The sequence below is a fragment of the Giraffa tippelskirchi genome, chromosome 1 (assembly GCF_054371585.1).
Source record: "Giraffa tippelskirchi isolate mGirTip1 chromosome 1, T2T-mGirTip1v1.2.pri, whole genome shotgun sequence".
In the NCBI taxonomy this organism is placed as follows: domain Eukaryota; kingdom Metazoa; phylum Chordata; class Mammalia; order Artiodactyla; family Giraffidae; genus Giraffa; species Giraffa tippelskirchi.
This window is the reverse complement of record NC_137275.1, coordinates 118,687,983-119,199,850: the sequence shown is the minus strand read 5'-3', so window position 1 is coordinate 119,199,850 and position 511,868 is coordinate 118,687,983. Positions and strand designations below refer to the sequence as shown.

The 511,868-nt window shown below is 38.6% G+C and overlaps 5 protein-coding genes, 4 long non-coding RNA genes and 1 pseudogene across 20 annotated transcripts; 6 read left to right on the top strand and 4 right to left on the bottom strand.

Annotated features, from left to right (window-relative positions):
* The first annotated feature begins 37,023 nt into the window (after positions 1–37,023).
* Positions 37,024–47,958, top strand: LOC145507248 (uncharacterized). Of its 2 annotated transcripts, XR_014054722.1 has the most exons (3): positions 37,024–38,798; positions 39,056–39,188; positions 46,570–47,958. It is a non-coding gene; the product is annotated as an uncharacterized LOC145507248 (long non-coding RNA). The 2 variants fall into 2 exon arrangements; XR_014054721.1 differs by lacking the exon at positions 46,570–47,958 and having other exon boundaries at positions 37,308–38,798; positions 39,056–39,887.
* A 32,388-nt stretch (positions 47,959–80,346) lies between these two features.
* MYOZ2 (myozenin 2) lies at positions 80,347–122,190 on the top strand. Of its 2 annotated transcripts, XM_081493271.1 has the most exons (7): positions 80,347–80,471; positions 80,969–81,058; positions 93,020–93,099; positions 95,875–96,044; positions 101,834–101,963; positions 108,439–108,622; positions 116,524–122,190. In XM_081493271.1, exons 4-7 carry the CDS (start codon positions 95,886–95,888, stop codon positions 116,756–116,758), a joined length of 708 nt encoding a protein of 235 aa, XP_081349397.1. In that variant the 5' UTR covers positions 80,347–80,471; positions 80,969–81,058; positions 93,020–93,099; positions 95,875–95,885; the 3' UTR covers positions 116,759–122,190. The 2 variants fall into 2 exon arrangements, with proteins under 2 accessions (XP_081349397.1, XP_081349388.1); XM_081493262.1 differs by lacking the exon at positions 93,020–93,099.
* Positions 122,191–130,489: 8,299 nt separating this feature from the next.
* Positions 130,490–137,236, bottom strand: LOC145507227 (uncharacterized). The gene is made up of 2 exons (XR_014054709.1): positions 137,168–137,236; positions 130,490–132,310 (listed from the first exon to the last, which is right to left on the bottom strand). It is a non-coding gene; the product is annotated as an uncharacterized LOC145507227 (long non-coding RNA).
* A 223-nt stretch (positions 137,237–137,459) lies between these two features.
* USP53 (ubiquitin specific peptidase 53) lies at positions 137,460–195,045 on the top strand. Of its 8 annotated transcripts, none has more exons than XM_081493162.1 (16): positions 137,460–137,703; positions 154,729–155,419; positions 158,982–159,074; positions 162,606–162,740; positions 164,838–164,951; positions 165,032–165,111; positions 167,594–167,699; positions 168,284–168,430; positions 169,991–170,140; positions 177,614–177,776; positions 178,273–178,425; positions 179,425–179,571; positions 180,589–181,327; positions 182,373–182,449; positions 190,837–190,933; positions 191,996–195,045. In XM_081493162.1, exons 2-16 carry the CDS (start codon positions 155,276–155,278, stop codon positions 192,984–192,986), a joined length of 3,336 nt encoding a protein of 1,111 aa, XP_081349288.1. In that variant the 5' UTR covers positions 137,460–137,703; positions 154,729–155,275; the 3' UTR covers positions 192,987–195,045. The 8 variants fall into 8 exon arrangements, with proteins under 8 accessions (XP_081349288.1, XP_081349283.1, XP_081349328.1 ...); XM_081493157.1 differs by having other exon boundaries at positions 165,032–165,114; XM_081493202.1 differs by having other exon boundaries at positions 165,032–166,848.
* An 835-nt stretch (positions 195,046–195,880) lies between these two features.
* ARLN (allregulin) lies at positions 195,881–201,348 on the bottom strand. Its single transcript, XM_081493294.1, has 2 exons — positions 201,045–201,348; positions 195,881–197,502 (listed from the first exon to the last, which is right to left on the bottom strand). Coding segments are annotated over exons 1-2 (207 nt in total). The 5' UTR covers positions 201,251–201,348; the 3' UTR covers positions 195,881–197,501.
* Positions 201,349–201,354: 6 nt separating this feature from the next.
* LOC145515838 (uncharacterized) lies at positions 201,355–291,627 on the top strand. The gene is made up of 9 exons (XR_014061044.1): positions 201,355–201,368; positions 201,403–201,584; positions 223,038–223,098; positions 260,664–260,740; positions 269,482–269,606; positions 271,100–271,161; positions 285,643–285,730; positions 287,776–287,972; positions 289,870–291,627. It is a non-coding gene; the product is annotated as an uncharacterized LOC145515838 (long non-coding RNA).
* On the bottom strand, positions 218,011–220,931 carry FABP2 (fatty acid binding protein 2). The gene is made up of 4 exons (XM_081493282.1): positions 220,865–220,931; positions 219,544–219,716; positions 218,428–218,535; positions 218,011–218,061 (listed from the first exon to the last, which is right to left on the bottom strand). Exons 1-4 carry the CDS (start codon positions 220,929–220,931, stop codon positions 218,011–218,013), a joined length of 399 nt encoding a protein of 132 aa, XP_081349408.1.
* Positions 263,874–414,004, bottom strand: PDE5A (phosphodiesterase 5A). Of its 3 annotated transcripts, XM_081493237.1 has the most exons (23): positions 413,468–414,004; positions 390,435–391,023; positions 374,543–374,632; positions 347,948–348,019; positions 346,182–346,271; positions 343,335–343,472; positions 341,159–341,226; positions 338,989–339,120; positions 330,460–330,568; positions 329,339–329,426; positions 318,416–318,591; positions 315,228–315,287; positions 300,522–300,668; positions 295,270–295,395; positions 293,439–293,533; positions 284,202–284,289; positions 280,478–280,578; positions 278,704–278,781; positions 274,087–274,290; positions 273,521–273,584; positions 268,820–268,894; positions 266,970–267,053; positions 263,874–264,933 (listed from the first exon to the last, which is right to left on the bottom strand). In XM_081493237.1, the coding sequence occupies exons 1-23, from the start codon at positions 413,587–413,589 to the stop codon at positions 264,796–264,798; spliced, it is 2,934 nt and encodes a 977-aa protein (XP_081349363.1). In that variant the 5' UTR covers positions 413,590–414,004; the 3' UTR covers positions 263,874–264,795. The 3 variants fall into 3 exon arrangements, with proteins under 3 accessions (XP_081349363.1, XP_081349372.1, XP_081349382.1); XM_081493246.1 differs by lacking the exons at positions 274,087–274,290; positions 338,989–339,120; XM_081493256.1 differs by lacking the exons at positions 274,087–274,290; positions 338,989–339,120; positions 413,468–414,004 and adding an exon at positions 412,909–412,960.
* Positions 291,889–298,772, top strand: LOC145507242 (uncharacterized). The gene is made up of 3 exons (XR_014054718.1): positions 291,889–293,580; positions 296,534–296,755; positions 297,238–298,772. It is a non-coding gene; the product is annotated as an uncharacterized LOC145507242 (long non-coding RNA).
* LOC145521496 (U2 spliceosomal RNA) lies at positions 385,519–385,618 on the top strand (annotated as a pseudogene).
* Positions 414,005–511,868: the final 97,864 nt, after the last annotated feature.

Genomic DNA, 511,868 nt, shown 5'->3' with positions numbered 1-511,868 from the left:
ATGTCCAGCATGAATTTGATAAAGAAAATAAAAAGAAGGCATAGGTTTTATGTCCTGCAGCATTCTCCAGTGATACTGAAATAGGAAGGAAGGGGGAAGGGCACAACTTGGAAAGAATGACACAGTCTGAGGACACAAAATAAACTGACCAGAACTTAGCTATTCAGTCCCTCAGTCCCGTTGTTCACATCTCCTGTTCACAAAGCCAAAGGGGAGACACGCGCAGTTGTGGATGCATCTCATGGGGAAAGCAAGGCCAATGCTGACTAGAACCAAATGGGTCCAAGATGACCGTGGCTCAGACCATGAACTCCTTATTGCCAAATTCAGACTTAAACTGAAGAAATTAGGGATAAACACTAGACGGTTCAGGTATGACCGAAATCAAATCCCTAAAGATTATACAGTGGAAGTGAGAAATAGATTCAAGTGATTAGATCTGATAGAGTGCTTGAAGAAGTATGGACGGAGGTTCGTGACACTGTAAAGGGGACAGGGATCAAGACCATTCCCAAGGAAAAGAAATGCAAAAAGGCAAAATGGTTGTCTGAGGAGGCCTTACAAATAGCTGACAAAAGAAGAAAAGCTAAAGGCAAAGGAGAAAAGGAAAGATACATCCATCTGAATGCAGAATTCAAAGAATAGCACAGAGAGATAAGAAAGCCTTCCTCAACAATCAATGCAAAGAAATAGAGGAAAACAATAGAATGGGAAAGACTACAGATCACTGAAAATTAGAGATACCAAGGGAACATTTCATGCAAAGATGGGCAAAATAAAGGACAGAAATGCTATGGACCTAACAGAAAGAGAAGATATTAAGAGGTGGCAAGAATATACAGAAGAACTATACAAAAAAGATCTTCATAACCCAGATAACCACAATGGTGTAATCACTCACCTAGAGCCAGACATCCTAGAGCCCTAAGTCAAGTGGGCCTTAGGAAGCATTACTACAAACAAAGCTAGTGGAGGTGATGGAATTCCGGTTGAGCTATTTCAAATCCTGAAAGATGATGCTGTGAAAGTGCTGCACTCAATATGCCAGCAAATTTGGAAAACTCAGCAGTGGCCACAGGACCGGAAAAGGTCACTTTTCATTCCAATCCCAAAGAAAGGCAATGCCAAGGAATGCTCAAAGTACTGCACAATTGCACTCATGTCACATGCTAGCAAAGTAATGCTCAAAAGTCTTCAACGGTACGTAAACCGAGAAATCCAGATGCTCAAGCTGGATTTAGAAAAGACAGAGGAACCAGAGATCAAATTGCCAACATCTGTTGGATCATAGAAAAAGCAAGAGAGTTACAGAAAAATATCTACATCTGTTTCATTGACTACGCTAATGCCTTTGACTGCGTGGATCACAACAAACTGTGGAAAATTCTTAGAGATGGGAATACCAAACCACCTTACCTGCCTCCTGAAAATCTGTATGCAGGTGAAGAAGTTACAGTTAGAACCAGATATGGAACAATGGACCGGTTCCAAATCGGGAAAGGAGTATGTCAAGGCTGTATACTGTTACCCTGCTTATTTCACTTCAGTTCAGTTCAGTTCAGCTCAGTTCAGTCGCTCAGTCGTGTCCAACTCTTTGCGACCCCATGAATCGCAGCACGCCAGGCCTCCCTGTCCATCACCAACTCCCGGAGTCTACCCAAACTCATGTCCATCGAGTCAGTGATGCCATCCAGCCATCTCATCCTCTGATGTCCCCTTCTCCTCCTGCCCCCAATCCTTCCCAGCATCAGGGTCTCTTCCAATGAGTCAACTCTTCGCATGAGGTGGCCAAAGTATTGGAGTTTCAGCTTCAACATCAGTCCTTCCAGTGAACACCCAGGGCTGATCTCCTTCAGGATGGACTGGTTGGATTTCCTTGCTATGCACAGCAAATCATGCGAAACACCAGGCTGAGTGAAACACAAGCTGGAATCAAGATTGCAGGGAGAAACATCAATAACCTCAGATATGCAGATGACACCACCCTTATGGAAGAAAGTGAAGAAGAACTAAAGAGCCTCTTGATGAAAGTGAAAGAGAGTGAAAAAGCTGTCTTAAAACTCAACATTCAGAAAACTAAGATCATGGCATCTGTGCCATCACTTCATGGCATATAGATGGGGAAACAGTGGAAACAATGAGAAACTTTATTTTTGGGGGCTCCAAAATCACTGCAGTTGGTGACTGCAGCCATGAAATTAAAAGACGCTTGTTCCTTGGAAGAAAAGCTATGGCCAATCTAGACAGCATATTAAAAAGCAGAGACGTTACTTTGCCAATAAATATCTGTCTAGTCAAAGCTATGGTTTTTCCAGCAGTCATGTATGGATGTCAGAGTTGGACTATAAAGAAAGCTGTGTGCCGAAGAATTGATGCTTTTGAACGGTGGTGTTGGAGAAGACTCTTGAGAGTCCCTTGGACTGCAAGGAGATCAAACCAGTCCATCCTAAAGGAAATCAGTCCTGAATATTCATTGCAAGGACTGATGTTGAAGCTGAAACTCCAATACTTTGGCTATCTGATGTGAAGAACTGATTCATTGGAAAAGACCCTGATGCTGGGAAAGATTGAGGGCAGGAGGAGAAGGGGGTGACAGAGGGTGAGATAGTTGGATGGCATCACTGACTCAATGGACATAGAGTTTGAGCAGGGAAGCCTGGCATGCTACAGTCCATGGGGTTGCAAAGAGTCAGACAGGACTGGGCTACTGAACTGAACTGAACTGAGACCTTAAGTCTCAATATATGCTCATTCTAACACAACAGCAAGCTAAATGACACACCTATAGGCACCATTTTCCAAGGCCGACATCAAAGACCAAGAAGTGGGTAGTGGTCCAATTCCTGGAAATCTCCACCATTTTCCCAAAATAGTTGGAATAACCCTCCCACTCTTTTGTTGTTCAGTGGCTCAGTTGTGTCCATCTTTTTTCAACACCATGGACTGCAACATGCCAGGCTTTCCTGTTCTTCACCATCTCCCAGAGTTAGCTCAAACTCATGTCCATTGAGTCGGTGATGCCATCCAACCATCTCATTCTCTGTCATCCCCTTCTCCTCTGGCCTTCAATCCTTCCCAGCCACCAGTCTTTTCCAATGAGTCTGCTTTTCACATTAGGTGGCCAAAGTATTGGAGCTTCAGCTTCAGCATCAGTCCCTCCAATGAATATTTAGGATTGATTTCCTTTAGGATTGATTGGTTTGATCTCCTTGGAGTCCAAGGTACTCTCAAGAGTCTTCTCCAGCACCACATTTCAAAAGCATCAATTCTTCGGCACTCAGCCTTCTTTATAGTCCAACTCTCACATCCATACACGACTCCTGGAAAAACCAGAGCTTTGACTAGATGGACCTTTGTCGGCAAAGTAATGTCTCTGCTTTTTAATACGCTGTCCAGGTTTTTTCATAGATTTTTTTCCAAGGAGCAAGCATCTTTTAATTTCAAGATTGCAGTCACCATCTGCAGTGATTTTGCAGCCCAAGAAAATATAATCTGTCACAGTTTTCATTGTTTCCCCATCTATTTGCCCTGAAGTGATGGGATCAGATGCCATGATCTTCATTTTTTGAATGTTGAGCTTTAAGCCAGCTTTTCACTGCCCTCTTTCATCTTCATCAAGAGGCTCTTTAGTTCTTCGCTTTCTGCCATAAGGGTGGTGTCATCTACATATCTTAGGTTACTGCTGTTTTTCTGGCAATCTTGACTCCAGCATGTGCTTCATCCAGCTGGGCATTTTGCATGATGTACTCTGCATATAAGTGAAATAAGCAGAGTGACAATATACAGCCTTGACATACCCCCTTCCTAATTTTGAACCAGTCCATTGTTTCATGTCCGGTTCTAACTGTTGCTTCTTTACCTGCCTATAGGTTTCGCAGGAGGCAGGTAAGGTAGTCTGGTATTCCCAGGTCTTTAAGAATTTTTCACAATTTGTTGTGATCCATGCAGTCAAAGGCTTTGGCTTAGTCAATGAAGCAGAAGTAGATGTTTTTCTGGAATTCTCTTGCTTTTCCTATGATCCAATAGATGCTGGCAATTAGATCTCTGTTTCCTCTGCCTTTTTAAATCCAGCTTGAACATCTGGATTTCTCAGTTCACATACTGTTGAAGCTTGGCTTGGAGAATTTTGAGCATTACTTTGATAACATGTGAAAAGAGTGCAATTGTGCAGTAGTTTGAACATTCTTTGGCATTGCTCTTCTTTGGGATTGGAATGAAAACTGACATTTTCCAGTCCTGTGGCCACTGCTGTGTTTTCCAAATTTTCTGGCATGCTCAGTGCAGCACTTTAATAGCATCATCTTTTAGGATGGATGCTCAGCTGGAATTCCATCACCTCCACTAGCTTTGTTCGTAGTGACACTTCCTAAGGCCCACTTGACTTTGTACTCTATGATATCTGGCTCTAGGTGAGTGATCACACCATCCTGCTCATCTGGGTCATTAGGACATTTTTTGTGTAGTTCTTCTGTTGTATTCTTGCCATCTCTTCTTAATATCTTCTGCTGTTTTAGGTTCATATCATTTCTGTCCTTTATTGTGCCCATCTTTGCATGAAATGTTCCCTTGGTATCTCTAATTTTCCCACTCATTAGCCTATTAAATTACCCAGCCCATAAAAGCTAACCACACCATAGTTTGATGCTGCTCTTGTCTTCAGAAATGGCCCATACTCTGTCTGCAGAGTATATTATCTCTAAATAAATCCATTTCTCACCTATCACTTTGTCTCTCACTGAATTATTTCTGCAATGAGACATCAAGAACCTGAGTTTCATTAAGTCCTGAAACCAGATATATGATGTCAGTTCAAAGTGTGGGTTTTGGCCAGATTTGAGTCCCAGCCAGATGGATTCAAGTAGCAATCTGAGTTACATGGTTTCCGTAGTGTTCGAAAATCTTACAGTGTTTCCAACTGAAATTCAACTTCCACAACATGTTAAATAAGCAAAGTAACCTGATTTCTCACTTTGCGATAAAAAGGAAGACACTAAGAAAGAAACAACAATTAATTGTTCAAGGCCTAAAGTGCTAACATAGGAAAAACATCAGAGGTATGAACAAAATCTGCGGATATTTTACCTAAGGAAGTTTCAAAATAATTTGTAACAGATTTTTATTTCACCATTATCCTACTATAAAATTATTCTTAAAATTAAAGCACATTAAATGAAGGCCATTCCAAGATGGAAAAAACAAAAAACAAAAAAAAAGGAGGGGTTGAATTTTAGTCATAAGTATAGAGAAAATGATTTTACTACTATGAAGACACTGATATTTATGGCTAAATATTTCCATAAAACATGCATTGCATTCACTGGAGGAAATCTCTGTTCAGGAATTAAATTACTCAACTTTGAATTTTCCCCAAGTTATTATTATTTGAAGTTATCAATGGCAAAATTTGATTTTAATCTAAGAAAACTGTGACTTTGGTGAAGGCAGCAGAATTATCAGGTCAGCAAGTAATGCTCATCCTGATTTTTAATTTCTGTGACAAAAGGAAACATGAAATTTTATGAGTCTGAACAGGTTTAAAAACACCGAATGATATTTCTGTTCTGTCCTAGATTTTTTTTTTTCCTGGTACAATGAACGTACTCAGAATTGGGTTTAAAGGGACAGCAAATTCAAATCCTTTCCCTAAGCAGAAACTAATATAAATAGGCTCATCATGGTTTATCGGCTTCCCTTGTAGCTCAGTCAGTAAAGAATCTGCCTGCAGTACAGGAGACTTGGGTTTGATCCCTGGGTTGGGAAGATCCCCTGGAGAAGGAAATGGCAACCCACTCCAGTATCCTTGCCTGGAAAATCTCACGGACACAGGAGCCTGGTGGGCTGCAGTCCATGGGGTAGCAAAGAGTTGGGCATGACTGAGTGACTAACACTTACTTACTTACATGGTTTATGGACTCTGCAAATTTTAAGAGGCTATCCCAAGGAAGGAAAATGAAGGTGGGCATTTAGTAATTCCCCTAGAAGGTATCACTTTTGACCAGGACACAAAAAGCCCTCTTGTTGGTAGCTTCAGGAACTACTGTCATGGGGAGTTGCAGGCATTCATGCATCAGTCAGCAGCCTTTATCATTTATCTACTCAGCGCTACACACAATGTTTCATGCCAGGGATGTATTAATGAATAAAATGTGGCCTCACATTGCTAGTTGATAGTGCTAAGGGTACAATGTAAGGAGACAAGAACACTGATAGGATTGTACACAGAGATTATGAGAAGAGTGGGGGAAAAGAAATCCAGCCTTAAGGGTGGGAGACTGCTGTGAGTAGGGTGAAAGGGAAGCCTTTTTGGAAGAATTCATGGCAGAGTTGAGTCTTAAAGATTGAGTGACTGTGCTCGCTTCTACCATTAATCACTGGCTGAGGTGAGTACAGCCAAGAGAGAACCCATTCAAGACAGAGGGCACAGCTAATAAGCTCTAGGAAGATCTGTGTTATTGTTGGATAACAAGGTGAGAGTCAGGAAGCAGTAGATTTTATCCTACAGCAAGGACAAATTTTTCCCTTTTGTAAAAGGTCAGAGAGTAAATACTTTAGGCTTAGAGAAGCATAGGGCTTTGACTCAACTCTACAAACATGGCCACAACTAATATGAAAATGAACGAGCATGGCTTAATATAACATTATTTATGGAGACTGTAATTGGGCTTTCCCAGTGGCTCAGTGGTAAAGAATCCGTCTGCCAGTGCTGGAGACATGGGTTCGATACCTGGGTTGGGAAGATCCCTTGGAGTAGGAAACAGCAACCTGCTCCAGTATTCTTGCCTGGAAAATTCCATGGACATAAGAGTCTGGCAGGCTATAGTTCAAAGGGCTGCAAAAGAGTCAGACACGACTTACTGACTAAACAACAAAACAACACAATTGGAATTTCACATAATTTTCACAAGTCATCAAATATTATTAACAAATTTTTCCTATCACTTAAAAATGTAAAAATTATTTGTAACTGCCTGTGTATACAATAGGCGTCAGGCTAAACTCGGGTCGTTGGCCATGGTTTTCCTATTCCGGCTGTCAGGCAACAATGGGAAACCACTAAAGGATTTTAAACATGAACTGGCCTGACTTAGGAGGAGCCTGGTGGGCACAGTCCATAGGGTCACAAAAGAGGTGGGCATGACTTAGCCGCTAAATAACATTTCCTCTTGGTAGAGGTTCATTTTGGCAGCAGTGGGGAAGATACATCTGAGAGAGAAGAGCCCAAGGAAAGAAGGACATGGAGAGCTGTTGAGTCTTTCCTGTGAAAAGGAGGCACAGTTTACCTCCTTGAACACTTTTTAATAAATCAGTCAACACTAGAACATCCCCTACATGTCCCTTCACTCCCCTATTACTGCCCACTCCTTTCTCTGCCACAATGCTTCCTCCTCCTATATCACCCTCCTCCTCACTTCACCATCTGATCCCAAACATACACCATGGCTGCCAGCTGGCTTTCTCTGTAAACTCTTTCAACAGGACAGAACACAGGAAATTGTGCCGAAAGAGTGACCCCCAGGAGCTCCACTTCTCCGGTTTCTGGGAAGATGGTAATGGCTGAGTGAGCACTAGGGTGACCCAACCTTCCTCCAAGTCATCAATATATGTTACAGATGTGGTTACAATCTTTGAAACATTTATTTTCCAGTTGCTAGGAATAAGTCATTTTTAAAATTTAATTTGCATTTGTCAGATGAAGTAATGTCATCTTCTTTTCCTGTAATGTAATCTATTTTTCCTTTGCTCAAGAGTCTTGATTTCAAAGCATTTAAAATGAAATATGCCACAAAAATGTTTTGATATCAAAATGATTTTAATAGATTAAGAACTAAAATAGGGATAGCTTTGGTAAGTTTTCAAAACCCATGGACTATTAAAATGAGAAGGGAACCTACATCATATAGTGAAACACAGGAGAGATTTAAAAAGCCAAAATGAGCATCAGGTTCTCTTTCCTTTCAATATTATGTTCTTTCTTCAAAGAATTGATTGCAGAGCTTTTCTAAGGCAAGATCTACTAGTCTTAAGATGGCAGGATTATCTCACCTTTGGTAAAATGCCCCTTTCAAACATGAATGTGTGTGTGTGCGTGTGTGTGCTCAGTCGTGTCTGACTGGTTTCCGACCCAGTAGACTATAGCTTGCCAGGCTACTCTGTCCATGGAGTTTTTCAGGTAAGAACAATGGAGCCGGTTGCCATTTCCTTCTCCAGGGGATCGTCCCAACCCAGGGATCGAACCCGTGCCTCCTGCATTGGCAGGCAGATTCTTTAAGACTGAGCCAACAGAGAAGCCCTTCAAACATGAACGTTACTCCATTTTAAACTCTTAAGGTGTCTGATGTGTATAAACCTGACCCAATGTTATGCCTCTTCCAGACATGGCCAGTGTTAACATCACTCTTCCCTTCCTGTTCTACAGACAGAGGTGATGTCACTGGCGATCTAGTGGATAGATTTTATGTTGCACTCTATCATTATCTCCATTCTAAAATCCTCCCAAAGTGGAGAAACATAAAATGAAGGGGAAGGTAGTAATGGAAGAGGTATAATAATGTGTGCTTATAAAAGATTAAATCAGAAAGGGCCATACTACAATAATAGCTCATTCTAACTAAAGCGGCCTTGGGGTCTGGAAATTGTCAGTCTACTATACTCACATAAATAGTTCAAGCTCAAGAATGATGTGAAAATCTCTCAACAGGATATGTGAAAAATTATGACAAAGTCACAAAAGTTCAATTATTATGGATTTTCAAAAACGGAAAAAAAAATTGAAAAAGTGTCACAAAACCTGAGCAATTCTGCCACATATGCTTCTGATCCGCTATGATTTCATCACACTTGTTACTCCAAATGAAAGCTTCTTAAATATGTCAAGGTGCAGATGTGCACTGAGACTTAGCTGTTGCTCATCTATTTTCACAGAATTGTTGTCGCTCAGTCATGTCCAACTATTTGCAACCCAATGGACTGCAGCATGAAAGGCTTCCTTGTTTTTAACCATCTCCCAGAGCTTGCTCAAACTCATGTCCATTGAGTTGGTGATGCCATCCAACCATCTCATCCTCTGTCATCCCCTTCTCCTCCCGCCTTCAATCTTTCCCAGTATCAGGGTCTTTTCTAATGAGTCAGCTTTTAACATTGGGTGGCCAAAGTATTGGACCTTCATCTTCAGTATCAGTCCTTTCAATAAATATCCAATAAATAATCCTGAATTGATTTCCTTTAGGATTGACTGCTTTGATCTCCTTGTGGTCCAAGGGACTCTCAAGAGTCTTCTCCAACACCACAATTTAAAAGCATCAATTCGTCGTCACTCAGCCTTCTTTATGGTCCAACTCTCACATCCATACATGACTACTGGAAAAAGCATAGCTTTGACTATATGGTCCTTTATCTGCAAAGTAATGTCTCTGCTTTTTAATATGCTGTGTAGGTTGGTCATAGCTTTTCTTCCAAGAAGCAAGCGTCTTTTAATTTCAAGGCTACAGTCACCATCTGCAGTGATTTTTGGAGCCAAAGAAAATAATGTCTGTCACTGTTTCCACTGTTTGTCTATCTATTTGCCATGAAGTGATGGGATCGGATGCCATGATCTTCGTTTTTTGAATGTTGAGTTTTAAGCCAGCTTTTTCACTCTCTTCTTTCACCTTCATGAAGCTCTTTAGTTCCTCTTTGCTTTCTGCCATAAGGGTGGTGTCATTTGCATATCTGAGGTCATTGGTATTTTTCCCAGCAATCTTGATTCCAGCCTGTGCTTCATCCAGCCTGGCATTTCGCATGATGTACTCTTCATGTAAGTTAAATAAGCCAGTGACAATATACAGCCTTGACATACTCCTTTCCCAAGCTGAACCAGTAATGCTCAAAATTCTCCAGGCTAGGCTTTAACAGTATGTGAACCAAGAACTTCCAGATGTTCAAGCTGGATTTATAAAAGGCAGAGGAGCCAAAGATTAAGTTGCCAACATCTGCTGGATCATAGAAAAAGCAAGAGAGTTCCAGAAAAACATCTACTTCTGCTTTATTGACTATGCTAAAGCCTTTGACTGCGTGTATCACAACAAACTGGAAAATTCTTAAACAGATGGGAATAACAGACCACATTACCTGCCTCTTGGGAGACCTGTATGCCAATCAAGAAGCAATGGTTAGAACCAGACATGGAACAATGGACTGGTTCAAAATTGGGAAAGGAGTATGTCAAGACTCTATATTGTCACCCTGCTTATTTACTCACAGTATCAGTTATCAGTTCAGTCGCTTAGTTGTGTCCGACTCTTTGTGACTCCATGGACCGCAGCATGCCAGGCCTCCCTGTCCATCACCAACTCCCAGAGTTTACCCAAACTCATGTCCATTGAGTCGGTGATGCCATCCAACCATCTCATCCTCTGTCGTCCCCTTCTCCTCCTGTCTTCAATCTTTCCCAGCATCAGGGTCTTTTCAAATGAGTCAGCTCTTCGCATCAGGTGGCCAAAATATTGGAGTTTCAGCTTCAACATCAGTCCTTCCAATGAACACCCAGGACTGATCTTCTTTAGGATGTATTGATTGGATCTCTTTGCAGTCCAAGGGACTCTCAAGAGTCTTCTCCAACACCACAGTTCAAAAGGATCTTCTGTGCTCAGCTTTCTTTATAGTCCAACTCTCACATCCATACATGACTACTGGAAAAAACATAGCCTTGACTAGATGAACCATTTATTCACAGAATTAATCTTATTCAATAATCAAGAAAAAAACAGAGATTTGACATATTTACCTGAATGATTATTCTCTTTCACTGCATTTAGTCAATCACTCATCAGGAATACAGTATTTTTAGGTGATAATTACACTGCTAAGTAAAAAGAGTGATGATGATGATCACCCTTTATACATACTGGCAATGTACCAAATCCTATGCACTTTTAACTCGATTATCTGTTAAGGTTCCTAACTTTTAATACTTGATACTGTTAATATCCTTATTTACAGATGAACAAACTGAGGTACAGAATGCATCAACGCATCAATAACTGACAGGATCATACTAACTGAAGATGGTAGATCAAGGATTTGAATTTGGGCCTTCCTGTTTCACAGTCCATTCTCTTTGCCCTTATCTATATATACATGATAAAAAGATGTAGATGGCGTGGCCTCTCCATGTTTGGGAAACTAGATAGTAAATTTACAACAAAAGAAAAATTCTAAGGCATATATGGGTTCATGATGCGGAAAAGGATCGTAGCAATTATCTAGTCAAAACTCTCATTCTGCAGGAAGAAAATTGAGACCCAGCTAGGACAAAATGCCCAAAGGAGTGCAAAAACACTTTCCTTACTCCTAGTGCTCCTACACAAGGCTGGGTCCTCATCATCTGTTACCTGAACTATTAAAATAGCATCATACATCATACTATGTCTCTCTGTCTCCGGTTCCATTATTTTCTATTATAATTGTATTTCTAAACTCATATCATCTGTTAATGTTGAACTACTTAAACCCTTCAAGCTGGTTATCTCTTCATTTTCCTGAAGGCCTGACTCTACCTTGTCAAGCACCAGTCTAGCCTCCTTCTTGCTCCAGCTCCTCCCACTGCTCCAGCTGGTTAATAATCCATTTCTACAGCCCTGTGCTTCAGGTGCCTTTCCTTCTGTGTTCAGTATACTCTTCCCTCTGTCTGAAATGCTTTCTCTTTTCCTGGCCTGTGAACCTGTTCATCTTTCAAGAAGCAGCTCAAATGTTCTCCAAACTTCCTCCTCTGCATTTCTATAGTATTTCATTTATACTCAGTATTGGAGACAACGAGTTGCTCATCTTTAATTCTAACATCTAACAAATCATATGGATGACTCAAAGTAGGTCTTCAATACATGCTTGGTGAATGAATAAACACAGTACTATGGCTTCTTGATTTCCGATTTTTGCCCCAATAGCTTCCATTCAAGTTTTTGGTCCTTCAACAAATATTTATTATATTTCTTTGTGCTAGGTACTCTGCTAGGCTCAGGGGTTATAGTGATTTAAAAAAAAAAAAAAAGGTAGATAAGGTTCCTGCCCTCATGGAACTGTTTCTACCAAGAAATGCAGATAACAAAAAATAACATGCAAACAATAAATGTCAGGGAAGTAACTGATAGCAGAGAAGTGAGAGTAACTGTGGAAGTCCATCTTAGAAAGTGGGGTTAGAAGAACCTTTTCCAAGCATGTACTATTCCAATGAAGATCTCAAAGGATAAGATGTCTAGCCTGGTAAAGAGTTGTACTCAATCCCTGAGTTGTGGCCGATTCTTTGTGACCCCATGGACTGTAGCCCATCAGGCTCCTCTGTCCCTGGGATTCTCCAGGCAAGAACACTGGAGTGGATTGCCATTTCCTTCTCCAGGTAGAGAGTTAGAGCATTCAGGCAGTAGAGAAGAAAGGGATCAATCGCTATGGTCAAGGAAAGAAAGAGGTTTATGTGGCCTTTGCCACACTGGTGAAATGGTTGTAGAGGCAGGGCAATCACAGCTCATGAATGCTTCACATGCTTTGTAGGCTATAATAAGCAATTAAAATTTCCCTCTAAAAACCACTGGAGGCTATGGAAGAATTCCTAGTCAGTGGAACTGATCTGACTTGTGCATTTAAAAATGAAGGAACCGAACTGAAGCAGGACCAGGGTAAAAGTAGGAGGCCCAACTAGGAAGCTCTTGCTGAAATCCAGGCAAATAATAGTTAAAGTGGAGTCACCGGAGATGGAAGAAACACAGACAGATTTTAGTTATATTTAGGAGACAGACTCACCAGGTCTTGGAAATGCTTTATTAGATGTGGGCAGAAAAAGAAAGGGAGGCATTACAGTTTATTTTTAGATTTTATGGTTTGAATCATTGTTTGGATGGCATAATTTTTACTGAGATGAGGAAGACTAAAGTGAGAAATAAATTTAGGAGAGAAAAATAGGTTTCATGTTTGGATATATTGAACTGATGTTAAGAATGGAGATTTTAAACTTTGGAGAAAATTGCTCTTAAAGTAAACGAACCACCAGGTAACAATTTGTTTACATATTAAGCTATATAATTCCCCAAACATTCACTCTATAAAGAAGTTACTATTGTGACCTCCATGATACAGATGAGGAAAGTAAGGCACAGAATGGTCAAATGCCTCCCCAAGGCCTCAAGTTTGTAAATGGCAGATTCAGGATGCCAATCCAGGCAGTCTGATTCCAGAGATTGGCCTTTAATCTCTGCATAGAGAAAAAGTAATGACCTGGTGCCAGGAAAGTAATTAAATCCTATTTACTTCTAAACAAAATCAACAGGACACGGACACAGCTCTCCAAACACTACATGATAGGATTTATTAAACACTGACTTTTAATGAATGGCAGTTCTGTTGCTGAAGTAAAGTAACTTTTCCTATTATGAATGCCATTATAGAAATCACATTATGTACTGGGCACCAAGTAGAGACTGTTGCTCAGCAAGGACTTCTCCCAGGGGAATTAACCGGATCCCCATTTAGCTCTCTTCTCCAGGGACAATCACCTGCAGACAGCCACTTCCATCCACAGTTAACCACTTTGGAGACTATTTACTGACCATCTATAATGAGCCAGGCACTAGAGTAAACATGGGAACTACAATTCCCTGCTTTCATGGAGCTCCCAATTAGAGTGGGAGACAAAAAACATAAAACCACCTATTAAAATAGGGCTTCCCTGGTGGCTCAGTTGGTAAAGAATCTGCCTGTAATTCAGGAGACCCAGGTTTGATCCCTGGGTGGGGACTATCCCCCAGAGAAGAAAATGGTAACCCGCTCCAGTGTTCTTGCCCAGAAAATCCCATGGACAGAGGAGTCTGGTGGAGTCCATGGGGTTGCAAAGAATCAGACATGACTTAACGACTAAACCACCACCATCGCCACCTATTAAAATAAATTGTGATATGTGCTGGATATAGTAGACACAGCAGGGAAAGGAGGAAATTTCCTCTATGTGAGAATTAGGTAGGATTCAACTAGGATGCAGCTCAGTATTTCTCAGCCAGAGAAGAGAAGAGTCTGATAGAGCACCTTGGAACTACCACAGGACCAGCTGTGCCATCTGACACAGGTAGCAGGTACCCAAAACTTCCAACAGAGCAGATATGGAAATACCTTTGCCTGTTCTTAACATGAGTGCTGCAACCCCACCCCAGCTCTCCTCTTTCTGAAGGCTCTCCCTGAGTAACGCAATTACAACTGCCTCACTGTGGTGACAGATGATCCATATCCAAGCCTGACTCAATGTTGAATCACACTAGACTTTACTATTTGGGTGATTCTCAAACAACATGGATTTAAAAAAAGATTTCACTTTCTTTTCCCCCATAGCCTGCTCATTCTCCTACATGTCTCCCTAGGTGCCTGGTTCCACCACCATCCATCCAACTACCTAAGCCAGGACTAGAATCATTGCTCTAGTTTTCTCTCTTAACTCAACCCTTACTCAAAACTTTAATCACTAAACACTGTGAGTTCCCTCCTTAGCATCTCTAGTTATCTGCCTGCCCTACCACAACCATTGTCACAGCATTTGATCGGCCCCTCATCTTCCTTCCCTGGTGGCTCAGACAGGAAAGAATCTGCCTGCAATATGGGAGACCTGGGTTTGATCCCTAGGTTGGGAAGATCCCCTGGAGGAGGGCATAGCAACCCACTCCAGTATTCTTGTCTGTAGAATCCCCACGGACATAGGAGCCTGGTGGGCTACAGTCCATGGGGTCACAAAGAGTTGGACATGACTGAGAAACTAAGCACACACACATCATTGCCCTTCGCTGAAACGGGGTCTGAATTGTCTCACTCACAGCCTCAATCTGTTTATCATACAAGTGCCAGAATAATATTGCAAAAAATGCACATCATGTTCTTCTCCTGCTTTAAAGCCATCAACAGCTCCCCATGGTTCACAGGCTAAAGTCCTAACTCCTGTGAAGCCCACAGGTGTTTCATCTTTTCCTTCCTTTCAGCCTTACCTTTTGCTGATAACCCTGCGTCTTCTAGTGCTTCATACTCCACCCATACCAAACTACTTACAATTCCATGAACTCCTTATGTGGTTTCAGAGAGCAACCTCCAACTCATACTTCTCTCCCTGCTTTAAATGCCTTTCAACACTATCCCCACACCTTCACCCATCTTTCATGTTTCAACTCACAGATCAACTTGTCTCTGAAGCTTTTTGTGATTACTCTGCCTCTGCCTCAAATAGAACAGACCTTTCCTCCCTATGTCCCCACCACGTCCAGGGACAAAAATTTTCCAGAGCACTTTGTTATAGTGATCCTATCAGCCTAGCATGATGCCTGCCTATCAGATTGTTTCATTGACAACAACACAATTTATGGACCAATACTTATGATCTACCAGTAGTAGGTGCTATGGCTAAATACTGGAGAAGTGGAAAAGGTAGATAAAACAATCTTTGACCTCATAACTTATTTACAGTCACAAAATAAAACCTTTCAGTTTAAAAGTCAAAAGCCTCCAAGATTTAGCCTGAAGATTATATACTTTAAGCTAGTTTCATGTAGTTTAAGGGACTTGATTTATAGAGGCCCCTTCTAAAGTTCTGTGCTAATTTTATATTTTTTAACTTTAGGTCTTTATTTTCTTAAAGGGGGTGCCCAAATTTGGACATATTTCAGGCTCCACAGGAATCTGAATGGCAGAAAGCATTTCACTCCCCTTTTGATGGGAGTGAAAAAGGAGAGTGAAAAAGCTAGTTTAAAACTCAACATTCAAAAAACTAAGATCATGGCATCTAGTCCCATCACTTCATGGCAAATAGATGGGGAAACAATGGAAACAGTGACGGAAATCACTATGGACAGTGACTGCAGCCATGAAATTAAAAGATGCTTTCTCCTTGGAAGGAAAGCTATGACAAACCTAGACTGCATATTAAAAAGCAGAGACATCACTTTGCCAACAAAGGTCCTTATACTCAAAGCTATGGTTTATCCAGTAGTCATGTATGGATGCGGAGAAGGAAATGGCAACCCACTCCAGTACTCTTGCCTGGAAAATCCTACGGACAGAGGAGCCTGGTAGGCTGCAGTCCATGGGTTCGCTAAGGGTCGAACACGACTGAGCGACTTCACTTTCACTTTTCCCTTTCATGCATTGGAGAAGGAAATGGCAACCCACTCCAGTGTTCTTGCCTGCAGAATCCCAGGGATGGGGGGGCCTGGTGGGCTGCCGTCTGTGGGGTCGCACAGAGTCGGACACGACTAAACTGACTTAGCAGCATGTATGGATGTGAGAGTTGGACCATAAAGAAAGCTGAGGGCTGAAGAAGTGATGTTTTTGAACTGGAGAAGTGGTTGCTGGAGAAGACTCTTGAGAGTGCCTTTGACTGCAAGGAGATCAAACCAGTCAATCCAAAAGGAAATCAACTCTGAATATTCACTGGAAGGACTGATGCTGAAGCTGAAGCTTCAATACTTTGGCCACCTGATGTGAAGAACTGACTAAATGGAAAAGACCCTGATGCTGGGGAAGATTGAGAGTAGGAGGAGAAGGGGGCAGTAGAGGATGAGATGGCTGGATGGCATCATCAACACAATGGACATGAGCTTAAGCAAACTCTAGAAGACAGTGAAGGACAGGAAAGCCTGGCATGCTGCAGTTCATAGGGTCGCAAAGAGTCAGACACAACTTAGTGACTGAACAACAACAGGCTCCACAAAACTTGGAACCACCTCTGGTTCCAAGACTTAGATGATTATCTGTGGTCACGAATTTTTGTAAAAAATGCTTAAAGAAAAGTCAATAGTGATTTGGGAGGGTTTGCTGTGTGGTACATGCTTCCTCTTGAACACTGAATGGGAGAGGCTCAGCGCCACCCCCTGAGTCCTCCCCTGAGGTAGAGAAAGAGGGTGGGGCCTCTGATGGAGAGTTTCCTATTGTCTCCCTCCTTTCCTACCACTCACGCCCCCTAAAAGAGAAGTGAACTAGAAAACAAGGAAGGAAAAGAAAGATAACAAATACTTCAGGAACAGCAGAATACCATGGTCCTGAGCTACTACCAGAAAGTGCATCACACTGGCTTACTCAATGTCATCAAGTTCACACCAATCCTATGACCTGTCTGAAATTTCAGAGTAAAACATGTTTGTTCTGGTTGGGAAGTGAGGGGAAGAGGGAGGTTAGAAGCAAGAGAAAAAGGGAAGAAGGACATATGACAAAGAACATGATTAATGAGTCCAGTTCTTCCTTGTGTCATGTGTGGCCTCCCTGTGCAAAAGGAAAGGAATGATGGGCTGGGAATCTGTCATCCACATTCCTTCTCTGTACCCCACCCCTCCTTCATCATTTCCTTCAGAATCAAGCCAGGCCCTGACACAATAGCTCCATGTGACAAAAGGGAGAAAGAGTGATGTTGAACCTAAGTTCGTGTGCCTGCCGCACAGAGAGGCCAAACAAACAGAAACATTTGAGTTTAGAGCAAAGAAAGGTTTATTGCCAGGGCCAAGCAAGGAGAAAAAGCAGGTCATACTCAGAAGACTGATGGCTTTCAGGGAAGAATTTTAAAGGCAACACCTGGGGTGAGGGGGTACAGGGTGCATGACTTTCTTCTGATTTGGTTGGTGGTGAGGTAACAGGGTGATGTTTCAGGAATCTCAATCATCAGCCTGGTTCTGACCAGTCTGGAGTCTACTAGCTTGTGTGCAGCGTGAAGTCATCACCCTACATCTGGGTGGGGGTCTTAGTTTCTGCAGAATAACTCAAAGCTGTGTGCTGGATTGTTATGGGTATCCCTTGAGGAGAAACTAGAGATTAGAGGACTATGACACACCAACTTTATATATGAGCAACTAGATCCAGAGTGGTAAAAGACTCTTTCAAGTTTCCACCATCATAAGGTTTAAGATTGTGTTGTATCACTGAACTATTTTTTCTTGTCTGCATTTCCTTTGTTTCTGCATGCTCTCACTTACCTAATTAGTAGCTGCTTGAATCTGCACCTTGGAACTCAGGGAAGGCCTGTGAGATTGAAGCCTTTTTCTGCAAACAAGAAATGGAAAGCATGGATGGGCTCTTGGACCCGGAGGGCCTTGCAGGGTCCTGCTCAGTTCCAAGAGGAATGCATAGACTGACAGTTGTGGGGTGGGAGGAGGAGAAGCTGTCTGAGTCCAGTTCCTGGCTCTGGTTTGGGTAGGATTTAGATCTTTCTAGGTCCCAAGCACGCAAAAACTATGGGTCCACCACTGCTCCCATTATGTAATTCAAATAACACATTAATGATTTTAATGACACATAACTTACCCGTGTGCTGAAATTAGGATAACTGTTTTTCTAGATTTCGTGATTTTTACATTTTGAATAAACTAGTTATAGAGATGATCTCTCTCTTTCTCTCTCTCTCTCAGTCACCACTCCCTGACACATGTTTGGTTTGCCTTTTCTAACACCATCCTAGTCCTTATGGATGGTGCGACCTTGGCAGACTCCCTTACTACTCTGGGGCTGGTTGCTCACTTATAAAGTTGGTGTGTTCCAGTCAGAATGGCTGCTATCCAAAAGTCTACAAGCAATAAATGCTGGAGAGGGTGTGGAGAAAAGGGAACCCTCTTACACTGTTGGTGGGAATGCAAACTAGTACAGCCACTATGGAGAACAGTGTGGAGATTCCTTAAAAAACTGGGAATAGAACTGCCATATGACCCAGCAATCCCACTGCTGGGCATATACACCGAGGAAACCAGAATTGAAAGAGACACGTGTACCCCAATGTTCATCGCAGCACTGTTTACAATAGCCAGGACATGGAAGCAACCTAGATGTCCATCAGCAGACAAATGGATAAGGAAGCTGTGGTACATATACACAATGGAATATTACTCAGCCATTAAAAAAATACATTTGAATCGGTTCTACCGAGATGGATGAAACTGGAGCCCATTACACAGAGTGAAGTAAGCCAGAAAGAAAACCAACAATACAGTATACTAATGCATATATATGGAATTTGAAAGATGGTAACGATAACCTTATATGCGAGACAGAATAAGAGACACATATGCATGGAACAATTTTATGGACTCTGAGGGAGAAGGTGAGGGTGGGACGTTCTGGGAGAATAGCATTGAAACATGTATATTATCATATGTGAAACAGAACACCATTCCATGTTCGATGCATGAGACAAGGGCTCAGGGCTGGGGCAATGGGATGACCCAGAGGGATGGGATGGGGAGGGAGGTGGGTGGGGGGTCCAGGAAGGGGAACACATGTAAACCCATGGCTGATTCATGTCAATGTATGGCAAAAACTATTACAATATTGTAAAGTAATTAGCCCCCAACTAAAATAAATAAATTTATAAAATAAAAAAAAAAAACAAAAAAAAATAAATAAATAAAGTTGGTGTGTTGTGTCATATTCCTTTAATCCCTATGAGTTTATTAGAGATCATTCTCTTTTATCCCTCAAAGGAAAACAACAATTTAAAAATATTTCTGCTCTGACTTGTACATCCTATGGACCTGTACAGTGTAGAGAATTCCAGTCTGGATGAGAGAAGACATCCTGTGTATGCAGTGATATATATCATTGTACTCATTCTACAAATATTTACTGAATACCTACCATTTAACAGCTGCTGAGTGTACAGTGAAGAGCAGAGCAGACACATACTCCTTGCCTTGTCCATTACTTCCATGGAGCTTACAGTCTGTGGAATACAGTTGTGGAGCCTGGGAATATTCCAGGTGTCTGATTTCCAGAACCTGTCCTCGAGGATCTAGCACGGTGGTGAGGAACCTGATTCTGCAGTCAGGTGGTCTGGGTTCAAATCCTAGTTCCGTCACTTCCTCGCTTTGCGACCTTGAGCAAGTTTCTTAAACTCTCTGTCTTGCTATTTCCTCCAGGCTAACAATAGCAAGCCCACATGCCCACAATATATTTCCTGACACACATGACTCTTTTACTGTCAAACCTTGTACTGTGGCTCAGGGCTGCTTAGGACTGTGGGCTCAAAAGGACTACTGTGCACTTCCTCCACAGAGAATGCCCAGCTAGAGGCCAAAGACAGAAGGATGATTCTCTTCCCAGTTTGTGGCGTCTGGATTAAGTGGCCCTACCCTTAAGTCATACTGAGTTTTTAGAGAAAACAGCTTTTCTGTTTTTACTCAGTCCATTCAATCTTCGCCTCCTTTTCCCTTATAGTTGAAAAAGCATCCTTGGCAGCTTAAATTAGGAGGTCACGTGTAAATGCAACTCAGATTTCATCTGTCTCCCGGTCCTTCTCTTTGAGCTCCCCAATAGCCTCCCCAATCACACACAAAAGAATGAATCCACTTCACAGAAAAATATTGCTGAGAAAATTGAACTTGACAAAGGATTGTATGGAAACAAAAGAAGAAATATTCAAAGCACACAGCTCTAGAGCTGACCACTCCATTTGAAAATTCCTGGTAGACACTTTTCCACTTCTCTAGATTTCCCTTTCCTGCCAGGTTACCAGCAAAGGTGTCATTCTTCCCCTCTGGGTGTTACCCAGCTCCATAAAATTGCAAAGATACAAAAATCAACCCTTAAGTTCATCCAGTTCAGGAAATAAACTCAAAAGATATACTACTCTACTGCTTTCTCTGGTTTACCACCTTCTTTGATTTCATGGCTGAGCATTCCAGCTCATGACTACAATCAAGATTTTTTTCAACCAACATTTTAAGTTGTTTTTAGCAACAGGCTTGGTCTGGGCACTCAAAACATCAGGTTGCCCTTCACAGATTGTGCAGTCTGACATTGAGTCAAGTTGCCCGATCACCCTGCTTGGTATCAGCCCAATACAAAGTCACAGTGTTTAAATCATTATGCTGAGATTTATGTTTCAGTGAGTCAGTTGCATTATCTTTCCACACCATTTTTGCCTTAAGCAATAAAACACTGCTGTAAAAGGAAGGGAGATAAAAAGGATACAGTTAACAAAGAATCCTAATTCTGAACCCCTTAAAGGAGTCCAAGCCAGAACTTAAGACTGTTTTCATTGCCTTGCCCTGTTTAGGATTCTGTTTGGTTGGCCTTCACATTAGGACAGTTGATTGTTTACAAATGTTTGAACATTTTTCTTACTGACCCATGTTTGGGTGTGCCTTTGGAATAACAAAAGATGAATAAACTAAAAGAATTTACTTTGATCCTCACTTTGAGCTAAATACTGAAAGTAACAATAAAAAAATAAAAAATGTAAGTAGGAATATATATACCTGGATTTCAGTTTGTGCATTTATTTCCACAACACACATCCCAGAGGCCTTAAAATAGAGTGTGAGACTATTCCACTGTAAGACTGGAAGGGAAGAGAGATCACATAATTCAATCCTCTCCCATCACTGATGAGGAAACCAAATCCTAGAGAAGTTATGTGACCTGTTTAGAATCATACAACAAAAGCATTTCCAGGACAAGGTCTCCTGATTCCCAGGGACTTATTTCTTCTTTTTTTAAAAATATAGTTGTTACCTTTGATTGAATGATCACTATATACCACAGGAATTTTGATACCAACCAGGGTTCTTGGCCTTCCACAATCAATAGAAACTGCCTAGAAGCCAGATAAGAATTGCTATCATGCAATATGTAGGCTTTATTTTACCAAAAAAATCATAAATATGTTTAGTAAACTTGATAGATTTTTGTAAATTTAGTTTGAGTACCTAATGTCAGAGATTTTGAAAAATGAGCAAAAACAATCCACTGGAATTCAAAAATAAAACAAAAGCCAGGGGCTCCTTTAGTGGTCCAGTGGTTAAGAGTTCATCTTGCAATGCAGGGGACGTCGGTTCCATTCTTGGTCTGGGAAGACCCCACATGCCGCAGAGCAACCAAACCCATGCGCCGCAACTACTGAGCCAGCATTCTAGAGCCTGCAAGCTGCAATTACTGATTCCATGCACTGCAACTCCTGAAGCCCATGTGCCCAGAACCTGTGTCTCACAACAAGAGAAGCCACTGCAATGACAAATCTGTGAAGAGTAGCCCCTGCTCACAGAGACCAGAGAAAAGCCTGCGAGCAGCAATGAAGACCCACCACAGCCAAGAAATATACCAATTTTAAAAAATAAAGCTGAAATGAATGGATAAACTATACATATAAAAAACAAACAACTTTCTATTACATGGTATAGGTTAATCTTTTTGTTTCCCAGTATCTTAGTTGTCTTTACCAGCACAGTAGTTAGAAAACTAGGAAATGTCAACATTATTTAGGGATGTCATTATTATTAAATAATAATAGGCTTCCCTGGTGGCTCAGACAGTAAAGTGTCTGTCTGCCAGTGCTGGAGACCTGGGTTCAATCCCTGGGTCGGGAAGATTCCCTTGAGAAGGAAATGGCAACCCACTCCAGTACTCTTGCCTGGAAAATTCCATGGATGGAGGAGCCTGGTAGGCTACAGTCCATGGGGTTGCAAAGAGTCGGATACGACTGAGAGACTTTTCTTTTTTTTTTATTATTAAAGAAAAAACTTTTATTTACAAACTTTATATTTTGAAATAAACTTAGGAATTTATTTAGATATTTAGAAATAAAAATCTTTCATCAGGTTTCTCTGCCATTATCATTACTTATGAGCCTCAAATAAATTATAACTAAGGAGCTATAGAGGGCTTCCTGGGTGGAGCTAGTGGTAAAGAACCTGCCTGCCAATGTGGGAGATATAAGACATGCGGGTTCGATCCCTGGGTCGGAAAGATCCCCTGGAGGAGAGCATGGCAACCCACACCAGTTTTCTTGCCTGGAGAATCTTGTGGACAGAAGAGCCTGGTGGGCTACAGTCCTAGGGTCGCAAAGATTCAGACATGACTGAAGCGACTTAGCACAAGTGTGGGCAAGGAGATATAGGTAAGGTGGAATGTAAACTGAAGATCTGTCAGGAGTTAACCTCAGAATTTAAATAAATGACATCAGAGCTAGAGACAGAGAGAAGGGGCAAGTGTCTTCATCATTACTTGTTATAAGGCAGCAGCAAATCACCTTTGAGGAACCATGAAGGTCTACTCAGTGTTAGAAGCAGATGACAAAAGTGATCATGTCAGGACAGTTCTGCTAGATCTGATTTGATGCATTCACTCTTAACATATAACTGCATATTCAGAATCACATACTTTTACCATAGATATCATACAATTATGAATTTTCCTCTAAGGGAGCAACTCCACACTTTAGGTTGTTTTGGGATACATTAGAGCTTTAACCTCCTATTTCAAAATCATAATCCAAGACTCCATTAAGTAATCCCAGCTCTGTTACCAGCACATTCCAAATTCCACGGGTTCACAGAATTTTTAGTCACCTAGGAGTAATTAGATCCAGCTGAAGCTTTTGTTTGTTTTCTTTTGTCTTAGGTATAGGCATAGAAAGTTCACTTATTTAGTACTGGTTTTGTTCTCCATCTGCAAGAGATCAAAGTTAGTATCGAAAGTATCTCTGGCATGGTTAAGTTGTGAAACCAAAACAACTGCATGTGTCAAGAGAGTTTACTTTTTGGAGAGAGACTCATGAGTGAAAATTGGAGAAGGGGTAAGTACATTACATATTAATAATAAAAAGTGTTCAGGCAACCAAATATGAAAGATTGCTCTATAAAAAACGAACTCCATAAAATGAATTTAAAAAAAAGCTAAAAAAGGTGCCAACATTATTAGCAAAAAGACTGCCAAGAGTATCAACCAATATGCTAGATAAGTAGTTGTGAAAAATGACTATTAAAAGAAATATCATTTATATTTCTATTATTTACAAATATCCTGACAAAATTTTTGCTCTAAAATGAACACAATGATACAGATGGTCAAAAATTTAAAAAAAAAAAAAGACATTTTTAACACTAGTGCCAGAGGAAAAATAATTCCTCTAACTTAACTTTCATGTTTCCAAAATTTACTTAGCCTATTTTTAGAGTTTTTTCTCCAACTGGAAATTTGATGTATGTGGAAAAAAAAAAAGGTTAATGGAGGAAACAAATCAGAGGACAGACATTTACAGAAAATGGAAGAAGGATACTGAAAACAGAGAAGACTGAATCAAGATGGTTCCAGATATGATTCATTTATTCTTTATTTTCTTTTTTCAACAAATAATTATTGAGCCTCATGTATTCTTCTAGGTACCAGGGACACAGGAGGGCACAAAACAAAGTTCCTTCCTTTGTGTGGCTTGTAGTCTAGTGCAGGGGTGGAACAACATTTTCTATAAAAGGTCAATAAATATTTTAGGCTTTGTGATCCATACAGTCTCTTTCATGACTGTTGCTGCTGCTGCTGCTAAGTCGCTTCAGTCATGTCCGATTCTGTGGGACCCCATAGATGGCAGCCCACCAGGCTCCCCCGTCCCTGGCATTCTCCAGGCAAGAACACTGGAGTGGGTTGCCATTTCCTTCTCCAATGCATGAAACTGAAAAGTGAAAGTGAAGTCACTCAGTCATGTCCGACTCTGCGCGACCCCATGGACTGTAGCCCACCAGGCTCCTCCGTCCATGGGATTGTCCAGGCAAGAGTACTGGAGTGGGTTGTCATTTCCTTCTCCACTTTCATGACTACTTAACTCTATTGTTGTAAGTGCCAAAGACAGACAAATGGAAAGACAGACAAATGACCCTGACTGAGCTTCAATAAAAATTTTTAAAATTGAAACAGATGGTAGGCCAATTTGTCCTTCAAGTCATAGTTTGCCAACCTCTGTTTTAAGTGGAAGGAGACAAGAAAATGTTCAATATCATTGCAGGTAACAATAATTGCCTTGAAGAAAAGTAAGACAGGCTGAGGGGTTAGAACTCAATGGTGTGGGAAAGTTGTTATTTTAGATTGTTAGAGAAGGTCTTTTTAATGACAGTGAAGCTGCTGCTGCTAAGCCACTTCAGTCGTGTCCGACTCTGTGCAACCCCATAGATGGCAGCCCACCAGGCTCCGCCATCCCTGGGATTCTCCAGGCAAGAATACTGGAGTGGGTTGCCATTTCCTTCTCCAGTGGATGAAAGGGAAAAGTGAAAGTGAAGTCGCTCAGTCGTGTCTGACTCTTAGCGACCCCATGGACTACAGCCTACCAGGCTCCTCTGTCCATGGGATTTTCCAGGCAAGAGTACTGGAGTGGGGTGCCATTGCCTTCTCTGGACAATGAAGCAGTGAACCTAAATGAAGTGAGGCTGTTAGAGAGGACCTGGTGCACGAGTGGAGAGTTTGACTCTAAATAACAGCATGTATAATTAATCTGTTATAATAGGAAAGAAGACAAAATATAACATTACAGAACCAGGAAAGTTGGCATATATGGTTGGAAAAATGTGGATGTTCTCCTGGATCACTGATGGAAAGTGATGATTAGGGCTACAATGAATACACTTATCTGCTTCTCTCAGTCTTCTTCCTATTCTCTGAAGACAATAAATTCAGTAAGTATGTGGGTAGGGAAAAAATCTACAGGAAGAAATTTAATAGGATTTTTTAACAGAGGCAAGAGAAGCAGTTGGAAAAGGAAGAAGTACATTGTAGGAATGACTGGTGGATGGTGCAGCAGCTCTGAAGAATATCATATGACCTGGAAATAGGAATTAAAGTCACACTGCTTGACTGAGGGCATGTATCCTGGTGTGTGTGCATGTATGCTCAGGCATGTCTGATTCTTTGCGACCCAATGGACTGTAGCCCGCCAAGCTCCTCTGTACATGGAATTTTCCAGGCAAGAATACTGGAGTGGGTTGCTGTTTCTTACTCCAGGGGATCTTCCAGATCCAGGGATCAAAACTGTGTCTCTTGCTTCTCCTATATTGGCAGGCAGATTCTTTACCATTGCACCACCTGAGAAGGCCACTGTGACGTGCAGTGATCACTATTACTTAAGGAACGTGGAAAGTGATGGGAAGAATTTAGAAAATGTCATTAAAAGTTTAAATATTTAAGATGAGATGTATGGAAAGAGTGACATGGAAACTTACATTACCATATGTAAAATAGATAGCCAACGGGAATTTGCTGTATGGCTCAGGAAACTCAAACAGGGGCTCTGTATCAATCTAGAGGGGTGGGATGGGAGAGAGATGGGAGGGAGGTTCAAAAGGGAGGGGATATATGTATACCTATGACTGATTCATGTTGAAGTTTGACCGAAAATGGCAAAATTCTATAAAGCAATTATCCTTCAATAAAAAAATAAATTAAAAAAAAGTTTAAATATTTAATCATCAGTAGTATTATATCTATCCCTGGGGCCTTTGCAGGGAGAAGTAAGAGACAATAATTAAAGGAAAGCGAAATTTTCTATTAATATCTGCTGTACTATGAGACGCCAGCAAAGAGGCCTGTTGTTTCAGTCCAATTGAGGTCATTCCTGACTTGCCTCATGAAATATATTAAATTATAGGCCAACAAGGCAAATTTTATATAATCAAAGCTGATGAGAAAAATTGACAGAGACAACTGCAATATAGGAAAGAATATGGTATATAGCTTAGCACTGGGAACAGGCATAAAGAAAATTTAACTTGATAATTAAGAATTATCAATACATATGTAAAATTAATTTCTAAGTGCTACAGCACTACATGTAAAATCTTATTTCATGAGAAATAAATTCTAGAAATCACTCATGTCCAGACAACAGTGATACCTGTGAGTCAGAGGTAACAGTACCTCCCCTGAAATATTACATCACACCAGGTGGATACCTAGTGGGTGTAAACTATATCGCAAATGATCACACTGTCTCATTCCTTATGCCTACTTATAGCTTGACTCTAGACTGCCTGAACTTCAAAACCTTTACTGTGCAGGAACAATCAACTCTTAAGGCAATGTTTGCAAAGAAATTACCAACTAACAAGGAAACTTCACTTTAAGATTTAACTTCTAAAAGTAGCATCGACATATATACACTACCATGTGTAAAACAGATAGGTGGTAAGAAGTTGCCTGGCACTCTGTGACAACCTAGAAGAGTGGGATGGGGGAGGGAAGGAGATTCAAGAGGGAGGTGATAAATGTATAATTATGGCTGATTTGCATTGTTGTATGGCAGAAACCAACACAACACTGTAAAGCAATTTTCCTCCAATTAAGAAATAAATTAAAAAAGATTTAACTTCTCAAAATAAAACCATGAGGTTTACATACTGACCATCAAAACAAATCCTAATTCAAGTTATGTCTCCTCAGAGAGCAGCGGTGATGGTCACATAGAAGAACAAGCCCTCCTGTTTTGCACTGAAAGCTCATGGATTTGAAGGGGAGGAGAAAAGGCAGATTGAGTCAACAGCATGTAACACTGATAACCAGGAAGTTCCTTGCTCCCTTTTCAGCTAAGTAAATGAGTCACTGTCGTAATCTTGACTAAGCCACTTAAGTTCCAAGGACTCAACTTCCTTCTGTCTAATAACAATGACTTAATACTAAGAAATCCTGAAAACATGAGAAAAGACAATGTCTTTTTTATGATTACTAGCAGCTAACAATAACAGATGACTAAGGAAAAAGAAGGGAAAAAGATCTACAAAACAAACGTAATTCATTCTTCATTATAGTATCTCTACCACTAAGCTACTAACATTATCTCTAGAAATGATTTTTTTGAGGTATTTCAGCATGAGTGCTGGAACAGTTCATTCAAGAGCTAGGATTCAATTTTTTCTACACAAACAGGTTTCCAGACTATGGCTCTTGGTCTAGGTAAGAGTAAGTGTGTCAGTGTCTTTTTTGAATTTCTATATGTATATTCATGAATTTGTGTTCTAATCTGCTAGTATAACTAAAGAACTCTCACCAAATTTAACAAAAGTTTCACCTTCAGTTCAGGAAGAATTACCTCACTTATTAGGATTCAGATTAGTGACTAGAAAGAATGAGGGCTTCTGGCGGGTCTTTTCCATACTAAAAAAGTAGATTTTAAAATTTATTTTATTATTATTCTTAATAAGCAAATAAAAAAGGAAAGTGTAACACAAGGGTTAAGTATGTAGATTTTAGAACCTGTAACCTGGCTTAAATCCTGGTTTTGTTTACTAGCTGTAGGTGGAGGGAGAGCTATTTAATCACTCTGTCTCAGACTTCTCATTTGCAAAATGGGAGCAGTGAAGCCTCATCCATGCATACTGCTGTGATAGTTAAAGAAGAAAAATACCTGTACAAAACATTACACATAAAGTGGATATACATATAGCATGAGTTTAATTTTTTTCACCTACTGTTCAGCTACTCAACGCTTCTAACAAACTCTTTAGAAAGAAGAGGTTTCTCAAATTCTTCACAATTAGCCACCAAGTTTAGAGTAGGTATCACTTCAGAGTTTTGCTTTTCCTTGGGAACATATCAATTTCATATCAAATCCTATAGCTTACCTCAATGTACTATTTCATATCCTCAAAATATTAAAATGTTCAGTTATTCTGAAGAGATTAGTATTTGTACACCAGACAGCAAAATGGAGATCATTGTTGTGGCAAATAATATCTTGTAATCTAAAAGTTTAGCAAAGCAGAAATGTCTAGGAAAAATAAGAATAAGAAAAGTAGAGCAACTAATCCTTACCTTTTTAGCCTCAGAGTATAAATAATCGAGTCGTGTAATTACATGGCACTTTATGCTTTGCATAGTAAAAAATAAAACAAAAGGCACTTGTAACAAACACAGTTCTCTGAGAGCCAATGGCATGCCTCCATGTCTGTCTCATTTCCTAAGCCAGAACTTGAGAAATCAGGTGACTTGGCCAAGAAAAACAAATAACATGTATATTCATGGAAAGCCCATAAACCAGCACTGACAAGTAACTTGAAAACTCAAGCAAGAGTCTACTGCCCTTTTATTGTGTCTGCGTCTTGCTTCTATTGCCTTTTATTGCCTCTATTGATGGCAATAGAAACAGTGATCGTGGTAAGGTAAAAGAGAGATAGCTAAAGCTGACTGGGTACTGAGTCCTGTCACACGGCATTGCAGGTCAATGAGAAAAGCAGAATTTGACTTGACCTTTTAGGAACCTTCACTGTAACTTAACTTTGGTCTCTCTCTTAATTGAATTATGGATCTAAGGTCAGTTTTATCTTTACAATATTCTTCATGAACATTTTTATTAAACAAGTATTCATTGTTGTTGCTGCTGTTATTGTCACTCTGCTAATTAGTTCAATAAAAATGGCCACATCCAAATGGTCAAGGACAGAGCACTGGGGGGCATGGCCAAGGTGGTGGAACAGGAAGACCCTGAGTTTACCTCCTCCCATGGGGATGCCAAAATCACAAATATTTATAGAACAACTCGGTGAGAAGTTTCAGAAGACTAGGAGAAAAGATCTTCTACAACTAAAGGTACAAACAAGATGGGCAGGAGGGGTCAAGATGTGGAATAGCACAGAGCAACTAAGCCCAGGTGCCACAACTGGAGAATCCAAGCACTGTAGCGAGAAGATCCTGCATGCTGCAACTAAGACCCAAGACAGCAAAAGTTTAAAAAAAAATGTGGTACAGTTAAAACCAATACCCATAGGTGGGTGACGCACAAGTGGGAGGATAATTAAAACTGCTGAGATTCTCCCCAAGAAGTGAGGGGTCTGGGCCCCACATCAGGATCCCCCGGACACAAGCACTAATTTGAAAGGAGACTGGGTAAGACCCACTAGCTGATATTGCAGAGACTCTCGGAGAGGCAAGAGGTGACGGGAGCACAGCTTGGGTCATTCTTGGAGGCTTGTTCTACCATGTGGACATTGGTGCTGGCAGGCTCCATTTTGAAATTCTCCCTCTAGCATAAGCACCAGGACTCAGCGTGCCCACGAGCCCATCCATACCAGTTACTGGGACACCTAAGGCCAAGCAACCTGCTAGGCAGAGCCACAGCCCCACCCAGCAGCAGGCCTCGCCCGCATGACCCCCTGAGCCAGCAGCACCCCGGAGCCAAGCCTTGTCTATCAGAGAGCCCGTGACCTAGCCCGCACAGCAGTTCATGGCAGCAGCCTCAGGACCGCCTCACCTACCAGTGGGTGAGCACCAGCCCCAGGAGTCCATGGATTCCAGGCTCTCCCACCAGTGAGTCAAACACCAACTAAGGGATACCCCAAGGTCCTGCAGCCAGAGACTCCAGTACCTGGCTTCATGCATGAGTGAGCTGGCACTAGCCCTGTGTCTCGCAGGGTCTCAGCTGCCCACCAATTATAGGCTGGCACCAGATCCAGGATCCATAAGCCACACAGCCAGAGATCTTAGGACCTGAGTCTGCCCAACAGTGGGCCGGTGCTAGTCCAAGCACTCAGGCCACCTGCCTGCAGGCAGGCCCCAGTCCTAGGGACACACTGGACTCTAGCACTGACCACCAGCACACCAATATCAGCTTTGAGACAAGTTAGTCCCCTCACCCAGTTGTCCCAGGATCTGGCCCCACCCACCAGTGGGCCAACAAAGGGTCGGTTATCCCCAGGACTTTCGAGACCCAGGAACCTAGCTCCACCTACCAAGGAGGGCACTAGCCCAGATCTCCTGGAATCTAGCCCCACGCGTCAGCAGGATCTCCTGGAATCTAGTGCCATGCATCAGCAGGCTAAGACAAGCTTTGGGACACTCTGGATACTGCAGCTGTTGTGTCAGGAAATAGCCCAACACACCAGCAGGTCGACGCTAGATCTGGGACCACTGGCCTCGCAGCGAGTCACTCCAGAACCAAGCTCTGCTCACCCCTGGCCCAGCACCAGCCCTGCGATCCTTCAGGGCCCAACCACCAGCAGCTGTGTGACCACACCCTGCCCACCAGTGGACAGCAACCTCCACACTAGGCAGGATTTTGTAACCAACTGGACCAGAGACCAGCCACGCCTACCAGATCACCCATGGTAGCCAGGTCACCACAACAGAAGGACCCATGCAGTTCAAACAGGAGGCATCCCTTGAATATACAGCTCTGGTGAACAGAGGGGAGCAGGCTGCTGGGATGCACAGAACATCTACAAAAGACCACTTCCCTAAGGATGGAAAATGTAACCAACCTACCAAATAGACAGAAATTTAAACAAGCAAAATTGGAAAAATATGTTCCTTTTTTTGAAACATATTTCTTTGTTCCCTCTTAATGAAGAATTAGAAATATAAAGAAGAACCAAACAGAGCTTAAGAATACAACTGAAATGAAAAATATACTAGAAGGAATCAATAGTAGATTAGATAATACAGAGGAACGGATAAGCAAGCTGAAAGACAAAGTAGTAGAAATTACTGAATCAATAAAGAGAAATGAGGAAAATTTAAGAGGCCTCTGTGACAACATTAAACATACTAACATTTGCATTACTGGGGTCCCGAAGGAAAAGAGAGAAAGAAAGGGACAGACAACAAATTTGAAGATACAATAGCTGAAAACTTCACTAACCCGGGAGAGGAAACAGATATTCAGGTCCAGGAAGCACAGAGAGTCCAAACTAAAAGAGGACTATCCCAGTACATACTGTAATTAGAATGGCAATAATTAAAAATAGAGAAAATTAAAAGCAACAAGGAAAAGCAACAAGTTACATACAAGGTGATTCCCATAAGTCTATCAGCTGACTTCAGCAGAAATCATGCAGACCAGAAAAGACTGACAGAACATATTTAAAGCAGTGAAAGGGAAAGCCTATAACCAAGAATGCTCTACCTGGCAAAGTTTTCACTCAGGTTTGATGGAGAGATCAAAAGGTTTATAGACAAGCAAAGCTAAAAGACCAGCACTACAAGACCAGCTTTCCAAGAAATGTTAAAGGGACTTATCTAAGTGAAAGAGAAAAAGCCACATCTAGAAACATGAAAATTATGAAAGGAAATATCAGATTGGCAAAGGCAAATACATAGTAGAGGTAGTAAATCAACCACTTAATAAAGTTAGAAGACAAAAGTAACGAAACCATTTATATCTACATTAAGTAGTTAAGGGATACATGTTACAAAAGATGTAAAATATGATGTCAAAAACAGTAATTGTAGGAAGGGCAGAGAAAATTTAGGATTGTTAAAATGTGTTTAAAACCAAGAGATCAGCAACTTGAAATAATTAAGCAAACATATATGTTTGTGAAAAGCAAAGGAGAAAAGGAAAGATGTACCCATTTGAATGCAGAGTTCCAAAGAATAGCAAGGAGAGATAAGAAAGCCTTCCTCAGCGATCAATGCAAAGAAATAGAAGAAAACAACAGAATGGGAAAGACTAGAGATCTCGTTAAAAAAATTAGAGATACCAAGGGAACATTTCATGCAAAGGTGGGCTCAATAAAGGACAGAAATGGTATGGACCTAACAGAAGCAGAAGATATTAAAAAGAAGTGGCAAGAATACATAGAAGAACCGTACAAAAAAGGTCTTCATGACCCAGATAATCACGATGGTGTGATCACTCACACTCACCTAGAGCGCCAGAAATCCTGGAATGTGAAGTCAAGTGGGCCTTAGGAAGCATCACTATGAACAAAGCTAGTGGAGGTGATGAAATTCCAGTTGAGCTATTTCAAATCCTAAAAGATGATGCTGTGAAAGTGCTGGACTCAATATGTCAGCAAATTTGGAAAACTCAGCAGTGGAAAAGGTCAGTTTTAATTCTAATCCCAAAGAAAGGCAATGCCAAAGAATGCTCAAACTACCACACAATTGCACTCAACTCACACGCTAGTAAAGTAATGGTCAAAATTCTCCAAGCCAGGCTTCAGCAATAAGTGAACCGTGAACTTCTAGATGTTCAAGCTGGTTTTAGAAAAGGTAGAGGAACCAGAGATCAAATTGCCAACATTTGCTGGATCATTGAAAAAGCGAGAGAGTTCCAGAAAAACATCTATTTCTGCTTTATTGACTATGCCAAAGCCTTTGACTGTGTGGATCACAGTAAACTGTGGAAAATTCTGAAAGAGATGGGAATACCAGACCACCTGACCTGCCTCTTGAGAAATCTGTATGCAGATCAGGAAGTAACCATTAGAACTGGACATGGAACAACAGACTGGTTCCAAATAGGAAAAGGAATACATCAAGGCTGTATATAGTCACCCTGTTTATTTAACTTATATGCAGAGTACATCATGAGAAACGCTGGGCTGGAGGAAGCACAAGCTGGAATCAAGATTGCTGGGAGAAACATCAATAACCTCAGATATGCAGATGACACTACCCTTATAGCAGAAAGTGAAAGGGAACTAAAGAGCCTCTTGAAAAAGTGAACGTGGAGAGTGAAAAAGTTGGCTTAAAGCTCAACATTCAGAAAACTAAGATCATGGCATCCGGTCCCATCACTTCATGGCGAATAGATGGGGAAACAGTGGAAACAGTGGCTGACTTTATTTTGGGGGGCTCCAAAATCAATGCAGATGGTGATTGCAGCCATGAAATTAAAAGACACTTACTCCTTGGAAGGAAAGTTATGACCAACCTAGACAGCATATTAAAAAGCAGAGACATTATTTTGTCAACAAAGGTCCGTCTAGTCCAGGCTATGGTTTTTCCAGTGGTCCTGTATGGATGTGAGAGTTGGACTACAAGGAAAGCTGAGTGCCGAAGAATTGATGCTTTTGAACTGTGGTGTTGGAGAGGACTCTTGAGAGTCCCTTGGACTTCAAGGAGATCCAACCAGTCCATTCTAAAGGAGATCAGTCCTGGGTGTTCATTGGAAGGACTGATGTTGAAGCTGAAACTCCAATACTTTGGCCACCTGAAGTGAAGAGCTGACTCATTTGAAAAGACCCTGATGCTGGGAAAGATTGAGGGTAGGAGGAGAAGGGGACAACAGAGGATGAGATGGTTGGATGGCATCACTGACTCAATGGACATGGGTTTGGATAGACTCCGGCAGTTGGTGATGGACACAGAGGCCTGGCGTGCTGCAGTTCATGGGGTCGCAAAGAGTCAGACATGACTGAGCGACTGAACTGGAACTGGATATATATAGCTAGATATAAATCTCGCAGTAATCACAAACCAAAAATCTAAAACAGATACACAGAAAAAAGCAAGCAATCCAAACATAACTCTCAAGAAAATCATTAAATCACTAGGGAAGAGAAAAAAAGAAAGAAAGGCAAAGCTATTAACAAAATGTCAGTAAGTACATAAGTAGCAATAATGACTTTAAAAGCAAATGAATGAAAGTGCCAATCAAAAGGCAGAGTGAAAAAAGAAAAAAGACAGTGGCTGAATGGATATAAAAACAAGACTCATACGTATGCTATCTACAAGAGACTAACTTCATATATGAAGATACATACACATTGAAAGTGAGCAGATGGAAAAAGACATCCGACGCAAATGGAAATGTAAAGAAAGCTAGAGTAGCAATACTTATATGAGACAAAAGAGACTTTAAGACCAAAATTGTAACAAAAGACAAAGAAGGGCATTTGCTGTTGCTATTTAGCTGCTAAATCTGCTAAATCATGTCCAACTCTTTAACGGTGCTGTGGATTGTAGTCTGCCAGGCTCCTCTGTTCATAGGATCTTCCAGGCAAGATTACTGGAGTGAGTTGCCATTTCCCTCTCCAGGGGATTTTCCTAACCCAGGGATAGCACCCTGGTCTCCTGCACTGCAGGTGAATTCTTTACTGCCGAGCCACTGGGGACGCCTCTGCATTATATGTATATGAATACACAAATACTTTTCAGTGGAAATCTACTAGAGAAAAGATTTTTAAAGCTGTTGGAACATGCAATGGTAGCTATAATATGAATTCAGAAGAGCAAACAACCACTTCCTATCATTCAGGAAGAATGGGCCATCTTATTCTACTGAATAAGATGACAAAGTATAGCTATAGTTAAACCAAATGAGCTGGCTTTAGTTCCAAAATTAATTCTTCTGGGAGACCATTAAAATCCACATTTGAAAAATATCCTTAATGTTTCTACTTCTTTGGCTTTGATTCCTCAGAGGAAAAAATTGGATCTAAGACCTAACAGCAAATATGTCCAGCTAGTTCTAAATGTGTAGGATCTGAACAACTTAATTTTAGTCCAGAACTTAGCTTATCCAGTTCACCTGGATGTTTACTGTCCTTACTAGAGACATATTTCAGAGACAGTCTGAAATGATCAGTCAACCAACTTCTTTAACCTCCTAACCTTCCTAAACTATCAAATGGGTAAAATTATAATACTTAATTCACAGAATTATTGTGGCAATATTACATTAATATATATCTTCCAATTTAAATATAAATTTAAAAATATATGGTAAAGTGTCTTGAAAAACATGAAATTCTTTACAAATAAACACATTTTCAGGTTTTTTTCATCAGACTAGTATAAGCCAGCAAAGCACTCTTCCTCAGCCCCATTTTGTGCATTAGATTCCTTGGGAAGTGTTTTGATAACTAGCAGGTTAGTTGTTGCAAGTTGTTGCAAGTACACTGGATCAAATGTAAAAAGACACATTAGCAAGAATTAGGTCCAACAACTTAAAACATCACTCATAAAGGAGCAAAAAATAATTTCAGCACAAAAAAAGAAAAAAAGCTATTTCTGCTGTATAACCTAAAATCTAAATTACAGATTAACATAAACATGTTTTCTGGTGAATATGGCAGAATATTTATCTTGAATAGAAAAATAAATTTTACTTTCTCCTCCAAGCATTCTGAATCCTTGTTTTCTTAATATACTAATTAATGTCAACAGATAACACAGATTGAAAAGGAAACTGAGGCAGGAGTATTTAGCAGCTCACCTCCAGTGGTCAGTGACATTACTCAACTGATGATACCAATGCAAAATCCTTGCTGTCCATCCGCACATTAAGTAAGGACTTTCACCATTTCTTCAATTGACTGTCCTTAATTTGGTGTAATTTGACCTTGGAATTCATGCATATGATCCTTGGTAAAGAATGTAAAACAGGCAGCTTACAATGAACGTGTATAAGGTCTCATTAGACTTACAGCTTTTATTGGAGATTTCTGTCCTACAGAATTTTTCTCTGGCAAGAGGGAAAAGGAGTTAGGGCAAGAGGCGAATTTCTCAGTGTCAACTTTGCCTCCCATAGCCCACCTGGACCCATCCTTACAAAAATAAAGTGATCCTGCTTCATCCTCGGATTGCTCTATACAAACTCAAAGCTCGCCTCCTCTGGGAAGCCCCTTTCTAAAACCTCAGGACTGTCAGATGACTCCCCTTTGGGTCTCAGAGTACCGTGTGCTTATCGTTTGTATCATTTATGTCTCTTTTGGTATCAAAATGCCAGAAAACACAAATCACCCAGTTTATGTAAGGAAAAAAAACATTTTCTTCAGCAAAGTATGCATTTCTAGAACTGTAATAGTATGTAGCATTTACACATTCAACAAATATTTATTGAGCCTCCACAATATGCCAGCCTTTATTTCACTAGCTGTTAGAGCTAATGCTTAAAACAGAAGTGAGTAAGACTTTCATTCCCATCTGCAGGTGGGATTGAGAATCAGTCTCATAGTATAAGCTTGGGCTCTTCCATGCCCATCAAGTTACAATCGTTTCCCTTAACCACCATGGTTTTTATCCACTCAGTGATTAACCACCCTAATAATCATTAGGTTTCTCTCTTCTACTAGTTCCCCAAGTCCCTTGCTATGGCTAGGACTCTGTCCTGCACCCTAGTCTATTTGGTAAGAAATGAGCCCTTCCTTATTTCTCCATAGTCTCCATCTCCTGGAGTCTATATTTAGCACTAACTTGATGATTACCTGAATCATGATGCCTCTACCCATTTAACTTCAAGCACAGCCACTGTCCATTCTCTACAGCGACTATTTCAACTTCAATTATTATTTTTTTATGGACTTACCTAAATCCATAAATCAGTAGAGCTTATTCATTGGTTTTAGATAAGGGAAAGAATTCCTTTTTCTGTCACCAAGATTGGGTTTTGTCTTATGTTTTAAGGTACCAGTGATCAACTTCCTTTATTTTTAAACCTCCTAGGACACCATTGCCACCTCCCTCTCAATAGGTCCCCTCCCCTTTATATCTGCACGTATTCAAAATTATCTGCAGCTACATCCATTGTTTCCTTCCTTCCTCCTTCCATTATGGAAAAGCCTCCATTTTCTGGGGAAAAAAAAAAAAATCCCTTCAACCTAGGTTCTGGATTCCATTCTTATCCACTGTCTCTTCGAATCCTCTGAAGCACAATTTTCATCTGAATGTATAAGTTCTTATAAATCTGACATTTTTTTTCATATAGTACCTAAAAAATCCTCTACAGTAGCTGAAAAGATGACAAAGCAATGTTCCCAAAAATGTTTCTTATAAAGCAGTGTTTCTTAGCTCAGCACTGTTGACATTCAGGGTGGGATAACACTGGGAGGTGGGAGGCTCCTGTGGATTAGAGGGTGGTTATCAGCATCTCTGGCCACTACTCATCAGATGCCAGTAGCACCCCTAGTCATGATAATCAAACATTTCTCCAGACATTGCCAAAAGCCCCCTCGGGGGCTAAATTACCCGTTTTTGAGAACTACTATTACAAATAATCAGAAAAGAAAATGCAGGACTTGAGAGCAAGATCAGGAGTTTATATTTCTGGATTCAGAATCAATCTGAGTTGTGTTTTAGAGTGTGAACACCATTAATGATAAAACTTTGTTAAAATATATTGTATAGTGAAATTGTGCTAAAGTATCAAATGATAAAAAATTCAGCTAAGAGTCCAAGATAAAGTTATGAGTGCTAATAAATTGCAGGTCAAGAATAAAAATATCTTCATTTTGAAAGATAATGATTAAGAATTTGATTTTCTCTATAGGTCATTGCAATAGGAAGCTTTTTTTTTTTTTTAAAGGAAGACTGCAAAAATCCATTGAAGTGATAAATTCATTGTTCTGATAAAAATAATTATTTCTTTTTCTGGTTTGTAGAAAATGAAGTCACAGATTAAGAAGTTAGGACATTACATGGAACAACAGAATGGTTCAAAATTGGGAAAGGAGTATGTCAAGACCGTATATTGTCACCCTGCTTATTTAACCTATATGCGGAGTACATCATGCAAAACGCTGGGCTGGATTGACTCACAAGCTGGAATCAAGATTACCTGGAGAAATATCAACAACCTCAGATATGCAGATGATACCACTCTAATGGTAGAAAGCAAAGAGGAACTAAAGAGCCTCTTGATGAGGGTGAAAGAGGAGAGTGAAAAAGCTGGCTTGAAACCCAACATTCAAAAAACTAAGATCATGGCATCCAGTCCCATCACTTCATGGCAAATAGATGGGGAAACAATGGAAACAGTGACAGAGTTTATTTTCTTGGGCTCCAGAATCACTGTGGATGGTGACTGCAGCCATGAAATTAAAAGATGCTTGCTCCTTGAGAGGAAAACTATGACAAACTTAGACAGTGTATTAAAAAGCAGAGATATCATTTTGCTGACAACGGTCCGTATAGTCAAAGCTGTGGTTTTTCCAGAGTCATGTATAGATGTGAGAGTTGGACCATTCAGAAGGCTTAGGGCCAAAGAACTAATGCTTTTGAACTGTGGTGCTGGAGAAGACTATTGACAGTCCCCTGGACATGCGCAAGGAGATCAAACCAGTCAATCCTAAAGGAAATCAACCTTGAATATTCATTGGAAGGACTGATGCTGAAGCTGAAGCTCCAATATTTTGGCCACCTGATGCAAAGAACTGACTCACTGGAAAAGACCCGGAGTGAAGGCAAAAGGAGAAGGGAAAGGAGAATGAGACAGTTATGTAGCATCACTGACTCAGTGGTCATGAATTTGAGCAAACTCTGGAAGACAGTGAAGGACAGGAAGTCTGGCGTGCTGCAGTCCATGGGGTTGCAGAGCTGGACATGACTTAGTGACTGAACGACTAAAGAAGGTAAAGACTCTTTTAAATAGTAAAGATGAAACAGCATATATTTTAATTTTAAATGTTTCATTACTGAGTTGCCTTGTTTAATTTACTTAAACATTCTAGTACTTAGTACTTGCTGTGCATGATAATCAATATGTTAAATACCTTAGTTGTCACTTGTATTAGAACTTAGGCAAAAGATCACTAAACATACATATAAATCATCTATTTTTTGAGAAAATTCAATTTACTGTTCTTTTAATTCATTCTCTTTTCAACAGAAACATGTTGTGGTTAAGAATAAAACTATAGGCAAGACTTCCCTGGTGACACAGTGGATGAGAATCCACCTGCCAAGGCAGGGGATAGGGGTTCAACCCCTGGTGCAGGAGAATTCCACGTGCCATGGAGCAAGTAAGTCCGTGCGCCACAACTACTGAGTCCACGAGCCACAACTACCGAAGCCTGCACATCTTAGAGCCTATACCCCACAACAATAGAAACCACTGAAATGAGAAAGCTGGTGCACTGCAAGGAAGAGCAGCCCCCAATTTCCACAACTAGAGAAAGCCCACACAAAGCAATAAAGACCTAGCATAGCCAAAAATAAAAAGTAAATTAAAAATGTTAAAAATGTGCATGCTTTTTAAGAAAAAAAAAAGATTAGAGGTAAACTGTGGGGGTTTGAATGTCAGGCTCCCTTACATGCCACTGTGTAACCTTGGCAAAGTAAGTCACCTTTTCTTTGCCTACACCACAGGATTAGATTAAATAAAACGTGGATAAATAAAACTACCTAGTGTGTCTGTAGTTATCAGAATCATCATCAACAAGCAGCCCTGCTTCCTAGCTACTGCACAGAGGCTAACTAACAAGAGTCCGTCAAGAGCAAGGCTTCTGATCCTGGCCAGGCCTTGAACCATGAGTGATAATCAACCAGTCATGTCTTTTCTTCTTAGTGTGCATCTAGGGCTCACTAGTATCTGCTTCTGGTGTGATTCTGAAAATCTCAGAGGACCTTGCTGATAGTTACCAACTACACAGATCATCAATAAGAAAGGAATTATCTAGGAATTAGCACAGTCTTCAAATAACATAAGCTAATATTTTTTCCTTAAGAAAGTAACATAAGAAAATGTGCATTGTAAAAACATATATATAGGTAGAAAAAACAAATATAATATTGGTCTCACCGATTCATTTCATATTATTTAATATCTACTATGCATAATGAGTGATTTGGATGGGTGTTAGAGAACAATACAAAGATGAATCTAATAGAATGTCTATCTTTAAGCAGTAGAGACAAATAAAAAACACATTAAAAATCCCACATATGGGACTTCCCTGGTAGTCCAGTGGTTAAGAGTCTGCCTTGCAATGCAGGGGACATGGGCCCGATCCCTGGTAGGGGAACTAAGATACCGCATGCCACAGGGCAACGAGGCCCACATGCCACAAATACCGAAACATGCTCACTTCAGAGCCTGTGTGCCACAACTCAAGAATCTGTGCACAAAGAAAGATCCCACACGATACAAGGAAGAAGATCTCATGCGCCACAACTAAGGCCCAACACAGCCAAAATTAATAACAATAATAATAACCCCACATACATTAGATTGCAAATTCCATATCAGAATTATGAACTAAGTGCTCTGACAACACAGAAGAGAAAGAGAAAATTAAACAAAATATAGGAAAATGAAAGATTTTCTTGGCTTGGGGGAATCACACTATCTATAGACGGAGCAAGGAGGGGTGGACTTCCTGCTATCCTTGGCTATGCTCCCTCACTCTCCCAAGCTGTAACAACCATAGTTTTGGTACAAAAGATATGTTAAGTATAACAAATAGCTGATCCTTTCATCAAAAAATCCACAGACAACAAATCCTGGAGAGGGTGTGGAGAGAAGGGAACCCTCCTGCACTGTTGGTGGGAATGTAAATTGGTACAGCCACTACGGAGAAGAGCATGGAAGTTCTTTAAAAAACTAAAAATAGCTACCATAGGACTCTGCAATCCCACTCCTGGCTATATACCCGAAGAAAAAAGTGGCCCCAAAAGATACATGTACCCCAGTGTTCATTGCAGCAGTGTTTACAATAGTCAAGACATGGAAACAACCTAAATGTCCATCAACAGAGGAATAGATAAAGAAAATGTAGCATGTGTGTGTATATATATATATATATATATATATATATATATATATACACACACACACACAGACACACACACACACACACACACACAACGGAATATTGAATTTTCAAACTACCACACAATTGTACACATTTCACAAGATAGCAAAGTAATGCTCACAATCCTTCAAGCTAGGCTTCAACAGTATGTGAACCAACAACTTCAGATGTACAAAATGGATTTAGAAAAGGCTGAGGAACCAGAGATTAAACTGCCAACATTCGTTGGATCATAGAAAAAGCAAGAGAATTCCAGAAAAACATCTACTTCTGCTTCATTGGCTATGCTAAAGCTTTTGACTATGTGGATCACAACAAACTGTGGAAAATTCTTAGACATGGGAATACCAGACCACCTTACCTGTCTCCTGAGAAACCTGTATGTAGGTCAAGAAGCAACGATTTGAACCAGACGTGGAACAATGACTGGTTCAAAATTGGGAAAGGAGTATGACAAGGCTGTATTTTGTCACGGTGCTTATTTAACTTATATGCAGAGTACATGGTGCCAAATGCTGGGCTAGATGAAGTCCAAACTGGAATCAAGATTGCCGGGAAAAATATCAACAACCTCAGATATATAGATGATACCACTTTATGGAAGAAAGTGAAGAGGAACTAATGAGCCTCTTGGTGAAGGTGAAAGAGGAGAGTGAACAAGCTGGCTTAAAACTCAACATTCAAAAAGGTAAGATCATGGCATCTGGTCCCATCACTTTATGGCAAATAGACAGGGAAACAATGGAAACAGTGACAGATTTTATTTTCTTGGGCTCCAAAATCACTGTGGACAGTGACTGCAGCCATGAAATTTAAAGACGCTTGCTCTTTGAAGAAAAGCTATGATTAACCTAGACAGCGTATTAAAAAGCAAAGATATTACTTTCCTGACAAAGGTCTATATAGTCAAAGCTATCGTTTTTCCAGTGGTCATGTATGGATGTGAGAGGTGGACTATAAAGAAGGCTGTTCAGTTCAGTTTAGTCTCTCAGTTGTGTCTGACTCTTTGTGCCCCCATGGACTGCAGCACACCAGGCTTCCCTGTCCATCACTAACTCCTGGAGTTTGCTCAAACTCATGTCCATTGAGTCAGTGATGCCATTCAACCGTCTCATCCTCTGTTGTCCCCTTCTCTACCTGTCTTCAATCTTTCCCAGCAGCAGGGTCTTTTCCAATGAGTCAGTTCTTCGCATCAGGTGACCAAACCAATGGAGCTTCAGCTTCAGCATCAGTCCTTCCAATGAATATTCAGGACTGATTTCCTTTAAAGAAGGGTGAGTGCTGAAGAATTGATGCTTTTGAATTGTGGTATTGGAGAAGACTCTTGATAGTCCCTTGGACTGCAAGGAGATCAAATCAGTCAATCCTAAAGAAATCAACTCTGGATATTCATTAGAAGAACTGATGCTGAAGCTGAAGCTCCATTGGTTTGGCCACCTGATGTGGAGAGCCAACTCATTAGAAAAGACCTTGATGCTGGGAAAGATTGAAGGCAGGAGGACAAGGGGATGGCAGAGGATGAGATGGTTGGATGGCATCACCGACTTAATGGACATGAGTTTGAGCAAGCTCCAGGAGATGGTGAAGGACAAGGAAGCCTGGTGTGCTTCAGTCCATGGGGCTGCAAAGAGTTGGGTATGACTGACCAACTGAACAACAACAAAATTATTCAGCTATTAAAAAGAATGAAATAAGGCCATTTGCAGCAACATGGATGGACCTAGAGAGTGTCATACTGAGTGAAGTAAGAAGACAGAGAAGGAGAAATATCATATGACATCCCTTATATGTGGAGTATAAAAAAGAAATGATGTAAATTAACTTACTTACAAAACATAAAGAGACTCAGAAAACAAACTCATAGTTGCAGGCGAGGAAGGGATAGTTAAGGACTTCAGGAAGGTCATGTATATACAGTGCTATATTTAAAACGGATAACTAATAAAAACCTATTTTATAGCACATGGAACTCTACTCAATGTTATGTGCCTGCTTGGATGTGGGGGATTTGGGGAAGAATGGTTATATGTATATGTATGGGTGAGTCATTTCATTGTTCATCTGAAACATCACAATATTATTAATCAGCTATACCCCAATACAAAATGTTTTTGGTATTAAAAAATTAAAATATAATAAATAATAAATAAGTAGTAGCCCATAGGAATAAGAAATCACAAAAGAGAGCATGGCTGAAAAGCATACATGAAAAAGAGGATCACCCAATTCATGATACAAAGTAAAGGAATGTGTGGAGTGATTGTAGATATGGAAACCATAGCACCAAATTAAAAAGCCACTGTCGACTCACATTTCCATATGCTGCAATTGCCCACCACTGTCTATATGAACGAATGTGGCCCGAAACTCAGGGCCCAAGGTTTTATATCTTGTAAGACCATTCTGATTATGACTGGATTGTCATATGACTAGAAATAACCTTGTTGTAATTGGAGTAAAAAATAAATAGGCAGACTTTATATGACTTCATTAAATAGCCTTTCCTTCATTTTTGGTCTGCTTCTCCATAGACAGAATTCAACTCAAGGATGAAAACCAGCATATGTTTCCATAGCATGACCACTAACCAGAAGATATATTTTTAAGGCCTTTGGGAGCACAGTGATTACACTTTTTTTTTTTTTTCAGAAAGAGTAAATCAGCAAGAAAGAAGCTGTCCTGAGTTTTTAGCTACCACCTCCCCTTCCATTCCCTTATTTGCTTTTCTATATATCTTATTTATAAATCTTCTCCTGCAGTTATTTCTAATATTTATAATAAACTCAGAACATAACCATTATTCTTACATTTGGAGTAAGCTCCAGAAGAGTACTATGCCTACATGGGATCATCCTCTAAGCAGAAACTTTGAGAAGATGGCTCTAGAATGTTCTAAAACACTGTTGTTTTATTATTGTGTGTAACAGAGCAAATTGATTAACCTCCAAAGTGTTTTGTGAATTTAAACAAACAAACAAACAAAAAACAGAAAGGATAAACTGTACTAGGCTATGATATTGTCACAATTATTTCAAGACTGATCTCAGTGAATAATAACAGTGGGAGATCAGTTTCTAAAATAGTTTTAAATCAAATCAAACAACATTTTTCAATTCTTTTCAGAAACACTTTAAATTCATTTAAGAAAAAAATTTTAAAGATCAACAGGCAGGTAAAGAGGATGGCCTAATTTCTAATATATTCATTTTGAAGAAATGCAGTTTCTAAAACCAGATTGGTAAGATTGGATCTTATAGTAAGAAAGAGAGGAAAGAAGAAGAGGGAAGGAAATAATCTAATAACTCTTCACTTGAAATTCAGTTTGGGTATTAAATACAGTACTAATAGTAAATGTTTACCTTAGTTTGCACTTTTATATGATTCAGTAAAAAAAAAAAATCTATTTCAAAAAAAATGTCTCATTTTGCCCCATGTCTCTTCTACCTTGCACAGGCACTATTGGAATTACTGTTCATGAAATTAAGAAGATGGACTGGTGGAAAAAACATTGGACAGTCCTAAATTCTTGTCCCAACTTCTTTATTTCATGCAACCTTGAGTAAATAAACTCATTGAACCTCATTTTCTCACTTGAAAATGGAGACAAAAATTACTTGTAAGGTTGTTGTTTGTGACTATCAAATGAGATAACCTATGTAAAGTACTTTAAACAAATTTAAGTGTAGTTTATTTACAATATTGTGTCAGTTTCAAGTGTACAGCATAGTGATTCAGTATTTTTGCAGATTAAACTCCATTCCAGGTTATTATAAGATAATGAGCATAATTTCCTGTGCTATACAGTATATCTTTCTTGCTTATCTATTTTATATGTAATTGTATCTATTAATCCCATACCCCTAATTTGTCCCTCCTCTGCTTCCCTTTCCCCTTTGGTAACCATGGGTGTGTTATCTATGCCTGTGAGAGTGAGCATTCTTGTCTTGTTCCTGAATTTAGTGAAAAGGCTTTCAGCTTTTCACCACTGAGTACTATGTTGGCTGTAGGTTTTTAGTAAATGGCCTTTATGATGTTGCAGTTTAAGAGTGTAATGAATTTGTGTATCCTTTACTAAAGATATAGAATGAGGCACCAGTTATATATAAATATATATACTACTGAATATATTCAAACTATTTAAAAATACTTCAGTATACCGTATCATGATTTTTTAACCAGTTATTTTAAAGTAACTAAATATACACTAGAGCTTTAGTGTTGAATGCATAGTCAAATTCTGAGTCAAACTGGTGCTTACTAAGGCAAACTACTTAATCTGTTTCTCAATTCGCTAACCTATAAAATGCTATATAATAATAGTATCTACTTCATGAGGCTGTTTTGCAAATTAAATTCATTAAAATATGCAAATAGTACCTAGAACAATTACTGTCACACAACAGATATTCAAAAGTATTCTTCTAAGAAAAATAAGAATCTGAAAAGATATGTGAATCAGCTGGCACCTTTATCATTAGAAGAAGTGGGTCTTTTCATAATCAGACCGCATGATTTATTTACCATTTCAGAAAAATAAAATAAAACCTTGGAAATGTACTCATTTGTCTTAAAATCCACTCATCTATTGCATCTAAGAAGAAAAAAAATCATTAAAACCTGAAAGACGGTCTATTTTTCTGTAGCTTTCTTAAGATACAAAAAAATATAATCAATATGACTCAGCAATGAGAGAACATAGCCAACCGTCATATTCCAGGCTTCCATTTCCCTTTGGTGGCTAACATCTGGGTCTGTAATGCTTTATTATAAGAACAAGGAAGCAACGGTTAGGACATTAAACGAGAAATGTGTCTTCAAACTACCTAGCTGAGAGATTCGAAATAATCTACTATGCCCGGAAAAGAGTAAGAGAGTCTCATGGTCATAAGGACACAACAGAGCCATCTTGAGAAACAATCACAGGTCTGCTGTTTGTCTTATCTTCTTACATTTCTAAACAACCGTGAACTAAATTTCAAAACTGACTGCGATATCAGCTATTTTTTCTATTGAAAACTCTAGTCCTTTTGCATCATTTTGATCCATGGACCAAAACACAGAGCAGCTACCTTCTCAATGGTAGTAAAGTAACAAAGACTTTTTTTCTTCACAGAAGAGTGTCACACAACTACATTTTTCATCATTTTAAGACCAAAATTGTTTTATTTTCCTAAATAATTTGAATACTAACATACTAATTATGCTTCAGGTATTACTTTTAGTGCCCTTCATAAACTATTTCATTCTCACAGCAACTTTATGGGTTAAGACTGATATTAATTCTATTTTACAGATGAGGAACCTGAGCCTCATAGAGGTTAAGTAACTTGCTCATGGGGATATACTCAGCCAGTGTTAAAGCTAGGATTTTAAATCAAGTAGTCTAGAGCTTCATGAGAGTTCACATTTTTAATCACTTTGCTACAGAGTCCTTAAATAATTATAACGCTCAAGGTCAAACAGTATTTCATTCCTCTTCAACATTTTCCTCTTTCTTTTTCCTATATTTGAATACCTTACCACCATCCCCTCCAACTATATCTAATCAGTCACCAAATCTTATTAACTTTTCCATCTTTATCTTTTTCAGGAGGTCTATACTCATATAGGGGCTTCCCAGGTGGCACCAGTGGTAAAGAATCCGCTTGCCAATGCAGGAGACATAAGAGATGTGGGTTCAGTCCCCAGGTCAGGAAGATTCCCTGGAGAAAGGTATGGCAACTCACTCCATTATTCTTGTCTAGAGAATCTCATGGACAGAGGAGCCTGGCAGGTTACAGTCCATAGGGTCACAGAGTCGGACACAACTAAGGTGACTTAGCATGCACACACATACTTATATACATCTGCCCAACAAAATTTTCCACTTAAATATCCCACATGTACCTTCAATTCATCATAACTCAGGAGTCTCTTAGTCATGTATTTCCTTTTACAGTGAATAACACTATTATCCTCTCATTTGAGAGAAAAAGGAGTAACTTGACAGACATCAGAAGTTAGATAATTTCTGCTCCTTTGACTATCTACCTGCCAACCACATTTGTGCTTCATACACACAGATACACACACATACACGTGCATACAAACACACACAAATACCACTCCACTCATCTGACCAAATCACTAATGCCTGAAATTAGTGACCAGATCACTAATTCTCACCTAAACTATCACAAGTGTCTCTTTATTGATTTTCGTGACTGCTTCTAATTTCACTCCACATCACCTCAATCTAACTTCTGTACTGCTGCAGGATGGCCTTCATGGTGTGAACATTTGCTGTCTTTCTTCTGCTTGCATTTTCATAATAGATTATAAGATAAATTCTTAACACTCTCACAAACAGTATACGACTTCAGAATCTGCCTACCCACTCAGATTAATTTTCCAATTAATTTGAGTTTCCTATATTTGGAGTATCAATTCTCTGGGACTCCCATAAGCCCTACAAACTTCACTTTAAATGCTGCTTCCTTCATGAAGATGCCTTGTCTCTTGAAGGCATGTTTAGATACTACTGCTCGCCTTTTTGTTTTTTGTTTTTTTAACATATCTCTTATCATAACTACTGTATTGCTACTTGGGCTGTTCATATGACTATCTTCTCCGCTAGGGTTTGGGGAGGCAAATATAAAATTAGAAAAGTTTTTAATTTTTAAAATTAGAAGTTTTTAAATGTGATACACTGATACTGCAGACACTTCAGAAAATTCAAGAATGTCTAAGAAAGTAAAATTATTTTTATTTCTTCCACAAAGAAGATACCATTATTTTTTTCATATACATATACATGCATACACACACAAACACAAATATTACATATTTTTTATTTGCCTTACAACATTCATGGTTTAGTTTGTTTTTTTCCTACCAGCCTAGCAGAGGGCTCACAGCTAGCATATACAAAATAGTCAGTAGATATTTACTGAGTAAATGAATGATTCTAAATCTATGCCCCTTTCCTTCATTTCCCCAACTACTGTCTTATAATCATTCTGAGATATGCTAATTAAATCTTCAATTGCATTCATTGCCTCCAGTTTCTTTTCGCTTGAATTCATCCTCCACATTGCTGCCATGGTTAAAATGTAAAAGAAAAATCTTGCCACATTACTGCCATATTTATGAATCCTTTGATGTCTTTTATTTCCCATGAAATAAAAAGTAATTCTTTATCAATCAAAACTTTCCACAATTTAGTCCTAATCTACTTTTCTGATCCTTCTTCTGTTATTTTTACTTCCCATATTGGCCTCAATCTAAGTCACACTAGACCATTCACAGCTCTCAAAGACATAACATGGAGTCTCACTCTTGTGCCTTGACTCAGGCACTTTTGTCTAGAATATCTTTCCCTAGTCTTCCTCATCAGGCAAATATTTGATTCATCCTTCAAAGACAATCTTTTTTTTTTTTTTTTTTAAAAAAAGCTCTTCTGTGAAGTCTTCTTCAATGCTACCTCCATTTTTATAGCCAAATAACGTGCTCTCTCAGCTGTTTCCAGAGAAGTAGTTCCCAGAACTAAAAGTACAAAACTGCATTCTCTGACCTCCACTCATGCACTCATGGAGGTTCAGATTTGCTAAGTCTGGAGTGGAGACAGGAACCTATTGTTTCAAAAACACACACTACATCCCAAACCAAACAATGTGATTTCAGAGACAAACTAAACTCTGGGTTGCTAAGTGATAAATATTATTCTTAAATCATGACTCAGAATCATGCTAGAAATAGAAGCAGAGCATGTTGGGACCCATGCTTTCATGTATAAGCAAAGTCAATCATCGATTTTCATAGGTTTCGAAATCCAGGCTCTTATTTCAAACTGTTCAAACTACCAGAGAAAAGAGGGATTGAAAACAAAGTGAAGCAAAGGCATACAACTATTAAATATTAAAAAAGAAAAAGAAAAAGGAAAGGACATGAAGCCAAACAAAAGTGAGGAGATGAAGAAGCACAATGAAACTAGTTATGAGAAAATATGGTCCAAGGAGCCATCAAAGGCCCTGGCTCATTCAAATCCTAGAATGGTGTTACTGGCTCTAACAGGTCACTTAACACAAAATTCTTGAGATTTTCCTCATTCACAAAGACATGTAACTCCTTTTGAAGATTTCAGTTCAAAACAACTCTACGTAAAACCTACCCGCCTTCTCTCTTGGATACAAGATACTTATTCACTAAGCAAGTACCCAGAGAGGAAAAGTAGTTTTAGAGATAGAAGGGCTGTTAGAAGATCATCTAGATCACACTTCTTAACCTTTTTCACAACATACTGAACATGGAAAATTATGATTGTCTGGCACACTGAGATAAAAAGAAGAGATTATCTACTAGGAACTCAGTGTTTGGCAAGGAGTTCACGCTGCTGCAGGCAACACGTGGAGGTCACAGAGATGAAGATCTCCCACATAACCTATCTCTCGGTAACTCACTTGAGAATACATACTAGATAAACCAATGGATCATAGAAATGAGGAAAAAAATCAAGCCTCAAAGGGTTGCTTAACACCAGAGAAGTTCACAAAGTCACTTAGTGGGAGAGTGAGGACTGGGTTTTCACAGGCCTCATATGAACAGTAATTCTAATCTGCATGCCATTCAGAATTCACTAATTCTGAGCACTGATGGTGTCATTTTAAATGATATACCAATTCACTGAGGCCTCTGGCATTGGCAAGAGAAAAGAAAATGACAAGACAACCATGTCTCTCACAAACATCTGTGCCATTTTTATACTGTATTTAAATGCTACTTGAAAAAATAAAAGAGAAATTCATTCAAAATTCTCTAAATTAATTGAAAAGTTGCTAGATAAAATACTAACGACCCTTTCTAAATGAACGGAAGAGGCTGTCAGGGGAGCAGAAGTGTGAGCGTAGGGAAGGAGGTGAGAATGGAAGGAGCTGGGTGCCCTGGGAGAACCTACATACACAGGCCGTCTAGAGCTGTGCATCTGCCCAAAGCAGAGAGCTCCATTGATAACCGTCCAGTCTAAGAGTCATGCTCAGGAAAAGCCATTTGCAAGGAAGAGGTCACAAGAAACAAGTGAATAAATAACCATTCACAGACTTAAGCAGGAAAGAAAACTGTCTGGAAGAGCCCAGGGGTGCGGGGTGGGAGGGGGAGGACTCTTGAGAATCTGTAGCTACTGGAAGGTTCAGAGATGGGTTTAGGATCAAAATTTACTGTTTACCTGGTAAAGAATATCATAAACTAAAAAATTTCATTGCTGGACCAGTTTAAACTGGACCCAGGTCTGAAATGTCTTCATATCTATGGCGGAAAGAAACACAAATCCTCCTTGGAGGAATGAATTTTAAAAGTTCAGAAGGTTGTGGTTTACTGTAAATAGAAGTTCATGTTAAAAGAAACATAACAAGACACATGAGAAACTAAGCCACCATAAGCGAGTGTCACATAAATTATAAAGAACAGGAACTTGGGTATTAAAAATGCACAAATGCAAGGAATACATTAGAAAATAAATTAAGCATATTTATACATTTAAAGATGGGCTTCCCTAGTGGCTCAAGAAGTTTTAAGATGGGGGAGGGAGGTTAAAAATATGACTAATCAGCAAGAGATTTAGGCAGAATTAGAGGAAGTGATCTCCCAGAAATAAAAATATTATAATTAAAAGTAAATATTCAATGTTAAACAGAAGATAGTTACAATGGAGGAGACAACTAATAAAATGGAAGATTTTTATGTAAAATGAGAAATTACACAGAATAAAGCAATCAAGATGAAAAGGTAAAAAAAAATTTTAAATTAATTAAAGAGAGAAGGAGAATAAAGTTCAAAATACATATAGTCAGAATTTCAGAACCAGGAAAATTTAACCAAGAGAAAGTATTATAGCTATAATAAATATCAGACAAAGTATTTTTTAAAGAAAAAATATCACCAATAAAGAAGGGAACTCTATAAAAATAACAGGACATAATCAAAAGGATATCACATTTCTAAACTTACACTGTTTACTATCATAGCCTCAAAATAACTATAAAGAGAAAGTAACATGCCCATCAACGTTGTGGGAAATTTCTAACTCATATCTCTTGGTCATTAATACTTCAAGCAGATAAGAAAGCCAATCAGATTGCAACCAGTAGATAAATAAGCCCTATAGATCTAATGCACAGTATACTGAGTTTAGACAACAGTATTGTATTATAAACACTAAACTTGCTAAGAGACTAGATTTTAATTATTCCTATCACAAAAAAAGAAGTGATAATATGTGATATGATAAAGGTGCTAATATCACTACAATGACAATCAAATTATATAAATGAATCAAATTAACATATTGTACACCTTTAACCTATACAATGTTATATGTCAAATATATTTCACTAAAAAATAAAGTGAAAAAAGAGTTTATTAAAAAAAAACCCAATAAGAATGTAGATAATTTGAACAGTAAAATTAACAAATTTGATTTCATTTATGTATACAGCCTGTGTTCACTAATTGGAAAATATACATTATTTTTAAACACACACAGAACATTTACAAAAATTGACTGTATCTCAGATTTTCTAAAGATATCATACAGAACACATTTGTTTATCATAATATAAATATATCAAAAATTATGGCAGGGATTCTGATTTTTCTATCTATCCTGGACATAAGAGTTAGATGTCATTTCCAGCCTCTGGTAAATTTAGAAGGCTTGGCTCCGTCTTATGGAATGTGAGCAAAAGTGCTGCATGAGGACTTCCCTGGTGGTCCAGAGGATAAGACCCCTTGCTCCCAATGCAGGGGGCCTGGATTCGATCCCTAGTCAAGGAACTAGATACCACCTGTTGCAACTAAGAGTTTTTCCACATGCTAAAACTAAGACTCAGCACAGCCAAATAAATAAGTGTGTGTGTGTGTGTGTGTGTGTGTGTGTGTGTATTTTTTAAAGCATTGCCTGTACTGTCAGGCCTGAACACACAAATATCCTATGCAGTTCCACAGCACTGCTTCCTCTTCTTCAAAAACGTACGGAGCTGCACGTTGAGAAAGCTGGCAACATAGAAGGGAAGAAGTTTATTCTCTGTCTTATAAGGAAACATTTTGGTTGGACTTCAAATGAACAAGCAACAAACTTGTATTGTGTTAAGCCCTGTGAGATCTGGAATTATCTGTTACTGCTGATGGCTTATTATGAGGACACAGAAGTTAAAAATAAAATAAGAGCTAAAAATAATTATCTCTGTTTGCAACCTTTTAAACGCAATTCTGGTAATTCAAGAGTTGAAGAGGAGAATACAGTAAAAAAAAATTAGATACTGGAATTAAAAAATAAATAAATCCCCAAAAGTTGGAACAGCAAAATAATACAGAAAATAAGAAAATAGAAACAAACATATAACAGAGGAAAAACAAAATGAATGCTGACCTTTGAAAAGACAAATCAAACTAACCAACCTCTAGAAAGGTTAATCCACGGCAAAAGAGGTAAGGTAAAAACTAACAACACTACGAATAAAAAGGGGGAACGCTGTAGATATAGATATGAGACACTGACTGTTTTATTTCTGGACTAAATTTTCAGGGGTGTTTGTATAATAAAAAGCATTGGAAAGTATAATGTCTCCTTCTGGAGCAAAGAGCATTCATATTTACTGAGCAGTATAAAAGATTCAGGCTCTCTAAACTTAGGGATCCTCTTCCATAATGCATCCCGTGCATACTCAGGCATTCATCTGAGTATCTGAGACCATCCATGTTGCCCCCATGGACTTGTAGACAGGAGAACAGATGTGAATATGAAGCTCAGGCTGCTTTCTGTGCCTTAAGTAAAGTCTTTTAACTCTGATTCAGGAGTTCATGTCTTCTAGCATTCATGAAACAGTGGTAAGCTAACTTACTAGCTTAAAACATGTTGATATCCCAGAACTCACAGTTCTTGACATTGACAAAAAGCTTTTAATATGTATGTGGAAGATCCAAGATGAGTTAAGATTTTCTTTTTTTTTTTTTTTAATAAATTTATTTATTTTAGTTGGGGGCTAATTACAATATTGTAGTGGTTTTTGCCATACATTGACATGAATCAGCCATGGGTTTACATGTGTTCCCCATCCTGAACCCTCCTCCCACCTCCCTCCCCATCCCACCCCTCTGGGTCATCCCATTGCCCCAGCACTGAGCATTTGTCTCATAGAAGAAAAACAGAGGATACTTCTTTCCCTGCCAGACATAGATTCATTATGTTAGGTAGTTAGAATAGGAAAAAGGAGTCCAAAGTGGAGGTGGCTAAAAGAAAGGGAGAAGGCTTCAAAAATGGAACAAAAGAAAATCCGAAAACCTCTGGTGAAACAAACAACCCTCCTGGGTAGCCCAATTTACACAGGGCAGGCTCAGGAGGAGGAGACAAAACATATAAAAAGAAGGGCAAGATTGAGCTCTCTTCTTTTTTTTGGGTCAGCCCACCCTCATGCCTTGAGGATGTACTATACTTTGCTTGCCAAATAAAACTGAGTTGTAACACTGGTCCGCCATTTCAAATCTTTGCTGTGGTGAGACAGAACCGAGGAAATTACACACCACCTTGACATATCTGGTGCCATTAGGCGGATTTAACCTGGTTGAAGCAACCTCAGCTCAGCCCCAGTGAGGCGGAGACCAAGCACAGCACAAGTGCAGCACGGTGAATGCTCACGCTGTGGAAGCTGAAGGCAAAGGAAACCCAGCACAATGAAAGTGATGAGAAGCCCAGCAAGCTGGAAATTAGGACAGCAAAAACAAACTCAGCAGAAAGCTCACACAGCTCAGTCTCAGATTCCAGAAGACCTCCAGTTTAGGTAGGAAGTCCTCACCTCTATGGCTGGAAGGACATATGGCTACAAAATCTTAATTCCTTTACAATCTCTCATTTCTTGTTTCCTGGAACCCCCTGCGAAGTGAGCAGTAGGTGCAATTGAGGAACTCTGGCAGGGGCTACTCCCCAGTGTGTGCTGAAGGCTCCACTATCTGCTGTGCCTTAGTAGCTGTGGCCCAAGTGGGTGAGGGTTTTTCCATCCTTAATCTTCTTTCTGCCAAGGATCAGGCCAATGAAAACTGTGAGCACAGGTCAGGTATTTAACAGTTTTTCTGATAGGTTATGAAGGGGGTTCCTTGGCATATTCTTCCCACTGCTTTTTCCTCTCATCCTTCAGCTCCTCTCTCCATCTATGCCACTGTTTACAAAGTATTGGGCAGGTAATCATCTTTCCATTAGTGAAAGGTGTGCCTGAAACTGTTTACCTAAGATTGGGACTCAAACCCACATGGCAGGGACTCTGTGCTGTGCTTAGTCATTCAGTCGTGTCCGACCGAGACTTGAGCCTGGCCAAAACACACAGTGCCTGGTTTTAGGACCTAATGAAGCTCAGGTTCTTAATTTCTCATTGCAAAAAAAAAAATTCAGTGAGAGACACAGCGATAAGTAAGAGGGAGATTTGTTTGGATTCAGAGAGAAGCACACTCCACAGGGTGTGGTGTGAAATGTGGCCGAAATTAGCTTTTTATGGGCTGGGTAAAAACAAAGATATACCCATTTGAATGCAGAGTTCCAAAAGAATAGCAAGGAGAGATAAGAAAGCCTTCCTCAGCTATCAATGCAAAGAAATAGAGGAAAACAATAGACTTGGGAAAGATGAGAGAGCTCTTCAAGAAAATTAGAGATACCAAGGGAAATTTTCATGCAAAGTTGGGCACAATAAGGGACAGAAATGCTGTGGACCTAACAGAAGCAGAAGATATTAAGAACAGGCAACAAGAATACATAGAAGAACTTTACAAAAAAGATCTTCATGACCCAGATAATCACGATGGTGTGATCACTCACCTACTGCCAGACATCCTGAATACAAAGTCAAGTGGGCCTTAGGAAGCATCATTACAAACAAAGCTAGTGGACGTGATGGAATTCCAGTTGAGCTATTTCAAATCCTAAAAGATGATGCTCTGAAAGTGCTGCACTCAATGTGTCAGCAAATTTGGAAAACTCAGCAGTGGCCATAGGACTAGAAAAGGTCAGTCTTCGCTCCAATCCCAAACAAAGGCAATGCCAAAGAATGCTCAAACTACTGCACAATTGCACTCATCTCACACACTAGCAAAGTAATGCTCAAAATTCTCCAAGCCAGGCTTCAACTATACGTGAACCATGAACTTCCAGATGTTCAAGTTGCATTTAGAAAGAGCAGAGGAACCAGAGACCAAATTGCCAACATCTGCTGGCTCATTGAAAAAGCAAGAGAATTCCAGAAAAACATCTACTTCTACTTCATTGACTATGCCAAAGACTTTGACTGTGTGGATCACAATAAACTGGAAAATTCTTAAAGAGATGGGAATACTAGACCACCTGACCTGCCTCCTGAGAAATCTGTATGCAGGTCAAAAAGCAACAGTTAGAACTGGACATGGAACAACAGACTGGTTCCAAATCGGGAAAGGAGTACATCAAGGCTGTAATATTGTCAACTTCTTATTTAACTTATATGCAGAGCTCATCATGCAAAATGCTGGGCTGGATGAAGCCCAAGCTGGAATCAAGATTTCTGAGAGAAATATTAATAACCTCCGATATGCAGATGACACCACCCTTAATGGCAGAAAGTGAAGAAGAACTAAAGAGCTTCTTGATGAAAGTGAAAGAAGAGAGTGAAAAGTTTGGCTTGAAACTCAACATTCAGAAAAGTAATATCATGGCATCCAGTCCCATCACCTCATGGCAAATAGATGGGGAAACAGTGGAAACAGTGGCTGACTTTATTTTCTTGGGCTCCAAAATCACTGCAGATGGTGACTGCAGCCATGAAATTAAAAGATGCTTGCCCCTTGGAAGAAAAGTTATGACCAACCTAGACAGTTTATTAAAAAGCAAAGACATTATTTTGCCAACAAAGGTCTGTCTAGTCAAAGCTATGGTTTTTCCAGTAGTTGTGTATGGACGTGAGACTTGGGCTATAAAAAAAGCTGAGCACTGAAGAATTGATGCTCTTGAACTGTGGTGTTGGGGAATACTCTTGAGAGTCCCTTGAACTGCAAGGAGATCCAACCAGTCCATCCTAAAGGAGATCAGTCCTGAATATTCATTGGAAGGACTGATGCTGAAGCTGAAACTCCAATACTTTGGCCATCTGATGCGAAGAGCTGACTCATTTGAAAAGATCCTGATGCTAGGAAAGATTGAAGGCAGATTGAGGAGAAGGGGATGACAGAGGATGAGATGGTTAGATGGCATCACTGACTCGATGGACGTGAGTTTGAGTAAGCTCCGGGAATTGGTGATGGACACGGAGGCCTGGCGCGCTGCGGTTCATGGAGTTGCACAGAGTCAGACAGGGCTTAGCAACTGAACTGAACTGAACTGAATTTCATATGCTAATAAGTGGGAGGATCATTCCAACAATTGGGGAACCACCCACTCTTTTGTCTTTTGATAGTGCCTTAGAACTGTCATTGTGCTTTTGGGTGTGTCATTTAGCTTGCAGATTGAGGATCAAGGTTTAGTTGAATTTGACTTGTTAGCCATCTTGGACCCATTTGCTTTTAATCCGTTTATGTTATGCCCTTGGGCTATGGCATTCTTTCAAGTTTGTGCCCTGTCCCCTTCCCTCCTGTTTCATGCTCTTTTCCTGAGTCCCTTCCTGTACCACAATGTTGCCTCTACAATCTTCTGGAGGGACAACCAGAAAATATTTGGCTCTTGGGAGGAAGATGCTTTATAATATTCAATCCCTCTAGAGATTCAGACCTTCATCTTCCATGTTTCCTACAACATGTGCAAGAACAGCATCTCTCAGTGAACCCGCTAAGGCAGATGACAGGCACATAATGCCTGCTAGGAGTCCATCTGTTGGTGGCAGCCCTTCAAGGGCAGTTGGGCTTCCAGGGACAATGTTTGCCACTTTGAGAGTTAGCCCTGCAGCCTCTTTGGGCCCAAACCCTTACCACCTTTCTCCTAAAGTTATAAACATACCCTAGGATTAAATCTCCATTCCACTTTTATGGAACATCTGGTCTGTTGCCTCTTATCAATTTTTTCTTAAGTCACTTACTAACTCCTATAACCAGGACCCTGCCATCTTGCAGGCAACATTGCTCCACCCTGCCTATTATTAAAATATACTGAATGCCCCTAACAGGACCATATAACCCACTCCTTTGTCATTACTTCTGTTATTACCTTTTGTGGGTCTATGACAATGAAATGTTTACCACTGGAAACACCCTAAATTGCCCTTATGGAGGACTAGGGGAAGAAATCAGTGACTTACATTCCCTCAGAGCAATAAGAGGATAAGGCCTATGGCTATTTCATCAGGTTCCCAGTCTCAGGGCACAGGCTTAGATTGCTTTACATCATGGTATCTATTCCCATCCGTGGTGGACAAACCAGCAATGAGATCACACTACAACTCCTTAATCCTACTCAGCATAGTCACACTGGAGACATTGGGGACACCCAACTCCAGCCTGGGATCCCAGGAGGTCAACCTGCTTTGACTTGTCTAGGGATCTGGTCCTCGGGAGGTTGTCATGCCTTAGCCTGCTCAGGGATCCACCAGCTCAGGGCCCCAGGAGATTGACATGCTTCAATTTGCCCAAGGACCCAATTTTTGGGAGGTCAACATGCCTCGACCTGCCTGGGGATTCGATCTCCTGGAGGTTGTCAGCCTCAATCTGTCGGGATCTGCACCCTGACCTGGGGATGCCCGGCTCCCAGGTTGCAACAGTACTGGGTAGGATAAGCTTCAGAAAGACTCGCGCATGGAAATAGAAGGAAGCCTATTAGTAGTGGGACTATGGCTGGTCTCAGCAATAACTCAGGAGTCCAACAAGAATCCCACTGTCTTTCTGGAAAGTCTAAAAGAGGCCCTCCAAAAGTTTACCAGTCTGGACTTAAGACTCTTACGAGGGACAGGTGATTTTAAAGGACAAGTTCCTATCCCAATGTGCATCAGACATCAGAATAAAGTTACAACAGCTACAGCAGCAGGATCCTGCTGCCTCTTTAGATGAGATGGTCCAGATAGTCACCAATACCTTTTATAACAGAGAACAGGAGAGGGAAGCCAAGGCTCAGGAAAGGGAGAGAAGGAAAGAGACAGGACATGCCCAGATGCTGGCCACCCTCCAGGGAAGCCCTATGGCAAACCCCGAGTCCTTGAAGGACAAGGCACGAGATGAATGCCTAACCTGTAGACAGGTGGGACATTGGGCCAGTTCAGTTCAGTGCTCAGCCATGCCCGACTCTTTGTGACCCCATGGACTGCAGCAGGCCAGGCTTCCCTGTCCATCACCAACTCTCAGAGCTTGCTCAAACCCATGTCCATCGAGTTGGTGATGCCATCCAGCCATCTCATCCTCTGTCGCCCCCTTCTCCTCTTCCCATCTTCAATCTTACCCAGCATCAGAATCTTTTCCAGTGAGTCAGTTCTTTGCATCAGGTGGCCAAGTATTGCATCCTCAGCTTCAGCAGCAGTCCTTCCAATGAGTATTCAGGACTGCTTTCCTTTAGGATGGACTGGTTGGATCTCTTTGCAGTTCAAGGCACTCTCAAAAGTCTTCTCCAACACCACAGTTCAAAAGCATCAATTCTTCAGTGCTCAGCTTTCTTTATAGTCCAACTCTCACATCCATACATGACTACTGGAAAAGCCATAGCTTTGACTAGTTGGACCTTTGTTGGCAAAGTAATGTCTCTGCTTCTTAATATGCTGCCCAGGCTGGTCATAGCTTTTCTTCCAAGGAGCGTCTTTTAATTTCATGGCTGCAGTCACCATCTGCAGTGATTTTGGAGCCCGAAAAAATAAAGTCAGCCACTGTTTCCATTGTTTCTCCATCTATTTGCCGTGAAGTGATGGGACCAGATGCCATGATCTTCATCTTTTGAATGTTGAGTTTTAACACAGCCTTTTCACTCTCCTCTTTCACTTTCATCAAGAGCCTCTTTAGTTCCTCTTCATTTTCTGCCATAAGGGTGGTGTCATCTGTGTATCTGAGTCATTGATATTTCTCCTGGCAATCTTGATTCCAGCTTGGGCTTCATCCAGCCCAGGGTTTCTCATGATGTACTCTGCATATAAGTTAAATAAGCAGGGTGATAATATACAGCCTTGACGTACAAATTCCATCAATTGGGACATTGGGCAGCACACTGACCCAGGGACTCAAGAACCTCAAGGTCAAGCGCCAAGCTTTCCCTCACGATGTTTCAACATGACTGAAGCAGCCCGTTCCAGCCAGCCTGCCTATCACAGATAACCATCACGGGGCTGGAGCCAAGGGTGCAACTGGATGTGGCAGGTAGGTCTGAGAATTTCTTGGTTGACACAGGGGCTCCCTCCTCTGTCCTGATCTCCTACTCTGGAGCCTTCTCTTCCAAAACCTGTACCATCTTGGGTGCTACAGGAAAAACAATTACAGAAAGATTCACCTGAGCACTTCTTTTTGCTGGGACTGACAAATATTTTCCCACCAGTTTCTGGTGGTCCCTGAGTGTCCTACTCCCTTATTGGAAAGAGATCTTGCCCTGCCTTCAAAATCTTGCAGCTATTGCAGTCCTGATAAAAGATGCTTTAAAACTCCTTCTTGGTGACAAACTAATTATTTTTACCAGCCACCAAGTGAAACAACTCCTGAATGGGAGAGGCCATTTATGGATGTCTGATCAAAGGATCCTCAGATATCAAGTAGTGCTGATGGAAAACCCAGGCCCTATATCCCCTTGTGAGGTTCTTAACCCAGCTACCCTTCTGCCTACCCCCGAGGGCTCTCTCCGCTTTCATTCTTGCCTAGAAACCTTGGACCACTGGACAAAACCCCGAGAGGGATGGTCAGAAAATCCTCTGACCAATCCTGAAGAAATCTGTTACACTGATGGAAGCAGCCTTGTCTTGGATGGAAAAAGAAGAGCCAGATATGCAGTAGTCTCCAATTTTGAAACCATAGAAGCTAAACCTTTGCCACCAGGTACTTCAACCCAATTGGCTGAGCTCATAGCCCTGACTCCAGCTTTAGAGCTGGGAAAAGGAAAAAGAGTAGCCGTTTACACTGACTCCAAGTATGCCTTTCTGATGCTACATGCACATGCTGATACTTGGAAAGAAAGAAGCCACTTGACCACCCGAGGATGCCCAATAAAATATGGTGATCAAATTCTTAGACTCTTGGAGTCAGTCCATCTGCCCACTGAGGTTTCAGTCTCCCTTTGTAAAGGACACCATAAAGGGAGTACGGAAGTGGCACAAGGGAACCAAGCAGCTGATCAGGCAGCTAAGTAAGCTAAGTAAGGTGCATTACAGAACAATGACATAATAGGGGTTGCCACCTTAGTTCCACAGACTGATTTGCCAGAAACTCCTTCATATACTGAAGATGAGACTCTTAAAGCTAAGAGTGAGGGCCTTCAAGAGGATCATATGGGGGTAGTTCCAAAAGGGGGGACTCCTTTTTCTGCCTGGGAACCTCCAATGGAAGTTGGTTAACTCCTTATATGCCATCACTCATTTAGGGGAAAAGGTCCTCCAAAGGTGACTAGAAAGTCCTTCAGAGGAACAGGCCTCCAAACGACTATAAGGCAAGTGGTCTCCTCTTGTCCCACTCGCCAATTAAACAACCCCCAAGGAGCTCAAAGACCCCAGCTGGCCCAGCCCATCCAACAACATGGGACCTATACAGGAGAGGACTGGCAGATGGACTTCACCCAGATGCCAGTTTCTCAAGGGTGTAAACACCTATTAGTCATGATAGATATATTCACAGGATGGATTGAAGGCTTTCCCACCCAGACTGAGAAGGCTGAGAAGGTGGTTAAAAAAAAAACTGCTTCATGAAATTATTCCGAGATTTGCTCTGCTCAGGTCATTACAAAGTGACGATGGGACATCGTTTACTTCTAAGGTCACCCAAAGGGTCTCTAAAGAATTGGGCATTACTTATTACCTCCATTGGGCCTGGAGGCCTCAGTCTTCAGAAAAAGTTGAAAGAACCAACTAATTCTTAAAATCAGCAATAAAAAGGAGACCTCCCTTGGTGAGGTGCTCTATGGCAGACCTTTTGTTTATGTCAATGACTTCTTCCTGGATCCAGAGGCTCAGAACTTCCAGTCTTATACCATGGCCATTGGGCAATTCCAACAGGATATATGTTTGTGGGGTATGAACCAGGACCCAAAAGATTCTAAGGAGTCATTACTATATGCTCCAGGGACTCAAGTCCTAATTAAAGTCTGGAAACATGGGTCCCCAAACGCTTAACTCCAGCCCACATGGAAGGGCCCCTACCCTGTAATACTTTCTATCCCCGCAGCAGTCAATGTACCAGGGCATGACTCCTGGATTCACTACTCACGAGTCAAGCTGTGGAAGACAACAGAGGAGGACACTCAATACACCTGTGAGCTCCTGGGAGATCTCACACACCTATTCAGGACTACAAATGAGTGCCATTCTAATGAACACCCCCAAAATTAAGTTTCTGGGGACAGGATTTCTCAGGACAGCTCTAAAGAGCCAACACAGCTTGGCAGGGGTTGTACTAGACAGGTGATAGATCTCCTGATCCCTGAACAAGGAGAGACTTGAGCCATCTTGAATAAGATGTGTTGTTTCTGGATAAATACCTCCAGCTAAGTTAAAGTCTCACGGTCCTCAAGAAAAGCATTCAGATCCTACAGGATCTCAAAGAATGAGCTAGAGAGTCCTCAGGGTGGCTATAATCTCTCTTTGGGGGATCCTTCTCCTGCCAAGGGGGGCAGGAGAGCCAACTCCCAAATAGGGGTTGGCTAATGCCCCTATTAATTCCTGTTATCACCATATTGATGCTGCTTATGATTGCTCCATGTATTATCAATTATCTAACCAGTTTTGTCTCTGCCCAGGGTAACAAGCTATAACATGCAGTGCCAGTTCAACAAGGATATATAAAACTACACCTGACCATGGAAAATACCACTCACCCTTAGATGGACACTAGTATAAGGACTTTGAAGCTTGAGACTAGCAAGAGGGGGAGGCCCAATGCCCCTCGCCATCCCAACTCAGTAGGAAGTAGCCAGAGAGACCTTGATGCCCCTATTCCAAAAGAATTGGGCCTCCCATCTCTTGAGAGGGGAATGTTAGGTGGTTAGAATAACCACCAAAATGGCAGTGGCTAAAAGACAAAGAAAGGAAAATGCCCACAAAAATGGAACAAAAGAAAATCCAAGGACCCGAGTGAGAACTCAGGTGAAACAAACAGCCCTCCTGGCTAACCCAGTTTACACAGGGCAGGCTCAAGGGGAGGAGACAAAACATAAAATGAGGAGCCAAGATTGAGCCCCATTCTTTTTTGGGTCAGTCCACCCTCACGCCTCGAGGATTTGCTATACTTTGCTTGCCAAATAAAACTGAGCTGTAACTGAGGTGTAACACTGGTCCACCATTTCAAACCTTTGTTGCGGTGAGGCAGAACTGAGGAAATTACACACTCCCCCAACAATTAAAACATTATAAAACTGAAGAGAGCATGATATTGGATAGAAATAGACTAATAGGCCAGTGAAACGTGACAGATGTCACAGAAACAGGAAAGCATATATAGAAACTTAATACTGATTCAATGATAATCTACTTGTGAGATACAGAAATCCACACTCAGAGATCTCTCAGTAGAGAAGGTAGAAAGGGTCTTTCTAGTCTTTGCTTGGGTCAGTCCATTGGTCAGCTAATCAGTCCCTGTATAAAAGGATGAAAAATTTAAAAAGAAAAACACCTAACATTAATAAAATTTTATAATTTTTATGGTAAAAAAATGGCTTAACATTTCAGACAAAAAAAATAAAAAGAGCAAAAGAGGGCAGAAAGTATGCTAGAGAGCAAATGATTTAAGTACAAATGTAGTACCTTCTAGATAAAAAGGAGTTTTGTATATACGTATACATTCATAGATTTCTTTTGTAAAAGTACCAGATGCAATTGTTGCCTTCACAAGCATTCTCCTCTGTGTTGATGGCATGGTTTAATTAAAAACAAACAAACAAACAAAAAAACAGGGACAGCCTCTGATCTTTCCTACTTACAGTCAGAAGCTCTATATTAGGCAAAGCTGAAAGTATCATCTCGAAAGAAGACATTTTCCAAGTCAAATAGAAAATGGTATATGAATTTAGTCAGTCATCCTTCTACAGGCACATTTGCAACCAAGTCATTTGGGTGCTCTCAAAAAGAAAATGTGGTCATAAAATTGAGGTATTCTAGAGGAAAGAAAGGATAGTTCCTTTACTTGATCCATAAATATTAAAAATTCTCTTTATCCACTTGGTTTCCTCCAATTCTTATGGAAGCTGTTCCAAAATCCTTCTCTTTCTTCCCTTTCATGCACCCTAAGCCCACAATTATCTTATCATATTCCTTCCCTCTTCTTATCACTACCCAAAATTCCTTCCTTTTTAATCTGGCCTTTCAGGAGACTTTCTTGAGCCACTCCTCCCCTTTCAAATGTTTAACTCAAGGAACATTTGCTTCTGCCTTATTGATTATGCCAAAGCCTTTGACTGTGTGGATCACAACAAACTGTGTAAAATTCTTGAAGAGATGGGAATACCAGATCACCTTACCTGCCTCCTGAGAAATCTGTATGCAGGTCAAGAAGCAACAGTTAGAACTGGACATGGAACACAGACTGGTTCCAAATTGGGAAAGAAGTATGTCAAGGCTGAAATATTGTTACCCCGCTTATTTAACTTATATGCAGAGTACCTCATGCGAAATGCCAGGCTGGATGAAGCCCAAGTTGTAATCAAGATTGCCAGAAGAAATAACAATAACCTCAGATATGTAAATGAAACCACTCTTATGGCAGAAAGTGAAGAGGAACTAAAGAGCCTCTTGATAAAAGTGAAAGAGAAGAGTGAAAAAGCTGTCTTAAAACTCAACATTCAGAAAACCAAGATCATAGCATCCAGTCCCATCACTTCATGGCAAATAGATGGGGAAACAGTGGAAACAGTGACAGACTTTATTTTCTTGGGCTCCAAAATCACTGCAGATGGTGACTGCAGCCATGAAATTAAAAGACGCTTGTTCCTTGGAAGAAAAGCTATGACCAACCTAGACAGCATATTAAAAAGCAAAAACATTACTTTGCCGACAAAGGTCCGTCCAGTCAAAAGCTATAGTTTTTCCAGTAGTCATGTATGGATGTGAGAGTTGGACTATAAAGAAAGCGAGCGCTGAAGAATTGATGCTTTTAACTGTGGTGTTAGAGAAGACTCTTGAGAGTCCCTTGGACTGCAAGGAGATCAAATTAATCAGTCCTACAGGAAATCAGTCCTGAATATTCGTTGGAAGGAATGTTGAAGCTGATGTTGAAGCTGAAGCCACCTGATGGGAAGAACTGACTCATTGGAAAAGACCTTGATGCTGGGAAAGACTGAAGGTGGGAGGAGAAGGGGATGACAGAGGATGAGATGGTTGGATGACATCACCGACTCAATGAACATGAGTTTGAGAAAGCTCTGGGAGTTGGTGATGGACACAGAAATCTGGCATGCTGCAGTCCATGGGGTCACAAAAAGTCAGACACCACTGAGCAACTGAACTGAACTGACTGAAGGAATACTCATCCACCTTCTCTTAAATCTGCAGCTCTTTGCTGCAAGAGGCCTAAAAAATCCTTTAGGAATTGGCATCCAAAGGGAAAGCTGTGTTGTTGTTGTCTAGTCACTGAGTCATGTCCAACTCTTTTGAGATGCCAAGGACTGCAGCCCACCAGGCTCCTCTGTTCAAGGGATTTCCCAGGCAAGAATACTGGAGTGGGTTGTTATTTCCTTTTCCAGGAGATCTTCCCCACCCAGGGACTGAACCCCATGTCTCCTGCATTACAAATGGATTCATTACCACTGGGCCACCTAGGAAGCCCAAAGTTGTGAATACTTATGTTAAAACTTGTTCTTTTTACTCAAGTCACATTGTATACAACTTTCACCTCAATTGGACTACAAATGCCTCAAAACCTGGGACCATATTTTAATCATTTTTATAAATGCTTGCCACAGGTATGACTAACGAAACACTAGGTATGACTTGAGCTGCACAGCATATACTTTCTACTATACCTTCAGTGGGTGTTTAAGCATTTCATTTAGGAGCCTAGAGAGGATTTTGACAGAAGAGGGTCTGGGAGACTACTTTGAAACAAATGTTCACAGAGCAAGAAGACTGCTTTTGCTTATGTATGTTTCTTTCATCCATTTATTAAAGTATATTTTTTAAGTGTCAACAATGTGTCATATACTATACTTGGTGCTATGGATACAGCAGAGAACACAACAGACAATATTTCATGCCTCATGGTGTTTACGTAAATACGGAAGACAGGGATTAGTATTATGGAGAAAAATAAATCTAGGAAGATAGCGAATTCTAGGGGAAGGAGGTGGTGCATTTTTCAATAGGGTAGACATGGGATGCTCCCCTGGGAAAGTGGCACTGAATGAAGGCCCAATGTTGCTTGGCAGAAAGCCACTCAGATATCTGGAGCAAAGTGTTCCTCTCAGAGGGAACTGCCTGGGATGTCTGAGAAAAGTAAAGAAGACTGGGAGTTTAGGGCAGCAAAAGTAAGAGAGTATAGATGTGATCAGTGAGTTAACAGATGACATGGTTGTGAAAGATATTTTTATGTCACTTTCAGGACTGATTTTTACTCTAATATAGGAACCATTGGAGCACTTTGAGCAGAGAAGTAAAATTTCATTTTAATTTTGGCTTAGATGGTAAACAATCTGCCTGCAATATGGGAGACCCAAGTTCAATCCCTGGGTTGGAAAGATCCCCTGGAGAAGGGAATGGCTACCCACTCCAGTACTCTTGCCTAGAAAATTCCATGGACAGAGGAGCCTGGTGGGCTACAGTCTGTGGGGTGGTAGAGTTGGACATGACTGAGCATTAAGTTCTAGCTTTCAAAAAGTTCTAGCTCCTTTTCGAGGACAGACGTAAGTGAGACACATGTAGAAATGTTACTAAATAAAGTCCATCTCCCTGATGGGCAGCAAGCTAAACACTGAGATGCAGAGGTTTGCAACAGAGAAAGCATATATTCACAAGGCAGCCAAGTGAGGAGACAGAGATTAGGAGGATGAGTTTCAGATCTGCCTATTTGAAAGCAAGTGTAGTAGGGTATTTATGAGAGAAGCAGGGTGGTCTCAGGTGTGGGGAAAGAAGATTAAAGGTTGGGAAAAAGGTGAGGTAGTCAGTTTTGTGCAGATGTATATCAGTTACAATGCTTCTGCATATTCAAAAATGGAGGTGCTTAGTATGATCTGAGGGGGAGTTTCCTGGCCCTCTGACATCAAAAGTCCATTCATTGGACACCTGAGTGGTCTCAGTTTTAAGGCTGGTGATCTAATTAGTCTTAGTCAGCTCTCATCAGATATGAGCCAACTCCAAGTTCCTGTAATAAAACTGGGCTACATAAAGCTGGGAAGATATGCAGTTAAGAGGAGAAAAAAAGAAAGAAAACAATAATTAAAGTGAGCTTAATCAGTGAAGGCAGTTTATAAGTGTGTGTGTGGGGGGGGTAACGAGCTGTTCCCCTGTCTGCTGCTTTGCAAGACAAGCTCAAGAATTCATGTCAGTCATCAGCTTTTGTTGGGGCACAGTTTCAGAAACTGAATCCTGGCTTTGAGGTTACTGGAAAATCTAAGCAAGAGAAACAGATCAAAGTGCTAACAGTGGAGGTGGTAAGAAGGGGTCAGTTTCTGATATTTTGAAGCCTTCAATATTCAGGATTTGCTGACCAGATTTGATAAGGAGTATGAGAGAAAGAGGTTGTGGTTGTTGTTCAGTAGCTCAGTAGTGTCTGACTCTGCCATTCCATGGACTGCAGCATGCAAGGATTCCCTGTCTATCTCCATCTCCCAGGACTTGCTCACACTCATGTCCATTGACTCAGTGATGCCATCCAAACATCACATCCTCTGTCATCCCCTTCTCCTCCTGCCTTCGGCCTTTCCCAGCATCAAGGTCTTTTCCAATGAGTCGGCTCTTTGCATTAGGTGTCCAAAATACTGGAGCTTCAGCTTTAGCATCAGTCCTTCTAATGAATATTCAGAATTGATTTCCTTTAGGATTGACTGGTTTGATCTCCTTACAGTCCAAGGGACTCTCAAGAGTCTTCTCCAACACCACAGTGCAAAAGCATCAATTCTTCAGCACTCAGCTTTCTTTATAGTCCGACTCTCACATCCGTACATGACTACTGGAAAAAACAAAGCTTTAACTAGATGGACCTTTGTTGTCAAAGTAATGTCTGTGCTTTTTAATATGCTGTCTAGGTTAGTATAGTTTTTCTTCCAAGGAGCAAGCGTCTTTTAATTTCGTGGCTGCAGTCACCATCTGCAATGATTTTGAAACCCAAGAAAATAAAGTCTGTCACTGTTTCCATTGTTTCCCCATCTATTTGCCATGAAGTAATGAGACCAGATGCCATGATCTTCGTTTTTTGAATGTTGAGTTTTAAGCCAGTGTTTTTACGCTCCTCTTTCACTTTCATCAAGAGGCTCTTTAGTTCCTCTTCACTTTCTGCCATAAGGGTGGTGTCATCTGCATATCTGAGGTTATTGATATTTCTCCTGGCAATCCTGCTTTCAGCTTATGCTTTCAGCCCAGCATTTCGTATGATGTATTCTCAGTTCAGTTCAGTTGCTCAGTCATGCCCGACTCTTTGCGACCCCACGGACTGCAACACGCCAGGTCTCCCTGTCCATCAACTCCTGGAGCTTGCTCAAACTCATGTCCATCGAGTCAGTGATGCCATCCAATCATCTCATCCTCTGCCATCCCCCTATCCTCCCACCTTCAATCTTTCCCAGCAACAGGGTCTTTTCCAAAGAGTCAGTTTTTTGCATCAGGTGGCCAAAGTATTGGTGCTTCAGCTTCAGCATCAGTCCTTCCAATGAATATTCAGGACTGATTTCCTTTAGGATGGACTGGTTGGATCTCCTTGCAGTCCAAAGGACTCGCAAGCATCTTCTCCAACACCACTGTTCAAAAGCATCCATTCTTTGGTGCTCAGCATTCTTTATAGTCCAACTCTCACATCCATACATGACTACTGGAAATTTGACTAGATGGACCCTTGTGGGCAAAGTGATGTCTCTGCTTTTTAATATGCTGTCTAGGTTTGTCATAACTTTTTTTCCAAGGAGCAAGCATTTTTTAATTTCATGGCTGCATGATGTATTCTGCATGGAAGTTAAATAAGCATGGTGATAATATACAGCCTTGACATACTCCTTTCCCAATTTGGAATCAGTCTGTTGTTCTATATCTGGTTCTCACTGCTGCTTCTTGACCTGCATACAGGTCTCGCAGGAGGCAGAAACGGTGGTCTGGTATTCCCATCTCTTGAATTATTTTCCACAGTTTGTTGTGATCCACACTGTCAAAGGCTTTAGCCTAGTCGATGAAGCAGAAGCAGATGTTTTTCTGAAATTCTCTTGGTTTTTCTATGATCCACTGAATGTTGGCAATTTGATCTCTGGTTCCTTTGTCTTTTCTAAATCCAGCTTGAACATGTGGAAGTTCTCGGTTCATGTACTGTTGAAGCCTGGCTTGGAGAATTTTGAGCATTACTTTTCTAGCATGTGAAATGATTGCAATTGTGTGGTAGTTTGAACATTCTTTTGCATTGCCCTTCTTTGGGATTGGAGTGAAGACTGACCTTTTCCAGTCCTGTGGCCACTGCTGTGTTTTTCAAATTTGCTGGCATATCGAATGTGGCACTTTAACAGCATCATCTTTTCAGATTTGAAACAGCTCAGTTGGAATTCTATCACCTCCACTAGCTTTGTTGTTAGTGATGCTTCCTAAGATCCACTTGAGTTGGCACTCCAGGATGTCTGGCTCTAGGTGAGTGAATACACCATCATGGTTACCTGGGTCATTAACATCCCTTTTGTGTAGTTCTGTGTATTCTTCCCACCTCTTCTTAATAATTCTGCTCCTGTTAGGTCCATAGCATTTCTGTCCTTTATTGTACCCATCTTTGCATGAAATGTTCCCTTGGTATCTCTGATTTTCTTGAAGAGATCTCTAGTCTTTCCTATTCTATTGTTTTCCTCTGTTTCTTTGCACTGATCACTGAGGCAGTCTTTCTTATCTCTCCTTGCCAGTCTTTGGAGCTCTGCATTCAGATGGATATACCTTTTTTTTCTCCTTTGCATTTTACTTCTTTTCTTTTCTCAGCTATTTGTAAGGCCTCCTCAGACAACCATTTAACATTTGTGCATTTCTTTTTCTTGGGAATGGTTTGGATCACTGCCTCCTATACTACGTTATGAACCTCTGTCCATAGTTCTTCAGGCACTCTATCAGAGCTAATCCCTTGAATCTATTTCTCACTTCTACCGTATAATCGTAAGGGATTTGATTTAAGTCATACCTTAATGGCCTAGTGTTTTTCCATACTTTCTTCAATTTACGTCTGAATTTGGCAATAAGGAGTTCATGATCTGAGCCACAGTCAGCTCCTCGTCCTGTTTTTGCTGACCATACAAAACTTCTCCATCTTTGACTGCAAAGAATATCATCAGTCTGACTTCTGTACTGACCATCTGGTAATGTCAATATGTAGATTTGTCTCTCGTATTGTTGTAAGAGGGTTCTCTTGGCAAAATTCTGTTAACCTTTGTCTTGCTTCATTTTGAACAAGAAGTTAGTATAAGCAAAAAAGAGAAGAGGTTCAAAGATGGGGCCCTGTAGCATTTTAACATTAAAAACTTGGGTTATTGAATAGGAACCAGCAAAGAGGATCTCATCTAGTCTCAAGGCCTTAAATATATAAGCACTGACAATATCATATGTCATATTTATATGACAATAACTATCATATAAGCACTGACAGTTCTCAAGTTCATATTTCTACCCCATATTTTCCCCTGGGATGTCTAACAGACATCTCAAAGCTAACACTTTCAAATTTAAGCTTTTGATATTCTCCTCTAAATCCAATCCTCTCAGTCTTTCAAATCTCAGGGGATAGAAACTCGATTCTTCCCATTGCTTAGGTCCCCAAAGTTGGGAGTCATTTCTACCTTTCATATCTTATATCCAATTCATCTGCAAATTCTGTTGGTTCTACTTTCAAAATACATCCAGGAACAGACCACTTCTCACAATCTCTACTGCAAGATACCCTAGAAAAAGCCACCACTATCTCTTGCCTAGGTTAATGCAACAGCTTTCCTGAGAGGTCTGTCCTTGCTCCTCTATACACTATTCTCCACAGAGCAATCAGAGTGGTCATATTAGAACTGCAGTCATAAGTCTGGATGCTGCTAAGTTGCTTCAGTCATGTCTGACTCTGTGCGACCCCATAGACGGCAGCCCACCAGGCTCCCCCATCCCTGGGATTCTCCAGGCAAGAACACTGGAGTGGGTTGCCATTTCCTTCTCCAATGCATGAAAGTGAAAAGTGAAAGTGAAGTTGCTCAGTTGTGTCCAACTCTTAGTGACCCCCTGGACTGTAGCCCACCGGGTCCCTCTGTCCATGGGATCTTCCAGGCAAGAGTACTGGAGTAGGGTGCCATTGCCTTCTCCGAATAGCTTCCCATCCTAGAGGAAAACTAAAGTCCTTATGATGGCTGTTGAGGTCTACATTAGCTCTGACCAATCTCCTAACTTCTCCCTCCCTTACTTTGTCCTAGTCACACTAGTCTCTGTACTTTTCTCAAATATACTAGACACGTTACCACCTCAGGGCCTATGTACTTGTTCCTTCTTGCTGGGGTGTTCTTCTCCTAATATATTCTTCTGGCTTCCTCCTCCATCTCCTTCAGATCTTTAGCCAAATGTCATCTTTTCAATGAGGTCTTCCTCAGTCTTTCTACCTAGAATCACAATCCCTACTCCCAACAATGCTGTCTGCTTTCCCGACTTTATCGTTTCCCTTATCTAATACATTTCACTTGTTTATCTTGCTCCATGACTATTTCTCCCACTAGAAAGTAAGCTCCATGATGGTGAGGATTTAAAAATGTTTATTTCCTACTCAGTACCTAGAATAGTAACTAATATATGATAGCTGGTCAATAAATACTTGCTGAGTGAATAAACTAGGAAGGAAGAGAGGAGGAAAGTCAGGATTATAAGGTTTGCTGGAATGAGAAAAGAAAACTTTTCAAGAAGAAAAGGTAACACTGGGGAATTTTTTACTTGAGATGCATGTGTTTATCTGAGATGTACTGAAGTCAGGTTAGTATGACATGCACACTACTTTGGCATTGACAGTTCTGAATCAAAGTAAGGGAGCAAAGGTCCCCTGAGCAATGCCACTTCTTGACCCACCGCTGCATATCACAGAATCAGGCAGTAAGAATGGAAAATGGATGGTTTAGCTGATGGTGGTGAAAGGAACTAATACACATTGCATTCCTGCTGTGTGCCAATCATTATGCTATATTATCCAACAAATATTTACCACATGCTTACCATATGTCAGCACTATTTTAAGCACTAGAGTTCCAAAGTGACTCAATTCCCTGGTATGCCAGGAAATAAAACATTAGAACTTTGTTAGATGGAAGAGAATGAATATAATAATAGATGTATTGTACGTATCAACGTAACACAACATAAGCCCAGTAGAGCAAGTAACCCAAGAGCAAACATAAACTCTGCTTAGGAAGGTCAGAGGAGGTTTCAAGGAGGTAGAGATGTTTGTAGAAGGAAAAAATAGAAAAATCAGTGGAGACTCACCAAGTAAGGGAACTCAACAGGTAGAGGGGAAAACTATTGTTTGTAATACTTTAAAGTTTCAAACAATGAATATCGGTAGAGGCCTAAGAGCCTACCAACCCTGAGCCCAGACAAGAGCCTACAAACCCCAAGCTATAATACAATTTTGTCAGTCATACAAAATTGGAAACAGGAGAGAAGAACAAGAAGCCTGGGACTGTAGCTGATTATAACTTCTGTTGCTTGCTTAGAACAGACAGCAAAGAATGAAACAATACTTAGTTGTATATCCTATCAAAACATTTTGACTATAGCACCACTCAACCTAACCAGATTTGTGCCTTGGGAATCAAAAATCAGGTTATTATCCCCTCTATTTCTTTGGGTAAGAGTGATGGGGTTGAGGTAGACTTCCATTCCCCTAACCTAAACATGACTTAAGAGCTTGATTAGATTACAAGAGGGAAAAGGAAGAAAAGAGGATTCTGGGTGATTTCTGGTTTGGTCTACTGTGTAGAGAGTGATGAGTATATTGTCTGAGTTTGAAGATTTAGGACAAGGAGCTTATATAAGAGGAAGATAAGTCCACTTTGGGGCATGTTAATATTGAGATGTTTGTGTAGCACTAAAATGAGGTTTCTAGCTGCAACTTGGAATACAGTTAAGAAGGCCAGGAGATAGGTTAGGATCTGCCATCTAGGAGATCACTCATCTCAAAAGTAATTTCAGTGAAGTGATGGGGCACAGCCTAAGACTAATGAAATTGGGAAGTTGGCAAGTCTGGACCTGTTCAGCACCTGGTCCCTGGAAAACTTACCCCCATGATGGCACGTTAGAAGGCCTTCTGATGGTACCACTTGGCCCAGATGCCAAACCTCCATGCACATCCTTCTTCCCTCCTACCAGGATTTCTCCCCAATGGTCAACCATCCTAGACTTAACATCTGTCATTAAGTGAACCACCCCAAGTATCAAATTATCAGAGTTTTTATTGTTTGCATGTCATTATTTGTTTCACTTATCTCCAAACATGTTCAAGTTTTCTTTCAAAACACACAAGCACACACAAAAATTGCTTGTCTATTAGCTATTGAACTCTCTCTCCTCTTTAGTTCACAGCTAGATCTTTTAAATAGTTTTCATTTGCAGTTTATACTTCCCATCCACTCATTTTTGCCTTAAATCCTTTCTATTTGGGTTCTGTTATGGCCACATTAAAAAGTGTCTCTAAATTCTGCCAATGACCTACTTCTTGCTAAATCCAATGACCTTTTCTCATATGTCATCCTTTAAAATCTCTGTGTAGAATTTGACAGTGCTTTAAATTTCTCTTCTCTCTTGAACTTTGCTCTCCTGGTTTTTGTTTCTCCCCAGTTTCTTTAACTTTTTCTGATTCATCCTTTCATTTACTCCCTCATTCAATAAATACTAGACACTGAGTTTTTTAACTCTTAAAATGTGTCATAATATGTGAGATAAAGTAGCTGGGTTTGGATTCAAGCAAACTCATGGGAAAATAATAAATTAATGGAGGTTTGCATGGGAGCATAGAATAAGAATAAGGAGAGTTATTCATACAGTTCAGATTTTGTTCAATGACATTAGGTTCTGATGTGCTGGTAAATCATTCCCCTATAGGATATATACACTCCTACTTATCAAGCTCACCAGACCCTTCACTTTCCTTTTCTATTTTATTTCTTAGCATTCCCTCTTCTGATCTACACATGCTTTATTTACGCATATTAATCCAACAGCCCATTCATCTTCATATCTTTCTCAGTTAAGGAACTTTTCTACTTTTTATATCTATGTGACCTTCAACATGTGATTTAACCTCTCTGTGTCTTGTCTGCCAATAAGTATTAAGCTGTTATTTTTTAAGGTGACTTAACACATTTTGATTGTCATCCTTTTACATGTTTATGATAAAGTCAAACTTTTTGATGACAATAATAATAATGGCTAAAATTTATCACACACTTAATATGAGCCAGGCATTGTGACAAGTACTATGTCATGCAACAGCATTATGATGTTGATATTGTGATTGTCCTTATTTTATAATCATGTTACTGACACTCCAGCATGTGATACATGGCTGTGAAGTCTAGATTCTATCACTAAATTCCTTAACTATACACTCTTTTAAAAAACGTCATGTTTTCTTTAATTAACTCTTATTTAATTAGGTCATGCTAAATTTGTATATAAAAGCAGAGATAAATTCTTGCAGGTGAGAAAACTGTCCAAGAAAATGCTTCTGTAGATGATAGGAAAAATACAGGTTGGCTACAACTGTGAAAGGAAATACGACAAAGTAGTTCTAGATAAATGCTGGGATTATGCAAGCAAAGGAAAAAAATGATTTGCAGGTTTTGTTTGGCAACTTCTTTCTTAATATTTCTGTATATGAAACTTTCTTTCTTTCCAAGTTCCCAACCGTATTACGTTAGCTTCTGTCCTTGACAAGTTTGGTCACTGAGCTCTGTTTACCTCTCCTGCTCTCCCCAGTTTACCTTCAGGCTTAATTTAAGAGCCTAGAAGGAAATGCTTAAGTAAAACAACAACAAAATTGCAGAGGAAGACAGGTAAAACACTTGAGGTTGCCTGTAAATGGATTATTTTGATAGAATTGGATTTGATCCTTATTTTAGCAGTGACATGTGTGGTACACTGGCCAGGAAAGGAAGGAGAGGTCTGCATAGCAAATGGCACGTTTCCATTGTTTATGTTCAGCATTTTAATAACATTAGTATTTGCACAGCTGAAGGAAAGGAAAGCACCCTGAGGATAGACACCATGAGGAACTCTAGAAGTTTGCTAACCAGAAAAACATGAGTTGGGAAAGAGCCATAAATGTTAATAAGCAAAAAGTACCTCAGCCAAGATAAACCTAGTATTGGGATACTAAATTCCAAAAGGAATCAATAAGGAGCACATTGAAATGATTATTTTGACAATTCTTAACTCTATTTTTTAATTTTTATCATGAAGGTATCAATACAGAGATATTCAGAGACAGGAAGTTGGAGATTTCTGCACAATACAGTGAAAACACAAAAGGCTTTAAAGGAGAGAGAAACACCTTTTAATTTCATCTTTGAAATTTATAAAGTGTGATACATGGGGGACTTTACTTAATCTCTCATAACCTCAATTTCCTCATCTGCAAAACAAAGGAAATACCTAGCAAATATTAACTAAAAAAGAAGTTGTAACAGTTCTTTTTACTATTAGTTGGTGCCCTTAGGCCTCTATTTGTCTTGCAATATCTCATTTTAGCTAGTAGGATAATCACCACAGCTTTGCTAATAACTATTCTGCCCTTGCTTTGGGCCAGTAGGGAGATAAGCTGGATCTTATTCATTATAGGAAAATAGAAATCATGGAAGGCATGGCAAGCCAATTAGCTATTAAGGAGAATGCACAGGGCTTTTGGGCTTCCCTAGTGGCTCAGCTGGTAAAGAATCCGCCCGCAATATGGGAAACCTGGGTTCAACCCCTGGGTTGGGAAGATCCCCTGGAGAAGGGAAAGCCTACCCACTCCAGAATTCTGGCCTGGAGAATTCCCTGGACTGTATAGTCCATGGGGTCGCAAAGAGTCGGACATGACTGAGCAACTTGAGCTTCCCTGGTAGCTCAGCTGGTAAAACAATCCACCTGCAATGCAGGAGACTCTGGTTCGATTCCTGGATGTGGAAGATCCACTGGAGAAGGGATAGGCTACCCACTCCAGTATTCTTGGGCTTCCCTGGTGGCTCAGGTGGTAAAGAATCCGTCTGCAATGTGGGAGACCTGGGTTCAATCCCTGGGTTGTGAAGATCCCCTGGAGAAGGGAAAGGGAGAATTCCATGGGCTGGACAGACCACTCCTACGCTGGATTCCACAATCAGTCTAACTTCTGGGCCTGTGGAGTGCTCCCCTCTTCATCGGTAGAAGGCTTCCCATGGTGGGCATCTCCACTTCAAGGAAAGTACTTTTTCCAAGTCTGCAAATACCTTCAACAACAACAATCATATGTGATGTCTCTTCTTAATCTGATGATATCTAACAATCCTAAAATGGACTTGTACAACACTTTGTACCTTAACTGTGGACATAATGTGACTTTTAACTTTGCTGATTGTTCTGTTTTTGCTGTTTGCTCCCTGCATCTGTAACTGTGTGACTGGATTTGTTTCCAGTTGCATGAAGGCTTTTAAATTACAAATGGTTGCTCAAACTCCTGCCACTGTGGCAGCTTTCTCCAACTACTACTTGGGGCCCCTGGATCAGAGACCCTCAACATGAGGGTTAGGAGAATATGTTGCCTCATCAATTTAGGGATGACACCCCTTTCCCTAGGCAACATAATTCTCCTAAAAGAAAAGAAGAGAATGAGAGGGTAACAGATAGGAAGGCTAGGAGTCTCCAAATGGAGGAAATACGCTGCAAGTGTCAGACATTTTTTATTTCTCTCTCAAGCAGCAGGAGGAAACAAACTACAAGTGTCAGATTTTTGGCTTCCCTGATAGCTCAGTTGGTAAAGAATCTGCCTGCAATGCAGGAGACCCCGGTTAAGTTCCTGGGTTAGGAAGATCCCCTGGAGAAGGGAAAGGCTACCCATTCCAGTATTCTGGCCTGAGAACTCCATGGACTGTATAGACCATGGGCTTGCGATGAGTTGGACACGACTGAGAGACTTTCACTTCACTTCACAGGGATATTTGCAGAAACCAAAGCCCATGCTTCCATAGACAGCCTCATTAGCTGTGAGTTTTTACACATTTTTTTATCCTTTCAAATAGATTCTTTCCTTCCAGGGTTACCCCCATGTCTGAGACCCTGAAGGCTGGTAAAGAACTGATCCTCTTAGACATGTCGTTCAGCACGAGGCTGGGAGCTACCCTGTTTGGGTTCTGTGTGAATTAATCCAGAATTGGGCCTCAGTAATGGTAATGTTCTGTCTGCCCACCGCACAGTCAGCCCCCACATCCTGGGCCCCCTCCCCCTCCCCTGGATCCTGCCCTCATCTCCAACTGCCCACAGCCACCTAATACAGACTGAAAATGGGACAAGGAGAAACACAGAATTTTAAAAAAAGTGCTCAGTTAGAGGAAGATCAATGTAGGCCTTGTTTACCACTCTAAAAGGGCTCATGTTTAACACTAGATGAATAAGGTTGTCTTTCATGGGTCCTCATGGTGTAGATTTTTGCTGGGTGGTATATAGGCAGTAAAATTCACCTTCTTTTTTAAGATGAACTTAATCTTTTTTTGTCTTTTAGCAAGTGCCAGAAGAGTTGGAAATGCAACTGTGGCAGGCCCAGAAATGGAAAGAATTTTGTTACAGGAGTGTTGAAAAGCTCTGTCAAAAACTTCTTCCTTAACTAGCCTCCTATGGCACCAAATTTTACCATTAGAATCCCATTATTTTGCCTACAATAAAAGATTTTATCATTATCTTTAGTACCAATTAGATAAAAATACTTAGGCCTTGCTGCTGCTGCTGCTAAGTCGCTTCAGTCGTGTCCGACTCTGTGCGACCCCATAGACGGCAGCCCACCAGGCTCCGCCGTCCCTGGGATTCTCCAGGCAAGAACACTGGAGTGGGTTGCCATTTCCTTCTCCAGTGCATGAAAGTGAAAAGTGAAAGTGAGGTCGCTCAGTGGTGTCCAACTCTTAGCGACCCCATGGACCGCAGCCTACCAGGCTCCTCCGTCAATGGATTTTCCAGACAAGAATACTGGAGTGTGTTGCCAGTGGGGACAATAAAGTACTAATCTGTTTAAGTTGGGATTAGGGAGACACTTTCAGGACAGGGATGATGAGTAGGGCCAGTGTAGTGCTGAGATCTCAGGGGTAGAGGAGACTCTTTCCCAGTGTACATTAAGTGCAGGTGTAGTGGGGGGACCCAGGGAGGGAGGCAGTCCTGGCCCAGAGGTGAGGTGGTAGGCTCCGCAGACAAGGAAAGATGGCAATGTGACAAATTTGAGGAAAGTTTAATCTAGAGCCAGACCTCTGTGTAGATGAAACAGAATTATATTAACTGTGACTTGATTTAAAATTCAAATGCACTGGCTTTCAGAATGGACCATCTAAAAATGCAGTATAATAACCATTAAAGGTCTTTTTAAAATTTAGCTGTTGTGTCATAAAGCAATCAGATAGTATAATTGTCTTAAAGCTACAATACCAGTGACTAATTCTTTCTTCTTTTCAGAACAAATAATACCTCAAAAACCAGAAAGCTATCAGAGATATGTATAAATGAGTTTAAAATATAAGGCAAAACAATTTTAGGTGTCACTGAAAAATAAACAAAAACAAGTAAGTTATATTCTTCAAAGTTTTTAAAGTCTTTTAAAATAAACTCTTTCCACTTTGGAAACCAAAATCAACATAGTAGTTATTGTCTTTTGAGGATACCATTTCAACCTGTAAACTGTATATAACACAAAATTGGGGACATATGAAGGTGACCAAGTAGGAAAACCATCTTTCTGAATACATTTTAATTTTTTACTGAATAATGCAGTTGATTGTTCTAAGGTTTTAAATCCTTTCATATTGCAGGAATAAAATAGTAAAAGGAAAAATTAACACTCAACTTTTATTAAGTATCAAGAATTTCTAAAATTGTTGCATGTAAAATGCCCATGGTTCTATGTGTTGTAACCTCCATTTTACAGACGAAAAAACTAACAGCTTGAGAGACTTGACTAATGTCATACCACTGTAAATGCTAAAGCCAGGAATATACAAGCAGTTGAGAGATTGTGAGAGGAAATTTAAATTCAATGACTTGATTAACTGTTTCTCACTGGTATCTAATTAATGACTTCAATGCAAACATTTACTTAGAAGCAACTGCAATAGGTTAACTTAAACCTGCCATTTACTACCTTGAACTGTCAAGTCTATGATCAGCTACTTATTTCAGCCTCATACAAAACAAACCTCTCCCTTGAGTAGCCACCATCATCTTATAATCAAGTGACTGTTTGTTTATTACAATTCTATTTCCCCAAGTGTTTGACATAACAGAAAAAGAATTCCAAACTCATGCCAAACCTTAAATGCATTCTACAATTAATCTCCAAACCACTCATTTATTTATTCATTTAATGAATATTGAATGTCCACCAATATATTAGACACAATTCTTGCTGCTGAAGGTTTAAAACCTAAGTCCTTATGAAGTTCATATTTTAATAGGAAAAAGAGATACCAGGTAGAGACAGATTGATAGATGGATGATAGGTAGATGGATTGATAGAGATAAAATAATATGGATATGTCCTTGTGGCAAAAACTGAGAGTTGTCACCCAATAACCATTATCGTCTTTGTCAGCAAGTTAAACTCTGAATTTAACTTGGTCCATGGCCACTCAGAATAAAATAAACCTCTCTTCAGCTGTGTATGATTATGTGACTAAGTCCTGCCAAAGGGATGTAAACAAAAGAGATCTGAGTCATATCAGGCTATGTTTGAAGGATATCATTCCTTTTTATTTTTCCCATTGACTGAAATAAGAGCATGCTGACAAGAGCTGAAGCAGTAATTTAGGCCCAAGGGTCTTCAAGGGAGCAAGAAGTTAGAGGTGACTGAGTCCCTGATAATTATGTCAATCACATTAACCTTAGATTATTTACCTCTGGGAAAAGTTCATGTGTGAAAAAAACAAATTTCTGTGTTTTTGAAATTTCTGTTTTTAGGATTTTCTGTCACACACATTAGAATTTAATCTAAACTAATACAAAAATATTTTAAAGATAAAGCAGAGTAAGGGACTAGAGTGTGGCACTGTGTAGTATTTTAGACTGAGGGTGATTAAAGGGTGACTGAGGAAGGACTTTGAGGAATCAATAGTTGGGAAGAGTTCTGAATGCATGAGTAAGTGCAGGAGAGAGTATTCCAGGAAGTAGGACATAGTAAAAGAAAAAGGATACAGGAGGAACATGCTTCTGTTCAAAGATCAGCAAGGTGGCCAAGATGGCCTACCTTCTCAACTTCTTATCCTGATTCCCAAACAGGAATACTTGACACCAGACCTTGAAGAGATCAGGCAACTTTGCAGGCATTGTTCTCTATAGGGTCTCTTCAGGAAGACTCATGACTCTGCTATGAGTCTAAACTTTTACTCAGATAGATTCCAGACTTAACCTTTAATGCCCATTACAAAAAGCTTCTCCACTTCACCCAAATATCACCCATTTTTCTGAAGTTAGCATAGGTTCTCACTCTTGCTTAAGGGATGGCATTATTTAAGGGATAGCTCTGCCCCACATTGCTTTCTTTCTTCTTGAAACTCCTCAGACACTATTGTCAGTGCTTTCACTTTAATTGTTAAGAATCTATCTTTCTGTTCTAATTCAAGTATGGATCTTTTGCCACCTCAATTAAGATGAAATTTAAGAGTTATACCTTCAGAAGTTTAAAAAATCTCTTTTGGCTACTAGCTCTTCAAACTGAAGGGGCTCCACAGAAACTTTCTGTATGTTCATTCAACCATCTCACCAGATAGAAGCACAATGGAGAGAACCTAATCTTCTTGGTTCCTCCCTTTCGCCAGGAAGATATGAGTAGCTGAAGTATTTGGTGCTATATATAGTCAGTTGATGTCAGCTGGATGCCAGTCTCTTCAGAAAGGCTCAGTCTCCAGTTTGAGTCAGAACTAGGGACCATGCCGTCCCAGGCTCAAGGATAAAAACCATCGGGCCCAAGTGCCATCCATAGCCCATCTCCAGTCTTTCCTCCACAAATTGGGATTCATCCTTCCTGAAAAGCAAGGTGAGTATATTGTTTCCTAAAATGTTGTATTAGTCAATTGTCCAAGGAAGTTCAGAGCTGTGACTCATTAATGGGCTTTCTTTGCTTTAAAGGACAGTTGTTGATGCCAATATTAAAATGCTACCACCAAAGAGTTCTGATTTAATCTAGTGTCCTGTCTTCATTCTTACAGGAAGCAATGACAGATTAAAATAAACTGTGAAAGTGAGAGAGGAAGGGGAAAGGAAGCCAGCTCTTTCATTATTTCTCATTGCTCAATAATGATTGTACTAGTATATAGATAAGATGGCCTGAAACTCTGAGAATCAGCCTCTGTTCACTGTGACATTGTCTGTCAATGAATAGCATACTCTGTCATCAAACAAGGAATGGTATTAAAGCCTTTCAGTAGAAAGCAATAATAAAGAACAAAGATGCTCTCCTTCAAAAGGATGATTATAAAATATTTCAAATGAGTTCTTCACATTGCCTCAATAATGTTCCTTTATTTTTAACAGGGAACAAAAAAATCATGCTATCACATAACACCATGGTGAAGCAGAGGAAACAGCAAGCATCAGCCATCATGAAAGAAATCCATGGAAATGGTATCAATGACAACCCTTCACAGCATTAACACAGCTCAGCATTAATGTAGACCCTTCCTGATGTTATTTAATATTCTATAGTTTACTTTCTTTAAATTCCTGCTATTCTGTCATAACAAACCTGGAGCTCTAGGGGGTGTGGAAAAGCCTATGGTAACTAATCCTTTTGTAGTCATCCTTTCTCATTTGAAAGCTATTTTCAGATGAACAACTGTTCTAAAAGAATGAAGCAATCTGACAGCTGATGTACATTCTGCTTGGCTTGCCTTTCACACTTCACATTATAAGTTAATATCACCACTCTCAGATCATTTATTTTTTTCTTTTTCTTTTTTTTTCAGACAGGTCTCATGAAATCTTGTGTTCATTGTCCATCCCACAAGATCTATATTGATTTCTTGTACCATAAATTACATAAATTATTCAAAATCTGTTCTACTATCCCTTTAGGAAAAAAAAATGTTGTTAAATTAGAATTCATATTAATTGTAAACTTCTTTAACACTGAAATAAGTCTTCATATTTAATAACTGATTTACCAAGATATTTTGTGTGGAAATCTACTTTTTATAATTTCTAGGCAAATATAGATTTCCTATAGCCTCAAAACATACAACTCAAAAAATTTTTAATGTAAGATGCAAGATGATACATCACTCTCTTCTTTAAGTTCTAGCAAAAATTCTAGAAACTAGTACTTTATATATTGCATTTTGATTGTTGTAAAGGAAATTCAACTTTGACTGTTATAAAGGAAATTGAGCAAAGGATAGTGTCAATTTTAAAAGCAAATAAGTAGACTATCTAGATTCCTGTAAGGGTTGATTTGAGCCATTCCAGAATGTATTTGTGGAGTTTTCAGGGCATCTCCTTACTTCCCTTCTATTGATAAGGAATGTGACCTTTTACTTGAACAATACTGAAACCTAGAGAAAGGAGATCTGGTGAAGGCAGCTGGGAACAGGCATAAGGGTAGCATTTTCCTCTCTCTCTCTCTCTTTTTAAACTTGTATTGAAGTATAGTTGATTTACAATGCTGTGTTAGTTTCAGGTGTACAAAGCATAGCATTTTCATACTTCACCTTCCATAATGCGAGCTGAATAGAACCGATCAGAGATTGTGTTAGATGCTTCCCCCATAATGTAGTCATAAGGATTCTCTTATTAAGTTTTGTTTTCATTTTCTGTAATACAAAATCACCATACTAGATTCAACTTAGTCCTGTGTTTTACTATCATTTTGAGTTAGCTTGGAATAAAGTGAAGATAACTCTGAATCTGACCCCAGAACTAAATTTGTACCAATGTAAAGTTCTAAAATTCATGCTTCTTTTCATTTTTTATACTTCTTTTTATCTCCTGCTTCATGTAGTTTACCTGAAATTGTTTTAACAGCTTCCCTGATCAGTAAAGCAAAAATGAGATAATCATTTGAGTTTGTGACTAAACTTACTTACCTTCAAACTAGGCTTGGGATAAATTATCATTTTCTAATTATGTCATAATCATAAATCAATCCATCATTTTAATTTACTCCCAGTTTAAATCATGTGTTGAATTCTACCCTCTTATTACTGATATAGACCTATAAAGAGTATCTTTTTCTTTTTTTGTAACATAACTTTTAAAATGAAATATAAAGAAAAAATGCAATTATATCTCAAGGGATAAAACAATTTTCAAAACTATTATCTCACCACCAACAGGTCCTGGCCATGTAAAGTCTGCTAAAGCCTCCCTCCCAAATCACGGGTAGATTTCCAGTCCCTTAAGTAGAGTCACATGCTCTGCCTTAGTTTGGACGTCAAGTACTACAGATAACACATGGATAATCGCAGACTCTTTCTTAACTCATCTCAACTAAAATAGCTGTAGTACTTTAGGAAGTAATTTAAATAATCTCCCTCTTTTATCTCCTCTGACATATTATATGAAACTTTACTATTTGTATATGTCATATTGTTTAGAGATGTGGAATTAGAGGTGCATCATTTTTCTTAAGGAGGCAGAAATGAGACATGGACTGCACAGAAAACATTTTTGGGAACAATTCTCCATATTTTCAAACACTTCACACCAGTAAAAACCTGGACAACATATTAAGAAGCATACAACAGTCTTGATCTTAATTGTAAGACTAAATGAGTAAAATTTAGACTGAATTGTCCTTCATAAAAATGATCAGAGAAGTTTTTCTCCCAGTCTACGTTCTTCTTCCATTCCCTTCTCCCCCTGTGCATCAAGATTCTTTTTTTTTTTTTTTTGCAGTATTGTAATTCACGGTTTTTTTTATATTAATTTTCAAAAACATACAGCCAGGAGAAGAATGAAATGTGACAATGGGATGGCTAAATGAGTTGCTTTCTAAACCTGAACTAGAAGTTCAGTCCGGTTCTTGATGTGGGGAGAGAGACTATAGTTAGTGAGCCTTGAGAACCATCAATAGAAAAATACAAGAATCAAAAAAAGAGTTTTTCATCACAGCACTCACTTAATCTGAAGGAGAAATAACCTCAAAGAATTACTGAAAAATCCTATCCATAGAGACTAGAATACATTGAATTGGATTGCCTGAGTAAAAACGGAGATGACTCCCCGCCTCTAACAAACCCCAAACTGTTCACTCAGTATGGAGCCATAATGATTTGGTGTCAAGTTATGTACCAGAAGCAGATATACTATACTCTCAAAAGTAATTAATCGAAAGTATCCCCTAATACTAAGGCAGACCGTCCTCATCATCATATCATGATGGTCATCATCATGGTCATCGTCACCAGTATCAGAAGTGTTAGAGCTGATGGTAACAACTGTTTTGTGCTATGGCTGTCATACAAAACCTATAAGTATTAAACAGAAATATCAGAGCCATGTTGTTTCCACCTAACAAGTGCTATTTCAAAAGACAAAAACACAAAAATATTTTGCCATTATGAATTAGTTATGGAGGCAAGAAAAGATGGCTTATAAGGGTGGGTAATACCCACCAGTCCTGTGCTATTTACTCCTGAAGCTGTACCCATTCTCCAGGGGTGATCATGTTCCTCTCTCAGGAACTCCTTTGAGGCCAAGGAAGGGTAGGGGGTGGGATAAATGAATAGGAGGTGATATATCGGTAGAGAAAGAGAAGGGGGAATGAGAAGGGAAGAAGGAGAGGTGCACTAGAACAACTGGCATTTGTCAGAAATGGTGGGAAAAGGAATAGGAATTAAAACTACGTAAGAACTGGGAGTATGCTGGCCTCTGATTTTAAGCACAAATACACTCAAGAAGAAGAGCTTTCAGAAACAGAAAGACCACTGTTTCAGTCACCCTACAGTTTTCTCACCTGGGTTTTGTGAGGGCTTTTTTGGCATGTTTTTTGTTTGTTTTTGTTTTTTTTTTTCCCTCATGACTGGTGAACAGCTGGTGAACAGTAACAGTACACAGAAGAAGACTGAGCAGACTTTTTTTGTGATTTCAGGAAAAGAGGTTAGTCTGTGGTCTGAAAACAGGAAGCCAGGTTCTAAATGGAGTGCTGTTGTTGATATGGTACCAGGAGCCGTGGGTTCCAGACCAGACATCTAATTCCTCACCTGAAACTGAAGAGGTTGAGTTTGTTGAGGCATCTACTTCTAAAATTTCATGACTCTAATGTATTGAACTATGTGTATTTGAGTTTCCCCACCAATAGCAGAGGCAATGATAATACTGACACAAATTGCAGGGGCACTTTGAAAAGCGTAATCATGTTGTCTTAACTTTCAGATGAAAGATTATGTGAGGACCCTTTTTACTTTTCCTATACAAGCATATCTTAAACTGTAATTGATCAAGTTATCACTATAAAAATGAGGACACACAGAAGGCCTTAAGCACCATAGATCAAATGTAAAAAGTCGGGGGGAGAAAAAGAACTTACCCTAATGCTTCAGTGTACAAGTTTGAGAGTTTTCTTTGGTTTAAAATTTCACATTAGCATTCTCATTACCCCGAGAAAAATCATGCTTTATTTTGAAAATCAGTGTGCAGTAATATGTTGTAAAATCGTGGATATTTCTAAACTGGCCATAGATTTCTAAACCTCTAATAAGGTCCTCCATAAAGGTAGCAGCAGAGAACCAGGCCAAATTCCAGTTTATACCGAAGTTGAAATGATAATGTTTAATTCTTGTCATAATTTCATCATCCTAATTTCTTTATTGTCTTTTTCACTCTAACATACTCTAGATGTACATCCTATAAACAGCTCTGGATGAATTACTGGTTTGTGTAATTCAATTTGCATAGTTCAATACATTGGTAATCTCATTTTTTAAATGTTTATAGATTTACACAGTTTATAAGTGGTAATACTTTAACAGTAAAGTTCTGAAAAATTTATAGAGCTCAAATCAAGGCAAAGAGATATGAAGTAGGAAAATACAGAATCCCAGATGAGTTTCAAAATCAACTTTTTTCATGTAGAGAAAACTATTAGAAATTACTAGTAAACTTTTAATCAAGTGTAGACTTTCAAAGCACTATTCAAAATCAAAATCAGTCTGGGCTATTAACTTTTTTATATAACATGTATATATGCATTTTCAGTATGCAATGATGTATATTTATGGATTATTATTCAATGCACATAGGTTAACTGTAAGCAGGCAGAAGAGTCCCGTGTAAATACAGGACTGAAGAGTCCTGTGTAAATACAGGACTGAAGAGCCAAGAGATCTTCTTGGCTTCAATCACGCTTTAACTGATAGGACCACTCTCAAGCAAATCCATTTCAATTATCTCCCCTTCGGTGGTTTTGCCCATTCTACCGGAATTGCAGCTGTTAGTGAATCATAGGTAAACAGTTTAAAAAGATTTTTGTCTAACTACAATTATTTATGAGTATCTTTATAAACTGTGAATTGGATTCACTGATCTAACTAAATATGTAACATTGGCAGGATCAAATTTTCAAAATAAAAATACAGAACTACCTGTGCATCCATAAATCCTTACTGACTAAGTTTCAGAATGTTAACCTACAAAATAAATGTAAAAAAAAGAATGTTTCCTTTTGGAAGAATTTAGATCCAGGGTCTGCTCGTAAGACTACATGTTGAAGAAAGGTTTGAAAAAGAAATTGATCACATTTTCACAGACCACTGATACTCTCCCACTAAAATGCATTTTTTCACTTGGTTTCCAGTATTCATAGTAATGTGGCTAAAGTGGAAGGAAAGCACACTCAAAAATCAAAATTTTGAACTTTTTAATGTAAGATTTTAAATCTTGATCTAACTAGAAAAAAAATGCATCTGATAAAGAATATTCATTATAATTATTTAATATCTCTAGTAGATTGAAAAATGAGGAGTTTTTTGCGGAAATTAATTTTCTTATGGTCAAGACCCTAAAGGTATATTTTAATATTTTTTATAATTGGATATTTATTCCAAAATAATGACTGATTTCCTTAAAATAGTAGCAAGCTATAATGGAATAAGTCCTATACGATCTTTAAAGAATAAATGGAAAATTCTGGATCACTAGGAATGACATCAACAGGAAAGTATGTCTAGCAATATTATTTTCAATAGATGATCTAATGCCACAAAGACAACCTTCTAATCCATCAGGGCAAGGATATGAACCCTGAATAAGTTATATCATTTATCAGGCATCCAGATAAAACACACTGTTAAGACCCTGCACAGAGGTTTGCAATACAGAGCAGGGAACAGCTGAACTTGGATTCTATCTGCTCAGTTGAGAGAATTCTTCACTCTGAAAGTTTAAATAAATGAGTGTTCATACATTAGATTTCCCAACTCATAGATGGTCTGGAACTCGAGCTCTAGTTACATCATAAACTCAACTACTGGAAAGGAAGGGAAAAAAACCCTTGGAAAATTTGGTTTATGTCATTTATTGTTTGTTTATGCAAAACATGTTGACTTAAAATGTTCCTATGTCTATTAGTATGCTAGTGAATATTTAACTGGTTTTTTAGGTGAGGAATGCCTCGGTTTGTAGAGTTTGCAAAATTCTCTTGCTATGAACAAGTTTGAGCTACCATCAAGGAGAAACTGAATGCAGAGTTGGTAAGAGATGTGTAGTAATACAATACTAAAGTATTTCCAACATACAAATATAATAGATATAAGAAAACATCAAGAGCATTGATAATAGCAAAAAGAAGTATTTAGAAAGTGATATTTTTGAGCATTTAATGCTTTCTTTTTAATACAACTTATCTAATTATTAAGTTTATATAATTTAATTTTATAGTGGCTATGTTCACTGACTTTAACTACTAGCTTACCGAATTTCTGAAAATTTATTGACTGACTCGTGTGAGCCAGGACAAACCTGCTTCAGACACCAGTAGACCTCTCATGAAGTTATCTCATCCCAGAGATCCACAGTACCTTTAGATGGTCACTCAAAACCAATGAACTCCTTGTCTGTTACTTATAGAGTAAGAGAGAATATTTAGGCTTAAAGAAAGTAGAAGTAAGTTTGAAGAATAAGAAAAGAGAGTTGAGAGTTGGTGAATTTCGTGTGCCTTCTTCTCCCCTTTCCTTTTTGTCCTTATTTCTCTCCTGTGTATACATTTACTGTGATAATGGATGGCACCAGCTGATTATTGAAGGTAGGCAAGTTCCGCATGTCTCTTTCTATACATCTGTTCCTTGCAGCAGCTTGAGTGATGATTATTGTGTTTTGCTAAAAAGGAGTGAATGTTTCTTATGAGTCCAAACGTGTCTGGCCAGAGGTATAGTTTATACCTCTGCTCTTTTTTCCCTTTCTTCTTCAAGACTCCCACTGATGGGCTTCTTGGCTAACCTTCTTTACTCTTTACTGTGATTCCAATCTTAATAAACTTTTTGGACCTATATCAGTGAGATGAAGATCTGAAGAGAATGACCATATCAGTTAGCATGCTTTTTTAGTTGAAAATAGCAGAAAATCAGAAACCAATTAGATTGAAAAATAAAGGGAATTTACTACCTAATATAACTGAAAAGTTCAGAGGTGATTCAATAAATCTTCATCTGGCAGCTCAAGTATGCTATTAAGGACCAGTTTCTTTCTCTGCCTCTGCTCTGATTTCCTTGGGGTAAGCTTTACCTCATGTCTGACTCTATCATTTTATCAAGTACATATCAACAGTTTGCGGGACAATATGCATACATGCTTATATGTAGCAGGAAAAGAAAGTATCTCTGGCACAGTGTATACAAAGAAAAGTCCTGGTATTTTCTCTCATTGGCCTAGGTCGTCACACACTGGCTCCTGTATCAATCACAAAGGTAATAATTCCTGTCAAATATACTCAGAGGACTATTGTAAATCTAACGGACCAGAGGGATAGGATTCACTTAGGTCATGTGGTTATTTCAGAAACATTGGTGGAATCAGCTAATATTGGGGGTCATTAGGAAGCGGAGAAGGCAATGGCACCCCACTCCAGTACTCTTGCCTGGAAAATCCCGTGGACAGAGGAGTCTGGTAGGCTGCAGTCCATGGGGTAGCTAAGAGTCAGACATGACTGAGAGACTTCACTTTCACTTTTCACTTTCCTGCATTGGAGAAGGAAATGGCAACCCACTCCAGTGTTCTTGCCTGGAGAATCCCAGGGACGGGGGAACCTGGTGGGCTGCCGTCTATGGGGTCGCACAGAGTCGGAAACGACTGAAGCAACTTAGCAGCAGCAGCAGCAGGAAGAGGAAAATGAGAGAAAAGTTTTCTCAAATCCTTGTCTTGGAATCTCCAAATTAAACTTATGCCATAGCTTGAAATTTAGAACTTTTAGAAAATAATAATACGCTATTTCCTTTTTCTAGACTCTTTATTTTCATTTAACTGTTTATAATGACTCAGACTGGTAACAGAAAAGAGGAGAAAGAGAAAAGTTGCATCCTTGTTTTGGTTTCCTTATGGAAAAACTTTATAGCATTAATTGCAAGGAGAAAGATTCCATTACAGTTAAGTCCCCTACATATGAACTGTCAGGTTGCAAGCTTTCAAAGACACCTGTATGCCAGCTCTTGTACTGTACTACTATACTTTTCAAGGTACTGTATTGTAAGATTATAAATGTTTTTTGGTGAGTGTGTTTTTTATGTATTATTTGTGTGAAATTATTATAAATCTATTTACAGTATGGTACTATATGGCTGATTATGTTAGTTGGGTACCTAGGCTAACTTTGTTGGACTTTATGAATGCACCCTTTGAATGGAACTCTTTCACATATAGGGGACATACTGTACTATAAAGACTGTCATCTTTGCATTTTCTAGTGGCTGCCTGGTTTGGGGCATTTTTTAGTTCCTGAAAATGTCCCAGTTGAAAGGTTTTTCAGGAAAAATCTAAATTTGTTTTAAAACATTACTTGTAATATATAATTGTTAAACAGAATGTGTATTCCTATAAGGTTAATTGACAAAAATCTATGTATTTCAACTTTCTGTAATTCTTTTTATCTTCTCTGTCTTGCATTGCTAATTGAATTCTTTCAAGAAGCATTTAAAGGAGACTTCCCCTCCACCCCCTAGTATTGTGAAGTGAAGTGAAAGTAGCTCAGACAGTAGTGAAAGTGAAAAGTAGTCCAAACTCTTTGCCCCTATGGACTATACAGCCCATGGAATTCACTAGGCCAGAATACTGGAGTGGGTAGCCTTTTCCTTCTCCAGGAGTTCTTCCCAATCCGGGATCGAACCCAGGTTTCCTGCATTGCAGGCAGATTCTTTACCAGCTGAGCCACAAGAGAAGTCCAAGAATACTGGAGTGGGAAGCCTATTCCTTCTCCAGGGGATCTTCTGGACCCAGGAATTGAACCGGGGTCTCCTGCATTGCAGGCAGAGAATCAACTGAGCTATCAGGGAAGCCCTAATATTGTACCAAATTACTACAAGCAATACTGTGGCTTTTCTATCATTTGTGATCTAAAGAGAACTTATTTTGATTCCGGAATCAAAAACCTGAAATAGTTCACTCCTGTCACACTTTCTAGAATACTGAGGGATATAGACACACCGAAAAATAACCCAGTTCATCCTTCCATGTTGCAAGCACACAGTAACAGAAACTCCAAACACTTGCAAATAAAAAGAAGTGAATATTCCTTGTAGAACTCAGCAGAGCTGGCAAACCCCAGGAAACTATGAAATATGGCTTCTTTCACTTAGCAGTATACATTTAAGGATCCTCCATGTCTTTTCATGGCTTGATAGCTCTTAATTAAACTTTTGATTTTGAGATAAAAGTTTACATGCAGCTGTAAGGATGAATAGGCTTCCCGGGTGGCTCAGTGGTAAAGAATCTGCCTGCCAATGCAGGGGACAAGAGTTTGATCCCTGAGTCAGGAAGATTCGCTGGAGAAGGGAATGGCTACCCAATCCAGTATTCTTGCCTGGAGAATTCCATGGACACAGGAGCTTGACAGGCTATAGTCCATGGGGTGGCAAAGAGTTGAACACAACTGAGCTGAGTGACTGAGCACAGATGCGTATAAGAATACAGAGCAAACCCAGTATGCTTTCCCAGTTTCCCCCAATATCAACATCTTCAAAACTATGGTACAATATCACGGGAATATTGACATTCATGCTGTTAAGAGACTCCTATCAATCAGTAATCTACCTCCTATATATATATATATTTTTTTTTTTTTCATTTTAAGATGCTGTAAAATGGAATCATACAGTATGTAACCTTTGAGGATTAGCTTTTGTCACTAGGTGTAGTTCCCTGGAGGTACATCCAGTTGTATGTTTCAATAGTCTGTTTGCTTTTATTGCTGAGTACCATGCTATGGATAGATCATAGTGTTTTTAACCATTTGCTGTTTAGTAGCTAAGTTGTGTCCAACTCTCTTGAGACCCCATGGACTGTAGCCCACCAGGTTCCTCTGTCCATTGGATTTTCCAGGCAAGAATACTGGAGTGGGTTGCTATTTGCTTTTCCAGCGACTCTTTCCAACTCAGAGATTGAATCCACATCTCTTGCATTGTAGGAGGATTCTTTACTTGGGAAGCCCCTTTTAACCAGTACTCATTAAAGTACATTTGACTCTTTTCTTATATTAAGAATAAAGCTGCTGTGAACATTTGTGTATAGGTTTTTGTGTGAATATAAAACTTTCATTTCACTAGGATAAAAGCCCAGTATTGCTGATATGCTCTATTTTCAATTTCACTTAGTTCAATGAATTTTTTATTTCCTTTGAGACTTCTTTGACCCATGGATTGCTTAGAAGCATTTTTTTCTTGTTGTTGTTTCCAAATATTTGGAGATTTTCTTGTAATCTTTTTGTTACTGATTTCTAGTGTGATTACATTGTGATCAAAGATCATACTGTGTATAATTCTCACTCTTTTAAATTTGTTGAAGCTTATTTTATGGTGCAGGAAATGGTCTATCTTGGTGTATACTGTGTGCATCTGGAAAGAATGTGTAGCTTTTGCTGTTCAGTAGAGTATTTTACAAACATTTATATCCTACTGGTTGATGGTGTCATTGACTTCTTTTATGTCCTTGCTCATTTTCTCTCTGTTGCCCTATCATTTGTTGAGAAAGGGATGCTGAAGTCTCCAACTATAACTGTGGATTTATCTATTTCTCCTTTTAGTTCTATTAATTTTTGCTCCATTTGCAGCTCTGTTTTCTGATGAATACACATTTAGGAGTTTTAGGTCTTCTTGGTGCCTGACATTTTAATCATTACATAACATTCTCTGTCTCTGGTTATTTCCTTTGTTCTGAAGTCTACTTTATCGGATATTAATATAACCACTTCTACTTCCCATTGATTAATGTTTGTTTGATATCTTTTTCTATCCTGTTACTTTCAACTTGCCTATATTGCTCAAGGTACTTATTTTTGAAGTGGGTTTCTTCTAGACAATTTATATTTGGGTCATGTTTTAAAATCCAATCACTAGTCTCTATCCTCTAATTAGTATATTTTTAGCATTTATATTTAATGGAATTATTGATGTAGTAGATCTTAAGTCTATCATTTTATTTTTTGCTTTCTGTTTGTTGTCTGTTTTTCATTTCTGGTTTTTTTTTTCTTAGTTTCCTATGGGGTTTCTTGCCTATTTTTCAGAATTCAATTTTTATTTATCTCTAGTTTTTCAAGTATATATGTATAGTTTTTAGTAGTTGTTCTATTACATTATATATGTTTAATTTATCAGTCTACTGATGTTGTCATTTTATCAGTTTAAGTGAAGTACAGAAAACCTCCCTACCTCTATCTCTATTTACCTCTCCCTGTTTATAACTGCTGTTTATAACTGTTACCTATTTTCTACATACATTTATAATTATATCTGAGAGGTTTATAAATTTTGCTTCTATAATCAAACATAATTTAGAAAACTCAAGAGGGAAAGGAAAACTTATTTATCCACACTTTTGCTTACTGTAATCTTTTCTTGTTCTTGATGTTCTAAGGTACCTTATTTTGTTTCCATTTTGTTTAAAGAACTTCATTTAGTTATTTGCTATGGTCTGAATATTTGTGTCCCATTAGGATTCACATATTGAAATCCTAATGACCCTGATGGTATTGGGAGATGAGGCCTTTGGGAGGTGATTAGGCCATGAGGGTGGGGTCTTCATGAATGATATGAACATCTTTATAAAAGAAGCCCAAGAGAGCTACCATGTCTCTTCCACTACATGAAAACAAAGTGAAAAGTAGGCAGTCTGTAACTCAGAAGAATGACTTCAACTGAACCAGCTATGCTGGTTCCCATATCTCACACTTCCAGCCTCCAGATCTATTAGAAATATATTTCTGCTGTTTATAAATCACCAGTCTTGGATGTTTTGTTATAATAGCATAAATCATTCTTTTAGGGTAGGTCTCCAGGAAAAATAATCTCCTACTTTTCCTTCATCTGAAGATGTCTGAAATTCCCCTTTATTTCTAAAGAATATTTTCACTGGGTATCAGATTCTGGGTTGACATTTCTTTTCTTTCAGCATTTTTGTGCCACTTCCTTCTGGTCTTCATGGTTTCTGATGAGAAATCTACTGTCATTCTCATTTTTTTCTCCCTATAGGTAAGTTGTCATTTTTCTCTGGCTGCTTTCAAGATTTTCCCTTTGTCTTTAGTTTTTAGAAGTTTATGATATGTCTTGTTGTAGAGTTCTATAGATTTATCTTTTATAGAGTACTTTTTGCTTCCTGAATCTGTAGGTTTATGTCTCTTGACAAATTTGGGAAGTTTTCAGCCATTATTTCTTTGTGTACCTTTCCAGTCCCACACATCTCCTCTCCTTCTGGGACTTCAGTGATACAAATGCTGTATCTTTTGTTCTAGTCACACTGATTCCTAAGGCTTTCTTTACTTTTTTTCCTATTTTATTTTTCTCTGTTGTTCTTATTGGGTAATTTCCATTACTCTTATCTCCTAGTTCACCGATTCTTTCCTTTATCCTCTCCATTCTGCTATTGAATCCATCCACTGAACTTTTTATTTGGGGTATTTTTTCAGTTCTGAAGTTTCCATTTGGGTCTTTATAACTTTTATTTCAGTCATGATTTTTTTTTTTGCTAAAGTTTTCTAAAATTTTCCATTTGTTTCCAGAAAGTTTGTAATTGCTCTTTGAAGCACTTTTATCATGGCCACTTTAAAATCTTTGATATATAATTTTAATATCTCAATCTTCTCATGCTGGCATCTTGTTTCCCATTTAATTTGAGATCTTCTTGTTTCTTGGTATGACAAATGAGCCTGCACATTTTCATATTATATTCTAAGAATCTTACTCTTATTTAAGCCTTCAATTTTGTCTATACTTGTCTGACATTGCTTCAGCAGGGGAAGGAGAGTGCCACCTCATTCATCACTGCCAGGTAGAAATAAGAAGTCAAAGTTTCAGTTGGCCCACATTGAAACTTGAGGAGGGTCACTTAGTTACTACTAGGAGGTGGTGGGAGTTCAGAATCCCCACTTAGTCTCTACTGACTCTGCAGGGATTGAGGGTTGTTACTGGCTAACAGGGATGAAAGTCCCAGCTTCCTCCTTGCCCTCTCAGATACCACCCTTATAGAAGGGTGCACTGGGGCACCTCATTATAGCTTTGCAAGGGCTCTACACTTGAAATTTGTTGGTATGGGTGAGGCTAAAGTTTTTTTCTGTGGCATTTGGCTAAAGTCTGGTCTTGGCTAGTGAGAACAGTCTTTTACTGTAGGTTTTTCGCTGCACCTGTTGCATGTTTCTCAGTTAAAAGCATTTTCAGCTCCAAGTCTGGGATATGTAGGGCCAAAAGAAACCCAAAGTATTACTACCGTGTTGTTCCTTGGTCCTGAGGTCCCTAGCTGATCGGCCTTCTTCCCTCCAACTTTTAGTCTTTTTATTTTTATTTTATACTAATGTCCAGGATTTTTAGTTTTACTTAGTAAATGTACAGGGAAAAGTAGATTCTATTCTATCTTCACAGAAACAGAAGTCTTGATATTACAATTTTTATAATTAGCAGAGCTCCTCTTCAGGTAACATCAAAATATACAAGCAGAGTGATTTCTTCAAAGCAAAATGGGGAGAAAATTTGTAAGCAATTTTATTATTTTATCCCTAGAGACCTCAAAAAGCCTAATTATTAGGGTTAATTTGTAACGTCAGAAAATGTTGTCCCAATCTTTCAGAATATTTATTTTACAAATGGTCCAATTTTTCTTCTCTGCATTTAACAGCAGTCCACAGTGGTAAAAGAACTCTGTGTGTTACCAAAAAAAAAAGCATTTCTAATTAAAGGAGCAAGTGGAGGAGTTTTATTTCTTTGGGATTTCAGAAAAGTCCTTCAGTACTAGAAATAGAAAATAATAGTTGTTTACTGAACATCTCCTCTATTTAAGGCATGGAGGACACAAAGACAAAAACATAAAGAAAATGCAAATCACAGAATAAGTAAAATGGAATCAAGTAATATTGATTCAGTGCTATGGCAATACAGAAAAAGCATAAATAATTACAAATAGAAATTTTATAGAAGGAATTGACAGAAATGGCACATAAACTGGATTGAGAAGGAGTATTCAATACTTATCACCTAGCTACTTTATGTTAGGCTCCTTGATGCAAGATACAGAATTAATAGTATTCTGACAGAGAAATGGGTGGCATGAGTCAAAGCATAAGCATTCTTGTAATGGAGACAGTTCAACTGATACATAAAAATGCTGGGAGTCAACAGAGCTTATGAACAGATCTATGAGTGGTACTGTTTGATAAGTCACTAAATAAGGAAAGAATAAATTAATAGTGTCATTAAACTTCACTCACTCTGTTATGTGCCAGGTACGATACTAAATGTTCGATAAGAAACATTTTATTTAATCTATAAACATAAAACCTATGCAGTAGGTACTATTATTATTAGTCCCACTTTAGAGATAAGAAAATTGAGGTTTACAAAAAAATAAGCAACATACCTATGATCATACAGTTAGAAAGTAGTAGACCCAGGATTTAACCCAAGGCAGTCTGAGTAAAGAGCCTATATTTTAGTTACTATATTAGCATATTGTTGTTGTTTAGTTACCAAGTTGTGTCGGCTCTTTTGTGACCCCATGGACTATAGCCTGTCAGCCTCCTCTGTCCATGGGATTTCCCAGGCAGAAATACTGGAGTGGGTTGCCATTTCCTTCTCCAGGGGATCTTTCCTACACAGGGATGGAACCAGCATCTCCTGCATTGGCAGGCAGATTCTTTACTATTGATCCACCAGGGAAGCCCATTCTAGCATATAGCAGATAGTAAATTATGAAATTTAGCAGAGCATTTAAAAATGCTTATCTTAGGGTTTTTCACGCACATGAATATTGTTTTACAGATGTAGATGTCATGCACCTGGGCAAAAAAGTCAGCATCCCCAGAGACATCATGTTGGAAGAATTATCCCATCTCAGTAACCGTGGTGCCAGACTATTTAAGATGCGACAAAGAAGATCTGACAAATATACATTTGAAAATTTCCAGTATGAATCTAAAGCACAAATAAATGTAGGTATAACTTGATAATATGGTTATCTAACTAAATGGGCAGCATTTCTAAATTTATATGTATTATTAAATTCCCAAACAAGTATTTTACAAATTTTCTTTTCATTGATTCTGTTACTCTTTTTTCTGTGATAATGAATAATTTAGGGGGATAAACGAATATTATGCCTGATATGAGTATCTTTTTAGTTCAGTAGAGACATTGCATGTCTGTAGATTTGGCACTGAAGAACTGGTCTGTTCTGCTAAGAGGAGGGAGAGGGAGTGGAAACTGGTGGAACTAAAAGTTTCCATATCTTATCACCACCTTTAAATGTTTAGGATGGAAACAAGTCCAAAGCACACAGTGCTCCATAAAGTAAGTATAAGCATTTTATTGGCTGAAAACAGCCTGGCATTGAAACATGCCTGGGAACTAGTCACAGTTGATCTCCTTTCAAAGTATTCATTCCACCTGTATAGAGAAGTCTGGTACTAACTGACAACAAAATCAATGTGGATAAAACTCTATGCACAAAAGTTTCCATCGACCAAAAGTTAAAACAAACAAACTAATTAAATTATATTTTACATATTGCATGAATACCATATTCTCTTAAATTGTCATTCAGAGAGATTTTAGAGGAAGAAGTTCATAATTGAAAAACGATTAGCTTTGGGAAAATATTTTAAAAATAAAATACCAGTACGAAGAATCAAAAAGGAATAGTGCACTATAGGAGATGGTGGAGACTACAACAATGTAAGTTTTTTTTTTTTAAACTAAGGGTTTCTTTCTATAGCTATGAAAAGTTTACAAGTTTACTCATGAATTTAAACTGAAACCTTTCCAAATGCCATCACTAGTAAGCTGTTTTGAATGGACAACTAAATTCTTTATAGCAAACAGATGAGTTTCACTGATCTTTTATCCTAGTTACTAAAACACGCTACAGAACTAACATTTGCACTCACAAACACTAAAATTTTACTCATTCGTGAAATTTCTATTTCCCTTGTTATGATTCTGCTTAACAATAAATGGTTAGAGACCATCTTAAACAGTTTTTTTTTTCACGTTAATGAGCATCCTTCAACATCCATGAATTGAATCTAGTTATAATTATAAATTCAGTTAGACATCAAATTTTACTCAACCATAGTATTTACACTTAATGAAGGAAGATTTTCACTTGAAGTCATGGATAAATGTAATGCTATGGTATCCTATAATTATGCTCAGTATCCTCTTATCAGAAAATGTCTGCAGCTAATACAGTATGAACCTAAAATAACCTCTAGCTCATCTGATGGATAACAACAATAGAGAGGTAGTTTTGAAGAATAATATGAAATATAATGTCTTAATGGAAATTCTTTGAAAAGTCATCTACAAGTCTAGCACCTGAATAAATCCAGTTTTCATAACTAACATTTATATCTCTAAGTATAATGCTTTAATTACAATTCTGAAGGAAGTTATAAGATTTAAAATGTCCATTAGAATACAGCATATTCTCTCATCACTAGTATTTCAAATTATTGACAATAACCTTATATACCTGTGGTCAAACATTCTGGTCATAGGTAAAATATATAAGAATATGTCTTAATACTTTTCCAGCATTCCTAGAAGATTGAGAACTAAATAGTCCCAAACAGCTGTACTGAAATATTTGAACATATACTGAATATACTGAAACAATTAAATGCTAATAAGCAGCATAAAGTAATAAACAGTAATAATATATGGAATGAAGTCACATGTCACTGAGTTACATAATATACTCTGAAGTCTGATGAAATTTACTCTCTTCTTTAGAAATGAGGAAAGTAGTATTTAAGGAAGTACATATATTGATTTGGCTTAAGCAACACCATAATAAAGCAGACTGAAATCCAGCTCTCAGAATTCTAGAGTTCTTGACATTGACACTTGTCATGGTATAACTAAAAGAAACTCTGGCCTGGGAACTGGAAGACCAGTTTTCAGTCCTGGCAATCCCACAAACTGTGTAATTTGGAATCAATTTAAAACTTTCTTTGCCTTTCTGGTCCTGTTTTCTCATTTATAAAATAAGGGGTTGACACAAATGGTTTTGTAAGGTACCTTCTGGCTTTAAAGATCTGTGTTCACTGATCTTAAGTTAATAAATGACCTGCATAATAAATCATTGAGCTACATTATATGATGACACATTTGCTTTTATTAAGGCTTTAAACTACAACTTTGAGCAAGCATTGATAATATGACAGAAATTTAGAAGATAATATTAGGTTTGGGTCTATTTCCATTCATTTATTTATACTTTTGGCAAAAATTTATTGATTGCCTACTATGTTCTAGAAACTATGCTTGGATTTCAAAGGTAAATTAATACAGCCCTTGTCTAGTGATGGAGGGACAAAATAACATTGAAAAGTAGAAAGCAATGATTTACTTAGCATCTAGTTCTTGAAGCATCTGTATATGATTAATATCAAATTAATGTTATTGACTACATTTTATGAAATAATCTTTTACTGCTTCGCTTGAGCTTTAGATATTGTCAAAATAATTATTTAACTTACATTTATGCATTTCTTATAATTTCAGGACATCATTAGCTGAAAATATAAACCAACTCTTTGGTAATCAATGCCATCTATTTAAATATTAAGTATAATTAAAAAAAATAAGCACAGCTTTCAGCTTATTCTCTTGCTGAGAAACTAGTAAATTCAAGTTGCACAAACTTTCTTATGATACAAATAACAACAGAAAATATGCATTTTTAAAATAAAATGAAGATACATTGCTTGCCTCACATGCCAATTTCAAAGTCCTAGTTCATGAACTGATCAACTTCTTACACATACAAAAAGGGATGAAGAAAATAAGCATACAAGATAAAAGGAAGATTTATCATAATTAAAATTCCTTTCTGTAAGTTACTACAAAAGGATATTATTCAAAACAATCCATGGATTTCCCTGGTGGCACAGGGGATAAGAATCTGCCTGCCAAGGCAGGAGACGTGGGTTCAATCCTTGGTCTGGGAAGATTCCACATCCTGTGGAGCAACTAAGCTTGCAAGCAGGAACTACTAAGCCTGTGTGCTGAACTACTGAAGCCCACGTGCCTAGAGCCTGTGCTCGGCAGCAAGAGAAGCCACCGCAATGAGAAGCCCACACAGGGCAACAAACAGTAGCCGGCCCCCTCCCCAGCCCTGCCCCACCACTTGCCACCACTAGAGAAAGCCCATGCAAAAGCAATGAAGAGCAGTCAAAAAAAACAAAGAAAAAGAGTCTGCCTTCCAATGCAGGAGACTCGGGTTCAATCCCTGGTCAAGGAACTAAGAAAAAACAAAAAAAACCCCACAGTTTATAGTTAAAACTACATGTGTTTGCAGTAACTAAGCACTTCTAAAATTCCTTAGAGGCACTCCCTGGTGGCCCAGGGGTTAAGACTTCACCTTCCAATGCAAGGGGCATGGGTTCCATCTCTGGTCGGGGAGCTAAGACCCCACATGCTTCATGGCCAAAAAACCAGAACATAAACAACAAAAGCAATATTGTAACAAATTCAATAAAGACTTAAAAAAAATCCTTAGAAATCTTATATAATATTGGAAAAAGCGAAATTATACTGTAAAAAGTAATTCTGAAATAAGACATAACTAAATACACTGAGGTTCAAAAAATATATATATTTTGTTCAAAAAATAACATTATAAAAATCATTAAAGGTTATCATAACTAAAATAAGTCACTACCCAACTATTACAAGACTTTGCTTGTATACTTAACAATGACAAACAGAGGTACTGGGAGTCTCCCGATAATTAATGACTAGCTAGAAAGAGTTGATTTTCCTGTCTATAAAGGAGGTTAGTATTACAATTTTTAAATTAATGTAGGTAGAATGATTTATAAGTTTAGAGGAAACTCATTTCATGGACAGTAACTTAGAAAAAGTAATTTTAAAGCATGATACAATTAAACTTTCTATATTTATCTCAACTGGCTTTTATTTATAATTAAAGTTAGAAAGAAGTTTTTTTTCTAAGAAGTGGTGAAGGTTCAGAAGTGAAAAAAGTTATTTATCAAGTCAATTTAATTGAACACTTAAGATAATAGCTAAATTCAAAACACTAAAAACTGATGTATTTGAGTATAGCACCGTTTATCTTTAGAAACTGTTTCTTTTTGCCTATTGAATAAAACGCAAACTCTTATGGTCAGTAATCAAGACCCATACTCACCTAGTTAATGTGACCTCTCATGCCTTCTTTCACGTCTCCACAAGTCAGCTTACAACTACCAACATTGCCCTGCTCATTTCCACAGCAGCTTTATCAGGGTGCTGCCTAGAATAAGGTGAATGTAAAAGGCACCTGCAGAGTGGCTGTGGGTGGGTGAAGGCTGAAAATGGGATAAACTTTATTTTCTTCATAATTTTGTCAGGTGAGGCCTTAATTTATGATCTTTAGTTATTGTAAGCATTTGGATTTTAGTATGAAATAATCACATTTCTATAAAGCTAGAGAATTATTAAATTGAAAAAGTGTACTTTACCTTACCATCTTATAAATAAATACAGAAATAAAAAATATTTTAAAATATGTTTGGCTTATGTCACACAGAAAAAACTCAAAATTAGTGTTTATTTGCTATGGCCTTCAGTAAATTTTTCTTTACAAAGTTAAAAGATGATTTGACCTTATGCACTTAAATAGATTGGCTTCTTTTAAAAAATATGTATCTCTCATGTATAATTAAAACAATATTTTATTATAGAGGTAAATCCTAGCTATACATCTGAGGATATAACCTATTACAATGTCTGTTCTTCTCTGTTAAAAACCAATTGACTGTTTTTAAAGTGCTATATTGCCATAAAATAAATCCTAAATTATAACAGTAAAGCAAATTCACCTAAAACTTTAGACAAACGCTCTTTTAAATATTCTATTTTCTGCTGCTGCTGCTGCTGCGAAGTCGCCTCAGTCGTGTCCGACTTTGTGCGACCCCATAGACGGCAGCCCACCAGGCTCCTCCGTCCCTGGGATTCTCCAGGCAAGAATACTGGAGTGGGTTGCCATCTCCTTCTCCAGTGCATGAAAGTGAAAAGTGAAAGTGAAGTCGCTCAGTCGTGTCCAACTCTTTGCGACCCCAAGGGCTGCAGCCTACCAGGCTCCTCCGTCCATGGGGTTTCCCAGGCAAGAGTACTGGAGTGGGGTGCCATGGCCTTCTCTGATTCTATTTTCTAGAAACCCCATATTCTTCCTTCTATAAGTTTATGAAGCTTAAAGTGAAAATATTTTTTGCTATACATGACTGATGTCCAAATTTCAGATTAAACTTTAAAACAAGTCATATTAAAGAATATAATTAAATCTCAAGTATAAGCAAACTAATAATGTAACAATGACTATGTGTAACAATGACAATGCATGTTTGGCGAGTATGCTATATGATATTAAATCAGTAAAGACTTAAAAATTAAATAGATTTATCTTATGGATATGTTGTGAATAGTAAATTAGATAATTGATCTGAAGCCATGGACACAGTGCCTGGTACACAGTAAGGCTTAATTAATTATTATTAAGTAGGTTGTCATCATAAAACAGGGTTTAGATTGATAGCAGTAAAATTTCTCATTCAGTTGCTCAACTAGGTACCATATAAATTATTGAGCAGTATGTAACAATGAATTGGCATTATATTTAAATTCCAAGTATACAAATGAAGTCTTGCACATATGATATGTCCTATTAGTGTATATTTTTGAGTTTTCAGTTGAGTTTACTTTTGATCACATACAGCACAACACTGCCATGCAGAATGAGCAACTGGGTGGAAGCAACTTGGAAAGCGGTTCACAGCAAGCGCCGTTTACTCCTCCTAACACCCCAGACCCACGGAGTCCCCCAAATCCAGAGAGCATTGCACCAGGTAACTAACCCCCTTACAAACAGAATAATAAGACTGCTATGCACAGAAATATATGACTCAAGTCACTTGGATTCTTTAGTAAATGGTGTCTGAATGATACAGCTTTTCACATTATGTACCTATTTTGTAGATAAGTTCAGGACAAATGTAAAGATTAGACCTAGAGGAGTTTAGTAACACATTTACAGGAGCCTTATGTTCTTTCAGATGGCCCATAGCTTTTGTTGGCAATCGCTTATTATACTAAAAATTTTGTTCGCAATTATATTGAAATCCTATTTGTATAGAACTGTGTAATTTATGAAATACTATTATATGTATTTATCTTCTTTAATAATAATTATGACAGTTATTATAACCCTCATTTTACAAATTAAGAACTTGAGGTTGTGAATAGCTAGAAGCCAACACTGACTGATCAAGAATTAAATCCAGCTCTGATACCAAATTCACAGATGTCTCATGTGAGTGACCTTGTGAAGATTGCTTTTGTTATTTTCTGCTCTCTTCCAGGGCTTTAAATGCAATCCTCTAATACTGTATATTTGTTTATTATATTAAAAAATAAGTAAAGTGAAAGTGAAAGTTGCTCAGTCGTGTCCGCCTCTTTGCGACCCCATGGAGTATACATACAGTCCGTGGAATTCTCCAGACCAGAATACTGGAGTGGGTAGCCTTTTCCTTTTCCAGGGGATCTTCCCAATCCAGGGATCGAACTGGGGTCTCCTGCATTGCAGGTGGATTCTTTACCAACTGAGCTATGCTGCTGCTGCTGCTGCTAAGTCGCTTCAGTCGTGTCCGACTCTGTGCGACCCCATAGCCGGCAGCCCACCAGGCTCCGCCGTCCCTGGGATTCTCCAGGAAGAATACTGGAGTGGGTTGCCATTTCCTTCTCCAGTGCATGGAAGGGAAAAGTGAAAGTGAAGTCACTCAGTTGTGTCCGACTCTTAGCGACCCCGTGGACTGAAGCCTGCCAGGCTCTTCGGTCCATGGGATTCTCCAGGCAAAAGAGTACTGGAGTGGGGTGCTATCGCACTGAGCTATGAGGGAAGTCCAAAAAATAAGTAAATGTTTATTCAAACCAGTACATGCTATTTGAAGTATTGTTAGATTTTGAAATATTAAATCAGAAAAACTATCTCCCCTACTTAGACAATATCTTTCCAAAATAATTTAAAGCAAATACCTTTAAGTTTTTCCGCAAGAAAACTGTAATAAAATTGTAATAAAATTCTCAAATAGTTTTCAAATAGCTTTTTTTTTATGACAGAAGAGCAAGCAACAGGTTCTACACATACAACATTAAGCTCATGTGGCAAAAACAAACTTTAGAATCTGATGGGTCTGGGTTCAACCTGCGATCTCCTTTTTTTTTTTTTTTTAGTTGAACAGATTTTCTTTTAATATGAGTGTATACATGGACAACTGAGAATAGGAAAAAAACTCCAAATTAGTGGTTCAACATATTACAGCTGTTACTAAAGATGGTATGCTGGGATTTTAAGAAAATAGTCCAGTAAATGATCCATCCCTAAATGAATCTAAATTCATCAAGCCCTCTTTTAATAAAAACACACTGTAGTGGCAGAAGTTTACCCTTTTTTTCAATACTCCATAATAAAAACATGTGTTCCCTCAATGTTCTCTCTCCTTTAGTATTTAATTACTGGTAGTCTCTCAAATGGTAAAATTAACTGTATTTATATTATCAAATGAAAGTGAAAGTTTGTACAGCCAAGCTCAGAAGCAAAAGTGAATAAGGGTGAAGGGTAAAAGCTGATGGATGCCCTGCAGAACAAGGACCTTCATGGAGGTGTCCTGGGTGCCAAACACAGTCAACATCCCATCATTTTTCCATTGCTCTTAAATGAGCAAAATCAAATTATTCTTACTTTATATTTAAAGAAATAATAAATCTTTATCCTTCCCCCATAATTTGTGATCAGGTAAGGCAAAAGTAAGTCCAGTCTCCACTGTGGAGATAAAGTGCTGGATCCAATAAAGCTGCTGGATCCTTTCATCCATGCCCACTTTACTACTGTGCTGAGAATGAAAATAAATCTCTTTTGAGTCTGTTTCTTCAATCTGTAAAATAAAGAAAATAAATCTCACTGCACATGGTTGTTGTGAAAATTAAATGTGATAATGTGAGTATAGTCCCTAATATACAATAAAATACTGAGTTAAAATTCATCCTTTCCTTACCCATCTTTATATACTTAATACATAATAGACTATGTATATATATTTTTAGCTCCAACCACTATACTGCAACCTCCTGCTATCTAATGTGTGGAATGGTAAGGTTTTTTAATAGGAAAGAGAAGACATATAGAAAAGTTTACATTGATTCAATCTGGTACTTCCATTACTAAGTTAAACTTTTTATTATGAATCAATAACCATCGATTATTATGAATCAATGCTGTGATCACTTACCTAGAACCAGGAAACCTGAAGTGTGAAGTCAAGTGGGCATTAGGAAGCATCACTATGAACAAAGCTACTAGAGGTGATGGAATTCCAGCTGACCTATTTCAAATCCTAAAAGATGAAGCTGTTAGGTGCTGCACTCAATATGCCAGCAAATTTGGAAAACTCAGCAGTGGCTACAGGGTTGGAAAAGGTCAGTTTTCGTTCCATTCCCTAAAAAAGGTAATGCCAAAGAATGTTCAAACTCTCGCACAATCACACTCATTTCACATGCTAGCAAAGTAATGCTCAAAATTCTCCAAGCTCACCTTCAACAGTACACGAACCAAGAACTTCCAGATGGTCAAGCTGGATTTAGAAAAGGCAGAGGAACCAAAGATCAAATTGCCAACATTTGCTGGATCATAGAAAAAACAAGAGAATTCCAGAAAAACATCTAATTCTGCTCCATTGACTACTCTAAAGTCTTTGACTGTGTGGATCACAACAAACTGTGGAAGATTCTTAAAGAGATGGGAATACTAGACCCCTTTACCTGCCTCCTGAGAAATCTGTATGCTGATCAAGAAGCAACAGTTAGAACTGGATATGGAACAACAGACTGGTTCAAAATTGAGAAAGGAGTACATCAAGGCTGTATACTGTCACTCTGCTTATTTAACTTCTATGCAGAGTACATCATGTGAAATGCCAGGCTGGATGAAGCACAAGCCGGAATTAAGATTGCCGGGAGAAATATCAATAACCTCTGATATGCAGATGACATCACCTTATGGCAGAAAGTGAAGAGGAACTAAAGAGCCTCCTGGTGAAGGTGAAAGAGAAGAGTGAAAAAGCTGGCTTAAAACTCAACATTAAAAAACTAAGATCATGGCATCCGGTCCCATCACTTCATGGCAAATAGATGGGGAAACAGTGGAAACAGTGGCTGACTTTATTTTCTTGGGCTCCAAAATCACTACATATGATTATGTATGGTGACTGCAGCCATGAAATTAAAAGATGCTTGCTCCTTGAAAGAAAAGTTATGACCAACCTAGACAGCATATTAAAAAGCAGAGACATTACTTTGTCAACAAAGGTCCATCTAGTCAAAGCTATGGCTTTTTCGGTAGTTATGTATGGATGTGAGAGTTGGACCATAAAGAAGGCTGAGCACTGAAGAATTGATGCTTTTGAACTGTTTTGTTGAAGAAGACTCTTGAGAGTCCCCTGGACAGCAAGGAGATCCAGCCAGTCCATCCTAAAGGAAATCAGTCCTGAATATTCATTGGAAGGACTGATGCTGAAGCTGAAGCTCCAATACTTTGGCCACCTGATGCAAAGAACTGACTGCAAAAGACCCTGATGCTGGGAAAGATTGAAGGCAGGAGGAGAAGGGGATGACAGAGGATGAGATGGCTGGATGGCATCACCAACCTGATGGACATGATGAGCAAGCTCCAGGAGCTGGTGATGGACAGGGAAGCCTGGCATGCTGCAGTCCATGGGGTCGCAAAGAGTCAGACATGACTGAGCAGCTAAACTGATTATAAACTATGAAATTTCAAAAAGAATAAAAAAGTTCTACCCCCAAGCACTTCATAGACAGGGACACAGGACAAATGTCCATGCTATATTTGTAGTCTCATTTTCTCTCTGCCATACAAACTTTAATATCATATGTATATTTTATTTACTATCGAGAACAATCTATATATATTTATACAAAAACACATACATATATACAAATATATATATATATATAGAGAGAGAAACGTTGGAAGTATAAATTTATATAGCTACTTAAAGTTTAAATATTCAATTATTAAATATTAGGGCATGTCTGTAATATAGACTAAGAAAAGGGAGAGTTTCAAGGTTATCAGATGGCTTGCAATGAAGTAAGAGTAATGGGTCCTTCCTTCTTGGTTGATGAGTTGAAAAGTACAACAAATTCAGAGTACAAACTATAGATTATCCGAATTTAGCAAAGGCTACTGTGAAAGCCCAGGCAAGAAACACACAGGGCCTGAACCAGGTACGGAAATGAAAAGGAAAGAATTTGCTAGAACAGTTACTTCCCAGTGTTCTGTCTGCAAATCACTTGCATTAAATGGGTAAGCCATATCTGAGACCTCCTGTCTCTGGAGGGAAGAATCCATTATCAACATTTTAAGTAGGTGCCCATGGTGATTCAAAAACTGCAAAGTTGAGAAGCCTGTTTAAGAAATCCTTAAGTACAGCTGGTAATACTTAGTGATTTGTTGTGGGAATGAAAGATTGTTTAGGACAGTGCTTCTGTCTTAGACATCTAAGAATAGTGATAACATTTGCTAAGATGATCAGTATATGGAAAGAAGCAGAATGTATCGGAAAACGGCTGCATGTAGGTCTAGACAGATTATAAAGGGTGTCAGGGGAATAGTAATTTGGACGAATGTAATAGGTGGCCGAATAGAAGGGCATCAAGATAAAAAACAAACCTTGGAATCATCAATATGTAGGTCACAATTAAAACCAAATATATAAATTAAACTTCCTAAGCAGAGTAAAGCAGCCTACTGAAGACACTGCCATTTGATACTGGAGACAATCAGAAGAAAATTAAATTACTAAAAACAAAGAGCTGCCTACTGGTGGAATTATCAAGAGTTTTTGGAAAAGAGAAGCTAATTTTTACTGTATAGAAAGGACAGGCATGGTTCAACATAATAAAATAGAAAACATTTTAAGAGAAGGAAAAGAGCACCACAGAAACCTAAGGAGTGATTGTATAGTAGAGGTTTTGATATGGTAGAAGAGAGAATTATTTAAAAGAGATAACTAGGTAGTAAGGTAGTATAGCCGGAAACAGTTCTGCCTTTGAAGACTGAAGAATGTCACTTAATGTATGTGAAAATGGTTTCACATTTATGCCAGGAATTGTGTGATTTTTAAATGATACTTACAGAAAATTTCCAGCTCATGTGAGAAGAATAAATTGAGGAGGTAAGACTGGAAGCTGGAAAAGTTAAGTTAGAAATCCTCAGGAATGAAGTAAACAAAGGATAGACACATCAGGGAATAATAAGGGCCTGATGGAGACAGTGGAAACAAGCTACTTCACCATTTTGAAGCTTGAACGTTTTACAGGCCACTCAGCACTGTTCAGGCTTCCCTGATGGCTCAGAAGGTAAAGAATGCATCTGCAGTGTGGGAGATCTGGGTTCGATCCCTGGATTGGGAAGATTCCCCTGGAGAAGGGAATGGCTACCCACTCCAGTATTCTTAAGACTTCCCTGACAGTCTAGTGGTTAAGACTCTGCACTTCCAAAGCAGTAGGCACTGGTTCGATTCCTGGTCAGGGACTAAGATCCCACATGCAAGGACGAAAAAAAAAAAATTGGGCTTCCCAGGTGGCACTAGTAGTAAAAAAAAAGCTGCTTGCCAATGCAGAGACATAAGAGACATGGGTTTGATCCCTGGGTCATGAGATGCCCTGGAGGAAGGCATGGCAACCCACTCTAGTATTCCTGCCTAAAGAATTCCATGGACAGAGGAGTCTGGCGGGCTGAGGTACAAAGAGTCGGACACAACTTGAAGCAACTTAGCCGCATGTAAGCACGCAGCAATTTTAGGTAGTCAACACCTGAACATTACCTATAAAGAATCAGCTCCCAGGGGAGGGAGATTCTGTCTTTATTGATATTTCCCCAGAACCTAGTTTCTAAATTAATGCAGTAACTGTGGTATATAAGGCCTAGTATAAATTAATATAAGGTGTACAATTAAGTTAATAGTTTCACTGAACAAATATATACTATGATAGTCAAGGAAGAAACTAACTGTATAATTTGGTAACATGAAACACTAAATGGTGTCTTTTGAAAATTCCATAAATTTAAAGGGATTTAAAAATGTCTAACACTGTCAGATTACTCTTTTCTGAGAGATCATAAAAAGAATGCATTCAGCATAAATTTACCCCTGCATGAAAAATTAAAGATGGTAAAATGCTAGGTGGAATTTAGTAACTCTCAGGTACTCTGTGTTTACTTATTCTTGCAATATTTTTCCAAAGGATATTCTGGACCACTGAAGGAAATTCCTCCTGAAAGATTCAACACCACAGCTGTCCCTAAGTACTACCAGTCGCCCTGGGAACAGGCCATTAGCAATGATCCGGAGCTTTTAGAGGCTTTATACCCTAAATTTTTCAAGCCTGAAGGAAAGGCAGAATTGCCTGATTACAGGAGCTTTAACAGGTAATTCAATTACCCTGGATGACATTCAGCATGCAATGCAAAGGCTGTTATATCACAGTATAGAGAACTGAATCCTCTGGTAGGAAAAAAAAAAAAACCTAAAAGCAATATATAATATCGCTGCCTAGGCAAAGACTCATTTTTGCAGTATTACTAATATGGTACATTTTTAGGATAAAAATGAAGGCTATGGTTCACAAACTATCACTGTTATAAGATCATCTCCAACATTTTAAAAAGCAATTTTAATATTGATTTCTAATGTGAAGGTTGATATTAGTTTATGTGTTGCTCCAAACAATCTCGTTAGTCACTACATAGATGACAAAGTGTAAAAAATCATTATAAGTCAGATCTGTGTTCAAAGAAATTATATTATGGGAATTACAGAGATGCACAGTTATTTTTTAGTAGAATATTCCAAATCTTTCAGTGGAATTTTTTGCTTTTCTAACTGAATAAAACTTGAAACTATTTTCAGAGATCTTAAAAATCTTACAAATAGTCTCTCATTTTGAATGCTTAACATTTCTGTTAAAAAGTTTACTTTGTATCCGAAGGCAATAAAAATTTAAACAAACAGGATACAGTCTCAAATGGTGCCAAAGAAAAGAAAATTCTGCTTTTCAAACAACAATCTTTCACTGGATAAGTGGTAGGAGGTAGGAGATGGGTGATGAAATGGACGGGAATGTTTTCATTTACAGAAGAAAATGGCCCACAAATTGGGAGGGAAAAACAAAACATACTGAATGAAAAGAGAAAAGCTAGTGCACTAAATACCAAACTCAAATACTGGATTTCAGTGGCAGAGGAACATTTCTTTCTTCATTTAATTCAGAAAAAATAAATAAAAGAATAAAAGTGATTTTTGGAATTAATAAATATAAGGTTAATTGACCAAATTCAGCCTAAATCTGATAATGTTCAACTCCAGCCTCTTGTATCCAATGGATAACAATATACTCTTATAGTCCCTTGAATGTGTGGCTTGTGCAATTGCAGGGGGCCCCACGATTAAAAAGGCCATAGCTGATTTAAAGTTTTGTTTTAATGTTTGAAATTCCTAACAAGCTTTAAACAAACAGTCCTGAGTTTTCATTTTGCACTGTGCCCTACAAAAGTATTTAGACCAGATTCCAGGCTCTAAATTTTACCTTAAGTTCCTCTGTATTCAGGAAAATGTTCCCTTAAAGTAACTATCTTAGTCCATGATGTGTTCCCCCACGCCCCTTTTATATTTCACTCTTTTCTTGTTTGTGAATTTATTGAAATTAAGACCTACTACAATCTCTCCATCTTCAAATTCATAGCATACTAGATATAATTGGGTTTCCCAGGTAGCGCTAGTGGTAAAGACCCTGCCTGTCAATGCAGGAGACACAGGATATGCGGGTTTGATCCCTGGGTCAGGAAGGTCCCCTGGAGGAGGAAATGGCAACCCACTCCAGTATTCGTCTGGAGAATTCCATGGACAGCGGAGCCTAGCAGGCTATAGTCCATGGTGTTGCAAAGAGTCAGATCCAACTGAAGCAACTTAGCACACACACACACAATTTTTTATATGAGTAAATGAATGAACCAACAAATGAACTAACTATAGGTTTATAATGGTAAACTTCCAAAATGACAAAACATTGTCGTGGACATCTTGAACATCCAAGAATATGAAGTTTTACTTATGCAGTGAGTCAAATTTGACTCTTAATGACTCTTCAATCCACTAAATCAAATGACAAAATATGGGACATTAAATCACTCACTTATATAACACATGTGATTCCTCAATATACTGCTCTACTTAGAAATGATCTCAGAAGGCCCAATACTCCTTAAGAATTGTGTCTAAGAAGTACAACATATGGTAGTATAGAAGAGCAGGCTTCAGTGAGTCTGAATACCTGGGTTTACATTCTGACTCTATACCTTATTAGGTGGGTGACATTGGGTAAGTCATTTAACTATTTGTGTTTCAGTTTCATCTATTAAAAGAGCATAGAAAAATAATCAACTCAAATAGTTGTCTTGAGAATTTAATGAGACAATCATGTAAAGCCTTGGTACTCAAAGTGTGGTGAGACCAGTTGTGCTGGCATCACCTGGGAACTGGTTAGAAATGAAAAATCTCAGGACACATACTGCTGCTGCTAAGTCGCTTCAGTCGTGTCCAACTCTGTGTGACCCCATAGACAGTAGCCCACCAGGCTCCGCTGTCCCTGGGATTCTCCAGGCAAGAACACTGGAGTGGGTTGCCGATACCTTCTCCAATGTATGAAAGTGAAAAGTGAAAGTGAAGTCGCTCAGTCGTGTCCGACTCTTAGCGACCCCATGGACTGCAGCCTACCAGGCTCCTCTGTCCATGGGATTTTCCAGGCAAGAGTACTGGAGTGGGTTGCCATTGCCTTCTCCAAAGGACACACACTAGATTGACTGAATTAGCATCTGTAGCTTAACAAGATCACAAGGTGATTTCCATACTAACAGAGCAGGTGCACAGCACTCTCTTGATAAATATTAGGTTTCATTATTACTATGCCTTCTGAAGTTTAATGATCATAAAGCACCTGACTGATAATTTAAATTCTTAAAGTTCTTTTCCTAACCAATCTCTCTCACCTCCAGAGTAATGGTTTTAGGTCCTGGACATGAAAGTCTATACTGATATGATCGCTGAAATCCTGCATTAGATGGAGGTTACTGCATTACTCAGTGATCCGTTGTTATCCGTATTTTCCACAGCGATTTGGGGAAATATTGTAAGAGGCCAGCCATCTTGAGAAAAGATGCAACAGAAAGTAAAACATACTGTTCTTATTCAGAAAAAAACAAAAACACTAGAAGACAAGAAAATTATGGGGCAATAAGACATGAGCTTCCCTGGTGGCTCAAAGAATCTGCCTGCAATGCAGGAGATCCTGGTTCAATCCCCAGTTCAGGAAGATCCCCTGGAGAAGTGAATAGCTACCCACTCTAGTATTCTTGCCTGGAGAATTCCATGGGCAGAGGAGCCTGGCAGGCTACAGTCCATGGGATAGAAAAGAGCAGACACAACTGAGTGACTGACACTTTCACTTATGGTCAAGAATTTGCCTGGAATGTGGAAGACCTGGGTTCGATCCCTAGGTTGGGAAGATCCCCTGGGGAAGGGCATGGCAACCCACTCCAGTATTCTTGCCTGGAGAATCCCCATGGACAGAGGAGCCTGGCATGCCGCAGTCCAAGGGGTTGCAAAGAGTCGAACACGACTGAGCTAATAAGCACAAACAGCAAGACATGAGATTCTATACTACTATTGCATTGGCCCAAACCTGCATTCTTTCAGGTTTTTCTGTAACATCTTATGGAAACCCTAAAGGAGCGAAATTTTTGCCCAATCCAATATATGACACAGTTACATGTGCTATAGCCATCACTGAGGTCACCTATCTACCCTGTGGACACTGAAGATTTTATCTGGCTCTCAATCTTTTTCCCCAGGACTATTCCTGTCATCACTTTTTGGTGGCTTAAATGATTCACTGAACTCTCAGCCCTTTTAAGTCCTTGACTGTGTTGTTTTAAAGGATCTCTCTCTCAATCCCATCTTAGTCACTATTGACTTTTCCTTAAAGTTTGCCATTACCAATATCTATGCTGCTGCTGCTGCTGCTTAGTCACTTCAAGTCATGTCTGACTCTATGTGACTTCATGGACTGTAGCCCACCAGGCTCCTCTGTCCATGGAATTCTCCAGGCAAGAATACTGGAGTGGGTTGCCAGACCCTCCTCCAAGGGATCTTCCCAACCCAGGGATCGAACCCGGGTCTCCTGCATTGCAGGCAGATTCTTTACCACTGAGCTACCAGGGAAGCCCACCAATATCTGCATCATCTTCAAAATCTAAACTTCAAGCATCTCACTACCATACCTTATCTTTAATTTGTTCATTTATTGTTTATTTCAATAATGCTTCAACTCCACACATCAAAGCCATCTCATTTTTCAAAGTCCATCATTCATTTCCTCCTTACTTTACTAGACTCCATAGTCCCTTACTATTATCATCCAGAAATTAAGATATTCAAGAAAAGATCACAGATGATTGAGCTTCAAAGAAAATCAGATCTCTTTTAGGCTTTAAAATGATCTCCACAATACTGGAGAATTTATAGTCCTGCCAATTCCATTGTCCAAATGTTTATGAGGATCGTCTAGGCAAAATACATTAAACAATTACGTATACTGAGCAAGATACAAAGATATATCAGAGAGAATTCCAGTCCTCTTGGAGTGTAGTCTGATAAGAAATTAGGCAGACGGACTATTGAATATAATGAAAGATGGAAAATGAGGTTACAGGGAGGGAAAAATAGGGTTCATGGAAACTTAGGAGAGAAAGAGTTTATTTTTGGCTGTGGGAGATCAGGGAAAGCTTCAAGAATAAAATTAAATATCAAATACTTAAGTATAAGTTACTTAAAGAACATACTTAAAACTTAAAGGGGATTTAGAAATGTTAGTAATGACAGTCAGAGCACTCCAGGCAGAGGAAAATGAGTGAGTAAATGCAATGACGTTGGACAGCACAAGGAGAAGCTGCCGCTGCCGCTGCTGCTAAGTCACTTCAGTCGTGTCCGACTCTGTGCGACCCCAGACAGGGCAGCCCACCAGACTCTCCCGTCCCTGGGATTCTCCAGGCAAGAACACTGGAGTGGGTTGCCATTTCCTTCTCCAATGCATGAAAGTGAAAAGTGAAAGTGAGGTCGCTCAGTCGTGTCCAACTCTTCGTGACCCCATGGACTGCAGTCCACCAGGCTCCTCCGTCCATGGGATTCTCCAGGCAAGAATATTGGAGTGGGTTGCCATTTCCTTCTCCAACAAGGAGAAGAGCAAGCAGTATATCAGTTTGACTGGAAGAAAGACTACATGAAAGTGTATAGGGTAAAACTAGCAGGATCGACCTTTCCACTCCGATGTCAAAGTCATTTTTTTCCACACACACACACACACCAAACCTGTTCCTCCTTGCCTTCTACCAGCAAGCTACTGAAACTCGAAACCGAGGAATAATCCTTGATTTTTACATTTCCCTCACAATTTTCATCCAATTTGTCAGCATATCCTGTAGACCCTACCTGTAGAACACATCCTGAAACCACCCAATTCTTCAAGGAAAACACCTGAAATCCAAGCTGCCATCATTTCTCACCTGAATTGGTGCCATATCTCCTCTTCTTTCATTCTTGTCCCCCTATACTTGTTCACACAGTAACAGGTACCAGAGTAATCTTTATTAAAATTTTCTCAGGTTATACCACTCCTGTTTTTGATGTTCAGTTGCTCAGTCCTGTCCAACTCTTTGCGATGCCATAGACTGCAGCACACCAGGATTCCCTGTCTTTCACCATCTCTTGGAGCTTGCTCAAACTCATGTCTATTAAGTCGGTGATGCCATCCAAGCATCTCGTCTCTTGTCATTCCCTTCTCCTCCCACCTTCAATCTTTCCCAGCATCAGGGTCTTTTTTCTAATGGGTCAGCTCTTCTCATCATGTGGCCAAAGTATTGGCGATTCAGCTTCAGGGTCAGACCTTCCAATGAGTATTCAGGACTGATTTCCTTGAGGATTGACTGATTTGATATTCTTGCAGTCCAAGGGACTCTCAAGAGTCTTCTCCAACACCACAGTTCAAAAGCATCAATTCTTTGGTGCTCAGCCTTCTTTATGGTCCAACTCTAACATCCATACATGACTACTGGGAAAAACAAAGCTTTAACTAGATGGACCTTTGTTGGCAAAGTAATGTCTCTGCTTTTAAATATGCTGTCTGGGTTGGTCATAGCTTTTCTTCCATGGAGCAAGCATCTTTTAATTTCTTGGCTGCAGTCACCATATGCAGTGATTTTGGAGCCCAAGAAAATAAAGTCTGTCACTGTTTCCACTGTTTCCCCATCTATTTGCCATGAAGTGATGGGACCAGATGAGATGATCTTAGTTTTTTGAATGTTGAGTTTTAAGCCAGCATTTTTACTCTCCTCTTTCACCTTCAGCAAGAGGCTCTTTAGTTCCTCTTCACTTTGTGCCATAAGGCTGGTGTCATCTGTATACCTGAGATTATTGATATTTCTCCCAGCAATCTTGATTTGGGCTGTGCTTCATCCAGCCCGGCATTTCACATGATGTACTCTGCATAGAAGTTACATAAGCAAGGTGACAACATACAGCCTTGACATACTCCTTTCCCAATTTGGAACCACTTTGTTGTTGCATGTCCGGTTCTAACTGTTGTTTCTTGACCTGCATACAGGTCTCGCAGGAGGCAGAAAAGGTGGTCTGGTATTCCCATCTCTTGCAGTATCTTCCACAGTTTGTTGTGATCCACACAGTCAAAGGCTTTAGCGTAGTCAATGAAGCAGAATTAGATGTTTTTCTGGAATTCTCTTAATTTTTCTATGATTCAGCAAGTGCTGGCAATTTGATCTCTGGTTCCTCTGTTTTTTCTAAATCCAGCTTGAATATCTGGAAGTTCACAGTTCATGTACTGCTGAAGCCTGTCTTGGAGAATTTTGAGCATTACTTTACTAGCATGTGAGATGAGTGCAATTGTGTGGTAGTTTGAACATTCTTTGGCATTGCCTTTGGGAATGGAATGAAAACTGACCTTTTTCAGTTTTCAATGGCTTCCCTTCACACTTAGAATGAAATCCATGTCCTTATTGGGCAAAATTCCACACAATCTACCCCTCTGTCCTCTCTCCCTTCTACCACCCCCCTCACTTACCTGTCTAGAAACACAGGCTTTCTTTCATTTCTGAAAAGGTCAACATTATTTCTGCCTTAGATTCTTTGCATTAGCTACTCTATCTGAAATGCTGAAGTGCTTCTGTTATATTGTTCATGGCTAACTTCTGATCTTCAGATGGCAGTTTAAATGTCACCTCTTCAGAGAAATCTTTTCTCCCTATTTAGTCATTCAGTTATGCTCTATTATATCACCCTATTTTAAATTTGTCATAGCTTTTATTACTGGATGTTTGTCTGTATGTTTAGTGTTTTATTAAAAATTTTATTAAAAACTAGTTAACTTACATGTTTATTTTTTTGTCTATCTACTTCACTAGAAATATAAAACCTTACACTCTGACTACATTGCCCACTGCCATATGTCCAGCATTTAGAAATGTGACTGGCACTGGATGAATAATTAATGGCTAAATCAAAGAAAGCTAGACTGTTATATGACATCTTGAATGCCAAGATAAGGAAGGTGGACTTTCTTCAGATGAGTAGAAGGATTTTGATGTTTTGAGGCAGAGCTAGAAAGATGCAAAGATATATTCCTTACCCTCAAAGAATTTATAATTCACAGATGAACCAAACCAAATCATATTCTGAAAAATAGAAGCTGACAATACCACATGCCATATTATTAATAGATGCACTATAAGACTAACATAAAACAGTCAATTCCTTAGGAATTTGGTTAAGAAAGGGAGTGAAAGCTTGGGGTAATTAGGGGGAAGTTAAAATTTAAAGGCCACAGTATATATACAGGTGGAGAGGAGCACAAAGGAAATACCTTTTTTTTTTCTCCCCCAGAGGAAATAAGCAAGTGTAACACTATTAGCAAAGGCAGGAAGGCAAGAAATGTTTGTGATGACTCAGTGTCCAGGGAACAGAAGAGTTCAGTCCAAAACTAAGAGTACAAACAAAAGGTCTTTACACAAATTCATTATCAAATATCTGTTTTATCATAAAGGCATGGTCCTTGAATGGAAACTCTTATTTCAGAGGTCAAAAACTGAAACCCTACTAAGAATATAACACAACAACATGCCCAAAAGATCATGCATTAAATTGTTTTCTATTTTCTAGCAAATAAACTTGAATATTAATTTATTCTTTTTCTTTTCACTCCTCACAGAGTTGCCACCCCATTTGGAGGTTTTGAAAAAGCATCAAAAATGGTTAAATTCAAGGTTCCAGATTTTGACCTACTACTTCTAACAGATCCCAGGTTCATGGCCTTTGCCAATCCTCTTTCTGGCAGACGGTCCTTTAATAGGACTCCGAAGGGATGGATATCTGAGAATATTCCTATAGTTATAACAACTGAACCTACAGAGGATACCACCATACCAGAATCAGAAGACCTATAAAAGAAAGTTGTATGTGTGACAAAAACCTCTGAATATAAATGTTGCTGTATTATTATTCTACTTATTGGCAAAGCCACTAACACTCTTCATTCGTAGCAATAATTTAATAGCAATTTAGCAATTTTCCTTTTATGGCATTTAATTTCAATCTCAGATCAAAGTCTAATAAACAATTCAACATCTTATTTAAAAAAAAAAAACAAAACTTTTAACTCACTTGTCTTTACTTATAATCTTGTTACCACTTGGTTAAACAATCCAGTCTCCACACTGGGAAAGTCCAGAAAAGTTACTGACAACAAAGGGTTTCATCTTTGTTGCCTTTAATATAAGCTATTCCTGAATAAAGTTTTTAGATGGATCTAGAATCAAAATACAGTGCAAAATATTTAGATTAATTCAGAGTTTTATTTAAGGGATGAAAGCTATAGAAGTTGATATACAAGCATTATTGATGGAGAAAAGGGTTGGGTTCTACTTTTCTGACAAGCTTCCATGATAAAATAACTTGTCTAGATGAAGTCTTTTCAATAGTCTTTCTTAAAATTTCAAATTTCTTAGAACTTTGAAACTGCTTTGTATTTTTCAATGTGCTTTGAATCATCAGATAATTATTCCAGATGACAGTCTCCAGAGTTCAATTGGGTTATTATTGTTGTTTAGTAATAAGTCAAGGATATGGAGAGAAAATGACTCAAAGAACATCATGCTATTGTAGTTTTCATGACCAAGGTATACTTGGAATTCAAGTTCTACAAATCCTAATGTTGTGTGTTGTTTAGGTTCAACTTTATGAATACGTTTTTAGAAGCGTAATAACAAGATACATGCTAATAGACATATAAATAAGTGTATGTATATGAGGGAGAGAGAAAGTGTGTAATCTGAATTGGCAGCTTTCTCCGCTGAATCTTTAAATTCTGCTCAAATCCTTAAGCTCAAGTGAGTATATGCTATAAAACAAAAACAAGAAATGGAAGAAGACAAGAGCATTTGAAAGTAATACAGCACATTTCTGTCATAAATATATGAAAATATTGGTATAAAAGACTCAAATTAATATAAAATTATAGGTATATTTTAAAATATGATTGGACATACAACATGGAGTTGGAAAGAAATAAATACCAATTCTTCCCATTTCAATTCAGTTAGAAGTTCTGTGGTAGATGTTTATATCAGAGAAGAAATGTCTCATACACAGAAAACTACCTACCAGACTAAGTTTAGGAGACTGGATGCACAACAGAGTAATTAAAGTGCCATGTAGCAACATTGCATATTTATAAAACAATCTGTATGTAATGCTGAAATTGGTGGTTGTTTTGATGATCTTCAATCTTGAAAGCAGAGAAATTAAAAAAAAATGCTTATGAAAAATGCAATCTCTAGAAAGGAACAATATCAGTATATCTTATTTATACATATTATCATTGTAGGGAATTTGTTTTATTTAAAATATATCTTTAAGATATTTTAATTTTATTTATGTTTTGGTGTTTACTCATTTCATTTATTTTTATTTAATTTTTTTAATTTTTTTTTTGGCCACACCAAGCAGGCTTGTGAGATCTTAGTTCTCTGACCAGAGATTGAAACTGGGCCCTTGGCAGAGAAAGCACAGATTCCTAACCATTGGACTGCCAGGGAATTCCCCGTTTACCTGTTTTAAAATAACAATGTTGGCATCTGTAATAAACTCTAGATATCAGAGAACCTTTAAGCTTTTGTTTAATCTTTTAAAAAAGAAAAAGAATTAGTCATATTCTATTATGTATTTTGATGAAATGGTTTAGTTCTTTATTAGCAATTCAAAATGCTACTATTTTTCATTACACTGAAATTTTGTTATTTTAATTATCTCAAAATAGTTAAACTCTATGCTCAGTGTCACCACTCTGTCAACCACCAAAAGGGGATCAGCAATTAAATATGTTAGCTATAGAACAGTATTCTCCATTTCATAAACGAAAATTTAAAAATTTTTAAGTTTTTTTTTTAATTGGTTAGAAAATAATGGAATAACCCTCTGCTCACTACTGTATTTCTTCCTTTCCTGGAAGTGTCTATTAATTCTAATTCAGCTGTCTGAAACCTTTAGAAATGCCAAATTTCACACTCTGGTTGCTACACAATTAGAATTTGAAAGGAATTTTGAATGGGTTTTTCAATGACCTGAAAAGCAGCTAAATCTTTCTAAGTCTAAAGAAATATGATAGCTTTTTCAGAACAGCGAAAGACTGTGCCATTTTTTTCCACCCACATTTGTACATATGGAAAATGAAACAGAAGAGGAAAAAAGGTTAAAAGAAAAAGTAAATGAATAAAAATAACATTTGCTGATGGACTACTAAATGCCAGGCACTATACTCACTACTTAACTGTGTAGTGAGTATTTTGAAAAAAAACCTAATAAAGGCTACTTAACTTGTATTTTAAAATATTATATTTATTTATCTTGGCTGTACCATACCACACATATTTGTAGGATCTTAGTTCCCCAACTAGGGACTGAAGCCAGCCCACCACAGTGAAAGCACCATGTACTAACCACTGGACTGCTAGGGAATTCCCTGTATTTTTAACATCATTTTATTTTCGTGATTATCCTGTGAGAACTGTATTATAAATAATCTCCATTTTGTGTTAGAAAAGTGAGCCTCAGGGAACTAGAGTGACTAAGCTTAATACTAGCTCCGAAGTGCAAGAACTTGGTGAGTCTGAATCTAAAACATATGCTCTAAGAACTCATAGTTCATAACTTCTCCTTCAGAAATAACTTCAACCTTAAAATTATTTTATTACTAGACAAAATAATAAAAAATCTCCATCATATTAATATTAACTTTGGGTAAATATACCTATAAATTGAGTAATTTTAGAGTCATCCATTGAAGTCATTCAGGCACTCATAATCATAAAAAGCTAAACTTTCAGACTTTCAAACAAGCAATATGCATGTTTAATTATGAAATTTTTTTTTAGTTATGTCCAACTCTTTTTGTAATTCCATGGACTGTACCATGTAATCTTTTTTCCCCCTCTCCCCTGTAAGGGCAAAGAAGGGAGAAAGAAGAGGAAATAAAGAGGACCGAAATACAAAACACTAATACCCATAAGGCTGAATGAAGTCATCTAGTGTAATAACACACCAACACATTCATTTAAATTAAAATATTTTCTACCTTTCAAAACTTTAGAAGAATTTGTATTATACTGTTCAATAGACTTCTGGGTCATAAAATTATATCTATTTTATTTAGCCAATTTTTTGTTGATCAGTTGGTCAACTGCTTTCTGGATAATACTAGAGCTACATTAACAACTAGACCAGTGCTCATTCTTGGCTTTTAACTCTTCACTCCCTTCAATCATTTCTCAAGGCTAATACTTTCCACTTCTTAACTCAATATTTGAAAGGACTTGATAATTTAAAGTAACTAATTATTGGTTATTACAAAAGGCAAATATGGAAAATAATTTTTAGTCAAAATGATCACTTACTGCATCCACTTAAAATTTCACATTTTCTAAATAGACTCATTTATAAATCTTTTAGCAGCTTGGAAATGGAGAGAGCCAATTGCTTTCACAAAGGCTGATGTGGAGCAAAACGTCCAGTGAGAGAGACTGAAAGGTACATCCTGAACTTTCCAACTCAGGGCACAGCTGTACCAGCAGACTTATTAATTCTGGAATTTCCTCACTCTGCTGCTTATGCAAGATAAAACTTACATGACATCATTGCAGTTTCTCAGCCACAACTGCTTTTTATTAAGCTTAGCTAAGTATTGCTTTGAATGCCCCTTTTCTTATGAAAAATACTTTCAACCTCCACATGCTCTGTTCTGTAGGAAGAAGGGCAGTTTACTTTCTATGAAAAGTGGAAGAGTGCCAAGCTTTTGCCAAAAGAACAAGCAAGGGGAATTTATTTCAAACTAACTGATCAAAGCACTTTACAAATACACAAAAGGATTTTTAGAAAATTATAATGCTTTAAAAAGTTTAAATTTTCAGAGCTAAGAAAAAAAGCAAAACTGTAAAATTGTAATAGAATTTCAATAGCTGAAGATGATGTATTATTAGATAAATAAAAAGGTGTGTCCTTATTTAAATTCCTTAAATGAAAGAACTAGATTTCAACTCAGGATACAAACCTCCCCTGACTTCTCAATATAATGTGATTTCAACAGGAAGATCTGGTGTATATGGGCAAAGAACAGGTAGCGGGGGAGCTATTTCTAAGAGGTTATAGTTCAGATTCAAAATGAATGTGCTTATTATTCTGGATTGTGTAATATTTTGAAATACACAGTGTAGGAGAGGGAGACAGTTCAGGAAACAGAACCAGAAAAAGTCAGAAGGAAAAAAGGTAAATTCTGCTGATTTGGTATAGAAGACTTGGTATAGAAGCTGCAGCACTAGTAAAATAAATCTAAAAGAACAAGGGGAATGAAGTAGGCTGAAAAGAAATAATTGCATTATTTTATGGTTTCTAGAGCTTTCTCCTCATTCTTTCCGAAGTATTTCGTTCTATGTATGTCAATTGTCTAATATGAACTGTCACCTAAATAGATACTCTCATACATTTTATCACTTACTTATAAACTGCATATAAAAAAGCAGTTGAATTTAAATGTGCCAGCTATTTGCTGATTTATCACTAATTAATAATATAATCTCAAGCAATTTACTTTACTCTGGAATTTTTTCCAACTATTTCTGTTTCACAGGCCACTTCTGCCTAAGACCTTCCCTGACCACCCTTACTTAAGAGAGCACACATATAACCCCTTATTGTGCTTTTGTTTTTCTTTATAACCCTTATTACTTCCTAACATAATGTATTGTGCTTTTGTTTTTATGTATAACCCTTATTACTTCCTAACATAATGTATTATTCCGGGTCCTCTGAGAAGCAGAAGCCAAGATGCAGTTAAATCTGTAACAATTTTATTAGGAAAATGGGGAGATAGGTCAAAGAAAGGCTGGGAGAGACCCAACGGACCTCAGGTGGAAGTGTATGGATATGTTCTAGACTGCCTGACAGTCCAGGGAAAATTCAGCAAGGTTGTTGGAAGATCTGCGAGCCAACGTCATCTGCAGAAGAGGTCCAGTGTTTCTCAGCAACATGTCTGCCTTAGGGTCACTGTCATGGTTCCTCACTGGCTGAGAGCAGACTGTGAAAGGCAGACTCAGCAAGAACGCAGTGACAGAAGTCAGAGTAAGGAGAACTGGGGCCCTCAGTCAACTACGTTATTTAAGACCCACAAGTTGTAGCCGCCACGCACAATATATTTACTCCTTTATTATTTATCTCACCCACTGGAATGAATGCTCTCTGAGGACAGAGACTGCCTTTTTTATTAGCTGCTGTATCCTCTATGCCTGATATATAGTGATGAACAATAAAACTTTTTTAAATAAATAAATGCATCTTAATTATGGGGACAATTAGCTATTATTAGTAACAAAAAATTATCAAGACCACACAGTAAGAAAGCAAAGACATTTAGAATGAAGTTAGATTAGGTTACACTGGAACTACTTTGGGATAAATATATTTGACCCTGATTTGGAAGCAAAATATGTTGGAGCAGTGAGTATATTAAACACATGTATAATCAGAAACACTAACATGGTCTGACTATTTTTTAGGATAAGCATTAATGGCAACTCTGCTCTCAGACTCAAAATTGTAGTTAGGGTAGACTTTTTAGGATCTTGCTAAAACAGTGCGATTTCTTGTGAGCATTCACATACTTTGTAGGTCATTTGAGAATTAAAAAAAATCAATATGATGGATATTTCTCTCGATCAGTATACCCTACCTCTTTTAGAAAATACATTATACAACCAGAAAGGAGTTCCCAAGGACAGATAGCTATATAATCCTTCATTTTTTTTTTTTAAACTAAAATGACTTTTCATTTATGCACCTGCTTGGAATATTTCAAATCATGAAGTATGTAGCCCCTGAATTCTAATGTTTTGACACAGTCATCTCTGTAGTACAATGAATAAAACATTCACCCCAACGTCTTTTCTCTGGAGAGTTTCCACGTTGCTTAAATAATTGAGGCATCTGAGAGTCATAAACAGGGAAAGGAGCTGGTTCCTCTACGAGCTGATGCTAACATAATGGAAAACTCACCAAAATATAATCAACCTGAAATAACTTTTTCTTCTTTTCCAACTTATCTTGAAAAAGCAGGACTACTTTCCAAGCTTAACTTTAAACTCAGTACCTAGTATCTATTTTACCTTACTTCTACCTGTATGAAAAACTAGAGCTAATGAAGATTCTAACCGACTTGCCTCAGGTTGCAGGTCTCCTGGGCAAGGCTGTCTTCTGGGTCAGCTGAGCACTCGAGGCTCAGCTACTATTTCAGAACATAAAGTCAAATGCAAACACAGACCACATTTATTCAAGAAACATTCTTTACTTCTGATACATAGAAAGGGATTGGATATAATTTAAGATTATTACAATAAGTTTCCTCAAAAATTCACCAAAATCTATTAAAGAGACACTAAACTTAAAATACTATAGACAAGGTGCATGGCACCCCTAAAATCAATATGTTGAAATCCTAACTCCCAAATTATTAGTATTAGGAGGTGGGGCCTGTAGGAGGTAATTAAATGATAAGTGTATAGTGCTTATGAATAGGATTAGTATCTTATAAAAGAGACTCCACAAAGCTCTCTTGCCCCTTTCCCCATGTGAGTACAGAGAGAAAAGATGGCCAAATATGAATCAGGAAGTAGATTCATACCAGACACAAACCTGTCAGCACCTTGCCCTTGGACTTCCCAGCTTCTAGAACTATGGGAAATAAATTTCTATTGTCTATAAGGCACTCAATCTATGTTACGATAGCCTGAACAGACTAAGATGCATAGCAACACAGAAAAATTATCATGTTTTCAGATGCATTTACATATAATATTAATTATGGCTAATGACCATAATTATCAGAATGTATTAGTCTACACCACTTATACAAATCCATACACTGATGTTTAAGTGTCCTCTTATTAATCCAAAAGGATATTAATATTTTAGATGTTAATATATAATTAGAATAATCAAAAGTTACTCTTTTACCAAATACAAGCCACTAGTTCTGTTACTAGCATAATACTAACTCTCTTTGGTTTAAATAAATAATCATTTACTTAGAACCACAGCACTTTAGAATTAGCCTCTATCTTGAAATATTTTATATCAGTTCCCTCATTTAAGGAATAGAGACTTAGATCAGAGAAGAAGAAACTGTCACTGTCTCACATTGCATGTCTAAAATTAGAACCCAAGAGTCCTGCTTCTGATCTTTCAATAACACCCCTCCCACTATCTTATTCCCTCTCCTGTCTCAGTGGGGAACACAATCATCCAGACCATGGGCACAATCAACACAGCTTCTGGTGACATAACACACTGTACATGACTTCATATTTGTCTATATCAGTCTATATAAGGATGGCCTTATATAATTTATTAGCCACAAAGAAATAAAACTGTGAGTCAGGATAATACCAGTAAAATGTAGAAACAGAGAGTAAAGGTTTTTTTTAAAAAAACAATGTTAAAAGATTTTACTTTAAACAGTAAAAAAAAATGTTAATATGACACTATTGAAACAAAATGAATATTCTTCCCAACTGGAAGGGAGTAAAATGCCATACTCTTTAGTATTAAAGGAAAGAGTAAATGTTGCTCCTTCCACTAAAAACCTCTTGGTCCCTGTCTTTCAAATTATAGTTGTGTCCTGTTAGGTGGTGTAAAAATTAAATTAGATTAGAAGCTGTTCAAATGAAACAGAATAGAATAAAAGAAAATATCAGAGCATACCACTCTTAGAAACAGTATTATTTCAGGAAACTACTTTTTTTTTTATATGTGTTCTTGTAAACTGGATCACAATGTAAAATATACTGCTTATTCTATGTTGCAGTCTAAGATGTTTGAAAATTACTGCTCTACCTACTACTAAATACTATTTAAAACTGAAATGTCAGCATTGTTATTGGTAACAGGAATAGCTTTTCTCCACCACCTCAAAACTATTAGAACTAATTTGATTGAGTTCTTCAGAATTAAAAGAATCTGAAACAGTAGCAGAGCAAAACTTGTAGAAAACAATTTAATCAGAAACTTTGATTTAAAAACTTACAAAAAGGCATTCCAGGGATATTACTTGCCAAAAGTTTGTTTTTTTCCTCCAACACAATTTCAGTTTGAGGTCTTGTTTTACAGACAAGAGACTGAAAACTCAAGACCACTAACAGTTAAGAAATAAAGAAATTAAATACTCTAAAATTTCTGCCTTTACCTATAATTCTTTGAATTATTTCTATCACTGAATATTTTCCAATAATTTTATTACTGTATTAAACAACAAACTTATTTTCTTTTGTGAAGTAAATTTCAACATGGAAGTTCAACTTGAAACCCTCACTGGTGCCCTGAATATCTTTGTCATCTTTACAAAGCAAAGTACTCTCCAGGGCAACTTCCTTTGGGTTCTTGGCTTCAGCCAATATGCAATGAGTGAAAGACATCGTGTTATTTCACTATTGTATTTCTTAAAGAACTACATCAAAAACAAGTCAGTCTAAGATATATAATAGTATGCGTGTGTGTGCATATGTGTGTGCATGTGTACACATATACATTGCAGAGACTTAGATTTGTTAGATTCCAAAGAAGTAGGAAATTAAGTTTGGTAAATTTCTGAACACCATACTGTTTTTCATAAAATCAGAATACTACTACAGATATCACAGTTCAGAAAAAGATAATCTTTACCTGTGAAATGCTCTTGATTTCTTCCTTTTGTTTCCCTTCCCTTGTCTTTCAGAAAGGGACAAAGGTGTCAATTTTGTTTATCACCAGTGTTTGAATATGGAAGAAATTTGGTTGTACTTTAAGAAACAAAAGAGTGCTATCTCCTGTGAAATTTCAGAATCACAGAAAATATTTTATACCAGGAAAATTCCAAGTGACTAGAAATTGAATTTTAGTCCTGCTTGTATCAGTGTCTAGCACATCCCTGAGTTTAAGTGCTCTCATCTGTAAAACAAGGGATTTTAGCAAACTAATCTCTCAGATCTTCTGCATCTCTAAGATTCAAAGAACTGTACAAATATAACATGCTATAAAACTCGGTTTCAAAAAAATTAAAGAGAAATTACATTCATGCACAAAAAATCCTAGCAATAGCTTTCAATCAAAACCTAGATGGTTTCGGCCTTTACTTCTGGATTTATTTGTATGGCATTCATTGCCTTCCTCATTTTGACTTACTATATTTCCTGGCTGTAACCAGATGTCATACTTAACTGATAGTTCTTTTATTAAATCATTCAGTTTGTTTACTGAGTGCCTCCTATATGGCAGACACTGTGCTAAGTACCTCACTTTTATTGTTTCTAAAATCAGGATATTAATCATATCTAAATATTAATACTTTACAGCTGTTAGGAAAGTTAAATAAAATACTTTGCATAAAACACTTAAAATATTCCTGACATATTTTGTAATTAGGTAACAACTGGGAAAAGTCTCCTTCATTTCACATCTTTAGAATTTAGAATCATGTGGTCCAATTTCTTCTTTTAAGGATCAAGAAAAGTTAAAAGAGGTAAACTAACCTCCACACAGCACACATCTACTTGAGAGCAAGAGAGTTCCATAATTCTCTATCCATTCTTTCTATCATATATGTTGCTTTTGAACACAAGCAATTTCACTGTCTGTTTTTTTTTTTTTTTTCATTCTTTCCCTCATATTACAAAAGACTGCTAGGAAAAAAAAAAAAATCAAGCAAATATATGCCCATAGCAGTGGCCTGCCTGTCAACAGCAATCCAGTTAGGGATTAGCTAGGACACACTGCTATGTACAGAAGAGGAAACTAGGTTTTAGAGTAGTTACTAACTGCTCAAGGTCACACATAACAAATGATAAAGTCAGGATTTGAACCTAAGTCTGTTCAAATATAAAGATCATGCTTTTTATAATACCATGTTGCCCTCAAACATGGTCTCTACTTAGCTTTCTAAATAATTTTAATGCTGCCAGTAGGGGTTACTGTGGGCTATGGCTGGAACTGAATGTCAGGGATCCAACCTTCACCAACCTTTTCCTTAATGATTTAGCTGAAGACAAAGAAGATGTCATTAATTTTGGCAATATAAAGATGAAGAATACTAAATCTTATGAAATGTGGACTAAAACTTCAAAAACCAATAGGATGTTTTAAAGAAATGAAGGAAACAGATGATGAAGATGCCTATGTGCTGAAGTAAAATAAGCATTTGTGTCCAAAAAAACTAAGAGAATTAAAATTCATGAAACGTGCCTTAATACCAATTCACAACCACAAAATAATGGAACAAAGATGTTAGTATTTTGAACACAAACTTACATTGGCTAATGATATGACATCATTACAAAATACCTTAAAACAAATCTTACTTAAACTGCTGAACCAAGAGAGGAAATAATTTGCTCAAACCATTATCATGCTGAATTAAATTCACCCATTCCAGTCCATTTTAGTTCACTGATGCCTCAATGTTCACTCTTCCCATCTCCTGTTTGACCACTTCTAATTTACCTTGAATGGGTGAATTTAATTCAGATGACCATTATATCTACTACTGTGGGCAAGAATCCCTTAGAAGAAACGGAGTAGCCATCATAGCCAACATAAGAGTCTGAAATGCAGTACTTGGGTACAATCTCAAAACTGACAGAATGATCTCTGTTCAAGTCCAAGGCAAACCATTCAGTATCACTATAATCCAAGTCTATACCCCATCCAGTAATGCTGAAGAAGCTAAAGTTGAATGGTTTTATGAAGACCTACAAGACCTTACAGAAATATCACCAAAAAAAAGATGTCCTTTTCATCACAGGGGACTGGAAGGCAAAAGTAGGAAGTCCAGAGGGATACCTGGAGTAACATGCAAATTTGGCCTCAGAGAACAAAATGAAGCAGGGCAAAGGCTAACAGAGTTTTGCCAAGAGAACACGTTGGTCATAGCAAACACCCTCTTCCAACAACACAAGAGATGAATCTATACACGGACATCACCAGATGTTCAATACCGAAATCAGATTGATTATACTCTTTGTAGCCAAAGATGGAGAAGCTCTATACAATCAGCAAAAACAAGACTGGGAGCTGACTGTGACTCAGATCATGAACTCCTTATTGCCAAATTCATAATTAAAGTGAAGAAAGTAGGGAAAACCACTAGACCATTCAGGTATGACCTAAATCAAATCCCTAACGATTATACAGTGGAAGTGACAAATAGATTCAAGGGATTAGATCTGACAGACAGAGTGCCTGAAGAACTATGGACGGAGGTTCGTGACATTGTACAGGAGGCAAGGAAGCAAGACCATTCCCAAGAAAATGAAATGCAAAATGACAAAATGGTTGTCTGAGGAGGCCTTACAAATAGCTGTGAAAAGAAGAGATGCTAAAGACAAAGGAGAAAAGGAAATATAGAACCATTTGAACGCAGAGTTCCAAAGAATAGCAAGGAGAGATGAGAAAGCCTTCCTCAGTGATCATTGCAAAGAAAAAAATGAAAACAACAAAATGGGAAAGAATAGACATCTCTTCAAGAAAATCAGAGATACCAAGGGAACATTTCATGCAAAGATGGGCACAATAAAGGACAGAAATGCTATGGACCTAACAGAAGCAGAAGATATTAACAAGAGGTGGCAAGAATACACAGAAGAACTATACAGAAAAGATCTTCATGATCCAGCTAACTACAGTGATGTTATCACTCACCTAGAGCCAGACATCCTGGAATGCAAAGTCAAGTGGGCCTTAGGAAGCACCACTACGAACAAAGCTGGTGGAGGTGATGGAATTCCAGTTGAGCTCTTTCAAATCCGAAGAGATGATGCTGTGAAAGTGCTGCACTCAATATGCCAGCTAATCTGGAAAACTCAGCAGTGGCCACAGGACTGGAAAAGGTCAGTTTTCATTCCAATCCCAAAGAAAGGCAATGCCAAAGAATGTTCAAACTACTGCACAATTGCACTCATCTCACATGCTAGTAAAGTAATGCTCAAAATTCTCCAAGCCAGGCTTCAGCAATACGTGAACCGTGAACTTCCAGATGTTCAAGCTGGATTTAGAAAAGGCAGAGGAACCAGAGATCAAATTGCCAACATCTGTTGGATCATAGAAAAAGCAAGAGAATTCCAGAAAAATATCTACTTCTGCTTTATTGAAAACACCAAAGCCTTTGAATGTGTAGATTACAACAAACTGTGGAAAATGCTTCAAGAGATGGGAATACTAGACCACCTGACCTGCCTCCTGCAAAATCTGTATGCAGGTCAAGAAGCAACAGTTAGAACCAGACATGGAACAACAGACTGTTTCCAAATTAGGAAAGGAGTACATCAAGGCTGTATATTGTCACCTTGCTTATTTAGCTTCTATGGAGAGTACATCATGCAAAATGCCCAGGCTGGATGAAGCACAAGCCAGAATCAACATTGCTGGGAGAAATATCAATAACCTCAGATATGCAGATGATACCTCCCTTATGGCAGAAAGTGAAGAGGAACTAAGGAGCCTCTTGATGAAAGTGAAAGGGGAGAGTGAAAAAGCTAGGTTAAATCTCAACATTCAAGAAACTAAGATCATGGCATCTGGTCCCATCACTTCATGGCAAATAGATGGGGAAGCAATGGAAACAGTGACAGACTTTATTTTCTTGGGCTCCAAAATCACTGCAGATGGTGACTGCAGCCATGAAATTAAAAGACGCTTGATTCTTGGAAGAAAAGCTATGACCAATCTAGACGGCATATTAAAAAGCAGAGACATTACTTTGCCAGCAAAGGTCCATCTAGTCAAAGCTATGGCTTTTCCAGTAGTCATGTATGGATGTGAGAGTTGGACTATAAAGAAAGCTGAGCGCCAGAAAACTGATGCTTTTGAACTGTGGTGTTGCGGAAGACTCTTAAGAGTCCTTCGGCCTGCGAGGAGATCAGACCATCAATTCTCAAGGAAATCAGTCCTAAATATTTCCTGGAAGGACTGATGCTGAAGCTGAAACTCCAATACTCTGGCCACCTGATGCAAAGAACTGACTCACTGGAAAAGACCCTGATGCCAGGAAAGACTGAAGGCAGGAGGAGAAGAGGATGACAGAGGATGAGATGGTTGGATGGCATCACCGACTTGAAGGACATGAGATTGAGCAAGCTCCAGGAAATGGTGATGGGCAGGGAAGCCTGGCGTGCTGCAGTCCATGGGGTCGCAAAAGTCAGACACGACTGAGCAACTGAACTGAACTGATAATCATGTTAATTGCAGAAATTTGATGTTATTTTGGGGGTTCCCATATTTTTTTCAGAAGTTGACAACAAACCTCCATCCTGAAGTCAGTTTCATGGATTATGAAGCCTGTTACTGCATTTTCCAGGGACATGTGGATGAGTCTGTTGTCAGTGAACACAGATAAGAGCCTTCTTAGATGAGGGCCAACGTAGAGGAAAAAGCATTTTAGATGATGAAAGAAAAATGTTTTCCTGTTACTGATAACTTAAATATCATATTCAGTTATAATTTCAGATCAAAGTCATACAAACTTAAGCCACAGGCTCATGCATATTTCTATTCTTTTGTTCTTACTCTTTACATTATACTCATATTCTACTTTCCTATAGTTCTGATTCTTTTTCTTATTTATGTTTGACCATTGTTTTACATTATGTTAGAATTTATTTTATTTTTTAGAATTTACTTTAAATTTTTGTGGGATGAGGTGAAGCAGAATGAATGAATGAATGAATGAATGAGCAGATTAGTTTAATATTTTACTAGGCCTTCAAAAATTTTCTGAGAGAACTTTTAGCTTGAAAACATGTTTTCAAAGTTCAGTTCAGTTCAGTTCAGTTCAGTCGCTCAGTTGTGTCCGACTCTTTGCGACCCCATGAATTGCAGCAAAGTTCAAAGTTCAGTAGTGTCTTATGGAAAAGAGAACATAGATCTCTGTTGCTATAAAGGACAGAAATAAGATCTGTGTATAGAAATTACTAGAAGGTGAATTTCAACTCACTGTGATGAGAATTTCCTAGTGGTTAAAGAAGTCTTATAAAGAAGAGGATGTCTCACAAAACATCAAGTTTTCTACCACTGTTACCATATTTGAACAGAGGTTGGACAACTCCAGGCAGAGAGAATCCTTTAGTAAGTAGGAGGCTGGACCAGGAGGAATCTAAAGCCTTGTGTATCTTTGAGACTGTAATAAAATACATATTATAGCAAGAAAAACAATATACAGGTTCTTATAGCAACACATTATCATTGATGACAGCAGGATTGGTAACTGTAATAACAACACTAACGGCCATAATAACACAGTGTAAGTCTTTACAGTTGCTTTTATCTGGGGCATCATCAAAAGACATCATATATAAGTATTATTTCTCATCCCAATTTTACAGATAAGAAAATTAGGATGTTTCAAAGTGAAATAACAAAGGTAATGAAATTGCTTAAGCTGACAATAAGTCAGCAAAATTAAGGAGGTTACTGGTTAAACCACTAAATGTGGTTAACTAGCTAATGTTGACTCTATTATAGCAGAGGCTTAGAAAGATTGGAATGTAAGGCCAGTAAAGTTTTGCTTAAGGAAGAGCTGGCTAAGATGCTATGGATACTGAATTTGATCTTCTGATGTTTAACAAAAGTTCATGCTGCAGAGCTTTAAGGAGTTTAGTGAACACTCAGTTCCTGAGTTACCTATTTTATAAGAGGCTAGAAAACCCTTAGGAACTTTTCTCTTTCCCCTCTCCTCCAAAGCTCCCTTATTCTTTCAGACCAGATACTGTAAATGACAAGGCACATTGCCACAAGCACCTCTGAGCTTACAGTTTTATAGCTTTGTACACAGAGGGAAAAAAAAGGATCTTTCCTGTAAGCTCTATTAATAATTTGAAAATCCTGAGAAAGAATACTGATTAGCGCAAATCATCCATACACTAATCACCACAGCCAGAAAATGATGAAATGCTCAACATGGAGTTATGCCCATCCTGGGGTTAAGTGGTATGGATCTATTATTACTGATAAAAGCAGGAAAGGACAAAGCAATATATGTCCACAATACGTATTTTCTTAATTGAAAAAAATTAAAATGTATATTAACCAGGTACTTCTAAATACATTTTTGAAACAGCTTTTTAAAAACATGCACATATTAAAAAATTAGGTCTTCTACACTTCTTAGTTTGATCAAGCAATTTTATATCATTTTTGGTATTATTCATCCTTGTTTCTTTTTTTCCTTCCTGATTGATTCTCTTTACTTCACAGACATTAGTTAAATTGGCCATAGTATGATTCTACTTTTGGTTATGATTGTGAGAAGCTACTTAGGAAGGAAGCGTATTTGTGGAGCACATCTGAATACTGACCTCAGACCAGCAGACTTCCAGAAGACACTCAGTGATGACAACTTCCTTCCAGGTGTCTTCACTCTGTTCTCTCAGTAACTGCATATTTTAATTTTACAGAAAAAAAAGAAGAAGTAAAAGCCTTATTGTTAAGTTTTCATTCCGTGACATATTGTAGATCCAGATTCAGGTGTCAAATAACTCTTTATTGATGCCTACTCTGTGCCACTGTATTAGCCTTTACAGAAAGAATAATGATGGAGAGAGGCTTTTCATGGGATCTGCTTTCTAGATAGTGAAAAAGACAATAAACAAATAAACTAAATCATCACAGGTTGTGAAAAGTGGTAGGAGATGAATAAACAGAACACTGTGATAGAGGTAGGCAGGAAGTTCTAAGTCAAAGATGACTTCTAGGAAGACAAAGTTAAAACTAGAGTACAGAGGATGAAAAGGAGTCAGCTACTTGGGAGACTCAGGGAAAGGCATTGTAGGTCAGGGTTTCTCAACTTTGGCACTAATGACATTTTGAACCATATAATTCTTTGTTGTGGGGGACTGTCTTGTCTGTTGTGGGGTGTTTAGCAGCAGAATTGGCCTCACCCCAACTGGACACCAGTAGCAGCACTCCCTTCCTACCCTGTGACAATCAGCAATGTATTGGCCTTTGCCAAATGTCCCTTGAGAGACAATACCACCCCCCACTAAGAACTAGGGTTCTAGGTATAGGGAATAACGAATGCAAAATCCTTGATAGCATGAGATACTGTTAGGGAGGGAAGAATAGCTCCTTCAGGTGTCTATTTGGATTTTATTTTATGTAGGTAGTAAGTCTTTGAATAATTTTAAGTGGGGGGGGTAACATGTCAACATTTAAAATAGGCTACTTTGGCTACTGTGTGGGAAATAATTTAAAACCATGAGGATAAAACCTGGTCTTAGGGCCAGGCACTACAGAACACCATCATCTAGAAAGTGTAAGAGAAAAGCAGGTTGAAAAGGAACTACCAAATAGGTTGGAGGAAAGCCATGTAAGAGGATGGTCTTACAAAAACTGGGATGTGAGTCAAAGAGGAAGTGGTTGATTATGACTAGATTTTTCTGGTTGGCCTCATCACTGAAGGTTTCTCTGGAACTGCACTGGTTTAGCTCATCTTATTGCCTCACTACAATTTCCCCTACAAATCCGTATATAATTCCAAACTAAACATCCTGTTCAAGAACTTACAAAGGCTTCCTATTATAGCCCTGCATTGGCTTTGTTAATTCCTGTTTCTAAAACTTTGCTCTTAAATAGTCATATCTCCTCTGCAGTGCCTTCAAATATGCCTACCCATGAACCTTCCAAGTTGAAGCTCATATCTGATCTCCCATAGAAGCTTTCCCCAACAATTCTGGTCCAAACAGATGTCTCTATTCTCTAAAAAATTAACAGAACTTCTAGTTTTTCAGCCCATCCACTGAACACATTTGTTACATATCTATGTCAGGCACTGTGCTATGCCCTGGAAATACACAGTGAAAAAATATAGTCCCTGTTCTCTAGAAGTTTACTAAGAAGATAACACTTGTCAACATTTCCTTCATTCAATTAGGAAAAAAGGAGTTAGTCTCACATTCAATCACAAGATAGCCATTTAGCTACAACTTCTTTATACTGTATTTCACTTTATCCTACCCAGCTCATTCATGGTTTGCTATGTCTTTAACTGTTGTTTACCTCCTGGAACTACCGGATGAGAGCTTCTCAGGATAGAATACTGCTACTTCTACCAGTTATTAGTGAATAGGGTGAATAGAACCACAAGATGGTACATTTCCCGAAGTCTGGATTATAATCACTCCAGAATAATAAAGAGGAATGTAAGTGTGGTGGTGCTGATGATATAAACTTTGGCTCGGCCTCATTCAAAAAACATAAGTTGGTCTTTGGCATTCCAAAACTTTCCTTTCATGATCTCAAGTCAGTGAGAAGTGCAGAGATTTTTCCTCATTAATTTGGGTCTGCTCAATAAAATAACTATTGAATTAAACATATACACATATACTTCAAGAACAGTAATTCTCAGAGGCAGTACATTTAAAACTTACGTTGTGACATTTCTAACCACAAAGTTTTTTGGGAGCAACTCCTTGGAAGGAAAGTTATGACCAACCTAGACAGCATATTAAAAAGCAGAGACATTACTTTGCCAACAAGGGTCAGTCTAGTCAAGGCTATGGTTTTTCCAGTAGTCATGTATGGATGTGAGAGTTGGACTGTGAAGAAAGCTGAGCACCGAAGAATTGATGCTTTTGAACTGAGGTGTTGGAGAAGACTCTTGAGAGTCCCTTGCACTGCAAGGAGATCCAACCAGTCCATGCTAAAGGAGATCAGTCCTGAGTGTTCACTGGAAGGACTGAGTTGAAGCTGAAACTCCAATACTTTGGCCACCTCATGTGAAGAGTTGACTCATTGGAAAAGACCCTGATGCTGGGAAGGATTGGGGGCAGGAGGGGAGGGGATGACAGAGGATGAGATGGTTGGATGGCATCACTGACTCGATGGACATGACTTTGGGTAAGCTCCGGGGGTTGGTGATGGACAGGGAGGCCTAGCGTGCTGCAATTCATCGGGTTGCAAAGTCAGACACGACTGAGCAACTGAACTGAACTGAACCTATCCTAAAATACAGAATACACTGTCGATTTTCCTTTTTTTCATCTGTTTGCTTCAGACTGCCCATTTGGCTCTAACTTGTGACCTAGTATAAGTATACTATGTAAAACTCAGTGCTTAAATACGCCAAGAAGTACCATAAAGTTTGAAGTTACATGATTAAAAAAACTGTACAGTCACGGTTTTCTCAAATTCTTGAGTATGGTAAACTGAAGGGCATTCTTCTATAATCTTGAAAGGAGGCAGGGAGATAGTATGAGTCTTTATAATCCAGAGTTCAAATTATTTTTCAAGAGTGCTCTGTCAGTTACATTTGCAAAGAAATAACTATAGTACAGCTAATTGTTATAAATAAATCCAAAAAGGGTGAAGGAAGGGCAAATCTGTCTCAGAAAGCTATGAAAGTTTCCATGGATGAAATAAGTATTCAACTGAGACCTAAAAGATCTTGAGAGAACCTTGCAGAAACACAAATGAGTAAGGAATTCTATATAGGTAGTGTGGAGTAAATGGGCAAGGGTAGTAGATGAGACTAAGTCTGGGGCCAGGTCATGAAGGATATGGGGAGCTCCTGAAAAAACCTTGGTAATATTGTAATCATATTTTCATGTTAGAAAAATTATTAACAGACATGGATGTTAGACTGGAGTGGGAAATAACTAGAGCCTATTGCAGTGGTCCAAGGGAGATGAGTTAGGAGAGATGATGATTAGTTGATAGATTAAGACAGTGAGAATGGAGATTAAAAGGGGTGTGGGGGTTGAGAGATTCCTAAGGAGATGAATTAATCAAATTTGATATTAGGACAGAGGAAATGAAGGAAATGTAATATAGTGGTACACATGGATTCTTGATTTGGGCACCTGGATGCGATTATCTAAAATATGGAATGAAAGCAGTCTAGGTTCCAGATGGGTGGGAAGAGATATGGCACTAGGAGTAGGGAACAGAAAAGATGTCCAAGTCAATTTGGGACATAAGTACCTATATGACTGCCTGCAATGCAGGAGGCGTAAGAAATAAGAGACGAGGGTTCGATTCCTGGGTTGGGAAGATCCCCTGGAGAAGGGAATGACAATCCACTCCAGTATTCTTGCCTGGAGAATCCCATGGACAGAGGGGCCTGGTGTGCTATAGTTCAAAGTGTTGCAAAGAGTTGGACACTACTGAAGTGACTCAGCACATGATACCCAAAGATGCTGTTGCTTAAAAGGGTCTAAGCTGAAGATATCCATTTGGGAGTCCTTGGTGCCCAGGATACCTAGTAGCTAAGTCCATCGTGGGGAAAAGACTGTTAAAGGGGGGAAAAGACTGTTAAAGGAGACAAAAGAAGTAACAACACAAGAAAATGGCGAGTTTGGGAACACAGAGGGCACAGTTAAGAGTAAAAATACTTAAAGTGCCTCAGAGAGGTAGTCGCAAAACCAGGAGAAAGTAGCACTAGGGAAAGCAAGGGGAGAATTAATGGTGCTATTTTTTAAATATAGTTCTTTTTCTCCTCCAGGTTTTAAATTTCCTGAAGGCAAAGAACCGTATCTTAAATTTCACTGTATTTTCTTCAGTGCCCAATTCAGTGAAGGGAACAATAAATGCTCAACAAATTCTCCTTGATTCAGTCACAGGTACGACTCGCCTATACCAATCTAAAATGTTTCCTCCTTCTGTTTCTTCAAATAAACATTTAGAGTCATCTACCTGTTTAAGAGTTTAGTTAAATCAATTTTTAGAATCTGTATGTTGAACCTGCAACAGCTTTGAAATGAGTTCCAAAACCTTACTATTTATTGAGAGGGATCTTTTATACTAAAGATGACAGTGGGTTTTCGTTTTACTACTATTCCTAAGAAACAAGTTATTACAAAACGAAGTTTCGCCCATTTCCCAAACATTAGCTTGCAACTTAAAACCTGTTGAAAGCACAGTAAGGAGGCAGCCACATTTTTCCCACAATTAACCATTAACCGGGTCAACATGTTTATTAAGCCTTTCATTTTATTAAATAGTCACGAAACAACCAATTGGGGAACATACATTCAAGCCAATGGTAATCAGTTAACCGCAAACAGATTGCAAGGATTCACAGAAAGCTAAAGAGAACTGTGAATTCGCCTAGGGTTTCCAGGCCAAGCGATACAGGTCGTTTTCTGTGAGGTAACAACAACTAACTTAAAGCCCAGTCTCTGGTGGATTTGTGTTACTGAGCTTAGAAAATAATAAATAAATGACCAAGAGTATCGGAATAACCACCTCCACCTGAAGAACTATTCCTTTCTTCCCTCGACACCACAAAAACCAACCTGCAGCCTCCTTTCTCGAACAGTTAACCCCAGCGCTCCGCTCCCGCCTTAAGAAAAATGTTCAAGTCCCTGCTCTCGCGGGATCTCGCGGCTCAGAGAAAGTCAGCTGGATCGCCAGCCCTATTGAACCCGCGCGGGAACACAGAGCCGCAGGTCCGGAAAGCTGGGAAATCGAGTGTGGGGGCGGAGCCAGCTCCTGGAGCCTGAAGGCGGGGTCAGCATCGAGGAGGCGGGGCGGGGACTTGGGCGGGGCTCCCAGGACCTGTTGATCGCAGGTGTCACTGGCCTGACTGGCTTTTGGGTGTCGAGGCGTGTGCGCATGCTCCGTGCGCTGGGTCGAGCTCTGGGCGGCGGAGACCAGTCGCCTCTGCTCCATTTCCCGGGGAGCCTCGGTTTCGGTGGCAGCTGTTGGTGTGTCAGCCTGGTGTCAGCTTGACGCGGAGCTGGGCCAGCGGAAGATTGCCCTGAGGAGGTAGAAGGCCCGTATTGCTCTACCTGGACCGCACACCCCTCTCGCTAAAAGGGCAGAGCTCAAGGTAAGTCTCCGAAAATTAGTCACTGGCTGGAGATCCAAAGACCTGCGACCTCCGCGGGCCTGACTGGAAGACCCTCACTGCAGTCCCAGACTCGGTGTCTCTCCTCGCTGCCCCACGACCTCCTCCCCCACCCGCTTCGGGCAGACTCCGGAGGTCACGCCGCCCTCCAGCCGCCCTCCCGCCGCGTCCGGGATCTGGCGGAGATGCCTTTGGCCAGGCTGGAGGCGAGCGCGGAGGGAGGAGGTCCTGTACTTACTGGGTTGTGGTTGTTAGTTGCTGCTGTGTTTGAGGGCTGGCCAGAGGCAGAACCTGCGATCCTGCTGGGTCGCTTAGTGCTTTGGAATTATGGATATTACGCCTACCTGGCGCCTGCCCCTCGCTTTCCAAGCCACTGCGTCTCGAGCAGCAGCTTTTTAAAGGGATCTTGTTGCTCTGTTTGGAGAAGAGATGATTCGTGAGACTCTTCGGACTGGTGATTTCTGAGTGGTAGTAGTAATAATTTAGTGACTTAGTAGTAGTAATTTATGAAGTTAGTGTTTAGCTTCTAAATGGCGATTTAGGGGACTTTTCTGGTCTAGTGTGTGCCCAGTCGTGTCCGACTCTTTGCGACCCCATGGATTGTAGCCCGCCAGGCTCCTCTGTCCATAAGATTTTCCAGGCGAGAATACTGGAGTGGGTTGCCATTTCTTTCTCCAACGGGACGTTTACCAAACAACTTTTAAATATCTTTGGAGAACAGGAAGTCCTTGCACAGGTGTAGTAGAGAGGGTTTCTAAAGCCTGCAATTTGAGCGTGCTCTGAGGTTTTGTTACTCCACTACAAGGTTTTCTCCATCAGTGCGAAGCCTCATTAATGCTTGCAAATGTACTGCAAGGCTTTATTTGTTAGATAAGAGTTTGCCAAATGTTTCCTTATCTGGAAGAAAATATTTTGTTGCAGTGAGTTTTCAAGGCTATTTCTGAGGGATGTTTAAATTTAGGAGGTTCTTTGTGATTAGGGTCTGATTCACTTTAGTAATGTTCTTTAAAGAAAAGCGTTCGTAATTCTCAGTATTTAAAAGAAGGAGAAATTCCTAACAAAATTTGGATTGAAATGAACTTTTGGCTAAGTTAATATTAAATACTTGTTAGTTTAATGTTATATTCTTTTCAGTTCCATGATGATGGTCTAGGCAAAGAGAAATGAAAACAAATGAAACATATTGCAAAAGTAATATATGATTTATCTGCCGTTGTCATAATTTCAAATAGACAGACACACTGTAGGAAGGAGTTACTTATGCTTTGAAAAAACAAGGTTTTTGTTTTTATTTTAAATTTTATTAGTTTTTAAAATGTACTCACTATACAGTTTGTTTAGGTTCACAATTACTAGTGATAAAACATGAAAGTGATTTATTCTACTCAACTCACTAGTTACGTGTTTTTTCCTACAGTGTGAAAAATAAGCAACCAAGAACAGATCTTTCATTTTCCCTATTAACTAAAAAAATGTTTTTATAAATGTAGGTAGATTTGTATAGTTCTTGTAACTTGACACTAATAGTCATTTATTAATATTTTCTCTAGAAAATACAAAAAAGTGGTTTTTTTCAAAGAGGGCTATTTTAATGGTGGAAGGGCATAATTTTTCACCTAGTTTATTCTTTTTCTTAAAAAATCAAAAAGCTAACGATTTTAGTAAATACTGTGATTCAAGATCTTTTCCATTATTTAGTGTCAAATGTTTATTTTAAACTGTGCAGTACCACGATAATTTGGGAATAATGATTTAGAAGTTTTTTTTAGCCAGACAAAGAGTTCAAAAATGAAAATTCTGTTTTAAAGGTAATGTACACATTCAGTAGTCAGATCACAAGTTATTTTACGGCTGTAACTGTTATTTTGCATTATAGTATATGCACACAGTAGGAACAAGAAATGTTCTACTAGAGATAAAAACTTTCAAAGGTTATTTAAACTTTAAATAACTATATAATATCCTAATCTTGGCAAGTTATTTTTTTAAATACTAGGAATACTACATGTATAGAATATTTAGGCAAAAGTATTTCTTCTTTGCTTTTCCAAGTTAATCCATATCCTCTATCAGCAGTTCTTTTATTAACTGAGGACTCATGATTAAAACTGTGGTCTATGATTAGAACTGAATTTTAAGGTAACTGGCTTTCTTGGGAATCTTATACATTTTTTTCATCCTTTTTTAATTGTAATCCCATGAATTATATTTTATGTTTTTACAAACATTATCCTAAGGGGTCCATAGGCTGCCATCAAAGGTGTTCCATGACAAACCCCAACGTGCTACAAGCCATTGCATATGGTTGAAGAACTTTTATTTTACATGAGTCACTTCAGAAAAGTTGCTAGTTATTGTTTATGGCTGCATGGTTGTTGTGTTATTTATGAATTAAAATTGTCATTAAGGAAGTTTTGAATTTTTCTGAAAAGTTGTACATAGGTTGAATTCTTCTAAATTAAATCTCTGTTGCTTACATTATTTCAGAATTGCTGTCACTTTATTTCTGATGCATTGCCTTCTAACATTGTAACTCATTTCTCTTTCTCTAGCTCAGTTCCTAAATGAATGTTTAAAATAATACTGTGGTGAATCCACTTGTAAAGTGAAGCATTCCCAAACCTTTTTTTGTAATTAGAAGTTTTCATATTTTAAGTTTTCTTAAAGTAGGATAGCTCTATAAATGAAACTGCTTATTTTCTACTAAGAATGACTTATTAATAGATTTTTAAATTTGGAAGTTAATAATTCATTGTACAGTTTATCCGATGCCACTAATCTGGATTAAGTCTTTAGTCAAGATTGATATGTCAGTTTAAAGAAGTGGAGGAATAACAAAATGGGATGTAAAATATCAATACAGCTTTTACTTTTTCTTCAAATGTGTTTTTTATATTGTTAAAAATCATTTTATATCAAAGATTGTGTTTTTGCTGTCATTATAATTAGCTTGCATTTATACTGAGTGCCTGCCATGTTTTGGGCATTTATTAGTTATTTTAGACATGGTTTGTGATTCTTACAATAATTCTATGAACTTTTTAATATAGATTATAATTATAGATAGTGGAATTCATTTGCTTTTAATGATTGAGTAGTTGATTAATATGCTGTGTTAGTGGAAGTTTTTCAGAGGTAGAATAATTGGAAATCATGAGGTCAGTATCAGAACATGAATTCCATCGTTGTCAAGAACCCATCAGGGCATTCTTTGTGAACCAGGTACTTTGTGCTGTATCTTCTTCTAAACTTCTCACTCTGCATAATAAAATCTTGGCCCTCTAATGATGGCCCTCCTGTTTTTAGGTGAGCTGTCTGTTTGAACCCTAGAAGATATTTCCTCTTATTAGGTACTGCTGTATAGACCTGAAATAATCTTACCTCCTTGTCAGTATACGACTGACACTAATCTAGCTGCCAAGTGGTGGGAAATTATCCTATACCTTTAATGCCTAGGTCCTCTTTGTTGATTTCATAGGGTTTGTTGATTGAGGTTTCACTTTATTTCCTGAGCTTCATTCAGTAAGTATTTAATGACTGCCTACCATGTACTTTGTATTGTTCTAGTTGCTTGGAATTCAGTTTATATTCTAAGAGGATTGGGAGAAGAAACAATGATAAACAGTGATAAAAACAATAAGTCAATTGTATGCTATATTAGTTGGTGAAGAACGCCAAGGAGAAGAGAAAAAGCAGAGCAGGGCAAGGGGATTTGGGAATATGGAGTGGGTTGCAATTTTAAGTATAAGCCTCATATAGAAGGTGGTTTTTGAGCAAAGCAGTCATGAAGTGAGCCAGGGAGAAGTCACTTGGGTATCAAGAGGAAGTGTATTCCAGGCAGAGGAATAGAGAGTGTCAAGGCTTTAGAGCAGGAGTTTGCGTGGTTTGTTCAAGAATAACGAGGAGGCCCATAAAGTTGAAAATGGAGAATGTAAAGGGAAAGTAGTTAGGGATGAAGTTAGAGCTGAGAAGATGGGCAGGTGTTACATAATAAGAAATGTATATTTGCTCTCTGCCTGTTTCCTGGCACACAGCTCCTAAAATTCTTGGAATCTGCAAGGTGATAAATGTGTGTTGAGATGGCTGTGGTTGAGATAAATGTGTGTTGGTGACTGGGGGCTAGCCGCAGGGTGAGAACTGATTGCCATGAAACCAACCATGTGATTAGAGGATTGAACTTTTCAGCCTTCCACCCCCTCTCCTCACCATACACATATACACACACCTCCAGAGAGGGAAGAGGTGGAGGTTGAGCTACTCACCAATGGCCAGATATTTAATCAAGCATGCCTACACAATGAAGCCTCCATTAAAAAATCCTAACTGAAGCGGTTTGGAGAGCTTTTGGGTTGGTGAGCTTGTAGAGGTGTTGGGAGGATGGTGTTCTTGAGAGGGTGTGGAAGCTCCATGCCCCTTCCCACATTCTTTGCCCTGTGCAGCTTGTCCATCAGACTGTTCGTGAGTTGTATCCTTTTATAATGAACTTGAAATCCACTCAAGTAAGCTGTTTTCCAGAGCCATGCCAGCAAGTTAATTGAATCCTTGGGAGAGGGTGGAGGGAACCCCTAACTTATTGGTGGTTGATCAGAAATACAGGTGACTACTTGGGACTTGTGGCTGGTGTCTGACATGGGGAGTCAGTCTAGTGGGACTGAGCCGTTGGTTTGTGGAATCTGACACTAACTCCAGTACAGTCAAATCGAGTTAAATTTAGTGTCTTTTGAGAATTAGAGAATTGCTTGTTGTGTACAAACCTACACATCTGGGCTCAGAAGTGATGTGAGTTTAGAAAAAAGCGTTTTTACTTTTAGCAGGTAGTATAAGCTTTGCAGGCCATTGTAAAGACGTTTGGTTTTTCATCTGAATGTAATAAGGACCCATTAAAAAGTTTTGAGCAGAGAGATGGCTTTATGATTTAATTTTAGAAGTTTTTTGTCTAATCTTGGGAATAGACTGTAACAGTTAATGGTAGAAGCAAGGAGACAATTAGGACGTTGTCTGGCAATCCAGGAAAGATCTGATGATGGCGAAGTCCAGAAGAGTAGAAGTGGCTGCTGCTGCTGCTGCTGCTAAGTAGCTTCAGTCGTGTCCGACTCTGTGCGACCCCATAGACGGCAGCCTACCAGGTTCCACTGTCCCTGGGATTCTCCAGGCAAGAACACTGGAGTGAGTTGCCATTTCCTTCTCCAATACATGAAAGTGAAAAGTAAAAGTGAAGTCGCTCAGTCGTGTCCGACTCTTAGCGACCCCATGGACTGCAGCCCACCAGGCTCCTCCATCCATGGGATTCTCCAGGCAAAAGTACTGGAGTGGGTTGCCATTGCCTGTGGTAAGAATTTGGCCCCTCTGTCTGAGATATTCAAGAAAGAGGCGTCAAAGATGATACTAAGATTATTTCTTCTGAGTGACTAGAATGATGAAGTTACCATCAGCTAAGATGGGGAAGAAGATAGAGGTAAAGCAGGACTTCAGTTTGGGGCTTTGTCAAGGCAAAGGAATGTTAGGTGATACCTGCCTTGGCATACTTTTCTTCTGAAGATCATGTCTTAAAGCAGATTGCCATAAGCCATTGTCTTTCATGTTCATACTCTGTATTCTAGATACATATGCACTCTTGTTTTTCTCTAATTAGTTACAATTGGAAACTAGTGATTAGTAACAGCCAGAATAAATAAAGCACAGTTCTTTATTGGACATAAAGGAGTTGAGCAAAAAGATACAAAACATTGAAAGTCACTTAAAATTTGCTTTTTAGGAGTGGTGGTAGTATAGTTTGTCCTTATTACTTTAATTTTATTTTGTGTTTAATAAATTTTCTAGTATCGTCTTCTCCAGTTCCTCCATTTGTAGAGTGACAGCGGTTTTTATATCAAAAGGCGTCTATTCTTCTATTATCTTTCTTACTATAATCCTTCAACTTTATAAAAAGGAGCCCTATAATGAATGAGATTTTTGTTTTTTTGCTTTAACTTGCTATCTGCCTATATATGGGAAGATCCCTTGGAGGACGAGATGGCAACCCATCCCAGTCTGTATTCTTGCCTGGAGAATCCACATGGACGGAGGAGTCTGGTGGGCTGCAGTCCATAGGGTTGCAGAGTTGGACATGACTGAAGTGACTTAGCATGCACACTTACCTATGTATAGGTATATGTATCTATATGTATCTATATACTTACAGATAGCTTGCTATCTAATTATCTAAAAGAAAGTTTTAAATAGTTTTACTAGTAAGGTGAATGGTTGTAATATATCACTGAAAAGTCTTCAGTGTGTCCCTTAGTAGCTATATTGCTTATTAGTGAAAAGATGTTAAAATGAAATTTCACTTTAGAGTTTGATGGCTAGGCCAGAGTACTATTAAAATGTATTTCAGTAGCTTTATTAACAGTGGTTCTCTCCTTCTATGGGATTGTATGTACTTCTAATTTTCTGTTTGCTATATTTATGTGTATTTTAGATATCTATATAAATGACAAGTACTATTTTATAATCAAGAAAAAAAATATACTTAAAAGAACAAAGGAGTCTCTAAAGCTTTATCACTATTGTGTTAGTTTCCTGGGGCTGCTGTCACAAAGGACCACAAAACAGACAGCTTAAAGCAATAGAATTGTTCTCTCACGGTTCTGGAGGCTACAAGTCCAAAATCTAGGTGTTAGCAGGAATGGTTCCCTTCTAGCCACTTTCTAGCTTCTGGTGGTAGCTGTCAATTCTTGGTGTCCTTTTCCTTGTAGCTGTATCACTCTAACCTCTGCCTGTCATCTTCATATGATATTCTCTCTGTTGGTCTCTGTCTCTTCTTCTAATGACTTCTGCTAGTCTTTTTGATTAGGCCCCATGGCCACCCACTCCAGTACTCTTGCCTGGAAAATTTCCATGGACTGAGGAGCCTGGTAGGCTACAGTCGATGGGGTCCCAAAGAGTCGGACATGACAGCAACTTCACTTTCACTTTAATGATCTCATCATAATTTAATCTCATCTGTAAAAACCCTATTTCCAAATGAGATCATGTTCATAGGTACTAGAGGCTAGGACTTCAAAATACTTGGGGGGCAGAGCACAGTTCAACCATAACAGCTGTAATGAGTCCAGTTTCAGCTATTACTACCATTTACCGAGACTGATCTAGTAGCCTAATCAAATCATTGGTGGTTAGAATTTACAATTGCATCAAAAAGAATACAAACTTAGAAAAAGATCTAACTATGGAGGTAAAAGACCTGTTGTTGTTCTTTAGTCACTAAGTTGTGTCTGACTCTCTATGACCCCATGGACTGTAGTCTGGTACTTCAGTTCAGTTGCTCAGTAGAGTCTGACTCTTTGTGACCCCGTGGGCCACAGCACACCAGGCCTCCCTGTCCATCACCAACTCCTGAGGTTTACTCAGACTCATGTCCATTGAGTCGGTGATGCCCTCCAACCTTCTAATCCGCTGTTGTCCCCTTCTCTCGCCTTCAATCTTTCCCAGCATCAGGGTCTTTTCCAGTGAGTCAGCTCTTCGCATCACATGGCCAAAGTATTGCAGTTTCAGCTTCAACATCAGTCCTTTCAATGAACATTCAGGACTGATTTCCTTTAGGATGGACTGATTGGATCTCCTTGCTGTCCAAGAGACTCTCAAGAGTTTTCTCCAACACCACAGTTCAAAAGCATCAGTTCTTCGGCACTCAACTTTCTTTATAGTCCAACTCTCACATCCATACATGATTACTGGAAAAACCATAGCCTTGACTGGACAGACCTATGTTGGCAAATTAATGTCTCTGCTTTTTAATATAAGCAAACGTGTTTTAATTTCATGGCTGCAGTCACCATCTACAGTGATTTTGGAGCTCAAAAAAATAAAGTCTGTCACTGTTTCCTTATCTATTTGCCATGAAGTGATGGGACCGGATGCCATGATCTTCGTTTTCTGAATGTTTAGCTTTAAGCGAACATTTTCACTCTCCTCTTTCACTTTCATCAAGAGGCTCTTTAGTTCTTCACTTTCTGCCATAAGGGTGGTGTCATCTGCATATCTGAGGTTATTGATATTTCTCCCGGCAGTCTTGATTCCAGCTTGGGCTTCATCCAGCCCAGTGTTTCTCATGATGTACTCTGCATATAAGTTAAGTAAGTAGGGTGACAATATACAGCCTTGACGTACTCCTTTTCTGATTTGGAACCAGTCTGTTGTTCCATGTCCAGTTCTAACTGTTGCTTCCTGACCTGCAAACAGATTTCTCAGGAGGCAGGTCAGGTGGTCTGGTATTCCCATCTCTTTCAGAATTTTCCACAGTTTATTGTGATCCACACAGTCAAAGGTTTTGGCATAGTCAATAAAGCAGAAGTAGATTTTTTTCTGGAACTCTCTTGCTTTTTCAGTGATCCAGCGGATGTTGGCAATTTGATCTCTGGTTCCTCTGCCTTTTCTAAAACCAGCTTGAACATCTGGAAGTTCATGGTTCATGTGCTGTTGAAGCCTGGCTTGGAGAATTTTGAGCATTACTTTGCTAGCGTGTGAGATGAGTGCAATTGTGCAGTAGTTTGAGCATTCTTTGGCATTGCCTTTCTTTGGGATTGGAATGAAAGCTGACGCTTTCCAGTCCAGTGGCCACTGCTGAGTTTTCCAAATTTGCTGGTGTATTGAGTGCAGCACTTTCACAGCATCATCTTAGGATTTAAAAGAGCTCAACTGGAATTCCATCACCTCCACTAGCTTTGTTCGTAGTGATGCTTCCTAAGGCCCATTTGAGTTCACATTCTAGGATGTCTGGCTCTAGGTGAATGATCACAACATTGTGATTATCTGGGTCATGAAGATCTTTTTTGTGTAGTTCTAATGTGTATTCTTGCCACTTCTTCTTAATATCTTCAGCTTCTGTTAGGTCCATACCATTTCTGTCCTTTATTGAGCCCATCTTTGCATGAAATGTTCCCTTGGTATCTCTAATTTTCTTGAAGAGATCTCTAGTCTTTCCCAATCTGTTGTTTTCCTCTATTTCTTTGCATTGATCACTGCAGAAGACGTTCTTATCTCTCCTTGCTGTTCTTTGAAACTCTGCATTCAAATGGGTATATCTTTTCTTTTCTCCTTTGCCTCTCGCTTCTCTTCTTTTCACAGCTATTTGTAAGACCTCCTCGGACAATCATTTTGCCTTTTTGCATTCCTTTTCCTTGGTGATGGTCTTGATCCCTGCCTCCTGTACTATGTCATGAACCTCTGTCCATAGTTCTTCAGGCGCTCTGTCTATCAGATCTAATCCCTTGAATCTATATCTCACTTCCACTGTATAATCATAAGGGATTTGATTTAGGTCATACCTGAATGATCTAGTGGTTTTCCCTACTTTCTTCAATTGACGTCTGAATTTGGCAATAAGGAGTTCATGATCTGAGCCACAGTCACCTCCCAGTCTTGTTTTTGCTGACTCTATAGAGCTTCTCTATCTTTGGCTGCAAAGAATATCATCAATCTGATTTTGGTATTGACCATCTGGTGATGTTCATGTGTAGAGTCTTCTCTTGTGTTGTGGGAAAAGGGTGTTTGCTGTGACCAGCGCATTCTCTTGGCAGAACTCTATTAGCCTTTGCCCTGCTTCATTCTGTACTCCAAGGCTGAATTTGCCTGTTACTCCAGGTGTTTCTTGACTTCCTACTTTTGCATTCCAGTCCCCTATAATGAAAAGGACATCTTGTTTGGGTGTTAGTTCTAGAAGGTCTTGTAGGTCTTCATAGAACCATTCAACTTCAGCTTCTTCAGCATTACTGGTCAGTAGACTTGGATTACCGTGATAGACTTGGATTACCGTGATATTGAATGGTCTGCCTTGGAAACGAACAGAGATCATTCTGTCGTTTTTGAGGCTGCATCCAAGTACTGCATTTTGGACGCTTTTGTTGACTATGATGGCTACTCCATTTCTTCTAAGGAATTCTTGCCCACAGTAGTAGATATAATGGTCATCTGAGTTAAATTCACCCTTTCCAGTCCATTTTAGTTCGTTGATTCCTGAAATGTCGATGTTCACTCTTGCTATCTCCTGTTTGTTCACTAGACAATTATAAGACACTGATTAAAGAAACTGAAGATGACACAAACAGATGGAAAGATATACTGTGTTCATGGATTAGAATAATTAATATGATTCTACTACCCAAGACAATCTACAGATTCAGTGCAATCCATATCAAAATACCAGTGGCATTTTTCACAGGACTAGGCCAAATAATTCTACAATTTGTGTGGAGAAAAAGACCCTGAGTAGCTAAAACATTTTTGAGAAAAAAGATCAAAGCTCGGCATATCATGTCCCCTTACTTCAAGCTATATTACACAGCTACAGTCACCAAAACAATATAATACAGCAGGAAAACAGATACACAGATCAGTGGAACAGAAGAGAGAGCTCATAAATGAACCCACAGTTGATCTATAACAAAGGAAGCAAGAATATACAGTGGGAAAGACAAAGTCTTCAATAAATGGTCTTGGGAAACCTGGATAGCTATGTGCAGAGGAATCACTGGACTAATCTGTCACACCATGCACAAGTATAAATTCAAAGTGGATTAAAGATTTAAATATAAGACCTAAAACCATAAATTCTGGAGGACTACATAGGTAATACTCTCTTTGATATTAGTCGTAGTAATATTTTTGGGGCTATATCTCTACAGGTAAAGCAAATAAAAGTAAAAATATGCAAATGGGACTACATCAAACCAAAAAGCTTTTGCACAGCAAAGGAAACTGTCAACAAAAGGAAAAGGCTACCTGTTGAATGGGAGAAGATATTTGTTAATAATATATCTGATAAAGGGTTAATATCCAAAATATACGAGGAACTCATACAACACAATATCAGGAGAAAAACAAGCTGATTAAAAAATGGGCAGAGGATATGAATAGACATTTTTTCAAAGAAGATAGATTCCCAACAGGCATATGAAAAGATGCTCAGCATCACTAATCATCGAGGAAATGCAAGTCAGAAACACAGTGAAATATCACCTCATACCTGTCAGAATGGCTGTCATTTAAAAAAATGACATGGCCTTGCTTGGTAGTCTAGCGACTGAGATTCCGCACTCCCAATGCAGGGGGCCTAGTTTTGATCCTTGTCAGGGAATGAGATCCCATGTGCTTCCAATAAAGATCCTGCATGTCTCAATGAAGAGCCACAACTAAGACCCAGCGCAGCCAAAACACAGACAACAGGTAACAAGTGTTGGCCAAGATGCGGAGACAAGGGAACCATTGTGCACTGTTGGTGGAGATATAATTGGACAGCCACTGTGGAAAGTAATATGGAACTTCTCAAGAAATTAAAAATAGGACTGCCAAAAAAAAAAAAAAAGAGAGAGAGCTGTCATATGATCCAGTAATTGCACTCCTGAGTATTTATCAGAAGAAAGCGAAAACGCTACTTTGAAAAGATGTATGCACCCCTATGTTTAATGCAGCATTATTTACAACAGCCAAGATATGGAAGCAACGCAAGTGCCCATCAGTAGATGAATGGATAAAGAAGAGGCGCTGCATGTATTTATATACACACAGTGGAATACTATTCATCCAGAAAAAGAATGAACTTTGCCAATTGTGACAACTTAGATGGACCTTAGAGAGTATTACATTAGCTGAAATAAATGCCATATAAAAACCAAATACTGTATGATTCCATTCATATGTGGAATCTAAAAAACAAAACAAACAATTGTACATAGCAAAAGAGAGACAGAGTTATGAATATAGAGAGCAAACAGGTGGTTGCCAGAGGACCAAGATTGTAGGGAAGAAGGAAGTATGTGAGGGAGCTTAAGAGGTATAAGCTTCCATTTACAAAATAAGCCAGTCATGGGTAAGAAATGTACAGTTTGGGAAATACAGTTAATAACTGTGTAATGTTTTTGTAAGGTGACATATTGTAACTTTTTTTTTTTTTAATGTGTAGAAGTGCCAAATTACTATGTTGTATAACAGGAACTAACATAATGTTATAGGTCAGTTATACTTCAAAAGCAAGAAAACATTCAAATAAACTCAGAAAAAGGGCAGATTGTGGTTACCAGAAGTGGGGGGTTGGGGAAGTGGGTAAACTAGATGAAGGTTGTACAGGTTATGCCTCCTAGTTATAAGATACATAAGAACTAGGAATGTAATATGCAACGTTGTGATTATAATTAATACTGCTGTTTGTTATATGAAAGTTCTTAGAGTCAATCCTAAGAATTCTCATCACAAGGAAAATATTTTTTCCTACTTCTTTAATTCTGTATCTATATTTGATGATGGATGTTTCACTGAACTTATTGTGATAATCACTTCATCGTGTATGTAAGTCAAATCTTTATGCTATACACCTTAAACTTATACAGTGCGTGTGTCAGTTATGTCTCAATTAAACTGGAAGGAGAAAAATCTGAATACCCTTTAGCTATCACTTTCCAACCCTGTCTCCACTTGTTCTCCATAGCCCTCACGTCTCCAGTGTAAGCAGCCACTTATCTACTGTCTGTCTCTAGAGGTCTCTCTTTCTGGACATTTTGGATGAATGGAATCTTACAGTGTGTGGTCTTCTGTGACTTTCACTTATCAACATGTTTTTGGTGTTTATGTTGTAGCATGTTTAAATACTTCATTTCTTTTTATGGCTAAATAATATATTCCATTGTGTGTGTACACACATATTCATATACACACATACACCATATTTTATTTATTCTTTAGTTGAATATATAGGTTGTTTTTCCACCTTTCAGCTGCTGTAAATATTGCTGTTAGCTCTTTTCTGTACAACTTCCCCAATATTTATTGAAAGAGTAAATACAGAATTACATTTGAATTCCTAGAATAAATCTTATTAATTTTCCAATGGCACATTATTCTTTTGACACACTGGTAGATTGTTAGGGTAGAGTGAGGACAGAACACGCAGAGGCCTTGAAGGTGTCTGCACTTGTTGAGTTGCTAGGTGATATCTGGTTCTTTGCAACCTCATGAACTGCAGCATGCCAGGCTTCCCTGTCCTTCACTCTCTCTTGGAGTTTGCTCAAACTCATGTCTGTTGAGTCAGTGATGCCATCCAACTATTTCATCCTCTGTCACCCCCTTCTCCTCTTGTTCTCAATCTTTGCCAGCATTAGGGTCTTTTCGAGTGAGTTGGCTCTTTGCATCAGGTGACGCAAGTATTGGAGTTTCAGCTTCAGCATCAGTCATTCTAATGAATATTCAGGATTGATTTCGTTTCAAATGACTGTTTTGATCTCTTTGCAGTCCAGGGGACTCGCAAGAGTCTTCTCCAGCACCACAGTTCAATAGCATCAGTTCTTTGGCACTCAGCCCTCTTTATGGTCCAACTCTCACATCCGTGCATGACTACTAGAAAAACCATAGGTTTGACTATATGGACCTTTGTCGGCAAGGTGATGTCTCTGCTTTTTAATATGCTGTCTAGTTTGTCACAGCTTTTCTTCCAGGGAGTAAGTGTCTTTTAATTTCGTGACTGTAGTCACCATCTGCAGTGATTTTGGAGCCCAAGAAAATAAAGTCTGTCACTGTTTCCATTGTTTCCCCATCTATTTGCTATGAAGTGATGGAACCCGATGCTGTGATCTTAACATTTTTGAATGTTGAATTTCAAGCCAGCTTTTTCACTATTCTCTTTCACCCTCATCAAGAGACTCTTTAGTTCCTCTTCACTTTCTGTCATTACAGTGGTATCATCTGCATATCTGAGGTTGTTAATTTCTCCCTGCAGTCTTGATTCCAGCTTGTGAGTTATCCAGCCCAGCATTTTGCATGATGAACTCTACATATAGATTAAATAAGCAGGGTGACAATATACAGCCTTCACATACTCCTTTTCCAATTTTGAACCAGTCCGTTGTTACATGTCCAATTCTAACTGTTGCTTCTTGTGACTGTGGCTCAGATCATGAACTCCTTATTGCAAAATTCAGGGTTAAATGAAGAAAGCAGGGAAAACCACTAGACCTTTCAGGTATGACCTAAATCAAATCCCTTATGATTATACAGTGAAGGTGACAAAGAGATTCCAGGGATTAGATCTGGTAGGCAGAGTGCCTGAAGAGCTATGGAGGATGTTCATAACATTGTACAGGAGGTAGTGACCAAAACCATCCCCAAGAAAAAGAAATGCAAGAAGGCAAAGTGGTTGTCTGAGGTGGTTTTACAAATAGCTAAGAAAAGGCAAAGGAGAACGATATACCCAGCTGAATGCAGAGTTCCAGGAGTGGCAAGGAGAGATAAGAAAGCCTTCCTAAGTGAACAATGCAGAAAAATAGCAAAAAAACAATGGAATGGGAAAGACTAGTGATCTTTTCAAGAAAAGAGATATCAAGGGAACATTTTATGAAAAGATGGGCACAATAAAGAACAGAAACAGCAAGGATCTAACAGAAGCAAAAGAGATTAAAATGAGGTGGCAAGAATACCCAGAAGAACTGTACAAAAAAGGTCTTAATTACCCAGATAGTCATGTAGAGCCAGACGTCATGGAATGTGAAGTCAAGTGGGCCTTAGGAAACATTACTATGAACAAAGCTGGTGGAAGTGATGGAATTCCAGCTGAGCTATTCCAAATCCCAAAAGTCGATGCTGTGAAAGTGCTGTAATCAATATGCCAACAAATTTGGAAAACTCAGCAGTGGCCACAGGACTAGAAAAGGTCAGTTTTCATTCCAATCCCAAAGAAAGGCAATGCCAAAGAATGTTCAGATTACTGGACAGTTGCACTCATTTCACATGCTAGCAAGGTAGTGCTCAAAATCCTTCAAGCTAGGTTTCAACAGTACATGAATCAAGAACTTCCAGATGTACAAGCTGGATTTAGAAAAGGCAGAGGAACCAGAGATCAAATTGCCAACATTTGTTGGATCATAGAAAAAGCAAGGGACTTCCTGAAAAAACATCTACTTCTGCTTCATTGACTGCACTTGTTACCACTGGCTGTACTCTGATGCTTACCTGATGTTTTAATCTCATTTACCCTCCAAATGGCACTGGGATGGTAACAGAACTTTCCTGTCTCATTGCATTGTGTGGAGTGGGAATTCTTCTCCTAGAGCAATGTGAAGAACGGAAAAGGTCACAACTAGAAACATCTTCCCAGTCTGTAACATTAGGCCCTCTGTGTCTCTGGATGCTATTTCCCTCCCATTCTATAAGCCAGTTATTGTACTTAATGTTTTTCCCTGTTTCCACTTGGACTATTTGTTGCTTTTTTATAATCTCCACAGAGTCACATTGGAGGAAGAAAACCAGGAGGATGTGTTAGTTTGACATTTTGCCTAAGAACAGCAGCTAAATATTTTTTAAATTATCTGTTTGTGTCTGTGTCCATCACAGAACCAAACTCATTATGGTAGGGATTGTTTCATAAATCTTCTAACCGTTCGGGTAAGACCTGGTGCCTAGTTATATGATTGTTGAGAGAATATCATTTCAAAGGTTTCTTCCATTAAAAATACAAATTTACTACTGACACAGTGCTCCCTTACTATTGTAAAATCATGACTGTTTATTAAACATTTCTATGACAGTTTTCAGGATCATTTAGATCACTTTAGAAGAAGTTACAATCCACAGAGTTAAAAAGAAGAAAACAGTTAACATAATGTAGTGTTTTATAATTCTTGAAACTTTTAACCTATCTTAAGCAGGGCTATTATTATTGTTGTTCCCATTTTATAGATGAAGCTATGAATCAGATGACAAGAATTTATCTAAGCCCAAACACCTAAGACGTGATCAATAATATGTGGGGCTAGAAACAAAAGTCTCTTGACCTGAATTCTGTGAATACTACTGCTTTTCTTCTTTATTCTTCAGTGCTTTGCCATCATATCGGGGATTTGATCAGTGGTACTGAACTGACCGGTAACATTCTGTCCTCGTGTTTTTGTGCTGTGAAGTGAAACTCAGTGACGTTCACCCAGAGTTTAAATTGAAAGAAGTCCTTACACAGGACTTTTGAGGCTCACCATGATCCCTCTTTCCCAGGAATCCTCTCTTTTTATCTTCTCTCCTCTTTGTTCGTATTTCTTCTGCCACGCTGGGCTTCTTACTGTCTTCGGGTGTGCCAGGCATGCTGTTCAGTCTGCTAGGAAAGTCTTGTCCAAGATAGCATCTTCACCTCCTTCAAATCTTTGTGTAAAGGTAACCTTCTCAATTATACTTTATGTGACTATCCTATTTAAAAGTTCAAAGCATCTCCCATTGTATATACTTCTCATCCCCTTTGCTTACATTGTTTTCATGTTAGCACTCCAGTGCACAGTTCTTCTAGTACACTCTACAATTTATTATTCACTGAATTATGGTCTATCTTTCCTCATCAGAATGTCAGTTCTAGTGCCTGGTGCAGAACCTCTGTCTCAGTCTAACTTTTGTTGAATGAATGAATGCAGAAGAAAATTCAGTTCATTAAACTTTGTTAGTAATACTTGATTGTTTTTAATTAAAAAGTTGAACATTTTGAAATCCTTTTAGCCAGGAGCGTGTGTTCATGAACAGTGTGGAAATTTAATTCCCTAAGATTTATCAATTTAATGTTTCTCCTGAGTTTTAATGCATATCAATTTACATAAAATCTGTTGACATTCTTAGAGAAATATGATTCTGTGTAGGGTAGGTGACAATATAGAGTCTCTGTAAATGAATTTATTTTAATAAACAGAAATATATAGTAGTATTGACAGTAAAGTTAGTATTATTCAAAAGACTACCTGAAATCTAAGTTAATCCTAGTAGTCTTTATGAAACCATCATGCAACCATTGAAATCTTGAAGTAGATAGTCATTAATATCACCTTGATATTTTTTGAAAATTTAAATGATGAACTATGTTTTCATTTTCTTAATTTGAAAAGAACTTTATTCTGATCCTTTTATGATTGTACATATACTATTTTACTTATGTATTCAATATTTGTGTTCATAAAGTAAAAAAGGAATTTTCTTGATTAGTCTTTTATTTAAACATTTCTTTTCTTGTAGATATGCTTTGAGGTCACATTGGTATGAAATATGGAGTCACCTTTAATAACTTCACCTGGAAAAGAGTCTTCTTTCTTATTAAAAGAACATAAGGAAAACAAATGACCAAAGGAATCTACCAAATGCTAACTCTACATCTTTTTGTATCATCTGTTTTTTAAACCATCAAGACAAATGACTTGTGCTTTAAAGAATATGATTTCCTCATCAATGTTATTTTTAACAGTTTTTTAAAAATCTTTTAATCTTTTTCATCTTAAATTTTACTCTTAGAAAATTTAGCACAAAGATTTTTAAATCTTTAAGGCCTTGTTTAAAATAGCTTTCTTGTTTAGTTTTCAGAACCTTAATGCTTTTGTAGCCTATTTTTACTTGACAAAGTCCTCAAAACTGCAGCATCAGGAAAGATATGGACTTGGAAACTTACATTATTGTAATAGACTGGAGCAGATTTAAGTGGACCATTCAAGCACCCATCCATTTTATCATCAGAAATATCACATAAGTACACACATCTTAGCTTTAATGCAAGCAAGGTTGCTTGAAAATGGCATGGGTAAAATTCTTACGGAAACCTGGTGGCAATCTCGGAAAAGCTTATCAGCCTGGGAGTATGCTGTCCCTGGCCCCTACCAAAGGCTTGTTGAATGAACCAGGACAAAACAGCTGCTTTCTTAACAGTGCTGTACAGGTGAGATGGTCATTTCTTGTTAAATTTTAAAAAGTGCCTTTCAGGAAATTCTTTACTTAATGCTTCTTCAACTTGTAAATGAAGAATAAAGTTATTATTATTGACTGGAATGACTTTTTAATATCACTTTTAATAGTATCAAATATTTTGACTGCGTATTTTGGTTTTCATAATAAATGGAAATTATTTTCAACAGAATGATACATTATTAGGATATAAAAACATCTGTGGCTTAAATGTTCACTTAGTGAAGTAAGAATGCTTCTAAAATACATAAAATTTCTTTTTTTTTTAATTAGCTGCTGTATCCTGCCCCACCCTTTTTTTGGTTAAGAAATTCAGTAGAATCCTCATGGTGGTGGTTTAGTCTGCTAATAGCATTAAAAAAAAAAACAATAACAAGCTGCTTGGATTGAAATAAGAATGAATGTGTTTTTAATCCTCATTTCTCAAACTCCCTTCACCTCCCACTGTGGCCTTAAATCACCTTTTTAGAGTTGTAATTTGGACACCACTGTTTTAGTTAAATTTACAGTTAATTCCTTTTGCTTCAGTCTTCGTTGAAATTCTTTTAATTAGCAAATATGTATTAATCCAGTTTTCTGCCTTAGATAAATATCCTTTCTTATATATGATAGTTTTTATTCAACGTTTTCAGATTTCATAGGTGCCTTTATTCTTCTGACCATTGACTCTACAGTATGAAAGGTAAAGAAGATTCAGAATATTGGAATGTTATTCTACTGCCCCTAGAATGTACCTTAAAAGATTTTATTGAAAATAGATAGCTTTTCACATATTTTTCTTTCTGTTGCTTTATTTCTCCCTTCAGGGGCTTCCCTGGTGGCTCAGTCAGTAAAGAATCCACCTGTGATGCAGGAGACTGCCTACAATGCAGGACACATGGGTTCAGTCCGTAGGTGGGGAAGATCCCCTGGAGAAGGAAATGGCAACCCACTCCAGTATTCTTGCCTGGCAAATCCCATCGACAGAGGAGCCTGGTGGGCTACAGTCCCATGGGGTTGCAGGAGTTGGACACGACTTAGCAACCAAACCACCATCCACACCTGAAACTTGAAAGTAGAAAGTGAAATACTGCTTAAATAACTCATTTGATAAATGAGTGCATCTCAAATGTGTCAGGTGCTCAGACATCTGACTCAGACTTGTGTTCTCAATTGCTCGATACTTCTTAAAACTTGAAATAAATTGTGAAATATGTTTTGTAAGAAATTACTAAAAGTGGACATTATTAAAATGTTTTAGACATAAGTCAGAAAAATGAATTTATATGCCATTTCCTCTTAGTTTTTATTCTTATATTATTTTGAAGTGAGAAATGTTATAAAATGGTATATTTATGTTATTAAACACATATGCATATATGTATTAACATTTTCAAAATAACTACATTGATTTTGTTAGATACTGTGTTAAAGTGCAACATGCAAATAATGCAAAAGAAAAATGCTTGTATTGTAAAATTATATTGCTAAAAACTAGTTCAACAACTAGCTTAGACTCTAACTTTTTAAAACAGGTGGTACAATATAGTCAACATTTGCAAATGAACTAGAATAAAGGTTAACTATAGTGAAGATAATTTTTCGTATGGATTTGTGAAATCATTTTTTATGTTAAGTTAAACTTTTATGTTAAGTGATATACAGAGAAGTCATATAAAATATTTTTTCTGTAGTTTGGATCCAGTATGACTTAAACATTTTGCTAATCCTATAAAACATTCCAGTTACATTTGAAAGACTTAGTTTGTTAGCCTTCTAAGCAGATTATAGAGATGCTCTCTTTTGGCTGAATATTTTAAGCTTTTATTTGATGAGGAAGTGGTACAATTAAGTAGATCTGACATATTGGTATGGTTTTAAGATCTCTAAGTTAAAAGCAAAGTTGAAATATTTAAAAGCTAATATTTATTGTGTTCTTACTGTGTGTTTGTACAATATAATCTAACTCTTACAATGACCCTAAAAGGTAGGGTCACTACTGTTATCCTCCTTATGGTGATAAGAATACTGAGCTTCAGAAAATATTTTGCTCAGGTCAGTCCAAGAGCTGTTAAAAGTAAAACCAGAACTGGAATCCAGGAGATCTCCCTTCAGAGGTTGTATCATTAACCACAGTGCTGTGTACTTGCCAATGCTGCGCTGTCATGGCCTGTCATCTTGACGAATGAATTTCAGTGTAGTGCATTTGATGGTATGAGAGAATATGGTGTGCAAGAAAGTTATTAAAACATTTTCAAGTGCTTTGCAAAAACTGAGTTATTTGTGATACATAAATGCATTCTGTTAATTATGCTTTAAGAAAAAGCAACTATCAAAGAGAAATTCTGAAATGGCTTTTAGTTATTGAGTAATTAAAAATATTGGAAACTTCTAAAATTACTTGCTTTTAGTTGGAGAGAAAATTTTCCTTTTAGTTGGAAGAAATGCAAGATGGTAAATAGAGATTTTCTTATTTTTATTATTTGAAGAAATAACTGAAAGGTATAGAGAAACTTGAAGATCTTAAGTGTTGTAATATTTACAGGAACAAATAGTAACTTGAATTCAGTGCATGCCAGTTGTGTACTAGACACTACTTTAGACACTTCACATATTACACACACATTTCATTCTTACAAGAAGTCTATGAGTTACCCTCATTGTATAGATTTCAGATTTTTATAGAATGATTTTAAGTATTGGACTGATTTATTTAAACAACTACAGTCCTTTTAATTCTGTTTTTGTTTTTCAGTAGTAAATGATTGGATAATTGCAGCAAATATATTTAGGTTACTTTTTAACTACTGCTTCATATTATGCTGTACCCCCATTACTATACATATGTTCCCTTTCTCATTCTTTAAACAGTGACCACACAGGCCTCTGCCCCTTTTCCTCATCACTACATACTGACCCTTATTTGGTACACCCTGACTTTTAACTGCAATTATGCTTCCTTCCATCTGCCCTGGTGGCTCAGAGGTTAAAGCGTCTGCCTCCAATGCAGGAGACCCGGGTTCGATCCCTGGGTCGGGAAGATCCCCTGGAGAAGGAAATGGCAACCCACTCCAGTATTCTTGCCTGGAGAATCCCATGGACGGAGGAGCCTGGTAGGCTACAGTCCATGGGGTCGCAAAGTCGGACACGACTGAGCGACTTCACTCACTCACATGCTTCCTTCCTAAATTTCAGTTCATTCCAAGTATTACAATCGCTTCCTCTCTCAAGTCTCCAGCAAGTCCTCCATTCAGTATCTGCGTGTTTCCTATTCATATAAATTCCTTAACAGAGGAGTTATTTTTTTCTTGTTCTATGCCTCTCATAGTTTTTACTTGTGAATCAACAGAAATAGTTTCTAAATCTATCTTTTATATATGAACTACATATACATAGCAGTTTTATACTTATTATTTTAGTGGTTGTATATATCTGATTATGTACAAGAGATTAAAAGATGTTATTAGCCTCCTGCAGTTTAAAAAGTATATTTAAATCTGTCTTTAATTCACAGTGAGAAAAATATACTTCATTCTTCACATCTCACTGTTTTTTAGGTTTTATGGCAATTAGATATATTCCGAAGAAGCTTGCGGGTTCTGACTGGACATGTTTGTCAGGGAGATGCCTGCATATTTTGTGCATTGAAGGTAACTTTTAATAGTTCTGAAAAATTACCTTTGTTCCTCAAAAATTTTATTTGATAGTTTGGTTTGTTTGACATATTTGGTTAGTTTATTTGTAATTAAAGTTATTGTCAAGTGACTTAGAGTTTTGAAGATGAATTCTTTAAGTATGACTTATTCAGATTTATGTTTCCATTTTCCTGTAAGAACAGTTTAATATTCTAAACAGTGTAGCATTGTTAGAAACATTATATTTTTCATTATTTTGAAATAATCCTTTATTTATTTTAACAAATGTTTTTTGAGTTACTACTGAATTCTGGGCCCTGCTATAGTTACTAAGAATACAGCAGTGAATGGAACTAATAAAAAACACTGTTCTCATGTAGCTTATATTCTAGTGGGAGAGAAGAAAATAAGTAAACAAAATATAAAGTATGTTAGGTAATAATAATTGCAAAGAAGGAAATATAAATCAGGGAAGGGAATAGTGAATGATGAGTAGCAAGGAAAGCCTCACTGAGAAAGTGACATTTAAATCACAACTTGGGAAAGGGATGGAGTGATCTAGAGCATTCCAGGCAGGCAGGGACACAGCCAGTGCAAAGACCCTGAGGTGGGCACTCAAGGAAACCTGAGCCCTGGCAGAGGCTTCATGAGCAAGGAGGACAGTGATAGGAGATGAGCTCAGAGGTAAGGTGAGTGAGTTCTCATGGCTTCAAACATGTCTGCAGATTCTTTTGCACTCTTATCAACGGGTGGAGTCTGATTTCTTGAAATGCATTGCCCTTAATGATTCATTTCCATCAAATAGATAGAATGTGGCAGAAAAGGGGTTAGGTTAGATTAGAAACCATAATGAAGCTTTCACCTGACTCTTTCTGTCGGGGTACTCGTTCTTGGACATGAGTCACTATGCTGGTTACAGCTACAACAAAGATCTTGGCCAACAGGCATCTCCAACCACCAGCATCAACTTCTAGATGACTATCAGATGACCCCAGATCCCAGCATTCAGACTATTACAGATGACTGCAAGTGCAGCAGAGTTGAGCTGTCCTCACCCAAATTGCAGATTTGTGACCAAAATAAATGTTATTTTTAGTAACTAAGATTTGGGGTGGTTTTGTTAAGGGAGCAATAAATAACTGGAACAAGAATCTGGATTGTGAAGGGTCCTTCTAGGCCTTTGTGAGGACCTTGATTTTTTTCTCTTGTGATTTAGGAAGTTGTGGGTATTGTTTTGAGTAGAGGTATGATATAACCTGTGTTAACTAAGTATAATATTTGGACTAGATCTCTCTGGCTTCTTGGATGAGAGTAAATAGAATAGGGATGAAAGTGGAAATGGGGAGTCCAGTATATATTAGCAACTCATTAATGTCATTGAAATCTTTGCCTAAGAATTTAAGATTTGATTGTTTTCAGAAGTAAATATTTCAGCCCTTACATTCTTGAATATTCTTACTACACACAAATATACATAATAGAGGAAAACGAAAGGTCATTTTCACACTTTGATTTACATTCCTAAAAAGACTGTTTGAATAAGTCACCAAAGGAGGCAGTTGTATATTCCCATTTTTATATGGCAAAATAAGGTTGATGAAGAATGAATTTAAATCAAATTACAGTTTTGCATTTTATTTCCTCAGCAGTAAATTTTTTTAACAATTTATTTATTTTTAATTGAAGGATAATTGCTTTGCAATATTGTTGGTTTCTGCCATACATCAACACAAATCAGCCATAGGTCTACATATGTCCCCTCCCTCCTAAACCTCCCTCCGACTTCCCACCCCATCCCACCCCTCTGGGTTGTCAGAGAGACCTGATTTGAGTTCCCAGTCATACAGCAAATTCCCACTAGCTGTCTGTTTTACCTATGGTTGTGCATATGTTTCCATGCTACTCTCTCCATTCGTCACACTCTCTCCTCTACCCCCCCCACCTCACCCACCCCCCACGCCCATTGACAACAGCGGAGACACAGACATAAAGAACAGTCTTCTACAATAAATTTTGAATGTTTTATCCACCTGTAGCCTTACATATCACCTACCTCTTCCTCCTGCTTGCCTCCCCCACCTCAAAAGATGTGCTTGTGTGCATGCCCGCATGCACGTGTGCACACACACACATACAGTGCTGTCCTCCTTGAAGTTTCTCATAGCTACCTTTGATCTCTGGGTGTTTTCGTTATTATTCCTTTTGTCTAGAATGATTTTCTTCCAGATGTCCCCGAGACTGACACCCTTATGCCTCTCCGTCACGTGTTTTTCCGTCAGTGAGACGTTCCCTGACGACTCTAGGTAGTAGGTCGTCTCCCTCCCTCCCTTCTCCCACCAGCATCCCTGTCCCTGTTGCACTACCCTGTCTTTCTCTCTTGTTTTATATTTCCTTGTTTTTCCTCTGTTGTACTTACTACCTCTTGACATATATCATTACTTACCCGCTCTCTCCTCATTACTACAACTAGAATATGCATTCCGCGAGGCAGGGTCTTTGTTTTCTGGTGTACAACAATGCCACATATACCAGGAAATCAAAAAACAGATATTGAATGAGCATCAGTCTTGTGCAGGATTAATACCTTAACCATTACCTGGAAAAGTTGACTATCCCAAATAAGAAATGATTTGTGAAAATATGTTCACTTTTCAGCATCTAGTTGTAGCTAAAATTTTTTTTAATATCTTAAACATTACCTGGAAAAGTTAACTACCTGTAAGAAATGACTTGTGAGATTATGTTTCGTTTTTTAGCATCTGTAATTGTAGCTAAAAAGTTTAGTTATCAATATCTGATACCGTTTAGCATCTTTCTTATTTTAGTAGTTTCTTATTTGTAAATTAAATTTTCTTATGTCGGTAGAACAGATTCTTATTTTCTAGCTTACTGTATGTTGATCTTAAAAGCAATTTTTTTTTGAGGTGATATACCCCTTGAACTAATTAACGCAGAACATAATATGACCCATCCTTATTTGCTGGTTTACCACTGCAAACCTTATTTTTCTCCTCACTTCCCCTCACCTAAGATGATTGTTGTAAAACTAGAACTTATTAAAAGTTTTTCATGCTTGAATGCAGTAAAGAAAACAGAAGACCAGATTAACACCTATGTCACATATTCTTGAATAATATTCCCACTGCTAGTGAAGTTCCTGCTGTTTTATTTGATTATATGCTTATTTTTGTATAACATAATTTTAATTCCTACAATATACTTTAACATTTAAAGCAGATTATCTCAAAACTCTTTCTAAACAACATAGACTACATTCAGCTAGGGAACAGTTTAAAATGGGCCACATCTCAATCAGAATCTTTGAGAATGGGACTTGAGAACTTTTTATGTTTAATTTTTATGCACTAATCCTTGATTAAGAGGCTGGGGCAACCATTTCTACATAATTTTTTGCATGGAATTTTAGAACAAAAGACTGTATTAGCTTCTGAGTGTAGAATTTCAAATTTATTGTAATGAAATTACTCAAGTGTTTTTTAGTTGTTGGCATTAAACTTACTGGTTCATTTATTTGTTGATTCCCAGACAATATTTGCACAATTTCAACACAGTCGAGAAAAAGCACTTCCCTCGGATAACATAAGGCATGCTCTTGCAGAAAGCTTCAAAGATGAGCAGCGATTTCAACTTGGCCTTATGGATGATGCTGCAGAATGCTTCGTAAGTATATCTGAAAATCCTTAGGTCAGGATAGTAGTTTGCATCCCTTAAATGATGTACCTTTTGGAGACAAATGAAGCATAAATTTATAGCAGTGGAAAAGTATCAGAACTGCCTAGTAGATCCTTGTCTTACCTACCTTTCAAAGTTTTCAAAGCTCCACATGTGTTTTGTGTACTTTTGCTTTTGCTTATTTGTGCTGCTCTAATTTTTGAGAGCTAGGATACTAAAATACTTTAACATTTATTTATTGGAGATTATGTATAAATCATATCACTTAAGTCATTGTTCTGTTCCCGCAGGGATTACACACACAACACGCTCTCCCAGTAGCATTTTCATTTCATACAGTGATTCTCTTTGGAAAAGAAGAGGATCTTGATGTGCAGCTGTCAGGGGCAGCAATTCTCTTATCCAGCTTACTCCAGGTTGAGAACTGACTGAGGTTGATGTTTTGAGACTCTGTTACCACCATACTTATAAATAGAGCATTCCTTTGCTGAAGGACATACATTGTATACTTTCTGAAATATGCATGTTGATGATTAATTGTTGCAGCAACATAGATATCACCTATATTTAAGATGTGCAGTGTGCTTGTCTGACTGCGATACTGTGGACTGTAGCCCTCCGGGCTCCTTTCACCATGAGACTCTTAGGCAAGAATACTGGAGTGGGTTGCCATTTCCTCCAGGGAATCTTCCCAATCCAGGGATCGAATCCACGTCTCCTATATCTCCCTGATTGGCAGACGGATTCTTTACCATTGAGCCACTAGGGGATCCCTGACTTCTAGTGTCCTTTTTACCTCTATCCTTCAAGTTTGTTTTTAACAGCCATCATATTAATATAATTCTTTTCAGATAAATGCTTACGCATCCAATATTTCTGTGATTCAAATCTGACTCTCTTCTGACATTTAAGGCTTGTTACATTTATACTCCAGCTTATTATCTCTTTGCTTTCTTTCTGAATTTTCCCTTAGTGAGATAGTTTCATTCTGTTCCTCAAACATGTCTTTTAAATTCCTGTTTTATAGACTTTGCTCAAGTTCTTGAAATATTCAAAACTTTCCTAATCTGTTATTTGTTACAGTTCAGCCTGCTAGATAATGTATCATCAAAGCACTCCAGTACATTCTCCAAATTTCCAAAGAATTTATTACTCTCTAGAATTCATTTGGCATTTGTTTTTAAATGAACATCTTGAATGTTTTCTCAGGTGGAAAGCTCCTTCATTAATGCCCTTGCCATATTGACTAAAGTGGGACAAAAACAGCACACACAGTCATGAAATATGCTTTTCTTACTTCTCATGTTTATAATTGTCCATTGTTTAAAATATGGATAGATATATTTTGCACAATACTGAACTTTATAGTTTTACTTTCACTTAAATGAAATATACTAATCCATGATACGATAATTCACAGGGTATCTAGAAACACAGACTTAATTAAATGAATTGTTATAAATGTCCTGAGGCAAAGGAAGGGACATTAACTAATTAAAAGAATCCATTGGTTAAGCTTTGGTGAAAAGAATAATTTGTTAAAGAAATTAATAATTCTTATTGATCTGTTTTACAAATCCAACCTTTTATTTGAAGTTTGTTAAAGAGCAGATTCCTTGCATTAGAGTGTTAGTTCAGGTATTGTAAGCCTTTATCATTGATGTTTTAATTTAAGTTGTATAGACTATCCAAATGATCCAAGTAGAGTATTTTTTTTTTTAAATAAATTGCTTTTTCTCAATGGGAAAACATTGAAAACATAGAAAGTCTAGTTTTTTGATATTAAATTCTAGATGTCAGCCACCATGAATTGATTTTTTAAAAATCTTTATTAAAATTATGTTACATTATAATGTTTCTTTTATGAATTTTCTTTTTTTAAAGCTGACACTTACAAAAGGAGAATAATTGAGCAGCATTTGAAGGCTTGGGTAAAGAGGAAGGCTGAAAAACTGACAATATGTGACACTCAGTTTAACATTTTGGAAAATCTTTAGATTTTTAAATTTGTAAAGCTAAAAAGAGTTGTATTTTGAAGTGTCCTATGCAAGATTTGCAATTCATTTATCTTAATTTTTCAATTAGGAAAATATATTGGAGAGGATTCATTTTCACATAGTGCCAAGCAGAGATGCAGACATGTGTACCTCCAAATCTTGTATCACTCACCAAAAGTTTGCTATGACTCTGTATGAACAGGTGAGATGGCTTAACTATTTTAGTAGAGGATATATTTATGTTTTATGATTGATAAATTAGACATGTGTTTTTACCTGCAGTGTGTGTGTCGTAGCTGTGGAGCATCATCAGATCCTCTACCCTTTACAGAGTTTGTACGGTACATTTCTACAACAGCCCTGTGGTAAGAGCTTATTAAAGCATATTTACCAAAGATGTTAGTAGTAATGTGTGTGATCACATCGAGCCTCTACTTTATGAAACTATAGCGCATATATATATGAATATCTACTCTATGAGATGCACAAATGTGCTACCATCACAGGCACTAAGTGATGTCTGTCTCAATTTTGGTTGTTTCTGATTTACCAAATATAGATGTCACTCAGTAATGACAAATGTACAGAATATTAGTCAAAATATTTATTTATCTATTTATATTTATAGCAAGGTTTTGGAACTATGGAAGAGAGCTAAGTTGAATGGTAAATGGAACTGTAGGTGATTTCTTCATTTTTGCTAAGGTGTTACCTTTGCAGTGACCATGTCCCTGTGTGGTGATGGAAGCTAGGGTAAGCAGACGAGAAAGAAAAAAATAAAAATAATCCTCTGTTAGATTTATTGGATTTAAAGCTTCACCATTCACCTGAAATAAAAATTTTCAGGCTTGTCTGTCTCGCTCCCTTCCTGGTCTTGAAATAGCTTAGGGATCCAAAGGTGATACCTAGGCTTTACATAATAGGAACTGTTTGAACACTTCAACAGGTATTTGAGAGTATAAATATTTGATGTTTGAAAGCATTGAATAAGATCATAAGTGTTTGCAGATACTTTAATACTTTAATACGAAAGATAAAACATGGAACGATCATTATCAATCAGAATACATCAGTATAGCAGTTAGCTGCTAAATGCTACCAATGTTTTTATCATTACACAAAGTGAGTGTTAGGTGCTCATCAATTTCATCATGTTATTAAACTTCCTTGATTTTTGGGGTATAGCACATTATTTCTTAAAGATCATCCTATGTAGTAAGTTGGTAATTTGTATATATACAGAGTTTGGAAACATTGGTTTAAAGGAACAGTCTTTAAAGTTTAGTCAGTTGTAGTCAATTTCATTTATCTAATATGAAAAGTAGAATGGTGTTAGAATAAGTTCAGTTCAGTTTAGTCGCTCAGTCGTGTCCGACTCTTTGCAACCCCATGAATCGCAGCACGCCAGGCCTCCCTGTCCATCACCAACTCCCGGAATTTACCCAAACTCATGTCCATCAAGTCGGTGATGCCATCCAGCCGTCTCATCCTCTGTCGTCCCCTTCTCCTCCTGCCCCCAATCCTTCCCAGCATCAGGGTCTTTTCCAATGAGTCAACTCTTCGCATGAGGTGGCCAAAGTATTGGAGTTTCAGCTTCAGCATCAGTCCTTCCTGTGAACACTCAGGACTGATCTTTAGGATGGACTGGTTGGATCTCCTTGCATTCCAAGGCACTCTCAAGAGTCTTCTCCAACAGCACAGTTCAAAAGCATCAATTCTTCAGTGCTCAGCTTTCTTCACAGTCCAACTCTCACATCCATACATGACTACTGGAAAAAACATAGCCTTGACTAGACGAACCTTTGTTGGCAAAGGAATGTCTCTGCTTTTTAATATGCTGCCCAGGTTGGTCATAACTTTCCTCCCAAGGAGTAAGCGTCTTTTAATTTCATGGCTGCAATCACCATCAGCAGTGATTTTGGAGCCAAAAAAATCAAGGCTCTCACTGTTTCCACTGTTTCCCCATCTATTTCCCATGAAGTGATGGGACCAGATGCAATGATCTTAGTTTTCTGAACGTTGAATTTTAAGCCAACTGTTTCACTCTCCTCTTTCACTTTCATCAAGAGGCTCTTTAGTTCTTCGGTTTCTGCCATAAGGTTGGTGTTATTTGCATGTCTGAGGTTATTGTTATTTCTCCCTGCAATCTTGATCCCAGCTTGTGCTTCATCCAACCCAGCGTTTCTCATGATGTACTCTGCATGTAAGTTAAATAAGTAGTTGTCTAATGATATTTAATACCTTGATATGTGAAAATTAGACTCTAGGAGAGGTTGGTTAGAAACTGGCACAGATAACCCTCCCTAGATTCTTTAGGAAATGGTTAGCATTCATAATAGGAACAAAAAGCACAAACCTGGCTTAAGTAGCTTTGGTTGTGATTTCTGCATTAATCATCAAAGGGCTTTCCCTTAGCTGAAAATAATTTTGTGTCTGGAAACTTTAAGCTAGAGACGGAGACTCTCCTAAAGTTTGTTGTTCTTGTTAGGCAAAAGTTTAAACTCCAGTCTCTATTTGTTAAGTAATAATGTAAAAGAACCAGTTAACTTATAGTTACCTTGAGATGGAACCTCTTATATCATTCATATAGTTCCAAACAATGGTGTGTGATTTCATGTGATTTTATCCCGTTTTTGACCTAATTTCTTTCATCATATACCACCAAATTTCATTATGTTGCATGTCATGGAAATTTACTTTATGGTTAACTTTTCAAACAAAATTGTGTTTTAAAGTAGAAAAAGTAATCATACCTATATTAATAAGTTAATATTTTTAATGCAAATTTATTAGATCTTTTTTAAGTTCATAAGCCAGATTTGGGACCCTTTGCTTCTTTTGTAGCAATGAAGTTGAAAGAATGATGGAAAGGCATGAGCGCTTTAAGCCTGATATGTTCGCAGAATTGCTGCAAGCAGCGAATACAACTGATGACTACAGGAAATGTCCTGTAAGTATAATTCAGAGAATGTTAGTGTGCTTCTATGTTTGTAAATTTGAAAATAGAAATTACCATGCAAATATTAACTAAATCTGGAATTAATTCTAAGAATTAATTTTTTTACTATTCTTTAGGTAATTCTTTATACCATTGAGCTCTTTATTTCAACATTATTTCTTTAAAAACATGTTACTTTGTGAAGGATTTAAGGTAGCATACGTTGATTAATTTTAAGCTCTGAAGCCTGTCATTTGACTAAATTGAAAATTTTGTTTTTGTTTTTCTTTAAATAAATATTAAAAATGGTATTCTTTTCTCATGTGATATTGTTAGTGACTTTAAGGTCTTTATTTCTGCTTTTCTTAAGGTTGAATTCTTATTTTAACAGATTTACAAAAATATCAAAGAAAAGTTCTTTGATTTTAAATAAATTTGTTTAATCAATAATTAAGACAGATAGTTTGTTAAAAGTCTTTTAATATGCTGAATAAATTTCTGATACATGCTTTTGCATAATACAAGCTCTGTAAGGCATTACCTTTGATATATTTGTTTCGATAATTTCAAAAGTTGTCTTTTTTGTTTTTCTTTAGAGTAACTGTGGCCAAAAAATAAAAATTCGGCGTGTTTTAATGAATTGCCCAGAGATTGTTACAATTGGTTTAGTCTGGGACTCGGAGCATTCTGACTTGACTGAAGATGTTGTTCGGAATCTGGCAACCCAGCTTTATCTTCCTGGGGTATAATAATTCTTTTCATTCTCTTCCTTTTTGTTTTTAAATTCCTTTGTTCCTTTTGTTTTTAAATTCCTCTGAAACATCTTCATATTTTACACCGTATGTTGTTTTTCAGAGCTGAATTTTCTTCCTAAAGGAAATAATTTGCAGATGTAACTCTGATTAAGTTCATCAAATCAGGCTAACTGGAATGCCTTTCTTGCTTTTTGTTATAAACTAATCCATCACGTACTCTATCCTTTTTATCACTCTAGAATAATGATGATATGATACTGTATGCATCTGTGAATATGCTTGTTTGGGTGTATGTGATAATGATTATAAATTATAAATAGCAAGCTAGAAAATTTTAAGGTTTAAAATTGGTCTCATTTTTTAATGTGCATCAGTTCAGTTCAGTCGCTCAGTCGTGTCCGACTCTTTGCCACCCCATGAACCGCAGCACACCAGGCCTCCCTGTCCATCACCAACTCCCAGAATTCACCCAAACCCATTTACCTTGAGTTGGTGATGCCATCCAACCATCTCATTCTCTGTTGTCCCCTTCTTGTCCTGCCCTCAGTCTTCTCAGCATCAGGGTCTTTTCAAATGAGTCAGCTCTTCACATCAGGTGGCCAAAGTATTGGCGTTTCAGCTTCAACATCAGTCCTTCCAATGAACACCCAGGACTGATTTCCTTTAGGATGGACTGGTTGCATCTCCTTGCAGTCCAAGGGACTCTCAAGAGTCTTCTCCAACACCACAGTTCAAGAGCATCAATTCTTTGGCGCTCAGCTTTCTTTATAGTCCAACTCTCACATCCATACATGACCATTGGAAAAACCATAACCTTGACTAGACGGACCTTTGTTGACAAACTAATGTCTCTGCTTTTGAACATGCTGTCTAGGTTGATCATAACTTTCCTCCCAAGGAGTAAGCGTCTTTTAATTTCATGGCTGCAGTCACCATCTGCAGTGATTTTGGAACCTAGAAAAATAAAGTCAGCCACTGTTTCCACTGTTTCTCCATCTACGTGCCATGAAGTGATGGAACCAGATGCCGTGATCTTAGTTTTCTAAATGTTGAGCTTTAAGCCAACTTTTTCACTCTCCTCTTTCACTTTCATCAAGAGGCTCTTTAGTTCTTCTTCACTTTTTGCCATAAGTGTGCATATTACTATCTTATTTTAAATTCATTTTATATATTACATTAAACTTTTAGATAGTTATCTTTTAGGTAGTATGGTTAATGTATATTAAAATATACAATTCAACCATGAATTATCAGGAAATGTGTGATTTATCTCATTTAGTTTTATGTATGTAAAGTGTCTGTTCTGTATTCAAGATGCTGTGCTACTGAACTAAGTTTTAGTAATTACATTTTGTTAGACATCATGTTTCTTATAGACTAATCAAAAATAATAATTCTGTTAATGCAGTGTGGTGTCTTTAGTACTAATAAAATATCAGTTTGGGACAGTATGCATGAGAAATATTTGTCATAGAGAATCAAATGCATGACTCATCAAATCATTGTTCCTCATCTTTGAAAAGATAACTATACATTATTTTTAAACAGCTTTTTTATAGAGTTACTGATGAAAATGCCAAAAATAGTGAACTTCACCTTGTTGGCATGATTTGCTACACCAGCCGACATTATTGTGCCTTTGCTTTTCATACCAAGAGTTCCAAATGGGTTTTTTTTGATGATGCAAATGTGAAAGAGGTAAGTGACACTTGACTAACTGGAATAATTACTGTGGTTTTTACTTTTGAGGGGTAAATGATGTAATAATGATAAAATTATATAAAAATAATAATTATATACAAATACTTACATAAATTAGTAATAAGTGGGCTTAATTATATCAGCATCATTAAATACCTTCAGTATTAAAAATTAGAAAACCAAACAGACAAAGCAAATACTTTAGATGTTGGACATCAAGGAGGTTGAACAGAAAAAAGGAACCAACATGATGAACCCTGCTTGCTGGCTAGAGATAGTTTTTGGATTGTAGTGCTGCTGCTGCTGCTGTGTCGCTTCAGTCGTGTCCGACTCTGTGCGACCCCATAGACGGAAGCCCACCAGGCTCCCCCGTCCCTGGGATTCTCCAGGCAAGAACACTGGAGTGGGTTGCCATTTCCTTCTCCAATGCATGAAAGTGAAAAGTGAAAGTGAAGTCGCTCAGTCGTGTCTGACTCTTCGCGACCCCATGGACTGCAGCCTACCAGGCTCTTCTGTCCATGGAATTTTCCAGGCAAGAGTACTGGAGTGGGGTGCCATTGCCTTCTCCCGGATTGCAGTGCAGAGATGGCAAACCCAAACAAAGCCTCGTAGTGTCAGTGAGCTGAGGAAATTGGAGTTCACAGGGGCCAAGATGGCTAAAATGTCCGGGACAGAAGAAAGCTGTACAGAGGGAAAGTTCTAGGGATTGACAGAGGCATCCCCTTTAAATCTTTGGCTGACTAGTGATCACCTTTGTGTAGGGTAAATGTGCACAAGGTGGAGAGATGACCACTGGAAAACAAGGTCAGACAATTCCCAGAACTTGTACAGGGCTAGGAAAGTTTGCATCTGTAGTAGCAAGGGTGGATACACAGGACATCAGGTAGACTTCTCAGAAAAGTATCACCTTAATAGTGGGGCTGGATTATTCCTAGACTGAAGATTGCTCTGGACCTGACAAAAAAAGCTTAAAATAAAGCTGTGCAGAGGATGAAGCTGATCCCATGCAATTTAACATAACACATAACTACATGCTAACAATTTAAAAGGAAAGGAAAAAAAAAACCTCAATACTGAAAAATGTAAAATTCAGTAAAATTTCAGTATGCCTTTCCAAAATAGTATTCAATAAAAAAATTACAAAATATATAAAGAAGTAGGAAGCTATGACCCATCCCTTGAAGGAGTAACACCATATCTGCTCTGCCATTTCATTCCTTCAAGTCACATGATATGGGGTGAGCAGGCAGGGTAGGAAAATGGAGCATACCTTCTTTTCTCTCTGAACCTTGAGCATCAGCATCTCAAAAGTAAAGATTCAGATTAATATCCAGCTGATCTTGGAGGCAGTTCCAGGCCAGATCTGATATTAAATTACTTTAGGAAAAAAAAAGACTAAAAATGACAGAAATAGAAATACCAGATAAGACTTTTAAAACTGTTGTTTAGCTATAGAGAGATTTATTAGATAACAGTCAGTAAACATGGACCATAAAAATAACTGGTAAATTGGACTTCATCAAAAATTCTGCTTTTCAATAAGATACTGTTAGAATGAAAAGACAAGCATAGACTGGGAAAAAACATTTGTTAAGTATATATCTGGTAAAGCCTATATCCAGAATATATAAAGAACTCTTACAACTCAGTAATAAAAGGATGAATCAATTAAAGAGTGAGCAAAAGATTTGGACAGTTCAAAAAGAAGATATTAATATATGAATGGCCCTTGAAATGATATTCAGTACATCACTAGGCATAAAGGAAGTAAAAATTCAATTCACAATGAGATTGCATTACTCACCTATTAGAATGCCTAAAATTAAAAAGACCGTTCACGCCAAGAGCTGACCAGGATGTGGAACAGCTGGATTTCTCACTGAGGCTGATGGAAATGCAAAATTGGATAATCACTTTAGAAAACAGTTATAAATTCAAATGTATACCTAGCATAAAACCTAGCAATTCCACTCCTGTAAAAGCGTGTATCCATACATTATTTATAATTCAATGTTCTTAGTAGTTTTACTTATAGTAACCAAAACTAGAAACAACTCAAATAGATAAAGATAACTCATCAGGTAAATAGATAAAGAAGTTGTGGTATAACCATACAATGGAACATAATAATCAGCAATAAAAGGAATGAGCTCTTGATACAGACAACTATTGAGTGTGGAAAAATCTCAAAAGCATTGTGCTAAGTGAGAGATGTACAAGTTGGATTTAGAAAAGACAGAGGAACCAGAGATGAAATTGCCAACATCTGTTGGATCATAGAAAAAGCAAGGGAATCCCCCCCCCAAAAAAAATCTACTTCTGCTTCATTGACTATGCTAAAGCCTTTGACTGTATGGATCACAACCAACTGTGGAAAATTCTTAAAGAGATGGAAATACCAGACCACCTTACCTGCCTCCTGAGAAACCTGTGTGCAGGACAAGAAGCAGCAGTTAGAACCAGATATGGAGCAATGGACTGGTTCAAAATTGGGAAAGGATTACATAAGGCTGTCAGTTGTCACCTTGCTTATTTAAGGTATATGCAGAGTACATCATATGAAATGCCAGGCTGGATGACTCACAAGCTAGAATCAAGATTGCCAGGAGAAATACCAATAACCTCAGATAGGCAGATGATAACCACTCTAATGGTAGAAAGCAAAGAGGAACTCAAGAGCCTCTTACTGACGGTGATAGAGGAGAGTGAAAAAGCTGGCTCAAAACTCAACATTCATACAGGCCAATATCACTGAAGAACATAGATGCAAAAATCCTTAACAAAATTTTAGCAAACAGAATCCAACAACATATTAAAAAGATCATAAATCATGACCAAGTGGGCTTTATCCCAGGAATGCAGGGATTCTTCAATATCTGCAAATCAATCAATGTAATACACCACATTAACAAGTTGAAAAATAAAAGCCATATGATTATCTCAATAGATGCAGAGAAAGCCTGTGACAAAATTCAACATCCATTTATGATAAAAACCCTCCAGAGAGCAGGAATAGAAGGAACATACCTCAACATAATAAAAGCTATATATGACAAACCCACAGCAAACATTATCCTCAGTGGTGAAAAATTGAAAGCATTTCCCCTAAAGTCAGGAACAAGACAAGGGTGCCCACTCTCACCACTACTATTCAACTTAGTTTTGGAAGTTTTAGCCATAGCAATCAGAGCAGAAAAAGAAATAAAAGGAATCCAGACTGGAAAAGAAGAAGTAAAACTCGCACTGTTTGCAGATGACATAATCCTCTACATAGAAAACCCTAAAGACTCCACCAGAAAATTACTAGAGCTAATCAATGAATATAGTAAAGTTGCAGGATATAAAATCAACACACAGAAATCCCTTGCATTCATATACACTAACAATGAGAAAACAGAGAAATTAAGGAAACAATTCCATTCACCATTGCAACAAAAAGAATAAAATACTTAGGAATATATCTACCTAAAGAAACAGAAGACCTATATATAGAAAACTATAAAACACTGGTGAAAGAAATCAAAGAGGACACAAATAGATGGAGAAATATACCGTGCTCATGGACTGGAAGAATCAATATAGTGAAAATGAGTATACTACCCAAGGCAATCTATAGATTCAGTGCAATCCCTATCAAGCTACCAACAGTACTTTTCAGAGAACTAGAACAAATAATTTCACAATTTGTATGGAAATACAAAAAACCTCAAATAGCCAAAGCAATCTCGAGAAAGAAGAATGAAACTGGAGGAATCACCCTGCCTGACTTCAGGCTATACTACAAAGCCACAGTCATCAAGACAGTATGGTACTGGCACAAGGATAGAAATATATATCAGTGGAACAAAATAGAAAGCCCATAGATAAATCCACACACCTATGGACACCTTATCTTCAACAAAGGAGGCAAGAATATACAATGGAGAAAAGACAATCTCTTTAACAAGTTGTGCTGGGAAAACTGGTCAACCACTTGTAAAAGAATGAACTAGAACACTTTCTAACACCACACACAAAAATAAACTCAAAATAGATTAAGGATATAAACATAAGACCAGAAACTATAAAACTCCTAGAGGAAAACATAGGCAAAACACTCTCCGACATAAACCACAGCAGGATCCTCTATGACCCACCTCCCAGAATATTGGAAATAAAAGCAAAAGTAAACAAATGGGACCTAATTAAAATTAAAAGCTTTTGCACAACGAAGGAAACTATAAGCAAGGTGAAAAGACAGCCTTCAGAATGGGAGAAAATAATAGCAAACGAAGCAACTGACAAAAAATTAATTTCAAAAATATACAAGCAACTCCTGCAGCTCAATTCCAGAAAAATAAATGACCCAATCAAAAAATGGGCCAAAGAACTAAACAGACGTTTCTCCAAAGAAAACATACAGATGGCTAACAAACACATGAAAAGATGCTCAACATCACTCATCATCAGAGAAATGCAAATCAAAACTGCAGTGAGGTACCATTTCACGCCTGTCAGGATGGCTGCTATCCAAAAGTCTACAAGCAATAAATGCTGAGAGGGTGTGGAGAAAAGGGAACCCTCGTACACTGTTGGTGAGAATGCAAACTAGTACAGCCACTATGGAGAACAATGTGGAGATTCCTTAAAAAACTGGAAATAGAACTGCCATATGGCCCAGCAATCCCACTGCTGGGCATACACACTGAGGAAACCAGAATTGAAAGAGACACGTGTACCCCAATGTTCATTGCAGCACTGTTTATAATAGCCAGGACATGGAAGCAGCCTAGATGCCCATCAGCAGACAAATGGATAAGAAAGCTGTTGTACATATACACAATGGAATATTACTCAGCCATTAAAAATACATTCGAATCAGTTCTAATGAGGTGGATGAAACTGGAGCCTGTTATACAGAGTGAAGTAAGCCAGAAAGAAAAACACCAATACAGTATACTAACGCATATATATGGAATTTAGAAAGATGGTAACGATAACCCTGTATGCGAGACCGCAAAAGAGACACAGATGTATAGAACAGTTTTTTGGACTCTGTGGGAGAGGGCGAGGGTGGGATGATATGGGAGAATAGCACTGAAACATGTAAATTATCATATTGAAATGAATCACCAGTCCAGGTTCGATGTATGATACATGGTGCTCGGGGCTGGTGCACTGGGATGACCCAGAGGGATGGTATGCGGAAGGAGGTGGGAGGGGGGTTCAGGATGGGGAACACATGTACACCCATGGCGGATTCATGTCAATGTATGGCAAAACCAATACAATGTTGCAAAGTAGAAATAATAAATAAATAAAACTGATAAAAAAACAACTCAGCATTCAAAAAACTAAGATCTTGGTGTCCAATCTCATCACTTCATGGGAAATAGAAGGGGAAAAAGTGGAAACAGTGACAGACTTTATTTATTTATTATATAATACTTTGATATGGCAGTTTATTAAGAAGTTCTGTTTGAGTCAGTTTGCAGCAGCATTTTGGCACTCCTGTTTTGCATCCTTATAGCTTAAATTGTCAAAATTTGAAGAAAGAACTGGGTATATGGTCACTCTGAGTTTTAGGTTTGTTTTGTTTTCAAATTAGTCTAGTATTTATTTTTTTGGTGAATTGAAATTAGTCTAGTTTTCCAAGTATCTCAGAATCCCAAGTAAAGAGAGTAAACTGCTAAATGTGTGTAATATGAACAAGCTCCTCAGGAATTTTTTAAAGGTCCTTTTCTTCTCTAAGCTAATATTCTAGAATGCTTTGTTTTTTGTTTCATTGGCTTTGTTTTTAAATGAATGTTAGAGAGGTGTAATTTACAAACATTAAAATGCACCCATTGTAAATATATAGTTTGAACAGTAATAACTGTATACATGCCTGTGTAATCTCCACATTCATTGTATAGAACATTTTCATGACTCCAGAAAATCCTGTTGTGTCCCTTTGCTGTCACTTTTTCACCCTAGGCCCCAGGAAATCACTGATCTTACCATAGGTTAGTTTTGCTCATTTCACAAATTTTATATGTGTGGTATCTTATAATACGTATTCTCTATGTTTGGCTTCCTTTGCTAAGCATATATATATCCTTAACATATAGTCATATATTATAATGTGTATTGTGTTAATGTGTATCAGTGCCTTATTTTTATTGTTGTGTTCCATTTTATGACGGTGTAACAGTTTTTCCATTCACTTGTTGAGTTACGAACAGTCTTCGTGTGAACATAGTGTTTTCCGTTAATCTTAGATAATACCCAGAAGGAGGATTTCTGGGTTGAATGGTATGTGTTAATCTTTACAAGAGACTGGTAAATTGATCTCCAAAGTGATTGTACAGTTTACATTCTTGCCAGCCATGTCCTGGAGTTCCAGTTGCTCCACATTCTCAGGAGCACTCCATGTTGGTGGTCATCTTAACATTAGCTCTTATAGCGAATGTATGTTGTTATCTCAGTGTAGTTTTAATTTGCATTTCCCTTATGATTAATAATGTCTGGAGTATTCTTTCATGTGCTTATTGGCCATTTTTTATGTCTTTTTGGTTAAGTGTTCAGATGTATTGTACATTTTTCAAATTGGATTATCTTATTAATGAGTTGTAGTCATTCTTTATTCTGGTCACCAGTTCTTTATTAGATATATGTGGCTTGTTTTCCTTTTTTTCATTTTCTTAATGGGGTCTTTCAAAGAGCAGAAGTTATTAATTCATTTTGATGAAGCCAGTTTTATAATTTTTTTCTTGTCTGACTTGTTTGATGTCCTATCTAAGAAATCTTTACCTCCCCCAAGATTGTTAAGATTTTATCTTTTGTTTTCTTCTATAGGGCTTCCCTGGAGGCTCAGACAGTAAAGAATCTGCCTGCAATGCAGGTTCAATCCCTGGGTCGGGAAGATCCCCTGGAGAAGGAAATGGCAGCCCACTCCAGTATTCTTGCTTAGGAAATCCCATGGATAGAGGAGCCTGGTGGGCTATCGTCCATGGGGCTGCAAAGAGTCGGACACCACTAAGCGACTAACACTTTCACAACACTTTCTTCTTTATAGTTTTTTCATGACTCATTCTGAGTTCATTTTTATGCTTTTAGTGAAATGATGTCAAAGTTCATTTTTTCGTATGGCCATCCACTTGTTCCAGCACCATTTGTTTAATAGACCATTATATTTCCCCATTAAATTGCTTGAAGTCTGTCAAAAGTCATTCAACCATGTATATGCAAAGCCTTTCAAAATTTGATATTCTTGATCTTGATATAGAAAGTGTATAATCTTGCTCATCAATTTTTTTAATGACAGTGTTTAAAAGATTTTTATGTTGACCAGTTTCTAAATAAAATTAGCTGTATAATATGATGAATAGTTGAACTGCTAGTATCTGGGTGTCTTTAAAATTTTTTTAATATAAAAATAATTCAGTCTCTGCCTTTTCATGTAATGCATTGATTGCAAAGTTCTGTTTCTATTCATTGTGGTTTTTTAAGGTTGGAAGTAGATGGAAAGATGTGGTCTCCAAGTGTATCCGATGCCATTTCCAGCCGTTGCTTTTGTTTTATGCGAACCCAGATGGCACAGCAGTTTCCACTGAAGATGCACTCGGGCAGGTCATCACCTGGTCTCATCATAAATCTATTGCAGAAAACATAGGTAATTCTTCTTTAAAAGTTCTTTTTAGTGTTTTTCATTGTCAGAATCACACTAGGAATACTAATATACTAATACTGAATATGAAATGAATGTTGAGGATAATCTCAAAATGTAGTTTCAGTGGAGTCCAGGAAAATTCTAATACTTTGAGTTAGTCTTTATAGAGACCCTTTCCTCATCTGTAGGCTCAGGAGCACCTTCAGCAGCCACCCACCACCCTTGTCCCACAAGCCCAGGAGGGGTTACCTGGCTGGTAGCTCTTACTAGTGACGAGTACTGAGATTTCAAGTAAAAAAAGGACACTAGAAAAGTCCAAAGGAGCTAGGCCACTTTTGCATGTATTAACAACGCATGTAGAAATCCTTAAAAGATGTCAGTCCTTTAAGTTTTTAAATAATTTTCTCGTTAGTGTTAAAAATGTCTGAAAAGATGATTCAAATATCTCTTCTGGTAGAGAAGACAAAGGGAATGAAACATTTTTGTTGGTCTTTTTAAGGATGCGAAAAGCCTTCGATTTCTAAGTCAGAAAATTCAAAAGAAAATGGATTTGGTGATCAGACAAAACAGAGAGAAAATCAGAAATTTCAAGCAGATAGCATTTCATCATTTAATCGGAGCCACATTCAAACAAATGGCGGTAGAGGACCAGGTATGTGTGTGTGGTTTTTTTTTTTTTTTGGCTGTTCTGTGTGACACGTGGGATCTTCCTTCCCCGACCAGGGACTGAACCATTGGACCACCAGAGAATTCCCGACCAGATACATATTTAAATTTTCATTTTTACATTGTCCTCGAGTAGTTAAGCTTCCCCCCTTTTCACTTACTGTATGTAATTCTTTTTAAAGACCAGAAGGAGAATCCTTAACTAGCTTTCCTTGGCCATGAAGAGAAAATAGCAAGTGGAAACAAAATTTTGTCTTCTGACTTAAGCATTTGTCTGAGACCTATAGTTTTATTTGGATACTTTGATTCAACTAGTGGTTGAGTTTTTCCATGTACTCAAGGCTGTACCTAATAGGCTAGAGGTTATCTGGAGTGTCACCAAAGAAAGCTATGATATGGATATGGCCTTTCCTTCAAGGAGTTAATTATTAACTTGGAGAGGAAAAACATTTAGTTAATAATTTGGCTCATATGCCAAAATTAAATTTAGCATTAGTGAATGCAACAGGAGTTTGAAGTTACTATTGTTGTAGTTTATTTTTAACCTCTTGTTTATTCAACTCTCTCTTTTCATTATCAACCTACAACTTTAATTTTCATAAATGAAGATCTGTGGTTAGGATCCAACATGAGATATCAAAGTATGGTGTATAATTATGGTTTAGAAATATATATAACTAATTGAGTGACTTTTGAGGATGATTTTATAAAGGGCTTTAAAGTATGTTAATGAAATAATGTCTAACCATAAAGTAACCCATTTAAGCAAGAGTGATAAGATTCAGAATTAACAATTATCATTAAGAAAAAACTATAATAATTCTTTTAAAGTTCTTAATGGAGCTATACCTTTTTCCATTTTATATATTCATCTGTATTTTGTTAATATATCACATCTTAAATTTTTAATGTAGTGCAGTTTGTACTTTTGTTGAATAGCATGAAAAATGATCTGTTGTTATTATAAGAATTTTTTTTTTTCTAGTTAAGTCAAGTCACAGTGATCAAAGGGAAAAAATAAAAGACATTTCCAGAGAATGTGCTCTAAAAGCCATTGAACAGAAAAACTTACTTTCCTCACAAAGGAAAGATTTGGAAAGGGGACAGAGAAAAGACTTGGGTAGACATAGAGGTAAGTTAAGAACTTACAGCATTCATTGGAAAAAGGCTGCTATAATCTTACTTTAAAGCTAACTGTTATAATTTAATACAATTTAATATAATTTCTTTATATATTATATATATTTATTTATATGCTATGTGTCTTAGTATGATTTCTATAATATGCCTATTACATCTATAAATGTAAAGTTTTCCTAGTTCTTATTCAATTATAGCCTGGAAAATTTGTGTTTTTTTGTAGTTTCACCTTTTAACTATAAATTCAATTCACCTGTATGGTACATTCAAATAATAAGGAAGATTATACAATTAAATAAAAAGAACTTTTTTTCCTGCAACCCTTGACCTTTGCTCTGTTCTGCCGTTAACAGTTTCCATGATTATGTCTTACTTTTATGGTTTTATACTCTTTTCTTTATGGACATATCATGATTTAGCTGATACTTCTAGGCTTTAAAACTTGATTTAATATTCTTGCTGCAGTGAAATCCTTTCACAGTTACCTTTGTGTACTTTTTGCATGTAGCCATAGCATACAGTTTTTTCAGAATGATTACTGGGTTAGAGTATGTTTATTTTCAGTTTTGATCGGTGTGGCTCAGTTGCCCTCCTAAAATACTTGACAGTCGGCACTCCCACCAATGATGATTAGATATCTGTTTCCAGCAGTAATTGGTTTAGTAAACTTTTAATCTTACCAATATAATAGATGGGAAAATATGTTTATTTTTATGCTTTTTATTATGAATGAGATAGAATACTTTTTTTTTAAACTTCTCTGATTACCTTGTGATCTGCTTTGCAGATGATTTTTTAAAATCATTATATAAACATTTATGTTATAAATGTATCACATCAAGCATAAATAGAGATTTCAAAAGCAATTTTTAATCTCAAATCACTATGTGATTCAAATAACTATGATTATTACTGTTTAACTTTTCTTCCCAAAGAAGGTATTTGGCTTGTGACTAAAAAGTGGCTCTGAAGAGTTTTTGTATCACTATTAACTTATTTATTTTTAAAGATTTGGTTGATGAAGACCCTCCACATTTCAAGACTGGATCACCTCCTGCCCTAAATGGCTTTAGACAATATGGGAATCCACATCTATATCATAGTCAAGGAAAAGGACCGTGTAAGCATGACCGAATTGCCCATCAGAGTCGAACTTCCGCACAAACCTTAAGTTCAAGTAAATCCCAGATTCTTGCTTCAGGAGAGAAAATAACTGGCAAAATGAAGAGTGACAGTGGTACTGGATATGATACAGACAGTAGCCAAGATTCTCGTGATAAAGGAAGCAGCTATAATGGCAGCAATAAAAGCCGAAACCGAGGTTGGAAACCTATGAGAGAAACATTAAATGTTGATAGTATTTTTAATGAAAGTGAAAAAAGGCAGCAGAGTCCAAGGCATAAATCAAATATCAGTAACAAGTCTAAATGTAGCAAAGATCAGAGTTTTAACAATTGGCCGAAAGAGAATCCAAAGCAAAAGTGTTTAATGACTATATATGAAGATGAAATGAAGCAGGAAATGGGAAGCAGGAGTTCCCTTGAATTTAATGGAAAAGTAGCAGAGAAAAATAAAGCCCTCAAAGAAACTAAAGTTCATGGTGACAACTGGCAGATGCAAAGGACAGAGTCTGGATATGAAAGCAGTGATCATATCAGTAATGGCTCTGCTAATTTGGACTCGCCTATTATTGATGGAAATGGTACAGTGATGGATATCAGTGGTGATAAAGAAACTGCATCTTTCAGGTAATACACAAATTATATAAATGATTTTCCCGCATCCATTCTCTCTTTTTAATTACTTGAAGGCACTTTCAAAGATTGGGGTCAGTTAAATGAAAAGCAAAGAGCTTGAGCTCAGAGTAACCTGGGATATCGCAGGTTATTTGATATTTCAAGTTTCTCTTTTTAATAGTTATTTCCTGATTCCCAAAATAACAACTGTTTATTTTGAAGAAATTTAGAAAGTAAAATGCATTATCATTTTGCCACTAAAAACTATTGATATAAACTACAAGTTTAAACCATAGATTTAAATTGGTATATCTGTCATTAAGCTAATTGCTTAATTCTTCAATCTATTTAATGCTCATTATCCCATCTCCAACATCTGTAACTCAGAGCTGAGGTTATTTTCTTCTGTCATAACCCAATTCCGTGAAGGAGATATTTTTCCTTTAGCAAATATTAAAGAATACAGCCAAGTAACTAAGTTTGTGTTCAATTAATTCTTAATTCTGAAAACATTTATTACATTACTGTTAGGCTACTTCCACATCTCTGTGTAACTTCTAAAATATGTCCACAGCTTAGGTCAGTTAACCCACTATGTCTTCCCTTATCAGTCTAAAACATCTTAATTTGATATTAGCTGATATTTTATCATGTTCATTATTGAAAAGCCAGATTTGCAAAAAATGACCACCCATGTTTTACTAAAATAATCATTATAATGAAGACTTAGGGAAGTTTTTTTATTTGGCAAGGTAATTTCATAATACTTCTTAAGGTATTAGAAAGATCAGGACTTTGTAACCAGATAGGCTGATTTAAGTTATTGAGCAAATTAATTTGACTTTCACAGCCTTAATCTGTGACATGAAGATAATAACTGTTGTAAAATGAGGATATTAACTACTTTTAAGTATTAATGTGAGATGTAATTAATCCCCTAGAGCAGCACATGGTGTATAATAATTGTTTAACAAATGTGGTTTCCTTTCTTAGGGAAAAGTAAATAATAATCCATGATAGCTGATGTGTTTGGTGTGTGTTTTATTTTATTTTCTAGTGATCAGATTAAGACAAGCAACCTAAATACAGAATATGTGAACTATACCTCCCAGCAGAGCAAAAATCACTTAGAAGGTAAAATTTTTATTTAAATATATTGTAGTAGTAGCAGTAAAAAGTAAATCATGATACTAAGAGTAAAGTAGCTGAAAACAGTCCTTCTACTGATGAGTTGATGAGTAATGAGGATGGAAGTTGTGAGTTTATGCTTGAAGTCTTAAAGGATGCAAATAGCTACTTTAAGAAGTAGGAAAAAGGGAAACTGTGTCAGCCAGGCTAGGCTAGATTCTGGGCTGTGCAGTGGTAACAACCTGAAAATCTCAATCTCTTAACACAAGATTGTTTCTTGCTCACAAAACATGTACAGTCGAGGTCAGCATGAAGTCTCTTCCTGGTGATCACTCAGGGCCTGAGACGCATGGTACCTGCATCTTCACCAGTATTTGTCTAATTGTTGCAATATTGCGGGAGAGGGCAGTGAAGGGGACACAACATGGAGAATCAATCACATGTAAGCTCTTAAAACTTTCAGCCCAGAAGCGATCCAGGTGCTTCCGCTCACATCTCACTGGCCAAGGCAAGTCTTCACAGTCAGGCTAATATCACAGAGGGTGGATGGAAAAGGGCAATTTACCAGTGCATTGCAGTATGTATGAACGGTCCTAATGTCTGCCGCATGCATTAAGGATAGACAGAAAACCTGATAAACAGCCTGTTGGAAAAGTTCAATTTGGAAGCAGTGAATGTGTAATGGTGTGACATTATTATAGGTGATTTGTTAGCAACATGCAGCAGCTCAGAAGCAAAGAAAATTAGATGTTTGAATATGTATAGAATTTGGGATTGTTCCTGAGAGGTTATACCTGAAGAAATCGGGAAATGGGGTTCAGGGAAAATGATGAGCAAGGGGATCATAGAGGTTGCAGTCAAAGACATTGTCTTCAGATTTTAGAATTCAGAGGATTAGAAGGGATATAATTTTTAACAATGAAAAACAGCCATGAGGAACACATTTTAAAGTTTGTTTTTAGTCTTTATCTTCCTTCAGGCTTTTATGGAGATTATTTTTCAGGTTGCAGATGTTAAATATGATTAAATATTTTAAGTATTTTGTTTTCTTCAGATAGTATAATATCAGAAGGAAGCACTTATATTAAGGAAATATCCTTCCTTTCCCATATAAAATGTCTCGCCTGTTTTAAAAATCTGATAAAAATCTGGTAACCAAGTATTACAGGAAACAGTAAGGGGTTGGCCAAAAAATCAACAGCCAAAGTCAGTAAAAACTGAACAATAATTGCAAGTTCAGTGCTCTGTACAAAATGATGCTTGCTTCCTGACATTAATAAAAACACAAGGTCATAGAAATTTCAATGGTTTGGAGTTCATTGCTATAAGAACTTTGTAGTAGATTTCCCCATTTATTATGAAAGAGTATATGTGTAGCCCACTTAAAAATATTCTTTTTAATTGTAAAATACATAACAAAATTTGTCATTCTAATCATTTTTAAGTAAAGATTGCGTGATAATAACTACATTCACATTGTTTTGCCACCATCACTAGCATCTATCTCCATAATTCTTTTACCTTCTCAAATTGAACTCTATCCCATTAAACAACTCCCCATTTCCTCTTCCCTCCAGCCCCTGGCAACTGCTGTTCTACTTTCTGGCTCTTCGAATTTGACCACTGTAGATGCCTCTTGTAACTGGAATTACACATATTTGTCTTTTTACAACTGGCTTATTTAGTTCGTTAATGGGCTTCCCTCATAGCTCAGTTGGTAAAGAATCTGCCTACAATGCAGGAGACCCCGATTCAATTCCTGGGTCGGGAATATCCGCTGGAGAAGAGATAGGCTACCCACTCCTGTATTCTCAGGCTTCCCTTGTAGCTCAGCTGGTAAAGAATCTGTCTGCAATGCAGGATACCTGGGTTCGATCCCTGGGTTGGAAAAATCCCCTGGAGAAGGGAAAGGCTATCCACTCCAGTATTCTGGCCTGGAGAAGTCCAGGGACTATACAGTTCATGGGGTCGCAAAGAGTCAGACATGACTGAGCAACTTTCACTTTCACTATTTCGTTTAGCACAGTGTCTTCAGAGTTCCTCCGTGTATCAGAATTCCACTCCTTTTTTAGGCTGAATAACATTACATTATATGATGTAACACATTTTGTTTGTCCACATTTGGGTTAGTTCTGCCTTTTGGCTATTGTATGAAATGCTACTATTTATATAGATACCTGAAATCCCTGCTTTCAGTTCTTTTCAGTATATACCCAGAAGTGCAATTGCTGGGTCCTTTGGCAATTTTATGTTTAATTTTTTGAGGAACCACTACACTATTTTCCATAGCAGCTGCAGCATTTTATGTTTCCACCAGCAGTGCACAAAGGTTCCAGCTTCTCCACATCCTCACCAGTACTTGTTATTTTCTGTTTTTTTTTTTTTTAATAATTGCCATCTTAGTGGGTATAAGGTGGTATCTTTTTGTGGTTTTATGTAACCCATCTTTTATTTAACTACATTAATTGCATTATATTACAAATATTATTTCTTATTTAATAAACTGCAAAACCTGCAAGAGTTCTTTAAGCTAGTTTTTGCTTGTGTACATGCATGCTAAGTCACTTCAGTCGTGTCTGACTCTTTGTGACCCGATGCACTGTAGCCCATCAGGCTCCACTGTCCATGGTATTCTCCAGGCGAGAATACTTGAGTGGGTTGCCATGCCCTCCTCCAGGGGATCTTCCAGACCCAGGGATCAAACTGCATTTCTTAAGTCTCCTGCATTGGCAGGCTTTTTTTTTTTTTAATCACTAGCACCACCTGGGAAGCCCAGTCTTTGCTTTGGGAACCTTTATTAAAGTGCATACCTTATGGTATCTATATGTGTATTCCCCTCCCCTAGTCTTTGATTGAGAATATGTTGAAGTGGGTGTAGCAGTTTATTTCCTAAGCTAAAAGGTTGCCCTGTGTGGATTTTTTTTTCCCCCAATAAAGCACAATTTAATTTTTTGCGGCATGGTATCATTTTCTTGGATTTCTCCTATTTCTTATTTATAAAATGGGGCACATGTACATTATTAACCTGAAGAATCACTTTCTATCCATAGATAAAAGACTTTCACAAAGTAACAGAACCTTAGAAAAAAATTTTTTATTCCTATATTCTGTTTGACATTTAAGTCAGCTTTTGATATTAGTCTGTATAAGTTTATGTGCTGGTAGAGAATTTAAAATCTAAAGTAATGCCATTGTCTCACTGATAATTTTTCACTGATAGAGATACTGTATAGCCTGTAATATTTATGGGCTCTGTTGGAAATAGAAAAACTACTTACATTGCCTAAAGCTATTATTTGGAAACATTGTTGAAATTCCACAATGTTTTAGCTCCTGTATTAAAAATGGATCACTAATGGGGATAATTTCAAATAACTTAAATTACATTTAAAACAGAAGAAATGACAGGTTCAAAAGTACATGGTCAGGAGAAGATACCACATATTGGAAAAATACAGGTAATTTCTTATATACAAGGCTGGAATGGAAATTCCATGGAAATTCTGAGATGATGGATAGAGGCTAGAGAGAAGCCAAATCATGATGAAACTTTTATGCTATTTTTAAATCCTAAGAAGTGGAAAGGCACCAAAGGACGAGGAGAGTAGTATACTCCAGTTTGCATTTTAGAAAAGACTTTTTAGTGGCTGTGTAGAGGGTGAATTTAGAGCAGTGGGAGAAAAATTAGATACAGAGTTTAATAGCTTAGGGGAGAAAAGATGAGGGCATAAACTAAAAGCCTGTATCTATGTCAAGAAAGAAGATTTCAGAGATTATAAGAACATGTGGACAGTGGAGTTAGGTTCTATGACAGATGTACACAGTGCAGGAAAAGTAGGAAGTTAGGAGTAGCCGTATTTGGGTCTTACGTAAGTGGATTCACCATTTACCAATTGGAGGCATATAGGAAGAAGAGACAAATTTGGGGGGTGAGTGTGCTCAGTCACTCAGTCGTGTGTGACTCTGTGACTGCATGGACTGTAGCCCACCAGGCTTCTCTAGCCATGGGATTTTTCAGGCAAGAATACTGGAGTGGGTTGCCATTTCCTCCTCCGGGGATCTTCCCGACCCAGGGATCGAACTTGTGTCTCTTTCATCTCCTCCATTGGCAGGCAGATTCTTTACCACTGGGCCACCTGGGAAGCCCTCATATTTTGGCGTCAAGTGGGGATGTCAGATTTAGTTTTGGATTTGTTTGTCATTTTAGGTAAATAGATTTATTAGACAGTAACAAATGTCTGGAATGCAGGAAACATTATGTATCGGTAGCCATCAACATATATGAGAATTGAATGCCAGAGATGTGAACAACATCACTCAAGAAAATGTGAGATTTCAGGGCAGAAGGTAGATGAAGGAGCATGGGGTTTGTTGACTAGAAGAGATGAGCTAAGGTAGAGAGAAGGAGCAACTTTGGAAAAGAATGAGTGGTAACTGGAAAATATAGCAGAGGGAATTATCACACGGAAACTAGGAAAATGGGGAGCTTCAAGAAGAAAAATGGTCACAGGTAAAGCAGAATAAGGATTAAAAACTGCTAGTTGCAGCTAATAAGGCATTAGTGACCTAGTGAAAGCAGTGTTAGAGGCACATTAGAATATAACCAAGAATGTGGTAGAACTGAAGTGTTTAGAAGTAAGGGGCCGTGATGTTTGTAACTTATTCTCAAATGGTTCAGAAAAAAAAATAGGTAAAATGTTAATAATAGGTGAATCTGGGTAAAGGATATACAGGCAGGTATTCTTTGTAGTGTTTTAGTCTTTCAGCTTTTCTGAACTTTTTGAAGTTATCTTCCAACTAAAAGTTTTTCAGAAAAGATTACAGTAAAATAAAAAGCAAATAAAAAAGCAGTAAATAAATGCATGTGTCTGTCAAAATCCTTGCTGTGAATAGTAAAGAAGTGAAGTGCAAGTCTCTCAGTTGTGTCCGACTCTTTGCAATCCCATGGACTGTACAGTCCATGGAATTCTCCAGGGCAGAATACTGGAGTGGATTTGTTCCCTGCTCCAGATCTTCCCAACCCAGGAATTGAACTCAGGTCTCCCGCGTTGCAGGCAGATTCTTTACCAGCTGAGCCACCAGGGAAACTAAAGGAGAAAAGTGAAACCGAGAGCTTAGTTTTACATTTATGCTACAGAAAGTAAGGGACTAATGTTGTACAGAGGAGGAGAAAGGTGTGAAAATTAAGAGTAGGACAGAACAGTAATTAATGGAATAAGATCTCTGGAAGTAGAGTAAAAGTGAAGCAAAGAAGGCTTTGAATTAAAGGAGTGGTAGTTATTCTGTAATGGGAGAGATAAAGGTGAGTGTGGGTACCATTCAGTATGTATTATGTTAGATGAATCCGTTGAAGGAGTTCATACCTAATGGACTCTTTTCTCTGTGGAGTAAGGTTATCTACTGTAATTAATGTATGTTAAGATTTTTACAGATTGTAAGTAACTAATCACAAAGGAATTATTAGGCCTTTCAAAAACATTTACCATTTACTTTGGAGTCTGTAATACTTAACCTCAGTTAATCATAGAAGTCAGGGTTGGTGCAAGCTGAGAGTCTTGATCTTGCAAAGGACAAGTAAGAGTGAAAGGAGTTAATCAGTGGTCAAAAAAAATCTGTTAATCTCCTTAATTCTTATTATAAAAAAATCTGTACCTCCATTATGCTGTGTGAAATACACTATCCTTAATATTATTAAATCCTAAAATTAATAAATGAAAAATATTTTAATCAAAAAGTATATTTGTATACATAAGTTTGATTTTTTTCTCTAAGATTTTTTTGCAAACTTCAGAGTATATTCATTTAAAAATAAATACATTACAAAGTATATCTAAAGAATATACTATACTTTAGAGGTACTTTTAACAGTTGATTTTGTCTCTATGCATACTAAGTTTATTTTCTCTAGGAGCTTCGCCGACCATTGAGAGGTAGTTGCTGTGGCTGGCCCAGCATCATCAAATATTTACATATTTTTAAAAACCATAAACTTTCAGTTTTGAAATTTAATTTGTAGCAAAATAGCATTATTTGCTCCTTCTTTAAAGTAAAATACCAGTGAGAAAAGAAGACTCATTGCTTTTTATTTCATATCGTCCCCAAATTTGGTATCTGCTAGAGTAGATTATTACATACTAAAGTATCTGTTTCTTTTGGCATGTAGTAAATTTAGCCAGAAATATTTATACAGTTAAAGTTTTGTGATTTTTTTTTTCCTAAAGTATCCAAATTTTAACTTTTTTTTTATTGTAAATCAGGTCATTGATTAGGTTATTGCTCTTGGATTTCTAGGCTTTTAGTTGCAGTATTATTTTTTTAGTCTGAAATCTTCATATACAACAAGAGTGAGGATTATAGTGTCTAAAATAGCAGTTTGGTTTTCTTGTTATGTAAGTCTGTTTTAAATCTAGGTTACCTTTTCAAATTAAGTAGATATATTTTGATTTCTTGACTGTTGGGCTTTAGGTTTGTTTGTATACAGTATCAAAATTAGCATTATTAATTAAAGCTCCTTGTGTTGATGTTGAAGTAGCTTCTTTGCCAAGTGTTAAAATCCAGCTCTTAAAGATTTGCAAAGAACCTGGAGCCAAAATTCTCAGTAAAGACACATGGATGTCTGTGTCAGCAGAAGAGAAAAATAACACATCTATTTTTAAGTTAGTTGGAATTCTGAAGTCAGACCACTTGGTTGAATGCCTGCCATAGTGATATTAAAATTTCAAGTGTATTTATAAAACCTCTGCTGCCTCCTGCTGCCCATTGTGTGGATACTTTGAGAATTAAGTATTTAATTCTTTTTGTATTTGTGAATATTAAACTTTAAGTTACAGATAAGTTAAGAAGTAAATTAACATTCTATAGTTAAAATCACAGTGGATGGGAAATTATAACTTAGAAATTTCTCAGACTTTAAAGAATGAAAAATAGTCAAGATTCTTTCTGATACTACTTTTTTTTTTAGTCATAAAGTAGCTGTCAAAGAGAGAGGCTTAGATTGCTAAATTATGCAAGTCTTCCAAATGTTGTTACATTTCTGTATATATCTTTTTAAAGAACACATTTTTAAATATTACCACAGATATTAGCAGAAAGTCTTAATTATTAGAAAACTACAAAACCCATGGTGGTAAATACAGGTTTTCCAAAACTCTTGCTTTCATCCAAAAGGTTGAATTTTATCATTGGCAATAAATACTGCCAGTTGTTTTCCTGAAATGACAGGTTCACTTTCATTTTGAAGAAAATGTATGTCAGATACCCAATTCTGAATAACTGAAGTTGGTCCATTGTCTTTTCAAGTAAAAATGGTTTTCAACTGTAAAGATTAAGTGAAATAATTACTATCAACTTCTTAAAACTTGAGTCAGCAGTCAATAAATGGTAGATAGTTCATGGTGGAATGACATTTTACATGTTATCATAATACCCTCTCACTCATTTTAATTCAGTTGATGTTCCTAATATTCCTGTGAAGCAGGTAAAATAGATAGCAGTATCTCATTATGTAAAGGAAGAAACCTAGACTGTAAGGTGGTATAAGTTTTTAAAGTTGGTTTTAATATAAAGTAACCATCCAATGAACAGTGAGTCCAAACTTAAGTTGTGTGCGCATGCTAAGTCGCTACAGTTGTATCCAACTCTTTTCGACCCCATGGACTGTAGCCTGCCAGGCTCCTCTGTCCATGGGATTCTCCAGGCAAGAATACTGGAGTGGGTTGCCATGCCCTCCTCCAGGGGATCTTCCCCACTCAGGGATCGAATCCTAGTCCTCTTACGTCTCCGGCATTGGCAGGCGACTCAAGGTATCTATTTTCAAATGTAGGATCTTCCCACCCTTTCATCAGTAAAGAGTAAATGGGAAATACAGTTCCACATGACCCATCAAGAATAACACTTTTGGGGCATTGCTGACATTTTCATGTGTAATAAATTGAGGAAAGAACCATTAATTTCATATAAAGTGTTCAGAAAAGGTATTATTTGAGCAAAGGCTTGAATAACTAGTTTTTGTCTGTTAATTTGGAAGAGAATTACCTGTTTATAGAAAACCTTATGTAAATTATGGAGAAGTATTGATTCCTGGGTCAGGAAGATCTGCTGGAGAAGGGATAGGCTACCCATTCCAGTGTTCTTGGGCTTCCCTTGTGGCTCAGCTGGTAAAGAATCCACCTGTAATGCAGGAGACCTGGGTTCGATTCCTGGGTTGGGAAGATCCCCTGGAGAAGGGAAAGGCTACCCACTCCAGTATTCTGCCCTGGAGAATCCTATGGACTCTATAGTCCATGGGGTTGCCAAGAGTCAGACATGACTGAGTGGCTTTCACTTCACTTACAGATGGAGTAAATTCTGAAAGATCATTTAAATAATTTTGTTTTTCTCATTTTCCTCCTCAGGCTTTAAAAGAGAACTCAAGAACTTAGACATAGGTTATAAAGCTCATGAGTTCCACCCAGAATCACATCTACAAATAAAAAATCCTTTGATAAAAAGGTAATCATAGCTGTTTGGAAATACTAGAATCTTCTAAATGCATGTATAATAGGAATTCTTTATCAGAAAGACATTCTTAGCTACCTGATAGGCATATATACTTACCTGAAAGCTGTGGGTCTAGAGTGTTATGATGCATATTTTATTGGGGATCATTAAAAGGATGTAGACCTTAATGATGGGAGAGCATACAAAGTTCCTTGTATGATATATGATTGTTTGTTTTAATCCTAACAGCATTCTTTTGAGGTAGATGGTATTTTACAAAAGAGAAAATTTGGGGTTTAGATTAAGTAATTTGCTCCAAGCCAATGGAGCCAAGATTTCAGTAGAGTTCTAATCTACTTGGCAGAGCCTCAACTCTTTTCATCTTCATACTGTAACTGAATTTCATGCAATTTACAAGAGAAAATAATCACATGAAGATAAATAATTTGTAACGTGATACTATTTCTGTTCATCTTGGATATTATTAAGTAAAACTAGTCTGATTATTTTTAATTAGTATCCTAGCCTTACAGCATTATAAATAAAAGTACTTTCATTGCTATAAACATTGTAATGTTGGTTCGGAAGTGTTTTAGAGTATTGAATTATTTGCTAATAACAGTTTCCTTAAGTCTCTGCTATTATTTATAACAATAAATGTAACTTCAGTGTTTGTAAGTTGAAAGTTTTTTTGGGGGGTCATACTACAGTTTGTGGGATCTTAGTTCCCCGACCAGGGATTGAACCCTGGGCCCAGGCATGAAAGCACTGAGTCCTAATCACTGGACCACCGACGATTTCCTGGAAATTTGCTTTTTTTAAAAAAATTACACTTCTAATTATTACAAATCTGATACTGGTAATGATGTTTCTGGTAAACATTTATGTATTCTAGCATAAAGGTTTTGGATTCAGAGTGTAAATTGTTAATGGTTGCAGGTATCTTTCCACTTCTCTTATGTTATACCAATAACATAAACACTATATTGGGAAGTTAACAAGACAAGTGTTTTTCTTTTCCCTCCATTTTTGCTTATTTGTGCATGGTGTTTTAGCTTTGTTTTTATTTTTCAGGTCACATATACATGAAACTAATGGAAAGACATTCCCTTTATCCAATCCAGAAATACTCAAGGACCATACAGTCAGAGAACATACCCACCAGTCAGATGAACAGAAGCTTGAAAAATCAAGTGAACCCAAGTTTTCTGAGTGGCTTAATATAGAAAAGTCTGAGAGAACAGGTTTGCTTTTTCACAATGATGATAACTCTGGTTCTGGAAAGAGAGTGAACAGTAATGAAACAGTCTCACCATCTTCATCGTGGTCTTCACATAGGAGAACTGTGGGGTCAAAGCCAGAAACTGCTCCACTCATCCAGCAGCAAACTATGATGGACCGCTATTCCTCTGAGAGCTCTCCATCCAGGGACCATCTGGTTCAGTCAGTCCGTAGACCTGATGCTTGTCAGATGCCGAAACTTGTTTGCCAGAATGCACCACCCCCTCTGCCACCAAAGAAATATGCTATGACCAGTGTGCCACAGTCAGAGAAAAATGACTCTACTCCTGATGTCAAACTAACAGAGATGTTTAAAACTAACTCTTCTAGTCTTCTGAAGCACAGTCTAAGTACAGCTTCAGAGCCAGGTGTAGACATGAGTCTGTGTGTGAACGATGAAAGATTTAAGGAAACATTTCAAGCAAAAGAGTATGTCGGCAACACATCCAACACCCCATCCAACTCTTCAACTAAAGATTTTCAGGCAGACTCAGGTGCAGCTGTTGGTGCTTTCTGCCAGCCAGAAACAGACTCTAGCTCTACATATCCAAATGAGACAGTTTCATTAACTACCTATTTTTCCGTTGATAACTGCATGACTGATACATATAGATTGAAATACCATCAGAGGCCCAAGCTTTGCTTTCCAGAGAGCAGTGGCTTTTGTAATGATAATTCACTGTCTCAGAATGAAAGAGAGCTAGGACCTGTGTTACATAGTAGTTTTGGTTCAAACTGCCCTTCTGAGCAAAAATATAAACCTGGTATTCACTGTAATAGATAAATGATGACTCCAGTGGGCTTTTACTTCTTAGAGACCATTTAAGAATCAACTGGCCAAACCTAGTGCTATGTGAAATTAAAACCATGGTGTCATTAGTCATTAATCACTTTAACTTTCTACACAGATCTTTTATCTTGTGAAAATCAACTTACTGGGTATTTTGGAAATTCCCTCTGAAGAGCCTTGGCATGCCTCAAAAAATAGAAAATCAGGGTGTACCCAGAGTCATTTTTCACATGCTGCGGTTGACTAAAAATGTAATTTGACCCTTTATTTTTTGACTGGTAGACCCATAAGTATTAAACTAAGCAGTACTCATATGTAGATTAGTAAACTGTGCTAACTGAAAGATAGCAGACGGTAGGTGGTTTGCATAGTCCAAGTAGTATTTGCTTTGTGAGGAAGCACTTTGTAATGGGTAGCCAAAAGGCTTCACTCATTTGCTTTTGACTTCTGTGATAGTCTACTATATATGATTCCTTAAGTGTCTTAAAAAAAAAAAATCAACCCATGAAATTGATAGCATTTTAGGGAAAAAAGCCTTAATGATAAAGCAATTTTTAATTAAATTCTCAAGGTTGGAAGAGACTTAATTTTGCTCCTAGAATTTTTATCTTCAGAATATCCTTTGTTGTATGTATTTATAAACATTACTTCAGTTATGTAAGCTAAAAATAATTAAAATACTTCACTTTAGTATATTTATTTGTTAATTTTTTTTCTAGTTTTATATGAAATATGAAAGGTTTTTATTTTGGTTTGATTTACTTTGGGCTGCTAATAACCAGTGTTAGGAATTAACCTAAAGCCTTTTTTTTAAGAATATCACTGTGACTGCCTAAATTTTCCCTGCTATAATAGTACCTATTTGTAGGTTGTCAGCCCATTTTAATGATATTCACAGTCTTGAATTTGAAAATCATTCTGGGTTTCCAGATTAAATATTTGCCTTTCATATAGGTTTAATTTTAATGAAATGCATTAAATTGAGCATCCTTCCCTTTTTTCTGTTCTAAACAAATAATAATTTTACCCCACCTACTTTCACGGAGGCTTTCCTTTAAAAAAAAAGTAGTTTTCCATTTTTATCATTACAAGTGGAAATAACTAATTGCCTTATTTCATAGTTATTTAATTTTGTACTAAGCTGGTAAACTAACTGTGGTTTAGAATAGTTTTATATTGTCCGTGCTAGAGAACTGAGAATTTGGGTAAATTTTATATATAAAACATAATAATTCTGTAAACTAGTAAATTCAATATTTTGACCAGTTCCATAAATTGTTAAAGTATTCCAAAATGTTAATGATTAAAACTGAATAATTGTAGATAAGTAGAAAATAATTGTTTGTACAAGTCTAAGCTCACCCAGTTATCAGATCGTGACCTAATTTTGTCTTCCACCTAGAGAAGTTTCTAACTGTAACAGCAGGTGATTATTATTTTATATTCTCTTAACGTAGAAATACTTGAATATCAACTAAGTAAAATTTTATCTTTTAAGAAAGCTTTTTTTAACATAGCTTTTAGTATGGAAGGTTTGTAAATATTGTAAAGTTTGTAAAATTGTACTTGAAATGTCAGTGTATTTAATTACTGCTTTTATAATATTGTAAAATACTAGAAAAATGAGCTTCAAGTATTTTTAATAATTTTCAAAACCTTTGTGTAGTTTGTTTTTATGTCCAGTTGAAAATGTATTATATGAAACATTTAAACTGATCTCTGATACTTAACAACAATCTCATAGGTTTGTATGAAGTTTAGCTCACAATCAAGTTGCAGACATCACACAGAAATGTCTGATTTGGGGGCTTTTTAAAGTACTGCTGTCCAGTTAAAACCTCCTGAATTATGTTGTAGTACTAACAGACTAGAAACCGACTATTTGTTTTTGTTGACACGACACTCCAAATATAGACAGAATATGTATTTACTAATAATCATTCATATGTGAAATTTTTATTTCTAGGGTGACTATTTTTATAGATGTTTTCTTCTGGTTATAAGATTATGGTAACTTTCAAAATAACACAACCAACAGCTGTAATGTTCAAAATACTTCAGAGTATTTTCATGTGAAGTCAGTTTCTTCTGGTTCAAAATTTTGGAGGGGGGTAAACTGATTAATATGGCTGGACTTTTCTTTGCATTCATGAACTGTTGATTCCTCTCATCCCTGTGAATTATGTATTTTATGGGAAATGTAGGTCAATTTAAAGTTCAGGGGTGAACTTGGAATATCACCGATCAAAAAATTTATCACAGGAGTTAAGAGTTTAACTCCAGCGAGGTCTAAAGGAGAGTTCCCATAGGAGCTGATAAATTTCTTTAACGAGTCAGAGAGTAAATATAATAATCTAGGCCTTGTGTACCCTAAGATCTCTGTAACAGCCACTCAATTCTGCCAGTGTAGTGTGAAAACAGCCAGAACATAACATTTACCTAACAATATGCTAATCAATAGGCTTGTCTCTGCTCTGGTAAAACTTTAGCAGCATTGAAACATGGATTTCACATCATTTTCACTTCATGAAATAGTCTTTTTGTTTTTTTCTCAATCATTTTAAGATGTAAAAATCATTCTTAGCTCACAGGTAGAGGCAAATGGGCCAGATTTGAGTAGTTTGGTGACCCTTTCCCCAGAGAATAACGTCTACATTAAATGCCCTCACTAAATAATTTTGTAGCCTCTGAGTGTATTCCCATGCCATTTAGGGACTAGGTATATGGAGCACTTTACATCCTAAAAATTTCAGGTTAATAGACTTGCAAAGACTTCACCACAGTTACTCATTAGCCAATTGATTTCAAATGGTTAAAACAATCATTTCACTTAATGAAACTGTGAAATTTACAAAGGAATTGATCAGACTAAAATCACTTTGATGTTATTTTTTTGATGTCTTTATTTTTATTGTAGCAAGTTTGCCAAATTGTTCCTGGTGTCCCATTTACACAGTTTAAAGCCTACAAGTACACTATATTATCTGAGATGGCACAGTGGTAGGCATGATTTCATCTGTAGGACATTGAAATATTCAAGAGTTGTGGTAGTAGGCTGATTTTAGGCTCAGAAAGGTGCTATGGATTATAAATCTTTGTGACCTAACACACAAGTAATTAGTTAAAATGAAAACATCACACCTAATTTCATTTACTGGACAAAATTATTAGCAAGCAGCACAAAAACTATTCATACAGTCTGTTTGGTAACCTCAATGAAATCCCAATTCTGTGTTTGTCTAGATGCTTCAAGCCTAAAATGTTCTCATCAGGCAGATTTATTAGGTTCTCTGAAGGCATAACTGTTAACCTAACAGTCGGCATTAGGCTAGAGTCCTCCAAAATCAATCCCGGATTTCACACTAATCTAAACGCCATTCTAAAAAGTAGACGATGGAGAGTTTACCAGACCTACATCCTGTTTCTAAGGGAACTGAAAAATATTTAGGCAATTCCAATATATAAAATACCACCAACTTCAAGGACGAGAGCCCATTTCTAATATCTGTTATACATACAATAGGAATAGCTTCTGAAGGGCTTATAGTAGCTGCTTTGGGAATGTGACCTTTTTGATTAAATACTAGCTGATCACTGTTAGAAATAAAATTATTAACATATTTATATTTAGATAAAGAATGTAAGCTCCATGAAGGCAAGGATTTTTGTTTTGTTCAGTGCTGTACCTGGCCCACAGTAAGTGCTCAGATATTTGCTCAATGAGTAAATATGGTGACTGCTGAAGTATTAAAAGTTGCAGACATTAATAATAAACATGTTTTGGCCACAAGCATTCTTAATGCAAACCTATTAAAAATTAGTTTTGAAACACAGTTGTGTTTCACTGAGTTCAAGAGCTTAAAAGTGAGGGGAAGCATCCAAGTAAAGATGACATGCCCTCTAGCCTTCCACCACTGGATACTATATACTTTCTCTAAAATTGTACCAACCTAGCAACCATAACAGAGGGCCACCTAAAAATTAAACTGGCATTTGCAGCAAATACATTGTGGGCCTGGACTTTCTCGTATAGCTTTTACTCCTTTTTTTCCAAGTTCTTTCCATGCTTTTGAATAATTTGTTTTTAAATATTTCACATTATTTTACTGTATTATTTGCATCATACTAAACTCTGGCCAACTCTTAAAATGTTAAAGAGAAAAACATTAATGTATTTATTAATGAGTATAATAAATCCCACGTAAAATACTTTTTATACTCAGCCCCTGTAAAGCCATCAGACAATTTGAAAAAAAATTTTAAAACATGAATCAAAGTCAAGTTTTACAAACTTAGCTATGAATGGGTGAGATCATTACCTGTTTAATACAGTTTCTCCCACCCCACCCCACCCCACAAATAACAATAGAATGTGTACAATGAAAGGAGGCTCCCTTGAGTTTGAAATCCTTCTGATGAGCAGCCCTGTCTTCTTTGTTCAAGAAGTCTGTAGTCATCTTCAGGGATCCACTCCAGTAGCCAGAATTCTTTGGGTATCAGGCAAACCATTCTGGAAAAACAAACATATGTCAACAAAGTTTCCTTTTTCTTCCCCCTTTAAATACCTTATGTAAACTTCTGAAAATCTTTTTTTTTGCATATAAAATAATGCTTGATTTTTATTGGAGTAGAGTTAACGTAAATTATATTAGTTCCATGTTACAACATAGTAATTTCACATTAATATACACTACAAATTGATCACCACAGTAAGTCGAGCAACCATCTGTCATCATACAAAGTATCTGAAATATTATTGACAGTATTCCTAATATTGTACATTATAACCTATGACTTATTTAAACTGGAATTTTGTACCTGAATCTTTTGTCTTTGTCTTTTTCCCTGAACCCTGTCACACAATTGTCACCATTGTCTCTTGTGGCCACCACCAGTTTGTTCTCGGCATCTATGAGTCTGTTTCTGTTCAATTTGTTCATTTGTTTTTTAAGATGTCACATATAAGTGCTGTTGTTGTTGTTGTTTAGTCGCTAATTTGTGTCCAACTCTTGTGACTCCATGGACTATGTAGCCTGCCAGGCTCCTGTGCAGGGGATTTCCCAGGCAAGAATACTGGAGTGGGTTGCCATTTCCTTCTCCAGGTAACTTGTGAAAATCTTGATCATCTTAGTCGTTTGCCTGTTCCTAAATGATTTGCATATTGGTAAGAGTAAAAACTACACTCAAACTACCGCACAATTGCACTCATCTCACACACTAGCAAAGTAATGCTCAAAATTCTCCAACCCAGGCTTCAACAGTATGTGAACCACGAACTTCCAGATATTCAAGCGGTTTCAGAAAAGGCAGAGGAACCAGAGATCAAATTGCCAACATCCGCTGGATCTTCGAAAAAGCAAGCCAGTTCCAGAAACACATCTATTTCTGCTTTATTGACTATGCCAAAGCCTTTGACTGTGTGGATCACAACAAACTGCGGAAAATTCTTAAAGAGATGGGAATACCACATCACCTGACCTGCTTCCTCAGAAATTTGTAGGCAGGTCAAGAAGCAACAGTTAGAACTGGACATGGAACAGACTGGTTCCAAATAGGAAAAGGAGTACATCAAGGCTGTATATTGTCACCCTGCTTATTTAACTTACATGCAGAGTACATCATGAGAAATGCTGGGCTGGATGAAGCACAAGCTGGAATCAAGACTGCTGGTAAAAATATCAATAACCTCAGATATGCAGATGACACCACACTTAACGGCAGAAAGTGAAGAAGAACTAAAGAGCCTCTTGATGAAAGTGAACGAGCAGAGTGAAAAAGTTGGCTTAAAATTCAACATTCAGAAAACTAAGATCATGCCATCTGGTCCCATCACTTCATGGCAAACAGATGGAGAAACAATGGAAACAGTGACAGACTTTTATTTTGGGGGGCTCCAAAATCAATGAAGATAGTGACTGCAGCCATGAAATTAAAAGACGCTTGCTCCTTGGAAGAAAAGTTATGACCAACCTAGACAGCATATTAAAAAGCAGAGACATTACTTTGCCACAAAGGTCTGTCTAGTCAAAGCTATGGTTTTTCCTGCAGTCATGTATGGATGTGAGAGTTGGACTATAAAGAAAGCTGAGTGCTGAAAAATTGATGCTTTTGAACTGTGGTGTTGGAGAAGACTCTTGAGAGTCCCTTGGACTGCAAGGAGATCCAAACAGTCCATCCCAAAGGAAATCAGTCCTGAATATTCATTGGAAGGACTGATGCTGAAGCTGAAACTCCAATACTTTGGCCACCTGATGCAAAGAACTGACTCACTGGAAAAGACTCTGATGCTGGGAAAGACTAAGGCAGGAGGAGAAGGAGATAACAGAGGATGAGATGGTTGGATGGCATCACTGACTCAATGGACATGCGTTTGAGTAAACTACGGTAGTTGGTGATGGACAGGGAGGCCTGGCATGCTGCAGTCCATGGGTCTCAAAGAATCGGACTCAACTGAGCGACTGAACTGAACTGATTCCTTGTTAAGTCTTCCATTTTCTACCCAGAGCTGAAAATTTAGATTAAAAAAAAAAAAAATCACTGTATTTGAAGTAACACCAAAAATCAGGAGGAAAGATTTTCCTTTGCAAGTGACTTAACAGGGGGTTTTATAGAAATACTCATCTCCTATTCGGAGAAGGCAATGGCAACCCACTCCAGTACTCTCGCCTGGACAATCCCAGGGACCGCGGAGCCTGGTGGGCTGCCGTCTATGGGGTCGCAGAGTCGGACACGACTGAAGCGACTTAGCAGCAGCAGCAGCATCTCCCATTTGTCCCACTGAACCCTCTGCCACACCATTCAAGAAATACAAGAATCACAGACAATGGGGCTTCAGGTACATTGAATTTATGCCCAGATCTTGGCCAACATTGGGGACTAGGGGTGAGAAAAGAAGACAGTTATCTTTCAGGGAGTGCAAATTCAATAACAAGATTGAGAAGGAAAACTTGGAGTGAGTCAACAATTAGCTCCAAAGTCCAAGAGAGCTGTTTAATAACTAAATGAGTTGCACTGCTTTCCTCCTTCAGCCCAGTGCTTCTCTTCTGAATTTGTCCCTTATCATCTCAGATCTGTGTCCCTCTTGTTCTGCTCCACCATCTCCCTTCTCTAAGTTCCCTTCCTTTACCCTCTGCCAAACTGTCTTTTCAGAGTGAGTGGCAATGAAAATGGAGAGCATGGATTTTCCAAGAGGTATCTAAGCAATTTTGTGACTTACCAATTGTTCTGGAGTGCATGGATGTGTATTAAAAAAAAGCAGTAAGTCAAAAACAGTCCCAAGCTTCTGGGAGGAGAATTGGATAAAGTTAACATTTTCTGAAATGGGAACACTTAACGGATAAGAAGTTATGAAGTGAGTTTTGGACCTATTTTAGATACCCTGCTCATGGTCAAACTGTTGTATAGTAACAATAGCTTTGGGCTTCCCAGGTGGCTCAGGGTGAAGAATTCGCCTACCAAGCAGGAGATGTGGGTTCCATCCCTAGGTGGGGAAGATCCCCTGGAGAAGGAAATGGCAACCCACTCCAGTATTCCTGTCTGGAGAATCCCATGGACAGGGGAGCCTGACGGGCTACAGTCCATGGGGTTGCAAGAGTCGGACACGACTTAGCCACTAAATAACAACAATAAGCCTTAGCTGAGTGTTTACTGCTGCAAAGCAATATGCAAATACATCGCTTTGAGATAAGTCAAACCCCTATGACCAGGTTACTATTGGTCCCTTGAGATGAAACTAGCTACAAAGCTCCAAAAAGTCAAATAACTTCTCCCGTTTCTTCATGGTAGTGCAGGAACTCAAACCTAGCCGGTTTCATTTCAAAACATAACAACAAAAATTATGAAGCCAAGTTGCCTTGAGGTGCCAAGGAAGCCATTTTCACTCTACTGTTCATTCCAACTCCACCATTTACCGGACCCTGCCACTAAAAAGACCGTGGATAGATCATATTCTTCGGCACACAATTTCCTTTCCTCTTCCCCACCCATCTTCCCAAACTGCGGAGAAGGTTCCTAAGCCCCTCACCCCTTCAGTGTTACATTCAGAGTACTCACCATGGCAAAAAATACACGAAGAAAAACAGTATCACGTCGAAGAGGATGAAGAGCCAGAGATCCAACCAATAGGAGTGTTTGGGAGACAGGGCGGCCCCGGACTGAGACCGCACTTCGTGGTTTTGCTGCTGCCTCTCAGCTTCACCGAAGCCTCGCCGCTCCCGAGGGCCGTCCCGACCACCTCCTGAGGCCGCGTCCACCTCCATTTCACACCAGTAGCCGCGCCAGAATCCGAGCAGCTGAAATCCCTCAGCTCCCGCACTTCCGCGTTCAGCTTGCGAAAAAGCAGACAAAGTCCAACCCCAGGCACATGCGCATTTCTCCGCATAGGAAACGGTCCTCGGCCCGTCCCTCCCAGTGCGCAGGCGCCGTCCGCTGCATTCGTGACTGCCGGCAGGGAGCACAGCTTCCGTCCGGAAGCGGAAGCAGAGAAAGCTACCCGCCCTGCAGCGCCCAGGAGGGAAGCCGGTTTTTCAGGTTTCGCTAGGAGAAATAACTCGGTGGCTGGACCAGAAGTTACTCACGTCCTGTTCCCGACAGGTGATGGATTCCACCTTGAAACAGCCCACGGCCACCTCTCCTTATCCCTGTATTGCTTTTGCGTCCTTATGCCAAGGTTTTAAAAGGGCCTCCTTTAATGGGTTTTGTACTGTTCCTAGCATGTTACAGGGCTTCCCTTGTGGCTCAGATCGTAAAGCGTCTGCCTACAATTCGGGAGACCCGGGTTCGATTCCTGGGTCGGGAAGATCCTCTGGAGAAGGAAATGGCAACCCACTCCAGTACTCTTGCCTGGAAAATCCAATGGACGGAGGAGCCCGGTAGGCTGCAGTCCATGGGGTCACAAAGAGTCGGACAAGACTGAGCGACGACTTCAATTTATTCACTTCCTAGCATGTTACACTTATTTAATTCTTGAAACAGCTATAATGAGGTTGACATCATCATAAGTATGAGCGTGAGTTTCTAAGGGGGCCAGTGAGCAAACGTGAGAATTTTGTATGTATTTCAAAGGAGTGAATTTAAAAATAATCCAAGGGTTTGGGAGTGTAATTCTCCCATGACATTAGAATGTTACCAGAAAGAAAACGGTTTAGACAAGGTAAAATTCTCTTCTACGCGCTTTGGGTCTCCAGATGGAATTAAGAATTAAACTGACATAAGACAGGTTAACAAGAGAAAAGCATAGAAGTTTTTGTTTTCTCTTTCTTTTTTTAACGCGAACATGGAAACTCAGAAGAGAATGACAACCTGGGAAAGTGATCAGGGCAGAAAGCTTAGAAAAGAAAAAGACAATGAGATTTCTGCTAGGAGAAATGTGGAGAAATGACTAGGAAGATAAGGGTTAGTTTAAGAAGGTTTGTTTGTATGGGGATTTCTTGGTCCAGTTTTCCATCTCTGGTGATAAAAAATATTCTTCCTCCTGGTATAGGGAGGACATCTTTTACATGGGAATTTTATCTCTCTCTGGAAGAAAAAGGAAGGTCACAGTGCCCTTCTTGCATCAGCTTTTTCTCTGTTGCTTTTAACTCAAAATATTCAGTATTGCAGAGTGACATATTTTGGGATGACATACTCTGAACTCCTTCATTCCCCTGTCTGCAATGTCCCTGGAAGTAAAATCTGAGTTGGTAACTGTGGAGAGAAGAATTGGGTTAGCAACTGAGTGGCAAGAGATCTGCAAAGGGTGAGAAGAACATAGATTAGAATGAGAATGAATAAACAGAAAATAACAAATCTAAGCCCATTTCCCCATATCCCATGAAATCAGTCTCCCTTCCCTAAGAGTAGTTCAGTCCAATAGAATGGCTGAGCCTCATTTTTATCTGATGGAGCGTGTTTATCTTGTCTTCAAAAAGTGTAGGAAGTAAGTGTTAGTTGCTCAGTTGTGTCCAACTCTTTGTGGTTCCCTGCCAGGCTCCTCTGTCCATAGGGTTTCCCAGGCAAGAATACTGGAGTGAGTTGCCATTCCCTTCTCCACGGGCAAAAGGTATAGATTAGACACTATTTGCCCCAAGTGATTTATATAGAAGCAGCATTCTTCACTAGTGATGGCACAAGCTCCTCCTCCTTGGGCTGTCAGTATGTCCAGGGCAAGGCAATTTTCAAGTCCAACAGAGGCTATTAACTTTTGATTGAAAGGCTTCCAACATTTGCATAGTAATATTGAACTCCTGTTACTATGGAAAGATTGAGAACTGCCTTTTCCAACTCATAAATTCCCAAGTCTAGGAAAAGCGATCTTAGTCCTGAAAAGAACTTAGAATTGTGATAAACAAGCCAGTTTTCTATGAAATCTGGTCTGATGTGTTTATGTGACACTACTTTTTATGAAAGTAGTGCTTTCATAAAAAGTGGTAGTGCTTTTATGAAAGTAAGGCTTCCCTTTTGGCTCAGCTGGTAAAGAGTGTGCCTGCAATATGGGAGACCTGGATTTGATCCCTGGGTTGGGAAGATCCCCTGGAGAAGGGAAAGGCTATCCACTCCAGTATTCTAGCCTAGAGAATTCTATGGACTGCATGGAGTCGCAAAGGGTTGGACACGACTAAGCGACTTTCACTTTCACGAACAAAGAAACCAGAGTTTATAATCGGGCTGGAATTTTAAGGTGACAGAGGGTATCAGGAATTCAAGTCCACATTGTTCTGCCCATCCAGATTGGAACTCTTTATACACCTTATCTCAAAAGACCAGCATTGTTCCTGGATAAGGTCAGAATGGAACTTCTGACATATTAGGTTGGGGTTTAGTGTATCTTGTCACCTGTCGTGTTGACGTATGTACATCTCCTTCTTGTTTATCCCTGTCAGTCTGTAGTAGCTGGACAGGTTTTGAAATATCTGATATAGGAGGCCTACAGTTAGGCCATGGTAGCTGTAAAGTTTGGTTTTGTTACCTGGCCAACTTAGTCTGGATTTTTGGTCTGCCTGTATGTAATCTTTGATGGCTAATGATGTACGCCACTGAGCTACCCTAGGTTGCATAAGGGTGACTTAGGAGTTAGCCTTAACATCTGGTGATTTGGCAGTGCCCCTGAATGAGTCACTGCTGAGGCCATTTATGACCTGCATGAGAGGCTGGAGGATGCATCTTGGAATCAAACCACAAGGTTTGGTTGCAGTATTGCCTTAGACCTGGGAAGGTGAAGCTCTGCCTGTTTTCAATGCAAAAGGAAAAATTCCCTTCTAACATCTTAACCTGAGCAAAGGACAGTCCTTGATCTTCTATAGATGTTTATCTGTGTCCAGTTATCTCACTGAAAGGAAAAGAGTGACATTGTTTTCTTGGTCATGGATGCTTACCTGTTATGCATACATTTTCCTGAGTTGTCCCCAGCTGCTTGGATTGGCAAGAACAAAAATTAGTTCAGGTTCTTTTGCATAATCTAGATGGAGACATAACCAGCAAACAGATTGATGACTTAATGTCACCAGGCTTTGGAAAACTGATATAAAGAGTTACCTGGTTTGTGCTTGACCTGTTGAGAAAGTTATTGAGAGTGAAGACAAAGTTTGAAGGAAAGCCCATAGTGGAAGGGAAAAATAGATTGAAATCAGCGATCTCCAGTCAGCTTTATAATCAGTGGCTAAAGAAAGGGAAGTCTTTGTTAAAAGGAAGATTTCCCCACCCCCCACCCCAGGAGTAGGGAGACCCAATAAGGGGAGAAAGTAGGTAGAAGGAAGTTTCTTCATCTGTGATCTTGAGAAAATTTGTCTACTTCATGATTTTGTCTGCTACTGGGACCTGGGAATTGGCCCTGAAAATGCTTAGTTTAAGGTCACCTTAGGGATGGTCTTCCAGTTGTCCTGGGAGTGCTGCCAATTTGGGTCAGAGCTGGTGGGGCTTGTGTGAATCCAGGAGGATGGCAGTGCAAATGGTTAGCAGTTTATAAGGACTGACCCAGCACCATAACAATGCTTTCTTTCTTTTAGCTTAATGTACATCCAGTCTTCTGGTCAAAGGGGATAACAAGGCTTGCCAGTCAGTGGATGCCACACCCTTTTTTACCTGTTGATAGTCTCCAAATATGCTGGTTAGTTCCTGTAGAGTAATTCATGGTATCAGATTTCTTACTTAAGTTCCTAGAGTGTTCACTCAATCAGAAATGGAAGATTTAGAGATGCCATTAGGCAGAGGGCAACCAAATGCTGTTTCAAAAGGGTTAATTCACAACCTCTATTTGGAGTATGCTGGATTTTTATAAGAGCCCGAAGTAGTGCCTCTGGCCATTAGGTCCAGTTTCTTGATAAACTTTTCCTAAAGTCCTTCTGATGTCTACATTTTTGTGTTGTTTGCCCCAAGGATTGGGGATGGTGCAGGGGTTAGAATTTTAATGAGTACCCCAAGGTTTTTACAAGCTTTGATTTGTAATTTGTTTGTAATGTGTTTCTACTGTAAAATGAATTCCTTGTTCTGAGTCAGTCCATAAAGGAATACTGAAACAAGAAATAATCTAGGTACTAATTTCTTCACCACTGTGTCGGTGTTGGCATGTCCAGTTGGGTAGCATTTAGTTCATCTGTTACCATGTACACGCTAAACCCCTGGGAATAGCCTAAAGCTGGAAGAAAAACTATGGAATCCATTTGGTGTCCTGCAAGGGGCCGTGTGGTACAGGAGAGTATTTCTTTACCTGCAATTTGGTATCAAGGTTGCATGTCACTGACTGGACGCTGCTCACTCCAGGGCTGCTGCTGTTGTTGAGAAGTCCTGGCACTTCTAACATAAGCCAGCAGAAGGTAAGAATTCTGCCAGTCTCCCAGATTTCTGCCTGTAGTATCCAGTCAAATGAGAACGGTAAGGGTATCTCCTTGTCTTTTTCCCTTTCTAAATTTCGATTAGCAAGAGAAAACATTTCTGTGAACCATTTTGGGGATTCTAGTGACTCTGGAGTCTTCTCTTAAGAGTACTCTTGTTTTCTATTTCTAATGTCGATAGAAAAAGAAAAGCTTAAAACACAATCTGTCTACACCCCAGCACCCTCAGAGGGTACATTTTTCCCTTTCTGAGGAACGGTACACCATAAAATGACAAGATCAACTGATTCTCAGTGGGACCCCAGATCTAACAATTAAGCTTACAGTAGAGAATCAGAAACTGGATTTCTTAATTGACACTGGCACAACTTTGCTATCCATTTAGAGGGTTTTTCTCTGCCTGTCACCCTTGATTCTATCCAAGCGGCCAAATTCTCTGGGTAATTGGTTTCATTGCCCACATCTCAGGCAGTGAGATGATTTCATGCCCACCTCAGTATCCTTAGGACTTCCATTTCTTTTATTTCTTTTCCATCATTACTACTTTACATACCTATCATAGTTTTCTTTGAGAGTTGTACAGTCATCAAAATTAATTGCTGTTTGTTGCAACTTCTCTTTATCTTCACCTTGGCCTTTAATCTGGCTCTACCTCACTCAGCAAGCCTGGTACCCAGCAAACACCCTTTGCTTCAGCCAGATTGCTTTCATCTTATTCCTCATGGAGACCTTTTCTCTCTTGGCCTTTGGGCTGTGATGCATGTTGCTTTCATTAAACTGAAATGTTTCCCCACCTACCCTAATCCTCCCCCTCCTTTTTCAGTTCAAATGTCAACTTTAAAAAGCTTTTCTCACTACAATTCGTGTCATCTCTCCATTCTCAGTATTTTTAACACCAGTGACAAAAAGTTAACATTTAACTCATCTCCAACTGCTTTATGTGCCATGCTTTCTTCAGTGAAGTATTTGTCCCATGTTTTTTTGACTTTCTTCTGTGTTAGTTACCCTCTACATTCTGTAACAGCCACCCGTTGATGAGGCTGTCTGTTGATCATTTTTCAAAATTTATCTACCTCAGCTCAAAAAACATGGAAATTTTCCTTACATATTGTTTGGTGCATTGACTAGCTTTGTAGCACAATTTTATGTAAATTATCCCTCCTATCAGAGTGTTAAGTATTCTTTAGGAGGGAGACTGTACCTTTACCATCTTTGCAGCCTCAATAGTCCTTCAGACAATACCTTGAATGTGGAAGAAATTAAGTGTTTATTCAGTTATATTTTGTCTTCTGCAACCACTGATAGAATCTTGGTCAAAAAATGTAATTGAATTCTCTCTTTTATAGCCTAATAGTACAATGATACCACAGAGATCTACCACTACTGCTTTACTGCTCTTGGTGGGGGGTACTTTCCTAGGTTTTTCTCAAGTACCAGTGATGGATACGTACTAACCCACTCCCTCATTTTGAATTTCATGTCTTTTATGTCGATGAATATTTCTTAAATGCCTACTTTGTGTCAGGTACTGTCTGAGAAACCAGAGGAGATACAGATGCAATAGTCATCCAGTTCATTAAAAGTACTGATTGAGGACATCTCACAGATAAGGGATATTCAAACATTCTTGGCCCAGAGCCTTGGGGTTCTGCATCATGGTGGGGTGTTAGGAAGGCTAAGCAGGACTGACTGTGAATAAAGTGCTTACCCTCTTCCCCCAATCTACTCACATATACACAGACTTCAACCTTCAGCACTCAGTTATTTTATTTTTTGTGTTTATTTTATATTTTGGGATTTCATATAAGATTAGATTTCAAAATAAAGATGGCATTTTGCTGCATTTTGAAGTTTAAAAGCAACTTCAATATAGCCAAGCTTCATTGGTAGGCATAGATGACAAAGATGTTGAAACCCACTGACTTGAAGTCTCATTATGCTAACCTATAGAGAAATCAACCTATTTTTGTTTTATTGAAAGATACTGAAGGGATGGTTATAAAGGTGTAGATTGAAAGGTTAGTCAATACATGACGTGTCTTCTCTCATAAAAATTATATAATCTTCCAAGAGTAGATGTGACAGTATTGACATAGGTGTGAACTAGAATAACAGTGTTAAGCACGTAGAGGTCAAGATGATAACTGCTATATATAAAAGATTAACCTGAATTACACTTATTTTATAAGTGTGAGAAATGTCAACATGTTAACAGCAGTTAACTCTCGGAGATGGAATGACAGGTCATTTTACTCATTGTGGCTTTTCCACAAAGTTGGGAAGAACATTTTTTGAAATAAGTTATGAAACAAACACGAAATAGTCTAGGTCAGAATGATTACTTAACTATTTCTACCACCTGATCACAAGCACTTGGCACCTAAGTGTCAAAAGAGTGTAATGATTTCTAACTGTTTTGCACACTGTGTCTCACGGAGCTCCATATTTCCTCAGGCAAGACCGAGGAGCCGCCATGAAGCGGAGGAGAGAGGCGTGAGGAGTGAGGCTGCAGGCCTCTGCCAGGGAAGCTCGGCTTTCATGCTCATATCTGTAAACATGTTCTCTGAGAAAACAGAGTTAGTTTTTTCCGCCTGGTGAGAGGTCTGTCAAAAAATCACCTTGGGAGAGCCATGTTCAAAATGGTGGAGTAGGCAGCTCCATGCCCCTGTCCCTTCACAGAAACAATGAAAAAGAAGCAGAAACTATTTGAAGCAAGTTTGTCAGAACTGTGAGAAATAGTCAAAGATTTCCAGAAACTAAGCAAATTGAGTCAAAATGTGTGAGAAGACTCGAACATAATTGAACGAATAGATCTAACATAACTGTTGAAAATTTCAATACTCTTCTTTCAGTAATGAGCAAAAAATCTGATCTAGATAGAAGATCAATAAGAAAACAGAAGACTTGGAGATAAAATCAAATACTGTATGATATCACTTATATGTGGAATCTGAAAAAAAAAAACAAACCACAAACTAATTAGTGAATATAACAAAGAAACAGATTCTCAGGTCTCTAGACAAACTAGTGGTTACCAACAGGGAGAGGAAAGTGGGGAGGGGCAAGTTAGGGGTAGGAGAATAAGAGGGACAAACTACTATGTATAAAGTAAATAAGCTACAAGGATATATTGCACAACACAGGGAATATAGACAATATTTTATAAATCGACTATAACCTTTAAAAAGTGTGAGTCACTGTGTTGTACATTTGAATCTTATATAGTACATCACCTGTGCCTCAGTTAGAAAAAAGAAAACAGAGGAAGGACACTATAAACTGATGAGACGTAATAGATATGTATACAATACACAAAAGATGCAGAATATACTACATCAGTTGTTAACCCAGGGAGATTAAAATAAAGAGTATTGACTTTAGAAACTGGGAAGAATGAAGTTCATAAAGTGTTCAGCGTTGCTACCTCATAAAATAATCCTCCATGGATTCTTGCTCAGAATGAATGAAGAAGCTGTTGCTTGTTTCGTGACACTCATTCAATTGCATTACTCTGCATTTTCCTAACCTGGTAGCATCAAGCCCTCATAGAATGTGCTGGTTCTGTGCACACCCCAGAAACTCTCTAAATGTAGCTCCAGGGCCATTTGAGACTATAGTGAGTCTAAAGGGTCCAAGGATCCAAACCCAGTGCTCTTACTCTGCCTGTTATCTTATAAAACTTAACTGAAACAACTCATGTCCTCACTTCATTTGGGTCGTTGTTCAAACATCACCTACTCAGGTTACTTTCCTGGTAACCCTATTTAAAATTGTACTCATATCCCCGCACCTTTTTAAAATTATACTTACTCCTCATCCCTCTTTCTGGCCTTGTTTTCTCCTTAGCATTTACACCATCTAATGTACGTTACATTTTACCTTTTTCTCTTATGTTATCTGTATCCTCCTTCATGGAAACAGGGACTTTTTTTTGTCTGTTTTGTTCACTGTTCTAACACCTAGATCAACACCTGCATCTAATAAGCATTCAATAAATATTTGTTGAATAGTATTTTGAAAGAGAATTTACTGATAAAACCATATTAAATAAAATTGAGTTTAGACTTTAGAACAGGAGTGCTTGGGTTCAAATTCTGGTTCAGCGACTTACTAGTTGTTGACCTTTGGCTAACTTATATAATTTTTCTTTGCCTCATCTACCTAATGTGTAAAATGAAAATAGTATTACTAGTTCTTATAGTATAGAGAAGTTGTGAGGATTAGTATGAGTCGATTTTTTTTAAAAACTTTCTATTTTTTATTGGGGTATACAGCCGATTAACAAACAACCCTGCGATAGTTTCAGGTGAACGTGAAGGGACCCAGCGACACATACACATATAGCCATTCTCCGCCAGACTCCTCTCCTGTCCTGGCTGCCACATAACATTGAGCAGAGTTCCCTGTGCTATACAGTAGGACCTTGTTGATTATCCATTTTAAATATAGTGGTGTGTGCATGTCAGTCCCAGCCAAACTCCGTAACTATCCCTTCCCTGCATCCTGACCCCCCTCCCAGTCCCCCAGCAACCATGAGTTCATTCTCTAAGTCTGTGAGTCTCTTTCTCTTTTGTAAGTAAGTTCATTTGTGTCATTTCTCTTTAGATTCCATATATAGAGGATATCATAGGATATTTCTCCTTCTCTGTCTGACTTTACTCAGTATGACACAGTATGAGTTGATTTTTGTGAAGCATTTTGAACAGCGTCTGGCACGTTGTAAACACTGTGTTACCTTGTAGTGGTAGTAAGAGTTGCATTGAAGTACATTTGAATGAGTGCTATGTTTTATTGATAAAACGTTCACTTACTTAAATTTACAATTTTCTCTTTGAATTTAGAGCCAGTTTGTATTTTGAAAATTTTGTAGACCTTGGGGAAGTGGCCTTTACATGTACAGTTAGAGGTGACAATGAGGATGAGAAAATGTCAAATGTTAATCAGGCCTCGTTAGAGTGCAGGAAAGGGCGTATAATCAGAGAACCTAGCAAAAGTAGACCAAGGGAAAATATAATTCAGGGTATCATACGTTTCTGTGAGAACCTACACTACTTCTTTGTAATGCTTATCACTATTGGGGTTACTTGTTCAATGTCAGTCTTCAACCTGTAGATGGTACATTTCTGAGCTGGATTCAAATCTCCTTGGGAACCAAATAGATCTGTCTTGTTTATATCTAAAACTCATATGTGTCACATGGTAGGTGCTTAATTCATATTTAAGAAATATGTACTCTTTGCCAACCATGACCCAAGGAGGCTATAGTAAACAAGTTATAGTTTTATTCACCATAAGCAAGAATTCATTATTTCCATCTCTAAGAACCTATTACTTCACCTTCTTTTCTTCCATCTAGGTTCTGTTTACTAGAACTCACTATGATTCCTTTTACCTCATCTCCTCTGTTTTTTTGTCTTTCCTCTATGCCTTTCTACTTTGGCCCATTGTCTAGGAGGAGGAAATTTTCTTCTACTCATTTTGGTTATGGCTGGACTGAGAATTAAATTGACATGGGATAGGTTAGTAAGAGAAAGTCAAACAGAAATTAAATAACTTGCATACATAGAAGAGGGCTTCCCTGGTGGCTCAGATGGTAAAGAACCTGCCTGCGATGCAGGAGGTCCAGGTTCGATCCCTGGGTCAGAAAGATCCCCTGGAGAAGGGAATGGCTACCCAGTCCAGTATTCTTGCCTGGAGAATTCCATGGACTGAGGAGCTTAGTGGGCTACAGTTCATGGGGTCGCAAAGAGTCGGACGCAACTGAGTGACTGACACTTTCACTTTTTAATACCTAGGAAAATGGAGTAACTTGCCAAAATGGCCAAAACCTTCACCTTAAATACCATCTTCAGTGAGAGAGAAAAGAGGATGCTGGAACTTAAAAGGGGAGTAAGACAATTCTCATGAAGATGAAAAAGCAAATGTTTGATAAACATATGTTTGCTGGCCTACACAGAGAAAATGAGACATTGAGTGGCCTCTGATCTCTAGGTCCCACTGAATTTCCCCCATCACACCTAGCCCATATTCTTCGCAGATATTCCTGGTGATACCTCTATTTTGGGAATAAGCCCTTTATTTAAATATTTTGGACAGCCAGGAGGAAAGTAGAAAGACTTTCTAAGTCTTCTGTTTGTTAAAAATTATCAACCTAAATTAATCATTATGCCAAAGAGATATATTTTGGGGATGGCAAACTTGGTTCCCCTCCACCATCCATTGTTACTAGCTGGTGACTTTCTTGTGTGTTTAAGGCAGATTCCTAAGAATGAGACCCTAACTGGTTTAACTAGTTAGAATTACTGGTCTTAGACAAAGTTCTCATAGACTGTTCTCAAGTATATAGATTGACTGCTCTTGGAGCAAGTGGCCTAACCTGTTATGACCCAGGTAGGGTTGATCTAGTTCAGAATAAGGTTATCTGTGTACAGGAACAGCTAAGGCTGTTTCCTTCAGTAGAGATTCTGTGTGTAAGGACTCAGAATACTGAATGGGAAAGGCTGGCTTGCTTAGGCTGAGACTGTTCAGCATGTTCCATTTATTCACTCATTTGCGGTTATTAATGTTTACTATGTGTTAAAGCGATATAGTGGGGGTAGGGGTGTAGATATAAGACTCTATATCTTAATGACCCTAATGGAGCTCACAGACTAAAGGAGACAGACAAGCAAACTGAATACAGAAAAATGGTATGATATTAGTGAGCATGTCATGCTGTGGGAGCACAGGGTAAATGCTTAGTGGCGACTGGAAGTGTGAGATAAGCCCCATCCGCACTCAGGTATTTCTGCCCTAAGGATGTATTAAAGAGAAGTTCAGTGCCACATTTATATCCTTTGATATCCCTGTTATCTTGAGGTCTTGTTTAAAAAAATTATCCAAAACAAAACCAGAAATGGCATTAAGTAAAGACTCCTCTCCCTAAAGGACTCTATTGTTTTTGAGTTGAGAGAGGGTATTGTTGTTCGGCTCTCAGATATTTTCTCCAGTCAGTGCAGTGAGTACATCTGAATTGTTTGAAAAGAACCAGTTACACTACCTGTAATCTGAGGGATGTGGCCTTAAAACTGGTTGGAGATCCTGGGAGGACTTCCTTGCCCTTCTTTAGATGTCTTCCAGTCTTCTCCCTTCACAGGGGTCCTAACCACTAATCACTGGACGAATATTTCAGTTCCCTCTTTTCTTCCTGGTAATCTAGAAGGGAGGACTTCGGTAACCCTTTAATCTAGTGGAGTTCTCAGTGGGGATGCTTATGGATGAGAGAAGCCCCCTGAAACACTGTGACTGTTGATTTGCTCCAGGCTGCTAACTTTCTTCATCTTCTGTCGCTGCGTTGCCTACTCTTCTTTTCCAGTCAATTGTTCAGTAATGCCTGTTCCAGCCGGTAGCCTGAACGTGGGTCATTGGGCCTGAATGTCACCCTGCATATTAGCACAGACTGAATGAAAGCGTAACCCTAACCCCTAAATGACCATCCAGTTTTGAAGATGATGATATTCTGGGTATTCTGATTCAGACCCAGGATTAACCTGAGAATTTGAATCAGTTTGATGACATTCTTAATGACCAGTGGTGTTCATCATTGAATACTTGCTACTGGTACTTTTTAAAAATTTTAAAAATCATTTCTTGTTGAACAGATGAAAGCAGCCTTAGGGAATTGTTCAGGAAAACAGAAGAGGGGTCTTCATATTACTTCTGATTATTTTGGAAGTTGAAATTGAGGAAAGCATTTAATAATTATTACAAACTACACAGTACAGTATGTCATTTTTTTCTGGAACACTCTGTAGGTACTGAAATGCGAAGACCTTACATTGGAAATCTTTGAAAGAATTCATGTCATTGGCCACTGGATGGCACTCTTGTGCTATAGTTTAGAGGAACCAAGAAGCAGAAGGTAAAGAAACATTTCAGAGTACAGTTTACCCTTAAACAACACAGGTTTGAACTACATGGATTTACTTATACATGGAATTTTTTTCAATAAATACATACTATGTATGATTGGTTGGTTGAGCTTGTGGAGCAATATGTATGCAGGGCCGACTGTAAAGTAATACTTGAATTTTCAACTAGGAGGTGGGTGGCACCTCTAACCCCTACTGTTGTTCACGGGTCAGCTGTACTTGGAAAAGTTCATCCATCATCACCCTTCTCTCTTGATCCCCTCAAAACCCCCTCCCACTTCTCTTCTGCCCCAAACAACTATCTCACCCACCAGGGGTGTCTTGCTGCCAGTCTCTAATTAATGACAGAAAAATATCTTACTTATTCATACTCATCTCCTAGGAACAGGACTGACAACATAATTTGCAAGGCTCACTATAAAATGAAAATGCAGGTCTCGTTCAAACTGTATTGAGCATTTTGAGACTGTTGCAGCAGAGTGTTCAATGACGCACCCAGCCTTCCTGGGCCTGCACACGTCACACAGCCATGAAGCCAGCCAGGCTTCAGAATTTAGAAGACGTCTTCCTCTCACCACCCCACTCTCTGTGCTTGCAACACGTCCCTGTGATGCATACCAGGGGGGCTATTTAAGGTAGAGTCCCTGACTGCTTTTCAGAAACAGGATCTCAAGACTGTCTCTCGTTCAAACTGTATTGAGCATTTTGAGACTGTTGCAGCAGAGTGTTCGATGACGCACCCAGCCTTCCTGGGCCTGCACACGTCACACAGCCATGAAGCCAGCCAGGCTTCAGAATTTAGAAGACGTCTTCCTCTCACCACCCCACTCTCTGTGCTTGCAACACGTCCCTGTGATGCATACCAGGGGGGCTATTTAAGGTAGAGTCCCTGACTGCTTTTCAGAAACAGGATCTCAAGACTGTATCTTAGCACTAGTGGTGTAGTTAGCTTATTTTAAAGATGATTGAACTAAATTCCAAAGAGATGGAATGACTGGCCCAAAGTTCTCATCTAGTTGTCACAGCTTGAACCAGAACTAAGAGTTCTCATCTACCAGCCAGGGGCCATCTACCACACAGGCCTCGTGATGGCTATGTTAAGAAAAGAATTCTCTTGTCTCCTCCAGCCAGACTTTGCTCTGTTTTCTCTACAAGAGAAGGGCACAGGACATGTTACTTGGTAACATTTATTGTGTACCAACTATGTGCTGAGCACTCTGCTAGATATTTTGTATATAATACCTCAGTTGATACCACATCAGAAAATCATTGCTACTTTTCCCTGTTTTTCAAGTGAGAAAAATGAAGGCTCAGAACTTGAATTTTAGTCAGTAATGGGAAAGATAAGAGTTTGGGTAAGTCTATGTGATTCTAAAACCCATTCCCTTTTTGCCACATCATTCCTGAGTTCTAGGAGGGCTGAGTCAGCCTCTATTTCCTGAACATTGGTCTCATTTTTTATAACCTCTGGATGACCTTGGGGACTCTTACAAGGTAATCTGTGTTCTTCAAATTTACAGGCCTGCTCCTGCCTTAAGGTCTTTGTTCTGGGATATTTCCTCCACTTGAAACATTCTTCCCCTAGATAGTCCATGAAAAGGAAAACATGTCAGATAGGTAATAAGGGGATCTGATCACCTAGGGTCTTATAGGCCATTTTAGGACATTGGCTTTTTCTGTAAAAGAAATGGGAGACATTGCAGTATTGTGTGCAGAGGAGTGACCTCATCTGATTTTGATTTTTAAAGGATAATTCTGACTGCTGTGTTGAAAAAGGCTTTTTAGGGATTATTATAGTAATCAAGGAAAAGATTAGTGGTGACCAAGGTGATAGCAATGGAAGCGACGGGAAGTGGTTAGCTTCTGGATTTATGTATGTATGTGTTAAAATTAACCTTTTGTTATGGAAAATGTCAAATACATACAGAAGTAGGGAGATAAGTTTAATGAATTGCCGTGTTCCTACTAGGTACCCAATGGACCTGTCAAGTGTCAGCATGTCAGATAAGTAATAAGGGGATTGTTTTAAACAGCTGCAACAATTGTCAACTTGTGACCAACCTCATTTCTTCTATACTACTCCCCACTACCTCCCCAATCCTAGATTGGGGAGGAAGCAGTTTGAAGGGAACCCCAAATGGCATATTCCATGTGTAAATTTTCAGCTTTTACCACCCAGCTGCTCCTGTAATAACTGCTCCCATATTCTGCAGTTTACCCTGCGGCTCTTGCTTGCACATAGCTTCTCGTACTCATGGTTTTTACTTCCTGTCTGCCCTCTTTGTCCTCTTGAAACCTTTTTCCTTCTACCAGTCATTGTGTATTTCTGAAATTCATTCTAGGTTCAGTTTGTTGTTGTTCATTCTGCAGAGTTCATAAACTGGCCAGACCGTGCTAGAGAGGCTGCTGTTGGGTCAGACACCATCTCTTGGTCCTTTCCTTTGGCATGATATCAAGGTCAGTTTCCCAGAGAGAGGTTATAGCAATGGCAATCACTTAGCAAACAATACGCTGCTCTCCAGTACTAATAAATAGTAGAGATTTAGTGCTAAGAAAGGATATAAATTATTAAAAAAGTAAAAAGTGAGCCTGCAGTGAGGCTATAAATAGATAGGTGCCTAACCACTTAATTGCCGTTATTTTACAGTCTGACCTGACTCCTTGGGAGTGCTATTCTTGGGTGCCACGAAGGAATTAAGGGTTTTTTTTTTCCTTTAAGATATATTTCTTTGTAATAGGCTGAGTAATAGCATAGATGATAATGTACTAAGAGTCAAGACCTACATTTAATTCCTGTGTTCCTTATGGACTCTCTGCAACATTAGACAAGCTAATAAACTTCTCTGTACCATAGATTTTCCACTGTCAGATGAGATTAATACCTGCCCTTTTCCTACTTCACATATGTAGACAAGATCCAAGAGGTAGAAGCACTTTGAACCTTTATTTCTAGAAAGTGTGTGAAAAATCTAAGTAATTACTGTTTTCAATATGAAGATTTTAATAAAATTATAAAATGAACAGTGGATTTAAGTTCTTATTTTTGTAAAAGATTACATTATTTAATCTGTTCATCTTCACAACATGTACACAAACATTTTTCTTTCTACTTGTAATGTATCTGCCACGTTTATGTACAACTTAGAACAGTACCTGGAACTTGGTAAGAACTATATAAATGTTAGCTGTTACCTTCATCAATGTGAAAAATAGTCAAAATAAAAGTCCATAGTGCCAAATGCTTAAAAAATGTACCACCTCTGTGCCCTGTATACACACCTACCTAAAATGCAATTGGTTGAACTACATAAAGTAGTATATAATGTGAGTATATGAGTGAAATAAAACTTTGGGGGCCCTGCAAAACTGTCAGTGTATGTGTTTATGAATAAAAGGGTCGGGGTGACACTTGAAGATGACACTTTTGGTGCCTGATAGCCCACTTGTTGTCAAAGACTGGTTAGTGTACCTGCTGCATCAGAATCACTTGGGAGTTCTCTAAAATCCCTGGTTCGGTTTTCAGAGATTCTGATCTAATAGCATAATGGTAGAGATTGAGCATGCAAACAGTTCTTAAGTTTCTCAGATGATCCTGATGCTTACCCAGGTCTGGGACTCACTGGCAATGTGGAAAAGTAAAATGCACTTCTTTACCTTTGCACATCATTTGTTTCCTATTATTTTATTCAGAGTGGTATATATGTATGGAGAAATACACAAATCTACAGCCAGAGAAGAAGATGGAGGATCTCTATGAAAATCAGAATAGTGATTATCTCTGGCTTATGGGTTTATGGAAATATTTATTTTGCATTTGCTTTTCTTAGTTCTAAACTTTCTGGTTAAATATATATTATTTTTATAATAAATGTTACTAAGGAAAATATTTATAACCAGTAAAAGATTATAAAGACCCTCATGCAATATATGTCTTTAATTTACCAAATGTGGGGGAAAACCCAAAACAGTCTATTAATGCATATGTCAGATAGCTTTTTTTTTTAAAGAGAGACTACTTTTAAAACAATGTGGGAACAATATTTATTCATATGTTTTTAAAAATGTCACATTCTTTTACAACACCAGTAAATGTACATCTTAGAAAATGTAAAACAAGTTAAATCCTAATTAGCTTTTACGTGTTTTTCTTTGGCGAGACTGGAAATACAAGGAGTTGTCCAATCCTTGTAAAAGATCTAATCAATCAGCAACTTCATACCAGATGAGGAGAGGAAAGCATTTCTGGTTCAGTATAGATTTTCTGTCTAATCTGTGTTCTGGGCAGTGCTCCAGGAACAGTGCTCATTCCTTCTTGAAAATCCTCTTGGCTTCCACACCTTCATATGTATAAGTCTGAAAGGTGTTCACAAACATAGAAGAATTTGCCGTTAAGATTAAAGGCTCAATTAAGAAAAATAGTAGTAGTATTTAGCTTCAAAATGTATTTTTTTGTTGTACTTGATAGCCACATTTTATACAGATAGAGGATACATTCATTTAAAAATATGTTTTGGTGTGTAGTCACATTTTCAGTTAAAATAGGCTCAATGTGTTGACATATGTAGGTTCTCTTCAAATAGGCATCAGAAAATACCTATATTTTAAAACTCAGTAAGATTTATGAGAAAAGTAATAGACTTTATTGATGATTTAACTTAGCAACCCCCCAGATAAAAATCATTGCTATCTAATTATTTTTGTCTTTGGAAAATAACTCACCTGGACCATTTCGCCACCTATAATTTCTCGGACAGTATTTAGTTCATTTCCGTTGTCCAACCGTTTAAATTTTCCGACAAGTTTATCTCCCTCCAGGGCCCAAGCCCCCTGTGTAAGATTTCAAAATAATAATAATAATAAAACATTTTTAAGGGTCTTACATGAGTCAGGCACTGTTCTGAGGCCTACAGATCTACTTCTTCAAACTTCACTGTAACCCTATGAAGTAAATATGTTTATCTCCATTGCATGGATGAAAAAACTGAAATACAGTAATTAAAGTCACAAAGCCAAGCTTGCACCTGGGTTACCGGGGCTCTAGAGTACGTGCTGGGAACCATCTCGCCCCATAGTTTCCAAATGCTGAATTGTAAGGCAGATAATTGGGACTTCTCTTTACTAAGTCTTTCACATTAAAAAGAGTGTTCTAAGTTTAGTCATGGTTCATATTAGTTTCACAGAGAAGTTAACAAGCTTGTGCTTGTTTTAATTTATGTAATTGTAGTAACAGTTAAAACACAACCATAATTGGTAAAATATTTGACAGCTTGTCATTGCAAACATGTTTAATTTAACCAGAAAAGTTCTAAGTGGAAACAAGTTTTTTTAAAACTCAGTTGAAAAATGTGACCTTGTTTTGTATCTTAAAATTTTATATCTTAAATAGTAAAAAGTGAATTCCCAGTGACCTACATTGTAACATTGGACCTTTCTATTTGGTCACACATTCATTCACTAATTTATTCATTTATTTTATCATTTCAATTACATGTATATTATATTTAAGTTAGATAACTCTAGAAGCTTTTATTGCTGTCAGGTATGTTGAAAACACCGACATTTTCTTAATGAATAGGTGTATACTCAGTCATTCAAAGGATATTTTCTAATTCTTGTTACTTAATCCAGGTTCTTTACAGATACGTATGAAAATCAGAACATTATTTTTAAATACTCTGCTAACTTGTATGATGTTTAATATGGATAAACTCCATTGACTGCTTCAGTAAATGAAGGAGACCTACATTCATTAAGCCATCCAGTGGAAGAAAACAGAGATTATTTTTGTAGTATGCAGAAAAATCAGGAATGCTTTGCTTATAAAAAATTTCTTACACTGAGTTCAGTTCCATCTGCGAGGCTGTAATTAAAAGTGACACCAAGCTCAAAAATAATTTCAATGCTTCGAAAAGTGCTTGATTCTTTGACTGTGAATTTATTTCCTTCTTGTGTAATTATCAGTTTTAAATTATCATGAGCTGCAAGCTTCCTTTTCACCACATTAATACCTGCAAAGGGAAAGAGATTGGAGGAAATAAAGTCAAAATGCCATGGGAAGTGCTACTTTTCGAAGTTCTGTTTTAACTAGTTAATTAACCAGTTAATATTTTGTGGGTGAAGAGGAATACCTGATCATATTGCCTTTGCACTAGAGTATTCAGATTGCTTCTGTAGAAAAAGTTCAAGCTCAATCATATCAAACTATTTTTCTAAAACTTAAAAAATTTAAGTGAAGCATAGAATTGTAGAATCTTAGAACTGAGTAATTTTTAAAACAATTATAAATATTTTTTTTCAATGTTAAGTAAGTCAAATTCCAGGGATATCAAATGAAGGGTTAAGAAAGTACATATATTTATAAGGATATACCACTTTAATTCCACATGTATGGTACACTTTCTTTTTTAATGTCCTTTTGCTTTCCATGGCTTTAAAATTTTGAATTTCATTATTCTCTTTGCTTTTTGTGGTATTTCTGTCATAGAAATGAGAAAATTACCAAATATTACAGTCAAATTTATTATAAGAATCTACAAATTCCATAAATTTGAACTTGGAATCCCTAAACTACAAGATATAATTGATGCAGATTTTTATTTTTAGGGAATGACAAATATTTTTGCCCATAGTGTTCAGTGTATGGGCTGCCAGAGTATTGGTGTAGATATTAAAATCTGTTAAATTAAAACTTCTGTAGAAACCACATGCTGTCATAAGATTATTCCAAAAGTGCTGTAAGTCAGAGGAAGAGAATTAAGTCTCATTTATTTTCATTGCTTTATTATATGGCCTTTGCTTTTCCATCCCCTAGAATTTAATATTTTAAAGTATGAAAGTTATCATTATGCTCTGCCATATTTTACTTTCTAAACAAACAAAAAACTATCAATTTTCTGTCACCAGTTAACATAAATGAAACATATCTGGATGTTTTTTGTGATTTAAAGAATAGTACCCAAGAATCTTTTCTTCCACTGGTAAGAGTGTATTCTTTCTAATGTAAGAAGTGAGAATGTGGTTTTCTCTACTCTGAACCATCACCCATTCTTGATCCTCACCAGCACAACAGATGCCATTGCCTAAGCCTTGAAGTTTAGAAGGAGTTAAAGATATCTGTGAAAAACAAGAACAAGCCGTCAAAGTATTAAGCACTTACCCATTTTTTCCATGAACTTTTCATAGTTCTCATTTCGGTCTACCTTCCAAGTACCATCAAACGCCATGGTCTCCAGTTAATTCAGCCTCTGAGCAATCAGAGATGCAGGTCTGTCCTTAGGAGAGAATTTATTCTATTTCTTATCTTAGAACCAGCTTCATATTGTGATGTGGAAGTTTAAAGTTCAAGAGGTCACTTGACTTCATTAATGCCAAACCTTCTAGTTTCTATAAATTTCTTAGCTCCCCTTCTGAAATTCAACCGTAATAAACATGATAAGCATACATAGTCTATCTTAAACTATGACTTATGGGTACAATTATTTCAAGAGTTAGAATGCATACTGTATGAAGATAGTTTTTCTGCTTGCAAGATCAAAGTGCACACTTTGTTGAATGTAGCATAATTTAGAGCATATATCAAATAGGTTCTGGAAAATGAGACTATTAATGACCTATCCCTTTTTTATAATAGCAATTACCTTGTAACTAATGTAAGACTTCATGACCAAATACAGCTGAAAAGTTGATGTTAATAGGATATTGAGACTGGAATTTTATTTATTTTTCTAATATGTCCTTTTGCATTGTGCTTTTGGGTTTCCAGGACTTTTGGTAAATATCTTGGCACCTGGTGCAGTACATGACACACAATAGGGACCCATTATATTTTTGTTTTGGTCTTAAATGCTGGTAGGCCACTGAGGAAAATTTCAACAGGTAGAAACGTGGATGGATGTCATGAAAACTCCCATAAGTGAAAGAATCTTTAGACATCTGCCACGTGCAGAAAAAACAAAAGCCAGATGTCAGCTGTGCCATTAACTAAAACTATTCCTATATTTACTTTCCCATTACTCAAACTACTTTGATATTTGGTTAAGAAAATCCTTGTTTTTCTACTGTCTATTAGAAAGTCACCTAAAGTGTGTTTATTTAGTTAGGTTTTTTTTAATTAGTTTATTTATTTTTTAACTTTACAATATTGTATTTGTTTTGCCATACATTGACATGAATCCACCATGGGTGTATATCTGTTCCGCTTCCAGAACCCCTCTCCCACCTCCCTCCCCATCCCATCCCTCCGGGTCATCCCGGTGCACCAGCCCCAAGCACCCTGTATCATGCGTCGAACCTGGACTGGCGATTCGTTTCACATATGGTAATTTACATGACACATACTAGTGATTAACTTGGGACCAGGTAGGACTTGGATTTGCCTGTTAAGATCAGCATAATGCTTTAGCTCCCTTTGGAAATACAACTTGCCTCTCTGTGATCTCGCAGTGACTGAAATAAAAGTGCCAGACTCCGGAAGGTGGGGAGGAAGAAGCTAGAATGGCTTCTTACCATTGTTCACCTAGCAGTGCCCTTTATCTCATGGCTGCCTGAGCTTCCCAGGAAGAGCAGAATAAGACTCATGCAGACCTGCTAACAAGTGGCCATGTTAAACTTTCATCTTCGATTTATCAGTAGCAGTAACCTAATTTAAAATCAGTTAGGAATCCCTGTTATCTCTATAGCGTGGAATCATTTGGCAGAAACTAATCCAATATTGTAGAGCAATTGTCCTTCAAAAATAAATAAATAAAAATAAAAAAATGATTAGACTGAATTTTTAACATTCCATATTTACCTGAAGCTTCCAAACTCTGTATCTCCCATTTCTTACCGCTTACCTGGATCCCATCTAGAAAAGGTTGTACTGAACCAATGACCAGTTTCCCTTACAGACCTCTCATACTGATGATACACTTGGGCCAGTCAGCTGAGGGCCGATTCAGTCCTTTATTTTCTTCTTTGATAATACTAGAAGATTTAGGGTCCTGCTCTTGCAGCTTGGGAAAGTGGGTGGGCTAGAGTTGCTTGGTGAGGAGGGGTGGGGGCGGGTGGTACTGATGCTATAGAGGTAGAGTTGTACTCTCTATATGGACTCCACAGTCCACATCAGCCACTGAGTTGTGTGGAAGTAGTGGAAATCAGCAGAAGCTCCTGTTCATCCCTGTCCCATTCCTCCAAGAGAAAGTACAAACCACACTCCTTCACGTGGTTTCTGAAGCCCCTTCTTATATCTTGGGTCTCCTGTTGTTCCTTACTGTGTACTCTAAGATTTAATATATCGAACTTCTTGCAGTCCTCAGTCTTGCGAATGTGCCTGCTTTCTGTCGCTGCAGGTCACAACTTGGTCACTGAGTGCTCCAGGAAACATGTCCTGAGCCACAAAGATTGGGTCAGGTGAGTCTACTTCTTTCAAGTGCAGTGACTTTCTAAGAGTCTCAACATAGCTCATAAGAGACAAAAGCAGTTGATGCCTGACCATCATTTGTATCATCATGGAGTACAGAGAGCGATATCATGATGAGGGACAATATGATGCTTCAAGCTCGTTTACAAGGAATGGCTTTCTAGAGATCACAGAAACCCTTTTACCCTATTGTAAAGCCAAAGGGAAAGTTTTTCTATTTTTTGAAATATATATCACTTATGGGAAATAGCATTTTCAGAATTTCTGCACCCTGCTTTTCAGTGCTAAGTTATTTAACTTTTACATGTCAGAGAAAGGGAGTGGTCTCTATGAGGGCCCTGTAAGAGAAGGATTTGAGGGACAGATGTAAGGAGCAACAGAAAAGTCTTAAGGCTACTGTCCAGTTCCTAGCAGTGAATGGGGAATGCGGGAGAATTCTGAAGTTTGCCTACAGAGTTTACTTCATTCTGTTTTAACCATAAGCTTCTAAATTTTAGAAATACTAAGATCTTTTAAATTGTGTTTTAGGATTTTGTGCATGAGATTTCTGGCTGATTTTCTTCCAAAAAAGGCTATAGAGTTATAGCAGTGTACAGGGAGGTATCTACCAAATAATGGTGAGAGCTACCTGCTAATTGTCATTAATAACAGGGCAGCCATTTTATAGGATCCACATGTGTTGGTTGAAGTTGCATGAAGGATTTATGACTTCATCTTCTGCCTTATTATTATTATTTTTAATATTTATGTATCTGGCTGTGCCAGGTCTTAGTTGCGGCATGCTGCATCATTAGCTGCAGCATGCAGGGTCTTTAGTTGTGGCGTGTGGGGTCAAGTTCCCTGTCCAGGGATCAAACCCAGGCCCCCTGTATTGGGAGCATGAAATCTTAACCCCTGGACCACCAGGGAAGTCTCTGCCTTATCTTTTTTAATCTGAGTCTGTTCACCCAAATAACGAGTCTCCCTCCATCAGTTTGAATGAGAGATTGCTCATTTCCCATGCCCCTCATACCACAGTCAGAGGAAGATGGGTTTGCATTATCTCAGCTCCCCATTCCCACATCCATTATGTTTCTGCCGTTTTTTTTTCTTTTTTAGTTCTACCAGTTTATTGCTACTAACCCATCTCCCTCTACCCTCATGCATGGGTGCTCAGTCATGTAACCTCATGGACTACAGCCTGTCAGGCTCCTGTGTCCATGGACTTTTCCAGGCAAGAATACTGGAGTGGGTTGCCATTTCCTTCCCCTTTAAGGAAATCTTTTCCTTTGAGACTATTTCCATTTGGCTGTCACCTTCTAGCCTACTTCATCATCATTATCTACCATCTAACCCATCAATCATTATCTACTGCCTGTCCCCATTTATCGTTATTATCTACCATCTATCACGGAAAATCATGGCACCAGGCTCACCATCATCTCATTGTCCCAGTGTGTCTTGCCATCATGCTGGGTGAGCTCAAAGTCCATGTGGATAAGATACTTGTCACTCTGGCCTCATGGTGTGTTAATCTCCTAACCTCTAATAGTCTTTAGCTTTACTACACTTTATCCTACATCCAGGGCTACAACCTGATTTGTCACTACTAGAGACTTTCCTTCTGTGAAATTTAACATGCCGCTCTGTGTCCACAGATTTTCATCTGCTTTACTCCTTCATTTTCTTCATACCATCAGTTCTTAGCTTGACGGGAACTTCAGTCAGTTATTTCCTCCATTTTCCCCAAAGTTTGGAGTCCCCTCCTGGTTTGTTTACATTCTCTGTCCAATCGATACATGTTGCCAATAAAATACTTCCTTTGCTGTCCCAAGTGCTATTACACATGCATGGTTTCTAGTTGCGGCTGAATCATACCCTGCCTGGCAAGACTTTTGTATACCCCAAAACAAAAAATAAAACGACACGCAATACTCTCAATTTATGTGTTCTCATTTTCAGTATTACCTGTTACTACTTTATTTACTTCTTTCTATAAATTCTTCACCCACCTATTCATTCAACATATATTGGAATTCTCATTATGACCTAGGCACTGGGCTAAATTACAGAGATAGAATGATGAACACATGCAGTTTCAGTCAAGAGAAAGCAAGGCTTGAAATTAGAATAATTTGGTACCTGCAAAGGTTTTTTTTCCTATCTGTATGTCTTCGTTTTATATTTATTTGGCTGAGGTGGTATCTTTTCTTCTTCACATTATGATAATCCAGTTTCTCTCATCTTAAGAAATGGAAAGAACTCTCCTTGGATTCTATTGGCATTTCTATAACCTGCTCAATCTTTTTCCTTCCTCCTTATAGCCAGTCTTCTTGAAAAGTGATCTGTACTGTCTCCATATTATTACCTTATATTAGAGCCTCAGTCTACTGCAGTGGAGCTTTCATATCCACCTCTCCACTGAAACTACACACTAAGCTCGTTGATGAATTATTTTGCTGCCAAATCCAATACACTTGCCTTGGCCCTTATTTTATGTCATTACAGCATTCTAGACCATGGACTCTTCCCTTTTTGAAGTTTCTCCTTTTCTTCTCTTGACTTTATTCTTTCTTCATATTCCTCTTCTCTAAATGTCCTTTTCGGGCTCTTTCATGGGCAGCTCTTCCTCAACCAACATTTTATATTTTGAAGTTGTGTCTTAGGATCTCTTTGTTTTTGCCATTCCTATGTCTTCAATTTCCATCTGTGTGACTAAAATTTTAAGATACAGCCCAGATCTCTCTCCTACCAAGTACCTATTCCTTACCAAGTTGCCCTATTTGCAAGTTCAATTGGTGCCTCAAACCCCACAAGCTGGAAAGGACCTTAACATTACACTCAGCCTTGTTCTCTCTCGCAGGTCCTGTATCAGTGAATGGTGCCATCATCCTTAGAATCATTCTAAAGCCTTTCCTCTCCTTTATCCCTTCTTTTTTATTCCCAGATAATTACCATTTTCCACCCAGATAACTGCAATACTCTCCTAAATGATTTTCCCCTCTCTGGTCTTCCAGAATCTAATTTGTGCAGAGAATATCTTTATAAAATGCAAATTTGACTGCATCTTGTCCTTCCCTGTTAACATTCAGTGATACCCTATTGCTGTCAGCATAAAGTTCCAAATTCCTTACCTCTCCTGCATCCCCTGTTACTCTTCCTTCACAAGGTGCTGTCATCTCTCTTTGCATATCTTCTTTCCTCTGCTTGGAAATCCCACTCCTCACACCATGCGCTTCCTGCCTAACATCCACTCAGCCTTTGGGAATTGGCCCAGTGTCACCTCTCCAATAGGCCTGGCTTACCTACATCCTTCCTCTTTGCCTGGGCTAACTTTTCTTCATATCAGTATCATCATATATCACCATAACTCTTTTACTTTACATTTATTGTATTGATTGTAATAGTCTGTTAACCTGTTTGTTTCTTCTACACTTCTACTTTTCCATCTGAGATCACCATTATCTTCATTACCTCCACCATAGTTTGGCTCCAGGTAAATAACTGGGAGGGAACACAGCCCTGCCTATCAACAGAAAATTGGTTTGAAGGTTTACTGAGCATGGCCCCGCCCATCAGAACAAGACCCAGTTTCCCCATCAGTCAGTCTCTCCCATCAGGAAGCTTGCATAAGCCTCTTATCCTTCTCCATCAGAGGGCAGACAGACTGAAAACCACAATCACAAAAAACTAAACAATCTAGTCACATGGACCACAGACTTGTCTAATTCAATGAAACTATGAGCTATGCCGTGTAGGGCCATGCAAGACAGATGGGTCATGGTGGAGAGTTCTGATCAAACATGGTCCACTGGAGAAGGGAATGGCAAACCACTTCAGTATTCTTGCCATGAGAACCCCATGAAGAGTATGAAAAAGCAAAAAGATAGGACACTGAAAGATGAACTCCCCAGGTCCGTAGGTGCCCAATATGCTCCTGGAGATCAGTGGAGAAATAACTCCAGAAAGAGTGAAGAAATGGAGCCAAAGAAAAACAACACCCAGTTGTTTATGTGCCTGTTGATGGAAGTAAAGTCTGATGCTGTAAAGAGCAATACTGCATACGAACCTGGAAGGTTAAGTCCATGAATCAAGGCAAATTGGAAATGGACAAACAGGAGATGGCAAGAGTGGACGTCGACATTTTAGGAATTAGTGAACTAAAATGGACTGGAATGGATGAATTTAACTCAGATGACCATTACATCTACTACTGTGGGCAAGAATCCCTTAGAAGAAATGGAGTAGCCATCATAATCAACAAGAGTCCCAAATGAAGTACTCGGATGCAATCTCAAACATGACAGAATGATCTCTGTTCGTTTCCAAGGCAGACCATTCAATATCACAGTAATCCAAGTTTATACCTCGACCAGTAACGATGAAGAAGCTAAAGTTGATTGGTTCTATGAAGACCTACAAGACCTTTTAGAACTAACACCCAAAAAAGCTGTCCTTTTCATTATAGGGGACTGGAATGCAAAAGTAGGAAATCAAGAAATACCTGGAGTAGCAGGCAAATTTGGCCTTGGAGTACAGAATGAAGCAGGGCAAAGGCTAATAGAGTTTTGCCAGGAGAATGCACTGGTTATAGCAAACACCCTCTTCCAACAACACAAGAGAAGACTCTACCCATGAATATCACCAGATGGTCAATACTGAAATCAGATTGATTATATTCTTTGCAGCCAAAGATGCAGAAGCTCTATACAGTCGGCAAAAACAATACTGGGAACTGACTGTGGCTCAGATCAGTTCAGTTCAGTTCAGTTGTTCCGTCGTTTCTGACTCTTTGTGACCCCATGGACTGCAGTATTCCAGGCCTCCCTGTCCATCACCAACTCTTGGAGTTTACCCAAACTCATGTCCGTTGAGTCGATGATGCCATCCAACCATCTCATCTTCTGTCATCCCCTTCTCCTCCTCCCTTCAATGTTTCCCAGCATCTGGGTCTTTTCAGATATGTCAGCTCTTTGCATCAGGTGGCCAAAGTATTGGAGTTTCAGCTTCAGCATCAGTCCTTCCAATGAATATTCAGGACTGATTTCCTTTGGGATGGACTGTTTGGATCTCCTTGCAGTCCAAGGGACTCTCAAGAGTCTTCTCCAACACCACAGTTCAAAAGCATCAATTCTTTGGCGCTCAGCTTTCTTTATAGTCCAACTCTCACATCCATACATGACTGCAGGAAAAACCATAGCTTTGACTAGACAGACCTTTGTGGCAAAGTAATGTCTCTGCTTTTTAATATGCTGTCTAGGTTGGTCATAACTTTTCTTCCAAGGAGCAAGCGTCTTTTAATTTCATGGCTGCAGTCACTATCTTCATTGATTTTGGAGCCCCCCAAAATAAAAGTCTGTCACTGTTTCCATTGTTTCTCCATCAGTTTGCCATGAAGTGATGGGACCAGATGGCATGATCTTAGTTTTCTGAATGTTGAATTTTAAGCCAACTTTTTCACTCTGCTCGTTCACTTTCATCAAGAGGCTCTTTAGTTCTTCTTCACTTTCTGCCATAAGTGTGGTGTCATCTGCATATCTGAGGTTATTGATATTTCTCCTGGCAATCCTGATTACAGCTTGTACTTCATCCAGCCCAGCATTTCTCATGATATACTCTGCATATAAGTTAAATAAGCAGGGTGACAATATACAGCCTTGACATACTCCTTTTCCTATTTGGAACCAGTCTGTTGTTCCATGTCTACTTCTAACTGTTGCTTCCTGAGCTACATACAGATTTCTTTCTTTTTTTTTTAAAATAAATTTATTTATTTTAGTTGGAGGCTAATTACTTTACAATATTGTAGTAGTTTTTGCCATACATTGACATGAATCAGCCATGGGTTTACATGTGTTCCCCTTCCTGGACCCCCCTCCCACCTCCCCCCCCATCCCATCCCTCTGGGTCATCCCATTGCCCCAGTCCTGAGCATTTGTCTCATGCATCGAACATGGAATGGTGTTCTGTTTCACATATGATAATATACGTGTTTCAATGCTACTCTCCCAGAACGTCCCACCCTCACCTTCTCCCTCAGAGTCCATTAGACTGTTCTATGCATCTCTGTCTCTTATTCTGTCTCGCATATAGGGTTATCATTACCATCTTTCAAATTCCATATATATACATTGGTATACTGTATTGGTGTTTTTCTTTCTGGCTTACTTCACTCTGTATAATGGGTTCCAGTTTCATCCATCTCAATAGAACCAATTCAAATGTATTTTTTTAATGGCTGAGTAATATTCCATTGTGTATTCCATACAGATTTCTTAAGAGTCAGGTCAGGTGGTCTGGTATTCCCATCTCTTTCAGAATTTTCCACAGTTTATTGTGATCCACACTGTCAAAGGCTTTGGTATAGTCAATAAAGCAGAAATAGATAATTTTCTTGCTTTTTTGATGATCCAGTGGATGTTGGCAATTTGATCTCTGGTTCCTCTGCCTTTTCTAAAACTAGCTTGAACATCTGGAAGTTCACAGCTCACATACTGCTGAAGCCTGGCTTGGAAAATTTTGAGCATTACTTTACTAGCGTGTGAGATGAGTGCAATTGTGCGATAGTTTGAGCATTCTCATTGCATTGCCTTTCTTTGGGATTGGAATGAAAACTGACCTTTTCCCGTCCTGCGATCACTGCTGAGTTTTCGAAATTTGCTGACATGAGTGCAGCACTTTCACAGCATCATCTTTTAGGATTTGAAATAGCTCACCTGGAATTCCATCACCTCCACTAGCTTTGTTCATAGTGATGCTTCCTAAGGCCCACTTGACTTCACATTCCAGGATGTCTGGCTCTAGGTGAGTGATCACACCATCATGATTATCTGGGTCATGAAGATCTTTTTTGTACAGTTCATCTGTGTATTCTTGCCACCTCTTTTTAATATCTTCTGCTTCCATTAGGTCCCTACCATTTCTGTCCTTTATTGTGCCCATCTTTGCATGAAATGTTCCCTTGGTATCTCTAATTTTCTTGAAGAGATCTCTAATCTTTCCCATTCTGTTGTTTGCCTCTATTTCTTTGCATTGATCACTGAGGAAGACTTTCTTATCTCTCCTTGCTATTCTTTGGAACTCAGCATTCAAATGGGTATATCTTTCCTTTTCTCCTTTGCTTCTTGCTTCTCTTGTTTTCACAGCTATTTGTAAAGCCTCCTCAGACAGCCAGTTTGTATTTGTTTTTCTTGGGGATGGTCTTGATTCCTTTCTCCTGTACAATGTCACGAACCTCCATCCATAGTTCATCAGGCTCTCTGTCTATCAGATCTAGTCCCTTAAATTTATTTCTCATTTCCACTGTATAATCGTGGCTCAGATCATCAACTCCTTATTGCCAAATTCAGACTTAAATTGAAGAAAGTAGGGAAAACCACTAGACCATTCAGGTATGACCTAAGTCAAATTCCTTATGATTATACAGTGGAAGTGAGAATAGATTTAAGGGATTAGATCTGATAGAGTGCCTGAAGAACTATAGACGGAGGTTTGTGACGTTGTACAGAAGGCAGGGATCAAGGCCATCCCAACAAAAAGAAAGCAAAAAGACAAAAGGGTTGTCTGAGGAGGCCTTACAGATAGCTGTGAAAAGAAGAGAAGGGAAAGGCAAGGGAGAAAAGGAAAGACGTACTCATTTGAGTGCAGAGTTCCAAAGGGTAGCAAGGAGAGATAAGAAAGCCTTCCTCTGTGATCAATGCAAAGAAATAGAGGAAAACAATAGAAAGGGAAAGAGTAGAGATCTCTTCAAGAAAATTAGAGAAACCGAGGGAACATTCCATGCAAAGATAGGCCCAATAAAGGACAGAAATGGTATGGACCTAACGGAAGCAGAATGTATTAAGAAGAGATGGCAAGAATACACAGAAGAACCATAACAAAAAAGATCTTCATGACCCAGATAATCGTGATGGTGTGATCACTCACCGAGAGCCAGACATTCTGGAATGTGAAGTCAAGTGGACCTTAGGAAGCATCACTACAGACAAAGCTAGTGGAAGTGATGGGATTCCAGTTGAGCTATTTCAAATCCTAAAAGATGATGCTGTGAAAGTGCTGCACTCAATATGCCAGCAAATTTTGAAAACTCAGCAGTGATCACAGAAAGGCAATGCCAAAGAATGCTCAAACCTACCACACAATTGCCCTTATCTCACACACTAGTAAAGTAATGGTCAAAATTCTCCAAGCCAGGCTTCAACAATACATGAACCATGAACTTCCAGATGTTCAAGCTAGTTTTAGAAAAGGCAGAGGAACCAGAGATCAAATTGCCAACATCTGTTGGATCATCAAAAAAATAAGACGGTTCCAGAAAAACATCTATTTCTGCTTTATTGACTATACCAAAGCCTTTTACTGTGTGGATCACAATAAACTGTGGAAAATTATGAAAGAGAAGGGAATACCAGACCACCCGTCCTGCCTCTTGAGAAATCTGTATGCAGGTCAGGAAGCAACAGTTAGAACTAGACATGGAAGAACAGACTGATTCCAAATAGGAAGAGGAGTATGTCAAGGCTGTATATTGTCACCCTGCTTATTTAACTTATATGCGTAGTATATCATGAAAAACAATGGGCTGGATGAAGTACAAGCTGGAATCATGATTGCTGGGAGAAATATCAATTTTCATCAAGAGCCTCTTGATTAAAATGAAAGAGGAGAGTGAATAAGTTAGCTTAAAACTCAGCATTCAGAAAACTAAGTTCTTGGCATCTGGTCCCATCAGTTCATGGCAAATAGATGGAGAAACAGTGGAAAGAGTAGCAGACTTTATTTTTGGGGGGGCTCCAAAATCACTGCAGATGGTGATTGCAGCCATGAAATTAAAAGACGCTTGCTCCTTGGAAGAAAAGTTATGACCAACCTAGACAGCATATTAAAAAGCAGAGATATTACTTTGCTGAGAAAGGTCCATCTAGTCAAAGCTATGATTTTTCCAGTAGTCAATATGGATGTGAGTGTTGGCCTATAAAGAAAGCTGAGAGCTGAAGAATTCATAGTTTTGAACTATGGTGTTGGAGAAGACTCTTGAGAGTCCCTTGGACTGCAAGGAGATCCAATCAGTCCATCCTCAAGGAGATCAGTCCTGAATATTCATTGGAAGGACTGATGCTGAATCTGAAACTCCAATACTTTGGCCACCTGATGCGAAGAACTGACTCATTTGAAAAGACTCTGATGCTGGGAAAGATTGAAGGCAGGAAGAGAAGGGGATGACAGAGGATGAGATGGTTGGATGGCATCACTGACTCAATGGACAGGAGTTTGAGTCAACTCCAGGAGTTGCTGATGGACAGAGGCCTGGTGTACTGTAGTCCATTGAGTCACAAAGAGTTGGACTCAACTGAGCGACTGAACTGAACTGAAGTGAACTTTCTGATTTGAAGGGTAAAGATAACTGAAATTGTATACATAGTATGTATGAAATAAGTTCATGTATTCTTGTTAAAGCCTTTGTTACCCCTTTAGAATAATCAGTTTTTCCTACTCTGGGTACAGGATGTGAATATTGACTAGCTAACAGGTTGTTTGATCATGAACAGTATGCCAGTGCTTTTTTTTTCTTAGACCTTTTATTGATGTATAGTTGATTTACAATATTGTGTTAGTTTTAGGTGTTCAGGTGTACAGCACAGTGATGTAGGGTTTTTTTCTATTATAGCCATTATAGGTTATTATAAGATTTTGAATAGAATTCCCTATGATAGACAGTAAATCCTTGCTTTTTATTTATGTATAGTGTTAATTGCTCAGTTGTGTTTAACTCTTTGTGACCCCATGGACTATAGCTCGCACACCAGGCTCCTCTGTTCATGGAATTCTCCAGGGAAGAACCTGGAGTGGATAACCATTCCCTTCTCCAGAGGATCTTCTCGAGGCAGGAATGGAACCCAGATCTCCTGCATTCAGGCAGACTCTTTACCATCTGAGCCAACACGGATCTGTGTATACACTGTACATGTATATGTTATGTGTAATGGTTTGTTAATCCCATCCTCCTGATTCATCCCTCCCACTCTCCTCTCTCCCCTCTCGTGACCATATGTTTGTGTTCTGAGTCTGAGTCTGTTTCTGTTTTGTATATACACTCCTCTGTATTGTTTTTTAGATTCCACCTGTACCTGATACCATATAATATTTATCTTTCTCTATCTGACTTACCTCCTTAAGTGTAATTTTTCTGCCCGTTTTTTGTTTGGATTGTTTGTTTTCTCCATATTGAGTTGCGTGGGCTGTTTGTATATGTGAGATATTAACCCCTTGTCAGTCACATAATTTACATATATTCTTCCATTGGCCAGATTATGTTTTGTTTTGTTTATAGTTTCCTTTGCTATGCAAAGGCTTTTAAATTTGAGGAAGGCCTCTATCTGTGAACTTCCCATTTAGAACTGCTTTATTTAGATCTGCCTTTGTTTGCATCATACAAATTTTGTAAGGTTGTGTTTTCATTTGTCTCAAGATATTTTCTGGTATCTTTGATTTTATCTCTGACCCAGAGCTTTTTTAGTAGCATGTTATTTAGTCTGCATGTATTCATTCTTTTCCTCCCCACCCCCCACCATGGTTGATTTCTAATTTCATGCTGTTGTTATCAAAAAAGATGCTTGAAATAATTTCTATTCCTTTACATTTGTTGAGGCTTGTTTTGTGACCTAATATGTGCTCTATCCTAGACAATGATCCATATGCACTTGAAAAGAATCTAAAATTTTTGTGTCATTTAAGACCTCTGTTATATTGATTTTCAGTCAGGAGGATCTGTCCATTGATGTCAGTGAGGTGTTAAAGTCTCCTATTATTGTCCATTTCTCACTTTATGTCTGTTAGTATTTGTTTTACATATTTAGGTTCTCTTATATTGGGAGCACATATGTTAATACATACAATATTCTTTTCTTGTATAGATTTCTTTGTCATTATGTAATAGCCTTCTTTGTTTTTCTTTATGGTCTTTGTCTTAAAGTCTATTTTCTCTTTATGAATATTGCTATACTTACTTTCTTGTTTACATTTGCATGAAATATCTTTTTCTGTCCTCTCACTTTCAGTTTATGTGTGTGTCTTTCACCCTGAAGTGGGTCTCTTGTAGGCAGTATATTGTAGGTTCTTGCTTTTTTTATCCAGTCTGCCTCTCTATGTCTTTTGATCAGAGCATTTTGTTCATTGATAGTTGAAGTAATTATTGACAGGTATGTACTTATTGCCATTTTAATCATAGATTTTCTTTCTCCTTTTTACTTTTCCTTTGTGCTTTGATGATTTTCTTTTGTAAAATGCTTAAATTTCTTTTTGTTTTTTGTGAATCTGTTGTATGTTTTTGATTTATGGTTACCATGAAGTTACAGTATGTTGACCTGTAATTATATCTACTTTCTTTAAGACATGTAAGTTCAAACATGTTCTAATAGATCAACATTTTTATACTCCCTCCACCACATTTTGTGACTTTAAAGTCCTGGTTTACATCTTCATGCTTATCCTGTTACTGTTAATTGCAGTTATCATCATTTTTATATTTTTTTGATTTTTTTCTATATACTGGCTTGTTTAAGTGATCTTCATTTCTTTTATGTATTTGTCTTTCATATTGTGATTTTCCCTCTCCTATAGATTCTTGCTTTTCTTATATTTAGAGAAAACCCTTCAGTGTTTCTTTTAAGATAGATTTAGTGTTGGTGAATTCTTTTAGCTTCTGCTTGTCTGAGAAATTCTTTATCTCTTCTTCTATTCTAAATGATAATCTTGCCCAGTGGAGTGTTCTAGATTGCAGATTTTGTCCTTTCAGGACTTTGTATATCTTGCCACTCCTTTATGTCTGAACAGTTTCTGCAGATAAATCAGCTGATAGTTTTATGAGGAGTCCCTTGTAACTGACTCTTTGTTTGGCTCTGCTGCCATTAGCATTTTAATTATGATATATCTTAGCTTGAGTCTGTTTGGGTTCATCTCTTTTGGGACCCTCTGCTTCCTGGACCTGGATATCTGTTTCCTTCTTTAGGGTTGGGAATTTTTCAGCCTTAATTTCTTCAAATACATTTCCAATCCTCTTCTCTCTCCTTCTGTAACGTCTACTATGTGTAGATGGACACAGTTTTTATTATCCGGAGAAGGCGATGGCAACCCACTCCAGTACTCTTGCCTGTAAAATCCCATGGACGGAGGAGCCTGGTAGGCTGCAGTCCATGGGGTCGCTAGGAGTCGGACACGACTGAGCGACTTCACTTTCACTTTTCACTTTCATGCATTGGAGAAGGAAATGGCAACCCACTCCAGTATTCTTGCCTGGAGAATCCCAGGGACAGGGGAGCCTGGTGGGCTGCCGTCTATGGGGTTGCACAGAGTCGGACACGACTGGAGCGAGTTAGCAGCAGCAGCATAGCTCTTATATGTTGCTTTCATTTCTTTTCGTTTGTCTCCCTGTCTGCTGTTCTGATGGAGTGATTTCCATTATTTTGCCTTCCAGCTTACTTATTCATTCTTCTGTGTCATTTAGTCTGATGTTCATTGTCTCTGGATCAGTTTTTATCTTATCAATTAAACTGTCTATTATAATTGGTTTATTTTTATAGTTTTTAGTTCCTTTTTACAGTAATCTGTGTTCCTATCAACAATCTTTTAAAATTCAGTTAGCATTTTTATTACCTCCTTTTTTGTCTTATTGTCTAGTACACTGATAAACTCTTCCATTTGTTCTCTCGGGATTTCTCTGGGTTTTTCAGTTGGAGTAGTTCCTCTGTGTTTTCATTTTACTTGAGTTTCTCTCTCTCTTTGAACTTAGGAAAAACAGTTGTCTGCTGTGGTTTTGAAACCTTGTTTTTATGGGGGAGTGTCTCTGTGCAGATGTCTAATGTTTCTGATATGAGGGCTGGTTTTGGTATGGATGCCAGCCACGCCTTTCCTCAGGATATGCTGGCTGTTAACCTGTTGATAGGGAGTGTGGTTATTGCTGTAGTGTCTAGAGCCTGTGTTAGATGTGAAGCGAGGCTTCCTTTCTGCCCTGTAACTGTTGCTGCCCTCTCCAGGCCAGGGTCTGCTCCCCAGGTGTTGGAGTAAAAGCAGCAAAGTTTGGGACTCATCAGTTCTGTTGTCCTTGAGTGGTCAGGCTCAGTGTCCTGCCTCAGAGGAGGTGATTGCTGAAGCATTGAGGCCTGTGCAATCACAGAGGACCTGTGTACCACCTCTGTGGGTGTCTGCAGTTCTGCTCAGAAGTGGCGCAAGGTCACATCTCTCTCTCTTGTGTTTGTCCCAGATCTAGTTAATGCATGGTATTGAGTAGAGTAGGGCTGGGGCTGGGGTTGTTCGTAGCTGCAGAAACTGATGTGGCTGTTCTATCTAAGATCTGGGCTGCTTCTGTGGCAGTTTTCTCCCAGGACCTCTCTACCCCAGTTCTAGTGCTTAACTGTGGTGTGGAGTGGAGGAGCCAGGGAGCTCCCGTGAGAGGGGAACTGCTGCCTACTTCTGAGCATGCTCACAGGGGCCATCATCACCCCATTCAGGCAATGCCTCAGGCCCTCCACTGTCTCTCTGCAGCTAGATGAGTTCTCTCCCAGGGCTCTCTGCCTGAGCTTCAGCACTTAGCTGCCAAGTGCTTTTGTGGCGGTGTTCCTGCGTATACTGACTATGACCACTGAGGCCCCACCTGCTGCCGGATGTGTGCACTAACAGCGGCTTCCTTGGCTCCACCTGGATCATTCCCCAGGTGCCCCCGTTGGTCTCTGCGTGGCTAGACCCAGTCTTTGGCCAGATCTCATGGGATCTCATGCCAGGCTGTAGTGTGGAGGGAGCAGGGCTAGGATGTTTACCCTCTTTGGATTGGGAAGCGTATCAGGGTGGCAGCTGCCAGAGCAAGGCTCTCTGCCCTGATGGTTAGCGAGCCAGCACATGCGCACCTCCTACAAGTAGAATACAGGCTTCTCCATCCTTGTCTGTCTCGGGGCATTTCTTAGCAGGCAAGGGAGCTTGTCTCCTCTGTGCAGGACCTTAGGACTGGGGTATCCAGATTGTGACTCCACCTGCCCTCTCCCCAGTGGAGGGGGTCCACCCATGTGGACCTTCTCTACCTTACAGAGCCCGCCAAGACACACAGGTCTCAACCCAATGCCTTTTATCCCCTGTCCTATCTGATTATGTGATCTTTATTGAAACTCTGGTGGTACAAGAGTACCTCTGTCAGCTTCCAGTTAGTTTTCCATGAAAATTTTTTCACATGTAAAAGTATTTTTGATGTTTTTGTTGGGGGAAGTGAGCTCCATGTCTTCCTTCTCTCCCTTCTTGATTTCCACCATACCCTACTCCTTTCTGTTCTGACATTATAAGGTCATGGGCTTACCCTGTGTAGTATTTTGACTTCTGCCTACTTTGCAGTCTGAGTAAAGAGTGCCCATTTGCAAATTTCCAAAAGAAAGTTAGTTGCAGATGATTGGCTTCAAAGCTATCTAGTTGGTAAAATGCTGCAAGGAACTTTGACTCCTTAATGAAATGAAGCAAATTTTCATCTCAGAAGGAAAGAATAATGTTGTCAAATAACTACTTTTTGGACTTGGCAGAAGTAGTATTGCAGAAATAAAGGACATCTTACCAGTTTTAGGAAAAATATCAGTTGGTTTGCTTTATCTTTTATATATAGTTTTATCTCTTTGCCACAGAGAATCACACATAGAGACTACCATGACTGTATGTACTCATTATAGATAGTTTTGAATATGTAGCTAAGCAACAAGAAAGTAAAAATTGCTCAAAAGATCATCTCCCAAGGTAATCAGTGCTAGCATTTCTGTGTGTGTGTTTCTATACAAATATAAATGCACACATACCTTTCATTTATATAAAGTATACATTTTACACAGAGAGATGAGATCATACTATATATACTATTTTGTAAGCACTTCAAAAATTGACAACTATTTAAAATTTTCTCATTTCATGAGATGTTCTATATCATTAATAAATTTTTAAAAATTATATTAATCAGCAGTCATTACAGATAACTTAGAAAATATAAAAAAGCATGAAGAAAAATTTAAATAAAGACTCATAATCCCACCAACTGAACACAATTGCTGTGATGTTTACATTTGGTTCTTCCAGTTTAAGTATATGTGTATGTGTATATTTTCATATACAGGAAGGAAGGGAAGTCGCTCAGTCGTGTCCGACTCTTTGCGACCCCATGGACTGTAGCCTACCAGGCTCCTCCGTCCATGGGATTCTCCAGGCAAGAATACTGGAGTGGTTTGCCATTTCCTTCTCCAGGGGATCTTCCCGACCCAGGGATCGAACCCAGGTCTCCCACATTGGAGGCAGACGCTTTAACCTCTGAGCCACCAGGGAAGTCAATATATTGTCAATATATTTTCATATATTCCTGTGTATATTTATGTGTGTATATGTATATATATCTTGTATATATACAAATACATATGCGTGTATATGTGTATATTCATATAGGTTTGTGTGTGTACTGTAGATACCCACATGCATATCTTCATTTGATCATATTTATGTTTTAGAAAGCTTCATTTGGCACCAAATATAGGAAAGATTTGAAGGACACATCTGGAAGGGACACATTGTGATCATGGTGAGAAATGAGGACTGGAAGTAAGATGATGAAGATGAGGCTGGAGAAAAGATAACCACAGATATGTGGGAACGCCCTGGTGGTGTCAGAGAGCAGAAGAGCAAACAAGACAGCAGATGACAGCTGTACCAGATGGGTATGGATCTCCCAAGGGCATCAGGGCACATCTGTATGGAAGACCAACCTTTGAAATATAGGTAAAGTCCCTAAACAGCATCAGTCAATCAGACATTGAAATTTGCCCCCAGTGAATGTTTCTACCCTTTTCAACAGGAATTTTCTTCTTGAATCATCTCCCTGTTAAGAAAACAGGTTAACTGAAATAGAATCACTCTCCTTAATAACTTAAATTGCTCTTTATTTTCTGTTTTTGAATTCATTGATTCTTCCCTCCATTCATCTTTCTATAACCATAAGTTGTATAAGTCAATTTATGAAGTTTAACTAAAATGCGAATTCATTTTTGTCTTGATCTTTCACTGGGAGAAGTTTTTTATTTTCCTGTGCCTGCATAGAAATCTAGGCAGCCTCATGATTTTTCTGACCATTCAAGTAATAAAATTATCTATCAGGGCCTCCAAGTTGCACAACTGTAGGGGACACCATTTGCATTGTAATCTTTATAAATGTGTCTCCCCAGCTTGAACAGATAATAATGGGAATGGTGCCACTGGAGTTTTGCAACATGGCCTTGAGTCCTAAGGTCACTTTAATATCAAAATCATAGTTTTAATTTAGTATTTAGATATCTTTCATCTAATATGTTGAAGAACACTCTTCATTCAGTTAGGACTTTTCCTCCCCACCCCGCCTTCATTCCAGGGCCTGGCAGGAGACACACCAGTGCTCTTCAGGAAAGAGTATACTGTAAACCGTACTGCTCAGCCCTTAGGGCTGTACAGTTGGGAAGAGGGCTAGAGGCGGCCCCTCTGATTGACCTGGCCCTCAGCCTAACTCTCCAGCTGTGGCAGTGCCTCGTCTTCAGTCGGTTCCTCCCATTGCCCCTTGGCTTCTGCCTTGTGGCAGTTAACACGAAACCCCTTACTCCTGTTTCAACCCTCTCAGACTATCCTGTTGGAGAGGATACCTTTTTAAATGGCCCCAGGTGGATATTTATACCACTAGTTTTCATCTAGTCCCTAGAATTCCCATACTTCTGACCCATTGCTAGAGGAGAGTGCAGTACCTTCTGAGTCACCCATGTATGTCTGCTATCCTGGCTTAAGCAGGTACAGGTGAGGGTCAGACGTTATTACCTTGTACTCGTCAGTCAGGACTGGGACTGCAGCAAAGCTGTTGAGGCAGTCACCTTGAGTGCAAGATTAGAGCGGGTGCCAAAAAACTCAGCAATTAAGATAAACAATATTTTAATGAAATATTCTAAAAATAAACATTAATGCAAAAAAACATGATGAGCAAGGTATCAAAACTATGGATAAAGATAGCATTAGCGCACAAAATGCTCATTGAGGTGACTGTTTGAGGTGCATCGCAAACAGCCCTCATCCTACTTCTCCCAAAATGCATCTTCTTTCCAGTGAAGTAATCCTCAAAAAATTCTCTCAATTGGCACTCTCTATTATATCTATGCTGAAATGTAGGCTCTGTGTTCTAACAGCTCACTTTGGAATGTTTGTTTTTTTGTATTGTTGCATCAGTCAAAATTTCCAGTTTAAATTATATCCATCGAGCTATTCATTTAATGGAGTTGTGTATGAAAGACGATAAAGACACTCTTCAAATGCTAATGCTTAATTCATTTTAAGAGATGATCAAAGGGCTTCCCTGGTGGCTCAGATGGTAAAGCGTCTGCCTACAATTTGGGAGACCGGGGTTCGATCCTTGGGTCAGGAAGATCCTCTGGAGAAGGAAATGGCAACCCACTCCAGTGCTCTTGCCTGGAAAATCCCATGCATGGAGGAGCCTGGTAGGCTACAGTCCATGGGGTCACAAAGAGTCGAACAGGACTGAGCAATTTCACTTTCACTTTCACTTTTCAAACTAATGACCGTTAGATGGAAATGTTTACAGTTACAAAGGGGACACTAGTCAGTCTGCCTCACGAGTAGGCCTTGAGATTGACATGTAAAATTAAAAGGAGCCACAATGCATTCTACTTTCCTGTCCCTTAAAACATTGTCATGTTACCAGCTCCACTATTCTGCTCACCTGGTAGTCAACCCACTAAGCTGTTCTGAAACAGCTCATTCCACAGTGTCTGATCAGTTTGTCAGTGTGAAAAGAGATCTTCAGAAGTGGAATGATGAGTCTGATCTTGTTCAGAGTAAAATTCATTTCGATTCAGTCGCTCAGTCGTGTCCGACTCTTTACGACCCCATGGACTGCAGCACCCCAGGCTTCTCTGTCCATCACCAGCTCCCAGAGCTTGCTCAAACTCCTGTCCATTGAGTCAGTGATGTCATCCAACCATTACATTCTCTGTTGTCCCCTTCTCCTCCTGCCTTCAATCTTTCCCAGCATCAGGGTCTTTTCCAATGAGTCAGTTCTTTGGATCAGGTGGCCAAAATACTGGAGTTTCAGCTTCAGGATCAGTCCTTCCAATGAACTCCCAGGACTGATTTCCTTTAGGATTGACTGGTTGGATCTCCTTGCAGTCCAAGGGACTCTCAAGAGTCTTCTCCAACACCACAGTTCAAAAGCATCAATTCTTTGGTGCGCAACTTTCTTTATAGTCCAACTCTCACATCCATACATGACTACTGGAAAAACCATAGCTTTGACTAGATGGACCTTTGTCAGCAAAGTAATGTCTCTGCTTTTTAATATGCTGTGTAGGTTGGTCATAACTTTTCTTCCAAGAGGCAAGCATCTTTTAATTTCATGGCTGCAGTCACCATCTGCAGTGATTTTGGAGCCCAGGAAAATAAAAGTCTCTCACTGTTTCTATTGTTTCCCCATCTATTTGCCATGAAGTAATGGGATCGGATGCCATGATCTTAGTTTTTTGAATGATGAGTTTTAAGCCAGCTTTTTCTTTCTCCTCTTAAACTTTCATCAAGAGGCTCTTTAGTTCCTCTTCGCTTTCTGCCATGAAGGTGGTTGTCGTCTGCATATCTGAGGTTATTGATATTTCTCCCAGCAATCTTGTTTCCACCTTGTGTTTCATCCAGCCCGGCATTTCGCATGATGACTCTGCATATAATTAAATAAGCAGGGTGACAATATACAGCCTTGATGTACTCCTTTCCCAATTTGGAACCAGTCCATTGTTCCATGTCCGGTTCAAACTGTTGCTTCTTGAACTGCATACAGATTTCTCAGGAGGCAGGTCAGGTGGTCTGGTATTCCCATCTCTTTGTCAGAGAAAAATTAAGGGCCCTCAAGGTAGCTGATTGTCAGCTTCTTTGTAAAGAGTGTTTTTATTACCCTTCAGCTGCCTTAGAGGTAGTTGTTAGCTAAGGATGAAGTCAAACTTTGTATCAAGGAGCACAGATAATGTATATCAGTATAAGCATTGAGTTTTTTTAAGTTTATTTTCAAGCTGATGTATTAAAGGGGTAATTTAATCCGTAAACATTTGTTATGTAAAGCTAAGTTCCTCCAGAGCAGTTGGCTCCAGTGATTTTGAGTGGGCAAAGATAATTCTCTGAAATCAATTCAGGCACCTTCTGATTGTTTGTGTAACCAGGTACAAATTAGTGAGATTCTTTCTTAAGTCCAGCTGCAGTGTATTGTTCTGTTAAGTATTGGGTTGTCAGCTCTGGTTGAATGACCCAGCTCCATAAGCACAGCCTGTAGTGCTTTTGGCTTAATAAACTAAATAAACTAAACTGGAACATGCTAGCCACAGCAAGGAGGATTTTATAAAACCATTCCTGCTTGGGAAAGCATAATTGGGATTTGAATTAATTATAATCCAGAAAGTTGTTTTAGCCCAAGGCATATGACCTCTGAGACCCCAAATGCCAAATCTTAACTATGTAAAAATGATCCATATAATAACAGAACAAACACATAAGTTGAATTGAATTTCATGCCATGATGTTTTCCTAAAATACACTGTCAAAAGAGTTCTTGCATACCAGTTCCTGCTGATATATAAATGACCATATTTAAATCTAATTACAGTAACCCTCCTGCAGTGAAAGGCTAACTTGTTCAGAAACTGATTTAGGGTTCAGTGACACCAGGAAGTCTGTAACCCTGTTGCTGCAAGTGAGCAGAAGGTCTGTGAACATGAACACACATTACAAAGTCCACATTTCCAACAAAACATTTTGCAGAGAATAAAATGGAAATTCAAGAAACATGTACACATTTACTGAATATTTTTATTAATATTAGCATTGATATGAAAGAATACATTTCACACATATAGTACAAAGCATAACCAGATAAATTCCACTTTAGCCCTTCTAGTTAAAAAAAAAAAATCATGCTTAGTCCCTGCAGGCGGGGTATGCTGCAAGTGCCAGGGGATCAAGGTGACCAGGAACTCTTCTCCCTTGAAATCAGTGACTTTAAGAAACTTTATATGTATTATATGTATGCATATATGTAGATATTTGTATGAAGCTCTTACTACAGAAGTGATACATATTTACTGTTGAAAATCAAAAATAAAGATTAAAAGGAGACAATATCCTTCGATACCACGCCCCCCCCTCCATTTAGGGATTATCACCAACTACTTTTGGTTGGTACCCTGCAAACCAGACCTGAAGACAGAATGAAGTGCCTGGAGGTTCTGCGGGAGTGCTCGTGGGAGAACAGCGGTGTGTGACGGAGGCTGCAGGACCAGGCTGGGATGGGGGGCTGTCTGCTGCGTGGGGCGTGCAGTCTTCAGCCGGTCCTTTGAGACGGTCTGGAAGCACAGTAGCCCTTCGGGGTTGCTCCTTTGTTCCCCTCATGGACCAGTAATAGGACACAGCCTGCCCCTGGAGAGCAGATGCAACCTCAGGCCCAGGCCAGGCTCAGGGAGGGACCTAGCTGTGCCCTGACGCTGTCAGCACTGGAGAATCCTGACAGCCTGCAGACAGGTGCTTCTGTGCTGTGGTTCTGTGTGCGGCTAGGGTTGGGGTCGTGGTAGCTTGATGGGAGATGACTCTTGTCAGGACACCACAGTATTCACTGAAATTTAGCTCTTGAATTGCTTGGATCAGTTTGCTTAGTAGCTCAAGTTACTTCATGTGGAAACAACTTCCCCAGTGTCCTGATTGGTCTCTTTTTCTAAGGAAAAAGCAGAGTAACTAGCCCTATGGTGGCAGCTGTCCTTGGGGTCACAGCTGGTGCTTATAAGCTCTCTCTTCCATTATCCATTCTAGATTTGCCTTGTTCTTGGGGGCTGTTTGTAGGAGCCTCGGGATCCTGGCCATTATGCCCTTCCCTCGCTGTGGCTGCTGCCCTTATCTATTTTCTTTTAAAATTTGACAGAGAAATACTGCCAGAGAAAAACAATTTTCCAGTGGGTCATCTGGGTACCAAACATATTCCTTCCTGCTCCTGTTGTATAAGAGCAAGCCTTCCTTCTGATAATCTGGGTCGGTTACTTCTGCAGGATGGTAACTTCTTACCTTGTCTATTGGTCTCTTGGGAAATAGAATTTCTAATGTGAAATATTAGAGTATTAGTTAATACTTCATTATTCTGTAATAGTTAAATAAATCCCAGGAAAGAAATCTGTTTTTACAAGCAGTTGGCCAGTGTGAAAATGGGAAAATAAACTTCACAGAAAATGGTTCTTACGATTTAGGCAATCATAAATCACAAATGAATGATTAACTGGCTTAAATATCATTGATGATTATGACTCTGTTGTATATCAAGCTTGTTCAGGGCAGGTAAGAGCTCACTTAAAAGATCATGCTGAAATAAGCAGATTGCAGCAAATGCTCTTTGGTTACCTTTGCAATCAAAAGCTCATTCACCACGGCCTTTTTTTTTCCCCCTCACAGAAGAGATTAAAACAAAAAATTTGTTATGGATTTCTATTTAACTGGGGTGTACAGCTTCCCAGATGGTGCAGTGGTAAAGAATCTGCCTGCCAGTGCAGGAGACACGGCTTCTATCCCACGGTTGAGAAAATTCCCCGGAGGAGGAAATGGCAACCCACTCTAGTATTCTTGCCTGGAAAGTTCCATGGACAGAGGAGCCTGGCAGGCTACAGTCCTTAGGGTCACAAAGAGTCGGACACGACTGAGTACACATGCAGGGAGGTAATATGGAGAAGGAGGAAAGAGGTTTGGATGGAGAAAGAGGAATAGACAGCCTACATTCGGATCATCCATGAGAAAAGCTCCCAGCTCAGCTGCTTTTGATCTCTAGCCACTTGTGGAAGTTCATGACTCTTCTCTCTGGACAGAGTAACTAGATTGCGTGTTTGTAGGCCAAAAATGATGGCACCGGTGAGATGTATGCCTCAGTTGCCATTGATCTGTGGAACACAGCTCATGCAGAAAGGCTGAAAGTGGCCTCTCAAATACTGGAGATTAGCCAATGGGTTCCCTTCTCCAGTGACAGCACAGCAGGGACTTTGCAGTCAGACCTGAGTTCATTTTCTAGCCGTGCCACTTACAAGGTATGTGATTTTGAGTGGGTAACCCTTCTCTGCCTTGTTTTCATGTCTGAAAACTGGGGATACATATCTACTTAATGAGATTGTTGTAAGGATAAAATGAGTTAATGTATGGAAAGGGCCTGCCACACAGTTTCTGCTCAATAGACATTCACCTCCTTCCCTCCATTCTGCTAGAAGACCTTTCTGTGACTCCTCAAATTGTCCTCTGGTAGTTCTTTTCTATAGAAAAGGCCTCTGTGGTGTGAAATCCCCTGCCATTTCTGCCCAGGGCACACGCTTCACAGCTCTTCTAAAGGGCAGGGCTCTGGCCAGAAAGATACTTCACTCACTCAGTGCAGCAGGGTGGTCCGCAGGGCCTTGAGCCTTGCCAGGGTAGAGCCCTCTATCCCTGTGGAGCTGGGATCGCCCCGTCCTCACCTAGAGTTTGCCCTGGGATTTTAAGAGGCTCCAAACTAGTGCAGCAGGAGAGGCCTAAGGCTGAGCGGGGGACCAGCCATCCCCTGGATGTCGGCTTCGGAAGAAAGCACCACTAGTTTCACCTCCTCTTCTGAATCTCCTTTGAAATGCCTTCTCTCTGATGGACTTGGAATAGACTGCATGCTCAGGGATGCTTTTTGCCTGAGTCTTCTGCCAGGGCCTTTTTCAAAGCTGGACTGATCCTTGGTTCTGATAATGCAGAATGATTTTCAGACCTCTGGGGCTGCAGCTGGCAGGAAACTTTGCCCTTCCAAATTACCTCTGGATGTTGATCCAAGCCATCAGGACATATGTAGATGATGAATCAGGAGGAGCACCTTTGCCCTCTTCTCCCAGATCTAGAAACAGTGTGGAGAATTACCAGGAAGCAGTGTCTGTGCCATATGAAATGTCAGCGCTCCCTTTTCCCCTCTCAGCCACATCCAATTTTTCTTTGTTCCCACTGTGAGAGGACTTAATCTCATCATCCTGACCTTTTGCAGTCAAGTGTTCTCCAAGGGGATGATCCATGGGGAGGAGGGGGAGGACTGATAATGGAGCTAATCTTTCAAAGCCCCATTTAAGCAATTGTAGATCATCAGGAGGAGAGGAAATTCTGGAGACCATCATGACCATCCTGCTTCTGCCCTGCTGAAACTCGTTCCAAACTGTCAGTGTTTTGACCTCTCTTCCCTACATAGATGGAATATGTTGTGCTTTTGTTGAGATGAAAGATCTGCATAATTAGAGGGCAAAAAGAGTTTTCAGTGAGTTTGCTGTTTCAAATTTCTCTTGAATGAAAATGTAACTTTAATCATTGCTTAAATGTGTGGAAGTATTTTATTTCTCTTTAATCTTGGGATTGTTAGCAGAAGAAAAGAGCAGTGTCTTAGATTGGTGGTTCTCAGACTTCATCAGAATAAAATGGAAGGCTCATGAAAACTCAGATTGCTCAGCCTGACCCTTAGTACATCAGGCATTGGGCTCAAGAATTTGCAGTTTCAACAGGTGACACTGGTCTGCTGGCCCAGGAGCACACTTTGTAGATCACTGATTGATATAACAGCCTGACCTTAGAGAGTGGGATTATTTTGTAATGCAGACTATGCCAGATTTGATATAGATTCAGATGGCAACTTTATAAGATTTGAAACAACTGAGTCTCAGAAACTCAGTTTCATCTTCTGAAAATCAGGAATGAAAACAATGCTTGCATCTCAGAACTGCTAGAAAAATGAGATGAGGTCACCCACTCCAGTATTCTTGCCTGGAGAATCCCAGGGATGGGGGAGCCTGGTGGGCTGCCGTCTATGGGGTCGCACAGAGTCAGGCATGACAGAAGCAACTTAGCAGCAGCAGCAGTGTGCATGTGAAAGAGCTTGGTATATGGCAAAACACAGTCTAAGTTTCATTCATCCTAGGTGTACTTTCTTTTCTCTTTAATTTAATTTATTTGTTTTTGGCTGTTCTGGGTCTTCATGGCTGTGTTTCGCCCAGGCTTTCTCTCTGCGGGGCACGGGCTTCTTGTGCTGGCTTCTCTTGTTGCAGAGCGCTGGCTCTAGAGCACGGGCTCAGTGGTTGTGGTGCATGGGCTTAGTTGCCCCGGGGCATGTGAAATCTTCCCTGATCAGGGATCCAACGTGTGTCCCCTGCATCGGCAGTCGGGTTCTTAACCACTGGATCACCAGGGAAGTCCCCTAGATGTATAGTCAACTTTTATCTTAAGAATAAAATCTTTTAACATCTCGGATAGAAGTCTTTCCTCATTATCATCATCATCATAATGAAAGTAACAATAATAGAAGTTTACTAATCTACTATTTATTGTACTTGCTGTACGGGGGACTTAACACATTTTTCAGAAACTTTGTAAAATCTAATTTATCATATAAACTCCTTACCTAGTTAAAATGTTTTTGAGGCCTCAGGGCAGGGCAGCCCCCTTGGGTTTGTGAGGCCCCTGTCTGTATGCACAATTTGAATTAAAAATGTGGTACACTCATACCATGGAAAGTTATTTAGAGCTAAAAATAAATGGACTAGGAAGTTAAGAAGAGACATAGAAAAAACTTAGATGCATATTACTAAGTGCAAGAAGCCAGTTTGAAAAGGCTGCATAATGTATGGTTACAAACATGTGATACTCTGGAAAAGGCAAAACTGTGGAGATCATATAAAAGTCAGTGATTGCCAGGGCTGAGAGAGAGGAGAGGAATGAATAGGTAGAGCACACAGGGTTTTTAGGGCAGTGAAATATGTATGATATTATAGTGATACAAGCAGGGAGTATATGTGAAGTCTCCATACTTTCCCGTCAATTTTCCTGTGACTCTAAAATGCTCTAAAAGAATAGTCTATAAATTGGAAAAAAAAAAAAAAGTGATTGTCAGGTGTTGGGGGTGATGACAAGGTAAAAGAGGATTTTTAGGGCGATGAAATTACTGTTTGATACTATAATTATAGATACCTCTTATTATACATTTGTCCAAACCCATAGAACATACCACGGCAAGAGTGAACCCTGGGGCTTCCCCGGTGGCTCAGACAGTAACAAACTGCCTGCAATGTAGGAGACCCAGGTTCAACCCCTGGGTGAGGAAGATCCCCTGGAGAAGGGAATGGCAACCCACTCCAATATTCTTGCCTGGAAAATTCCATGGACAGAGGAGCCTGAAAGGCTACAGTCCATGGGGTTACAAAGAGTCGGACGCGACTGAGCAACTAACACTTTCACTTTAAGAGTGAACTCTAATGAAAACTTCGGACTTTAGGTGGCAGTGATGTGTCAGTGTTGATTCATCAACTGTTAAAAAATATATCACTAAGGAATGTTGATAGTGGGGGACTATGCCTGTGGAGGTATGGGGTATCTGGGAACTCTGTTTTCAGTTTTGTTGTGAACCCAAAACTCTATTTCCCTTGTGTGTGTGTGTGTGTGTGTGTGTGCGCGCACACATGCGCACGTGCACACACTCAGTTGTGTGCAACTCTTTGTGACCCCATGGCCTGTAGCCTGCCACACTCCTCTGTCCATGGAATTTTCCAGGCAAGAATACTGGAGTGGGCTGCCATTTCCTTCTTCAGGGGATCTTCCTGATCCTGGGATTGAACCCACATCTCTTGTGTCTCCTACATTGGCAGGCAGGTTCTTTACCAACTGAACCACCAGGGCCCCATATTCCATTATATCTATCTATCTATCTATGTGTGTGTGTGTGTATAAATATATAACATATATACCACCTTTATCGATTGATCTGTTTATGGACACTTAGGTTGCTTCCATATCTTGGTAATTATAAATAATGCTACTGTGAACTATGAATGCTACCATTGCAGTTGTGTATCTTTTTAAATTATAATTATTATTTTTTGGATAAATACCCAGGAGTGGAATTGCTGGGTCATATGGTTGTTCTATTTTTAGCTTTTTGAGAAACCTCCATACTGTTTTCCATACTGACTGCACCAGTTGACAGTCTTACCAACAGTACTCAAGGGTTCTCTTTTCTCCATATCCTTGCCAGTGTGTTATTTCTGTTCTTTTTGAAGTTAGCCATTCTGACAGGTGTGAAGTGATATCTCATTGTGGGTTTGATTTACATTTCCCTCATGATTAGTGATGTTGAACATCTTTTCATGTGCCTTTTGACCATCTGCATTTCATCTTTCAAAAAATGTCTGTTTAGGTCTTCTGCCCATTTTTTAATTGGATTGTTTGCCTTTTTTTTTTTTTGATGTTGAGTTGTATGAGCTGTTTATATATGTTGGATATTGATCCTTTATAGATCATATCATTTGCAAATGCTTTTTCTCATTCAGTAGGTTGTCTTTTCATTTTCTCAGTGCTTTCCTTTGTTGTACCAAAGCTTTTAAGTTTAATTAAGTCCCATTTGTTTATTTTTGCTTTGATTTCCTTTACTCTGGGAGATAGATCTGAAAAAAATATTGCTGTGATTTATGTTAAAGAGTATTCTGCTTATGTTTTCTCTAGTAGTTTTATAGTATCCAGTCTTACATTTAGCTCTTTAATTTATTTTGAGTTTATTTTTGTATATGGTATTAGAGAATGTTCTGACTTCATTATTCTACATGTAGCTGTCTAGGGTTCCCTGCACCACTTACTGAAGAGACAGTCTTTTCTCCATTGTATATTCTTGCTTCATTTGTTGTAGATTAATTGGCCATAGGTGTGTGGGTTTATCTCTGGGCTCTCTCTTCTGTTCCGTTGATCTGTGTGTCTTTTTTGTGCCAGAACCAATCTGGTGTTTGGGTTTTTCCCCCCAACTTTTAAAAATTGGAATATAATTGACTTACAATGTTGTGCTAGTTTCAGGTGTACAGCAAAGTGATTCAATTCTACGCACACATACATCTATTTATTTCAGATTCTTTTCTCTTATAGGTTATTACAAAGTGTTGAGTATAGTTCTCTGTACTATACAGCAGATCTTTGTTGGTTACTTATTTTAAATACAATAGGGTGTATATGTTAATCCCATGTAGGTTTTAACTCTTCTCTAAGTGTTCAGTAGAATTTGCCTGTGAAGCCATCTAGTCCTGGATTTTTGTTTGTAGAGAATTTCTAAATTACAGATTCAATTTCAGTATGGATAATTGGTCTCTCAGGGAGGCCTGGCATGCTGCAGTCCATGGGGTCACAAAGAGTTGGACACGACTGAGCGACTGTACTGAACTGAATTGGTATCTTCATATTTTTTTTCTTCCTGGTTCAGTCTTAGGAGATTGTACCTAAGAATTTTTTTTTTTTTTTTTAGAAAAGAATAGTCCCTTTTTTCTAGGTTGTCAATTTTATTGGCGTATATTTGCTCATATACCTTGTGATCCTTCGTATTTTTGTGGTGTCAGTTTAACTTCTCCTTTTTCCTTTCTGATTTTATTGATCTGGGCCCTCTTTCTTTTTTGCTTGAGGAGTCATTTTCTTTTTTTAATATCTTTTTAAAGAACCAGGATTTGGTGTCAGTCATCTTTTCTATTGTTTTTTCTTTAGTCTTTGTTTCACTTATTTCTGTTTTGATCTTTATGATTTCTTTCCTTTGACCAACTTTGCATTTTGCTTGTTCTTTTTTCTCTATTTTATGCTGTTCATTTGATATTTTTTGTGTTTTCTGACGTAAGCATTTATCATTATAAACTTCTCTCTTAGAACTGCTTTTGCTGCATCCATAGGTTTTGGATTGTTGAGTTTTCATTTTCACTTGTCTGTAGGTATTTTTTAATTTCCTTTTTGCTTTCTTCAGTGATCCATTGTTTGCTTAGTGACATATTCTTTAGCTTCCATGTGTTTCTGGGGTTTTTTTCCCAGTTTTTTTTTTTTTTTTTCTTGTAGTTGATTTCTAGTCTCATAGTGTTGTGAACAGAAAAAAAAATGCTTGATATGATTTCAGTTTTCCTCAGTTTTACTGAGGCTTGTTTTATAGCCCAGCTTGTGATCTGTCCTGGGGAATTTCCATGTGCACTTCAAGAGTGTATATTCAGTTGCTTTCAGGTGGAATGCTCTCTATAAATCAATTAAGTTTATTGGGTGTCTTTTAAGTTCATAATGTGTGTTTTAAGGTCTGTGTTTCCTTATCAGTTTCCTGTCTGGATGATCTGTCCATTGATATAAATGAAGTATTAATGTCCCCTACTATTATCATGTTACTGTCAGTTTCTCCTTTATGTCCATTAATGTTTTCTTTATTTATTTGGGTGCTCTTCTCTTGAGGGCAATTTACAATTGTGTCTTGAATTTACAATTGTATCTTCTTGGACTGACTCCTTGATGTTAGGTAGAGTGCTTCTTTGTTATCTTGTAACAGTCTTTATTTTGAAGTATATTTTGTTTTATGTAAGTATTGCTACTTGATTTTCTGTTGGTTTCTGTTTGCATGTAATACCTTTTCCTATCCCCTCACTTTCAGTCTGTGTATATCTCTAGATCTGAAGTGAGTCTTTTGTAGGCAACATGTATATGGGTCTTGTTTTCATGTCTGTTTAGGCAGTCTGTGGCTTTTAGTTGGAGCATTTGGTTCATTTACATTTAAAGTGATTATCATTATGTATGTTATTATTGCCAGTTTGTTAATTGTTTTAGAGTTGTTTTCGTAGGTATTTTTTTTCCCTTTTATTCCCTCTTGTGATTTGATGACTATCAGGTGTTATTTTGGATTCCTTATTCTTTTTGTGTGTGTATATATTATAGATGTTTTACATATGTTTACCATGAAGCTTTTGTATAGCAGCTTTTGTATAGTAGTCTGTATGTATACAAAAACTTCATGGTAAACACAAAGTAAACATTTACATATACATATATATGTGTGTGTGTGTGTGTATATATATACACACACACACATACATATACACACAAAAAGAAGGAATCTAAAACAACACTGAAGATAGTCATCTATAGTTGTCTATATATCTATAGACTTTCTTCACGGATTTCTTCTCATGTATTTTTCATTTCTGTTATTGTATTCTTCACCTCTGTTTGGTTGTTCTTTATATTCTGTAGCTCTGTTAAAAACTTATAACTTCTTGCTCTGCCTCCATCCTTCTCCTGAGTCCCTTGAACACCTTTACACCTAAACTCTTTCTGGGGTAGATTGTCTATCTGGACTTCACTTAGTTCTTCTGGGGTTTTATTCTTGTTACTTCATCTGGAACATGGTCCTCTTCTGCCTCATTTTTTCTAAGTGCTGTTTGTATTTTTGTGCATGTGGTAGGTTAATTATGTTTATTGACCTTGGAGAAGTGTCCTTCTGTAGATATCTGTGCCTCACAACAGCACACTCCCCTCCCATCATGCAAGCTGTGTGCTCTAGGGGTTCTCTGTAAAAGACCTGTGAGTCCTATTGTGATGGGGCTGACTATGTGGATGGTATCATAGGTTTCTCAGACCCCTAGCCTGGTTGGCTGTCAAGCCCTGCCTTGTGTGGATTCTCCTGACTGTTGGTTAGTGTGGCCTGGTCTTGAGGCAGCAGGCTGCAGAACCCTAGGAGGCCCTAGTGCTAGTGGTGGCTCACTAGTAGCAGGACCTGGGTCCAGAATACTCCAGGGTTGGTGCCATCCCACAGGTGGATAATGCCAGCTCCCAGTGGTGGCTCACTAGTAGCAGGATCTGGGTCCAGAATACTCCAGGGGTTGGTGACAAATTGCTGGCAGAACTGGGTTCTGAAGTCTGGGATGTAGGGCCCAGGGATCCCGGGGCAGGTGTCAGATCACTGGTGGTACAGAGGGGACGGCCTCCTGACACAGCTGGGTATGAGGCTGTGGAGAAGCTTGTGCTCGTCTGCTGTCCCAGGAAGCCTCTGGCCTGTTGTAGGTGGGCTATGTCCATAGGCTGTGCGAGTGTGGTTTTCTTGTGTCTTGTGTCTTGTGTCTGCCCGCTGATGTTTGAGGCTGGTCTAGAGGCCAGTACGGGCTTTTGGAGGGCAGGATTGGGGCTTGCCCACTGGTGGATGGAGCTGGGTCTTGGCAGCAGCTTCTGGGGGACAGGGCCATGTCCAGGGGAGTGTCAAGAGATGGCTGTGGTCTCAGGAAGTCTTTAGGAAGCCTGTTTGCTTGGTGGATGGGACTGTACCTCCACCCTATTTACTTGTGCCTAAAGGCTGTTGGATAAGGCCGGGTTTGGGTGCTAATGAGCTAGAGGGAGGGTCCCCAAATGGTGGGCATGCCAGTGGGCATGTCCATGTGACAGAGGGAACCTCCCCGGTATGGCTGCCACCAGTGTCTGTGTCCCCATGCTAAGCCACAGCCACCCCTACCTCTCCAGAGGCTTTCCAAGATGGGCAAGGAGGTCTAGCCCTGGATCCCATTAAATTCCTGCTTTTATCTTGGGTCCTGGTATAAAATTTTATGTGCACCCTGTAAGAATGATGTCTCTATTTCTCCACCCCCCCCCAAGTCCTGTGGAGCTCTTGAAATTAAGTCCCACTGGCCTTCAATGCCAAATTCTCTAGAATCTCATCTTTCCAGTGCAAGATCCTAGGGTTGGTGAGCCCAAAGTGGGGCTAAGAACTCAGTCCTCTGGGACAGCCATATATTTATTCTTGTTTGTGTGTTGCCCACCTGGGGATATGGGACTTGGTAATATATTGTGAGTCCACTTCTCCTACCTATCTTGCTGTGGTTCCTTCTTTATGTCTTTAGTTGGAGAGGATCTCTTCTGGTAGGAGAGGATGTCTTCTGGTAGGAGCAGTCTTTTTCATAGATGATAGTTCTTTAGCTGTGATTTTGGTGTGCTCATGATAGGTGACCTCAGGGTCTTTCTACTCCACTATACCACTCTCTTGGCCAATCCTTTTCTAACCCAAAACTTTTCTAAAAAACAGTCTTATTAAAAGAGCACAACAAACATGTATTCAAGAGCCTATGTGAAAGTGACTGTGTTAGATAGAATAATGGGCCCCAAAGATGTCCAGATCCTAACCCCTGGAATCTGTGAACATGTCACTTTATGTGGCTGAAGAAGCTTTGCAGAGGTGGTTGTTAAGCATTTTGAAATAGGAGGTTCATCCTGGATTATTTGGATGGGCCGAATGTGATCATACGGATCCTTAAGAGGGTGACAGGAGTGTTAGAGAAGAAAATGTGAGGATGGAAGCAGGGGTAGGTAGGGGAAGTGTGTGGTGTATGACTGCGAGAGAGAGAAAGAGAGGGAGCTTTGCAGATGTTATGCTGTTGGCTCTGAAGATGGAGGAAGAGGCCATGAACTCATCAGTGCAGGCAGCCTCTGAAAGCTCACAAAGGCCAGGAGGTGGCCTCTGGATGGAAGGTAGCCTTGCTGACACATTGTAGACTTTCGAACACCTGAACACTAAGATAATAAATTTGTGTTCAGTCAGTCCATTTGTGGTCATTTGCTGCACCAGCAATAGGAAGCTAACAGATTTTTTTTTTTTTTAATGAAAATTTAGGAAATTGAGAAGAGATATTTACCTAGTGTATTACCATGTAAAAATCAATTCATAGTGGTAGTGTTCAAGTTCAGGAACTGCTTTTTGGGTGGAGGGTGGAACAGGAGGCCACAGGTGTCACTTTAGGGCTGTTCCTTCATTTGGAAGCACAAGAGTGGGGCGTCAGTGATTCCTCCCCGCAGCCTCTACCTAGGGGTTCTGTTGCCTGAATTTCTTGAGGATCTGATCCTACAGCCTTATGGCTTCTGACTTTGTACACTGTGAATTACTGTTTCCTCGTATATATTGCAATTATGAGTTTGTCTTTAGTGGTATAAATTGTGTGGAAATTTCATGGGCGTGTTTGAGGATGTGTTCTTCCAAAGACATTTTGCCTTTGCTTTCAACAGCTGTTCATGGATATTACCTGCCTGAGACTTCTTGTTTGCTATTTAACTTGGATAGTCCTGCATCAGCTTCAGACCCCAAATCTGGGTTAATGTGAAGATGGACTCTATGTTATTATTATTTCTTAACCAGAGCTCAGATTAAGACAGGCAGGCTTCCTTTAGTTGTCCTGTGTCTCTGAGTGAATTTCCCCCCACTTTCTACATGTTGAGAGCACAGCTCTTCAGAGTGTTCAATCTTTCTTGGAGGGCCATTTCCCAGGTGCTTCCCTGACTCTCAAGACCATGTTTCCAGGTCTGATTTAAAACCCCTTCATGATCTGCAAGTATTCCTGGGCCTGACATAGTATCAGCTCATATGCTTAGACTGGATTTTTAATTAGCCTTACTTTGGCCTCTACAGATTTCTCTTATATTTTCTTAAAAACTCAAATATACATTTAAAGAATATTTTGCTGGAATATATAAACTATAAAAATATTGAATCATCATATTGTATACCTGAAACTGACATAATATTGTAAATCAGCTATGTGTGTATGTTAGTCATTCAGTCATGTCTAACTCTTTGCGACCCCATAGACTGTAGCCCACCAGGCTCCTCTGTCCATGAGAGTCTCCAGGCAAGAATACTGCAGTGGGTTGCCATTCCCTTCTCCAGGGAATCTTCTCAACCCAGGGATCAAACCCTGGTCTCCTGAATTTCAGGCAGATTCTTTACCATCTAAGCCACCAGGGAAGCCCCAAATCAGCTATACTTCAATTTAAAAAATAAAGGACATTTGCTTTATTTTATACATTTATAAGTATTCATAATATTTATACTTTATAAATGTTTGTAACCCTCATCATTTAAAAGTATAAATTTTATAAAAATTAAGTAAAATTGTGGGAAGCCTTTCAGGTTCTCAAGTTTGCTACTTGTAGATCTTCACACGTTTCTTCAGCCTGGAATACTCTTCTTCCTTTGCACTTAGCTAAACCAGTTGTAACACACTTCAGGAAGCCATCTGTGAACCCACACTTGATGCAGAGATATGACTATTTGCCCTCCTGTGTAGGTTCTGCTGGACTAGATGCTTTGTGAGACAATGTGTATTAGTTTACCTGAGCCTGATACTTAGGAACGAATCAAGTATTTAGAAATGAATCAACATCTTCTGTTGACTTTTTGTTGGGTATTGTTATTTTTAAATGTAAGTCTTATCTTCTCCACAAGATCACTGACCTCTAGCTAGCCTTTTATGGATTTTCCTTGGCTCCTAGCAAAATGGTGAAACTCCCAATGAGAGTAGTTCCACCAGTGGTTAGCAGTTTCTTAATGAAAGCCTGGTGACTTCTTGTTCACAATAGAAAACAAATACTCTTTCCCCAAATTGTTTTATTCAGTTTATCTTTCCATCTTAAAATTTAGCTCCTGTCTGAGAATTTCTAAAAATGCTGTATTGATCTTTCTGTTACCCTTCACTAGAATTACCTTATCCTTTCTTTACAAGATCCAATTTTATGTCAAAGGGAATTGGATGAAAATTTGTTCTTTCACTGTTGAGTACCTTCAAAGTATTAACAAAAATAGAATGCAAGAGATGTTGGTGGGAGGGCTGTGTGATCCAGGTAGCTGTTCTTTAGGGCCGGGAGAATCAAGTATGTTTGAAGGCCTTATGACTGGAGCCAGAATAGAAAAAGAGAAACAGAGGTTTAAGAAAGGAAATAATGATGGGACACGGCCAGGCCTTCATACACTCCCCCAAGAAGTACATTACTTATTCTGATAGACTTGGAAGAGCACCCTTAGTAAATACTTCTGTTAGCTTTTCTGGAGAGAGAGCGGCTGTGGCCGAGGTAGCTGCTGAGCATGTTTTATGCTTTTCCTCCCTGGTCAAGGCATATCAGCATGATCAGAGAATTCCTACCTTTCAGAGAGCTGGTTGGTAAAGGTGGAAGCTTGTGGCTTACAGCAGTATGCTCGATTGGTGTTGTATAAAGCCTAGAAAACACTCCTGTTGGGTAAGGGAAACAGTGATATGAAGTGAAATGTGGCTCTGAAAGTATTTAACATAGGGGTTATTAAAGTTTAAAGCTGTTGTGGTAGTTCATGTTTAGTTCATGTGATAGTTCATTCCTTCCACTTCCCGCCCTTAGCCATGTGCTCTGTACCTTAAATTCAGACAGAAAGATGAAACCTAAAACATACCATTGGGATTGCTATTAGATGATTGAAAGAGTCAACTTAGTTCCTGAATATTTACATACACACACACATACACATGCATGCTCATACATACACTTAAAAATGAGACAGGCATACCTTTTAGATTTCTTTTGATTCAAGTAATTATTATTTTTATTCCATTCATAATTCCTGTGGATTTTTATTTTGAAAAAAAACATGGGTTTAGAAACACATAGTTTCTCTCCTGCCAAGGCCGAATATAGCTTAAAATCAGAGAATATTCTCTGCAAATTCAAGGTGTTTGTTAATTTTTTATATGCCTTAAAAAAACAGAAAATTACACACTGATATTTGTATATATCAAATATATATCAACTATATATATATATATATACACATATCAACTATATCACTGTTTGCTGAGAAGGCAGCACAGCTAATAGCAAAAATGTGGATTTTATACAAGAAGGGATGATGTATCCATGGATAGACTAATGAGTATCAATCAGAGAGACTTCAGATGATCAGTTATTGTTTGTGGAAAATCTTAATCAAATGATCACTAGACAGAGGTAAGTAAGCAAATCTTAATTCTCTATTGATTTTTTTTCCATTTGTTTTTCTTTGAAAGTGAAAGTTGCCCCAGTCGTGTCTAACTCTTTGTGACCCCATGTACAGTCCATGGAATTCTCCAGGCCAGAATACTGGAATGGGTAGCCTTTCCCTTCTCCAGGGGATCTTCCCAACCCAGGGATCAAACCCAGGTCTCCTGCATTGCAGGTGGATTCTTTACCAGCTGGGCCAAGGGAAGCCCAAGAATACCGGAGTGGGTAGCCAGTCCCTTCAGCAGATCGTCCTGACCCAGGAATCAAACCAGGGTCCACAGCATTGTAGGTGGATTCTTTACCAACTGAGCTATTAGGGAAGCCCTGTTTTTCTTTAGCCGGTAAACATATTTTTAAAAGCAGTTTATTCATTGTACCCAGTTAAGATTACTTCTTTAAATACAACTGAAATTATGGCGCTATCTAGTGGTTAGAAGATCTAAAATACTGTTTTACATGAGCTTTCATTTTATTTTTGTCTTTAGCTTTGTGAATCAGGCATAGACTAGACACTCTGTGCTCAACATGAGAGGGCTTGTCTAGTGGCAAAACTGAGTAATGAATCAGAAGTATTGCCTTTAATTATACCTCCACACCTCTAGACTAGCAGCACTGAAGCACAGTGGTACCTGGATTCTGTGATGGCATAGCATTAGCTATTACCAGATGAACTAAAGGAATATTAACTCTGAAGTCCCCGAAAATGAGTATACTACCCAAAGCAATCTATAGATTCAATGCAATCCCTATCAAGCTACCAATGGTATTTTTCACAGAACTAGAACAAATCATCTCACAATTTGTATGGAAATATAAGAAACCTCGAATAGCCAAAGCAATCTTGAGGAAGAAGAATGGAACTGGAGGAATCAACCTGCCTGACTTCAGGCTCTACTACAAAGCCACAGTCATCAAGACAGTATGGTACTGGCACAAAGATAGAAATATAGATCAATGGAACAAAATAGAAAGCCCAGAGATAAACCCACGCACCTATGGACACCTTATCTTCGACAAAGGAGGCAAGAATATACAATGGAGAAAAGACAATCTCTTTAACAAGTGGTGCTGGGAAAACTGGTCAACCACTTGTAAAAGAATGAAACTAGAACACTTCCTAACACCATACACAAAAATAAACTCAAAATGGATTAAAGATCTAAACGTAAGACCAGAAACTATAAAACTCCTAGAGGAAAACATAGGCAAAACACTCTCCAACATAAATCACAGCAGGATCTTCCATGACCCACCTCCCAGAATATTGGAAATAAAAGCAAAAATAAACAAATGGGACCTAATTAAAATTAAAAGCTTTTGAACAACAAAGGAAACTATAAGCAAGGTGAAAAGACAGCCTTCAGAATGGGAGAAAATAATAGCAAATGAAGCAACAGACAAACAATTAATCTCAAAAATATACAAGCAACTTCTGCAGCTGAATTCCAGAAAAATAAACGACCCAATCAAAAAATGGGCCAAAGAACTAAACAGACATTTCTCCAAAGAAGACATACAGATGGCTAACAAACACATGAAAAGATGCTCAACATCACTCATTATTAGAGAAATGCAAATCAAAACCTCAATGAGGTATCATTTCACACCAGTCAGAATGGCTGCTATCCAAAAGTCTACAAGCAATAAATGCTGGAGAGGGTGTGGAGAAAAGGGAACCCTCTTACACTGTTGGTGGGAATGCAAACTAGTACAGCCACTATGGAGAACAGTGTGGAGATTCCTTAAAAAACTGGGAATAGAACTGCCATATGACCCAGCAATCCCACTGCTGGGCATATACACCGAGGAAACCAGAATTGAAAGAGACGCGTGTACCCCAATGTTCATCGCAGCACTGTTTACAATAGCCAGGACATGGAAGCAACCTAGATGTCCATCAGCAGACGAATGGATAAGGAAGCTGTGGTACATATACACAATGGAATATTACTCAGCCATTAAAAAAAATACATTTGAATCGGTTCTACTGAGATGGATGAAACTGGAGCCCATTATACAGAGTGAAGTAAGCCAGAAAGAAAAACAACAATACAGTATACTAATGCATATATATGGAATTTGAAAGATGGTAACGATAACCCTATATGCGAGTCAGAATAAGAGACACAGATGCATGGAACAATTTTATGGACTCTGAGGGAGAAGGTGAGGGTGGGACGTTCTGGGAGAATAGCATTGAAACATGTATATTATCGTATGTGAAACAGAACACCATTCCATGTTCGATGCATGAGACAAGGGCTCAGGGCCGGGGCAATGGGATGACCCAGAGGGATGGGATGGGGAGGGAGGTGGGTGGGGGGTCCAGGAAGGGGAACACATGTAAAAAAAAAAAAAAAAAAACAACTCTGAAGTCCCAAATAAAACCACATCTGCAGGAAATCTTGTATTTCATGCTTCTAGATAACCCATTTGATCCACTAAGAGTGGATTTGGGACCTTTTACAATTAAAATTCAAGAAGAGAACTAAGTGGAATAAATACCTGCTTTCAAACTAGACAGATCGGGGCTCACATCCAACTCACGCCATTTGGCAAGTATTTAATTCCTAAGCCTTAGCTCCTCATGCAACCTGAAAATGCTAACAATTACTCTCTCTGTTGTTAGAGACTTGAAGTGCTGAGGTGTATGGAAAATCTTGCCCTCCACCTGGTAGCAAAGCATATTAACAAAAAGATTATTTTACTCAGGTGCGTAGGCTGAACAAAGGAGTTTATTAAACCACACCCCCCCCCCCACCCCCAGCTAATAGGACCACAGGTTAGCTGGATTAAAATCACTCAAAACTCTTGGGCCCATTCTCCTCACCTAAAATTCAAAGTCCTGTAAGAATCACACAGTACTCACACTTACTTGTTAATTCTTCTTTTTATTTTTACACAGCATGGCAAAATGAGGAAACAGCTGACAAGTGATGAGTCTGCACAATGGAAAACCCACCCTGATCATCAGCCTCATAGGTGGGTAAGTGTTCCTTTAAAGTGATGTTGTCAAAGTCATATGAAACAGTTTTCACGGTGGGGGAGAGGAAAGACAAGAAACCAACATTCACAATTATTTAAAATGACTTAAATGCTAAACATAATATACATAGTAATAACTCTTTATCCTAGTACAAAAATAGTGCTAGAAACTATATATTTGTTCAAATGTATTGAAAAGATATAAGAAATAGATATTAAGTGGCTAGTGATGATTCATAAGCTTTTTCTTCCCTTAAACTGTATTAGAAATTTATATTTTTAACTATTTACATGGCTTTCAACAACATTCATTAAGACATGTTTACATAGGCTTTTGAGAAGCATATGGGAAGGGCAGAGTGAGCTTTAATACTTTCTTCCTCGCTCCCTGCGGTGGAGCAGAAGGGGTCCAAAACCGTGTGCAATTTAACTGTCTGAGAGAACTCTTGAGTAATCTCTACCTGGCTAGCATATGGAAAAATAATCTATATAGTGGAATATATGACTCCATACTTACATAAGGTGTTCTTTAAGCTATCAACAGGCTAAGTGATGCATACTTATAGGAAGACAGGATGTTCACTGACGGATTCTTAATAAGTTCCAGGTAAAGAAGGTCCTTGAAAAACTGTATAATACATATGTTATAAGTGAAAGTGATAACTGTACCCTATATTTTCACATTAAATCAGCAGAATCAGAAGCTGGTAAGTCTCTTATCCAGCACTCCCTGCAGAGACTTACAAACTCCGTGAGGTCACTGCTTGGTCTCCACTGTGGAGTGCAGTACCTGACATGTGGCAGGAACTCAGTAAAAGGTGGATTGAGGCATGTCAGATGCTGAGCATTACGTTATACTACCTTGTTTTAACTATAATTATTCCTAGGAGAGGAGAGCAACTATACTCTTCCCCCCAATCCCATCTTAAATCAAGCTTGTAAAACAAACAGCATTTCTTCTGATGGCCTGTGAAGTTTTAGGAGTACAATCTGGTGGAAAACACAGGGAAACAGAACATCAGATTGGAATTGGTCTGACATTTGTGCTCTATGCTGAAAATAAAGGCACTTCACAGCTAGGTGAGAATATATCTGTGATCTATTTCCTCCCGCAACGCATTATTTCCAGTACACTGTCACACACTTTCTCATCTCCATCTCATCCCGAGGGAGGAAACTGTTATTTGTAGTAAGGAGATCAGTGGCGAACATGATCGTCCTAGGTTTGTACCTTGAGGCGAGGTGCTCGGAGAGCTCTAAATCTCACACAACTAATGATCTGCACTAGAAGCCAAAGAAATGTACTTTTTTTTTTACCCCCCAGTCTTGGAAACTCAACATAGGAAATAACACATGGGATTAGATACCTTGCTTTGGGGCCTGCTCTCTCATTTCTGACAGTGGTCTCCAGGGCCCATCAGGTCTAACACAGGCTCTGTCCTCTGTGACATCCTCCTTGCAGGGAAGGCTCAGCCCAAACACAACTCCTTCAACAGCACAACTTGTTCATGCTCACAGCAGTTAAGACACTTAAACTCGAGTTCACACAGGTTAGTGACTGGCAAAGGCCGATTCTGTGAAAGTATAAGGCCAGGCAGGCAATCTTACAGACATCATTCACAACTTAGCAAAGTAGTGGGGACTTCTGGGGCTGAAAATTGAAATGAAATGGTGTCATGTTACTCAGCTATAACAAAAGCAAACTCTAATCTAGAACAATTTCTTGCTAGTTACAGGTAATATAAATATAGGGTAGGGTGAGAGAATATATATATATATATATATATATATATATATATATATATATGTATATGTATATGTATTTTTCCCCCCAACTTGAGAAGATACTGGAAAGGAAATATTCACATAAGAACAAAATTTGTGCCCATGTACCATGTATTAATCCATGTATGGAATGATTTTCTTAAAAGTTAAAAATTATTTGAACCAACTAACCAGGCTTCAAGAAGCACTCTTCTGTATGAACTAAAATACCCGAAGATAAAATAGGCATGGCATTGCCCAACTTCTTTCCGTTTCTAAACTAGTAAGGTAAAATAAGCCATTATCTAAAAGTAAACCAAGAATTTCTAAATATATCCTCTTACTTGTTAAAATGACATACATACAAATTCTCTATACACAGTCTACTATGTCTGTAAAAATCTTAATGATATAGATGAGAGGCCCTGAACAAACTGCTGAAATATTTGAGTACAGATTTTAGCATAACTGCTAAATCACAATGTGTATGGTAAAAAGATAGATTACTGAAAAGACTGCTATCTTCAAACGATTTTTCTGTACTAAGGAATTGTGTATGCATGCATAGGCATATACCGGTATGAAGATATGTTAGTGACAGTCTGTGTAAGTTACACACCAGTGCCACCAAGAGGCAAACTCTCAGATCTCATGTGCATGACTTAAAATAAAAACAGAATAACATGCTGAAGCTACATGTGTTACAACAGTATTACATACAGCATTAAACAACTGATAACCTTCTAGATTCTCCCTTACCACTACAAAATGATGGCAATACAATTTGTTTTGTTTTGTTTTTAAACTGAAGGGTAAGAATAAAATTACTTTATGTCAAGATACATATACACACTTAGAACTTTAAAAACTTATATGTTGAATTTTAGGATGTCTAGGGAAAAAATGTATATAAATGGAAAATATGTTGCAGTGAAAATTATTCTAGAATGCTGCATTATCAAGAGCTTTTCTATCCAAACCAGTGATGGAAACTCAGAAACCTTTTTCAGGGATGTGGAAGGAGGTGAACAGATCAAGTGCCTGTCTTCCTGTTCTTCCCCAAGTCCAAACATTCCCGCATATTTAGAGCAGATTTTCTTTTCCCGAACCAGGTTCTGGGTTCGTTATCTACTTCTCTCATATGGAGTACAAGTGTCTTTAGGGGCACATATGTACAGTGGGAATACAATTAAATGAGCTCAAGTTCTAAGAAAACATTAGCATTTTCTAAATGTACTGAAAGCTACGAGAAGTAGATTCCGCCAAGTACGAGCTCAGGGGCCAGTTTAGGGCGCAGGCCCTCTTCTCCTGAGTGGTCATAGCTCGCTTCAGGCCTGTGCACCCACGACCACTTTCTTTCTCTTGCTTGTTATGTTTTAAAGTGTTGACTTACAACCATGACTCGTGAGGTGAATGAAAAGGAAGCTCAGTGTGTGACTTCCTGACTGTCAGGGTGTCTTCCGGGGGAGCGTTCTCTCCCCTGACGGCTGTCTTGGCTGCTGCATTTCTGCAGCAGGCTCATCCCTCAAGAGTCAGGGGTTGGATCTTCTTCCAGGGCTCCTCCTGCTCCCTACCAGGTCTGTTAGGTCGAAGTGAGCATTTATGGGTAGCCTTTGGATAGATGTATTGCTCTGAAATAAGAAATTTCTCTCTTGCCTGTTCTCTAACAACAAAAAAACCAAATTAATTAAGAAATGGCTTTTCTTTACAATACTGCCTTATAGTACTTCCCATTTGTTTAGAGTTTTAACTTTCTTTCATTAAGGTAATACAGGGTTGAAAAATATAGCCCATTCCCTTTAAAATCCAACAAGCTTTAAAAGCCAACATTTTTCTCTATTCTATGAAGGTTTTAAATGTCACAGAATATATTCAGTTTGCTCCTAGACTATTTTTAAGAAAAAAAAGATTCCAAACATTCTTGAAAGATTGATAATTCAGAAAACACAAAACCAATTATTTAAAATCCCCAGGAAAAATAAAATAAAAATAGCCTCTGTGCAAGAATGCAACTTGTACCTCGCAGTACACAAAATATTACAAACAGCGCTCTTATCCATGTGCTAAGAGTGGGTGTCGTTGATAATCTCCGTTCAGTGGCATAAAACAGATATACAGAAAATATGCAATAGTCCTCTAAAAACATTTCATGCTACACTGTCAAAAGTTGTGCAAAAATAAAAATACAGCAGTGGCAAAGTATACACCAAATCTGTACAGTATATAGCAAAACTAGCATACTGCAGAAAACACCATCTGTCAACTTCAGCTCTGCGTGAACAGGCCTCTCAGTTCCGTTTAGTCTGGCTGCTTTCACCATTAATCAGGGTCTTCTCCTGCTGTTCTGCAAGAGCCTGCCACTTCTGCCTGTTCTTTCTGCAGCCGTCCAGCAAAGGGAAACAGTCCTCTGACACATGGGTCAAGGCCTAAAGAAAGAGAAAGAAAGCCGGCGACTAGATGGCGACTGGGAAATAAGCCCTCTCCCCAGGCTTGTCCCAGAGGGTCACATCACACACTCACTTCATAAGCAGACCCACTGCTGGGGTTCTCACAGACTGTTCTCACAGAGCTATGATCACAGATTATTTATGAATGACTCCTCTTAAGCTATACAGACGGGCAACACATGCTGGGAGAAAGAGCTAATGCACACATTTCACTGTAATATTATTAAGCAGTGGAGACAGATCTGTGTGGAACTGGCTCTGCAGAGAAATAATCCATTAGCTTTTATGTAGTACAGATGGTTCTCCCTAAGTGTTGACTTCATGGAGAGACGCTTAGTTTTTGTGATTTTCTATAAAATAATTTTATCCAATATACTTTAGATTTTTATCCAAGATTACAATAAAGATTAAACTCCATATGGCATTATTATTTACCAAGTGTAGTTCCATAAATATTTAGCTTACAAGAATGTTCACTGTAGATTTTTGTGTAATAGACAAACACTGATTTAAATACCCAACAGCAGGGTTAGAAATATTGTGTTACTATTCTGCAGCCATTAAAACTGTCATAGAAAACACATTTGCAACAGAAAGATGTACATTCTATTATGGATTGCAAAGAGCAATTTTTGTTAAATGAAAAATATATGAAAATGTCATAAAGAATATGCACTAAAATAACAGTGGTTATCACAGAGTAGTAGAATTATAAGTGATTTTATCTTTTCACTTCTCTATTACTCTGATTTTTCTATAAGAACCTATTACTTCTGTAATAATAGTACAATGCCTGTCTATATCACATAGAATTTAACTGTAGATTCAAATAAAATGAATAGGAAATGTAGAAGGATGAAATTTATAATGGGTGATTTGACTATATTTATGGGCATGGGGAAAAAATGAAGAGAGACATTAGTATCTGCAGCTGAGGAACTCTTAATCCAATCCATAAGGAAGGCATTTGTTACAGAAAGGATGACTGTTTGGAGGTGCTGGAGACACTGCTGTGAACACTTCTGCACAGCATTAAACAGCCAGCTTGCTGAGAAGGGAGGGCAGAAGGTGGTGCCAGGGCCTCACACACGTTCTTTTGTCCTGTTTTCTTTTGCTGTCTCTCCGGTCCCTCCCTCCTCTTTTTTTCTTCATCAGCCACAGCTTCTTTCTTCAATTCATCTGATGGCTAGAACCCTGGGCCCAGGCTGAGAACTGAACTCTAAACACAGTTCTCCCACTACCTACCTATTTGGGACAAGTATTCCATCTCCCTGAAAGATGGACTTTTTACAGATTCAATGACTGAATCTGTGAAACATCTGGATTAAAAAATTCTAGCCTGTCTTCTGGTCTTGGCAGTCTATGATTCCTCCTATGATAAATGCTTTTTTCCCCAAATACTTAAACTTAAGACAGTTTCCTATTTAAATGTATAAAGACGAGGACAGAATCTACTTTCTGTATCTAGGGCATAACATCTAAACTAGTCAGTTGGATATGTTAGGGAGAATAATTTTAAAAACCCAAACTAACAAGTATATGAAAATGGGAACCTGCAATATTTTCCTAGATGCCTTCTTATAATCCTCATAAAAATTTTCTTAACAGTAGTAAAGTCACACTATGAGAAGAAGTTAGATAACTGTTTTTCCTTATTTAGGCCAAAATTTAGACTTAAAAAGAATATGCTAACATAGAGTATGCAGAATATACCTCCTTTGAGTGCACTGGCACATACTTTTTCTCAGCATTCGCTACATGAATTTGCTGGAGCCTAGCATGCAGAAGGCACTCACTAGGTAGTTATACATCAATGAATTAACATTTTTGAGAAATAGTAAATACAAAATGTGTTCCTTGTTCAGTACAAACAGCATGTTCATTAGTAAAAGAAATGTCCTGATTATTTTACTTCTAGTTTCTTGATTAAGAAGGAAAAAATATGTGCCTGATGTTCGTTGCTTCAATTTACTTCATAACACGGTCAAAAGTCTAGTAGTTTTCATAGTAAATACCTCATAGAGTTGCAAGCAGATGGCATCTATGAATCCAACTTGCATACTTGGGATTTTGTTTTTTTTCTCCCGGTTCATTAGATCCTGAAAACACAGAAACACACACACAGATCTGCATTTACTTAATGCAACACAAGTTGGCTCTGAAACGATGAATCCCTGGGTTAGCTGAGGAAGGCCAGATACCTGCCTACCTGCCTCTTCACCTTCTGGAGGCTCCTACACCCCTGCACCAAACCATGCTCAAGAAGGGCCTGGTCCTCTCTGTCTCGTTCACTGGGGCTGTGACTGTCCCTGCATAACCTCCAGAACTGATCACTGACCTCAAATCAACTGGTGACCTAGAGTTAAGCACTGACCTAGAGTCCGCTGCTGACATGTATCTGGAGAACACATGCTTTCTAATTGTCTACTGATGTGGAATCAAACACTCTCAGCTTTGTGAAAGATGCCACTGAGGCCACAGTTTATTACAACTGAGTTCACACAGAGAGCTCTCTGAGTGAAAGTACGCAGATATCATTGTTGCTTATTCTCAGGAGGTCATGACCGGGCATCAGACAAAGCCAGCACCTCTGTGGGGAGCAAAGAGTCTGTCTCAGTACTTGTTTAAAATGAAGCAGATTCTCCATTAGCTGTGACCGTTACTCTACTACCCACCATTTTCTGAGAGGATTCCGAGCTTCTAACAAGCCTATTACTGTGTGTGTGTGTGTGTGTGTGTGTGTGTGTGTGTTTAGTCACTAAGTCATGTCTGATTCTTTGTGACCGCATGGACTGTAGCCCGCCAGGCTCCTCTGTCCATGGGATTCTCCAGGCAAGAATACTGGAGCAGGTTCTCATTTCCTTTTCCAGGGGATCTTCTCGACACAGGGATCAAACCCATGTCTCCTGCACTGCAAGCGAATTCTTTACCACTGAGCCACCAGGGAAGCCCCTACTGCTATGTATAGGAGACTAAATAATTGCAAAAGACTAATGAGACATAGAATGTGCCCAGATGAGGCTAAGGAGTAAAGCAGAGGGAATGGTACACAGAGGAGGGGCATCTTGTAACCAGGGCCCATTTAATGTAGGCTCAATAAATGTTCATTTGAGTAAAAGAATGACTCTATGCACCATTTCCAGGAAAAACTCTTCCATTTCAGGAAAAACTTCTTCAGTGGTTTGAGAAGAATCTTCTTGTATTCGAGATTCCCTACCTACCCTAAGCAAAAAATGCAGTATACAAATATTTAACAACAAAAGATGTTTATCAAAGTGCTGTTTGTAACAGTAAACTCTACAAACATTATACAAAACAGTAAATAATGGTTGCATCTGTTTCATGTGGGGCTTACCACTTCTTCTCAGTGGTAAAGAATCCGCCTGCCGATGCAGGAGACCTAGGAGATGTGAGTTTGATCTCTGGGTCGGGACGGTCCCCTGGAGGAGGAAATGGCAACCCACTCCAGTATTCTTGCTGGGCTAATCCCATGGACAGAGGAGCCTGGCAGTCTACAATCCATGGGGTCACAAGGAATTGGACATGCCTGAGCATGCATGCACTATTTCATGTAACCATTATAAATGGTATATAGGACAGAGCATATGTTAGAATGAAAAGTGGCTTATGATATATAAATGGAAAAAATTACAAAAAGTAGGTATGATTTGATAACTCAGAGTCTTTTCTGTCCTCTGTTATTTGCATGTTTTCTGTAATTAACATGTTTAATTTTTCAGGTAAGAAAAAGGACTTTATAAAAAGATGAGAAACTGTCTTCCTAAAATCTCACAGAAGCACAAAAAGGAATCTACAACAAAAACATGTATATGAATAATTCCTACCAACAAGGTCTCATACTTACAGTAGGCTCTATGTTAAGTTCTTTTCTCTCTCTGTCTCCTTGGTCAAAAAATTCAGTGGCAACAAGTTCTGCTATCTGAAATCAATAACAGACTAAGTATGGGTAATTAAAGGCATATCACTCAGTAAAACAGACTTTAAATGAAGATAACAAAACCCATCAAATCTGTAGCTTTTAACCACACCAGTAAAATTAGAATAAAGCAGTAACAGTAAATATTTTATTTATTTTAATGTGTACAAAAGCTAAAGTCTGTAATCTATAATTCAGAGAAAAAAGCAACATGTTATTTCAACTTCAGCAGTAGTGGGAAAAAAGTACTGTGTACCCATCTGTATTCATAATCAATGAGATATTAAGCACCAGTTATACCAGGTACTGCAGGAAACACAGTATCAGGTAGGTCCTTATACTGAGACTGATTGACATGCCTCTTAGGTTTCTTTCAGTCTACCAATTCCTCCTCTTCTCTCTTTTAAAAAAATGTCCTTATAATTTTGACTACTGTTGAATAAACTGGGTTGTTTATCCTATAGTTTCTTGTCTGGATTTTGCTGATTGTGTTTCCATAATGAAATTTAATGTTTCTCTGTTCCTTGTATTTCCATACACCAGTAATGAGATCTAGACACTTGATTAGATTGAGTTTTGTTTTTTTTTAGCTACGACTGTTTCTCAGGCTGTGCCATGTACTTCTGACAATGGAATGCCTGGTCGCCTCTCTTTGTGATATTAACAGTCCTTCATGAGCTTTGCCTGGATCCATTAATTTAGAGGCTGCAAAAAGGTAATATACAAGCAATCATTCCTTTTTTCTTTATAGCTGAAATAGAATAAAGTCCCCCACATCAATTTTTAGTTACCCTGAAGTATAATTTGTATAAGTAAAGAAGAAATAACTTGATTTTCTCTATTTTAATTACCATTAGAAAAAAATAATAACTCAGTTCTCAAGCATCCAACAAACATGACTAAGGAAGGTTTTATTATTTTTATTATTATTTTGAACTTTGGATTTAAACATATTTAATGTATTTCAATCCTTAGTGATGCTCACGTTGTTCCATTTTGGCCAACTGAGTTGGCTTCTTTGCTTTTCTGACACAGCTTTATCAGTCTTTGATAGTTCTTGCTTTCTGCTATAACAAGATGTTCTTAGCTCCTCTTGTACATTTCCTGTTTTGGAACAGGCAATCAGCCATTTCTTCATGGAGCCCTCATTCTTTTAAACTGAGGTATTTAGAAACTCCAATCAGGGCACTAGGCTCCTTCATTTATTTCTACCAGGGTGATTGTTATTTTTAAGCCCTTTTAATGAATGGAGCTAAGACACAATGTAAGTTCATACAGTATTTCCTATTCAAATCAGGACTATAGGATTTCTGCAAAACCTTATCCATCTTGGATCTCTATCTTTCTACTCACACTGAAAATCCTACCTCTCAACAATATCAATATAATTTCTCATTTGCTTTTATCCCACATCATCCATTATGGTGACTGGATGTATATACAAGCTTTCCCCTAATATGATTACTGAAAAACAGCTTTAATGGGTTTTTTGTTGTTGTTGTTGTTCTTAGTGTACATCCCAATGGAGTTATACGGTCAAGTAACAGTTTTAAATCTCTTGGAATAAAACTGTCCCCATCAGTGTGGTTTTGCAACCAAATCACATTGTTTCATTTTATTTCCCAGGTTATGTGATTTTTTTAAAGTTCAACTTTATAAACACAATTTACATGGTTCCTAAATTAAATCTACAAAACAAGTACATGCAAGGAACTCTACCTTATATCTCTGTTCCCTCAATCTTATTCCCTCCTTCCCCTGTGGGAAATCATTAACTTTTTGTACAGTTAATCCTGCTTTTTAAAAATATATGCAAATGTAAGTACATGAATTCATATTTCATCGCCTTCTCAGATAAACGGTAGCATACCATACCCATTTTCTCTTCCTTGCTTTTTCTTTTTTACTTATATCTTTGTAATCACTCCATAGTAGTATATAGAAAGTGCTCCTTTCTTTCTACTGTTGCAAAGACTTCATCATAAACAAATACTACAGTTTACTTAGTACCATATTAATGAACACTTGGGCTATTTCTTGTCTTTGCTATTACTGACAGCACTAAAATGAATAGCCTATGTAAATGCATTTTTATATTCTTGCCAGTATATCTTTGAGATAAGATTCCTAGAAGTAATAGTAAATGAGTATGTGTAATCATATACTTCCAAACAGTTATAATATTTTGCATTTCTTGTTTTCCCACAGTTTCCCCAACAGAGTATGCTGTAAAATCTTTAAATGTTTGCCAATCAGACCGTTGAGAAATGGTATGTTTTTTTCTTTTTCCAGTGAATTGCATAGATCATGGGTCTATAGTCACAAATGCATGTGACTAGGTTAACACACACCCCAACCAAGAAACAGTGTTTATATCACCCAGAAGTTGCCCTCAGGCCCTTCTCTGTGAATCACTGAACCTGCTTTGCTTCCTCCCCACTCAGCCACTATCGTCACTTCCTTCACCAGTGATTCTAGAACGTGACACCAGTGACACGTGACATCAGTGTCTGTGTTCTTTTACTCGAGATATACTGTTGGTGAGACTTATCCATGCTGTTGCCTGTATCAGTGTCAGCTCCTTTCCGCTGCTGAGCAGAGCTGCACTGTGTGAGGTAGTGTACTGTAATACATTTATCCACTCTCCTGTTGAGGGACATATGGATGGTTTCTAGTTTCTGACTATTAGGAATAATGCTGTTACGAGATTCTGTACAAGTTCTTTTGTGTCAGTACAGTTTTAATTTGCATCTTTCCTTGTGATTGAGGTTCTGAGACCTTTTCAAATGAGTAAGAGCCATTCACGTTTCTTTCTCTATCAACTTTTTGTTCAAAGCTTGGTCCATTTTTCAGTAGGATTGTTAGCTGTTTTCTTTTTGTTTAAGAAGTTCTTTGATATTATGGATATTAACTATCAGATAAAAGTTGCAAATATTTTTACCTGTTCCTCATTGTCTGTTTTTGCTTATTGTGTCTTTGTCATGCAAAAAAGTTTTCTTAATTTTTTATTTTCATGTAATCAAATTTGTCAGTCTTTATTGTTTCTGCATGTGGAGCCATAATTAGGAAAGTTTCCTCACTCCTCAGTTATAAAAGAATCCACAAATGTTTTTACTTAGTACTTGTATGGTTTAATTCTCTACACTGAGCTCTATGCCCCATTTGGAATTTAAGTATGCAGAATAGATCCAGTTTCATCTTTTGCCATCTGGCTATGGAAGATGGGAAAACTATCTTAACATTATTTAGTAAAGTCTGTCTTTTTCCCAGTTATTTGAAATGCTATCTTAATCATGTAAATGTTCTATGAAATTTTCAGTGTTCTATTGTGTTCCATGGGTCTGATACCAATTCCAAACTGTTTAATTACAGAGGCTTTATACTGCTGCTTTTTATCTGGACCCCAGCTTCACTGCTGTATGTTTTCAGAGTTTGATTCAAAAGAAAGAGAAAGAAAGAAAGAAATTCTTTCGTCTTCCATTCTCTTTCCTGTTTTGAAATAGGCATACAGTCTTATTTATTATGGAGCAGGAAGGTCTGTAGAGGCATTTCTTAAGTGCTTATGGCATGTCAGCTTTGGCACCTGGAGAGTGCACTCCTGATACTGTTTTGTCAGCACGTGGTTCATGAGATGAGCCTGTTATTCCTGGGCTCCAAGACTATGTATGCCCCATAGTCGTGACCAACAGCAACTGTCAATAATCTCAGGTAGTACATTTAGGATTGAAAATGCAGTCTCAAAAAACAAACACAATATACACATCATTGCATGTATACCTACCCTCGACCCCCCTTATATTTAGCCTAGGGCCTTTATGCCTCAGCACAATGTTATGGCAGTTACTTATTTAGAGAGACGATATATTTCTAGCCCCCTGACCACTGGCTCTAATCAGAACCTTCTGGATATCTTATATCAACATGTCCTATATTTATGAGCACCAGAAATGTTTAAGTTCTACTTGTTAATGCCTATTTAGAGTTGAAGTACAGCCTAATAGGCTAACCATAAGAAAATGGAGTTTGCATCTTCTAATTATTAAGACTAATCAAGGGATGTGCTTAAAAAAAAAAACTGAGCTAGAAACAGTACTGGAATTAAACTTTATCAACAGCTAGGTTTTTGCTGTGTTAATATATATGCTCTCTTTCTTAATAGGTCTTACAAATATTATTAAGTGGTAACAAGTCTTCTGAAAAAGAAAAGTGTTTATGTCTAATTATTTGCTTTTAATACTACTTAAAATTTAGATTAAAAGTTTCCCAAATACTTTAAAAGCTACGTTTAAGAGTAAAGGTTTTTCATAGTTTGACTTTAAAAAAAATTATTTATTTATTTTAATTGGAGGCTAACTACTTTACAATATTGTAGTGGTTTTTGCCATACATTGACATGAATCAGCCATGAGTGTACATGTGTTCCCCGTCCTGACCCTCCCTCCTTCTTCCCTCCCCATCCCATCCCTCAGGGTCATCCCAGTGCATTAGCCCTGAGCGCCCTGTCTCAGGCATTGAACCTGGACTGGTGATCTATTTCACATATGGTAATATACGTTTCAATGCTATTCTTTCAAATCATCACCTACTTTGACTTTTTAATTACTACTTTTTCATCACTAAACAACATACCCGTTGTTGAATAGGCCAGGGTTTTGTAATTGCAGAAAGATCACAAGCTGTCATCAGCATCGCTCTGTTAAAGAAAAAGAGGTCCAATACTCCTGTTTACCTTTATGTGACTATAAACCCTAGTAAATAGTTAATTACTGATAAAAAGTTAAATCAAAACCCCATAAACCACAGAGATGGCAGTTTACAAAGACTAAAGAAACAGAAATAGAATTTATATAGAACAGAACTGATACAATGGTATCACAGCATCAGTTGTTTTGGTTACCCAGTGAGCTACTGGAATTTGCCCTCAAACTGCCTTGTTGTATCTCCAGATTAGCAGGAGAGAAATTACTAACCTCTGAGCAAAAACTTGCCTGCTATTATTATTTTTTACTTTGGCCTTCCATTCTCAGTGACAGTATTGTGAAAACACGTTGATTACTAATAATTAACTGTTAAACATCATCAGCTATCCTATTGATAAAACCCCTGTGACAGCAAGAACTGTGATGAGTCATCCTAATTCACTCAGCACACGTGGTGGCTCCTATGTGAAAAGTCTTTAAATTATTGAACAGTACCTGCTGGAGAGAAGAGAGAAGTGAAAGGATGTGGTGCTCTTGACTCCTGCTCTTGTTAGAGAAGCTGAAAACCATGTTGGACTCTGGAGTCTGTGACAAGGTGCTCTAGAACTCAATACTGTAACTATTGTATGAAAATGGTTTCTCTTTAGTGTAGTGTTTTTCCACGTCAGGTCTAAATACCTGCCATCTAATTCTTTCAATCTGTTTGAAGACATAGGCAAAAAGGTCATCTCTGTCATATATAGAAACACTTAAGGTAAAGGACTGTATCACTTGTACCTCTAGGGACAATCTAAATAAAAGTACATCATCCCTAACCATATTAGGCTATGAAGAAAATGGTTTCTGGCCTCAGACTCTCTTATACAAACTCTTATTGCAGGTAAAGAGTACACCAGAGAAATGTTTAATCATGAAGGATATCAATAATGCTTGCCAATGCAAACTGTCTCCCCCAAAGAAGACCATGCAGTGTCTGGATAAGCTTCACTACAATCTGGACAGTGAAGAGTGGAAGAGGCAGCCTGAGCGCTAGGTGTACTGAGTGCTTCACTGCAAGAGGTCAGAAGTTAGGAGAGTATACCAGTGAAAATGGTGGCACAGACTTGGAATCGAGGTTGGATTCCATTTTTATTATTGGGAAAAACTGGTCACGGATTGCAGGAGTGTGTGTATACTTTTCTAAGGCACTACTCTAAAAAACATGTTGAGGCTCTTACATGAAGCGTGACTGTTCAGAACAGACAGCTGGACATTTGTATGTTTCCTTATTTGTGTATTTGTTTGCATGTGAAGTGATATCTATCTGTCTAAAGAAATGTTAGTTATAAAATTGTAGTAGAGCACTATCCTCAGTCTTATTACTACTTCTGTCTTTATTATTCACAGTTAGTTCTTTTTTATTGGTCTAGTTCTTGTCATGGAAAAGGCAGTGATAGTAATAGCACAGGATGGGAGGGAGGGACAGGGAAACAGGTGAGGAAAAACAGAGCCCCGAAGCTCTGACTCTACAACTAACACCAAAAAAGCTGTCCTTTCATCACAGGGGGCTGGAATGCAAAAGTGGGGAGTCACAGGATATCTGGAGTAACAAGCAAGTTTGGCCTTGGAGTACAAAATGAAGCAGGGCAAAGGCTAATTCTTTCTGACAGAATGTGGCCCACTGGAGAAGGGAATGGCAAACCACTTCAGTATTCTTGCCTTGAGAACCCCATGAACAGTATGAAAAGGCAAAATGATAGGATACTGAAAGAGGAACTCCCCTAGTCGGTAGGTGCCCAATATGCTCCTGGAGATCAGTGGAGAAATAACTCCGGAAAGACTGAAGGGATGGAGCCAAACCAAAAAGAATACCCAGTTGTGGATGCGACTAGTGATAGAAGCAAGGTCCGATGCTGTGAAGAGCAATATTGCATAGGAACCTGGAATGTTAAGTCCATGAATCAAGGCAAATTGGAAGTGGTCAAACAGGAGATGGCAAGAGTGAATGTCGACATTCTAGGAATCAGCGAACTAAAATGGACTGGAATGGGTGAATTTAACTCAGATGACAATTATATCTACTACTGTGGGCAGGAATCCCTTAGAAGAAATGGAGTAGCCATCATGGTCAACAAAAGAGTCCAAAATGCAGTCCTTGGATCTCAAAAATGACAGAATGATCTCTGTTCGTTTCTAAGGCAAACCATTCAATATCACAGTAATCCAAGTCTATGCCCCAACTAGTAACGCTGAAGAAGCTGAAGTTGAACAGTTCTATGAAGACCTACAAGACCTTTTAGAACTAACACCCAAAAAAGATGTCCTTTTCATTATAGGGGACTGGAATGCAAAAGTAGGAAGTCAAGAACCACCTGGAGTAGCAGGCAAATTTGGCCTTGGAGTAAAGAATGAAGCAGGGCAGAGGCTAATAGAGTTTTGCCAAAAGAATGCACTGGTCATAGCAAACACCCTCTTCCAACAACACAAGAGAAGACTCTACACATCGACACCACCAGATGGACAACACCGAAATCAGATTGATTATATTCTTTGCAGCCAAAGATGGAGAAGCTCTATACAGTCAGCAAAAACAAGACTGGGAGCGGACTGTGGCTCAGATCATGAACTCCTTATTGCCAAATTCAGACTTAAATTGAAGAAAGTAGGGAAAACCACTAGACCATTCAGGTATGACCTAAATCAAATCCCTTATGATTATACAGTGGAAGTGACAAATAGATTAAAGGGACTAGATCTGATAGACAGAGTGTCTGATGAACTACGGACGGAGGTTCATGACATTGTACAGGAGACAGGGATCAAGACCATCCCCATGGAAAAGAAATGCAAAGAAGCAAAATGCCTGTCTGAGGAGGCCTTACAAATAGCTGTGAAAAGAAGAGAAGCGAAAAGCAAAGGAGAAAAGGAAAGATACTCCCATGTGAATGCAGAGTTCCAAAGAATAGCAAGGAGAGATAAGCCTTCCTCAGCGATCAACGCAAAGAAATAGAGGCAAACAACAGAATGGGAAAGACTAGAGATCTCTTCAAGAAAATCAGAGATACCAAGGGAACATTTCATGCAAAGATGGGCTCAATAAAGGACAGAAACGGTATGGACCTAACAGAAGCAGAAGATATTAAGAAGAGGTAGCAAGATTACAGAGAAGAATTATACAAAAAAAGATCTTAATGACCCAGATAACCACAACAGTGTGATCATTCACCCAGAGACAGACATCCTGAAGTGTGAAGTCAGGTGGGCCTTAGGAAGCATCACTATGAACAAAGCTAGTGGAGGTGATGGAATTCCAGTTGAGCTATTTCAAATCCCAAAATATGATGCTGTGAAAGTATTGCACTCAGTATGCCAACAAATTTGGAAATCTCAGCAGTGGCCACAGGACTGGAAAATGTCAGTTTTCATTCCAATCCCAAAGAAAGGCAATGCCAAAGAATGTTCAAACTACTGCACAATTGCACTCATCTCACACACTAGCAAAGTAGTGCTTAAAATTCTCCAAGCCAGGCTTCAACAGTATGTGAACTGAGAACTTCCAGATGTTCAAGCTGGATTTAGAAAAGGCAGAGGAACCAGAGATCAAATTGCCAACATCTGTTGGGTCAAAGAAAAAACAAGAGAATTCTGGAAAAACACCTGCTTCTGCTTCATTGACTGCTAAGGTATTCTGCTCAAGCCTTTGACTGTGTGATCACAACAAACTGTGGAAAATTCTTCAAGAGATGGGAATACCATACCACCTACCTGCCTCCTGAGAAACCTGTATGGAGGTCCAGAAGCAACAGTTAAAAAGGGACATGGAACAACAGACTGGTTCCAAATTGGGAAGGGAGTATGTCAAGGCTGTATATTGCAACCCTACTTATTTAACTTATATGCAGAGTACATCGTGTGAAATGCTGGGCTGGATAAAGTACAAGCTGGAACCAAGATTGCTGGGTGAAAGACCAATAACCTCAGGTAAGCAGATGACACCACCCTAATGACAGAAAGTAAAGAGGAACTAAAGAGCATCTTGATGAAGATCAAAGAGGAGAGTTAAAAAGCTGGCTTAAAACTCAACATTCAAAAATGAAGATCATGGCATTCAGTCCTGTCACTTCATGGCAAATAGATGGGGAAACAATGGAAACAGTGAAAGACTTTATTTTCCTGGGCTCCAAAATCACTGCGGATGGTGATTGCAGCCATGAAATTAAAAGACGTTTGCTCCTTGGAAGAAAAACTATGACAAACCTATATAGCATATTAAAAAGCAGAGATATTACTTTGCTGACAAAAGTCCATTTAGTCAAAGCTATGTTTTTTTTTCCAGTAGTCATGTATGGATGTGAGAGTTGGACTATAAAGAAGGCTGAGTGCCGAAGAATTGATGCTTTTGAACTGTGGTGTTGGAGAAGACTCTTGAGAGTCCCTTGGACTGCAAGGAGATCCAACCTAAAGGTCCATCCTAAAGAAGATCAGTCCTGAGTGCTCATTGGAAGGACTGATGTTGAAGCTGAAAGTCCAATACGTTGGCCACCTGATGTGAACAATTGACTTATTGGAAAAGACCCTGTGCTGGGAAGGATTGAAGGCAGGAAGAGAAGGGGATGACAGAGGATGAGATGGTTGGATGGCATCACTGACTCGATGGACATGAGTTTGAACAAGCTCCGGGAGTTGGTGAAGGACAGGGAAGCCTGGCATGCTGCAGTCCATGGGGTCACAAAGAGTCGGACACAACTGAGCAACCAGCTGATCTGAAGGTTTGACTGCTGCTCTGCCATCACATAAGAGAAGTAAACACTTCACAGTCATGTTCTTGCTCCAACAATCTTCAGGATGCTATTTTCAGATCTTCCATTCAAAAGAATTGTGAGTGTGAACAAGGGAACCATACAGCCTTGTATGATACTCTACCACATTTAAAGGTCCTTCTAGGACAAAAATGAGTAATTTATTCTTCTGAATTGCAAATGCATTTCTTTTCAAGTAAATATTCATATTTAGCCTTTTGTATAACACTCGTAAGAATTCTGACAGCCTCTAAGATCATCACATTGTAACAAATAATTGCAATAAAATTAACTGGATAGCAAAACGAGCTTTAAGGATAGTAATCCTACTTACAAAAACAACTCCTTTTGATGAGGATCTTCCAAATTGAATTGATTTTTTCTTATAAGTTCAAAAAATTCTCCTCGTCTCCTTTAAAATAAAGAAAAATATTTGGTAGTTATAATGAGTCCCCTAAGCTCTTATCCCTTTGGTCAACAAAGGCTCATCAAGTAAAATTTCAGGGAAAATAATCTCTAATGGTTTTTCTCATATAAGAATCTTATATTGTTACATATATTCTTATAAATCAGAATATATAATCCAATATAAGAATCATATAAAAATCTTGAATACCTTACTTTCCTCTCTTCTACCATATTCTTTGGTTGAAATATGAAATCTTAACTCACTTTTAACTAAGGTCACAAGTAATGGAAATTTCAATTCCTGAATATGATTTAAGAAAATGAAACAATGTGACTTAAAAATCTGATGCTGAGAATGATTTAAGAAATTTTGCATATGGTGCAAGATCTCTATGGTTTCAATTTAATTTCTTATGTCTCATTCACATAATTTTTTACTCTACACCAAAATATATGTCAGTATAAAGTTGTGAAGTTCTTCTGAAGCAAAGAAAGACCAAGTATAAACTAATATTTGTTAATTGTATAGTGAATACCTCCATGTGCTCAACATTGTTAAGCATCTTGGAAAACTGCGAGACATGAGTTCTTTTCATAACATTTAAACTAGTCAAAGTCACAAGACACACATAAGAGAAACTTGCATAACAAAACTGCCTGTCTGTGACTGAGCACCAAGATGAAAAGAGGTTTCAGAAGGATCCAGAGGGGAGACCCATGTGGCTTGGAAAGGTCAGGAAGTCTTTGTGGTTTTAGGTACTTTTCAAATTATTGGTAACTTGACAGTCTTTATCCTGCAGTCGTTTTGAGGTGAAATTTACAATATATTTTTTTACCCTAATTAAAGTGCTCCAAAGTCCAAGGAAGCAGACTCTTTTAGACGTAAGTTACTTTTAAATGTACAGTAGTGGCTATCTGGTATGTGGTTTTGTGTGTGTTCTGTTTGTTTTTACTTCTCAAAAGAGTGGCTAAAACCACAATGTGCATCTGTGTACAGCTGGGGAGAGGCCCTTGCCCCCAGGAAATCCCGTGAGCATGACTGCCCCTCTGCCTTCACCCCGACACATGCAGCAGAGAGCCCAGTCTCTGTGTGGGAGACAAACGGCTGCCCAAAGGCAGCAACATCGTTCCTTCCTTTTAGAAAGTAAGTTTAAGCATGCAAACACACACCTACATCACTGATACACTCTAGTGCACACTTTAATTCTTAAGTCATTAACTTCTTAATTATAAGGTTCTACATTAATACTTTTCTTCTGCCAAAATCCAATAAAAAGAAACAAGATTTACTTGTTTGGCACTCAGCTCCTTTGCCTGCCCACATGGGCTTGGATAACAGTTTAAGGGACTGTGAAATGGTCAGAAACTGGGGGAGTGAGGGACGGAAGGAAAAGCAGATGCCCCTTATAGAGGACATTATTGTATTCTTTAGATTGGCCAGCCAAGCTTAGAATGACCTTGAGATGGTTATCTGCTTTGTGCAGAGCTTCAAAGACAAACATCAGAAATAATTCTGTATTCTTTCATTTCTAGCATTAAGTAGACTTTCCTAGCTTCCTTTAACAAACTGCTCCATAGTTTGATAAACAGCTTTGCTAGGACATTGGTTCTTATAATCTAAAAATATCCCAATGGGGATTTTTAAAGTTGGAAACTGTGCAAACACATCCAAAATCATCAAGATATTTCTTAAAACTTACTTTATGTACAGTGCTAGGTCTGTAGCTAAAATAGCTTGCTTGATTATCTTCAGTGTGGTCTTATATTCTTCAATGGAGAGGCCACTGAGAATCTGATTGCCCTTTATAAAAAAGAAAACCATCATAAGCACTCCACTTGGAGACGCTGCTGCTAAGAACAAAATCTGAAAATAAAGTCACATCTCTTACACACATTCTGAACTCAGGAAGACAGAGGACACCTTCTTACATAAGTCAATACCACGAAGTAATGTTTCCCCTTGAAGCACCCACCTCACCGCCTTGTCATTTGAGAAGAAAACAGCTTCATGATGGTTCATTGACCAAAGCAAGCATGTTTTTCCAACTCTTCTACTTCTTGGCTTTAGTCCAGGCCCAAAAATTAATGACTATATACCTTTTTCCTTTGGGCAAGTTACCTGCTAAGTCTGACAGCAAGTAAAACTTTGAAAAATCAAAATTTATATTAATAGATGTGAAGAACAGAGGGATGAAACTGTAAATGATTATTTTAAAAATCATTTCTCTGGCTTCTGTAACAAATCCAATAACATTTCTGGTGCAGATTTATATATTTTTAACTTCTTATTGAGAATAGTTTTTATTCTTAGGAACATGTGCAGTATAGATGGGTAGTGGGCATGAGCGATGTGTGCTTCCTCAAGAAAGGAAGAGTTTGAAATATCTATAAGGAGAATTTCAAAGATGGCTAATCCATGTGCAAATTATCTAAAGTTTTTGCTACATAACCATTTTTTAAATTTCTTGCCTGTAATTTAAAGCACAGTGACTCACTGATCTTGAACTAAGTAAAACATACTTTGGGTAACTCAGACTATACTCAAAACAACATCTGTAAATTGAGTCAGATGTGCTTCCTAAACCTTAGTGCTGAGAAAAAAAACCCAGAAGCTTGGAAATAGGGTGTAGAGGCAAAGGATTTGCTCTGAAGAGAGAAAACTGTTGAGCTGGGATCAGACATTGGTTAGAGGATAACTAGATGCCGAAACTGTGATATACGTCTAATTAATAATCTATGATTATACAAGAAATACTATTTTTAAATATTAAATCACTTTAGATTCTGGACAAAACAGTACTGTTCAGAAGATAGCTTCTGATACTTTTATTTAAGATAAAACTATGTTAAATGTTAAAGTAGAAATGTCTTTTGGTATTATATTTTTATTTTCCCTTCCAAGAGCAAAAGCTATAAATTCTTATGTATTGGTGCTTACAAAGACAGAATGTAGAGATGGGTCTTATAATATGAGGCCAGCCATATATACAGCAAGATTCCTTTTATGTTATAATATATTACATAGTAAGTTATGTCATCTAGTAACAGAGAGCAGTGTGATAGGAGTACTGTACAATATGCTTTTTAAGAAAAAGGTTAAGCACATTTTCTTCAAAACTAAATAGGATATTAAAAATGAAGTTTGAGCTAAAGGGCAAAGACAGCAAATTCCAATGAAGGTACATATGTTTCTGCTATAATTCAACATAGACATTCCTGACAAGTCTCAGTTCAGAAAAACCACACACTAAAAATAACATGGTATATGGAAAAAACTGTACTGGGGGAGACCACTCAAAGCCTATGCAACTTTTTAACCAGAGCACAAAACAAACCAAGAATTAGGACATTTGAAGGTAACTTGGACAGGCCAGGCTCACAAGTCTGGCAACTGCCTCTGAGGACATTAAAGAAGCACAAAAACAACGGAATGGAAATGCTGGTTTATGGAGGTGCAGGGGCAGTGCAGATAGAACTGGACCACGGAGACAGTGGGGCTGTATCACGGGAGGCACTGGAGGATGAGCAGCCCCCCTCCACGGCCCAGCGCAGTCCAGGGCAAGGAGTGCCTCTCAGGGGCAAGTGCCCACTTCAGTACTCCTAAAACAAGGGAAAGGGCTGCATGTGCAGGAGCCAAGCAGAGCGTTTCGTCCTTTCTCGCTGAAGGCTGAAATTCAACTCCTGTAATTCTGACACCTAACCCAAGAGAACTTGTGCATGAAACAGTACAATTTGTACATTTTATCAATATCATCCCCCTACCTCCCAGTCACACACTAATTCTTATTAAAAGGCACATCTGTAGCAGACAGTCTGTACTACAGCATGTGCAGAATTTACAAGGAGGTGCCAGAACTGGCCACATAACTCTCATCCCTTCACCCACACTGAGGTAGGACTGCATTCCCCTTCACTCAAGTAAGAGAGAGCAGCCTGCAGTCACTGTGTGTCTCCTGGAGTTGGATGGGTGGGTTGGGACCACAGTGCACTCATGTCTGATTCCCATCTGGAAAACTGAAAAGGCAAGACCCAGACTGGCTAGAGAGTCTGATTGAGCAGGAAGGAAAAGGTGCTCCCATTCAGGATGGCCTGCCTCTTCTGAGTTTTGGAGGCATTAGGCCCCTTTAAGTTCTGTCTTTTTCAAGAGGACCACAAGGAGGGCCAAGGAACCTTAGCAGAAAGGAGATGAAAGTCACTACTCAGAGTTCCAGGATCTGAGGAAGAAGTCATAAGGTGATACACTGGAGAGGTGACCGTGCGTATTAAGGGGACGTCAGTGGAAAAGCCCCACAGTTAAGGCGCATGGCCACGATCATGGACTTACTCATAAGAAAAGAACCTGTTTTAAACACCTACGAGGCACAGAGAGAGGGACAGGCATAAGAGTACCAGTCTGCTGAGAGTGTTCTGGGCCCTCTTCTTTCCTGTTCTCCAGGACGTGGGGATTTGGGGGTGAGGAAGGAGTCAAAAGAAGCATAAGGAGGGACGAAAGAGGCCAACCAGGACAAGAAAAGAGGACCTGAAGCTTTAAATCAAGTCCCAAATCTGTACTGTTCCACAGGACTGAACATTTTGGTTTCTAACTTGAAAACTGTATGCTGTATTTTGTGATGTAAAGCAGTAACTAGAAAGCTTTTACTTAAAAAGAGTCACCACAAAAGTCATAAGCCTCTTAAGTTTTCCAGGGCTCAGGGAAGAACGAACCCAGTGGGCAGATGTAAAGAGATAGAGATAAAATTGCTTTAAGATTATATACCACGCGTTGTGCTTATTCAATATAAGAGTCTACAACTTTCATTTTTTTTCTTATTATAAAGGTAATATATGCATACAGTGGATAATGCGAATAATGAACAAATCCGAATCAGAAAATAATAAAGCTAATAACTTAAGTAGACAGAGACAGCCATTGTGAATATTTTGGTGTATATCATTTTAATATTTTCCTTAACATAAATATGACTGGCATAGCATATTACATGCTTTCTTACATTGATATTCATTAGCCAGTGTTGAATAACTTTATTCCTTAACAAAAATGTTTATTAGTGGTCAGAAGTTTCAATAAAAAGAGGAAAAGGTATTGCTTGTGAAAGACATTGGAGAGCAGTTAAACCACATCATTTGACAAAAACAGAACTAACAGAGAACCATAAAATACCAGTTTTGTTTGTTTCTAATTTGGAAGAACCAAACTGAGGTAAGGAACCAGTTTTCCCTTATCAGGCAGCATTAAGACAGTTTTGGTTTCTAGAGAAGTAAGGCTGTGAAGATCTCAAATGTTTTGGCTTTGCCTTTCTTACCCAAAAAGGAATAAAGCATGCTCAAGAATTTATGATGCTGGGAATAAATCCAAAACTTAAAAATAAAACTGAATTTGTAAACTCTCTTTTGAAAGTCCACAACCATAAAGTAGGTACTTACAGGACTATTAAGGATCATCAGGCACTGATCAAAATGATGATGCTCCATGATTGAATGGCAGTAGAGCTGAGCGAGTGGGTGCTCACTTCTGAAACATAGTTAGTTGAAGAAAGAAAAAGTTTAAAATATGACCAATTTCCCCAACATACCAGTTATCAATTTCTTCTTGTTATTTGTTAACTGAAGAAGAGGCTACTTCATAAAAATTAATCCAACAGTTTTCTCTCCTTCTGCTGGAAATAGTGAGGTCATCTCTGGGAAATACAAGTCAAGAGTCAAATTGTTTTCAAATATCAATGTAACTGCTCCCCATTCAAAGTACGAACAATTTCATTGGTTTTAATATTTATTAAAATAATAATAGTAGAAGGAATAAGAACAAAGCATTACTTTCTCTACACATGAAAAAAAAAACCAAACTGTGAAACAGCTATACCAAACAATACTCTACAATTTCAAAAGTGCAATTACTTTAAAACCTGAAATAAATTTCCACATAAGTCTTTGTTCTGAAATAAGGCTGAAGGTCAGCATCTCTGTGCATGTGCATATAAGAGTTGTGAGCGGTGAGAAGCAAGGAAAAGGGGGACAGTGGGTGCACATCTCCCCAACTGGAGGAAGGAAGGAGACAACTCCTGCCTTGTTTTCTTTGCTCCTTTCATATCTAGTAAGTTGTACCATGGGTCAGATCCTGTGCTGATCACTGGACAATGGGAAGACAATGGGATGATCTAAAACAAGCAGATCTGTAAGAAAAATCTGCTTTTTAGACAGCTAAAAAGCCCCGCTGTGGGATGCAGCTTATTTCAGTGCAGGACTCGATGCTGAACTTGAGGAAAACAGTAGAGACCATTTGGCCAGGTCAAGTGGTGTGTGCGTGCTCAGTCACTTCAGTAGTGTCCAAATCTTTGTGACCCTATGGACTGTAGCCCGCCAGGGTCCTCTGTCCATGGGATTCTCCAGGCAAGAATACTGGAGTGGGTTGCCATTTGCTTTCCTCCCTGAAGATTCCTTCGGGATCTTCCTGACCCAGGGATCAAACCCACATGTCTTACATCTCCTGCACTGGCAGGCAGGTTCTTTACCACTGGTGCCACCTGGAAAGCCCGTATTAAGTAAAGGGGTGAGGAGGGGATATTATAGTCAGTTCGTTATGTGTAACAGTCACAAATCAAGTTCTGAAGCACAATAAGCAGAGTCCTCTATCTCCTATTTCTCATGACCCTTCATGTGGGAATATAAAGTACCATTTCCACTATTTGTTCTTTCAAAACAGTAGAAAAAGTTATAGTTCCTGAAAGTCTGTTTCTTAAATTTAGAGGACAGGGGTTTATGTATTGTAAAGCATCATATAAGTGTTAGATAATACAACTGATTGGTTATTCCTTTATACTACTATATGAATCATTATTTTACTTTGCATTTCATTTATTGAAGATAGAAATGACTGAAGAAAGGTGATGCAGGAAAAAATGAGCTAGGAGTGAGAGCAGCTTAAGGGAAAACAAAACAGTAAAATGAAAATAAAGGTAAGAGAATGGATCATTTCATCTCGTCCTCATACCACCACCAACACTGCTGACTCCCAAGCTGCCATGTCTCGTCGTCATTGTAACCCTTCTCCCAAAGTAACCCCTGCCTTGTCTTCTTTGCTCCTTTCATATCTAGTAAGTTGTTCAGTTCAGTCACTCAGTCGTGTCCAACTCTTTGCGACCCCATGAACCGCAGCACCCCAGGCCTCCCTGTCCATCACCAACTCCCGGAGTCCACCCAAACCCATGTCCATTGAGTCGATGATGCCATCCAACCATCTCATCCTCTGTCATCCCCTTCTCCTCCCGCCCTCAGTCTTTCCCAGCATCAGGGTCTTTTCAAATGAGTCAGCTCTTCGCATCAGGTGGCCAAAGTATTGGAGTTTCAGCTTCAGCATCAGTCCTTCCAATGAATATTCAGGACTGATCTCCTTTAGGATGGACTGGTTGGATCTCCTTGCAGTCCAAGGGACTCTCAAGAATCTTCTCCAACACCACAGTTCAAAAGCATCAATTCTTTGGCGCTCAGCTTTCTTTATAGTCCAACTCTCACATCCATACATGACCACTGGAAAAACCATAGCCTTGACTAGATGGACCTTTGTTGACAAAGTAATGTCTCTGCTTTTTAATATGCTGACTAGATTGGTCATAACTTTCCTTCCAAGGAGTAAGTGTCTTTTAATTTCATGGCTGCAGTCACCATCTGCAGTGATTTTGGAGCCCAGAAAAATAAAGTCAGCCACTGTTTCTCCATCTATCTGCCATAAAGTGATGGGACCGGATGCCATGATCTTAGTTTTCTGAATGTTGAGCTTTAAGCCAACTTTTTCACTCTGCTCTTTCACTTTCATCAAGAGGCTCTTCCGTTCTTCTTCACTTTCTGCCATAAGGGTGGTGTCATCTGCATATCTGAGGTTATTGATATTTCTCCTGGCAATCTTGATTCCAGCTTGTACTTCCTCCAGCCCAGCGTTTCTCATGATGGACTCTGCATATAAGTTAAATAAGCAGGGTGACAATATACAGCCTTGACGTCCTCCTTTTCCTATTTGGAACCAGTCTGTTGGAACCAGTCTGTAAGTTGTACCATGGGTCAGATCCTGTGCTGATCACTGGACAGTGGGAAGACAATGGGATGAACTGAAACAAGCAGATCTATAAGAAAAATTTGCTGGAACCATTCTGGAGATGCATGGAGACTACTGGGATTTAGTTAGGAACCTAGTGGGAAACTGTTCTAGTACCCATGTAAGAGACAGCCTGGATTAGAGTGGATTTGGTAGAATCTCAAATAGAGTTGTTTAAGGAGGTACATGAGTCAGGAGCTGGCAGTGAGTCCTGGTGTTGGGAACTAGTGATGATGAGAGAGATGAAAGGGGAATGCAGGGAGGCTAAGTTTCTGCATTGTCGTTTATTGACACAGGGAAAAAGGGAGAAGATGATTTAGAATGGGGGTGAAGAAGGGAAGCTGACAGGATAAGTGCTCGATCTATTGATTTTAAGGTAGCTGTAGTCCAACCATGTGGGTATAAATGTCTGGACTCGGGTGTGGACTGGAGAGACTTGGGTCACATCGGCATACTTGGAAATCTAATCCATGCGAGCAGATGAGGTCTCTAGGGAGATGGCCTGGGCTTACAGAGGGCCCAGCATAAACAGACCCCACATCCTGCCTAGAGTCTATGGTCTCTACTGTGGCAACCGTTTTTTCTCACCACTCGGACTAGATCCACTAATGTCACTCATGTTTAAACTTCAGTAAAACGACTGCAGCCTTCCTCATTCCCTTCACTTAGGAAAGGAAAAGCTTCTAGAGTGTCTGTCATTTTCATTTATATAAGAAACCTAAGCACATCCAGTATCAGTATCTGTTTTATTCTGCTAGCTGTTTATAAGTCTGTTACCTGTTAGATTGTATTCCTTTTCAGTTTGGTAGATTCCTTTTCCCTAATGATAACAAGTACTCTCTACTAAGAGCCTATGACATGTCCAGCCCTGTGGTAAGTAGTTGATTTGCTTTTGACAATAATCTTGTATAGGACACTTCAGCTCACCACGTCAAAATCCTCAGTCCCACCTCATACTGCAGCCGCTGACGTAGAGTCCAGCTCCACCTCTGCTGTGACACACGGCATGAGGAGCCCGTGAGAAGGCGCCCTGCACCGGCCCCCGGGAACACCTCATCTCTGCCCACGGGAACTCTCTGCACTCACGCTCGCTCAGCCGGGAGGGTGAGGTAAGGCCCGTGGAGGTCGCCTGTGAGCAGTGGTATACGCAGGGCTGGAGAGCCGCCCCCTCCCCTTTCATCTCTGTCCCTTTGCAGACAGCTCTGCATCTCCTGTCCTGAGACTTCTCACAAGCACCCGGCAGGACTGAGCACCGGGTGCTGGTATGGGTGGACATCTGGCTCCCTCATCCTCCTCCTGGCCTCCCCTCCTCTCCGTTTCCCACCCTCAGGCCTGCATTTCTGCCCCCTGGGATCAAATGCACCCCTAAGCTGTATGCATGCCAGCTTCTGTCCCAGGCTGTGCTCCAGGGTGACCCAGCCTGAGACGTCGCTACAGCATTTTAGCATTTGTTTTTTTAGACAACCTAAAGTTCAGAGAGATCATCTAACTTGTTCAAGGTCAATACAAATGGCAGAGCTTGGGTTCACACACATCCTCTTCACCGCACAACTCTGGCTTGTGACCCACAGCACTCTGCGCACGCAGCATCTCCTCACCAACCTAGTAGCCAGACTAGAAACACAACATGATACAATGGAAACATGTTTAAAATTTCAAATGCATATTGCATTTTTACACCATGCAGAAAGGACTGCTTCACATTAGAGAAGATTCTTGGCTTGTGAGATACATAAATGCAAATTTACTGACGTTTTTACATGTTTACTTACATGGTTTGCCTTTATTTTATGTTCTAAAACTAGGGATATATGAATCAATGACAGGGTGACAAATGCCCCAAATTCTCTCTTTACAAAAATATTGATGGAAATCAGTGTATCCTCTCTCCTGTCACTTTCTCACTCTTTGAAACATGAGGCTACATCACCTCCTTCTTCGAGGTCTCATCACAGGGACACTTGCAGCTACTCTTGCTGCAGGATAGTCCCCACAGCACTGTTAGTGAGCAGTCGTGGGTGAGCACACCCTCCCTGCCTCTCCTCCTGTCCTGCAGTTGCTGCTCCATCTCTGAGAGCGGCGTAAGGGCGCTGGTGCGGAAATCAGACCAGTGCCCCAGAAATACAGAGCCTTAGAAATCAAGAGAAAATGAAAGTGCTGGGAGAAAAGCACAGCCGCCCTGGCACAGTATTCCTTTTCACTGGCTCTAAGAGCCATCCTTTAATCTGGCTTCTCATCCATATATATTGCTCTGGGCTCAAATCTCTCAGCTACTCTTTGTAACCCATGCCAACCCATTTACTTCTCAACTTCACAACTTCTCTCCAACTCATCGTGATCACCTATCAGTCAGGGCTTATTTTATGTTCCTGTTCTCTGTGATCACAGATACTCAAGCTAATGAATCATTTAACCCTGTGACTCCAGTTCTTTGACCTCCTTGACTCTGTTGATTGTCTTTTTTTCACATCAACAGTAGACATTCCCTTCTTTGTTCCACAGCATTGAGCTGTTACCAAGCATAGTCTCTCTGCTAGTCCCTGTCCCTCTCTGGGACAGAGCAAGATCTTGAACTCTTGTCTGTCATTAACAGTATACCCCTGTGAAAATAGCTGAGCGGATAAGCTGTGCCAGGTACTGTTCCAAGCACTTTGCATCTGTTTATACTTCTTAATCCTTGTAGGAAACCGTGTGAGACAGGTATTATTCTGTCATTATTCTACTGTACAGAGAAGGAAACACAGGAAGTTCAAATGACTTGGTTCAAAGACACACAGTGAGAGGAGTCGGGATTCGAATGTGCACTCAGGCCAGTCTAAGGACTAACTGAACTCATGTATATAAAATGCTAGAAAGAGTTCCAAATGCCACAAGGCTAAAAGCTATTACTATGTTGAGGGTTAACTTCTATTACTGTTAATTACTATAACAATCATTATTGTTATTACTATTATTATTAGCTACTGACATTAAGACTAACTGAACTTGCACATTCTTCATATCCAGACCTCCAGTCTCTCAAGCTCTCCAACATTACCAAGGATGACCTCATTCCTGGCTCAAGTACACTCTACTCAGTTTGGACTTCACGAACTATGGTTCCCGTGCTATCGTTGCTGCCCTTTGAAGTCTCTGAGATGCTGCTGACCCTCTGTGACCACCGGCCCATTCATGACCCAGCTCACTGTTGCTCCTCTGTTACAGAGCAGCGAGGACCACGGTGCAGGGCGAGTTCTTCCAGGACACTCACACACACGTGATCAGACTGTGGTTACCAGGAAATTCTTTCATTCTGGTTTTGCGGAATCTCTAATCTTAAAAAAAAAAAAACACCTCATTTGGTCATCCTACCTCTTCTAACCACCATCCTGTGTATTACTTCCTCCTCATTGCTGGACTCCTCTCCCCTCCATGCTCCCCCTCTAAGGACACAAGCATGCAGACACACCTCCCAGCTCTTTCACTCTTATCAGTGGCACCATCGTTCTTCATTTCTTAGACCCAGAGTTATGATTTCCCCCTTCCTTCCTGCATATGACTAACTGTTCAACATTAGATTTAAACAGTTTTCTTCCTTCCTCGAGCTAATATGTGATGTTCATATACATCTGGCTTCCCCAACAGCTTTCTGGCTGAACTCTGTGTTTCTAATTTTTACCTGTTTACCTTGTACCAGACTTTCAGATTTTTTCTTCTTAAGCAATGCCATTAACCACTCAGTGGTCACTACACCAAATAAAATGCACAGCCTGGTTTTCTAGCCCTCCCTCGAAAGGGTCTTCTAACTTCTGCTTGTTCATCCTCTTACTTTTCATTCTGACTATTCATGCTAGCCATCACTGCTGTTCCAATGAAAATGCTCACTTCATGGTATTTCTGGAATATCTTCAAGTCTTCTCCTCTCCAAATCTTACTCACTTCAAAGATCCGGTTTAACTCTGACTTCTTCCATTAACAGTAAAGATGGGCTATGCTGATCATGACCTATCTCCTTATTTACTGAACACTTCCAGCCCATGTTATTAAAGAACATAAGACTTACCAGATACTTTTACATTAATCACCACTGAGTGAGGAGACAATAAAAATTCCTGGAGAACAGGAATTGAATTTTACACGTTTACTGAAGCGACGTAGCAGCAGCAGTAGCAGCTCTCTGCCTAACAAAGTACAGGCCCCAGTAACTGCACATTATCCATCTGCCTAAAGTGTAGGATAATTTCACTGTATTTATGTTTATAAAACACAAATTCTGAATCTTACCAAGTAAATGTATCTACCACAGTCCTCCTATATGGACTACAGGCCTAATGGGGGAAAATTTCTCTACATACGCAGATGTCTATTCTTCAGTCACTTGTTGCTGTGACTGTCTATTTTTAAAAGACTAGCCTGGTATCTATCTGAAACCACTCTTGCCATCACCCAGCCATGTGGGGGAGGAAGGCGCAGGCAGTGGCCTCTCCCCCAGCACTTCACTGGCACACTCACGGCGCTCCTCATAAAGGCAGTCTTCCTGAGCCAGGAAGGAGCCAGAGAATCCGACCAAGAACCAAAACAGTTTCCTAAACACGGGATATCTCACTTCAGAGCTTCTGATGAGGTCTGCGAGAAGAACAAGTGACAGCAGCTGTGTCTCTAACTCTGCTACCTCATAAGGGCTTTTCTCTTTTTGATGTATTAACTTTTGTTTCTGTGCCTTCTTTTATTGTTTTGGTTTCTTTACAGAGTGTTTGAATATTTGATAAAGGTCTGGACAGAGTACACCTTTCTAGAAGCCAGTTCTTTATATGGAAATGTTTCTGACACTCTTAGTCTCCCAAGGGTCCCTTGGTTAAGAAAATCCTCCTTGAGATACCACTTGTTTATCACCAAGGAAAGAAAAAGAGAAACATCCCTGGAACATTCTTGGCTTCCTCTACTCAAACCACAGGGATGTAGGAAAAAATAAGCATCTCTAAAACGCCTTTAATTTATTTTTAAAAGTTATTATTACTTAGTGCAAGTCTACTTTGCGGTATATGTGAAAGTAAGATCCTGCAGTCTTTTTCCCAGGACTTTTTTTTTATTTTGAAGAGAAGATGACGTTTCTCCAGATGTTTTTTCTGGGTGATTATTTTTAAATAAACAAAGGGAAAAAATAGCTGAGTACTTTTTTTCACTCTGAAGCAGGGCAGTATGGCAATCCATACACTAACAGTCCATATCCTAATGACACGATGCTCAGGGCTGAGGGAAGAGAAGGCCGCCCCGCTGACTCTGACCCTCAGCCTGTTCTCAACTCTCCGCTTACAGTCTCTTCACATCACTGTTCCCTTTCATAACTACTCCCGTGTTGATGAGAGGCTCAGGACCACAATCACACAACAAAGGACACATCATGCAGTCAGTTCTCCAAAATGTTAGATTTTAAAGAGGAAACAGCTAGCCTCTGACAGTCAGACCAGAGCTTGCTATCTTTTCCCATCAATGGTCAGGAGAGGACATGGTTACTACATTGCTACAATTCTTTTTACATCAAGTTTTCCACTTACTGTATTTAGATAAAGGGGATGTGATTAGAGAGCTTTCTGAAGTTCTCTCAAGATATCAGATATCTGGAATTTCCTAGCGAGATATATGCGTTAGCTGAATCACTTGCATACTTTAAAAAATGTTCAATAATAAGAAATTTCACCAAGAAATTTATGCTTTCAACTAATTTGCTCCAAGAAAATAAAAATGTCATGATAGCATTTATGATGTCATAAATCTGATGATCACCTTTAGTATCGCATTTGCCATTGCAAATGTTATGTAAGCATGGTCCACAAGGGAGCTTGAAAAACTTGTCTGAAGAATTAGTATCTTACTCTCAAAATCAGTCCAAAAGCAGGCTTCTGATGATGACAGGACTATCACTAGCACCTGAAGCTAAGATTCATTTTAACACTTAAAAATGTACCAGGCATTCTACCTGGTAGTGATGTGCGTTATGTCTTGAAAAACTTACGTCCACCCTATGAGTAGGAATGCTATTATCTTGACTTCACAGAGGTGAGCGGCCCTGCTCACAGTCACACAGGGACTCGGTGGTGAGGGGGAGGACTCGAGTCCAGATCTGACCTCAGAGCCCAAATTTGCCAGTACGGTGGTCTACTGCCTTCACTAAGACCAAAAGCCTCTTTATGGACGGCACTTACTAAGTACTTAGGATCGGTGCTTAGCTCGACTTTTTAAGTACTATCTTTTATTCCAGCGTGAAATTCTACCTTTTCTGTACTAGTCTTCATAGTTTTCCAATGAAGCTCTTAAGCCTTGTGTTCATAAAATAAAGCAAAACTCCTGGTAATTATCCAATGAAATAAGATTCTCAACGTAAATAGTTTTCGAACTTCAGGCCAGAGATGTTCGCAAAGTAATGTTGGACTTGCATTATTTTTTCCATTTCCCTTAAGTAAAACCAGAGTATGTTATGGGACCTTGACCAACTGAAATTTCGTACCGTTAAAATTTGCTGTGGCTTCTACTTTTAACAAGACAGCCCTACAATTGAAAAGAAACACCCTCTTTTGCCACTGTGGCAAATGTCTTACCGCTGTATGTAAGAGTTATTCACACCGCGGTGATCCAGATCATGGCTTAAGGCAGCAATCAGCAGTGCGAGTATCTCCAGGTCCGTCAGCCTGTTCTACATGACCGAAGACCGTGGAGGAGAGAAAGAGAAAGAACAGTTTGGTAAAGCGCATTTTACTACCTCTTTGCACCCATCACGTGGTTTTGTCCTCAGCACTTTACATATGTGCTTCTTCCTAGTCACAGAGGACTCAGGCTAGAATCCTTTCCTGCAGGGATTGACTCAGTCATATTTTGTCTTCAGAATGGGATTGTTATTATCAACAGAAAAAATTAAGATGCCTCACATAATCAACAATCTGTCCATGTGCAGTCAATGTTTTTAATTCTTAATTATCTACATACGGGTGGAATAATCCAAACTTCCAACAACTGTCTTCTCTCTGAATTTTTGCAGGGAACTTTCTGCAGTTCCCTCTAGATTCTGTGGCCTTTTCTCTCTGCCAGTTGCTGTATACTTCACTCTCTCATTAGGAGCACAGACGTGATTACTAGCCAACAATAGGAAAAAAAAAGATGAGGAATGAAAATTTGGCTTTGAAAAGTTGCACAATATATTCCACAGCCAAATACAGGTTATTTTTAATACCTGCCATTTGTATTATCTACTCAACTATTCACCTTCATTAGTAAGAAAACACAGGTGAAATTATTATCAGCTCTGATCTGTTGGACCTCTTAACATTCTACACAGTAATGTCTACAACATGTACACAAATCACCATTCTATTATGATTCACAAAAAGCAGGGATAGGCTTCAGTGATACCGTCCTCATGACTGTCTCAAACCCCAAAATAAATTCACCCTATTTCTTATAAATGTTTGTTAGATTGGGAAAATACAATCATGGTATGTGATATGGCTTCTTAAGACAACAATCACTTTTTTTTTTAGCTCTAGCCAGTTAAAATGTGCACACGATGAAAGTCGAGACAGAGGATAACATTTTTAGTTTGTTAAATAAAAAAGAGCATGGAAGCTCTGAATTAAAAGCAGTCATATGATGGATGCCTGGGATCACTCACCTAGAACAACTAGTCAATTCCCACTGAGGTTAGAATCTAAGGCCAGAGATACGAAAAATCTGACCTGGAAAGGAACGAATCACTTGAATGTTTTCTGAACTGATCTTCCTTGTAAAAGTCTCTGGTCATGTGTATGAAACCAAAACCTTTTCCATGAAATAATATTTATAAAATCAGTTCTCCAGAGAAAACGTGATAGAGAACCCTGGGCCCATCTATGGAGCCAAGTTCAGGACCTGAGTGGTTTTTGAAAAATTCTACTATGGAGGAGTTTAAATGTGACTGCGAGAAACTGGATACTTTTCCTTCTACTGTAGACTTTCCTCTGAAGGAGGTATTTATTTGGTCAAAGACTATTAAGTTTAACATGAAGCTATTTAAAAATACTTTTTAAAATATGCAATGTATGTTATATATGAAAGAAAATTAGAAATTATTTTGCCATATTAGTCTTCTTGAATTAAGAGGTGCAGGATACATGGGTTTACTCCCTGGGCTGGGAAGATCCCCTGGAGGAGGGAATGGCTACCCACTCCAGTATTCTGGCCAGGAATATCCCACGAACAGAGGAGCTTGGTGGGTCACAGTCACAAGGGGTTGCAAAAGAGTTGGACGTGATTAAGCACAAGCACACACAACACAATTTACTTTTAAGTGGCAATAAGTATTACTCTCAATCATCACTAATGCACATTAAAAAAAATTGGAAGAATATGCTGTAAAGCAACAAAATGTCTTAAATATATAAAGACTCTGAGAAGTACCTGAATTTTGCCTGCTTTTAATGCAGCAAACATGCACTGAGCTGTATTAAAGGCATGTCTCCAATTATGATAGGCAACGTTCTTCCGATAGTTCTTCTTCACACTTAAAATCCACCTGCAAAGGACCTTTAGGAAACAAAGTGTAAGTAGTCAAAATAACTGCTAACGCTTATCCCTACATTGTCTTCATGCACTGTACAAAGCATTTACATCTGACCCCAGCACTCTGAGGGACGCACTACAATTGAGATAGCTTTACAGATGACGAAATTGACATTCAGAGAGGAAGCTTGCCCAAGGTCACAGTGCATGTAAAGGATGGGGCCAAAAATTCAGGTCTTGACAGTTTGATTCCATCGTCCACCATGCAAACCATGGTGCCAACTAAGTTAGATGTGAAAGGCAAGGCAGCTCTAAGAAAGGTAGGGCACAGACTAGCTTTTTAAAAGACACTATGTCCACATGTAATCAGTTAGGACAGTCCAACAGTCACATGTGCATGGATTCATGCTCGGGGAGCCGTGCAAGCGGTTACTCCCCACTCCTCATGCTCTCATCCTGTATGTCTGCAGAGGCGTCCGTGAGGCTCCCCTGGGGACGGACTGGGGGCAAGGCACACAGCACACATCCAAGGACAAACTAAAACTCCAAGTCGCAGTCTCTGTCCCTTTTAGACGATTCTTAAATATTCAGGCAGATTTACTGCTTGGTTACCAAGAAGTAATTAAAAAAAAAAAAACACACATAAAGCCCTGGTGTGTGTGTGTGTGTGTGTGTGTGTGTGTGTGTGTGTGTGTGTGTGTGTGTGTTTAATCTATATATTGTAAAAGATGGAGAAAAAAAAGACAGACTGTTCAGAAAATCTCCCAAGCTGCGTTTATTTAATTCAATTCCTAAGTGGTGGATTTAACAAAATCCCCGGGGGACTCATGGGCCCTAAGCATGATAATTTTGTGTTTGCGTTAGCATCAGAGTCTGCCTCTCTTCAATTCTGAATGATTTACTATGCTTTGGGGGATCTCTAAAAATAAATATGTGCTTCTCTCTATGTATATTTATGGGGATATTTCATACACAAAAGCCATTGCTCTGGGGAATGGAAAAAGTACCAGGGAAAAGAATCCTACTTTAATAATATTCAACACAGTTTGATTGGCTGCAAAAGTAGGCCAAAAAACAAGGTTTCTTCTTTGTTGGTACAAAATTGGTTATAGAGGATTTGGCAGAAAAATCAATGCTTTCATATCCTCCCTTTTCTTCTCAGGTCTCTTTCTTCCCGTTCTATGACGCAGTTTACAGAGAATTCTGATAAAAGGAATCCAAATGTCCCCAAGCTCTTTTACTCACCCCTGAGTAACCATATTTCCCAAAGGATTTTGGAAGGCTAAGACTGACATGTGCTGACCTGAAATATACTACAGCATGACCATTTCTGAATAAAGCTGACCCTGAAGATAATAGATTCATCTTATTAGGAGAATTTTAAGTAAGAACTATTAACTTTCTTTTGATATGTTTAGAAAGTATACGTGAAGTCTTGTAGAAAATTGTCTAGTTGCTAAGTTGTGTCTGATTCTTTTGCGACCCCCTGGACTGTAGCCTTCCAAGCTACTCTGTCCATAGGATTTCCCAGGCAGGAATACTGGAATGAATGGGTTGCCATTTCCTTCTCCGGAGGATCTTCCCGACCCAGGGATCAAACCCATGTCTCCTGAATTGCGGGCAGATTCTTTACCACTGAGCCACCTGGGAACTCCCGTTGTAGAAAATTACTGGTGACTAATCACAAAATCAAGGAAAATAAGCAGGAAAGCCCAGATATTTAGCCTATGGGCATATCTCTCTACTAATCATAAAATCTGTAGACATAATTAAATAGGCATGTATAGCATATAATGGGAAATAAAGGACAAAATAATTATGAAACCTAATTCCTAATGGACTACTCTATTCTTCTTCTTTTGGAAGGCCCTGCTGCACAGCTTGTGAGAGCTTAGTTTCCTGACCAGGGGTTGAACCTGGTCATCCTAAGTGGACCTAACCACTGGACCACCAGGCACCTCCTGAACCTGCTTCTACTGAGATGGGCCTATTGAACTGAGTAACTCAATGACCACCCCATTGTATCTAATTAGTAACTAGATTCAAGTACAGTTTTGTATTCTGTTATCAGAATGTTCTTAACAGCATTTAGGAAAATTATGGTCAGATCTGTTAAATGCTTGGTGGACATGCCTGGAATGTTCAGACTTGTAATACAGCTTTTCGTACAGGACTCCTGAACAGCTGTGTGCAGTTTGGAAGACCCTAGGGAACATGCTCAATACAGTGAATCAGTCTCCAACAATTACAAAGGCTTCCTAAGTCCTGAGCAACATACTTAAGATTCTGTGCGAGAAAGCAAAGAAAGAAAATGCAGCTCAGCTCCTGCCTTCAAGAGTTTCAATCAGTAGCAAAACTAACAAAAGCACACATATAAAGGAAATAAATTCACATAAAAATGAGAACACAAATTTATAAACTGTCAACAGGATTCCAAGTGGCATGAAGTCAGTCCTAGAGTTTTCCCAGGAATAGAGACTTCTGCGTCATGCTTCAAGGAAAAAGTGTGTTGTGGTACAAAGTAGAGTGGACTGGGAAGTGGAGCCATCCTGTCCACTCATGGGAGGAGTGACTTGTCAAAGACAGAAGGTAAAGGAAAACAGGCATAGCACACGCAGATTGGCAGAGTAAAGTAAAAGAATCTGTTTCAGAGATCCATGAGAGTTACAGGAGAGAAAAGATCTGGAAGCCAACAGGGACAAGAAGATCTGCCATATCTTTCAGTAGGAAGGATTCTTTGTCAGGGCACTTTACAATGCTAACATCTTTTCTAGCAGCAACATTTTAATTATCATCCTAAAATTATATCTGAAATGTATAGTGACAATAATATCTGAAATAAAACAGATGGGTCACCAAGGCAGGAATGCCAACCAGAGTAATAGAGACGTTCAAGCTGACACTGGCCAGAATTAGAACAGTAGTTACTCAAATGGAAAAGCAGACTAGATGAATGAGACACCGAGAAGAAATACCTGCCTAATGGACCAACATTCAGCAAAAGGTAAAAATAACAGACTGTGGGAGAAATTCAAAGGACTATCTTCAGATCCAACACTCAAATGCTATCTAAAAGCTTATTTTTTTTAAATTTACTTTTAATTGAAGGATAATTGCTTTACAGAATTTTGTTGTTTAGAGCTTATGTTTTTAAGAAATAAATCAATTTATGTAATAATTTCATTAATAGGTACAAGGATCATATTCCTGTTCTGGCCAGGCCCTTTCAACAGAACCATTACCGGTGTAAAGTATGGGAGATCTCAGGAATGGAAAGGGACCTGAGTTGCTATCTAGATTTATGTAAATCCTGTAACTAGCAAGCAGCAGAACTGAGACTCACATTTAGATCTTCTGGCTCTAAATGAGATCTTCATTCCATTAATAAAGGCTTTAATACATGAGCCCTATGACTTACAACAGAGAAATCTGACAGGGTAATATAACCATGGTCAAATTTGGTTTAAAGAAGGGATTAACTTTCTACTTAGTACTTTTGTATTAAGCAAAATATACAGGTGTGCACACATACACACACATACAAATAGACAACCACACAGATGCATGTATAATTCTCACAAGACCCCCACAGGGAAAGTCATACCATTATTCCCAATTAACAGATTATAAAACTTGAGAATATAAGCAATTAACTGCCCAAAGAAACAAAAGCTAATCACCAGTAGAGCTATGACTCAAATCCAAGAACTTTCTACTCCATCACGCTATGTCTGGAGCTTCCTTGGTGGCTCAGACGGTAAAGCATCTGTCTGCCTACAAGGCAGGAGACCCAGGTTCGATCCCTGGGTCGGGAAGATCTCTTGGAGAAGGAAATGGCAGCCCACTCCAGTACTCTTGCCTGGAAAATTCCATGGACGGAGGAGCCTGGTAGGCTGCAGTCCATGGGGTTGCAAAGAGTCAGACACGACTGAGCGACTTCACTTTCACTTTCATGCCAGTTTCTTCATTTGTAAAACAGGGACAATAATAACCAAAGAACCTTTCTTGAGAGGTTCTTGAAATAATTAAATGATATGATATCCCTTAATCAACACACTCTAATAGGAGTGAAGTATTACTAGAGTCTACAGATTCTATTTTCACCCAAGAATAATATAAACTTTGGTTAAATTGAAGGAAGAACCAGATTTGGGCCCCCAGTAATACCAGAAATGACACTGTATTAACCGTAACTATGTTACAGCTCAGTCCTCAGACCTCAGTAAGGCTCTGAGGTCAGGGACAACTCATCACTAAAATGTGTCCCTAGCACAGTGCTGGGTATATGGTTTATTGTTAATAAATTTTCATTTTATGAATTAATGGATTGTTGGATAGTGGAGGCCTTCAAGGTATTTACATATCCATATAGGAAATCCATATGAAGAGACTAGACATTCAACTGACTGGGGAAAAAAAAAAACAGCTTTAAAGGCAAATTACTAAATTTATTTTTCATATAAGCGTTTCTATTCTCCCTTATTCTTGGATGCAATATACACAGGCATTATGAAACAAAATAGAATTCCCTGATCTCTCTCCGACTGGTATTAGAAGGTACTGATTTCAGTCTCGCTATTTTTGAGAGGCAAATAAGGTAATTGGCTGGGGTTAAAATCAGTCTTCATCTTCACTCCATATGGGTGACCCTGTTTGAACCAAGAGCTTGGCTTCACATCAGCCCCTCTGCTCCCTCATTTCCAAAGGCGTTGACTCTGTCTGGGTCCTTCTCTCTACTGTGTTATCATGACCTCTGCAACCAGATCACATTACTCCCCTGCTTAAGATTCCTCAGTGACTCACACCGTTATTTTCAGGATAAAATCCAAATCCCTCTGAATAGCGTACAAGGACCCACATGGTCTACTTCTCCTGCCACTGTCTCCCCCAACCAGTACTCCACGCCCCATCCCCTCCTGTCACCTTGCTCTCTCTGTTGGGGACACTCTCCCCTAGTCTTCAACCTGCTGCTTGATACTTGTGGGAACCCAGCACATGTCTTCTCAGTGGTTGATAAGTTCTTCAAACATTCTGGGTCTGTATTAGGTGACAGTATATGAATCACTGAAACTTCATTCCTTACTAGCATCCGAAACTAATTCTCTTACACACACACACACAATTTCCAGAAGCCATCACTACATTCCTACCTCATGTTTCATCTGGAAGTTCTGCACAAGGTTGAGGTCAGTGAACATCCGGATCGTGCACAGTGCCGTTTCCAGGTCAGACAGCTCAAAGTCACTGAAGCTGAAGTCGGTGATCTTAAGGGTCTGGGCAGATGGTACCACAGCAGCCTTGGGTAAAGGGAGAGGAAGAAAACGAAGTGAAGCTGTTAATCAGAGCAGCACAAATGCAGAGTTTTCTTGCTTTACTTTCGGAAATGGCACATTGGACTTAATTTTTTCTTTTGAATGTCATACACTAGAAATATTTTACTATAGAAGTTATTCCTTTTTTTTTTTTTTTTTTTAACTGAGCCCCTTGTGGATAACTGGTATGTTTCTAAGTAAGGCCAGGTGGAGAGAGGGTAACTGTACCTGGAACACTAGGCAGATCTAAGGAGTCCAGTGATCCAACTGCTTTATATTTCCTCAGTGTCAATTCATTCAACAGATATTTACTGAGCAATTATTCTGGACCCATCCCAGTACTATGGACTGAGAATAAGTAGTGAACAGGATAATGATAATGTTCTAACCATTATATGTTTAATTCTCAAGACAACCTTATGAAATGGATACTCTAGCTCCATCCTTGATTTGATTTTTAATCATCTAATGGTAGTAAACACTTGCAATTTCTTCAAATACACCTTGCTCTTTTTAAAAAATCAATGTTCCTTTTACCTCCTGCTTCTCCTACTTTCTTTAACTAAAGGACTTCTTTAAGACACAGTTCCCATCCAAATTAGAGTTATTAATAAATGCCCTTCAGAGCCAAGCCCACTGTGGGACTACCTGTTTAATCACACAAAATTCACTACAATGTACTTTCCTGTTTATCTGCTCCTAACCACACTGGATTGACAGGTGCGGCTGTATCTTACACATCTTTGTATCCATCTTATCTATTATGGATATAGTTTTGATATTTGTTAATATGAATACTTACTAAATGAATGGGAGGGGAAAAAAATCTCATTCTCTTCACTTAATTTGAGTTACAAGTTACAAGGTCTGGTTTTAAGGTCCCAAATCCTCCTAGAAAGGTGAAGTCCATTAATTTTGAGTTGGAAAACTAGCAGATGCATTCATTCCAATCTGTTTGGTACTGAATATTTTTAAAAGTCACCATTATTTGTTACACTATTTAAAAATTGGGAGATTTTAACAATAAAGCAGTATTTCTGGTCTTTCCTGGAAAATCAGGCCACGCTGAGCTTCAATTCCCATGAAGCGACTAGCCACAGCCAGCTCTCCTCCCCGACCCCACACCCTCTCAGACTGAGCAGGTTTCGCTCCTAGAATCTCTGCCAGGCCCCCACCAGCATGAAAACTTATAAGAACCTCCCTCCTCAACCCTCTTGACTATTTACTCTGCCAGCACTTTAGTGGCCTTAGCCACATCTGGCTGAAATTCATCTGATAAAAAGAGGCTTTAACTTGCTGTGGGGCAGAGGGAAGAAAATACAGAAATCTCAACCAGCTTCCTTCTAATGTTTTTTCCTTGATTTTCTCTAAACCCCTGAAGTTTCCTCTGAGTATCTGCCATATCACTTCTTTGCTCTCACTCCATCTTTTTGTGAAGTGAAAAGGTCAAACATAGTATTATAAAACCTTATGGAGCAACCTAGAGCTTTCCCCTACCAAGCTGAGGGCACGTGCACATTCTCTGTGAATCTTGACTGGCACCTTTTACTTACGCATACCAGATATGTTTCAACTTTAAAAGAATGTCACCCTCTTCATACTCCAAACTAAGTCTCTTTCCCCAAGCCCAAATTTCACGAGAAAGTATGCCTTCTGTCCGGTCAACTCCACAGGCTAAGGCATGGGCTAAAGGAGGTGAAGGGAGGAGGACTGCAAATGTTTGGGTAAATGGCTGCATTGTTTACAGCAGCCTTCAGCATCAGAGACCTAGCAGGCACTGGAGTGGAGCTCGGAAGTGTGGAGGTGGGAGCAAACCTACCTTTTAACTCAAAGCAGATAACAGCTGCTTCTCTTAAACATTGCACAAGAGAACAGATGTTCATTCCTTAGGGCATCATTATTCTTACAGCAGGAAGTTTCTCTTCTTCCACAAAGGATATTCTAAACACCATGGGATAAAGACAGCCAACATGCCTGGTGCCTTGCTCCATTACACACTCTTAATTCCTGACCACTCTCTTCCAAGAGAAGAGACTCTTTTCTTCTGCTTGATCAGGCTCATCACACCATGACTCAACCTTTCGAGCTGATCTAAGGGGGATGTGCAGACATTTTCCTTCAGAACCTTGTGGTCAGTGATACAGAGGTTCCAGATTCTTGGGATCTATTGCTAATAAGATGAGAAAGTCATACATCATTAAAGCTCTCATAAACTGCTTCTCTGACGACCACAAGAGAATTCAACTTTGTTTGCCCTGAGAGGGCTTGGGATACAGGGGATTTGAAATAAAACATACTGCCTGTCATTCTAACTTACCATTTATAAAATAAAATATTCTACATCTTACTAATAAGCAGGGGAAAAGATGTGGTGTGTCTGGGAGAGGTTATATATATACAATTCTGGGTTTTCATAGCTTCTTCCTTTCAGGGATGGTTTGGTTTGTCAGAATTTGCAAAGTGAAATCTTTGGGGGATAATATAACTTATGATATTGAAGACTTAGCAGAAATAACATTTTATAGATTCTGTAAAGCAATACAGTGCTATAAATATGTGTATGTATTATGACTGAATAACCCAGTTCAAAACTTCTGGAACTATGATACCACCTGCTGCTGCTGCTGCTAAGTCGCTTCAGTTGTGTCCAACTCCTAGCGACCCCATGAACGGCAGGCTACCAGGCTCCTCTGTCCATGGGATTCTCCAGGCAAGAGTACTGGAGTGGGGTGCCATTGCCTTCTCCCAACTAACACTGTTCAAAGGTCTTCCCCGGCAGCTCAGTGATACAGAATCTGCCTGCAATGCAGGAGACACGGATTCGATCACTGGATTGGGAAAGTCCCCTGGAAAAGGAAATGGCAACCCACTCAAGTATTCTTGTCTGGAAAATCCCATGGACAAGAGGAGCTTGGTGGGCTACAGTCCACGGGGTTGTAAAAGAGTAGGACAAGACTTTGTGACTAAACAACAACACTACAACAACAATACTGCTTATTCTCCCATGTGAGAGCACAATGCTTGTGAATTCTTAGGCAATAGCAATTAGCTATTTGCCCGCTTAATTTGAATAGAGTTAAGCCTTTCTAGAGTTGGGCGTTCTAATCCATGTCAAATTAACCAAATACCGAATGTAAAAAAAAAATACAAAGCTCCTTGGATTAAATATTTAACCTGGCAAACAGTTTGGTAATATAATGTCAGTTTTCTTCTGAGTCCTTTAATTACATCTGCCACTCAAACTAATAAAGAAACTAGTAATAAACTATTCCTCGCATGACTCTTTAGAGGAAATTCATTTAAGTCCCTTTTTTATTATGACTCCTTTTTCTAAGGCCTAGATCCCTTTTCACCATTCTTGCAAAAATTAAAAACAAAGACAAACAACTCTGGACGTGAAATTCACTAAGGGTGAAACTGGACACGTTGCTCAGTGATCTTTAATCAGAACCAGTTGTTCTGGACTACCCTGGTGGTCCAGCGGTTAAGAATTGTCTGCCAATGCAGAAGACACAGATTTGATCCTGATCCGAGAGGATTCCACATGCCGCGGGGCAACTAAGCCTGTGTGCCACAGCCACTGAGCCCTGCACACCTGAGCCAGCGCTCCACGAGAGAAGCCAGTGCAGGGAGCAGCCCCGGCACTGCAGCCGACCAGAGAGAGCCGGCACGCGGCAGTGAAGCCCAGCCCAGCCATAGACAAACACATTTTTTTATTTAAAGGGACTTCCCTGGTGGACCAGTGGCTAAAAATTCGCCTTCTAATGTAGGGAACTCAGGTTCGATCCCTGTTGGGGAAACTAAGCTCTCACATGCAACTAAAGCCTGTGGCCAACTACAGAGCCTGTATAGGAAAGAGTCACATGCCACAACTAAGACCCAGTGCAGCCAAGAATAAAATAAATACTCCGGAGTTGGTGATAAGAGGGAAGCCTGGCGTGCTACAGTCCATGGGGTCCCAAAGAGTCAGACACCACTGAGTGACTGAACTGATAATGATCATAAAAAGAGAAATCTAAAAGCAAGGTGAAGCACATGGTGAAGCAAGTTTGCTGTTAGGGGCTCTGGTCCCAATGTCCCACTGACTTTGTCACCCTGAACAAGACATTAAACCTTTGCCTATTTTCTCACCTGTCAAATGAGGGGGTTGGATCAGATCGTCTCTAAGGCTTAATTTATCTGTGACCACAACTAGGATTTCTTACTGCCTTTTCACTTTGGGACCCAAGGCCACCCTGTGAGTGGCATCTAAATCTTGCCAGTGACATTCTTGTATAGGTCCAGGCTCTGTCTCCAATTCTCTAACCATTTAAATACATGGCGCACCTTAGCTGTTATGGTTATATATGCTTTTCATGCTTGATTCCTCACATAGGAGAGAAGAGACTTTCCTCCTCTAAGAAGGCTTAAATACAGGATCCTAGCCTCCAGCATGAGAGCAGAGGAGGGTGAGACTGGTTATACGGTGGCCTCTATACTTACTGCAGGAACGCCCTAAATGAAAAATTGAGCTTTCAGAAATTGCCATCTATTCATCTATTTTTTTTTTTTTTTTAATGTAGGGGTAGGGAGGTGTCTGTATCCTGGCCATTTGTCTTCAAGGTTAATTAATACTCCCTCACTTCTGGGTCTCTTTGTTTCTCCTCCTCTGCCTCACTTTAGAATACAGCCCTCATGTTATCATATAGCTAGTTCTTTCCTGTTTTTGTATGTCTCAGCTGCACCCAAGAAACATTCTGTGGTAGATGCTGTAGCAAGACTCTATTAACACAATATCTATATCAACCTTTTCCAAGGGAGCCTTCATTTTCCGAAGAGTCAAGAAAGCTCAAAAATTTATTTCCCGGACTCCCTTTCATCTAGGGTTCCAGATGGAATTTGGTTTCTTCCATGAGGTATACTTGAGGGAGACCTGAATTTCAAACTAACACATGAGGAACCCATGTTCCTGAAATGTGGTTCCAGAGGGTGTCATGCAGCTCTGGAGGCTGCAGTTCCAGCAGAAGCTTTCTCACTCCCAAACCGTGCCACCACGGCTGACTCTGGAAGGAGGTGCTCTCGTGGCTTTCTGATTCTGGCTTTCATGGGAGTTCCCACACTGAGCCGAAGCTACAGTTCTGTTTTAGGACTAATTCCTGAGGTCATCCAGCCACACTCTCCAATTATTTGAAAGCACTTAATTATTTTCTGCTTCAAACAGCTAAAGGAGCTTCTGTTATCTGCAACTGAGTCCTGATGGTGCTCTTCGGGCAAAGTGTCGGTGGGCAACAGGTTCTCAAGGTGAGGCCTTTGGCTTAGAGAGCTCTCTTGGACTTGAAGGCAGAAGAGAATCAAGTTTCCGTTAGAGCAGCGCCTCTCAAAGCTTGGTTCCAGCATCTGCAGTGGCGTCTGAGAACTTGCTGGAAATGCAAATTCCTGGACTGTAACACAGAACACAGACAACGAAGGACAGGGAAGCCTGGCAGGCTACAGTCCATGGGGTCGCAAAGAGTCGGACCCGCCTTAGTGAGTGAACAGCCACCAACCACACAGAACTACTCAATCAAGAAACTCTAGGAGTGGAGCTCAGCCATCTGTATTATAATGAAACTTCCAGATGATTCTGATGAGTGCGGAGCTGTGAGAAGTGCTGCATTAGAGACTGGTTATTAATAACCAATAGCATATAATAGTCACTGAGGTCATCACTTGCAGTTATAAAGAAGGAAATCCTTCTTGAGGACCTGTGATGGCCGCCGTATCACACGGTGGTGGAAGGCTGCTTCCAGCTGCTGTGGGAGGATTGAAGAAAGGAAGGAGACGTTCTGGGCTATATATAAATTGTGAGGCCAAGTCATGATCAGAAAAGTAAAGAGTTTTTATGGCCTTCCTAAAACATTCTATCTGTTGAAGCACTAATGTAGCCGAAACCCACACTCAATCTTACCCTGCAGGTCGCTGAATTACAGTATCGGATGAAATCAGACTTGCCACACCTCATACATGAACACTGAGCACTGATCAGGAGCGAGTGAGGCATCAGGAATGAAACTGAGACATTTGAGAAGCTGTGGGTAACTGTACATACCGCACTGCTCATGCTGGAACATGTCTATAGCATAATTTCACACTGCCTATGTTTTACAGTCATAGCACCTTTTGTCCTGATTATAATTACATAATATTATATAATTATGTTATACATTTAGTCCCTCACTATTCTTTAAGTTCCAAGAAGGCAAGAGATTGATTATTCGTTGTTATATCTGGAACACCTAACATAATACTCACATAAAACAGGAGATAAATATGAATGTATAAATAAAAAATTTGTGATCATCAAGCACCTAATCAATTCATCAATATTTAATAATATTTAAACACAATATTTAATAATATTTTAACAATATTTAATAATATATAATATTTAACAATAATTTAATTTGGTAAAGAGCTATAATACAAACATTAAAATTAGTAATGAGCCATGCTATGTCAGACACAACAGATAAACTGTAGACTGTGCCTTCTCCTCTTACAATTCAAGTATTCACTTTATTTACTTTTGAAAATTTTTATTTATAGCTGACTTCCTTCTTTCATTTGCACAATGAATACTTCACATTGTAATTTTAAAAACTCAGTGTAAGTGTCAATAAAGTTTGATTCATTCACTTGCAAGAACACTGGAAACTCAGGATGGGAAAACAATGACCAAAAGTTTTCTGCTTTTTAGCGGCTCTCATAGGAAGTTACTTAAAATGGTCAACTCAAGATGACTTCCCTCAAGTAGAGAATTGGTTATATATAATTCATAAGCAAAAGGTTTACATTTACCTTAGAACACATGGTGCTTTTTTCTTCCAGTAAGTTTTCCACCTACCTGTTGTTCTTTGGCTAGTTAGAAAATGAGTGTATACGTCTATATACCTGTTAGCACAACTGACACCATCGTGGGCCCATGTTGACCTTCCACTGACCCTCCCCAGGACTGTACTATGCAGTAAATAATTTCTCTGTCATCAAGGGCTTTGTACTTAATAGATACTATTTAGGTCCAGGTGACCTCTATGCCCTGCTAGCTCCAAACAATGGTGAAGACCTTCCCTAACATATTCCTAGTACCTGTAAGATTAGTTACCCACTCATAAATCTTGACTTAGGAATGCACTCCCTGCTTCCAAGCACCTGTCCCCACACCCCAGGAAAACTATACAACTGTCCCAGTGGGCCCCCGTGGTGTGGAGTGCAACACTAGATGCTTCCAGATTGTTGCTCATCTGATTCCACCCCATAAGTTACCTTACAATGAAATGATCCATTGCTTATATGGAGCTGCCTGCCTCATTTAGAGATACCTTCTCAGCTCAGTGGGCACTTTAGTTCCCACCATCTTCCAACAACTTTCCTGGGTGTGTGTAATTAGAACAGCTTAAGCAAAAAGACTTGGAACATGACAGGAAAGATGAAGGCCTCAATGTTGCTTCTCCTGTATTAGAATTGATTTTCCTCCCAGTATCACCACTACTAACAGTAACTGACACATAACGTGTATGTGGAGGGGGCAGATGTACCAGGAACTCTGGTCACTCCAAGTCTCTGAAGGAAGTTCCTTTATTATCCTCTTTTTACAGAGGAAGAAACTGAGGCATAAAGAAACAGAGGCACAGATTTGCCTGGCATCACAGAGGTGGAATCTGAACCCAGACATCTCTCTCTAGACTCACGTTCTTAAACATCATGCTATATTCATGCAACTGAAAGCTGGCAATGAAAATGTATCTGAGCACCCCTCAACACGACCAGCTCTGTGACCAGTTAGAAGGCAGTTTTATTCAACTATTAAATTATTTCTAGCTTCATAATCATTTTAAGAAAAAAGAAAGTATAATCTTGTTGAATGCTTTGAAGGATTATGAATTGTGTTATTTCGTGCTAGATTACAGACTTTCTAAAAGACTGAATTTTCCATAATCAGTCATTCAACAAAGCATGTAAACCAGGTTCCTGTTAAGCAATCACTAAATAGTAACTATTTCTATTATTATTATTATTATTAAAATATGACTCAAGGACTAACAGTCTGTTGGAGAAGACAGATGCATAAATAATTGAAGTACATAGATTTTTAAGTAATGACAACACAAGTATGCTGATAGTTTGCATAAGTGATCGCTAACAACACAGTGATGGAGAACTTAAGTACACATTTGCTTTTTTAAAGCCATTTCGAAGAGTTAATTTTGACTGGCCACAGGGTGCCCAAATTAAACACTTCTGTGTGTGTCTGTGACGGTGTTACTGGAGGAGACGAGCATTTGAGTCAGTGGACTCGGTAGGTTAGACTGTACTCTCCAGTGTGGGTGGGTATCACCCAGGCCACAGAGGGCCTGCATAGAACATAAGGTGGAAAAAGGAGGAATTTGCCCCTTTTTGCTGCCTCCCACCCTGCTGGAGTGGGGATATCCCATACCTTCTCAGGCTCTTGGACCAGGATTTCAACCATCAGCCTGCCCTGTTCTCCGGCCCTGAGACTCCACCAGATGACACCACTGGCTTCCTGGGTCTGTAGCTTGCAGACAGCAGCCTGCCAGACTTCTCAGCTCCCATAATCACGTGAGTCAATTCCTAAGAATCTCTCACATGTATATACAAAATCTCCTACGGGTTCTGTTTCTCTGGAGAACCCTGACTAATAAAGTCACCTATTTTTATAAAGTCAAGGACAGTCATTCCTGAGCTTTATCAGTACCTTACTTAAGACACATGATAGCCCTTCTTTTATTCAACTATCGCTTATTATGAAATAAGTATTTACATAACAGAAGGGGACACCCTGGAGTCCCTTTTACACAACCATGGAAAAGGAACTTTATAGGAAAGAATACATTTTAAAAATGTATAGTCTCCTTGAAGTCCATAAAGCACATGCTCATGGAAAATAATAATACACTTGAGTAAGGTAAATATAAGGGTCATTTAAAAATTATTGAGTTTCATATTTTTGGTGGATGCTCATGAAAAAAGGTTTATATTTAGCCTGTGGCAAAGTCTCTGGTAACCACAGAAGAAAATACAGACATGTGGCTACACGAAGTGCTCAACTGTACCATCTTTAGACAAAAAAGGTCACACTGTAGTCAAAGGCATTCGGCCTGCCTTAGGTCTGAAGTATCAAATATCAAGAGGTAAAACAAAAATCAGAGAAACAACTCCTAACAGCCAACTGTTAAGAACAGGCTCCTTATTCAGAAGGTTATTTATCATAATAACTCTGAAAAGAAGGGCAGCTACTGAACTTGGTCTTCCATAAATGTCAAATTCTTCCAATTAGCTTCAGTGTTTTATGAAGGCATTTTTTTACATTCCTGCTTGATTTTTATTCAATATAAATGTAAAGAGGAAAAGAGATTTTCCTCAATGATACATTATTTAAGGAAGTTATTTACAGGAATAAAATTAAGATATTTGACATGTTTATTGGTAGCTACAAGGAGAGATGCCCAGTCGGGTATTTTAAGTTCTCATCAGTCTCCAGTCACTATCTCACCCCTTGGGGCATTCTTGTATACATAGCAGTTTGGGTCCAGGTCTTTGAACAAAGCCACACTATAGCCATCACATTACACCTTACAGACATTTAATGTCTTCCTCATGTTTAATGTGCACAGAAAATGTGTTCTTAAAGAAAAAGCCCCACACAATTAGTTTATAAGGCTGTTAGACTATATCTTTCTCTAAGAAGACTCAAATACAAATGAGAAAGAAACATTACTAATACAAAAAGAGGTGACTATTCCAACTCATCACGTGGAGCCAAATCTTAAAGAGAATGAAGAAGGGAGTAAGGCACAGCAGGACTAGATTAGTGTATTTTCTTCAATAACTATATCAATGTATTTTATGATTTTTCCTTCCTTTTCACATTATATAATGGATTCCTTTAAATCGCAATACAGAAGAGGCACAGACTGAAAAAAAACCCTGAAGAATTAGCATAAAGTTTTTCAAAACCATGTAAAGAAGGCACATGACTGTCAAGATTCCAATAAAGTACATACATGCTTATAAGTAAAACTTCAGAGAAAATATATGACTACAATTGGGACTAATACACAGATCTGACTAACATCCAGTTAGTACATAAGAAGCTCAAGAACAGTGCCACCATACTTTGGAGCTAAGACTACCATTGGAATTAATCCACTTATCAAATGAAAGTAGGAAGAATCAAACAATCGATTAAATCTGGCAATGCGGAAGACATACAGCCCAATTCATGTTATAGATATCTATAAAAATAAATGCATCAACTGACAGTGTAGAGGAAGTGAAAGGACCCAAACTGTTCAAAAATATTTCTAGCACTTCGTGAGGAAGTAGGTGCCTTACTGGATGCCTTGTTGTTATACTACAGTTTAGTGACACTGGTTATCAAGCTTATAGGGCCAACTCTTCATTATTATCTGCTCAAAATTTTCCATTTATAAAATCTGATTATCCATAGAGATTTTCTCCCAAAGAAATCCCAGAGAAGGAATGTGATGAGCATCTTGACATAAGGGACTGGCTCTGTCCGCTAACACTGCCTTTGGCATTAAGAGATTTGCATCAGGCGTCTGGTTTTGCCCCTCACTGCTGTTACCTGCAGCATTCATAGACATGCCTGATCAAGAGGGTTCGTGTAAAGTCACTGAAAGGGTAAGGTCAGGATGAGGTATAAATTCTGTCCTAGGAAATCCTGCCTGAGTGGGTAGTTTCTTCCTCTCTCACTATTTTGATACAGAACCTTCAGGATCACAACAGGGTCTTAGTTTGCTTTTAGATAAAACATCTGTGACTAAAGAAATTGCTATAAAATAGAGTAAGCTATAGGGACTGGAGCTGAATCAGCACTGACTCCATGACAAAACTGAGAAGCTCATCTCAAAAACTAAACTCTAATAGATACTTATTTACTGTTATTCTAGCAAGAGAAGGCAGAAAAGGCAACCAATCAATCAGATATTCAGTTACTTGTAATAAACACTATTTCATTCTGATATCTTAACTGTGACTCTAATGCTCATAACCAGGTCAGCTGGGGTCCTTTTATTTTTATCTCAAAACTTGTGATAAAAGATCATTAAAAGGCATATGACAAAATGCTTTTTTAAGGCCCTACTTCTGCTACACCCAATTTTAAGCCAACAAAAAATAAGATTAAAAATAGGACAAAAATGTCAAGTAAAGCAAGGGGAAAAAAAGGATTCTGAATTTCGTATCAACTTCGTTATACTTTCTGCTATAACTAGAAAACTTCTCTGAACACAGAAATATTTAGTGTACTTAAGCATAGTATTTCAAGAACACATTTCTAAAAATAAAAATTAAGCATTTGACAGCTTTTCAATTATTTTAGGTTTTAAATTGAGATAAACCATCAGACACGTGACTAAGATAGCAATTCTGATAATTGCTGGATTATGCAGGCACCTGTGCAGTTGGGGCTGCAAAGGAATTTTTATTAGGTTGACAGAAAACAGAGTTGAAATCATTTTCTGAATTTCAACCAATTTAAATGAATTATCTGACCTACGTTATCCTATGTTATCCTGAAGTTCTCAGGGCAGCTGCCAGAAATCTCTTTTCCAAATGGAACAACAGATGGTTTTGAACAATACTGCAATACAGCAATGATCAGTTTTTCCAGTGTTTTTCTCTTGCTAAAATTATAAACATGATTGAGAAAATAATTTTCAGATTTTTCTGAACGACTACGCTATTCTCAAAGTAAAAAGCAAAATTTAATATCCTAATGATTTTTTTTAGCATTATCTTTGCTAGTTTTTATTTATCTAAAACAACACATGGAAGAGTGTAACCTCGCCTCGTTTTGCAGTAATATTAATCCCACAGAGCTTGCAAGCACTTCAAAATGTTTCTCTCCATGTGATCATTTCCTGCTCACAGTATGCAGTTAGTGCAAAACTCTAGCACTCTAGGAGGATTAGACAAATGGGCAATTAAGCCTGATGTGAGAGATACTTTAAACTTTTAAACCTTTGTAAATAATTGAAAAACAGCTCATTCCTTCAAACATCATCATGAACAAAAGAAATACAGCCAATTCGAATGAGGCTAACCCCCAGAGAAGCTTAACCTTTCAGATGAAATCATCTCGAGTTCCTTCAACTGTTCTTGGCAGATGACTCAGCTTCATACTCAGTGATTTAATCAAGAATCTACAAGTCTGGACCCTCCTTCCTTTCCTAGCTCATTCTCTCCAGGGCTGTGCAATGATGTGTGTGCTTTGGGTCTGGACTGTCTGTCCTGGTACCTACTCACAACCTGGGAGATCCTGAGTATGGCAATCTAAACTCAATCTCAGATTCCATTTTCAAAATGCTAGTACTGACCTTATAGGGTAGCTGTGGCCTTAATACACGTAACATACACAAAGAACGTCAAACACACCAGGTATATGGTAAGTGCTCAGTAAGTGTGGGGCTTCCCTGGTGGCTCAGATGGTAAAGAATCTTCCTGCAAGGCAGGAGACTCAGGTTCAGTCCCTGGGTTGGGAAGATTCCCTGGAGAAGGGAGTGGTAACCCACTCCAGTATTCTTGCCTGGAGAATTCCATGGACAAAGGAGCCTAGTGGGCTACAGTTTATGGGGTCGCAAAGAGTCAGACACGACCGAGTGACTAACAGAGTAAGTGTAGCTATTATCACCCCTTTTCCCTGGTCTTGGCCAAAGAAATGTCTCTGTAATGCCTAGACCACTTCAAGGTCCAGATCTCTGTCACTGTAGTACATTCTTAGTCTCACGCTCACCCTGGACCTTGCCCCTTTGTCCATGAACATGTTGCCTTTCCTGCTTGTAAGCAAACTGCGCACAAGCACAAACAAAACAATAAAAAACTTCACGTGATGCAGCCAACACCCTTCTTAGCTATTTCATTCTTTCATACAAAACATACTTTTTAAACTACTATTCATTTCCCCCACTTCCTCACCATCTAGTCCGACCTTTGGCATTTTCACTCCTGAAGCTGCCTTCTCCACCATCACCTAATCACTGAATCCAGCAGCCTTTTCTCAGTCCTATTTCTCAACCTTCCTGCAACAACTGATGGGATCTCCTTCCTCATAAAAACCGTTCTGCTTGCCTGCCCTAGCCTAAAACTGCCTCCCTAACTACCATGTCTCTGCCTTAGCTGGTTTCTCTTCCTACCCCTTCCATCTACACGTATACCCACAACAGTTTTGCCCACAACAGTTCTGCCTTGCACGTCTTTCCGCATTCTCCCGCACTTGCTCCATTCCTGTTCACTATCATGGGACTCCACCCCCAAGCCCTATCATTTAACTTCCAAATTGCCGCCTCTAACTCTGGCCACCAGCCCCTCCCCACTCTGCACCTGCCCTTCCCAGTGTGCAAGATGTCTATTTGGTTGTTCCACCCGCATCTCAAACTTACCGTGTTCTGCATCAAATCTCTCTTTTCCTTCTTAATATTTCCACTTTGGTTAATGAATGGGATGATCATTCTTTGAACTACCAAGGCCAAGAACATCTGAATCATCTTTAACCTCCTTCCTCCCTAACGGCTCATCACCGACAGGGCAGTGATAATGTGCAGCGCTCTGGACACCAACGGTGTGAGCTTCTCTCCTGACTCTTCACTTCCTGCCGGAGCGACCCTGAGCAAGTCCGCTGGCTTCAGTGTGGCGCCTGTAGCACAGCTTGTGCAGTTTACATGAGAGAATGTATGTAAGGGCACAGAGGGTGACCATTTGGCAAGCCATAATGATGATGACAAAGAAAAGGAATCTCAGTGGCCTCAACGACCCTTCTCATTCCTCACTCGGCTCTCATGACATCTCACATACACTTTATGTTGTCTCACGAAAATGTAAACTCACAAGGCCAGTCTTGGTTGTCAGTGTGTAAGTGCTTTGAATTTTCACTAACCTCAACCAAGGCAATCTCAATCAATCCCCAAACTCAAGACATTCTTCTTACATATCAATGTGCTTTTCTCTCCTAGCATCCGAAATAAGAACTTTGTGAGAATTCAGGAATTGACCTTATTTGAACTCAATCTCAAATAACATTCTGCAAGCCATATGGTTAGAAATTAAAACCATTCTCCATTTTTAATAACGCAGAGTACGTTATCAGTAATGAGCTATAAAATCTTTGTTGTTAGTACTCGAACCAAACAACCACCTTGCAATCCCCTGTCCATACTTCCCCAGGAACCAAAAACTAAATTTAATTTTGGCTTAAGAAAGATGTAAAGATTATAACAATTATTGGGAAAATATCAGAATCATTTAATGTGTTATAAAATCAATACAATGTTATCATTTGCTCTGTGTTATCAGTGAATTTCTAGCCTTGGAAGAAAATAGGTTTGATTAGATATTTTTTATAAATGTCCATATAAATTTTTACCACATTTAATTAAAGGTCTAGGGGACCACTACTGGCGGCGGCAGCTGCCCTGAGAGAAGCATATCTATGTCTTAATTAGGTGCCTCTGGTTAGTCATTTCTACAAAGGAGGAGGGGGAGGATTACCGCTAAGGATTGGAGCTCTCTGGTTTCTTCCTCTGCAGCTGAAGCATGATAAGACAGAACCTATGGGGTGAGAACAGAAGGAATGCATGTTACACAAGAGAGGAATACTCAACACAGACCACAACTTCAAGCCTGGGATTCTCCTAAGCCTTCCTGCACAAGTATCTAGACTCCTCAGAACATCGTATCTTCTTTGCTGCTTTCTTCAACAGAGAAAATCTCAGATTTTTACTCAAATGCTTCCTACGGAAAGTTATACTCCCTGTGTTCAAAGAAAACTGTCACTTTTCCTCTGACAATGTTGATACAACAAACACATTATTTATAAATCACACTATTAGCTCAAACTTGGCAGAAAACTCTGTGTTGCTTTTCTTAAACAAAAATACTGACTTTAGTTATTTTACTGGTGTACTGAATCAAGATAAAAGACTTCTGCATGAGCTGACATTTTAATGTTGATATTTAGGAAGAAAGCAGTCTGGAAGTGGCTTTTGGATGAGGCCTGTGACCACTGTAGAATTCATAAGGAAAAACTGCACAGCAGAGAGATAAATGTCACACAGATTCAAAGATACTTTTCCACTCACAGGATTCAAGAACTGAGAGGAACAGAAGTGGCCCATAAATCCATCTATTAAGAGCAGAGGACACTTAGGCTCAGGGATTCTAATCACTTGGCTGTGAGCTCACACTCAGTGAGAAGAGGGCCTGGGACCCAGCTTTCATCTCCTAATCTCGTACAGTTTTCACTAGCCTAGTGGAGTTACAAGAAGATAGTAAGGCAGATTTACTATCATCCTATAACTTAACATGTGAATCATTAATTTCCATTTTCAAAAGCGATAACTTCCAAATGATGGGATAATATTTTAGATGTTCTTCTAAACCAGGGTAGTGATTACATGTTAAATAGTCTATCATATTAAATATTTTTAAAAGTTCATTTTTGACAGAGTTAACACAGATTTACTAAAATCTCTTAAAGTTTTAGGGTCAGTGATAAAAAGGTACCTCATTTTCAGACTGTAAATGGCAAGTCAAGTAATTCATTGGCCCAAACCAGTTTTCCTTGAACTAGTTTTTAAAATTGTAAGCAATTAAAAATCTAAAGCCAAATGGTAAATATGTCTATATATTGTGATTCAGAACAGTCTAATATGGTCATACACATGATCTGTCTTACTGTTTGAACCATTAATCACTAGGAAACCTAAGGAACTTCAGAGCTGCTGTTTCCCGCTGCCATGAAACTGACAGGTCACAGCTAACCTGCTGTTGTCACCAGGGAGGTGGTTTGTTGAGGAAGGCTAAGATGGTGATCCTGAACTAGTCTAATATAAATCAATGCAATGCAACATGGATAAATGAATAAATGAATGACATGACATGCTAAGTTTAAAAAATTAATTTTATCACACACAAGATAAAAATAGCACCATACTCATAGGGTTGTAAGGATTAACTTTTGTTAATACATGTGACAACACAGAGTAAGCATTTGATAAAGGTTAGCTATTTACTGTTGTTTTACTGTTGTTATAACGATGTCTTCTAGGTCAAAATAATTCTTTGTCATAACAAAACATAAGGAATTTATGTCCCTAGGTTTTATCCAATGCTTTGGGAGAAAAATTTTTCAAGGTTAAATCTGTGATCATAGATATGATTTCCTATAATGAATGGAAATTGGAAAATGGATATACTAAGTGAAAGTAGAAGTACTCATTTTTAACTGAAATAAAACTATAGTGTAAAAATAGAAACAAATCTCAATGAGGAAAATATTCAGAAAGTTTGAACAAAATTATATCTGGGACTTGTCTCAAAATAATCAATGGATTAATAAGAAAGAATAGTGCAGAGAAGTGGGCAAGAGTATGGATGGAATGATAGTAGCCACAGGTCAATAATTATTGAAGACAGCTAATGAAGACATGGGGGCTCCTTAGCTAATCTCTCTACTTCAGCATTATGTTTGAAATTTTCCAAATAAGAAGTATGTTTAAAAAGAGATTAATTTCTAATTGATAGCTGGCTTAGAGTCAATTCTTCAGTACAGTCATGAAAACGTAAAAAATTGTATTAAAAATTGTATATACACATGCACACACATCTACATATATGTATATGTATACATACATTTAATTTAAAATATATGTATACTTGTGTGTGTGTGTATTTGTAACAGATTTCTACTGATTTCTAATCCAAAGTCTCTTATATAGTACTTTACTAAAACTATTTAGAGTTTTATATTCACATTAGAAAGTATACCATCTTAATTACTGGTAAATCTTGACTTACACATCTTTCTAGCTCTTATTTTTTAGGGGCTGGAGGAAAAGTTACAATCCGTAACTCAAACATTGATTCCTACTGATCTCTACTGGCTAAGAGTAGGCAAACATTAAAATATATTTCACACCATGTATGAATGACTAAGGAATGCCCTTTATGAAGTCTAATTCCCTAGATTGGTCTACGATGCAAGAAATTTTCATCTTGCACAAAGTGAATGTTCTCAGGCAGTCAGTGAGACACATCTGGAGATGGCTGGCCCACGTGGGTAGGCGCATCCTGCTTGAGAGGGAGTCTTGTCTGAGGCCAGTTCCCAGGCCAGTAGTTCACACTCAGAATCACCTGCGGGAGGCTGGTAGTAACACATTCCCAGCCCCTACCCAGGACTTACTGAATCAGAATTTTCTCAAGATCCCCAAATCTGTAATTTGAAAGCATTTTCCCTTTTTCTCATTTCTGATTCTGAGTACTTGGAATATCTGTTTTTTTTTTGTTGTTTTTTTTTATGTGTGAATACAAGTGCTCATGAGGTGAGATGGGGAGGCTCAGGCAATGGAGAAAGGACAGATGGGATGCAGGGGATTATCATCAGTGTGAGTGGATCGTCACTAAGGTCCAAGGACTGCTTTCGGCCGAGAAAGTAGAGGATGGGAGGGACCCGTGGCCTGAGCTTTGATATGGTCGTATGATCTTTGACAAGTTTCTAAAGTGTCCTGGGTCTCAGTTCCCTTAGCTGTTTAAGTGAGGAGAGAGGAATCCAGGCACCTAAAGCACGTGATTCTCGTAAGGTCACAGTGACGTAACAGACACTAAAGAGCTGCCGCAGGGATGGGTGTCAGCTGAGAGTTCGGTCAGGGAGAGTGAGGCATCCCACAAGAGTAGCCCACCTCTAACGTGACCATTTGCTTGGCCATGGCTCTCTCCACTGCTTCATACATCTGTGTGTTCTGGATCCCCAAGCCACAAAAGATGACAAAAGCTTCCAGGAACTGTTCATCGTTTCGGTTGAAAGGCTTAACTTTGCCAGTGGTTTCCTCCATCTTATTAACAAGTTGGCAAACCCCTATAATAATCCAAGAAATTGAACAAAGGTTACTATTCATAATCACAATATGCATTGACTTTAACGCAGACCCCCAAAGGTATTAGGGCTTTTCTCTTAGGAATGCTGGGCATCTCCAAATAGGCAAATGGATCCTCACAAATATAAGCTAGAAAAATGAACTGAGCTAATTTACGTGCAAACTCATTTCACACAGTCCTAAATGTATGTCGTCTATGTTCAAAAAATCCTAGAGTACTATTTTCTTCCAGATTCTGTCACAAATTTTATATCAGTTGAATCCCCAAAGACAATTTGTCCTTTGGAGACTAATTGGATTTTTGTACTCTTGCCAAGAGAACAATTTTGATGCACATTAAAATTTTGGGTCACCCAGGCTGCTTTTCCTTACTGAGAAGTCAGAAGTTAAAAAACATAATTATTCACAAAATAGAATGCAGGAAACAGTTCACAGACACAGTCGCAAATTTCAAATATGTACCTCTGCATCCAGGAGAATATTTCCAATCATTTTTGATACTGCAAATAAATGCATGTAGAGATGACTAGTTACTTAGATATAAGAGCAGAATTAATCTTTGAAGAAAATCATAACCTAACCTCCCAAGTCCTGGCCTTTCTTAGAAAGTCAAACACATAGTATATATAAATGGAAGACTATGTCAAATCTTAATTGAACTCGTTGTTCTATGGGGCTCCGATCCTAAGGGGTCTCTGCGAGGAGTCTGATGATCTTGTACCCCTGGGTGACAGTGTTTCTAACATCCTATCTCTTCTGTCTCTACATACATAACACAGACTCCCACCGCAGGCCCACTGCGGAGTAGGTGTGGCGCTCAATGCTTCAGGACACACGTGGACTCTTGTCTGCATGATTTACACTATGAGAAAGGTGCGCTCACATCCATTTTACAGATGAAGACACGGAGTCTCAGGAAGGTTAAGTCATGTGCTCCAGGGTGCTTAGGTTTAAAGTTGAAACCCCAGCTCAGCCTAGCCCCAAAGACCAGTTTATTACCATACAGCTGCCCTGTGCCCTTTTACCCCTGTCTGATGACTGTTAGCAGTTTCCTGACTGCCTCTTGCTCACCCACACCTTTGCCTGTAGTTTCCCGCTGGTTCCAGTCTCTTTCCTGTTACCCAGGAGATCCCTACATGCCCTTCACAGGGAGTTCCCAGAGGCCTCCCAGTTCCCCAGGGAAGGCAGACACCTCTCCTAGCTCCTTAACTTGATCACCTGGAGGATCATGGGGAGTTTTATTTCTGTCTCTCTCTCTAGACTGTACATATCTTGGGCTTAGAGATTTTATTTTTCAGTTCCACTTCCTCAGCTAGCCAGGCCTGGCACACAGCAGGACTCAAAAAATGTTTGCCGAGTTAACCAAAGGATGTAGGACTGCAGTTGTGACCCGATTACTTTCCCATGATGACTGTGGTTTGCTTCCTCTTATTTTTCCTGGAGCACAAAAGGATTTCAGAGAGTCTGAAATGATGCATGGTTGCACATGTAATCCCTTTATCACACTGGTGTGCACTTTATTTTTAACACTACAAATTATCTGTATCCTCCTTTTGCTCTTTGTGTGTGGGAGTTTTTCTATTTTAGACAGTAAAGCCATCCTTATCTATCAGTATTACCACTGCAGAGGTTACTTCTCTAACACTTATTCCATTATCAAGAAAAATTAAAAATTTGGACACTGCAAGTAAAAACCATAAGTAAATGGCAATCAGCATTCATCATTTTAAAAGGCCACATACCATGTACAGTACAAACAAAAGGGTTATGTCCTCCAACCTTTGTGAATCCCCAAATTATAAAAATGGAACTGTTTATGTAGGCATCTGGCTATCTCCCACATCACATGTTCTTGAGAGTCATGAATTCCTTATCTTCATATCACAATGTAACTGCTTTTCAATTTTTACTAAGTTTTCTCCTGCGTGATGGCCACTTTTCATAAACAGGATTTTTCTTTTTGTCACTTCATAAGATTGACTGCATGTATGGAAAGGAAAAGACAAGCCAGTGAGGCTGAGGCGTGGTCATCAGGCAGTCTGCTAGGCTTGGGACCGAGGTAAAGAACTCTTTCCTGGACAACGGTTCAAATTTAAGCCTCAGTCAAGTCCTTGAATGAATACATTATTGTTTAGCCACTCAGTTGTGTCCGACTCTTTGCAATCCCATGGATCTCAAGGCTCAATCTGGCTCGCCAGGCTCCTCTGTCCATGGGATTCTCCTGGCAACAATACTGGAGTAGGTTGCCATTTCCTTCTCCAGGGAATCTTCCTGACCAGGGATCAAACCCGTGTCTTCTCCTGTGGCTCCTGCATTGCAGGCAGATTCTTTACTGTTGAGCCACCGAGGAAGCCCATTAAGTGGTATTAATTAATATGTCAGGAATTGAAAGGTACTAAAGCGGCATATAATGGCATACAAATAGCAGCAGTTGTCCGTACCGACCACAGCTCAGGGCAGAAGAACGAGCATGTGGCTGTGTCACAGCCCACCTCGACAGACGGGCAGACACAGAGTAATGCTCAGGATAAGAAGCAGAGAGGACAAGGGATCCCTTCATGCAGACAGAGTAACGCTCAGCATAAGAAAATGCGTGAGGACAAGTGATCCCTTTAGGAGTATACTTTGATTCTTCTTTGAAAGCAGTCATATTTATAGAGCATTCATGATAATCTCATTGATCTCTTTACACCCTTCATAAAATTTAACTCTATTAAACAGAAATACCTAAGTTGGAAAATAAAATCTATGAAGAAGAAAAAGGTTTATAACAAACAGGGTTCTTTGAGAAAATGTAAAGCTTGGACTGATTTACAGACAGTTTTCACAATGTATTTCTTAAAGATGTGGAAGAGTGGATGAAGAGTATAGTAATAAAATTTAAAACTGGTCATTTGAAATGCCACGTCTACTAGCAAGTGATATAAAATCAGAAGCACTTATATATAAAAACAAAGTAGTTATTGCAGAACCAAAAATAAAACAAAATCACTCAGCCAAAATCAATCACTATGTACAACCATAAATAAAATATTCAAAAACATATTAGGTGAAAACCAAGAAGTAGCAGAGTTAGATAATAAAGTATCAGTGTTATGTAATATTATTAGAGTTCACAAAGTACTTGTACAGACATTATTTCCCATGGTCACAACAGCAGCTCTGAGAGCTACTTGGCACTGAAGGCCTCTTTGGAAATGATGCTGAAGGGAACTAGGTAGTTTCTCAGATCACACATTGAGGTTTCCTTTTCTATAATTCCAGGGCTCAGATGTTCTTACCAACCACAGTTTTCCCTCTGGCTTTGTGGCAGAGCAGGGCATCAACTCTTACATTCTGCTTGTGGTCTCACGCCTTCTTTCCCACACAACATGGGGAGATGCCAAAACTGTTAACACTCATGGCTCAGACAGTAAAGAACTGGCCTGCAATGCGGGAGACCTGCGTTGGATCCTTGGTCAGGAAGATCCCCTGTAGGAGGAAATGGCAACCCACCCCAGTATTCTTGCCTGGAGAATCCCATGGACGGAGGAGCCTGGCAGGTTATAGTCCATAGGGTCACACAGAGTCGGACACGACTGAGTGACTAACACACACATACACACAAGACCTCCCCTTTTATACCCTTATGACCTACCTTGCAAAAAAATTTTTTTTCACTTGGTATTTGTCAATTATCTTAATTTAGGAAGTTTTTCGCTGCAGAAAAGATTTAATTTCTCAAGTAAGTCATCTTTTAAGTTTTCAACTACAGTGTCTTGCTTTTAAAAGAAGCTTCCTGTTTTAAGACTACATGGAAACCAATATTTTCCTCTAGCACTTTTACAGATTCATTCTATCACATTTAATCTTCTAATTTATTTAATCCACCCCCCCCACTAAATTGCTACTGGATTCTTACGAAAATTAGAGTTATTCATCCTTTAATAATTTAAATTGTCACCTCAAATAATAAATTCATATTATTTCAACAATGTGCTTTTTTCACATCAATTGCTTGTAATGGTGTAACTGAAATCATGTTTTTATTTCTTTGAGGTCCATAAAATGGTGTCTTTCAACCAACGACATCTTAGAAACAGAAATGTAGTCTACTATGTACCAACACAAATTATATCAGACTTGGGTCTGCATTGGGCTTTTTATTGTGTTCCATCAATCGTGCCATCTTTTTGAGCACACATTTAATACTTTTAATTATGTTACTTATACAGCATTATTTTAATTTCTGATAAGGCAATTCTCTATCCATCAACTCTGATTATTTTACACTATCCTTCCAGAAGAATTTTATAAATAATTCTTTTTATATGTTATCCTCCAGATGAATTTTTTATATGTTTGTTAAGAACTCCCTTCCCCTTTGAAAAACAATCTTATCAGGACATGTATTAAAACTGAAATAAAACCTAATCTGCAAAAACTTAACTTCTTAAAAAAAATTCTTATTATCAGGAAATGTTTTGTCAGTTCATGTACTGAAGATTTTCAAGTTATCTACTACAGTTTTATAGTTTTCCTCACATAGATGTTCCTATTTATGACAAAGTTTATTCCTTGTTACTATTGTAAATGTGATTTTTTTCCATTATTATTTTCCAACAAATTTGTCTTGCCATGTAAGAAAGTTATTTTCCTTTAACAATTTGAAAGCCAGGCACTTTTGCAACTCTCTTTTTAGATAGTTACTTTCAGCTGATTCTCTTAGGTTTTTTTTTTCCATTTAACAATCATATCATATTGTAAGTTATTTTGCTATTTCTTTTTCCATACCTCACCTTATTTCATCCTTTCCTGTCCTCTGGTTGCTTTGGTAGGAATTTACTTTGGGTAAGAGTTTTTTTTTTTTTTAATGACTTAAAAAATATAATTTTTCAACTACTTCCATGAGAAATTTTAAACTCTCCTTAGTATTGGTTATTACCAATTTTTATAGAATTTCTGTTTCATCAAAACATATAACTTTTTTGGTACAGTGTATTATTTAACACCTTTTAATATTTCTTCTGCACCTATAATTACATTTCCTTTCTCATTCCTATTTGTGTTTCTCTTATTTCCCTCATTATCTGTGTTGGATGTCTGTTTAGAGTTTGCCCATCATCTCTTGTTTTACTATCCCTTTTCATTTCATAAATTTCTCTTTTCAATTTCTTTCCTCTGCTTTCTTTCTTCCTATTCATTTATTTATTTTGGGGGCAGTGTGGGGAGAGAGATGAACACTTAGTTGAAATAGTTTCATTATTTCCTGATTCAGTTCAGTTCACTCAGTCGTGTCTGACTCTTTGCGACCCCATGGACTGCAGCACACCAGGATTCCCTGCCATCACCAACTCCAGAGTTTACTCAAACTCATATCCATTGAGTCGGTGATGCCATCCAACCATCTCATCCTCTGTCGTCCCCTTCTCCTCCTGCCTTCAATCTTTCCCAGCATCAGGGTCTTTTCCAGTGAGTCAGTTCTTCGCATCAGGTGGCCAAAGTACTGGAGTTTCAGCTTCAACATCAGTCCTTCCAATGAACACCCAGGACTGATCTCCTTTAGGATGGACTGATTGGATCTCCTTGCAGTCCAAGGGACTCTCAAGAGTCTTCTCCAACACCACAGTTCAAAAGCATCAATACTTCGGCGCTCAGCTTTCTTTATAGTCCAACTCTCACATCCATACATTACTACTGGCATGTACTATTAGCCTTGACCAGACGGACCTTTGTTGGCAAAGTAACGTCTCTGCTTTTTAATATACTGTCTAGGTTGGTCATAACTTTCCTTCCAAGGAACAAGCATCTTTTAATTTCATGGCTGCAATCACCATCTGCAGTGATTTTGGAGCCCAAAAAAATAAAGTCTGCCACTGTTCCCCATCTATTTGCCATGAAGTGATAGGACTGGATGCCATGATCTTCATTTTCTGAACGTTGAGCTTTAAGCCAACTTTTTCACTCTCCTGTTTCACTTTCATCAAGTGGCTCTTTAGTTTATTATTTCCTGATTAATAATAGCAAAATATTTAAAGCTCTACATCTCCTCTGAGTACAGTTTTGACCTTATGCCTTGCATTTTTATATTAAATTGAGGTGACCACTAATTTTCTGAAATGCTATACTTTCATTTTGACTTTTGATTTCTTCTTTGACATTTGGGAGAATATTTTCAGTTTTAAGTGAGCTTTTCCCTTCTAATTTATCCTTTTATTATGCATTTCTAGTTTTAATGCACTGTGATCCATGACAGTGGTTTTCAATTCTACTTTCCAGAAATGACTACGTTTATGTTGTATGTGTGTATCTGTAAATTTCTAATGGATATTTGAAAGGAATTTGTGTTTTTAAATTATGACATATAACAGTAAATGTATGCTAGTTAAATCATTTCATTTTTTACACTAACCAATTCTAATGTTTCCTTTTTTCCTATTTAGCATTCTATGAAAAATGTATTAAAGACTCTCACTATGACTACCGCTTTGTCCATTTCTCTTTTATTTTTAATAGCTTTGACTTTTATATGTCAATGATGTTATTTACTTTATTAGAGGCATTTATGACAATTATACTTCCCTCTGTAAATTTAACTTATTCAATGAAAAGTGATTCTGTACATTATGCTTTTATCTTAAAATCTACCCTCTCTGATACTAATATTGTTATCTCTATTCAAATTTTGCCCATTTTTTGTACAGCGTGTTCATACAAATAGTATACACTTCATATTAATACCTTCTAGAAATTCCTCGATGTTGGTGGTCCAATATAGGTAAGCTCTGTTTTCCAGGGCTACTATGAAGTTTCTCTTATTTTTCTATTTCTTCGATCAATTCTTGAAACTATAATCCTTACTTTTATTCACTTTTATAATTTAAAGATATAATATCCTAAGTTTTATTTTTTTCTCATTTTCTTCCAATTATTACTGTCCCTACAGTCTTATTTTCTGTTGCTTATCATTAAACACAATTCACAATTCTCTAACTGGGAAAAACTGGATGCCTTAAGCAACATAGGCAATATGTACCATGTATGACACTGCACAATGCATGTTTGCATTAGGAAAATCCTAGCAAATATTTTACAAACAAATGAATAGATTGCCAAATGATATAATTTAATATGAAAAATAAAATTAAATAAAAGTCAAGCTTAAACTTACATAATTTTACAGCACTTACTTATGCCTTGGAATCATATTGCCACACAGAGATGAGCAAAGAATTAGACAGTGTGAGTTTAGAAAATACATTCATTAAGAAATACCAACGTCTCTCTCATATTTCACTGTGTCAAATAACATGTGGTGTAACACTATGATTTGTATTACTTTTTCACTAAAAAAAGAGATATAAATGTAAGTTATCTAAAGTGAAAATGTTCTCAACAACTTTTCTTTTTGGATGGGAATGGAACTGATTTCTTCAAAACATGCCCTGAAACTGACATGGAAAATAGGCATAAGTATTTCTAGTAAATATAAGAAAAAGACAAACTTAATCTGATAATAGGGAAAATAATTGGTTAAAATAAATGAATGCTTCATGAGGAAAGGAGCTTCTTAATAGTGTTGGAAACAAAGTGGTGGAAACATTCTGTATCAGCCAGACCACTGAGAAAACATTTGCTACAAAAAAATACCTCGGAGAATACATTTAATGATACAACAGGCCCTGCACTGGTCTAATGTCTACAATTTCATCTAATTGTCAGTAATGGAAAAAAAGGAAGGAAAGAAAGATTACAAAAAACACATGGGCCCATCTGTCTTTCCGCATGTAACTCTGTGGGGATTCTGTATTAGAATTACATAATAGCAAAATCTGGTCTGTGACATGTCAGAAAAATTATTACAACCATGCTATTTTCCATGCTACATCTGTGAGTATAAAGTACAGTTGAGAATTCAAATTCTTTGTTTTGTCACACTTACAGAACAGTGGGGAACACTGAAAATTTTCCCTATTGGAATTACCTTGAACCCCCACCAGAAATCTCATTAGGGTATTTTTCTTTCTTTTAATTGGTAGGGAATTTTTCCTTCCCTAAAACAACATTTGCTTACTTTTGACTCTTGTTATCAAATAAGAGGGACACAAAATGTATGCAAACAGAAATCTGATTATTTTAGCTGATACCGTTCATTTCTTGTTCACTTGTCTGGAACAGTGACAGGGCCATAGAATGTGGATTCTGAAGGGATCTGAAAGGTGTGACTTAGTTGTGTAAGGTGCCCATAACTGTTTAAATGCTTAAACGGAGAGTGGAACCAGGTGGATATCCTGAGTCCTATTCCCAACCAGGGATCTCTGCGCTTCCCCAAATGACTGATTTATCACTCGTGTAAAGTGATGAAAAAGCCTGATTGTAACTTCCTCCAGCCACTCCTCATTCCCAATTATTCCAAAGAGATGCTGCTGAGAAAAAGTGAAGACATGACTTAATGTGGCCAGCTGCCACTCGGTCCTCCTTCTCCTACAAAACATATTAGTATTAATAAATGATGCATCACTTCTGGAATTCATTTCAAATTTTCAAAGGCCAAAGGCAGCTTGTTGTAAGCTCTACACTTCTATCAAAAAGCATAACATTTGCAATGTAGTTTGCACCTAACTCCCTAGGATATAAACTTCTACACGCTAAACATTTACTCAATATCATACCGTAGGGCACCTCTGTCAGTTTTCTTTTGTTTCTGATCGGTGATACCCTCGAAAAGAGCTAATACAAGAATTCACTAGCTTCTCCTTTTTTCTCTGAGAAGTGAGGTGTGCAAGTGATGAACAGCCTTCAGGGAGTCGCCAGGCTGTCTTCCAAGAGGCTGATGAGGCAATTCACCAGTGAGCCCAGCCCCGGAGGCTCAGAAATTAGATTACCACGCTGAGGACAACTCCTGCTCTCTGGGGTGCAGAACAGTACCTCAGCTTACAGACTGACTTATAAAACCAGAATAGTATCAAGAAACGGGTACCAACAAGAGATGGGTCTGCCTCAGGAATGTGAGTTGCTGCTGCTGCTAAGTCGCTTCAGTCGTGTCTGACTCTGTGCGACCCCATAGACGGCAGCCCACCAGGCTCCCCCGTCCCTGGGATTCTCCAGGCAAGAACACTGGAGTGGGCTGCCATTTCCTTCTCCAATGCAGGGAAGTGAAAAGTGAAAGTGAAGTCGCTCAGTCGTGTCTGACTCTTAGTGACCCCCTGAACTGTAGCCCACCTGTCCGTGGGATTTTCCAGGCAAGAGTACTGGAGTGGGGTGCCATTGCCTTCTCCGCAGGAATGTGAGTAGTGCACCTGTAACTCAGCCCAAGACCTCAAGTCTAGGTGACTGACCTATGATAAGGAACAAATGGCAAAGTGAGCCATGCATTCGTGAGGCTAGGAAGAAGGCATTCTCTTCACATGAGTTAACATATCTTGGAAAGTATTCAGAACAAAGGAAGTCAGATTGGTGGGCTGTTTAAAGGTGTAAGTCAGTGCATCTGTTTCAAAGTGAGGATGCACACCAGGAGGAGAACTGGAATCACTGAGAAGTACCAGGGACCACCTGCTGCATGCACGGCCACCTAAGTGCTGGTCTCGTCAAGTGGTCAGAAGAGCCTATACACCGATACAGCCCTCACACCCATCTCCACGTAAGGGGCAAAGGTTCCCAGACTACTGGACAGAACTGGAGAGACAATTTTTGTATTGCTCTCCCCCCTCCCCATTTTCATAAACAATACCTCCCTCCCCCACCTTTCTGACACTCTTTTTTTAATAAAATTACAGTCAAATCTTGGAACTAACCAGAAATTTTTTTTCTGGAAACTAATCAAAATTTTTAAGGTAAATTTATACAGCTAAGTCTTGCACCATTAGGGTTTTTATTTAAAAGTTTAAACCTTTATTTCAACTTATAGGGGGAATATTTAACAGTTCAGGCTATTTTCACAGTGTCAATCACGCATGTGTTAGTCACTCAGTTGTGTCTGACTCTTTGTGACTTCATGGAGGGTAGCCTGCCAGGCTCCTCTGTCCATGGAATTCCCCAGGCAAGAAGGCTGGAGTGGGTTGCCATTCCCTTCTCCAGGCGATCTTCCCGACCCAAGGATTGAACCTGGGTCTCCTGCGCTGCAGGTGGATTCTTCACCACATGAACCACCAAGGAAGCCATAACTGGCGTATAAATTTTCTTTTCTACCCTTAATATAACCTGCAGTGCCAAGAAACAAATATGTCAGTAATGGGAAGCATCATCTCATTTTTCTGAGAATGCCTTCTTCCACCATTCCTGCAGTAGACATATTTTACTAACCTTTATATAAGAATGTAAGCTCCCTGAGGCAGGGATTTTGGCTTATTCACTGACTTATCCCAGGTGCCTAAAACATGGAGTGTTCAATGAATACAACCTACAATCTAAACCACATATTCAAAAAAGAAAAAACATAAACTAAGATGTGAGGCTCTAAAACAATATACATTATCAATCTTACATCTCTCAGTCTACTAACTTTCAACATGTCATTTTTAAACAAAACCTCTGTTGAAACAGGATTATAATTACAAAAGTATATCATAGTAACAAGGTATTTAACAAATGTTTGTTGACATTTATCAATGTAAAAATTATTTCAAAATTCTTTTATCGTTCCAATTTTCATCTTTTTTCCATATTTTAGACTTTAAATTTACACTGGCAAGAAGTTTCTGGGAGTTTTCTTTAATAAGTGCAGAGTGGAGGTCAATGAAAAGGCTTTACCTATCACTTTGTTCTTCTTTCCATTTTTTATAGGTGTACAAAGCAAACTTCTAATGCACTGCTGGTTTATATTTCCCATGTTTTCATTCTAAACAAAAAAACAAAAAGCAAAATAGCTAAATACTATGAACAGATTGTCTGCCCATTAGATGCTATACAAACTATACTGGACATATGAAGTTATTAATATACTTATCTTTTATTAGCTGGAGATACCATAAGAGTGCAAAAAATGCACAAATTATAATGAAGTTCATATAAATGCAATATAAAGCAATCAGTCTTTACTAAAAATAATAAATATCCTATGTTTAATTTTTCTCTTTTCCATTTTATTTACCTATATTTCTTTTATTTTCCATTTTAAAGTTTCTAAGCAGCTTACAGTAGTACTAAGCAAAATATTTACTGAGTTCCTACTACCCCTGTGTAGTAGATGTCTCAAGTAACTTAATAAGAAGGGTAGAAATCAGAATCTTTACACCACCAAGGACTCTACATGTTACAAACTTCTTTAGTTTTACCACTGTTTCTATTGTCCATATTGCTAAAGTCCTAAAAAGGTCTCCTAGATATGCAAATAACAAAGTCAAGTCAGCTGCCTTCAACTGCAATGCTTTTCTGAAGTTAGATGAGAGAAAATACTAGAATCTAAAGTTTTCAATGTCTGAGAAACTGATCCTTGTAGGTTTGCTCTCAAGAAAAACAAATACTCATTTTTTCTCACGAGCTGTTCACCGTGGTAGATGACCAATTACAGACACTCAAGCCATGTGGAACTTAATTTTTGAAGACAAACTCAGGAACTCTAGCAATATTATCTAAAGAGTGTCAATTGATATTAAGTAGGTAGTAGTGAAACTACCTCAAAGTTAATGATATTTCATTAATACATGTTTTAAAAACTGACAAAAGCACAGAGAAAAATACGTAAGTATAGCTGACCACCTCTCAACAGATGTTCTGAGCTGTTTTATTTTCCTTCCTCAGATCAGGGCAAATACAGATCACTTCCAAAGAGCCAATTCTAGAGTCAGTCCTTCAGTTAAGAGTAACTTATATAGTGCAGGTCTGATAGGAAAACAGCTGTCAAGCTCCAAGTCTAAAACTGGGTTACTTACTGTCCAAGGAAATCTTTTGTCCTTACTGACATCTGGGATATTAAGTGGTTCCATAGTATTTTTGACATACTGAGCATACATGTAATTGATTCTGTTTGCATCACGTTCCCTGTGGAAAGAACAGAGATGAGTTCTTTCCATGCAGTGAAAAAACACAGGCAAAACAGTCACATAGATGGTCTTAAGAGAAACATATCAGTCTTAAATTATAGAGCAAAGTGTACAACTTAATTAGAAAATGAAGCTTTAAACATATTTGATGATGCACAACTTTAGTAGTTACTAAATAATTGAAATTTTTTGAAAAAACAAAGACTCACAATTTTTCAGCTATTGAAAACAAGTTTAAAAGGTCATTAAGTAATCTTATTACCACTGTTAATGGTCATGTTGATTTTTGTGCCATTTAATGTGAAATCCATACGAATTTTCCTCTATGTCTTATTTTCTCATCAGATTATAGAATGACTAAAGTCATTTTTATTTCCTTATTTAATTTGTCTACTCATTCCAATAAAATAATCTTTTACACATTTTAGACCAAGAGAAAAATCAAGCAGGTCTAGAATTTTATTAAATTTTTCTCTCTTAATTTTTCTACTTTGAGGTCCTTTAAGACATGTTTTTAAATGAAAAACAATGCTTTTGAACTTACAATATTTTCCCAGCTCTTTTTCCAGTTTCTTGCTTAACAGGTAGAACATAAAAGCTTAACCTGATGTCAGAGGGTTCATAAGTATAATGCCAGTGCCAGAGTTTGGAAAACAGAATAGAATATGTCTTTTCATTAGGGAACTTCCTACACTCCCTGGTGGGAATAAACTTGACAAAGATGGTCAGGTTATGGAAATTTACTCCATAAATTTCCTCCATAAATTTTTGAAAGGATGTGCCTACAGTAACTGTAAGATCACTAACTGAAGAAATAGGAAAGCCTAATAGTGGGTAGAACTATAGAAAAAATATATTAATGACCCAGATAACCATCTAGAGCCTAGAGCCAGACATCCTGGAATGCGAAGTCAAGAGGGCCTTAGGAAGCATCACTACGAACAAAGCTACTGTAGGTGATGGAATTCCAGTTGAGCTATTTCAAATCCTAAAAGATGACGCTGTAAAAGTGCAGCACTCAATATGCCAGCAAGTTTGGAAAAATCTGTAGCGGCCACAGGACTGGAAAAGGTCAGTTTTCACTCCAATCCCAAAGAAAGACAATACCAAAGAATGTTCAAACTACCACACAATTGCACTCATCTCCCACGCTAGCAAAGGAATGCTCAAAATTCTCCAAGCCAGGCTTCAATAGTACGTAAACTGTGAACTTCCAGATGTTCAAGCTGGTTTTAGAAAAGGCAGAGGAACCAGAGAATCAAATTGTCAACATCCGCTAGATTATCGAAAAAGCAAGAGAGTTCCAGAAAAACATCTACTTCTGCTTTATTGACTACGTCAAAGCCTTTGACTGTATGGGTCACAACAAACTGTGGAAAAGAGATGGGAATACCCGACCACCTTACCTGCCGCCTGAGAAATCTGTATGCAGGTCAAGAAGCAACAGTTAAGAACTGGACATGGAACAACAGACAATGATTCCAAATAGGGAAAGGAGTACATCAAGGCTGTATATTGTCACCCTGCTTATTTAACTTCTATGAAGAGTATATCATGAGAAATGCTGGGCTGGAGGAAGCACAAGCTGGAATCAAGATTGCCAGGAAAAATATCAATAACCTCAGATATGCAGATGACACCACCCTTATGGCAGAAAGAGAAAAGAACTAAAGAGCCTCTTGATGAAAGTGAAAGAGGAGAGTGAAAAAGTTGGCTTAAAACTCAACATTCAGAAAACGAAGATCATGGCATCGGGTCCTATTACTTCATGGCAAATAGATGGGGAAAACAGTGGCTCACTTTATTTTCTTGGGCTCCAGAATCACTGCAGATGGTGACTGCAGCCATAAAATTAAAAGATGCTTGCTCCTTGGAAGAAAAGCTATGACCAACTAGATAGCACATTAAAAAGCAGAGATATTACTTTGCCAACAAAGGTCTGTCTAATCAAAACTATGGTTTTTCCAGTAGTCATGTATGGATGTGAGAGTTGGACTATAAAGAAAGCTGAGTGCTGAAGAATTGATGCTTTTGAACTGTGGTGTTGGAGAAGACTCTTGAGAGTCCCTTGGACTTCAAGGAGGTCAAACCAGTCAATCTTCAAGGACATCAGTCCTGAATACTCATTGGAAGGACTGATGCTGAAGCTGAAACTCCAATACTTTGGCCACCTGATGCAAAGAACTGGCTCATTGGAAAAGACCCTGATGTTGGGAAAGATTGAAGGCGGGAAGAGAAGGGGACGACAGAGGATGAGATGGTTGGATGGTGTCACCATCTCAATTGACATGAATTTGAACAGGCTTCGGGAGTTGGTGAAGGACAGGGAAGCCTGGTGTGCTGCAGTCCATGGGGTCACAAAGGGTTGGACATGACTGAGCGACTGAACTGCCTGAACTGAATAGTGGGAAACATTTCAAAATAAAGTGGTGTCTCAGGAAAACTGTGCCCTTACTCTGAGTTCTCAAGTTTCCAATCTTGTCCTATCTTCCATCCTTCTCACTCAGCTTGCTCAAACTGCTTCTAGGATAGTAGTCTCAATGGTGTTCTTGATCACTAGTGATACCACAAACTCCTGAAGTCGTGGCCTCATTCCTGGCCAAGATATTTTAGTCTTTCCTTTCTCTGATGTGGCCAGAATGCTGGAGTGGGTAGCCATTCTCTTCTGGGTTCGATCCCTAGGTGGGGAAGATCCCCTGGAGAAGAGAATGGCTACCCACTCCAGTATTCGGGCCTGGAGAATTTCATGGACTCTATAGTCCTTGGGCTCGCAACAAGTCGGACACGACTGAGTGACTTTCAGTTCTTTGATGTACACTTTAGGTTAAGTGTAATTTGGCCAAGTCAGGTAATGACCGTATGTCCAGTGTTATATACAACGGAAAAAGAATGAAAGGGAAACGACCATGGTAACAGAGGAATTGCTGAACTTCAGACTGAACATTTCTGAGCCTAGACTGATAATCTGTGAAGGCATGAAAAATGTTAGACACATTAGACCTAGGATACTCCTGGCTTCCTAATACTTCATGCATAATTACTTGGGGAGAACCCCAAGAAAAGGTTATGAGATAAGTGCAGGATTTCAGTTAACAAAACTATTTTAAAACAATAAATATTTCATGGACAACGGAAGTCTCAGGGAAAAAAAGAAGCTACAGTAAAGATAAGAAAAATCAAAAAGTATCTACAAAGAGAAAGGAGTACACTGGAAAGGATACTTTTGTCCAAATGTCTTTTAAAATGATGATGATGATGATATATGACTTTTATTATCATTATTTCAATAGAGGGAGCCAGACGAACCCAAATAATTAAGCAGTCCGATTTCAGAGTCTACACCCTCATACTCTGTGTCTACACCCTCATACTCTGTGTCTACCGTTTTTTAAAGGAGTAAAAATCTTTTTACTCCTTAAAAATAGTAGGTGTCCCTGCATTTAACTATAATTATGTTTCCCAATATAATTATAATTAACAAGTAGTATATATATTCCAAGAATGTGAGCTTAAAGGATTAATCCCATGTATTTGTTATTATGTGATAAAATATGCATTTAAAATTAACATGGGGCTTCCCTGGTGGCTCAGACAGTAAAGAATCCACCTGCAATGTGGGAGACCTGGGTCCGATCCCTGGATCAGGAAGATTTCCCTGGAGGAGGGCATGGCAACCCACTCCAGTATTCTTGCCTGGAGAATCCCCATGGACAGAGGAGCCTGGCGGGCTATAGCCCATGGGTTCGCAAAGAGTCAGAAACAACTGAGTTTAGACTAAGCACAGCACAAAATTAACATGAAGCTAACTAATATGGAATTACAGCACCAAAATATCTACTGCTTACAATTAAGAGCTTACAGAAACTGTATAACATCACATTCACTTTTCCTTCTAATTGGGTGGCTCTCTCAGTTGAAGCACAGGAAACTCTAAAACCTCCCACCATCTGGAAATGACCTTCACTTCTGAAATTCTTGGGTGACACAAACCCCAAGAGCTTACTGTGTTTTATCCTATTGATAATATGATTCTAATAATTATATATAATGTTCACCTTCACTATTCTTTATTTTTATACTTAACATTTCAAAATTGTCTTCAATAAATTATTTTATTTTTTAAAAGTTAATCAGATGGTTGGTTAGAAGAGTACTAAGTGAGCCATGCTTTTCCATTGACACATAATTGCCTAAAAAGAATGATTTGCTTACCGCTAACATCACCAAACTGCCAAGCATTTCATCTCATGAAAGAGGTTTGGACTGACAAAGTGTTTAATAATGAAAACTGGAAAGGCCTAAATTCTATCAATAAGAAATTTCAGAAATGTAATAAAGAATCTGCTGGCCAAGGGTCAGTATCAGCTAGTCCTTTTACAATGCTAAAGTTACTAAACACCATTTTAGTTTTCACAAAATGAAGCCTGATATCTAATTTTTATTAAAATAAAAACATACATCACTATGAGGTCTTGTATTGCATCATTAGATTAAAAGCTAACTATTAGCTAATGTAAAGCATTGGTGTTGGATAATTTTCATTACTGTAAATTCGGTTAATGAATCAGTTAAAATGGTCCATGTAAATTAGTCTTTTTTAAGGTAACCATACTGACTTATTTATCCTTTATAAAAAAATCTTTACACTAAGACTGTCTTGGACTAATTTTTAAAAGTGGAAAGATATATTTTCTTTTACAGAGAGGGAATGTGATAATCATCAGAAACAAATCAAGTATACAGTAGCACAAATCAAATATACAGTAAGATTTTAATTTTTTTAATGCATATTCACCAGTAGAGGTCACTATTACACCAAGTCACTGGGCTTGTTCAGCTATCAGAAGAATTAGAGGACTTGTCTGAATTAATAACAAAAATCCAAATGTGAATACATAAAATAAAAGTACACAGAAATACGCTGCCACACAAATAAATTTAAAGGTAAATATAGATAATTCCTAATTTTATACATTTTTTTTTTTTCCTTTTTTGGCTGTGCCTCGTAGCTTGCACAATCTTAGTTCCCCAACCAGAGATGGAACCCAGGCCCCAGCAGTGACAGCACCGAGTCCTAACCACTAGACGGCTAGGGAATTCTCATCACTTTATACATTTAATATGCATTATCATACTCATTTTCCTATTTTCCTCTGGATACATATAAATTCATAAATAAACATGTACATATTTTTTTGTTTACATAGTAATCATTATTTATGCAAGCCAAAAGTAAAATAATCAAATATTTAATGTTTAAAAGCTTTCTAAAATGTTATTTATAAAAAGCAACAAAAATGTTATGGTGTCATAAAATCAAAATAGTATCTATTAATGTTCCTCCTAAGAATAAGACTTCATAACTGACCTAGGCAGTACAGCCCAATACCAGCACTTAAGAAAGATATATACATACTCACCAGGACATGTACATACTATCACATATTCAAAAAGCATTCAAAATCCACTAAAGCAATGTTAAATATGCCAGAAAATACACACACAGAAGCTCAGGAAAGAACAGATGTGGAGATGGGAAATAAAGTTCAGTTCATGAACAACAATGCCAAAAGGGAAATAAAAGTCAGCTATTCTGATATAATTTTATGAAACAAAAATTCAAGGGTAGCAGAAAAATCTCTGGGGTAGAGATTCCATGGTTTATGTATCCTGACTACCCATTCCACACCCAAGTCAGCAGTCACGGCCTAGGTCAGGTGTACCTTTCCAGTCAAACACATTCCCTATCTGTCCCCAAGTTACATTTGCTCCTTTGCTGCTTCCTGAAATACTTCTAATAGAAGAAAAGGTCTTTCATTGTATCATATTGTTAAAATAATACTCTTAATATAATGTTTTGCTTTAAATACAATCACGTAACAAAGTAACAACTTTAAACCACTACAGTCAACAGTTTCTCCATCTTGATGGGGAACACAGAAAAGGACAGGAAATGTCATGAAAGGGAAGAGAAGAAGAAAGGAAAGGGTATAGAGGGCAGAAGACAGCTTCTGCAGACCCCACACTGATCCATGGGGTCAGTCCTAACCAGGAGGGTTGGGACAAAATCAGGTTGCACACTCAAGCATTTTGTTCTTGCAGCTGCAAGCTCAGGCAGTTTGGCTTTATATGATCTACAAAGATGATTTTCATTTTACTTCCAGTTTTTTATTACAAACATTTTCTTCCAATTTTTTATGGTGAACTTTTGAAATACATAAGAAAGCTGAAAGCAAAATAAATATCCTAGTCTTAGATTCAACAATTTTTAATATTTTACCACATTTGCTATATCTACACATGTGCAAATATATTCATTTACTTATATTAAATTTATATATATTTACTTTATTATATTTAGATATATTTCAGTTCAGTCACTCAGTCGTGTCCGACTCTTTGCGACCCCATGAATCCCAGCACGCCAGGCCTCCCTGTCCATCACCAACTCCTGGAGTTTACCCAAACCCATGTCCATCGAGTTGGTGATGCCATCCAACCATCTCATCCTCTGTCGTTCCCTTCTCCTCCTGCCACCAATCCTTCCCAGCAGCAGGGCCTTTTCCAATGAGTCAACCCTTCGCATGAGGTGGCCAAAGTATTGGAGTCTCAGCTTCAACATCAGTCCTTCCAATGAACACCCAGGACTGATCTCCTTTAGGATGGACTGGTTGGATCTCCTTGCAGTCCAAGGGATTCTCAAGAGTCTTCTCCAACACCACAGTTGAAAAGCATCAATTCCTCGGCACTCAGCTTTCTCACATCCATAAATGACCACTGGAAAAACAATACCCTTGACTAGACGGACCTTTGTTGGCCAAGTAATGTCTCTGCTTTTAAATATGCTATCTAGGTTGGTCATAACCTTCCTTCCAAGGAGTAAGCCTCTTTTAATTTCACGGCTGCAATCACCATCAGCAGTGATTTTGGAGCCCCCAAAAATAAAGTCTGACACTGTTTCCACTGTTTCCCCATCTATTTCCCATGAAGTGATGGGACCAGATGCCATGATCTTAGTTTTCTGAACGTTGAGCTTTAAGCCAACTTTTTTACTTTCCTCTTTCACTTTCATCAAGAGCCTCTTTAGTTCTACTTCGCTTTCTGTCATAAAGGTGGTGTCATCTGCATATCTGAGGTTATTGATATTTCTCCCGGCAATCTTGATTCCAGCTTGTGTTTCTTCCAGCCCAGCGTTTCTCATTATGTACTCTGCATAGAAGTTAAATAAGCAGGGTGACAATATACAGCCTTGATGTACTCCTTTTCCTATTTGGAACCAGTCTGTTCTTCCATGTCCAGTTCTAACTGTTGCTTCCTGATCTGCATACAGGTTTCTCAAGAGGCAGATCAGGTGGTCTGTGTATTCCCATCTCTTTCAGAATTTTCCACAGTTTATTGTGATCCACACAGTCAAAGGCTTTGGCATAGTCAACAAAGCAGAAATAGATGTTTTTCTGGTACTCTCTTGCTTTTTCGATGATCTATCGGATGTTGGCAATTTGATCTCTGGTTCCTCTGCCTTTTCTAAAACCAGCTTGAACATCTCAAAGTTCATAATTCATGTACTGTTGAAGCCTGGCTTGGAGAATTTTGAGCATTACTTTACTAGCATGTGAGATGAGTGCAATTGTGCGGTAGTTTGAGCATTCTTTGGCATTGCCTTTCTTTGGGATTGAAATGAAAACTGACCTTTTCCAGTCCTCTGGCCACTGCTGAGTTTTCCAGAGTTGCTGACATATTGAGTGCAGCACGTTCACAGCATCATCTTTCAGGATTTGAAATAGCTCAACTGGAATTCCATCACCTCCACTAGCTTTGTTCGTAGTGATGCTTCCTAAGGCCCACTTGACTTCACATTCCAGGATGTCTGACTCTAGGTGAGTGATCATACCATCATGATTATCTGGGTCATGAAGATCTTTTTTGTACAGTTCTTCTGTGTATTCTTGCCACTACTTCTTAATATCTTCTGCTTCTGTTAGGTCCATACCATTTCTGTCCTTTATAGAGCCCATGTTTGCATGAAATATTCCCTTGGTATCTCTAATTTTCTTGAAGAGATCTCTAGTCTTTCCCATTCTGTTGTTTTCCTCTATTTCTTTCCATTGGTCACTGAGAAAGGCTTTCTTATCTCTCCTTGCTATTCTTTGGAACTCTGCATTCACATGGGAATATCTTTCCTTTTCTCCTTTGCTTTTCACTTCTCTTCTTTTCACAGCTATTTGTAAGGTCTCCTCGGACAGCCATTTTGCTTTTTTGCATTCCTTTTCCATGGGGATGGTCTTGATCCCTGTCTCCTGTACAATGTCACAAACCTCTGTCCATAGTTCATCAGGCACTCTGTCTATCAGATCTAGTCCCTTTAATCTATTTGTCACTTCCACTGTATAATCATAAGGGATTTGATTTAGGTCATACCTGAATGGTTTAGTGGTTTTCCCTACTTTCTTCAATTTAATTATGAATTTGGCAATAAGGAGTTCATGATCTGAGCCACAGTCCGCTCCTGGTCTTGTTTTTGCTGACTGTATAGAGCTTCTCCATCTTTGGCTGCAAAGAATATAATCAATCTGATTTCAGTGTTGACCATCTGGTGATGTCCATGTGTAGAATCTTCTCTTGTGTTGTTGGAAGATGGTGTTTGCTATGACCAGTGTGTTTTCTTGTCAAAACTCTATTAGCTTTTGACCTGCTTCATTCTGTACTCCAAGGCCAAATTTGCCTGTTACGCCAGGTGTTTCCTGACTTCCTACTTTTGCATTCCAGTCCCCTATAATGAAAAGGACATCTTTTTGGGGTGTTAGTTCTAAAAGGTCTTGTAGGTCTTCATAGAACCGTTCACTGTTTTATTTATTTTTGGTTGAACCATAGTTTATTTTTTGTTGAAAATATCTTTTTTTAATTGAAAGAAATTTTTTTAATTGAAGTACAGTTGATTTACTACGTCATGTTAGCTTCTGGTGTACAATACAATATGCATATATGTATATATGTTATATATGTATATATATGTGTATAACACATATGTTATGTATACACATACATAACCGAATCTTTTCCCTTTTTCAGATTCTTCTCTCTGATAGGTTATTACAAAATATTGAGTATAGTTCCCTATGTTATACAGGAGGTCCTTGTTGATTACCTGTTTTATATTCAGTAGTGTATATAGGCTTAGTCCCAACCTCCTAATTTATTACCCACCCACCCCACTACACCCCACTCCCTCCCCAGCTGGCCCATATGAACTATTTTAAACTAAGATGCAGACATCCTAACACTTTATCCTTACGTAAAACAGTATGAATCTACTAAAAATAAGAACATTCTTCTGCTAATCACTTAGTAATGCCAAAGAAAAGGTAACAATAATTCCACACCAATATCCAGTATCCAGTCCATATTCAGATTTTCAATAATCCTCACAAATGTCTTTGATAGCTATTTGTTTTTAACTAGGATCTAATCAAGGTTCATGTACTCCATTTGGCTGTTAAAAAAATGTCCAAGGACAGCCCCTCCCTCCATTTTATTCAATGACTGTTGACTTTTTGAAGAGACTAGGCCCGTTATCTTACAAAATGTTGCATAGATTTGCACAGAGGATGTTTTTAAAGAACTATCGCCAAGGAACTTGGTTCCTGAGGATATTACTGAATTCTCTGATAGGTCAACTGTAGAGTAAAAACTCTGGAACTTTAATGTCAATAGTAAAGTTAAATAATGTTCTATTCCCATGATCATATGTGGCTTTTAGTTATAATATCACTAATAAGGGGTAGTATAAATTGACATGAATTATTTTAGGGAGTGAAATAATTGAAAGAAATAAATAATGAGAAATACAATAAAATGGCATTATGCCCAAGAATTCCTGACGCTTGACCCTGGCAGACTTATATTCCTTGGATTATCCGATTGCTTAAGCAAACACCACCAGTATTTTGCTAAGGGTACAAAAAGAAATATGAGAAAGAACATGTTAGTTTACTCTAAATCCTTTTTAATTTAGCACGTATAAAATTGGGCCAGTAACGTCTATAACATTGATATATATAACCTTGACTTTCTATTGTTTCTGTGTACCAATTAACAAAAAATGAATACAAATTTTAAAATTACAAAGAACATGAAAAAGAAATGAACTAGAATAGATTTCTGATTCTCGCCATGCATACGTGTTTTGGTGTGATGGACACAGCAGGCACCCTTCTGGGGTCAATTAAATCCCGGGGCCGTTTCCAAATCAGAACAGACTCAAATTTTCACTGAGGGTCCAAAGTACAAAGAAAAAATATATCTGAAATATCTGTCTGTGGGTCTTGAATGGATCAGCTCACAGAAAGCACTGTGCCCAGGCCTATGCTGATTGTGACACCATTCACTCTGTGAAAGAAGGCTCCAACAGGTCAACTGCAGTGGAGAAAGCCTACAACTATAACACCAAATAGTAAAGTAATCTCACAAATGAAGTTACTTGTAGGAGGAAAAAAGCAACTGTAGCTTCTGTGTCTTAAATAGGTCATGAAATAGCTACGTAACCAGTGTGATGTACACGTGAAAATGACAGATAGACATAAGTCCTTACCGTGTTAAAGGGTCTGACGATTTTTCTAATTCCTCACACTCCATGTGAAACACGCTAGAAAAAGAATCCTGGAAACAGAGCAACAGCACATCCTGAGAAACAAGTTTGAGAAGACAATGGAGACTATCCAGACACAGCCAGACAAGTCTGTGGGACTGAGACACCACTTCTTGTATTTTTTCACTTTCTCAGACAAAACTGACCCAAAACTTACTTCATGACACCCTCAAACCTACTTCCCATTACTAAGAACCATGCTCTTATTGTTTCTGATACTGACCTACAAAATCACTTATTTTAGTACTATTTGCTTTTGCTTTTCTACCAGCTGTTAATGAATATGTTAGCTTCAAATTTTCACTGTATTTATTCAAAATCCTCAAGTTTTAGCTTTTATGCATACATTCACTGCTATTCTTGGGTCTTTTTCTTTTTAAAGACACACAATTCAATAATATTTTATGAGATTATTAAATTATGAAGATTTTAGCAACAAAGAGACATACTTTTGAAGTTAAATTGAAAAGCAGCATACATATTTGCACCCATACAATATTTATAACTGAATAAAAAATTGGAAGGAAACAAATAAAACAATGATATCAGTTTAATGTGGGAACAGAAGAACTGAGTACATTTTTTTCTGGTTCACATTTAGATTTTTGCTCATGTGTTGAAATGTTTTTTATCAAAAAATAATTGCAGTATAAATGAACATCAAGTCACTTAATTGCTACTCCCAACAAATTAAGTCATTAAAAAGTGAGCAAAACAGATTAATGGGCATACTGCTGAGCTATACTTTAAAGCAACTCGGATACCAGTCAGTTGCTGCCATGATAGCTGTTAACTGGTAGAAGGATAAGCTGAATGTTAATTAAAAGCATATTTAAATGGTCTAAAAAAGGAGCGCCCTTGTGTATAACTTTCAAAAATTAAATGACAAAGAGCAGTCACAGAGCAAAAATGGTGAACTGACATACTGCGTTAAATTCAGACCTGAACTTTAGAAGGATAGCTACAATCTTGTAATTATCTCTGTATTAAGGAATTTATAACTGATCGGAAATATTTTAAATAATTTCCATGAGAATACTGATTATCCTATAGCACAGCAAATTCTCATTTGATTTCCTATTAATGAGAGTTATACACCCACAAACACAATGATTCAAATAATGCTATAGCACAGAGTCCTGTCTTCCTAGCTAATAAAATAATTAAAAATTTAAAATATAAGTATTAAAAACCTTTTATTATTTTTCTCTCCCCATGCATGCATGCTAAGTCACTTCAGTCATGTCTGACTCTTTGCAATCCTATGGACTGTAGCCCATTTCCCCCCAACCCCCCAAAAATCAATTCAAATATCCTATATAGATTGTAATCGTCTTTATGCAAGTGAGAATCCCTATTTTCTTTCCTAACCCACCAATAAAGAGCATGTTCTCAGGGTCTAAAGGAAAAAGAAAACAAACAACTACATCAAAAAGAAATATACCAAAAGCAGGGATTCATCAGTTAAGAAGGAAAAGAAACTGCATAAAAGAAAAAGGCCTTAGGCTAAAGGTGCTGATGCTAACAGCAAACTCAGCTGGCCTGTCTGTAAGTAACCAGCGCTCTATGAGAACACTCCATCTTTCCACACAGATCTTACTTCTTTACATTACAAATCAATAGCTTGAAATCTACCGCTTAAAATAATTAAGCGACTTTCGCTGGTGGGTGAAGAATTTGAGACTAATAGGTACCTTTAACAGCACTGCCTCCACTGGGCCATGCCTTATGATTTCCACACAATCTCAGGTAAAAAATTTTTATACCCATTCCATTCAGAATAAACAGACAGAACAGGTCTACCTGCTCACAGCAAGAGGGCACCACTATTCCTCTCCATCAAGGTAGTGCAGCCATTGATGAAAGCAGCACACTGACACTCCTATGGTAACTACTAAGCAGAGGGTCAACAAGGCGAGGGTGCACTGGGGCATCCTCCAACCTCACCTCTACCCCTTTTCAACCAAACAACTCATTCTTTAACCAGCTTTACATAAACAACTATGTTCAGGTGGACTTGAGAGAGAGTTCTGAGGCCAATATGAGGTTTAAAAGCAGTGCTTTAAGGACTGTAAGTTTCTGTCTTTCTAAAAATAAAAAAGTCATACTCTGTACTCACGGAGCAATCTTCATCCACTATGAAAATGGTGCATTTCTGCACCTGCATGAAAGAGATAATAGTGGCAGCTATTTTCTTTAGAATTACTTCTAATGATTGCTGTTCTTCAAAAATTAAGCTAGCAAGGTCAAGCAGCACCTAGAGAAAAAAATTAAGAGCTCTGATTTAGTAATTATTAGAGCAATACAATGACTTCTACGGGTTGTAAGTGGTTTATATATAATCTAACAAATTACAACCAAGTTTAAAAAGAAAACTTCTCTATTGATTGTTAGTAAAATTAGTACAGTGGTTACGATCACAGACTCTGAAGTCAGAGCCAAGAGTTTTTAATTCTGGTTTCTCCTCCTTCGAGCTTTGTGAACTAGTTTCTTGAAAATGAGAATAATAGTACCAAAATTATGGGGCTGTTATGAAGACTAAATAAATTATCATTTAACAGTGTCTGATACAAAAAACACACTATTGTTTTTGTTGATCCAAACTTCTGAGATCAACATTTACCAACATTTTCACAGAATGAAATAAATATTTTCCTCAATAAACAAGATTTTCAGAGTTCCTTTCATGATTTTCCTGATAATTTCTCTTTCCTTTAACTCCACAGAATTTCATCTAGTCTCACAGGAGTATCTGTGCATGGAGTGGAGAGAAAGGGTTATTATTTAAGATTTACTGAAGGCAATACTATGCCAGGTGAGGCCTGAAAGATGACCAGGAATTATTCAGCTGAAGTTAGGAAGGAAAATATCACAGTCAAAAAGAACTGCATTGAGAGAAAGTAGCATGTTGTAAGTTTTGATCAAATTTTTTAAGAATAGAGAGTGTAAAGGGGAAAACTAGGCAGATGATATTGCAGAGGTAAACAGAGAAAGAACTCCAAAAGCCCTGTCTGTCTTTTGAAGCGATTTGGACTGTGATGGATTACAGTAGAGAAGGGACAAGATCTCAAGTGTGTTCATAAAATGAGGGCTGGATTAATGAGTGGTGAAACCGGAGCAGGGAGATGTTAGGAAGATGCTGCAGTTGAAAGCCATGGAAAGTCCACTGTCTTATTAACACAAGTTCTAAAAAGAGAAATTAAAGGGTAGGGGGATGAATTATCAAAGAAATAATTAAAAGAAATACATAAAACCTAAGGGCTTACATCTCCAGACTGAAAGGAATGACCAGGTACAAGCATGATGAATGAAAACAAGAATCATATTGTGAAATTCAGTTACAAGAGCAATGACAAAGAAATAATCCCAAAAGCTTACAGATAAAAAAGAGCTCCAGGGATCAGAACAATACCAATGCTGGCAGAAGACAAAGCACTACTTTTAGATTCTGAGAAACATTTTTCAATGTAGAATTTCATACCCAGCCAAATTGGCAGGATGGTATAATAAATATTTTATACATGTAAGGCGCTCACATCACAATACCTGTTGCAAGTAGTTAATTGAGAATGTGCTACAACAGAACAAGGGAGTAAACTGAGAAAGAAGGAGTTCTGGGATCCAGTGGATAACTAATGGAGTCTTTCTAAGAAAGCAGTGAGGGAAAGTTCTACCATGAGTCCTGCACAGCAGGCATGAGGAGAAATAGGTTTGCTTGAAAAGAGAAAGAAAGAGAACCTCAATCTGGAGATTCTCCATGAAAAAGAAGAACTCCAGAGAATGCCTAAATAATGGAGAGTTTGTGGGGGGAGGGCAATAACATGAGGGTACACCAGTGCAAACAGTTCAAGGAAAAAGGAATACATTTCAGAATCAACAAGAAAAACTAAATTATATAACAAAGGTAATATGAGCAATATTTATATCACAGTACTTATAAATACTTCATGTTAAATTGCAACTTTGGAATTAATCCAGACAAAGCTTTAGAAAAGTTAATCATGGTTGTAGAACAATACAGATCTTCCTCAATTTACGTGGAGTCACGTCTTGATAAATCCATTGTAAGTTAAAAATACTGCACGTCAAAAATCTGTTTAATATACCCAACCACCTGAACATCACAACTTAGCCCAGCCTACCTTAAACGTGCTCAGAACACTTACATTTGCTCACAGCTGAGCGTAATCATCTAACACAAAGCCTATTTTATAATAAAGTAATGACTATCTAATGAACTTATTGAATACTGTGCTAAAAGTGAAAACTGGAATGGCTGTGTGGGAAACAGAATGGTTTTAAGTGGGTATTAGTTGTTTACCCTCATGATGGCGTGGCTGCTGGGAGCTATGGCTACTGCTGCTGCCCAGCATCATGAGGGTGTGTCACTATCCCAGGAAAAGAGCAATACTCAAAATCTGAAGTATGGTTTCCACTGAATGGGTATAGCTTTTGCACCATCACAAAGTTGAAAATGTAAGTCTAAATAACCAGTATAAATTGAAGACCATCTGTGTACATGTTATTAGTGTGGGCAACATAAAAGAAAAAGTCCAGATAGGAAAAGCAGAGGTAAGGAGTAGTAATTGGGAAGGAGAGATGAGGGATGTTAAGATCCTTATCTTATAAAGCAGGGAATCAAGAGGTGACATCTCTAAGTGATAAAATAAGAACTAAATCCTTAATATTGCAAGTGCAATTCATTCAATAACTTAAAACAGTGACATCATAATACTGGTACCATGATGACAAAGCGTGGTGTAAAGTTAAAAGTAAATCTTTCTCTGTTAACAGTGATAAAGCAGTAGCTCACAGAAAAATACAAAATGGAAAAATTATCTATTAGAAGAAACAGTAGAAACAGTTAAAATATTTAGAAACAGAATCTGTATGATATATATAATATAAAAATTTAATCATTTTCTTAAAAAGAATTTCTATACTCTCTCTTTATAATCAGACTTGCCTGATTTCTCTTGTTCTCCAGCAGTGAAGTCTCATAGAGTTGAGCATTATGAAGAACAATTCCACAAAATGCCAAGTAAGCAGCAAAGTCCTAGAAAACAGACAACAGCCAAATAAGAACTGTCAATAAAACTGTCTTGTTATATTGCTTGAAACACGAACAGCATCCAAAAATATTTATATTTCAAATAAATATTAAAAAACCAATAGCATCAAATAAACACAGTAGATGTTTATTCTGCATAAAATTAGAAACTGATGCAAAGCATGTGTTAGCTAAATGATATAATCAGTAGATGACAAGCGTTAATAAAGTTGCCTAATGTCATAAGTTATAAAATATTCAAGGAGAAAGAGAGGAGACACAGATCTCCGTACATCATTTGATACTGAAATTCACTTTATGCAAAACTTGGTGTAGTCTCTAAATGATATTAAGACTTGGATTTAAGCTAAGACTATAAAAATAGTCTGTAACTTATTACTGGGGCAAACTGAAAGCTCACATACTTGTTAGGAGAATACTGGCAACAGCAGTCCCATATTAAATTGCAAATATTAAATATATTCTTTTAAACACGGGCATATCACCCTCATAATACTATACCAAGGTGATATGTTCACAGCTATACTAATCATTGATTAAAAGAAGTGGCATATTTTATTCACAATCATGAATTTATTCTGCCAAGAGATGATACAGACTAAGAATGACAATCTTTCAAGAGGGGTTTACCTGAATGGATTATAGACAAATAATGGAATAAATAGCCAATCTAGGACCATGTTTTCCACCAAATATTCTCAGATGTCATTAACAGAATAGGAGACTAGATGACTACTACACATTTAAAAAGGTACTTGCTATGTTCCGAAGCAATTAAGACATGGGGACCAACACCAGTGCCAATACAGCCTATAGCAGGAGACAAAAATAACTGTCTTATTGGAATGTCTTCCAAAAGTTCCTACTAATTTTCAGTGGAAGGACAGAAATAGCAATGGGCTTCAATAGGAAGAATTCAGTGGGCTCCATGATATACATATAATTACATATCCAGGAAGAGAAATAATAAAACCTACTGACAGAATGAAGTTATAAACAGGTTTAAGGGCTTCCGTCCTTAAACGGGAAACACGTCGATGTGGTGCGAGGAATCTACCCCTTCAGAGTTGGACGAGAAAGGTAATAAAATAATGTTGACTGCCGCTCTTTCTGAAGCTAAATTCACATCATCCAGCCTGAATCCACACCTTGGCGCCCCATCGTCTGTGTGCAAAGCTTATAAAATATTCTGAAATTTGCTTCACCAGGAGGCAATTCCAATTTTTAGCTGACCTGGAGTGCTGGACTTGGAGCAGTGCTTTAGGGTTTGTTTTTTTTTTTAATGTTGAACTTCTTTATAGCAGTAATGAAAAGTAAATGGGAGAGTTAAAATATCACGACACTCTCTGGATAGCCCCAGCATGCACACAGCCCTGAGGAAGGCTTGGGGGCGTGGCGAGGAAGGCTTGGGGGCGTGGCGAGGAAGGCGTGGGGGCGTGGTGAGGAAGGGGTCAGGCTGGGGGCGGGGGTTCTGTTGACTGAGGACCACAGGTCGGTACTGATTTAGCCAGAGGGAAGAGACCCTCTGAACATTTCAGATCATTTCAACCCATACTCCTTTTGCGATCAAGTTTTGACCACCGCTAATTCCAAAGGTCTATACACTCTAAAGAGAAAGCATCTTCCTAAGTTGAGATCATACTAGGCACAAGTTTTGGTACCTTTTCATCTTTTTCAGTGAATGTCCCACCATTTCCTGATTTCTTGTTGATGGCCTGGGCTACACCAACAACCTGTATAAGAAGAGAACATTGATAATTTCATTGGCAGAAATTATTGATATAAATTCACCAAAGCGTGTTTACAGGAGAATTTCTACATGTGCTTTAAAATAACAATAAGCTACAAAATTAAAACAAATCCCTCAGCATTTAAGCTAGTTCCCTAGCATTTTGTAACATTTTTTTTTTCCTCATAAGAGTTCAAATGTTTCTAATTTCTTGAGTCCCAAACTATATTTTATTTTGGAATTTCATGCTGCTCTGTGAAATAAATTTATTGGCAATCACTTTTATTGTGAATATTTTTCATGACTTTTTAATAAAAAATAAACACAATTTATATAACATTTCAATAAAATATATGATAAAATGAACATTTTATATTGGTTTTAACTATAATATTTCAAATGGACTAAATGTTATTTTATTACAAATTAAACAGGACCAACAGCCCAGCCACAGAATTTAAAATACAGGAGAACCAATTAGGGTAGAAATAATTTCTAATGTAGGAATGCTGTCTAACTTCTTTGGACATTTCTGACCTTGAAATTATCTTACCATCAACAGACTTATTTGGGGGGAAAGAAGTTTTATGAAAAATCAAACAAGAAATTAACAGACTGAGCCTGATTTCAAGTCAGAAGGTGTTTGAAAGATAAACTACACCTTATGAAGACTGAGCTAAACTCTGGAAATGTGTCTTGCATTTTCACAAAACACTTACCAAGACCCCTAAGAACCTTCTCATCTTTCTGCTTAAGTATATTTTACTTACCCATTTAGTTCCAACTTAAAGTTTGCATTATTACTTCAGTTTTATAAAGACCTTCAACTTACTTTTGCTTCCTCTTACTACTAAAAATTCTACTCTTTTCTTCCTTCTGCAATTTAATTAGTGGAAAAAGCTATTACCCTCTAAATGATTATATTTGAGGAATAAAGTCCTTAGTTTAGTGTGGATGGCTCATCCTTTTTTGTTAGCTCATCCTAGTCCCTCAGCTTTAAGAAATGGAAACAAAATTCCTCTCTAACACAGTAGAGCAAGGAAGGGGAAACACATTCTTGTCTGATGCAGTTTTCTGTTCTTCTCAACACATTTCTTCCCCACCCCATGACAGTGTAAAAGGATGCTGACTTTTAAAAAGCAGAATCATCCGATTATCCTGTACCTATTTTACACTTGATAGTTCTTGGCTAACAGATTTCTCAAGGCTCCAATCTCAATGACTAAATGCTTACAAAAGCTTTTGTCTAAGGTCAGAATACCAGGATTGCAGCCAGACACATTCACTTAAACATAACTGATAGGAGCCTCTTGAAGGTCTGGGGTCTAACACATAGTCCTACCAGTAAAACTGGGTGATTTTAAGTCTTCCTTCTTTTACTCAACAATATTGTGGGGCCTACTGTGTACCAAGGAGTGATAAAAACTGTAAGAAAGGCTACCTGGAAGAGCTCAAGAATGGGTGATATATAAACACACACTTAACAGCACAAAGAATGACAGGATTACTTTTATAACCATCAATTGCTAAGAGCACAGGAGGCTGATGACATTTGAGTTTTTGTCTTTAATAAATCATTTGATAAAAGATTTAAATCTCCATTTTAAAGAAAATGAGATTAAAACAGATAAAGAGATTGTTATGCAAATTTCCTCAGATAATTATACAGTTAAAAAAAAAGTATGTAATGATGTGCTATTTGTATCTGGAACCATGTACTAATGAAACAATGTACTAATAAGCCAGACAATTTTCAACCAACACAACAGTGTTCTCGTAGTTCAATAACTATCTTCCATTTTGAGAATTTCTATTTGATTCTTTTTTATTTTCCAAACCTGCCTGTATCTCCTCCTCCTCCTTCTTCCTTTAAATACTAGTGCCAGTTGTCCTTCATCTTTTTGAACATACTTTTGAGCACAGGTTCATCCATAGCAGGGACTGTTTCCCACGGGAGCCCCATGTCCCCTGAAGAATGAAGTGTCGGGCACACAACTTGCTCCCTACCCGGCACTGCACTAAGGGTGTGATCTGAACTCTGTACCCTGCGGGGCACAAGCTCGGCTCTCCCCACGCACTGGTGTCTCTCCTTTCTCTGGCAACCTCACCTCGGGCAGAGGCAAGCTTCCCTGCTACTGCTTCTGGCTACAAGTGGGGTTCTCAGGGCCTGGTTCCAGAGATGGAGCCGTCACAGGCCTTGGGTCCCCTGGGAGTTTCGTCCCTGCTCATCCCTCCCACCCCTATTGTTACCCACAGACATTCTCCTCACCACCCCGAGTCTCCCACCTCTATACTCCATCTGGACTTTGGTCACTCACACTGCTCACCCTGAGTTCCTCTCCTTGTTTCTGATACCTGGGTTTTCCCTTTCTTGAAATCATCTGTCATTTTAAAAATCGCTTTTGGTGAAATTTTATCCTCCACTTGTTTGCAGAATAGTGATGGGGTGGGGTGGTGTTCTGCATTTGTTCTGTCTGGCAAACGGACCAGAAATCTTGTTCACAAGCTTTAAAACCTACCATGTACACCGTGAATACCAGCTCTTTCCTATATTTAATTTTGTTTCCTTAGCATTACAACAAGATATTAATCATGAGGCAACTTTATGGAATAAGGACTTCCAATGATGAATTTTCCATCCTTTGTACTAACCAATTATTTCTCTAATAATGTTATAGATTTAGATAGGTTAATTTAAGGGATGATAAATTAAATATAATTAATATATTCTTTAAAAAAAAAAACAGGCAAGTTCTTTCAAGAGACTGTTGGACCAGGAAAATATAATACTCACAGGGGCCTCAATACCTAGATGGATGACATTTTTAAAACAGCACTGATAAAGACAACAGATGAAAATCTGAGAAAAGGTAAGTGTTTGTCCAAGGTGACATAAGACAGTAAAAGACCAGAAGAGTTGGATTCTCCAAATTTCAAAGAGCCCAGCAAAGCGTGTACCCCCTGTCTTCCTTGTGTTAATAAAAAGTCTTTCCTTTTTCTACCATCTATTGCTCCTTTCAACAAATTAATTAATTTTCTTCAAGACAAGGTTTTTAATATCAGTTTACAAGGACAGCTTTTATGGAAAGTATTTGTCAGACCTCATACCTGAGAGGCGAAGCACCTAAACATGTGAGCTTCCATATCAGAAGCCCAATCACTTCTGCTTACCCGCTGGCTACCTGAAGGGTCCTCAAACACCAATGCTTTATACTATTTTTTAAAGCATCAAGAAGCTTCTTGGTTTTCTGTTTCACTGGCACTTTTCATAGCATAAATGCATATTATGTCCTCACAGGGTCAAGTGTTCTTTTAGGAATGCAAAGGGCAAGACTTGACTCTGGCTGGGTGAGCAATGAGGAATGTGACAGCTGGTCGCTGCAGGGACAAGTGATCATCGCCATAGAGAACAATTTCTTCCTCCATCAGCAGCTGCCCCGACCTTCACTGAGGCCATACATCGGTTTTTATGCTCTTCCCTGTTCCTAGTTCCAGGGGATGCTCGGCATGGAGGCTAGAAGCCAGAGAGAGAAGGAAAAGGCTCTACAGTCTTAGCTGCCTGTCTCTCCCACCAGCAGAATGTCTCTATCATTATGATGAGATTCTAGATCATCTACAACCTGAGCTGAAAACCTAACTTCACCAAGAAAACAGGAACTTAATGCAGACAGGAGACAGTGGAAAGTTCTCTGTAGCGCTCTTGCTCAAGTTTTCCCAACTCAGTCATTCATTCAGCAACAAATATTTCATTCAACAGATAATTAATAAGCACCATGAATGGCCCAGTCACTGGTTTAGACAATGAAGAGGACACAGTAGTGAACGAGACAGATACAGATCTGTCGTCATGGAGCAGACGTTGTAGTCAGGCTGTTACACTTGGAAGGGAATCCTACTCTGTGCCCTTGCCCACACCTCTTACACAGACAAAATGAAACTGACAGGCTGACATGACTGCTCCAGGCTTTTTCGCCTCTCTTCCAAATCTTCGTCAATCAGCAAATGATGGCCACGTCCCATGTGGTAGGGAAGACAAAGACCTACAAAGATGTCCCATCCTACTCCCTGGAACCTACGAGTATGTGAGCTCAAATGACAAAAGGGATTTGGCAGATGTGACTAAATTATATATCTGGAGACTATCCTGAATAATCTGGGTGAGCCTAATGTAATCAGAGGGCTTCCCTGATGGCTCAGTGGTAAAGAAACCACCTGCCAATGCAGGAGACTCAGGTTCCATCCCTGGGTCGGGAAAATCCCCTGGAGAAGGAAATGGCAACCCACCCCAGTATTTTTGCCTGAGAAATCCCATGGACAGAGGAGCCTGGCGGGCTACAGTTCATGGGGTCACAAAGAGTCAGACACGACTGAGCAACTAAGCACATACAATGTAATCACAAGAATCCTTATGACAGAAAGTTTGAGGCAGGAAGTAAGAGTTAGAGATTTTAACATGCAGCTGCAGGATCTAAAGATGAAGAAGGGGCCACAAGCCAAGTGATGCAGGCAGCCCACTGAAGCAGAAAAGGTAAGAGAATAGATTTCTTCTCCAGAGACTCCGCAGAGAAACACAGCCCTGCTGACAATTTGTGTCAGCCTGCTGAGAACTATTTCACACTCTGACCTCCAAAGCTCTAAGATAATACATTTGTGTTGCTTTAAGCCATGAAATTCCAGTAGTTTTTTCACAGCAGCAATAGGAAACTAATACATTCCATTAGAATTACTCTCAGATGCTCCCATTCCTGTGCACTCTTCTTCTCCCCATATCATATCTTGTGCTTCACCATTTAAATCCTCACTTTCTTTGAAAACCCCGATATCTCACTGCTGTTGTTTTCTTGCCTTCAGTCCACCTTTGACTGCTACTGCTGCTGCTAAGTCACTTCAGTCGTGTCCAACTCTGTGCGACCCCATAGACAGCAGCTCACCAGGCTCCAACGTCCCTAGGATTCTCCAGGCAAGAACACTGGAGTGGGTTGCCATTTCCTTCTCCAGTGCATGAAAGGGAAAAGTGAAAGGTAAGTCGCTCAGTTGTGTCCGACTCTTAGCGACTCCATGGACTGTAGCCTACCAGGCTCCTCAGTCCATGGGATTTTCCAGGCAAGAGTACTGGAGTCGGGTGCCATTGCCTTCTCCACCTTTGACACTTATGCCAAATCTACAGTGTTCTTGGAACACTATTTTGCACACAAAAATTATCTCACTACTCAAAGCTTTTAATGGTTCCATCCATCCATCTATAGGACAAAAAAATTGAAGATTCCGATTCCATACACTCAACATAAACTAAAACCACTTACAAGGGTCTTTGATACAGAATGCCACAATGACCTTGGTTCACATCATCCCTTGAAAAATTATCTTCCACTTTCTCAACTGAGGCTGTCTCCAAAAATCTTGCCTTCAAAGTCCTTAACTGCCTCTGTATGACAGTTAAGTGTGCCATAATCTGGTGATGAGGTATTCTCATTTTTAACCTCATTCCTTCTACCTACATCCTAAATTTGAAATGCAATTGTTTCCTAAGGACATGATTTATATCTTATGTTATGGAAGCAGCAATACTTGGCATTGTTCTCAATGCTCATAGATATTTGCTGTTGATGATAAGAAGGGTCAGATAAATCAAAGTTTTTTAGGGTGATGTACTTACTGAAGTTTTGGTGCTAGTAGTAAAGAACCTGCCTCCCAATACAGGAGATGTAAGAGACACGGATTTGACCCCTCAGTTGGGAAGACCCCCTGGAGAAGGGCACGGCAACTCACTCCACTGTTTGTGCCTGGAGAATCCCTAGGACACAGAAACCTGGTGGGCTATAGCCCATAAGGTTGCAAAGAGTCGGACACAACTGAAGTGACTTAGCACACATGCACTTACTGGACAATTCACATCTGAATAATAGTTAATAATATTTGACCATTTTTCCCTCTTCTTCACTTGATATTAAGAGTTCTGTCCTCATACGTGAAACCTATGTGGCAGTAAGAAATATACACTCTTAGTAAGTCTTTAGCTATGGAGTTGAAACTTAACAGCCCAAAAGGACTTTGGAAGAGTGTGAAAGAAAAGTCTGAGATTGTTTTAATTTTAATAATATAGAAAATCACTGAGAATGAGACAGTAAACATCCATCCCTTGTCATCTAAAACAGTAGGAAAGTGGGGCTTGTTAAAACACTGCTTGGTGGGTCCCACCCCGAGAGTGTCAGAGTCAGAGATCTGGGTTGGTGCCCGAGAATCTGTTGTACTAAAAGTTTTCAGGTGATGCCAAATGCTGCTGGTCTAGGGACAAAATACACTTTGATAGCCACTGATGTAGAACTACTCAGTGTTAATATTTGGTAATGTTTCCTCTTTTTAAGTTAAATTATGAAAACATCAAATTGGACTTTTCCCTTCCCAGTCTCATTGTATTTCATGCCAAATGTCTGGGATATTTGCAGTTTTTTGCTATTACAATCCACAATGAACATATCTGTATAGGACCTTTGTACACATGCGTGAGAGCTTTGCGGCTTCCAGGTGTGGCTAGTGGTAAAGAACCCACCCGCCAATGCAGGAGACACAAGAGACCTGGGTTTGATCCCTGGGTTGGGAAGATCCCCTGGAGGAGGGCATGGCAACCCACTCCAGTATTCTTGCCTGTAGAATCCTATGGACAGAGGAGCCTGGCAGGCTACAGTCCATGGGGTTGCAAAGAGTCAGACGTGACTGAAGTGACATAGTATGCACACACACGTTAGAGTTTCTTCGATGAAATCTTCAAAGGATTATAGAATTTTTACTTTTATCATCAGTGTAGAAAAGTTCTGTTAACCTCACATCCTAACCAGGACCTAGTATGATTAGGCCTTTTAATCTCTGTCAATCTGTTGGTAAAAATGTATCTCATTATTGCTTTAATTTGTATTTCCCTGATTACTACAGAGAATGAACGCTTTTTAATTATTATTGACCACGTTAGTTTTCTTTTTCTGTGTTGCCAATGTGTATCTTTGCCAATTTTGACATTTTCATTGTTGTTTTGAATTGTCTGGCTTTTTGAGAATCAAAGTTTCTTACTTCTTTAAATGACTGGTAAGACTGACTTTACTTGGTTGTAATCCATTTTATCCAACTGTTATGCACAAGTCCTGCTATACCTATTTCTCTCAAGAGTATGAAAATGGATCTTCCGGGGTTGGGAGACAAGACAAGAAAAATTACAGGAGTGGATGCTTTTACTCTTGCAGCCTGGGCGGCCAAGAAGAGGCAGCCAGGGTGAAGAGAAACTTTTAGGAAGTTGCAAGATATAAACAGCAGTACCCTGAAGATAACTGGCATCAGAAATACATTATCAGTGGCCAGTGGCTCTAATATAGTTAATGAACCCATTCCTGGTCAAAAAAGGAAAGAAACTTATAATGCCAAAAAATTTGCCATTTAAAAAAAGAAGGAAGGGCCTGCAATGTAACAGGTACTTTCTCTGTTAATCCTTCTAATCTTTGTCACAACACTTTTGGGTAGATATGATTACTCCTATTTCATCACAAGAGCAGCTGATATTCAGAAAAGTTAACCAGGTAGTGCAAGAATGTGCAGACCCCAATGCTTCTCCATGTATAACCCCATAAGTCTATGATCTTTCCACTACTCCCCTGCAGCGGAAAGTGAAACCAGGACTACTATAAAATACAGGTTCTTAAGTACTAGGATTTAAACAAGAGGAATCATGAAGACCAACAGTTTTCCAGTATATCCAGGGCTGTTTTCAGACCCCATACATATGCTTATCTTGTAATGCATGCTTTCATCAACGGGAATGGAACAGTTTTAAAACGAGACAAAATCAAATCCAAGGTGGCTGCTTAAAGTTCTGTTTTCTTAGACCCCGATTATAAATCTTGTGACAACTACTTACATAAAAGTCCTATGTTTCAGGGGGAACTAGATAATAATGCAATTTCAAAAATAAGCAGATTATTCAAGAAAAAGCAAAATAAGCCTATGGTTATGAAAGTCAGAACTGGGTTGCCCATGGCTCTTGCGCATTGACAAGGGTGACTAAAGTGTTCACTATCTTGACTGGGGTGTTACTTATACAGATGTATAAACATTTGTCAAAACTCATCAAATTGTATGATACACAAAGGCCTACGTATTTCACTGTATGTACACTTTACCTTGGTTTCAAAAGTATTTAAAAGTAAGTTGGTGATTGCTGATGATGCTGTAAAGTAGCGGTCCACGTGCTGAGCTCCCAGCTGCCCTGGTCACGGAGGGACGGGCTGAGGTCCTGACCGTGCGCTCTGCACTGGCAGGCAGAACAGAGGCTCCCGGATGGCGACAGAACAAATCCACCTCTGGGGGTCAGTAGCTGTCCTGCCCTGGGAACATCCAGGGGGAGTGGTGCCAACCCAAGATTGGATTCCTTCCAGACAAGGGGATGCTGGGCATAATTCTGATCCAAGTATTCATTCGTATCCCTTTGCATCAAAAAAAAAAAAAAAAGAATTCCTCTTCCCTGCCAAAAGCCAAACTCTGATATACCAGTTTTTAAGTGATAAGGTGAAGGTCTGAAACCTAGAACCACAGGGACCTGCCGCCTTCTTAGTAGACCTCTCTACCCCATGGATACAGAGATTCATGTCTGAGACAGAGCAGCACACAGCCGCTGTGAGCAAACTGTCTCCTCTGCCCTTTACAAACTGCAGAGACACAAAGGTTACACAGCAGAAAAGAGCCTGCTGTCCTTCCCATGACAGGGAATGCTCAGCCTTTACTGCTTTTATTTAACTTTCCATTCCTCCATTTGTCTGCCCTGCATCACTGCACGAGGGGGACGTGGACACTGTCTGATCCTCCGTTGGGTGACAAGCTCTGCGGTGGGCACTGGCACACTCCCTGTCTCACTAAGACCCCCTCAAACCTCCCACTATTTGCACCTCCCGCTGAAGCCTCACAGATGAGTCACCTTAAGCACAAAGAGGTGAAGAGAGGTTCTTCAGGAATCACCGACCTTAAGCCGGCCCTCAAGACTGAGTTATTTTTACTACAGTTGTAACTCTCTCTTTGGAGCTCTATCTCACTTGGCTAATTGGGAGCAAGTCCAAAATAACAATAAAAATTTTGTGTACTCAATATATATTGTACAGATTGCACTTGCACTTTGTATCGGAATGATCCTATCACTGTCTATGCCCACCTTTACACACGTCATTGCCCCAAATGACTTCAGAGCCTGGGATCTATTGAACAACTAAGATTTATTTTCAGAGAGAGGTCCTGCATTCTGCCAGGTGCTGGCCTGCAAAAGCACAGGCTTCAACTGGACACTGTTGTTGGGTTTGGATTCCATCAAACCAGGATAGAGTCTGTTCCAGCACTGCCTATACTTACAACAGGTCCGTGCTCTACAGCCTGGCTGGATGCTGTTCTAGTAAAGCTGTCTGATAATTACAGGGTAAAGGGGTGTGTCCATAATGTGTACCTAATACAAACAGAAGAGAAGTAACACAGCAAAAGTAGCAAAAAGTGAGTTTCATGCATCAAGACATTGAACAGGCTGAACCTCATTTACAAATTAAAGCTGGTATCACAGGGTTGAGAGAACACCTTCTTAATGGGAGCTGAACTAAGTGTTTAGATCAGTGTTCTTGTCTCTACCAGCCCATCGAACAACATCACGCCAGTTAGATATTCACATCATAGAAGCTAGATATTCACAAAAGAGATCCAGGGGGAAAATCTGTGTGTATTTATAATTTTTTTTTTACATTCAACAAATCCTTCATATAGAGAATATAATTTTTAGTATTTTATCTCTAAGTGTTTTTTCCTCCAAGATGGAAGATGCCTAAAAAGATAATCATACAGGAAAGCTCAGATGCAGACAGACATCAGTCTCACTAGCAGAACTCCTAGCAGCAGGCGTTACCAGCACAAAGAGACATGCCCTCCTCCACACAGCTGTGTCACATAATATACCAAGTAGTTAACTGGGAATCATTGTTGGCAACTCTGGATTTTATCCTTCTATTATTCCAGTCCATAATTTTGCATGTTCCAAAACTAAAATAGTACAAGAGTTGGTTGGTAGCTTTTCAGGTACAATCATGAATAAAGATGAACAAGGTAACTATTCCATGGTGAGAAGAATGCAGCCTTAGAATAAGATGACATGGGTCTGAATTCCAGCTCTCCCACTTTATAGATATGAAATATTGGGACATTTCTTTAACTTGACCCAGTCCTTAATTCTTCATCTGAGATGGGGTTGATGATGTCAACACAAAACAGTTATTTCTGACCTCTAAAGGTTGGCAGGAAGATCCAAGTACTGCTGCTATTAACCACATGGCCTTGATTACATTTCTACTTGAGACCCCTTTTATTTGTCTGCTTTCATTTCCAGGCTCCAAAATGGCAAAGATACATTTTTTTTTTTTCTAAGTAGATTTCAGGTAAACTAGGTTACTGCATACCAGGCATGCAGTTTAAATGTCACCCTCTCATCTCCTCTGTAAGCGCTCTTGTCTCACCTCACTCTCATGGAGTCTACAGTCTAGGGAGGGGAAACAGAAAGAAACCAGTAGGTTGATACATAGTATGTCTAATGGTGACTAGCATGGATGGAAATAACAGTTGATAGTCAATAAAGAGGGGCTTTCCAGGCAGCTCAGTAGGTAAAGAATCTGCCTGTCAGTGCAGGAGATGCTGGTTCAATCCCTGGATTGGGAAAATCCACAACCCACTCCAGGATTCTTGCCTGGGAAATCCCATGGACAGAGGAGCCTGACGGGCTACCGTCCCTAGGGTGGCCAAGAGTCGGACATGGCTGAGCACAGCACAGCACAGCCGCAGTCAATACGCACGGCTGAAGAACTTCATACTGAGATGTCATCTGAGTGAAAACCTGGAGGAGGGACTTCTGTGCTGGTCCGGTGGTTGCCTCCCAATGCAGAGGATGTGGGTTAGATTCTGCGTTGGGGAACTAAGATCCTATGTGCCATGGGGCAACTAGGCCTATGTGCCGCCACTACTGAGCCTGCGTGACCCAACAAAAGATCCCACCTGATGCAACTAAGACCCGATACAGCAAAAATAAATACATGAATATTTTAAAACAAATAAAGCCTGATGGAGATGAGATAGTGAGCCACGTGGAGAACTAGGTGAAGGGACTTCAGACAAGGAAACAGCAAGTGCAGAGGGCCTGGGGCTGGAGCTTACCTGATTTGTTGAGAAAACAACTGTGCTAGAGAGGACTGTCAGGGAGAGATAATATGTGAGATCAGAGGGGCTTCAGGGGCTGGATCATGCGGGACCTTTCTTAGAGAGTGAAGGGGAAATCCACTGCAAGGTTTAAAGCAGGGGAGAGATGAGATCTAACAAGTTTTATAAAATGCATTTTGAGACTAGATTGCAGGAAGTCCAAGGCTTGAAGCAGGGACATTAGTTGGGGTGGGAAAGGCTGCTATAATAATTCAGGCCCTCCATGCCGATGCTCTAGTGAGGCAGAAGTGCAGGTGGAGAGCACTGATTGAAGGGAACATCAAGAGTTTTCCTGATGAGCTGGATATATACTAGGGAGTGGGGAGAATGAATTTCACCTGATTTTAGCCTGTAAGGAATTTAGCTTGAATGGCTGGGATGATAGACAAGTTAACTGTGATGGGGTTGAGTACAGAGCAGGTTTAGAGGGAAGGAAGATCGGGGTGATGTTTTAGACATGTTAATTTCATGATACCTATTAGACATATATAGGTAGAGTAGTCAAGTAAGTAGTCAAATGTATGAGTTGACATTGAAGAAACAATATAGCTGCAATACAAGTTTGGTCAGCACACAAATTGTATTTAAAACCATGACAGTAAATAAAATCACATAAGGACTAAGTGTATCAGAGCAGAGGGCCCAGGGCTGAGCCATTTACCACCCTTGTGATGATTAGGCAGCAGCTAAGGAGACAGAGAGGGCAGTCAGAGAGACAAGAGAAAGAACTGGGGAGTATGAGGACCTGAAAAGCAAGTGAAGACAATCTGTCCTGGAGGAAGGAGTGATCAGCCACGTCACATGCTGCCGACAGGCAGAGTGAGGCGAGAACTGCCAGTTCTCACCACTAGCTCTTGCCCTGTGGATGTCATGCAACCCTGCACAGAGTGGTTTCCATAGAGTGGTGAGGCTGAAGGCTGGGGTGGATTATGCTCCAGAGAGTGGGAGGAATGGAAACAGCAAAAACGGACAGCTCTTTCAAAGAGTTTAGCTCTTGTGGTCGTCAGGGAAATGGTGGTCTCTGCAAGAAGATGTGCAGTCCAATGAGCATTTGCTTTTGTTTTTAAGATAGGAGAAATAATACCATGTTTGTATGGAAAGGAGTATGTAAAGGCTGTATATTGTCACCTTGCTTCTCTAACTTATGTGCAGGGTACATCATGAGAAATGCTGGACTGGATGAAGCACAAGCTGGAATCAAGATTGCCAGGAAAAATATCAATAACCTCAGATATGCAGATGACACCACACTTATGGCAGAAAGTGAAGAGGAACTAAAGAGCCTCTTGATGAAAGTGAAAGAGGAGAGTGAAAAAGTTGGCTTAAAACTCAACATTTAGAAAACCAAGATCATGAAATCTGGTCCCATCACTTCATGGCAAATAGATGGAGAAACAATGGAAACAGTGACAGACTTTATTTTTTTGGGCTCCAAAATCATTACAGATGGTGACTGCAGCCATGAAATTATAAGACACTTGCTCCTTGGAAGAAAAGTTATGACCAACCTGGATAGCATATTAAAAAGCAGAGACATTACCAACAAAGGTCTGTCTAGTCAAAGCTATGGTTTTTCCAGTAGTCATGTATGGATGTGAGAGTTGGACTATAAAGAAAGCTGAGCACTGAAGAATCGAACTTTTGAACTGTGGTGTTGGAGAAGACTCTTGAGAGTCCCTTGGACTGCAAGGAGATCCAACCAGTCCATCCTAAAAGAAATCAGTCCTGAATATTCATTGGAAGGACTGATACTGAAGCTGAAACTCCAGTACTTTGGCCACCTGATGTGAAGAACTGACTCACTGGAAAAGACCCTGATGCTGGGAAAGACTGAAGGCCACAGGAGAAGGGGCCAACAGAGGATGAGATGGTTGGATGGCATCACCGACTCGATGGACATGGGTTTGGGTAAACTCCGGGATTTGGTGATGAACAAGGAAGCCTGGAGTGCTGCAGTCCATGGGGTCACAAAGAGTAGGACATGACTGAGCGACTGAACTGAACTGACAAACCAATTTGGTGGAGGAGGCGAATTTTGGTGATTCTGGACACAGAGGGAGGAGTTGCTGGGCTGTCTTTGAGCAGATGAGATGGATGAGAGAGCACAAGTGCGAGGCTGACCTTTGCTATTTCACAAATGGCTAAAGTCAAAGGGGAATCAGAGGGGACTTCCCTGATGGTCCAGTGGTTGGACTCTGAGCTTCCAGTGCAAGGGGATAGGTTTCTGTCCCTGGTTGAGGAACTACAATCCCACATGCTACTTGGCCAAACAAAATTTTTAATTAAAAAAATAATAGTAACCCCCTCCCCCAAACCCTAAACAATTTTTTTTACTTAAAAAAGAAAGAAAAAAAGGGAAGGGGGAGGCAGGAATCTAGAGGGTATAAAATCAGGTATAGGAGTTGGGAAAAGAGATGAGGACATGCTCTCTGGAAGGACTTCTCTAATTGCTTTGTCTTTCACTGAAATAGTAAGCAAGACCACCAGCTCAAAGTGGGGATGGGGACACAGCACTGAGATCTGAGGAGAGAGGAGAAAGTAATAGACAGTAAACCAACATATCCACCCACTGCCCCGCAAAGAGACAACTGTTTTCATCCCCACAAACCAATTTTCTCTTTTGCATGTTCTATTTTAGGAAATATCACAATTCTCCCTCATTACATCTACCTAAAAAGCCTAGAAGGTATTCTACATTCTTCCTTCCACTTAATCCTCCATCAAATCAATCCCTCACCCCCACAAACAGAGGTGTAACAAGTCCACTCCTAGTCTGGATTATGTAAACTCCTCCTTACCAACCGCCCTGCTTCCAGACAGAACCTTCTCTGTGTATAAACAAATATAGAAATCAAAATCTATCAAGAGTCAAATTATGTGGCTCTGGGTTAGAGTATAAACAAAGGAAACTGTTCATCCTTAACGCTGTGGCCACACAGATCTTTAAATGATAGCAAATGCTTCCTGGCTTAAAAAACAAAATAAAATCCAGCACCTCGTTTGCATGGCAATTTGAGGACTCTTTGTGATCTTGCTTCAGCCTGCCTGTATGGCCTCATCTCCAGTTTATACTCAAGCAAACACTGTGTTGAAGTACTGGACACATTGCTTCCAATCTTGATCCATGAGGGAGGCAGAAAATATGGTGCGGAGAGATAACAGATAATAAAGATACACCAGTGGGTATTTGCCCATGGGTATTAAGAAGCCAAATACTTAAACTACACGCAAACAGTGATCTCACGAAGACTCGAATTTGTAACATAACGTTTTAAGACTTTTAATACCTCAATCGTTTGCCACAGCTCAAACAGCAGGCATCTTCTTCTTGTCTCCTGTCTTCCCCTTCTATGGAGAAGGGAATTGCAACCCACTCCAGTATTCTCACCTGGAGAACTCCATGGACAGAAGAGCCTGGCCTGCTATGGTCCATAGGGTTGCAAAGAGTCGGACACGACTGAAGTGACTTAGCATGCATGCATGCTTCCTCTTCTGATTCTACTTTCTCTTTGACTCAAGCCAATCTGGAAGTGCACATATACCAACTTGCCACATTTTTAAAAACTCTTACCTATGTTGCCTCTGGTAGATATTATTTTTTAATATATGAAAGGCTGAAAAACAATAACTTTTAAAAGGTTTTTTTTTTTTTTTTACTGAAGTATAGGTGATTTATGTTTCAGGTGTACAGCAAACTGATTTACTTATATACAAAGATATTCTTTTTCAGATTCTTTTCCATTATAGATTATTAGAAGATACTGAATATAGTTTCCTATTGTTTAAGATATTATTTTACTTTTAAAAAATATTTTTATTTATTTATTTGCTGAATCGGGCTTAGTTGTGTCAGGTGAGAACTTCTGCTGTGGCACAAGGACTCTCTAGCTGTGGTGCAGGGCTCAGGAGCCGTGGTGCAGTCTTAGCTGTTTCACAGCATGTGGGATCTTGTTCCCTGGCCAGGGATTGAACCTGCGTCCCCTGCATTCCAAGGTGGATTCTTAATTGCTGGACTACCAGGGAAGTCCCTAAGATACTATTTTAATTAACAAATAGAGTTCCTCGTTTATCATCTGGCCAGTTTTGAGGAAAGATAATAAAGCCTCAAAATACACTTGGTACATTTGGTGGTTTCACAGTATGTCCACCTGCCATTTGACATTCCTCTCTTCAAGAGGTGGAGCTTCACTGCCCTCCTCCTGAGTCTGGATTTGATGCCTGGCTTCTCTTCTTTTCTTTTTTTATGTTTATATATTTGGCTACATCAGGTCTTAGCTGCAGAACACGTGAATTCTAGCTGCAGCAGGCAAACTCTTAGTTGCGGCATGTGGGATCTAGTTCCTTGACCAAGGATCGAACCCAGGCTTTCTGCACTGGAAGTGTGGAGCCTTAGCCCCAGGACCACCAGGGAAGTCCCTGATGCCTGGCTTCTAATGAATAGTTACTATGAGGTAAAAGGGAGCAACTCTGGGGACTTGATCATCCAAGGTGCTCATCTCTGCCACGTGCTGAGGACGTGGCATGACCTATGGACCAGTCTGCGTGGCTGGGACCTGAGGCCTCCTGCCGGGGCAGGTGAGCCCTCTGGGAAGTGCATGCTCAAGTGCGAGGCAGGCATCGCTGAGGCGTCCTGAGTGCGGCCACGGGCAGGGAGCCGGGGCCGGAGCCCCCAGCTGGCTAGCCCACCCTGGCCTTCCTGAACCACGGAAACTGAGACGATAGATGCTGCTGTTCAAAATCACTAAGCTTAGAGCAACTTGTTACTAAGCAAGAGATCATTAATATCATCCTCATGATCACCAACTAATTAGTAATAATCAAATGGATCTGGAATTCTAAATCCAGACCATTTTCACTTTACTTCACCAAGTGATGCCAAAAAAAAACAACACAAAGATGAAAGATGATTATGATTCAAAAAATTTTAAATATCATCTCTTACACTTTAATTTGAACTCTGCATAGAATATTAATTTCCACTCTATGGTAGAAGAGAAATAAGTAGGAACTTTTAGATGTGAATTTAATAAGAAGGAATATAAAATACATAGTTTATAAAGCATTTTACCTATGTAATCTTAGCTTTTAGATGGATACAGATGTTTGTATATATATCTACTGATAGCAGCAATGTCACTGACAACTATCTTAACTCTTTAAGAATGCATAAAAATTAATAATGCAGGAAAATTATTTAACAATAAAAATCCATTCCAAGGTCTAATTATGTGGCTCTGGGTCAGATGTTATACAAAAAAAATTACACATATCTGCAACTGGTTCCAGACCTCTACTAGTCATACTTCAGGATCTATATAAAACATCTCAAAATTAAACTTACAAATGCTCTATCAAACTTAAAATGAAGTGCAAAAATGATTATTCTAAAAGTACAATGAAGATAAACCTCATATTGAATAAAACACAGCATTCACTCTGAACCAAATTTTCTGAGCATCCACAACAAAATTTGGGCAAATATAGCCTACCATTAACTTAATATTCAGTCTCAAGAGTTTATTCACTCTTCTCCTAGATCAGCAGTGTGGCCTCAGGGATCTAACCTATTAGTACTTTATTGTTCCTCTGATACTCTTAAAAAATGTTTTTTCCTTAGGCAAATGGTTACCATCTTCTTTGTAAAATACACTTGTTTATTATTTAAAGGGCAATGCGGAAAAAGGAAAAGAAAAGATCATTAACATCAAGATAGCAAGTCTGGAACCATCGGAAACTTTTCAGAGTATTTTTGTTTTGTTTCTAAAACAAAGCTATGAGAAAATATCACAGGGGAATAAATGCAATGGACATTTTAAAAATTTTCAAAAAAATATATAACCAGCCAATTCTTTAGGACTAAAATAGATCTAGATCCACTGCCCGTCTACAATTAAACTCTCCTTATTCGTGTAGCTATGTTTTCATCTAGGCTGATTTGGAATTGTAGGATTATGTATAAAGCTCTAACATTTATTTTTCCAAGCTTACATGTCCAGTTTAAGAAAAGCTCAGTTGGTAGTGCAAGCAGGATGTCATAGGCAAGTGTCTAGCCTGCCTCCACCATCTCCCAGCTTCCTCTCTCAAGGCTGTGGGATAAACACAGCAGGGATCTGCTGTTTGAAACCACAGCTTTCATCCTTCCTCTGTGATTCCTCTTGCTCTCAAAATCCAGACTTTCAACTTACGTACTGAATACTGAACTTATTTAACATTTGTCCTGTTACTTTGTATTCATATTTAATTTTTGATAAAAAATCTTTTCAATGAAACTGAAAAAAAAAAAAAAACCTCATTGCCTAGACCAGTGCTTTACATATTACAATGATTCAACAATTACTTTTAAGATAAGATCATTTAGGAGGGGATGACTGCCCCCATCACTTCATGGCAAACAGATGGGGAAACGGTGGAAACAGTGGCAAACCTTGTTTTTGGGGTTCCAAAATCACTGCAGATGGTGACTGCAGCCATGAAATTAAAGGACGATTACTTCTTGTAAGGAAAGTTATGACCAACCTGGACAGCATATTAAAAAGCAGAGACATTACTTTAGCAACAAAGGTCCATCTAGTCAAAGCTATGGTTTTTCCAGTGGTCATGTACGGATGTGAGAGTTGGACTATAAAGAAAGCTGAGCACAGAAGAATTGATGCTTTTGAACTGTGGTGTTGGAGAAGACTCTTGAGAGTCTCTTGGACTACAAGGAGATCCAACCAGTCCATCCTAAAGGAAATCAGTCCTGAATATTCATTGGAAGGACTGATGCTGAAGCTGAAACTCCAATACTTTGGCCAACTGATGTGAAGAGCTGACTCATTTGGAAAGACCCTGATGCTGGGAAAGATTAAAGGCAAGAAGATAAGGGGATGACAGAAGATAAGATGGTTAGATGGCATCACCGACTCAACGGACATGAGTTGGAGTAAACTCTGGGAGTTGGTGATGGACAGGGAGGCCTGGCGTGCTGCAGCTCATGGGGTAGCAAAGAGTCGGACACAACTGAGTGACTGAAATGAACTGAGAATATTTTTGAACGAGCAGATAAAGTCATGTAGCCTAAGTTTTGGAAAACATTTACTTTTGTATATTGCACTTAGATTTACACATTTGATTCCATTAATGCTTTACTTTATGATTTTCTGCATGCAACAAATCTCTCTGACTCTTCAAAATATTTATATCATAAAAATCTCATAAAATTAGCTGATATGTTTTGAAGTGTTTCAGGTTTCTTTTAAAAGAAGATATAAACAGATAGATAGCTAAAAATGCTCCTTTATCACACTGCAAAAAAAAAAAAACTTATCTTAAATATTTTATTATGGCTGTTACATTTGCACTGAAGAATTATGTCCTTAAGTATAATAACATAAACTCAAGATGATAAAAACAGAGGAGAATAAAAGCTCTGATTCCAAATTAGATTTTTACTTAATAACCGGAGTTGACGTTCAACCAAAAGAAAACAGGTGTCAGCCTAACCTGACATTATTGGATATAATCTCCACCTCAGATCAATATGAATGTTTTATAGAACTTGCATTATTTCACAATGTCCTGGCTTCTACCTCACTGATGCAGCTATTATAAAACAAAGCACTCATCTCCACACGCAGTAACAAGAAATACTTCAAGAGAGGGTAGTATTTCAGGAATAGATCAGCTGAGCTAGAGAGAAAGAATTGAGTTTCCCTGCTGCTGCTGCTGCTGAGTCACTTCAGTCATGTCTGACTCTTTGTGACTCCATAGACGGCAGCCCACCAGGCTCCCCTGTCCACGGGACTCACCAGGAAAGAATACTGGAGTGGATTGCCATTTCCTCCTCCCGAGTTTCCTTACGCTTCTTTACTAAACATAAAAGAATCATCTAGTTATAGTAATAATTAATGTGTGTGACAAAAATAAAAAAATGGATCCAAGTGCCCAGGTCTGAAAAATCCAGTGTTAAGCCTAAAAAAAATTTAATGGCAGCTCTAAAAATTCACACACTTGCTGCAAATGTTTTCATGATGCTTCCTGTGCATGTCACAGAGCACACTCGCCCAGATTCACATGAACCATGCTCCTGCAACTCATATCCCTGGAAAAAATTTCTTCGTGTTTACTTGAGGTATTACTCCTAATACATTACAAAGGATAGACTCTGACCCCTCTTCCTCCCCACTCCCACCTGCTCCCTTTCTTCTCTTTCTTTTCCAATTTAAAAAAAGTCTGTCGGCAGAGTGGTTTCAACACAACTTTGAAGAGCCACCAGAATATAGACAGTTCTGCTATCTCCACCTTCAAGCCCTGCTTCTACGTGGCCACATATCACAACTTCCCACCCCCAAATCAAAAGTAATCTAAACATTTACTGCAGCAGTTCAAGAAAACATAGAGGCAGAAGAAAGAGAGTGCAGTCATTGTCCACAGTGGAATTTTAAAAAACCCTCTTGCCTAGGTTTCAATTTCAGATTCGCCAGGTTTTAGTTATGTGACTTTGGCCAAGTTCCCTAAATGTCCCATAACTCAGTTTCATCTTCTGTAAGTGGGAATAAAATAATGACTACCTCCTCTGGTTGTGACAAAGATTTAAATGAATTAACATGCGTCAAGTCCTCAGAACAGTTTCCACAGGATAAGGAGTTATTTCCCAAGTCCTACCCACATTGTTCCTCAAACCTTTTTATTATACAGCCTAGACTGGCTCTTTTCTCTCCATTGACTCCTTTACTTTTTGTCTTCATTCATTTTCTCTACTCAATAGTTCTGTGACCTTTCCCAAATAAATTATTTTAGCTTCTAGTTTTTCCAGTCTGCTCCCTACCACCAGCACCCTTTGCCCTTTAACCCCACTGTCTTAGAAGGGAATATACAGAGAAGGGAAAGTTGTAAACATGTATCCTCTATGACTTAAAAAAAATTCTGTCACAGAAGTTTTAGGAATATCTATGATCTTGAATTCCAAAAAGGCATTGCACTATTATACTTACAATTGTAACACTAATGAAAAGAACTCCTAAAAATGTTAATTAGTTGAAATATTTCACAAGAGAGGCAGATGAAGTGATTACATATTTTACTGAATCTTAAAAATCTTCCTGAATATTCTGTACTATGCTGTAGTTCAGACTCTAGCATTCAGTATTCAATTGCTCCTTTCAATCAGCTCTCTAGAGCTGGTACCTTAAGAAACCGGGATCACTAAAAGGTGCCAAGACATTTTATAAACAATTAATAATCACATTTCATCTTCGGCTCCTTGGTAATTAGTTGGAGTCAGTGTCAGCTTACTGGATACAACCGCACTAACACAAAGAGAAGAAACCAAATTTACTTTGTCTCGTTTATGAGCAAAAATAATGAAAAATATCTTTCTTTTAAGCTTAATGTTTGTTAGAGGGTAACAGACCAGTTAAGTCAGGGACTGTGCTGGCTGTCATTTGATCCCAGCTGGCTGGTTATTATGTGGCTGATGACCTCTTCATCCTTTTTTTCTCATGGAAGTTCTATGTCTCCTTTAAACAAATGATAGTTGACATTTATTGATCACTTCCCGTGTGCCAGGAACTATGTCAAGCCCTTTGCATGAACAAACACATTTAATCTTTACAACCACCCTGTGAGGTAGGTAGGTCCTTTTACAGCCCTCATTTAGCAGATGAGGAAACTGAAGATCCAAGGGATTAACCAATTCTATCCTGTTGAAGTGTTGAAGATGGGATTCAAGCCCAGAGCAAGCAATCTTAACAAGTACTCCCCAAAGCCTTTACTGGGACTCTCCCATTTTGATTTAAAAAGCTTCATGGGAGAAAGAGCACTTTTCTATTGTATGTACACAACAGCAAACATTGCCCCCAGTTTGTTTATGCAGCTATAAATCCAAAGATAATTTTGGAATTCATACAGTTCATCTTCTTCAGTGGTTCTTGGTCAGCTAAATTACTTTTTATACCATAACCATGCTGAGAGTATGACTGTTTTTCTGACTGTTTCTCTTCATTCCTTTTTTTCTGAAGAAATAATTCTCACAGGAAATAATTTCAAACCCAGCAGTGTGAGCGTGGGAGGAGAGGACAAAGAACGGGGAGGGTCAGCAAGATGTTTAAAAAGCTGTGTTTGGAAACCTTCCCATCAGTAAAGTTACTAAGACGCCAGTGAAGTCACTGAAAAATTTTTATCTCATGAAATGTTCTGTGTGAATAAGCTTTCGTGAAAATCAGTGAAGAGCTCAGTCTTCTCATCAAATCATCCCAGGGTGAAACAGAGACAGCAGGGGAGGAAGGGCCTGGAGGCAGGCAATGCTGAGAATACTGAATAATTCAGCAGAAATCTTAGGGGGAGCTCTGTTCAGTCATAATCTGGGGACCTGTAGCTGAACCCACTTTAATCAGGTCTGTAAGCGAGCAGACGGCCCGTGACTGTGAGCGAGGTTATTTATTCATGTAATCAAATTTAAGGGCTAAAACTTTTAAAAATTGACAACAACATGTGTTACCTAGGATGTGAAGCAACTAGAACTGTCATATACATCACGGGTGAAAAAGCACATGGCACAGCCACTTTGGAAAGGACTTTGGAAGTTTCTTATAGAATTCAACAAACACCCAACACATGACCTGGAGATACCCCTCCTATATATTTACCCAAGAGAAGTGAAAATATGTCCACAAAAAGACCAGTATGCAAACATCAATAGTGTGTCTTCTCCTAAGACACAAAAACTGGAAATTCAAAAGTCTATCAATGGATGAATAGATAATCAAATCACGGCACATCCGAACCTAGGAGTAATCACTCGGCAATAAAAAAGGAACACACTATTCACACACGCAAGAACATGGATGAATCACAAGCATGACACTAAGTGAAAGAAGGCAGACACACAAGACTACATACTGTATGACTCCACTTATATGATGTACATGACATTTCAGAAAAGGCAAAATACCAGTGACAGAAGGTTGCGGGAGGAGACGGAGCTCGACTACAGGGGGTGCAGGGAAATATCTGAGGGGACAGAAATGCTTTGCATCTTTTAAAAATTTTATTATTGTTGTTATTTATTTGGCTGCACTGGGATCTTTAGCTGTAGCACGTGGGAGCAGTTCCCTGACCAAGGATCGAACCCTAGCCCCCTGCATTGGGAGTGCAGTCTTAGCCACTGGACCACCAGGGAAGCCCCAAATGTTTCGTATGTTGATGATAGTGGGAGTTACAGGACTGTACATCCATCTGCTAAAAACTCATCAAACTATACACTTAAAATGGGTGAATCTGATTACCTAACTTATACCTCAATACAGCAGGGGTTTTTGTTACTGTTGTTTTAGTTTAAGCAACCCACTCCAGTACTCTTGCCTAGAAAATCCCATGGACGGAGGAGCCTGGTGGGCTACAGTCTATGAGGTCGCAAAGAGTCGGACACGACTGAGTGACTTCACTTTCACTTTCCTCATTGGCAGTTACAAAGACAGAAACTTGTGTACCCAGAGGATGCTCTGTTGCAGAAAGGCAGTCTCTTCACCCTGCTGATTTTGTTGCATATTCTCATGGATTCCCTCAATCTTCAGTGTTCACACAACTTAGAAAAAGATGTTTAACCAGAGCATGATTGGGGATAAGTCTCACAGGCCATGGTTTTAAAGCATACTTATAAACTAAAAGCTGAACATCACCTTCTTCAGTTCAGTTCAGTCGCTCAGTCATATCCCACTCTTTGCGACCCCATGAGCTGCAGCACTCCAGGCTTCCCTGTCCATCACCAACTGCCGGAGCCCACCCAAACTCATGTCCATTGAGTAGGTGATGCCATCCAACCATCTCATCCTCTGTCGTCCCCTTCTCCTCCTGCCCCCAGTCCTTCCCAGCATCAAGGTCTTTTCAAATGAATCAGCTCTTCGCATGAGGTGGCCAAAGTATTGGAGTTTCAGCTTCAACATCAGACCCTCCAATGAACACTCAGGACTGATCTCCTTTAGGATGGACTGGTTGGATCTCCTTGCAGTCCAAGGGACTTTCAGGAGGCTTCTCCAACACCACAGTTCAAAATCATCAATTCTTTGGCGCTCTGCTTCCTTTATAGTTCAACTCTCACATCCATACATGATCACTGGAAAAACCATAGCCTTGACTAGACAGACCTTTTTTGGCAAAGTAATGCCTCTGCTTTTTAATATGCTGTCTAGGTTGGTCATAACTTTCCTTCCATAACTTTCCTATAAGGAGTAAGCGTCTTTTAATTTCATGGCTGCAATCACCATCTGCAATGATTTCGGAGCCCAAAAAAATAAAGTGTCTCACTGTTTCCACTGTTTCCCCATCTATTTGCCATGAAGTGATGGGACCAAGTGCCAAGATCTTAGTTTTCTGAATGTTGAGCTTTAAGTCAACATTTTCACTCTCCTCTTTCACTTTCATCAAGAGGCTCTTCAGTTCCTCTTCACTTTCTGCCATAAGAGTGGTGTCATCTGCATATCTGAGGTTATTGATATTTATCCCGGCAATCTTGATTCCAGCTTTTGCTTCCTCTAGCCCAGCGTTTCTCATGATGTACTCTGCATATAAGTTAAACAAGCAGGGTGACAATATACAGCCTTGACATCCTTCTTTTCCTATTTGGAACCAGTCTGTTGTTCCATGTCCAGTTCCAATTGTTGCTTCCTGATCTGCATACAGGTTTCTCAAGAGGCAGGTCAGGTGGTCTGGTATTCCCATCTCTTTCAGAATTTTCCACAGTTTATTGTGATCCACACAGTCAAAGGCTTTGGCATAGTCAACAAAGCAGAAATAAATGTTTTTCTGGAACTCTCTCACTTTTTTGATGATCGAGCATATGTTGGCAATTTGATCTCTGGTTCCTCTGCCTTTTCTAAAACCAGCTTGAACATCTGGAAGTTCACAGTTCACGTACTGCTGAAGCCTGGCTTGGAGAATTTTGAGCATTACTTTACTAGCATGTGAGATGAGTGCAATTGTGCAGTAATTTGAGCATTCTTTGGCATTTCCTTTCTTAGGGATTGGAACGAAAACGGACTTTTTCCAGTCCTGTGGCCACTGCTGAGTTTTCCAGAGTTGCTGACATATTGAGTGCAGCACTTTCACAGCATCATGTTTTAGGATTTGAAATAGCTCAACTGGAATTCCATCACCTCCACTAGCTTTGTTCGTAGTGATGCTTCCTAAGGCCCACTTGACTTCACATTCCAGGATGTCTGGCTCTAGGTGAGTGATCACTCCATTGTGATTAACTGGGTGGTAAAGATCTTTTTTGTACAGTTCTTCTGTGTATTCTTGCCACCTCTTCTTAACATCTTCTGCTTCTGTTAGGTCCATACAATTTCTGTCCTTTATTGAGCCCATCTTTGCATGAAATGTTCCCTTAGTATCTCTAATTTTCTTGAAGAGATCTCTAGTCTTTCCCATTCTATTGTTTTCCTCTATTTCTTTGCATTGATCGCTGAGAAAGGCTTTCTTATCTCTCCTATTCACCTTCTTAAGTGCACACAATTACATCCTTGGTTTATGACTAGGGCAGCAAGATAAACTATAGGATGTCTGGTCAAATTTAACTTTAGATGAATAACAAATAGTTTTTTAGTATAACTACGTCCCCAATATTGCATAAGATAAGCTTTGTATTTCCTTTATCTGGCAATCCCTTAAGAATACCATTGGTCCATGCATGGTATTTTCAATTTCATTTATTCATTCACAATTAATTAGCTAATTTATTATTTAATCTCATATATATGTTTTAGCAGGTACTTTTAGTAATCGTGGCTATAACCACTTTCTTAAGAAACCATGTAGCAACTCTAAGGCACTGAGAACGCATTTAGAAGACGGAGAAGTCACTGACCTAGGAACCTGTTCATCAAGCCGTGACTGCAGACCAGGTGCGCCCGCATCAACTCAGTGCTCATGGGACAGACTCGCACTCAGGGCTCACCTAGACACTGACTCAGCACCTGCATTTTAAGACTGCACGTGCACATTCCTGTTTCGGAGGCTCAGATTTAGGAGGCTGTGTTTCAGGGAAACGCCCATGGGCATATGTAGTGGGGATCAAAGGGAAGCTGACTTTAAAGTACAGAAACTCCTTAGGAGAATATTTGAAACGTTCAGGCATCACCTCAAGATCTGAATCATGGTACAGTACAGGTAGCAGGAATGAAATCGAAAGAAAGAAAGAGAAACGGGAAACACTAATAGAAAATAAATCTATAGAACTTGGTAAAAGACTGATAGGCTCAGTCGTAAAGTACCCACCTGCCAATGCAGGAGAGGAGATGCAGGTTCCACCCTGGGTCAGGAAGATCCCCTGGAGGAGCGCATGGCAACCCACTCCAGGATTCTTGCCTGGAGAATCCTGTGGACAAAGGAGCCTGGCAGGCTACAGTCCATGGGGTCACAGGAGTCCCACAGCACTTAGTGACTGAACAACAACAACTGTGGGTTTAGAATTTCTAAATGCTCCACAGGTGATTCTATTTGCCTCTGAGGTTAAGGACCACAAATAGGAGCTCTTTCAATCTATTTGTTATCACTTAGAGAGATGATTTTCAACCCTGGCTACACTTTAGAATTATTTGAGGAGCTTAAAAATGTATCAGTATCTACACCCTGCCCTTAGAGATTCTGATTTAATCTGTAATGTTTCAGAAGTTCCACAGTTGTTTGTAATGTGCACACAGGGCTGAGAACACTCAAGTGAAGCATTCAGTTTAAATGATCATTTATTAACTATTTTTTTCAAATAAATGTAAAATGAAGAGAACATTCAGTGTTTACAGAATCCAAACCTTCTAATTAGGTGAAATATAAACCAACCTATTTTCATTTGCTTGTTATAATTTCACAATAAATTTTGCTTGCAGTTAGCTACAATTTCCATTTTTTTCAAAACCTCTTTTGGAATAAAAAATAAAATCAGTTGATGGCCATTGAGATTGGATAACCATTTATGAAATAAGCATTCAGGTGTTCAAAATATAATATGAAATAAATTGATTATAATCACAACCACAGTTATATATCTTAGGATAGAGTAAGGTCCTCAGGAAACAGAAGTAAAAAAATTATATACCTAAAATGTATTTCTAGGTCAAAGTAAATAATCAGAATACAATTCTATTACTAAAGTCTAAATAAAAAACATCAAGCAGAACATTTAAGCACTTTCCAGTTAACTGCACTACAGCATTATTTCAGAATTATGAAAAGCAAAAAAAAATTTTCAAAAAGAAAAATGTTTCCAAATGACCTTTTAAAAAATGGAAAATTGGCTTACCTCTTCCCTATGATTCTTAATTGGCATACAAAGAATACTTTGTGTCTTGTAGCCTGTAATTTGGTCAACTTCTGCATTGAATCGAGGATCCTAGTAAGGGAGATGAAATTCAATTTAGTGACTGACTTGTTCAATGATTGATTTGATTTTTTGATTTATAGGATTAGAGAAATCTAACCTTTGACTTACCTTGTTGCTCTGAATGTTAATTTTATCATTGTAAAAGGTATCAAATCATATAAGTACATATAATCTTTGACAAAGATAAATTTAAAGTTTTTTAAAGAAGCTAGTGTTCATGAATAAATACAGATGCAAACAAATGTTAAGAAATAAAGAAAATTCAAAAAAGTAACCAATTTAGATAGTCTCACTTAAACTCCAGAAAAAGTGACAACTCTCCTCTTCTGTAATAAAATTTGCCTATTCCCATCTCACTGATTCTTCTGAAAAAGAAGAGCATCTCTGGTCTGAAATTTTTTCCTATAAAACCCACCACCTCCAAAACGACCTTTCCAGTACTGATGTTACTTCCCTTCTAACGACTGACCTTGTTCCGTGAATAGAGGAGCGTGATGGGCTATAGCACACCAGGCCACAGAGTTGGACACGACAGAGCATAACACAACAACAGCAACAACAAACAACTGTTTATCTGTTACCTCAGTATTCTGTATTTCTATCTCAGATGTTCATAAGAACTAAAATCTTTTCTTTTTTATTTAATAAAAGTGCATGGCCTTCATCAAACTATAAACAACTCCTTGATCTTCTGCATCTCTTTCCCCTTTCACAAAGTACATCCTTGTACGTCTAATCATCACAAAGGGCTTTCGAAATGTGTAATTCAAAATGTGGGTTAAAGAAAAAAAAGATGCAGGCTATCTTCCATTAAACCAGATTAAGAAGATTAAAGGTAGGCTGTAAACTCCATGAGGGGCTTTTATTGGTTCATTGCTGTATTCCCAAGATCAACTCAGGAACTCAAAAACATTTGTTAAATAAATGAAGCAATTCATTAACAACCGATACCATAGTTAGCCAATGTGATCTTTTTTAGTTTACTATAGCTTAAAACAAATCTTGTAGAGGTGGGAGGAAAAACTCAAGGAAATGGACAGATACTAGTATATGAGATACAATTAGAATGGAAGCAAACATACCAGAACATAAATATCTGAATGAATATTATTCCCTTCAAAGCAACAGCCTTGGGAACTTACATGCTCAACCTAACAATAGCATTATTGTTGTAAAAACTCTACTTTTGGAATTCCCTTTGGAAAATATGGACTAGTCACACTGGAAAAATCCTCATCTTTGAAGAGCACTTCTTTTTTTTTTTTAATTAGTCTAAAGTCATGCAAAGCCAAAGCTGTGAATGAAGTAAATGATTACACTAAATTCCATCAAACTAGGGTCAGAAATCAGAGAAGGCAATGACACCCCACTCCAGTACTCTTGCCTGGAAAATCCCATGGACGGAGGAGCCTGGTAGGCTACAGTTCATGGGGTCGCTAAGAGTCAGACACAACTGAAGCGACTAGCAGCAGCAGCAGCAGGGTCAGAAATGAGGCCAATTTTCCCGTTTAGAGGGCCGAACTCGGCCTTAAAGACAAAGTTTCAAACGAAAAGTTACAAAATGGTGGAAAATCGACATAAATATTTTATATTACAAATGAACACTATTGCATTTTAATTTTTCTGCAAACATGTTCAAAGTTGTGTTAAAAAGACAGAGAAAATCTTGCCTGGATGTTTTAAAAAACCAGTTTTAAATAACATGCTATATTGCAAGGTATCTAAAGAAAGCAGACAGGCTATTGATATGGATGAATTAAAAGAAGTTAAACATTATGAATTTATATAGGGAATTATTCCATAAGCTAATAGTCAAAATATGAATGGAAATGAATCCTTAGCAATTATTTTGTTAATGAATATCTGAAATACAAGACCAATATAAAGAAGAGGATTAAACCCAACTATCTAATCAAAGTAAGAGTCTGAAACGTATAGGACTTCCACAGATTTTGTGTATACTGGAAGTTTAAAATAAACAGTAACCTTGGATTTCACTCTTCAGTGAAAGAAGTAGGAGTAATGTCTGCCTCAAAATCACTTTAAGAGAATTTTGGCATCTCAAAGAATTTTCCTTTAACAATGCACCCAGTGCAAGGGCTACAAACACAGAGAACTTCTAATGCTTCTAGGTCCAGGAACCATTGAAAGAAAAATGGAGCACTACTATTACTATTATTATTTCTTTCACTGTTTATGAGAACATGACAGTAAGAAACAAAAACAAAAACCCACAAAGCTTAAATATCCATCTCCTATAATAAAACAACTAGTACCAGACTTGTCCTCCTGCTGGAAAATATCTGACCAGATCAAATAAATGAGACAACTAAACCACACACAGTGAAGAGGAGAATGCACATGGCTGCACTGCAGTAATCTTGCCCCTCCAGGCAGCATCTCTCCCACCAAGGAGAAGGTAGGCAGTGCCCAAGCAGAACCACAGTTCCAAATGGAACTGAATTCAGGGCTTCTAAAGTGCTTTACAAATAGCTGATGAAAGAAGAGAAGTAAAAGGCAAGGGAGAAAGGGAAAGATACAACCAACTGAGGGCAGAGTTCCAGAGAATAGCAAGGACAGATAGGAAGGCCTTCTTAACCGAACCATGCAAAGAAATAGCAGAAAACAACAGAATGGGAAAGACGAGAGATCTCTTCAAAAAAACTGGATATATCAAGAGAACATTTCATGCAAGGATGGACACAACAAGGGACAGAAACGGTATGGACATGACAGAAGCAGAAGAGATTAAGAACAGGTGGCAAGAATACACAGAAGAACTGTACAAAAAAGATCTTAATGACCCAGATAACCATGATGGTGTGATCACTCACCTAGAGCCAGACATCCTGGAGTGTGAAGTCAAAAGGGACTTAGGAAGCATCACTATGAATAAAGCTAGTGGAGGGGAAGGAATTCCACCTGAGCTGTTTAAAAATCCTAAAAGGTGATGCTGTTAAAGTGCCACACTCATGTCAGCAAATTTGGAAAACTCAGCAGTGGCCACAAGACTAGAAATCGTGTTTTCATTCCAATCCCAAAGAAGGGCAATGCTGAAGAATTTTCAAGATCAGTTGAGTCGCTCAGTCCTATCTGACTCTTGTGACCCCATGGACTGCAGCACACCAGGCCTCCCTGTCCATCACCAACTCCTGGAGCTTGCTCAAACTCATGTCCATTGAGTGGGTGATGCCATCCAACCATCTCATCCTGTGTTACCCCCTTCTCCTCCTGCCTTCAATCTTTCCCAGCATCAGGGTCTTTTCTAAGGACTCAGTTCTTTGCATCAGGTGGCCGAAGTATTGGAGTTTCAGCTTCAGCACCAGTCCTTCCAATAAATATCCAGAACTGATTTCCTTTAGGACCAATTGGTTGGAGCTCCTTGCAGTCAAGTGACTCTCAAGAGTCTTCTCCAGCACCACAGTTCAAAAGCATCAGTTCTTTGGCACTCAGCTTTCTTTATGGTCCACTCTCAATGTTTAAACTACCATACAGCTGTGCTCATTTCACATGCTAGCAGGGTTATGCTCAAAATCCTTCAAGCTAGGTTTCAGCAGTACGTGAACCAAGAATTACTTCCAAATGTACATGCTGGGTTTAGAAAAGTCAAATGAACCAGAGATCAAATTGCCAATATTCCTTTGATCACAGAGAAAGGAAAGGAATTCCAGAAAAAAACCATTGGTTTGACTATGCTAAAGCCTTTGACTGTGTGGATTACAACAAACTGGAAGATTCTTAAAGAGATGGGAATACCAGACTACCTTACCTGTCTCCTGAGAAACCTGCATGCAGGTTAAGAAACAACAGATAGAACCAGACATGGAATAAATGACTGGTTCAAAACTGGGAAAGAAGTGCGACAAGGCTGTATATTGTCACCCTTAAATTAAATTGTAACAATTTAATAAAAATTGCTAAGTTTTATTTAACTTAAGGAGATCCAACCAGTCCATCCTAAAGGAGATCAGTCCTGAGTGTTCATTGGAAGGACTGATGTTGAAGCTGAAACTCCAGTACTTTGGCCACCTGATGCGAAGAGCTGACTTATTGGAAAAGACCCTGATGCTGGGAAAGATTGAAGGTGGGAGGAGAAGGGGATGACAGAGGATGAGATGGTTGGATGGCATCACTGACTCAATGGACATGAGTTTGGGTAAACTCCGGGAGTTGGTGATGGACAGGGAGGCCTGGCGTGCTGCAATTCATGGGGTTGCAAAGAGTTGGACACGACTGAGCAACTGAACTGAACTGAAATGCAGAGTACATCATATGAAATGCTGGGCTGGATTTTTCAATCATATGCTGGACTCAAGATTGCTGGGAGAAATATCAACAACCTCAGATATGCAAATGATACCACTCTAATGGCAGAAAGTGAAGAGGAACTAAAGAGCCTCTCGAAGAGGTTGAGAGAGGAGAGTGAAAAAGCTAACTCAAAACTCAACATTCAGAAAACTAAGATCATGGCATCCAATCCCACCACTTCCTGGCAAATAGAAGGGGAAAAAGTAGAAGCAGTGACAGATTTTATTTTCTTGGGCTCCAAAATCACTGTGGACAGTAACTACAACCATGAAATTAAGATGCTTGCTCCTTGCAAGGAAAGCGATGACAAACCTAGACAGTGTATTAAAAAGCAGAGACATCACTTTGCTGACAAATATCCTTCTAGTCAAAGCTATGGTTTTTCCAGTAGTCATATAAGGATGTGAGAGTTGGACCATAAAGACGGCTGAGTGCTGAGGAATTGATGCTTTATTACTGTGGTGCTGGAGAAGACTCTTGAGAATCCCTTGGACAGCAAGGAGATCAAACCAGTCAGTCCTGAAGGAAATCAGTCTTGAATATTCACTAGAAGGATTAATGTTGAAGCTGACACTCCAATAGCCTGGCCACCTGTTGCAAAGTCCCTCATTGGAAAAGACCCTGATGCTGGGAAAGATTGAAGGCAGAAGGAGAAGGGGGCAGCAGAGGATGAGATGGTTAGACAACATCACAGACTCAATGGACTGAATTTGAGCAAACTCCAGGATATAGTGAAGGACAGGGGACTCTGGCATGCTGCAGTTCATGCGGTCGCAAAGAGTTGTACAAGACTTAGGGACTGAACAATAACAATAACAAAAGTGCTGGGATGTGCAAGGCAAAGTACCTGATAAGACAGGCTGTGTTGTGAGTGGGGTACGGTATAAAGGAGGAGTGGCAGAAGACAGTGGCTAGCCAGTTAGAACATGTATTTGGCAAGACTCTTAAGAGAACAAGCAAAAATTACCTGTTGAAAGCTGAAAGTGGAATAGTGCTACCAATTATAAAAATGTTTGAAGACACTGGGGTCCCACCCATTAGAGGCACCTCACTAGGTACACAGGCATTCAGCTGAGACACAGGAGGGCCACTCCTTGGGAGTAAGGACCCTACCGTAGACTCAGGCAGCACTCCCTAAGGATAAATTTAAAACTAAAGTAGATCCATCAAAATAAATAATAATACCAAATCTGACAGGAACAAAAGGATCTTCCAGTAACTTCACTGCCTGCAAGAATAAAGGTCAGCCCTTTTTTAAAAGAAGATGATATAATCCAAATGACTTTCAACACACAGTCACAATATCCAGCCTACAAAAAACATAATCACAACAAATGAAGAAATAGGAAACTACAACCCATAGTGAAGAAAAAGAACAGTCAATAAAAAATGACCCCAGGGTGATTCAGATATTGGAATTAACAAACAAGGACTTCAAAGCAGCTATTACAAATGTATTTAAAAACTTAAAATATGGTAAAAATGAACAGATGGGAATCTCTGCAAAGAAAAAAAGTATTTTTAAAAAGCCAAATGGAAATTCTAGAACTGAAAAGTACAAAGTCTAAAATGAAGAGTTCACTGATTAACAGCAGATTGGATGAGTCAGTGAACCTGAAGGTAGACTGACAAAGTATCTAATCAAAAAGACTGAGAGGAAAAACAAAAACTATAAAAAGTTAACAGAGCCTCAATGTTCTCTGGGACAACATCAAATGGTCTAACATTTACACGATTGGAGTCCAAAGAGAAGAAAATGGGGCTGAAAAAAATATTTAAACACATGACCAAAAATTTCCTAAAGTCAGTGAAAACCTTAAACATATATACATAGTGTGAAAATGATACCTAACATGAAATGTGTAAGAAGTGAAGGCTGGCTGACTTCTCATAAGAAAAGCGAAAACCAGAAAAAAAAAAGTGGGAAAACATTTTAAATATTGAAAGAAAACTACTGTTAACTGAGAAGTATCTTTGCAGTAAAGATATCTTTCAAGATTATAGGCAAAATGAAGGCATTTTTAGGTAAACATCAGACCAATACTAAAGAAATACTAATGAAAGTTCTTCAAGCCTGAAGAAACAGATTCTACAGAAAGGAATAAAGAGCTTGGAACTTGGCCTGAGAGCATGCACAAATATATAAACAATAAGGAAATGGACCCCAAAACATACTGCTGTGATTTATGTCCACGAATGTCCTGCTGACATTTCTCTCTAGGAGTTTTATGGTAATTGGTCTTACATTTAGGTCTTTAATCCATTTTGAGTTTATTTTTGTGTATGGTGTTGTAGAATGTTCTAATTTCATTCTTTCCTGTGAAGCTGTCTAGTTTTCCCAGTGCCACTTATTGAAGAGACTGTCTTTTGTCCAGTGTATTCCTGTCTCTTTTGTTGTAGAATGGAATATTACTCAGTCATGAAAAAGAATGAAATAATGTCATTTGCACAACATGGATGGATCTAAGATTATCACACTAAATAAAGTAAGCCAGACAGAGAAAGGTAATTATTATGATACTGCTTATGTGTGGAAGGTTAAAAAAAAAAAAAAGACACAAATTAACTTATTTACAAAACAGAAATAGACCTATACACATAGAAAACAAACTTACGGTTATCAAAGGAGAAAACGTGGGGCAATAAATTAGGAGTTTGGGATTAACAAACTATATGTAAAAAAGATAACCAATAAGGGCCTACTGTAAAGCTGGGGCTGCTGCTGCTGCTGCTGCTAAGTCGCTTCAGTCATGTCTGACTCCGTGCGACCCCATAGACGGCAGCCCACCAGGGTCCGCCATCCCTGGGATTCTCCAGCCAAGAACACTGGAGTGGATTGCCATTTCCTTCTCCAATGCATGAAAGTGAAAAGTGAAAGTGAAGTCTCTCAGTCGTGTCCGACTCTTAGCGACCCCATGGACTGTAGCCTACCAGGCTCCTCCGTCCATGGGATTTTCCAGGCAAGAGTACTGGGGTGGGTTGCCATTGCCTTCTCCGAAAGCTGGGGAACTATATTCAATATTTTATAATAACCTAAAAGGAAAAAAATCTGAAATATAATATATATGTGTGTATATATATACACACACACACACATATATATATATATATATATACACACACACACACACACATAACTTTACCACTGTGCTATGCATCTGAACATGGCACTGTAAATAAACTATACTTCAATTAAAAAAAGAAGAGTAAGGAAGCTAGGTTCTTCATTTTTGGAGGAAGAAAACAAAATGCAACTTGAGGTGTTAGATTGAAATCAGAAGTAAGAATTTATTGTTTACAATATAGTGGGTAGCTAGCTATAGGAATAAGTAAAATATTAGTGTATGTTAGTCTGTGTATTTTTTTTCCTAGCTCTATTGGCTGATAAACTAGTAGCAAGAGCATGCCTAGTGCCTAGATCTTGGTTTTAAAATACCATCCCTTCCACTGAGAGAAACCAGGATTCCTAGGTCTATGGCAAGGAAAGTGTAAGATAAGTCTAGAAAGTGTAAGGTAAGTCTTAGTCCTGCTAAGTAGTTAAAACTTTCAGCTCCCCCAGAAAGCAAGAAAATGCCAAGAGTGACGTGGGAACATATCAAAAAGACATTGGTTCAGTCACTAAGTTGTGTCTGACTCTTTGCGAACCCATGGACTGCAGCACGCCAGGCCTCCCTGTCTATCACCAACTCCCACAGCCTGTTGAAAGGCATGTCCATCAAGTTGGTGATGCCATCCAACCATCTCATTTATCTGTCATCCCCTTCTCCTCCTGCCTTCAATCTTTGTCAGCATCAGGGTCTTTTCAAATGAGCCAGTTCTTCACATCAGGTGGCCAAAGTATTGGAGCTTCAGCTTCAACATCAGTCCTTCCAATGTATTCAGACTGATTTCCTTTAGGATGGACCGGTTGGATATTCTTGCTGTCCAAGGGACTCTCAAGAGTCTTCTCCAACACCACAGTTCAAAAGCATCAATTCTTCGGTGCTCAGTTTTCCTTATAGTCCAACTCTCACATCCATACATGACCACTGGAAAAACCATAGCCTTGACTAGATGGACCTTTGTTGGCAAAGTAATATCTTTGCTTTTTAATGTGCTGTCTAGGTTGGTCATAGCTTTTCTTCCAAGGAGCAAGCGTCTTTTAATTTCATGGCTGCAGTCACCATCTACAGTGATTTTGGAGCCCAAAAAAATTAAGTCTGACACTGTTTCCACTGTTTCCCCATCTATTTCCCATGAAGTGATGGGACCAGATGCCATGATCTTCGTTTTCTGAATGCTGAGTTTTAAGCCAACTTTTTCACTCTCCTCTTTCACTCTCATCAAGAGGCTCTTTAGTTCTTCTTCACTTTCTGCCATAAGGGTGGTGTCATCTGCATATCTGAGGTTATTGATATTTCTCCTGGCAATCTTGATTCCAGCTTGTGTTTCATACAGCCCAGTGTTTCTCATGATGTACTCTGCATGTAAGTTAAATAAGCAGGGTGACAATATACAGCCTTGACGTACTCCTTTCCCAATCTGGAACCAGTCTGTTGTTCCATGTCTGGTTCTAACTGTTGCTTGTTGACCAGCACATAGATTTTTCAGGAGGCAGGTCAGGTGGTCTGGTATTCCCATCTCTTTAAGAATCTTCCACAGTTTGTTGTGTTTCACACAGTCAAAGGCTTTGGCGTAGTCAATAAAGCAGAAGTAGATGTTTTTCTGGAGCTTTCTTGCTTTTTCGATGATCCAACAGATATTGGCAATTTGATCTCTGGTTCCTCTGCCTTTTCTAAAACCAACTTGAACATCTCAAAGTTCGTAATTCATGTACTGTTGAAGCCTGGCTTGGAGAATTTTGAGCATTACTTTACTAGCGTGTGAGGTGAGTGCAATTGTGTGGTAGTTTGAGCATTCTTTGGCATTGCCTTTCTTTGGGATTGGAATGAAAACTGACCTTTTCCAGTCCTGTGGCCACTGCTGAGTTTTCCAAATTTACTGACATATTGAGTGCAGCACTTTCACAGCATCATCTTTTAGGATTTGATAGACTGAGCCAAAAGGACATAGGAGCCAATAAATCGGATATAATCTGATGATATGAATAAGATAGTAACACAGCATGACTCATTAAGAAATAAAAATCCATGAGCCCATAATGATAGAAATAATGAATGAATAAAGAAGTTCTTCTTTACATTAGAATGCTAACTAATACATATAGGTGGTATTATTGATATAAAGTTGGAAAATTAGTAGATGCCGAAAGTGGTAAGTGCACTGATAAGGAAAAGAGTATTTACACAATATCAAAGTAACTTCCTTAAGATATTTATTAATTACAATGGGAAAACTGTACCTTTATAGTGAAACACTTAGTGGACACCACTTTAACCTACTTACCAAGTTGAACATCACCAAAAATGTGGTAAAGTAACATCGTGTGCTAACTGGTAACATATGCTAAGAAGGTCTGTGGTATAATTAAAAAACATGTTTGGTCTGGCATTAGATCTCTTCAAACCCTTGGAATTACCTGACTGATGGTCTTTTTCTATTCATAACAAGCCCCTGCCAGCAAATCTGAGCTCATGCTAATGCAGAGTCTCATGGGGGAGAAGGCCTCAAACAGCTGCAGGACCGGGGCTGGCTACCCAGAAACCCACTGAGTGATCAGAGGGTCAGAGCGTTCAGCCCTGCCACTGGGTAGGTGGAGAGTGAGTCCTAGAGATTGAGTCCAGTCACCCATGGTCAATGATTTAATCAACCATCCCTACATAATGAAACAAAATCAGACTGAGGAACTTTTGGGTAAAGGTGATCTATGTGCTGGGATGGTGTTGCCATAGAGGGCAGACAAGGAAGTTTTGTGTCCCCCGCCTCTCACTCCTTGCCCTGTGTATCTCTTCTATTAGGCTATTTCTGAATGTCATCCTTTATAAACATACAGCTGTAATCTTAAGTATGGCGCTTTCCTGAGTTCTGAGTCATTCCAGCAGATCACTAAACCCGAGTGGGGAACCCCTGCATTTTCAGTCAGCCCGAAACAAGTGTGGCTGCCCTGGGGTCCTCCTTACAGCTGGCATGTTAGATGGGGACAACATTGTACGACAGGGTCCTTAACCCACGGGGTCTGTACTCACTCCGGGCAACTAGTGTCAGGAGTGAGTAGGACTGCAGGACACCCCAGCTGGTGCAGAGGTGAAGAACGGACTGTCTTCTGTAAAGCCAAATGAGGTCGAAAGAACATTTATGGTATTCCTGCCAAAAGCGCCTAACTTGAATCTATTCAAGAAAAACATTCTACAAGATAACTGGCCTGTGTCCTTCCAAAATACATGTCAAGAAAGATAGAGTAGCACTGAGAAACTACTCCAGATTTAATGGAAACTAACAAGATAGGACAAATACATGCAATATGTAACCCTGAGTTAGAGCCTTGAACAGAGGGGGAAAAAAACCACTGCAAAGGACATTCACGGGACAACTGACCAAATTTGACTATGGAATGTTAGCTAAGAGCTTTGTATCAAAAAATTTCCAGATTTTGATAAAAGTATGACAATTGTGTAAGACAATATTCTTGTTAGAAAATATATATAGTAATTGCTTCTCAGCCTTTTAGCTAAGATCAAGTGTAGTATCTGTTCTTATCAGAAAATACATATAGTAAAAATGTCTCCAAGTGGTTCAGAAAAAAATAATATGCATGCATTACACACAGAAAAAGAAAATAATAAAGCAAATGGGGCAAAATATAAACAATTAGAGAATCTGGGTAGAGGGTATACCCAAGTTTCTGATACTGGTCTTGCAACTTTTCTATAAGCTTGAAATCATACAAAAATAAAAATAACAGAAAACAAAAAAGGAAATAACGAAGTAGATTTGCCAAATTATATGCTGGTCTTCTTCCACAAAGTGGACTATCTAAAGATGATTAGAGTATTTAACAAAGATACAGCAGTTCCCAAACTCTGTTCCCTAGGACACAATGACAACATGACAAATGTATCAAAATTGGTAATTTATTAAAATTAGAACAGTTGCTATTGTTATTTCTTTCCTCTGAAATTCATTTGGGAAATAATTTTATTCACCAGAAATTCACTTGAGTAGCACCTGACACCTGCAGGATGAGAGATGCTGAAGACGTATTTATCTGAAGAAGGACTGAAAAGGGGGGAATGAGGTTGGAGCGGGAAGAGCTGCAGCTCTAGGGTAAAGACCACATGAGTGGCAATGTGATCCTTCCCTCAGAACCCTCCAATTTCTCTCCCTAAAAATCACGGTGTCCATGGAGAGGCTGTCCCATGGAACCAAGAGATGGGTCTAAGTTTTGCATTCCTATTGACTTAGGAAATAAGAGGGTTATTTAGACAATATAAACCCTTTGACATAGGAAATCTTGGGAGGCGTAAGGCTTCCACCAGACATAGAACCAGGGCTTCAAGGCAATCTGTGATAGTTAATTTTATGTGTCAACTTGACTAGGCTAAGGGACGCCCAAACGGCTGATAATACATTATTTCTAGATGTGTCTGTGAGGATGTCTCCAGAGGAGATGAACATCTGAATCAGTAGAGTGAGTAAAGAAAATCTCTATCAATGCCAGTGGGCATCATCCAATCCCTTGAGTAGGCAGAGGAAAGAAGGACGAATTCGCTCTGTTTGAATTAAGATATCCATATTTTCTTGCCCTCTTGCAGTCCACCAGAGCTCCTAGCTCTAAAGCTTTTGATTCAGACATAGACCAGAGTTACACCACTGGCCCCCCTGATTCTTAGGCCTTCAGGCTCTGAGTTATACCATCAGCTACACCAGTTCTGGTTCTCCAGCTTGCAGATGGAAGGTCGACTGTGGAACTTCTAAGCCTCCATACCCAAGTGAGCTTATTCCTACAATAAATCACTTCTTATTTATCTCTATATATCCTACTGGTTTGTTTCTCCGAAGAACACTGACTGATACACAATCTGATCTAAATACTGGACGATGTCTAGTTTTCAAGTACAAGGAAAATTCCAACACATTTATGTAAGTTGTTCTGATTATTGTGTCAATATCTTATTACTAATAAATGCTGTGCCACATTCAAGAAAGTTGCATGAATGATGGACTGATAGAGGAGGAGATAATGTGTTGACTGAATATCACTGACATTTGTGGTATAACTGAAAGTCACTGGTCAAAACATCTATGACCCCTCAAATTGCACAGAGGAGCCTCAACTTTCCTGTGTTACTATGGGGCCTACACAGTGTACCACATGATAAGTAGCAAGAACAGCTGTTCTATCATGGATCATGTCATGTTTTAAATATGTGAATGTATTATTTTATCAGTAATAAAACAGTTGAATTCCCAAATGTATACCATTCTGTTACAAAGTTTTAAAACGGGAATCAAATGTTGACCTTTTCTTAAAATTAATTTATCTAAGAGATTTTTTTATTCTTAGCTTCAATGTGAACACTATTTTATTTCATGGCTACTGCTTGGTTTTCTACTGCTGTACTACAACTTCTAAGTGTTCTGTGGTCATGTAAGCTGAAGAAATATTGCTATACAGTGTCATTTTTACAGATTACATATTTAAGGAATCTGTAGGACTAAGAAAACACAGAACATGCTTTCATATTTTGACTATTTCCACAAAAGGCTATGAGACAGTATTTTGACTACTACTGTTTATGAGTGGGCTGAGTAATGGACTGCGTGTGTGCTCAGGTGCTCAGTTGTGCCAACTCTTTGCGACCCCACAGACTAGCCCATCCTGCTCCTCCATCCATGGAATCTCCCAGGCAAGAATACTGGAGGGGGTTGCCATTCCCTTCTCGGGGATCTTCCTTATCCAGGGATTGAGCCCGTGTCTCCTGCATTGGTAGACAGGTTCTTTGCCACTGAGCCACCAGGGAAGCCAAGTAATGAATTATCCACTAGCCAACTGATTTTCACTGTTAATACCAACGTAAATTGGAGACGGCAATGGCACCTGACTCCAGTACTCTTGCCTGGAAAATTGCATGGACGGAGGAGCCTGGTAGGCTACAGTCCATGGGGTTGCTAAGAGTCGGACACGACTGAGAGACTTCACTTTCACTTTTCCCTTTCATGCACGGGAGAAGGAAATGGCAACCCACTCCAGTGTTCTTGCCTGGAGAATCCCAGGGACGGCGGAGCCTGGTGGGCTGCCGTCTATGGGGTTGCACGGAGTCAGACACGACTGAAGCGACTCAGCAGCAGCAGCAGCAACCAATGTAAATTACATCACAATCAATCCCACAACTTCTAATGAAATTCTGTGCCAGGAAAATCTTCCATAAGGCCACTATAAACGCAGCTCGAGGGTATCAAGGGTGGAGTAGCCAGGTTACAGGGCTTCACCCTGGGGCACTGCAAATCAAGGGCACTGGGCCTATTTTAGACAAGAATTAAATCACTGTTCACTGCAAAACAAAAATTACACTATATTATTGGAATGGCCAAAAAGTTCTTTCAGACTTTTTGTAACATCTTATGAAAAAACTTTTTGGGTAATCCAAAAACTCTAAAGATGGTAAAGAAATTAAATAAAATTGATATAAGTGAAGAAATCCTCAGTGTTGGTGAAGTTTAGGACAATGTAGACAAATGAAGGCTTTCTCAGCAAAACTGAAGCATATTTATGGTCCTGCTCTACCACTGTCACCTAAGATGGGAAGGGGATTCTGCAAATTTGGCAGCAATCCTTCAGCTATGTCCTCAATACCCCTCTTGGAGTCTGCTACGGTGTGACGTTATTTACAGAGCTCAAAGAGGTCATGGAGATGGCTCCGTGAAGAACCAAAATTGAAAACACTGCTGGTATAGAGTGGATTCTGAAAGCTATCTCAGTATTTAACGTATGTGAACTATCACATATCTCCCCAGACCCCTACCCTCAGAATTCCTCAACAGTTACCACTATTTACTGACCCAACTTCAAAACCTGAGGCATCTCCAACTTCTCTTCTCAGTTCCATCTCCTACTAGCTTCCAAGTCTGGCAGATTCAACTGCTTCTGCAATCCATTTCCTCTTTTTGATCTTGAAGGCCAGTGCCCTGGTTTAGGTCCTTACTTCCTCAGCCTATTAAAATAGCCTCTCCTACCAGTTTCCAGTATTTTTCCATCTAATTCACTTTATGACCACCGTAATACTCATCCTTTTAAAGCACAGTCTGAAATCACACCAGGCCCCCTTTCAAACCATCTTCAATTATTCCTCATGGCTCTGAATCAAAGACATACTCCTCATCTGGGCATTCAAGACCTCAGTGATCTCCATTAGCTCCTCAAAATCTACATTATCTCCCACATATATCCACATAAGCACCCCATGGTCCAACTTCCCGTCTCTTCTTCAAACTTCTCTTTACATCTGGCTCTCACCACGCCCACAACTTAATCTACTCAAATCTTACCCACCGTCCAGGGTCTGCATCAATCATCGTTTCCTCTCCATCTCCCCAGTTACATGTGATCTTCTGCTTCCCTGAACCTAACACATTTTTCCTGGCTCTATTATGACCTGCTTTCTACTATACTCATTTATCTCCCCTACCACAATCTTCTCTTAATCAATACTTATTAGGACTGGTCCCTGTGCCAGGCACTGTACTAGGCACCAGGAGTACAGGGCTGAACAAAACATCTACGACCCCTGAAACTGCACAGAGAAACCTCAACTTCTCTGTGTTACTATGGAACCTACACAGTGTACCACATGATAAGTAGTAAGAACAATTGTTCTGTCAAGGTGCTAGAACATGATTCGTAAACACACTGCCATTCAAATAAGATGCTTTGTTTAAAATCTCTAACTCTATTAATAAAAGAATCATTTTCAATAGGAAACTTGAAGAAACATATATTGTAATCTTTAAGTCTATAATAAAGACTTGTTCACTACTGAAACAAAAATGGAATATCAAATCCTTCCATCAAAATATTGTAGAGCAAAAATTTCTATTTTTTGAAGATACACATAAATGCATTTGTTTAATAAAACAACTGGAAGAGTGGAAAGAAAGATAATCAGACTTTGGTATCAATGAGACGTCAAATGAATGAGTATGATTAAGTGAATGAATGAATTTAAACAGACTATTGGTTTGGTTTTCAGACAGTTTTTGGACCTATTATTTTAGAATCTCCGTAAAATCCTCCAAAGTTCACGTGGCAATAACGTGGATAGGGATATGTATAGTGATCAGGAAAAAACAATGAAAGAACACAACTGTGAGATGAGCTATGTCAAATTATCATTAAGGAGAATAACAAGACAAGATTTCTCTAAGGCCCCTGTGTTGGACTCAGCCACCAGTGAAGAAATTGACTTTCAAAAGACGGGGAGGTTCTTGACCATATGTTCCCACTTTAAATAAGTTTGTAAATGATTAAATCTCAGTTTCAAATATCCCTAGATTCACAGTAGTTGCCCAGGCCCCATCCACATTCCACGCCCCACTCCGCCCGCCTCTGTTCCAGGAGTTTCTTTACCTCATAGGCGTCTTTGATGTTCAAGGGCTCGCCAAGAGCAGCCACGTGTCCCACGATGCCTTTGTTCCACTCTAAGCGGATGCAGTTATTTGAAGCTTCTTCCAGTGTTGAACCTTCTGCAACATCAAAGAGGCGGCTGATAAGAAACTTGTCATTGGAGCTGTCCTCACAGACGAGGAATAAGGAGTAGCGGTCAGCGGCAATGAGTCCATGGATATGCAAGAAAATTTTGTGACATAAGGCTGTGACATCCAAGTGACTAGAAATATCTTTCACTAATTCCAAGAGTCTCGAGCACTGGTCCCCTTCATCATTATCAAACCGTGGGGAGGTTAGAGGCATCTGTTCCTTCTTGTCTGAGTCAGAGAGGAAGCTCACAGTTCCCTCAGAATCCCTGATAACAATGGGTCTAAGCGGCCGATCGAATTCAGAGGCAGAGATCTTCCTGGTTGGTGTTCCAGGGACACTGTTCTCTGTACGGGGACTTGGCTGTAAGGGGCAAGAGCAGGATTCCGGGTGGCCTTTGATTCCTTCCTTGCACACAGGGATGGTGTGAACTCTCTCAGCAAACCATGCATTGACCATTTCTCTGCAGAAAAGAACATGTAGACACATTAAATATTTGAGGAAGACAAGAGTGGATAAATAAGATGTGGTGCATATATATGATGGAATACTACTCAGCCATAAAAAAGGACTGATACAGGGTCACTTGCAGAGACATGGATGGACTTATTGTCTGTCATACATAATGAAGTAAGTCAGAAAGAGACAAGCAGATATCCTATATTAACACATGTATATGGAATCAAGAAAAATGGTACTGATGAACCTATCTGCAGGGTAGGAACAGAGATGCAGATGTAGAAAATGGACAGGTGGACATGCAGGGGGATGAACGGGGAGACTGGGATGGAGGTATGTGCACTGCCATGTGTAGAACAGATAGGTGGTGAGAACTTACTGTATAGCACAGGGAGTTCAGCTCAGAGCTCTGTGGTGACCTAGATGGGGGAGGGGAGGTGGGGATGGGGATAAGGGAGGGAGGTCCAAGAGAGAGGGGATATGTGTATACACATAGCCGATCCTCTTCATCATTGAGCAGAAATGAACACATCATAAAGCAACTATACCTCAATAAAAACAAAACAGTGTGTGTGTGTGTGTGTGTGTGACAGTGTGTGTGTGTGTGTGTGTGTGTGTGTGTGTGTGTGGCACGCATGCTCGGTAATGGCTGACTCTTTGCTATCCCACAGACTGAAGCCTGCCAGGCTCCTCTGTCCATGGACTTTTCCAGGCAAGAACACTGGAGTGGGTTGCCATTTTCTACTCCAGAGGATCTTGCCAACCCAGGGATCGAACCAACATCTGTTTTGTCTCCTGCATTGGAGGCAGGTTCCTTCCCACTGTGCCACCTGGGAAGCCTCCCTCCTTAAATACTGCTACCCCTGAAAATTTCTAAAATCTTCTCATGGTTAACTGATGTGGTAACCATTTGTCATAGAAAATGAAAACATGACAGTCTATTTAAGACAGTTTATTTTGAAAAACAGTAGAAGACAACTGTTTCAGTGAACATTTTAATAAAAGATTGACTCCTATATACATATATTTTCAGATATCTGATTTATAATGCATCAAGTGTCAAGTTGGTGTCTCTCAAAATCAGTTTGAATTAAAGTAAAAGCCACTAAATTTGACAATAGTCTTAGGAAAACACATGCATGGAAATTTGCTATTAAAAACACACAACTTATTCTGAAGTTAAATATTTTAAATTAAAAAAAAAATTCATCTGAATTTGGCTAGGTAGCATGCTTAATTTTAGCTAGTTTTTATCTATACCACTATATATATATTAGATTTAGGAAGGGAAATAGAAAACAGAAACAATTTGATATAGTATGTAGAAGAAAGATCATAGACATCCATTAATAACATTCTAATAATGCATGTCCAATAATCTAGAATAATCTTCTTCTATTTACTCCTTGTATAAAGGAGGAAAACAAAAAAATAGGCAATAACTAGTATAAAAAATTTAATCCAAGAAAATTTAAATTATTTATGTTGTTCATGTACCACTCCATGAAGAAACCTATCTAAGCTAAAGGTTTCATAGTCAGTATTTTAAAAACAAAACAAAACAAATATACTAGATCATACACATCCAAAAGACTGTTGTTCAGTTCAAATAATTCCTCTTGGGAAGCTGTAATCTGATGCCAATTGATGCCCCCATTACTTTAAACATTTTGACAACTTTTGAAACTAAATTCTAAAAAATTCAAAGTCATATAAGAATATTAGTTTTACCTAAAAGCTAGATCTTGTTTTTCACTGAGCCTTGCTCTCAAAATAAGCAAATAAAACCACAAAAAACCTAGAGTAACGGCTAACTTAATACATATCGCATGCAGACCTGATTTTTCCCCAAATACAGACCTGATTTTTCTCCAAACTCAAAAATTTATTTTCAAAAGACAATAACTTGCTAGCACCGAGGATATTTAAAAGTACTGGCCTATAAGAGCAATGCAATCTCCATGCGGCAATGGTTTACTGGTTATTTTCATGAAAGAGCCAGGATGCAGACACTCTCCAATCCTGGCTGCAGCAGAAATTGATAACACCTCTTCAGAGGGCAACCAGGCAGTATCTAACAAGTTTTAAAATGCATTTATCCTTTGTTCCAAAGATTTTACACACATGGCAAAGGAAGTATCCATGTATTTATTTACTGTTTGTTATAGCAAAGATAAGAGCAAACTTATCCCGTAAATAGAAGCCTGGCAAAATACATCATGGCACATTTATAAATGGAACAGTGTGCCTGTGCTAAGGTGCTTCAGTCATGTCTGACTCTTTGCAACACTATGGTCTGTAGTCCACCAGGCTTCTCTCTCCTTGGGATTTTCCAGGCAAGAATCCCGGAGTGGGCTGTCATGATCTCCTCCAGGGGATCTTCCCAACCCTGGGATCGAACCTGCAGCTCTTACATCTCCTGCATTGGCAGGCAGGTTCTTTACTACTAGTGCCAGCTGGGAAGCCCAAATGGAACACTAGGCAGATATTACACAGTACTGATATGAATAATCACCCCAATCTATTAAGTGAGAAAAGATCCAGAAGGAGAAGAGAAGAGTTAATCATTTTCCTGGGTCTCCACTAAGTGTTTCACTTACAGAATGTTCCCTGAATTATTTTATTTTGAACAATAATCTATTGTTTGGTAAATATATATTACCATGAACTGACACCAATCTAGAATGAAATGGGTAAAAAAGAAATAGATATTATCAGGATTATCTCATAATTCCAAGTGTTAGATACATTTTAAAGCTCTCTTTAAAAACTACTTACTATATTACTCCAGTATATACCTACAGCACAGAGTTTTTCTTTAAATGTAATTGCCTAATATTTTATAAATGCATGCCGTGGCTTGGGACAAAATTTCTAGTGATAAGAATATACTCTGGTAACAGTGTATCTCAAAAACTTCTATAGAAATGAGGGGGACATACTTTGGGAAATGTTTATGTAACCTCCAAAATCACAAAGAAAGATTGTGCCAAAGACACTGATGTCAGACATGCATGTGAGAAATGTACAGGAAGCATCTGAATAAAATGTTTTGTAAAACATGAAACAGGAACACAGCAATATGTTTAAGCTAATCTAGTTTATGTGATTAAAAAATATATACATGTAACTTAAAACTTCTCAAATCAACATAAAAACAGGTATTTTAACTATGTTAGCTACAAACCTGAAACACAGCCTCAATTTATTTATCTTCTCACTGAAAAATGGTGATTAACATTTTAATTTTTAATCAAACCATCTACTTGACAACATCTAAACAGACACCTTAAAGTGATGAAATCACAATTCCTAATGCCCCATCTTTCTTCTTGCTCCAATCTCACTCCCTGTCAATTTTCTTCATACCAATAAATAGCACCATCCCCAGTTACTCAACTGCACATCTAGGAATTACTCTGAATTTGTTTCCTTCAACTCTCACATACAATCTAGCAACCAAGTCCTGTCCAGTTGACTTCCAAAACTCTATACTCCAATCTGCTTATTCTATCTCCTGTACTACTCCCCTGGTTCAAGCTCCATCATCTCTCATCTTAGACTATGGCCACAGCCCCTTAACTGGACTCTCTGAAATTATACTAGCCTCCCTTCAACCCATTCTCCCCATGGCAGCTAGAGCAATCTTTGAAAAAGTAAGCCTTAACATCTTAACCATCTTACTGGGCTTCTCACTGAATTGAGAATAAAACGCAAACTCTTCCAATTCCTGACCATAGTCCCTCCTGTCCACACAGGCCTCCTTGATGTTCCTCAAGCACATCAAACTTTGACTGCCCCCAGTCTGGAATGCTCTCCTCACCTGCATCTGACAGGTCACAGCTCCCTCGTCACCTGCACAGACAGGTCTTCCCTGCTCACTCCACCTCTCAAGGGGCCCCAACACATTATGTTCTCCCCTGACACGATCTGAATTCTTATTGTTGCTCTTCAGTCGCCCAGTCATGTCCAACTCTTTGCAACTCAACGGACTGCAGCACACCAGGCCTCTCTGTCCCTCACCATCGCCCAGAGCTTGCCCAAGTTCATGTTCATTGCATCGGTGATGCCGTCTAGCTGTCTCGTCCTCTGATGCCCTTGTCTCCTTCTGCCATCGATCTTTCCCAGCATCAGGGACTTTTCAATAAGTTGTCTGTTCGCATCAGATGACCAAAATATTGGGAGCTTCAGCCTCAGCATCAGTCCTTCCAATGAATATTCAAGGTTGATCTCCTTGCTATCCAAGGGACTTTCAGGAGTCTTCTCCAGCACCACAGTTTGAAGGCATCAATTCTTTGGCATTCTGCCTTTTTTACAGTCCAGCTCTCACAACTGTACATGACCAATGGTGAAGACCATAGCCTTGACTATACGGACCTTCATTGGCAGAATAATGTCTCTGCTTTTCAAGACACTGTCTAGGTTTGTCATCACTTTCCTGCCAAGAAGCCATCGTCTTCTGATTTCATGGCTGTAGTCACTGTCTGCAGTGATTTTGGAGCCCAAGAAGAGGAAATCTGCCACTACTTCCAACTTTCCCCCTTCTATTTGCCATGCAGTAATGGGGACAGATGCCATGATGTTAGTTGTTGTTGTTTTTTTTTTAATATTTAGTCTTAAGCCGGCTCTTTCACTCTCCTCCTTCACCCTCATCAAGAGGCTCTTTAGTTCCTCTTTGCTTTCTGCCATTAGAGTGGTAATGAATTCTTACTATCATCTATTTCTCTTGTTTATTAACCTGTTGGTTTACTGTCTATTTCCTCCAAGGAGATGTAAATTTCATACTCCTCTGTCTTGTTAACAACTGCATTCCTGCACTTAGAAAAGGTCTGTCACATATTAATACTATGTCCTTGATAAATATCTGAGTGAAGTGAATGAATAAATAAATGAAGCCTCCTAAACTAACTGCATTAAAAAGGACAACAGTCTTTTTGTCACCACCCCTTGGATGTAAGCCTCATAACTGACCATGGCTACTCTACCTCGTTTATCCCATAGGGCCTGTTATACATCTTAAACAGAGCCAGTGCCCCCACATTCTTTGTTAGATATTTTGCATTATTATGTTTAATTTGTCTCACAGGTGTTGTACCTCTAGATACTTTTTTGGAAAAATGAACTCAGTATTAAATGACACAGGAAAAGTAGATCTGGTATATTCATTCAACCAACAATTTTTATTAACCACCAGTTGTGGGGGGAAAGGTTTTCTCATGACCACATTATTGATTATCTGAGTCCCTGTAGATATATATGCCTGTGGAGGAAAACATAAGTTATCATAACATCAAAACAATTACTTATAAACCAGCCTTAAATAATATTAAATCATCTCTTATACTTCTCTCCTTTCAAGCCTCCCTTGACGTTTTGTAGTGCATGACCTATGTGGCTATGTGAAGTGAGCCTTCTGTCCTAAGACTAGTATTGATCATCTCCTGTTCTTTAACACTTTAATCTCTGCAAATACAAATCACTTGCAGACTGAAATGTAAACTTAACGTAAGATATAGAATTTCTAGAAGCAGAACAAAGTGATGTTGGAGACTATTCTAATATTACATAAAGCCACTGATAATTAAAGGTTAAGCCCAATTAAAAACCAGCTAACAAAATCAGTAAGGATCATTAATATAACAAATACCCGAAAAGAGAATTCTATTCAAATAAGTGCATTCTAGATCAAGAAAGGCTGCTGGAAAAACTGAAGATCTTCCAATGTTAATTTTAAAAAACTCTATTTGGGGGAAAAAAAACTCTATGATTTTGTTGCAAATGTCAAACAAGTAAAGTTATTTGCCAGAAACTATTTTACAAATTAGCTTGGAGTTTCCATTATAATTTAAATTTTATTAGATTTAAAATAAATTTACTTTCATAACCTGTGGTTCCATTTTCCAAAGTAAAGTTCCAATCAAAATCTTTTCATTGATACTTTTTCATTTTAACTGGATTCACTTTTTTAAGTGTCCTTTCCTCTAGACTGTATTATTCTCAGGAAGCTGCTTGTACACGTCAGGCACTGTGCTAGCCACCAGGGATACAGGGGTGAGCAAGCCCAGGCCTCTCCTCCCCAAACTGAAACTTACAATGTGTCCAGAAGTTAATTTATACACATACTGAATTTTGCTGTCATATGAAGTTATATGTTGTTGTTTAACTGCTAAAGTCATCTCTGACTCTTTGAGACCCCATGGACTATAGCCCGCCAGGCTCCTCTGTCCATGGGGATTTTCAGGCAAGAGTAGTGAAGTGGGTTTTACATATAAATGAATAAAGATGCAGAGATGAACATGTCAAATATGAGGGTAAATACACCAGATGGGATTCAAGAAACCTGGCTGACAGCTCTGACTGGGGCAAATCTCTTCTATGGCCTGAGACAGGATCTCTACTTTCCCTTCTTTCTCTTCCTTGAGTCTATGAGATTTTGAAAAGTATGTCTATCAGAGATACTGGAAGAAAAAAGCAGCATTTTATTTAAACCTGGTGAGGCAGGTATTAACAATCCTACTTTCTAAATTAAGAAGCTAAATTAAATGGCTGAACCAAACACACATCTGTTATCTGGTAGCAAAACTAGGAATCAAATCTAGGTTTCCTATTCCAAGTCTTACAGCCTATAAGAATATAAAAGTTCCCACAACATCAATGTTTGTCATGAAGAAGACACTTTATAAAATCCATATGCAGTAGAAACAGTCAAAAATCAAATTTAAACATATATGGTATAGAAAGAACACACTCGCTTATAACAGCACATCCCCTAACTTAATTCTTTCCATCCAGACCACAGAAGGATGGCACACTAAACCACTGAGGTAAAAACACTGTGTGAAGGGACTCAGAACACAAACTCTGAAGGATAGTGTCCTTAAAAAAATCTGACTGAATCTCATGCCTGTTTCTCTGAAAACAGGTCAGGGTTTATAAACCTAAAATGATGCACTGAAAAGAATGTATACTAAACATGTTCAAGATAAGAGTAATTCTTAGGGTTGCATTGCTGTTGCTGTTCAGTCATTAAGTTCATGACTGACTCTTTGTGACCCCGGGCACTGCAGTACACCAGGCTCCTCTGTCCTCCACTCTCCCTGAGTTTGCTCAAATTCACATCCACTGAGTTGGTGATGCTATCTAACCATCTCAGCCTCTGCTGCCCCCTTCTCTCTTTGCCTTCAATCTTTCCCAGCATCAGGGTCTCTTTCAATGAGTCAGCTCTTCGCATTAGGTGGCCAAGGTACTGGAGCTTCAACTTCAGCAGCATCCCTTCCAATGAATATTCAGGGTTGATTTCCTAACAGTTGATTAGTTTGATCTTCCTGCAGTCCAGGAGACTCTCAAGAGTCTTCTCCAACACCACAATTCAAAAGCATCAATTCTTCAGTGCTCAACCTTTTTTATGGTCCAGCTCTCACATCCGTACGTGACTACTGGAAAAACCATAGCTTTGACTGTATGGACCTTTGTCTCTGCTTTTCAATATGCCATCTAGGTTCAAAGGAGCAAGTGTCTTTTAATTTCATGGCTGCAGTCACTATCCACTGTGATTTTGCTAGACTTAGCAAATAAAAATACTGGATACCAGTTAAAACTGAGTTTTAGATAAACAATGAATACAGTTTTAATATAAACAGTATCTAAAATTCAAATTATACTGAATTTATTTCAAACGACCATACTAGTCATTTGATATTCTGTTTTTCCCAAATGAAACTGTTGGCAGATAGACATCAAAGAAAAAGTAGGTTCTGTGTAGCACATCAATGAGCTCTGTGCCATCAAATAACTGTATCATTGAAAGAGCACAAAGGATCTTGTGTATTATGGTAACTGATCTTTAGGAAGCTCTTAGATTAATAATTTGTGGCATAAAATTCTTCCTTACATCAAGCCTTTTCATTTTACTGTCCAAATCATATCATATATTTAGTAGAGAAAAAACAAACTGCAATCTACTTATATAAGGGAGGCTGACACATTGCTAAAAATTCTCGGGAAGCACTGAGAAGCTATGTTTTTAGTCATAAATCCCAAATTCCAATCTATACTTTAGCATTTGTTACCAATGGGATTTGTAACCAACAGCAAACAATTTCCTTCTTCTGAGTTTCAATTTCATCCTGTATCCAGTAGGGGAAATACTGCCTGTTCTAACTTCTTCCTGAAGTGCAAGGTGGTGACTATCTTTAGTTGAGTATAAAGTTAAGAATACTAAACTGGCCATCAGGAGATAATTCTACTGAATAATCGCTACTTCCCTGGAGTTCATTTTCTCCTGAGTACAGTTCTTCATTGTAAAAAAGGGCAGCTCTCTGAACAAGTCAGGAAGATTCCCACAAGTGCTTACATTATCAGCAGACTAATAGGTGATGATTATTATGTCAGTCAACTCTTGTCATCTCCTTTTGCCCCTCAGCTTCCTTCTCTTTCTTATTCTTTCACTCATCTCACGGGGTTGATGTTCGAGTCAAATTAGAAAATGCATATGGAAGTATTTCAAAATCTCTTCCACATACTTAAGATGCTGCTATCTCTAGACCCTTTCCAATGGAGCTGCAGGGCTGGCCTAAGGGGCAATGGGTGTTTATTTCCTCATAACGTTCAGCCAAGAGACTCAGAGAAAGTAAGGGGGAAGGAAGGTCATGTTCCAGGTGGTACAGGCCCACAGGCTGAGTGGGTCTGATGATTTGGAAACAGCCTGTCTAAACGTACCCTGAGTATCTAGGTCCTTGTCCAAAGAAGATACTGCAGATTGTTATTTATTATAGAATCCCACTAAGCTTCCCCCTAAAAAAGATGAGTTACATCATAACTCTACATAAATTACATCCTAGCTGTCTGAGCAAAAAGAACGAAATGGATGCAAATTCCACAAAGGTATTTTACCCTCTGCTGGAGATTCTAATAACTTAGAAACCCTACTTTCATGTATAAGCAAGTCTTTGTTAACTGCTCTGCAAACAAAAACAGAGCAAGCATCTTGAAGTCTTTGAGCCGATTTAGCTTTTACAAGGCCGTTAATGAAAGACAACAGGCCTTGGATGCCAGAAATAAAGCCACAGCCAAAGGAAACGCAATAAAAGGTAAAGCCAAGAATTTATAATCAATGACAAGATCCTGATGTTTAACATCCCATCCAAATCATTCCTTCTCTCCTCACCAAAACCTGTTTTATTATCCTCTAGTCAGTTATTTCCTTCTATATTTTATTACTCAAAAAATTTCTTACCTCATAAATGAATTATATTATATGCTTCTTTTAAAATGGGTAAACAGTTCAGTTTTGTTCTTAAACTTTTACAATACGTCTTACAATAACTGGAGAAATCCTGCGTCTGAGCTAACTCGCTTCAGTCGTGTCCAACTCTTTGTGATCCCATGGACTGTAGCCCGCCAGGCTCCTCTGTCCATGGAATTCTCCAGGCAAGAATACTGGAGTAGGTTACCATTTCCTTCTCCAGGGGATCTTCCTGACCCAGGGATCGACATTGGCAGGCAGGTTCTTTACCACTAGCACCACCTGGGAAGTTAGATGCAGAAATCCTGGAGAGTACTAAAATCAATGCTGGGAGTTATTCCTCTCAGCCAACATAAATGTGAATACCATTTGTAATTTCAAACTTGTAACACAAGTTTGCACAGATGCTGCTCACGGCTCACCAAGGGACCCTTTCCCACAAGGCAGGTAAAGAGCAAGTAAAGAAGTAAAGAACCTCAAAAGAGCAAGTAAAGAACCCCCCAAATTGATATTAATTAGATGGCAGGAAATGAAGCCAACTGGAAGCTGATAAAAACTTGCTATGAGTTATCATAAATGTGACTTGGATTTTAAATTTCAAATCTTTTAAAACAATGAATCCAACCAGAAGTTTACTGCCTTAATGTTCTACTTTACTGAAGACTAGCAGCTCGTGAGTCTTGCCCATGCAACGATGATGTAATATAAAAATCAGTGTCAGGAGGAATAATCTTTAACATATTTTGACTTCATGAGCCTTCCTTAGAGCGTTAACAGCACTGCATCCTTCAAAACAATGTGTCAGTGTGGGTGGAGCGCTCTGCAAAACTGAGTTTATGCACTCAAAAGGCCAGGAAGCCAGGTTCTAGCAGCTGCAGGAAAAGGCTGAGTACTGGCATTTCCAGTGTTGGACGTTTGAGGTCTTTAATAATATACAGAGGAATGGAATGAATATATTCACTTGTGAATGATTAAAAAAAAAAGAAGGAGGAAATCTGTGGGGCAGAAAGTCTAGGTGAAGTGTCTCTTCTTTTTTTAATCATTGTAATAAAGAGTTTATCTCATCAAAATTACACACATGGCAGAAATAAAGTGCTATTTCATACTACACATCCCATGTGTTCATATTTTTAAAGAAGATGAAAAATATGTTATTCTTAAAATAAGAGTCAAGTTAATGATTAAATTTACTGGTAGCAAGCTAATAATATCTGTTTTTACTGGATATTGAAATAGCTTTAATTTTTATATATTACCTATACTTCATCTCATACTTTGCAAAAATTTTACAAATTGATTAGTAGTATTCACTAAAAACCCTGGAGGAGGAAATGGCAACCCACTTAAGTATTTTTGCCTGGGAAATCCCGTGGAGAGAGGATTCTGGTGCGCTGCAGTCCATGGGGTTGCAGAGAGTCAGACACGGCTGAGCAAATGAGCACACAGGCATATTCATTTAAAAAGAAAAGGAAAGTCACTATATGATGGCACATACTCTGTTAAGGACGAAAATCTTCCCCTTTTGTAGTTTCTCATTTTCACTCAATATTACGACCAATCACAGAAACAAAAACTACAGTTTATAATTTATATTATAACTAATATAATTTTCCACTAATCTAATTAGATCACAGTTTTTTCCAAATGCCTATAATCTAGAAGTATTAAATAGGATATGCAAAACACTGCATAGTGAAATATAAGTTCTCACATAGCATTTCAAATATGATTAGCAAAAGGGATACACACACACAAAGCAGCTCCATCCAATAATAACTTTACTTTCTACCAAAGTTGAACTGCTCACTCAGGTTACAAAATGAATCTTAAAAAGACAGGAATACCTTAAAATATATATTCAGTATTCCAGAGGCTTTGAAAGGGAAAAATAATTAAAATACCTTGTCTAAGTTTTAAAGAAAATTTCTTGGCATCAAGAAAAGGAAACAATTTACAAAGCAGTGTAAAATTCTAATGTAAACATAATAATTCTCATGAGCTAAAAATATAATTAGATGAAACCTACTTGTAGAGCAGCTAGCTTAATGTATTTTGTGCTCTTGCCTAAAATAATGTACCAGAGGATAAAATTTTTTTGAAAATATACTGCACTTAGGGTATCTATAGTCTAATACTAAGAATATAATTGTTAACAGTCTAGTGCCTAAATTTTCAGCCGTTCTATTTTAAAATATCACTAGAGAGTTCCCACTTTTTATGCTCTAAAATTATACATGGAAACTAAACCCACTTGGGCAAAGTCTCTAGGCACCTCATTTAGTGACGTGCTTGTACATTAAGAGGCACTAGGAGGAACTTGAGCCTCTTCCTGAGTCAAATTTCTCATGACATTAAATCTCGGAGTCTTTCCTTTGCTTCCATTAATACTGACACTGGGCTTCAGTAGAGCATGGTGCGTAAGGGCCCAGGTGGGACAGGCTTAGGCTTCAACCCGAGTTGTTTCTAAGATAAGACCTCAGGTGCATTATTTATGCTGTCTGTAAAATGGAGATAAGGGTATTAACCCTCATAGGCTTCTTAAAAAAATTAAGAAAAATGACACCTATATAGTGATTGCATAGAGTCTGGTACTAAGAGTTTAATATATTAGTTACTGTTTTTAAGTTAATCAAACATTAACTGGAACATATTTTCAAAGGCAATTAAATTTTTTGTAAAAATAAAAAGAATTTATTCATGGATTTCTACAGAATAACTAGATGTTAGCCATTTGCTTTCCAAGCTCCTAGTTTAAAAGCACTAATTTCTCTACAAAACTTGTGCAAAACAAAAAAGGTGTTTTAATGTCTGTAGTTTCTCCAATTAGAATTGAAAAAACATGGACTCCCTAGACCAATAACTATACTTATATATGACATAATTTCCTAAGTAATACATAAAGAATAAGAGCTGATCATTTAGTTGAGAAAAATCACTGTGAGAGCATAACTTGTTTTTCTATGACTACTCAGAGCTCAATCGCTAAAAATAAGGTAGAGAATTTGGAAGGTGATGTGGTTTCTAAATACCAAAGATATAATAAAAGTGTTTAACAATTGTGATAAATATACAACTAATTGCCTATGATAAAAACCATAACAATATTTCATAAAAACTATCATTTTAAACTGGGGAATGGTTTCAATACTTGATAAAAACAATGCTTTAACATTTGCTACAGGAGATTTAGGGAATAAAGTCGGTCCATTTTAGTTCCTACCCACGGGGGCTTACTTGGGGGAATTCTCTAAGTAGGTTGATACTTGAGCCTCACGGATATTACTCTTGTGTGGTATAACATTTGGGGAGATTTGCAGGGCGCCTCAAAACAAACAGAACAAAAAGCTGCAGGCCCTGAATGATCCATAAAACACAATGCATGAACATGTTTTTAAGGCCACTATTAAAACATTACCCCTTTCTCTTTCCAGTGATTTTTCCATCTTCATGTGAATTAACTAATTAAAACTAGAATCAAAAAGTGTACCATTTTCCTGTCAAAGGATGGTTGATAACATATGGAAATAGCTAAAATCATCTGTAGGAAAAACACACAAAAAAACCTTACATAAAATATAACAGATATTTCTCCTGCTCCTGGATCCTAATTTTACAGTTTTAGTTGCCATGTTTGGACACTTTGACCTAGATCCACCACTCTTACTTGCAAAATACTTAAAGAAGGAAACTATTCAAATCTGAGAAGTTGACACTCTGCTCTTCTGGTGAGAATCAAGAATGCTTAGGGATGAAAGAGAATTTTAAACTCATTTATAAATCTCTCTGCCTTGATTTTTCACCCCTCCCATCTCACATAAAGCCAAGGTTTATTAACCTGGGCCAGTTACCAAGCTGGGGACACAGTCGGGAGGTCTGAATTCTCATTCCAATTCCCTTTCCAGTACCTTACACAGTCTTCAGAAGGTTCTGTTCAAACCATTAATAAAAATTCACTTTAAAAATGAGGACACAAAGTCTATTAAATCCCTATTCTGTTGTTCTAATTTCCACTTATCAGAATAGGGGGATGACTCCCCAAACTTGCAATTATAATTAAACCACTGATGATTCCCAACGTAAAATAAATTGTAACCTACTGAAAATCACTCTAAAAAAGATAAAAAAATATGTATTATTTCCTTTAAATTTCTTAAGAACACTAAAAGTAATGCTATTATTAACGTTTTACAGAGAAAGCAAATAAAGTACCTAAAGGTCATACTCTTAAGAAAGATGTAGTTTGGGAGTTGAAGCTTAAATCTGTCCTACACAGGGCCTTTAGCCATCGTAAACTGAAATAAAATTTAAAGGGCTCAGAACAGTGGTTCCCAAACAAGTATTGGTGCCAGAGTTTGGAGGGCACTTGGAAATGTGTGTCAAAACAATCAGGGTGCTCCTGACATTTAGTGTCTGGGGCCCAGGGATGTTAAACATCCTGTAATACACTGAACAGCTTCCCACAACAAAATGTATCACTGCTGCTGCTGCTAAGTCGCTTCAGTCGTGTCTGACTCTGTGCGACCCCATAGACGGCAGCCCACCAGGCTCCCCCGTCCCTGGGATTCTCCAGGCAAGAACACTGGAGTGGGTTGCCATTTCCTTCTCCAATGCACGAGAGTGAAAAGTGAAAGTGAAGTCGCTCAGTCGTGTCCCACTCTTCGAGACCCCATGGACTGCAGCCTACCAACTCCTCTGTCCATGGGATTTTCCAGGCAAGAGTACTGGAGTGGGGTGCCATTGCCCTCTCCAAAATGTATCACTACCAAAGGCCAAATAGCATCCCCTTAAGAAGCAATGTTCTACTATAATGGAAAAGAATCTGAAAAAAGAACATATATATAAAATATACGTACTATATAAAACTTATGTATATATAACTGAATCACTTTGCTGTAAACCTGAAACTCATTGTAAATGAGTTTTATTGTAAATCAACTACACTACAAATAAAAAAGAAGAAGAAAAAAAGCAAGGGTTAATAAGAATAAAAGATTACCATACTATAACAGGGTATTAAATGACACAGGGGAGATCTGAGACACCTCCAAGTGATTCCTCCAATAATCTCTACTCTGACGTTACAGTGAGTAGTTCCCTTGCTTCTGGCATGGATTAGAAACAAATGCCGCCTAAAGTTACTTAACGTTCCCAAGTCTTCTCCAGCTATGAAAACATCTGAGAAGCTTACTGGGACCAAATATAAATAAAAGGCATAACCACTTCGTATGGTTTTACGTTCAAATTTGACCAAGAGTTGGAAGAGACATGCTTTGCAATTTTCCATGCATTTATAATCACAGGTATGAAAAATGTTCCTTAAAGAAGTATCTATTTACATCAAAAAGAAAATCTAATAACCAAAATCTATGCTGTAAATATGTAAGTCAATTTGTTTTGCAGCTTAGATATGGGAAAAAGATTGGACTAGATTGGCATGTCTCAATCTGAGGTCTGAGAAGCCCTCAGAGTCTGAAGCAAGAACGTTTTGAAGATCTGTAGCAGGGTCAGATGGTAAAGAACCAGCTTGCAGTGCAGGAGACCTGTGTTCATTCCCTGTGTTGGGAAGATCCCCTGGAGGAGGGCATGACAATCTACTCCAGTATTCTTGCCTGGAGAATCCCATGGACAGAGAAGCCTGGTGGGCTACAGTCCACGAGGTCACATAGAGCTGGACACAACTGAGCAACTACACGCACACACACAGTTTTTCTATGGAAATGCTTCAATTCTATGTTTTCACACTAATGACAGTAACAACAACAAAGAAAGACAAAGACATATACTTTAAATTACTGGGATGACTACCTTATAACCAACTACTATCCTGCAGTTTTAGGAGTCAAGTCTATATCTGTGTTTACAGTCACACTGCAGCCCAATGGTTCTGGGATAACGAGAAAATAAAAGAGGTAGATTTAATATGCAGATATGCTTTCAAGCCAAGTAAAACCAAAAGCTGGTGTACTTGCTATAGGACTAAAAGTTTCATGACTGTTGAGAGAGACCCAGTGGGAAAAATGAATCATCACAAGGCAACTGTAGTAAAGGCAAGATGACCTCACCAGACCCTAGCATCTTATTGCAATTAGGGCCACATTCACTCTGCAAGGATGATTTAATGAGTGTTGTCAATTTGCATTTGGCTAGAGTTTTATCATTTTATTAACTTATACATTTATTTTGGTATTGCAGTTGCACAAATGCTATAACTGTGATTAAATTATACCTACTCTTAAGAATTCCACATTTAACTAACATTAAGAGAAAGTCAGTATTAGGTATGGCAGATAGCTGGAACTTCTGGGTGCACTCACATCACTTTCATTTGGGAACTTCCCTCCCCCACTGACACATCACAGTCTGGGTTACCTGCCCCAGCGAAGTAAGAGGACAAACCTATTCTTCCAGAAATAAAGGTTGGTCCAGACCAGGCAAATTATGCAAGTAAGGCCAAAATAATTCTGAGAGGACTGACATGTATAAGAAGGTATTTCTCAAACATCAAAAGTTTAAGACCCACATAAACTTGCCAAGAAGAAACTTTTCCAGCACATGAAGAAAGCCTGATGGAGAATAAAACCAATACAGCATAGCGTCAAAAGAATGGCTGGACAAATGGATGGATGGTGGGATGAATGGATGGTGAGATGGATGCAGGGAAGAAAGGAGGAAAGACAGATTGATTAGATACATACACGGACCAAAAAAAAAGAATACTGACAAGATTATGGCATCAAGCTGAATTTCACATCCAAACCAATCCCCAGGAATGTCAATTTTGTATGAGTTCAACAAGAATTTCTGTCATTTGTGACCAAAAGTTTTTTAACCAAAATACTGGAGGTCAATAAGAATGTCTTTCTTTAACAGGGGAAGGTTACTTAAATTTGAGAAGCACTGGATGACATGATCTCCAGCTCTATTAAGTTCAAACATCCTGTGTGTGTTTTAAATATTTCACCAGCTTTAAAAAAAAATCAGGATCTTTTCTTATAACCTCAACATGCTTATTCAACAGAAAGTAGAAGTGATTACTTTTTTCATGATTATTACCAGTGATATTATATCAGATAGGAGACTTTTCTCCCTCAAGTTTAGATGTAATAAAATTATTCAGAAAAGACAATTAGAAAAAGTTAATCTTACTTGATGATTCAGAATCAAGGGAAAGGTTTCAAAGAATACAGAAGCTAACAATGGCACCTAAGACTTTAAAAAGCAAGTTCACTACAAACTACAAATGGGGCATATATATATATATATATATGTATACACACACACACACACACACACACACATCCATATATATATATTGAGTTGGAAAAGTTTGTGTTTTTCTATAACATCTTCCGGAAAAAAACAAAGGAACTTTCTGTCCTACCCAATAAAAGGCTTTTAGAATCTTTTAAGAATATTTATCAGAATGATTCTTATAAACTTAACACTCAGTTTGCTTTACTTGCCTGATATTTAGTTGGCAATACATATAAATTCCCACCAGTTAGAGAAAATGAATAAAGCACTCACACCATGAAAAAAAAAGAAGATTCAAAATAAATGAGAATACCAAGTCAGTAAGTAAGATTACAGAGCTAAGAATCAAGTGAATGACTCATATGGAAAAGTTTCTTCAGTTTTTATTCTTAGGTTGTAATTCACAGGTACTTTTTTTTTTTTAACTGAACCTGATTTAACAGATATTTCCAAGGCCACATCAATCAGCTACATCAATTGGTCAACTAAATCTGTATCTGTCCAGCTAAACTAATCTCACAGGAAGTCCTGCACGATCAGTAGCTACTCTGCATTCAAAATTCAGTCATTTTTCAACCCTTCACTATCAATCAACTCAGTGATTTATTTAATTATTCTGCAGTCCTTACCAAAGGCTTTTATCCTAAGAAGAGCTTTTATCTTACATTTAGCCCTGAAAACAAAGAAAGAAAATAACTCAATACAACAGTTACAGGTTACAAATTGTTAGTTTGAAAAATATTTGGGGGACAAACTAATAAACACCAAGCAGTTCCCCCCCCCCAGCCTTTTTAAGTATGGAAGAACTTTCTCCCAACCATTATTAAAATGTACTATGAAGTTCAAGCAGTTTTAAGTTAGATTGTGTCTTCAAATCTAGAGGAAGCGAAGCATCTTGGTAAGACATACTCTCTGTAATCAGGTAAGGGTGAAGGTACAAACTCTACCCATACAACTTGAAAACACCTTCAAATATTTTAAAAGAAATGATATCAGAGACAAGACTCAAGTCATTTCTTTAGGTGGAACTATCTAAATAGGAAATTCTGTTGCACGACATAATCAAAATGCTAAAAGTTGTTCATCTTTAGGTACTGAAGATGACTTCATGAAAATATTAGCAATTTCTATAGATCTTTAGATCACAAACCGAAAAGTTAATGAAATGTATTACAAGCCTAAGTATTATATTAATATTAAACAAATATATTTATTTTGAGATATTTATGACTAACTGCCACTGCATTCAGAGAAGGCAATGGCACCCCACTCCAGTACTCTTGCCTGGAAAATCCCATGGACGGAGAAGCCTGGTAGGCTGCAGTTCATGGGGTCTCAAAGAGTGGGACACGACTGAGCGACTTCACTTTCACTTTTCCCTTTCATGCACTGGAGAAGGAAATGGCAACCCACTCCATTGTTCTTGCCTGGAGAATCCCAGGGACGGGGGAGCCTGGTGGGCTGCCGTCTATGGGGTCACACAGAGTCGGACAGGACTGAAGCGACTCAGCAGCAGCAGCAGCAGCCACCGCACTGGTTCTACCACAGTTTTAGGAATCATGATCTTGTATTTGGGGCTTTAAAAATGGAACTAAATATAAAACCTGGAGAACATTAGTGACAGAAGAGCGATGAGAAGCATCATTTCAGGGGCTCCTGTGGATTCTTTCAGATTCAATCACGTCCAAATTCAATCCACATGAGAACTTTTAGGGCACTAAAAAGTGCCTTAGAGCTGGCATAGGACCCTGGTTATAAGCAATACAAGGATAAAAGGATATTATCACACCAGAATTATCATAATAAAAATATTAGAAATAATATCAAAGCCAGACTAAGTCAATACCCACAGGATTTTATTGTCTTCAACCCTAATGACTACTTAACAAAATATGTTTAACAAAATGTTTGTCTGAAAATTGTGAAAAGTTTATATTCCTATATGATATAGAAATAATCATTTTAAAGAGTGAATAGCAATATCTACTTTACACCCATCATCTGACTTTTAAGAAAAATATTTTGCAAATAATAATTACAGCTTCAAGAGATGAAAAAAATATTAAAAACAAGCAACAAAAAAGAAAGAATCCTAAACAGTGAACCTGGAACACCAACTAATTCACCACAGCTTTGCAGTGTTAAATAAAAAGTCTATCATAGAAAACTATATGGGAGTGTAAAACTTCTGTTTCTGGACTTTGATCCAAGAAGTCATAAAAAGTTGTCCTCACTTAGTATCTCCTATTTCCAGTATATGCCAAATATTCTTAAGCTTTTGTCTAGTACAAAACAAAGCAATAAAAAGTCAATCATATTACCTCCTCAATACTAAATGACATAAAACACTGCCTACAATCACAGAGCTGGTAAGCAACTAATGAAAGGTAAATTATTCTAATAAGCTGTCAAGAATAACAACAGCTGTTAAAGTGGCATTAGCACCAGAAAGGCTTCATCTGCAAGGCAGGAGCATTTAAACCCTTAACAACAGGGTATCTCAAACCTGTAGGACTGCAAAGTTTTCTACAACAGTGAGGGTAGGAGTTTTCCACAGGTTTTAGTTACTAGTCGCAAACTAATTTTTATGCCAATAGATGTTATGAATTGCTCAACTGACACTCAAATTCACTTAAACAGGTTTTGATTGCTAAAAAGCATTTATTTGTGTGCTGCCCGCTCTGGCTTGTAGGGAGGTGTTTAGCTCTGTATTGAAAGATAATTATAGAAAACAATGTAACAATTGCAATGTAACAATGCAATAATTGCTTTCCAGGTCAATCAAAATTCACAGGTGTTTAAATGAGAGTTTAGGAGTGCCAGAACCTTCCTTCTATTCAGTGACTACTATTGGGTGCAGACCATTCAATCTGGGAAGAAAACAGAGAAGCATACATAAATGTCAAACAATTAAATGAGGAGGAAATAGTTCTACCAATAAGACTGTCTACAGATGAAGATGGCCAATCTAAGCAAGTCCAAATTTATTTTAAATAAATAAACATGCAAACTGCCCCTACAGAACTGTTCTATTTCACCGTTTCCTGAATTACAACAGTATTCATTTTATACATATAAAGTTTAAGAAAGGGGGGGAGCAAAGTAACATGAGCTTCTTGTTAAACACACACACACACACAACTTAGCTGTAAAGTTAGTGTCTGCAATAAGATTTTACCACAAGCATGTGAATCACACAGTGTTTAGCAGGTTGGCATTTTTATGTCCAACCTCTCACTCTTAAAATTTTAAGTCTCCAGTTAATGCTATTAAATATAAGCCCAAACTGGAATATTGTTTCTAGAAAAAATTATGGCTACACACGAGTTAGATTATATTCTTCACACTGACAACTTTCAGCACATTATAATTCCTAAAACTGAGGGCCTGCACTATTCTTGAATATCTTCACTTTCGTTTTCCAACTTACACTTAACATAAACTCTTCTCTCAAGACTATATATATATACACACATACACATATCACAGAAAGTGTTCAGCCTACTCTCAACATCAACTGTAATATAAAAACTCCAACTGAAGAAAAAGTCTTTAACAGTCTCAGATGATCTAAATTTTACACTAAGGAGTGTAATTTTGAGAATTGAGATTTTAATCCTATGCTACTTCGGAGAAAAAAATGTGAAAAGAAATGTAATTTAATTCATTTTATTTATTAGGAAAAAAATATTACTCTTCAAGTTTTGGCAGATTCTCAAAGTGAAGTGTTCTTATGTATGACTTAAAAGCTACCGCCAAACACCCCCAAGTTTGTGTCTTTAAAGGGAGGGGAGAGAAAACAAAGAAAAAGGATATTAACGCTGATTTTCAAATAAATAATTTCGTTCTTTCTTAATAATATGCCTAAGGAACATCTCTAAAGAACATCCCCCTACACACTTAAAATATCAGCCCCGTTCTCCTGCCCAGTCTCTTATGCGCTGTAATTCATTAAGGGTGGGAGTGTGCCAGCGGTGAAAGGGAACCGGGACAGACGGCCTCGGAGGAGCCGACCTCTAGAGACTGCTGGCCTCCAGCAATCGATGATTCCAGGCCTGGATGGTCCTGGTGCTCACCCCAAACTCTCACAAAAAGTGCCCTTCGAAAAGAAACCACTTTCCATTCAGGGCTTATCCTCTGGTCACTCCAGACTAAGTATTGTGATAGAAGACGAAAGCGGGGGGGAGAAGAGGATTTTAAAAGGAAGGCGGAGTAATTAAACAGAAGAGATAAGGTTTGTCCCAAAACCTTCGCCTATTAAAAACCCCCAAAGTCATCAAACCGATACCAACCCTGAACGTTCGTTGGGAGAAACGGGAGTTAAAAAGACTCATCTAAGATTTCAAAACTATTACATCTGCAGGAATGTAAAGGAAGACAAAAATGTCAAAGAACGCATTTTCAGTAAGGCATCTCCCAGCCGGTGTGACCCGCGTGCCACCACCCAGCACCCGGCCCCACCGGCCCCCCGCCCCGGGAAAAGCGGGAAAGACGCGGGCAATGCTGAAGGAAGTACCTTGTTTTGTCTCCAAAAGGCAACATAGCAAACGTGGGAAATTGGAAGTGCAAACCAGGCGGCCTCGGCGGGCCCTGGACTGCAGGAGAAGTCGGGGGCCGACGACTCGCCCAGGTGAGGCGGGTTGCTCGAAGCCGGTCTCCCTACGGTCCCCGCCGTCGCGCCGCCGCCCGCCGCCGCCCGCTCGCTCCGCGCCGCGCCGCCCCCTGGCGGGGAGCGCCAGGCCGGACCGCGGCCGTGCGCCGGCGGATGGGAGCCCGGCGGCCAGCCCCGGCCGGCTCCTCCACCATCACAGCCCCGCGCGCGCCTCCCTCCCGGCCGAGGCGGCCAGCTCCGGCTGCCCGAAGGCCGCTGCCCTGAGCCGGCGACGGCGAAGTCCGGGCCCCTTCTCCAAAGGAGTGCGCCTGGGAGTCAGCCCGCGTCCGCGCGCAGCAGCCTCCTCCTCGCTGCGGCTTCTCATCAACTCTCCGGCTTCCGGGCACCCGCCCGCTTCCCACTCTTCGTTCCACCCTCCTAGCCCCTCGGCTTCAGCCTCAATCCCTCTCCAACTCTCCCGCGGGCGTTTCCCACGCGCGCCTCAACTATCCGCGGCGCAGCCTCCTCCCCAAGCACAGGCTCCCGCCTCCCCGCCCTTCGCAGCAGCCGCCCCGGCGCTTGGCTCAGGACCAGGAAGACTGGTCTCTGGGGTCGCCTCGGGCCGCGCGGGACCTGCCACCCCCCGGGGTCAGCTCTCCGCCGTCCTTTGTGTGCGCGCCGCCAGTCCCTTCGCGGAGCGCCTTCCACGCCGCCGCCTTGCGAGCAAACGGAAAGGAAAGGAAGAGCGCGGGACAACCAGGGGACTGACTGGAAGGGGGGCAAAAGACGACAGCACTCACTCTGGGAAGGTTCCGGCATGGTGCTGCCTCTGGGCTTCTCGGTCTCGCCCCTACCCCGGCCTTCCCCGCCCCGCCAGGGCCGGGGCAAAGGGGGCCGGGGGAGGAGCGGAGCCACAAGGACCGCGTTGGAAATGGTGCTTCCGGAGCTGCAGGGAAGGGGTTCAAACACTGTTTTGGTTTCGCTAAGGAGATTTAGGGGAACCAGGAGGCTAGAGAAAGGCCCATGAGCGCAAATATATGGAAATAATCTTGTTCCCAGGGAATACTAGGGCTGCCGGAGTGTGGAGGGGGTGGGGGTGGCGGTTCGGCACATACATTTTTGTATTTGAACTTTGTGAGCAAGTTGGATCGGATCCGACGCTTGGGTTTTTCGACTGTACTCGCCTTAAGAGTCCAGGTCTCTACACCGTAAGAAGATCATGGCCCTACTTCAAAAGCAAAGGGCCTGAGAGTGAGACTGTTTAATGCTTAAGGAAGGGGAAAATTCAATAAGGGAGAGAGATAAACCCCAGGTCACGCTCCATGCCCCGGCCGGGTCTTCCGTGGCTACTCTTCTTACCTGGTGCCTTTCCTAACAAAGTAAGAGAAGGTAAAGTCCCAGTGATCATCCAGCCACGCTTCGACCGAGTCCTGGTCCCATTGCTGTTGCGGCCGCTCGGAGCCGGGGCCGGCCCTCTCCATGATCAGCGCGGCGCGTCTCTGCCGTCAGCTGGTGCTGGTTTTCCACTCCAGCTGGGGTCCCTCCCTCGGAGGAGCAGAACTCGCCTCGAGACCCTCCCCCTTCGCCCTGCTTCAGTCGGGCCGGCTTTCGGCGGAGCTGCTCAGTTGCCGGGCCAGCCTCCGGCCGCGCCCCCCCTCTCCTGGTCCTCACCGCTTCCAGGTGCGGCGGGCGGGGCGGGTGTCGCAGCCCCGCGCCTTCCCTGGGGTCTGAGACTGGCTCTTGAAGTCTCTCTAGTCTCCAGATTCCGAGGCGGCCGGGGCGGCGACTGGCGAGCTCTCCGGAAGCCCAGTGGCCAGGACTAGAAAGGAGGCCAGGCGGCCGCTGGGGTGCGCTGCGTGCCAAGCCGGCTCCGGAGGAGCGCTCAAAGGTGACTGTGGATGTGTTCGCTGAGCGTCCCACTCTAGGAAAGGGAAGGTCACGCTGTGGAGACCCAGCCCAAACCCAGAGAGCGGTAGCTAGGGGAATTTTCGCCCGAAAATGAGAGGTGGTGGTAGCCCGCGCTCTTTTCCCCAGGCCTGGGAGAACAATGACGGTCCTGCCTCGCTTTCCGCCAGATCAGCGCCTGGGTCTGGGAGGAGCTGGGACCCACCTCCCACGGAGCCCTGACAGCGCAACGGCTCAGGGAGCCCGAGCCAAGGACCATGTCTAGGGTAATGAGATCTGGGACGTGAGTCACCAAAATAGCTTTGAGAGTCCTGGTGGGTAACTTCTAACATAGCCATTTCTGTGATTAACGTTAATAATAATAACAATAGTAAGTATAAATTAACTGCCTTCACAAGAAAGGCTTAATTATCATTAAGTCCCCTTTCCTAACTGGAAAAAGATAAAGGTAAATTGAAATACAATAATCACTATGGTTTATGTATGAAATCACAAATCTCCATACAAGTAGGTTAACTTGATCGTACCGACAGTCCCCAGGTACAGTGCAGAGCAGCCAGTTAGCCCAGTTTTTATTAATTCGTCATTTACATTGAACTGGAGTTAAAACTGGAGAGGGAGATGGCAGCCCACTCCAGGGTTCTTGCCTGGAGAATCCCAGGGACGGCGGAGCCTGGTGGGCTGCCGTCTATGGGGTCGCACAGAGTCGGACACGACTGAAGCGAATTAGCAGCAGGAGTTAAAACACACCACGAAAAATATATCCGTTTAAAAGGGCTCAGCATTCCTACCCTGTTTTGTCGTATCCTTATCATGCTTTGATAGGGCTTCCCTTGTGTCTCAGCTGGTAAAGAATCTACCTGTAATTGCGGGAGACATGGGTTCGATCCCTGGGTTGGGACGATCTCCTAGAGAAGGGAGAGGCTACCCACTCCAGTATTCTGGCCTGGAGAATTCCCTGGATTGTAGAGTCTACGGGGCTGCAAAGAGTCAGACACGACTGAGTGACTTTCACTTCATTTCTATCATGCTTTACAAAAAAGAATTGGGAGTCTTCCCTTGCTTTATTCTCATCCCCATCTCCCTGCAGTTTTAATATGGTATTTTGCAATGACCTAATTTTTTTGGCAGAATTAAACTGGAACTGTGTGTTTCACAACGTGTGAACGACACCATTAGCAGTGATATACCAAAAGTGATTTAGCTGACATACTTTTAACAAACTCCTTTCAAAATATTCTTGGCAAGAATGTAAGACATTACTCACTACATAGAGACACGTAATTAAACAGATAATATAAGAACTTTAAGAAATGTCTTCCAGTCCCCCAGTGCAATGGTTTATACTTCCTTCATTACATAATTGTCCTTTTGTAATTTCAGTTTCTTTGAAACTTCACTGTTGTATGCAAGTAGCCACAAACCAGTAAAAAGCAAGCAAAGGAGTATGAAATAATACATAAGTGATATCAGATTTTAAAATGAGAATTATCTTCTAATTTCTTTCTATGATAGTGATTATAGTGCTCATGACCTAAAGACCATCTCCTCAGTGCTCAGTTTTTCTCTGTGGAAGGTCATGCATTTCTCCTCTCAGGAGGTCAATTATAATTTAAAATTCTACTTCCAACTAAGGATGGAGTGAATTTTTGGCTTAAAATGCTTGCTTTGGTTGGCTACCATGATTAAATAAACAGGCATTATCCAAACGTCCATTTTCTCTCCCAACCTGAAAGGGTCAAATTATCAGAAACCAGGAAAGCGTCTAACAAAACTGTGCCAGAGAAACAATCCCTGGACTCTCCCATCAGTGAGTCTCAATTCTGTGTGGTATAGATGTTGGGTGGAGGTTACTGTGAAGGCCGTTACCTGAGTGAGTATATTACACGGGATGGGATGAGGCATTTCAAACTGTTCTAGTCTCTAGAAAACTCAGATAAAACAGTACCTCTTGTAACTTTAAAGTACTTAAAGTTAAGAATATTTTGAACTGGCCTCACCCTGGCATCTTGTTCTCCAGCTCCTTTTATTTTTTATCCCAATTTGCTCCATTTTTTTTTTTAACATACATTCTTTCTAACTTATTGGTATGGATTGCTCTAAGCATATCAAATCTTGTTTTAGAATAAGTTGAAGGATGAGTAAATAATACACATTACCAGGAAATAACATGGAAAATGACGTAAATGCTACTTAAAACAAAAAAACATGCAATGACTTAACAGAAAGCCCTCCAACCTGTTATAGTCTCATTGTACTAGGAAAAAACCAAAGTCTCTAACATGGCTTACAAGGTTTTGTATGACTTTTACTAATTTCTATTGCTAAAGGTTTTGTTCATACAACTAGAAAAAACAAACAAAACCATGGATGATCAAATTCCTTTTCCAAACGAGAACACAGATTATAAAAGTCATGACGTCTTTCCTGCCTTTTTTTTTCCAAGTACTACATAGTATCTTCTTTTTTCTTACAGAAAACCTATATATTCTAAGCTTGAGAAAACTGAGTACATATATTAGCACATATAATAGGATCTAGGTCCCTCATTGTTGAAGGGGAAGCCGAGAAGGTACATTGTGATGTTGAAATGGAATTGGAGGTTAAAAATTAAATGTGTGTGTGTGTGTGTGTGTGTGCATGCGTGCATGATGTGGGGAAATCCCACATAACAAGGAAATGCAGGCAGCTTTTAAGAGCTGTGGGCAGCCTCCAGCTGATAGCCTACAAGGAGCTCCAGACACCAAGAAAATTAATTCTTCAGTATTATAACTGCAAGATGAAGAACTAAAGTGAGCTCAAAAGCAGGTATTTCCCCAGTCACGCCTCAAATGAGACCACAATTCCAGCCAATAAACTGACTGTACCCTTATGAGATGCTAAGCAGTGGACATCTTCATAATCAACATCTTAATAACACTGAGTCCTATATCTATTAATGTATATATTTATCCATTTACTTCAATCTTTTAAAATTTCTCCCAGCAGTCTTGAAGTTTTTAGTGTACATGTCTTACATGTATTTTGTTAAACTTATTTCAATATATATCCCACTGTCACTAAGAAATACTAGAAGCAATGATATTCATGTGGCAGAGTACACTTAGTCCCAGATTTTGGTTTAAAAATACCTTTCTTCACTTTAAAAGAAACCAACAGTCTTTGTAGAAGATTCCAGGTCTGTGACAGGGAAAGTGCAACATATACCTGGAAAATCTTGTTTTGACAGAACATAAGAAAGACTTAAAAATAATGCCAGCATATCAGAACAGAGGACTTCCAAAGTATAATACAAATCTGAAACAATTAGAATATCAAAATACATATTGATATATATTGACATATATTGATAGTAACAAATTTTAAACCATTGACTAAAATAAGAAACTGTGATTCCATACTGATATAAATAAATAACTAGATAAGCAAATAAACAGAAGAGAAGGGAATGTTCCTTACAGTAGAATGTCAACTAAATGAATATAAAAGGAATCATGTAATTACAAAATCACTGAAAAGAAGTTGTTAGTCACTCAGTCATCTCCAACTCTTTGTGACCCCATGGGCTGTAGCCCACCAGGCTCCTCTGTCCATGGAATTCTCCAGGCAAGAATACTGGAGTGGGTAGCCATTCCCTTCTCCAGGGGATCTTCTTGACCTAGGGGTTGAACCTGGGTTTTCTGTATAGCAGGCGGATTTTTTTTTTACTGTCTGAGCCACTAGGAAAGCCCAGAAAAATCACTAATGGTCATTAGAATTAACTGATGAGAGTGTGATTATAGTGGGATATTTACATAGCTTAAAGTATCACCTGGTAGGTTTCTTATTAGTTACCAGGGGCAAATAGTATCTTTACAACAAAGAGACTCTAACCAAGTGATTCAATATCACTTATATTGGGACAAACCAACAGTATACACATTTTAATAGAACATACTGAGAAGGATACAACATTATATTTGTGTCATTACTATCAAAATTGTGAATCTAATCATGAGGATGAGACCGATTGATTTCCATACAAACACACCTAGATTGAGGAACATTCTGCAAAATAACTGGCCTGCATGATTCAAAGATTTCAAGGTCAAGAACGGTAAAGACTGAGGAGCTGTTTATTAGTTATTCATTGCTATGGAACGATATTACCACAATATTAGTGGCTTAAAGCAACACACATTCATTATCTCTGTTTCTGTGAATTAGGAGTCTAGGTTGGTTGAGCTGGGGACTCTGCTCAGGGGTGTCTCACAAGGCAATCAATGTGCTGGGCAGAGCCACAATCGCATCTCAGGCTCAACTGGAGAAGGATCCTCTTCTAAGATTACTTAGACTGTTGGCAGAATTAACTTTCTTGTGATTACAGAAATGAGAAATTCTTTCTCTTGCTGGATGCTGGCTGAAACTTTTACAGGTTACTGGTTGGGGGCCCCTCTCTGGTTCTCAAAGCCACTTTCAGTGCCTTGTCATGTGGAGTTTTCCAACATGGCCGGTTGTTTCCTCAGAACCAGCAAGGGAGAGAGCCTCCAGCAAGAAGGGCAGTATAAGTTTTTAATAATGTCATCAAAACTGTCACAGACACATAATCACATGCATACCTTTGCCTTATTGTTTGTTGGAAGTGTGGGCAAAAGAACATGTTGCCTGCCATTTCAGCAAACAGTGAATGCTGTCTGCCATCAAGACAATTTTATCTCTGGTTCCTCTGCCTTTTCTAAATCCAGCTTGTACATCTTGAAGTTCTCGATTCATGTACTACTGAAGCCTAGCTTGAAGGATTTTGAGTATAAGCTTGCTAGCATGTGAGATGAGTGTAATTATACGGTAGTTTGAACATTCTTTAGCACTGCCCTTCTTTTGGAATGGAAGGGCATTCCATTGGGATTGGAATGAAAACTGATTTTTTCCAGTCCTGTGGCCACTGCTGAGTCTTCCAAATTTGTTGAGATATTGAATGCAGCACTTTAACAGCATCATCTCTTAGAATTTTAAATAGCTTTAAATTTTCACTCAACTTTGATACTGCCTGTGGCAGTACTTTTGCTTATTGGATATGTGTAAATATGTCAGCAACTGATCTTTGGGGAAGGTTTATTTCTTTTAGTGGTCTGTGGAAGTCTTATCATGCTTCACAAGATCATCCTTTATTTTTAGCAGCACTAGGCTCATGTGATCTAGCAGTTTTCTACAGAGAGTGTTGGAGTACATGTTTCAAAGTGTCACATGGTAGGGATCAGCTTAATATTTTAACTGCGTAAATTTAAATCAAACCATAATTATCAATTTCAAAGACAGAGCCAACCTATGAATAATAAGACTGTGTTATGATGCAGTGCAATGATTTCAGTCAGTACACAGCATTTTCCCTCCAAATCAAACGTAGGGTTTTCTACCTAAGTCTCTTGAAGCAGCCAAGAATTCTATTTGATATATAAAGGCTGATCCATGTGAAAAGACTTTACACTGTGGATGGCGAACAGCTGTTCTTCACATCAAGGAAGGTCACAACGAGAGGAAATGGACTTACATTCAAACAGGAGAGATTTTGGACAGATACTGGACACACTTTCCTGACAAAGGGATGCAGCACAGATGGATTCAGGATGAAAAACAACTGTGGAATTTCCCCCTAGCAACTTTTACAAATGAGGTGGACAACCATCTGTTGGTAACGCTTTGAAGTCCTATCTCAGGGCAGATCAACCTCAGGAACTCCTGAGGTTTCTCACTGCCCTTTCACCTGCATCTGGAGAAGATATTAAACAGAAGAATGATGTTGTTTTAATTGATCAGTATAATATGCACCATTCACAGAAACGTGAAATAACCTAAAACACCTATATCCAGAACAAACCTATGCTCTTTTCATCCACTTTCCTACTAAAGAAAAGATTTCATTCTCTAGAGAAAATATCTTGTGCTAGTCAGAATGGTTAAAAATAAAATAATTAGTTTAGAAAGAAATAGCAAGGAGTGAAACACTTTTAAAAGTCAGCTGCATCTGGGTGTGACACACTTAACTAAAAACCAATTTAAAAGTAGGTCATTTAAAAATAGACTCTTTAAAGGTTAAAGGAACAAAAATGTGTATGTTTAAAAGTAAATCAAGAAATATAGTTTTGTTGATCTTGATTCCAGCCTAGAGAATCATTTGTCTTTCTTTTGTAAGTTACAGACTAAAATTTTTTTAGGTGATGCTGAGTCTCATTTAAAATATCTCAGATGACTGCATAGACATCATTATGAAGCCTGCCTCTTTCCAAACACGTAAGGAAAGTGTGATTTAATTATAATGCCACTGAAAAAAAGGAACCTCATGACCAGAGATGATTTTCATCTTTTAGCTTTTGGGTAACTTTTTTGACTCAACTCTTTGAAAACAAAAATCAATGTTTTATAATTTAATAAAATCAACTAAAACTCAAAAAAGACCCTGAGTATTAAGGATACTTATGCAAAATTCTTCATTCAACTTTGATACATGCCTTGAAAATAGTACATTTTTTAAATAAACAAAGCCTGTATGGAGATGAAGGCAGATGTTCATTCTTTTCACAGTGACTCAATGTTCCCATTCACTTCTTATAGGGAAATGAACAATATACTGAAAGTAGGTAATGTGCAACATTCTAATCTGGAAGTTCCAGGATAAAATTTCCAGCTACACTTACATAAAATGTTGTCTTTAAATAATAGCACTTCCAAGAAGAGCAATCAATAAATCAATTGAAAGAAGGAACTGTTCCATGGAACAGGCCCTGCCTGATTCCTTCAGTTCGTTTGTTTTCATTCTTCCCTGTCAGTGAAATCACTGAGGTGGTGCATATATTGGACGTATTGTGCAATACTGGTCTGAAAACTTGAAAAACCATTTCTATAATGTCTTAAAACTCTAGAATTGATCAATGTAAGTTATTTTCTCTTTGCCATAGTTACCTTGGAAAGCAGTATGTTTTTATAAACTGTGTTGCCATTGCTCGAAACATTTTGGGAAATTCCTCTTTGAATTGCTTTCAGAGTCTGCATTTGACTTTTTGCATCTCTTCAGTAGTGACAATATTTTGGTTTGTAGATTTCATGCTGAGAGTGAATTTTTTTTTTTTTTGGTATATTTTAAAGAGCCCAAAGTTACTTCACCTATGGTCTAGTGGAAAATAAGAGGGTTTTTTGGTTTTTTTTTTTTTGTAAAATGGTTACAAGGTTATGAGACTGATTTTTACAGTCTAGATTAGAAGTTTGTATTATCCTGTTTATCAGCTATGTGACTGCCCAACACCTCAGCTTCTTTATTTGTAACAAGAGTAGCAATGGTTCACCTAGACTTGTTCTATTAAGTGATATAATAAATATACCATAGTAGTCAGAGTGCCCAGCACACAGTTAAACAGTTCTCACCTGGAGAATAACTCCATGAAGAGATTTCCAGACCTCTCCTTTCTATTAAACTCTCAATCCATCGATTCAGATCCAGCATGTCATTCAAACTGACTCCAAATCCATTCTCTGAAGTCACCTTTTTTGTGTAAATAATTCATTTTGTAAATTTCTCTTTTTCCAGCCAATCATGGAGTCCTCAAGATTGATCTTTCATCATGACTCTTAAATCTTTTTCTCCAACCCACTTTCTGTCTTCAATCCTTAAAGCCATGCCTTCTCCATGTTGCAGGCAGAGTGATCTATCCAAAAGGTTAGCCTGATGGAGTCACTTCCCTCTTAAAACATTTCAATGTCTCCCCATTATCCTCTGGTAGCGGACAATCTTCTCAGTAGGACATAGAGAGCTATTTGTGATCTGAAGTTGGTTTACTGCAGAAACCCAGTGCCACATTTCTTTAAATGTAGCATATTCTCACGTTCCTAGGATTTTGCATGAGGCTGAAATTTGTTCTCTTTCGCTTGTGGCTAATTCCTACTATTTCCTCTGGATTTATTTTAGATGTTAAGTGCTCCAGGAAGCTCAGCACTCTCAGGCCCTCTAAGGCCCCACTTCCCACACAAGGCTTATTTATGTCTACCTCTTAAGTAATCTTGTAACACCTGCTCAGCCATTGCACTGTATTGTTACCCTCTATTTATCTGAAATTTATTTACAGGTCCTGGGTCTTATTCATACCAGTCTTAGTTACAGCCTCCAGGACCTTGTGTTCATATTTGTATCCCTAGGAACATAATGTGCTCAGTTGCTCAGTTGTGTCTGACTCTTTGCAACCCCATGAACTGTAGCCAGGCTCCTCTGTCCATGGGATTTTCCTGGAAGGATACTGGAGTGGGTTGCCATTTCCTCCTCCAGGGAACATAATAGGGCTCAGTAATCATTTATTGAATGAACAAATGAATGATTAATGTTTCTGACGTCTTATTTACTGTTCTTGTGATTCATTAACAATTTTTATTGCTATTAAGATTTTAAAATAACTGTCAAATTTTGGCTCTCACACCTGCCCTCTCTGCCTTGGAAAAATCCAAATAGTTGCATTGAATCTACCTCAACCTCTCACTTAATGTGGATCTTTAAGTATCATCTTAAAGGATCATCTCAGAAGGGTGTTCTGAGTAAGCAAATAAGACACACAGTCAGAGCTGCCAAACAGAGCTGTGATTTTTTTGAGGCGTTTTTCTACTCTGGACATTATGTTCTATATTTACTATTTGGTTTTTTTATTCCTGATGTCTGTAAGCTCCATAAGGTTGAGTTTGCTTCATTCACCACTGGGTCCCCAGGTCCCACAATACTATCTGGCACATATTGGGTCTTTAATTTCAAGTAAAGTATTGAATACCAGGTTATAAGATCCTTGAGAACAGTAAATTGTGTATGTTCCACATCATAACCTAAAATGTTATATAGTATATGATTGATAGATATATGTACATGTATTTTTTTGTTGTAGTTGCTGATAAAAAGTAACAGGGTGCCTCTTGAGGCAGACAGTACCTGTAGGTATCCTTTGAGGGGAAAAAATAAAAATTAAGTGAGCACTTCCAACCTGTGAGAAAGAGGGTAGACAGTTTCTTTGAATCAGATCTGCTAAAAATTGCATGAAGTTTTGCCTTTAGTTATGTACAGGTGGTATAGGAAGGTTTCCCCTGAAGGGGGATGCCATCCCTGGGACCCCTTGAGCAAAGAAAGATTCCTAGGATAGAGTTAGATTAATTTGCGTAAGGAACTTGGAACTTCTGGAAGAGATGCACTAAAATGTATATCTTAATTACCTGAGATTTAGCACTGGGAGGCAGCTGGGGGTGGCAGGGGTTGGTAGAGACTGTGCCAAGCTGAGTCAGGATGTCCCTGATCTAGGTACAGAGGCAGAGAAGAGCATTGGCTGCTCCTGAGGAAAATTCATCTGCCAAAAGGGCAGAGGTGGTTTCACCTCAAAGTTACAGAAGCGTACAGCATCATTCACTTACTGGACACCTTCTGAATCTGAGTGAGTCCCTAGCAATGTGGTCACATTTTTGCAACTACGTAACTGCTGACATTGAGCGAATGAGTGTTTCTACCCAACATTTCCTCCTCAGACTCTTCAGTAATATCACTGGAGTGACTGAAGGCATTTGGGGGATTCAGCTAAGAGAAAGTTAAGTTAGGAATACATCTAGTTTGGTTTAAGGGGGATATCTTTATGTGGTTCAAAGTCAGTGCATTTTTTAAAAGATTAATTTGTATTGGAATATCATTGAGCAAACTCTGGGATATAGAGAAGGACAGGGAGGCCTGGCGTGCTGCAGCCCATGGCAGGGTTGCAAGGAGTCGGACATGACTGAGCAACTGAACAACAACAACAAACAGTTGTTTTACAATATTGTGTTAGTTTCTGCCGTACAGCAAAGCGAGTCAGCTATTCGTATACATATATCCCCTCTTTTTTGGATTTCCTTCCCATCTAGGTCAGCACAGAGTATTGAGTAGAGTTTCCTGTGCTTACAGTAGGTCCTCATTCATTATTTATCTGTTTTATCCATAGTAGTGTGTATATGGTGATCCCAATTCATCCCACCCTCTCACCCCCCAACTCTGGTGTCCATACATCTGTTCTCTACATCTGTGTCTCTATTTCTGCTTTGCAGATAAGTTTTTCTGTATCATCTTTCTAGATTCTACATATAATCGGTATTATGTTTGTTTTTCTTTTTCTGTAATTTCTTTATATTGTTGAGTTTTTGCTAGCTGCCCTGATGTAGGAATGACTTATAAGAATATCCCTACCACCCATTCTTCAGAATCACCTAATCCCAGGACAAGAAAAGTCAGACATCCTGTCAAGATATGAATGTGCCTTATATCACCTGTCACTAGAATTATGTGGATAATTCTAGAGAAAAAAGACTCTGATTTGGAGAATCTGGAAAACTGTGAAGAAACAGTTTAAAATGAAACTACAAGATATTTTAAAATTACTGGACAGCAAAAAATTCTGGAAAGTATAAAAGGAAAATACTACTTTACTAACCTTTGCTGAAAAAGGTATTAACTATTTGATTCTGAAGATAAACCAAAAAGAAAAGGATGTAGAGTATGATGAGTATGATTTCCAGGGCCTTCACCTGATACTCTACCATCCCCTACTTTACATCATTTTTTTTAAACAGAACTTCATGGTGGAAGAGGACATGGTATCTGACGTTGCTAGACTCTTGGGGGTACAAGTGCATTGTATCCCAAGTTTCAATATACAAGCACAACAGACTAACATGTTGCTAGTGGCCCTGTGTAAGGATAATTTGTAACGATATTCCAATGGTGGAATTCCAATTGGAAGTAAGTCTATTTTTCCCTGTAGGTGGGAAATAGACTACCAGAAATTGAGGATGTGTAGGTAATGAAATTCTAGCCCGAAGAACACTGTTCCATATGAACACAGATTAAGAATGAAAGGTACAACAACAGAAAATACAAATGTAGGTAATGAAGGGCTTATATGGTTCCCTCCTTTTGGTCATTCCTGTGTTCTCATGGACACACTCCTATATAACCATAGCACAGTGCTTGAAAGTCCTAAAACAAATATTTGAAGATTAGGAGAGTCACTGGATATGCTGGATATTTTGTTTGTTCCTCTGGCTCTTCTGTTCCCCAGAGGGCTGGCTTATAAGGACTATATAAACAAGTTCCTTTGGAGGCAAGAATATACAGCAGAAAAGACAGCTCTTCAATAAGTGATGTGGGGAAAACTGGACAGCTACATGTCAAAGAACAAAATCAGAACATTCTCTAACACCATCTACAAAGTTAAATTCAAAGTGGATCAAAGACTTAAATATAAGACCAGACACTATAAAACTCAGGCAGGAAAACTCAGGCAGGACACTGACATAAATTTCAGCAATATCTTTTTGGAACCATCTCCTAGAGGAATGGAAATAAAAACAAAAATAAACAAATGGGACCTAATTAAACTTAAAAGCTTTTGCACAGTAAAGGAAACCATTTACAAAATGAAAAGATAACCTAAAGAATGGGAGAAAATATTTTCAAATAATATAATCAATAAAGGATTAATATCAAACATATATAAATGGCTCAATATAAAAAAAATAACCCAATTGAAAAAAATGGGCAGAAGATCTATATAGACATTTCTCCAAATAAGACATACAGATGGGCAACAGGCACATGAAAATATGCTCAACATTGCTAATTGTTAGAGAAATGCAAATCAGAACTACAATGAGGTATATCACCTCACACTGGTCAGAATGACCATCATCAAAAAGTCTACAAATAATTAATACTGGAGAGGGTGTGGAGAAAAAGGAACCCTCCTACACTGTTGGTAGGAATGGAAATTGCTGCAGCCACTATGGAGGACACTATGGAGTTTCCTGAAAAAACTAAAAATAAAGTTACCACATGATCCTGCAATCCCACTCTTGGACATAAATCCAGAGAAAACTATAATTCAAAAAGATGCATACACCCCAATGTTCACTGTAGCACTCCTTACAATAGCCAAGACATGGAAGCAACCCAAATATCCATTGACAGATGAATGGATAAAGAAGATGTGGTATATTTACACAATGGAATACTATTCAGTCATAAAAAGAATGAAATAATGTCATTGGCAGCAACATGGATGGACCTAGAGATTATCATACTAAGTGAAGTAAGTCAGACAGAGAAAGACAAATATCATATGATGTCATATATATCTGGAGTCTAAAAAAATGATACAAATGAACTTATTTACAAAAGAGAGACTGACAGACATAGAAAACATACTCATAGTTTCCAAAGGGGAAATGGGGAGGGAGAGATAAATTAGGAGTTTGGGATTAGTACAGATACACTACTATATATAAAGTAAATAACCAAAAAGGTCCTACTGTATGGCACAGGGTACTGCATTCAATATTTTGTAACAACCTATAAGTGAAAAGAATCTGAAAAAGAATATATATGTATATATATGATCTGAAACACTTTTACTGTACATCTGAAATGAATACATTGTAAATCAACTATTATTCAATTTAAAAATATGAATATAAAAACATATTAACCAACATAATATATAATATGTGATTATAAAAGTATAATAATATAAATTTGTAAATTTTCTCATTTTATTAAATTTTAGTAGGATTAAAAAGAACAAGTTCCTTTGCCCTCTGGCTATTGGTTATCTTGGTTAATAGGGAGTATCAGCAAGAGATGGCAGGCCGGGAGGAAAATGAGCTCAGAATCTTTAATAACCTGATATGGTAAACTAAACATGATGTCATATATATATATATATATTTATTTATTTATTTATTTATTTATTTATTTATTTTTTGCCATCGAAGGGTGAAGTCTAATTCCTACCTCCCCTGTAATCAGGACTGGCCTAAGTAACTTGCTTGAACAACTGAATGCAGTAGAAGTGACATTTTGAGACTTCTGAGACTAGATCATCACAAGCAGACTTATAGACCCCACTACTTCAGTCCCTTGGAGCACTCACTCTTGGAGTTCTGAGCTGTCTTGTAAGTAAGAGGTCAACTACCCTGAGACTTCCCTGCTGGAAGGACCCATAGGGAGAGAGCATGGAGAGAGTAACGCTGGCCATGCCCAGCTGTTTGAGCCTTCTGAGGCAGATATGTGAGTGAAGACAACGTCTTGGAGGACATTGCAGTCTCAGCAGATATAACGTGAAGAAGAAATAAAGAAGCCAGCCAACAGCCTTACTGAGGCCCCAGATATATGTGACCCCTGTGTGGCTGTCTCAGACATCTCCAGCTGCTTAAACCACCCCAGCCAAGCCTCCAGGATTTTGTGAAGCAAGAAAAATCCATCTCTGCTGTGCCCTGCCAGAACTAGTGACCCACAAAACTGTGAGCACAATATGTGATTATCGTTTCACAGCAATAAATAACCAAACACCTGGTAACCTCCTAGCTGGGTGAGCCCTGGTAGACTGTGTCCCTCTGCCAAAGTCTCTTCAAGACAGCCTCTTCATAGAACTACTCTCGCTTTACAGCCTATGGGAGGGAATGACTCCGCGCCATCATGCACTGTACTATCTTTTGGCTTTTAAAAATCTTGTCCACCTTTCAAAATAAAGTCTCTTAATTAAATTCTCCTGAATCACCTAGTTTGAGAGTGTTATCTGTTTCTTGTCAGGATCTTGGCTTATAAACCAGACTTGATATATATACACATCTCAAGATTTATTAAAGAGCAGAGGAGAAAGCTACAGTCTATGTAAGGAGGTTCAAAATTATGCTTTAGAAAGCCACAAATTAGCAAAACAGCACATGTACATACTTATATCAGGTAATTAGCATGTTACCCTTAATGAAATATTTTAGAATAATTTAGAAGAGACCAGGTGTTTAAGACTATCCTTAAGGTTTTCTGGATTCATTGAGTCTTACTCATTCTTTTGCTTTCTGTGGAAACTGGTCATTTCCTGGCACTGGGTTATTTTAACAGTTTTATGTCACACTTTCTATATTCCAGGCACTCTGGAATAATATACAAATAATAGTTCACTCAATCCTCTTAATAATCCTATCAGCTGTGTGCTGCTATTATCACCATTTTACAGATGAAGACACTGGGGCGTGCAGAGATTTATATTAATGGGCAAAGAGCTCACAGTAAGTGGCAGAGCTGGTGACTGAAGCCACACAGCTCAGCTAGAGGGTATGTACCCCTTACCACTGTGTTATGCTGTGAGGTCTTTTCAGGATTATTTTTAAAAGTGTGGGAGTGTTTCAAGAAAACAAAAATGAGGATTATATAGAACTTCCAAACTAGTAACAGTAGAGAGCCATTACCTTTCCCTGGACTGAAGCAAAGGGAGAAGTTACCAGAAATCAAGGGAGCTGTTTGTACAGGGTGTCTGACAAAAGTTGGTAGCATTCAGGGAGAGATGCAGATAGCCAAAGATGACCCGGTGGAGGAAGAGGGTGAATACATGCTCTCATCTCATTGTCCCATGCCCTCTGATCTTCTGCTTATCTAACCCACCTGAAGCCAAGTGGCCAGAGCAGTCCACGTAGGTCAGCCTCCCAGGACTACAGAGTAGGGTGCTGGTGAGAATGGTGGAGGATGGGTCTGGACAAGCAAATAGAAGATAGCCAACACACCAAAATATTACTGAGGGTCAGGTTAGGGTGGTGTAAGACGAGAAGGGTGTTTTGGACAATTACCAGGTGTCCCATGTAGAGCTCTAGATGAGTGTGGCTGGGGCTTGAGATGCAACCATTTACAGACTTTATGTTGTACCATATGACATTACCATTTTTATAGGTAAAACACCTGGAAAAATTGGCAGTTTCATATAGTTCAACCTAATATTCTGTGTATTTTCCCATAAAGTTGCTAATAGATAAACTACTCATACTAGATGACTAAATATGTTGCTTCTCACTGTCAGAGTTAGGGTTGTTAAACAGAATGGGTATTCTAATTGGAATACATGAAACTTTTTTTTTTTTGGTTATTCAGAGATGAGTCATTGTTCTTCTCTCTTACCATGCCTTGGTCAGAACCACCCTAGTCTATCCTGACAGGTCACTCTACTTCCAGATTTCTGTCTTGGTCCCAATCTCTCTGAGGCTCCTAGGTTCTTCATGCAAATTTCTCATATGGGTTTTTAAGCAGCAACAGTAAGGAGTGAGTGTCAAAAGGAATCTATCTTCATAGGTGCCCCCTCACTATATTCATGTAACTAGGAAAATCACTTTTATTAGTTTCCTATGGCTGTGGTGACAAATTATCACAAATTTAGTGGCTTAACACAAATCTATTCTTTTACACTTCTGAAAGTCAGAGGGCTGAATTAAGTCTCACAGGGCTAAAATCAGTGGGACTAAAACTGATGTGTCTGCAGGATTGGTTCATTTTGGAAGAGAATCCATTTCTTGCCTCTTCCAACTTTTAGAAGCTGCTAGCATTCTTTGGCTCATGTCCACATGGCTCCAATCTCTACTCCGTTGTTGGCAAGGACCCACCAGACTGGATCTGTCTGCTCCCTGAAGGTTCTTGGTAAATTGATGGTGGGGTAGGGAGGGGAGGGCTAAGGGTGAAGAAACTAAACTATACCAATTATTACATGCTTTATTCTTTGCTCTTCACTAAAACAAACAAATAATCTTATAATACTGTAAAATGAAAGGATTTGTACTTACATGTTTCAATTCCTTTGATGGTTGTCTTCTTAAATTAGGAGACTCCATCAAAGGGCATTTTCTAGAAGTTGCTTAACCTTTATGGCCTGTGTGCATGCATGCTCAATCGCTCAGTCGTGTCTGACTCTTTGCGACCCCATGGACTGTAGCCCATCAGGCTCCTCTGTCCATGGGATTTTCCAGGCAAGAATACTGGAGTGGGTTGCCATTTCCTACTCCAGGGAATCTTCCCAACTCAGGGATCGAACCCATGTCTCCTGCACTGAGACTCCTGGGCCTATTTTATGTCAGGCATTGTTTCATGATCTTACATAGTTCATCTCATTTAAATCTTCCCTCCTTCAGTGAGGCAGATTTTCTTTCTATTTTATAGATGAAGAGATAAGCCTCAGGAATTTTTTCAAGCTGGTTATAAGAGATGGGTCTCTAGCCGTATTATTGGTTTATAAGCATCAATTATGGTCACATTTAAATCAAGTGGTGAGTGAAGCAAGAGTATTGGTAGGATGCTTGAATGCAGCTAATCTAGGAACATAACCAAGATTTAATATAATTGTAAGATGTAATGAGAGTTTGCATAGGTCCTATTTTGTTCTAATTAACCCCTCACTCCAAACAAACCCTATTATCAAACATCCCAGCATAGCCTCCTTAAACTCTCTCTCCACCAAATCCCTGAACTATATATATGTCAGTAATGTATGAAAGATGTGTAAAAAGTACTTTGAGTAAGGATGAGTGCGTGTGTGCTAAGTCACTTCAGTCATGTCCAAATCTTTCTGACCCCATGGACTGTAGCCCACCAGGCTCCTCTGTCCATGGGATTCTCCAGGCAAGAATACTGGAGTGGTTGCCATGCCTTCCTCCAGGAGATCTTCCTGACCCAGGGATCAAACCCATGTTTCCTGCAGCTCCAGACTTGCAGGTGGGTTCCTTACCACTGTGCCACCGAGGAAGCCCAGGTAAGGATAGTGCTTGTTAAAGTTTGGTTGAGTAAAAAGTTAGAAAAAAACATAATCTGAAATGCACAGTAACAAATACAGAAGGCAAATAAAATGTCTGATACCATTCCAGAGGTACAGCCTTATTCTTTACCACTGAGCTGCCTGGGAAGCCCAGTTTATAAAACAGCAGCCACAAAATGACCAAGTTGGTATATGACTCCTTTTTTGAGAAAATGTTAAAAGCACACCATGAAACTGAAAGACAGGACTGCAAAAATCTCCTGACTGAAAAATTATGAAGCTACAGAATAACAATTCTGTATATATAGAAGAGTAACTGCTCCCTCAAATTTTTTGCTTGCTTTTGATTTTTTGGAGGACTGTATTTTATATATGATCAACAGTCACCATTTGAAACAGACATTTCTGCCATGTACAAGCATTCATTTCCCCCTTCCTTCCAACAATACCTAGACTTTATTCAAGTTATCTTCTCTTCCCCATACCTCTTGTAGGTCAAGGAGAACTTGACCTCATCACTTCAGGTTGCTCTGGTAGGTGGCTCTAGTGACCTAAATCTAACCGCATCTCTAGACCAAGTGATGGATGCCACAGATGACATGTGACCCAGCTAACTGAAAAGAGGTTTTCAAGGGGCCTCTGAGAAAGACTTATCATCACAATGAGAGAGATTCCTAGAGTAACCCTCTCTCTAGACATCATCCTGAAAATGAAACTTCTACTTAGAATAGGAAAAAGGGCTCCAGCAGGTGACAGGTTTCCCACCTCTAACGCTTCCCTCCTCCTAGCTGATTAAGCCAGGTTGAGTTTTAAGCTAGTTTGAGATGGGTTTTTCTCTCATTTGCTGCTGAAAGTATCTGGATCTCTGCAGTATCAACATTTTATTCTGGTGTTGAGTCAATAAAACAAGTGAAAAAGGTAGTCCTTGCTCATAGTATCAAAATGGTAAGACTCATGTAAACCCAGAAGTCTATACTTAGTGGCCTGTCAAGCCAAATAAGTACCTCTTAAAGAATACATTTGTTTAAAACTTGCCAATTCAAGTATACCCATTCATCTGAAGTTATAAAGCTTCAGTTCCCTAACATTGTACATTGTGTGTTTTGTGAAATTACAAGTTTCCTGTGATAGCAAGAAGCCCAAGTAATAATTTACCTGGCAAAGGAAAGTGAAGAGTGAAGATGGGTATATAATTTGTGTATGAATTGCTGTAGAATCTTCGAATATTTTTAACACCACATGATATGATTAAAATGTTATAAAGTTTTAATGTTTAAAATCCAACAAATTTTTAAAAAGTCATAAATTACTTTCTCAGCATAGTTAAAGAGAATTGCTAGAATCAGAGGCATTAAAATTTGTCTAAAGTTGTAATGGTCAAAGAACATTTGACCCTTGAGTAGATGACAGCATTATATACAATATATTTTTAGCAAGCATTCTGAATTGAAATAATCACTATCAATACGGGATTCCAAAGTGAGACTATATCAAGGAATTAAGCTAAAATAATGTGTCCATTTTGTTTAACAATCTAGCAGAGAAGCCTAATTTGCACTTATGAAATACCAGTTCACTTACACTCAAATTTAAAAGTATGCTCATGACTTAAATAAATGTGCTCTCAAGTATAAAATAGGATCCAAAATTACTTTTAAAATTTAAATGATTTTCTGTGTTAAGTGATTATTTATGGCCTATAATCAAATTATTAACTTTTAAAAAAAATATATATTTATTTGGCTGCACCAGGTCTTAGTTGTGGGATCTAGTTCCCTGACCAAGGATTGAACCCAGGCCCCCTACATTGGGAGTGCAGAGTCTTAGCCATTGGACCACCAGGGAATTCCCCATTTAACTTTTTAAGGAACCGACAAATTGTTTTCCAAAGTGACTATACAATTTACATTCCCATGATCTATATATGAGGGTTCCAATTCCCCTACATCCTCATTGATATTTGTTATTGTCCACCTTTTTAAATTTCAACCTTCTTAGTGGGTACAAACCAGTAGCTCATTGTAGTTATAAGGGTTTGATGTCATCCTCCTGTAAAAGGGTTATAAAGAGTTCCATTCTATTTAAAATCAGTACACAAATATTTTGCTTTATACTACTCTGAAATAGATGTAAGACTTTCAGAAGACAGATATTCTTTTTTCTTATCTAAACATCTTTAATGTTTCATAGGACTTAGCATATTTTAAATTATTTATTATTCCTAAGATTCTTCCAAGACTCTCTTCTCTTTCCCACTTTTAGGGGCAATATATGGTCCCCAAATACAAAGTTCTTAATTAAGATTTGACACATTATTTTTGAGGGAAAAAATACTTTCTAGTTCCCATCTTCCTATTTATCCTATATCTGTAAGCATCATCTGACAGTGTAAGGCTAAGGACCGAGACAACAGGTTTAATCTGTTGTCCTTTAAGGCTCTAGATTTTTTTTTCTTTTTATTTGGAGATGTTGGCAAAAGTCTCTCCGAAGTCCTAACACTGCAGAAAATGGCCTGCATTTAGTTCATTAGTTCTTAACCAGTCTTTTCTGGTAACTAGCTCTTACCCTGTTTTTGTCTGTAATTAGCCCACCTGTCTTAGTATTATTTGAAAACTTTCATAAACATACTATCAATTCCTTTTTGTTGCCTAATATGGTATTCAATATAGATAGTGAGGTTTAGAAATTGGATGATTTATTTGAACATGTGGTAGGGTAAAGTGACATTTGTTATAGTGGCTGTTTGTGCCTTTACACACACATTCCCTTGGTTGAATCTTTCAAATGAGGTGACTGTGATTGTGACCAGGCCTCTAGTCTCCAGTAGAGGAGAGGATTATTTTACTTTACACAAAAAAATGGTGACAATGATTTGTCCAGATGAATTTTCCAAGCTGATAAGTTAGGGCCAAATGCTGCAGGCCATTTTCTGCAGTGTTAGGGCTATTGAGAGACTTTTGCTGACATGTCCAAATATATTCTGTTGGGGTCATTGCTCTGTTTTTCCCATGCTTATATAAATATTCATCCAATGATCTTGTGTTCATACACTTTAAGTATTTCTCAGTTTCGTCTGTAGGCTTTTAGCTAAGCCATTGACTAAATGCTTCATTCATTCATTCACAGTTTATTCACCCTGGATCCAGTGTTGTGCCTATGATTTTCATTACTATTATTATCACAACATTTTATATCCTCTAAGACCTCTCTGACCCTTCCTCCAAGCCATCACACATTTATATAGTTGTATAGAGCCTAATCTACCCATTCTATACAAACTTACCTTAGATATCCTAGCTTAAATATTATAACTTAACCTTCACATGAGTGCATATCGGAACATCCAGCTTGGTGTCACTTCACTCATACAAATGTGCACAACTAAACATTAATCACCATATTATTCATCTTACCAATTATACACAATTATTTTATTTTGTCCTAGAAGTCTAAAGTAATAAGCATTCATGTTTCTATCTCTCAATATACAGTGAGTTTTTTAAAAAGTAAAGCAAATTATGTGTGTAGAAGAATAATTCATACAACATGCTAAACACATGGGAGTTACATTAGCTTAAATATGTTTCATCTGTGAGATGGTCAGGCCTCATTTTTATCCACTAAGGCAATCTGATTATAAAACACTTCATTGTGTGTCTTGCAACTTCTTCGTTACACTGACTTTTACTAAGAGGGTTAATATTCTTAGTTGATTCTCCAGTTAGGATTGATACTGGCAAGCATCCAACTTCCCCAGTTCAAATATATCTTTCTCACCAGTAAATTTTCTTGCTTTTGTTGTTTACATCTATAACAAAATTGTGCTTAATTTGAGCCAGTGGGAGATCTGATAATGAGCCATAAAAAATTGTTCTCTCTCCCTCCTCCCCCAAGGATATCATGCTTACCTAACTAAAAATTCGAGGCAGATTAATTTTCCTCAAATATATGAAAAGGAAGAATAGACATGGCTATGCATTTTACCAAATGGAATTAAAATATGTGATGCCCAGCAGACATCCCAGGTATCATGCAGTTTATATCATGAGGGATTTGTCACTGCTGTAATTAGCACATATACCTGCATAGTCTGGGACCTTCAGGTGTGTCTGTAAATGAGAGGTTGCATCCAGAGTTACTGCATCATTTGCTTCCAAATGGATGTGCAATCAATCACATATTCCCTGTCCATAAACTTGAGCAGAATGTAGCACTGGGCTTGCATGACATGTTTTTGTGGTTATAGATCTTCTCTCATCTTTCAAATTTGCTTTGAACTAAATACTCCAACAAATACCATATTTATAGAAAAAATTTCATTCAGTACCAGTTGCATTTAGTTTCTCTAAAGAAGCAGATGCATCTTGACCTACAAATAATAAATTCAGTGACCTTCCTAGGTCCTATTCTAGGTCCTTTATCATCAAATAATAATTTTCACAGGCTTCCCAGGTGGCTCAGTGAGTAAAGAATCCGTCTGCAATGCAGGAGACGTGGGTTTGATTCCTGGGTCAGGAAGATCCCCTGGAGAAGAGCATGGCAACCCACTCCAGTAGTCTTGCCTGGAGAATCCCATGGACAGAGGATCATAGCAGGCTATGGTCTAGAGTCTCAAAGAGTTGGACATGACTGAAGTGACTTAGCATGCAGGCACGCATACAGTAACTTTCAACAACTTTAGAGGTCAGGGATTTAAAGTTCCTTTGCCTTATTTTGTTGGTTTCATTGGTCAAATTCTTATCCTTAGAATCCAAACTTTAGTGGCAATACTCTGCTGGACTAAGACTGGATCTTACAGAATGGATGCCCAGCTGTGATCTTAGTTTATCAAGCCAGGTAAAGCCTCAGTTTTCCTATATACATGGATAAGAGCTGGATCAAGATGGTGGAATAGAAGGACATGGAGCTTACTTCCTTCCACAAATACATCAAAAATACATCTACATGTGGAACAATTCTCATAGAATACATGCAGAATGCTGGCAGAAGCTCTCATCTGACCAAAAATGCAAGAAAGATCACCATGTAACCAGGTAGGATGAGAGAAAAACATATTTTTAATCAACTTCACCTTTTCCAAAATCTACAGTTACACTTTGTTGTCAGCGTGGGACCTGCACCCCTGGGAAAGAGCTGTGGAAGAGGAAAGGTTCCCTTACCCTGGGGTGGGGGCTTCATCAGCAGTGAGATCAGCTGGAACAGAAAGAGAGCTTCAGAGGCTCAGAGAAGAGTGCAGCAGCTGGACTGTAGCAGGCAGGACAGAGACAGTGAGCTGCACAGAAGGTCCTGACCGTCTTTCTGTGGTTCCCAGCCCACGGACGCATGTCTGCTGGTGGCTTTCACTGTGGTGCTGGGTGTTTGATACAATTAACAAGGCAACGAGAGACAAAAACTTTGGCTTCTATACTAGGATGCTGGCATTAAATAGAAGTGATGCTTGTTTGAGTGGGAATTCATCCTGTAAGTGGCCATCTTATTCATGAATATTTTTTGTTATTGTGACTTTTTACTTTCCTCTTACCTACTGGGGCTCAGTAAATGAATACTTACATAAAATCTTCCAAACTCTTCCATATTATTGAGAAAACTAAATATGGGGTTATATCCATAATACTTACACACCTGGCATACATCAATCAAACCATACATATTAGTGATTGTTACTATTATCATTATTCTACCAGCATTCTTTAACAAAGATAGTTAACCACAAACAGTTAGTTTTTGGGGGTACCCACTAACAGAATGGATTTAACCATCTAGCAATTCACAAACTTTTATGTTCATGGACCACTACAGTGAGCTGGGCCACTCATTTAATTTATTCAATCCACCAGAGTTTACTTCTTCAAACAAACTAACAAAAAATACTTTTTATAAATTCTGTAGCCCAATACATTCATGCTGTTTTTCCTCTTAAAAGGGTGGACACAGAAAGTATAGACAGAGTTTAGGACTCTAAGTCAGAGACTGAAAAGAGGAATAGTTTCTGGCAGAATCAATATGAAAGACCAGGGCTCCAATCTCTTTAGAGACTTTGCCTCCTTCCTTTCCTCCATTTTATTTTTATTCAGTTTGCTGAAATCTTCCTTAAGCTAAGATAGAAATCAAAAGTAAGATCCAATCATTACAATTTTTTTTGAGACTGGAGAAAAGAGCCAAAAAATGATGATAAATGGAAAGATAAACAGTCCTGGCTGAGAGCATTCAGTGCCCAGTTCCTGGGACTTGCAGTCAAAATGGCCTTGCTAACAAATAAATTGACCCTGTATAGGATGGCTGCCATTTTTTCAGTTCTCTGTCCTTTCTATACTTGCTTCCACTCCTAGTTTTTTTTTAAATTAATTAATTAATTTTAGTTGGAGGCTAATTACAATATTGTATTGGTTTTTGCCATACATTGACATGAATCAGCCATGGGTTTACATGTGTTCCCCATCCTGAACCCCCCTCCCACCTCCCTCCCCATCCCATCCCTCTGGGTCATTGCATTGCACCAGCCCTGAGCACTTGTCTCATGCATCGAACCTGGCCTAGCATTCCGTTTCACATATGATAATATACATGTTTCAATGCTATTCTCTCAGATCGTCCCACCCTTACCTTCTCCCACAGAATCCATAAGACTGTTCTATGCATCTGTGTCTCTTTTTCTGTCTCACATATAGGGTTATCGTTACCATCTTTCAAATTCCTTATATATGTGTTAGTATACTGTATTGCTCAAAATTCTCCAAGCCAGGCTTCAGCAATACGTGAACCGTGAACTTCCAGATGTTCAAGGTGGTTTTAGAAAAGGCAGAGGAACCAGAGATCAAATTGCCAACATCTGCTGGATCATCAAAAAAGCAAGAGTTCCAGAAAAACATCTATTTCTGCTTTGTTGACTATGCCAAAGCCTTTGACTGTGTGGATCACAATAAACTGTGGAAAATTCTGAAAGAGATGGGAATACCAGACCATCTGACCTGTCTCTTGAGAAACCTGTATGCAGGTCAGGAAGCATCAGTTAGAACTGGACATGGAACAACAGACTGGTCCCAAATAGGAAAAGGAGTACGTCAAGGCTGTATATTGTCACCCTGCTTACTTAACTTATATGCAGAGTACATCATGACAAATGCTGGGCTGGAAGAAACACAAGCTGGAATCAAGATTGCCAGGAGAAATATTAATAACCTCAGATATGCAGAAGACACCACCCTTATGGCAGAAACTGAAGAAGAACTAAAGAGCCTCTTGATGAAGGTGAAAGAGGAGAGTGAAAAAGTTGGCTTAAAGCTCAACATTCAGAAAATTAAGATCATGGCATCTGGTCCCATCACTTCATGGGCAATAGGTGAGGAAACAGTGGAAACAGTGTCAGACTTTATTTTGGGGGGCTCCAAAATCACTGCAGATGGTGATTGCAGCAATGAAATTAAAAGACACTTACTCCTTGGAAGGAAGGTTATGACCAACCTAGGTAGCATATTAAAAAGCAGAGACATTACTTTGCCAACAAAGGTCCATCTAGTCAAGGCTATGGTTTTTCCAGTAGTCATGTATGGATGTGAGAGTTGGACTATAAAGAAAGCTGAGCACCGAAGAATTGATGCTTTTGAACTGTGGTGTTGGAGAAGACTCTTGAGAGTCCCTTGGACTGCAGGGTGATCCAACCAGTCCATCCTAAAGGAGATCAGTCCTGGGTGTTCATTGGAAGGACTGATGTTGAAGCTGAAACTCCAATACTTTGGCCACCTCATGCGAAGAGTTGACTCATTTGAAAAGACCCTAATGCTGAGAAGGATTGTGGGCAGGAGGAGAAGGGAACGACAGAGGATGAGATGGCTGGATGGCATCACCGACTCGATGGACATTGGTTTGGGTAGACTCCGGGAGTTGGTGATTGACAGGGAGGCCTGGCGTGCTGAGATTCATGGGGTCGCAAAGAGTCGGACCCGACTGAGCGACTAAACTGAACTGAACTGAACTGATACTGTATTGGTGTTTTTCTTTCTGGCTTACTTCACTCTGTATAATGCACTCCGGTTTCATCCACCTCATTAGAACTGATTCGAATGTATTCTTTTTAATGGCTGAGTAATATTCCATTGTGTATATGTACCACAGCTTCCTTATCCATTCGTCTGCTGATGGACATCTAGGTTGCTTCCATGTCCTGGCTATTATAAACAGTGCTGCGATGAACATTGGCGTACACGTGTCTCTTTCAATTCTGATTTCCTCTGTGTGTATGCTAAGCAGTGGGATTGCTGGGTCATATGGCAGCTCTATTTCCAGTTTTTTAAGGAATCTCCACACTGTTCTCCACAGTGGCTGTACTAGTTTGTGTTCCCACCAACAGTGTAAGAGCGTTCCCTTTTCTCCACACCCTCTCCAGCATTTATTGCTTGTGGACTTTTGCATAGCAGCCATTCTGATTGGCGTGAAATGGTACCTCATTGTGGTTTTGACAAATCACTCCTAGCTTTTTATTTATTTTTTTTAAAGTGTGGGTTATCAGATCAGTAGATACTTTAATCTACTGACTGGTCCAGTGCACCTCAAAATTAAAGTGCTTAAAATCCCCTGGAGATTTTTGCTAAAATGTAGGTTCTCATTCTGTAGGTCTGAAAGATAGTCTGCATTTCTAGCAAGCTCCCAGGTGATATTTATACTGCTGATCTAGGACCAAGGCCCACACTTACAGGGGCAAGAGTTTAGTATATCCCCAGGAATGTTGGGTAGGATGAAATGAAAAACCCTTACTGAAGAGTAAAGAGTTTTTCCTTTATAAACATTGCTATGTAAAAGGAAAGGAAATTAAATTGGTCTTTCTAGCACTACTTCGGAGAAGGCAATGGCACCCCACTCCAGTACTCTTGCCTGGAAAATCCCATGGATGGAGGAGCCTGGTAGGCTGCAGTCCATGGGGTCGCTAAGAGTCAGACACGACTGAGCGACTTCACTTTCACTTTTCCCTTTCATGCACTGGAGAAGGAAATGGCAACCCACTCCAGTATTCTTGCCTGGAGAATCCCAAGGACAGTGGAGCCTGGTGGGCTGCCGTCTATGGGGTCGCACAGAGTCGGACACAACCAAAGTGACTTAGCAGTAGCAGCAGCGCTACTTGGGTTTGCAAAGGCATGCTAGTTACTCTATTTCTGGTCTTTCAATGATATTTCAAAATAATAATATTCCTTTTATTATAATAAAAGGAAAATTATAATATTCATTTTATTAAGAATAAACTTTGTTCTTGAGTATCAGCACATAGCTCTCATGTTTTCCAAGTTACTTCATGACTTCTTACTTCTTTACCCTCAACGGAACCCTTATATTTATTCTGATTAGAATGTAGATAACTGACAGTGATAGTGTAAACAGATGGGAAATCTCCTACTGTGTGACATATGCTGTGGTAAGTGCTGGAGACACAAGTATGAATAAAGCACACATAGTATCTAACTGCCCCTCCCTTTAACCCAGGAAGATGGGTTATGACTTTGTGCACAAAAGAACACACGCTGAGTTAGATAGTTGGGGCAGAAACAGCTGGTAAGTGGCAAGGCTGAAATATAAACCCAGTTCTTTTTGACTGTAAAACTCTTGCTTATGGCTCCTGAACTCATTCTGAATAGGGGATTGCCTACCCTCTCATCACCATAAATAACCAGGGTTTTGTATTTTTTAGTGTCCAAAAAAATTTACTTCATTTCTCTTTCTTATCCTTTCAGGACAAAGCTGCTGACTCTCTAATAATAGCTACCAATATATTTATAAATAAGTATCCCATCTTCAAACACAAGTAATCCAAACATACACAATATTTTAAGACTGTTTTGCAATTAGACACTTTTTCTCACTTTACTGTGATTTCCTACTGTTCTATCTCTTGTCCTGGATGACTGACTAAAACAGGTATTTTTTTTCAGAAAGGAAACTCCTACCACACACAGAAATCAATTCAAAGTGATGCTGGGATTTAAATGTGAAAGGTAAAACAATGAAGTTTATAGAGATAACCCAGGTGAATAACTTCATGAACTTGGAATGGGAGAAGATTTCTTAAGCAGAATATAAAAAACACTAATCAAAAAGGAAAATATTGATGTATCAATTCAGTTCAGTTGCTCAGTCGTGTCCAACTCTTTGCGACCCCATGGACTGCAGCACAGCATGGACTGCAGCACTATATTAAAACTTCTGTTGATAAAATATAGTATTAAGAAAAGCAAGCCACAAAGCAGATGATATTTGCAATACACAAACCAAAAGAGAATCCCCCCCCCACAATCCAACAGATCACTAAGAAAAAAGATAGAAAAAATATTAGAATATGTTGTAAAAGACTTACATGGATGGACACTTGACAAAAAAGCATAGCTAAATTGCCAATAACTTATAAAAATGTTCTCAACTTCATTTGTCAATAGGGAAATGCAAATTAAAACCACACTAAGATATCACCCTACACCTTCCAGAATGTCTAAAATTAAGAAGATTGACAATACCAATCTCAATCAATGGTTTAGAGCAACTAGAACTCTTGTACATTAGTAGGGGTGTAAATTGATACAGCAACTTCAGAAGATCTTTTCATGATAAACACTAAAACTGAACAAATGCACAGCCAATAATTCAGCAGTTCCACTTGTAGGTACATATGCAACAGGTATGTGAATTACAAAAGCCAGGTACATGAATATGCATATGCTTAAGCATTCATAATAGCCACAACTGGGAATAATTCAAATATCTATAAACACAGAATGGACAAGTAAACTTCATTTCATTCATTTAATGACATGCTAGCTAGCAATGAACATGAACTGCTACATGTCACAAGAAGGGTAAAATCTCATAAGAGTCCAACAAAAGAAGTCAAATACACATTGTATGATTCTGTCTATATGAAGGTCAAAACCAGGCAAAACTGATTTATAGTGTTAGAAGACAGGAGAGGTACTTTTGCATTGGAGGTACCTGGCAGGGGCTTGAGGATGACTTCCAGAATCCTGGAAATGTACTATTTCTTGATCCAGGTGGTGATTACCAAGGTGTGTTCTTTTTATGAAAATTCACAGAGATGTATACTTGTATATATGTAGGCAAATGCATATACTTTCCTATATGTATGCTATTTACAATAAAACATATGAAGGAGTAAAATTATTTAAAGTTTCTATTTGTAAAATTATTTAAAGTTTCTATTTTTCTATTTTCTTTTTTTTTCACTCTACAGCAAAGAAACAAGCATTTTCTTCATTTTATTCCTTTGCCGTGCAAAACTGAAATCTGTCTTTCAAGCAAATTTTTATGCCATTTGTAAAATACATTTCTATTACTGCTTTTTGTCCCCAGGTTTTGCTTTTCAACATCAAATCCATTTTGTGGTTTTCTTTTGAGATCTGAAACCAACCCTGTTTTTTTTGTCTCTTTTCCATTTGCCTTTTATGTTTCAGTAGAGTTCAAATAATCCCATTTGACCTTAGGACAAATGCATTACCAAACATTAAACAAAGACCAGTCACCATGGGCCTGATGTGTGACCTCATTCCATCTAACATTTAAGGACATAGCATTCTTCTAAGAATGATGGGACAATTGCTTCCTGAAGATGTGAGGCTTATTACTGAATAGATGCTCTATGAGAAAGAAAAAAAAAAAGCATAGATGCTGGGAGTATAAACGGAGTTTATCCTGTCAAAAGTGAAAAACCACCCTGTCATCATAGCTTTGCACACTTTCCACTGCTACCACCCAGTGTAGCTCATTCCAGTGCATGGTAAGAATAATTTGGAAAAGACATGGGTTCTGGGGTCATCAGATAGGGATTCAAACTCTATATCTTACTAACAGTGTGTTGCTGAGCATGTGTTCAATCTCTCTGAACTTCAATTGACTTCTCTATAAAAATGAGGATAAAAATAACTATATCACAAAACAGTCACAGGTGTTTCAATTACATAGACATATAAATGTCTCTAACATGATATTCAGCACATCTAGGTGTTCAAAGAATGAAACTCTTCTCTTTTCTATTCTTTTCCTTTTTAGGTAAAACTATGTTGCTGCAATAGTTTGCAATCATATTTGAGTTTTTGATTCATAGCAATTTGGCTTTGGTGATGATAAGTCCTGTAATATTTATTTCATGAATGCATGTTGGATCCATATATCATTTCATACATACATTTTTTTTTAACTTTTTGAATTTTCCAGATGCAATCTGTACCCAAAATGGGATAAGAAACTAATAATAACTGTAAAATTCCTTTAATGGGAAAGAAGATATTTTAATATTTGATCCACTATCTTAAAGGAATAGAGAGAAATAATGCAGATGAGAATTTACTTTGTATTCTTAATTCTTACTTCAAAGCCTCACATATCTGTAGACCTGAACATAAGTGTAGTGTTTTTAGAGAAATGCACATTTGGTTACTTCTGTCCCCAGCCACAGTTTTATTGAGAGATAACTGACATGCATCACTTTATAAGTTTAAGTCATGGCTTGATTTATATTCATTGTGAAATCGGTTCAGCTAACATCTCTCTTCTTACCTAGATAAAACAAGAAAAGAAAGAAAAAAGGGGAAAATTCCTCCCTGTGATGTGAAAACTCTTAGGATTTATTCTCATAATAACTTTCCTATATTGGCATAACTTGGAGATATTGCAGGTTTGGTTCCAGACCACCACAATAAAGCGAGTATCACAATAAGGTGAGTCACATGATTTTTTTGGTTTCCCAGTGCTTATAAAAACATTTACACTATACTGTAGTCTATTAAGTGTGCAATAGCATTATGTCTAAAAAAATGTACACTCCTTAAGTTAAACATTTTTATTACTAAAAAATGCTAACCATCCTCTGACAACTCAGTGTCGCCACAAACCTTCAGCTGTGAAAAATCTAACATCTCTGAAGTGCAATAAAGAAAAGCACAATAATACAATACGCCCACATATCATTCTTCAGTGTTAGCCAGGGTCATCATGTTATACATTACATCCCCAGTGATTATTTATCTTATAACTGGAGGGTTGTAACCTTTGACCATCCTCCTCCAATCCCCACTCCCTCACCCTCTCCTCTGGTAACCACAGGTCTGATCTCTTTTTCTATGAGTCTGGGTTTTTGTTTGGTTGGTATTTTTAAGATTATAAGTGAGATAATACAGTATTTGTCTTTCTGTATCTGACTTACTTCACTTAGAAAAATGCCTTCAAGATCTATCCAAGGTGTCATAAATAGTAGGGTTTTCTTGTTCTTTTTATGGCTGAATAATACTCCATTGCATATATACACCACATCTTTATCCATTCATCCAACAATGGACACTGAGGATGTTTCCATGTCTTAGCTATTGTAAATAATCATGCTATGAACATGGGGAGGGGGGAGTGCAGATTTCATTTTGAGTCAGTGTTCTTAATTTTTGAATATATTCCCAGAAGTGGAACTCATGGATCACATGGTAATTCTATTTTTACTTTTTTGAGGGTATTCCATATTATTTTCCATAGCCACTGCATCAATTTACAATCTTACCAATAGCACACAAGTGTTCCCTTTGCTCCCACATCCACACAAATCTGACTATATTTTTTTTAATGATAATCAGCTACAGCTGGCTTTTAAAAAATGTGTTACTTAGGAAAGCTGAAATACCTGGAGGGGACCTTAGTATTGAGCATTCTTGTTTTATTCTTAAAAATTATAGGAAAGTGAAGCAACATGCCTAAAGTGGCCATTTAAAGTTAGGAGTAAAAAAAAAATGTTAGGAACCAATGAATCACCCACTCCTTTCTCTAAGTTCCAAGTGGCAGAAAGTAGCCACAAATGTTGGGAACAAGTCAGCGTATTAATGGTTGGTAAAGCTGAAATATAAAATGCAGCTGAGACTCAAGGTTGAAATGGCAGTGTTCTGTAACTATGACTCAAAATGGACATGTAGGAGCCCTTTGGCAGGTGGAGTTGGCTCTGCAAAGCCTACTCCAGCAGCATGTGCCTACCAATCTCATGGAGGAGACCAGGTCTGCCTGGCACGCTCAGACACTGCAGAGTGCAGTTCAAGAGGGAAACATGGGCCCTCATGAATTCTGTGCAATGACCCTCCTCAGATAACGTTCCCTGGCTAGAGGATGCTTGTAGAGCAACAGATGTTTTTACCATGTCAGAAAATATTTATCTGAAATGCTACTTGTTCTGTAATTTTACTTAAGAGTATTAATTTGTTTAGCTCACTTCTTCAAACTACTTACGTCAGGGAAAATGACAAGCTAGAACATGCCCACATGATCATTAATGATAGATTATTATTATGATTATCATTATTTTGGCTATCACTTTTCTTACTGTATTGTAGATATTCCCTCTAGCATCAAACAATTTAATGTAATACCTTGCAAATAGAAGTCCTTGGAGGATTACACGAAATGCTGTCCCTGTGCTTATTCAAACTGATAAGGAGTTAGGCCTGCAAATCCTCTAGGAGACCCTTTATAGTTCCAAACTGTAAAACTGCTCCATAAAACTGTAAAGTCTGAAAGAAAGAAAGAAAAAAAGCCACATAAAGGCTAAGCACTATTTACCACATGGCAATCAAGATAAAATTAGGTGAAGACTGAGTTTCTGGGTACAGGTAGAAGTTTATTCCCTCAAGTTAAGAACCTCACAGTGAAATATAAGTAGGAAACTATAACTATCATCTTATTAAGTCACCTCATTAACAAATCGGTTTGGTGTTAGGAATAAACACGGGCAGCCTTTGCAGACACATGTTATTAACTTACTTCTTTATACTCTTATCATGTCACAAAAGGATTTGAAGCATCTAAACCATTGTTTGTTTGTTTGTTTGTTTTCAAGAATTTGGCACCCAACACAATTGCATTTAACAGTGTGGCTGTGAACAAAAAAGCTCAGTGAATAATTCATACATGTAGTCTTTGTAATTTGCTAAATCTTCTGTGCATCTGGAAAACTCCAGGAACTAAAATAATTGAAAGAGTTGGGAGGGTTGACATTAAAAAGCACTGCATCGTATGTCTCCATGAGGAACCAACAACTCTCAAGGGAAATACACGTTAGTTTTATTACTTGGTAACATTTAGGTTCTTTCACTTTACCTCTTTCTTACTTGACTCTTTCTCTCTCTCCTCCAAATAGTCTTACTTTTAAATAGAGAATAAATGAACTCAATAAACCAAGCTTCCATCTCTAATCTTCTATCATAAATTAAAGATATTTCACACAGTTTTGATCATAAAACATAGGTTTAAAAGAATATATTTTTTTCATGTAAATAGTAAAAATGGATTATGCAGCTGTATTTTTAGCTTGGTAAGTGGCTACCTTACAATAGTACTTCTTTCCATTTCTATTAATGGAAAGTGTAACCTACACATTCTGTGAAAGAGATATTGTTTGGTCTGCCCTCCTTCACTGAACTTATATTTCTGTGTTGTCTTGACTACAGAATGTAATACCCTACTGCAACTGTGATGTCTTTTGTTGACAGAGACAGCTTGGAACCTGTATGTAATGGGTTGGTGTCACTGGGTCATGATTATTCTCATAAGTTTCTCATAAGTGTTTTATCACTATGACACTGCACTCATTTTAATCATTCCCCCATTCCAAAGATTTTGAAAAGCCTGCTCAGAACATAGATTATCCCTTCAAAGCCCTTGCTGCTCTTTAGTTTATGAACTGAAATTGGTGGTTCATCTATTTCAGCAGTTCTTAACATAGGGTATAAGAACAGAATGTTGCCCTTTTATTTATTAATCCCTGTAGGGATTTTAGAAAATATACGTGATGATTTCCAAGTGGGGTCCAGATACAGAATGTGTTTTAATTTCCCTCACCCCTTCCCAGGACGATGCTACTGAGCCTTCAGGATTCAGAATCACAGAGCTATTTATACAACTGTCTGTTGTATACAACTGCCATCTGAAGAGGTAATACTGCCTAATGGTGTAATAGATCCCATAGTCAGACTGTCTTGTTTCAAATCTGGGGACCACTTTTAACCAGTGTGACATTAAGCAAAGTACTTAGCCATTCTGATCCTCAGTTTCCTCATTTGCAAAATGTGGATGGTAACAGTAGAACATACATTATACATGTAAAACAACCAGAATAGTGTCTGGCATGTAACAAGAGTATAAAAGTATATTAATAAATATTTAATTCTCACTTCCAGCATTTATTCATTTTAAAATTTCTCCCAAATGTTAAGGAGAGCCTTGTTTATGTGTACATGGTTTATGCATTTTAAGTGGTTAGTGAGCTGGTGTTCCTAAATAAAACACTAAGATTTTCTACGGTTTCATCATCCCCATAGTCACCCAGCATGTGCTCAAGAAAGTCCAACTAAATGATTATACTATTTAATTAAAATTTTATTATTTATAGCCTCACTTTATTCTTTTTTTTATTTTTTTAAATTAGTTTATTTTCTATTTTTTAACTTTACAATATTGTATATGTTTTGCCATACATTGACATGAATCCACCACGGGTGTACATGTTTTCCCCTTCCAGAACCCCCCTTCCACCTCCCTCCCCATCCCATCCCTCTGGGTCATCCCGGTGCACCAGCCCCGAGCACCCTGTATCATGCATCCAACCTGGACTGGTGATAATTTTCACATATGATAATTTACATGCTTCCATGCCATTCTCCCATATCATCCTGCCCTCGCCCTCTCCCATAGAGTCCATAATACTGTTCTATTTATCTGTGTCTCTTTTGATGTCTCGCATACAGGGTTATCTTTACCGATTGACTAAATACCATATATATGTGTTAGTATACTGTATTGGTGTTTTTCTTTCTGGCTTACTTCACTCTGTATAAAAGGGTTTGTCCGGGCTCTTACAATATACATATAGAACATAACAAGTTAAAAGAACTAAGTAATAAAATCAAAGCAAAAGATAAACAAGGGTAGGAAGACAAATTAGCCTTTTAAATTTGGCTCCCAAGAAGGCACCCTATAAGGTCCTATATTCTTTTAGTTCTGGCCCATATCATCCATTCAAGGCTAAATTCAGAGGGTTATTTTACACTATCTGTACAATAGCTTTCCTGGTAACACAAGAAATAGAAAGATGACTTTCACTATTGCTATGTTCATAAGCAGGAAAATTTAGGCTCTAAGAATGAGGCAAATTATTCCAGATGATTTTATGTTAGAAACACTGAAATACTGATATTTAGATACTATTTGTTTTACCCAAAATGGCTTATTCCAAGTCATTTCAGTCCGTCAAGTTAAAGCTATGGTTTTTCCAGTAGTCATGTATGGATGAGAGAATTGGACCATGAAGAAGGCTGAGTACCGAAGAATTGATGCTTTTGAACTGTGGTGTTGGAGAAGACTCTTGAGAGTCCCTTGGACTGCAAGGAGATCCAACCAGTCAATCCTGAATATTGACTGGAAATCAGTCCTGAATATTCATTGGAAGGACTGATGCTGAAGCTGAAGCTCCAATACTTTGGCCACCTGATGTGAAGAACTGACTCACTGGAAAAGATCCTGATGCTAGGAAAGACTGAAGGTGGGAGGAGAAGGGGACGACAGAGGATGAGATGGTTGGATGGCATCACTGACTCGATGGACATGAGTTTGAGCAAGCTCCAAGAGTTGGTGATGGACAGGGAAGCCTGGTGTGCAGCAGTCCGTGGGGTTGCAAAGAGTAGGAAACGACTGAGCAACTGAACCGAACTGAACTGAAAATAGCTTAATTTATATAACAATATTAGATAAAACATGAAGCATTTATGCTAGGCATTACTACCCCATAAAAGACAATGGTTTACATTCAACTATTCAAAGAACTGAGCCTAAAATGTGTGCCAGATATGGCATTTATTTCCATTTCTATGATCCACTTTTATCAAAGCTTGCAACTGCTTGTGGTTAGCTCTTAACTCTATAAAAGGAGGCTAATGAGAAGTTGAGAAGTCTGGACTGGCAGTCACCCACAATCTCCTCTGGACATCCTTCCCCTGTTGTCAAACAGCTGTCACAAGTACACCCCACAGCCCGATCTGCAGGGCACCCATCCTGGAAAACGGCCTGCAGGCAGATAGCTTAGCGTGTATTTCCCTCAGCAGCCAGAAAATGTGCCGTGTTCTTGTGGACTAATCCACTAAGACAAGAGAAAGATAAAATAACAACTGTCAAGTCTAAATTTGTTAGAAAGCCACTTAGTGCTTCAACACTTTTACTGTCAGGCTTGATTGTGGCAACATTTCATTCTCTGAGTCAGAAGAGGAAGGTTGGAGATGGTGCACATTAGTCACTGACAATGTTAAATTCATGATTGTTTCATTTGGCGAATCTATTTCGAGGCTAAAACTTTTCAGGGATCTTAAAATTTACAGCGCCTCCCAGCACATCCCAATAGAATTTGTGTGTATTAGTGTATATGTTATATTCCCTCCCCATACAGTTAACGCATCTTAATCTCACTAAAATGATACGTTGGCAAACAAAGTTAGAATCTGAGGTGAAAGTCTCCTGGTTACTCTAATTTTAGTTTTGATCTTAAATTTTAGTGTCTTATATTTCAGGCTGATAGTTTTTACTTCTATTCCTTATTTGTTGAGTGTTTTTATCATTAAAGAATTTTGGATTTTCTCAAATGCTCTCTGTGACTCTATTGAGATGATATGTCACTTTTATCTTTTATTTAGCTAATATATTGTGCTACTATGATTGGGCTTCCCTGGTGGCTCAGATGGTAAAGAATCTGCCTGCAATGAGGGATACCTGGGTTTGATCCCTGGGTTGGGAAGATCCCCTGGAGGAGGGCACAGCAACCACTTCAATATTCTTGCCTGGAGAATCTCATGGACAGAGGAGCCTGGTGGGCTAGAGTGCATGGGGTCTCAAAGAGTCGGACACCACTGAGTGACTAAGCACAGCACATTACTGTGACTGGGGGATTCCCTGGTGGTTCAGATGGTACTGTATTTGCTTGCACTGCAGGAGACCCATTGATTTTCATGTTGAGCCCATGTTTTATTTCTGGATTAAATCCCATTTGGATATTACTACTTTTAAACCATTGACCTAGAGCAATATTTCTCCATTATAAGCTTCAGAATGATAATTCCATTGTATGCTAATAGTTGCTCCATGAAAAGGAGTTGCATTAAGTAAACGTGAGAAATGCTGGGTTACAGTTAAATAGTTTTATTTATAGAAGACTATCTCAGAGAATATAATGTACTAATTGACTTTGCAAGTCTCTAAGAGGGAGGTATTCATATTTATAGAGTGTTTATTATGTGCCAGGTACTCTTCTAGGCACTGGAAAGGTAGAAATGAGAAAAAGAGAAAAGAAATCTCTGCTCTGTGGAGTATACATTCTAGAAGAGACGCAAACAATAAATATAAAAAATCATGCAAATTATAAAATGTTAAGAGTACTATATATTACATAAAAAAGAAAAATCAGGTAAGCTCCTTGACACGAAGCTTGAAAATAATTTCTTGGATTAGACACCGAAAGCAAAGGCAACAAAAGCAAATGATCAAATGGTACTACATTAAACTAAAAGGCTTCTACACAGGAAAGGAAACCATCAACAAAGTGAAAAGGAAACCTACTGAATGACAGAAAATATCTGCAAATCATATATCTGATAAGGGGTTAATATAAAAAATACATAACCCAATAACTAAAAAGCCAAACAGTCTGATTTAAAATGAGGGGGGAGCATCTGAATAGACATTTTTCCAATAAGACATACAGATGCCCAATCGGTACATGAAAAGGTGTTCTGTACTATCAATCATCAGGGAAATGCAAACCAAAACCATAATGAGATATCACCTTATACCTATTGCTGCTGCTGCTGCTAAGTCGCTTCAGTTGTGTCCGACTCTGTGCGACCCCATAGACGGCAGCCTACCAGGCTCCTCATCCCTGGGATTCTCCAGGCAAGAGTACTGGAGTGGGTTGCCATTGCCTTCTCCGTATACCTATTAGAATGGCTATTATTTAAAAAGTCAAGAAATAACGTTTCTAGGTACTTTTGCCCTAAGCATCTTTGCCACAAGCATTTTGCCACATTTTTGCAGCATAACTAATTGGCTATATGGCAATTTTTCTGTAAAAATAAAATAACTGGTTGATAGTTTGGTTTGATGTACAAAAAGCATGACAGATGATGATGACTTTGCACCAAAAGTTGTTTTTGAAATACAATACATTGGAGGAGAAAGAGGCCAAATACACATTTCCCCCAGAACTTTGGAATGCCTCTCAATGGACATGTGACAATAATATTCCAAGAAAAACCAATAGTATGGAAGGTTTTCACAACACAATACAAAGCTCAGTTATAAATAGGCATCCTAGTATTTGGAAAGTCTATAAATGAAGAAAGAAATTTTAGTGAAAAAAGAAAAAGTATGATTCTGAACAAGGAGAAGGATTAACAAGCAAAAAAAAAAAAAAAGATATAAAATACTATGAAAAAAAAGACATGGAAAACAAGTGTTTTGGTACAAGCCAAGAAATAAATTTTTTGAGAAGTATTGCCATGAGTCTACACACATTTTAACTGTATTCAAATATTTTGTATTTTGCAATAAAGTCTACTCATTTCTGATGTTTTCTGTTTACATTCTTTTTAATGTCCTTTTATTTTTTGTTACTTATCTTTTATGGCAAAACTGCCTTGTGGCTAAGTAGTTATGTGGCAAGAATGCTTGTGACAAAGATGTCCATGTCAAGGTAAACACCTTTGAGGAAACTACCAGACGTGGAACAGCAAGTGTTGATGAGGACGTAGAGAAAAAGGAACCCTACGGACTACTGGTGGGAATGTAAGTTAGTGCAGTCACCATGTAAAACAGTATGGGGGGCGGGTAGGGCTTCCAAAATTTAAAAACAGAACTACCATATGATCTAGCAATTCCACTTCCAGGTATTTGCCTAAAGAAAAAACAAAAAACCACTAATTCAAAAAAATACATGCACCCTCATGCTCATTGCAGCATTATTTACAATAGCCAAGTCACGGAAACAACTTAACACTAACTGACAGACAAATGAATAAAGAAAATATGGTATTATAAATAAATACAATGAAATATTATTCAGTCATAAAAAATGAAATCGTTCCATTTGCCACTGACACTACATGGATGGATCTTGAGGGCATTATGCTAAGTGAAATAAGTCTAAAAGAGAAAGAGGAATACCATATGATTTTACATGTGGAATCTTAAAAAGAAAACAAGCTCATAGATCCAGAGAACAGATTTGTGTTTTCCAGAGGTGGGAAGTGGAGCTCAGCAAAATGTGTAAAGGGGCCAAAAGGCACAAGTACAGATTTTCAGTTACAAATAAATCACATGGATGTAATGTATAGCATGATGACTATAATAAAAAATCATGTATTGCATATTTGACAGTTGCTATGACAGTAGATCTTAAAAGTACTCATCACAAGAAAAACATTTTTTGGTAGCTATGTGTAGTAATGGATGTTAACTAGACTTCTTATAGCGATTATTTTGCAGTATATACAAATAACAAATCACTACGTTGTGTACCTGAAACTAATATAATTTTATATGTCAATTACACCTCAATTAAGAAAAGAGAAAGTGAAAACTCATTTCAAGAGGCTTTGAAAATTCTGGGTAGGGGGATGGGAACACATCAAAATATTTATAGGACACTCAGGAAAGGCCTTGTTGAGAAGTGACATTAGAGAGAAACCCTGAGAGAATAGCTTGTTCAAAAATAGCAATGAGGTCATTATGGCTGAAGCGGACTGATTGAGAAAGCGGTAGTAACATTCACTGCCTCTTACCTGAATTACTGCGGTAGATCCCTGATGAATTCCCCTGTTTCAACTTTTTCTTCTTGCCCCCACCCCGTGGGTTGAGCGTAGTCTCTGTGTGTGGATAGTATGGTATGGTGGTATAGGTGGGGATGGGTAGGCAAAAATAAAAGCACTGAAATTAGTTAAGAGTCTATTTCAGTAATCAAGATGAAAGAGGATGGGGATTCAACCCATAAGTGAAGATGAGAAGAAGTGTTCATATTCTGTGTATTTTGAACATTGAGTCAACAGGATTTCTTGAATAAGAGAAGAGAGAAGTTTGGATAAGAGGTATGAGAGAAAGATGTTAAAAATGACTCTAAATTTTGGTCTTGTGCAACTCTTAGGATAGAGTTGCATCAACAGAGAAGGGACAGTATGTGGGTGGAGCAAGTTTCTGAAAGAGTCAAGATTTCAGTTTTGGAACAGGTTGTACTTAAGATTTCTATTTTAACAATGCAAACTAAGTATAGGAATTAACACATGGTCTCTGTTGCTGATTTGATGAGATACATCTTTTACTTAATACTAGTACAGACACCAATCTGCCAAAATTTTACATTGTGGATAGCTAAAGACATGAGAAAAAGGCCAGAATTAAACAGATGCTATTTATACTAACTATTCTTTAATTTGTACTTTCTCTCCCATTTTCCAAAAATCTGACTGGTTTTTAGAACTTGACTTTTTTTGTGGATTAAGGACCTTGCTCAAAGTATTTTTTGAACCTGTTTTATCAAACAACCAAACAACCCAACCCACAAAATAACAACCAAGAAAACAACAAATTTTCTATTCGTCTTCTTATGGATTGAGTAATCATTCTTGTCTTCTGCTTTTAAAATTCACACCCAGGGCTGACACATAACTGTGAATTAAACAGACTGCTTTCCTCCAGCAATTGAAGAGGCGATGGAGGCAGCTGGGACGGCACCAGAGACTGACGAGAGGAAACTACAGTCCTGAGAGATCAGTCTATACAGAGGAGTGTGGCTGTTGCCTGTCATCCTGGGCATACCTTGGACTCTTTTCCCGCTTCCTTTGAAGTGAGATGTGGCCCTGTAACTGAGTTCCAGCCAATGGAATATGACTATAAGTGACCTGGTCTATTTCCAGGTCTTGTCTGGGAAACCTTTCCACTTGATGATACTTATTCCTTTCCCTTTTGATTGGCTGAGGACTAGTCTGCCATACTGGAAACAACGCGCTGAAAATAATAGATTCTAAACTGGAGAAGCCCAGGTCTCTGAATTCTGCTCAGACCATCCATGAACTAAGAACTTCCATTTTTGAACTTGAGTGGGAAATAAATGTTTACTGTAGTTGAGCTATCGCACATCTGTGTGTTTGTTATAGCAACTAATGGCCTCAAATCTAATTCTAAGAGAGAAATAGGGGTTCAAAAGCACACTTACTGCCCACATTTTCCTATTTAACTCTCCCGTTTGTAGCCAGTTATTTCCTTCAAATCTCCTATAAGTTTATAATTGAGGAGTGGAATTACAATTACATACCTTTAAATGCAGGGCTTAAATTAAGCTCATGGAACATTCCATATACTATAATACTGACTTAGGCAAGAATTCAAAGATGCAAACCTTTGAGGCTTGAGAAACTGGCAGCATTACTGAGATGTTCAGTTTTCCCAATTTGATTTGCACTGCCAGCTAAATCTGTTTACTGAGTGCATGGTGGTATTTAGAGATCTAATTCAATGCTCTATTTGAAAATTTCTGATCATGCTTTTGAATCATAGCCTTTCTCAAATATTATATCCTTTCTAGTGCAGTATATATTTTTAAAAGTTTCCTTAGAAGTTTTTTTTTTTCCCATTTTTAATATATCCATTCCTTGTCTCTAGAGGCATACAGTGTAAAGCCTATATTTTCAAATTTCATATACACATGTCCTTCAGAGAAAAATAAAGTTGTTTCCAACATAGGGGACATCTTCTGTAATGACTTCATGTTAAATATATATTCTTTAAAGTAATGTACAAAGTTACAAAATGGTGTGGACTTTCTAACCTTGGGCTGAGAGGAAAAATATAAGTAAATTAACATTCTGTAAGGAAATAAAAATACTTTAAGATTTTTGTCTACAAATTTAGATACCAAGAGTAAAAATCTTCCAGTATTTAACTCTGGCTTAGTACCTGGTATACTATGATAGTATATGAGCAGTGACAGGCTCCCCTTCTTCAAATATCTCCTCTAAGTATATGATACAGAGTCTCTATGCCCTGCAATATTCCAAATAGTAGTAGTAGTAAGAAAAAAATTTATAATAAAAATAACGTTTTATTGAACACTATCATGCGTCAGAGATTATGTAAAGCACTTTTTTTTTTAATGAATATTTTAAGGTAATTCTCACAACGACTATATGAAGAGGCAGATATTATTTTCTACTTTTCCAGTGAGGAAGTTGAAGCACAGATAAATTTAATGACTTGTTCAAGGTTTTATTTAGTATGTTGAGAGAGCAAGGAACTGAACAATTTGGCAGTCTGGCTCCATAACCCATACTCAACATTCCTGGAAAGGCTAACATATTAAGCCCCTTTCATTAAGTGTAAGGTGATTCACCATTTTTACTAATGATAGCACATATTAGGTGTTAAAATAATAATGCAAGAAATTAAAAGCAGAAATTATTAGTACTTATCTTTATATTAATATATATATACTTATGGTTATTCTTATGGTTATATAAGTATAGCTAAACTTAAAGTACTTATTATGAGAAATGTAGTACTTACACTAATACATTAATGCTATATATTATATATAAAACTAAGTCATGGTTTAAATATTATAAAGTTTTCAACTTATTATTACCTAAAAATATAGCCAAAACCTTAAATATTGATATATATATATATATAATACACACACATAAACTATACTATATGCTAATACATTATGCTAAAGAAACCATGACTCATGTAAATAATAATCAGTGTAAATACAATTAAATAAAATATAAAAACCATTACTTCGTCCTAATCTGGGGAAAGCTCAGAATTATTTATGTGAAACACATGAAATACATTAGATAAAAATACATTTTTAAAATACATCTTTAAAAATGAACTTTTTCGGAGGGCCTTAGGTGATTTAATGTTCTTAAATATCTTCAAAGTGGTAAATATATTAATATTTACAGTAACATTAAATTATAATGTCAAAGATACATATTTAATTTCTAGGACAGAAAGCTTCTTGAAGGCAAATCGTTTTAAAAATCTCCAGCACTAGTCCAGTGTCTGGTATACAGCTCAAATAAAGGAATAACTAACAATTAAAGAGTTATATTAGTCAGGGTTCTCCAGAAAAACAAGACCAACAGGATACATACAGACATATAAGAGGAAATTTATTATAGGAATCGGTTCATGCAGTTATGGTGAGACAGGAAAGCTCGTTGGTTGTATAACTGTTTGAGCCCAAAGGTCTGAGAACCAGGGGAGTTGATGGTGTTAAATCCCAGAGTCATAACGTCCAAGAACCAGGAGCTCTGACTTCCAAGGGTGGAAGAAATGGATGTCCCAGCTCCAGGAGAGAGAAATGCCTTACCTTTAGCTTTTTGTTCCATTCTGGCCCTCAAATGATTGGAAGATTCCCACCTGCATTGGTGAGGGTGGATCTCTTCTCAGTCTACTAATTCAAATGGTAACCTCTTCTGGAAATACCCACAAAGACACACCCCCAAATAAGTTTTGCCTGGTATTCCCTTAGCCCAGTCAAGTCGACACATAAAATTAATCATCACAAGAGTGTTTCCAAGTGAAGGTCCATTTAGACCTGCTCCACGTCAATGAATAATAAAAGTGATTCATCATCTAACAAATTTATTATCTATTTTAATTCATTATGTCCCTGTAAAAGTGAAACTTTTGATCTGTAATATTTTTTACATTGTTAATCTGATTATCAGCCATTTTCATCATAGCTCATGGTCAGTGATGGTTTAGTTCAAGTCAAAAAATCATGGTTCCTAAACTGGTAATTTTGGAATTAACAAAATGATACTGTATAGCTGAGCATGATAACTAGAAAGGCATATTTGAGAGCTATGCTGACTAATACAGTGGCTATTTGCTACATGTGGCTATTTAAATTTAAAATAATTAAATTAAAAACTTAGTTGTACCAGTGGTAACTGCATTGAACAGTACAGATATTTCCATCATCACAGTACAGACATTTCCATCATCACAGAAGGTTCTACCAGACATTGCTATTCTAGAGAAAGAATGTATAATCTGAGTCAATTATTGTGTTGTTGTTCAGTTGCTAAGTCGTGTCCAACTCTTATCTGTTCAGTGTTCATCTAATGACTTAACTGGCATGAATCTGAAGTCTTGCTTTCCTCTTGCTCTAGCTCTGGAGAAGGCACTAAGCATGGGAAAAGTATACCTAACGGAAGCAAGAAAGAAATTAAAGGCAAGAAGCAGGATAACATATAAATTCTGCCATCAGCTTTTCTGAGATCAAGAAATTTGTATATAATACACCACAGTTATTTAGTCTTACAGCTTTTGTGAGCAAAAATGTACTTGAAGGAGATACAACAGAACTATGGAGTATTACATAACCTGTCAGTTGGGTGAACAACCTAAAATCAAATAGTACAAATAGAAAAAGGCATTAGAAACAACAAATATGAAAGGACATAGGTAAACTCCAAACCATTTAGTAGCAATGTCATCCAACTGCTGCAGAGGATGGAATTTTCCTTTGATGCTTCCACACTTAGAGGATGGGGATTCCTGCTGCTTTCTTCCTTTCAGCAATCAGCCTTTGAGGGGTCTCTTGATGTCTAGGATTCCAAGTACAACTACTAGCTCTTCTCTAGGTACTACCCTTGTTCTTTGAACTTTTCAACCTAGGATTCCTTTCTCAAGCTGAGTCTAACAAAATGACTAATTACATCCAAGGCAATGACACAGTATCAGCTATTTAAATGTTCCAGAAAAGTTCCTATTTCCATTATAAACAAATTCATTCCTAACCTCTCGCTGACCTAGTTATGGTAGGTTCATTGTAATTAGATCTCTTAACGGTTACCATCTTTTCTTTTTCAAGCTGCATTTTAACCTGTCTCTTTTTCAAACACAATGTAATAAATATTAGATTTAAAATATTCACAAAGACAAGCAAAAAGAAAAAGGTGTTTGCACATGAGTGGGGACATAATTCACTGCAGTGTTTAATCTTTATCTTTTCAAAACAAACTCTAGCTTTGGGAGGAATACTGCAGGAAATAGAAAAAGGAAACAATGTCTCACATGCTTCTAAATGCAGTTGAGATATTTTAAATAAAATATTTAGCCATTTAACCAAAACTTTCACTTTTCATCACCAAGCAATTCTGATAATATGAATTGTCCATATATTGCATTGTGCAACATGCATCAATTTCATTTTGAGTATAATTAATGGAGAGTATATGCATGAGCATTTTGGAAGTCCTATTTTGGAGCCTTATTTTGAACCAAGAAAAAAAGAATTAAAAATTGTAACTTTTACTTTACCTTCTTAGGCTGCTGTTTACAGTCACTTGCTGGTCATATACCTGGCATAAGACATGTGAAGCCACACTGAGCATTACGTCAAAGAAGAATTTTGAGCCTCCTGGAGTTAATGTCTGATAGATATTTTCTTTCATAGAAGGAGAACTACAATATTTTCTAGTGGTACTGTGGTGTTGAGCTTGGGAGTATGATAATTTTTCCAGAAAGTCAGTAAGTTATACACTTGATTCAGAGCTAGTACATATTTCAATATTTTTACTAACATGGAGGAATGAATGAGATAATAAAATGATTGGGTAGTGTGTAGCGCAAGTCCACATTTGAGCTATGCTTATTGCCAGAGTTCAGATCTTTGCTGGAACATGTCTATAGGTTGTTTGAAGTGTCTTTGAATGAAGAAATTAGAAATCTCCTTGGAAAGATCTTTAAAAAAAGAGAGAAATTTAGGTATGACAAAATTATCCCTGTAACAAAATATTCACTAGTGGAGTTTCAGTTGTGAATACAAACATGCTGGTCTGGCTCCCATTTAATTCCTGGGGGTAATGAGACACATGTTCTCTGCACCTCCAGTTAGCATTTTTTAAAAATAATAAAAGTCTTCCCAAGGTTGTTGCTCCTTCATTTAAGGTCCAAAGAGTCAGTGTTATATGCTGTCAAAGGTGCAGACTGACACTTACATGCAGATCATCTTCCAGTTCCTTCTTTTTCATACTAGGTGGCATTCTTCAATCAAGCCAGACAACATTCAAAGCCCTTAATCTGTTATGGAGATCATAACAGACATGGTCTCTTCCATGAGAATAGTTATGGTCTCATAGAGAAGGCAGATCTCAAAAACAAGTACAACAGTAATTATATAATCACAAGAAGGTGAGAATACATGAGAGGGGATCTAATCTAACAAGAGATTGATAAGGAGATCCTCTTAGAGTGAGATTTAAGTTGATAGCTGCAAAATGAGTCCAGTTAATCGGGTCAATGGAATATGGAGAAAACATTACAAAGAAGAGCACATGCAAAGACTGGTAGCAAGAATGAATCTACTGTGGTTGAAGAACAGAAAGGAGCTAGTGTAGCTGCTGGAAACAGATTGAAGAGGAGGACAGAGGGAGATGAGGCTGCAGAGGTAGGCAAGGACAAAATAACAGAGGGCTCTATCAGTCTTAAAAAGGGTTTTCATTCAATACTAAGAGTAATGGGAAGTCATAAGAGGGTTTTGAGTAGGAAGTGACATGATTAGGTTTGCTTTATTACAAGTCCACTTTGACTGTTTGTTGCTGAATGGATTACAAGGTAGCCAGAATGGACATGTGGAGCTTACTGCGATAACCAATCCAAGAGACATTCTTGACTCTAGGTTAGAGTGGTAGCTCTCAAAGTGTTGTCCATGGAATCCCAGGAGGCTCAGAGATGGTGTTTTGAGGCCTGTAAGGTAAAAATTATTTTCATAGCAAAACTAAGATGTTATTGACCCTTTAAATTGGCTTGATATTTGCGATGATGGTACAAAAGCAATAGTGGGTAAACTTCTGGAAATTTAGCTCTGATTAAGACTTAGAATCACTGAATTCTTCATCTTAACATATTCTCATTGTAAACTGCAAGTTTTATTTAAGAATTTCCTTGATGAAGCAGAAGCATTACTGATTTTATTAAATCTCATCCCCCGGGACACATATTTTTAATATTGTGTGACAAAATAGTGAAACATATTGCAAAAGGAGCTTAAAGTTACTGCCAGGTTCCCATAGCAGATGCTGTTTTTCTCTTTGTGGTAGCAGAGGTCAGTTGCTCATTTTACCAGAGGGCTAAAGAAAGACAGCATGTGAGATTAGATGCTCTAAAAGAAGAGATATAAAGACAATGCAGGCATATATAAATATATCTATGGGCATTTATGAGTCACTCTGCAAAGCTATTTAACCTCCCAGTTTTGCCTGTTATGTAGTTACAGATAGGCTCTCAGGGTGACCCCAGAAAGTCACTGTTGAGTATTAACAATGATGTGCTAGAGTAGGCTCATCATAGATCAGAAAATGGATTGTGTTTGTCTCTTCCCAACTCCACATTCAATGATGTCAGGTTGGTAGACTGAAATGAGACATGATGGTGTTCTTTACATGCGTGTGAAGTTGCTTCAGTCATGTCTGACTCTTTGTGACCCATGGACTATAATCCGCCAGGCTCCTCTGTCATGGGATTCTCCAGGTAAGAATACTGGAGTGGGTTCCCTTCTCCAGGAGATCTCTTCTCCAGGGGATCTTCCTGACCCAGGGATCAAACCCAAGTCTCTTATGTCTCCTGCACTGTCAGGCAGGTTCTTTACTACTAGCACCACCTGGGAAGCCAGCTGTTATTTACCACCACATTAATTAACAAACAAATGGGGCCTTTTTTTTTTTAAATCCTGGAGAGCCAGTTGTTAAACATTTACCAGCATACCTCTGGTCCAGCCAGGTCTCTAAATTCTTTCTCCCTCTCATGTTCCCAAGACAAATAAATCAGCTCTCTCCATCAATACCCATTCATTTAATAATCTTTGTTTTAAAAGAGAATTGGAGATAACAGTTGGCATTGTTAAATGGAAACATTTGGCATACGTGTTCAACAAATATTTCTTGAATGCTGATAATTGAATAAAATGTGGGTCAATCAAGGCTAAGAATATATATCTTAATTGTTATTGGTGCAATATATTGTCTTCCATAGCACATATTTTGAATATAGCACTTATATCATATTAGAGTTATTTGTTTAAATACAAATGCCAAAAATCTAGCTATTGAGACAAGTGATAAAGTCCCTGTGTCCTTTATTTCCAACTTACTTTTATGAAAATATATTTAGAGAAGACACTAAAATCTTAATTTATTTTCTTAATGATATATCACTTGTATAGTCCTAGTGTTAACATCCATTTAGGGAAAAAATAGGGACTTGAGCCTTTGAGAAAGCCTCTGTTCATCATGCTTTATGATGCTCTGCAAAGCCAGCCTTCTCTAGTCAAGAGCCGAAACAAAAAATGAGCTCACTAATAATCAATTCCCAGTCATTCTAGGATTAATAGGATAGTTTGTGGCATAGTTTGTTATCTCCATCTTTGATTTTCTTTCTTCTCTTTTTGGCTTCCTGCCACTGAGTCTTTGCATTATTCATTAGAATCCACACTAGTGTATGACTGGGAAAATAAAGGGCTCTGAAATGCAAATTTTTCTTTTTACTGTTGGTTAGCAGTGCTTCAGAAAGTGTTATTGCAGGAGGAGGTGGTCAAAACAATTAAATGCAACTTGTTTGTATTTATAGGCTTCAAATAATCTATTTAACATAAAGATGGATCTGCTTAACTTTATACATTAAAGATCAGCTGGAAACACTAAAGTTATTAATAAGTTGTTCAAACTAAGATTCTTACAAGGTATCAAAAATCTTAAAAAATTAGATAATAACCCTTCTTCCTCCAAAAAAGCCTTCATGTCTCACAATTTTAAAAAGTATTTCCAGAGCAGGTACTTTGTCATGATGAGTGCATTTGAGTATGTTCCCTAAAAGATAAACAAAATGTTGGGCTTCAGTTATAGCAGAGCTCTCCAAAAGAAATAAAGTGACTAGTTAATCCTCAGAGTACTGGAATTTGCTGGACCGTTAGCCAAATGAATATTTAGGAAACTGCCATGTGTTTCTGTGTATAAATGCTCATATCTTGACACTCCAGTTTGAGGAAAGAACAGAAGGAAGACAAATATGGGACCACTCATCTCAATACAGAAGGTGTTAAGGATTGTAGAGAAATAGTTCCTATTCATGAATACATGTGGGTGTATATGTGGGCATTGTGGCAGGTGTAGGTGAAGCAAAGGGGGGACAGATAACTATTGATTAACATCACTGTCACTGCTGACACTTGGAACTAAGCAGCCAAAGTTCTAAGAGACTTTTCCTGGTTATCTTCAAGACTGCCATGATGAGGACCTCTAGCCTGGGTGAGGTTTCTGGTAGTGTGACTGTGAAGAGTTCTTTTTAAACGGACAATGATGCCATTTCTCTGGTTTGAAGATTAAGCTAAGCTTTATTACAGCTCAGTTGTTCTTTTGGCCTCTCCACTGAGTGTGTGTGTTTTTCAGCAAGGTCTCTCAGGATACTGGAAAATACTTAGTCACATACAAATAAACACACAGTTACCATTAAATTTCCCGTGCAGCATCTAAGAGTGCAAAAACATATTGTTCTGGGTACAGAAGAGAAATCTGTCTCCCCCAGTCCTTTCATAAATCCTGCCTTGATTATCAGACGTTAACTGAATCAACATCACTGTGTCCCCCAATCTCCTCCTTCTATAGCAGCCATTCCAGGGCTACATGGGGACTATGGAGAAAAAAAACACAACAAAAAAACCCCTCTCTGCTTGCACTAGTGTGGAGGGCATAGAAAAACAGGAGCTGAAAGAAGCAAACCAAGACACCACTGATGCCGTTATCAAGAGACTTACAAATGCTGTATGATTCCCAGGAGAACTGTTTCCTGACCTGGTCAGGTCAACTTTTGGGGGTGATATGTGATTTCTCTTCTTGAACCAATAAATAGTGAAGATCAACCTTCTACTGTAAAGTAGGGATCAGGAGAAGAGGAGAAGAAATGAGTTTGCTACATTGGAATTAGTTGCAGACATTTTAAGTTCACTATTTAATTTATATAATTGTCTCTGAATAAAATGCTATTTCAAATATTTAATTCAAGGCACACATTGATGACAAAATGCAATAAAGTACAGCTTTTGACTTTTTATTTAGTCTCCTAGATGTTATTTTTTATTCCTGAAATTTCCCTTGAGTCCTTGGCATAATTCTGTTCCTTTGTCTGCTCTTTAGTTTCTTTTCTTACCAACAGTTCCAGAGTTTGATTTTATGAATCAAATTCACATTGAGTCAGTGGAGGTATGCATTCTGAAAACTTACTTTGAGCTGCTGTCTTACCTTACCTTACTTATCTTTGAGCTGCTGTCTTACTTTTCCTGCATCAACCAGCATCCTGTAATAGAGACTTCCTTCCCTTACCCTCATGAGACACAAAAATATCTCAGAACATTTTCCAGAAAAATGTTTGTATTAGAGATCAAAACTAACATTAGGTAGAAACATCCTCTGTGAAAACAAAAGGGGGGACAATTAAGTACAGTTTTCAGTCAAAAAAGACCCTATATATATAATTAAAATAAAAATTCAGAATCCTGCAAATGGCTTTGCTGAAATTATATAATCACAAAGGTAAAAAGGAAAACAAACAAAAAAAAATCATATTCAATTGCAGTATTGATTTTTACTTCCTAAAAGGATTAGGATAAGACTATTAATACTAAAGAACTCACCTCAAATTTCAACAAATTAGAAATAATTCATGCTCAATCCGGAGAAGGCAATGGCACCCCACTCCAGTACTCTTGCCTGGAAAATCCCATGGACGGAGGAGCCTGGTAGGCTGCAGTCCATGGGGTCGGGAAGAGTCAGACACGACTAAGCGACTTCACTTTCACTTTTCCCATTCATGCACTGGAGAAGGCAATGGCAACCCACTCCAGTATTCTTGCCTGGAGAATCCCAGGGATGGCGGAGCCTGGTGGGCTGCCGTCTATGGGGTCGCACAGACTCGGACACGACTGAAGCGACTTAGTAGCAGCAGCAGCAGCAGCAGCAGCAGCGTGCTCAATCAACAAATAATTTTTGGTGTCTATCATGTCAAAGCGCTAGGCCTAAAGCTTTTATGAAATACTTTTCTTTTCTTTTCTTATTGATCGGGATGAAGGATTTAAGCTTCAACCTCTTCAAAATGACCTAAAAGTAATCTTATTTGGAATTTGGTAGATATTTAATAATCATTCTCATTTCTATAATTACTTATAAATGTTAATTATAGAAACTGATTGCTAAAAATCTGGTTTGAATAATATTCCAAATCAATAAGAAGTCAGCAACTGCATCACCATTCCTAGTGTTTCATAACCACACAGTTAAGACTAACAAGACTAGAACACACACCTTTAAGAAAGGCCCACCCTCTGTACCTGAGTACCAGCTGACCTGTGAGGGCATACGGTTCACACTCCAACTCCACACCCAGTAATCCCAAGACTTTGGATCCTGTCCATTCCAGTTGGATCTGTTTGTTGCCCCCTTGGATCAGCCTCTCATTACCAGCTAGATTGTGGTTCTATTATACATATTTGGTTTCCCCAACTATGACTCCTTTGTAATTCTTAAGAACAATGACTATTTGCACCATCTATTTCTTTTCTGGATTTTGGCTCCTTCTTTGTTAAATTCCTAACCTGGCTTTAACATGTCAGGCTCTAGTCCCTAAGTTTTGCTATGTCTGGTCAGTACTCTTATTGAACTCATTTAAGTTATAATGTATTAATAGTTATATATTCAAAAGAGTAAATTTAATAGGATTGACAGTAGTCATGGTATATGCATTTTTATATTTAAATGAAAAACCATTTTTCTGAAATATTTGTTCAAAGCCTGTATTTATTTCTTCTGGTTAAATGCTCTATTTCCTTATCAGTAAAATACTAATAAAAGATATTTGAGATACAAGGCTAGGTTTAGTTTTTTTTTCTACACTTTGACCATGCCCCCCCCAATTTGTCTGTAACTATTTGTGATTACATGATAAATGATAATATATGTAAAGGCACTTTAGAGTGTTCTACAGGTGTTTATGATTATATTATCATTACACACACCTAACAGTCTCAGATAGGTGAATATCTTAGCCTATCAGTAAATCTAATTGAGTTGGATTTCTGTAGAAGGTAGCTTTTTCACTGCATGAAGTTTCATTTATGAATATATCATTTAGGAAAGAATTTTATAAGTACTCTATAATGAATAGCATCAAAGTGAGTTATAAGAATGAATGTCACTTTCAAATATGCTTACCTTGCTTTTCAGTTTTGCTAACGTGCTGAAAAAAACCTGATTAAATACTGAAGATGTGGATGAGGACTTTTGCATTTTCATAATTCCCTTCCCCATTCCTCATATAAAAACAATTTCTTTTCAAACAATATTTTATCTTGGTGAGAACACAAGATCAGCCAACTAAAGCAGTCATATGACAATTATCTTGAAGAATAGTATGTAATTTACTTAGCAAAAGGGATCTGAATTTTTCTACATTTAAAAAATTTAGGTAAATGTGAGTTTGGGTGAGATTCATACTATTCTACAGAGAGAAATTTGTATGCTTTTCAAAATATGGGTCAACTGAATTCACTAAACATTTTGAAAATTATATAACTTCCTGTCTTGCTTAAGATGTAAGGATCATGTCACTGTCTACAGAATTTAATTTATAACCCAAGTGGGAATGTATTCAATAAATTTATTTTTTGTTCTAAATAGCACACTCTTGAAAAAACAGCTCTCACTGGAAGAAAATTGTTCATAACTATGTAGTTTTTAAACATAAGCGAACAAACATACTGAAATCAAAGTCACATCAGAGAAGCATGATCCAAAATAATTTGCTAGAGGGAAGTTCATGTATACTCAGAACTCATGGAAGTCCAGCCCTGGCTGAAGACTTTGTAAATAAATCTTGTACAGCATAGTGGACTGGAGGTTAGAGGCTATTTAGTACAAATAAGCAAAAACAGAGCTTGTATTTGACATAACCTATTGCAGAAGACTTTCCCCCAAGGTTTTCAAGTATTGGAATTCATAATAGAAAGCCAAATATGTCATTGGAAGTCTAATGGATGTCATCAATTATTTGACATTTTTAAACATGTATACTGTGACCATGAGCTATGAATTATTTGAAAAATTCTTGTGATGTTAATTCTTGGGATTTGTGTGCAATTTTAATTTCCAAATTTGGGATATCATGAAGCTTTATTAAGGGAAAAGATAACTGCCTACTCTATGCCAAGCAGAGTATAAGGTTTTTCATTTATAACTCTCAGTTTCTTGAAACAGCTAACAAGGTATGCATTCTACCCACAATTTACAGATGAAGACTCTGAGATTCAAGCTGTAAGAACCAACTTTGTGGGGAGTTCTCAAACTTCAGTTATTCATTTACTTATTTATCTTAAGCAAATAAACTCATGCTTCATTCATTGAGAGAGATATGTGTATCTATGACAGACTGAAAAAGAAATGCTGTGATTCCCAAATCTGTGGAAATTCCAGCAATGACTGAGTATGTGATGGGTCATTGATCCTAGAGGTCCCTTTCAAGAAGGGGATGATGCAGCAGGAGTTTAGAATCTGTAAAAGAAAATCGGGGAAAGAGTAGAACACAGACTTATGCAGTTGGAAGAAGAGACTGTGTATGTATACGTGTGTATATATATACATTTTGAATCTTAAGGTGCTAAGAAACACCATTTTCCTTCTGCATTCTGTATTCTTTATCCATCTCCTTTGCCCAGTAGTTACTCAACACTTACAAGCCAACCCATCACCAGCTACCAAATATTAATACATATGGGTTCAGAAGACATAAAATAGTTCTAGGAACAAGAGGAAGTACTACCAGTGTCTCATTCTCCAGTGTCTGGACCCTCAGATTCCTGCGGAGGACAACCAGGGAGCCAGGGCAGGGGTTAAATTCAACTTAGTTCAATTAAGTTATAAAGTATAATCTTTCTCAGAAGACCATCTGTTATACCCCTCTCTGATTGTTCCTGTCTCCCTTCTTCAGGGTTAACTTGAAAAATATGACCCCTCACTTTTACTTTTGGAAACTTGTCCCCCCTAACCCCTGGCCATTTGAGACAACTATGAGTAGTGCTTATATTAAATCTCTTATTTCAGTTTAAGTCTTGACTTATTTGAAGCTCTGACTCTTTTCTTTTGACTCCCTAGCCCAAGCAATCCTTCATCAACCTATGACCCAGCAGAAAAAGGATGACAGAGCTGGGGCTGGGGAAGTGTAATCTGTAGACAGGGTGATTTTTATCAGCTTTGACATGGCCTAGTGTGAGTCATATCAGTGTCCATCAGGTTCAGTATTTTATTACCAATAGAAAATCTCAAGAGTATGGCATCAAATTTAAAATTTAGGTACATTCCAGCTTCGTTTAGTAACATACATAGACGTTTAGGGCTAAAAATGACTTTTGTTTTTCCATTTAAAGCCCTCAATTACATTAAAAAGCAAAAATAATAACTGACACATGCCAAGTAACATATGAGGCTTTTTATATACATGTTCTCTATACAAATACTTTACATTCTCTCAACATATTATAATCATCAGGGTAGAAATCATTATCCTCTATATAAGAATCTGACATTCAAAGGATTTAGGGAGATATTAAGATTTTTAATACAGAGGGAAGCAGACATTTAAAGAAATTACTCCACTTGTACCACAGAAAAAATTTCAGGGTACAGAAGTAAACTTGAGGAACATCAGTTGTGGTTTATCGCATTAGTCTCATGAAGTCAAGTTTGGATTAGAGATGGTGGGATGGAGAAAAAGAGACAACAGAATCAATAGAAATTCAGAGTATAGAACTAATGAGACTTGATGATAGATTTGTCATGGGAGGTGAGAGAAAGGAGAAGGAACAACCAGATTTGACACCTTGTTTTCAGCTTGAGCAACTGGCTGGATGGTGGAGACACTGCTGCTGCTGCTAAGTCACCTCAATCATGTCCGACTCTGTGAGACCCCATAGACGGCAGCCCACCAGGCTCTTCCGTCCCTGGGAGTCTCCAGTCAAGAACACTGGAGTGGGTTGCCATTTCCTTCTCCAATGCATGAAAGTGAAAAGTGAAAGTGAAGTCGCTCAGTCGTGTCCGACTCCTCGCGATCCCATGAACTGTAGCCCACCAGGCTCCTCCATCCATGGGATTTCCCAGGCAAGAGTACTGGAGTGGGTTGCCATTGCCTTCTCCAGGTGGAGACACTAGGAAAGATGAAATGCCCTGACAAGAAGATTTGGGAAGTGCAGGTAAAGCAGGGAGCAAAGAAGGGATGCAGGAGGCCAGAAGATCAGGAACTGACGACATGATACAGGTAAGCTTTTGTTCTGTTTTTTTTTTCAATATATTTTTCCATTTCTATAATTTATTATTTCTTAATTGTAGCTGATTTACAGTGTTTTGGGTATACAGCAAAATGATTCAAATATATAGATATATAGATTTTTTTCAGATTCTGTTTCATTATAGGTTATTACAAGATATTGAATACAGTTCCCTGAGCCATACAGTAGGCATTTATTTGTTTATCTCTTTTATATATAGTAGTATCTGTTAATCCCAAATCCTAATTTATCCATGCCTGGCTTTCCCTTTTGGTAATCATAAATTTGTTTCCTATGTCTGTGAGTCTACTTCTGTTTTGCAAATAAGGTCATTTGTATCATTTTTTAAAAAAATTTTTTCAAATAGTTTTTAAGATTGGAGATCTGAGAATACATTTTCTACCCAAAGTCCTCTCAGTCTTTTCCCCTCCCCTTATCTGTAGGCCAATCCCAAAGGCACTTGGCCCTTGGGTTTAAAATGCAGATGTTAAGTATTTGCATACTTAACATGCAGATACCCATGCATTTTCTGGGTAACCGCAGAGATTTATCAACTTACATGATCTAATACTTTGTGACCCCCTTGGACTTAGCTAGATTTTAGGTAACCTGAGAGAAAGGATACTGTTGTAGAAGAATTACTAGTGTAACGGGGATCTCATCTCAACTTAAACTGGGATTTGGAATTTTGGTATGTGTCTGGTGAAAAGTTGCAGCTGAAAGTTCAAAGAGGCTGTTTTTGGTGCAGTAGTTTACATAGAAGGAAAGTATCTTCCAAGAGGAGGGTGTCTGAGAGAAATGGAGAGGGATATGAGTGGACAGAAGGCTGTTTCTTCTACTGAAGGGTTGCATGGAGTTGTCTGAACGCTGATGGAGACATGGGCTGCAAGATGGACCTGTGGCACCTACTATGTGGCTTAGGTGCCAAGGTGATGAAGCAGGACAGAGCTGAGAGAATAACACCATTTTCCCTCAACACTAAATATTTTGCTCCATTCTCTTCCTTGCATGGTTTCTAAGAAGTCAGCTGTGATTCTTATCTTTATTTCTCCATAAATAAGGTGTTCCCCCCCGGCTTTTTTCAGGATTTTTTCTTGATCTGTGGTTTTTCATAACTTGTAAATGATACGCCAAGGTATAGCATTTTTGTTTTTGGCATTTATCCTGCTTATTGTCTGAGCTTCCTAAATCTGTCTTGGCACATTAAATTAACTTGGGGAAATGTCTAGTCATTATTATTTCAAATATGTCTTCTGTTCCTTTCTTTCCTCTCCTTCTCATTGTGCATACATTACTCTTTTTCTAGTTGTCCTAAGTCCTTGGATTCTCTGTTCTGTTTTGTTCAGTCTTCCTTCTCTTTTTGTTTTGTTTTTTGAGGATTGCTCATCTGTTCTTGCACGCTGTCTACTTTATTCATTACAGCCCTTAGCACATTACTCATTGGTGTTTTAAATTCCTGGTCTGATAATTCCAATATCCCTGCCATATTTGGTTCTGATACTTGTTCTGTCTCTTCAAACTGTGGGGTTTTTTGCCACTTGCTATGCCGTGTAATTTTTCTTGATATCTGAACATGACTTAGTTGTAAAAGAAACTGCTGTAAATAGTTCTTTATTAATATAGTGGTGAGCTTTCAGGGGAGGGGAAGAGTTCTCTGGTTTTGTGATTAGGTCTCAGCCTTTTAGGAGACGGTGCCTCTGCACTGTGAAGGAGCATCCTTTCACCACATCTAGGCATAACACAGCCTTGTTCTGAGATAACAAAAACTGTTTGGGCTTAAGGGGTCTTACTTTGTGAGTACCAGAATAGGAATCAGCACACCGAGTAGGGAGCCAGTGTTAAGTACCCCTCTCAAGTGGCTCTCCTAGCCAGGACTGACGCAGGGGATGACAGGCAGAAAAATCTCAGAGGAGTGCTCTCTTGTGCTATGCTTTTGGGGACTATGGAGATGGGTGGATGAAACCCTCAAGTACACTCAGAGGGCGATGAGAGTTGTTACTGTGGCTTTGTTTGTAAGCACAGAGGGGTGAGGCCTCGGGGAAACGTGAGAAAAGCAGTCTTCAAGCTGAAGTGTCCTTCAGAGTAACTGGTGGGACTTTTTATTTTTTATTTATTTATTTATTTATCTTATAAATTTATTTATTTTAGTTGGGGGCTAATTACTTTACAATATTGTAATAGTTTTTGCCATACATTGACATGAATCAGCCATGGGTTTACTTTTTAAAAGAGATCTCTGCCCAGGTCCTACTTGCAGGGTTTCTGTTTTAGAAGGCCTAGGCTGACAACTGTGTTATGAAACAGCTCTGTGAGTAATTCTGATGCTTATGCCTGATTAAAAACTACTGCCTTACATTTATTAGAGTTGAGTTATTTGATGTTAGTCAAATAGCTAGCAAAAGAAAAAGCATTTAGATTTTTGGAGAGATTTCTCTTTTTGACTTTATTGTTTTATATTCTTCTCCCCTTCTCCCCAGCTTTCCACATTCTCACTAAAACAGCTTCCTTCCCCTCGTATTGGTTTTTCTAATTTCTCACTGAAGGCTTCTCTGAAGGAGAATTATTGGGAGGCCCACTCAGCCTTACTTTAGATTCTCCATAGTTGGACTCAGATAAAAAGAAAAATTAAGAACGTAAACATCCTTTTTTTTTTTCTTAGAAGAAAATGGTTCACAATTTTATTTTGTTTGACCAGTTCAATGTTAAACAATTGTGTGAGTATTTTTCTTGAAACATCCACTCTCTTCTACTGCTATTTTCACAACTTACTCTACTGTTATTTTTGCTTAAATTATCAATGGAATTTAGACATCAAAGCACCTTCACTTCATTTCTCCATTATGGCTCCACAGGCTCCAAAGCTGTGAGCCACAGAAATGATCCCTCACCATACATGATTTCATTCATTTCTGTATAAGCAGAATGAGAACTTTTTTTCTCTTGTAGAATCTATAGTATCTAAAATAAACTATGTTAGGGACTTAATTCCTGATTAATACATCCTTTATTCCTCAATTTTACCCATAATTTTCAAACCAACAGAATTCTAGTCTTCTCGAAATAAAGTTAAAATAACTGTGTAACAATTTTTTCAGTGCAAAAATTTCAAATGTCAATTCTATTAAATGGAGGTCAAAATTACATTAGGAATTAAACAATTTTTTCCCCATTTATTCTCCAGGAATTAAAGAAGAAAAAATAGACCAAGCTCCAGTTTGAAAGAGCCATAATTCAGCACACTTTGTATTACTTTTCAGAGAAAGAAATCTGAGTTTCTAAAGAAAGAAACAATGCATTAAGTGCTGGGGGAAAAAAAATGAGGGTCTCCAGCCTTGGGAATGTAGTGCCCTGAGGCAGACTGACCCAATCAGCTGTTGACAAAGTGACATCACTACTGTGCTATAGGGAGTGCATGCTTAGTCACTCAATTGTGTCCAACTCTTTGTGAGTCTATGGACTATATAGCCCGCCAGGCTCCTCTGTCCACAGATGCTCCAGGCAAAAATACTGGAGTGGGTTGCCATGCCCTTCTCCAGGGGATCTTCCTGACCCAGGGATTAAACCCACATCTCATTAAGTCTCCTGCACCGGCAGGTGGGTTCTTTACCACGAGCACCACCTGGGAAGCCCGAAGTTAGGGCTAGGCATATACCTTCTACCCTGAAATCTCTGGTATCTTCGTATTACCTAGAATACATAGCAAGGTCAACGAATATGTCCTTGAAAAAAGAAAGAAGAAAAGCCTTCTATTTCTCAATGCTCATTAATTTAAAATTCAAATTTTATTTACATTCTTCAGTGAAGGGATCACGTGGTTTAATGTGTAAAGTAGCATATGAATAGTGGCTATGCCAAAAAGAGGTTTGGGGAACTATCTTTTAGTGCCCTAAGCCACCCCCAGTTACTTCCACAAATTTATTAATATGTTTACCAGTTAAACAACTGCCATTTTCTTAACGTATTAAAATCATCTTTTGAAAAAGTTCTTATTTTCACTGATCTGTGATTTGTAATTTAGATAGAAACAATTGAGACAATTCTCCTAACTTCCCCACCTCCATTTCCTGCCACCCTTCAAGTCCCCTTCTTGTGAACATGCTGATCTCAGCAGATATGTAAGTGAATATGGAAGCCTGAACTTCAGTGGTCACTATCCTGGAATACAACTAGTATTCCATAAAGACCCAAACTTTTGTGCAAATAAAATCCTTACTAAAGGAAAAGAGACAAAGATGATTTTCTGGAGAACAGAAGGACTCAAATTAAATGTGTATACAGTATATGCTCCACGGATGGCTGGGAGAAGTCATATATCACTTAAGATATATTAGAAAAGTATAGAAAAGCTATACTGAAAAATAAAGAAATGAAAGGGATTATCTGTGGATTTCTTCTTTTTATTCTTAAATTGATTTGGGCTTAATTTTTGAGGATTTCCATCCACAGTCTATTTCTACACATCTGCATCCCACACACAGGAAGTGGAGGAAAAGAGTACATTTCACAACTTCGAAGACTAATTAAATAGATATTTGCCTGGAGAAGTACTTACCATGATGTTTAAAATGCTCTGAAATAGTTATTTGACAAGAACCTCAGATTCTTCTGTTTCTGAGAACTCAAAGGAAAGTAAGAGCTGTAGCTGATTTTGAGACTGATGTATGTGCAAAATGAGGACACAATTGAGGTTGAAATGCCACTCTGAGATTTCCCTTAAGGCATTGCTTAGTTTCTGTTTCATCAAAAGCATATCAAGGAGTCACTGTGTGTAAAATATCGTAGTTTGGGGATAGATGGAAAGAGAAGTTAGACATGGCCCTTACCTCCCTGGTGGCTCAGACAGTAAAGTGTCTCCCACAATGTGGGAGACCTGGGTTCAATCCCTGGGTCGGTATGATCCCCTGGAGAAGGAAATGGCAACCCACTCCAGTACTCTTGTCTAGAAAATTCCATGGACGAAAGTGCCTGGTAGGCTACAGTCCATGGGATCGGAAAGAGTCAGACACAACTGAGCAACTTCACTTTTTTGCTTTCAAAGGAGATTTTAACCTGGTGAGGGTGACAGACTGGAGGGAGTACACAAAAAGGATTTAGGGAGTGAACAAGATAGAAGTTGGGGAAATGCTGAAGGTGAGCTCAGAAGAGAAGGCCACAGTCTTTTGTGTGTTGTTGGGGATGTCTTTTAATTCCCATCTTACAGGGTGAACAATGTTATACTACCTAAGTTGGAAGGGGGACTTGTAAATATATCTCACTTGAATCTGGAATCTGATCTCACTCAGTAATCCCACCCATAATATCTACTATTTTAACAGCATCTATAATCTCAGTGGTTCTTAATCTTTGGAACAGTTTGCATCCTTTAGAAGACATGAATAAACTATGATTCCTTCCCATGGGAGAAGAGGAGAGGAAGAAGCACATGAAAAAATTCAGGGACTTCTTTCTGAAGTACTGGACAATCACTTAACTTCTCTATGTCTCAATTTCTCAGGCAGGGAATGGCAAAGCCTACTCCATAAAGTACTTGAGAGAAATAAATAAGATAATTGTATACCATGCACCTATAGTCAGTTAACTTATGACAAAGGAGGAAAAAATATACAATGGAGAAAATGTTTCTTCAATAATTGGTGCTGGGTTAAAAGGACAGTTGCATGTAAAAGAATAAAATTAGAACATTCTCTAATATAATACACAAAAATAAACTCAAAATGGATTAAAAATCATGTAAAATCAGATACTATAAAACTTCTAGAAGAAAACATAGGCAGAACACTTTTTGACATAAACTGCAGCAATATCTTTTTGGATCCATCTCCTACAGTAATGGAAATAAGAACAAAAATAAACAAATGGAATGCAATTAAACTTAAAAGCTTTTGCACAGCAAAGGAAACCATAAACAAAATGAAACGACAACCTACAAACTGGGAGAAAATATTTGCAAATGATGCAACCAACAAAGATTGATCTCCAAAACATACAAATATCTCATACAGCTCAAGATTAAAAAAAAAAACCCAATCAAAAAAATGGGCAGAAGACCTAAATAGACATTTCTCCAAAGTAACATGTATATGTGTGTGTGTGTGTGTGTGTATATATATATATATACACACATATATAAAACTGAATCGTTTTGAGTTTATTTTTGTGTATGGTGTTAGAAAGTGTTCTAGTTTCATTCTTTTACAAGTGGTTGACCAGTTTTCCCAGCACCACTTGTTAAAGAGATTGTCTTTTCTCCATTGTATATTCTTGCCTCCTTTGTCGAAGATAAGGTGTCCATAGGTGCATGGATTTATCTCTGGGCTTTCTACTTTGTTCCATTGATCTATATTTCTATCCTTGTGCCAGTACCATACTGTCTTGATGACTGTGGCTTTGTAGTAGAGCCTGAAGTCAGGCAGGTTTGATTCCTCCAGTTCCATTCTTCTTTCTCAAGATAGCTTTGGCTATTCGAGGTTTTTTGTATTTCCATATAAATTGTGAAATTATTTGTTCTAGTTCTGTGAAAAATACCATTGGTAGCTTGATAGGGATTGCATTGAATCTATAGATTGCTTTGAGTAGTATACTCATTTTCACTATATTGATTCTTCTGATCCATGAACACGGTATATTTCTCCATCTATTTGTGTCCTCTTTGATTTCTTTCACCAGTGTTTTATAGTTTTCTATATACAGGTCTTTTGTTTTTCAGGTAGATATATTCCTAAGTATTTTATTCTTTTCGTTGTGATGGTGAATGGAATTATTTCCTTAATTTCTCTTTCTGTTTTCTCATTGTTAGTGTACAGGAATGCAAGGGATTTCTAGGTGTTAATTTTATATCCTGCAACTTTACTATATTCGTTGATTAGCTCTAGTAATTTTCTGGTGGAGTCTTTAGGGTTTTCTATGTAGAGGATCATGATCATGTCATCTGCAAACAGTGAGAGTTTTACTTCTTCTTTTCCAATCTGGATTCCTTTTATTTCTTTTTCTGCTCTGACTGCTGTGGCCAAAACTTCCAAAACTATGTTGAATAGTAGTGGTGAGAGTGGGCACCCTTGTCTTGTTCCTGATTTTAGGGGAAATGCTTTCAGTTTTTCACCATTTAGGATAACTTTCTAACACCATACACAAAAATAAACTCAAAATGGATTAAAGATCTAAATGTAAGACCAGAAACTATGAAACTCCTAGAGGAAAACATAGGCAAAACACTATCCGACATAAACCACAGCAGGATCCTCTATGACCCACCTCCCAGAATATTGGAAATAAAAGCAAAAATGAACAAATGGGACCTAATTAAACTTAAAAGCTTCTGCACAACAAAGGAAACTATAAGAAAGATGAAAAGACAGCCTTCAGAATGGGAGAAAATAGTAGCAAACAAAGCAACGGACAAACAATTAATCTCAAAAATATACAAGCAATTCCTGCAGCTCAATTCCAGAAAAATAAACGACCCAATCAAAAAGTGGGCCAAAGAACTAAGCAGACATTTCTCCAAAGAAGACATATAGATGGCTAACAAACACATGAAAAGATGCTCAACATCACTCATTATTAGAGAAATGCAAATCAAAACCACAATGAGGTACCATTTCACACCTGTCAGAATGGCTGCTATCCAAAAGACTATAAGCAATAAATGCTGGAGAGGGTGTGGAGAAAAGGGAACCCTCTTACACTGTTGGTGGGAATGCAAACTAGTACAGCCACTATGGAGAACAGTGTGGAGATTCCTCAAAAAACTGGAAATAGAACTGCCGTATGACCCAGCAATCCCACTGCTGGGCATACACACCGAGGAAACCAGAATTGAAAGAGACGCATGTACCCCAATGTTCATCGCAGCACTGTTTATAATAGCCAGGACATGGAAGCAACCTAGATGCCCATCAGCAGACGAATGGATAAGGAAGCTGTGGTACATATACACAATGGAATATTACTCAGCCATTAAAAAGAATACATTCAAATCAGTTCTAATGAGGTGGATGAAACTGGAGCCCATTATACAGAGTGAAGTAAGCCAGCAAGAAAAACACCAATACAGTATACTAACACATATATATGGTATTTAGTCAATTGGTCAAGATAACCCTGTATGCGAGACATCAAAAGAGACACAGATAAATAGAACAGTATTATGGACTCTATGGGAGAGGGCGAGGGTGGGATGATATGGGAGAATGGCATGGAAGCATGTAAATTATCATATGTGAAATGAATCACCAGTCCAGGTTCAATGCATGATACAGGGTGCTCAGGGCTGGTGCACCGGGACGACCCAGAGGGATGGGATGGGGAGGGAGGCTCTGGAAGGGGAAAACATGTACACCCATGGTGGATTCATGTCAATGTATGGCAAAAAAAAACAAAACAAAAAAAACTAAATCACTTTTCTGTACACTTGAAACTAACACAACTTTGTAAATCAACTATACTTCAATAAAAAAAAATTATTACATAAAGTACCTAGCACTGATCCCAGAGCAAATATCCAGTAAATTATAGGCATTATCTTATTATTTCTTTCTTCCTTTTCCTTGGAAGATGTATTATTTCCTTCACTGTGACTGATAAGACAGTGATAAGACTGGGGGATCAAACAGGGGCTGTTCACCAAGTAAGGCGGAGGAGAAAAGAGAATAGATAAGTTTCATGCCCAGGCAAGAAATATGATAGAAAAAGGAATTCTAGGAACTTCATAGGAAGTTATCTGTGGGACTCTCTAGGAGAATACTGTAAAGGATCCATGAAGATGCTGCTCTAGATGTAATATTTTGTGGGTTTGCTATAATATTAATACTAATAGTATTAATTTCAATAATAATGACAAATGCACACTTACAGAGAACTTACTATGTGCCAGGCATTGTGTCTAACTTAGCTTACATATATTACCTCATTTAATCCTTACAACAATATGAAATAATACAGTACATAATATCTGAAGTTCTAAAAAAAATCTTTGAAAACTAAAATTTTGAAATAATTGACAGCAAAATCTGACCTGAACAGACACGCGTATATTTTTAGTCTTTAATTATCCCATTAAAAGTAAATATTTGCACATTTTGCTACAGATGTCTTAATGTTTAGTCAAAGGGTGTTTCATGCCCTACTAGGGTAATGTCCTTGCCATTCTAAAAAATGTCTCTAAATTTCAAAATTTGCCTAGCCTACAGAATTTCAGATAAGGAGTTTTTGAAAAGAGCTAACATTTATTGAGAACATGCTATTTGCCAGGTTTGGGTTCTAGTTTCTACTTATGTTAATGAATTTATCCTCATAATAATCCTCAGAGGTAGATATATTTAGCATCTTTCCTGCTTTCTGGTTGAAGTGACTATACAAAGTACAGAGAAGTCAAGGAACTCAAGGGTACCAACTAGTAACTTAGATACACAGAATTTGAACACAGGCAATCTGGATCTGAGAAGCTTTTGCTTAACTGCTACACATACTGCCTCATTTATATTATTACAATTGTTATCCTCATTCTACAGATGAAAATTCTGAAAATTAAAGGTAATTTTAAATTAAAATAAAAAATGAAATTTAAAAGTAATTATATCTAAGATAAAGTGTTTATGTGATCTTGGGCAAGTTATTTAACCGTTTTGTGCCTCAACTTTCCTTTCTGTAAAATAGAGACATAAATAATACATACCACATAGGATTGTTATGGGGAATAAGTTAGGTTAACTTAGAGAAATGAATGATATACTCCATGAAATCAACACAGATTAGCTCTTACTATTATTACAACTAGGACAGAAGGGAGGAGAAGGATATAATGAAAGTTAATCCTCATGCAAAGATTTACTATAAAGAAGGTAAAAGGGATAATATTTTTCTTTCAGATATTAAATCAGTGTTTTCTTTATTTTTTGTTCCCCAGTTCTGAGGTGTTTAATGGCTGTCTATCTGCTCAATGGCATTTATTGCTTCAGAGAGTAGGTACAGAACAAAGAGGTCTTTTATTTCTCTTTGAGTCTATGAGCTGACATTTTTTAATCCATTGCAAGACTTTAATCATGAAGTCATGCTTTGTTAAAGAACAAGACTGTTTTGTAAATCCCCAAAGCTTCTCTTTACAATTAAAAGTCTGGGTCTGGTTCACTTAACTCGTATAGTATTGTATTTGTAAGAAGCCACAGCATGAAGAGAACAAGGCTTGTACTGAAAGGAAAGTTCTCTTGTAACAGGATGGGAAGTTCCTTTTAACTAAGAACAGGATTTGAAAACTACAGAAAGAGAAGTAGGAGAGTATAGATCTGAGAGACACACTCATCTACTTGGGTGCGAATGCCCTGGGGAGAGGGAAGATGAAGTGCTGTAAGCTCTTTAGCAAACCCTGCATTCAGCCTTTCTTAGTGCTATGTGGTCTCTGGGAAGAAGAGCAATGTCTGAGGTGATATTTGAAGGCTGCCTCAAAGAATTCTGCATGTGGTAGAATGGCACTGATGACTCTTTTGTGAATGAAAGTCGTTCAGTCGTGTCTGACAGTCCATAGAATTCTCCAGGCCAGAATACTGGAGTGGGTAGCCTTTCTCATCTTCAGGGGATCTTCCCAACCCAGGAATCCAACTGGGGTCTCCTGGATTGCAGGCAGATTCTTTACCTACTGAGCTATTTTGAGTCTCCCATAAATAGCACAGATTTGAGACAATCAGTAAAACAGAAAAGAATCACTATAAGGATCTCAGGACAAGGGAACATGATAAGATGCAGAGGCATCAATGGCAGATGAAACCATGGAAAAAGACTGACAGCAGGCACTGGAATGAGCCTCATTCACTGATGAGGAAGGAAAGGAAAAATTGCAGGAAACAGCATATGGATCAGATCTTTCCCTATATCACCATGCTGGCCTGGACCCACAAACTAGTTGTAAAGAAAGATTTAGAGAAGTCTCCCTAAGAGGGGAGAAACAGTTGTGACTAACCTTTAATGGACTGTTTTCCTCCAAAATATTTTAAAATCAAAAGAAGCTGAATTAATTTTATCTGTCCAATTATATTTTGTCTTTTCCTGCTTGTAGAAGAAACTGAACTCCAGAGATGTGTGAGGTTAAATAATAAAGGTCTACCTTTTTTTTTTTACAGTCAAATATATGTTTTAATTCTATTATATTTCAAAGATATTAAATCTCAGAATTTTCTAAAACCAAACCCCATTCTAAGTCATGTCAGAATTTGGAGGGCTTCCCAGGTAGAACTAGTGGTGAAGAATCCACCTGCCAATGCACAGTTTGGCCATGACAGATATTAAGGATATGTAATTACCCTCCATTCAAAAGCAATTAGAAAACTGGACAAATTTTAGTAAATAATTATTTTAAGATACTTGATGGTGGGCAACACAGAACAGTAATCCTAGATGAAAGATAAACGAGTTAGGTGAGCCCTATCTTCTCCCAGGTTTTCTTCCTGGAAGTAATTTCCACTGAAGTACAAGAAGGGGAGGGATTCAAACAAAACTTGGGTATGTCAATGAATTGAAGAGACAAATTATCACTTGGGGAAGTCAAAGCAACTAGAATTTGTGGAACAGACTGCCTAAGAGGAAGGAGCTATGCAGATGTGTTCCTTTATATCTTCAGAGTCCCACTGAATCTTTGCTTGACTATCAAAAAATATATCATTGGGCATGGACAATATCAGAAGAAAGAACAATTACTACAGAGCTGTAAACTACAAAAATTTATAGAGTTCGTAAAAGTCTGAGAATTATTCAAGGTCGCATGGCCCAAAGTAAAGAGACCTTAGTGAATATACGGTGCATTTAGTAGAAACTGCAGAAAATCCTCACTTTAAAAGTGGGGCTAAATAAGCACTGGAGGTAAAATAGATTCACCTTAAAAGACAACAAAACACAGCACTCAGAAACATAGAACCCCCCATGATGTCCAGCATCCAAACAAAATTACCACATATTTGAGGAAGCAGAAAAATGTGATCCATAACTTGGAGAAGAGTCAGTCAATAAAACAGATCCAAAATGAAAGGGATAGTACAGTTAAGTAACAGACAAGAACTTTAAAAAGCACAAATCCAACATACATACTGCGTAGTGACAGAAAGTATTCAAAACGAAGCTCAAAGGAAAAAAAACTAAAAAAAGTTAGTCCTCAGTGTCCTGTGTGACAATAACAAATGATTTAACATATTTGCAGTTGTATTTCCAGAGGAGAAGGCAAGGAAAAGAAAAAATATTTGAAAAAATAATGGCCAAAAGTTTTCTAATTTTAATTCAAACAAAGCTATAAACCCTAAGATCCTAAAATCAAATGAAGCCCAAGTGAAATAAACATAAATAAAATCTCCCCACGTTTCATTATAATTAAACCACTGAAAAGGTAATCTTAAAACAACATCAGGAAAGAAAAGACACACTGCATCCAAAAAAACAAAGGTAAAAACAACAGTAGACTTCCTGTCATAAATTATGCAATTCCAATGAAAATGGACTTATCTCACCAAAACACTGACAGAAAAAAGTGTCAACTTAATATTCTATATCCAGTAAATTTATCTTTCATAAATGAGTGCAAGCAGAAATAGACATGCTTATTGTATTATTTTTAGGGTAATTCAAACGATCTAGAATTTCTGTATGATTTATTAAACTACAATTGACCTTCTGTATCCATGGGTTCCACATCCATAGAGTTAACCAATTATGGATCAAAAATACCACTGCCCCTCCAATCTAGAAAGCTCCAAAAAGCAAAATTTGAATTTGACATGCACTAGCAACTACTTACATAGCATTTACAACCCAATTACCTAGCAGTTCATTGTATTAGGTATTATAATTAACCTAGAAATGATTTAAAGTATATGGGAGAATTGTGAAGGTTATATGCAAATATCATGCCATTTTACATAAGCAGCTTGGACACATATGGATTTTGGCATCTGTAGGGGCAGGGGTCCTGGAACCAATTCCCTGTGGTTATCTAGGGATGATGGTAACAAAATTGGAAGATTTATATTATCTGATTTCAAAGTTTATACAACTATTGCATTCAAAGCAGTATAATAATGGTAAAGAATAGACATATGGATCAATGGAAAAGATATGATAATCCAGAAATAGATCAACACATATAATCAATCAATTTTCAACAAAAGTATCAAAAAATCAGAGGGGGAATGGATAGTCTTTTCAGGAAACTGCTAGTATAACTGGATATCTGTATGGAAAAAATGGATCTCAGCTCTTTTTATTAAGTTATACATTAAAAAATGATTCAAAATAAGTAATATATGTAAATATAAGAGATAAGGCCATAAATCTTTTAGAGGAAAACAGGAGAAAATCTTTATGACCTTGGATTTGGCAGGGATTTATTAAATAAGACATAATCATAAGCCATAAATGAAAAATTTGATTGATTCAGTTCAGTTCAGTCGCTCAGTCGTATCCGACTCTTTGCGACCCCATGAGCTGCAGCACTCCAGGCTTCCCTGTCCTTCACCAACTCCCGGAGTCTACCCAAACCCATGTCCATCGAGTTGGTGATGCCATCCAACCATCTCATCCTCTGTCGTCCCCTTCTCCTCCCGCCCCCAATCCTACCCAGCATTAGGGTCTTTTCCAATGAGTCAACTCTTCGCATGAGGTGGCCAAAGTATTGGAGTTTCAGCTTCAACATCAGTCCTTCCAATGAACACCCAGGATTGATCTCCTTTAGGATGGATTGATTGGATCTCCTTGCAGTCCAAGGGACTCTCAAGAGTCTTCTCCAACACCACAGTTCAAAAGCATCAATTCTTCGGCGCTCAGCTTTCTTCACCATCCAACTCTCACATCCATACATGACCACTGGAAAAACCATAGCCTTGACTAGACGTACTTTTGTTGGCAAAGTAATGTCTCTGCTTTTAAATATGCTATCTAGGTTGGCCATAACCTTCCTTCCAAGGAGTAAGCGTCTTTTAATTTCATGGCTGCAGTCACTATCAGCAGTGATTCTGGAGCCCAAGAAAAATAAAGTCTGACACTGTTTCCACTGTTTCCCCATCTATTTCCCATGAAGTGATGGGACCAGATGCCATGATCTTAGTTTTCTGAACGTTGAGCTTTAAGCCAACTTTTTCACTCTCCTCTTTCACCTTCATCAAGAGGCTCTTTAGTTCTTCTTCACTTTCTGCCATAAGGGTGGTGTCATCTGCATATCTGAGGTTATTGATATTTCTCCCGGCAATCTTGATTCCAGCTTGTGTTTCTTCCAGCCCAGCGTTTCTCATGATGTACTCTGCATATAAGTTAAATAAGCAGGGTGACAATATACAGCCTTGACTAGACTTCATCAAAATAAAAACTTTCACTTGTCAAAAGACACTATTAATGAAAAGGCAAGCTGCAAAACGGGAGGAAATATTTGCAAAACATATCTGAAAAAGGGTGTAAAACACACATATATACACAGAATATATAAAGAACTTTCATAACTCAATAATATCATCCCAACTAAGAAACGGACAAAAGAAAAAGATTTGGACACTTATGGCTAATAAGCTCAAGAAAAAATACCCAACATCATCAATCATTTGGAAAATGCAAATTAAAATTACCAATAAATATCATTATACATCCAATATAAGCCATTGAAAATGCTAACAATTTCAACCATTGGCAGGAATGTAGAGAAGCTGGAACCCTCACATACTGCTGAATGTAAAATGTCACACTCATTTTGGATAATAGCTCAGCAGTTTCTTAGAAAGTTAACTAAACAGTGTATAGGCGCCACCGTGTCTGAAGAAACAATTTGTAATACAAAGTACCAGTTTTAAAAAATACATAATAGAAATAAACTGCATGAAATTTATGGCACAAGAAATGAGAGAGAAAAATGAAAGTATTACACATTCTTAAAGCTCATAAATCATATTAAATTTGTTGAATACAGTTTGAAGAAAGACTGTGACAATTTTAAAATGCTCCTAGTGGTGGTGGTGGTTTAGTTGCTAAGTCGTGTCCGACTCTTGCAACCCCATGGACTGAAGCCTGCCACGCTCCTCCGTTCATGGGATTTTCTAGGCAAGAATACTGGAGTTGGTTGCCATTTCCTACTCCAGGAGATCTTCTTGACACAGGAATCGAACCCGGGTCTCCTGCATTGCAGGCAGATTCTTTACCAACTGAGCTACAAGGGAACCCTCAAAATGCTCCTAAGGACCTGGGAAAAGAGGAAAGTATCCTAGGGTCTTTCCTTTCCAGTTCCCCAAATAATTTTCTTTCTTGGATCTGCAGAGAAAGCATTTCTTTTGTGGCCCCAGTCTCCTCCCTACACCTCTGCTCCTCAGCAGCTAGGCCAGCTCTGCGGAAATCACCATGCCCAGAATTCTCTTTCTCAGCTCACTGGCCCCACGGCATAAACTGTTCCCTACCCTCTGTTCTCCTAAAGGGAATGCGAGGTCGGGGGGTACCAAGTTCTGTAGCCTTTTCCTCCTATTCTCCTAAGGAGAAACTCTCATTTCTCCTGGGTCTTTGTTCCTAGCTGCTTCGGTGGACCATAGATAGGTGGAGTGAGGGATACATGCGCAGAAGAAGCTTGGCAGGGAGGCAGACACACAGATACTGAGAGAAAATCCTTCCCTCTGCTGCGCCCCATTGAATGTGGAAACAGCACAGTAAATTTGATGTTTAGGGCAGTGGCCGTCACACACACACATCCAAAATCATATATATATATGCATCTAATTTCCAGTTCCAGTTTCTCTACAGCCTAGATAAGGCAGCAAGTGGTCTGGTCCAGCTAACCTGTTAACTGCGTGGGTCTGGGCAGGAGTTTGGCAGGGGGGCGGCGGGGTCTTGCTCCTGGATGAGGCTCACCTGTGCTGAACCAGGCTCTAGTCCAACAAGCCTTGACAGGATCAGACTGGAGCAGGCCGGTTCTGGGAAGCCGACTGCACATGCGCGAGAGGCTCTCGGCTTTCGGGGGGGGGCAGTTCTTGTGCCCCCTGTGCGCAGAGAGCAGGCAAGTGCCTACCTGTACCTCATGGGGAACACAGTTTCCGCAACAGGAAAGCCACCCTTCGTTCCCAATATCAGTTATTAGGCCACCCAAATGGAGCCCGCCTGAAAATAGCCGGCACTGTCTACTTTTACAGCCCTTCTCTATCCTGTCCAAGCCGCTACTGTCATTCTCCTCACGCTGCTTACCTGAGGGCGGATCTTGTCAAACACCACCCACTCCTATGCACTCAGAAACCCTGCCACCCTCACCTGCCCGGTGCGTCCCGTGGCCAAGGTAAGTCTGGTGTCCCAGCCCTGCCTGCCCGGGCGTGGGCGAGGGGGTGGGTATCCGGTGAGTGGTGGGAGCAACACAATGAGAGGGCTATAATAAAATTGGCGGTGGAATGTTCCAGGGAAAGTGGGTATGGGTGCCACGATGGGGATATGTTTTTTGGCAAGAAACTTTTAAAAGTTCAGGCTCTAGGAGTAAATTGAAGTAAAAAGTGCATACATTTTTGGAGGGAGTAAGTTTACTTCACAAATTCATCACGTATTTAGGAGAACAGAAGGGAAAGCTGAATTTCTGACAGAACACCAGTTGGCCATTCATGTTCAATTCTAGCAAACAACGGTGCATTCTACGGCATCGTCCTCCCTGTCAGTGCCCTCAGATACAGCCATAGACACCGGGTGCTGTAAGGCTGTCTCACGCTCCGTCACTCTATCGGAATTCGATCCTTTTCAGGACTTTCCCTTCGGTCAAAGTCAAGTCATTCATGAAGTGTGAATGCGCGAGGTGGGGGAGTTCAGATTTGTCTAGTGAAATACCAAGAATATCCACAGAGACCAGGATATTTAAAACAACCACCACTCCCAGAACCTAGAGTTCCTTGGAAAGAACTGAGGAACTTCCCTGGTGGTCCAGTGGCGAGGACTCCACCCTCCCGGTGCAGGGGATGAGGGTTCCATTCCTGGTCAGGGGACTAGATTCCCACATACCTAAGACTCGGCGCAGTCAGGTAAGTAAATAAGTAAATTTTTGGCAGTGTATATATACGTGTGTGTGTGTGTGTGTGTGTGTAAAGAGCAATTGAACAACTAATTAGAAAAAAAAAGAGTCAAAATCAGGAATTTCAGGACTTGAAAGATGACTTGGTTGGGGGGATGGGGAGTGGTTAAAGGGACAGGCTTCCCCTCAGCAACTTGGAAGGTCATAGACGGAGCAGAAACCATGCCTGGCAAAGAAAATGAAAAAACCATGAGTCTTTAGGAGTCTACAGTCCTGGTTCAGCTCGTTATTACCTACCATGTTGTTATAGAGAGCAAAGAAAGGGAAATGGCACTGAGGCAGAGTGAAATTTATAAACAATTGTAAGCTTTAGGTGGGCTTCCCTGGTAGCCCATCTGTAAAGAATCTACCTGCAATGCGGAAGACCTGGGTTTGATCCCTGTGTTGAGACGATCCCCTGGAGGAGGGCAAGGCCACCCACTTCAGTATGCTTGCCTGGAGCACCCCATGGACAGAGGATCCTGGTGAACTGTGATCCATAGGGTTGCAAAGTGTGGTACACAACTGAGTGAGAAAGCATAGCACAGCACTGTGTGTGTGTGTGTGTGTGTATGTGTGTGTGTGTGTCCGTCCGTGTCCGTGTCCGCGCGTGCGCGTGCTCAGTCAAGTCTGACTTTTTCCAACCCCGTGGACTATAGCCTGCCAGGCTCCTCTGGCCATGGGATTTTCCAGGCAAGAATACTGGAGTGGGTTGCTGTTTCCTACTTCAGGGGATTTTCCCCACCCAGGGATTGAACCCGCATCTCTTGCATCTGCATTGGCAGGTGGATTCTTTAGCATTGTGCCACAGGGGAAGCCCATTAACAATGAATATGACCAAATTAAGACTTTTATGGGCTAATTCTCATTTAGTCCATTATCAAGCTGTTTATAAACAAACTATCATTTCCTGTTATGTTTTCCATTCTGAACTTTAAGAAATCTTATCAACAAATAAGTTTAGGTATAGTGTTTTTGTGTTGATGGCTTTGTGTTTTTCTTTTTTCCTCATCCTTTGGACCAGTACCAGAATTAGATAGAATGGAAATAATTTCATAAGTGAGCTTGAAATAAGAGAGTATGTATTGATTTGTGTTTCACAACATAGGTACTTGTTACTACTGTGGGTTTTTTTTTTTTTGGTCACTTGTTGACGTTTTGAATCGTAAAAATAATTTGGATTATAGCTTCCATTCCAAAACTCAAAGTGGCAAAAATATCAGGTTAGTAAACACATTTGGAAAATTCCTTGTTCCTCACTTTCCTCTCATTTTTTGGAAGACCAAAATGATCTTTCAGATTCCAAGATCTCCATACTTTATATAAATGTACAAATGAAAATACACATAAACCAACATCTTAGCTGTCTGAAACAGAAAGTGCTGTTAAATGCCTTTTAGAGAGAAAGAATGAAAGTCAGTAGTTTGTCTGTGTCTTCAGCTGCTTTCCCAGTATCTAGTCTGTCCTGTCCAGGAAGAATCCAGAACAACATACTAAATCAAGTTTAAGTGATGGATTTAAGCTAGATGGTAACTTGAAAGTTTAGAGAGTTTGACTCATGTGGTTGTTGTGTGTATAAATGATGTATTTTATGAACCTTAACAATAGGTGATAAAATCTCATAAACATCTATTGTTGGTGGTGTTCAGTCACTAAGTCATGTCCAACTCTTCGTGACCCCGTGGACTGCAGCATGCCAGGCTTCCCTGTCCTTCACTTTCTCTCAGGGTTTGCTCAAACTCATGTACATTGAGTCGGTGATGCCACTCAACAAGCTCATCCTGTGTCGTCCCCTTCTCCTCCTGCCCTCAGTCTTTCCCAACATCAGGGTCTTTTCCAGTGGTTCAGCTCTTCACATCAGGTGGCCAAAAGTGTTGGAATGTCAGCGTCAGCCCTTCCAATAAACATCTATAGAAGCACTCAAATAACCTTAGATTAGACAGCAAGCTTTTTTTTTCCTCGTAGCATTTTATTTATTTATTTTTTTAACACCAAAACATTTTGTATTGGGGTGTACTCGATTAACAATGTTGTGATAGTGTCGGATGAATAGTGAAGGGACTCAGCCATACATAGACATGTATCCGTTATACCCCAAGCCACCCTCCCAACCAGACTGGCCCATAATATTGAGCAGAGTTCCATGTGCAATACAATAGGTTTTTGTTGGTTATCCATTTTAAATATAGCAGTGTGTACATGACCTTCCCAAAGTCCTTAATTATCCCTTCCTCTTGGCAATCAGGACTTTGGTTTTTAAGTCTGTAAGTCTTTTTCTGTTTTGTAATTAAATTCATTTGTATCATTTCTTTTTAGATTTTACATCTAAGTGATGTCATATGATATTTGTCTCCTTCTCTGTCTGACTTCACTCAGTATGACACTGTCTAGGTCCATCCACATTGCTGCAAATGGCCTTATTTCATTCTTTTTAATGGCTGAGTAATATTCCATTGTATATATATATATATATACCACATCATCTTTATCCATTCCTCTGTTGATGGACATTTACCGTGTTTCCATGTCTTGGCTATTGTAAACAGTGCTGCAGTGAACATTGGGGTGCATCTGTCTTTTTAGGCCATGTTTTTCTCTGGATATATGCCCAGAAGTGGGATTGCAGGGTTATATGGTAGCTCTATTTTTAGTTTTTTAAGGAGCTTCCATATTGTTCTCCATAGTGGCTGTATCAATTTACATTGCCACCAACAGTGCAGGAGGGTTCTCTTCTCTCCACACCATCTCCAGCATTTGTTGTTTGTGGATTTTTTTTTTTTAATAATAGCCATTCTGACTGGTGTGAGGTGGTATCTCATTGTAGTTTTGATTTGCATTTCTCTAATAACTAGCGATGTTGAACATCTTCTCACGTGCCTATTGGCAACCTGTATGTCCTCTTTAGAGAAATGTCTGTTCAGGTCTTCTGCCCATTCTTTGAGTGGGTTGTTTGTTTTGACCCTATTAAGTGTCATAGGCTGTTTGTAAATTTTGGAGATTAATCCCTTATCAGTCACATCATTTGCAAATATTTTCTCCCAATCTGAGGATTGTCTTTTTGTTTTGTTTATTGTTTCCTTTGCTGTGCAAAAAGCTTTTGAGTTTAAGTAGGTCCCATTTGGACAGTGAACTTTTAAAAAATTGTTCCTACATTTTTTCTTCGACTTCCTTGTTGATTTCTTGGAATCCTGGAAGTCTCTGAGCAACAGTTTCCCCAAGACTCTGAGGCAGTGGTTACATCATTTAAGAATCCAGTTTGTAATTTTATCTTTATTCTGGTTACATTTCCATTATAAACAGTTTAAGCATGTACACACACACATCTATACATCAAAGACTCTATTCCTCATAAACTGTTTTTGCCTTATTCATAAGCCAAGACTGTGTACAGTCAAGGATCAGATAGTTCTCCAAAAAGATATTAGGGAAAAACTTTGGATTTAAAGGGAAATAATTATCATTAAACCTTTAGAAAATTCTCAAGCTACAATTCACCTTTAAGTTCAAAGAATGGCAAACTTAAATATCAACATTTTTATCTTATTTTTTCCTTTATTCTTTGTAAAAAATCAATAGAATTTATATGGTTTTGCTTATTCTAATAAGCTTACTTTAATAGCATCTCTTATGTTCCTATTCTCTTATACTGCATTTCTGAGTTGTTCATTTACAATATACCTGTGTTGTGATTTCTCACAAATTTTTTTATGGATTGTGTTATTTTATTTCTAGATCTCTGATCACATTTAAATACTTTAGTCTTTCTGTTCAAGTAGTAACATTTTTCTTCGATATTCTGCAGAGGAAATAAGCAGATTCTCACAGATTGAATGTTTAAGTGTGTCTTCAAAACATGTATGGGAAAAAGAAAGTGTAATTGTCACATTTTTAGCAGCAAAATACTTAAATAGCACTTGTTGTTAAGCCCACTAAGAGACACCCCCATCGTAAATTACTCAACATAAAACTATATTCTTATGAAAAAAGAGCAAAACATAACAGAAAGGTAAGATAAGTGTCTCTGAGACATGTCAGGTCCTGATGTGTGTTAACAAATATCAGTCAGTTTCTGATTTAGACTTTTAAATTACAGAAGGAAATTTGTTTGAGAGCTTTCTATGTTATATTTGGAATACTTAGAGTAGTTTTAGAATAGAGTATATTTAGAATAGGTTTATGTGTTTTGGGAAAAATAAATGGTAATGGTCTGCAAAGCTGCCCTGTCACCAGCTCGTCTCAGAAATAGTGCTCTGCCTTCACCAAGCCTTCTGTACTTTCTGCTGCTAGGTAGGCACTAAGGGTGGACAGCGAGAGACAGAAGGAAGAGAATGCACCAACTTTTCTTCTTATTTCAGTCCTCTTATCACCCATCAGCCACTTCAGATTGGGAGATTACTACATAAGCATCTATATTCCTAATTTCTCTTGAAAAACTGGAAAATCTCACCATATTGAGCCTGAAAACCAGTAGCATCAGCTAAGTCAGCCAGGGTGAGAAGCAGCTGATCACATGAGTAGACCATCTGCTCTTGATTTTTTCCACAGTCCTTACCACTCCCTAATATCTCACCTGTAAAAGCAAATGTTGGTTGCTCTTGATGAGTACAAATAGTGAAAACTGGAATCACTGTAAAGTTATGCTCAGAAGCCAGTGAAGATATGAGGAAAATGCAGGAACCAAGAGACTATTATTAAAATGACAAGCATTTGATTGAGGTGGATGAAAAGGGATCTAAAAAGAATGCGGATTCTAACTGGTTAGCATTTATATTAATTGGTTGCTGCTGCTAAGTCACTTCAGTCGTGTCCAATTCTGTGCGACCCCACAGATGGCAGCCCACCAGGCTTCCCCATCCCTGGGAGTCTCCAGGCAAGAATACTGGAGTGGGTTGCCATTTCCTTCTCCTATATTAACTGAAACTGATGATATTGTTAAGAAAGTTGGCTGGAGCCAGGTTGCTGATTACAAATACCAACTGCCTGAATCACATGATGGATATTGGTTTATGGAAAGATGTTAGCAGCAGATTTTGCCAAGCTCTATAGTTAGCCTCAGATTGTGGTGAAAGAAAGTGAAACTGAGTTGCTCAGTCCTGTCTGACTCTTTGCGACCCCAGGGACTGTAGCCTGCCAGGCTCTTCTGTCCATGGGATTCTCCAAGCAAGAATACTGGATTGGGTTGCCATTCCCTTCTCCAGGGGATCTTCCTGACCTAAGAATCGTGCCCCACCCAGGGACTGAACCTGAGTCTCCTGCATTGCAGGCAGATCTTTACCGTCTGAGCCACCGGGAAAGTCCAGGGAAATCACAGTGTGGTATGTGCCTTTAGTTTTTGTAATTACATTTTGGCTGCTTCAGATCTATATTAGACCAATATTCAGATTATACAGTCACAGTCAGAATCTCCCAATGGCATCTATTTCTTGAAAATTAATTAGCTGGGCTTCCCAGGTTGCGAAGTGGTAAAGAATCTTCGTGCTAGTGCAGGAGATGAAAGAGATGTGGGTTTGATCCCTGGATCAGGAAGATTCCCTGGAGTAGGAAATGGCAACCCGCTCCAGTATTCTTGCCTGGAAAATTCCATGGACAGAGGAGCCTGGTGGGCTATAGTCCAGGGGATCGGAAAGAGTTGAAAACGACTAAGAATGTGTATGCGCATGCACACACACACACACAATTAGCTATCTTCAGTTTAACTCTGGCTGATGAATGAAATACCCTTTATTAGGGACAGTTTGCTAAATAGGAATTCCAGTTGTCATATTGAGTATTGTTTGATTACTCAGTGATAACTCCTACACCCCTCCTCCTTTCCCCTAATAGGGATTTTTGTTCATGTAATTTAACCTCTTTAATACAGCCATATGCTTTCCTAATCCAACTATGATAATCTCATTCTTCTTGGCTGTTCATATTTTAGTAATAGGTATGATGCATTTCTGGTTAGTGCAAGGAATGAAAGCTTCTGGGGAACTTTGGGAAAATTTTTGTCACAATTAAAAAGAGACACACAAAAACATTATTTTCACTAGATGTTCTTTTGTCTGATTATAATATAAGGTAGTCAGCCTAAGGACAAGCCCATATCCTGAAGAATGCAGTGTGGAATGATAGAAAGATCCTTAGTCCTTCATGATGTTATTGAGGCATTGAATTAAGCAATCCTGAAGCTGCCTCACCTGAGAATATCTTATATAAAATAATAAATTTCATAAGACTTCAGCTAGTTAGGCCAGGATTTTCTGTTTCTTGTAGGTGAAATCTTCCTAATGAATATACTGGGGGGAAATCTTCATTAGTGAATGATTTACGGTTAGAGGAGATCTAAGCAATCTCTTAATGTCAGATTAAGTAGAAAGGTCTTTATCTCAGCTTGTCTCAGAAAACAGATTATCCTAGAAAGGAGAGAGAAAACTGAATGATGAGAGAAAGATAAAAGAGAGTCAATAAGGTATGAATAAAAGTATATATAAAAATGTGGCAGTAGCCTAGACCAGGAGTCAGAACATACTCTGACAAATTCATTCAGATTAAAAATTTTAGATATAAATATTCCCTCTAAGATTGTTCAGCTAGTTCAGGTAGATTGTGCTCCTGATGAGTTTTGAGTACTTCCATGTTTCTTAAATTGCTGAACCTAAATTATTAATGTTGTGTTAATTCAACCAAATCCTCTTATCTAGCCATCACTAGTGACAGGTTTCTATTGAACTTAATTTCAGTAAAATTTAAACATTAATTAAAGATTTCTATGAATTAAGCTTCTTTTATGAAACTGGTTTGTTTAAAATCTCAATATTTCATCAGGTTTGCATACCAAATAGTCTTGAACCCAGACTGTGTACTTATTATTCGAAATGTTTTATATGGTTGGTTCAAATTTAGGGCCAAAGAGTTCTTTATCATGATCAATTTCTCATTCCTTCAGAGGCAGGTATGCATGTACACACACATATATAAAATCTATTGATAGACAAGTAGATGCTGCTGCTGCTAAGTCGCTTCAGTTGTGTCCGACTCTGTGCGACCCCATAGACTGCAGTCCACGTGGTTCCCCCGTCCCTGGGATTCTCCAGGCAAGAACACTGGAGTGGGTTGCCATTTCCTTCTCCAATGCATGAAAATGAAAAGTGAGAGTGAAGTCGCTCAGTCGTGTCCGACTCTTAGCAGCCCCATGGACTGCAGCCTACCAGGCTCCTCTGTCCATGGGAGTTTCCAGGCAAGAGTACTGGAGTGGGTTGCCATTGTCTTCTCCAAGACAGGTATATAGATAGAGCTATGTGTCTCTTCTTAGCTCAGCTTCTCTGTGCTATATTCTATTCTGCTTATGAAAAAAGATGTAGTACACCATCACAACATTTGACAGAAACTTTATATCACAAGTGAGAAATTACATGGGAGGAGGAGAAATGTATTCTAGAATAAGTTAAATAAATAACAGATACTTCACTAAAGTCACATGTGCTGGAAAATATAAATAGGTGTATTTAGAATCTTGGGGGAATTAGTGAGGGGAGGGGCTAAGTATTGGCTCAGCAGTAGCCTGGAACAAGACTGCAGACTATGGCCGGTGAGCCAAATCCAGCCTGTTGCCTGCTTATGTGGTCCATAAACTAAAAAAGGTTTTAACATTTTTAAATATTTGAAAAAATTTAAAGGTTATTTTGTGAAATAGAAAATCATATGAAATTAAAATTCCAGTTTCCATAAATAATTTTATTGGTATAGAACCATGGCCATTTGTTTACATATTGTTTACGGCTGCTCTCCAGCTAGGAAGGCGGAGTTGAACAGGTGCAACACAGATGCAATGCTTCAAAGATTAAGATATTTACTATTTGGCTCTTCACAAAAGTTTGCCAATCCCTAGCCTCAACCAGTGCATCTCAGCCTTTAATGTGGATTGAATCACTTGGAGATCCTGTGTAAATGTGCAGATTCTGGTTCACAAGGTGTGGGGATCCTGAGTGTCCACGTGTCTGATGTGCTGAGAACCATACCAGAAGTTATAAGGACCTGGTGCAGAATTAGCAAATTTGTTCTTTAAAGGGCCAAATAATAACTATTTCACCATCTGTAGGCTTTCCTTTTTTTCTTTTTTTACAGCTACTAAATCTTCAGGGGAAAGTACACATAGACTACATGCAAAAGAACAGGAGCGACTATGTTCCAATAAATGATTATTTACAAAAGCAAGCTTTGGTTTGTACTTGGACCACAAGCTTAGTTTGCCACTTACTGGCCTAAAGTATTAATATCTGGTGTCCAATAAGAAATAGACATTGTCCTACTCTTAACTTGCTTCCTAGTTACATTACACACACCAGTAATAATGCTGATGAAGATAACAGTTAACTTTTATTGGGTGTTTATTATATGCCAGGCTTTATATTAATAAGCACTCTGAACTTTCTCTTATTTAATCCTCACAACAAATCCTAGGAAGCAGAGACTGTCATTATTTTGGCTTACAAAGGAAGAAGCTGAGCTTCAGAAAAAAAGTAATTTGCCCAAAGCTGCCACAGCAAACTAGTAGTGGGCCTGGGATAAAACAACCCATGATTATTACATGGCTGTTGGATGATTGGATTACTGAATGGAACAGGTATGCTCATAGAAGTTCTGCAAGCCAGCAAACTGGACTGTCAATATACTGGCATCTTTCTTTGAGGATCTTGTGCTCACAGACCTGAATAATGAGAGATGAAACATCTCTTTCGAGTCAACAGTAATTGTAGGTGTCAGAAAACTGGATGTTTGGCTCAGGGAGGGCAGAGCTTTCTATTTTATGACAGATTTAACACCTTCACTGCACATCCTTGAAGTTAAGGCTCAGAGAGATCTCAAAAACCACACTTTCATAGTCTTGGATTTTTGATGCTCTAAAAATTAAATTGATTTACTTTATAATAATGTGTTATTTTAGGCACCACATAGCACAGCCTTCTGTCTTCTTTGTGTACTTTGAAATTTTCAGTTATACAGTGAATGTTCTTTCTAACGACTGTGACTGAAATTACATTTCACTTTCCAAATTCCTCTAGACTTTTTCCCTTTTTCTTAGCTACAGTTTCTAAAGTAGAGAAGTAGACCTTGATTCTGGTCTAAAATTTAAGAGTAGTTTTATCTGTTTGTATAATGTTATACTCATTTGAAAAGACCCTGATGCTGAGAAAGATTGAAGGCGGGAGGAGAAGGGAACAACAGAGGATGAGATGGTTGGATGGCATCACTGACTCAATGGACATGAGTTTGAGTAAGCTCTGGGAGTTGGTGATGGACAGGGAAGCCTGGCGTGTTGCGGTCCATGGGGTCATAGAGAGTCCGACATGACTGAGTGACTGAACTGAACTGAACTGAATACTGTTATTTCTGTGTAAATTAGTATTTTAGGCATAGGGCACATATCAGCATAACACTATAGTAGGTTAATAGACCACTGAGAGCAAATGTATTGTAAATAAAAATGCTTTAAGGAAAATTTTCTAGAGTCTCAGACACAATATTCTTACATTACAGATAACATGTAAAGATGAAGAATTGTGTCATTTTTATGAATCATCTGTTGAAAAACTTTATATCGCTGCCATGATGATTAGTAATTATTTTCACTTTATGAGCAATTAATGTAGGTTACAGGGCAAGGAGGAATGTATCAAAGTTTTCAAAATCCTAAGAATCTATCATCTTAAATTTTTTGATGTGGAAGGGAAGGAAATATGGCACTAAACTATGAAATCACACAGAATCATAGATTCTTAGAGCTAGGACTTTTGATGATCTAGTATAGCCATCTACATACCCTTACTTTTCTATGTAAGTCCAAACTGATTAAGTGAAATTCTTAAAGCCATTTGTTTCTCCAACACAAATATATTGGAGTTTCTTCCCTGAATCTGGGAATATGTGTTACTTTCCTAGGTCTGTCATAACAAAGTACCACAAACTGGGTGGCTTAAAACAACAGACATTTATTGTCTCACAGTTCTGGAGGCTAGAAATCTGAGATCAAAATGTTGGCTAGAAGTCTAAAGGCCCTTAGGAGGAATCCTTGCCTGCCTTTCTCAGCTTCTGGTGGAGGCCAGCAATCCTTTCCGTTCTTTGGCTGTTGATGTATCTCCCCAATCTCTGCTTCCACCTTCACTTGGTGTATTCTTTTTTTTTTCTTTAAAAAAATGTATTTATTTATTTGGCTTAGTTGTAGCACATGGGCTCTTCACTGTGGCATTCGTGATCTTTCATTGTGACCTGGGCTTAGTTGCCCTGTGGCATGTGTAAATTAATATTTTAGGTGTAGGGCACATGTCAGCATAACACTATACATATTGATAGGTCACTAATAGCAAATGTGTTGTAAATAAAAAGTGCTTTGAGAAAACATTTTCTGGAATCTCAGACACAATATCCTCAGATTATAGATAAGATGTAAAGATGAATAATTGTGTCATTTTTATGAATCATCTGTTGAAAAACTTTATATCGCTGCCCTGATGATTAATAATAATTATCACTTTATGAGCAGAATGTAAGTTACAGTGCTAGAAGTCCCCACATGTTATTTTCTCTGTCTCTTTGTCTTCACATTGCTGCCTTCTTCTAAGAACACCAGTCATACTGGATTGGAGCTAATCATACTCCAGTATGACTTCATCTTAACTAACTATATTTGCAACAACCCTATTTCCAAATAAAACCACCTTTTGAGGTACTGGGTATTAAGACTTAGATATATCTTTTTGTGGGGAACACAGTTCAACCATTAATAGAAAGATGCAAAGTTATTATAGCGGTTTCCCATGCAGATCTTACAGTGTGGGGAAGAAGGTATATGTAGATCTAGGAGGATGCATGTTTTAATAGGGCAGTATGCACAAAATGCTGTGAGATTACCACAGTGGGAGCAACTACCTTATTCCAAGTGAAATGGTAGAGGAAGGCTTTCAAAGAGAGTTGCCATTTGAATCAGGCTTTGAGGGAAGGATAGGAATTCACTGACAAAAAGATGCCAGGTGGGAGGGACACATCAGGCAAATAAATGGCTTTGGGTAAAGGCATGGTAATAACAGTGAATAAAGTGTTTGTTTGCTGTGGTTAGTATTAGCTACTCTTTACTGAGTAATTTTGTTATTGAATATTAACAACAGTCCCTTAATACTCATTTTGCAGATGGGAAAACTGAAATTTAAAGAAATTAAGCACTTAATTTTAGTTCACATGTCTAGAAGATGTCTACTGGGATTAGAACTGGGACAGTCTAATCACACAATCTGTTTTAGCCATTGTGGTAAAAATTACAGTTCAGGGTATTTAGGAGTGCATAAGTGATGGTTAAAGGTAAGGCTGAAGAAATAGGTTAAAGATGAATTGTGAAGAAATTATTTCATCACTTGATTTACCTAATAGAAGTTTGGTTTATTTAATAGAGTTTGAACTTTTAAGTACAATAGGCAGTTGAACAATTGCCAGAGGTTTAAGGAAAGTATAAATGGCCAGATTCCTGAAGGGTAGTGTGTGGTTGGCGGAGAGGAAGATTGGAGGCCCAGAGGCTTGAGAGGAAGCTACAGTTGCCAGCCATGTTAGAAATAATGAAGACTGAAACTAGACAGAGATAATGGGGTGAGAGTAGGTGATAACTGACAAGAGAGATTTGACAGTTAAGACCAGTCACATGTTAATGCTAAAATCAGGGTACTCTATTGCATTGCCTTTCTTGCTCCTTTGACTCTAGTGTTGGAAGTAGAAATGTTTCAACTCAACTGATTAAAGCAATAATTTCAACCCATACCTAACATTGAAAAGAGTCTAGTATGTCTGAATGCTATTTAATTAATTATTAATGCTAAAGCTATTTAAACAGTTATAGAATACATTATTTTTTTTAAATTCCAAAGACTGAGTTAGCATATTTAAAAGCAAACTTCATAAAAGTGACAGAAAATATTTTGCCAAAATGCCTTGATGCTGTCTCATATATCTTTATTAAGTTGTAACTCCTTTGGGTTGCATTCACCCAAGTGTTACTCTGGGTATAGCCATGCTTTGATAGCTCAGTTTATTCTACTAAAGCTTGTTATTTTTAAAAATCTGCTGTTTCTTAACAATAGTTTTAAAGCTGCCCAAACAATAACGACTATCCAACAGGATGTTTTTGGACATTTCAGAAGAAGAAATTTACCACAGGAAAATCTGTTAAAATAAGCTGCATTTTCCTTTAGTGAATTTCTTATATTTTGAGGGATTACTTGATGCAGGTGTTTGGTCCCACCACAAACCACACATTGTGACTTGCTTCTCTTTAGTGATGTTTGGCCAGTCTGTGTGTACTTAGCAGCCTTCTCCTAGCACTGCCCGGGGCCATGTGATACAACTGCCGTCAGACAAAAGCAAACATAAGCAATGTTTGTGAATCTTTTTTATACTTTTAGTCCTTAACTTGAAGGTATGCTGCTGCTGCTGCTAAGTCGCTTCAGTCATGTCCGACTCTGTGCGACCCCATGGACCGCAGCCTACCAGGCTCCCCCGTCCCTGGGATTCTCCAGGCAAGAACACTGGAGTGGGTTGCCATTTCCTTCTCCAATGCATGAAAGGGAAAAGTGAAAGTGAAGTCGCTCAGTCGTGTCCGACTCTTCGCGACCCCATGGACTGCAGCCTACCAGGCTCCTCCGTCCATGGGATTTTCCAGGCAAGAGTACTGGAGTGGGATGCCATTGCCTTCTCTGACTTGAAGGTATAATATCATGTATTTGGGGGAAACTGAGACATAAGCTGACATACTCATATACACACTATGTCTCACTAAGTGAAAGTCTAATAAAGTAATGAAAAGAATGCTAAAAATCCTATTTGAATTTATATTACACAGTGGAAACTGAAGTTACCTGAAAATGACAGGCATTATTAACCTAGTATTCTCCCAGGTGCCTGAACGCAAAACCAAACATACATTGTGTGGAAAGTGTATGTCTTCTTGTGATGGAATCTCAACTTGGTATCTTGCATCATTACTAGATAAAAAGAATTATTGGAATGTTAATTTATAATGTTGAGACTAAATTAGAATTCAGTGTTGTTAAGATTTGAAACAAACAGCAATTAAGGGGTTTAAAGTTTTTGTATTTCATCACTTCTGAGAGACCATTCTTTTTATAAAATAGTGTTTGGTATAACATCATCCCGAAGGACAGGGAGATGGAGAACAGGAAGAATTCTTCTTTGTTTAGTGCAAAGGCACTCCCAAAGAAAAATATTAAAGATAAATGGTAATACAAAATGCTGATGGTGCAAACTCACTTGACTAAGCAGTGCAAACATGTTAACATTGTGATTTTTTGATTACTGTTAAAATATATAATACAACAGGAGGAAAAACCCCTGACCTTATTCTCAGTGTCCAAGCCATGGCTGCTAACATGAAGAAAGGCTCTGCATCATATAATGTTCCAGTAAGCTTACTTTAACTTAGGTCTGTGGGGGTTTCTAGAACTAACATGTCTGCATCAGTATGTAAGATCGGCTGGGAGGAGCTTCTTCCTTTGCTTAACAAAGTTCCTAGAATCTGACAGGGAACCAGCCTGGAATCAGATGGCTAAATTGGGCCTGTGATGTTTTTTTCATAGTAAATAATTTAATCATGCAGAGAATGATCATATAGAGGTGTAGTCACATGGATATGCTGCTTACCCAGAGATTCCTAGCAGTTTAAAAATGGGTCTAGATGAGGGAGCTGGACCTAGAGCCCAGAACTAAAGGGAGAGGAGACATAGGGTAAAGCGCTTTCAGAGACTGTCATCTCTCAGATCCTGGAGAAAGTGACGGACAAGTTTGGTTCTGCTTGGCCCATTCAGAGATTCACTTGATTTGCTTTCAGTTTGGGCTAGACTCCCTCATACCTGGACACTCTTGGGTTTTAGTGATATAAAACAGAGCCTCAAATCATTTAGAATCAAGAGCATATGTGCAGGGAACACATTTGCATTTCCGTCCCCCTCTGGTCAGCTGCCATTCACTCAGAATCCAGTTGTGGTGCATGACACATGACCCTCACAGATGATTAAACAGTGATGGACACAGCTGGGTTCACACCAACTGGCTCAGATTCTGTCCCAATGGGTTTGTAAATGATTACACATTGATCAAGGTCATGAACGTCACCAGTGCACAGAAAGCAGTAACATTTCTGGTGCCGGAGTCCAGCTCCAGCAGGTCCAGGGGTTCCCTCAGGATGGACGGCGTCGGCGATGTGAATGAGAAGACACAGCGAGTCTCGGTGTTTCCAAGTGTCTCCTGCCTTTATTGTTTTTAAGACAGCTTTTATATTTTTAGTGGTACATAGAAACAAATGTAAAGTATAGAGTCATGCCAGATCAGCTCGATGGATCAGCAGTTTCTGATCCATATCGGAACCAGAACACTGTTTGTGTTTCTAAGTTATAAAAGGTTTAAAATTGTTTACATCATCTTCTGGCCCAGAGGCCTGCTAACATCTTGTGACTCTTTTATTAATAAGGGTTGATCAGCCAGGACACTTTTGTATCAGTCACAGCAGGAAAGAATTCGTTAATAGAAAGTTTCAAGGTAAAACCTGTTTTTGGTAATTTACTCTATGCCTTGAGCTTAACAGAAAAGAATGTGGTTCCATAAAGTCATAGTACAGCAAGCTGAAACAATATAGCACAAAGGTCAGTTCTTAGCAAAATCACCAGCTGAATTAACGATTGTCTTATTATTTGTATTAAAGCTAAACTTTTATTTATACAAATCTCTAATTGTTATGTTTTCATTATATAGGCTAAATACGTTAAGAGTAGAAAAGGCATAATGAGTAAGTATAGACTAAGTTACAGTTTTATAAAGCAACATTTCTTATATTTTCTAACAAGCCTTTCTTTCCTACAAAGGGCTCTGTGCCCATTGGGGCTTTCTGTGTGGAGGCTCTCAATGCTGTTCTGTTGTTAAGGGGCAGTCAAGCACATTAGCTCCAAAGGCACAGGTACATTTATTAAACAAACCAATATGCTAGCAAGAGGAATTTAGATTAGCATATTTTATATTCCAGATAATTTTATTTAGGGTGCTACCGTTCAGGGGCCTTGTCGATTGAGATTTCAGATTGATCTATTTTAGAAGAGAATCAGGAAAAGCCTTTTTTCTAAGTCGCAGAAAATAAGAAGAGGTTTATTGTAGCAAACATCAGAAAGACAGATATCATCTTTAAGGTGAGTGCTGAGGCAGCTTTCTGAGAATCCCTGAGGGCTGAGAAGCGGCGCTCAATCAACCCTTTACCTCATGACTCTGTCATGGGTGGGATCTCGTGAGCTGGCTCCCGGCATTCTGGTATCTTGTATGCTCTAAGAAAAAGTCATTTGCCATTTATAACTTTTCAGAGTTAAAGTCATTGAAGTAATATTTAATTTGTTTAAAATTAAAGAAAATTAATAGTGTTATGGGGGCTTCCCAGGTAGCTCAGTGCTAAAGAATCTGCCTCCGAATGCAGGAGACACAGGTTAGATCCCTGAGTCAGGAAAATCCCCTGGAGTAGGAAATGACAACACACTCCAGTATTCTTGCCTGGAAAATCTCATGGACAGAGGAGCCTGGCAGGCTACAGTCCTGGGGTCACAAAGAATTGGACATGACTTAGCAACTAAACAGCAACAGTAGTGTTATAGTATCTATGATTTCACAAAGATATTCAATTTATTTTAAAAGAGATGAATTTAGAGAAAATTTGTAAATAATGGCTATGTGAATCAGAGAAGAGGTAAGGGTACTGATCTGGAGATCATGCCCTGCTTGATCTAGAAAACTGTTCATACGTGTTATGTGGAGAATAGATACCAGTGCTCTGCAGGGCTTGAGTCTGAATCTGCTGTCATAAATTCAGTTCTGAGCTTAGATCATTTGTTTTAAAGCAGTTGTCTAAAATGAGACAAAAAGACACTAGGATAGTTGGTTAAAGTTTCTGAAAACCGCAGAACAAGACAATTCATTGAGCAGAATAAATAATGGGGATTTGGAATGATCTTTCTGCATCTGTAACAATTGGTAGGGGAAAAGAGAATTACCAATTTTCCAACTGTTTGGGATGAAACAACATTTTCTGGGATTCACATTTCATATCAGAGTTGTTTAACCAGCAAAGTGCTGAAGTGATTATATATGGAACCATGAAGCTAAAGCTCAAGAAGACTGGTCAGAAACATTTCTGGAACAAGCCTTTGGCTGTAGTAGCTATTTCTGCTCTGTTGGTCAGTGATGAAATGTACTGTAATCAGTCTGCTAAATTACCCAGAGGAAGGTTTACTTTGGTGGTTTTAAGGTATCTTCTTTCAGAATTTTGATGTGGCAGCACATCCCTTAACAGCTCATTTCCTGAGGGATACTGAGCAAGAGCCAAATCCAGGAAAAAAAGGCAAGTTTAAACTCTTTCACCTCTCTGTGAACCCTGTCCTTGTTTAAACATATAAGGCACTCTCATAATCTGGTTTATACTGAACACTGCTGCAAAGGTGCTGAGTATTTATTATGCAGAGATCCAGGGCCTATTTTTCAGTAGAAAAATAAGAGAAGACGCCTTGAGCAGCATTGTGCTTTCCTCAAATGTGAAGCTAAAGCCAAAATGAATAAAACAACCTTGTTTTTTCTATAAAAATTTAGTTGGAGAAAATTTAGTTTATGTGCAGACATATTTAGTATCTTTTTATTGTCCATTATGAATTTATAAGAGCTCATATCTCAATCATATTATGGTGTCTCTTCAGATCTCAATTTGGTCTTTACTCCATCCAGGAAGTCCTTCCTGACCACAGCTGTTTCCAAATAATACTGGCCCTGGGAAGCTGTCTCCTCTTCTCCTCAGGGCATTTTACATTTACATTTATTCTAATTTCTATTGATTTGATGACAGTTATCCTTTGAACACACAGATCTGAACTATGAGAGTTAACTTTTGTGAAGATTTTTTTTCACTGAATGTGTATTACAATACTATAAGATCCGCAGTTGGTTGAATCCTTGGTTGGTTGAATCTGAATGTGGAACCAAGGATATGGATGGCTGATGATAAAAAGTAGTGGACACAGCTGGTTATAAATGAAGAAGTTATAAATGAACTTTTGACTGCTCAGGGGTTGGAGGGGTTTTGAAGGCCCAAACCCAGTGTTGTTCAAGGGTCAGCTGTATTGTCTTCTGACTTTTTCTTTCTTTCTTCGAGAGAATCATGCCAAATGGCTAATAATGTAAATACTATTTTTTTTACATACAAAGTTACTCATAAGATAAGTGTATTCTGAGGAAGTCAAATTGCAAAATCAATAAATCCTCAAAACAGGGGAAGGACAGCAGGAGGGGACTGGAGATAATGGAGACTCACTAACTGTTTCTGAATAAAGTGTATGTGTTTCTTCGAAAGACATTACTACAAGCTTTAAAAAAAATAGAATTATTTGTAGGTGAGTCTAATCTACTATGATTTGATTGGCCTATATTCTTTCAATTTAATAGTACTGATTCCTGAAATTCTAAAACAATTGGTTAAAAAAGTATAAAACATTTTAGAGAGATTTTTGGTCAAAGCTGAATTATATAATAGATTTTATTTTCTTTGGTATCTTATGAAAGAGTCAAAGAATAGCTCTGACCAGTGGTGTACTGGTAAATGTTTATTAACCAGCTCTCAGGTTTGGGGGTGCTGGGGTGAGTCCTGATTCACAGAATTTGACAATTAACATGGTGTAAATACTCCCACATGGACAATTTAAAACTACCAAAGGACCCTCGATTGGCTCTAAAACCTCCTGAAAGTTTAATAATTGGCTTGTAAAGACAGGATTGCCAGCTCTAGTATACTGGCTAAGGCTCAGAGTTTAAGAGGTTATCAAACTAGTTACCAAGTGTGAATATGGAATCTTAAACACTCTGCCTTATGACCCTCCAAATACTTGTAGAGGAAGGAAAAACATAATAGGGATAAGAATGGGATAGTTTTACTTGTGCACAAAGAACGTCACCTGCCATGTCAGTAAACACAGGATGTCGGGGCTCTCTTGCCATTAACCACTGCAGCTGCCCTGACTGAAGGGGTTCAAGATGGAAAACAAAAACGAAAACAGATGCTGGCCCCAGATAGTGAAGGTGCATATCAAAGGAATGATTTCAGTGAACCCAGACTCTTACATCTTCCCATATACAGGAAAGTGCTAAATTCATTGACTTGAGATGTCTGGTTTTCTTTCATTAATAGCAACCTTTTGATGTTCTGAGTTTTTGTTGCAAAAACTCCTATATATCCTGGCTCCCTCCTTACCTCTTCAGAGCAGTCCTTTAGAGCTAAGAGGCTGACCCCTGGGCTTAAGTTTAGAAATTCCACTGAATGAAACATACTTCTCAGCTTTTGGGTAGTGCATTTTTTTCAGTTGATGCACTATATTTTCTGTATGTAGATTTTTATATCAAGTATGCCAAAAAAGTATATTAACTCGAGTGAAGAGTTCCTTAAGACTTGAAATAAATATTGAATGTGCCTTTAAAATATAAAGATTTTGGTATTACTTATAGCATGTTGTTGAAAGTATAATTTCAATAAATGGCCATGGATAAGCAATTTCCTGTTAGTCACTAAACTTCTTCCTTTATTACATTTAATTTCTATCCCTCTGTTGTTTCCTCTTTGGCATCCTTTTCTCTTGAATCAGTCTCTCTGCATCAGTGCCAATTTACTTCCCCAAAACAAATGCCCTTATGAAAGCTCTTTGTCAGCTAGACATTTTACAATGTGTAACTAAAATGATTTTTTTTTCCTCATGCAACACCACTCTTTAAATGAAAAGAACATTATAGGGATATTGCCAATCCTGTGCCAGAGTTTTGGAAATTTTTTGAAAAATAACCTCTGAATAATCTCACCCTACCTAGATGTGTTAGTCATTTAAGGAAAAAAAAAGATATTTCAGTGTTTAATCTGCCAGAATTGAAAGTTGTAAGTAAAAGTGTCTTAACTTTGTTCATTCCTCTCAGCAGCTCAGGTCTGAGACTTTGAAGGTCTACGTTGACTAAATTCACTGCCTCCTGAGATTTTTTTTTCAGTTGGCCCCTGGTCTGACTCTTTGTGACCCCATGGACTGTAGCCTGCCAGGCTCCTCTGTCCATAGGATTCTCCAGGCAAGAATATACTGGAGTGGATTGCCATTTCCTTCTCCAGAAGATCTTCCCAACCCAGGGATTGAACCTGCATTGGCAGGTGGATTCTTTAACCACTGAGCCACCAGGGAAGCCCAATGTAAAGCTACTGCTGTTCAAAACCTGTAGCGAGAAGTCCACACATGGCCAGCTCTGATCCTACAAGCATCTTGCTGAGCTTTGGAGCTTGCTGGGAGCCCAGATTTCTAACCAAAGCCACCAGTCAAAACTTATAACGCAGGACTTCCCTGGTTGTCCAGTGGTTTAGAATCCACTTGCCGATGCAGAGCACATGGGTTTGACCCCTGGTCCAGGAACTAGGATCCCACATGCTATAGGGCAACTACTGAGCCTGCACACCCTAGAGCCCATTCTCTACAACAAGAGAAGTCACTGCAATAAGCTTGTGCAGTGCAACACAGTAATGAAGACCCCATGCAGTCCCCCCACCAAAAAAACTTAGAATGCAACTGTGTCAGACACAGGCAATTCCATCAAAAGTGAGATATGCTTATTAAATTCTCATCAAACCTCTTGCAAACAATTTTATGAAATCTAGCACTGACCCATAACCTGATTTCCTATAGGAAAAAAAACCCACAAGGTGTATGATTAATCTATTTTTCTCTACCAGTGTAGGGGTAGGTAGAAAGGAGGACCTTTTCAACACAAAAGAACTCTTAAGTTACTGAAAGATGGGCAATGTTTGATTAACAGACTGTTGTGGTGGAGCTACAAAACTAGTTTCCAGCCCAGAGTAATTCCAAATCTTAAAAGTTCAGCAACTGAAAAAAAAATTAATATCGTGGTTAAGTGGCTGATAGTGAAACTGGGCTGAGGCTTTCAGAAAGGGCTTTCTGTAGCACCGCCAGCGAGAGTGGGAACATTAAAAAAAAAACAACAAAAAAACCCGAGATTGTCAGTGCATAATAAGCTTGACATCAGTCCAGCCAAACCTTCTGATTTTTCCTGAATGCCCAACCGCTTCTACCCCACTGCTCCGAATGGCAGGTGTTCAAAGGCACTGAAGTCCCAGTCTGATGTTCACTTCCATCTTTCCACACCTGACCAGGGGACTGCGAGCATCTGGAGGCAGGGCTAGGGAACCATGTGGTACACATGTGCTCACACCGGTGCGTTCATCCTTGGGGACAGGGTGCTCTCACAGCACATCACTACTGGAGCTTCAAGTGCAGAACTGGAAACCAAACGAAAATCCACAGAAACATTTCACTCTGCACTGTTTTCAGATGTTCGGTGAACTATAAGCACTTGGGTAGAATTGAGATCAGATTTTCAACTAATCAATGTGAACTGAGCTATGAATCAATTTCCAACTCAGAGCTGAGAAAGGATTTCTTCAGTCCTTGAAGAGACACCACATGTATGACTTTGAAGAAATGATTATTGTTATTTTAAACACACCACAGCACGACTTAGGCAAATAAGAGCTCATTTTGCCTCCTACTTAACCAGGGACTGTGGAGCAGTAAGAAAGGGTGGAAATAAACTCCTCCTCCTGGCATTTCGGGGCTGTCCATCTTCACACCCTGAGGAGATCCTGACTGAACCAAAAGCCATAAAGAACCACTTTGTAGGCTCTGAAATCAGGGCTAAACCAATTCCAAAAGATGCTCCAAAAACGCTGAGAGGAAGAAGCACTGATTCTGCATGTGGCCATGTAAGATCATTCACTTGGAGAAGTAAAATTCTGGGATGTTTATTCAACCCAACAGTCTCCTGATGTAAGGGACTATCTTCAGAAATACCTTTATTAACTGAAATTTATCCACAGTTGAGGAGGAGGAGGAGGAGGAAGTCATCAGCCATCTGGCCACAGATTCCACTGGAAACCCATCTAAGTGACTGAGCTATCTCAGATGCTTCTGAATTCCCAGCCACCCGGGTTGGAGGGCTGCTGCCATGACAGGTCAGCTGCAGTAATGCTATCAAAGTCACTTTCCACTCTGACGGTTCTCACAAAGCACATGAGCCAGAGCCCAGGTATCTACACACACAGCGCACACACACAGCGCACGCACACACACACACACACACAGCACACACACACGTACACACAGCGCGCACACAACACACAGCACACACAGCGCGCGCACACACAGCACACACACACACACACACACACACCCCTACCCCTCTCTCTGGATCTATTATTTCCCAACTGCATCATTTTATTTTTTGATAATCCTCTATCACTTCCACTTCATTCCCAACTGCATCATTTTATTTTTTGATAATCCTCTATCACTTCCACTTCATGAAGTTCCTACACCTGTTTTTCCCTGGCACAACTTGTAGGTGAGCAGTTGCATGAATTCAGGATGGTGCTTTATAAACAGTTGCTAGGATCATAAGAAGAAAACTTAAGAGTCCCAGCTAGTATTTTCATACCTAACCCTTCCATGTGTGTTTGCTCACTGCTTTTACGTGAAAGGTGAGTAAGAAAGTCAAAATAAGCTATTTTGATCAATTTCCAGTCTGAGCATGTGGAAACTGCCAGAAAACCAAGGCTATGAACCTGGAAGTCTGGAAACCCGTGTTTTTATCTTTTACCTTTGACAGTTACCTGTTTATTACACTAAAATATGAATCTAAAGGCATTAGGATGGATGCTATGCCTTCTTACTAACTATTCAGTCTCCGAAGACGAAGCTCCTCATCTCACCCGAACTGTCCCTGACATTTTCTAGAAGCCAGTGACATGCCAGGAGCAAACTCAGATTCTGAGTTTTTATGTCTATGTCCAAGGACATACCTAGCTAACTCGGGTCACAGTAGGAGCCAGCATGTTCAGTCCTTGAGTATAATTTAAAAAAAAAAAAAGGTATGGCCAAGAAATAGATTTACTGAAGGATACATAATCAAATAAACCTTTCTGAGTCTTCTTTTTTTTAAAAAAAGTTCTTATTATTTTTAACTTGCTAAATCTTCTGTCATCTATTCTTGTTTCCTCTGACACAGGAGAGGCAAAAGGGTGATAATCTAGAATAGGGAAAGGTAGTTCTAAAAAATATTGTATCAGAGAAAACTTAGAAAAATGACACTTTTCTTTAGAAGGTCTTCAAAAGGTAAAAACAAGTTGGACACATTGATTTTTTAAATTTTATTTTGTAAAGCACTGGAACTCTCCCTTCTCCAAGGAACTTAATACTGGCAGAAAGACTGCCTTTAAACACAGCATGAGTGATAATTTTTCTTTTTACCTACAAGGAAATCATTATCCATGTTTTTCTTAATCCTTCTGCATTGGCTGTTTGTCAGCTGGAAACATTGATAGCTCTCATTAGTGAGTAGGTATTAAAATAGCCCATTTATTAAAAAGAAAAACAAGCAAATACACATTTGCAGAGGTCAGCCAGTCATACAATGCACTGTTGGGAATTTTCCATTCACTTGTGTTTTTGTTTCTATGTATATTGAGAGTAGTCTGATTCTTCAGGGAACTGTTTATTGTATTACTATATTAAACAAAATAAAGCAATTTTCAATCTATAGCTACTTTGGTAGGAAAAGAAGAAAAACAAAACTTATTTCTTGGTGGATGGTTGGAGGAGAGATCATGGTACAACATGAGCTTGTTTAAAAGGAAAGAAGGTGCGGTGAGCTGATACACTGAACTGGTGTACACAAGGACAAGTGTTAAATGCTCAATGAGCTTTTCTTATTTCCTTGAATTGAGAGTGTCAGTTGCTTAGAACTGTACCCTCTCCACAGTCTAACCCCTCCCCACCAAAACAAGCACTAAACAAACTACTCATCTAGGGAGATTACTAATTAGGTGGTTAGCAGGTTATTGATTACATATATGATATTGTCCCCCTTTAATTTTCTTCCCAGATTTCCTTTAGTAGCATCCCTCATTATTCTGTAAAGCCTTTTGAATTTCTCCTTCATTCTCGAGAGACATCAATTAGAGAAATATTATGTCAGTTGATAAAGGTGTGATCTTCTTACTCATGTCTGCATTATGTAACAGGATTCTTGAAGATGGAAAATCTTCCTTCCTCCCTCAGTAAAGCGTCTGAAACCAAAACTACTTGTCTTCTACTTCCCAACACCCTGCTCACCATGAATGAGAGGGAAAAGTACAAAAAGGGCACTCTTGTTTCAAAGAGTTTATTAGTCTCTGATCCAGCCTTTGCACATTTTGAAAGGAAAAATCTACTAAATTGAGAATATTCTGTTACAGAAGAGGAATATCTGTTTTCCAGGTTTATCAATAATGGATATTAAATAATAGAGGGTAAAGATAGTTCTAAGAATAATAGGATCTTAGAAAACAAAAAAGAAAAATAAACAGTTGCCTTTGTTCTCTGCATCCGCTTATTTTACAGCTCTGCACCTACTTTCATCTCTGCTGCTATAAGGGCTACACAGTTACTTCAGATTCTCTGGAGCCAAACCTCTAGGCAGATCAGCAGTTAAACTGTATTGTAAAGCCACAGAAAGTAACATAAAAAAACCAAGCCAAACTAAAATTACCCGAACAAAAAACTATTTAATCAAGTGAAATTTTCTTGATTTCTGCTTTTCTGAGTAACTATGTCATTACTTAGACATCATGCTGCTTTGTATCATTAGTGTGTGTTTGCATCACTCCATCGACCTTAATCTTCAAATGTAGTGTTTCCTTTCATTTAGAAGGGTTTGAATATCCCCATCCCCTTATTTTCTAACAGGCTTGCTGCTGGGAGAGATTAACTGTTGCTCTAGAAACATGCAAAACATCAATTTCCCTGGAGCAATATCTCAGTAATTTCAGCACTTAAATCACCATGTTTAGTTAGAGCTAGTTCAATAAGTACTTTAAGGTTGATTAAATGACCATTAAAGATCCAAGAGCAACCAGAGTGAAAAATCTCCGAAGTAGCAGATCCCCCATGTCAGCAGCTCCTTGCATTCAGAGAAGACCAAGACCATTCTTTTTAAGACTGCCTAGAAGACATACATTTGTCATTTACTAATGGTAACTGCAGAATTAGAATTATTCACACTAATCCTATGCTTAATACAGATGTCACGTATATAGATTTTTCTAATACTTGCTGAATGTGGCATGTGGTCAAAACATAGATAAGCATTCATGTGTGTAGGTATGTGGGTGTATGTGTGCTTAGTGTATAGAATCTCTTCTTTGATTTTTTTCCCCTCTCACTTTTTGGTGTAACTTCATTCTGTTCCTTGTTTACTGACTCTCAGGTAGAGATTTGGCAATTTAGTTTGTCTCTTGAGGAATGCAGAGAAAATGGATAATGGATTTGAGAGATCTCTCTAAAGTGTTTGATTTCATTGCATGTGTACTTAGTTGTTCAGTGGTGTCTGACTCTTTTCAACCCCACGGACTGTAACTCAGAAGGGTCCTCTGTCCGTGGATTTCCTAGGCATGAATATTGGAATGGGTTGCCATTTCCTGCTCCAGGGGATCTTCCCTACCCAGGAATCAAATGTGTGTCTCCTGCACTGGCAGGTGGATTCTTTACCACTGAGCCACCTGGGATTTCACCAGGACAGCAGTAAGATTGGGCATTTGTGTTACAGTTTGAATCAGGGATTAATTTTCTGATAGTGATATGAAAGATGAAATTTCAAAATATGTCTACAAATCATCACATTTGCTCATAAGAGTTCCTGGGAGAGGGAAAACTGAAACAAAAATAAAACAAGACATATAACAGTATCAACATAGGAACAGAAAACAAAAACTTGATTCATAAACCAGGAGCCAGTAAGAAATTTTGGAGCATGCCAGTAAAATTCGGACAAGTTCCCAAGGGAAATGCCACTCCATCAGTTTTGAAATGACTTTCCATTAGCTGTCAGACCATTGACGAGCAGTTTCAATCCCTACTTCCAGTCTCCTTTGGTGGAATGTACTATTCTGTAAAGATTTAGGGAAGTATGGTATTCTGTTTACCCACTTCGTGTGTGAAACTGAGACATAAAGGATTTCTCTGGGCTTCACAGCTCTCTGAAGAAAGAATGTCCTGATGAATTATAGAAGTACAATTAAATTATATGTACTTCCCTCGTGGCTCAGCTGGTAAAGAATCTGCCTGCAGTGCAGGAGACCTGGGTTCAATCCCTGGGTTGGGAAGATCCCCTGGAGAAGGGAATGGCAACCCACTCCAGTACTCTGGCCTGGAGAATTTCATGGACTGTATAGTCCATGGGGTCAGACAAAGAGTCGGAGTCAGGCACGACTGAGCCACTTTCACTTTCACTAGTTTTAAAAATGTATAGTATAATGCTTAGAAATTCATTTAGCTTATTTGCAATAATTCACATATATTAGTATTATACAAATATATATATGTAAGTTCATAGGAAATTTTGGCTGTTATGGATTAAAATCTAATGTGAATGCTTCAAAATAATTCATAAGAAGGCTTTGCTTTCTGTAATTGAGATTTACATGCAAAATGCATTTAGTTGATTTACAATGTAGTGCTAGTTTCAGGTATATAGCAAAGTAGTTCAGTTATGCATATACATACATTCTTTTTCAGACGCTTTACTCATATAGGTTATTACAGAATATCAAGTAGATTTCTCTGTGCTATATAGTAGGTCCTTGTTGGTTATCTGTTTTATATATAGTAATGTGTGTATATTCCCAAATTCCTAATTTATCCCTCCCGCTATGTTTCCCGTTTGGTAACAATAAGTTTGTTTTCAAAATCTCTGAGTCGATTTCTGTGAAATACATTTTATATACACTATACTGTGCTTCGGAGAAGGCAATGGCAACCCACTCCAGTGTTCTTGCCTGGAGAATCCCAGGGATGGGGGAGCCTGGTGGGCTGCCGTCTATGGGGTCGCACAGAGTCGGACACAACTGAAGTGACTTAGCAGCAGCGGCAGCAACATGCTGTGTTTATTTTTTTTAACAGGGTTACTAATCATGTACATTTTGAAATAGTTATAATTTTAAAAATGATAATCCTGAAAGCCTCATTTCTATGCTCAGGAAAATATGTAAATACTCTTCCTATGTGACTTAATTTTGTCTTGACTCCAGATGTTAATTACAGTCTATTTTCCTCCAACCAGTGGCTATGAAAATGCCTTCTAAAATGCTTTAAAACAGTGCTTTATTTAAAGTGCATGCTCTCAAAGGTAATCGTCTGCTTTAAAAATAAAAGATACCAAAAATAAATAAAAGATACCAACTCATTTATTCCATTTGCTATTTAAGCCGGAAGGAACTTGTGGGGTCCTCCAGTCAGGTTCCCCATCCTCTCATTTGTAAAGATAAGGATGCTGAGCCCAGTGAGACAGAGGGACTTGCCAAGGCCACACAGCTAGTTAAGGCAGAGCCAGCATTGGAGCCCACATCTCTTGGCTCACAGTTGAGACTGTGGCTGCTGTATTTCAGGGAGACCATATTTAGAATAGATTAAAATGATGAAATTTTCTCTCTACATCTGTATTTTTTAGTAAATCATTATCTGAAATGAGTTATATTCACCATTTCCAATGTTTATCTGAAAAGTCCTGGAACTCTGAACATTTTGAGGTTTGCCCTTCATTAGCTACATTGAAAACAGTGAGTCAGTTTGACCTCCTGTCCTGAACATACTGCTCACACTCTGATGTATTGGGTATACAGCTGCTCTG

Coding starts and splice junctions, on each gene's coding strand:
- MYOZ2 (XM_081493262.1), top strand. CDS start 80,983: ATGCTATCACATAACACCATGGTGAAGCAGAGGAAACAGCAAGCATCA. Junction 96,045..101,833: donor AATCTAAAGCACAAATAAAT/GTAGGTATAACT, acceptor GATCACATACAG/CACAACACTGCCATGCAGAA. Junction 108,623..116,523: donor GATTACAGGAGCTTTAACAG/GTAATTCAATTA, acceptor CACTCCTCACAG/AGTTGCCACCCCATTTGGAG.
- USP53 (XM_081493157.1), top strand. CDS start 155,276: ATGGCATGGGTAAAATTCTTACGGAAACCTGGTGGCAATCTCGGAAAA. Junction 155,420..158,981: donor TTCTTAACAGTGCTGTACAG/GTGAGATGGTCA, acceptor ACTGTTTTTTAG/GTTTTATGGCAATTAGATAT. Junction 165,115..167,593: donor ATTTCTACAACAGCCCTGTG/GTAAGAGCTTAT, acceptor CTTCTTTTGTAG/CAATGAAGTTGAAAGAATGA.
- ARLN (XM_081493294.1), bottom strand. CDS start 201,250: ATGGAGGTGGACGCGGCCTCAGGAGGTGGTCGGGACGGCCCTCGGGAG.
- FABP2 (XM_081493282.1), bottom strand. CDS start 220,931: ATGGCGTTTGATGGTACTTGGAAGGTAGACCGAAATGAGAACTATGAA. Junction 219,717..220,864: donor AAAGTTCATGGAAAAAATGG/GTAAGTGCTTAA, acceptor TTCCCTTTGCAG/GTATTAATGTGGTGAAAAGG. Junction 218,536..219,543: donor CAGATGGAACTGAACTCAGT/GTAAGAAATTTT, acceptor AATCTTACACAG/GGGGCTTGGGCCCTGGAGGG.
- PDE5A (XM_081493237.1), bottom strand. CDS start 413,589: ATGGAGAGGGCCGGCCCCGGCTCCGAGCGGCCGCAACAGCAATGGGAC. Junction 315,288..318,415: donor AGCAAATGGTCACGTTAGAG/GTGGGCTACTCT, acceptor CTCACCCCATAG/GTTCTGTCTTATCATGCTTC. Junction 264,934..266,969: donor TCTGCTTGCAACTCTATGAG/GTATTTACTATG, acceptor CTCTTTCTTTAG/GCCTTGACCCATGTGTCAGA.